At 33.1% G+C, this 576,716-nt stretch overlaps 2 protein-coding genes across 4 annotated transcripts in view; both read right to left on the bottom strand.

Moving 5' to 3' along the window:
• LOC114332203 (eye-specific diacylglycerol kinase) overlaps positions 1-96,613 on the bottom strand; it is a 1,074,450-nt gene extending 977,837 nt beyond the window's left edge. For 2 of the 3 annotated variants that reach the window (XM_050642119.1, XM_050642120.1), the window contains exon 1: positions 15,366-15,451. The gene's annotated coding sequence lies outside the window, so the exon portion shown is untranslated. Of the gene's footprint in view, positions 1-15,365; positions 15,452-96,495 lie in introns of those variants that run through there. The other variant, XM_050642118.1, reaches the window with a different exon arrangement.
• Positions 96,614-224,673: 128,060 nt separating this feature from the next.
• LOC114333335 (tiggy-winkle hedgehog protein) lies at positions 224,674-576,497 on the bottom strand. The gene is made up of 4 exons (XM_028283194.2): positions 576,395-576,497; positions 500,105-500,752; positions 260,625-260,886; positions 224,674-226,858 (listed from the first exon to the last, which is right to left on the bottom strand). The coding sequence occupies exons 2-4, from the start codon at positions 500,384-500,386 to the stop codon at positions 226,173-226,175; spliced, it is 1,230 nt and encodes a 409-aa protein (XP_028138995.1). The 5' UTR covers positions 500,387-500,752; positions 576,395-576,497; the 3' UTR covers positions 224,674-226,172.
• Between the last annotated feature and the right edge of the window lie 219 nt (positions 576,498-576,716).

Here is a 576,716-nt window from a genome sequence, read left to right as displayed (position 1 = left end):
ATGGATTTACCTATACAAAAAATCACCACTAAAGAAGTTAGAAATATGATCCAGCATGAAATCAGTCCAAAAAAAGCTCCAGGGTATGACCTGATCAACGGGAAAGTACTGCAGCAATTGACATGCAAAGGTCTGAAAATGATAACGCAAGTATTTAATGCAATATTTAGGCTAGGTTACTACCCAGAACAATGGAAAGTTGCTCAAATTATTCTCATACCTAAGCCAGGGAAAAATAAAACTCAGGTGACTTCATACAGACCAATAAGCCTGCTACCTGTTCTATCAAAAATTTTGGAAAAACTTCTCCTTAAACAATTATCCCCAGTTATAGAAGAAAGGAAACTAATTCCCCAACACCAATTTGGGTTCAGAACACAACACGGAACGATAGAACAGGTACATAGACTGGTAAAACACATCAGAAGTGATCTATAAAATAAAAGGTATTGTTCTGCTGCATTCCTGGACATTGGTCAGGCCTTCGACAAGGTATGGCATGCTGGTATGCTCTTTAAATTAAAGAAAAACCTTCCTCATCCTTTTTATCAAATCCTAAAAAGCTATATTTCCAACCGACATTTCCTAGTCAAGCAGGATAATGAATACACAAGCCTAAGACCAATAAAAGCCGGAGTACCACAAGGAAGTGTCTTGGGACCGATATTGTACTTGCTCTACACTGCTGACCTACCCACAAGTAACAAAACAACGTGTGCAACTTTTGCTGATGACACTGCTGTACTAGCCTCTCACCATGATCCAAATACAGCATCCAGAACCCTTCAGAAAGACCTTAATAATATACAAATATGGCTTAAAAAATGGAAGATAAAGGCGAATGAGAGTAAATCCATCCATGTAACCTTCACCATGAGAAGACAAACATGTCCATCTGTAACACTAAATGAAACTCAACTCCCACAAACCGATACTGTCAAGTACCTAGGAATCCATCTTGATAGGAGATTAACTTGGCAAAAACACATTTTTACAAAAAGAAAACAACTAGGAATAAAATTTCGAGAAATGTACTGGATCATCGGTCGTAAATCTCAACTATCACTTGAAAACAAACTGCTGATATATAAAACTATATTAAAACCAGTGTGGACCTATGGTATCCAACTTTGGGGGACAGCCAGTCAAACTAACCTAGAAATATTGCAGAGATTCCAGAACAAAGTCCTTAGAACAATGCTGAATGCCCCTTGGTACGTGCCAAACTATGTGATAGAGCAAGACCTCAATGTGCCATCCATAAAAACAGTAATAACGGAATATTACAAAAAATATTCCAAGAGACCAGAATCGCATCCAAATGAGTTAGCCAGCAACCTTACTGATGACCACAATGATGTACGACGCCTGAAGAGATTCAAAGTAGTGGATCTAGCAAGAAGATTCGAATAATCTGTGATAACTAAACTTATTTTAATTTGTTTTAATTTAATTTATGTAAAGAGGGTGATCACTGGATCTCCCTCTACAGGTCAAAATTTTCAATTGTTGTCAAATAATTTACCTATTGTTCTCAGTTGAGGACAGATTGTAAATATTACAACATTAAATAAAAAAAAAATTAAATTGTTGATAAATTGATTATAAGAGCTAATTAATTGATTTATTGGTAAATAATTGAATTAATAATTTATATTAATTTATTACACAGAACCGGCTGGCGACAAAAGGTGACAGCTCCCAATCCCAGATGATACATACAATATATAAGTAATCATTCCTCTTCTACCGTTAGGTGTCGAGGGTGGTGCTTCTAGTCCTTAAGCACAAACAGTGCCTTGAAAATTTTAAAGCACTAGTGCTTTAAAGTAGCATTTTTAACGCTCCTATGGAGTGCTAAAAATTGCATTTTCAACACGGTTGTAGAAAAACAATTTTATTTCTTTATTCCATTTGAGAAAATAATACCATTTTCAAATGGCTGTAGGTGTAGAGTGTGTACAGGTGCTTTGTCAATATTTACAAGGGCTTTTCCGATCTCATTCTCTTCGTATCATATCAAATTTTCATGTTTTGAGCAAAGTATATTCATTTTTAGTTGTTTACTTACAAATAATTGATGCAGAATGAAGTACCATTTTTATCCTTTACAAAAGAAATCAACCATGTGAAAGTTAAAACAGACATCTTAAAAAAAAATAAGAAGTTTGTACGACCCATAGAACCGGAGATATTCTTTTTTTTTTTTTTTAGCAAAGCACAATAATTGTTTATAAACATAAGGGCTGAAATTTGGGCAGTTTCTCAATAAAGTTTTCTTTTTTTTCAGTTAGTATTTAATTAAGTGTAGTAGACGAATAATTTGTGAAAACTAGTTAAAGTTAGTTAGCCAGAAGTGTTTAAAAATGCCGAAAAACACCAATTTTAGCGTTTTTCGAGACCACTTTGCAACTGTGGGACACACGTGGGGAATTTAAGAAAACAAAAATACGTGATAAAACTCACTTAGGGACCGTTCAAGTATTACGTAACGCAGGTTGGGGGCGGGGGTGGTTAAAAATATTCAAAAATTGCGTTACGTAATACGTGAACAACCCGTTAAGGTGCGTTACGTAATACGTGAACGACCCGTTAAGGTGCGTTACGTAGGGGGGGAGGGGGGTCAAAAATCTTCAAAAACCGCGTTACGTAATACTTTAACGCTCCCTCAGGTATTTTCAAATTTCAAATTTACAACTTGATTTTATGTGGCATAAGTCAGTTAAAAAATTCCTAAATGAATTGATAAGCCGTTGCGTTTCGGAATATACATAGTCCGTTCTTTAACGATAAAATATTGCAAAACCTCTAAATTTTAAAGAACCGCTTGGATTGACATGAAATTTGGCATACACATAGCTAACAAGTCAAAGAAAAAAAGTGATATTGTGCCGATATGTGCTTTTGCCCTGGGGATGGTTTTCACCCCCTCTTGGGGGTGAAAAAATTTTCGTCCAAAGAAATTCAGGACATGGATAAACTGGCTAATTTTAAGTAACTTTTGTTCTATAGAGTTTTTTCACTAAGTCAATAGTTTTCGAGTTATTTGGCAATGAATATGTTCATTTTTTCAACAAAATAACCACGCTTTTAGACGGTTTTTCGCAAATAACTCAAATAGTAAGTATTTTGTCGAAAAAACATTCTCAGCAAAAATATAGCCTGTAAAATTTTTTAAAAAATGGTGTATACATCACGTCCCTACATCTAGTAGAAGCAGAGTTATAGCTAATGAAAAATAGGTTCATATTCGTCAAATTCCAAATGAAATACTTTAACGTGAAATAACCAAAAATGAAGCACATTTCGGGGAAAACTCATTAAAACTTATTTAAAGTGTTTAAAAAAGGCTTCATTTTTGTTTTATAAATAAAAGTTCTAGCATCAAAATTAAACAAGTTACGCTCAAAATAAAGATAGTCCCTTTTGGTTTTGGTAAAAAAAATCGAGAAAATCACCCCCTAATTAGTATCTTAAATGAACTTAATCGTTACGACTTCATAAGTTTCTTGACTCCTGTATATATTGTTTATATGATCTGTAAGTTTAATTTTGGGTTAAAATTTTGCCTTTGAAATTTGGGTATACCGAAGAATCCTACGAATAAGTTGGGTGGATAGAGTTCGTAACGAAGTTGTTTTGCACCGGATGGGAAAAGTCACAGAAGTCGTCAGAACAGTTAAAAATCGAAAACTTGAATATTTTGGCCATGTTATGCGACACCCAGAGAGATATAATATACTCCATTTAATAATACAAGGCAAGGTAGACGGAAGAAGAGGGCCAGGTCGAAGAAGAACGTCATGGCTTAAAAACCTGAGAGAATGGTATAACAGATCCTCTGCATCCCTTTTCCGAGCTGCCGTTAACAAAATTACTATAGCCAATTTGATAGCCAACGTACGATAATCGAGCACGGCACATGAAGAAGAAGAGAGTAAGTTTAATTGGTTCAAAATCCTTATTATTGAAAGGGCTGTAGTTAAAAGGATTTAAACGAGTCACTGATCACGAATGTATGCAAATTTAGAAACACCAAATCTTAATCAATTTTTGTCCAACAGAAAAACAAAAAAATACATGATATTCAAAAAAGCAAATCTAACATTTTTTGTTTTTCGAGATTTTTGGTATCTCTTACAATTTTTAAGTTATTTTGAAAAAAAGCATATTTTTCAAAATTAAAATTTTTAAAAATTTTACTTTGAAACCAAACCTTTGAACCTTTGAACCTTTTTAAGTTGCCAATTAGGGGGTGGTCTTCCCGATTTCTTTTGCAAAAACAAAAGGGACCAACTTTATTTTGAGCGTAACTTGCTTAAATTTAATGTTAGAAACTTTTTGTAAAACCAGAAATAAAGCTTTTTTTAAACACTTTAAAAAGTTGTAATAGGTTTTCCCCAAAAAGTGCTTAATTTTTTGGATATTTCACGTCGAAATATTCTATTTGAAATTTGGTGAATATGAATCTATTTTTCATTGGCTATAACTCTGGTTCTACGAGATCCAAAGACCTAACGCGTACACCATTTTTTTTTTTTAATTTTTATAGGCTATATTTTAGCTAAGAAGATTTTTTTCGAAAAAATACTTCATTTTTGAGTTATTTGCGAAAAACCGTCTGAAAATGTGGTTATTTTGTTGAAAAATGAACATATTCACTTGCAAATAACTCGAAAAGTGTTGACTTGGCGAACAAGCTCTTTAGAACAAAAGTTACTTAAAATTAGTCAGTTTACCCATTTCCGGACTTATTTTGGACATATATTTTTTCACCCCCAAGAAGGGGTGAAAGTCACCCCCAGGGCAAAAACACACATCGGCACAATATCACTTTTTTTCTTTGACATGTAAGCTATATGTATGCCAAATTTCATGTCAATCCAAGCGGTTCTTTAAAATTTAAAGCAAAAACCGTGAAAGAATGGACTAACAGCCTTGACGAACGTCTGAATTTTAACGTTCTAAATACATTGATTATTTTTTATCCATAAGCTGAGTCTTGTCTTAACCAAAAGAATATGATGCTCTAATACAGTAAAACAACAACAGCAGTAAAAAATTTACCTAAAGCATACCACGGGAACCTGTTTATTTATAACAATTATTGAACAAATAAGAAATTTCTTTTTCATTTAAAACCAATTTATTCTTTCGTTTAAGCAGGTTTCCGTGGTAAACTTTGGGTAAGCTTTTTACTGTAATATTGCAGCATCATACTCTTTTAACTAAAATAATATTCAGCTTGTTGCTAAGAAATAAACAGTAAGTTTCGAACGTTAAAGTTCAGACGTTCGCCAAGTCTATATCTGTACCTACCTCAGAGCTAATGGTAGGGGAGCAAAGTACGCTAAATGTGCAGTCACTCGAGCGCTTTGGAGACCTATTGGGTTGTGAAGAGTATGTCCTAAAACCAAAAAAAGTTATGTAGCATTTTTCATTTTAGTGGGCGCTTGCCATTTTTTAATTTAATTTTCCATTTCCAACAATCGTTTTTTCCGATTATAACGCCATCTATGCATAATTTGAAAAAATGTTTCGAATAAAAGTTACTTATTTTTTCGTAAGGAATCCAAATCCTCGATAAAAAATGGGGGCTCCTATTTAAGATTTTAAAGTAACCCCCCACCCCACCTCCGTGGGGATCTTGTTTGGTGTCATTCGATAGATTTTTTAAAAATATTAAATAAGTGTATTTTACAGTTTTTCGATCTGATGTTCATTTCGCGAAATATCGCGGGATTCGTATTTAAAATATTTAATTTACCCCCCACCCCTCTCTGTGGGAAGGCGTGTTTGGTATCATTCGATAGATTTTTAAAAAATATTGAGCACATATTTTTTAGTTTTTCGATCTGTTATTCATTTCGCGAAATATTCACTTTTTTCTTGTGAAACTTTGGGACCCACCCATTTCCTTACGCCTGGCTCAAATCGTCAGATTTTTGAAATATACACTCTTTTGCATGTACTTAACTTACTTTATCTTAATCTGACAATTTCGAGTTTTTTTAAGGATATATTGTTTTTTTCGGGCCCCCCTTAACGAACTCCCCTGTGTTAAGAGCCAATATATGGTAGAGGTACATCTGCAGGGTACTAGGTTTATCTCCATATGATAATCTGACGCGCTCGAGTAACTGCAAAAATCCCCGCTTGGGCTCCCCTACCATAAACTGTATACTCCATTTTTTTGAAAAATTGTATTATTTTACTTTCTACGTAACACACTTCACATCTTTCATATGCGATACGATATAAAATCCTATTTAATGTGGTTCCGAAGATAGGCAACGTTAAAGTGTATTAAATCCCTCCGTAGCTCCGAGCTAAACAGTCGTTTACACTTAATACCCAGTAAAATAAAAGTATTAACTCCATGGAACGATGTCAAACCACGGCATGCTACTGATAGTAAGAATTCTGTGGAAAATAAATGAAAGTAAAACTAAATGACATCAAGGATTTTAAGACCCTTTAAAACAACAACTGTTTTAACTGTTCACCTTTTATTATAAGGAAAAACTCAGCAGAATACAGACTTTCGTATGTCAGATGTTGTCCACTTGGAAGTATGTATGTAGCGATAATTTGGGATTACTTTTTTCAAAACTAATTTTAGTTCGGAAACACTCCAATCTGTTGATCTTAACAGAAATTCTAGGCGTGTTGAGTTTTCTCCGGCTCTGACTGTGATTCACGATAAGCCAAAGGAATTTCATAAGTTTTATAAAAACTTATCACACTCCGATAAAGTAGATGAGGATTTATAAAATTTTTCCAAAATAATTGTAAGTGAACAACACTCATGATCCTCTGAGTTTCGTTTTTCGTTAGTTTTGTTTACTCATTTTGTTTTATAGATATTGTTTATTTCATTTAATTTTAAAAAAAAAAAAAAAATTTTGACTAAAGTTTGTTTCATGTATCGTATTATCTCCAGATTATTTATTCACGTGTGTCAACTTACCATTATATTATCTCCCGAACATGGTAATTGTTTTCATGCCAAATAGTATTAACTCCATGTTTTTTCAAAAAATTGAAGAGGTGTAAAAATAACAAATACAGTAATATATGGTATCATTTATACTTATCAAATAGTGTTTATCACATATTTGAAGAAAAAGAAATAAAAATTGTATTTAAAATTTACTTTTTGTATTTCTTTTAAACTGCTCTCCTGTAAAATTTCAATTTTGTGAGTTAATACAGTTTAGCTCTGAGGTACAGATATATTCCGAGATGCAACGGTATATCAATGTGTTTATGGATTTTTTAAACTTTTGGCTTTTAGAAAATAAAATCCAAATGAAATTGTGCATTTCAAGACTAGCTTACTTACGCTTTCCTCTCGTATTTTTTAAATTTGATATCAAACGTATTGAAAAAATGAACCAAAACGCTAAAATTAATAATTCTCGGCATTTTTAATTGCTTATTTGCATTTTACGCTTGAATTAAGTATTCTTCGAAAAAATTAGAACAATAATTTTCGTCCTAACATCCCAATTTTAGCTAGTATACCCTATTCCTTGAATATACGACCGTTTTGGATTATCGTGACAACAAATATTTTGCTGTGCAAAATATGAAGAACGAACGTAAATTGTAAATTCTGTACCTCAGAGCTAAACTGTATTAACTCACAAAATTGAAATTTTACAGGAGAGCAGTTTAAAAGAAATATAAACAGTAAATTTGAAATACAATTTTTATTTCTTTTTCTTCAAATATGTGATAAACACTATTTGATAAGTATAAATGATACCATATATTACTGTATTTGTTATTTTTATACCTCTTTAATTTTTTGAAAAAAGGTGGAGTTAATACTGTTTGGCATGAAAACAATTACCATGTTCGGGAGTTAATAAATATAATGGTAAGTTGACACACGTGAATAAATAATCTGGAGATAATACGATACATGAAAGACAATTTAGTAAAGAATACTTCTTTTTTTAAATTAAATGAAATAAACAATATCTATAAAACAAAATGAGGGGCGGAGGTAAATTCCTCACCAACCAGTAGGACCATATAATCCGACAGGTATTTTCCTCACCAAGTTTAAGGGTTCGTATTAATCCGGTAGGTATTTTCCTCACCAACTTACTCAGGTAATAAAATACAAAATATAGATGTAATTTAAGAATGATTATTATGAAAGCATCCGAAATCCGAATAAAAGACATTCATTTATTTCCTTACGTTGTAATAATAGTTTATAATATTGAAAATGTGCAAAACGTATAACTTATTATTTATTATTTACTATAATAAGAAACACACTTTACAAAATCCATTATAATCATTTGATTAGACTGATAACTTATTATAGTTATTAAGGTACCAAGGGTATTATAAGGATAATAAAGCTTGAGATCAATAGTGTATAGACCGAGGGCCTTCGGCCCGAGGTATATACGTTGACCGAAAGCGTTATTATTTTATTATTATAATAGCCGTGATGCCTTCAACGTTTAATGTCCGACTAAATTATTCTTTATATGCAAAAAATTTGAGTAAATTTTGAATTAATTAGTTTTCGAATAAGTACATTTACCAGAAATAGTCGTAACGTAATTGTGGTAACCATAGTTTTACTCAGAGTTTTATTTGTCAACTTGACAGTATTTAACTCGTTATTTAAATTTAATAGGCGATAGGGCGTTATCTTTCTATAAAACCCTCTTGGGCGTTATATCCTATTTAATAGACTTCGAAATAATGTCATTATTTGTCAAATAATAGACCAGTCCTACGTAAATTTTCTACATTTTTCTCAGCTTACTTGCAGACTGCAGTAATAAAAAAAATCATTTTATAGTTTGCATGACATTAAATCAAACACAAAACAATCTGATACGTCTTCCGGTTTTATATAATGTAAGGCCAAAAATATGTTTGAGCCTACTTCAGAATCATTTGTATATTCTGATGTTAAATCAAGAGACTGAATTTTCTATACCAAGTTTGGTGTACTTAGGTGAAATCTTCAATCATGTATTTCAGTGTTTGGACACATTTGAATGATTGCATTATGTATAAATATAGCCTTTTTAAAATCCACAAAAACTTTACTAGGATTAAACTCAATTTCGAGAGCTTTAAAAATTTCTGATTTTAACAAATAGAAAAGATCGTTTTAAGTTTCTGTTTTTTTTTTGTTTGACAGTAAACAGTATAATAAAGAAATATAATGCCCATTAATTGGCCCATGAATAGTGAATAATTGCAAATAATATGTGGTACGGTAATTGTGCCATACATATAATATACGAGAGGGGCAAAATTATGGAATACATTAATTTTTTCTGAAACGGACGATTTTGGAGAAAAACCCCGAAACAGGTCGATTTTTATTTTTAAATTACAATTTTTTGGCCTACATTTTCATGGTAGTAACGTCATCTAACTGTGCGTGATCACGTAATCAATGATTTTTTTAAATGGGAATAGGGGTCGTGTGGTAGCTTATTTGAAAGGGTGTTATATTCTCTATTCAGCATATCGTCTATATTTCAGCATATCGTCCCTACCATTCCCAACTATCGAATATGAAAAGTCGGGTTTTTCAGATTCGATACCTTGTCCTCGAATTATACGTCATACATCTTGTGGCAAATTCTCGTTATTGTAGCTGAATTAGGAGCGCGGGAAATATGCTGTTTAAACTATCGAATATAAACATTTTTCCATTTTCTTTTACTGTAAACTGACGAAAATGGTATATTCCAGAGGTTTTCAATCTGTGGTACATGTACCACTTGTGGTACATATCATTATTGGCGGTGGTACACAAAACACAGAAAAAATTAAAATAGTAGTATGTACTCAGTAAGTATTGATAATACAATTTAAAAATATAGGTGGTACCAAAAATAATAAAAATAACTGTAGGTGGTACATCACTCAAAACGGTTGAGAACCGCTGGTATATTCGATACTATTCTTTTGTATAAATATAACTAAAGGTATATATTTCTACAACGCTAAATGTCGAATGTCGAAATATTTTTTTATTTAGAAAATCTCATTTTAAAACGCAAGTATTGGTAAGAAGTAGTGATGAGCAAAACAAGAACAAGACCAAGACCAGGCTAGTCTTGGTCTTGGTCTTGTTCTTGCAAGCTTGGTCTTGGTCTTGGTCTTGCAGCTAAAAGGCAGTCTTGGTCTTGGTCTTGGTCTTGCACTAGCCGGTCTTGTTCTTGGTCTTGCTGCAAGAGTCTTGCTGGTCTTGCTTTTTTGGTAGTAGTAATTTGAACCAAACAATTTCGAATAAAATGTACATTGAAATAAATAAAGATGTGAATAATGAAACTATATTTTTTGCTTTAAAATTTTAACACAATGTAGAATGTAGTTTCAAACGGATACCAATTTTAACATTATACATTCACCTAATGACCTAATTATTTCTCTCTATATAAAGAGATTAGAGTATATTTTTATAATGGTAATGTTTATCAGTAGGAAAAACCTACATTTACAACCCTTGTTGCAATTGCCGGCCTTCGGTTGTGTCACGTTGTGTTTTGCATGCTGTCGATACCTGCCGCCTGCCTTCAGACCACGTCTTGAGTCTGGATTATTGTTTATTGCCCCTGTATTTTAATAAAATGTTAAAGAAGAAGAGCTTCTTAAAGGTGCCACAAATGGTCGGGGACCTTCAATTCACGGATTTTGCGAAAAGGAATAAACGGTTTATAGTTGTTAACAGATAATGATCTGCTCCTTTCACTCGAACACTGTAGTATTTATCCTACGAGGGTCAAATTTAAGAACATAAATTAAATTTTTTTAAGAGAGCACAAAAATCAAATATTTTTTACTCTATTTAATCATTATTTAATATAATTAACTTTTTTTATAAACTAACTAAAACATGCTTTTTAGTAAATACGTACATATTTACCATACTTATTTATAGACCTAATACTATAACATAATAACTAAACCTAATGGGGAGTTATAAACGCTTAATTCTGTAATTTCTTATCTTGCAGTTCTTTAATTTTTTTAAACTACATTGCTCTCGTAACACAAGTTATTCGCACTTTTTATTTTCAAATATTTTTGGATTGAATACCCATTATGACATTTAAAAAGTTGAAAATATTCGGATGTGGGTAGTAAAAACTAGAATTTAAAACACACTGAAATGATGCGCATGCATTTCAAGTGCGGCACATACTATTTGTACTACTGGCCCTTTCTGGGGAAAACCTAGATTCTTCCAAATAATTTTCAACTATGAAATCAGTAAAATTCTTTACACGTTTGTCATCCGGGATTTTCACAAATAATTCAACTTCCAACTTTCGTTGACTGTAAAAAATTAATCCAAAAAATAATTTTAAAAATTTCCCAGTATCAAAATTTTTGTCATTATATTCAGAAACTGAACCTTAGCTTTGGATTTTGATACCAAGCTTGACACATTACAATCGACAACCAGTTATTTTTTTATTCAGGTCACAATGCTTTCACAGCATTGTGAATCCCTTTTCAAAATCTATTATATTTTTAGTATTTATTTTAAATTTAACGACCTACATTTTTCCTCGATTATGCGAAAAGAATTGAAATAGTGTCAGTATTTTTATTAGACAAAAAAGCGAAAACTACTGGTACATAAAAACCGTTTTTAATTGCATTTTTTTTTAATGGATTACCCTATCTATAATCACATTTTTTTGTCTTACAAGTAATTTCAATTGTCCTTGAACTGTCGCCGTTTGAAAACTTGCCTTCTGGACACTTTGAAGGTTGAGAAAATGCAAACCGTTTGACTTAATCAAAACGACTTAAAAATATAACCAAAATATTATGTATTTTAAAAATTCGATATTGTTTAGGGTTTGTTACAATCTCAGTATATATTATTGAACTAAAAAAATAAAGTTAAATAAAAAAAACCAATTTTTCTCAAAAAAGTGCAAGAGTCTTGCAGGTTGGTCTTGGTCTTGCGTGGTCTTGCAAGGTTCGGTCTTGGTCTTGATCTTGTTCTTGCAAGTTTGGTCTTGGTCTTGGTCTTGCAACCAAAAGGCGGTCTTGGTCTTGGTTTTGGTCTTGGTCTTGCTGCAAGATCAAGACCAAGACCGCAAGACCAAGACCAGTCTCGCTCATCACTATTAAGAAGGTTGTATGTTGAACATTTTCTTCTACAATGCGTAGTTTTTTCACAATATTGAAATTACTGAAAAAATTCTCGTTATTCATCCCTGCCATTAATGTTTAATCCTTGTTAGATTGATAACAAATTTGAACTGAATCTTTTTCTTTCCAAAAAATCACATTCGTGATTTTGTTTTTTGTATTCATCAAAGATTTGTTTCGGTCCGATGTTTGAAAGTAGCGAATATATTAAAAATATATTAAAAATTAGAATAGGTTTAATACATTAAAATACCAAAAATTAAAAATGTAACGTTTAATAGTTACGTCATTGTTTATTAAGTGTACCTCCCGCAGTTGCTTTTCTCTTGATGAATCGTAGAAAATTTAAATAAATATATTTACTAACAAATTATCAGTAAATATCTATCACCGTCTATATATAATCGAATTAACAAAAACATAATTTCATACTTTATTTGCATTAACACATAGCAAAGAATTAAGCTTTTTTAAAATTTTAGACGAATTAAAAATTTCGTATGACAGTAATGACAGTTTGAATGATGGCGGTTTGAATACCTTTGAATATCTATTTGGTATACCTTTGGCGGTTTGAATATCTATTGAATACCTAATTACTAAGTCTGTAAAGTTTTGATTTATGTTGTATGAATATAATTGCAAAGTACTACAGAATTTCACTTTCTGGCATAAATTTAATTAATAATAACGTAAAGTTTGTACAATATTTTTAATACCTAAAATAAATAAATTTTAAGTTCACTCAAATAAATAATCGATTACTGCCATCGACCACTTACATTCAATCTCAGTTAATTTGATTAAAAATCGCGGCAGGTAAAGTAAACTTCTTCTTTCAGAGGCCATACAATTGATGCACTTTAAGATTTTTATTGCAGATCTCACCAATTTTTTGTCTTAATTTCTATTATAGATATTCTTTATCAGGTCTAGCTGTAGCTAACTTTATATAGTTATATTTTAATTGTTGTTATGAGATTCTTATAATGTTATTGCCACAAATTGGTTGCATTGCTCCTGTGGTGATGCTGACTAACGAGTCAGAAATACGTATTTACGGTTGCGTTCTACCTTTTATGCCTTTTTATTTATTCTTATACATATACTCCAGATTTCTAGCGCCTTCGGCCATCCGGGTAGGAAATAATTAATGAACGTTCACCGAGCCGTTAGCCTGTATCTTTCATATTGCTGTCCGATCTGATTATATTCGTGACTTCTCATTTAAAATCCCGGGTTCACTTGAAGCCTTTCCAGGAATTTAAATAATGATTTTAGACTGCTACAATTAAAATTCAAATTCCTTATAGGCCTAGATAGGCCTAGGTTAATAGCTTAACAGTGTCTAATCGGATGAACTTTGATGTATGGGAACACTGGACCAGGGGAAGTTTTAATTGTGGAACAGGTTAAAAAACGTCGGACTACGAAAACGTCCCATGTATTTTGTCGGACAGAACTTCCAATTGATTTGTTACCCTTTCATTAAACTCTCATGCAAAAATCAGACTGCTATTCATCACCAACATAATTCCTGTTATGTGACATGTTCTACGTGTTCCACTTATTAAAATGCTCAGTTGGTGATAAATGGCAGACTGATTTTTGCATGAGAGATTAATGAAAGGGTAACAAATCATTGGAAGTTCTCTCCGACAAAATACATGGGACGATTTCGTAGTCTGACGTTCCAAATTTTTAATTTGTTCCACAATAATTAAAACTTCCCCTGTTTCAGTGTTCCCGTACATCAAAGTTTGTTCTACTAGAAACCGTTAAGCTATTAACAAATTTTCAGCTTGCTATTAATCAAATTTTGTATATAATAATGTAAGACATTTCAAGAAATTCCCTTTTGAATTTGTTACGTTCTTTATGAAAACAGTGGTATCATCAAAGTCCATGGACTGACCTATGGAATGGACGTGATTAGTTAATGCACAACGGTTTGGATAAAGGCATGAATCCACTTTTATGGAGAGTGGTCCTCCACTTGAGGAGTTGAGATATTTGACCAATGTACTACTGATTACATGAAAAACAGGACGTTTACTGAGAAAATATTTAACAGGAAATTAAGCCAAACTGAACTCATGCAGGAATAGTTAGTTATAAGAGGTACTGAAAGATTAGATCTGAAAAACAGAAATAAATTAGAAGATATTTTTTAACTTTTACCGAAAATAACAAAAATATTTAGGGATGAGGACCAAAGCAAAAACACCAAAATTTAAGTGAATAATTAAGCCCAAAGTAATGTATTCCAGAGAGGCAGGCAACAAAAATTTTCTAAAGAAATATAATATAAAAAATAGTGCGACAAAAGAGCAATGATACCGCCGGCAGAGCAATACCACAGGTCAAAAAATAAGAATAAGTAAAATAAGACATTAAAGTGCATTATTGCTTTTCAGAGCGTTAATAAACTAGAAAACTTCAAGTAGATAGAAACTTAGATTTCTACTTCATTTTCTAGTAGAAACATAGATAAAATATCATAAAGGCAAAGAATAATAAGAAACTTACGAAAACAAGAAACATATAGGAAACATGGAAAAATTGGAAAACGGTAGTGACAAATAAGTGAAGATCAGATCGGACTGATCTCCATAAAAAGAACCTTTTTGAGAAAAGAGCTATAGCTTTTAGCATGTTAATTTTCAATTGGCAATTAAAATGAACGTATTGGTAGAATGTCAATTAAATAAATTAAAGCAACATTCTACTATATGGTACAAAACGTATAATACTATACCCTTGGATATTTAGGTATTATTTTAGTGGAAATATCACTTATTTTTTAATTGCATTTTCTTATTCTTAATATGTAGATATACGTAAAATTTGAAATTTTAATATTCACAATATATTCAAATATTCTCTCCATATTCACAATATTTTAATAAATATGGAGCATATGTAAATTAATATTGGAGCAAATTACGAAAACACTAGATGACCCAGTGATTAAATATTGATACATTGAATTTGTAAAGAAAAAAATATCTAATATATCTGTAATATAAAAATATCTGTAATACATTTTCCCATGAAAATTGCCATAACGAAAATTTCTACCTTTACCAATCACCATATGACGTAGATACCAAAACATCAACACCACTGTATACACCATCATCCCTCTACCCCCAAAATAATCAAAACTCTATTCTACTCGAAAATCATTGACCTCATACCTGTCGAGAGGCCTATCTGTCAGTTGATTGTCTGTAAAATACGAAAACTACGGTCTCGCGTGACGCTCTCGTGAAAATGGTCTCGTCCACGGTGAACGGTCTTTGAAACTGAGGGATAAACGCGACTTGAGTGTAAGTTGTGAGGCAGCGGGCCATGGTGCTCCTGCGCGAGGATATCCAGCAGGAACGTCAGGATCGAGAAGAGACAGGTGAGACAAGGAAGTCGCTATACTGGGTGATGGACAGTTTGATTGAAGGTATTTCTTGTAATATGTTGCAACGGAATGATTTTCTATTTCTTCTTTCCAGGTATTTCGTCCAGGATTCCAATATTCAAAAGAGGTTTATTGTTGTTTAGCCTAAGTTTTCATTTTTTGGCGGCTTTGTAATTTTCTGGTTGAATTATTTATCCTTATTTTAAAATAAATCAATAAAACTTGACAAATATAAAAAATGTTGCGTTTTGTAACTAAAAATGAAGCTAAAAAGATGAAATCTAAAATTAAATCTATCTTAAATCGAAAAACTACAAACATATTAAAAAATTTTGTTCTTCTAGTCCATGTTCTTTGAGTACATTGTACTCAACCGTTAATTTTCTTTACCTTTACTTTAACAGCATTAAGTATTATTTTCTGCCTGGAATATTGCGTAGAGATGAGTATTGTTTTATTCTAGTCCAATTTTATCTAATTTACCTTGAAATATTAGTTTTCGTATAAAATATCGCAAGCAAACCTCAACAGTCGGTAAAAATACGATGGTATTCTTTGTTCTTCTCCTTCTTCTTCTAGTTTAATGACCGTTATAGATTGTTGGATATGATGTTGGTTATCATATTCGCTATCATGACTTTATTGACATCAGTTCTTACTAATGATATAGTCCATTTTCCGTACCATTATCTTAGATTTTTCAGTCATGATATTCTTCTGCATGGTCTCTCTAATGTGACCAAAAAATTCTAGCTTGTGCCTCTTATTATATTGACCAGTATTGTTTGGTTCAGCCTTCTAAGGCCACATCTCAAAGGCTCCCAAACATTTAAGCTTAGCTTCGCTTAGAGTCCTTTCCATTCAGGAAAGATGCAGCAATATATCACTCGTTATCTAAGACCTATACTAAGATCGTGGCTCCAAAGTAAGTTGCTCACAGGAGCTATTACTCATTTTATTGTTTCATAGAAAGCCTTTTTTCTCAGTAAAGTTCGTTGCTTCTGGCACAGGTAGTATCTTTCTTACACCAGTTCTTTACATCGTCGAAACTATTCATCCAACAAAACCGTTCTTGAGTTCTCAGAACCATTATTGTTTTCCAGTAGGTACTTATTTAAGCATGTTTTTAGCATTCTCTCTTGAAAATGGTCTCATCCACGGTGAACGGTCTTTGAAACTGAGGGATAAACGCGACTTGTGTTGTGAGGCAGTTACTTCTTATAATATTTTGCAACGAATTGATTTTCTATTGCTATTTGTTCTTTCCAGGTATTTTTTCCAGTATTCCAATATTCAAATTTATCGTTGTTTAGCGTTTCCATTTTTTGGCAGATTTGCGATTTTCTGTTTGAATTATTTGTCCTTGTATTGAAAGAAATGAAGCTTGACAAATATTAAAAAATGTTGCGTTTTGTAACTAAAAATGAAGCTAAAAAGATGAAATCTAAAATTAAATCTATCTTAAATCGAAAAATTACAAAAATATTAATAAATTTTGTTCTTCTAGTCCATGTTCTTTGAGTACATTGGACTCAACCGTTAATTTTCTTCATCTTTACTTTAACAGCATGAAGTATTGTTTTCTGCCTGATCAAATATGTCTGCTGCGTTGGAAATTATAAACAGATCTGGAATATTGCGTAGAGATGAGAATTGTTTTGTTCTAGTTCAATTTTATCTAATTTACCTTGAAATATTAGTTTTAGTATAAAATATCGCAAGCAAACCTCAATCGTCCGTCCAGATACGATAGTATTCTTTGTTCTCCTCCTTCTTTTTTTAGTTTAATGACCGTTATCGATTGTTGGATATGATGTTGGTTATCATATTCGCTATCGTTACTTTATTGACAGCAGTTCTTACTTATGATGTAGTCCTTTTTCCGTACCATTATCTTAGATTTTTCCGTCATGATATTCTTCTGCATGGTCTCTCTAATGTGACCAAAGTATTCTAGATTGTGCCTCTTATTATATTGACCAGTACTGTTTGTTTCAGCCTTCTAAGGACACATCTCAAAAGCTTCCAAACATTTAAGCTTAGCTTCGCTTAGAATCCTTTCTATATAGGAAAGATGCAGAAATATATCATTCGTTATCTAAGATCTATACTAAGATCGTGGCTCCAAAGTAAGTTACTCACAGGAGCTGTTACTCATTGTATTGTTTCATAGAAAGCCTTTTTTCTTAGTAAGGTTCGTTGCTTCTGGCACATGTAGTATCTTTCTTACACCAGTTCTTTACATCGTCGAAACTATTCATCCAACAAAACCGTTCTTGAGTTCTCAGAACCATTATTGTTTTCCAGTACTTATTTAAGCATGTTTTCAGCATTCTCTCTTGAAAATGGGCTCATCCACGGTGAACGGTTTTTGAAACTGAGAGATAAAAGCGACTTGTGTGTAAGTTGTGAGGCAGCGGGCCATGGTGCTCCCGCGCAAGGATATCTAGCAGGAACGTCAGGATCGAGAAGAGACAGGTGAGACAAGGAAGTCGCTATACTGGGTGATGGGCAGTTTGATTCAAGGTATTTCTTGTAATATGTTGCAACGAATTGATTTTCTGTTTCTTCTTTTCAGATATTTTGTCCAGGATTCCAATATTCAAAACAGATTTATTGTTATTTAGCTTAAGTTTACAATTTTTGGCAGTTTTGCAATTTTCTGGTTAAAGTATTTGTCCCTGTTTAAAAGAATTCCATGTTCTTTGGGTACATTGGACTCAAGCGTTAATTTGTTTAATCATTACTTTAACAGTATTAGAGCCGGTTGTTCGAACGCTAATCAACAACAATCTCTATCAAATATTTAATTACTGTCACAACTGTCAATGTCAACTTGGGTTGGGTTGCTGAAAACATAATTATGAATTACAATTATGAAATTAGTTAATCAATTATGTTAATAATTGTTATGCTAATTGATTAACTAATCTCATAATTATAATTAATTATGTGTTAAGGGCCGGTTGTTCGAACGCTAATCAACAATGATCACTATCAAATATTTAATTACTGTCACCAACTGTCAATGTCAACTTTGATTGGGTTGCTGAAAACATAATTGATTATAATTATGAGATTAGTAATCAATTAACATAACAATTATTAACATAATGGATTAACTAATTTCATAATTGTAATCCACAATTATGTTTTCAGTAACCCAAACAAAGTTGACATTGACAGTTGGTGACAGTAATTAAATATTTGATAATGATAATTTTTGATTAGCGTTCGAACAACCGGCCCTTAGAGTATTATTTTCTGCCTGATCAAATATGTCTGAGTCTGCTGCATTGGAAATTATCAACCAATATCGAATATTTCGTAGCGATGAATATAGTTTTATATCAAGTCTCCTTTTATCTATTTAACCTTGAAATATTAACTTTTATTATGAAACATCGCGAACAAATCTCAATTAGTCGGTCCAAATACGACAGTTTTCTTTGTTCTACTCTTTGTAAAATAGAAAGAAAGATTTCTCTACAATTTTCAATATTAATATCACAAGAGAGTGAGAATAAATTGAAAATATTGCGAAATTTTTTGAAAACTTGTTGCCTGGCACATACTAACATACAAAATTCAAGTTTTTCTAAATAAACATTCAGTGACATTTATCACAATTAGTGTTTTACAAATGGTCAAAGTGAACAGCGTGAGCAGGTTTAGCAAATATTCAAAGGAAGATATCAATAAAATATTAATTAAATTTATTTATAAATACAGTTTTGTTCATGAAATAGCCTTACCGAATTACACTCGAGCTCATTCATTTTCTTAAATAGTGTTCGTCAACACTAGAAAACTTATTGTTCGTTGTCGTTAAATAGAGACAAAAATTAATAACTTTATTCTCAACATTAATATCACAAGAGAGTGAGAATAAATTGGCAATAATGCGACAATTTTTCGAAAATTTGTTGCCTGGCAATAACAACTATTGCCGTATAGAAACAAGTTTAAGAAAAAAATTGGAGCATTAATTTCTTATTTGTTCTTACTATCGTATGATATATGACACATTATTTTTTAATACTTTCATGTAAAATTCAAGTCTTTGTATAAAAACATTCAGTGACATTTATCCCAATTAATGTGACACACATTTTTCAACCTGTCAAAGTAAACAGCACAGTTTAGCAAACATTCAAACGAAGATATCAATAAAATATTAGTTAAGAGTATTTATAAATACAGTTTTATTCATGAAATAATCTTACAGAGGTACAATCGAGAGCTCAAAATTGCCGATTTGTGGTTACTGATAATTTGACATTAGATGCAGAGATAAAAGTTTATTATGGTTCGTTTTTTTAAATGTGACAGTTGTCAAAACTAGGAAATTCGTTGTAAATAGACAAAAACAATCTACCTAAAAATATTCCCACCATAATAATCTAGGTAGAAAATTCCCGCTGTAATAATAATCTGATTGGACAAAATTAAACACGTGATTAAAAATCTTACTACACGATTGGAAATTAAAATCATTATAAAATAATCGGATGAATAATACTGCAAGAATAAAAAACCGCTAAACGCCGTAAAAATGAGTGGCGCATACATAGTTCAGAGAAATAAGGAAAAAAATAGCCTGTTGGTGACACAACCCCCTCCAGGCCGAAACTAAATTTTTTGAGTAATATGGACATCTATAATAATAACCTATATATTTCCTGCAGCCGATTTTGATGATATACATAGTTATAAACAAATGAAGATCAAAAAACGGCAAATTTTCGCTTTTTTCGTCTATTACTAAGAAAATAGTCATTTTAGACAAATTTGAGAGTAAGAAACTCATAAAAGGTATAAAAAGCTTCAATATGGCGTTTGCTTAATATGTCTATCCTTATTGGTTGCTTAGAAAATTGCAAAATAAATCATAAATTTTGAGTTTTTATAAATATTTATAACTTATATAAAAATTAACTTAGAACCTTCTTATTACACGGAATGCTGAGACTTATGGTGCTTAATTTATACCCTAAATTTCGAAAAAATTGGTCAAATAGTTTAAAAGTTATTTAATTTGTTTATCCCAAATTTATTTCTTTTGCAACACTGTAAGTCAGAAATTGATGAAGCTACAGTAATACTTTGGATAGTTTATGGAAGAAGGAAATTTACAGTATTAATTTAATTAAAAAAAATTACAAAAAATAATTATAAATATTGCAAAATTATTTTGCAAAATCATGTGAATTAAATAAATGGGGGGGCTAACTTTGTCCCTAATTGTCCTAGGACAGTTGTTTTTCTTTCTAAATGTGTATAAAAATACAGTCTTTCTAAATATGAAAAAATAATTTTTCTACAGGTAACGGTTAAAAAGTTATTGTAATTGTTTATAAGTTAGCAAAAAATCGACATGTTTTTTCAAAATAATTTTATGCTGTTTAAAATTATTTTTTGTCATTTATTTTTAATAATGGTAATAGTATAAATGTCCTTCTTTCATAAACTGTCCGAAGTATGATTGTAGCCTCATAATTTTCTGACTTGTAGTGTTGCAAAAAAAATGAATTTGGGATAAACAAATTAAATAACTTTTAAACTGTTTGACCAATTGCTTTGAAATTTAAAATATAATTTAAGTGCAAGAAGTATCAGCATTCTGTGTAATAAGAAGGTTCTAAGTTAATTTTTACATAAGTTATGAATATTTATAAAAACTCAAAATTTATGATTTATTTTGCAATTTTCTAAGCAACCAATAAGGATGGACATATTCAGCGAACGCCATATTGAAGTTTTTTATACGATTTATGAGTTTCCTATACTCAAATTTGTTTAAAGTGCTTAGCTTTTTGGTAATAGACGAAAAAAGCGAAAATTTAGCGTTTTCTGATCTTCATTTGTTTATAACTATGTGTATCATCAAAATCGGCTGCAGGAAACATATAGGTTAATAATATAGATGTCCATACTACTCAAAAAATTTTGTTTCGGCCTGGAGGGGGATGTGTCACGAGAAAAATCTTATTTCTCTGGACTAACAATATTCCAGCTACAAAAGATCTGATATGAATATTACGTGGCGCGAAAATGTATTTTCATTTTGATGCAAAATAAAATTTTAGTTTTATTTCAAAAGATTTTTCCATAATATTTGCTAAATTTGAAGTAAAAAGCGGCACAAAAGAGTAACTTTGATACAGTTTGAATTTTGAAACTCTTTTGTGGCGCGTTTACTTCAAATTTAGCAAATATTATGGAAAAATCTTTTAAAATAAAACTAAAATTTTATTTTTCATCAAAATGAAAATACATTTTCGCGCCACGTAATATTCATATCAGATCTTTTGTAACTGGAATATTGTATGCGCCACTCATTTTTACGGCGTTTATATATATAGTGACTGTACACCCCGATATGGGGCTAAGTCGCGAAAGCTTTCTAGATCCTATTTCTTAGGAGGATCAGTCCCTTTTGCTTATGTTATCTTCTTAACGATTTCTCTCCATTTTTTCCTATCTCTAGTTTTTCCCCGCCATTCTCTGACTCCTGCGTTTTTTAAGTCTTCTTCAACTTCTTGCAACGACTTTGATCTTGGGCTTCCTCTTTTCTTTCTTCCTCCTGGATTCCATTCTATCATAGCATATGTCACTGCTTCATCTCCTGCCCGCCAGATGTGACCTAACCATCTAACTCTGCATTGCTTTATTTTGGTCACGATATCTTCTTTTAGTACTTTCTTAATCTCTGCATTTTTTCGGCTTCGATATTCATTTTGCTCTGTTCTGATTGGTCCCAGTATGGTTCTCATGATCTTTCTCTCCACTGTTCTTAAGTTTTCTTCATCTTTTTTAGTCATCGTCATTGTTTCTGCTGCGTATAATAATATTGGTCTAATTATGGTGTTATACATTCTCATCTTGGTTTTAATAGACAGTGTTTTGCTTTTAAGTAGTGTTTTATTTGCAAAATAAGCTTTATTCGCTGCCAATATTTTTTCTTTTATTTCTGGTATTCTTTCACCCGTTTTGCTTATTGTCACTCCTAGGTATTTAAAATGTTCTACATCTTCAAACTCTGAATTTCCTATTTTGGTTTTTCCTTTTATTGCTGGTTTCCCTAGTCTTAATATTTTCGTCTTTTCTTTATTTAATCTGAGTCCCATTGTCTTCTCTTTCTCTTTTATTCCTTCTAGCATTTCTTTCATTATGTTTCTATTTTTGGCAATAATAACAATGTCGTCTGCATATGCGATTATTTGTCCACCTTTTTTTCTTAGGTTTCCTTTGTTTATATTTCGTATTACATATTCTAAAGCTAGATTAAACAGTGTCGTGGATAAGGCATCCCCTTGTTTCACTCCTTTATTTATAATGAATTCATCTGTCTCGCCTCTTTGCGTCTTTATGCTAATTTTGGTAGTTCTCATTGTCATATTTATTAATTTTCTGAGTTTATGTGGGATTTTTAATTTTTCCAGGGCAATCATTAGTTGTTTTCTCTTAATCGAATCAAATGCTTGTTTGAAATCGATGAATAGCATTTGTAATTGCAGTTTGTATTCATTTGTTTTTCCATTATTTGTTTTATTGTGTGTATAGCATCTATTGTTGATCTTCCTTCTGTGAATCAACATTGGTACTGTCCCACTCTCTTCTTCGTGATCTTGGACAATCTTATTCTTATTATTAAAGTCAATATTTTATATGTTGTGCTTAGTAGTGTGATTCCTCTATAATTTTCACAAATTTGTTGGTCTCCCTTTTTATGTATTGTTATTACCTGCCCTATATCCCGGTCCTCTGGCATCTTCTCTTCCTTCCATATATTTTTCAATAGTGATAGTATTTTTTTCTTCAGTTGCTTTCCTCCATATTTTATAAGTTCCATGTTAATTTCGTCTTTTCCTGGAGCTTTTCCATTTTTGCTCTTCTGTATTACTTCCTCGAGTTCATCTATTGTTGGCTCTTTTGAGACTTCAATGTGTATTTCGTCTGCTTCTTCGTCCACCGTTTCCTCTTCGTGCATTTCTTCTCCATTGTATTCCTCCGTCAAGAGTTCTCTGTAGTGATCTGCCCATACCTGCCTATATTCATTGTCTTCTACAATGACTATTCCCTCTTTATTTTTTATTCCGTTTGTTTTACCTTTGTATTTTTTGGTTTGTTCTTTAATATTTTTATAGAAATGTTTCGTGTTTCTATTTGTTCTTTCCTGTTCTATTTCTTGCATCTTTTCATCTGCCCATCTTCTTTTATTTTATCTCTTTGTAGTAACTAAAAGAGTAACTTTGATACAGTTTGAATTTTGAAACCCTTTTGTGGCGCGTTTACTTCAAATTTAACAAATATTATAGAAAAATCCTTTAAAATAAAACTAAAATTTTATTTTGCATCAAAATGAAAAAATAGTTTTGCGCCACGTAATATTCATATAAGATCTTTTGTAGCTGGAATATTGTATGCGCCACTCATTTTTACGGCGTTTAGCGGTTTTTATTCTTGTATCAGGAGTTTTTCAAAGTTTTTTTTTAAATAAAATGTATGAAGTTAAATGCAATTTTTCTCGATTACACGTTAAGCTTTATAAATGGTCGCCTTTGTCGCATTATCTCCCAAATGATCCAGTGTCCATCGAATGTACACTAGATTTTTTTCTATTCGAAGTACATAGATTGAAAAAAATTATTGGGATGGCCGGTTAATGAACTCGGATTGCCCGTTGCCAGATCAAATTTAGTGTCGTAACCACTAAACTACATAAACCATTTAGGGAATAATCGTTAATTGGATTATACTTTTGTAGCTTAATAACTTCTAAACGGCTTAAACGATTTTGATTACTAAACATGAGTTTGAAACGTATTGATAAGTATTATCTGATACAGCTAAGGTCAAGTATGATAACTAAAGCTATTACAGGAATTATTAAGCTTGAAAATCCGTTTTTCCCATAGGAAATAGATTTGATCATACTTATGAAGCCTATAACATAAATATTCGAATTTTGCCTGATATGAGGTATACACCGTCAGATCCGTCTAGAGTCCTTCTACAAACGCTTAGTTATTGGCGCAATTCGTAGGTTGAAATTTTGAGTAATTGTCGAAAAACCAAAATTTTCAAAGTTTAGTTCTTCAGTTTTTCGGCGATACTGAGCCGTGTGTATTATGTCTCATGCTGACGGCTTGAACACCATTTGAAAGCTGAACTCAACACTATTTATTTTGTGTATTTGCGGTCGCCTGTCTCTTCTTGAACCGAAGATATATACCCCCAAAAATATGCTGTTTTCTACCTACCAAGTCCTATAGCTGGCTTGTGGGTGGTCAAAAGTTTCAAACTACACCGGTTCTGAATCGGTCCTGACCCCTCTTCAAACACAGACAAAAAAATCAGATCAGTTTAACTTTTCCAGCCACATACATACATATCCACAAACATTTTCCCTTTTTTAAATAGAAATTGGGTCATATTTCTGAGCTCGGTAACTTTTGAATGGTATAACCGATTTTCAAAATTAGACAAGGGTTGGAAAGGTAATGATCAGTACTATTAGAAGCCGCAAAGGTTGGACTTAAATTTTCGAAGTTTTTGGGAGTTTTGTGGACGAGAACGAAAAACAGGCCTTAAATATGAAGGACCGTAAAATCCACACCCTTGGACCAAAATGGATGGTTGATGTATGAGTGGGTGAGTCTTTTCCTGAACTTTAAGATGGGAGTTGATACAATTTTCAATTCCGTCAGATTTAGAAAATCGAAAATTTCGTGTATATAGTGTCGCGTGTAGGGGGGTGTGGGTGTGCGCCACTGGCGAGAACTGCCGTTCTCTGGTAATTAAAACTTCGGATCTATATAATTAAACAATTTATATTATCACATACAGTGCGCTGGAATAAGTATTACCTCCCCGTATTAACTTATTTATTTTTAGCACATAAGCAAAACGCTCGGACAAGTCGATTTTTAAAATAATCATAGTATATTATAGCATCAATGTTTCGAACTGTACGCGATCCCTCTTCAGGTGACAGGCATAACTTTGATTTTTTTTGTAAATGGGAAAGTCCATCATGTGACACCTCAGTTAAAAGCTTTTGAAATACTGATTACAGAAATGTATAATACTTTAATCCTTTTTGATAGCGTAGGCGCAAAATTTCGGTCGAACTCTTTTTAAACGCATTCATTTTTTTTTGAATCCTGAGAAAACTACTAAGTATTTTTGAAAAATTTAATCACAGAATGAAAGATTAGATTATTACCGAGGGCTGACAGTCCCTTAGAATAAATAAAAAGTTTCTTTTGAATGATATATTTGAAATTAAAAATCACTAAAAGACTAAATTTTATCTTTTTTTTTTCACCCCTGTGACTTATTAAAATAAACATTATAGGAGTTCTCAGGGACTTTCGGCCATCGAGAGTACTGTAATATTTCATTCTGCGTTAAAATTTTTCAAAAATATTTATTAGTTTTTTCAGGATTCGAAAAAAATTATTGCATTTAGAAAGAATTCAACCGAAATTTTGCGCCTACGCTCTGAAACAGGATTAAAGTATTATACATTTTTTCCATTTAAAAAAATCAAAGTTATGCCTGTCACCTGAAGAGGTATCGAGTAAATTTCGAAACATTGATGCCTTGATATACTATGATTATTTTAAAAATCGACCTGTCCGAGCGTTTTGCTTATGTACTAAAAATAAATAAGTTAATAAGGGGGGGGGGGTAACACTTATTCCAGCTATGTATGTAATCAAAATATTTATTATCATTATATATGTATTATGTATAATCATTGTTTACATTCATGTGAATCCCAGAACGAATTTTTATCTTTTATCTAACAAAATATAGATTACCAATACCAATTAATAATATTACGTTAATTTTGTAATAGGATACTGAAATCCGAAATCCTATTATATGTGGAACACGAAATATTTTACGAAATTGAAAGATTAAAGGAGACCGGAAACGCGGAAACATGATTTGTTGTCCGACCGGGGGAGATTCTCCGGATGGCTATATAGGCCAGACAAATAATTATCTGGGTCAAAGAATCCAGAAGACATTAGAGACAGGCTAATGGGAAGAACCATAAAACCGGTAGGCGAACTTGCCGAAGATTTACGGGGCCTTAACCAAATTTATGTGGAACGATTTTTGATGAAAAAGGGGAAGTACACAGATATAACCAAAAAGTTGCGGTTTGTAAAATTTCGACGAATTTTAATAATAAATTTACGACACTGTTTCGATCTTAACGTATAAAAGCAAAAATATACATAAATCAACTTTACTGCTATCATCACTACTTTCTTCTATCAATTTGATACTATTTTCGCTTGGCACTAGAAACTTGTCTATTTGTTAATGGAACATAGTCATACTCTGGAATAATTATATGAAAATAGTTAAAAAGTAAATACAATGTTTTATTAGGTTAAGTATTTTATAAAAAATTTCATTAGACATAAACTATCTTAAGGGGGTCGGCGCAAAATCTTGGTCCAATGCTTGGTAAATGTATTTATTTTTGTCGAATCCTGAGAAAACTAATAAATATTTTTGAAAAGTTTAAACGCACAATGAAAGGCTATATTATTACCGAGGGCCGTAAGTCCCTTGGATAACAAAAAGTCTCTTTTGAATGAAATATTTGAAATAAAAATTCACACTTTTTCTCTATTATTTTTTCACTCCTGTAACGTATTAAAGTAAATATTATAGAAGTTTTCAGGGACTTTCGGTCCTCGGTAATAATGTAATCTTTCATTAGGCGTTTATATTTTTCAAAAATACTTATTAGTTTTCTCAGGATTAAAAAAATGATGCATTTAAAGAGCATTGGACCAAGATTTAGCGTATTCCCTCTTAAATTATCTATATTTACATTCCTAGACGATAAAAAAATCCAATACAATACAATACATGTTGATTGGAGCTAGTTATCTAGCGCAAGTGTGTAACAAAAATAAAAATAATAATAATAAATATTTGGAGATTATCAACAAAACCTTTTCATTTTAAGCATATTTATAATACTTACATTTGGTCAGTCTAGTCACAGATTGGTCTAGTTCTATTATACAGTGATGAGTACGCTAATAACCGGCAAAATAACGCAAAAGATGGAAAACATATTAAGTTGTGAGATAAAAAGAAATAAAACTAGTGGAGATGGGAGATTTAGCGATAAAACCTATAAATTGTAAATATTGGTACAAGTGTAAACGCGGCTTAGGTACAGTCGGAAAAATGAAAGAATACTCATGAACGATCACATCAATCGTTTATTTTGTATCTGCTATCTTTTTCTATAACAACCGTTTGTTATTTATAGAAAAAGACAGCAAATACAAAATAACTGATTGATGTGATCGTTCATGGGTATTCTTTCATTTTTCGGACTGTATATGGCTGACAAATTGAACGCAGTTAAAACTTCTATTGACATTTACTGACTAAGTATTCACATACAGAGATAAGCGCGCTAATAACCGGCAAAATAACGCAAAAGATGGAAAACATATTAAGTTTTGAGATAAAACGACACGTGTGGCTAATTGGCTCTGCCAACGCCATGTTTCAGAAAAAAAAAATAGATTAAAAGGAATGAAACTAGTAGAGGTGGAAAGTTTAGCGATAAAACCTATAAAGTACCCCGCACTAACCTTATGGACATTAGGCCCCAGTGGATTTGGTTCATACTTTGGGAAAATAGTCTTTGAAGCATTCTGATAATAAGTTATCATGGGCACATCTCGATCGTATGGATGATTTTTAAGATATAGAGGCACAAACTCGGAAAATTATAAGATTTACCGGGTATTCCAATTCCCTGAGTTACTGGTTATCTGGCAACATGTAGAAGATTGGATTAAATAAAAGTATGTACTAGTGGTCTAGGATTTTTCCTGGCTATCCAATGGCGACATTTACTTTGACCTTGACATTCAACGGACGTCATCTTCTCGAGTTTCGAGGGTTTTCAGCATTAAATTGATATAAACAGATTACTCATGGGTTTTTAGGATCGCTAAACACGAATATACCATCAGAATTGACCTCCGGAGCACGTGGTGGCCAGGGCTACTGCGAGGGACGTCATTTTCTAGAGTTTCGATATTTTTCGGCATTTAATTGATGCAATTTAATTACTGCTTAAGACGAATATGCCACCAGAACCGACTCCCAGAGCAGCTGGATTCCAAGGTCAATGAAAGGGGCTCCTGAAGTTTCGAGGGTCTTCGGTACTACATTGATGCAAACAGATTACTTATAGGTTTTTTGAGTTGCTGAACACGAATACCCCATCAGAACAGACACCGGGTTACCTGGTGCCAAAGGCACGTCATGCTTTGGAGATTCGAGAACTTTCGGTACTAAATTAATGTAAACTGTTTACTCACAGGTGTTTGGAGCTGCTGAACGTGAATACGTCATCAGATCTGATCCACGGAGCACCTGGGGCCTAAGGCAGGTCTTCTTCTGGAGTTTCGACAGGTCTCGGCAATAAATTGATGCAGATGGGTATTACTCATTGGTTTTTGGGGCTTCTGAACACAAATACGCCATCAGGATAGACACTGGGGTACCTGGTGTCTAAGGCGCGTCATCTTCTGGGGTTTCAAGAGTTCTCAGTACTAAACTAATGCAAGCGGACTACTCTTGTGTTTTTTTGGGTTGCTGAACACGAATATGACTTAGATAAAAGACTCTAGTGTCCACCATTAAAATAGAATATAGTTAATCGATCTTAAAATAAATGAACGAAAAACATTGCCAGATATAAATTGAGTTTATATTTATAAATATCCTGAAGAAGCTCAGGCCTAAACGGGGTATAAATAACGCAATTCGTTCGTTCCATAAATAATTAAAACAATTGAATAGAACAACACAGTTATTTTAATAAAAATCTACAAATAGCAAAAAAAACTTTTCACGAAGTTGTACGCTTTCTTTGAACAACAACTCAGAAAACCTCCGAGTACTCGGTGTGTACCAATCCGTTTGCATCAATTTAGTACCGAAAACTCTCGAAACTCCAGAAGATGACGTGCCTTAGGCGATAGGTGCTCCGGTGTCGGTTTTGATGGCGTATTCGTGTTCAGCAACCCAAAAAATCCATGAGTAATCCATTCGTCAATGTTCATTCGTCAAATCAATTTAATGCCGAAAACTCTCGAAACTCGAATAGATTAATAACCTTAGGCACCAGGTGCTCCTTGGGTAGAATCTGATGGCGTATTAGCGTTCAGCGACCCCAAAAAGCCACTTGTAATCCGTTTTTATCAATTTAATGCCGGGGACCCTCGAAACTCCAGAAGATGACGTGCCGTAGGCACAATGTGATGCGTGGGTCGGATCTGATAGTTTATGCATGTTCAGCAACCCCAAAAACTGAAACTCCAGAAGATAACCTGTCTTAGGCTCCAGGTGCTCCTGTGTCTGTGCTGATCACGTATTCGTGTTCAGAAATCCCAAAAACCTATAACTAATCCGTTTGCATTACTGTAGTACCGAAGACCGTCGAAATTCCAGGAGCCCCTTTCATTGACATTGGAAACCAGGTGCTCCGGGAGTCGGTTCTGGTGGCATATTCGTGTTTAACGACCTCTAAAAACCCTCCAGTATTTCATTTGCATCAATTCAATGCCGAAAACCATTGAAACGCTAGAAGATGACGTCCCTTGCAGTTATCCTGGCCACCACGTTCTCTGGAGGTCAATTCTGATGGCATATTCGTATTTAGCGATCCCAAAAACCCATGAGTAATCTGTTTATATCAATTTAATGCCGAAAACTCTCGAAACTCTAGAAGATGACGTCCCTTGAATGTCAAGGTCAAAGTAAAGTTCGTCATTGGATAGCCAGGACAAAATCCTAATCCCTACTTTTCTTTGATCCAAACTTCTTCATGTTGCCAGATAACCAGTAACTCAGGGAATTGGAATACCCAGTAAGTCTTATAATTTTCCGAGTTTGTGCCTCTATATCTTGAAAATCCTTCATACGATCGAGCTGTGCCCATGAGAACTTTTCATCACAATGCTTCAAAGAGTATTTTCCCAAAGTATGAACTAAATCCACTGGGACCTAATTTACATAAGGTTTGTGCGGAGTACTTTACATTCCGTTTATTGTTTGCCACCTTAAGACGTATCAGACGAGTTTGGCAACTGCCACTGAGACAGTGACAGTATAAGTTGTCTATACTGACTCGTCTGATAGGTCTAAAGGTGGCAAACAATAAATAGAATGTAAATTTATAGGTTTTTATCGCTAAATTTTCCAACTCTACTAGTTTCATTTCTTTTTATCTCACAACTTAATATGTTTTCCATCTATTGCGGTATTTTGCCGGTTATTAGCGCGCTCATCACTGTGTACTCGTACACTACAAATACGACAAAATAATCCAGTCTAGTTTAAAAACGTTTACGCTCTGACCAAACCACCTGACTGTCGAGGATGACAACGTTGGGTCTGACTGTTGGAGAGTGTGTAGACTTAGCGCACGATAAAAATGAGTCATCCTGACAATCAGGCTGACGGATTTGGTCGGGTGGTCTTGCTATTACAACAGCATCCTGACGGTTGGGTCAGGACACAAATTTTAATGACGATTTCTACAGTGATGAGCGCGGCAATAACCGGCAAAATAACACGAAAGATGGAAAACATAATACATTGTGAAATAAAAAGAGGTGAAACTAGTAGAGGTGATAATTATCGATATAACGGTATAAATTAAGTTAAATTATTAATCAATTAGTTTCCCGCCTTTAGACGTCTGTGATAGGAGTATTTTATAAAACTCTCCTATCAAAGTGACAGTTGTCACACTCCACCGATACGTCTAAAGGTGGGAAACTATGTAGTGTAATGTTAATTTATACGTTTATATCGATAATTTCCACCTCTGATAGTTTCATCTCTTTTTACTTCACAATGTATGATATTTTCCATCTGTTGCGTTATTTTTCCGGTTATTAGCGCGTTCATCACTGCATACAAATGACGTTTTAACTATGAGAACTTACTATTTGGAGCTGTATTTTTTAAAACCTTCCGTTTTTTGTACTCCCAATTTATATTCAGTCCGTTTGCATCCACTCCTGGACAAAGGCCTCGCCATGAGTTCTCCGTTCTTCTCTGTTTTGTGCTGTTGGTGTCAGTTGTTCCCCATTTTGGCGTTGATGTCGTCTAGCCATCGTTTTTGTGGCCATTTTCTACTATGACTGTGCTAGCGTGGTCTCTAATATACAATGTGTCCACCTTTCGTTGTTTTGCCTTGCCACGTGTCCTACCCAGTTCCATTTCATTTGCGCAATTCTTCCAGTTACACCTTCCACATTCGTCCTGGTTCGCACGTCCCTATTTCGTAATATGCTCCTTCAAATATACTCCTAACATAACTCGTTCGATCGCCATCTGGGTCGTTCTCAATCTATTGGCTGATAACTCTGTAAATGTCACGGTCTCCATTCCATAGGTCATAACTGGTAGAACAGGGGCGTAAGTAAGATGTCTGGGGCCCCGGGGCAAACGTGATCTGGGGGCCCCCTACTGGGGGTGAAAGGGGGGGGAGGGTCCGGAAAAATGTTTGATATTTAACCCATGGAAAACGCATTTTAATGTATTCCATGACTGAAGTTTCTTGTACCTACATTTTAGTTGACCAACACAAAATTTTGAAATCACCTTATTTTAAGCTAATTAATTTTGCATGTACCATTCATCTAACATCTTTTCTGTTTTCATAAAAAAATATACCTACTATAATTTTTATTACATTGTTTGGGTACAATATAAGTTTGTAATCGCGTTGTATTGCAATTTTATTATTCAGCGCTAATACAAATTTAAAAGGGAACATTTTAAATTTTATATTTTAAACTTAGGTAGTTATCGTCTATTTATACACTAAGAATGAAATAAGGATGGAAACTAGAAGCAAACAAGAATCAGCACGGTTTGAACAATTGTTTCAAATGATGAAATCACAACAAGAATTGAATAAATTATGAACAGAAAGACAGCAAAAGGCTTTATAGAAACAAACAAGTCAAATATTACAAGCAATGAGAGAAGGAAATAAACGACACATGGAAGATAATAGGCTATTAGCAGAAAGACAAGAAAACTCTTTAAGTATTTAAACGAGAAACAACAAAATGAACAGACAATAAAACAAAATGAGATAATGTAATGAATCAATAAGAAGAAGATTTCTTGAAACTTTAAAACTGAATGGAAAAATATGAAGATATGGAGGTTTATTTAGAGAAAATTTAGGAAGAGGTAAACCAGATTGTTATGGAGATACAGAAAATTGAAAACGTGGAAGAAAAATTCAAGAATGCGTTAAAATTCGATATGGAAAAAGTGTAAGAAAATTTGAAAGAGATAGGAAAATATCAAAAAGGAGGAGACCGTCGGGAAAAATTTTATACAGTTCTAATGAGAGCAGAATCCAATTTGGCGGGGATATTAGAAACCGACATCAGGCACCTTTCATTAAAATCTTCCAACATATGCAGAACTTCGAAGACTGCAAAGAAATTATAAGAAGCCATCTAAAAGACGGAACTGCTTGTGGTTTGAAAGCAAAGAAAATAAGGTGACTTCATTGGAGAGATTTTGAGACAAAATTTTTTATGATGGTGCAGGTGAAACAGGTTAAATCGATCATTGCAGTTCTTAGAATTAATTTATGCCTTGTACTTATTACAACCGGACAACTCGAAGTAGAACTTGACTGAAAATACTTTGAAAAGTTTATTTGACCTCGTTAAAATCTATGCACGGCCAACCAAAGGGGGCACCTGCGGGGCCCCCATGGCCGGGGGCCCCGGGCACTGCCCCGGTTGCCCCAAATGTAGTTACGGCCCTGTGGTAGAATAGAACTGTTAGAACTCCCAATTAATGAGATTAGAAATTAAAAAAACGGCTTATACACATTACGTTTAGACAAAATGTAAGTAAAATAATAATTTTACGATTTGTCAGATAGTTTGGTCGGAACGTGTGTAGAGCTGACCCTCACAAAAATGGTCGGGGTATTTTGTCGTATCAGGAGGTCATGTTAGGGCGTGTGTAGACGTTTTAAGCCGTTACGATGAAGTGGTTAGTCAAAGAAAACTGTATGGTTGCCAAGTCCTCTTCAGAAGTGCGGAATAGAAAGAGTTCGTATTTTTGATTTATTAAGCCGTTAAATATTACGCGTGTTTTTATGTATCGTACTGTTAGGTTATTTTGGGATACGGAAAGAGTAAGTGACTAACAGATCCGTCCGACCTCGCATGACCTCGTACGCTACAAGTTATTAATGCTCTTAGGTCAAGAATTAACGAAAATCTTGTCCAAAAATAAAAAACCGTAGTTGGGGAAATCTATATTGCGCCGAGAATTAAGGGCCGTAACTATCATTGGGGCAACTGGGGCAGTGCCCCGGGGCCCCGGAAAAAGTTGCCCCGCAGGGGCCCTCGTTTGGTTGACCGTGCATAGATTTTTAAAGAGGAAAATAAAAATATGTATTTTAAAAGCTGATTCCAACGAAAAACGAAATATTTTCAAATGACACAATTTTAAAAAGACCTACAAGGCACCCTAAACTTCAACATAAAGTTTTAATTTTTCACTGGGTAAATTAGTCTTTTCGACTAAAATGAAATTGGAACAGAACAGGGGACCATGAAACTTGAGCTAAGCTGGGTTCCCGAGACCTTAACATAAAAATTTAATTATTCCTTAGGAAATTGATTATTTCGGCGTAATAAAACCTAGAATGCCATTGGAAGAGAGGGCCCGGGCTAAGCTGGGGACCCCGATACAATTCGTAAAGATATAAAGATATCTAGGATACAACAATTCCAGGAAGGAAATCCTCAGGGGATTATTTAATCGCCCATTCTATATAACATTTTTGTTTCAGATTTGCCAACAGATGTAAGAACATTTTCTAAAAAATTTGTAACATCAGTTTCTAGGGGTATCTCTTTAGAAACTTCAGTCATGGAGTGCATAAAAATGAGTTTTCAAGGGGTTAAATATCAAACATTTTTCCCAACGCCCCTTCCGCTGGGGGTAAACCCCCCGGTGGGGGCCCCCAGATCACGTTTGCCCCGGGGCCCCAACTTCGTACTTACGGCCCTGCGAGAATTGTGAGTTGTATTGTCAAACAAGACTTAACAGAGAGGACAGCGCCTTAACGTTACATGAAAACAAAATAGGAAACAAAAAATCAAGACGCCTGTTGTCCTTTGGTTTGTTCCTTTGTAACTGATGTTAATATGATGTAAATACGTAGGTTTTTTGGTTCCAGATCTATTAATGTTTCCGTACATGCTTAGTTTTCTTTTTATGGTTGTTCTTCCAGTTCCTTATAAGCAGTAATTTTCTCGATAGTCAGTTTCCAATTGATTAATTAATGATGATGATAGAAAAGGACAATCAGAATCTTGCTAAACCTGATAAAATTGCTTAGAGGAAGAGGATGGTAAAAGGTAAAGATTTTTATCTAAATCTGATAATCGTCACTAATAAGTAGCTATTTCAAGAATTTGGACTCACTGGCGTACACTGGAAAGCATTACTAATATTTATTTCTACTAATTCTTTGCAATACATGTATTGAGCGATCAAAAGATCATCCTAAACGATATAATATTTTCTGTTCCACTTACTTGTATTTTATTTGATAAACTACAGTTTGTTAACGAAAAAAAAATGCAGTCATTGCTTTTGTTTCTTTTAAAATTCTGCATTTTCAAAAAACTGTTAAATTTGTTTGTTGTTCTTTTCTTTTGTTATTTTATTGTGAATATTACGTAATAATCCTAATTTTTCTTATTGTTCAATTCCTAAATCCCCTACTATTCTGATGATTTGACATTGCTGTTCGATAGCGATAACATAAAATTAAACACTTGTTCAATAATGTACAATGAAAGGAACACTCTTATCGACAATGTACCTCGTATAAACAAATTACTTGCCTTAATTGATACCACCATACAAAATTCATGTGCAATTACCTTGTTTTGTACCTTACAATCAGTTCTTATACCTATAGCATGTTTAAGCTATAAAACAAATTGTACTATTTATGTAAAAAAAAATCTATCATAAACTGTATCCTATCATTACAAGTAATTGAACCTTGTGTTTTCTGAATTGGCATTGGTTTTTGTTCGAACTTGATTAGCAAGCGTTACTATATGACAATTATGGTTGAATATATTACAAGAATAAAAAAACCGCTAAACGCCTTAAAAATGAGTGGCGCATACAATATTCCAGCTACAAAAGATCTGATATGAATATTACGTGGCGCGAAAATGTATTTTCATTTTGATGTAAAACAAAACTCTAGTTTTAATTTAAAAGATTTTTCCATAATATTTGCTAAATTTGAAGTAAACGCGCCACAAAAGAGTAACTTTGATACAGTTTGAATTTTAAAACTCTTTTGTGGCGCGTTTACTTCAAATTTAGCAAATATTATGGAAAAATCTTTTAAAATAAAACTAGAATTTTGTTTTACATCAAAATGAAAATACATTTTCGCACCACGTAATATTCATATCAGATCTTTTAGCTGGAATATTGTATGCGCCACTCATTTTTAAGGCGTTTAGCGGTTTTTTATTCTTGTATCCGGAGTTTTTCAAAGTTATTTATAAACTAAATGTATGAAGTTGGATGCAATGTTCCTCTATTACTCGTTAAGCTTTATAAATGGTCACCTTTGTTGCATTATCTCCCAAATGATCTAGTGTCCATCGAATGTATACTAGATTTTTTTCTATTCGAAATAGATTGAAAAAAAATATTGAGATGACCGGTAAATGACGTCGGATTGCCCGTTGCCAGATCAAATTTAGCGTCGTAATCACTACAACTACATAAACCATTTCGGGAATAATCGTTAATTGGATTATACCTACTTTTGTAGCTTAATAACTTCTAAAAGGCTTAACCGATTTTGATCAGTAAACATGAGTTTGAAACGTATTTATCAGTAGTATCTGATGGATTTAAGGTCAAGTATGATAACTGAAGCTATTACAGGAATTATTGAGCTTGAGAAACCGTTTTTCCCGTAGTAAATAAATTTGATGATATTTATGAAGCCTATAACTTAAAAATTCGAATTTTTCCGGATATGACGTATACACCGTTAGATTCTTCTAGAGTCCTTCTACAAACGCTCAGTTATTGGCGTAATTCGTAGGTTGAAATTTTGAGCAATTGTCGAAAAACCAAAATTTTCAAAGTATAGTTTTTCAGTTTTTCGGCTATACTGAGCGGTGTGTACGTCTGATCCGGACAGCTTAAACACCATTTGAAAGCTTAACTCAACACTATTGATTTGGTGTATTTGCGGTTCTCCTGCCTCTTCTTGGTCCGAAGATATATACCCCCAAAAAATATGCCGTTTTGTACCTACCAAGTCCTCTAGCTGGCTTATGGGTGGTCAAAAGTCACAAACTACACCGGTTATGAATCGCCCCAGATCTCCTCTTCAAACACAGAAAAAAAAATTAAATCGGTTTAACTTTCAAACACACATACATATCCACAAACATTTCCCTTTTTTAAATAAAAATTGAGTCATATTTCTGAGCTCGGTAACTTTTGAACGGTATAACCGATTTTCAAAATTAAACATGCGTTGGAAAGGTAATGATCAGTACTGTCCGCAAAGGTCGGACTTAAATTTTTGAAGTTTTTGGGAGTTTTGGGGACGAGAACGAAAAACAGACCCTAAATAGAAAGGGCCGTAAATCCACACTCTTGGACCAAAATGGATTGTTGACATATGAATGGCTGAGTCTTTTCCTGAACTTGAAGAAGGGACTTGGTCCATCTTTCAAATCAGTCAGATTTAGAAAATCGAAAATTTCGTGTATAGTGTCGCGTGTAGGGGGGTGTTGGTGTGCGCCACTGGCGAGAACTGCCGTTCTCTGGTAATTTGCTGTTAGTATAAAATCGTTACAACTTACTAAAAATATAGCAGTTCTTTAAAAAATCTTCTTCTTCTTCTTCTTCTTCTTCTAATGTCGAGTCCACTAATGAAGGTTCTTCTGCATGTTCTACTTTTCTTAAAACTGTCTGTGTGTTTAACTCGGTCCAGTCGCGAAAGTTTTTCAGCCAGAACATTTGTCGTCTATCAGTATCCCTTTTTCCTTAAATTTTTTCCTTCATAATCAGCTGACACACGCTTCTTCTACTGCTATATTTTAATATGTCTTCTAATGATATTAGAGATTAGAGATTATATTAGAGATTTCCAATAAAGATCATGTTTAAGTCAATCCAAACAGGACTACAAACACTCCATTGGTCCGAAAATTTGGCAACGTATTGTTATGATCTACTTTTTATTACTTTTATATCAATTAGTCTTTATTTGATTACTCCAATTAATTATTTAATCAATTATCCAATTGTCTCAAATCATACAAAAAAATTAAGAAAAAATCTCAGGGTGCCTTTTTATAATAAAAAAAAATATATAAATTATCTTATGTTATACTTATCTTCTCTCGTGGTTTCAGTATCTCTTAGTTGGTTCTTATCGGAAGAAAAATAGAAAAGGGAAATAAATAGAAATATAAAATAAGCATACAGAAATATCTTTTATTATCAAAATCAATACTCTAAAAATCCATCAATTAAAACCTGTGGACATAGCTGTCCGAATGAAATTTTTACCACTTAAATTTTCTAGTTCAAACAAAAATTTATCGGTTTGTTCCCGATGACTTTGATAAAACAAGCTAAACAAACAAATTTAGGTATTCGCAAAATTACTTATATTTCCTATTTAATTTTTGAAATATTGGAATCTTAATTCATATGCTTTTACTCAAAATTTTAGTTTCCGAACATAAAAATATCTTTCACATAATTGACTGACCTTTTGCTTCACTCACAATGATGTCTCCTCTTGACCCAAACAGCTCTCCCTTGTTGACTATGTTAGGCTACCCATCAAAGCCCTCTCCGTTCTCAAGCTTCAATCCAGCAGCATACCAGCACTAATTCTCCAAAAAACAACGAGCCAGGCCTCTTTTAACCAATACTCGATTCAAACAACTCCAAAATTCTCTCCTCTCCTTCTCACAATAATACAGAATCGAAGAGGTATTTCTTCTCAATTTGATCTGTCTCTCGTTCCACTTTTCAGCTCCACTCTCCACTATCAAACAACCACTGGCACTTGCTTTTTAACTATCCACGAAAACATTGACTGCTCTTCCGCGATGCCGATCACATAATAATCTTTCCAAAACTATCTGAAAATTCAACCTTCTCTCCTTCCCATTCCAAATTGCCAAACCAATCAGAGACATTTATTCTTCCCCATTCTTTTTTTCATTCGAAAAAACCCACTCATACTTTCAAAAATATTCCTACCATCATAATAATTACTTTCGGGAAATTCTACAAAATTTACTCGGGGTTAAACAAAAAGAGATTAAAATTCCAAACTTTTTGTTACATTATTTTCTAAAGATATCATTACCTGTGGCTTTTGGCCTCGTGCATAACAAAGCACCGTTATAATCTCCAAATACCCTGAACAATTATTGTCTATTCATATCACTTTCTTTCCTAATGTCTTTTATTTTTCAGGGAAAAAAACTCATTAAAAATAAACCCATAAATAGTTACAAATCAATATACAGGGTGTATCAAATTTATGTGCCCGCGTTATCATTAAAATTAATAAAGTTTTTATTCTATCTTTGATTGATAAATTGATACATAATGTATATAAAGAGCTGATGAAGATTATATGAATATTGTAAACTTTTTAATTTTTATTTTTGATTTTTATTTTTAAAATAAATATAATTTCTTTAACATATTAATGATACACTACTGAGTATAAGTTTTCAATTTTTAAACCGCTTTTTTGGTAATTCGTGAAAGCTTAACACGATTTCTGTAGCAGCCTAAGAAATCGAAATTGTAAAGAGATCGCAACCCGTGTACATTGGAGGGTATATAAATTGTCCAATTAGAGACACCTTCTTCTTCTTTAAGTGTCATCTCCGCGAGACGGAGGTCGGTAATCATTATAGCTATTCGGACTTTAGAGACCGATGCTCTGAAAAGTTCATTTGATGTACATATGTACCATTCCCTCAGATTTTCTAATTATCTTGTTTTGATGGTATTTAAGATTTCCATTTCTCTATTCATCTTTCTCAGAACCTCTTTGTTTGTAACGTGTTCCGTCCAAGCATTCAAGGTCCAAGCTTTTATTCCATAAAACAAAGTCGAGAAAACGTAGCACCTAGCCAACCTAACTCTTAGCTCCAACTTCAAATCTCTTGTGGAGAGCACTTTCCTCATTTTGTTAAAATTTGCTCTAGCCTTTTCTATTCTGATTTTGATTTCCTCTAAGTAATCTCCTGTGGAGTTGATCATTGTTCCAAGGTATGCATATTGGTCGACTCGTTCGATTCGTTCGAACCATATGCATATCAATGTAAATAGACCTGGATCCCGCGTAAGAAAAAAAAGTTGATTAATAGCAAGCTGAAAATTTGTTAATAGCTTAACGGTATCTAGTCGGACAAACATTGATGCACGGGAACACTGAAACAGGGGAAGTTTTAACGGTGGAGCATGATAAACGTGTCGTCCTGACAAGTTTATGATGGTGAAAAATAGCAAGTTGTTTTTAAGTTTATTCAATAGCCAACGTTATATAATATATGAAAAAATGTTTGTCCGACAAAAAGGTTGGGCATTTTAACGAGTCCGACACGTAGAACATGTCACATCACAGGAACTATGTTGGTGATGAATAGCAGCCTGATTTTTGCGTGGGAGTTTAATGAAAGGTTAAAAAAGCAATTGGAAGTTCTGTCGGACAAAATGAATGGGAAATTTTCCTAGTCGGACATTCTAAACATGTAAGATATAGACAAAAATGTTGGTGATAAATAGCAAGCTAATTTTGATTTGTTTATGTACAAATTATATTTTGTAACGCAAAAAGTTATATGTCGGACAAAAAGTTTGGGCAAATCGAAGGAAATAAATAAAAAACATTTTTTCAGAATGACTTAGTCACATATTGATAAAGCTATTTTAGTTGTATATTATTATTTATATTCACATATTTGCATGTGCATATATATACATGCACAGTCCAAAAACAGTGAGGTAAGTATCAATGCATTTATATATATTGCCAAACAATTATTTTTTGGGGGGAGTTTGTTCTAGATATTCTCAAAATGACAATAAAAAATGTCAAAGAACATGTGAAAGCAATCTCTTAGGGTTTTTCTAATTAGGCGCATCAGAAAGTACGGAAAATTTCCTACAAAAAACGTTGTATACATTTTTTTCCATACTCAAATCTTAACCCTGTAAACGACATTGAAAAATGTGAAGAGTCTAAAACTTCGGTGCTTATAAGAATAGACGTAAATATGACACATTATGCTTAGAAGTATGTATTGGAAGGCTGCATTTGTCAGTGTGACACTTTGTGCTATACAAAGTAGTATTTGAAAGTACATGGTCTCTGAGTTTCTGTTTGCCACTTGTGTTGGAAATTAAAATTTATATTAACTATGGAGTGTTTTTGTGTCTATTTTTGAGTGTCAACAGTTTAAATTTTAAGTCGCCAAATCAAAAGTGAAACCATTCAACGGAACATTTTTGAGTAATTTTCGAACATTTTACAAAGTTAGTAAAATACTTGGTCATCAATTCAATGAGGTTCAGTTGCCAGATAATTGTGAAAGTTCTATTGAATATCATTCTTCGTGCTATAATGCTTTGCTTGATTGAAAAAGGGTACCTAAATAAATTATTACTAAAATTGTATAACGTAATTTTTCTCAACTTTCTACAAATGAAATAATAATGTAATTAATATGTCACATGGCAAGAAATAATTTACTGCCAAAATAAATCAATTAGTTCAAATTTGAAGTTACGATTGCAATTTATTATGAATTATTGTCAAAAGTGACAGTTTTTCTTAAATGGAAATGTATTCATAGACATACGGATAGACAGGGAATACAGTGCAAAAAGTCGATAGGTGGTCTATCTATCTCTTTTAACCAAGCGATCCCGCGCATGTGGCAGACAAAGATAGCTAGACAACTCAATCCATAATATAATTTGCCTGATCTACTATAAATGTATTACAGTGAGGTATCTAAATGATGTTGACATAAATCGAAAGATATCGATTGTAATTGATTGCAGGTACTTTTGACATAGAATAATCACCCCTTATTGAAATTTCAAAAATTATTTTTTTAAATCGTCCGACTACAAAATCTACCCCTTATTTTTTTCCGACAACAGTCATTCTTGGTAAGGAATAATTTACTTAATTAAATTTCGTCTTTGTCGGAAACCTATTTATCACCAGCATTTTTGTCTATATCTTACCTGTTTAGAATGTCCGACTACGAAAACTTCCCATTAATTTTATCGGACAGAACTTCCAATTGCTTTTTTAACCTTTGATTAAACTCTCATGCAAAAATCAGACTGCTATTCATCACCAACATAATTCCTGTGATGTGACATGTTCTACGTGTCGGACTCGTTAAAATGCCCAACATTTTTGTCGGACAAACATTTTCCCATATATTACATAACGTTGGCTATTGAATAAACTTAAAAACAACTTGCTATTTTTCACAATCATAAACTTGTCAGGACGACACGTTTATCATGCTCCACAGTTAAAACTTCCCCTGTTCCAGTGTTCCCGTACATCAAAGTTTGTCCGACTATACACCGTTAAGCTATTAACAAATTTTCAGCTTACTATTAATCAACTTTTCTTTCTTACGCGGGATCCAGGTCTAAAACCTGTATAATGGAACCTTTGATCAGGCTTCACAGAAAAGACCAGAAAAGGCCATTGAGTACAATAAACTAGCATATATATGTTTTATAGACCTGACAAAGCCTTTCGATGGCATCCAAGTCGAAGACGTCCTACATTTACTGTATAGAAGAAACATACCAATCAATATTATACAAACCATCGAAAACATCTACTTTCATAATCGAATACATGCAAAGATAAATGGAAAACTAACGCAGTTTACACCAGTACAAAGCGGAGTCAGACAACGTGACTCGTTAAGCCCACTGCTCTTTAATATAATAATGGACGAAATAATAGAAGCAGTACGTAAAGGTCATGGTTACAGAATGAGGCACAAAGAAATCCAAATATTATGTTATGCAGACGACGCCGCATTAATCGCCGAGACAGAAGACGATCTCCAAAGATTAACACACATCTTCAATACAACAGCCAAGAAATACAATATAGTAATATCACCAGAAAAAAACCAAATGTATGACAACATCTAAATACCCACTACGATGTAAAATCGAAATTGATGGGAAAATAATAAAGCAGGAAGCAAGGCTTAGATATCTGGGAATAGATGTAGCCAGTTACGGAGGTGTTGAAGAGGAAGTACGACAACAAAGCTTAAAAGCAAGTAAAGCGGCGGGATCTATTAAGGACACAATCTGGTAGAACAAATACCTAACACAAGACACAAAATCAAGAATCTATAAAGCAGCAATTAGACCTATATTGAGATACACGGCGGAGACAAGACCTGACAAATCTAAAACGAGACGACTACTAGAAACAACAGAAATGAAAATACTCCGACGAATATCAGGGAAAATTCTGTCGGATAGGGAGAGAAGCGAAAACATAAGAAGATCATGCAATGTAGAAAGACATAAATGGATGGGTGACAAAACGGAAACAGGGGTGGAACGAACACATTAGTAGAATGGCAGAGGATATGATAGTACGAATATCACGAGATAAGTCACCAAATGGACGAAGAAGTATTGGCAGACCAAGAAAAATATGGTGCGATAACTTAAACAATTTAGAAGGCTAATATTGAAGAAGAAACAGGCTTTAAAGCCTACATACAAGAAGGATGAATAAGAAGAAGAACAGGCTTCATCAAGTAATAAGATGAAAACATCCAGGGAAGCTCTTACGTAGTCTACTTATTCTGCACAACAATTCTTGGTCTCATTTTGTCAAAGTAGTGAAATAAAACCTACAATGAAAAAAATAGATGAGATTAGAGCATCCACTCAATAGTCCTCATTTTTTTTCATGCGATTTTTACATATTTGGGCCACTAAAGCAGCATTAAAATATAGTAAATGGTTGAATGCTCGAATATATGAGTTTTACAAAGTCAAAGGCAGATATCGAGCACTGGATTTATTTAATCTTGCCCAAATATACTTTCGCTATCTAGAGCATCTTCAGGGGCATCTGAAAGAAGTAAAGAAAAACGCCATTGTAAAGCAAGAAAAAGTTAGAAACTTTGACAAAAAATCGAAGATGATGTGATAAAAAAGTTCAATAACGTTTTAGACTTACTTCGTCAATAAAGTGAAGGTATCCTCGAATGTCATTTATTATGAAAATATTTTGGTGGCAACTTTAATTACCATATAACTACGAATACACTTAACAAAGGACAAACAGATAAATTTGAGTGCCGGGTACCACTAAGGTTCTACATTGTTACAAGACGGAAGTAGAATGAAGTATTACTTATTTGACGGAAATGATCGAGTGATGGCTGACAGTTGACAACTTAGTAAGACTATGACTGTGTAATATGTACAATCACTATACAGTGAACTTCACATTCAAAAAAATTAAAAATTAAAATAATAGTAATAGTAAAAGGTTCGTGAAACAGTGGGATAAATGTCTTAATTGTAGTGGTAATTATTGGTAGATATATTTGCCTATCATTTTTTTGGGACAAAGATGGATTTGAATTATTGAACAAGCCTAGTGGTAAATATTTTGAAACTTACTCTTTTTTATTATTTTAAATCACCTAAATTGTCGCAGCGCAATAATCTTTGTTATTGCCTCGATCCTCGAATAAATAACTATGTATAATGACATAACACTATTACATAATACTCCACAAACCAACCAGACATCCTGTATATCTGTCTAGCTTCTACCCAATTCACACATTAAACATCACCGATCTTGAGCCCTAATGCCAAACTACCACCACTTAATCTTCCAAGGACTATCCCCATATCATCTCGGACACTTCCTCCGTTCCTCCGCTTGGTTATTCTGGACAATAAAGACAGTTAAGGTCCTATTTAACCCCTTTTGACGACAGTGGAATGGCTAATATGTATTAGCAGTTAACAAAGAAGTATCCTCATAGGTCGTAAAGGACCACTGGGGGAACTGTTTTGATGTTGAAAAAGGGTAACAGTTCATGCTAGAATTATTCCTTACAAGACAAGAGAGCGATGGAGGAAGAGACTAACTATACGATTATTTTAATAAATTTGATCACTGTTCATTGATTTAATGCTTAAGAGTAAACAGTAGCGCGTCATCAATATTTTTGTTTTTCCAAAGCTCTGCGAACTTTCAACAGGAAGGCAACAGTGCGTCGGTAATTCGACACTGACAGCAAATACTATGGACTGTAATACATACAACTGTTGACATTTCCCATTACATTTAAGGAAGTAAACAATATAGCACCATCTAGGCGGTCTACGGTGATAACCAGAGCAATCTAACCTTACATTTATAAAATTGCTTTATTATTGTTTTTGTATAAAGTATAAGTGTTTGAACTATTTTTATTTTAATTTAATTTAGCAAAATTAGCTTGTTATTCAAAAATTTATAAAATTAAATTTGAATGTTTACGTCAAATTTTACGTTGTCACAACGTAATTTCACCGCAAGCCGACAGTGGCGCTAGTGGCAACGTGCTTCAAGATTTCTGTGGGAGTTGGATGTATTACAGTCAATAGTATTTGCTGACAGTGACAATATACTAAGATCATAAGATCTATATATCATAATCTATATATCATAAGATCCACAAAAAAAGATGACATATTGTTGGTGATGGGAGATTTCAACGCCAATATTGGAAAAGGAAAAGTGGATGGATGTGTGGGAGAATTTGGCTTGGGAGAAAGAAATGAAAGGGGGGACAGACTTGTCGAATTCTGCCAAAGCGAGGAGCTGGTAGTAATGAATACATTATTTAAACTACCTAAAAGAAGACTTTATACCTGGAAATCACCAGCGGATTCGGAAGATCACATTGTAAGAAACCAGATGGATTACATTTTAATCAAATCCAGATATAAAAACACTATAAAGTCTGTGAGAACATACCCCGGAGCTGACATAAATTCAGACCATAATCCACTAGTAGGCGTAATGAAGATTAAATTAAAAAAGATCCAAAAACAAACAAATATATCACGATTCGATGTCTCAAAGATAAAAGAAGAACCTATACGTCAGAGTTTAAAACAAGAAATAAATGATAACTTAAAGAAAATCAAACAAGACGTGATAAAGACAACAGATGTTAATGACAAATGGAACATGATACAAGAAACGTTAGTAGAGGCAGGAAAGAAAATATTACAGAAAAAATAAAAAAAAAACAGAGATGGATGACTTCAGAAATCCTAGAGTTAATGGAGGAAAGAAGAAAACATAAAGAGAGGAATAAGGCAAAATACAAAGAAATACAGAGGTTAATATTCTAAAAAACATGATAGCTTTAAATACATAAGAAAATAAAGGAAATCACAAATATACAGCGAAAAAAGAAAGATGGCCTTCTTAAAGACATAAATGGAAAAATTATTATAGAAGTCAAAGAGAAATTAAAAAAGTGGAAGGCGTACATAACAGATCTGTTTGAGGATAATAGACAAGAACCGGAAGAAATCGATAGCGAAACGGGACCAGAGATCATAATGGAGGAAATCGAACAAGCAATACGAAACGCAAAAAACGGAAAAACTGTAGGTCCAGACGAAATACCTGCAGAATTACTGAAATGTCTAGACGATGAAACTCTACCTGTACTACTGGATCTGTTTAATGAAGTATATAAAACCGGAAAAATACCTCAGGAATGGTTGGTGTCCACCTTTGTAACAATACCTAAAACAATATATGCCAAAGATTGTTCAGACTATAGGACAATATCACTAATAAGCCATACCCTCAAAATATTTCTAAAGGTGATTCATGGAAGATTATACAGAAAGCAAGAAAATGATATGGATGATACCCAATTTGGGTTCCGCAAAGGACTTGGAACAAGAGAGGCATTGTTTGCATTTAATGTCGTCTCTCAAAGATGCTTAGATATGAACCTTGATATTTATTCCTGTTTCATCGACTTCGAAAAAGCGTTCGACAGGGTCCGACATGAAAAACTAATAGAATTATTGAAAAACAGAGATTTAGACAGACGAGACTTACGAATTATCATCAATCTGTATTGGAATCAAAAGGCCAATATAAATATAGACGAACAAGAGTCCGAGAATATTGATATAAAGAGAGGGGTAAGACAGGGTTGTGTACTGTCGCCGCTACTGTTTAACGTGTACAGTGAAGCCATATTTCAGGAAGCGATAGCGGAACTAAGTGATGGAATCTCTATAAACGGAAGAACAGTAAATAACATAAGATTCGCTGATGACACCGTTATAATGGCAGACACTCTTGAGTCGCTACAAGAATTGTTAAATAGAATTAACGATTATTGCATTCGATATGGACTCAAAATAAACAAGAAAAAAACTAAATTTATGATTGTCTCAAAAACACAACATGGAAATGAAAGGTTAATACTAGAGCAAACCCAAATAGAAAAAGTAAAGACATACAAATATCTGGGAACCTGGGTTGATGACAAAAATGACCAAAGCAAAGAAATTAAAGTCCGAATTGAAACTGCAAGGCAAGCATTTATAAAAATGAAGACACTGCTTACAAACAAAGACCTTCAGTTGCCTCTCAGATTGAGGGCTCTAAGATGCTACATATTTTGTATATTAATATATGGAATGGAAGCTTGGACATTGAAAAGGCAACATATAAGAAAAATAGTAGCGTTCGAAATGTGGTGTTACAGAAGAATGTTGAAAATTCAGTGGGTTCAAAGGATTACCAATGTTGAAGTGCTACGACGTTTAAATAAGGAGTTAGAAATTATGAACAGTATAAAAACAAGAAAACTAGAATATTTGGGTCACATTACCAGAGGAGAGAAATATGAGCTGCTGAGAGTTATTATGCAAGGAAGGATCCAAGGAAAAAGAAGCATAGGAAGAAGACGCATCTCCTGGCTGAGGAACCTTAGAGAATGGTTTAACTGTAGTTCATTACAACTGTTCAGAGCAGCAGCCAACAAAGTGACCATAGCCATTATGATATCCAACCTCCGCTAGGAGATGGAACTTTAAGAAGAAGAAGACAATATACTATCAAAAACAATATTTTTTTCCGCAAATCGCCAGGAAATTTTGACATTCCTGTCAAAATTTCTTGAAGAAAAAGTCAGGACTTCCTTACTGTAAGGAAATGTCATTTCCTTACTGTAAGGAAATGATATTTCCGTACAGTTGTTAGTGTTCTACATAAATGATAGAAAACACATTGCTATTAAAACCTTGTAAATTACCTTAATCATTAAATTTTCTTTATCTGGAGCTTCCTGGATAAATTTTTCAATTTCTTCCTTCGTTAAAATCTTAGATTTCTTTGCCCTATAACCTTGAGCTTGCCGTTTCAATAAAGAACGAAGTTTTGAGTATGTAGATATATCTACATTGTGTTTAAGTGCAAGGGTTGACTTCAGCATTGAATAATTGGCCCATAATGTTGAAGATTTCATCTTTAAACAAAGGTCTAGGAAGTATGCCATTACAACATTTTCTGAGAAAGAACTCGTATTTTTACTCATGCGATAATCCATAAAACGTCTGTATGCATTTTCGTACTTTTCTCTTGATTTCTTTGGCAATAATTCTAATGAAGCAGTATTCACTGCCTCAACCAGCTCTGGAGGAGTCCCAGGAAGGGAAATTTCATCATCACTTATCATTTTACTTTCGAGAACACCAGCAATTAAATTTATAAGCGTCAAGTTTGACAATTCAACCTCAATACGTTTCCATAGTAACCCAAGTAATTTTATTAGGAATTTCAAAGCACCATTTATTTGGGAATAAAATTATCGCGTTTTTTTTAAATCAATCAATATCTGTCGAATTTTAAACGATTTGCGGAAAAATAGTATGTTTACCTCGTAGGAAAAGCCACATTCCTGGACTCTGTGTTGCTAAGTCTCGGCTTGCGCCTCGACTTAGCAATCTTCACAGTCGTCCAGGAATGTTAAGCTTTTCCTACCCGGTAAACAATGTACTATTATACTCATAACGCGCTAAACGTTGCCGAGTCAGTCACGTTCGATTTCTTGTTATAGAAACTCGATTGTTAGTAGACCCAATGTGACACACATGGGATAAAAAAGTTTATTAGAAAGTGCATTTTTTTGTTCTTCTTAATGGCGGTAGAGGCTCCTTTTGCAATATTTTATTTAGTTATAGAGTAATTTCCACATACTAACATATTTCTCAAATTGGGCTCTGTACCGCCGTTCTTTATTATATTACGAATATGTGTGCCAAATATCTCGACAAAATATTTAAAATTACAGCCGCAATCTTGGACCTCGTTGGTTGCCAGCTGTTGATGGCTACGTTTCCTCTTAGTTTTACGGTATCACGATTAGGCAGCGTTGCCCAAAATGTAGAATAGTACAGTATGTACAGTTTGCTCTCTTCTTCTTCTTCTTCCTCTTTCTTCAGCGTAATTTCTGTAATTCTTCTCAGTACTCTCATCTCTGCCGTTTCCAGTAGTCTTTGTATTGTGGCTGTATCGGGTCTTGTTTCTGATGCATCTGTCCTTATTGGTCTTACACTGACTGTATAAATTATTGACGTCATCTCAGTGTTAATATGTTGGGTTATACAGTGTGTTCCAACGAAAATTTGACCCCCCTCTCCCAGAAACTCAGAAACCCAGAGTTTCTTCACAATTGAAAAAAAACACGCCAATTTGTATTGGAAGGGGGACGAATTTTCATGCAAAATTTATGCCCTCAAATGTACCCTACTTCCCCACATCAACCCCCAGTTTTTTTTTAATAGCATGTGTAGTCGTGTGGCACATAATTTGAAAGGTATTTTTTTTTCTCTATACGACCCTCTATTTATTTTTTAATTTGCAGAATAAGTTTAAAGATAATTTTGGATTTAACTAATTTAGAATAAATTTTTTAAGTCCAAAATTATTTTCAAACTTGTTACGTAAATTAAAAAAAAAGAATGTGTGTGTACTTTGTACGCACGTAAGAAGATATTCTTCTATTATATAATAGGTAATTTAAACGAAGTAAATATACTTAAAAGGTTATTTGTACTTATTTTATTTAAAAATCAAACTAACTTTCTTATCTACCACTTTCAAAAAAGAAGAATATCTTCAAAAATTATATAATAATATACTTACAATCATAAAATCTATAAAAAAAATAAAAAAAATAATAACTTGCTTGGGGCTTGAACCCACTTCACGTCTACCGCGCCGTACGAAAGTTGACGCCATTTCAAACTGCACCAAACTCTCGTATACGTCATGTGGGAATATACACAAACTAAACGTTTAGACCATAAATTTATATGAATTTAATAAAATTATTAGTTTGATTTTTGTCGAAATAAAATACAACAAAATATAGAGTAAGAAAACGATATATGAGATGAAGATTTGTAGAAAGTTTGTTCGTAATCAGATTATGTAAATTAAAGCATTGCCTACTAATAGGTAACTACATTATTTTGTTTACATTTTCCAAATAGATAGGTATTGAAACTATTAGGTATTTCCAACTGAAACATTTAGAATTACGTACCTGCGGCTTTTCAAAACTATGTAAAAAGTCACTATAATTATAAATTTGATTTTATTTCTGTCCACACATCAATCAAAACTAATATTATACAATATTTTTGTTTACCGATAACCTCCATATTGAATAATTATTGACAGATCATTTCAAAATTTCAACACCCAATCAGAGCCCGTATAACAACTAATACCATACTGTCGGTATGCGTATGCGCGCGGATCAATCAAATTTTACCCTCAATCGATTCGCCGCTAAAGAAGAATATCTTCAAAAATAGAGAGTCGTGTAGAGAAAAAAATTACCTTTCAAATGATGTACCACTTAAGGTCATCGGTACATAATTCGCAAATATTTTACGGCTATCCCTACTTTTTCGGTCTTTACACGGCAAATTACGTGTAGTAAAATTCTCACTGGTATGGATATGTAAATTTTACTTGACAATATCATCATTAAATTTAAAGTTGGCTTTTGAATATTCTTGGATAACTGTTACTTGTATAATTAATTGCCTTAATAATTAATTCAGTTAATTAATATGATAATTCTTTCACTAACTATGTATTCAGTGATTGTAATAATTTATCTACTGTACAAAAAAACTAATAATCAATCGAGAAAAGAGGAAAAGTGATAAAGTGATTTTTTAATAATATATTGTTACTATTAAACGCTTACAATTTTGAACATCTTTAACAACAAAATACTTGGATCACTGAATATATCCTGGTGTATTCTCTGCTTGGATCTTCCATAAATAATAAACAATAAATAACTTTTTATTAAGTTCACGTCTTAAATCAATTATATATCAAATACACTATCAATATTATTTAATCAACAACTCAAAATATTCCCAGTGCCATGTCAAATATTTAAAATTGTCAGTGTCTGACTGACAATATACTATCAATATTCTATTCGACTGAGTGCGTTTTATGACAAAGATAGATTTGGAAAATATTAGGTTTGTTCTAGCAAACAGTCAAACTAGTCAGAAACCGTCAGCAAACAGTTGGTAAGTGAGAGAACATAATACAGTCACCAGTGCTATCCCCTCTACTCGCGCTGGTCGACTATTTGCTGACGGTTTCAAACCGTTTAAAACTGATGCTAGAACAAACCTATTATCACCGACATTGTGTTCATTTTTTTCGAATCTTGAAAAAACCAATAAATATTTTTGAAAAATTTAAACACAGAATGAAAGACTAAATTATTACCGAGGGCCGAAAGTTCCTTAGAATACATAAAAAGTTTATTTTGAGATATTTTAAATTAAAAATCACACTAAATTTTCTTTTAGTTTTTCACCCCTGTAACTTATTAAAATAAACAATATAGAAGTTCACAGGGACACTTTCGGCCCTAGCTAATACCGTAATCTTTCATTATGCGTTTAAATTTACTTATTAGTTTTCGCAGGATTCGAAATAGATATTTTCCTAACAAGTGCAGAAAGTCATTCTTTTCCGCACGCGACTGCAGTTTGCCGAACGACGCGAAGCGGGAGTTCGGCAAGCAGTCGAGTGCGGAAAAGAGACTTTCTGCAAGAGTTAGGAACAATATTTTTTAAGAGTCTTTAAAAAATTACCAAATATTAATCAATTAATTTAATTAATATGAAAATACATACACAAATTAATTCTTTGACAAGGTTGTCAAAACCAAACTTTCAATATTATTAGTTAGCATGACGACGATTTTGGTTTCCATGACGATGATTCAAAACGACTGTTATTGTCTACCGATTTGACTTTCGAATATTATGTCAAAATAATTTTATTTCATCGAATTGTCGCGTTAATTTCATTAAAACAGGAACACAATAAGATAAATTTGAAATAAATTAGTAAATAATATCTAAATATTAGTTTATTGCATGTATTATAATTACTTTAAGGCCATATTAACATATCTAAACTAACACGCGTGCGGAAAAGTGAAACTTTCTAAACTAAAATGCATACGCGAAAGTAGGCATTTTTGCACGCTCGTAGAAAAAAATTAATCACATTTGAATAGCATTGGAGCAGAAACTACGTACCCATCCCCTTAACCACACTTGCTATTTAAAAAAAAGTGGGAGTAGTAGGGGGTTACATTTGAGGGCATCAATTTTGCAAAAAAATTCGTCCCCCTCCCGATATAAATTGACGTGTTTTTTTTAATTTTAAAGAAGCTCTAGGTTTCTGAGTTTCTGGGGCGGTTAAATTTTCGTTGAAACAGATTGTATAGTGTTATTAAGGCATCCTTCCAGTCTGATTTTTGTACTTGATTTCTCACTTCTTTGTCCAGGTCTTCGTAGCTGGACACTGTAATTCCATGGTATTCTATATCCATGCCTTGTTCAATACTGATGCCATCAAATTCTATTTTACACCTGATTGGTTGTTTGCTAATTACTATTGTTTTAGTTTTCTGAGATAAGATGGTCATATTGAATTCTTTTGCTCTAATATTAAACCTGTGGACTAATCTTTGTAGACTATCATCATCATCGGCCATCAAAATTGCGTCTTCAGCGTAACAAAGTATTTTTACTTCTTTGTTTCCCATTCCATATCATCTTCCTTTGTTGATGGGTTAATGATTTGATCCATGATTAAATTGAAGAGAATAGGGCTCAATGAGTCCCCCAGCCTTATTTCGTAGCGTATGTCTATAGGTTCTGTAACTTGTTTAATCTATTCTGACTTCCGTTTCGTTGTTTTGGTAGATCTTTTCAATAATTTTTGATATTAGGGGAACTTCTCTATTATACAGAAGAGTGTTACTTATATGACTCTTACTTTGTCAAATGTTTTCTTCAAGTCAATCAGACACAGAAATGTTGGTCGATTAAACTCTAGTGATTTAGTCCAAGAGGCAGCCTGAAAAATCTCTTTGAATTTACTAAAGCTAGATTTTTCACAGTTGATTACTGTGATTATGTAGAGAAACATACTGCGGTCGGTCAAGCGAAACGTAGAACAGGGGTTACTGAGAGGGTATCAAAGTTGCTTTCCTACGAAGGTAATTAAATCCATTTACTAAAGGTGAAAATCAGTACACACATTCTAAATTAAATATAAATAAAAGTTATTATAGTCGGTCAGCTGTATGACGAGACACAGTATTTTAACATGGAGAACACATATATTTATGAAGATTAACATGGAGAACACATATATTTACAAAACGAAAACAATTGTGTCTCAAACTAAGACAACTTTACTGGCTTATTGGCAGGAAATCACAATTAAATCTCACAAATAAGAACTTAATATATAAAGCCGTACTGAAGCCAATATGGACGTATGGAATTCAATTATGGGGTTCTGCTAGCAATTCAAACCTAGAAATCCTACAAAGATTCCAGAACAAAGTTCTTCGAATTATAACCAATGTTCCGTGGTATGTTTCGAACAACATAATAGAAAAAGACCTCCAAGTTCAATCCATAAAAACTGAAGTCAGAGAGTACAGTGAAAAATACAAAAACAAAACTAGTGCTCACTCTAATGACTTAGTGCGCGAACTGTTTAATGTCAACGATGAAGTGAGTCGACTAAAGCGTTTTAAGCCTACATACTTAATAAACAGATTTAAATAAAATTAATTAACATTTACCACTACATTATTAACTTTGTTTGTTAATTATATATTAAAGGAAGCCCCTCACTGGAGAGAATTCCTACAAGTCATTTTTTCTTCTAATTATTGTCATAAAATTTACTTATTGTTACGAGTGATAACAGATTGTTAATTAAATGGAGCTAAATAAAAAAAATATTTAATGTAGAATGTGTGTACTGATTTTCAGAGATGTAAATTTAAAGAGATTTTTCAGCGTTGCCTCTCCGTCAATTTCTCAGTATTTCGATTTATGACGAATATTGCATCTGTACACGATATTCCAATACAAAAACCCTGTTGTTCATCTGCTAAACTTATAACTTATCTTTTTAAAGTCAAAAGGCAGATATCGAGCACTGAATTTAATTAAATCTGGCCCAAGTATACTTTCGCTCACAAGAGCATCCTCAGGGGCATCTGAAATAAGTAAAGAAAACGCCATTGTAGAAGAGGAAAAAAGTTACAGACTTCGACAAAAAATCGAAGGTGATATGATAAAAAGTACAAAAACGTTTCTAGACTTACTTCGTCAATAAAAAGAAGGTATCCTCGAATGTCATTTTATTAATAAATAATTTTGGTGGCAAACTTAAATTAACATCTAACTAAACACTGAACAAGGGACAAAACAGATAAATTAAATTGCCAGTAGGTTCTACATTTTACAATATGGATTATTGTAGAATGTTATTGTAAAATGTATTGTAAAATGTAGAACCTACTGGCAATTTAATTTATCTGTTTTGTCCCTTGTTCAGTGTTTAGTTAGATGTTAATTTAAGTTTGCCACCAAAATTATTTATTAATAAAATGACATTCGAGGATACCTTCTTTTTATTGACGAAGTAAGTCTAGAAACGTTTTTGTACTTTTTATCATATCACCTTCGATTTTTTGTCGAAGTCTGTAACTTTTTTCCTCTTCTACAATGGCGTTTTCTTTACTTATTTCAGATGCCCCTGAGGATGCTCTTGTGAGCGAAAGTATACTTGGGCAAGATTTAATTAAATTCAGTGCTCGATATCTGCCTTTTGACTTTAAAATTCATTTATTCGAGCATTCAACCATTTCCTAATTTTATAACTTATCATCTGATCCATTAGTTCTTGTAAAATGTTAGTTGTTAGTTATAAGTTATAGGGTAGTATTTAATAAGTTTATACATCTGTAGTTTTCCGGTAAGTTTTATCTCCTTTTTTTGAATAGTAGAATTTGGTCACTCATATTTTATTCTGTTTTATACTTTTGTAATAATTAATGTTGTTAACTGTTCTGTCATTGCTGCTCCACAATATTTCAGTATTACGTTTGGTATTCTGCCTTTACCTGCATCTATTTTGATCTTCAATGTTTTTCGAACTTCCTGTGTACTTTATGAACTTCTTCATTTGTGGTAATTTCTTGTGTTTCCGGTTCTAGTGTCATTTGTTCTTCCTCTCCACAGAGCTCTTTTTAGATAGTCAATCCATGTGTCCTTTTCTATGTGTCTTCGTAATATTAGTTCCGTCGGCTCCGTTTTTTGACCTCTTATAATGCGCCATTTATTTGCTTTTGCAGACGATAAAAATCATGTTCCATTTTTTAGAAAAATGTTTCCAGTGATCGCTTTTAATATTTGCTTTCATTTGAACCAATTCATAGCTTAGTGTGTTTGCAATATAACTGAAAAATAGTTGAAGTTACTGAAAAAGATACTCAAATCTTTAAATTACTGAAAAAGAAAACTGGAAGAGATGCAGCAAAAAATAAGTAACTATAAGCACCTATGTCTCCGGAAAGGGGAACTTATTAGTTCAGAGAAATAAGGACAAGAAATATCCTGTTGATAACACAACCCCCTCCAGGCCGGAACCAATTTTTTTGAGTAGTATGGACATCTATAATAATAACCTATATGTTTCCTGCAGCCGATTTTGATAAATCAAAAAACGGTAAATTTTCGCTTTTTTCGTCTATTACCAAAGAGTTAAGCATTTTAAACAAATTTGAGAGTAAGAAACTCATAAATCGTATAAAAAACTTCAATATGTTCGCTGAATATGTCTATCCTTATTGGTTGCTTAGAAAATTTTTTGCTCAATTAGAAATCCAATGAAATCAATTAATTTGTGGTCATCTGATTGAATACAACCAATAAAACCAACATTATACTGAAAACAGATCCCATGGGCTGTTTTCACTCAATCATGTAGCTATGGATACCTACATTTCGTTTCATTTCGATTTTGACATTTCAAATATTCAATATTGAAACATTAAAAATAAAATTATTAACAGCATGCGTAGTGGAAATACATCTTCATCATTTATAGAAACTAACATGTCTGGATCTTCATTAAATTTTTCTAATTGTTCCTTTGTTAATTGCACATTTAAATAAATTGTTTCTGCTCTGTATTTTTTTTTTCATAACCAGCAAAAAATTTTCTATCCGAATAACCCTCGAACATTGATAAATGCTCAAAAATTTTTTAACAACTTTCTCAAGCTTGTTGCTTACAGGCAACAGACCTCCGCATACGGCGTCGGTCTGTTTCCAAGCAACAAGCTTTCGAAATCTGTTATAAAATTTTTTCGAACAATTATCAATGTCCTTGGGTTACTACTACTGAAAATTGGAAAATAAATCATAAATTTTGAGTTTTTATAAATATTCATAAATTATGTAAAAATTAACTTAGAACCTTCTTATTACGCGGAATGCTGAGAATTCTGGTGCTTAAATCATACCCCAAATTTCAAAAGCAATTGGTAAAATAGTTTAAAAGTAATTTAATTTGTTTATCCCAAATTAATTTTTTTGCAACAATATAAGTCAGAAAATGATGAAGTTACAGTAATACTTTGGACAGTTTATGAAAGAAGAAGTTTTACACTATTAATTTAATTAAAAAATAAAGACGAAAAATAATTCTAATTATTGCAAAATTATTTTGCAAGAACATGTGAGTAAAAAAAAGTGGGGCTAATTTCGTCCCTAACTGTCCTAGGACAATTGTTTTTCTTTCTAAATGTGTATAAAAATTCAGTCTTTCTAAATATGAAAAAATAATTTTTCTACAAGTAACGGTTAAAAAGTTATTCTAATTGTTTATAAGTAAGCAAAAAATCGACATGTTTGTGCAAAATAATTTTACACTGTTTAAAGTTACTTTTTGTCATTTTTTTTTTTAATTAAGTTAATAGTATAAATGTTCTTCTTTCATAAACTGTCCGAAGTATTACTGTAACCTCATAATTTTCTGACTTACAGTGTTGCAAAAAAAATGAATTTGGGATAAACAAATTAAATAACTTTTAAACTATTTTACCAATTGATTTGAAATTTGGGGTATGATTTACGCACCAGAAGTCTCAGCATTTCGTGTAATAAGAAGGTTCTAAGTTAGTTTGTACATAAATTATGAATATTTATAAAAACTTAAAATTTATGATTTATTTTGCAATTTTCTAAGCAACCAATAAGGATAGACATATTCAGCGAACGTCATATTGAAGTTTTTTTATACGATTTATGAGTTTCTTACTCTCAAATTTGTTTAAAATGCTTAACTTTTTGGTAATAGACGAAAAAAGCGAAAATTTACGGTTTTTTGATCTTCATTTATTTATAACTATGTATATCATCATAATCGGCTGCAGGAAACATATGTTATTATTATAGATGTCCATACTACTTAAAAAAATTTGGTTTCGTCCTGGAGGGGGATGTGTCACGAGAAAAATCTTATTTTTTTGGACTATACATACATATCTTCTATTGTTCTTACTCTTTATTATATTCTTTAGAAAACATTAATAAAATAATATTTAATCTCAAAGAAGGAAACTGGATATGATATGAGACTCAGGTGTATAGAAAACCAACACACACCAACATATATCCAAATTACAAATTAAATCACATCAATGTTAAAAAGGGAATCATTATATGGTTTGTCGTGTATATTTCTTTTTGTATATGTTTAGTATTCTTCTACTTGTCAAAATTTTTTATTTGATTTAAGTGTCAAAATTATTTATTTGATTTAATACTACTTTTAACGTTAATCATCGGTCCCTTCCCTCCGCCACTGCCCGCAAATGTTTACGGCTAATACCACGACAAACATATTCAGATTCAGTTGATACTTCATTAAATGTTACACACAGAACGGGAATGCCCACGACCATCTATTTAGCACAACGCCCTGCGATGATGAGCTTCCAGCTCTACCTAATGCGCCACTTAGATCCGCTGTCATCATAAAAAACAATCTGGCGCAGCGAGTAGGATACGCTTAATATTGCGAACACCTTTTGACGATAGCGGAATATGGAATTCAAAAGGATATGAAGATATATATTATGAAAAGAAAGGGTTTTCTTGCAGGAAAAAGGTTTCTACAAAAAGTTTCTATAAAAACTATGAAAAATATAGAGGGTAGTGTAGATACGTTTGTTACAAAATTTTATTCCTGGATTTTACAAGTGCATTGTAACATAATTATCCTTGATCATTTATCCTGTTTTGAACAGTACATTCCTGGCCGATGGTCAAAATCTATGGGACATAAAAAATAAGAAGTAACACTGTTAGAACAGACCTAAAAACTACCATCCTCCTGTTCGCTAATAAACATATATTAACTATTCACAAAAATTTCTAAAAAAAATAATTGGTAAGACTATTTGAACAAAGTAACAAATACATTCTGTATTAACTGAGGAATACGACAAGGAGACATTGTCGCTCCAAACCTATTCAATGTGCTTTTAGAACATAGTTGTAAGACGGCAGATCTGAACTAGTATTAACATATATGGGGTAAAGTTCGATCATTTAAGATTCGCAGATGACACCGTCTTGACAGTCGATCGTATGGATGATGCAATAAGAATGTTGGTAAAATTATATCATGCTTCCTTGGAGGTCGTTCTAAAGATTAATATAAGCAAGACGCAAATAATGACTAAGCTAGTGCTAAACCGTAATATTGCTGTTAATGGAAGGGATATTGATTAGAGTCACTTAGAGAACTTGATAAGTTCTTAGGATATGAAATTCGATTGGGTGGAGATAACCGGGCATGTGAGCGCTCACGTCGCATAGGGTTAACCTGGGCAGCGTTTGGTAAAATAAATTTTGTATTTAAATCTAACCTACCTACTCGTATATGTTTCAAAAGAAAAATCTTTGACCAACCCGTACTCATTTATGGAGCATAAACATTAACACAAACAAAAAAGGTAGTAAACAAGATTCGCGTGAATCAGAAAACGGAACGGCAGATAGTGACCGAATTCCAAACGAAGAAATATGTCGTGGAACAAAAACAACAGAAGCTATCGAAAAAAGCACATCCACAAAATGTCATTGGGCAGGACACGTCGCGAAATTATTAGACAACCGATGAACAAAATGTATTGTCCAGTAGAAGCCAACGCAAGAAGGACTACGGAGCAGAGGACTCGCATAAACCAGATGGATTGACGACCTAAAGCGTGTTGGCAGTGACTTGATGAAAGCCACACAAGACGGAGATAGATGGAAAGAGCTGAGGGGGATCTATGTGCAGCAGTGGACGTATAGAGGTTGATGATGATGATGATAATGAACACTGTTATAATGCTCAGTGTTAAGCTCATTTTTGTCAGAGCAAATCAGATTGTGGAAACTTAAAAATAATGTTTAAAAATGCTTTACTTTTAAACTCAGCAGACTCAGCTTAACAATTTTTAAGCAGGATTTAGAGAACAAGCTTGAATAGTGAAGTTTTACACGTAAAAGGGAATGGTTAAAGATATTGCGTAATCAGGGCCGCGCCAAGGCTTTCAAGCGCCCCGGGGCAAGTAATTTTAGGCGCCCCTTTCCTCCTTCCTTTATAAGTAGTTTTTTGTAGCTTAGTGAATCGTTATACGGTATACCTACAAAATATTTTTATGTGTTAGGAAAGTATCATCATCATCATAACCTAACCGTTATCGTTTACTGCTGAACATAGGCCTCCTCTAAGTTTCTCCATGTCTCCCTATCTTGAGCTACCAGCTATCTAGTTCCCGGCAGTTCTCTTTACATCGTCACTCCAGCGCGTTGCTGGTCGATCTCTACTTCGTTTATCCGATTGTCCGCCCCCGGTCGATATTCCAATAATCTTCTAGTCTAGCTGTTGTTCGGTGTTCTTGCCACATAACCTGCACATCTCCATTTCTTTTTTGCTACATGTTCTACTATGTCTTTGATTTTTGTTCTTTGCCTGATATTATTTGGTATTCTGTCTTCTTGTGATTCCTAGCATGGCCCTCTGGGTAACCCTTATTTTCTGCTCTTAGATTTTCAGCAGCAGGAAAGTAATATACTGATAAGTTATTATGAATTCTATAAATATTTACAAAAAAACAACGATTACATTATCAGAGGGCAAATAAATATATAATTATTATTATAATCCATTTGATCACGGTTTTTGCTCCGTATTTTAAAAAGCGATGGCTAGACAACATCAAAGCCAAAGTAGGGAGCCCTCTGTCCAGGAGTGGATGCAAACAGGCTGAATAAGAAGAAGAAGAAGATTTTCAGGAAACCGCTTAGATTGACATGAAATTTGGCATACACATAGCTAATTTATAACAAAGAAAAAAATTGATATTGCTTGTCGGAGATGAAAAAATATACGTTAAAATTAAGGCCGGAAGTGGATAAACTGACTAATTCTAAGCAATTTTTGTTCCATATACAGTTTTTTCACTAAGTCAATATTTTTCGAGTTATTTGCGAGTGAATATGTTCATTGTTCAACATAATAACCACGGTTTTAGACGGTTTTTCGCAAATAACACAAAAGTGTGTATTTTATTGAAAAAAATGTTCTTAGCAAAAATATAGCTTATAAAAAAAGTTTAAAAACTTGTGCACGTATGAAGTCGGTAGATCTAGTAGAGGAAGAGTTGTAGCTCGAGAAAAGTGGGTTCTTAGTCAGCAAATTCCAAATCGAACACTTTAACGTGAAATAACCAAAAACATGAAGCACTTTTCGGGCAAAACTCGTTATAATGTTCTTAACGTTTTTAGAAAAATCTTAAAATCTTTATTTTTGTTGTTTAAAAAATTTCCAGCAGCAAAAGTAAGCCAGTAACGCTGAAAATAAAGTTGGTCCCTTTTTTTTTGGTAAAAAACATCGTAAAAATCTCCGCTTAATTAGCATACCAAATGAAATTAATCGTTACTGGTTTACAATTTACTTCACTTATGTATACAGGGTGTCCAGAAACTGTACCGACAAATGAAGACAGGAGATTATTCAGATAATTTTAAGACAATTTAACTCAATTCATCTAGTCCGAAAATGCTTCCTAAGGGAGCCAGAGCTCTTTGAAAATGGCGTCTTGTAATTAGTTTTTCTTAAATACCTCCAGAAAGCTTCAATTTAGAAAAACGAAAATCGCTGCGTATATTCATCTTCCAGAGATTAATTGATTCCCTTCAGTGCCAATTTCTAGTACCGATTTATCACCGATATCTATTACCAATTTCTAGTACATACCGAGTTATTTTATCCCATAACTTTTTTGTCTTTCACCTTGAAGCATTTTTGACACTGGATTATTAAATTGTGAGGTACTCTAGTACTAGAAGGCACTCTTGCTTTAAGTCAGTAGGACACACGGTTTTCTAGAAAGATCGATTTGAAAATTTTTCGTTTTTTGAATTTGAAAAAGAATTGAAAAAATTAAAAAAAAAACGGTGTATTTTACCAACTTAAAGCAAGAGTAACTTTTAGTACTAGAATACCGCATGACTTAATAAACTGGAGTCAAAAATGCTTAAAGATTAAAGACAAAAATATTATGCGATAGAATAACCATGGTGCCCATTTTTTTCGAATCCTGAAAAAACTAATAAATATTTTTCAAAAATTTAGACCCAGAATGAAAGACTAAATTATTATCGTGGGCCGAAAATCCCTTAGATTAAATAAAAAGTTTCTTTTGAATGAGATATTTGAAATTAAAAATCACACTACATTTTCTCTTAGTTTTTCACCCCTGTAATTTAATAAAATAAACATTATAGAAGTTTTCAGGGACTTTCGGCCCTCGGTAAAAAACATAGTCTTTCATTCTGCGTTTAAATTTTTCAAAAATACTTAATAGTTTTCTCAGGATTCGAAAAAAATGAATCCCCATTTGAGTAGCATTGCAGCCGAAAATAAGTACCCATACTCTTATGTAATATAAAAACTTTATAGAACAACTTAACGTCATAATTACTTACAATTCGTCAGTTTATCCACTTCCGGACTTATTTTGAACGTATATTTTTTCACCCCCGTGAAGGGGTGGTACTCCCCTAGGGCAAAAGCACACGTCGACACAATATCATTTTCTTCTTTGACATCTTAGCTATGTGTATGCCAAAGTTCAAGTTAATTCAAGCTGATAAGTTTCAGAGGTTTTGCAATATTTTACCGTGAGTGAATGGAGTAATAGTTCAGTTTAATGAGGAAAATAACGGTTCTAGGGTATACTTAGGGGATCAAAGCAATAATAACTGCTATTTTGATATCTCCTACAATTGATAAATTTTCAATTTTACAAAATCATAAAATATTACTAATATTTCCGGTAATTTCGGTATTGTCTTCTTTTTTTCGGCACCTATCGGCGCCTTTTTCGTTCAGCGCCGGGGGGCACCGCCCCTCTTCGCCCTTATGGACGGCGCGGCCCTGTGCGTAATGGTTAAAATAGTGCTAAAATTGTTCATATTGTGCAAGCCACAAATACTAAAGGTTTGTTCCAACCCGTCACAAAAACCGTTCTTGAACGGTTACGAGTATGCGCAGCTACGAAAACGTGTTAGTGCGCATAATTATGCGTTATTGCGCATGCGCGTAACGATTCAAGAACGGTTTTGTAGTGAGTTGGAACAAACCTTAAGTAACTGAAAAGCTCGTTCGAAAAACCATATCAGACGAATATCAAGTTGAATATTAAACAGCTCAACAGAAAGAAGATTTTGGAATATTGTAGGACAAGAAAGTAGAAAAGTATGTTTTGAAAGACAGTTAAAAATTACATAGATGTCTAATTAGAAAGAAATTAGTCAACCGTTTACTATTTCTAACATGTACGTCAATATTTCTTTTCTTTTTGAATTAATTCTTCATTCATAAGTATTTTAATAACTATGTATTTTATCTCTTCTGATATTATTTCAAACAAAAAGAACCTTTTGAAGACTTCTGTCTGCTGTGAACAATGTTTATAACTTTCTATGTATAACGTTGTATAACTTTTTAGAATTCTGTTCCAGTATTATTGATTTTCAATATTTTCCTTCTCGGGATACGAAGAATGTACCCAGTGACAGGTTCTCTGTGTGATACTGAGTATTAAGATTGACCTCGGTGTACCAAATCGTTACACCATTGTTCGATAAGACCAAAAATAAATCTGTTCTATAAGTTACACAATAGAGCTCGTCGTAGGTAAATAGTGGAGTTGGGAAATTCCGATTCTTATGAATCAGATGGGATGGCAAATTGTAACAAATTCCAACCACATTATTAACCTGCAGTAACTAGGGACGAAAAAGGATTGGATATTATTTGTCATTGTCATTTTTAAGTGGATCAGAGTGGAGCTCAAGGATTTTAAATCTCTCAAAACTAATTGATGGCACAATATAGTCGCTTATAGAAAGAGTCATACAAAGCAGACTCCATATACCAACTTACGATAATTCCTGAAGCACAATGTGTCCAGCGAAGATAAATGCTTCTAGTAACCGAATATATTACACCTGGATCTCCAAGGATAAACAGTATACAGTGGCTGCCTTCCTCGATTTAAGCAAAGCCTCTGACAGAGTATGGCATCAAAGGCTAGTGTATAAAATGAGAAAATATGGATACTGGTGTACCATGACACAACTGGTAACCCCGTACCTTCGCGACTGGAGGTTCAGGGTGTGATAGAACAAGTCCTGGCCAAGCATGGTACACCGCAGGCCGGGGTACTACAGGGAGCAGTATTGTTACCTCTACTGTACAGTATATATACAGCTCACGTTTCAAAGACACCCGGAACTCTGCATATGACACTGCTACAGTTGCTCTGTAAAAATTACATAGAAACCTGGATAGAGCTGTAAGACACCTACAGACGGCAATAGATACAATAGACTGATGTAATCAATAGATAGTAGCAATAAATCCAGGAGAAGTTCCAAGCGGTTATCTTCAAAATGAGAAGAGATAACCCACAAGAATAACCAATAGTACAAGACAGGTCTGTAATTAGCATGACGCAATATTTTAGACTGACTGACATTCAGAAGAAATTTTTTTACGCATTGAAAAAGCACAAACTAGCACAAAAAGCACAGAGTATCCTGAACGGATATAAATCAGGCAAATCAGGCAGTACCGAAAAGACTAAAAAACAAATTATTACAGCCAATTAAAGAAAAAATATACGTTCAATGAGGCAATCTCTGCATTTTTTTTTTTCTACTTTAGATGCCGTGTCCGTATTCAGACGTTGGCCGTAATCATGTTTACAAGTTCTTGAAACCATTGTCTGACGCAACCATAAAAGTTTCTTTCAAATAATTGTTATATTTATTTATTTATTAAGCTCAACAGGCCGTGAAGGCCTAGGGCTGAAAGATTTAATTTTTCCTTACAATTACTATTACATATTTATATATAATGCTATATCCTATACTACTATAATATATACAATATTACATTTGTTTGTATAAAACACTTAATACTACACTTAACATTATAGTCTTTCCATACATTTCTTCACCACTTCCTTCCATTGTTTTCTGTCCAAAGCTTTTTCTTTCCAGTTTACAATATTACTTTGTTTTAAGTCTTCATATACGCTGTCCTTCCATCTCCTTCTTGGTCTTCCTATTCTTCTTTTTTGTATTGGCTTACGTAATAGAACCATTTTTGGCATTCTCGCCTTTCCCATTCTTTCTATGTGTCCTAAGTATCGGATTCTCTGTGCTTTGATTGCCGTCGTTATTTTTGGTTCATTATATAGTTCTTCAAGTTCCTTATTATTTCTTCTTCTCCATTGACCGTCTATTTTCACGCCTCCATATATTGCTCGTTGTATTTTCCTCTCCCATCTTTCTAAAAGGTCTATTTCTGATTTTTTAAGCACCCATGTTTCACATGCATATGTAGCTGTAGGTCTGATAACTGTTTTGTAAATTCTTATTTTTGTTTTTCTTGACACATCTTTGGATTTCATTAATGGACGCAATGCTCCATACTTTTTGTTTGCTTTTGCTATTCTTGCTTTTATTTCCCCTTCCCCATGTCCCTTTTCATCTACTTTTACACCCAGGTATGTAAATTCTGAAACTCTTTTAAATGCGCATACATTTTCTCCTTCTATCTCCAATGTGAAATTGTCTTCATTTTCTTTATCTGTTTCTCCCATTATCATGTATTTTGTCTTTTCCTTATTTATGAGAAGACCAAAAGGTTTGGCTTGTTTTATTATATTGCTCATTAATTTTGTTAGCTCTTTCTTACTTGTCGATAATAATGTTAGATCATCTGCGAATGCAATACATTGGTGGCCATTTTTAAAAATCGTTTCCTGTGTGCTTATTTTACTTTTCCTGATTATTCCTTCCAGTATTACATTAAAAAGAGTCGTTGATAGTGGGTCTCCTTGTCTTAATCCTTCCTTTGTTTCAAAATTATTTGATTTATGTCCCTTCCATGCTATTTCGTTTGTGGAGTTATCCATAGTCATCTTTACCATCCTGACGATTTTACTTGGTATGCCCATTTCTTTCATTAGTGCGTACATCTGTTGCCGCTTTACCGTATCATAGGCCTGTTTAAAGTCGACGAACAGGACGTATACTGCTATTTTATGTTCGTAGCACGTAGTTTGGATTTCTTTTAACGCAAATATTTGGTCTGTCGTCGACCTATTACTTCTGAATCCTGCCTGATATTCGCCCAATATCTTTTCCGTGTATTGATTCAGCTTTTTTCTTAAGATGTTTGTCAATATTTTGTACACGACTTCTAGCAACGCGATACCTCTATAATTTTCACATCTCATTTTATCACCTTTTTTATGTATGGGGCATATCCTTGCCCTGGTCCATTCTCCTGGCATTCTTTCTGTTTCCCATATACTTTTTATCAGGCTATGTATCTCCTTGTGTAGTCTTTTTCCTCCTGCCTTTATCATTTCCGCCGATATTTCCGTTATTCCTGGGCTTTTATTGTTTTTTAGCCCTCTTATTTCATTTTCTATTTCTTCCCTCGTAGGTGTTTCTATTACTATATGGTCATCTTCAATTTCCTGGATTGTTCCCCTTTCTTCTTCGTTTTTGTTTAAAAGTTGTGTAAAATAAGTTTGCCAATTTCTCATTATTTCCCCGGGTTCATTTATTAATATTCCTTCCTCATTTTTCATATATGGGTTATGTTTCTGATATCCCCTTTCCATTTTTCTTGTTTCCTGGTAAAAGGATCTTATTTCCTTTTTTTGGAATTTTTCCTCTATCACTTTGAGTTTTTCTTCGTTGTATTTTCTTTTTTTATTTCTGCATGTTCTCTTCATAATTCTCTTCAATTCTCTATATTCTTGTGTGCTAATGTCACTATTATTTCTTAAGTTTTTTATTCTTATTTTTCTAATTTCTTCTGCTATTTTTTGACATTCCTCATCATACCATTCTTTTGCTTTTTGTTTTCTATTACCTTTAATTAATATTTCTTTACTGGTGTTTAAAACTGCTTCTTTTATGCTTTCCCACTTTTCTTCCGGGTCTAGTGTTTCTGGTTCTTCGTTTAGTTTGCTGGTTATTTGTTGTTCGTACTTCTTCTGTGTCATATTATCTTTTAGTATTGCTGTGTTGAATTGTTTTTTGATTTCTTTGTCCCTTTGATTGTCTTTCTTTATATTAGCATTTATTCTATAGGCTGCTCTTACCAAAAAGTGATCTGAGTCACATTCCGCTCCTCTCATACTTTTTATATTTATTATATTATGGGCGTGCTTCTTCTCTATTAATATGTGGTCTATTTGATTTATTGTCCTTTTGTCAGGGGAAATCCACGTTCCTTTATGTATATCTTTTCTGCGTTGGTATGTGCTTTTTATTACCATTTGTCTTTCTGTGGCAAAACCTATAATTCGTTGACCATTATCATTTGATACATCGTGTTTACTGTATTTTCCTGTTATATTTTCATATATATCCTCTTTTCCCACTTTAGCATTGCAGTCTCCCATTACTATTTTGATATCAAATGCTGGTAATCTGTCATATTCTCTCTCTAGTTGCTCATAGTATGCATCTTTGTCTTCTTCGGTGGCGTCTTCTATTGGTGCATGTACATTTATTATGCTTATGTTTCGTTGATTCCCTTTTAACCTGATTGTGCACATTCTATCTGATATCGGCTTGAAATTCATCACTCTGGTTTTCCATCTTTTCTGTATGATAAAGCCTGTTCCTAGCAATCTGTTATTCCCCCCACTTTTAAAAAATACTATATCATCTATTTCTACTATTTCTGTGTCTAATTGTTTTGTTTCTTGTAAAGCTAATATATCTATTTCATATCTTTTTGTTTCTCTAATTAATTCTTTAAGTTTTCCCGTTTCATAAGTGCCTCTTACGTTCCATGTTCCCAAATTAGTTTTCATTTTCTTGTTTTTAATCTCAATCGTCTCCTTGTCCATTGCCGTTGTTGCTACCGTTTCATTTACGTCGTTTAGTTTTTTTGGTTTCTGTTTTGGTTTTCTATTTTTAAGAGTTGTTGCTGATGTTTATTCCATGTCCATACCTCCTCGTTTATTTTTATTTTTTGAAATCCTACCTTGACGTTTTTTCCTTCCAATTTAGCCTCTTTTGCCTTCGTTCTGATTTTACCCTGTATCATCCGTTCATTTTTGTCCATGTCGTCATTAATATATATTTCTTTTCCCTTTATGTCTCTCAATTTGCCTTTATTTTTCATAATTTCTTCTTTGTCCGTTGCATTTTCGAGCTCAATCAAGCAGGATTTACTTCCAATTTTTCTTGCGCTTTTTATTTTTGTCTCAACTTTTAGTGCATTGCATAAAAAATCTTGGACGTTATCTTTTGTTATGTTTTGATCGTAGGTATCCATATCTACTCCCTGCAGTATTATATTATTTCGTCTTTTGTCCTTTTCCATTCTGTCTATTTTATTTTCCAATTCTTCCACTTTTTGTTGGGTTTCTCTGTTTTCCTGTTTCAGCTTTTCATTTTCTTGTCTGAGTTCCTTCATTTCCGCTCTGTACTCTTTTTGTTCTTCTCTTAGTTCCCTTATTTCCATTGTGATAATATTTAGGCTCTCCAATATTTTTTCTAGTTGCCTATCATTCCCAGGCGACCGATGTACTTTTTTACTTCTGCTATCGTCTGCCTCATCTTCCGATTCATCTCCTCTTTTTCTTGTCTTTTCGTCCACACTATACTCGTTCTCAGCCATTTTGTACGTAGCGTTAACTGGGCACACCCGTTTCAACCACGCGGAGGTATGCCCAATTATCCACGCACCAAAATTGCTTTTGTTTTTCGGCAGGTGTTTCTATTTTTTTTAAATCCGGCAACACCGCTTGAAATTTGACCAGCGTTCGCCAGTGTTTATAAGCTTATCTGTTAGCTGTTAACCTCACTTTTATTTGTCCGTTTAGTATTTTATACTATTTTTTACCGTTTTTACTTATATTATTCTTGCATTAGGTAGGGCACAGTTTATACCTTACCTTTTTCACTCACTCAGCATTCAATGTTCGCTGCACCACGCGAAAATCGGGTAAAATGCAGGCGAAAATTAAAACACTTTGTTTTCTATCTATTGTATCAAATAATTGTTACGTTTTAAAAATTCAACCCTCTCAATATTTTTTTTTTAATAAATTATTCCACTTTTCCATATCGTTTCCCATATTTCTCCTATTTTCTTAAATAAATAATCGAATAGATAGCAGACTTTGAATTTGGCAAGGGTTGTTATGGATACGTTACGGTAAGTCACTTTGACAGTCGTCGAATTTTAAAATTGGGGTGCTACTTGGAACATAAGTTTTCAGGCAATTGATCTTGGATAGATCACCCTCATTGGGGATATCGGCCTGAATTTATGTTAATTGAACTTGGCATATTGTAGTGTTGTAGCATTTTGTGTAGTTGGCAAGTTCACACCGTCAGAAACGGGACCTATTTTCAAAGCACCATTTTAGATACGCTGTAACGATTCCTGAAGCCATTCTGAAGGAAAAGAACATCAGGTATGGCCTTATTCGATTTCTTAAGCACTACTATAGGTGCATTGTTGATTTCCGAGCATTTTATTTATTCGTTTCTCTGAGAGTTGTTTTTTTTTCTATTGCAGTTATTAGGCCTTAAACCACAAAATAGATAGGGGTAGATAGTACCTAGTTATTGTTGGAAATACTCTGTGGGAAGTAGAAGAGTTTTTTGTATATTATTATGTACCCCCTGGAAAACCCTTCTGGCCAAAGGTTAGTATAAGATCTTCTATTGTTTTCTTATTTATTGATTGATATAGAATTTGAATCGTTGCTCTGACGTCATTTTGAAGAAATCTACATTAATTTACAGTTTTCATGTTTTTTTTTCTTATTTGACATTGCTACTAAAATAGAATTATTTCTCTGACGTCATTTCAGTCAGTTTTTAGTTTTTATTTTTCTTAATATTAATTGTTGTAGTTATAGACGTCATTTTGACAGTTCAGGTTAACTTAGTAATTTTAGATTTAGTTTTATAGAATATGATAGTGTAAATACAAGTGGATATTCTAATACTATTTTTCTCTTTTAGGGTTTCCAATTATTCCGTTTAGTTCCATTTATTCCGATTTATTTACATTTACTTCCAATTAAGTACTTCCGATTTCTTCTTTCAGTATTTAGTTTAGTTGTGTTTGAAATCGTTTGTTTACGTCGATGATATGTTACTGGTTATTCTTCTCATTGGAATTGGATACATCGTTGGATACCTCACTACAGAATTAAGATAAGCATTTTGATTAATTTATTTTTTTATGCGTTTCTGTTCATTAGCCTTTATTAATTTTAGTTTATTTGTGAATAGTACCTAGTGTTAATAATTGATGGATTCGACCGTTACTTGATGGAAGTTCATTTTATCTAATAATAAAACACTGAAAACGTTTGTTTTCTATACTTCCACAGAATTTATTATAACTAAGTGACTACAGCTGTTTCGGCAGAGTGCGTAGAAGGTGAAGTGCGTATGTAGAAGTGTCTGTTTTTCTACTGTTGAATGCCCTTTTGTGTTCTGCTATCCGTTTGTCAAAAGTTCTGCCAGTTTGACCGATGTACGTTTTCGGACAGTCACCACACGTTAGTTTGCCGAAACAGCTGTAGTCACTTAGTTATAATAAATTCTGTGGAAGTATAGAAAACAAACGTTTTCAGTGTTTTATTATTAGATAGTACCTAGTGTGTTTTCGGTTTGTTATACTGTTTGTTTTTGTTTTACAGCGGTTGCGCCTGAGCTCATGCGACGCTTATAATTTTCGGTTAAATTTTGAGGGCTAGAAGCCCTATTTGCTTTGGCGCATCTAGTTACTTTGTAGGTTATTCGTTGTGATTGTTCAATATTATGGTATTATTATGATTCAGTTTATTATTTTTTTGTTAATTATTGCAAGTTTATGGACTAAATTTATTTATTACTTATTTACTTATTATTAATAGATAATTTTTACGTGAGGTATCGCTTAATTTCATTTGTTCCATACACCACATGATTGGTACTGCAACAATTTGGTAGGTTTGGAGTTGCAGTTTATTTTAGGCGTGGGCCGTGGGGCAAACTTGCCTGGCGCCCAGTCAATATCTATTTCAGGTTAAAAGAGAAGTCTCAACGAACCCCCCCCCCCCCCCCATCTCCACTAGAGCATAGCGGGCTACGCCTTTGTTGTCATCCGACAGCCTGTGTAGCAACGTAGCGTCCGCGCACGAGCGGCGAGGCGTTGCATAATCCATCTCTTTCCCTCCACTTTTCCTTGCATTATCAGACGAAGTAGATGGAATTTAGGCTGAAGTATTCTCTTTTTCTTCTCTTTATGATATTTATGAGCAGATGTTCTGAATTCATCACTTGAAGTACATATCCATTGGAAGTGTGCGAAACCTACGATATCTAGGATTCGTCGATAGCATCAAAACTCGACTGCTTCTAATTTGTATAGCATTGTGATTTTTAACGTACATGCATCACAACCATACAATAAGAGAGACCACTGCATTTTCCTAATAGAAATATATTTTGGACCTGTGACTAAAAAATTAGAGTAGTCGAGGAAATGAAGCATTTTGGCTCGCAATTTTTTCGTCCAGCATTGATTTACTTGAAATCTTCACAGAAGGTAGGGAATAGTCCAAGGATCATTTTCTATATCATGCCGCTGTACGCTAAAACCTTGGGGATGGTTGCCACCCTATCTCGGAGGTGGGAATTTTTTATTACATTTTAACCGTGTAAATCGATGTAAAAAGTAATTCTAAGAAAAAAATGTTTTTTACATTTTCTTCGTTAAACTAATATTTTTCGAGTTATTTGCGCTTGAAAGTAAGTTTTTCGTCGAAAAAATCTTTTAGACGGTTTTTTGAGAATACCTCGAAAAATATGCATTTAATCAAAAAAACTGCAGATAACAAATAAGTATCTTTTAGTAACACAAACTAAATTGTTTTTCTACAATATCTTTAAGACCAATACAAATCGAGATACGGCATGTTAAATGTTAGCTTTTCTCGTCAAATGCATAATTTGAAATATTCAAAGCCAAATAACAGAAAAACTTTGCATTTTTCGAGGAAAACTTAACTAATATTTTTTCAAGTATACAATTACACCTTTAAAAAAATAATAATAAAAAATTTCTAAGATGAAAACAGAGCGATTTATGATCAAAAAAGTCGGTACCTGCTATTCTCTACGAAAAAATCAATGAAAATAACCCCCTAACTACCCTCTTAATTAAAAATTGATCTTCACCTTTCCGTAATTCCTGGTATATTTGTATTTTCAATGCACCCAAGAAGTTTGACCTATTTAAAGGGCCTAATTTTGAGTTTTTGGGAAAAATTGGAGTTTAAAGAAAAATTGATTTTTTGCAATTTCATATTTTTCACCTTTTACTTCCAAATATCTCCGAAAATACTGGAGATACAAAAAAAATGATAAACTACTAAATTGTAGCTTTTTTAATAACTAAAATTAAATTGTACATAGATTTTCATTACATTGAATAGTTAGCGAGATATAGCTGTTTAAAACCTCTACTTACGAGCAAACACCCCCTTATTCGAGCCCTTTAAACCCACCCTAATTAAAAAGTAAGGGATCTAACGGAATTTAATTTACACAGTCTTATAGTTCTTCAAAAATCCTACAAAATTGTTTTTGAAAAAACCTTTTATCGGCAAAAATGAAGGAGCTATGTTTATAAAACGAATTTTTTTTCGAAATATTCGAATAGTCCGCTTATGGAACATTTTCAATGCATGTATAATACCACAGAACTAGTTCGTATACTCGAAGATGACTTAAAAACTATTTGTATTTGTACTTCTTCATATTTGTAAATTCGTATTTTTGTGTAAATAAATGTTTTTTAATTCTTTAATTCTACTTATTTTCTGTATAGATCTATTAAATTATCTACTTATAAAAATTGTAATCTTCTTAAGGGTGGTTTTTAAGGGCTGAAATATTATGATATTATATCCTAAATCATAAAACAATCATTATTTTTAGCCAGTCAAAACCAAATTTTACCCATATTAAAGTTTACAATATTTTTCTATAATTTTTGACAATAAGGGGTAGTTAACACCCCTAAAAATAATCGACGCTCTTGAGCATGTTATAGAATATGAAGTACAGGGTGAGATGATCCTAATCCCAAATTTTTATGTAAATCGATGCAAGCCGAAATTATTCTTTTAGGATAAGTAATTTTTTATATATAGCTTCAACAAAGGTGGTTTTAAGGATTGAAATATTATATCTTAAAGCATAAAACAATCATTATATAACTAATAAGAATCAAATGTTGACAATATTAAAGTTTAAAATGTTGTTTTATAATTTTTTACAAGTATATCATTTTTAGGGGTATTTTTCACCCTTAAAAAACCAAAAACGTACAACGGCTCAATATATAAAATAAACTAAAGGGTGAAATGAGCCTAATCTCAAATTTTTGTACAAATCGATGCTGAACGAAAAAATTGCGAGATTTTTCCATTTTTTCAGTTTTATTTCCTCGACTAGAGTTACTTCCACCTTTACAAAAATAGAACATTTTACACCTGCGGATAATCTATATGACGCCTTTTTCTCTATTTTACTCAAATACAATGAAGAGTATCGGTCGGCTGCCTTTTGTTCACCTCTTTTCCGTGAACTTTCTGATATAAATTCCCCAACGAAAAATTTCATCAATTGCTCCTTCGAAAATTGAGTTCGGTCTCGAACAAATACCACCAACTGCTTGAGGCCAGAACGAGGAAAAATAACTGCGGCGATTCGGGGAGGGAGCCCGAGAAGTGGACAAAAAAATTGATGTGAGTCATTTAATAAAGGGTTAGTGGGTTTAAAATATAGCGAGGAAACACTTTCGGAGTTTGATTTACTGGTGGCCTAGAAACGGAAAAATATTGGAAAACTTGAGAAAGGAACTTCAAAGAAACCAAGATAAGAGTATTTATGTATAAAGGAATATCATCTACATTTACTTGAAAATTCTGTTTCATGATAGTTCATCATTCATTCATAGAATAAACTTGGTATTTTAGAAACAGACGACTTAAAATAAAGTATTAGACGAGGGCATTTAGCACTAAAAACACCGGAATAAATTGATTTTTAACCTTTTTCGAGCGGCATAATTTTACACCGTTAACAGACGGCATAGGTTTGTACCTGTTGTATATTTTCTTAAAAATTCGTTAATGTAAAGGGAAGTATATGTTAATTTTAAGATAATATTATTTACTACTAGCATAACTGTTAAAAAATTGTTGAATATTGCAATAAATAAATAATAAAACTTTAAAAAGGCGGTAATCCCTGTAGTTGGCTGTATACCTTCAATATAACAACGTGGAATTAAGTAAACACTTCTGTGTATGTGGGCATATGAATTTATTAAAATTCTTAGAATTTATCCACAAGGGAGTGGAAGTACAAAAAGTTTTCGGTCAAACTGACCATCATCAGTGTAAACGTGCAGTGTACAAGTAATTGTAACTAGCCAATTCAATAGGTGTAAAAACCTCTAAATTATATTATTGTTACATTCTATATTAAAAAGTAGTCGACATAAAGTCGATGTCATGTGAATGTGAAGATCACATGTGAATGTATTTCATCCTTGCTCGAAAATTGCACAAGGTACTTGTGTTCTAGTGAGAGGTTAACGACCAATCTACCAACATGTTGGTCTTGTAATCCTTTCAAGATCATGCTAAAATTTATATAATTTGTCAACGAAAATACCCACGAAGAACGCAAAAAAAAAGATAAAGCTGCACTCATAAGAGATATGTGAATGCTGAATAAAAATTTGCAACAACCATCCCAATGCATAACCACCGACTAACAATTGTTTCCATTTAGAGGCCATACAAATTTTACACCTTCCAAATACCTTCCAAACTCGCTAAATACGGGATCAAATTATTTTTGGCTTGTGTTGCATCAAACGCTTATCTCGTACAAGATCATCTTTATATTAAAAAAAAACAGCAAATGATCTCCGACAAGTTAACGTTGGTGAACACACAGTTTTGGATCTGGTCACGTCTTATAAAGGTTATGGGCAGAATGTTACCAAAAATAACTTTTTTAACACTTTTGAATTCGCTAAATTGTTGAATTCATGGCACATGACGTTAGTAGGCACAGTTAAAAAAAAGATTTCTACCCACCAATATGCAAGCAAACAAGGAAAGAGCTGGTTTTTCCACTTTCGCATACAATCATGATGCTACTGTATGCTCTTATATGTGCCAAAGAAACAAAGCAGTAGTGTTACTCTCGTCCGTGCATATGACATGAAAAGTAGAACACAGTGAAGTCGCGAAGCCGAAAATAATTCATTATTACAATAAAACCAAAGCGGGATTGATAATATTATGGATAAAATGCTGGGTGAGTATTTGACCGTATACTCAACCAGCATTTAATGTCGAACATTGCGTTGGACCTTGGCTTTTATTTATAATATGATTGACGTCACTGGCTTAACATGCTACATTATACATCTAGAGAATAATCCATTACAAAAAACAAAAGGCTAACGCAGGAAATTTTTGAAGGATCATTCTAAAAATATTTGGTTGCCTTCATTTCAATTTCAAAGTAAAAACCGGATGATGATGAAGAGTCATTTTCTTCGTAGTGCTGTAGAAAGAAATGATCATTGGTCGAAACAGAGTATGTATTTGCTGTAGATACTCCTCCTCAAGTATCTCACAGCATTCGTGAATCTACTCCAGTAACCGGAAGTTATCATGTTTGTCGAAACGAACGGAATAACAGCGTAAATTGAGAAATACTTATGTAATAAAATATGTTTTCTACCTATGTGTGACGAACATTCTTTGTCTAAATGGTATGTGATGCGAAAATTCACAATAACATTCATTTTTGCATTTTGATTCAAATAAGCTATCATTTAAATATAAAATGTATTGTTTTTTAAAATTACTTATTTAAAAAAATGTACAAGGTACAAATGTACCTATGCCGTCGTTTATGGGGATAGAACTATTTAAGCCTCGTTCTGGGAACTGAATAAAGATTTTTTGTTATATGTGGCCCACATATTCTACTGGATAAATGGAGAGATGTCACAAAAGTTCAAGTTTCTACCTCTTTGAAAAAAAAAAGTTTTTCACAATTTGAAAACTCAAAAGTTACAATTGTAACTATGCCGCCCGACGAAGGTTAAATACAGCACCTAGAGACTTGCAACTTTTTGCATTATGTTCAGGAAAAAAGTCTACTTATCGAAAAATGGGTTGAAATGCATAATTCAGTTTGCCAAAAGCAAATATTATGTCCATTTTTGCTACTTTTCAGGAGAGCGAATTCAAATTTCCACGACGGCCATTAAATTATAGTTTTTTCTTATATGTCAACTCACATAAATAGCTGTATAAACACTAAACTCAAAACCAAATATGATATTTCTAAAACTGTGATTTTATGGACATCGTGGACATTTGAATTTGCTCTTCTGAAAAATATCGAAATTGGACATATCAGCTTTTGGCAAACGACCACTAAAATTGCATTTTAAAGTGTATAGAATTTATCCAAAAGTGCATGAACATGTCAAAATAAGCATATTAAGGGCCAGATTTTGCTGCTCGGAGGTTTTTGGGGTCGTTGAACACGACTACGCCATCAGAACCGGCATCCGGAGCACCTGGTGCGTCACTGCTAAGGCACGCCATCTGGTAGGAAGGATGTTTGCCCAAACAGAGGGTTTCCTACTGGCCATGCAAGATCAGGTTATTCCAACTAAAAATTACCTGAAATACATAATCAAAGACCCTTAAGTCCAAAATAGTCGATACTGATTATAAAGAATGCCATGACTCACTAGGGAAGATTATTCACCAGGAATTAGCCAATAAACTGGTACTTCTCCAAACCGACCATCTCCTTTGTCCTCACAGTCCCTGACAGAACGCTCAAAAACGACTACTATAATCTATACTGCGACAGCACTGTGCTCAGAGCCATATAGGGAGCGTGAGCCGTATGGCTAAATCTGGCTAATAATAATATTTTCGGGTCCCGAAAATTCTAGTTCCCCCTACTGGACCCGCGTATGTGAGTACTGATACCATAAGGATAGATATTTAAATCAGTAGGTATTGTAATTAGTCCTCTCGCCAGGGGGTACAACGGCCTCCTTTATTCAGATGGACTTACAAAAGTTTTTATGTATTTTGACCCGTAGAAAACGAATTTTTTTGGGTAACAGTTGATTCGGATGTCGATAAAATTGTTATAAACAAAGAACTTAAGGAATTACATAATTTTGCGATTTTTCGCAAAACAAAACATTTTTTTTTGTATTTTTTGGGTTATTCTAAGCAAAAAATATTCCTACAAGTTTTTTTGTAGGATGCATAGTTTTCGACATAAACGCGGTTGAATTTTTAAAATTTGCAACTAATTAATAACATATAACACACACTGGACGAAGGGCAAACAGATCAAAAAGTTTTTGTCAACTTTTTGATCTGTTTGGCCTTCGTTATGTGTGTGTTATATGTTATTAATTACTTGCAAATTTTTAAAAAATTCTTTCTTGCCAATGTTGCATTTTGCTGGGATATCTTCCTAATTTGACGAAATGCCCCTGATGATGCTAAGTTAGCGAAAGTATACTTGGGCAAGATTTAATAAAACTAGATGCTTGATACCTACCTGCCTTTTATTCCTATATATTCCATACATTCAATCTCCTTTTATTTTAAAAATTGTTACCTCCCAGATTTAAAATGCGTTTATCTCGAAAACGGTTGAGTTTAGCGATATGAATGTAGTATACCTTTTTAGGGTAGAAATATTAAAAGAATAAAAGTTTTGATTCAAAAAGTATGTAGAGTGGGTAATAAAAAAAATTTAACCTAGTAAATGAGCTCTGAAAGGCGTATGTGGCGCCCTCTGGGTAATACATCATTTTTGGTGGCGAGTTTAGATTTCTCGTCCCAAAAAACCCCAGCTTGCCAAATTTCGTGTTACTGTCTCCATACCTGCTAGGAAATATTCAAGAATAAATAAAACAAAAGTTTAAATTTGACACCCTGTATTTCGGTTATTATCAACTTTAGTACTAAGGTAAGTTACCTTAAATCGACCTATTTTAACTTCAGAAATTCAAGGTTAAGCTATAGTCCATTCTTTACCAAACACCCTGTATATTTATGGGGAGTAAAATTATAAAATAAACTGTATTCGATGTTTAGGCTTCAAGATCAGAACCTATTTTCAAAAACTATTTTTATTTAAATAAACATCTTCATTTGCGGTATCGAACAAATGAAGTGGATTAATTAATTATGTGACTCACTTAGACCGATATTTTGGACACGTCATCAGAATATTGTCAACAAAACCTTAAAACTGCATTTAACGTATTTTTATGCAAAATTCTGGAACGATTTAATATGAAGAAAAGTAATAAAGATAATGTGATTGGCAATTATTTTTACCACAAATTTCATTACAACGACGCACAGCAGAATACAATGAAATTTTAGTAATTTCAGTGGAAAAAGATGCCAATAGGTACTTATAATGTCCTTCCGACGCGACCGAGGCGCGACAATGTCTTCCCGACGCGGCGCGACCGACGCGCGACGTAGTAAAAACGGATTGATTATTTGCTTTGCAGAAGTACTTATAAATTTAAGCAAATACCAAAATATTGTTAAGTTTATTACTACAGAAGAAGTTTGGAAGCAATTATTTGATGAAACATGTTTCAAGCTTTAAAATGGTGATTTTGGAATTTATTGAGTTAATAATTTGTTGAGTAGAAAACTGTAAAAACCTAAGAACTCCTAATTTTCAATAAATTTTATTAACTATTGTAAAAATGAGCCTACAACCTTGATATTGCGTGGAAGGTTGGGTTTTAAAGTGTTAAAAATGTGCTTAAAATTTCACAGTGATTCATCAATTAGTTTAAATGTTATTCAATTTGTTTATTCCAAAAAACTTGCAATAAAATACAGTGGAACTTCGATAACTCGGATTAATCGGGACCGCGGCCGATCCGGGTTATCGAAAATCCGAGATAGCCGGAGAATATGGTAAAAATTAATAAAATACGGTATACTTACAGATAAACTCCGTTAGAATTGAAATAACATTAAATATATTTATAAATATGCACAGTACCTACTCATTAAAATTACTAAAAAAACACCAAACACAAACGTAAGCAAACGGAAGCGAAAGTCACAACGATGTAATGTTATTTAAGAACAGTGAAATTTAAAGACCATTGTTTATAACAGAATTTTTTAAATAGTCTTTCCTAAACAATGCTGACAGTTTGAAATAAAAAGGAATAGGTACTACAGACAGGTTGCTGTTGTTTCTGCGGCGTGTGCTGTGAGTCATTTTTAATATCATATAGTTCAAATTACACACACACACACACACACATTATCTCTCAAATATTATATTACATACATTTTTATTGTTGAAAAGTTTGTCTGATAATTAACTATTTTGATGGGAAATAAGCCACAATTAAATTGAAAAATACAAAATATTGAAAATCAAAATGTTTATCGGATGAAAATCGGTCCGGGTTAGCCGGACTTCCGGGTTATCGTGGGCCGACTTATCGGGGTTCCACTGTTAGTCCGAAAAATATTAACTTGAATGATTTTGCTGGTAGCATAAGTAAGAGAGAAAGAGAGAGAGAGACAGTTATTGTATCACCAGAATCTAAAAAAAAAGGTAGAAAAAACCATTTCCAACATTGCAAAAATATAGCAATTTTTGCCAATTTGAATAACTTTGTCCTACAATTGGCAAATATTGCACGAATGGAGAAGAACTACCGGCAGAATGGACTCAAGAATATGGCATCAATATACAGGGGTTTTATTAATAATTGTCCATATAGTAACTGGAGAAACCTTAGCACAAAATAAGAAGATTTAACCTAAAACACTTAAATAAAATGTGGTTCCTTACTGAGTTACAGGGTGTTTTATCTAAAAATTTAAAAACTATTTTTGCTCAGCATTTTAAAACTATTCGACGTATCCTTTTCATACTTAGCAGAAAGTATAGGTACTGTACAAACTACTAAATTGCGTTAAACAAACGTTTCTGGCTATTACCAGAGGTGTATGACGGGGGAAAGTGAATGGTTGACCCTTTCCAAATTCTACGCCACTGGTGGAATTTCTATTTTAGTTCAATTTTTGGATTCTCCAATACTTTCTATCAAAATATTATACTCTTCATTCGTAATGATAAAGTCATTAGTTTTTGGAGATATTTGAAGTTAAAAATGAAACGACACGGTTATTTTGATTAATGTATTGTGTCGCTTCATTTTTAATTTCAAATATCTCGAAAACTAATAATTTTACCGTTACGAATGAAGAGTATATTATTTACATAAAAAGTATTGAAAAATCAAAAAATTACACTAAAATAGCAATTTCGTCAGTTGCGTAGAATTTGGGAAGGGTCAACCAGCCACTATCCCCTGTCGTACGCCTCTGGTAGTAGCTAGAAACGTTTATTTATCTTAATTTAGTAGGGTGTACAGTGCCTACACTTTCTGCCAAGTATGATAAGGATACGCCAAATAGTTTTAAAGTACTGGGTACAAATAATTTTTAAATTTTAATCCTATGAATCATATCATAAATTAGTCAAAATAACTGTGCCGTTTCATATTTAACTTCAAATATCTCGAAAACTAATAACTTTATCGTTACCAATGAAGAGTACATTATTTACGTAGAAAGTATTGGAGAATCTAAAAAATGGCACTAAAATAGTAATTCCTCCAGTGGCGTAGAATTTGAGAAGGGTCAACCATTCACTATCCCCTGTCGTACGCCTCTGGTAGTAGCTAGAAACTTTTGTTTATTATAATTTAGTAGGGTGTATAGTAGTTACACTTTCTGCCAAGTATAAAAAGGATACGTAGAACAGTTTAAAAATGCTGAGCAAAAATAGTTTTTAAATTTTTAGATAAAACAGTATTTTTAGAAAAAATAGTAACTCAGTAAAGAACCACATTTTATTTAAGTGTTTTAGGTTAAATCTTCGTATTTTGTGCTAAGGTTTCTCCAGTTACTATATGGACAATTATTAATGAAACACCCTGTATAAGAAAATAAACAGAAGAAACTACGAAAACTATGGAGAAATCAGCGTTATATGGTCCATGGGCAGACTCTACAGAAAGACCATAAAAGAAAAATTAGAAATAGAAAAAAATGAGAAAAGTGGAGGAGACGCGGCAGGATTCACAGCGGGAAAAGCATGCTTAGATCACATCTACACTGTTGAACAACTAATAGAAAAAATAATGGTCAAAAATAGATCCGTACATCTTCGTTTTGTAGATCTTAGGATTGAGAAAAATGAAAATAAATAAAGCTCCAGGAGAAGAAAATATCGTTATAGAAGCCGTAAAGATTGGAGGAGACAGACTTTTAAACAACATAAAGGAATTGTTCAACTTATGTCTACACCAAAGTGAAACACCTACAAGATGGCATAGTGCACTTATACCACCTTATTACACAAAAAGGCTACCGGCCCATAAGCCTATTAGACCACATCTACAAGTTATTCACAAGAATAATAACAAATAGACTGGAAACAAAAATTGGATTTTTACCAACCTAGAGAACAGGCGGGTTTTAGGAAAAACTTTGGCACTAACGACCACCTACACTGCATAAAAGGAATTATAGAAAAATCTATCGAACACAACCGACCATTGGTCCTAGCTTTCGTAGACTTTCGCAAAGCATTTGATACGATAGAAATTAACAGCATAATGAGAGCATTGGAGGAAAGTCGTATAGATTATCGGTACTCCAAACTGATAGTGAACATATACAATAATGCAACCATGACCGTCCGACTACACAAAGATACCAAATCTATAAAAAGCAAACGAGGAATTAGACAGGGAGACACGTTATCTCCCAAACGCTTTACGGTAGTACTTGAACATGCTTTCAAACAATTGGAGTGGGACTCCAAAGGAATAAATGTCGACGGTGAAAGGCTCTCCCACCTACGATTCGCAGATGACATAGTTCTTATAATAGATAACTTAAAAGAGATTAGAGCTATGCTTACTGAGTTAAATGCCCTGTAAAGGAGTTGGTTTAAACATAAATGTTGAAAAGACACAATACATGACAAACCTGCTACCAAACGAAAATCCAAAAGTCGACGTCAAGGAAATAACATTGGTCCATAAATATAAATATTTAGGGCATGAAATCCAAATTACCAGGGACAATCAAACTGCCGAATTACAGAGAAAGATCACCTTAGCATGGGCTCCATCAGACATCTTCAAGAGCAACTTGCCAAATTATTTAAAAAGAAAGACGTTCAACCAATGTGTGCTTCCAGTCATAACTTACGGCGCCGAAACATTATCGTTAGCCCAGCCCACAGCAACGAAACTTAGAGTGGCCCAAAGAAGAATGGAACGGTCACTACTTGGACTGACTCTCAGAGACAGGGTCAGAAACGAAGAAATCAGAAGAAGGACAGGCGTCACAGATGTCATAGAGCGAATAGCATGGCTGAAGTGGAATTGGGCGGGCCATGTAGCCAGAATGAAGGACGGGAGGTGGATCCAAAAAATTACAGTGTAGAGACCAAGTTAAGACAGAAGAAGTACAGATAGACCACCTACACGATGGACAGACGACGTCAAAAGGATTGCTGGGAATTGGTTGCAGAAAGCCCAAGATCGACAAAACTGGAAGAAATTAGGGGAGGCCTATGTTCAACTTTGGATGCAGAAGGCTGGATAATGATGATGAGGAAGGTCTATGACCTGATACCTAGAACCAAGCTATGTGAAGCAATGGAAGACATCGAAGTTCCACGAATATTAATAAAAGCAGTAAAATTATTCTACAAGAATAACACAGTAGCTATCAAAACGGGCAATAAAATATGCAGTCCATTTAAGACGAAAAAGAGACTACTACAGGGCTGTTCTGCATATCCTTCCCTGTTCAAAATATTCCTGGAAAACCCCTGAAACCATGAAAAAGAAAGTACGAAGGAATGGGCATAGTAGTAAGAAACGAATATCTATATACCCTAAGTTTTGCTGATGGCCAAATAGTGATCACAGATCACAGATAAGATGACCTCAGCTTTATAATGAAAAAACTGAAACAGGAATATACAAAATCTAAAGAAAACTAAATACCTAACAACGGAGAATATAGAAATAAAATAGCTGGAAACAGATGACGGTAAAGAAATCAAAGGAACAGACAAATACAAGTATTAGGTTTGGGGACATATACAGGGTGTTTGGTAAAGAATGGGCCATAGCTTAACCTTAGATTGCTGAGGTTAAAATAGGTCGATTTAAGCTAACTTACCTTGGTACGAAAGTTGATAATAACCAAAATACAGGGTGTCAAAGTTAAACTTTTATTTTATTTATAGGGCTTTTCATCGATTGTCATTTGTTTCGAGCTTCTGTCATGTGTCACATAATATTAATATATCTACGTCATACGTCTTTGGTTTGTATCATTGGAATATATCAATAACGTATGACGTAGATTATTAATATTATGTGACACATGACAGAAGCTCGAAACAAATGACTGTGAATGAAAAGCCCTATTTTTGAATATTTCCTGACCGGCATGGGACAACAACACGAAATTTGGTAAGTGATGCTGGTAGTGTACACCCTACTAAATTATGTTAAACAAACAAACACTTTCGGCCAAGTATCATAAGGATATCTCAAATAGTTTTATAGTACCGGGCACACATAATTCTTAAAGTTTTAAATAAAGAATAATTTATTAAAAAAAAAAGAATACTTTAAGATAATTTGACATCCGTGTCATACTTGGCAGAAAGTGTAGGCACTGTACACCCCTGTACGCCACTGATGAAACTGCTATTTTAGAATAATTTTTAGATTCTCCAATACTTTCTATGCAAATAATATACTCTCCATTCGTAAAGATAAAGTCATTAGTTTTCGAGATATTTGAAGTTAAAGCTGAAAAGGCACACTTATTTTGATTAATGTATTAGACTCCTTCGATTTTAGCTTCAAATATCTCGAAAACTAATGGCTTTATCGTTACGAATGAAGAGTATGTTATGTACATAGAAAGTATTGGAGAATCAAAAAATTGCACTAAAATAGCAATTTCGCCAGTGACGTAGAATTTGGGAAGGGTCAACCATTCACATTCCCCCGTCGTACGCCTCTGGTAGTAGCCAGTAATGTTTGTTTAACATAATTTAGTAGGGTGTATAGTACCAGCACCACTTACCAAATTTCGTGTTGTTGTCCCATGCCTATCAGGAAATATTAAAAAATAAATAAAATAAAACTTTAACTTTGACACCCTGTATTTTGGTTATTATCAACTTTTGTACTAAGGTAAGTTAGCTTAAATCGACCTATTTTAACCTCAGGAATCTAAGGTTAAGCTATGGCCCATTATTTACCAAACAACATGTATAGAGGATGTATCGAATGGCCACTAAGGTCTCCAGATTTCATTTCGTTAGACTTGTTTATGAGTATATTTTAAGAGCAAAGGGTATCGTATAAGTCTAAAATCGACCGAATAAAAAATAGTGGAATTTCAAGTAGTGCATCAAAACGGAAATTGCCTAAAAAAACTCCTGAAGGTTCTCCTTCAGGAGAAAACTCCTAAAGAGTAGGAAGACATTTACTGCCTCACTTTCTCATTGCATTACTGCTGAAAGTCGTCAATTTCAACATGTATTATATAGCAAACTGTCATGCAGAATCACTCCCTGAAGTTTATTGGATTTTTTTACTAACGCCCTGTAGATATATTATACACATTTATATTTTGTTCAAATGGAGGAAAACCCGACATTTTGAACTCAGAAACAGTTAATTTTTAAGTCTTAGAGCACTAAGAACTTTTGGACATCTTGGATACTAAAGCACACTATGTAACACACAGCTGAATGTGGCTGAATTTTTATGTTTGTGCGTCACAGTGTTGCCATGCTATTTTCTATATATTTCTTTCATAATTTCAATCAATGTTAAATGTACCTACAAGAATAATAGAATAATAACGTTTACTTCTCCGTCATTATACTAGGTATTATGACAAATGAGGTGTCAAATTAAAGCTTATAATCCAAGGATAGTACTAAAGGTGAGAAGTTAGACCTAGGTTGTCTGTCCGTCTGTCTGACCGCGAAAACCTATATATACATAACATATTAGAACATACCTAAAATACACAAAAATGATACATTTCACACACAAATATAATATCACAAAAAATTGTAACGTGATAGTATGAAAAAATAGAGGATACGGCAACGGTGTTACATGTGAAGGTCGGATCCAATGCCAATATCTACACATACATATTAGGGTGCGCTAATACCCAAGATGTCCGAACTTTTGATCAGCATGACCAAACCTACCACTATGCAAAGTTTCCGACAATTTAACTGAATCCACTTTGACATAACAAAAGTGCAGGAGTGCAGGGCTTCTTTATGCGTTATTTTGCGGTGCAGTATATTTTCGTTATACAGGAAAAAAAGGATGTAGCATTGATGAATGCCTCGCAGTTATTCATTTCTTCTGATACAAAAGTCTTCAAATGTTCCTACTCTTTCAGGTCTCCTCAGAAGCACCCTGTAGATATGTTCATAATGTAACACGACAAAAAAGAATACGTAAAGGGTATTACAAGCATTCAAGATAGCTCCAGAAAAGTCGTTGCCCCTTTTTAATCGAATCTCTTGGTTTGCACACTCTTAGGTAAAAACTGAGACGGCTGCATAAGAGCCTTGCTCTAATGTACCTTTACCATCAAAGTCCTTAAACCCAATCGAAGAACTATAATAAAGTGTTTCAACGGCCCGGTTATATGATTAGCTAATGGAAGGCTTGACTAGAAAAATATAAGAAGGCTTTTAGTAAATTATTTTTCTCTTTTCTGCCTCTCAATGAACTGCGGGAATTTAGAAAGCAGTTTTCGTTTCCAGTGGGCTTTCTTTTGTCGTATAATATTTTTAATCTGGCAAAGATGATGGCCACCAAAGCGAATTGGGAGATTATATTTATTTTATCGTTTTATCTTCCAAAAAGCCGAAGACGGATGTTTGCGATAGTAAACATTTTTTGATGGGTCGCTAAAGTATATTGCTGAATAGATAAAACGTGGAAAACTACTGAATATTATTAAATTTTGACGAAATTTATTATTAAGGGGACTTTTACCTTCTTAATTGAAAAAAAAAATATTTTTAAATATTTTACAAGAAAAAACTATTATATTTATGGTTATATTTTTTTATACAATATTGAGAAGGTTTCGAGGTACCTATAAAATTATTTTTTGTACTTCTAGTTGTTTTTCACCACTGCAGAGGGCTAAAAGTTCTTTTAAAAGTTGCATTTTAATTTGGGAGACACTTTTCTAGCTTTCTGTAACATTTTTTTTAAATTCTAACGGGATTCAATTCATGAAACTAACACTACTAAAACCTTTATTTTTTTATAGTTTATGGTCTTCATACGCAATTTTATAAAAGGTTCGAAACAACGTCTATTTTGGGGCAAATTTACCCCTGTATTAAAAAGATGGGGTTTTTTAAAAACTTTTTAGACGTTTATTTAGTAATTGTATATACGCCAGTCAATGGGAGCAAAAATAGGATATTACCTCCGAATTCTATCCTACTGCATGGATTTTAATGAAATTTTGGGAATAGCCTCTACTTATCTCCTAATTTAAAGTCTACCCTATGCCGATGTGTGCTTTTATCTTGGGGGTGGTTCCCACCCCTTCTCGGGGTAGAAAATTTCTTGGTTAAAATAACCACGGAAGTGGTTAGAGAACTTAATTTTAAGAAAAAATTGTTCTATAATTTTTTTTTTGAAAACTCAATATTTTTTGAGTTATTCGTGGTTGAAAATTGGCCATTTTCATGGCCTTTTCGAACGGTTTTTTGCAAATATCTTAAAAACTATGCATCTAACTAAAAAAAAACTACATAAAACATTTTTGTAGCTCATAAAAAACCAAAGAGGCTAGTTCCTTTATAAATCTTCTAGTTATAATATAAAAAGAGATGTGGTAGGTGAAAATAGTTTGTTTTTTTGGTGCATGCTCAAATCGTTGTATTCAACTTGAAATAACAGACAAACGGTCGATTTTAGGTGTATAATGTTACCAACACCTTTTGTAGTGTTAAAAAGACCTTTAAAATGAGCAATATTGAAGGTATATTGCATTCAAACTAAGCGAGATATGCTGCAAAAAATTGATGATTAATGTATTTTAAGAAAAAATGAGAAATATATTTAACCTCTTATCCACCAGAATTTTAATGCATCATTTTACTTCTACAATACCTTTTATTATAGTATTATGGACGGGTTCAAAAAGTTGGACGGGTTTAAAATGAATGGTTGTTGAAAAAAAAATTAGATCAATTTATAGAGCGCATTTTTAGATTTCCTTAAAAATCTTTTTCTACATGTAACTTGAAAATGACAAGAGATACATTAATGACACATAAAACAAAATTTTTACTCAACAAAATCCTACATTTTTGTGTGGTACCTTTTTTTCGTATCTTTTATCATTTTCGAGTTATATGGAGAAAAATTAAGATTCTTAAGAAAATTTAAAAATGCGCTCTATAATTTGATCTTATTTTTTTCAAAAACTATCCATTTTAAACCCGTCCAACTTTTTGAACATAGAAATAACACTATAATAAAAAGTATTGTAGAAGGAAAACGATGCATTTAAATTCTGATGGATGAGGGGTTAAATGTACTCTAATGTGATGTAATGTAACTGTCTTTTTTTATAAATTCCATTAGTTATCAATTTTCTTTGCAGCATATCTTGCTTACTTTGAATGTAATCGACATTTAATGTGGCTCATTATAAATGTATTTTCAATCACTACAAAAGGTATTGGTAGAATTATACAACTAAAATCGACCGTTTCTCTTTTATTTCAAGTTGAATACACCAATTTCAGCATGCACCAAAAAAACAAACTCTTCTCACTTACCATATCTCTTTTTGTAATATAACTAGAAGATATATGAAGGAACGAATCTCTTTGTTTTTTTATAAGCTACAAAAATGTTTTGTAAAGTTTTTTTCGTTAGATGCATAGATTTTAAGGTATTCGCAAAAAACTGCCAGAAAAGGCCATTTCATTTTTCAATGAAAACGGCCAATTTTCAACCACGAATAACTCAAAAATTATTGAATTTTCAAAAGAACAGTTTTTGCTTAGAATTAGGTTCTCTAGCTACTTCCGTAGTTATTTTAACCAAAACATTTTACACCCCCGAGAAGGGGTGGGAACCACCCCTAAGATAAAGGCGCACATCGACATGGGTAGACTTTGTTTCTTGAGCTATTCTCTATTTATTGTGAAAATATCAAGTAAATCGATGTAGTAGGGTGGAATTCGAAGCCAAATAACCTCATTGACTGCCCTAATATAGAAAGTATAAAAAAAATTTGGAAAAACGAGAAGTCTCAGATAAAAAATTCACTAATAAAAATTAAAATAGTAAATAATTATTTAAATCTGAAAACTTTTCTTGTTGGAACTTCTTTCTGGTACATCCTTAATCTCTGCGTTTTATAAGAACAAGAGAGGACGAATAAAGAAAGTGAAAAGGACTCTACAATATGCAGTCACATTTTGCTTTCATCCGTCTAGGAAAAAGACCGAAAGAAAGATCCTAGTACTCAAATCTGAGTAAAGATAGAAATTAAAAAGACAATTTATGTTTCCTTTCGATTAAGAGACGATGCACAATCTCTAGACAGCTGTTTCTGTGTTACAGACTTCCTCAGTAGAGCTGCGTGCGCACTTCTGAAGCAAAATGAAATCAAACTCTCGATTTATGTGAAATTTTTAAAAATAGTTTTAATATCCACTTTTGGGATGCTGCAGCGACGTCTTTTATAGAAAAGCAAAAAGTCTCAAATAAAAAATTCACTATTAAAATAAAAATTAAAATAGTAAATAATTATTTAAATCTGAAAACTATTCTTGTTTGAACTTCTTTCTGGTACATCCTTAATCTCTGCCTTTTACAAATTATAAGAACAAGAGACGACGAATAAAGTTTTTAGATTTAAATAATTTTCAGATTTCGATTTCGAATTTGTTAATAAAATTAATATTATAAAATAAATTTAATAAAATAAAAAATAAAAAAATAAAAACAATAAATAAATGAATATAAACTTACGTGCATAGAAATCGGCCCACTTAAAAATTTGGTCATATTTGATATCTCATATTTCCCAAACCTGTTGGCCAATTTAAGTGACTTTTTGAACATGTTATAGCCTGATTCTTTAGCAATACTACTGTACTAATATTGTTGCTAAACAGGTAAATTTTCATTGTATACCGGGTGTACCAATCAAACTGTGTTTTTTCTCAAAGTTCGCATCACCCTGTGGAATATTCTAGCATTTATAAAATACTGAAATTAAAACATAACTATAGCCTCAGGTTTTCTTAATATTTCGTTTTTTTATTCATTCGTTCATGTTGGATAATAAAAAAGTTAGGTACTTTAACAACTAGACATGTTATTCATCAATACACGGTGTTTCTAAATAAGTGCGACAAACTTTAAGGGGTAATTCTGCATGAAAAAATAATGACAGTTGGTTTTATAAAAGTATGTCCGCAAATGTTTCGTTTCCGAGATACGGGATGTTGAATTTTTTCATACAAACTGACGATTTATTTATTGTTTTAAAACCAGTTGAGATATGCAAATGAAATTTGGTAGTTATTGCGGATTTTTTGACATAAAATTAAGAATTTCATATTTACCATTAGCGTGCATACGGGTAACATGATCGGTCATATTACACGTATGCGCGCTAATGGTGAATATTAAATTCTTAATTGTATGTCAGAATGTGCAATAACTACGTCTTAAAACCCACCAAATTTCATTGGCATAACTCAACTGGTTTTAAAGCAATAAAATAAATCGTCAGTTTATAAAGCCAACTGTCATTATTTTTTCATGCAGAATTACCCCTTAAAGTTTGTCGCACTTATTTAGAAACACCATGCCTAGTTGTTAAAGTACCTAACTTTTTTATTATCCAACATAAGCGAATGAATCAAAAAACAGAATGTTAAGAAGTCCTGAGGCTATAGTTGGGTTTAAATTTCAGTATTTTATAAATGCTAGAATATTCCATAGGGTTATGCGAACTTTGAGAAAAAAAACACAGTTTGATGGGTACACCCGGTATACAATGAAAATTTACCTGTTTAGCAACAATATTATTACAGTAGTATTGTCATAGAATCAGGCTATAACATGTTTAAAAAATCACTTAAATCGGGCAACAGGTTTAGGAAACATCAAAATGACCAAATTTTTAAGTGGGCCGATTTCTATCCACGTAAGTTTAATACAAAATGGAACGAAAACCAGAATTAAAATTGCGCGTAATTTAAGCCATTAATTTAGGACTAAAGCGATAATAAGAAAAGTGGAAATTTTCGAAATGTGGCTTTACAGAACGATTCTGAGCAGGATTCTGAGAATATCTTATTAGTCCATGTGGTGTGACCGCTCCCGTCTGGAAAAATATCTGATTCGGTTTCTTTGTGGATTCCTATTCAAAAATATCCCCTTTAAACAAATCTGAAGGGTGCCGGGCGGAATTTTGGGCAGAAATTGTTTAAACAATTTTTTTAAACAAATACAAAATATCACGTTTTTTATTGGGAACATATATTTTTAAGTTTTTTGGGTCGTTCTAAACAATAAAGGTATCTTGTGATTTTTCTCAAAAATTGATAGTTTTCGAGTTATAGGCGATTTAAAGTCTGAAAAATGCGAAAATACGCATTTTCGAGGCCTAAAAACTCATATGTATTTAAATTAGTATTTTTGAGATTACCAGATACTTAAATTGAAGCTTAAACATTCAGCTTCAAGATTCTGAAGAGTTATTACGTCTTACCTGAATTTAAACCGTTGTTTTTTAATTGTTAAATATGCATGTCCATCCGATCTTTTGCCGGTGGGGCGTGCTCTATTTCAAAAATCTCCAATTTTCCTCCGAAAACTATTTTTCGTAGATTCTTTGGGACATTCTAAATAAAATAAGTTTCTTGACATTTTTCTCAAAAGTTAACAGTTTTATAGTTATAAGGGATTTAAAATCCAAAAATGCGTTGTTCTGGCATTTTTCGGATTTTAAATAGCTTATAACTTTAAAACTATTAACTTTTAAGAAAAATGTCAAGAAACTTATTTTATTTACAATTAACCAAAGAATCTAGAAAAAATTTTTGGAGGCAAATAAGAGATTTTTGAAATTGAGCTCGCCGCACCGGCAAAAAAATCGGATAAACACGCATATTTAACAATTAAAAAACAACGGTATAAATTAAGGTTAGACGCGATCACTCTTCAGAATCTTGAAGATTAATGTTTAATCTTATACCGTACCATCACCTGGCTGAGCACAACTCTTAAACTCGTAACAAAAATACTTGTCAATAAAATAAATGAAGAATACACAATTAGTGAGAAACAACAAGGTTTTCGAAAAAATAGGTCCACAATAGAAGCCATATTCATAGCCAGGCAAATTGCTGAGAAAGCACTGGAATATAATAAACCTGCATTTATGTACTTTATAGATCTGACTAAGGCCTTCGATTGGGTAAGATAGGAAGATGTGCTAAGATTGTTAAAGGAGAAAAATCAGCCCAACAAGATGATAAGGATAATTAAAGACATTAATACGAAGAACAAAACCAGAATAAAAGTCGAGAATGAACTAACATCGGAAGTAGAAATCAACTCGGGAATCAGACAAGGGGATAGCTTGAGCCCATTGCGTTTTAATTTAGTTATGGACAAAATCATAGAAAACATTAAAGGTACTGGAAAAGGATATAAGATGGCGGAAAAACAAATAAAAATCCTCTGTTATGCTGACGACGCAATCTTAATCTATGATAACGAGGATAACCTACAGCGAATGGCACAAACTTTCAATACAGTGGCGAAGAACTACAACATGAAAATATCAACAGCTAAGACAAAATCTCTGGTAGTGTCAAGGGAACCCATAAGATGCAAATTAGTAATTAACAACGAACTAATTGAACAAGTCTCGAGATTCCAATATCTGGGAATCGAAATATGTAGTCATGGAGATGTTAAAGAGATCGTCCTAAAGCAAGCAAATAAAGCCAATTACGTGTCAGGATGTCTGAGGGATGTCATCTGGAGAAACAAAGATATGAGGCTGGAAGGGAAAGTACGCATATACAAATCATGTGTAAGACCGATCATGACGTACGCGATAGAAACAAGATGTGACACAGCAGAAACCAAGAGGATACTGAGAACATCAGAAATGAGAACGCTGAGGTCAATAACTGGGAAAACACTGAGAGACAGAATACTGAACGACAGAATAAGAGATCTCTGTAACATACAAGATATAGTACGGTGGGGAAGACAGAGACAACGAGAGTGGAATCAGCATGTGACGAGAATGGACAGCGAGAGAATAGCCCGTATAGCCATATAGCCAGGGACTAGTTACATGTAACAAAATAAGTCGTATGCATATTCGCAAGAGAGTCTTGATATGTTATGTGTGGTCTATCCTATTATATGATTGTGAGACATGGACATTAAAAACCACACTACTTAACAAATTAGAAGCATTCGAATTGTGGTACCATTAAATAATCCAAAAAATATGGGTTTTGCATACCGCCAATGAAGATATTCTTAAAATGACAAATTCAACACGTTTGCACTGCCCATAAACATCATCAGTAGGAGAAAAACAAAATATTTAGGCCATCGGCCATATGACTAAAGGAACAGAATACCATCCACTTTGCCTTAGAATACAAGGAAAAGTGGAGGGAAAAATATGGATTGGTCGAAAGAAATTTTCATGGCTGTGTAATATTAGACAATGGTGTGGTTTCACAGCAAAAGAATTATTTCTCACAGCAGTCCATAGAAAAACGTTTCAGGAAACTGTAAACATGATGACGACCAACATCTGAATACAGACACGGCACCTAAAGAAGAAGATACAGTCAAGAATGACGAAGTTTTGCGAAGGCTGTCAAAAGAAACAGAATGAAATACTGAAATAAAGATACCAAAACTACGATACCTTGAAAACGTGGTGAGAGGACAAAATCCTAACAAAATACCAGCTTCTGCAGATTATCATGCAAGGAAAGATTTTACTAAAGTACAATAAATTGATGCAATTCGATACAAACTTCAATCCAGCTTTGATAAATCGCTGCGATGCACCGTTTACACACAACGATAAATTGCAACAACTCGATTGATATCGATAAATTGATTGATTTATCGCTGTGTCTAAACTTGAATTTACTAAAGCTAGATTTTTCACAGTTGATTACTGTGAGTGTGTAGAGAAACATACTGCGGTCGGTCAAGCGAAACGTAGAACAGGGGTTACTGAGAGGGTATCAAAATTGCTTTCCTACGAAGGTAATTAAATCCATTTACTAAGGCTGAAAATCAGGACACACATTCTAAATTAAATATAAATAAAAGTTATTATAGTCGGTCAGTTGTATGACGGGACAGAGCCGGTCGGTCGGCCCCAATGAATGTGAATACAGGGTTATTCACTATATTTTGCCCCCTTTGTAAACTGCTTTATTTACAGAATTAGAAAAAATGTAAAATACAAAAGTTATTCGATTTTTTAATTATGATTTTTTTAAATCGTACTACTGACTTCCTCCATCTGGGCGGGATGACGTAATCGACTATATTTTTTAAATGAGAACAGGGTCGTGTGCTAGCTCATTTGAAATGAAGGTTATTCAATTCTCTATACAGTACTATAAACATTAAGATCATTATTTATACAGGGTGTCCAAAAAAATTTTTGAATTATTAATTAAACAATTATTTAAAAAAAAATTTTGGACACCCTGTATAATTATTCATGTTAATGTTTATATTACTGAATAGGGAATTAAATAACCTTTCAAATGAGCTAGCACTCGATCACTATTCCCATTTAAAAAAATAGTCGATTACGTTATCACGTCCAAATAGATGACGTCACTAGTACGATATATATGTCAAAAAATCATAATTTAAAAATCGAATAACTTTTGTATTTTATATTTTTTTCTAATTCTGTAAATAAAGCAGTTACAAGGGGGTCAAAATATAGTGAATAACCCTGTATATTCACTGGGGCCGACCGACCGGCTCTGTCCCGTCATACAGCTGACCTACTATAATAACTTTTATTTATATTTAATTTAGAATGTGTGTACTGATTTTCAGCCTTAGTAAATGGATTTAATTGCCTTCGTAGGAAAGCAACTTTGATACCCTCTCAGTAACCCCTGCTCTACACAAATCTAGCTTTGGTAAATTTAAAGAGATTTTTCAGCGCTGCCTCTTGGACTAGTAATAGAAGGCGACGAATATTATAGATGTGCAATCTCAGCGTAAAAATTGGCTCTTCTAACCAGCTTGTTTAAGTAGCAGTGAACAGAGTTCAAATAATAATAATGATCGCCAACCGTGCCAATTCTTTGAAAGAGGAAGGCACTTTAATTAAACTGGTTTAACTGGACATATTAAACTTCATTTAACAAAACAATAAACGTCTGTTGTTACAGAATGATACATTTAAACATGTATTTTTTCAAAAAAATAAATGTTATTTCTCTCGACGACCTGGTAAAATACACAATAATAAAAAAATAAAAATGAATTACAAAAATTCGGAATTTACGTTGGTCGTATAAAAATTTATATGCATTTTGCACTCGGCAATTCCCAAAGTGTTAAATAGGAACTTATGGGACTTACAGAGAAAACGATTTAAAAAGAAGGACGCGATTTCCCCAAGGCAATAAGGGCTGTGTATGCCTACTCTAAATGTAAAACTTAGAGTATTAAAACAGGAGGGCGCAACTGTAAAAAAAGTCTATATTTGGATGCGAAAGGTGGCATTCAGATTTTTGCAGAAAAAGGTACCTAGGTGATAACTTCAGTAATATTAATTTACTTATCCACCCTCTTAAATACACACGGAACATTAACAAAAAATTTAAATAAGTATTTAAAAATTTCCGTTTTTAAAACCAAATTTTTCACATTTTTTTTTATATTTTTACTAATTGTCTTCGATAATTTTCCCCTCAGTTTGTTTGTGTGTGTTCGAAGCTTTTTCCATATCAGTTTTAAGTTCATTCTTCTTGCAATTTTTCTACAAAACGTTGATTTCATATCTATAGAGGATTTTGGTCTGAGCCAATGTCCACTCTAAGTGGTACTCATTCTAATAAATGTAATTTTAGCTGTTCTAATACATTGATTTATGTCAATAGATTAATTTAAACCGGCAAACAGGTGTATGTTCTCAAAGAAATTGAAAGTGTGTAAAAAATTTTTAATAATCAGCTAAGTACTTCCAACACATAACGTGCCATCATCAGAGCTTCCTAAAAGGACATTTAAGATAAGAGATTTTTTATAAACAAAAGATTGAAAAAACTTATGTCCTCTTATAAATCCTTCATAGAAGAGTAATTGTTAAAATTCACATGATAAATCATGGATACTGGGCATGATTTATCATGATTTATGATGTGAATTTTAACAATTACTCTTCTATGAAGGATTTATAAGAGGACGTAAGTTTTTTCAATCTTTTGTTTATAAAAAATCTCTTATCTTAAATGTCCTTTTAGGAAGCTCTGATGATGGCACGTTATGTGTTGAAAGTACTTAGCTGATTATTAAAAAATTTTTACACACTTTCAATTTCTTTGAGAACATACACCTGTTTGCCGGTTTGACCTTTTTAGAAGTGTGTACAAGTCATACAGTCTGTTTCAATAGATTAATTATCCAACTAACTGTTGACGTTGCTGTCAAGTTATAAGTTTCAACACTGTAGCAGTAACTTGCATATAAGATATAATTATTATAATATTTGCATAAGAATTATTTATACAGATTATTATTTCGTCGCCTTAGTACTATAACTATTAATTCGGTTCATGTCAATGCAAAAATTCGAGAATTGTTAGCAGATCTGGCAACCCCCATAGCAGAGGGCTAATTTTCACCAAAATAATGCTTAAAATATTAGTTTTGTTAAAAAGTTCACTTAGATGCAACTTGGCACGACATGCGACATTACCAAATGTTAACATTATGGTAGTGCTAAAAGTTGATAACTTTAATTTTTCATGTTATTTTCCATATTGGAAGACAAATTTGCACCGTATTCCTAAACAGATCAGTAGCCAAAAAGTTAAGGAACAGTATTTTAGAGCTGCAGAGTGAATTCCATATTTACCAACATCGTGGTAGCAGCACAAATATCTTTAAAATCTTTAAACCCGTTTATCTCAAAACTACTACTTTCGAGTTATCAAGTTATAGTATTAAGGCGACAATTTACCAAGGAACATCATTATATCTAATGGTAAAGTCAACCAATGCCTTTTAAATAAATACATAAAAATATATATTTATTACAAAGAAATAATAATAGTTAAAAATAACTTACCTAAAGGTAGTTGTAGTCCTACATCTTTTGATACGTCTAACAAAAGTGCTAATGAACTTTATCTAAAACAGAATAGACGTTAACATGTTTACCCCAATGATAATATTTAAATTTTGTTCTTCAGTGTGACAATCAAGCTATACTATGTATATTTCAAAAGTAACATAGAGTAACTTCTCAGAAAGGAAACTAATTTGATATGCATATTATTATTTGAATACCTTTGCTTGCTCTACAATGTCTACAATGAAAATATTTTAGCTTAAACTTATATTTTGTGGTCTATTTAGATAAACAATTGTGTACATCACCTGCATACCCTAAAACCTCTTTTACATGCTATTGTTAGAATAATGGACAATGAGATAAAGCAACAGGCCATACATATACATCAAGGAATTACATTAATTTGCTGAGATTGATTTGATCATTAGAATAGTTGTGGCCAGTCAATTGTAAGCGAATAAAGAGATAGAGAGGAAAACCTATGATTATTACAAAGAGATGAACGGAGATGTGTTACAAACAAATGATTGTATTCATACTTAAACCTTCATTTATTGTGATAAACAATGCAAATTATCACTCCAGATTAGAGAGTAAGATAAAGAACTAAAGTTTGACGGTACAATGATAAAAGCAGAAATATTAAATATTGTCAACATCCATAAACAAAATTATAAAAAAATATGTTATTGAAGAGATAACTAGAAAACAAGGCATCGAAATACTTCGCTTTTCACCCCATCACGGTAAGCTTAATCCCATACAGTTGATATTAGCTCAAGTCAAAGGCAAAGTTGCTCAAAATAATACAACTTTTAAATTCTCGGATCTGACTAATCTTTTTTGATGTGTGTAAGCGATACGTGTGTGTGGGAATTTTATTTTACATTTTCTCTAATTAATATCGTGTATATGGTTTTAGGTAATTATTATAAAAAAAGTGTAATATTCTACATACTTTTCCATTTATTTTTTACTTCTTCTTCTTTAGGTGCCGTGTCTGTATTCAGACGTTGGCCGTCATCATGTTTACAATTTCCTGAAATCTCTCTCTATCGGTTGCTGCGCGAAATAATTCTTCTACTGTGCAGCCACACCATTGTCTAATATTACGCAGCCATGAAAGTTTCTTTCGACCAATCCATCTCTTTCCCTCCACTTTTCCTTGTATTATAAGGCGAAGCAGATGGTATTTAGGTCCTCTAATTATATGGCCGAAGTATTCTGTTTTTCTCCTCTTTATGATACTTATGAGCAGACGTTCCGAATTCATCATTTGAAGAACATCTTCATTGGAAGTGTGCGAAACCCACGATATCTTTAGGATTCGTCGATAGCACCACAATTCGAATTCGAATTTATTTTCGAATTTATATTATTTTTTACTAGGTAGGTATAATTATTAACGTCGTCGTTGTTGTGTCGTCCTATTCCGAGCCGTGTGATTTTTTTACAAATACTGGGCAGTTAGCCCAATGCCTTAACCCTCAACCTAGAGAACCAGGGTTTGGGTTCAGAATCTCTTTCTCCTAGACGGATTGCAGGATCTACCGCTAACGGGTTCCGTCCATTTGGAACTTCCACCATACTTAATTGTTTAATTTTTGTTATTTTAAATACACATGATTTTGTATGCAGCGACGATCAAATTTAACCTTTGATAAATATATATTGTACCGGCCAAACCCGATTTCAGGACAAACTAGTATGGCCTAGGCTAAACTAGTTTGTCCTATCGCGCGTGGGCCAAACTAGTTTATCCTGATATAAATACACACACTTCAGGCCAAACTAGTTTATCCTGATATAAAGACGCACACTTCAGGCCAAACTAGTTTATCCTGAAGTGTATGTTTTTATATCAGGATAAACTAGTTTAGCCTAATCTAAACCAATTTAATCTAGTCGAAGGTACATAATTGATTACAGATTGGTTGCTGATTTAAACGTAAGTTTAGAAGACACTATTAAGAGTTGTAAGACTTTTAAGTATTTATGGTAAATGACGAGATGGCACGTGTATGAAAGATATATAAATGAAAATAGTACGGGGGAAATAGTCTAGGCGCCAAATAGAGGTCACCGTGTCATTTTCAATTCTGGTGGACAAACTCAACGGTTTCTTATGGATTTTTGGCTGCTGATTACAAATTTCGAGGGGGGATTTCGATCCGAGTGGTCAAAAATTTGTTATAAACAATTTAATTGTTTATAAATTGTTTATAATGCTCTGGCTCATAAACTAAAAGAAATAGAAAAAAATGTTTCAAATAAAATTTGTTCCATAATAAAAAACGAAGAAAGAACCGTTTATTAAACCTAAATCCGACAATGAGAACTCAGGATATTGTAAAATTAGTGCACAATGCAAATTTCAAATTGCAAAATAAGTATTTTTCGAAGCTTTATCGATCGTAACTCGGCTTCTGCGCATGCAAATGAGCCCTATAAGGTGTCCTTTTAAAGCTTAATTAAGAAGCTTCCAAACAAAGTTTGTTAAATTATCTGATCTTTATTTGTTTTAAGGTTATACCCGTTTGAAGTTATAATTTTCTCAAAAAAATTGTACAATAATTTGTTTATAAAGGTTTCAAGCAAACTTGAGCTATAAACATTTATACTTTAATTAACAATAATGATAAAACAACTCAAATGGAACAATTTGAGCTTACGAAAATGTTTGTAAGTTTATTTTTGGCTAAGATGTCTATATTTTAATGGCGCGCTATGAGGCGCAAGATTGGCTCACAGTGAAGTAAGTACAGTAGAACCCCGCAAATCCGAACCCCGCAAATCCGAACTTTCGGCAAATCCGAACCAACGGAAAGTGAAAAAATTTTAAAAATTCAAAATAAAAATTTAAAAACATGTTTATTATATGTACAGAGAACCAGAAAATTTAGCAATGTAAAATTAATAGGAATTTGGACATGTGAAATTTATTAAAAATAAATACAGGTAGTACATACTTATAAAAAACACAATCAATAAAGGAATGTGTATAATACACATTTCCCATGGTATACTATGAACGAAAATATTGAAAAAGATAAGAAACATGAGAAACATAGTGTAATCAATATCCAGATTACAAATTAAATTAATCCTTTACATAACCGAATTCCCATGTCCCGTGACTAAACAAAACTACTGGCGTTAGCGATTTAATATTTCAGGGATGTAAATATTTTTCAGCTTTAGAATATTGGAGGCATAAACGTGCGGATAAAGTTTCATAAAGGGATCGGGCGCAGTTCAAATCTTTTAAAAATCATCTTCGTTAGCTTCTTAGGCTAACTTTCGGATAATCCGAACTTTTCGGAATCCGAACAGGCTGTCCCCCCAATTAGTTCGGATTTGCGGGGTTCTACTGTATGTATTCTTCGACGCTTTATCGATCGTAACTCGGCTTCTACGCAAGCAAATGAGCCAATATGTGATATCCATATAAAAATGGATCGAGTTCTTTTGCAGCATCATCATTGCATATAAAACGAGAATTTATGATGTGGCGGCGTACACACAATTGACGGGCCTTGATGATGCTGCAAAAGAACTAGATCCACTAGCTATATGATATCCACTGGATATCATATAGATAATTAGACTCTGAAGCCTCAAAAAGTTTTAGTTTCACTGCCTACAAGAACAGACTTGTACCACCATGTAACTGTTAAAATTTGGCTAAGAACTTATGCAGATGTAAAAAAGCTGATATTTCCTGTATATCTCTATGCAGATTTGCAGATGCATGAAAAAAATGTTTGTAAAAATAGTACTAATAAATAATATCAACTTACTTTTTAGTTATACTTCTGAAATATTAGTTTTTAATGTTTTTTTCTCATTTAGTGCAAAAAATAGAAGACAAAGTAAATAGAATGAAAGGTGTTACGAGGTACAGTATGATGATTTAATTATAAGAATTATATGATAAAATTTTATTAGGATCTTCAAAAATGAAAAATGAAGATAACGTATGTATACATAGAAATTATAATTTGCATCGAGAAGTTAGCGCGTGAACCTTTACGCGGTGAGCCGATCTTGCGCCTCATAGCGCTCGTCATTAAAATATCGACATCTTGGCCAAAAATAAACTTATGAACATTTTCATAACCTCAAATTGTTCCTTTTGAGTTTTTCTATCATTATTGTTCATTAAAGTATAAATGTTTATAGCTCAAATTTGCTTGAAACCCTTATAAACAAATGAATGTACAATTTTTTTAAGAAAATTGTAATTTCAAACGGGTATAACTTTAAAACAAATGAAGATCAAGTAATTTAACAAACTTTGTTTGGAAGCCTGTTAATTAAGCTTTAAAGCGACACATTCTAAGACTCATTTGCATGCGCAGAAGCCGAGTTACGATAAAGCTTCGAAAAATACTTATTTTGCAATTTGCAATTTGCATTGTGCACTAATTTTACAATATCTTGAGTTATAATTATTAGATTTAAGTTTAGTAAACGGTTTTTTCTTGGTTTTTTATTAAGGAACAAATTTTATTTGAAACATTTTTTTTCATCTCTTTTAGTTTATGAGCCAGAGCCTTATAAACAATTTATAAACAATTAAATTGTTTATAACAATTTTTTGACCACTCAGATCGAAATCCCCCCTCGAAATTCGTAATCAGCAGCCAAAAGTCCATAAGAAACCGTTGAGTTTGTCAATCAGAATTGAATGTGACACGGTGACCCCTCTGGCGCCTAGACTAAAACAAGCTACGAAAGCACCCCATGAAGTTATATGGAAGAACACTCTAACTAAAGAAAACAAAAAAGGGTTTTTCAGGACATAGTGCTGAATATTACCCTACAAGAGCGGAAGAATGGCCAGTGACAAGAATAATACGAAATAAAATAAGAACAGTTAAATTGGAGTTTATGAGAAGGTGTCTACAAATTACCAGGTAAGATAGAATAAGAACAGAGGAAATATGAAACAGAATAGAAGTAGAATACTCAATTACAAAAAAGTTCTGATAGTAAAAGTAGAGCCCTGAAATGCAGATCATGTACAAAGATTGCCGGAGCACAGGTGGCCTAAAAGATTAAGACGGAGAGGAAGACCTGCTGTGAGATGGAAAACTCACATAGGAAATGCTATGATAGATAGAGACCTCAGAGATGGCGACTGGGAGAATAGAGTGCTATGGAAAACGGCAAACTCATAATGGGAAAAAGCCAAGAAGAAAGTAATTCAGCGAACTACTACGGCTTAATATAAATAATAAATTGAATAAAATACTCTGTTCTTGGAAACATAATCATTTTTATTAAAATTATAATTATTCGTAACAAACAAACAATAATATTGAGTTGTATTCGTCGGACGGACAGATAGCCTAGGTCAAATTTCTCACCTTTAATACCATCCTTGGATTATAAGCTTTCATTTGACACCTCATTTGCCATTCTACCTGGCATAATGACGAAGGAGTTGAGTTCATGGACAGACAGACAGACGGACGGACGGACAGACGTAATGAGGGGACAGCGATATGAAATGCTAAGACTGATAATACAGGGAAAGGTAAGAGGCGGAAGGAGTATAGGAAGAAAGAGAGTGTCCTGATTAAAGAATTTAAGGGACGGGTTTAAATGCAGTTCTATAGAACTCTTCAGAGCAGCAGTAGATAGAGTAAAGATAGTGATGATGATATCCAAACTCCGATTAGGAGACGGCACTTAAAGAAGAAGGCCATGTTACATTCGGTGAGCTATACCCATAAATATAGTTAATGAAATAAGTCGTAGCATTAATTTTAAAATTATCCACGCCTATGTATTTTGGGTCTTTGGGAAATTAGAGTTCTGAGAATCTACTCTACCTTATTTTTAAAATACAAAAATACACTATAATTTTTTAAGTTTATTGAAGCTGCTGCAGTTTCTGTATTTTTTATTACCCTGTTAACAAGTCCAAAAAAGAAGCAAGCATCTGGTAACAAAAACTGCCACAATCTCAGATAGGGTACTATCATCATTCTTAAACTATTAGAAAGATACTGCTTAAAGAGGTATTAAATTTAGGATATGAAACACTGCTAGAAATTACTAATCAGGAAGTTTAAAATGGCTTAAAACCAGGGTTACCATAATTTCTTAAGGCCAAATCCGGACAGGGGTAGTCCAAGGGTTTGTAAAAAATGTAAAATGTGAATTTGACTGTATTGCTACCTCTACATTGTACATATATGCTAAATGCATATGGCAACTAATATGCAACTAACCTCGAAAATCTCTGCCAGTTTAAAATACATATACACCTATGCTTTAACATACTTTAGACCTGACATGAAATTTCCCGCGTTGGGCCAAGTGTTTACCATCTTTTTTTAGTAAAAAAAAATCCGGACATTTCTCATATCCGGATGCCAATCCGGACATGTCTTTCAAATCCGGACTGTCCGGACGAAATCCGGACGTATGATAACCCTACTTAAAAGAGACCAAAAACGAAAAAGCTCTTGGAGAGGAAGGAATAACAACAAAGATAAAGGTTAAACTATCTTGGGGGCAGCTAAAATCTTAATGAACAAGTGTCTCTTTGGGGGTGTTATTCCAACGTCTTGGCAAAATGCGCAGGTACTTTTACTACACAATAAAGGAGACTCAAAAATTACAGATTAATAAGCGGTAATAATAAACTCACATCCGTACAAACTGCTAACCAAAGTAATTACCAACAAACCATCAAATTAGTTCGATAGTTACCAGTCTGTTGAACAAGCGGAATTTTGCAAAGGATATAGTGCCATAGAACACCTACAGAGAATACGGACACGTATCGAAAAGTGTAACGAATATAACGAAACTCTTCATCACCCTGTCCTGTAACACTCTCCAGAATTTCTAATAAACATATTATGTTGAAAAATTCACATGCCAAACAAAGGTTACTATAATTCGTTACCAATACAATAACACCCTCTGTATCTGATAACGTTACACAAATCATTGTCGGAGACTTTTCCTCTTTTGTTATTACATTTACATTATTTACACCATCTTTTTAATTCTCTTCATTTATTTTATTTTCAAATTTTTAATGTCCAATTTTTTCTATAGTTGTGTATGTAATCTCAATTATTTGTTGGATTTATTATTCTCATGTTGTACCACTTAATTTTAGCTAATAGTTTATTACTATTAATACTATCTTCTATTTAACATATCACATACGATATTTCTCTCCGGGTTTAATTTTTTATAACCAGAACTTTCTCCGATAACGTAAAGCAGTTGTTCAAAAGAAATTGCCACAAAATCCCCCGGCATCGCAGATAAAACCACCCGTAGCACCTTTTATCTCGAGCATAAATTTGTCCGTGCAAAACCAATATCAACCCAACAGAGCGAACTTGCATGGAAAGTTTCGAGAGCAGCGGTAACCGAATAGTTTTTGAGCACTTCCAGAACAGCCGTTTTTTTAATAATTGGCGCAGTCGTGATCCTTGACGTAAAATGCATAGTGTACGTTTCGGGTCGTTTATTTTGCAAATTAACCGTCGAAGCGATGGAAAGGTAATAAGAGTAAGGTGGAGTGGGGTAAGTTCGGACCGGTTTTCGTTATGTTTGACTTTATAATTTTTTTGTAAATTATATTTCAAATATTTAACATTTTCTTAATATCAACGTGAAGTAACATTAATACGCTATAATTCGCATTGCCAAAAACACCAATTTACATTGAAAATAAGAACTTTTGTAAAAAATTAGAAAAAACAGTAACTATTCCGGGGCAAGTTCGTAAACAGCTATTTAAAACTCAATGAAATTTTTCTTCATATGCTATGGGACAAAATCGGAATTAATACTAATCCGTCATTTACGAAATGCTTTTTGCCAGATTAAAATAAGTTGCTTAGTTTAAAAGTTATACATTTAAATATAAAGAATGGTTTTTTGCATGGCATCTATGGCCTGCCCAAATTTCTATCAATGCTCCTTACATTGTTTCTGCTGATTACGCTCTTCGGTTCGTTTTTCTTACATAATATCTAACCATTTTGGATCTAAAAAAGGTTATAAATAAATAATTTGAGCAAGAAACCATAAAAAGTACAAAAAACCTTTAAAAATTTACTGGAAAAAGCACAAATCCGGTCTTACCCCGCTACATGTTCCGAACATGCCCCGTGCACTAATATTTGCATAGCAAGACCAGCGTAGTGCTTTTTCCAGTAAATTTCAAATAATCGAAAGGAATTATTTCTTTAACGTAAACTTTAAGCAATGTTCTTAATACTTATTAAACATAAATGCACAAGATACCAAATTTGTTGTAAAATACCGGCACTTTCTTCAACAGCTCTTAGGTTGGATAGTTACTACTCATGTACTCACATTTTATAAATGTCAAAATAGTGGTACAATTACTTCCTGATCAACATCAATCAGTTCATACTAATCTAGTAGAGATTTCTTTTTCTTAACTTGTACAATTAAATGTATCTTATGATAGATTTAGAGCTAATCGAACTTGCCCCGTTTACGATTTTACCCCACTCCACCTTATAGAACGATTTTACCCCACTACACTCATAGTTTTTCTATTCGTTATTTCCATGAAAGAAATTACCTCAATTTGTTTTGTGAATTATACTGAGGATATTTAAAAAAATTAAAGTTTAAAACACAAAATTACGCCTTGTTCGAGCTTTAATATTTCCTATCGCCACCTACGCTTCAGAGACTTGGACCATCAAAAAAGCAGACGCAAAACGTATAATGGCATTTGAAATGTGGGTCTACCGGAGAATGTTGCTCATACCATGGACCGCACATCGCACAAATAATTCAATATTAGCCGAACTTAACATAAAAACTAGACTCAGCACAACTATCAACCAAAATATACTGAGATATTTTTGACATATAACTAGAAGAAAGGAAGGCATGGAACGAATGATAGTTGAAGGCAACGTAGAGGGCAGAAGATCCAGAGGGAGATCTCCATTACGATGGTCGGACCAAATAAGGGACATGACTGGTTACTCATTCTCCGAAGCAAAACAACACGCACAGGAGAGAGAGGATTGGATAGAAATAGTCAAACGAATTACATGACGCCACTACATTCTTACGAAGGATAACAGATAGAGGAGGAGGATAAACAGATAAGTCACTATTTATAACAAACTATAAAATATACTATAAAAATGCATTACCTTTTTTTATCAGTGTTTCAATCGCTTTTGCTGCCTCCATCGAAGAGTTTCTCCATTAGGTGAGCTCTTAATTTAATGACCAAAAGTCATAAAATTTTAAAACCAATTTTCCGCTTCACATCCTGATTGCTAAAAGAGAACTGTATACATTACCTGAAATAAAAAAATCAGTTAATAAAGAACTAAATTATTCTGATTGAACATTCGAAACATTGGTATTAGTCCCATCACTCACGGTAAAATTTTGAAAAACGGCCAGATTTTAAAGAACCTCTTGGATTGACATGAAAGGACACCGCACACATCACACATGTCACTCAAATGAAATAAAATTTACATGAATAGATGCGTCCTGAAATTTCAATAATTTGATACCATTGCGCCAACTCTGAATTTTGCTTAATTAGTGCGTTAATTGTAATTAAAGTTTATCGAAATCGCATTTTGAAGTCCATAAAACTGGCATTCATAAACAATATTAGTCTAGCGGCTATTTAATGCAGTATTCACCACTAGCTTAAGCCGATTAGAGGCGGTACAACTAACCAAATTATACCTACTTTATTATCAATATTAATAGGAAAAAATAAGAGTAAACCTCTGCCTTAATCCCTCGAGAAAGATTTATAGAGTAAGCGAATCACAAGATCTTTTTTCTCTCTTTGACACACGTACATTCCTATTTGATTTTAGATTTATTTTTATCAATTTACGCTCTTGTTAATCAAAATACAAAGTTGGCGCAATGGTATCAAATTATTGAAATTTCAGGACGTATCTATTCATGTAAATTTTATTTCAGTTGAGTGACATTATATTTTCCATAAGATATGTGCGGTGTCCTTCGGCATACGCATAGCCAATATGTCAAAAAAAAGTGATATTGTGCCGATGTGTGCTTCTACCCCGGAGGTGAGTTTCATCCCTTATCGGGGTTGTAAAAATATACGTTCAAAATATGTCCAAAAGTGGATAAACTGATTAATTCTAAGCAACTTTTGTCTATAAAGTTTTTTCACTAGGTCAATACTTGTTGAGATAGTTGCAACAGATTATATCCATTTTTCAAAAAAAAAAAACGTTTTTAGACGGCTTTTCGCAAACAAAAATTATTTTATCGAAAAAAACATTCCTAGCAATAACATAGCTTACGTAAAAATGAAAAAAATTGTGTATGAATGAGGTCTGTAGATTTAGTAAAAGCAGAGTTGTAGCTAATGAAAAATAGGTTCTTATTCGTCAAATTCCAAATCGAATATTTCAACCCAAACTAACCAAAATCGAAACAGGCCTGGATCCCGCGTACCAAAAAAAAGTTGATTAATAGTAAGCTGAAACTTTGTTAATAGCTTAACAGTGTCTAGTCGGACAAACTTTGATGTACAGGAACACTGGAACAGGGGACGTTTTAATTGTGGAACAGTTTAAAAATTTGGAACGTCAAATTACGAAAATGTCCCATGTATTTTGTCGGACAGAACATGCAATTTATTTGTTACCCTTTCACTCAAAAATCTCATGCAAAAATCAGACTGCTATTACTAACCAACATGATTCCTGTCATTTGACATGTTCTTCGTGTTCCACCCATTAAAATGCCCAGTTGGTGATAAACACCAGTCTGATTTTGCATGAGAGTTTAATGAAATGGTAACAAATAAATTGGAAGTTCTTTCCGACAAAATACATGAAACATTTTCGTAGCCTGACGTTCCAAATTTTTAACCTGTTACACAATTAAAACTTCCTCTGTTCCAGTGTTCCTATACATCAAAGTTTGTCTTACTAGACACCGTTAAGCTATTAACAAATTTTCAGCTTGTAATCAGCTTTCTTTTGGTACGCGGGATCCAGGTCTAGAACTTATTTTCAAAAAAAGTCATTTGTTTCAAAATTGAAAGTTTAAAAAATTTTACTACAAAACCAATTTTTAAAAAAATAAGTAGTTTGAAGCTATGTAACTTACAGAACATATTATTATTTATATTAAACAATACATAAGTAAAAACTTGTGAAGCGGTAACGATTAATTTCTTTTGGGATGTTAATAGGGGGTGATTTTCACAATGTTTTTAACCAAAAAAGCGACCTACTTTATTTTGAGCGTAACTTGCTTACTTTTGATGCTAGAAACTGTTTTATAAAAACAAACAAAGCTTTTCCTAAACACTTTTCCACAGTGATATTTGGAATTTGAAGAATAAGAGCCTATTTTTCATTAGCTTCAATTCTGCTTGTACTCGGTCTACAGACTTCACACATATACCATTTTTTTTTTCACTTTTTATAAGCTATATTTTTTCTAAGTTTTTTTTTGTGATAAAATACCTAGTTTTAAATTTATTTGCAAAAAACCGTCTAAGAACGTGGTTTTTTGTTGAAAAATGAACATTCACTCGCAAATATCTCGAAATAGAGTATTTAGTTTATCCACCTACGGAGTTATTTTGAACGTATTATTTTTTCACCCCCGAGAAGGGGTGAAACTCATCTCTAGGACAAAATCACACGTCAGCACAGTATCACTTTTTTTTACATGTTAGCTATGTGTATGCCAAATTTCAGGTCAATCCAAGTAGTTCTTTAATATCTGGAGCAAAAACCGTGAGTAAATGGACTATATACATATAACAGTGAGGATAGCAGTATGAAATGAAATACTTTAAACAAATATTTCCCGTGCCTGATCAATTTTCATCCCCAATGGATTTCTAAGGTCATGTACACTTTGAACTTTGAAAGATAAACACTTTTAAACCATGTGGAATGGAAGGGAAAGGCAAGGAAATTATTGTATACAAAACTTCGAATGAAAAATGGGACGATTAGAAAATTTTAGAGGCGAAAGATGTTCCAGCGCAAATGACAAAAATTGAAATATTTTGCATATCATACCATGCGATCATTATATGCAGTGCTTAAAGCGGTTTCTTATAGATTTGCATTGTATGAAATTTTCAATATGCTCTGTTTTTAAACCAGGAGGAGTAATTTAAATGTACTGCGCCGTAATGCTCATTTGTAATTGTTCCAACCTCAGTTAAGTTTCTCTACGGTTATTAAATTTTGACACTATTGAAATTTATGAAATTTTGACACTATTGGCATTTCATAGGTTAATTAAGGTATATCGGCGATTTTTTGTGTTTTCTGCGTTATTCGTTTATTTTTAGATTTTTAGTATGGTTTTATATACAGTGCGCTGGAATAAGTGTTAAGCAAATGGCTCGGACAGGTCGATTTTTAAAATAATCAAAGTATATTATATCATCAATGTTTCGAACTTTACACGATCCCTTTTCAGGTGACAGGCAAAACTTTGATTTTTTAAATGGGAAAGTGCATCATGTGATAGCTCATTTAAAAGCGTTTGAAATACTGATTACAAACATGTATAATACTTTAATCCTTTTTAAGAGCGTAGGCGCAAAATTTCGATCGTATTGTTTTTAAACGCATTCATTTTGTTCGAATCCTGAGAAAACTAATAAGTATTTTTGAAAAATTTAAACGCAGAATAAAAGATTACTCTAATACCGAGAACTGAAAGTCCCTTAGAATAAACAAAAATTTCTTTTGAATGATATATTTGAAATTAAAAATCCGACTAAATTTTCTTTTTTTCCCATGTGACTTATTAAAATAATCATTATAAAAGTTCTCAGGGACTTTTGACCCTCGATAATACTGCAATATTTCATTCTGCGTTTAAATTTTGCAAAAATACTTATTAATTTTCTCAGAATTTGAAAAAAATTAATACATTTCAAAATAATTCGATCGAAATGTTGCGCCTACGGTCTCAAAAAGGATTAAAGTATGATACATTTTTGTAATCAGTCTTTCAAATGGCTTTTAAATGAGGTATCGCATGATGTACTTTCCCATTTAAAAAAAATCAAAGTTATCACTGTCACCTGTAGAGTAGAGAGACCGCGTAAAGTTCGAAACATTGATGCTATAATATACTATGATTATTTTAAAAATCGACCTGTCCGATCGTTTTGCTTATGCGCTAAAAATAAATAAGTTAGTAAGGGGAGATAACACTTATTCCAGCGCACTGTAGTAAAAAAGTTGTTTTACATATTTATATTATTTTTATGTTTATTATATTTTATCTTTAACCACGAATTAGTATGTAGCTATAATATAATATTTATGGATTAACGTCGAAGGCCCACGTGGTTAATCAAAAAAATATTTATCTATTTGGTCATTTCTCTAGTGACTTTCTTGGGTGTGTATCTGTCATTTTTAGTTTGCTCCTCTTGGTTTAAAAACAAAGTATAAGTAGCTACAAGTATAGGTATTAAAAATAATTGTAGTAAAAACGATGACAAATACATAATAAGATAAATATTACTTTTAGAATAAGACAACAGATATGATAGAACGAATCAATATAGATATTAAAATAAAATTAAGATTCGCCTGGGTTATATCATCTTGCAGTCCCGGTTCTTATTTATGGGACAGAAGTTATAGAAGTCTATACAAGTTTACAAATGCAACAGTGAATAAAATATAGAAAATACAAAGAGCTGTAAAGCACAAATTAATGATAATTATACAATCAAAGGAAAAGAATAGAGGAGAAGGATCAGAGAGCAAACTAAAATAAAAGATATCGGAAAATAAATGGAAAAACTAAATTGACACACATTGTGGTATCACATGTGATATAGGGGCATGTCACATATCATACGATTATTTCATACATGTAGTCTAGATTACTACGAAGTAAATTTAAGTCAGTGATTCACTACGCTCAAAGGCACCATTGCTCACTCTTGGTAGATTATGGACGGGGTCTGTTACGGTTTTTTTTAAACCTTCACAATTCATTCAGGTATGTTAAACTGAAAGATATTTAAATGCTTTAAACCCCCCTGGTTACGCCTATGGTAGTTCCTTTAAAACAGTTGGTTTGTTCGCAAAAAGGTTCTTTTCTGTTGATTTGTTTAGGAATTGTTTGAGATTCTAGAAATAGGCTGTCTTTCTCTCGTTCACAGGTTGTGCTCAGATGTTCGTTTTAAGCAATGGACTCGAATGACATTAATGAAAAGCGGTTGATATCCGGTCTCTTTGATTGGGGCTTGACGACTTCGGCCATTGTAAAGTGGAGAACTTTGCAAATCCGATTCATCAGGAATAATTTAGCTGAGTTTATGAAAACTCACCGTTATTTGAAAGGCTTGTGCCAGTGACGGATTTAAAGCTAGTAATATTTTGTAAGCTGGTGAAAAGTTTTAATTAGTTACTGTGACATAACCTTAGCTTGGAACACGCTGTCTTTCATCGCTCGAGGCTAAGAGAAGGTCCTGGTAACAACCCCTATCCGCTGGCCACATACCATCACAGTCCAATTTCCTGAGAACACCACTTGGGACTCGTGGCTCTCCTAACTCCTAATACCACAAACTAGAAGCTAGCACCTAGTTAATTCAACCAGAATCATCAACACTAGAACACCCACCTACGACACCGTGAGCAAGAAGAGGAAGTCAGTACTATAACCTCTATATATATATATATATATATCGTAAAATATATATACCGTAAAAAACCGATTTCAGTTAAAACCCGAATTTACTAGCAAAAACTAGTTTTAACTGTGGGCTTTAGACAATTCTAGTTTTTACTAGTTAAAACTAGTGCTATCAAATATTTTCAGTTAATTCTAGTTGAGACTAAGCATATTTCAGTAAAAACTAGTTTTTACTAAACTAGTTTTTACTAAACTTTTTAGTAATTTCCAAATTCAAGTAAAACTCGGTAAATAATTTGCTACCCCGGATGTTTGCAAATAATTTCTCTAAAACGTAAAAGACTGGACAAGATCGTAAACGTAAAAAGCACAAGTCCTTTTGACTACGTTGTTGTGTTATTGTCTTGCATCCAAGCTGCTAACAATTTCTTGATGTCTTGGTTAGCTCGCTCGACTTAACCTTGACTCTGACTGTGCCTTGGCTTTCCATGAACTAATTTTGCCTCATGACATTACCTCATTTATAACTGCATTACCGAACTCTCGGCCAAATGCATGGTGCGCCAAAAGTCAAGAATATATCCGTTAATTGATAAGCCATTTCTTTCGCCCTCTTACGTTGTAATGGTCTCAACAAAACAAATTTTGTTAAAAGGTCTTGATAAACCATAATAAACTTATGCCGTGATCCTCTTGTGATTGTATATCGGTCAAATCTACTTAACAGCGACTATTCATTTCTGAATGCAATATAGGTTTCGACACAAAACCCCTCTTCGCTTCACTCTTCTTCCGTTGGCAGGTTTCATACATTGATATAAAATTATTGAACATATCCATTGTTATATTTGCGTATTTTCTAGCGGTTTTAGTCTTCAACGCATCCCAACCTCCATAACCAATAGCAACTTGGGCTGCTTCAATTATGTCAAAAATGTCTTCAGTAGGTACACAATGTTGAAATTTGTTCGAGATTTCTAGTTTTAACTGAATTTAGCAGTCAAATGTAGTTTTGACTAGTTAAAACTAGAATTGTCTAAAGCGCATAGTTAAAACTAGTTTTTACTAGTAAATTCGGGTTTTAACTGAAATCGGGTTTTAACGGTAACATATATACCATCTATCATATACTGTGTCTACACCTACTACTTTGTTCAGACCTAAGTCCTTCCTGTTACCCTCGTTGTACACCAGAACATAGCGCTATACGAAGGTATTAATTTTAACACAGTAATGACAGGGTATTATATTAGCCAGGGAGGTAGTGTCAAATTTGACCGGAGCATTTTAGCATGGCTGTTTTCTTTTTATTTAGGTAGGTGTTCCAAAGCTTATTAACAAATGATGTGTCAGCTGGCCCAGAACCGGGGATTTTAGACACGAAAAGGTAAAATATGAAAGTTGATGGACAAACACTACAACTTAAATGTCAAATATTTATATACGTTACTCAGAACATTTGATAGACTTGCTTACTTGGCTCCTACCTTTCACTCAGGAGATCCGGATTCAAATCCTGGCGCGGAAAATTCTTTTTGTTTTTTAAATTGACATTTTATTTTGAAAAATAGTTATTTTTATAATACCACGGCATGTCCACTTGGCCAGCTAACATTTTTTGCAACGTACATGATGCAGCTGACGCTTTTTTATTACAATCTAAAATTCATAAATTAATGATTTACACTTTTTAATCTTTGCCGCACTAGTCCAAGAATATTTTTTTATTATTAACTAGCTGACCCGGCAAACTTCGTACTGCCTTAAAACTAAATGATTTTTGAAAGTTTAGTACCTAAAAATTACCAGAAAGCCAAAAAATACTAAAAAATATTGCGTACCTGTACTTTTTTCTACCAAATGCATAGTTTACGATTCTATAAGGGACATAGGTACAGACAAACATTCATTTTTATGTATTATAGAGAATAGGGAAATATTTAAATTGCTATTAAAAAATGGGGGTTGGTGAGAGAAAAGTGAAAATTTAGGGATGTATCTTTCGGTTCTACAACATATAAAATTAAGAAAAAACAGTTTGTCCAAAAAAATAACAAGTAATGTCTCCCTTTCCACTTATATTGTTGGTCTTACCAACTCAGGAACCTTCAGAGGTTCATGTACAACAAATTTGCTTATTAAGATCAATCATAATATTATGACCAAAAATGCATAGTTTGCGATTCTATAAAAGACAAACAGATTTTTTTATATTGTCTCGTATAAATAATAAAAACGTGGTATTATAAAAATAATTATTTTTCAAAATAAAATGTCAATTTAAAAAACAAAAAGAATTTTCCGCGTCAGGATTTGAACCTGGATCTCCTGAGTGAAAGGTAGGAGCCAAGTAAGCAAGGCTATCAAATGTACTGAATAACGTGTATAAATATTTGACATTTAAGTTGTAGCGTTTGTACCAACGTGTGCGTGTATCAACTTTCATATTTTACCTTTTCTTGTCTAAAATCCCCGGTTTTGGGCCAGCTGACACATCATTTGTTAATAAGCTTTGGAACACCTACCTAAATAAAAAGAAACCAGCCATGCTAAAATGCTCCGGTCAAATTTGACACTACCTCCCGGGCTATATCTTAATTGTACTTAAAAATTCCACAGGTAGACTTACAAGAAGTAGGTATTTCACACTTCAGGGTATAAATTATTCACCTCATATTTGATAATATTAATATTAGTTACGGTACATATACAGTCGGAAAAATGAAAGAATACCCATGAACGATCACATCAATCACATATTATTCAGATTATTAATAATCTATCTCTCTCGTTTGATATTTATGAAAAAAAAAACAGCAGATACAAAATATTATGTTATTGATGTGATCGTTCATGGGTATTCTTTCATTTTTCTGACCGTACCTATCTGATTCTTGCTTAATGTAGGTACATTTTACTGATCCCGGTGTATCCTATATTCATATTTACCATATTCCTAGGTATTTATTAGGGTGTATAAATGTGATAAGCTAGGTCTTTTAAGCCTCAACAGTTCTGTATATTTATTTTATAGTTAATAGGTCAATATTCACTATACATTTTCTAATATTTTGTTGACATTCCCCTATTGTTTTATTTTATGTTTTTCACTTATGTTCAATAAATATTTGTAGTTATAGGTTGTTTTAATGCTCAGTAATAACCGGGTCACCTTCTACTAACCCATAATAAATCCCTGAGATGAGATAGAGAGAATTAGTCCAGAAAGCCACTGCACATCCGCTAGGAAAAATATTCTAATTCGGATTCTTTGCACAATCTTACTCAAAAAGGACTCCTTTTAACAAATTTGCATGTTGCCAGGACCAAAAAGTGGTCAAAAATTTTTTAAACGTTTTTTTTTGTTTTTTTCCTAAAATTATTTTTTTTGCACGGAAAAAAGTTTTTTTAGGTTTTTTGGATCATTCCAAAGAGAAAAGATCTTTAGTGACTTTTCTCTAAAAATGATAGTTTTTGACATATAAGCGATTAAAAATTGAAAAATTGCGATATCGGCCATTTTTAACCCTCAAAAACTATGTGAAAAGCTGAAAATTTGAATGTTGCCAGGGTAGGCAGATATTCTTTAAACATCGATTGATGAAATCCCGAAGAGTTTTTTGCAATACAATATTTAAAACTCCTTTGTTTTTTAATTGCTAATCAAGCGTGCACGACACTATTTTCCACCGACAGTATGGTGCAAATGAAAGGAATAAATTCGTTATTTCGTAAACCGGCGACTTTAAGGAAAAATCCCGTAACAGGTCGATTTTTTTAAGTTATGATATTGTGGCATATATGGTATACTAGTGACGTCATCCATTTGGACGTGATGACGTAATCGATGATTTTTTTAAATGAGAATAGGGGTCGTGTGCTAGCTCATTTGAAAGGTTCTTCAATTCTCTATTCAGTAATATAAACATTTACATAATTATTTATACAGGGTGTCCAAAAAATTTTTATTAAATTAAATTATTTGACAAAAAAAGAAGTAGAAGGACACCCTGTATAAAAAATTATGTAAATGTTTACACTACTTGATGGAGAATTGAAGAACCTTTCAAACAAGCTACCACACGACCCCTATTCTCATTTAGAAAAATCATCGATTACGTCATCACGCCCAGACGGATGACGTCACTAGTATACCATATATGCCACAATATCATAACTTAAAAATAAAAATCGACCTGTTTCGGGATTTTTCCTTAATGTCGCCGATTTTCGAAATAACGAATTTATTCCTTTCATTTGCACCATACTGTCGGTGGAAGATAGTGTCGCGCACGCTTGATTCGCAATTAAAAAACAAAGGAGTTTTGAATATTGTATTGCAAAAAACTCTTCGGGATTTCATCAATCGATGTTTAAAGAATGTCTACCTACCTTGGCAACATTCAAATTTTCAGTTTTTCACATAGTCTTTGAGAGTTAAAAATGGCCGATTTCGCAATTTTGCAATTTTTAATCGCTTATATTATGTCAAAAACTATCATTTTTAGAAAAAAGTCACTAAAGATCTTTTCTGTTTGGAATGATCCAAAAAACCTAAAAAAACTTTTTTCCATGCAATAAAAATAATTTTAGGAAAAAAACAAAAAAAAACGTTTAAAAAATTTTTGACCACCTTTTGGTCCTGGCAACATGGAAATTTGTTAAAAGGAGTCCTTTTTGAGTAAGATTGTGCAAAAAATCCGAATTAGAATATTTTTCCTAGCGGATGCGGAGTGGCTTTCTGGACTAAATAGGAAAAGTCCCTGAATATTTTACATTTTATATTCATTATATTTATTCAGTATCATCTCTCGATCTTTATTTTGTGTAACAGGTCGTAAATAGAAGTGAGAAACACAAGAAAGAATTGATACAAAACAACACTAAACAAACAGTAAGGAGAAAAATTCAAATTTATACCATTAAAATAAAAGATTCCCTATACGCTGTGAGCTCGTACGTAGAGGGGATATTTACAAATTCGCGAACGCCAGTAGTGGCAAGTCTGTAAACGTTTACCGGAAAGACATCGCACACATCTTATGGAAAATATAATGTCACCGAAATTCAATAAAATTTATACGAATAGATTCGTTTTAAATTAACGGTCAAATCTTATCACTGCGCCAACTCTTAATTATGATTAATTACGGCGCAAATTGCAATTAAAGTTTATCGAAATCACATTTTTGGAGTCAGTAAAACTGTCAGTTACAATCACTATTGCTCTGGGTGCTATTCAAAAGAGCTTAAACCCCGCTGGGCTTAAGCGGATTAGTGAAACTAATCCGCTGATTTATGGAGTACCGACAATTTGGGTAATATAAAATATTTTTTCTCTCTCTAACTTATGTACGTATCCATTTGATTTCAGATTTATTTATATCAATTTCTGCTCTTATTATTGAAAATATGGAGTTGGCGCAATGATAAGATTTGACCGTTAATTTAAAACGAATCTATTCGTATAAATTTTATTGAATTTGAGTGACATTATATTTTCCATAAGATGTGTGCGATGTCCTTTGACATAAATGTCAAAGTGATTAATTTAAAATTAAAATTAAAAACATTAATCATAAAAAATATTAGTTGGTCAAAGCTTTGGTGTATATTTTTACCTTAAATATACTTACGTCTTAAATACTGAATTTCAGTTTTTTTAATGTTCCGTAATATGTAATTATAAATTAATCTTAGCTCCATCTACACGATAATTGTGAAAGTATCCGAAGTAAAAAATTCATATTTTATCAATAGAACGTCAAAATGATTAGCAAAATCTTAAAAAAATCGAATACAATTTAATTACTTTTTTGAGTTGTAAATATTAAGCGATAACAATTAAATAATAAATTTAAAAATTACCGGTAAAAGTTGAATTAATAACCGCTAGGAGCGACACCAGCGAAGCTCATAGCGTATATCAAACTATAGGTATTCAAAATAGCAAGGTTCTGAAACTATCTTCTTGTGGCATGTCTAATTTTAGCATTACGTTTATACGCGATTGAGCCAGCCACGGTTATAGGTGTGCGTGCATACTTAAAATTAAATTGATTAACTATCGTTTGACGTTTCGACTTCCACTCCGGAAATCGTTCTCAAAAATGGAAAAGAAAATTACTCTAAAAAAGATCTGGGAAGACCTTACAGCCTAATGTTTGGGTTATGTATTTCTTACTTCTTTTTGAAAATTCGATGTATAAAATAGCTGAATGGATGTGAATAATTGAATATTTTTATTTTTTTCCTTTTAGCATCCGCTGTCGACTGATTATGAGAAAACGGTAAATGGAAAATGGAAAACTTAAAAAATTAAAAAATATTTGTGTCATAATAAAATATCTTTTGTGGTTTGACAATATTGGATACAATTTATATCAGATTACTATATATATTGATGTGATCTTGATTATTGATATGAGATAATATTCTTATATGTTACTTAATTTAATCAATGTATTAATACTAATCCAATTAATTAACCAGATCACATATCAATATGTTTTCAATCTCAGGGCGAATTATAAATTAATTACTTACTTCCGTGGCTTCTAAATATTTCTTAATGGTTCCTAATCGGGATAGAAAAGAAAAGAGTAAAAAAAATACACATATGGGTTACAATTATAATCAAAATATTTTTTATTTTATTTAAAAGGCAACCAATGCTTAATATTTGCTATTTCTTATTATTCTTAAACATAACATTTACAAATGGGAATCTTATTTCCTTTTGGTTTTCAATTGAAAGTTTTTATTAACATTTAACTATTAGGAGTTATTAGGAACAACTCTATTTAAGTTTGATGAAGCTTTTCTGATATTATTGATTATGTTATTCAATTTTTTATGTGGAATTTAATACGAAAAACCCATACATTCATGTCCAAACAAATGAGACTGACCTTTTCCTGGTGAACTGAAAATGTCCTCACACAAAACCCTTTCCTGCTATCCTTGGCTGCGATCAAACCTCGTCCTGGCTTCCAGTGATGTTCTCCTTTGAAAAACTAGCTCGAATAGCTCTCGTTCCTGCTTTTGTCGTGATGCTGTGTTCTACCTTTTTCGAAACTGCTATCAGCTACCGGGACACTCTGGGCTCAAGGAGGTTCTTTTACTCTCGACCTGGCCTACTTCTCGTTCCACGATAGATACTCCACACTCACGGAACTACACCAGCTTTCTCACTCCTCGAACACTACCGTCTACTACTCGACTTCACTTCTCGACAGCTCAAAACATTCTGATCTCACTTTCTCATCCATTCCCCTACTTTCTAAATATCCCTTCCAGATTCACAAATCAATCTTCCACCACCAACTCTCATTCGTAATATTCCTCAAAACCAATTTTTAATCTTTCTAAATATGCTTAAAGGATTTCAAAAGAAAATATTTAATTCCCATTCTAAAATACTTTCTAACTATTTACAAATTTTAATGACCTATTCTCTCTTTCAAATGAGTCTTATTTAGCATAGGCTAATGATCGAAACCTTCCGCGAAAAACGATAATGAACTATCATCTATTTCACTGAGTTTTATTTAGCATAGGCTAATGATCGACCTTCCGAGAAGAACGATAATGGTACGCGTCATTCACTTTGTTTATCTAAGCACATTGTTCCGAGTTTCGTACGCTTATTCTAATCACTTCTTAAAATTAAATATAACAATTTGTTGTATACAGGTTGTTCTAAATTTATATGCCCGAGGTTGAGAAAATTAAAAATATTTTATATTAAAGTGAATTTTGTTTATAATTATCAAAATTTAATTTTCATATCAAATAGAAATATAACAATATATATATATATATATATATATATATATATATATATATATATATATCAAGCAGTAATTCTTGAGGATGCAGTCAATTTTTGGCCCACAAGACAAAGAAAACTCTTTGACTTACTGTCAAGCTTTCGAATTTATTTTAATTCTTTTTGATTAATAACTATATATATATATATATATATATATATATATATATATATATATATATATATATATATATATATATATATATATATATTAATGTGATATTCAAAGATCGGTGTGCTCAAAGCACTTGATTAGATAATTAACTAATTAATTAAATTTAATTTTAATGATGCACTTATGATTTAATCACACTATTTAATGCTCTAATCTCAGGGTTTTATATTCTCGTGCTTCAATATCTCCTTTGCTTTACATATGATAAGGTCAAAGATTAACGGAATAAAACACATATATGGTACAAAAGCATCTATTGAAATAAATTCACCCTCAAAATATCCTCTAAAAATAATATCTCCTATTCTGATTATTGAAATAACCCTACCACTATCTAAAGTACTTATTGAAATTTGCGTTATGAATAATTCTACAAAAAAAATAAAACTGTCTCTCGGATGATGAGTTGTCCAAATTCTTGTCTCTGGTCGCCTACAATTTACTCTTAGCAGCCCCCTATGTAGTCAGCAATCTCGCAACAAATTATTGCAAGCCTATTGTCATTAATGACCCCCTACAGATGCACGTATCTTTCAAAAAACAATGCTAGCCTTTTCTCCTCTCGATAAACTGAATCTATTTCTCGTTCCGGCATGCAACGGTGACTCTTGGAATATAAGTAGAACAATATAACTTACAATGCTTTACGTGATGAGCTTCCGTCAGGACACTTATTTCAACAAACTCACAACTATTCACTTATCTGCCTTACTACTTCAGGAGACTCTTAGAGATCACCACTAGTCGACTTAACGATCATTTAACAACTGACTCTTCTTCCACCCTCTAACATTTCGCTAAACTCCCATTCTTCATACCTAGCCCCTCCTTTTTCCTTCTTCACCAATCCGAGTTCCTCAATTTTATCCCCATCTACCTTTCAGATAACAAACACCAATTTTCCCTACCATTAGAAATTTCCTAAAACTAATTACATGCCAATCGGTTTTTTTTTTCCTTTCTTAATATCTAAACAAAGATTACATTCATTTAAATTTCTAAATACAATTATTCCCTCGCCGCAAAAGTCCATTTGGGAAACCCGGTCTCATTGTCCAAACACATAACCACTTTCTTATCATACTAACTGTACAAAGAAAATACTTAATCCCTATTTAAATTTTGTTTACCTACGGCCATCCAAAGATAATTGACTTTTATTTCTTCGAAATGAATTTTGGTATATTTTTATTATATGTTTTAACTTTTCTAAAATATTAAGATCGAAACCATATTAATTCAAATTTTACATATCTTAACAACTCCCCGCCATTTGATTTGCCGAAAAAATTCTGTTATTTATTTAAATGACACAAGTTTTTTTTTAGGATCAAATTATTCCATTATGTTACCAAACTCTACTCATGATACTTATAAATGTCGTGAATGTTAAAAATACCCCGTATCTTGCCTGTCTCTATATGCGCTAATTCATAACTATTTACCCCATTTTCCGTATTGACCCTATATGGACCTTCAAATACCGGCATCAATTTAGCACAAATACCATTTTGTAAATTGGACACCCTCAGTGCCCTCACTAAAACTTTATCCCCTTTCTGGAATGTAACCGGCCTTCTTCTTCGGGTCCTCTCTTGCCTTTGGAGATATTTCTCTCCACTTCGTCTCAATCTTCGTTGAACCACCTCGATCACTTCTTCGTATTGTCTGGGGGCGGTGTCTTCCCACGGTCTCGTAGGCATTGTTCCTTTCATTACATATAAAGGCGTCTCCTTGGTAACCGTATTTGGTGCACAGTTCAAATACGTCTCTATTTCAAACACTTTTCTGTCCCAATGTCGATGATGTTCTTCCGCAGCAATTCTTAGAAATTTTGTGACTTCTTGTATAAAACGCTCTGATGGGTTGCTCTGTGGATGTCGGATGCTTACAAATTTTGTATTTATGCCTCTCTCTCTTAATTCCCCTTTAAAACGGTCATTCCTAAAGTATGTCGCATTGTCCAACAAAATATTGTCTGGTCTTCCCACTGTTTCGATAAAATCGTCTATCTTCCGAAGTATTTCAGCTCCTTTCGTGGTTCTACATGGGTACAGTTTTAAATACTTTGAGAAAACATCCACCATAACTAATATGTGTTTATTCCTCTGTGTTGTTGTTATTAAATCGCTCAACATATCAATGGCGACAATATCCAGTTTCTTCCGAGCTATGACGTTTTTTGTGATGTTTTCGTTTTTGAAATTCTTACTTTTACACTTTTGGCATGTCTCGCAATTTCGAGTCATCTCTTTGGCTATTGTATAGTCCTGTCGACAAATGTAGTTCTCCCTGAACATAAGCCACACCTTCCTGCTTCCAATGTGTCCGTTGTCACAGTGTAATTTTGCTAAAACTTCTTTTGCCATCTGTTCCGTGATTACATATAGTTCTTTACCATCGACCCTCTTAAAATATAAGTTATCTTCTTGTTCGGCCCTTTGCTTTTCTCTTTCATCCAGTTGTTCCTGATTTTCCCTGATCTGAGCCAAAGAAAATAAGCCTGCTTCTTCTCTCATTATGTTCATGCCAACGTGGAGAGTTTTGTGGTCCTCTTTGCGGAATTGTTCATCTCTCGTCAACGCATCAGCCAAGATATTGTCAGTTCCTTTGATATATTTAAATTCAAAATCATACTCTTGAAGTAAAAGAATGCCCCTATGAATTCTATTATTTACCAGCCTATTTTTCATTATATGTACCAAAGCTGCATGGTCTGTTTCAACGGTGAATTTTGCCCCTAGTAGGTAAAACCGTAATTTATTTACACAAAATAACACACTGGCGAACTCTAATTCAGTAACGCTGTACTTTCTCTCATATGTTTTGGTTACACGGGAGACAAAACAGATTGGCACCTCTACATCGTCTTGGATCTGTGATAACACCCCTGCGAATTTTGTTATGGAAGCATCGGTCCGGAGAATGAAAGGTTGATCATATCTTGGGTGGTGTACTCTTACAGCTGTGGAGAAAGCTCCTTTTAAATTTTTGAAAGCCATTTCTTGTTCCGTTCCCCATTTCCACCTAACATTTTTCTTAAGTAATGCTATCAACGGTATTTCTTTTGTGCTGATGTCTGGTATTAGTTTTTTGAAATAGTTTACCATTCCCAAAAATCCCCGCAATGTTTTTAAATTGGTTGGCCTAGCGTAGTTATTTATAATTTCGATTCTATCTTCTGCAAGACTAATCCCTTTTGTGTCTAATTTGAATCCTAAATACAGTATTTCCTTTTGGAAAAACTGACACTTTTGAATATTTAATTTCAATCCCGCTTGATCCAGTTCTTCTAGCACAGTGTGAATATGTCGTAGATGGCTTGTTATATCCGGTGAGAAAATTAATAAATCATCTATGTAATGTACAACAAATTCTTCATGCCTATTTAAGATTGTGTTCAATGCGCGAACCAAAGCAGCGCATGCACTCTGTAGGCCAAATGGTACCACCCTAAATCGGTATACCACTCCGTCGATCGAAAAAGCGGTATAATTTCGACATTTCTCTGCCAAAGGTATTAACCAAAAACTATGTTTCAAATCGATTTTGGAAAAAATGTGTGACCCTGTGATTCGTCCAAATATGGCTTCGATGTTCAAAGGCGCTTCGTATTGCGCGATTGTGTGTGAATTAATGTTTCTTGCATCTAAACATAATCGCAAATCACCACTCGATTTTTTAACGCATACTATCGGGTTGATATATGGAGAGTCACATCTTTCTATCACCTTGTCTTCGATCATTTTTTCAATTTCCTGTCCGACGCTTTGCCTGTATTTATACGGGATTGGATATGTCTTGGATTTAAAATTTTCTAAGTTTTTAACTTTAAAAGAATGTTCATAATTTTTAGCCACTCGGCTTTCTTCATTAATCAAATCTCCATAATTTTCTAGAATCTTCTCTACTTCCTTTTCCATGTTTTCTCCACATTTTAATTTTCTTTCATCCTCATTTTGTTCGCATGTGTTCACTGTCCATAATATTTCTTCATAAAATTCTGGATTCTCGTCCATTATTGCCATTTCTTCTCTGTCCTCATCCTTTATTTCTTCTTCTGTTTTTTTTTATCTTCAATTTCCATTTGGTATCCCGAGCACCATGTTTCTACTGCTTTCATTTCTCTTATGAGAAATTCCTTTTCTTCCTGCTTCCTTTCTGTTTTATCGTCGATTGCCGACAATTCTTCCGTATCTTCGATTTCCTGTCTTTCTCTTGTATCCACCGTGTTTTCCTTCTTTCTTTTTGAACTCTTCTTCTTTTTCTTCCTTCTTTTTTTTTCTGGTTGATTTTTTTCTTGTACTTTCGGTTTTTCCTCTACAGTCATATTGATTTCTTTATGTTTTTCCTGTTCATTTATCTTTTCAACAATTATTTTCCTCTCTATTTCCGTTTCTTCTTCTATGTTGTCTGGTTCTGCTCTGATTTCCAGTTTATTCTCCGAAAAATTTATGGTGATGTGTTTTTCACTCAATTCATCAATTCCCGCTATCATATCATGGTTTAAATCTTCGATCACCACACATTGCATAATATAGTATTTGTCTCCCACTCTGATCCGCACTCCCAAACCTTCATTTACTGTCGTCAATTTTTTGTTGTTTGCACCCACTAAAACAACCCTAGGAATTTTGTACACAAATCTGTCCAAATTTAATTCTTTTACTAGTTTCTTATTGATTAACGATATCTCCGATCCAGAATCAATCAAAATTTTAATCGCTTTATGTTTTATAAATGCATCTAAGAATATTAAATTGGAATTAGAACTTTGTCTTTCATTTCCCGCCAACTGTATAAACTCTCTCGGATGACAAAATATACCGGAGAGTTGTTTATGTTTGTTCAGTGGATGCTTTATTGAAAATCCTGTCTGGATTCATTGCATATATCTTCTTCCTCGTTTTCTATTGTTACATGATTCATCTCCCTTCTATTTTGTCGTTGGAAATTCTGATTGTTTCTACCGTCCCTTTGTTCGTTCGTATTCCTAGTCGGAGGATTTTGTGCATCTCTGTTTCTGTTGTGATTTTCATATGTTCTATTTTTTGCGTGATTCCTGTTATCATAATTTTGTTGTCTATTGTAATTTTGGTATTCTCTCGGCCTATCTTCGTTTGTTGATTGGGCATGTCGGTTTCTCTGGTCATAATTTGATTGATACCTTCTTGCCGGTCCATTATATTGTTCATGTTGTCTTCTGTTTCGCATTTCTCTTCGTTTTGCTTCCCTTACTTGAAGGAATTGGCACAAACTATCAATATCTTGATAGTTTCTCAAAATCACGTGGTCCTCCAGCGTTTCTTCGAAATGTCTGCTTATCATTTCTACCAGTTGTTCGGTAGAGTATTTGTAGTCTAGATATTTGGAATTGTTATATATCTGCAAAGCATATCTTTCCTCCGATATTCCCATTTTCTCGTGATATCTTCCATTCTGTAGCTCTTGGTTGATTTCCCTCTGTTTAACTTTCCCCCAGAAATAGTTGAGAAATTTATTTTCGAAATCTGTCCAATTTTCAAACTCATCTTCTTTACTTTCATACCATAACGCTGCTCCTTCTTTCAGATGGTTTCTAATTGTTTCTTTGCAGTCGTCAAAATATCTAATATGTTGCAATTTGGTTCTCAAATTTTTAACAAATGGTACTGGGTGTGTTTTTCTAATATCCCCGCCAAATTGTATTTTCGCGTCGCTTGTACCATGGATAATCATTTCCCTTCTTTCTCCACAATTCTGTTGATTCTTGAGTTCCGCAATTTGTTTTTCGTTTTGCTTAAATTTTTCTTCTATTTCTCGCCTGTCTTCTTGTATTGCATTTTCAAATTTGCTTTCTAACTGTTCTAATTCCATCTTCTGCACATTCTTAATATCCTTCATTTTAGTTTCTATTTCTTCTCGTTGCATCTCCAGTTTCCTTTCTGTTTCTTCTCTAACTTTTTCTAAACAGGCTTTCATTTCATTTTCATATTTTTCCAAACGCTTTTTCAATTTGCCATCATTCTCTTCCAATTTCTGTTCTATTCTCTGTGATATTTCTCTTTGTGTTTCTTCCATGGCTCGTTTTGATTCCTGTTGATTTTCTTGCATTGTCCTTTTTGTTTCCTGTTGATTTCTATCCATTTGTTGTGACTGGAGTTGCATCAGTTGCAATAGTTTCTCTATTCCTGTTAATTCCTGTTCTTTTCTCTCCATAATCGTTGTATCTCCTTCATTATCCAATCCTTCTTCAACAATTTTTTCCTCTTCTCTGTTTTCTTGCATTTTGCTTTGCCTCCTTGTGGTCGACATGTTGTTTCTTTTCGTTACTGTTTTCTTTGTCCCCGCCAAATGTGAAATTTTACAACACTCTATAAGTTGCAGAACACGACAAATATTTCTCCCCAAATTTAATAAATTTTCGCCACAAATATCAAATATGCAATCAGTAAATTTCAAAATAAATATCAAATGTACGATTGGTAAAAAAAAATCAAATAATTCAATGGCAGTAAATATCCAATACCTACGATCAATCCATAAATCAAAATTATTTTTACACCTGGAAAAATTGTCAAATTATCTCTGGATCACCTGTAGTTATTCCTTATCTCTTTCCCTACCATCAAATGCAAAGCTGCGATATTTTTAAGCCACCACGTTCTGGGCTCCAGTTAATGTGATATTCAAAGATCGGTGTGCTGAAAGCACTTGATTAGATAATTAACTAATTAATTAAATTTAATTTTAATGATGCACTTATGATTTAATCACACTATTTAATGCTCTAATCTCAGGGTTTTATATTCTCGTGCTTCAATATCTCCTTTGCTTTACATATGATAAATAAGGTCAAAGATTAACGGAATAAAACACATATATGGTACAAAAGCATCTATTGAAATAAATTCACCCTCAAAATATCCTCTAAAAATAATATCTCCTATTCTGATTATTGAAATAACCCTACCACTATCTAAAGTACTTATTGAAATTTGCGTTATGAATAATTCTACAAAAAAAATAAAACTGTCTCTCGGATGATGAGTTGTCCAAATTCTTGTCTCTGGTCGCCTACAATTTACTCTTAGCAGCCCCCTATGTAGTCAGCAATCTCGCAACAAATTATTGCAAGCCTATTGTCATTAATGACCCCCTACAGATGCACGTATCTTTCAAAAAACAATGCTAGCCTTTTCTCCTCTCGATAAACTGAATCTATTTCTCGTTCCGGCATGCAACGGTGACTCTTGGAATATAAGTAGAACAATATAACTTACAATGCTTTACGTGATGAGCTTCCGTCAGGACACTTATTTCAACAAACTCACAACTATTCACTTATCTGCCTTACTACTTCAGGAGACTCTTAGAGATCACCACTAGTCGACTTAACGATCATTTAACAACTGACTCTTCTTCCACCCTCTAACATTTCGCTAAACTCCCATTCTTCATACCTAGCCCCTCCTTTTTCCTTCTTCACCAATCCGAGTTCCTCAATTTTATCCCCATCTACCTTTCAGATAACAAACACCAATTTTCCCTACCATTAGAAATTTCCTAAAACTAATTACATGCCAATCGGCTTTTTTTTTCCTTTCTTAATATCTAAACAAAGATTACATTCATTTAAATTTCTAAATACAATTATTCCCTCGCCGCAAAAGTCCATTTGGGAAACCCGGTCTCATTGTCCAAACACATAACCACTTTCTTATCATACTAACTGTACAAAGAAAATACTTAATCCCTATTTAAATTTTGTTTACCTACGGCCATCCAAAGATAATTGACTTTCATTTCTTCGAAATGAATTTTGGTATATTTTTATTATATGTTTTAACTTTTCTAAAATATTAAGATCGAAACCATATTAATTCAAATTTTACATATCTTAACAATATATATATGATGAAAACTATTCAAAAACCAATATTATTTGTTAATTAAGTTAATAAACCATAAAATTATCGCCTGTAACATTTGAAATTGCGTTTCGCGGACCTGAAAATAGATACTTCCAACCACCGGAATTATTATATTAATATAAACAGATAAAATACCATTGGTACCGCCGACCACAATCCATCCATACAGAACGTATGTATAAATAAGCCTGCATTTATTTATTATATTTATTCTATATACATTACATTAACATTGTGAGTTATATTTATTGTAATAAAAGCTTTTGTCATTACAGTAAATTTAGTTCGGCAAGAATATATGGTACTTTGGATTATTGCGAATGGCTGGCCACAAATGGATGCAAATAACAACGAACAGAAATGAATGGGCACGCCTGAGGGAGGTTTATATCCGACAATGGATGGAATAACTGTTGACAATGATGATATTTGTGAATTTTCTACAATAAAATTTTAAAAATACCTAGAAATAAAGTATAATTGGCGCAGTCAGTAGGATTCCTGAAGGTTGTTAGCAAATTTCTGATGGCTATTTTAAAGAAAAATGCATGAGAAGACGCAGTTCAACTGTTTGAAAAATTTTCAAAAAAAAACACTATGAAAAACAAAACGAAAACTGGTACGTTTATTCTAGAGATGAATCGGTTTCATTAATTGCGATTTTATAGTACCGGTCATGTGCGTACGTTTTTGGTAGGTCAACGGTAATTTTATCGCATTATTTTTGTGTCTTTAATTTTGAAGCATTTTTGACACTAGATTATTACATTATAATGTATTCTAGTATTGAAAGTTACTCTTGCTTTAAGTATGTAAAACACACCGTTTTTTTTTGAAAATTTTTTCAAATTTTGTTCAAATTTAAAAAAGAAATTTTCAAATCGATTTCTCTAGAAAATCCTACCGTTTTAAAGTAAGAGTAACTTTTAGTACTAAAATACCTCACAATTTAATAATTCAGTATCAAAAATGCTTAAAAATTAAAGACAAAAAGTTATGCGATAAAATAACCGTTGCCCTACCCAAAACGGACGCCTATGATCGGTACTAGAAATTCGCAAGCTATGAATTCGATTTGTCTCTGGAAGACTAATAGACGTACCAGTTTTCGTTTTTCTAAATATAAGTGTTCTAGAGGTATTTAAAAAAAAACTAATTAAAAGGCACCATCTTCTTAGAACTCCAGATTTCTTAGAAAGCATTTTCGGAGTAGGTGAATTGGATTAAACCTTAATAATTTGAGCCCAGGTATCTACAGTTAAAATATTTCCAATAATTAATGAAACACCCTGTATTGTTTTGTTTTATTTCATTATCTTTTATTTTGTAATAATATTGACGATTTGTGTAATTTCAGTAAACTGTATTTGTTGGTGGTTTTTTCCTACTCCTTGTAAGCTTTGTCCATAAAATTATAAAAATTTTAGTGACAATAGAGCATATTTATATTCTATACTGCGAAGCATAAGCAAACTTCTTTTTTGTACTTATACCGGGTGAAAGAAAAGAAATGGTTTTCTTATGTTAAGTTTGATACACCCTGTAGGTAGAACGAGGTACAAATGTGAGTATACATCGGAATCATTTGAGAATATTTGAATACCTCTGATATCTTTAGAAACAAAGAAAATATACAGTTTTGTAGTTTAACATGTGGGTTTTAACCGAAACAAAAGTTTGAGACATACTGTAGGGAGGAAAAGGTACAAAGATACATCGATATTATGTTGTAGTCTCACATATTGTGAACATTTTATTTTTTTTAATTTCGCTTATATCTTTAATAACAAAGAAACAAACGGTTTTACTCTTTAATATGTGTTGTAACTGATGACATTCGATTAGTGAGGTGGCCATGTCTTATCATATCACTAACTTGAAATTATTTCCTATATATAGTGCGGAAGAAACAGAGTGTTCAAATAAAAAAATATATGTAATGTGCTCCTCGCTATTTAAAGAGCATCCACCTAGACACCAAATCCGTACTTACTGTCAAGGAAATTCTTCCCCAAAACATCACAGAGCCTTCATTAAACAATCTCGTCTCTCTTATATTGCGCTGTGTATACCGCTTACCTGGTCGACAAATAACTCTTATAGGTGTCGAGAAGAACTGTTTACGTTATGTGCCTTTCTGTTTTTAAAGTTTTGTTAACTGTTATTTTTATTGTTAATTTAGTTTTGTTTCAGTTAAAACACATGTTAAAGAGTAAAACCACCTATTTGCTTTGTTTCTAAAGATATCAGGGAGATTCAAAAAACAAAATGTTCACAAAACATAAGACTACAATACGATTCCGATGTATACTCACATTTGTACTTATCCTCCGTGTCTCAAACTTCACATAAGAAAAACATTTTATTTCTTCCACCCAACATAAGTACAAAAACGAAATTTGAGAAAACTTTTGCACAACTGCTTAAATATTAAAGAAAAATCTAAAATTATTAGCGGTATCCGTTAATCTCTTCACGAAAAAATCAACTTTGAAAATGAGCATAATTTTCTATATCCCTAACTTATGCCTGGCAGTGTATTTTATACAAGCGTTTTTGCTTCTTTTGTTAAACATTTTTTTAGCACTATGCCAAATCAGTGGTGAAAGAGGGCCCCGCGACAAACTTTGATATGGGTCCCCTGTGAGTCTAGCTACGCCACTGCGTATGAACATTTGTTGATCGACTTGAATCACTCTTATCTACGTAAATTGTTATCGTTTAAATCAACAAAATGAGTTTAAAGTGGTCAGAGAGTATTACGTTCAGATGTTTATATTCTTTTGTATCAAGCAATAGTGATTTCACCCAGCCTGGGAGACTTGCTCACCCCTAGAGAATGACATTCGGGTGATACAATTCATTGGGGCTAGGAGAATTAACTCCTACAAGCAGGAATCACTCCACCCCGCTCCAATGCTCCAGACCATCCACTTTCTCCCCGATAGCACTCTGATGCGCTATAGGGGCTCTCAATCAGCAAAGTGCTTATCATATGGGAGTCTTGGGTACACGGACTCCCACATGAAATCCTACCCCGATCAATGCAGGCCAGCGTGAGGCGCTCTATTCCCGCTATCTCTAATTCTTCTGTATCCTCCATAGCAAGTTCTTTTGGCATAGTTTCCGAAACACAACATTCTTTTCTTCTTCTAATCCAATTCCGTATCCAGAAACGACGTTTTTTATGTTCTTTATTCCGTTTTAACAAAATTTTCGTGAGTTGCTGAATCAGTAAACTACCAATAATATTAGTCCAAGTAATGAAGTTTAAAATAGGACAAAACCTCGCAATTTTTACAGAATGGATCGATTTGCTTGAAAATTTTAAAATAAGTAGTGGATAGTCTAGCACCCCATCTAGCTGGTGGAAATTTTTATTATATTTTGACCACAATGGTTGGTAAAAACATTCATTATAAGCAAAAAACATTCTATACATGTTTTTGATAAAATTAATAGTTTTCGATTTATTCGCTATCGAAAGTGTTAATTTTATATCGAAAAAATCAATGTTTTTAATCAGTTTTCTGCTAATAATTCAAAAAGTTTTCGTTTTATCAAAACAACTTTACTTAACAAAAATGTACCTTTTGAAAAAATAAACAAAACTGTTTTTTTTTATTTTCTTTAAGAAATCGAGCTATACTTTATTATATGTTGGCTCTTCTTCGTCAAATGCTAAATATTGTAGTTTCAAAGTTAAAGGACGGAAAACTATGCATTTTTCGAGGATAACTTGTTGAAACTAAATTAAAGTATTTAAAAATATGTATCTCCAGAAATAAAAAAATATCTAGCTAAAAAAATTAAGTGACTTATAATGAAAAGAATGTCAGTCCCTATTTTTTCAACAAAAAAGTGATCGCAAACAACCACCTAATCACCACACTAATTAAAATTTGTCATTCACCTGATTTGGTAATCTTTGTTTATGTATTTTTAATAGGTTCTAGAAGTTTGATCGGCTTAGAATGATTAGTTTTTAAAAAAATGGAGTTAAAAGCTAATAAAGAGTTTTTGTAGTTTGGTAAAAAATGCCTTTTTCTTCAGAATAGAAACATTAGCATCAGAGATACGAAAAAATATTTAAATAAGAAATTGTAGCTTATTTAATTCCTAAGAAATTGGTATCATAAAATTTTTTTGCAGCAAAACTTAAGTGAGCTATTGGCAATTAAAACTTGTAATATCATTGCATCATGCAAAAACCACCTTTACCAACCCTTTAAATGCCACCTCTTTTTGTGACTAAGAATTTTAAAAGGATTTAATATTAACAGCCTTGTAGATCTTGTAAAAACCTACAAAATTCTTTCTTAACGAACTTTCTAAGATGAAAAATAAAAAAGTTACGGTTAAAAAATCAATATATTTTTTTGAAAAAAAGGAGAAATCCAATTGGAAGCATAATAATGTAAGTTAGCTGTGTTTTTAGTCATTGGCCTTATTTATTCTTTTTTATTTACATATTATTAATAGATTCTAGAAGTTTGACTGGCTTAGAATGATTAGTTTTTAAAAAACTAAAGTTTAAAGCGAATAACGAATGTTTGCAATTTGGTAAAAAATGTCATTTTCTTCATAATAGGAAGATTAGCATCAGAGATACGAAAAAATGATTCAATATGAAATTGTAGGTAATTTAATTCCCAAGAACTTGGTTTGATAATATTTGTTCTACGGCAAAAATTGAGTGAATCGTAAATGAGTATACCATCGAAAAACATTGATTTTTTAGATATAAAACTAACACTTCGCTAACGATAGCGAATAAATCAAAAACTGTTAATTTTATCAAAAAAATGTATAGAATATTTTTTGCTTAGAATGAATGTTTTTATTAACTTTTGCGGTCAAAATATAATAAAAAATTTCCACCCCCGAGGTGGGGTGGCAGCCACCCCCATGGTAAAAGCGCCTGTTGGCATCATATAGATTCTGATCAATGGACTATTATCCACTACTTATTCTCAAATTTTCAAGCAAATTGATCCATTCTGTAAAAATTACGAGGTGAAAAGCTTTGGTTCCTGGACTATATATTTATATTTTTGCGTATGGTACATTCCATTTTAAATCACTCAGGCAAAAAATTTTGGATTTCCGATTTGTCTGAAAATTGCTATATAGCTTCTGCGGGACGTAAAAATAAGATATTTAAGGTCAAAAAATCTTCTTCTTCTTTTTTTCTCAAAATGTTATTTTATGCGACTTTACAGTGATTTGGTGTTTATTTAAACAAATTTGCATTTTTTGTCGTAAAGTATCAATGAAAAACATAATATTTTAATAGAAAGGACTCAAAAATATCATTATATGGCATTATAACAAGTTGTTTTGAATCAAAACAATTTTTGGATCAAAATTTATAGTGTAAAAAACGTTAAAATATTGTTTTTTACATTTTCCTCCATTCCCAAAATACATCATCATCGATTTGGCTGAAAATTTGCCCACAGATAGCCAAAAGATAGGACTTTAAGTGGTTAGAAGGATTTGAATTATCTTATAATACCAAAAAAGTTACATACAGTAATATCAGACTCAACAGTATATATTAGTCCAGTCGGGATAGCATTTGACTTTGAATGCCGAGCTGCCCAAAATTTTATTTTTTTGATCTTTAGGGGAGTCAATAGTAGCCTAAATTTAAAATCACGAATGAATTCCTCCGTTACGTTAGCCGCCATCTTGATTTTAAAGGAGAACCTGTTTTGCTCAATATCTCCGCCATTTTTAACTTTTTGCCAAAAATGGTAGGAACTGAAATTGTTCCAAATAAATCGTATTTACAATCATGACAATTTCTTTTTAACAATTTTTGTCGTGAGGTCGATATTTTCGAGTTGATTGTACTTACAGTAGACGCCTATATTTTTGACTATAATATTGCATGTAACTTTTTTGATATTGTAATATAATTCAAATCCTTCTCATCACTTAAAGTCCTATGTTTTGTCTATCTGTGGGCAAATTTTCAGCCAAATCGATGATTATGTATTTTGGGAATGAAGAAAAATGTAAAAAACGGTATTTTAACGTTTTCTACACTATAAAATTTGATTAAAAGCTTGTTTTGAATCAAAGTAACTTGTTATAATGCCATATAATGACATTGTTGAGTCCCTTCTATTAAAATATTATGTTTTCCATTGATACTTTACGATAGAAAATGCAAATTTGTATAAATAAACACCAAATCACTGTAAAATCGCATAAAATAACATTTTGAGAAAAAAAGAAGAAGAAGACTTTTTGACCTTAAATCTCTTATTTTTAGGTCCCGCAGAAGCTATATACCAATTTTCAGACAAATCGGAGGTCCAAAATTTTTTTTGCTCCAAAATTGATTTGAAATGGAATGACCCGTATACATTTGGCGGAATTTTATTAGATTGCTTCAATTTTGCAAGTAATTGCTTCAATTTTGTTTGAAATGTGTGAGCAAAAACTTGACCGATTTTAGTTGATCCACTAAAGTTGATCAACTAAAATCGAACCGTGAGAATGCGCCTTTAATTAAAAATATAATTTCCATTACACCAATACGATAATATGTTCTTAAATTAGAAAAAAGAAAGATAGTAGTAAATATTTTTTCCACCTACCTCTACCGAAAGTATACTTTTCCGGACCTGATTATAGGGAGCAAAGTTGTACTTTTCCTCCCTAGGGAGGAAAAGTAAAAGTGACGTCTTGGTATTTCATTCATGAAATATAACTTATTGACGCCCTGTACAATATCTATTTTCTATTACGTAAGTATCTATACATTTTAACGTTTATTTATAAAACACCCTGTATTTTGCAGAATGGTAAAAAACAGTAAATTGTTATTTTGATTTAACAATGTTTACATTAATAATTTGACTTATATTTGACAGTTGACAGTTATATTGTACCTACTTGTTGGTTTTAGTTTTAATAGATTTTGTTGGTTAGTTACATAAATACATTAAGTAAAAATGAAAAATGACTTGTTATTAATTTGAGGAAGGTGAAAAAACCATATGTATAACATGGGCGTAAAGTGCCTTTTCCTCCCTTGAATGATTACTGCCCTCCGCTACGCGTCGGGCAGTAAACTTCATTCTCGGGAGGAAAGTAGCACTTTCCTCCCTTGTTATACAAATAGCTATTTCGACACGAATTTTGAGTAAATTATTGAAAATTTTCGAACCTTTCATCTTCCGAATCCTCGTCGCTGGTCCCTTCCATCCCGTTGACGTCACTGTCAGGCACCTGCAGCGAATTCTCGCTCTCGATAGTCATCTTTGGCGGAACAACAAAGCGCAAATTGAAATAAACCACCCGACGTCGCCAAACATAAAAAGCCTAAAGTCAACTGACGGATAAAACCGTTCTCCGTCGATGTATGTAATGATGCCCTTGAGGATTCCAAATGGGATTAGGTTGTAATTCTAGGGAATCTTGTTATAAAACGGTCAACTAATTTCGATCAAAGAAACGAACGACAACGTAATCGTATATCCTTAAGGACGTGGAATTATGTAATGACCATAAAGATAGATTTTCGCTAATTGAATCACATAATGACCTTATCTACAGGGATGCTCAAGCACCTTAATATCTTTATTATCAAGATTATTTATTAATTGGATTTGGCTTTACAAAGAAGTAGTAGTTATTAGAGGTGAAGGGTCGACTAGAGAAGCTGCCACTGAAATAATTTTTTAATTAACTATGTTTATTTACAATCTGCATCATTACGGAGTATTAAGGAAAGGTTTTACTGGTAATAGGTCTGGATCCCGCGTATGAAAAAAAAAGTTGATTAATAGCAAGCTGAAAATTTGTTAATAGCTTAAGGGTGTCTAGTCAGACAAACTTTGATATATGGGAACACTGGAACAGGGGCAGTTTTAATTGTGGAACAGGTTGAAAATTTGGAACGGTCACACCACGAAAACGGCACATTTATTTTGCCCGACAGAACAGACTTAAACTCTCCGAACAGAAAGATTAAACTCTCATGCAAAAATCAGACTGCTATTTATCACCTGTCATAATTCCTGTCATTTGACATATTCTACATGTTCCACTTATTAAAACGCCAATTTGGTGATAAATAGCAGTCTGATTTTTGCATGAGAGTTTAATCTCTGTTCGAAGAGTTAAGTCTGTTCTGTCGGACAAAATACATGTTCCGTTTTCGTGGTCTGACCGTTCCAAATTTTTAATCTGTTCCACAATTAAAACTTCCCCTGTTCCAGTGTTCCCATATATCAAAGTTTGTCCGACTAGACACCCTTAAGCTATTAACAAATTTTCAGCTTGCTATTAATCAACTTTTTTTTCATACGCGGGATCCAGACCTATAAAGAAGAGACATCTAATGATGTCTCAGTTTATTCTATTTTGTCTTAAGTCGACTTTACACTACATGATTTATCATGTGATTTGTCATATGATTTTTCCCATGACGAGCCGCATGACAATGCTTATGACAAAACGAGCCGTATAAACAATGCAAAATCATATGACAAATCACACAGTGTAAACATGTAAATTTCACTCCATGACCAAATCATATGACAAATCACATGATAAATCATGTAATGTAAAGTCGACTTTAGTTTTGAAGTAGGTCTTGGGGCCTGGTCTATATAGTCTCTTTATCGCAGTACTATTGCTGAATGATTCCCTTACTAACTCATTTTCTTGGTCAATGGTACGTTCATTTTGTGAGTCCGGCTCGATGGATTTCTTCTCTGATAAAAGAAATCTTTAAGTCGTAGTGAAGTGTTTGATTCCTTTAGTATCAACTATCGATTTTAGCATTTTAGACTGAAATATTTGAATTATATTCAGCGAAGTTGGCTTTGCACAGCCCCATAGGTGCAGTACCAGATTGGTTTGAGTATGGTTTTGTATAGAAGAATTTTGTTTTGGATGTTGAGTATTGATTTGCATCCAAGGAGCCAATACATTTGCCGGAATTTTAAGTGGAGCTATCTTTTTTTGGTCTGGATACGTTTCTTCCAAATGAGACGTTGTCAAGATAACAGCCAAGGTATCTACCGACTGTTACTGTTCGTATTCTTGCATTGTCCATAATTTTACAAAGTGCCCATTGTTAGAACGACCTTGACAGCCATCAAAATCGTATCAATTTTTATATTCTATATACACAAAGAAAAAAATGAAGCGTTACTTGGGTCACCAGCACTTAGTTGGTTGGTACTTTCGCACATTCAAAATGGATTGTTCTGCAAGTATTGCGTTTTATTTTCCTAATGAACAATATGGTCACAATAAAGGGATGACAGCCCAAAGCCTTGTCATGGAACCTTTAACATCTTTCACCAAACTCATAGGAAAAGACGGAGCTATAAAAACCCATGAAAACATCATACCACAAGGAGTGAGTTCAGGTTAGGCTGGATTTTCTACAAAGTTATCGCAACCCGCAAAAATCAGCCATTAACCAGATAGACTCTCAGAGGTCTAAACAGATACAAGAAAATAGAGAAAGACTACGACCAATAGTAGAGTCTATAGTGTTCTTAGGTCTACAAAATATTCCTCTAAGAGGCCATCGTGATGATGGCCTTCTGCTTCTGGACAAAGATGCTGGACCTAGCAATGAGGGGAATGGTTAAGGTTTAAAATCGCATCAGTTAAGACTCTTAAACCGTTGACTGATAAATATACTGTATTTATCAATAATCAAATATCCGTATTTATCAATCAACGCTTAAACAATATCTTTCCGAGCAACATACATTAGTCGCACCAGTCAAAATCAATTGATAACATGTTGTGGTGAAGAAATAATTAAACAAATAATGAATCAGGTTCAAAGTACAAATTATGACTCTGTCATATTTGACAAAACGACCGCCGATAAGTTTTGAATGTCTTTATGGCTTTTACTCAAAAGTGTGTGAAAAGTGCCTTAAAAAAACAAATGTGTAACCCTAATTTTTAAAAATTTCCCCATACCTTTGGTACCCCTCCCCAAAAAAAGTTATGGCCCCTCCCGAAAATCGGTCCTGGATCCGCCCTTGTAAGCTGATGTGATAAATGAGGGTAATTTTAAAGTTAGTCAATAAATTGTCTTGCCAAAAAAGATCTACAAAGAAAAGAAAGATGCATTGAAAGACAACTGCTGAACATTAAACTATCAGACAGGAAAATAAACGAATAGATCCATAAGAAAAAAAAAGTGAAAGATGTCTCAACCCAAGTAGCAAAGCTTAAATAGAAGTTCGCCAGACATACCTTAAGCCAGAAGAATGAAAAATGGACTAAGACAATGATACAGTGGAGACCGTGAAACCACAAACGAAAAAGGTGAAGGTCACAAATGCGACTGTCAGATGACCTGAAAAAATACGCCGGGTTAAAATGGATGCAAATTGACCAAGATAGAGAGGCATGGAAGAAGGAATAGGAGGTCTAGATACAAGGATGGATGCTAAGGGTTGATTAGATAGATAGATATATTATAGTATAGCTTTCCTTGCTTGACAAGCTTTAGAGAACCACCCAAATATTATGTTAGCATTTTTATTACACAATTAAACAACCGAGACGTCTTAAACAAAAAGTGCCATTAAATTTATCGACCATTTTTGAGTTAAGAATCGCTGATTGTAATATTCATGTAGAGTAAAAAATATTTATTGATAAATATTTCTGTTCGTGCCAATGATGTGAAATCAACAAATTTGTTTATGGTTTCTTTTTGACTGATTGCACAGTAACCAATAATAAAAAAATGAACATATTTTTGTATTTAAGATAAAGCTTATTACCTTGTGGTTCCTCCCCAACGATGTCTGATGAGTCGTACTTGAGGATGCATAGGCTCCAACGCGCAGAATATCCCACTCGGGGGAGTGTTGTCGCACAGGCTGAAAACCATAAAAACACCTTATTTAACACTACACCCACAAAAACTATTTACTTAAAAAATCTATTAATAACACACAAAATCCTTTGATTTATTTGTACTACTTTATTTTGGTTTGTCCGTGATATAAAGAAACATTTATTACAACTGAGAGTTATGTGGTTTGGAATGTACTGTCAGGAAACCGAAATCACCAAAATGACGTCAACATCTTGATGAATTTGTGGCTACAAAACGATTATTCTCTGTCGAAACTCTATTTAGTTAATGTGGTGGTGTCATATGGGTGGAACAGTCCTTTGACTGTCTTCATTATAATTATTAACTTTTTCACATCACATCAGTTTAATCTCATCAATGTTGTGGTTACAAGAATTTATGCGCTGAACTTTTATCAAATCTTTTTTTATATGTAACTACAATTATACAGGTTGTTTCTAAATCAAAGTGCCAAACTTTAAGGGGTAATTCCACAAGTAAAGTAATGACAGTTTGCTCTATAAACGTATGTCCGCAAATGTTTTGTTTTCGAGATATGGGACATTGAAATTTTTCTTACAGAACTGACGATTTATTTAGTGCTCTAAAACAATAAAGATATGCAAATGAAATTTGGCGGGTTTTCAGAAATATTTATTGCGCATTTTTGAACATACAATTAAGAATTTTATATTTACCATTGACGCGAATACAGGCAATGGTCTAAATTAAAAAAAAAATTATACGCCTCTGAAATATTTCAATTTGTGACAAAAAATCTATCTAATACCCCGTATCTCGGAAACAAAGCATTTGTGGACATTTGTTTATACAGTGATGAGCGCACTAATAACCGGAAAAATAACGCAAAAGATGGAAAACATATTAAGTTGTGGGATAAAAAGAGATGAACTTAGTGGAGGTGTTAAATTTAGCGATAGTAACTTATAGATTGACATTATATTGATTGATTATTTCCCACCTTTAGATATATCCGACGAATTTGAGAAATGCCACTGTCACAGTGACAGTTTTAGTTGACATACTCCTCTGATACGTATAAAGGTGGGAAACAATCAATATAATGTTAATTTATATATTACTATCGCTAAATTTAACAACTCTACTAGTTTTATTTCTTTTTATCTCACAATTTAATATGTTTTCCATCTTTTGCACTATTTTGCCGGTTATTAGCACGCTCATCACTGTAGAGCGATCTGTCATCATTCTTTCATGTATCTCTTTACTTTTTTAATTCAATATTTTATTTAATTACGTCCTAATATTTCGATTTCGAGATCGAAAGTTGTTTTAAAGATACATTTTTATTATTATTTATATTTAGTCATACGGTTCTCACTACCTCTAAGGGAAAAATTGACTCATCCCAGATACCTACGGTATCAAAAGGATTGAGCTCTGGTCAGGGATCACCAATTAGCGGACCTCGGTCCGCATCCGGACCGTAGGCTAGTTTTGTACGGACCGCGGTTAAATTCAGAATACATAAGTGTTTTGAAAATGTTTGGCCATGAAATTGTGTACATACAATGTTTGGTTCAACTTATGTATGCGAAGCCGCTTTTTCAAGAATGAACTTTATTAAAAATCGGTACACATCTCAGCTAATAGATGAATCTCAACTACCTAATGAAAATCAGTTGCACTATACTCATTCTTAGTGTGACCAACTAGCCCGAAAAATCCGGGACATGGCCCGAATTACGAAGTCGTGTCCCGGCGTCCCGGACAAGGCTTTCGGGCCATCCGAATTTTCAACGTTTTGGTAAAATTCTATTTTGATATTTTGAATACGTTATTCTTCAAATTCACATCAAATTGAATTGGTGGGACGAAAAAAAGTCGACAATTTCTAGAGTTTAATTCTAATACATAACAAAAAGTTTTCTCATAAAAAACAAAAACAATCACGCAACGGTCAATTAAATATTTTGCTCCAGGAATATACAATCAATTGCCCATAAATTTTAAAAATATCAAAAATTTTTGTTTGTATAAAAAATTAGTTACTGCTTGGGTAAAAGAAAACAGGGAGTTGTGTAACAATTTAATAAATTTAAATTATACTAGATAAAAAACATAGAAATTAGATTAGAAACTGTAAAATAAAATAATGATTTGTAAAAAAACAATAAACATAAACAATATTAGACAGATTAAGTCAACAAGCATGTTTATGCTTTTAAGACTTTTTTACGTTTATTTTAGTGTAAGTAAACCGAAATTGTAAATTATTGTAATAAATATTGATTTGAATAAACGTATATTCTTCTTATTATTATTAACATCACATCCAAAACGCATGCATTTTATATCGGTGGACGGTGGACTTTTTTTCGTTTCTGTAATTCTGTATTTTAATTATCGTGTTCTGAAAAAAAAATGGCCCGATTTTCATTGAAAAGTCCCGGATTTCAGGTATTTTTTTCAGCCTTGTCCCGGATTCGACTGAATTGGAGTTGGTCACACTACTCATTCTAGACTTTAGAGAGGTTGTACATTTTTTTTACATAGGAAATAATTTTTTAAATAAATTCAACATTATTTTGTTGCCCCGAAAAATATATTTTTAGGTTTTTTGGGTAATTTTAAACAAAAAAAGGTCGCTTATCCTTTTTCTCAAAAGCTGATAGTTTTTGAGTTATAAGCGATTTAAAATGTAAAAATTACGAAAATACGCATACGCATTTTTGAGGCTAAATTATTAGTGTTCCGGTTAGCAAGTACCTAAATTGAAGCTTATACATTCAATTTCAAGATTTTAACGATTAATCGGGGCTTATTTCAATATAGACCGTTGTTTCTTAATTGTTAATCATCGGGCGTCGTGACTTTATGATACGTCTCTGTCGTATGTATAAATAATATATACATACTTATGGGAAAAATTCCCAACAAATGCTTGACATTTATTAAAAATTTTTAATATATTATTAACATAGTTTTTTCAAATAATTTATTTATTCAATTAATTATTGCCAATGTGCTGATTAAATACGCCAATCATACCGGGTGGTGAATTGGAAAGCGGGCCATAGGAAACTCAATGTAAAATTCTAAGCTGTTAAATTCCTGCTTCCCTAATTATTTTACATCAAAAGTCATCAGAAACTATTTGTAGAGAATTGAATTCTCTATTGAAAACAACTGTTAATATTGTTCTATGAACAATAATTATTCAAAATTTTGTAAAAATATAATACAATTTTCAGAGTAATACGCCAAAGCTAGGCCACACACAATACAATAATGTGTATAAGATTGCATTTGTTGACAATGAATTTATTATATTAACAATTAGAACTGTCAATTTTTTTAATTATTTTATCAGTTTTTGTTTAAAACACAATAAAGTTGATAAGATACCCTTAGTTAAGGAGAAAATATTAATAATAAAGATATTTTCTTCAGTCAATAATGTGCTCACTGTCAGTTAAATAGTAACGTGTGGCCTAACATACCCACACATACCTACTGCGGTAAATACATTATATTTTTCAAAATTTTGGAATGTGTTTAAATCGTAGAACAATTGTAACTTCTGTTTTTAATACAGACTTCAATGCCCAGATTACTCATCAAAATCTTGAAATCGAATGTTTAAACTTCAATTTAGGCACCTCAACAATAATCATTTACACATGAGTTTTCAAGCTTCGAAAATGCTTATTTTTGCATTTCTCAGATTTTAAATCGCTTAAAACTCGAAATCTATCAACTTTTGAGAAACAAGAACTTTTTTGTTTAAGATGGCCCAAAAATGCTAAAAACATATTTTCGGGGACAAAAAACGTGATGTTTTGAATTTGTTAAAAAAAAGTGTTACAACTTTACAAAAAGTGTGTTAACAATTTCTGCATAAAAATTTCGCCCGACATCCTTCTGATTTGTTATTATGATAGGGATGATATTTTTAACAAGAATCCGCAAAAAAAAACGAATCAGAACAACCGGACACAGGTAGCATTAAGTCCGGACCCCCGAAGTGTCATAGGTTTTCGAAACGGACCCTCAGGGAACATAATTAGTGACCCCTGTCCTAGGTGACCTGATACGCCTGAGTATCCCCCAAAAGGAAACGAGGAAAGGGAGGAGGAAAAGACAAGGCCTCTCAGGTCGTTAATCAGCGAAATCCTTGTCAGAAGAACGGAGGCGATAGAATAAGACTGTTAAACACTAGAATTGGAACCTGGAATGTTCAGAGTATGTTTCAGCCTGGTAAGATGAACAATATTATTCAAGAAATGAACAGGTTGAATATTGATGTACTGGGTATCAGTGAAGCCAGGTGGCCCAACTCAGGTTGTTTCTTAACAAATGAAGCCACAATATATTATTCCGGTAGCGAGGACAATCAACATCGACATGGCGTGGCAGTCATAATTAATAAAAAATCTAATAGAGCAGTAGAAGGCTTTTTCCCTATCTCAGAAAGAGTAATGGCATTAAAGTTAGTGACATCTCACGCCAGATTAAACTTAATACAAGTGTATGCTCCTACGGCGAATACCTACGAAGAAGATGTTGAGTTGTTTTATCGGGACATCGAAGAGGCACTGAAAATAACGAAAACTAGAGAAATCACGATAGTCCTAGGTGATCTCAACGCAAAGATTGGAAGGGGGCAAAGCGGAAGGTGTGTGGGAAATTATGGTCTGGGAAATCGTAACGAGAGAGGAGATCGTCTAATACAATTTTGCCAAGAGCAGAATTTGATTATTACAAACACATTTTTCAAGCTACCAAACAGACGACTCTATACATGGCGATCGCCCGCAGATAGATCAGAGAAAGTAGTTAGGAACCAGATAGACTACATTATGATAAATTAAAGATACCGTAATGCTGTTAAAGCTGTGAAAGCATATCCCGGAGCAGACGTGGCCTCAGACCATAACCCACTTATCGCCAGGATTACATTCACACTTAAAAACATTAAAAGGCACCAAAGAACTCCTAGAATAGACACAAGTAAGCTTAAACAACAAGATATAAAAGAATGCCTCCAACATGAACTGCATATGAACTGTAGCAAACTGAATATAGACACCAATGATATTGACGAGCACTGGGATGGACTACATCAGGAAGACTTCTACAAAAAGAAATAAAGAATGGATGAACAACGAGATACTCAATATGATGGAACAACGGAGACAACATAAGAACAAAGATAACAATAAATACAGGGAGATTAACCACCAGATAAGAAGGATGATAAAGCAGGCAAAAGAAAAATACTTTGAAGATAAATGCAAAGAGATCGAGGACCTTCAAAAAAGATACGATCTATTTAATCTACACAAGAAAGTAAAAGAAATGGCAGGGCTAAGAAAACAAAATCTCACTGGTGCACTTCTGGATCGACACGGGATTACTATAACACAGACCGATGAGAAAGTACAACGCTGGGCAGAATACATAGATGAACTGTTCGATGATGAAAGAGGAGACCTGTAAAACATAGAACTTACTTCAGAAACGTATTACCCAAAGAATGGTTAACGTCGATCTTTGTTTGTCTCCCCAAAAAGAAAAACGCAAGAGAATGCGCCGATTACCGCACCATCAGCTTGAGATTCTTCAATTTGTTAGTAAATGTCGCTGTATCGCGTCTGATGGGAAATTTGAATTATTTTTCAGATTCCCTTTAAAATGATGGTGGAGCTGTTTTTCGGTTCAGAGGTGGGCACACTGTCGAAAGCTACTGATGACGCCTGAAAGGGTAGAAACAGTGCCTGTCTAGCTGGTGTGCAACCCTCTGAATCGAAAACAAGCAAAACCATCATTTATTATTTTTATTTCCTTTACTCGGATTTGAGTACTGAAAGTTCCTCTGCTGTCCGTTTTTCCTAGACGAATGAAAGCGAAATGTGATCGTTTCCCTTTCGTTTTCTATATTCGTCGTCTGCTGTATTATTAATTGAAAAAGTCGCAGATTAAGGATGTACCAGTAAGAACTTTCAAACACGAAAAATCTCAGTTTTAAAATACTATCTACCATTTTAATTCTTATTAAATTGGTGGATTCTGCATCTGAGATTCTTCAATTTGTTAGTAGATGTCGCTGTATCGCGTCTGATGGGAAATTTGAATTATTTTTCAGATTCCCTTTAAAATGATGGTGGAGCTGTTTTTCGGTTCAGAGGTGGGCACACTATCGAAAGCTACTGATGACGCCTGAAAGGGTAGAAACAGTGCCTGTCTAGCTGGTGTGCAACCCTCTGAATCGAAAACAAGCAAAACCATCATTTATTATTATTATTATTTTTATACTTAGATAATACTTTATCACCGCTTGTCAGGAAGAATTCCACCGATGGGAAACAAATGCAGTATTTAAACAACACATAAAACAGCCATTATATTGAGATTTATGTTATCTCAAACTAAATCCAACAATGAACTAGAATAAACAAAGGATTATGTGTATCAAATACTGTATTAATGCGAAAACTTTTATTTGGATGACAGCTCAATAACATAAAATAGAATAAAAAATTAACATGAATTTTACATTGAAAAGAGAATTTGATATTTTTCCGCAATGGAAGTTGAAACGTGAAAAGTAAACGTAAAATGTAATTTTTATTACAATCATTTACGATTGATTCCCATATAAATACAATATTTAATTTAAATACGCCACCACTGGTCCAATTTGGCCACCCCTAGCATATACAGTGAATGAGTAAAAAGTGTAAACCCTTGATGATGAGTGTAAAATACCGGCACGGAAATGTGGAGAGGAGAAACACTAAAAAAACTCATTATAATTGTCATAATTTCAATGTATATTACGATATAATATTACATGTCGGTATGCAAAAATCCAATTTATTAACAAATATAAATTACTGTAAAAATAATAATTTTTTTTAATTATCTCGGTCAATTGTTTACATATTTTAATTTATAAACTTCGAAATTAAAATGAACATTTTATGATCTACAGCTACATCGTTTATTTGAATCATTGTTCTCTATAATGTATTAGTCTAAGAGCTGGGAACGGATTTTGTGCGTGATAAGTAATATGGAAAAACTATACGTGGATATGTTGAATTAGTTGTGTACATAACTTTTCCCAACGGCCGGAAACCAGAGTGGGGGACGAGGGTAGTTATAAGGGGTCAAAGTCGTGGTTATTATTATTTTTTTTGTGACGCTCATGATCGAGATAGTGCACCAAAATTTGGGAATAAGTAGGTCATGACGTAACTAAGTAAACTCTCCAGGGGCGGAACGCTGCGTGGCCGACAAAGGGGTGGGACAAGGGTGAACATAAAAATTATAAGGGGTTTTTTGAGACGTTTCTGATCGAAATAGTGCACCAAAATTTGGGAATAAGTAGATTATGACATAAATAATTAAAATCCCCAGAGCCGGAAACCAGAGTGGGGGACAAGGGTGGTTATAAGGGGTAAAAGTAGCGGTTTTTATTATTTTTTTTGTGACGCTCGTGATGGAGATAGTGCACCAAAATTTGGGAATAAGTAGGTCATGACGTAACTAAGTAAAATCTCTAGGGGCGGAAACCAGAGTAAGGAACGAGGGTAGTTGTAAGGGGCAAAAGTCGCGGTTTTTATTTCTTTTGTGACGCTCATGATGGAGACAGTTCACGAAAATTTGGGAATAAGTAGGTCATGACGTACCATGGGTTAAACGCTGTTTGTGGTACAAAGGGTTGGTAGGCAGGGGTGAAAATAAAAATATAAGGGTTTTTTTTGCCGTTTGTGATCGAAATAGTGCACCAAAATTTGCACCATTCAGAAACCACAGTTGGGGATGAAGGTAGTTTTAAGGGGTCAAAGTCGCAGTTTGTATTTTTTTTGTGAGCACAACATTTGTCCCCCACGTAGCGTTCCGCCCCTTTTTACTTAGTTATGTCATGACCTACTTATTCCCAAATTTTGGTGCACTATCTCGATCATGAGCGTCACAAAAAAATAATAAAAACCGAAACGTTAACCCCTTATAACTACCTTCGTCCCCCACTCTGGTTTCCGCCCATTAAGGAAAGTCATGTACACAACTAATTCAACATATAGTTTTTCCATATTACTTATCACGCACAAAATCCGCTTCTATCTCTCCGACTTTATAAGAAACGTTTTATAGACAAAAAATTATTTTTCCACCCGTCATGAATGAATAAAAAAAATAATCAAAATCAGCTGAATAGCGAAACGAAAATTGTCATTTACAGGCTAAACCCTCAATTACCTGTGTAAGACTTTTTCATGTTTATTTCCCTATTGGCTGGCGTATTTCGTGTATTTTTTGTAGGGATCTGGATTTATCTTATTTTATAGTAATTGACAGAGTTTTAGCCTTCTTGGCAAGTTATTGGGTAGCCTCAAGGGCAACATAAAAGTTTTTTGTACAGTATGGATATAGCATCATACGTATAATTCGTGATTTTCTAGATATTTTATTTATACCAGTATCTGCTTTTTACCTTCTCCGTCCGTTGAAAGTCTTTTTGGTTCTCCGCCATTGTTCGTTTTACGAAGCGAACGTGTTCCGCCTTAATTTGCGTATAATTTTTCAAATTTCTTACGATGAGGTCCAATTTGATTTGGATATACTAAACTTAGGCAAATATGCAAATTGCATATTTTGCATATTATGCATAAAAAACGGAAAAATATCAAAGTTTGCATATTTTTATGTAAATGTGCATAGAATGCATATTTGTATAATTTGAAATTTTGGTTATATATAATATATATAAATATTGAGATTTCCAAGCTATTTGTTACATGAATACAAAAATATACATATATTATATATTTTTGTATTCATGTAACAAATAGCTTGGAAATCTCAATATTTAATTTTGTTTTATAATCTCTTGGTATTCAAATTTTTGGTATCGGAACTAATAAAAGATATAGCGGCTTATACATAGTTTTGTCACGTTTTGTGCTACAAGGGTTAGAAAATCTGCCAGTTTATATCTCTAGGTAAAAATTTTTATTTTGATGGTCCTTTTCTCACTTTTGTTGTAAAATAAGCCGTGAACACCTGTATCTGTAATTGTTGTGCTTTGAAAATGCCGAAAATAAATAGTTCAGTGTCATTCATAAAATCAAACTATAGTTTTGTTCAGAAAACTATTACTCAATTGGATTCCTCCAAATTATCATTGTTAGACAGAACATTTTTAATAAAAGAATTTGAATCATTGTGTCAAAACGTTAAAAGTAATAATATTGGTAAGGAAGCTTTCCAAAAATTTAAACAACCATGGAAAAACAGTAGTTACCAGGTTCTTTCTGAAATGGTTTAAGTACTAGCTGAGACATTTTCCGAACCACTTAATTTAGAGCCACCTATTATGGTGAATTTGAAAAATGCCCGTTACATGAGTTGATGTCGAGAGAAGTTTTCGCAAGAAGTTTTTCTATGTACTCAGATAGAAGCCATATGTTTTCGTTTTAAAAAAACAGCATTTGATAATTTTGTTGTTACCACAATTCGAAATAATATAATTTATTTGGTAAAATCCTTAAATATTTAATTACATATAAGCTTAGTTTATAAAATACATACACATGTTAATACAACATGTGAAGATATTTTAAATATTTTTGTAAATTAAAAAATATTCCAAATATTTTTTTACTACATGTAGTACATTCTTTCACGGTTTTTGCTCTATGTTTTAAAGAACCGCTTGGATTGGCATGAAATTTGGCATACGCATAGCTTACATGTTAAATAAAAAAGTGATATTGTGCCGATGTGTGCTATTATCCTGGGGGTGACTTTCACCCCCTCTTGTTGGTGAAAAAATATATGTCCAAAATAAGTCCGGAAATGGATAAACTGACTAATTTTAAGTAACTTTTGTTCTATAGAGCTTTTTCGCCAAGTCAACACTTTTCGACTTATTTGCGAGTGAATATGTTCATTTTTCAACAAAATAACTACATTTTTGGACGTTTTTTCGCAAATAACTCAAAAAGTAAGTATTTTCTCGAAAAAACGTTCGTAACAAAAATATAGCCTGTAAAAAGGTAAAAAAAATTGTGTACGCATTAGGTTTCTGGACCCCGTAGAACCAGGGTTATAGCCAATGAAAAATATATTCATATTCACTAAATTTCAAATAGAATATTTCGAAGTGAAATATCCAAAAAATTAAGCACTTTTTGGGCAAAACCCATTTAATTTTTTTAAAGTGTTTAAGAAAAGCTTTATTTCTGTTTTTATAAAATGTCTCTAGCATTAAATTTAAGGAAGTTACGCTCAAAATAAAGTTGGTCCCTTTTGTTGTGGCAAAAAAAAATCGGGAAGACCACCCCCTAATTAGCAACTTAAATTAAATTAATCGTTACCGCTCCACATATTATGTTACTTATGTTTTATTTATATGATCTGTAAGTTTCATCGATTCAAAGTGCTTATTTTTGAATTAAATTGGTTTTAAAGTAAAATTTTTAAAAATTTTACTTTTGAAAAATATGTTTTTTTTAAATAGCTTAAAAACTGTTAGAAATACCAAAAATCTCGAAAAACAAAAAAAGTCAGCATTGCTTTTCTAAATATCATGTATTTTTTTGTTTTTCTGTTACACAAAAATTGATTAAGATTTGGTGTTTCTATATTTGCATACATTCGTGATCAGTGACTCGTTCAACCCCTTTTAACTACAGCCCTTTCAAAAATAAGGACTTTGAACCGATGAAACTTACAGATCATATAAACAATACATACACGAGTCAAGAAACTTGTGAAGTCGTAACGATTAAGTTCATTTGATATACTAATTAGAGGATGATTTTCCCGATTTTTTTACCAAAAAAAGGGACTCTTTATTTTGAGCGTAACTTGTTTACTTTTGATGCTAGAAATTTTGTTTATAAAACAAAAATGAAGGTTTTTTTAAACACTTTAAATAAGCTGTAATGAGTTTTCCCCCAAATGTGCTTTATTTTTGGTTATTTCACGTTAAAATATTCCATTTGGAATTTGACGAATATGAACCTACATATTTTTAATTAGCTATAACTCTGTTCTACTAGGTATAGAGACATGATATATATACCATTTTTTTTTAAATTTTAGACTATATTTTGGCTAAGAATGTTTTTTCGAAAAATTACTTACTATTTGAGTTATTTGCGAAAATTCGTCTAAAAGCGTGGCAGGGGCGTCATTTGATAGGGGCAGGGGGGGGCATTTGCCCCCCTAGCCCTGAAAATGACTGAAATTTACAAAAAATACATCAATTTTAATCATTACATCATATATAATGTATTGTATATATAATGCTTGCCCCCCCCCCCCAATCAAAAGTTCAAATGACGCTCCTGACGCGTGGTTATTTTGTTGAAAAAATGAACATATTCACTGGCAAATAACTCGAAAAGTATTGACTTCGTGAAAAAACTTTATGGAACAAAAGTTACTTAAAATTAGTCAGTTTATCCATTTCCGGACTTACTTTGGACAAATATTTTTTCACCCCCAAGAGGGGTTGAAAACCACCCCCGGTGCAAAAGCACATATTGGCACAATATCACTTTTTTTCTTTGACTTGTTAGCTATGTGTATGCCAAATTTCATGTCAGTCCAAGCGGTTCTTTAAAATTTAGAGGTTTTGCAATATTTTACCGTTAAAGAACGTACTAATGCATATTTTCTAGATAAACTTGCATAGTCTTGGGTAAAACACTGCATATTTATGCGCATATTTCATACCTTTTTATTTGCATATTTGCCTTACAAGTCTAGATATAACTAACTGTGTTATCGTTCAATTAGAGCACGGGGATTTTAACATATTCATAAATAGAAAAACTGCCCTTCTCAGAATAAAAAATGAAACAAAATATTCTTGTGAGAATAATTCAAAGCGAGCACAGGGAACGTTTCTTAGAAGAACTGGAGCACGATTCTTATGGTTTACAAAAAGAAAAAAAGAGGTCAAAGAGTGAAGGTGAAGGAATTAATAGACCTTAAGCTCATCCAAAAGGATACATGGATTGACTATTTAAAGCACTTATACACATAGGAACAACAAATGACCTTGGAAACACAAATATCGGATATTGACGGAAATAAGGAAGCTCACATAAGCAAGCATGCAGTACAAAATCACTTTAAACATTTCAGAAATATGTTGCAGGTAAAAATGGGATACGAAATGAAATATTGAAATATGATGGAACGGCATTACCTGACCAAATGACAACATGAATTAACGAGATTATAAGACACAATAAAATACCCGAAGAATGAAGGACAAGCGAGCTAATCGTATTATTTAAAATGTGCGACAAGAAACAAATAGAAAACTACAGAGGTTTTAACCCGCTAAATTCTAAAGTTACAACTAAAATTTTGCAAAAATGAATAAATTAGCCCATAAACTTAGTATACAACACAACAAAGGTTATGTACGGGAAGGAACATATTGTGACGAATTACCGACCGCAAATAACAGGTTCCGTCTAGACAGCCAGTCACGTACGGAGACATCTGAAAAGATGACTCAGCGAACAAGCGAGGAAAGGATTTTTCGAGAAAGATCGCCTACGCATTACTAGGGATGGGCGGTTCCGTTTTTCTGGAACGTTCAAGAACATGGCTGGTATTTTTGTATTCAATATATAAGGATGTCAATTTTTTTAGGAGTAGTTAGTCCATAAAATAAATTCGCCTGTAGAGTTATACAGTATTTCCCTGTAAGTTGTATCCATATGGAAAACTTTTTTATTATTAATTTTACGAAAAAAAGTCATTCTTCATAAAAAGCTCTGCATGGTCCAAAACCTAAGATTCAACCATCAGATACAAAATTTTAGGAATATTATACGAGGTATGTCAAAAAGTTTGAATTTCATTCAAGAGTAAAGTAGCTTTATTTTTCACAATATTGAAAATTGCTATTATGAAAAGTTGTTTGGAATTAAAAACTATATTCTAATATGAAATTACATCCTTCTAATTGAAAATTTTTTTTTTGAAAAATTATGGATAACTAACATTATTTTCAGTTATTTCAATTCTGATAACTCTTTTATTATTAATTTTACGAAAAAAAGTGATTCTTAATAAAAAGTTCTGCATGGTCTGAAACCTAAAATACAACCATCTTATGTCAAATTTTATCAATTTTATACAAGGTATGTCAAAAAATATGAATTTGGCTCAAGAGTAAAATACCTTTATTTTTCACAATATCGAAAATTGTTATTATGAAAAGTTATTAAGAATTAAAAGCCATGTTTCAGTATGTAATTACATCCTTCTTATTAAAATATTTTGAACTATAAAGGTACTTTACTTTTGATCTAAATTTATCTTTTTTGACACACCTCGTAAAAAATTAAAATAAGATGGTTGTATTTTAGGTTTTAGAGTATTTTAGACCATGCAGAACTTTTTATTACGAATCACTTTTTTCGTAAAATTAATAATAAAAGATTTATTAGAATTAAAATTACTGAAAATAATGTTAGTTATCCATAATTTTTCAAAAAAAAATTAATTAGAAGGATGTAATTGCATATTAGAATATAGTTTTTAATTCCAAACAACTTTTCATAATAGCAATTTTCAATATTGTGAAAAATAAAGCTACTTTAAAGATACATATCTGATGGTTGAATCTTAGGTTTTGGACCATGCAGAGCTTTTTATGAAGAATAACTTTTTTTCGTAAAATTAATAATAAAAAAGTTTTCCATATGGATACAACTTACAGGGACATACTGAAAGTCGTATATAAATACGCACTGCTCGTTTTATTGTTACAATATTATGAGTATAATTGTTTTGTAAATCTAATTAAATTTTAAGTAAGTTTTTGGATGGAATATAAGTTTTTATATTATCTCCCTTTAATTTTAAAACAATAGTATATTGTGCAACAAGTAAGAAAAAAGACATATTTCACACGAGCGCAGAAGTTTGTTGTCACTAGCCGAGGCACGAGGCCAGTGCCGCAAATCAAGCGAGGGAGAACTATGTAATTTTCTCATGTGATGTACAATGTACTTTTCCTATGGATGCGTTTTTGTCAAGAGTTTAAAAGACATATACACATATATAGGTATTCAATATTCTTAATATTTATATACTTTATTTATTTAAAATTATAATTAACAGTAGTTATATTTGAACAGTTTCGTAAGGTAATTCCTGGTAACTTTTGCTTCAACCTATTTTGTTTAACAACAATAATTGTGTTTGTATTGTGCATGTTACCATGGAAATGGCGACCATGTGTATGGAAAACCCGCGGAGAACCCGTAAGCAAAAATATTTCTCACTTCAATGGCCGACTTTTCTCACTGCGTGAGAAATTGTCTGTTTTGAATGTATGTAAGTAGTAAGAAATTGTTTGAAAAAGCGTTTGACAGAGTACGCCACGATAAGCTAAGAGACATTCTTGAAAGAAAAGACATAGATAATAAAGATCTGAGAATAATTTTCAATTTATATTGGAATCAAAAAGCTAACATCAAAATAGAAAATGAGACATCACAAGCAATAGAAATACGTAGAGCAGTACGACAGGGATGCATTTTGTCACCACTGCTATTTAATGTATATAGTGAAACAATCTGCCAGGAAGCCCTTTTGCAATCAAACGAAGGAATCGTAATCAATGGAGAGGTTGTAAATAATATTCGACACGCGGACGACACTGTGCTAGTTGCAAGAACAGTAGAAAAATTACAACGATTACTTACAAACATAAATATTGCTTGCAACAATTATGGCATAAACATCAATATCAAAAACCAAGTATATGGTCTTCAGTAAAAACATGACACAACTAGCACACATTAGTATAAACGGCATTCAAATTGAATAAACGAAACTGGAGACCAAAACAATGAAATAAAAAGACGTATCGAAATTGCCAGGGCCACCTTCATAAAGATGAGAAACTTCTTCTGCAACAGAGATATAAGCATCCCTCTACGATTAAGAATGCTAAGAAGTTACGTATTTAACACGCTATTATACGGTGTAGAGGCCTGGACTCTCAAACAAAACAACATAAAAAATATTGAAAGTTTCAAGATGTGGTGCTAGCGTCGAATGCTGAAGATAAGTTGGGTTGAAAGAGTATTGAAGATACCTTGAAGTATTGAGCTCGAATATCTGGGTCACCTGATGAGAGGACATAAATACGCATTACTTCAAAAGATAATGCAAGGAAAAATAGAAGGAAAACGCAATTCAGGCCGTAGAAGAATGTCATGGTTGCGGAATTTGAGAGAGTGGTTTGGCTGGACAACTAATGAACTTTTTAGGTCAGCTGTAAACAAGGTCAGGATAGCCTTGATGATTTCCAATCTCCGACAGGAGTGGCACAAGAAGAAGAAGTAGTGAGAGAAGTTGCACATTGTATAGCATCCATACAAAAAAATATTGTCTGGTTTCATGAGAGGGTATATGAATTAAAAACAATGAATTTTAATCTCTCAGGTCATCCCATATGTATCCATAATTCAATAATAATTACTAAAATATGTAATTATTTTCTGCGTAACGCATTATTAATATATTTCCTATTAGTAATTTCGGTTTAATTATAACTACGTTGTTTGGTTAATGCAAATATATGGTTTTGTGTTTTGTGGACAGTACAGAACAGCAATTACGTACTTAATAGACAATTTTGTTATTTTTTTTTTCATGGCCTGACAGAACATGCATTAATTATTAGGTAGATAACGAGGCATAGAGTTTAGAGTTTTGTTTTGTTTGTAGATTTTATAATTATATGTATATCATTTTATAAGTAATATATTATATTTATGTAATCGATACCTAGTCGATGGATTCGAGGTAGTACATTTTGGGGAAAATTTTATATAATTTAACACGTTGACGGATAGAGATTCTATAGACGTCTAATGTCGATTGATGGAATGTGACACAACGTCTATAGACGTTGCATTTTTCACTATTCTACTATGCAAAATACATATAGTGTCGCAACACTTGCGTATATATTTGACGCACTGTCCGTCAACGTGTTAATAAAACGATCTGAAATTTATGAATTCAATACATATACATATTATTGTTTTTCAATTTATCAATCAAAGATAGAATAAAAATTTTATTTTTTTAATATAACGCGGGCACATAAATTTGATACACCCTGTATATTGATTTGTAAATATTTATTAGATGTTAGCTTTCAACGCAAAATGGTTTCTCCTTAATAAATTTTTCCATGAAGAATATTAAAAACATTTTTGTAAATAAAAGTGTAGTGAAAGTTATTTAGGATTAGTATTTTAAACCGATTGTTTATTACGGGAAAGATAGAAGCCATAGGTAATTACTTCTTAGAAAATTAAGGTAAAGAAAGTTTGGAATTTTAAATATGTTTGTTTACTGACAGAAATATTTAGATAATTTCCGAAAAGTCATTAGTTTTGAGTAGAAGTATTGTTTGAAAGAATGACTGGGTTTTCTAATGAAAAAAAGAATGGGGAGAGAGAAATGTTTCTGATTGTCTTGGAAATTTGGAATGGGGAAGTTTTGTTGGAATGTTGAGACAGTTTGGAAAAGAAATTATTATTGTGTTACCGGCATCCGAAAGGGGCAGTAAGTGTTCGTGAGTAGTTCAGCAGCAAGTACTAGTGTTTTGTTTTGATAGTGGGAGTAGCCGAAAAGTGGTACGAGAGACAAATCAAATCGAGAAGAAATACCTCTTTGATTCTGTACAGTCCAAGAGAGTAAGTTACAAGAATTATCATTATAAAAATTATTTGTGACACCAAGTAAAAAAGATACTTGGGTCTCAGGAGATTATTGTTGAGAGAAAGAGAGGAGAGAGTTTTGGAGTTTATTGAACGAGTACTGGCAAAAAAGAGGCATGGCTTGTGTTTTGGAGAAATAGTTGCTGGTATCCTGCTGGATTGTTTGCTGAGAACGGATATGGCTTTGATTGGTAGCCTAACATCAACAAGGAGGAGCTGTTTGGGTCAAGAGGAGACATCATTGTGTGTGAATCAAAAAGGTCAGTCAACCTATGTGATAGATTTTTTTTATAATCAGAAGTTAAATTTTTTACCTAAAAGCATATGCATTTAAGATTCCAATATTTCAAAAATTTAATAGGAAGTATAAGTAATTTGCGAATACCAAATTTGTTTGTTTAGCTTGTTTTTTATTAAGGGTATCAAGAACAAAGCGATAAACATTTGTTTGAATTAGATTAATTTATATGGTAAAAGTTTCTTTTGGACAGTTATGCCCACAGGATTTAATTAATAAATTTACAGGGCATTGCTTTTGATAATAAAGGTATTTGTATGTGTTTATTTATGATTTTTCTATTTGTTTCCTTTTCCCATTTTATCCCGATAAGGATCAACTAAGCGATACTGAAGCCACGAGAAAGGATAAGTATAACCTAAGAGAATTTAATTAATTTTTTTTTTTTTTTACAAAAGGCACCCTGAGATTTTTTCTTAATAATTTTTATGTATGATTTGCGTTAATTAAATAATTGATCAAATAAATAATAATTAATATCAAAGTAATAAGAAGCAGATCATAACAATATATTATGCTTTTTGTGATTTTCCGGGTTTGACACCGCGTTGAATAATTTTGGTTTTTAGGAAAACTATTATTTTGACGACGTTTCTTTCGGCAAGGTCTCACTTGCCATTATCAAGTCAGGCATTTCCGCTCCTCGCTGCTGCTTGAAGTAAACTAAATTTTTATTCGCGATACGGTCACTTATACAGGGTGTATAATTAAGAATGTCAAATCTCTGAGTTGTATATTCTGGACCTCAAAATATTAAGATTTAACTCAAATGACTTAAATAAAATATGGCTCCTTTCTGAGTTTTATTTAAAAATTGAAAAAAAACTATTTTTGTCCAGTACTTTAAAACTATTTGACGATGGTTACTAAACTATCCTTAGATATCATACCTGGCAACAAGTGAGGCTACTATACACTCTACTTAATTATCATAAATAAACGTTTTTAGCTACTACCAGAGGCGTACGACAGGGGATAGTGAATGGTTGACCCTTCTCAAATTCTACGCCACTGGGGGAATTAATATGTTAGCCCAAATTTTAGATTCTCCAGTACTTTCTATACAAATCATAGAATCTTCCTTGGTAACGATAAAGTCATTAGTTTTCGAGATATTTGAAGTTAAAAATGAAACGGCACAGTTATTTTGATTAATGTTTTGTGTCATTTTTAACATCAAATATGTCGAAAACTAATAACTCTATCGAAACTAATGAAGAGTATATTATTTACATAAAAAGTATTGGAAAATATAAAAATTTCACTAAAATAGCAATTTCGTCAGTGGCGTAGAATTTGGGAAGGGTCAACCAGTCACTTTCCCCTGTCGTGCGCCTCTGTTAGTAGTCAGAAACGATTATTTAACATAATTTAGTAGGGTATACAGTACCTACACTTTCTGTCAAGTATGACATGGATGTGTCAAATAGTTTTAAAGTACGGGGTACAAACAGTTTTTAAATATTAAATCATAAATTAATATAAATTAATCAACATAACGGTGCCGTTTCATTTTTAACTTCAAATATCTCGAAAACTAATAACTCTATCATTAGCAATGAAGAGTATATTATTTACATAGAAAGTATTGGAGAATCGAGAAATTGCGCTAAAATAGTAATTCCCCCAGTGGCGTAGAATTTGGGAAGGGTTAACCATTCACTATCCCCTGTCGTACCCCTTTGGTAGTATTTTAGTGTAATTTTTTTATTCTTCAATACTTTCTATGTAAATAACATACTCTTCATTAGTTATATATTCGTCATAAAGTCATTAATTTTCAGAATATTTGAAGCTAAAAACGAAGGAGCATAATACATTAATCAAAATAAGTGTGCCTTTTCATTTTTAACTGCAAATATCCCGAAAACTAATGACTTCATCGTTACGAATGAAGGGTATATTATTTGCATGGAAAGTATTGGAGAATCTAAAGATTATGCTAAAATAGCAGTTTCATCAGTGGCGTATAATTTGGGAAGGGTCAACCATTCACTTTCCCCTGTCGTACCCCTCTGGTAGTAGCCAGAAACGATTATTTAACATAATTTAGTAGGGTGTACCGTGCCTACACTTTCTGCCAAGTATGACACGGATATTTCAAATTATTTTAAAGTATTCTTTATTTTAAATAATTTATTCTTTATTTAAAACTTTAAGAATTATGTGTGCCAGGTACTATGAAACTATTTGACATATCCTTATGATACTTGGCAGAAAGTGTAGATAGATACTGTACACCCTACTAATTATAGTTAATCGTTATAATCGATATGTTAATTAATCGTTTCTGGTTAATACCAGAGGCGTAGGACAGGAGAAAGGGAATGGTTGACCCTTCCCAAATTCTACGCCACTGATGAAACTGCTATTTTAGCATAATTTTTAGATTCTCCAGTACTTTCTATGCAAATAATACACTCTTCATTCGTAACGATAAATTCATTAGTTTTCGAGATATTTGAAGTTAAAAATGAAAAGGCGTACTTATTTTGAGTAATGTATTGTGCTTCTTCGTATTTAGCTTCAAATATCTCGAAAAAAATGGCTTTATCGTTACGAATGAAGAGTATGTTATTTACATATAAAGTATTGCAAAATCAAAAAATTGCACTAAAATAGAAATTCCGCTAGTGGCGTAGAATTTGGGAAGGATCAACCATTCACGTTCTCCCGTCGTACGCCTCTGGTAGTAGCCAGAAACGTTTGTTTAACATAGTTTAATAGGGTGTACAGTACCAGCACCACTTACCAAATTTCGTGTTATTATTCTATGCCTGTCAGGAAATATTCAAAAATAAATAAAATAAAAGTTTAACTTTGACACCCTGTATTTCGGTTATTATCAACTTTTGTACTAAGATAAGTTAGCTTAAATCGACCTATTTTAACCTCAGGAATCTAAGGTTAACCTATGGCCCATTATTTACCAAACACCCTGTATAAGTCAGAAACTTGGACCATCTCCAAAAGAGAAGCATATCTTCTGCTCGTCTTCGAAATGAAGATACTAAGAAGAGTAATGACGTAATGAGCGCAATCTGTGTAAATGGTATTTGAAGAAGGTGATATAACTTCGAATTATACGAGAAGTGTAAAGAAATAGTAAAAGGTGGATATGTAATGTCTTTGATAAAAATAGATGTAATGTTTTTAACCCTTAAGTACTAACACCCCGTCTCTCAGACGGCATCGCTTGTCGAAAGTGGGATATTTCTCTTCCTAGAAAATTTTGAAGGTCACCCGTTTATGACTTTTCAAGTTGGGTTGCTCTTTAATAGTATTGAATTCGGCAATTTTCGACAGGTTGTTATTCGAAAGATATTTAGTCTCAAAATGTGATTTCCGTCTAATAGACGGGGTGTTAGTGTTTGTGCCCAGTTCGTCATTACACATAATGTGCCCCAGTTCGTCAAAAAAACATCCAATAAGGGAATAATGACCCTGAGGAAACTCTTTTGAAATGGTTTGATGATAGAAGACGACATAAGCAAAGTGAAATCAATTTGTGATGAAAATGTTGCCACTGACTACCATTGCTACACTGTACTAACTATAGTACCTGTCAGTTTTTTTTGTTTTAACATTTTTTAAAAACCTTTTTATTTTCATTATTTCTTACTCTTTGTAATTTCGATTGTAAATTTTTAATACGATTCTTTAATTTGTTTAATTTTTATCACACTTTTTTTCAGGAGTAAAAAGGTACACAAACAATCCTTCCATTTTTGTTATAATGTTTTTTATTTTAATAAATACGGAAAAACTAGACTAATTACTGTGTTTTTTAGATAATCAATACTTTCAGAAAGTCATTGAGATATTTTTTTGCATTATAATATTTAACAAAAATAAAAATTACCACTAAAATATTAAACCCGTCTGTCAGGCGGTTAGTCAATGTTTACTTCATTGATTTAAGATGTTAGTACTTAAGGGTTAATAAAAATAGGTAGGTTTAGATGGACTGGACGTATTTCAAGACCAAATGAAAATTATCCACCCGCATTAGCCGTACCAGTAGGAAACAGGAGTAGTGGTAGACCAAGACTGAGATGGAGATGGAGCGATGGACGTTGTCGATAAGGACGTGAGGAATATCGATGTAGCAAATTGGCAACTGTTGGCGATGAACAGAAACGACTAACGAAATAGACTAGGGAAGGTTAAGACTCAACTAGGGCTGTAACACCACTAATGATAATGATGATGTTGAAACTCGGAATTATCTGTCAACGACTCATGTATAGGGTAGGGCAGTCATGTCAAAGATACGGCCCGCGATCGCAATGTGTCACAGAAAGAAGAATCATGTTTTTTAGAGCTTTTAGACTTCACTCGATTGCTCTACGGAAGTTTTAAAATGCGTACACTACACTACATTTATGTCATTTCAAAGGCAGCGCGTGCCTAGACAAGCGAGAGAGATAGACAGTAACACCATCTCTTAGCGGAAACACCCTATTATTTTTGTTGAGAACAATAGAATCTTCCATGCGCTTCGAGTCTAGACTAGAACCTTCCTTATCGATATAAAAGAAGTGCGTCGACGTGTCACGTGAGTCAGTTGCGAAGTAGTGGTTGAGAAGGTATTGTACATTTGTTTGTGTCGTGCGTGTGCGATATCCATAATTGTGTCGAGTTCCATATTTGTTACGATTTCGGCATAATGTCACAAAAACGTAAAGTTGATAGTGAACGTAGAGTTTTTCAGTCTAAATGGGAAAATGCATATTTTTTTCATAGAATGGAAAGGTAAACCACTGTGTTTGATTTGCAATCAAACAGTTGCTGTTTGTAAGGAGTTTAACTTGAAGAGACACTATGATACGAATCATAAATCAAAATTCGATTGTTACACTGAAAAAATAAGAATGGACAGATTGTTATCTTTAAAATCTAAACTTCAAGGTCAACAATCGATGTTTACTAAAGCTAATACTGAGAGCGAAGATGCCCTGAAATCAAGTTTTATTATTGCATTAGAAATCGCGAAGAGATCAAAACCTTTCACTGATGGTGATTTTATTAAAGACTGTATGTTGAAAGTTGCCGATGTTTCATTTCCATTTCAAAAGTCAATAATTCAAAATATTTCGCTGTCAAGAAACACTGTTGCTTCAAGAATAAATGATTTATCTCAAAATTTGGTTCTTCAACTGAAGGAGAAAATTAAGGAATTTACAAACTTTTCACTGGCTGTTGATGAGAGCACTGATACTGTTGATACAGCTCAACTTGCTGTTTTTATACGAGGTATTAACAGTAACTTTGAAATAACTGAAGAACTATTAAAGTGCGTTCCATTGACAGGTACTACAACAGCAAATGATATTTATTCTGCATTGGAGCATTTGATGGCAGAATATGGACTCGATTGGAATATACTTAGCAGCACAACTACGGATGGCGCTCCTGCCATGGTTGGCCAACATTCGGGCGTTGTAACTAAATTAAAACAGAAAACATCAGGAAATTTTGTGGGATTTCACTGTATAATTCACCAGGAATCATTGGCATCCAAACATTTAAAAATGGACCATGTCATGCAACCTATAATTAAAATAGTAAATTTTATAAGGAGCAGAGGACTAAATCACCGACAGTTCAGGCAGTTTTTACAAGATTTGGACGAAAAGTTTTCTGATGTCCCTTATTTCACCGAAGTTCGTTGGCTCAGTCGAGGAGTAGTTTTAGAAAGATTTTTTGCATTACGTGACCCTATTCAAGCTTTCATGTTAGAAAAAGGCAACCCAATTGATTATGACAATGACTGGTGGGTTGATTGTGCCTTTTTGGTAGATATGAATAAACACTTGACTGATCTGAATGTAAAGTTACAGGGTAAAAATCTGATTGTCACTCAAATGTACTCATGTATTCAAGCCTTTGAAACAAAGTTGAGGCTGTGGGAAAATCAGGTAAAAAATTTCCCTCATTTAAAATCATTTGGCACAGTGGATCAAAAAAAATTGGATCAATATTCTCAACTTCTGCAAAATCTTATCACGGAATTCAACAATCGTTTTGAAGACTTCCACAAAATGAATGAAATGGAATTCCCAATTTTCAACAATCCATTCAATTTTGAAGCTTCACAGGCACCAGTTCATTTGCAAATGGAGTTGATAGATCTTCAATCGGACAGTATTTTGAAAGAAAAATTTAAAGAGGTTAACGCACTTACATTTTATACACAATATTTCAAGAGTTTGGATAACTACCCGGAATTAAAAAAGCATGCAGCACGCATTCTGTGCATGTTTGGTAGCACCTATTTATGTGAGCAGATGTTTTCCGTCATGAAAATAAATAAGAACAAACATCGCACAAGACTTACAAATGAACATCTCCAATCAATTCTTAAAATAAATACAACGAATATGATACCTGACATCAATGAGCTTGTCAAAAACAAGAGAAGTCAGGTATCTGGATCCTCGAGCTCAAAATAATTACCCTCTTTTATAACTTTGATATGATTTTTAACAACCGTATATTATAAGTATACTATTAAATAAAATGTTATAATAATTCAGTACATTTTTTTTTATTTGAATCTGGCCCGCCGACACATTCTGAATTTAATATATGGCCCTCTGCAAAATTGAGTTTGACACCCCTGGGGTAGGGTGTTCTGCTTGGCAGAGAATTTTCCACGTTGCAACCTATTACGCCGGTCAATGGGAGCAAGAATACGATATTACCTCTGAATTATATCCTACTGCATGGATTTTAATGACATTTCGGGCCTAGCCTCTCCTTATCTCCTAATTCAAAGTGTACCCTATGCCGATGTGTGCTTTTATCTTGGGGGTGGTTCCCACCCCTTCTCAGGGGTGGAAAATTTTTTGTTTAAAATTATCACGAAATTCACTAGAGAATCTAATTCCAAGCAAAAAATGTTACATATTTTTTTTTGAAAACTCATTACTTCTTGAGTTATTCGTGGTTGAAAATTGGTCATTTTCATTGAAACATAATACCTTTTCGAACGGTTTTTTGCGAATACCTTAAAAACTATGCATCTAACGAAAAAAACTATATTCAACATTTTTGTAAGTTATAAAAAAACAAAGAGACACTTGCCTCCATAACTCCTCTAGTTGTAATACAAAAAGAGATATGGTAGGTGAAAATAGTTTGTTTTTTAATTGATGGATTCGACCGTTACTTGATGGAAGTTCATTTTATCTAATAATAAAACACTGAAAAACGTTTGTTTTCTATACTTCCACAGAATTTATTATAACTAAGTGACTACAGCTGTTTCGGCAGAGTGCCTTTCTCAAGTGATATAGTATACAATGTGTTTGCCTTTTTAAGTCTTCAACTGAAGAGGTTGAGGAGTGGGGAGCTGTTTGTCTCGAGTTGGTCATTCAGAATTATATCTATATTTTTCAGTTTATTAATTTCTTTAGATTCTAAAAAAGATAGCTTAAGGCCTTTATTTTGAATATGCAGAATTTGAAACTCTTCATTGAAAGAATGATTATGATCTAGAAGGTGAAGTGCGTATGTAGAAGTGTCTGTTTTTCTATTGTTGAATGCCCTTTTGTGTTCTGCTATCCGTTTGTCAAAAGTTCTGCCAGTTTGACCGATGTACGTTTTCGGACAGTCACCACACGTTAGTTTGTACACACCACTCTGTAGTTGCTTTCTCTTTCGGCTTTTATTGTTCTTAATATATTTGCTTAAGTTGTTGTTAGTTCTGAAAGCTGGTGTTATTCCTTTCTTTTTTATGTATCTGGCTATTTTTGTTGTTATCTTGCCAGTATATGTGAGAGAGCAGAAGGTATTGGGTTCTTTCTGTGGTGGTGGATACACTAATTTCAGGGCTTTCTTATGGAGCTTTTGGTTTAAAATTATGTTAACTGTTTGTTCGTTATAGCCGTTGTTTACTGCTATTTGTATAATGATGTTTAGTTCTATCTCGAAGTTATTTTTTGTCATGGGAATTTCTGTCAGTCTATGTATCATACTATGGTACATACTGGTACACATACATGGTATGTGTACTGACACAACTATACACAATTCATCATCCCATCCTACACAACACAAATTAGCAGCCTACCATAGCATGATACATAGACTGACAGAAATTCCCATGACAAAAAATAACTTCGAGATAGAACTAAACATCATTAAACAAATAGCAGTAAACAACGGCTATAACGAACAAACAGTTAACAATTTTAAACCAAAAACTCCATAAGAAAGCCCTGAAATTAGTGTATCCACCACCATAGAAAGAACCCAGTACCTTCTGCTCTCTCACATATACTGGCAAGATAACAACAAAAATAGCCAGATACATAAAAAAGAAAGGAATAACACCAGCTTTCAGAACTAACAACAACTTAAGCAAATATATTAAGAACAATAAAAGCCGAAAGAGAAAGCAACTACAGAGTGGTGTGTACAAACTAACGTGTGGTAACTGTCCGAAAACGTACATCGGTCAAACTGGCAGAACTTTTGACAAACGGATAGCAGAACACAAAAGGGCATTCAACAATAGAAAAACAGACACTTCTACATACGCACTTCACCTTCTAGATCATAATCATTCTTTCAATGAAGAGTTTCAAATTCTGCATATTCAAAATAAAGGCCTTAAGCTATCTTTTTTAGAATCTATGGAAATTGTTAAACTGAAAAATACAGATATAATTCTGAATGACCAACTCGAGACAAACAGCTCCCCACTCCTCAACCTCTTCAGTTGAAGACTTAAAAAGGCAAACACATTGTAAACTATATCACTTGAGAAAGGCACTCTGCCGAAACAGCTGTAGTCACTTAGTTATAATAAATTCTGTGGAAGTATAGAAAACAAACGTTTTTCAGTGTTTTATTATTAGTTTGTTTTTTGGTACATTCTCAAATTGGTGTATTCAACTTTAAATAACAGAGAAACGGTCGATTTTAGGTGTATAATGCTACCAATATCTTTTGTAGTGCTTGAAAAAACCTTTAAAATGAGCTGTATTAAATGTCCCTTACATTAAAACTAAGCGGGATACGCTGGAAACAAAATTGATAACTAATGTGTTTTAAGAAAAAATGAGAAGTAATTTTAACCCTCATCCACCAAAATGTAAATGCATTGTTTTCCTTCTACAATACCTTTTACTATAGTGTTATTTCTATGTTCAGAAATTTGGACGGGTTTAAAATGAATAGTTTTTGAAAAAAAAGATCAAATTATAGAGAGCATTTTTATATTTTCTTAAAAATCTTCTTTTTCTCCATGTAACTTGAAAATGATAAGAGATACAGCAATAAAAAATGAAAAGAAAGTTTTTAGCTAAAAAAACCCTACATTTTTGTGTGATATCTTTTTTTCGTATCTCTTATCATTTTCGAGTTACATGGAGAAAAAGATTTTTAAAATAATTTAAAAATGCGCTTTATAATTTGATCTTATTTTTTTTTTCAAAAACCATTAATTTTAAACCAGTCCAACTTTTTGAACATAGAAATAACACTATAATAAGAAGTATTGTACAAGGAAAATGATGTATTTAAATTCTGGTGGATGAGGGGTTAAATATACTACTCATTTTCTTCTTAAAATACATTAGTCATCAACTTTTTTGCAGAATATCTCGCTTAGTTTGAATGTAATCGACATTTAGTATTGCTTATTTTAAGGTCTTTTCAAGCACTATAATAGTTGTAAGTATCATTATACATCTAAAATCAACCATTTCTCTGTTATTTCAAGTTGATTACACCGATTTGAGCATGCAGTATAAAAACAAACTCTTCTTACCTACCATATCCTTCTTTCTATTTTAACTAGAAGATTTATGAAGGATCGAATCTCTTTGTTTTTTTATAACTTACAGAAATATTTTATATAGTTTTTGAAGTTATACTTCTTTAGGCGCGATTGAGAGTAAAATTTTTCATAAATCTGCGCGCATGCGCACACATACAGTATGACATGTAGTTGCTAATCTTTCAAATTATGCATCAGCGCAAATAAGCCATTAAAATATTATATGAGTGTTTTTTAGTAAATGTATTATTTATTATAATTTTGTGTCTTTGGATTTGTCTTCCTTGGACGTAAAATAATAAAACATCTATTTTTATATTTCACTTGTCACCGTGATGTGTAATTATGTATATCTGAAACGTCAGTAACATGCGCCTTGATGGCCTGGTTGGTAGAGCATTGGGCCAGAGGTCGAGAAATCGCGAGATTGCGGGTTCAAATCCCGGACGATTCATACTTTTTTCTTTTTTTTTTAATATTTGGCATTGTTAAGTTTTGGTTAATTTTTGGTAATTATTGTTAATTTTTTGTATTGTAACTGTTAAGTATATTTATTTCGTTGAAATTATATAATAGAATATAACTTCTTACGTGCGTACAAAGTACACACACATTCTTTTTTTTTTTTGTTAGATGCATAGTTGTTAAGGTATTCGCAAAAATCCGTCCGGAAAGGTGTCATTTTTCAATGAAAATGGCCAATTTTCAACCACGAATAACTCAAAAAATAATTAATTATAGAACAGTTTTTGCTTAAAATTAGGTTCTCTAGCCTCTTCCGTAGCTATTTTAACCAAAACATTTTTCACTCCCGAGAAGGGGTGGGAACCACCCCCAAAATAAAAGCGCACATCGGCATAGGGTAGACTTTGTTTCATGAGCTATTCCCTACTTACTGTGAAAATATCAAGTAAATCGATGTAGTAGGATGGAATTCGGAGGCAAATACCCTCATTGACTGCCCTATATTGAGACTTCCCTCAGCTTGGGGATTTGACTTGTCGATTTGACGAGACCACTGATATAATATATCAAAAAAATAAATATTATTATATTATTATTATTTAAGTACCTACATTAATTGGTAAACTTTGTTTTGTTATTTTTGAACCCGGAAACACCAAGGACTAATTTAGTTGAAACGTATCTACCTATTAGCTAATTCAACATTAAATTTTAAAGTCAATTGTTAAGTAAAAATTACTGTTTTAATATGCACATAATACATTATTCAACGTTTTCTATTTTTGTAACGTTTTATTACCAATTTCACTGAAAGTTATAAGTTTTTCTATTTCATTGTTATGTTTTAGTGAATTACTAATTTCTTTAACGAATTATGTAAATGTTAACACAGACCGTCTCTTAAATAATACAACAAATAAACAACAGGTATAAATATTTTTATGTGGTTTGAACAATAAATCAAACAAGATTTTATATAGAATAGTTTAGTTGATTACCCATGTATATATTCCAAGTGTATGCTACTGGTTTTCGTTAGAAAATACGTTTTATTTATACAGGATCAGGTGATACTAACATTACTTTTACAACTTCTGACGTATTTTATATGGTATGTATTTATCTGTAATGTATTTATCTTTTGTGCCTTACCATAATCCATTTTTAGTTATAGATTTTATGTTTTCCACTGGTGTCATTTTCCAGCGCAGTTGTTAGCTATCTTGTAAAAATGGAGGGTGAAGGGGGGCAAATTGTGGATAGCCCAGGGGCGGCAAATCTTCAAATCCGCCTCTGCTTATAAGAAGAAGTAAACATCTTGATATACATAAACATGAAAATGAATGAATAATGGAAACAATGTGGATGAGAAAACTACTAAAAACAACGAACTTTACATGATAGGCAAAGAAGTGAAAATATTAGAAGGCATATGAAACAGCAACCTTTCGCAACCAAGACTGGTTTGAATCAAAACTTACTCCAACATTCAAAAAGAATGGGGCAAATAAATTCTCCCAGTTTAGCACTAAACAGTTTGAGTTTCTTTAAAGTTTGGAGGCCCTATTTAATCTTAAAATGCTATTACAAAAATGGAGAAACCAGACAAAATATGCTTATACAGGGTGAGTCATGAGGAACTGTACATACTCCTACCTCGTATAGAGGCCCCTATGAGAAATAACAAATGACCATTAAAAAGTGTCTGCTCCCATTGTTTAATAATATACAGGGCGAGTTTCGCATTTTGATAGACATTTATATTCGTCATAACTTTTGAACGGTCAGATCGATGTGTCTCTTATATTGGTCAATCGTTACACTATTACCACCTAATCAACTGATTTATTCAAACTAGAAAAAAATCAGGTCCGGCTTTAAAAAATTAGTTCGTTTGGGTCTTAGAAAAAATTTCACCCTGTATACGCTTTTTGAAAACTCTAATATGAATTTTATAAATTAGACAAGTAGGCAATTAAAATGGCATATTTATTTTTTTCCCCACACGATTACTTAATTTTTTATAAAAAAATCAAAGTTGACTATGAATTAAAAGTTTGGTAAAGTAAACCATAGATTTAAAAAAATTAACTTTTATTACAAAAATTAATTTTTTTTAACAAATATTTGATTTATGTTACCATCCAATCAACTGATTTATTCAAACTAGAAAAAAATCAGGTCCGGCTTTAAAAAATTAGTTCGTTTGGGTCTTAGAAAAAATTTCACCCTGTATACGCTTTTTGAAAACTCTAATATGAATTTTACAATTTTATAATTTTATAATTTTTTATGAAAAAATCAAATTTGACTATGAATAATAATTAAAAGTTTGGTAAAGTGAACCATAGATTTAAAAAAATTAACTTTTATTACAAAAATTAATTTTTTTTGAACAAATATTTAATTTATGTTACCTCCCAATCAACTGGTTTATTCAGACTAGAAAAAAATCAGGCCCGGATTTAAAAAATTATTTCGTTTTGGTCTTAGAAAAAATTTCACCCTGTATACGCTTTTTGAAAACTCTAATATGAATTTTACAAATTACACAAATAGGCAATTAAAGTGGCTTATTTATTTTTTCCCCACACGATTACTTAATTTTTTATTAAAAAATCAATTTTGTCAAAATCGGAATTTTAACCTAAAAATGAAAAAAAAAATGAAATCACGATTTAACCCGCTACAACGTTCCATTTTAAAATTTTTTTCTGAAATTTTTATAGCACATATCTCTTACCATTGTGAAGACTATGACAATTGTTGTAGACTTTCAGTCTTCTTCTCGTAAAAGTTATGAATTTTTAAAAATAAAAGGTGTAGCTTCGTGAATTGCAAAGTTAAATCGCAAAAATTAAGTGAAAAAATTTAAAATTTATCTATTTGATCACGTCTATGTTAAACTATAGAGTCCAAAGAGAAGTGTTATGGGGAGTTTTAGATCTAGACGTGTTATAGAAAAAAAAAATGGTGAAACTTTTCATTTTAAGAAACACGTTGTTTAATTTTTTTATTTTTATGGTAAAATTGCGATTTTGACAAATTTGATTTTTTAATAAAAAATTAAGTAATCGTGTGGGAAAAAAATAAATATGCCATTTTCATTGCCTATTTTTGCAAGACTCAAACGAACTAATTTTTTAAAGCCGGACCTGATTTTTTTCTAGTTTGAATAAATCAGTTGATTGTGTGGTAACATAAATCAAATATTTGTTTAAAAAAAGTAATGTTTGTAATAAAAGTTAATTTTTTTTAAATCTATGGTTCACTTTACCAAATTTTTAATTCATAGTCAAATTTGATTTTTTTATAAAAAATTAAGTAATCGTGTGGGGAAAAAAATAAATATGTCATTTTAATTGCCTATTTGTCTTATTTGTAAAATTAATATTAGAGTTTTCAAAAAGCGTATACAGGGTGAAATTTTTTCTAAGCCCCAAACGAACTAATTTTTTAAAGCCGGACCTGATTTTTTTCTAGTTTGAATAAATCAGTTGATTAGGTGGCAATAGTTTAACGATTGACCAAAATAAGAGACACATCGATCTGACCGTTCAAAAATTATGACGAATATAAATTTCTGTCAAAATGCGAAACTCGCCCTGTATATTATTAAACAATGGGAGCAGACACTTTTTAATGGTCATTTGTTATGCTCCATAGGGGCCTCTATACGAGGTAGGAGTATGTACAGTTCCTCATGACTCACCCTGTATATGTTTCATGGATTATGAAAAGGCATTTGATTAAGTAAATATCAGTACTAGTCCTGTCGCCAGGGGGGGTACAACGGCCTCCTGTATTCAGATGGACTTACCCAAGTGTTTTTTATGTATTTTGACCTGTAGAACACGAATTTTTTGGGTAACAGTTGATCCGGATGTCGATAAGATTGTTATAAACCAAGAAGTTGAGGAATCACATAACAGCGATTTCTCGCAAAACAAAACGTTTTTTTGTATTTTTTGGGCCATTCTAACCAAAAAATGTTCCTACAAATTTTTTCGTAGGATGCATAGTTTTCGAGATAAACGCGGTTGAACTTTCAAAAAATCGAAAAATTGGAATTTTTGAACCCAAAAAACTTTTGATTAAAAAATAAAATAGCAATTCTGCTTACCGCATTTGAAAGTTCAAGTCAAACTATATCGGTTTTAATTATTTGTATTGCTAAAAATGTATTATTTTATTGTTAAAACAAAGCTATAAACACCTAGTGCTTGAGTGATGTTTCATTGATTTCTCATTTAAAATCGAACGAGTACGTAGAGGAGGTAAAAGTGCAAGCGGCGCTATTTCTAAGTAGCATGCATTAAAACGCATGTATTAGGCACGGGAAACACTATGTGTTTATAGCTTTTTTTAACAATCAAAAAATAAATTTTTAGCAATGCAAATATTCAAAACAGATATAATTTGACTTAAACTTTTAAAGGCGGTAAGCAGAATTGCTATTTTATTTTTTATTCAAACGTTATTCGGGTTCAAAAATTGCAATTTTTCGATTTTTTGAAAGTTCAACCGCGTTTATCTCGAAAACTATGCATCCTACGAAAAAACTTGTAGGAATATTTTTTGGTTAGAATGACCCAAAAAATACAAAAAAATGTTTTGTTTTGCGAGAAATCGCTGTTATGTAATTCCTCAACTTCTTTGTTTATAACAAACTTATCGACATCCGGACCAACTGTTACCCAAAAAATTCGTGTTCTACGGGTCAAAATACATAAAAAAAACTTGGGTAAGTCCATCTGAATTAAGAAGGCCGTTGTACCCCCCCTGGCGACAGGACTATACACCGAACTCATTGACCTACTCACTATATAAGGGTTAGACCACCAACATACCAATTTTATTAAAAATATATTAGAAACAGTCAGCATCAGAAAAACTAGGCGACAACCTGTCCAGTCGTGTTTTCGTAACAAGAGCGAGGTGCTGAGAAAAGCTGTTATCTATCTCCCCATCTCTTCAACGTTAATTCCGAAAAAGTATTCCAATGCGCTCTGGAAAACATCCAAGGAGACAGTAAAGGCTACGGAAAGATCATCAACAACATAAAATATGCCGATAATATCAACGAAGGCCGATGGCTTCAACGACTCCTAGACGCAGCAGCAGAAGAAATTCAGCAGTCCTTTGAACTTAAAATCTGCACCAGTAAAACAAAAACAATGGTAGTAGGCAAGCGTCCAAATCTTCAAGCTAACATTCAAATTTATTACATCCCCATAGAAGACGTCGATTTTAAATAACTTGGCTTATGGATAACTAAAGATAGAAATCTAAGTTTTACTCAAGATTTACATTCCTTAAAATCAAACACGTTTTGACTTATACAACAGCACTGGATATTGATATCAATTCATATTTTCATATAATTATGAAAACATACACAAATATATTATATTCTCTAATATGGGACAGAGTCATGCATAATGAAACTAAGTGCTATGAGAAGATTGGAGGCCTTCAAGATATGGGGTCTGAAAGTCTCCTGAAAATACTATGGATAGATCATGACACCAACGAAGCAGTATTGGGTAAAAATGATAGAGAGCTTTTTAACATTATCAAGAAGCGCAAAACCATACTGGAATAGACATTATGTGTTGAGGGTTGTTGATCGACGGAAAATTTAAGGAAGCAGAGGTCCAGGTAGGAAAATATGTTCATGTTTGAAAAACAGCAGAGAGTGGACGAGTCTCGATACTCAATTCTTATTTATTGTCGCACGGGATAGCAAAATATTTGTCAGAATTATTGCCGACTTTCAGAAACGAATTGGGACTCTAAAAAATAAAAAAATATCTTTTAGTTTTTTCTGTCACTAGCCAATTGTGTTTTTTCCTTTTTTTTTTTTTTGTTTTTTTCAAAGTTTGCTCTATTAATGTTGTTAGGTTTTGAGATTGTTAGGTACCTTTCTTTGTGTCAGATTATTTTCATTAGCATAATAATTCCTATCATTAGCAAGTCCTCAAAGTCGGTATTTGTACTGCCTACTTGCGGTACAATCTGACATCTTGAATTCTTCTCCACGTTCTTTAAATTAAAACATAATACAATTAAAATATTATTTCCTCGGTCGATCTCGATATTAAGTTTCTTTATAACTTTTTTTTAATAGAGTGGACCCATATAAATGTGTTTGTTGCTGTTGCTGCTACTAAGTTATATGGCTTCCACACTTTTGTGTTTGTTTTAGAAACAATAAATTCATAGATGTAAATACACTGTAATAGAACAATCCAAATAATTAGAATATTGTTTTGCGTTTATTGATTTGTATAAACAAACAACATACAATTCGCCACGGTGAATATAATATTTGTGTATTTTTTTGCTATGTACCAAGCTAACAAAACTCTCCTACATAGTGCAACAGTCCTACACAGTTAACTGCAAATATAGAGTCTATATTATTTTATATGAATAAAATTTTGTGATATACATACAGTGGAACCTCGATAACTCGGATTAATCGGGACCACGGCCAATCCGGGTTATCGAAAATCCGGGTTAGCCGGAGAATATGGTAAAAATTAATAAAATACGGTATACTTGCAGATAAACTCCGTTATAATTGAAATACGACTATACTATATTAAATTTACAATCAAGATGCAGTAGAAATAAACAAACCAAGACACGTTAAATGCTACTAGGAGCACTCCCGAATCATAGTTTACAATATATATACATTGTAAATGCCAAATCATGATTTCCAAAGTTTATACATTTTAAATTAAGATTGAGGAGTGCTTCTAGTAGCATTTAACGTGTCTTGGTTTGCTTATTTCTACTGCATCTTAATTGTAAATTTAATATACACACAATACGGTCACAATCGGAACGATGTTATGTTAATTAAGAACAGTGGAGACTAAGACCATTGTTTAAAAAATAATTTTTTAAATAGTCTTTTAGTCTTTTTGAAACAATGCTAAGACAGTTTGAAATAAATAAAGGAATAACAGATGCCTGTTGTTATCGATAATCCTAGACAATGAACGTCGCTCTGCCGCCCTGTGCCATGAGTCATTTTTACTATCGTATAGTTCAAATTACACAAATACCCATTACCTCTCAAATATTATATTACATACGTTTTTATTGTTAAAATGTTTGTCTGATGAAAATCGGTCCGGGTTAGCCGAACTTCCGGGTTATCGGGAGCCGACTTATCGGGGTTCCACTGTATTATATGTTTTTTAAAAGTACTGATTGTTTGACCAACGTATATCTTTGGAAAATATTTGCAGATTGCGTTGTAATCTTTGTAAAGATACCCATAGTTTTTATTATTAATTTTGTCAATTTGCATAATTTCGTACAAAAATCTTTGTTATTCCTTTCGTCTACATAATGTGTTCCAATATTGGTTGTTGGTTGTTGTTGCGATTGTTGAAAAGTAATTTGTAAATTGTATGCTCTTACTTCATTTTATTGTAATTTGAAATATTAGGTTATGAGTACTGTTAGGGCACAACCAAATCTTTTTCATATAAACAATATAGTAGGGAGCAAAGTATGCTAAATGTGCAGTAACTGGAGCGCTTTGGGGACCTATTGAATTGTGAAGAGTAGGTCCTAAAATCAAAAAAAGTTAAGTAAACTTTTTCATTTTAGTGGGCGCTTGCCATTTTTTAATTTAATTTTCCATTTCCAACAATCGTTTTTTCAGATTATAGATCTATTTAAGATTTTACCTCCGTGGGGGTCGTGTTTGGTACCATTCGATAGATTTTTCAAAATATTGATTAAGTGTATTTTGCAGTTTTTCGATCTAATGTTTATTTTGCGAAATATCGCGTAATTTGTATTTAAAATTTTAAAATTACCCCCTACCCCTCTCCATGGGGGGGGGGGGCATGTTTGGTATCATTCGATAGATTTTTGAAAACGATTGAACACGTATTTTTTAGTTTTTCGATCTAACGTTCATTTCGCGAATTATTCGCTTTTTTTGTGAAACTTTTAACTCACCCATTTCCTTACGCGCCGCTCAAATCGTCATATTTTTGAAATATACATATACTCTTTTGCAGTAACTGCAAAAATCCACGCTGGGGCTCCCCTACCAATAACTTTGATGTAATTTAATTTGTTTTAAAATATGTATAAAGCATTTACTTGGCAACGTATACAACTAGGTTTATTACAAAATAAAATCATAAAATTCGGTAATAATTATAATGTAACCTTCCATTATTTTCATAATATAAAATCTGTAATTTCACGAGAAATGACCTTAGAAACAACTAATGCAATCCGAAACTTGTACCAAATGATCAACTTATTCATATTTCTTCTTGGTTTTTATGAATTTCATTATTGTAATAAAAAATACCACTCAAAACACTCACAACTCACACTGAAAAAATACGTTTTTCCCCCAAAGCACTTGACAAACTAAATTGAAAAATGTTGCACAACGGTCGCTACAAACAGACATTATACTAATAGTCACCTGAAGATTATGATATTAAAAAAATGGGAAACGAGACAAAATGCTGGAAGACCTTCGTAATCTAGGTAGACCTAAAAAATATATCAGCCTCATGAAAATGACGTTGCAGAGTTCAAAAGAAAAGTCGCAGTTAGCAGTGGCGGCCCGTGAGGTAGTGCCATAGAGTCATGGCACTACCTTGCTAACTATGCAGAAACATTAAATCTACTACTGTATTGTATATTTGTGTTTATACTTTACTATATTTTTTAATTTGTAATTATTAGTGCGTCGTGGTCGTGGGTGTCGTAGGTATATAATAGTATATTAAGTATGGAGAACGGTAAGGGTTTTATACCGATCGAAGACAATTGTTTGGAGGAGGAGCGGAGTGACGACTCCAATTATTGTCTGAGATCGATTACCCTTAACGTTCGACATGCTTATAACGTTTTTTGCACGATTGATACCATTATAAATTATAAAATTAAACATTTTCGTCATATTGACTAGTTTCATTCATTTTATCAAGATAGATACTTTGGTTGTTAGGTAGTAACTAGGGTGCATAACAACAATGGAGAATTGAGTTTTTATTTAGTTGTCAATAATTTTAAGTACAATTTTAATTATTATAAATTAAAATATGAGCGAAAGTGAATTTGAAGAAATTGAACGGGCTTGGGAAGAAGGGTGTTCAGTTCAGCAATTATTCCCAAAAAATCCAAAATCCGTTATCAAAATACCTACCAAAGTTTTAAAAAAAATGGTGCGAAGGCAAGAATTTAAGAATCGAAGAAAAGACTCTATTGGCATATTTCGTTCAAAGACATATGCAGTTGAAAGCTCCTGGAAGCCTCTGGGCAGAATATTCAATGATTAAATCCACCGTTTTTCTTTATGATGGTATTGATATTTCCAAGTTTTCAACTTTGATCGCGTATTTGAAGAGAAAAAATGTTGGCTATAGGCCTAAGAAAGCGAGCATTTTTACACGGGAGCAATTTGAAAAATTTTTGATGGAAGCACCGACATTAAAATTAAGAGATTTTTTAACTCGACGGTAAGTGAATTACTAACCGTCGAGTTGGAGTACTTACCGTCGAGATGGATTATTTACCGTCGAATTGCTAGTAAATGTCACCTACTGACGTAAAATCTGTCACGGTAAACAGTCAAAAATGATCAATCGTGCAAAAATAATATTTTGATTATTGTCTACGTTTAATTTATTTATTGACAATGAATCAAATTAGTATAATAAAAAACTCTTTTGGTGGTTTTTCGTTAGAAAAAAACTTCAAAATAAAGAACTCGGTCGGCCTTTACCCGATTTAAAAATTGAAAAACAAAGTGGAAATGGACAAAAACTTCGCTGTCGTAAGTTTAATAAAACTATTTATGATAAAAATAGCTGGTTGTGTGGTTGCGAACAAACTAATAAACTGTTCTGTTTTGTATGCGTTTTGTTTGGAGGTGACGAGATATGCGATGCAGTTTTGTTGCGAATAAAAACAAGGTTTACCTTCTCCGGACATTTAGTTGCTTCTCATTTATTTATGTCAGAGAAGTTTTCTGCTTATAAGGATAAGTTCCCCGAATCATTTCTTAATGAAACATGCACACAATTTTTATTTTTAAACAAAACTCGGCTTAAAACTTAATTACAAGTATTGTATCAGCGAGACGAATGAAGTACTACCTCTGCGGGGCTGTTCCGTTATCAGTTTTATTAAATGATGAAGGTTTAAAATGTACATTTGAAGAAACTATTAAAGTTTTAAGTATATTAATAACCATTCCCATGTCAACATCTGAAGCAGAACGTTGTTTTTCAATGCTAAAACGAATTAAGACATTCCTCAGAAATGCCATGAAGGAAGAACGACTAAGTGCTTTAGGTATGCTGTCTGCAGAAAGACATTTTGTAAATGGCATTGACAATTTTAATAATAAAGTCATTGAAAACTTTGCCACCAAAAAAGAAAGAAGGATGGACTTCACATATCGTAAACTTTAACAGTGATATGATATTAAATAACTTTGTGCGTGTGTGTAAATAATAGAATAGTGTTATTTTTATAATTTTCTAAATAGGCTCTAGAGACCAAATCGTAACAACAAACTTCAAGTACATCAGCAGTGGTAGGAAGAATGAAAGATTGACAGCATAGGATTAAAGGACGTGGTGGTCGGATGAGTGCGAGAGACGGAAGCTGATGCGTGATGCCGAGCGACTGAGAATCGGGCAAAAGAAGGATATCGGGGAGAAATCATGCCCTAACGGGCGATTCCACCCTGATGCCCTAGTATGAGAGGGGTGGGGTTTAGCTGGTCCCGGCCACATCGGAGTTACGGAGGGCAGGGAGGTCCGATTTAGGGCCAAACTGGTCGACGTGACACTGATGAGGTTTCAGCTCAGGAACCCAGCACTGTTGGAAATGTTTACTTCCGATGTCTGTTTGCAGATTCCCCACCTAGTGATGACAAAAAAGTACATCAGCAGTAAATACTGGTGGTAAGTTGAGTTTTTTTATTGTTAATTACTTAATTTACGGAACTGTTTTGATAAATTTTGGTCAATTTCTTGGCATCCCAAAAATAGTAATATAAGATAAAAATATCTGCACCTATTTTTTTTTTAATTTCTATTTTATATCCTTTTTGACAATATCGTGAAACCGTCACTAAAAATTTAGGCAGCTGCCCGGATTCTGGCACTACCTTCCTAAAGTTATACGAGCCGCCACTGGCAGTTAGAGTAGATGGAGAACTGAGTCCCCTATTTGACATCAATGTAGGAGTGAACAAGGAAACGCTCTATCAACCATGCTGTTCAACCTAGTTCTTGAGGCAGTCATCGGAATATGCAGACCAAAATACCAAAACAGCACAAATTACTGCATATGCAGACGATGTAGCTATATTATCAGTAGGATCAAGCGACGACTAATGGAAGCGATCAAGGAAATTGATACTGAAGCACGAAAAAGAGAGCTTAAAATAAACGAAACAAAAACGAAGTAATATCGATAGATAAAAAACACCTGACAATGAAAGTAATATGGGCACAGAAATCAATCAGAAGAATTCCGTAAGTAACGAAATTATTGCACGTATTTCCAGTGAGAATCGTACATATTATGCTAATAAAAGATTGATGACATCGAAATTATTAGACAAGAAGAAAGCCTTTTTACAATACAGAACAAAACAAAAAAAAAGAACAGGCATACAACCACTACAAACGAATCCGAAACGAAACGAATACTTAGTGAGGCAAATCAAAAGGGAGCACTGGCAGAGTTTCTCAAAACAGATGGAACACGACTTCTACGAAACACAAAAAGAAGTATGGGGAATGATCAGAGGGCAAAGAAATGAGATGAACGAATTAATAAAAGCGAAACACATTCAGAAGGAAACATGGGCAGACTACTTCCGATCTCTATTTGCTAAAGGCGACGATAATGAACCACCAACACCTGAAGTTACGACAAACGAAGAAATTAACATCGAGGAGGGAGAGGTAAAGGAAGAATTAAGAAATTTAAAAAATAGAGAATCTCCAGGAGAGGACAGAATACCGAACGAACTCCTAAAGTACGGAGAACAAGATCTAACTAAACAACTATTAAAACTAATACAAAAAATAATAGAGCAAAACAGAATACCACAAGAATGGAGATCAAGCATCCTAATACCTCTCTTCAAAAAAGAAGACAAATCAGACCCAGAGAACTACAGGGGGATTAACTTGTTAAACACAACATTAAAATTAACAACAAAAGTGATAACAAACAAATTGAATGAAATTATAACATTAGCAGAAGAACAACAAGGTTTTAGGTAGGGAAGGTCATGCACTGACGCTATATTTATAATGAGGCAAGTTCAAGAGAAATCGTTGGAATACAACAAAACGGCATATTTATGTTTCGTGAACATTAAGGAAGTATTTGATAGAGTCACATTATAGGACGTTATCCACTTGTTATACTCAAGAGATGTATCTCTGGGAATAATTAAAACGATAGAAAACATCTACCAGAACAACACAATAAAAGTAAAAGTGGAAGATGAACTAACTGACCCAATTGAAGCCAACAATGGAATTAGACACGGGGATTCCTTGAGTCCTTTATTGTTCAACGTGATCATGGACGAAATAAAAAAAAGTAAGAATTAAAAAAGGATACCAAATGGGAGAAAAACAACTTAAAATAATCTGCTATGCGGACGATGCAATACTAATCTCTCAAAGTGAAGATGTTTTACAACGTATGCTGCACCAATTCAACATAATCGCCAGAAAATTTAACATGTTAATTTCCTCCAAAAAGACAAAATGTATGGTTATAACAGCAGATCCAATAAGATGTAAATTGGAGCTGGAAGGTCAGATAATAGAACAAGAAGTGATGGAGTTTAAATACCTAGGCATCACACTATCTAGCTATGGAAGGCTCGAAATAGAAGTGGAAGATCAAGTGAATAGAGCAAACAGAGCCGCAAGTTGCCTAAATGATACAATATGGAGAAATAAAAATATCAGAAAAGAAATGAAAGGCAGAATTTACAAAACAGTCATCAGACCAATAATTACATACGCGGCAGAAACACGACCCGACACAGAGAGGACAAAAAGATTGCTCGAAACAGCGGAGATGAAAACCCTTCGAAAAATCGATGGTAAGACTCTATGGGACAGAGCTAGAAGTACAGATATACGACAGAGATACAAGGTAGATAACATTAATAACTGGGTAAGAAACAGAAGAATAGAATGTAATGACCACATAAGCCGAATGACAACAAATAGGGTAGTCAGGACAGCGAGAGACGGTTCCCCAATAGGAAGACGATCAGTGGGAAGACCACGAAAACGATGGAACGACAACTTACTAGAGGCGCATTGAAAAAACAGACAGAGTCATGTCTATACAAAAAGAAGAAGAAGAAGAAGAAGAAGAAGAAGAATAAGAAGAAGAAGAAGAAGACGAAGAAGAAGAAGAAGAAGAAGAAGAAGCAGAAGAAGAAGAAGAAAAAGAAGAAGAGAAATTATTAGACAAAAGCACCAAAATGACTATCTATAGAACATGGATTAGACCTGTAGTAACCTACGGTTGTGAAACCTGGGTAATGACGAAAAAAGATGAAGCCCAACTCAAGGCCTTCGAGAGAAAAATACCGCGAAAAGTAGGACAGGTGCAAGAGGAAGACGGCACGTGGAGAATCAGGAGAAACAACGAGGTTAATGAATTTAATGGAGGGTATGATATTGTAAGATTTGTGAAAAGTCGAAGACTATCGTAACTGAGACATGCCTAGAGTCAAGAAGATGCAAAAACAGCAAAGAAAATATTACAATGGAAGCCGATAGGAAGACGAAAAAAGGAAAGCTCAGAACGAGATGGTTAGATGACGTGCAAGACGACCAGGAAACCATGAATATAAGACAACGGAGGAGAGAATCAACAGGGAACGAACACAGGGCAGAGCACCATTCTGATGGATGGAACGGTGGGCGTTTTTCTCTTTAGGAATATTCGAAAAACTACTCCCGTCGTTTCTCCCCGCAGTGCATAGGCGTAACCAGGGGGAGTTGGGGGTTACAACCCCCCCATTGGGATGAAGTTTAAGCTCTATACGCTTAACACCATACCCCTAGAGACTCTTCAGTAGTTGTAACCCCCCCCCCTTAGGCGAGGGGGTAAACGTTAGTTAAAAATGTAATTGTCATTACAGTCAATTGTGGCTTAATCCCATATAAACATAATACATTTATTGAATTGTATCCAAATGAATCGTTAGAGTTTTTTGACCAATGCTTTTTTGATCTAAACATTAACTTTGTTGTTGTTTAATTTCTTTTTAAAATATGTATAAAGCGTTTACTTGGCAACGTATACAAAAGGTTTTAAAATAAATCCATAAAATTTGGTAATAATAATTATTATGTAGGTAACCTTCCATTAATATGTTCATAACATAAAATCTGTATTTAACGAGAAATATATGACCTTAGAAACAACTAGTGCAATCCAAAATTTGTACCAAATGATCAACTTACTCATATTTATTCTTCTTCTTGATGAATTTCATTGCTGTAACACAAAATACCACTCAAAAACACTCACTACACACACCGAAAAAAGACGTTTTTCCCCACAGCACTTTGATAAACTAAATTGAAAAATGTTGCACACCAGTCGTTACAAACTGACATTATAATAATCGTCACCTGAAGTTTATGGTATTAAACAAAATGTTGACGTCCTTGGTGAGGATTTTTAGTTGGTTCATACACCGGTGGACCTTTCTATATGATCGCGAAAGATCATGGTGTCGAGATAAGATAAGATCTTTAATGGTTATTTATTAAATTTATAATTGTTTTTAAAGTGAATTAATTTACGTGTGGGTGAATAGGTGACTTACTGTTACATAAAAATGTTTGTTTTTATAATGTAACCGACTTATACAGTTGCGATACCTGCAGTCCTGCTGTAAGATGAAGATTCTATATTATAAACAAAGTGTAGGTATCTATGTTTTATTTAGTACGTTATAGCATTTGAATCTTCTTAAAAAAAACCTCTGCACATCGTCTTTTCCTAAACAAATATTCTTTTTCTTCTTTGAGTACCGTGCCCAAATTTTAAGCTGGGTAGCTTCTATGACAATTTGCCGATATTGTTCTCGATCTTGCGCGCCATGTAACAATTATTTATCTGCTGATAAGCCAGTCCACTGACGAAGGTTTCGGAGCCATAAATATTTCTTCCTGACAATTACTCTTTTTCCCTCGACCTTTTCGTTGAGTATTAATTGCAATATTCAGTATCTGTATCTAGGTATACACAGTGCCGGATTAAACATTAGGCGAAGTAGGCAGTTGCCTATGGGCCTTAGCTCCAAAGGGGGCCTCGCAGGGCCCAAAACGAGAAAATAATAAGTAGCTTTAAGGGGCTACAGTAGCGATCAACAGGTAGCAACAAACGCGTTCCAAGATTGCGGCTCTAATTTTGAATATTTTGTCGAGATATTTTACACACATATTCGTAATATAATAAAGAATGGCGGTACAGAGCCCAATTTTAAAAATATATTAATATGTGAAAATTACTCTGTAATTAAATACAATATTAAAAAAACGAGCCTGTACCGCCATTAAGAAGAAAAAAAAACTTTCTTCAAATAAACTTTTTTATCCGATGCCTAGATTTTGTGTAATCTTGGACCTACTAAAAGTTTTTATTTCTAACAAGATATCGAACATATAACTAAATGACTAATTAGGCAACATAGAGAAATTATCACTGTCATTTTGACAAACCTGCGTCAGATTTTCTCTAATCTGTTGTTTGTTTGGGTTTATATGACTGCGGACACTAAATCCATTCGCCAATTCTCTAATATGTTCTGTCATCTTTATCCATATCTGTTCAGTGCAGTAGTGTGTTAATTTAAGAATTTGTTTTTGTTATTTCATAGGAAAGTAGTGTTTATTGATAGTTAATTTATTATATATTTGTTGTTGTTGTATAAGTTGTTGGCCTCTTTGAAAGAATAGATTGTTGTTAATTGTGAGTTTTAGTTATATGTAGGTAGGTAAGTATATTTTACGTAAAAATATTTCGAATTCTAATGCGAGTATATAAAGTTTTAGGAGGATTTTTTATTCTAAAAATATTATCAATAGTTTAACAAAATGGAAAAAGTAAATCAAACGAAAAATAAAGTGAAACCTTTCAAGAAAAAGTCCATTAAAGACCGTGCCAAAATTATGCGAAAATACCTTTCTAAATACCTATCTTAACATAAAATTTTCACCCATTTTGGTTTATTTTTATAAATATCTATTTATTAATAATAAAATCGTTTTCTATTACTTCCATTTAGCGCGACTATGATATTGTCAAAATATTAATCTTAGATAATGTCAAAGATTACCACTGTTGCCAAAGTTTGTGATACTATCTCCCGAAGTTATATTTTGTTGCTACCTGTTGATCGCTACTGTTTACTCTTAAATAAAAATTATACCAATAAAATAAAAGTGGTGGTGGACGTATAAAACTACATTACAAATTACAATGCACTTTTTTGTTCACATAGAAAGCCTATGTCATGCACTGTTATCCTTAATGGCAATGACGGTTCATTCTCTTTAATTCTTGACTAAACTGGAAAGGTGACGCCACTAAAGACTTTTCCAAATGCGTATGTCATCTCAACTGCAGAAACTGCAACAGCGTTGCCACATTTAGTAGATTTCTACTTTTTTAGTAGATTTTGTTTTTTAGATTTAGATTTTAGTAGATTGTTTAAAAAATTCTAGTATATAGGCAATATTTTTTAGTAAATTTTTGGTATATTTCAACATTTTGTTATGACTGAAATAAAATTTGCTTTTTATAGTATTTACTCCATTTCTAAATTAGTTTTCAGACATTTTGCTACAATTTCCCAATGTCATTACCGAAAATAAGATTCAGGACGTAGATGATGAATTTTACAAAGAAATGAAACTGGCAACTGGATTCTGGTGTAACAAACTTGCAGATTTCAAGTAGCAGTGCAAGCAGTATATCAGGTGTTATTGAAGAGTTGTGGCATTCGGTGAGCCTATTAGAAGCTAACGATGGAAAACTAAAATATCTAAGCATATGTAACTTTGCAAAACAAAACATGTTGTGTTTATGTGTTTCTAATGTAAAATGCGAAAGAATTGTGTGAAGAATTTGATCCTGACATGCAGATGTTAAAATCAGTGGATGACAAAATATTATATACAAATATTAAATATGAAACTGATAAAAATTAATTATAGTAGGTTATTTTTCTCCCAGTTAAAATCTAAAAAAGTTTGGTTTTTTTACAAATATTCATATTATATTAATTTCTAGTTAGTCAGCTGTTGTTTTCATTATAAAAAGTACTAAATTATATACAAATACGTTAATAAAGTTTTATAGTATATTTTAGTTTTTGATTTAGTAGATTTTAGCTAATTACAGACTTACAGTAGATTTTCTAAATAAAATGTGGCAACGCTGTGCAGAAATGTCATTTTATTTTGTCTTGTCAATGGCATCGTTGTTTGTTTACATATGTGTTTAGATTTATTTTATTAAATTGTTTTTTTACTTTTTACTTATAGATTAGCTATATATAACAAAGACTTTTACTCTCTTTCTTTAAAGTAAAATATTCAGTTTGTGTGCAAATTTTTGAATCAATGGTGTTTAAATGCTGTGTACCAAACAGGACTGAGAAGTAAGGAATATTCTTTTGCGTTACTTTGCATCCATGTAATTTAAAAATTTTGTGTTAATTTCGGCGCTGCCTTAATGTCAGGATTGATGTGTTTATAAACTCTGCACTGTTACAAAAAGATACTGGAAATATTTTAATTTTATTATAAGCTCCTATTTTTTATTAAAAGTGTTTTAAATAATTTTCATGTATACATTCTAGTTTGTTTGCTCAGCATCATAATTACGTTTTTAAAATAATTTTGGTACTTTTCTGTAAATTGTGCCGTTAATTTTTTAAATAAATATTTTAATTTTTGAATTTTGTTTTTCTACCTTTCCTATTATATGAACTATGTTTATAATTGCAGTAAAAGACTCCATAATGTAATGCAAATTACAAAAAATAATCGCTAATGTAAGAAACAATTGTCGATTATTTTTATAATTTGCATTATGTTATAGAATCTTGTTTTACTACAATAATTAGCAACAAAGCTTATTTGAACGTTTAAAATTCCCGCCATTACCCATTTAGTTCATGACTAAATCGGACAGAGGGCGCTGTATACATTGCAATTTTACGTATTAAAGAGTTGCCTATCTATGCTAGTTATATATACCTTATCTATGGCCTATGTTGTGAGAATAAGTCGCTAATTAATGCCGTTTGGTAGAAGGAACAAGTTCATTTATCTAAGATTAACAAACTCTTGCAATTTACATTTCTTGTGCCGCACACTCGCTTTAGTTGGATTAAGTGCTGCTTAAAGTTGCGTTGGACCCGTTGGAGCAATATCGTGTTTTGGAGTTGTGCAGTCCGTGTACAACTTTTTTTCAGCCTCTGCCCACCGTTGGGAAGCTACGATCAAATTCTTAAATGAAACTCAACTAAGCTATCCCATTCGCCACGATCTAAACCTTGTCCTTAAAACAATAAGAAGCACAAGGTCTGATGCAACAAGAGGTTTGTCCAAAGGTTACAACGCGTTCAAATCTGCTCTCATACTCTTGCTGAAGACCCTAATTAGAAAGCTGAAACAGTTCATGAGGCGTGTTTATTGAAAGAAATGTCAAAACATAAACATTTATAATGAATGAGTTTTTGGCAACAATTTTAGAACTTATCAACGCTGTCAGTAAATCATTACAGATAGAAGAGATTGAACTTGAATTGAAACTGTAGTTTAGCTTCTAAATTCACTTTTGGAGTTCTAAAAATCCCAAAGAGATAATTTTGCTTACTACGAGCAGAAGTCCTGCGATCTAGAATGCTCTGAATATTCCGACGAGAGTAAACAAACGCGAGCAAGAAAACTACATTTTGATTATGCTAATTCCAATGAAGTTTTTCTACAGGGTGGAGAAAAGATAACGGTTGAAACGAATCTATGAATTTTGGATAAGCTAATTAATGAGCTGAGTCGGCAGTTGACAGCGTACGAGTCAGTGAACTCAGCTGTGAGAGCACGCCAAATAGAATTCTATTTTAGTGACGTCACGTTGCCTAGCAACCGTCGATTCTCCCATTTTGACGTCAGCAAAATAGAATTCTATTTGGCGTGCTCTCACCCCAGTATTTGGTGTTTTGTGTGCTTTTACAAAACTGAGTGATACTCAAATAAAGGCGTGTGCTTCAAAACTACATGAAAATTATGCTGATGATATTGAACCTGAAATTTAAGATGAACTACTACAGTTCAAATATTTTATAGTCTATCTTCAGGACTTGTAGCGAAAACAATTTAATCTTGTTTCATAGTCTTTTTGGGTTATTGTATTGTTTATTAGTATTGTTTATATGAAGTATTGTTTATATGAAGCTCAGATGCTTTAGCTGCAGAAAGTTGCTTATAATTATTATAAGGCTTTGGAAACTCAAACTAAATTTAATACATAATTACATATTTATTATTACATAATTGGGTAATAAGTAATAGTATATTATTCAACGAGCATGTAACGATGGGTATTCCTCACGATGATGAAGTTTGCGACCGTTATTCTTCAGAGTGAGTAATAGCCATTACATGTGAGCAGAAAACTATACTTTTCTACGACCTTCTTTCAAATTACATACCAATTAAAAAAAGAAAGATCAAAATCCATTTAGTAAATCCGGAGATACAGCAAATTATATTCGTTTGAAATTGCTTTTTCGGTATTTTAACTCGCTGGATTTGTAGATTCCCCCTAGTAATCGTTTGCACTACATTTTTGAAAAATCGTAGAGGGTGCTGTGAAGGTATAATGTTTGTGCAAATTTTTTAAGAAAAAATACAAATCCCATTCTTGAAAATGGCATTAATGAGATTCCTTAATTATTATAAACAAATTAGCTGTGAATTAAAAAAAACATATATACATAACTTTGTCCCAAATGAGCCCAGGCTAATTTTTTTTATTTGAAAATTCGTGTTAAAATACTATCTTTTCGAATATATAAAAAGATTGTTTCTACGGACAACATTTTTAAAGTTATTCTAAATGTTTATAGACTACAAAATTTTAAAAATTTGGCATTAGGATTTTTGACAGTGTTAATTATTGTTTATCTTTTTTAATACATTTTGAAACTATCACTCTTCTACTTTCATTTGGCATACTTAGAATTGCACTATCTTCATTATTTTCTGTCTTATCTTATTGCAAAAGAAAGGTCTCTGGGATAAACAAATAGAATAACTCTTAAACTAATTAATGGATCGGTCTCAAATTTTGAGGGTTTGTTAAGTACCCCAATGTCCAACTTTGGGTGAAACACTAAAGTTCTAAGGTAGTTTTAGTAAAATTTATTAACAAATAACGATTTTCACTTATTTTGCAGTTTGCGTCGCAACAAATTAACTTTTAACTTTAAAAAATCGGCATTTTGAAGGTTTTTCAATGTTCTAAAAAACTGAATTTTGTAATTTTATGTCAACTATTTAGCTTTTGAATGGTAGTGCAAAAAATTTAAAAAATCGCGATTTTTGCACTAAATTGTTAATAATTAAAAAACGGACGCGAACTCTAGGCAGGAAACAGGTAGGTTTTCTTCCTATAGGTCTACAATAACTAAAAAAGTAATCAGCTACCTGGAACTTTGAGTGTCCCGAGAAAATCCTTATTACCCTGGACTAATAGTGTTACAGTAAGTTGAACGTTTATTATTATCTGCTCACTACTAAAATACTTGTTTAGACTAACTTTTGTAATGTAAAATATCTCATTCATTTGCAATTTAAATTTAGCCTTTCGGCAAGGTTATGGCTCCACGTTTTATACGAAAAAAAAACAAAACAAATCAATCAAGCCAGACAAGACACAAGAATCAGCAACAAGCATCCCCAACTTACAATTTGTACATCTTGACTTTGCCCACGAAGCACATGTTTGCTAATTGCATCAGAACGTCGAGATCAGTTCTTTCATAACAACAATTTCACGGTCAGATTTGTCGGTAAACGCATGCATACCTTTCAGATAACCACTGACTGCCGTCGGTCGGTTTATTTTGGTCTCGTTGGACCGGTTGCTCAACCATGACCTACCGCCTCAAGTCTGTCAGTCAGCTATTTTGGATCAACTGATTTTAAAAATAAAAAAAAAACGTGTGGACAAAATTTAAATATCTAACAACTACAAAACAAATTAAAGTTTTCTACAATAGGTCTCGACATCTCTTTTGTTAGTACGAAAGTCAGTTGTAGATGGCGCCCAACATTTTTTATTTAGCATCTTGCCCGAGAAATGGTTCGACGCCAAAGTAAAATAAAATGGTGGCATCTCGTCCTAAGCAATACGCCCTCTGGTGGCTATTGCAGTAACCGAGCTAAGAGCCATAATTTATTTACTTTCACGTTGACAGGGGCGTAACAGAGGGCCCCGCAGTATGAAGCTTGCGGGGGGCCCCAATCGCTTAAGGGCCCCATCTTGTCATCTGATATTATGTAAAAATCTGTTATTGTTATATTATTTTTACGTTGTCTGTTTAAATTTAAAAAACGTAAAAATTTCTAACTAGACGTATTTGCCAAGTGAATCATCTCATAATATCTAGAAACTTAATCCCTTCCGGCCTACCGAAATTTTATGGCAGCGACAATAAACTATATAATACTTTGTACGTGACTACTGAAAGATATTAGAATTGCAATTTGCTGAATTTAAGAACAATATTTTTAAATCTAAAAATGGGTTTTCTTTCTCTCTGTTCTTTACCTACTTTTAGTATTTCAATACAATATTATCGCCAGTAATTTCATATTGGTTGTTTGCATGGAATGTTATTTATATTTGTGTTGTTTTACGTTTATAGTTGCATCAGTTTGGTACGCATTTATTTAACAATTATTGACGACTTTTCTTGTGTAATCATTGGACAATCTCTCAACAGATAAACGGTAAGATAAGGAAATTATAACACTTACGCTTTAGGAAAGTCAATGTAGAAAAACTTGCATTGTTTCGGTTTCGGAAAAAATCAAACAAGCTTATATTTTTCTAAAACATTTTTTGTTAGTTTATATATCTTATCTTAAAGTGAAAAGTCCTACTCACAGATGCCTCTAATTGTTTATTAATTCTTTAAACAATAAAACTGTTTTATATTAAATAATTTTAAAAGATATCTGTGAATTCATCATTTTACTTTGTTCAAAAATGTTTCTATTTGCTTTTTGATTATGCTGAATTCGAATATGTCATTAAATCAGGGCCATAAGTACGATGTTGGGGGCCCCGGGGCCAACGTGATCTGGGGGCCCCCTACCGGGGGTCTGGGGTTAATCACCCAGCAGAAGGAGTCCGTGAAAATTGATATTTAACCACTTGAAAACGCATTTTAATGTACTTCATGACTGAAGTTTCCTGTACCTACCTACATATTGCTATTTTAGTTGACCAACACAAAAAAAAATTTAAAAAAGTTAAAAGTCCTACTCACAGATGCCTCTAATTGTTTTAATTCTTTAAACAATAAAACTGTTTTATATTAAATAATTTTAAAAGATATTGGTGAATTCATCATTATACTTTGTTCAAAAATGTTTCTATTTGCTTTTTGATTATGCTGAATTCGAATATGTCATTAAATCAGGGCGATAAGTACGATGTTGGGGGCCCCGGGGCAAACGTGATCTGGGTGCCCCCTACCGGGGGCTCTGGGGTTAATCACCCAGCAGAAGGGGTCCGGGAAAATTGATATTTAACCACTTGAAAACGCATTTTAATGTACTCCATGACTGAAGTTTCCTGTACCTACCTACATATTGCTATTTTAGTTGACCAACACAAAAAAAATTTGAAATCACATTATTTTAAGCTAAATATTTACCATCAATATAACATCTTTTGTGTTTTCATAAAAAATATACTACATATAATGTTACTTACATTCTTCGGCTATAATGTAAGTTTTTAATCGCGTTATATTGCCTATAGGCAGTATAACGCCATTACAATCGCGGGGCCCCCTTCGCCGGGGGCCCCGAGGCACTGCCCCGGTTGCCCCAATGGTAGTTATGGCCCTGTCAGACATTACAATTTGAAAATTCAAAATAAATTTTTTTGAGCACTTATACAGTATGTCTGCGTGCCTTCGAACCATATGGGAAAATTTTTATTATCAATTTTACGAAAAAAGTTATTCTTCATGAAATGCTCTGAATGGTCTTAAATCTGAGATACAAAAAAAGCCAGATAAACCATCAGATATCAAAGCTTATCAATTTTATATGAGGTAAGTCAAAAAATAGGAATTTAACTCAAGGATAAAGTACTTTTATATTTAACAATATACGATTTTAATTTTAATATGTAATTACATCCTTGTAAATAAAAAATTAATTTTTCCAAATATTTCTCAAATTACCGATAACCAACATCATTTTATTACAATTATTATAACTATTTTATTATTAATTTTTTAACTTTACGAAAAAATTCTTTATAAATTTCGTATCAGATTCTTTATAAAAAGCTCTGCATTATCTCAAAACGAAGATTAAATCGTAATATATCACATTTTACCAACTTTATACGAGGTATGTCGAAAAATATGAATTTCTCTCTAAGAGTTAAGTACCTTTATAGTTCACAATATTTCAACTGGAATGATATAATTGCATATTTAAACATAGTTTTTAATTGCGAACAACTTTTTATAATAAAATTTTTCAATATTGTAAAATATAAAGATGGTATAGGTACTATTGAGCGAAATTAATATTTTTTGATATACCTCTTGTAAAATCAATAAAATTTAATATCTGATTATTGCAAGTTAAATTTTATACCATGCAGATCATTTTATGAAGAATAACTTTTTTTTCGTAATATAGATATATAATAAAAAAGTTTCCCATAGGTTCCAAGCTACGCAAACACACTGTATAAGAAATCAAGAGAGAATAGTTTTAACATTTACTATTTTTAAAACTGGTTGTTAAATGTATTGTAGGTAAGTTGTACAGAAAACAACAAAAGAAGTTGTTTATTTAGAATGGGTCTGTATACCAATAAAGATGAGAAATGTAAGTTGTTATGAAGAGTGAATGATAACGCTAACACAAAAAAGTTTTTGTTAAATAAGTCGTATTTAGTATTTGTTTAACGCGGGAGCAGTCGCGCTCACTTCTGCCACGTAAGCAGTCGCGCGCAGAACAAAATCTAACAATACGAATTTAAAACAAAGTTCAATTTTATAATATTTTTTTTTGCTTGTTATGTTAAAAATATATATTTCTAACAATTTTAAAACTAATTGGTTCCCACCAAAGCCATAAATTCCACAAAAAAAAATAAAAATGAAATTAAAAAATTAAAAAAAAAACTGCTACGCATTACTACAATCTTCTTCGAGGCACTTACAAGTGGAAAGTTATGTTGCAAAATTTTTCATTAAGTTATCACGGAGAATTATAAAAAGTTGCATTTTTTCTGCTTCCGGGTTAAAAGGGGCCCCATTTCAAATTTTGCGGGGGGGGCCGACGGAGTTTGTTACGCCACTGCACGTTGAAGACATATTATTGTCATTGGAGACTTTGTTTAATCACGTTTAATTGTTGCTGATTACCTCATGACTAAACTATAACATATTACTGTAACTTCATGACTAAAAAGTAAAACATTAACAATAATAATTACAATCTTTGGTGTACACTAACCTGAGATACTTTTTTCTTATAAAGTTCACTAAAATAAAACTTATATAGTCGGTTCGCTAAACTCAGACACAAGCGGCTAATGATTTTAGTAAGTAAGTAATTTTGCCAATTTCGTAAAATTGGTAAAAAAATAATTACCAAATAGTTAATAATTATTACTAAAAAATAGTTAGTAATTTTGCCAATTTTGACAAAATTGGCCAAAAAAAATACCTACTAAAATCACTAGCCAGTTGTGTCTGAGTTTAGCTAACCGACTATAATTAACAAAATTGTCTATTAATCAATAAGAATAAACGATAGTGCCACAAGATATAATTCAATTAAAAAATGAAAGAATGTCTGTGTATTTTGTACGCACGTAAGGAGTTATACTTCTATTATATGATTTCAACGAAATTAATATAGATACTTTAAACAGTTTATTTATATTTTATTTAAATATTAAACTAATTTTAATTCTTACTACTTCCCAAAAATTTTTATTAAGACCATACCAAAAATAAAAAAATAACAGAATAAAAAAATAATACACACAAACACAAATGCCACAAATGATTTCTGAACAGTAATTGTTGGCAAAAATTTTAACTAAATACGTATTTTCTGAAAAAATATATAATAAATATAATTACAATCACAAGATGTATAAAAAATCAAAAAAAAAATAAACATTTGCATTGGGGATCGAATCCGCGTATGTTAGGGCAGTTGGATTTAAAACCCAAGCATCTCAAACCATCTAGGTTTGAGCTCCGTAAGTGAGAAGGGAAGCGAATTTACAAAAGCTATATACATTGGGGCGACTGAATTCGAGTAGGTTTTGTATGAAGAATATTAGTTACATATTCTATATTCTATTTCGGTCCGGAAATTAACTGTATTGGTGTATTATTTGTAAGCGAAATTTTTTATTATTAGGTATTGAGTAAATGTCTATACCGTTTCAGTCATGTAAATAAAACTAATCAAGTCGCTTATTAGAATACCTGTTAAAAGAATATCCCGCTTTAAAGAATAGAAATTTGAGGTCCCGAAAGGTTTCTACTGGCCACGAATGATCGGTTATTAGAATATCCCGGTTATAGGAATACTATTGCTTGGCACGAAGGCCATTCCAATAAGCGGGTTCGACTAAAACCGTGAAAAAAATTGAAATTTTTTCTCTAATTATTTCAAATCAATTTTGTCGATATTATTAGTTTTACGAAAAAAAGTTATTTTTTATAAAAAAAAAGTTTTGCATGGTCTAGGAACTAAGATACAACTATAATTTATCAAGTTTTATTAATTTTATACGAGGTTTGTAAAAATATATAAATTTTGTTCAAGAGTAAAGTACCTTTATAGTTCACAATATTTCAATTAAAAAAATGTAATTGTATACTCACACTTGGTTTTTAATTCTGAACAACTTTTTATACTAAAATGTTTCAATGTTGTGCAAAATGAAGGTACTTTACTCCTGAGCGAAATTCATATTATTTTGTGAAATACCTCGTATAAAATTGATAAAACCTGTGATACCTGTGATTCCACGTAAAATATTATGATTAAATCTGATTTTGTAGAACGTGCAAAACTTTTTATAAAAAATATTTTTTTTTTTCGTAAAACTAATAATATCGGAGTTATCATAAATAAAAATGATGTTGGGTATCTGTAATTTGAGGAAAAATTTCAATTTTTTTTTTTCAATTAGACGAATGTAATTGCATATTAGGATATTATTTTTAAGTCCAGAAATGTTTGTAATAACAATTTTCAATCTTGTGAAATATATAGATAAAGGTACTTTACTCTTGAGATAAATTCATATTTTTTTACATCCCTCGTATACTATTGATAAAACTTGATATTAGATGATTGCATGTTGACCATGTAGAACTTTTTATGAAGAATAATTTTTTTCATAAAATCAATACATAATAAAAAAGATTTCCATATGGTTCCAACTTACAGGGACATACTGTGTATACTCGTACATTAGTAGTTGTTCATTTGTTTTTAATTTTTAATCATATCCAAATATTATATTATTCATTTTAATTTTTAAAACACTTATAAATTTTATGATATGAAAATATGATATATATTATAAATACTTGATTAGTTTTACTTACATGACTGAAACAGTGTAGACATTTACTCAATAATAATAAAAAATTTCGCTTACAAATCATACACTAATACAGTTAATTTTGTGGACCAAAATAGAATAGAATATTTAACTAATATTCTGCATACAAAGCCTACTCGAATTCAGTCGCCCCCATCCCCCCTGACTGAATTAGTATAGCTTTTGTAAATTCGCGAACGGGAAGGATACAAGAATCGAACACTTTTGTTCGAAGGTTTTGTGGTACTTTTTGTCTTTCAGAGACAGGGATAGAAATAAGGAAATAAGAAGGAGAGGTGTTACAGATGTCATATGGCGCATAGCATGGCTGAAGTTGAATAGGGCGGGCAATGTGGCCAGAATGAATGGCGGACGTTGGTGACCGAGAGCGGAAGAAGTAGAGGTAGACCAACTACAGGATGGATGAGCATCAACACGTACGCCTCCACTGCTGGACATAGGTCTCCCTCAGCTCTTTCCATCTGACGTCGTCTATCCAGCACACGATGAATAGACCACGTCAAAGGAATTGCTGGGAATTGGCTGCAGGAAGCTTAAGACCAACAGAACTGGAAAAAATTATGGGACGGGTATGTTCAACATTGAACGCAGAATGTTGGATGATGATGATGATGATACTGCTTATTTGAAAAGTTATAACTCGGAACCATTTGATTCATTGGCAGTCCTAAGAACGAATCTGAATTTATTTTTGATCCCTCAGATAAAAATAACATAGTATAATTCCGTGCGTAAGTAGGTATCATAATGTTTACGGAAGAGTAGCTCTGAACTGTGTAGGGGTTCTTTAATAACATTACACAAAACACAAAAGACAGACTGGGCCTGGGCCTGAAAGTTCTCAACACCAGTACAACAATTTTATAAACTAAATGGTGCTGATGATAATTTTTTACGGTCTAAAACTATTTTTCACAAAATATAAAACTTCGTCGTCCTCCCGTATGTCATGTGATGACTGTAATTATTTGTTATTAGTTTATTTTTGTTAGATTACTTGAACAGTAGTGGTAGGGGAGCAAAAGCGGGGATTTTTGCGATTACTCGAGCGCGTCAGATTATCAGATGGGGAGAAACCTTGTACCCTGTAAATTTGCCTCTGCCATACATTGGCTCATAATACAGGGGAGTTCGTTAAGGAGCGGCTGAAAAAAATCTATCCTTAGAAAAACTCTAAATCGTCAGATTAAGATAAGGTAAGTTAAGTATAGTATTTTTACTAAAAAAACGTTATTACGTAGGTCAAAATTTTTGACGTAAGAGAACTGTCAAAACATTAGAATGTGACTTTTCATTATTGCCGTGTTTATAATAAACATAGCAATAATGAAAAGTCACATTCTAATGTTTTGACAGTTCTCTTACGTCAAAAATTTTGACCTACGTAATAACGTTTTTGTAGTAAAAATACTATACATGCAAAACAGTGTATGTTTCAAAAATCTGACAAAGTTTCACAAGAAAAAAGCGAATATTCCGCAAAATGAAAGACAGATCGAAAAACTGCAAAATAAGTGCTCAATATTTTTAAAAAGTCTATCGAATTATACCAAACACGACTCCCCACGGAGAGGGGTGTGGTGAAATATAAAATTTTAAATACGAATCCCGCGATATTTCGCGAAATGAACATTAGATCAAAAAACTGAAAAATACACTTATTCAATATTTTTGAAAAATCTATCGAATGGCACATAAAATCTTTACATAAAAATAAGTAGGGGAGAGTGGGGTAAAATGATCCCTTCGGGTCTAAATGATCCCTCGTTTTCTGGCCGTATTCGCAAATCTACCGAATTACTGAGATATGACAACTATGCACCTTGAACCACCTTTCAATATGCGGTACAGCCGACCGGGATTTAGTTCCGACCAGACAAGCAACAAGCAAAAGTTAAAATTTTTCCACCCCGATCTAAAAAAAGCTGTTAAATTTACGATTAATATCTTCTTCTTCTTCTACGGCACTACAGCCCAAACTGAGCCTTGGCCTCCTTTATTTTTTGCCTCCACCCTTGCCTGTCTGTGGCTGCTCTTCTCCATACACGGACTCCTAAAAGGGCTTGTGCGTCGCTGTTTACTGTGTCTTCCCAGCGCTTTCGTGGCTTCCCAACCGGTCTCTTTCCTTGCATTCTAGCATTCAGTGCTCGTTTTGGTAGCCTATCCTCTCCCATTCTTATCACATGTCCGGCCCATTGCAATCTTTGTAATCTAATGAAGTCTGACAGGGGCGTTTCCTTGTGAAGTCTACAAACACGTTGTGAACATCAATATCGTGTTCCCATGCTTTGCTCAAGATCTGTCTTACTGTGAATATTTGATCCAGTGTCGATCTTCCCCGTCGGAAGCCCGTCTGATACTCTCCAATAATATTTTCTGCTAGTGGTTGGAGCCGCTGGTTTATAATATACGTGAGGACTTTATATGCTGTACATAGTAGAGAGATTCCACGGTAGTTTTTGCACTGGAGTTTGTCTCCTTTTTTATAGATCGGGCATACTATACTTTTCTTCCAGTCGTCGGGTATTTTCTCTTCTTGCCATACGTCTCTGATGAGCGCGTGTATGTGACTTGCTAGGTGGTCGCCACCTACCTTATATAGTTCTGCTGGTATTTCATCAACTCCCGGAGCTTTATTGTTTTTCTGGGCCTTAATGGCTTCGAAAACTTCCTCTATGGTTGGAGCTTCTACTCCATTCTCTTCTACGTAGATCATACCCATTTCATCTTCCATGTCTACTTGAGTTCCAAGTAGTGTCTGAAAATAATGCTTCCAGGTTTCTGTGACTTTCTGTTGGTCACTGATTATTTGCCCACTTTCATCTTTACATAGACTTGTTTGAGGTTTATACCCACTTTTTATCTTTTTTAGGTATTCGTAAGCCCCTCTAATTTCGTTGTTTTTGAAATGTTCTTCCATTTTTTCTATTTGTCCGATTATTATCTAGTGATTTAATAATTGAAAACTGATTGTGTTGGGCATTACTCGTTGAGGTTAAATAGCTGTATTGAAGTGTAAGTTCATTTAATTTATTAATTTTATAACTTAGGCTATATTCAAGCAGTGGCGGCTCGTGATTTTTACAATAGGGGAGGCTATACCTAACTGTAAAATATCTAGACAAATTTGCACTAGCAAAAAAATGCGCCAAAAAATGTAATTTAAGGCCCCATCTTTTGACAATTTTTTATTTACATTTCATAATATCATCCTAATTCATAATTTCATGATATCATATCATTTTAAAAATAGTTAGTCTAATAGTAAAAGTTTAATACCAAAGTTTGTGTAGTTTATTTGTTAACAATTACATTTATTTGTAAATAGATACCTATGCATATCAAAATAAATACAGATTTGAAGTTTTGCAGTCCATACATAATGAAGCTTCAAATTTTTTAAGATACTCAACTGAATTTTTTTAATTCTAAACGCGGCCTACTGCGAATTCAAAAACACGATAAATTACCGATATTTTGCTTTGAGTTAGAGATATCGGAAAAAGTTATTTGAGCAAGTTGTTCCAAATATTAATATAACCCCACATACCAAATTTCATACCAAAATTCGCACTTTTAGATTTTTCATTATTTTTAGTCAGGACCCTAAAATTCGTTGTCCCGAGACGCACCCAACCACCCAAGGGAGCTGAGAAAGTACTCTGCCTCCCTTGGTGTATCTCCGGGCAGCGTGTGATGCCGCCGTAGATGCCACTGTTAGGAGACCGGGTCTCCTTAAACGCCTGCTGCGCTGCACGGAGCATTAGTAACGGAGAATGCTGGGCTTCTCGGCTCCGTTCATGCATCTCGGGATAACCCAGGGTCCTGCCTACAATAATATGTAATAAAACTGAGACGCGATCATGCGTTCTAATGCTAATGCTCCGTACGTATGGATAATTAGTGATAATTTGGAATTTACACGTTGTATAATAGTGAGAGTAATTGTTGTTTTCGCGATTCATGATAAACAAAACAGTATAGAGTATAGAGTGTGTAAAAAATTTATGGGGAGGCTGAGCCTCCCTTGCCTCCTCTGACGAGCCGCCACTGTATTCAAGGTTAGGATATTTGGTGTATGATGGGTTAAAATGATCCCTCTACTGCGGGAAAAAATGCTCCTGTTCGCGAGTGGGATCATTTTACCCCGTATCTCATAAACACAAAATGTAGGTAAATTTTTTATTTTTAATCAAATCAGAGTCGTTAAAGATTTCTTGTGTCACCGATGCTGATTTTAATAGAAAACGAATGAAGGCAGAGCTAACACATGGTGCACCTCCAGGTACTATTTTTACGTGCAATGATAGTGGATGGATGCGAATAGAAGTTTTTACACAGTGGTTTGATCACTTTCTGTCCTTTGTAAAACCCAGTGAGATTGATCCAGTTCTGCTCATATTAGATGGGCATTTGTCGCATACAAGAAATATTGATGTTATTTTGAAAGCCAGAGCAAATTTTGTGACTATATTATGTCTTTCCCCTCACTGCACACACAAGCTCCAGCCTCTGGATGTTGCAGTTATGGGTCCTATTAGTGCTTATTTAGACCAGGCACTGGAAAAGTGGTTAAATAATTACCCTGGAAGAACGGTTACCGTGTTTTAAATTAGTCAAATATTCTGCGAAGGTTATCTAAAATCCTTTATACCAGTCAACGGAATTAACGGATTCCGTAAAACAGGAATTTTTTCATATGAACCTGAAGTTTTCCAGGAAAGTGATTTTTTAGCTGCACAACTAACCGAGGAGACACTTGAAGAACTACCTCAACCTGATGATCTATTCAGAAATTAAATACCAGGACCTAGTTCGCATCACGCGGAGGAGTTGATACGAGATGAAGCAAATTTGTCCTTTTCTGTAACACCTCAAGATTGCCATCCGCTTCCAAAAATTAAAGGCAAACGCAACACCACCCAAAGAAAGTCTTATTGAAGTTCAGTTTTAACCAGCACGCCGTATAAAGATGCACTTGAAGATAACATTAAGATGAAAGAAACAAAAGGAGAAAAGAAACGGGCCATTCAAGTAGCTAAGACAACAGTGAAGGCGAAGAAACAAAATATTTCTAGTTCTTCAGATACAGAGGATGGTGGTCAAAATGCAATATGTCTATATTGCTCCGAGGAGTATTCTAGATCTGTAGGAGTAGAAGGATGGATCCAGTGTTCCACCTGTTCAAAGTGGGCCCTAGATCAGTGCACTGGAGTCGACGAAGAAGATTCAACTTTTGTGTGTGACATGTGTTCTGACTCACCTTTAGGTAAGGTTCGACCGAAACTGAGTCTGTAACTTTTTCTACTTGTATTACTTTAGTGTTTAGCATGTCCTGTTACGTAAAAAACTTAATGTTCCTTTTTGCACGATTCTTTTTCATAGGGATCATTTTACCCGCACGTTAGGGGTAAAACGATCCTTTCGCACTTTTTTGAAAACATGATGTTTTTTGTTGTATTAATAAAACTTCCTCCAAATTATATAGAGTTTTAGGTAGATAAATTGTGTATTTCATCCTGAGTAAAAGGCGGATGTTACAATATTTGCAGATTTTTTTTACATAATTTTTTTCCATAGGGGGATCATTTTGCCCCACCTTCCCCTAACTTTTATTAGAGACATTTTTTCGAATTATGGAAAGTTGGCGCTATAATCGAAAAAAACGATTATTGGAAATGGAAAATTAAATTAAAAAATGGAAAGTCCCCACTAAAATGGAAAACTTTACCTAATTTTTTATTGTTTTAGGACCTAATCTTCACAACCCAGTAGGTCTCCATAACCCTCGAATGACTGCACATTTAACATACTTTCCTCCACTACTATAGAGACCGAAATGTATTTATTCTTGTCTTAAATGGTTCGATGTAATGTAGATGTAATGTTCGATTTATTTATATTTTTTCAATAAACGCTGGTAAAGTAGTTTTTGTATTGGTATGTATTCGGTATTCGTTAATTGAATACTTACAGGAATATACCCCTCTTTAAATTAAAGCATATGCTGACCTCTACTGAGACTTCCGAAACTAATGCTCATGGCGCAGGAAACTCAATGGTTTCTACTACGTCCACTCTGTGTATAAAAATATTGACGGTAGATGTCGCACTTTGTGTCAATTTACTGAATTTAAACCCATGGTTAATAGATTGAGTAATATTTTTATTTATTAAAATATTTAGTACAAATTTTTTTTATAAAATTTAATTTTTTTAACCATAAAACTGCAACTGCAAAGAACAAGGTCATGATTCTTTGTGGAAAAATATTGTTGCATTTAATGTTTCTTGGTATTCCTTTGCATTAGGCACTTAATCACTTTGTGGAATGGCATTTTAACAATATCTCTATATTACTAAAATGTTAACTACCAGACTAACGGCATAATTTAATAGATTTTAATGAAATGAAAGGTGCAAACCACTAATTATTGTAGACCTACTTCTCTTGGAAAAGGTATTCCAGTACCATCGTCAGTAGACCAGGGCATTCACCAAAAAATTAATCGAATTTTAAATACAGCACGCACAAGTACCCAGGGCCGCCGAGAGGGATGAGCGGGCCCCGGCAAAAAGTGAAATAATAAAAACATTTCAAATACGTATAATATGTTTTATTAAATTTTAATTATACAGGGTGAGTCATGAGGACTGGAACTGTACATACTCCTACCTCGTATAGAGGCCCCTATGGGGAATAACAAATTACCATTAAAAAGTGTATGCTCCCATTGTTTACGCATTTTGACAGAAAATTTGTATTCGTCATAATTTTTGAACGGTCAGATCGATGTGTCTCCTATTTTGGTCAATCGTTACACTATTACCACCTAATCAACTGATTTATTCAAACTACAAAAAAAATCAGGTCCGTCTTTAAAAAATTAGTTCGTTTGGGTCTTAGAAAAAAATTTCACCCTGTTTCGCTTTTTGAAAATTCTAATATGAATGTTGTTCTGAAGCTATTTTCTTGTGGCATTTTTATAATCAAGTATATTCAAACGGGAAATAAGCCACAATTTTACCTAAAAATGATTTTATTAACGTTTCGACGCCCAAGTCGGGTGTCGTTGTCAAAATACAAAATAATACTAAATAAACAAAAATGTTGTTGCTTAGTAAAAAATTCTTCTAATAATTTATTTAATCTGACTCATTTATATCGGCAATTCAGACACGTATTATACATTTTAAAGTAGACGACTTTAAAATGATATTGCCAATATTGATAAGTTGCGTTCCTGGGACGACTTTACTAAAAGATAGTTCATTCGATTACATGAAATCAATCCCAACTCAAGAATATCCGCCACAAAAAATCATAGCATGTGATCTGTCTTTAAAAAGACAACCAAATGCAACGGTCGCACTGAAATTCTCGCGTTAGAGATTCCATAGTAAATCACGAGGGAAAACCAGGAAAAACCTCGTGATACGATCCCAACATCGTAAGTATTTGGGTTTACATTTAGTTTACTCTCAAAACTAATACCAAATTCTGACTTGATATTTTAAATTTTAAATATTACTAAAATACTAAATATGTACTAACTCGATATGTTACTGATTTATTAATTGTGGTATTTTCTTTCTATTGACTTCCTCCTTTAATATGGGTAACCACATCCTACTGCATTCTACCGAGGAATTTGCGACACAATTGGTTTCATTTAGCATAATTAGAGCCGCTTCTTTGATTTTTCTCTTTTTACTATCTGCTTCTTTTAGGACTATACTTGAATCTCTCCACTGAACTCTATGTTCATTATCCCATGCGTGTTGACATATTTGAGATCTATCAAATTCTCTATTTTTTATATAAGACTGATGTTCATTTACTCTAACGTCTAATGGTCTTGACGTTTCACCTATATAAAATTGTTCGCATTCACAAGGTATTTTATAAATACAATTCTTTGTTCTTTCTTGTTCACTGTTAGGTTTAGTTTTAGATAGAATAGATCTCAATGTGTTTGTTGTTTTGAATGTTGTTGATATGTTGAATTTATTTCCTACTGTTTTAAGTTTCTCGGATAGTCCTTTTACATACGGTATTGATATTTTCCTCGTATTATTTCTTGTTAATGTTGTAGGATCCCGTTCTAAGTTGTTCTGTTCCATTCGATCCAATCTTGACAATTCTAATATGAATTTTACAAATTAGATAAATAGGAATTAAAATGGCATATTTATTTTTTCCCCACACGATTACTTAATTTTTTATAAAAAAAAATAAAATTTGACTATGAATTAAAAGTTTGGTAAAGTGAACCATAGATTAAAAAAAATTTACTTTTATTACCAAAATTAATTTTTTTTAAACAAATATTTAATTTATGTTACCACCCAATCAAGTGATTTATTCAAACTAGAAAAAAATCAGGTACGGCTTTAAAAAATTAGTTCGTTTGGGTCTTAGAAAAAATTTCGCCCTGTATACGCTTTTTGAAAACTCTAATATGAATTTTAGAAATTAGACAAGTAAGCAATTAAAATGGCATATTTATTTTTGTCCACACACGATTAGGTACTTAATTTTTTATTAAAAGATCAAATTTGTCAAAATCCCAATTTTACCATAAAAATAAAAAAAATTAAACAACGTTTTTCTTAAAATTAAAAGTTTCACCATTTTTTTTTTTTTTTTGTCTATAACACGTCTAGATCTAAAACTCCCCATAAAACTTCTCTTTGGACTCTATAGTTTAACATAGACGTGATCAAATAGATAAATTTTAAATTTTTTCACTTAATTTTTGCCATTTAACTTTGCAATTCACGAATCTGAACCTTTTATTTTTAAAAATTCATAACTTTTACGAGAAGAAGACTGAAAGTCTACAACAATTTTCATAGTCTTCACAATGGTAAGAGATATGTGCTGTAAAAATTTCAAAAAAACAAATATTAAAATGGAACAGAGTTGTAGAGAGCTAAACCGTGATTAATTTTTAGGAGTCCGTGTATGAAGAAGAGCAGCCACAGACAAGCAAGGGTGGAGGCCAAAAATAAAGGAGGCCAAGACTCAATTTGAGCTGTAGTGTCGTAGAAGAAGATGATGTCTAAATTACTCTTACTAGCGCATCACTACAGCTCGATGCTATATTATATAAAAGTTTTTAAAATAATCTGTTTATCTACTCTATCTCATATTATGTATACGTTTTTAGTTTGTGAAAACTGTCATTATAGATAGCAGTGAGTGAAGGATTTAAAGTGTGCGTGAAGTAACAATGTATTTTAAATGGGATTTACTTTTTCGCACTGTTTGTGGCACACTTTCATATAATCAAATATCCTTAACTTTCGCGTTGTCATGGTGATGACATTGTCAGCAATAAATTACGACAAAAGTTTTGACAGTTTTGTGGTTTGAAAGAAGTTAGAATTTTTAAATGTCAAAGTTCTAATAATTGTAGAATAGGAATGAATTCCAGTGACGACAAGTTCCAGTTTTTTATTTGTTTATCGTAGATAAAATATTGTATGAAACTGTGCTTGAAGTATTTTTTGCGAACTTACTCGATGTATACACTAGCTCCGTTGTCGCTGCCTTAAAAAAATAGTCGATTACGTCATTACGCCCAGATAGATAACGTCACTAGTATGATATATATATATATATGTCAAAAAATATATATATATATATGTATATATATATATATATATATATATTTTTTTTTTTTTTTTTTTTTTTTTAAGATAACAGCTGACCTGGTAGATAAAAATGGGGTTGAGGTTTATTGGGTATACAGCTGAATAAAACCAAGTGGTACTCTGTTTAACAAATCGTTATATTTCGCTGATTTTCATCAGCATCATCAGACGAAAGCTACAATATTTAAAAAATGGTACAATGTTATAATATGATCTTTTTTTAACAATTTTTATCTTACCTAATTGAGGTTAACGGTATTAAGATATTAAGATGACATCGAGATACTGCAATTTTGATATAAAATGGATGAAATTTTGTTAATAGTGATGTATTAGGATTAATTTAAATTATTTTTATATTGACAAGAAGGAAAATTTTTTGATTTGAAGTTGATTGAATGTCAATAAGGTGAAGTACTAGATATACTAAATATTGAATGTTATTGAGTGTTTTATGTGAGAAATAAGTTAGGTATAAATCGTTAATGTCACAAAAGCTTATTTGAATAAAATCTATTATATCGGTTTTCTTTTAGTTGGAAAATTTAATATTATTTTTTGTATGTTAATTATTTATTTAAAATATGTATTTATTGATGTTGTTTTTCTAATTGTAATAAATAAGCATAAATTTCACTTAGATGTTCGACGTCTGATTTTTTATTTATTAAGTTATCTGTTTGAATGATAAATGCCATCTCGAGGAATAGTCTCTTGTTAAGATTATTTTCCATTGCAAGGATTTTTGTTTCGTTGTAGTTCATTACATGTTGTTCATCATGTACGTGTTTTGCAAGGGAACATCTATCAGGATATAATCTACTGTCACTCTTGTGTGAAGTGATACGGCTTTTCAGGTGTCTATTCGTTTGGTTGTTTTGTCTATTCTATTCCTTGTGGAAGTTGTAACAAACAATACATAGGCCAAACGAATAGACACCTGAAAAGCCGTATCACTTCACACAAGAGTGACAGTAGATTATATCCTGATAGATGTTCCCTTGCAAAACACGTACATGATGAACAACATGTAATGAACTACAACGAAACAAAAATCCTTGCAATGGAAAATAATCTTAACAAGAGACTATTCCTCGAGATGGCATTTATCATTCAAACAGATAACTTAATAAATAAAAAATCAGACGTCGAACATCTAAGTGAAATTTATGCTTATTTATTACAATTAGAAAAACAACATCAATAAATACATATTTTAAATAAATAATTAACATACAAAAAATAATATTAAATTTTCCAACTAAAAGAAAACCGATATAATAGATTTTATTCAAATAAGCTTTTGTGACATTAACGATTTATACCTAACTTATTTCTCACATAAAACACTCAATAACATTCAATATTTAGTATATCTAGTACTTCACCTTATTGACATTCAATCAACTTCAAATCAAAAAATTTTCCTTCTTGTCAATATAAAAATAATTTAAATTAATCCTAATACATCACTATTAACAAAATTTCATCCATTTTATATCAAAATTGCAGTATCTCGATGTCATCTTAATATCTTAATACCGTTAACCTCAATTAAGTAAGATAAAAATTGTTAAAAAAAGATCATATTATAACATTGTACCATTTTTTAAATATTGTAGCTTTCGTCTGATGATGCTGATGAAAATCAGCGAAATATAACGATTTGTTAAACAGAGTACCACTTGGTTTTATTCAGCTGTATACCCAATAAACCTCAACCCCATTTTTATATATATATTGTTATATTTCTATTTGATATGAAAATTAAAATTTGATAATTATAGACAAAATTCAATTTAATATAAAATATTTTCAATTTTCTCAACCACGGGCATATAAATTTAGAACAACCTGTATACAACAAATTGTTATATTTAATTTTAAGAAGTGATTAAATAAGACTCAAGTGAAATCGTTAATAGGTCATTATCGTTGTTCGCGGAAGGATCGGTCATTAGCCGATGCTAATTAAGACTAAGTGGAAATAGAGAATAGGTCATTAAAATTTGTATATAGTAGAAAGTAATTTTAGAATGGGAATTAACTATTTTCTTTGAAATCCATTAAGCATATTTAGAAAGTTTAAAAATCGGTTTTGAGGAATACTGCGAATGAGAGTTGGTGGTGGAAGTTTGATTTGTGAATCTGGAAGGGATATTTAGAAAGTAGGGGAATGAATGACAAATAGAGATCAGAATGTTTTGAGCTGTCGAGAAGTGAAGTCGAGTAGTAGACGGTAGTGTACGGAGAGTGAGAAAGCCGGTGTAGTTCCGTGAGTGTGGAGTATCTATCGTAGAACGAGAGGTAGGCCAGGTTGAGAGTAAAAGAACCTCCTTGAGCCAAGAGTTCCCGGTAGCTGATTGCAGTTTCGAAAAAGGTAGAACACAGCATCACGACAGAAGCAGGAAACGAGAGCTATACGAGCTAGTTTCAGAGGAGAACATTACTGGAAGCCAGGACGAGGTTTTGATTGCAGCCAAGGATAGCAGGAAACGGGTCTTGTGTGAAGACATTCTCAGTGCACCAGAAAAAGGTCAGTCTCATTTGTTTGGACATGAATGTATGGGTTTTTCGTAGTAAATACCGCATTTAAAATTGAAAAAACATAATCAATAATATCAGAAAAGCTTCATCAAACTTAAATAGAATTGTTGCTGATAAATCATAATAGTTAAATGTTAATAAAAACTTTCAATTTGGAAATCAAAAGGAAATAAGATTCCCATGTATAAATGTTATGTTTAAGAATAATAAGATATAGCAAATATTAAGCAGTGATTGCCATTTAAATAAAATAAACAATATTTTGATTACAATTGTAACCCATATGTGTTATTATTTTACTCTTTTCTTTCCTATCCCGATTAGGAACCATTAAGAAATACTTAGAAGCCACGTATGTAAGTAATTAATTTTATAAAAAGCCCTGAGATTGAAAACATATTGATATGTGATCTGGTAAATTAATTAGATTATTATTAATGCATTGATTAAATTAAATGACATATAAAAATATTATCTCATATCAATAATCAAGATCACAACAACTGTCGTCCAACGTGGAGGGCATTGTAAAGTATTTCTAGTGGCAAATTTGAAGGATAGAAAGAGTAAAGCCGGTATTTGAAAATTTATATGCCTGTGGTAAAAAGTGAGATACTTACATTTGATAACATAAAATTTTAGATCTCTTTAGGTACAAATTTTACATAACTGATTTAATATTTTATTTTTACGATATTACATTTGATATATTTATTGACAATTTATAATATTTGGGTGAGAAAAAGTCGTCTTGGTAACATACTAGTAAAATTTCATATTTGGCGGGGACAGTACTTCTTGAAAACAAATGTCTGTGACAAGAAGCCAAAGCAAGGACAACAAAAAACAAAAAGAACATTCAGACCAAGAAGATATTTTAGACACGACAATCATGGCATCAGAACAGCAAGAATTATCAGGAATAGATAAACTATTACAACTGATGCAACTCCAGTCACAAAAACTGGATGACAATCAAAGAGAAACAAAACTAGCAATGGATGAAGCGAAAAGGACAATGGATAAAAATCAGGAAGAAACATCAAAGAAAATGGATGAAACACAACAAAAAATGGATGAAACACAACAAAAATTGGATCAAAAAATGGATGAAACACAACAAAAAATGAAACAAGCAATAGAAGAGAACAACAAGAAAATGGAGGAACGCATAGGAAAGTATGAAAAGGAAGTAAAAGGATGTTTGACAACAATGAAAAACGAGATGAACGAACAAGAAATGAAAATTCAAAATAAAATAAAGGAGATAACGAATTGCCAGAAAAAAGAAATGGAAAGTTTGGAAAACAAGTTGCAAAACGCTATTCAAGCAGACATAGAAGAAGTGGAAAGAAAGATTGCGGAAATCAATACTCAACAAAATGTCGGAGAAAGAAGAGAAATGGTTATACATAGCACAGATGACGTGAAGATAAGGTTTGGCGGGGATGTAAGAAGATTACACCCAGTGCCGTTCATAAATAGCCTGAAAAAGAAAATACAACACATCGGAAATTTCGAAACAGCAAAAGAAACTATCAGAAACCATCTCAAATATGAAGCAAGCCTATGGTTCGATAGTAAAGAAGAAGAATTCGGCAATTGGCAACAATTTGAACAAAAATTTTTGAATTATTTCTGGGGAAAGGTCCAACAATTGGAAATTAACAAGGAATTGCAAAATGGGAAATACAATGATAGGATGGGTGTATCAGAAAGGACATATGCTTTGCAAATTTACAATAATGCAAAACATTTACAATATAATTACTCATCGGAACAATTAGTCGAACTGATTGCAAGACATTTCGAGGAAACGCTGGAAGACCATATCACATTGCAAAATTACAAAGACATAGATAGTTTATGCCAATTCCTACAAATAAGAGAATCACGTCTAAGAGAAAGAAAATCAAGAAGGTCGCGAGAAGATTACAGGCCCCGAGAAACACAAGATTACAGAGATAGAAATCAAAATAGGAGGGACTATACAAGACGAGATTTTAATCCCAGAAGGGAAAACGAAAATAGAGACAACGGAAGAGGAAATTATGAACAAAGAAATAGGCAATGGAATGAGGATAGAAATCGAGAATACCAGAATAGAAACACCACACGCTCAAATCAAGAAAACAGAAATAATGGTAGACAAAATGAACAGGGATATCGAGAAAACCGAAACAGATCCGACAGACCAAGAGAAAATAGAAGAGAAGTAAATAATACCCAGACAGATGAATATGACGGAGAGAGACAGTATGACGAAAATATAAACAACGATGAGCAACCGGCGTCTTTTCACGACGGCGCTCACTAAAAACCAAAAATCAAACAGGAATCTTTTGTCACCCCAAGGAGTTTATTAAATTGGCAGGAAACAACGAAAAGAAAAATGGAGTTAATTTAAAATTTGTGGATGGATTTATCAACGAGAAACCAATTAAAATTATGATAGACACTGGATCTGAAATAACATTGGTCAACAGAAAACTAATAGAAGAAGTTAACTTAACAAATTTAATTTACAAAATACCTAGGGTAAATTTAGTGGGCGCAAACAAACGGACATTGGCAACTATAAATGAAGGCATACGAGTAATGGTACGACTGGGTAAGAATATGTATGCACTACAATGTGTAATAATGCCAAATATGTCACATGACATGATAGTAGGAGTTGACGAATTGGCAGAAAAACATGTAGTGATAGATTTTAAAAATAATACGATGAAACTAACAGAAGAAAAAGAAAAAGAACAGGACAAGGAACATGAGAAACAAAATACGGACGAATCAGGTAAAGAACAAACAGTGGAAATGAATTTGGCAGCGAAGCAAGGACAAAGAAAAAAAAGGAGAAAAGGTCGGAAAAGGATAAAAGAAAATGAAACCTGTGGCTCCTCAAAAGAAGAGTTGAGCCCAGAAGAAGAAAGTTTGAGAGTATCAGAAACAAAGGAAACCTGGGATTCCTCAAAAGAAGAGACGAGCTCAGGAGAAGAAGAAATAAAGCTAAAAAATGAAAGTGAAAAGAATATGATTGAAACAGTAGTATTTGAAGAGGAGGTATATGCAAACGAGGATGCAGAATGCACGGTAAACATGTGTGAAGAATCTGAAAAAAAAGACAGAAAATTGATATGTGGAGAAGGGAAAGAAAAAGAATTGCGGTTGATGTTAAGAAACTACGAAAATTTGATCAATGAGGAAAACAGAGTGGCGAAAAAGTACGAACATTCATTTGAGGTGAAAAACTTGGGAAATTTTCGATCAAAGACTTACCCGATTCCATACAAGTATCGACAAGAGGTGAAAGAAGAAATAAATAAAATGTTGGAAGATCAAATCATCGAAAGATGTGATTCACCGTATGTTAACCCGATTGTGATAGTAAAGAAAAGCAATGGAGAATTGAGATTATGTTTAGATGCCAGGAATATCAACCAGCACACTGTATCACAATATGAATCACCTCTAAACATCGAGGCCATTTTTGGAAGAATCACCGGGTCACACATATTTTCGAAAATTGACTTAAAACACAGTTTTTGGTTGATACCGTTAGCTGAAAAGTGTAGAAACTACACCGCTTTTTCTATTGATGGTATTGTCTACCGGTTTAAGGTAGTGCCATTTGGATTGCAGAGTGCTTGTGCTGCACTCGTCCGAGCTCTACATACCATTTTGAATCGCCATGAAGATTTCATAGTTCATTATATCGATGATTTATTAATTTTTTCACAAGATACTCAGAGTCATCTGGAACACATAGAAATAATTCTGAAAGAATTGGACACAGCGGGATTGAAATTAAACATTGAAAAATGTCAATTTTTTCAAAAAGAAGTCATTTATTTGGGTTTTCAATTGGACACCAAAACAGTAAGATTAGCCGAAGACAGAGTCAAGCTCATAGATGAATACCCAAGACCAACGAATTTGAAAACATTGAGAGGTTTTCTTGGCACGATAAATTATTTTAAAAAGCTGATTCCCGATTTGAGCCAAAAGGAAATCCCTCTGATAAAATTGCTTAAAAAAGGAATAAAATGGAATTGGAAAGAAGAACAGGAGGAAGCTTTCGAAACATTAAAACGAGAATTCGCAAAAGGAACGAAAATATACCACCCCATTTACAATTTACCTTTTATACTCCGAACTGATGCGTCCATACAAAAATTTGCAGGAGTTCTGTCTCAAATACAAAACGACCAAGAAGTGCCGATATGTTTTATATCTCGAGTGACTAAAACACATGAGAGAAAATATAGTGTTACAGAATTGGAGTTTGCCAGTGTACTATATTGCGTAAACAAATTGAGGTTTTACTTATTGGGAGCAAAATTCACAATCGAAACAGACCATGCAGCTTTAGTACATATCATGAAGAATAGATTAGTAAATAATAGAATACATAGAGGCATTCTATTATTACAGGAGTATGATTTTGAGTTCCGATATATAAAAGGGAAAGACAACATAATAGCCGACGCTCTAACACGGGATGAGGACACCGGAAAAAAGGAAACAATTACTCTACAGGTGGGACTAAATAGATTAATACAAGAAGAAGGGATATATTCGTTAAATGAGATAAGGACAAACCAGGAAGACCTAGAGGAAAGAGAAAAAAGAAGAGCGGAAGTAGAAAATAACATATATTTTAAGAGAATAGACGGAAAGGAACTATATTTAGTGACACAGACATTGGCCGAAAAGATAATAAAGAAATTACATGAGGACAATGGGCATATCGGTAGCAGAAAAGTTTGGCTCGTTTTTAGGGAAAATTACATAAGCCGACAGGATTACCGCATTGCAAAGGAAATTACCCAGAAGTGCGATGTATGTCAAAAATATAAGAGTCGGAATTTCAAAAACGAAAATGTTGCCAAAAATATTGAAGCCCGAAACAAACTAGACATTGTAGCAATAGATATGTTAAGCGATCTAATTATGACCACTAAAAGGAACAAACATATTCTGGTAATGGTGGATGTGTTTTCAAAATACGTAAAATTATATAGTTGCCGCACCACAAAGGGGGAAGAAATATTAAGAAAAATAGACAATTTTATAGCCATAGTAGGAACACCAAAAAAGATTCTACTGGACAATGCAACGTATTTCCGAAATGATCGTTTCAAGGGACAACTTCGAGAACGAGGAATAGAGACAAATTTTGTCAGCATCAGGCATCCACAGAGTAATCCTTCGGAACGATTCATACAGGAAGTGACGAAATTTCTTCGCATTGCAACAGATGGTCAACATCGCCACTGGGACAGGAAAATGGTGGAAATAGAAAGGTATCTAAATACAATTCCGAGCACAGTAACAAAAGAGACCCCAGAATACATCATGAAGGGTGTACTGCCGATAAGGCCATGGGAAGACCAAGAGCCAAAAGAATATCAACAGGTGATTGAAACCGTACAGAGAAGATTACGGCGAAGCAACGAAAAATATATCCAAAGACAGGAACAAAATAGAAAAAGAAGACCAGTGACTTTCCAAAAGGGTGAAAAAGTACTCGTGAGGGCATTACGAGTATCAAATCTTCCTGGGGGCATTTGCTCAAAGTTGATGCCTGTTTTCGAAGGCCCGTATATCGTGAATAATGAAAATGGGATAAATAGTTATGAGTTGAGGCACAGGAACTCGGAAAAGATCCGAGGAATTTATAATATTCACGATGTATACAAATATCACGAATAAAAGACAGAATTACATGAAGTAGATAGTAAGTTAGGATATAAGACGTAGATTAAAGTAAGGAAATATACAGGGAGTTGGTTTTGCCTCGAGAAAATTTATTTAAAAATGCAGATAAATTTTATCGAATACAAGGCGGGGATTTGTTATATTTCTATTTGATATGAAAATTAAAATTTGATAATTATAGACAAAATTCAATTTAATATAAAATATTTTCAATTTTCTCAACCACGGGCATATAAATTTAGAACAACCTGTATACAACAAATTGTTATATTTAATTTTAAGAAGTGATTAAATAAGACTCAAGTGAAATCGTTAATAGGTCATTATCGTTGTTCGCGGAAGGATCGGTCATTAGCCGATGCTAATTAAGACTAAGTGGAAATAGAGAATAGGTCATTAAAATTTGTATATAGTAGAAAGTAATTTTAGAATGGGAATTAACTATTTTCTTTGAAATCCATTAAGCATATTTAGAAAGTTTAAAAATCGGTTTTGAGGAATACTGCGAATGAGAGTTGGTGGTGGAAGTTTGATTTGTGAATCTGGAAGGGATATTTAGAAAGTAGGGGAATGAATGACAAATAGAGATCAGAATGTTTTGAGCTGTCGAGAAGTGAAGTCGAGTAGTAGACGGTAGTGTACGGAGAGTGAGAAAGCCGGTGTAGTTCCGTGAGTGTGGAGTATCTATCGTAGAACGAGAGGTAGGCCAGGTTGAGAGTAAAAGAACCTCCTTGAGCCAAGAGTTCCCGGTAGCTGATTGCAGTTTCGAAAAAGGTAGAACACAGCATCACGACAGAAGCAGGAAACGAGAGCTATACGAGCTAGTTTCAGAGGAGAACATTACTGGAAGCCAGGACGAGGTTTTGATTGCAGCCAAGGATAGCAGGAAACGGGTCTTGTGTGAAGACATTCTCAGTGCACCAGAAAAAGGTCAGTCTCATTTGTTTGGACATGAATGTATGGGTTTTTCGTAGTAAATACCGCATTTAAAATTGAAAAAACATAATCAATAATATCAGAAAAGCTTCATCAAACTTAAATAGAATTGTTGCTGATAAATCATAATAGCTAAATGTTAATAAAAACTTTCAATTTGGAAATCAAAAGGAAATAAGATTCCCATGTATAAATGTTATGTTTAAGAATAATAAGATATAGCAAATATTAAGCAGTGATTGCCATTTAAATAAAATAAACAATATTTTGATTACAATTGTAACCCATATGTGTTATTATTTTACTCTTTTCTTTCCTATCCCGATTAGGAACCATTAAGAAATACTTAGAAGCCACGTATGTAAGTAATTAATTTTATAAAAAGCCCTGAGATTGAAAACATATTGATATGTGATCTGGTAAATTAATTAGATTATTATTAATGCATTGATTAAATTAAATGACATATAAAAATATTATCTCATATCAATAATCAAGATCACAACAATATATATATATATATATATATATATATATATATATATATATATATATATATATATATATGTATATATATATATATATATATATATATATATATATATATATATATATATATATATATATATATATATATGAAATGAATATATATATTTATGCACAGATATCAAAGTGAGGTCCTGACATTACGCGCACTTAGTGAGGACCGGTAGAAAACGTAGACATAATCGTTTCAACTCTTCATAGTGACCTTGACAAGTAAATAGCAATTAAAAAATGACGAGTATACACAAAAAAAATTACGTATATGTGTCCCGTATTGTTCAAGTATATTGCCACCCAAGTGAGGCCATTATACGCAGCTATTAAAGTGAGACTGTATATACTTTTTCGTTATGCGCACAAAGTGAGGACAACTTTACGTGTATATTTCCTTACAGCTCATCAAGTGAGGACCATACAGTGTTGTCGATAAATATGAGATTAATCATTTCTACTGCCTTTTTCTGTATAACACAGTAAGAATTATTATTGTTTCGATGTTTCAGTCACTTGTAGTTATAAGAAGGATGTGGACTCTTTGTTCTTGCTCGTACTGTTTGTTAATTTTATAACATTTTAGTACCTCAGCATTAAATCACGGTAGCCTTATCGGAGACTAGCGTTAATAAAGAAATATTTTATATTTTTTAATAATTTACATTAAAGATGGATAGGAAAGCAAGAATTTTGAAAATAGCGTTAGTTAAGAACAATAATAATCAAAATGGAGGATACAGTGATAGTTCAGTTATGTGAAATTTATATTGGACTTAACATATAAATATAAAAGCCCGACTTTTGATCTAAGGGGAACACAGTTTTTACGGTACATACATATCTGTCATTTTTCAACCCCCTCCCTTCCATTTCCACCACCCCTTATTTTGAATAGGGAATAGGGGCGTGTGCTAGCTCATTTGAAAGGATATTAAATTATCTATCCAGCATTATTAACATTGACATAATTATCTATACAGAGTGTATTTTAGTATAGGTACTGTTGCCCCTGTCGATTTTCATTTTGAAACGACAATTTTCCAACCTTAACTTTAGTATACAAGATGATTTACTTAATTTAATTAAACTTAATGTATCTTTTTTACTGACTTAATTTTACAGTTATTCCACTAGATGGCAAATACAGTGAATATGTGCATATGTTTTATTTCGAATAATCATTTTAAAATAGTTTTAGTTTTCTATTTTCTCTGAAAATTGTTGCAAGCTTCTTGTTCTTATACTTAAAATCATGTCACTACAAATTTATACGAGACTACATATTAAGAGTATAGAAAGTATTATAATATATGACATACATGCTTTTTTCCATTTATTGAAGATATTTCACCTTATCTTGAAACAATGCAATGTGACCAAGTGTCCTCAACTAAAAAAATATATCCCCCTATTTTGATATTAAATGTATAGTTTGTACTATAAACCGTATTGAAATAGATTGCAACATGTGTGTGTGGTTGGGATATTGACTGCGAAACCTAAGGCTTCATTCGCCTAATCATATTTACCTTTGATTCCTATAACAATAAATAAAATTGATTAATATTTTATATCAATATTATTAGTGTTTTTAAACAATATCAGTATAATATATCAGTATAATAAAGTCAAGATAAACAATACTATAACAGAAAGCTTTGAGGTCAAACAAGGAGTGCGGCAGGGTGATCCATTATCGTCTATAATGTTTAGCATATTACTAGAAAAGGTTATACAGGAAGCAAACATTAATAGAACAGGTCTGATCTACCACAAAAAACATTAGTGCTTGGCATTCGCAGACGATTTGGTAATCTTGGCTAGGAGCAAAATAGAACTTATAGAAACAGTCATGAAACTCGAGGAGAGGGCAGCAACCAAAGGATTGTATATAAATGAAGCAAAAACAAAGTATATGGAATGAACAAATAAGCAATTCGTTCGGGGGCAATACATAACAATGACAACAGCGAAGGGAACACAGTATAAATTCGAAGAAATTGAGAGATTTGAGTACTTAGGAACTGTCTTCACAAGAGATCATAACTGTGAAGAAGAAATACAAAAGAGAATTATGTCGGGCAACCGCGCTATATTTGCTTTTAATGGGTTGTTAAGAAGTAAAAATATATCACGAAGAGCAAAACTAAGAACTTACAAGACCGTAATAAGGCCGATAGTAACGTATGCTTCTGAAACATGGGTCACAACAAAAAAAACATCAAGAATTGTTATTAGTTTGGGAGAGGAAAATACTGCACAAAATCTTTGGTGGGAAAAACTTAAATGGACAATGGGTAAGAAGAACAAATAAGGAACTAACTGATCTCTATCAAGATCCTAACATACTAGCAGTAATTAAGGCGCAAAGACTTAGATGGTTGGGCCATGTGCAGAGGATGATTCCATCTAGAATTCCCAGAATGGTACTATCTAGTGCATTGGCAGGGAAAAGACGAAGAGGAAGACCGAGGTCACGATGGAGTAATGGAGTTAGGGAAGATATGAGAAGAATTAACTTAAGGAACTGGGAAAGAAAAGCGACTGACAAAAGGGAGTGGAAAAGAATAGTACATCAAGCCATGGGCCTACTAGGCTCGTAGTGCTTACATATTATAATATTAGTTTTCTAATATTATCCAGTTCCATATCCAGTTCCGGATCCAGTGGTTATATTCCTTCCGTATTGTTTAGTTTCGCTTCCAGTGATTGTATTTTTTTTCTTGTTTTTTTTTTGAAATATTTATTTATTATTTTATTACTATATTTTTTTATTGTGCTCATAATAGATTGCAACATTGTCTATAGATATGAATGCAGTAACAATAAATAAAAAAAATCGGAGATCCACACCCCGGATTTGAAATTTAAACCTCTGCTTTACGAATCCAAGTTTATCCGAGGTCTACCCACTAGGTCACTAGTCACTCTTAGACAATATTTTTTCCTGAAACGGGGAACTTTTAAAGCCGGGTCTAGACTATGTAACAAAACATGCTAATAACAAAGTTGTACAACAAAGTTGTACAACTTTGTTATGTAACTTGTTATATATAGCATGAGTATCCAGACTATATAACAAAAAACAAAACAACACCCGTGTTGAGCTGGCCCCCCCCACTTGCAAAAATTAAAAAACAAATAGCCCTGATTTATGAGCTATTTATGAGCTCTCATATTCCGCAAACTAAAAATTTTGAGCTCGTTCCACTGAGCAGGAATTTAATACCCTAGTGGGGGGGGGGCTGAGTCAGCCCCTCCCACTACTTAAAAATAGGAATATTGAATCGGTTTTTGCGGCAGAATTACGAGCTATTTATGAGCTCTTGAAATTATATAGTTTCGATTTTTGAGCTCATCCCCTTCACCCCCAAACAACCCTTGAATTGATTTAACTTAAGAGAAAGATGCTGAGAAAACTTAAAATATATCGTATTGCGGATATAATTCCTATAGCTTATATACTCTAAGAAGAAACTATTAAATCAAGGGCATTTCGATTATTGAGCTACAGCCCCTTGGCAAGAAAACCACCCTATCTTCCCGGCTTAAGAGAAAGTTGTACTTAAAATGCGTTAAACTAATTATTTGGCGACTACATATCATTTAATAATTTATAGGCTTCCAAATTACGCTCATTTAGATCAGTAAATTCCAATATATTTTGTATAGTGCAGTCACTGAAGGTAAAAATCAACGATTACCTTCAAGTTCGGTGAACCTTCATCGATTTTCACGAAAATTGGTCAGTGGTTAGAGGATACGTCAAGAAACAAAGGTGACATGGTACCACCTTGCGCCTTTACCCTGAGGGTGGATACCGCCCCTTCTCGGGGGTGAAAAATATTTTATAAAAAATAACTGCACAAATCAATAAAAGAACAAATTAAAAGCAAAATTTATTATATAAAGTTAATAAAATAAGTCAATACTTTTTAAGTTATTAAAGATCTCTCAGCATTTTTCTATTAAGTTAAATCAATTAAAGGGTTGTTTGGGGGTGAAGGGGATGAGCTCAAAAATCTAAACTATATAATTTCAAGAGCTCATAAATAACTCGTAATTCTGCCGCAAAAACCGATTCAATATTCCTATTTTTAAGTAGTGGGGGGGGGCTGACTCAGCCCCCCCCCCCCCACCAAAGTATCAAATTCCTGCTCAGTGGAACGAGCTCAAAATTTTTAGTTTGCGGAATATGAGAGCTCATAAATAGCTCATAAATCAGGGCTATTTGTTTTTTAATTTTTGCAAGTGGGGGTGGGGGCAGCTCAACACGGGTCAAAACAACAACATGCGCATAATTTTTGCAGCATTTTAGATGGATAGCTGGTAAGTTAGGTAGTATATAAAATTGCGTCATATAAGTATGGAGGATCTCTTCATAGCAACAGCAGCTTGTATAATATTGTGGAGGCGACACCGGCGTGTTAAATTAATATTTTGGGTGTGTCCTTCATTAGCAGCTCGAGCAAAATATAGGTAGTGGTACAGCTCTTTTAGCTGATCTGGAAAGAGATAACATAGACCCATCGACAGGACACATTAAATGTGATGGCAGTTTTAAAAAGTTCTGATTTTGAATTTCTTATAAATGAAATCGGCCATAAAATAGGCAGGAAAGACATTTCGAGATGCAATTCCAGTAAGAGAAAGATTAACAGTTATATTATTAGCAAAGTATATTTTTTAAACTTTTTACTCATTGTTTCAAAGAGGAAGTATAACATTTCTGTAAAATTTAATTCCTCAGTATTATCTTCTTCACCTGTTCATGATTGAGTGTCACTGTCTGTTTGAATTGGTGTAGCTGGAGAAGTAGCGGATGTAGATGTAGTGGACGGAATAGAAAGGCTCAGATATATTGTATGATTGAGTGCCTGTTTGAGTAGCTGATGAAGCAGTCTGCATCTGTGTAGCGAATGAAGTGAATGTTAAAGTTTTATGTCTGAACACTCTGCTCTGTAGAGAATATTATTTATGTCAAATTTAGAGTTGATTTGCACCGATTTGCTGTTAAGGTTCCGCGTATTGCTTTTCATTTGTTGGCTTGAGTTATAGGCGTACGTGCATTAGTTTTAATTATAGTTTCTGTATCTATTTTCACTTCTATTTCAGTCTATTTATCGTGTTTTTTATTTGTTTTTTTTAATCAATAAATGTAGCTCATCCCACAGCAATCCCATAATACTCGTTACTTACGAAATAGCTCAATTAAATGAGTAGTCAGTTCTTTCGACGATTTCATCGCGTAAATAACCCTACGTGAACAGAGCAAAGAAAAATCTAGCACAATCACTCCAGAATGAACAAGGCGATATGACTCCAACGGTTGCTGCTCGCGTACTATGCCAGAGAAATGTTTCAATAACATGTTTTTAGGTGTAGATCAGTCGCGGTGCTGGTTTTATAACTTTCTTTGATGTGTACCGACATCTGTTGGATAACATTCAACATGCTATATAACCAGAAAAATGTTATACAACACTGTGTTTTAAAACTCTTTTATTTAAAATTTTGTAACAAGTTACAAAACTTTGTTATTTAACATCTTTTGTTACATAGTCTGGACCCGGCTTAACGGTAATTTCTTATAGGTAATACACTACAATTTCTGAATATTTTTTCTGAAATCTATCGAATGGTACCAAACACGACCCCCACGGAGGTGGGGGGGGGGTTACTTTAAATTCTTAAATAGGAACCCCTATTTTTTTATTACAGATTTGGATTCTTTGCGTAAAAATAAGCAACTTTTATTCGAAATATTTTTTCTAATTATGGATAGGTGGCGCTATAATCGGAGAAAACGGGTGTTGGAAATGGAAAATTAAATTAAAATATGGAAAGTCCCCACTAAAATGGAAAATTTTACTTAACTTTTTTGGTTTTAGAACCTAATAATCACAACCCAATAGGTCCCCTAAGCGCTCGAGTGACTGCACATTTAGCATACTTTGCTCCCCTACTATATGTATTATAAATAATATGCGAAGTAATTATTAACCCAAACAACCATAATTCAACTTTTATTTACTAGTAAAGGACTGGACGAAAGTGTCACATCAGCTTTTATGAAACACATGAATATTTACATAAAAAGGTAAGTGATCTGCTTGAAATCGATATTCCCAAAATCATCTAAAAATTGTTTATACTTGAGTACTTTGAGACTCTTGTATGAAATGTGAATACCGAAATACGATTAGGAATCTCCATTATGTAATTTTTAAATAATACATAATTCTTTAGGAAATGAAAGGTATTATACAAACGTGTTAAAAAATACTACCTACTGAAATTTTTTGATGGCAATAAATGATGAATTGGTTTATCGAATTTATTTTTAAGGTGATACAGTAGCGATCAACAGGTAGCCAAAACGCGTTCCAAGATTGAGGCTGTAATTTTGAATATTTTTTCGAGATATTTGGCACACGTATTTGTAATATAATAAAGAATGGCGGTACAGAGCCCAATTTGAAAAATATATTAATATGTGGAAATTACTCTGTAAATAAATACAATATTAAAAAAACGAGTCTGTACCGCCATTAAGAAGAACAAAAAAATACACTTTCTTCAAATAAACTTTTTTATCAGATGCCTAGATTTTGTGTCATTTTGGAACTGCTAATGAAATAAAAAATTTTAGTAGTTTTTGTGGATATTGTCCTGTAATTACGTTTGTAGAAAAAATAATGTATGATATGCGTGTTAAAAAGTACATTTTTAAGGCACTCATGTGAATTGCAGAACTCGCTGTCGCTCATTCTGCAAACTTTCACATGCGTGCCTTAAACGTGTACTTTTAACACTTATATCATAAATAACTATTGAAATACTGATTACAAAAATTTATATTATTTTAAGCCTTTCTGAGAGCATATGCTCAAAAATTTCGCTCGAATTATTTTTAAATGCGTTCATTTTTTTCGAATACTGAGAAAACCTTAAGTATTTTTGAAAAATTTAAACGCAGAAAGAATTATTACTGTATTATCCATGGTCGAAAGTCGTTGAGAACTTCTATAATCTTTATTTTAATAAGTCACAGGGGTGAAAAAACATAGTCTGATATTTAATTTTAAATATATCATTCAAAAGAAACTTTTTTTCATTATAAGGGACTATCTGCCCTCGGGAATAATGGAGTCTTCTATTTTGAGTTTAAATTTTAAAAAAATACCTATTAGTTATCTCAGGATTCGAAAAAAATAAATGCGTTTAAAAAGAACTCAACCGAAATTTTGCGCCTACGCTCTCAAAAAGGATTAAAGTATTAAACATTTTTGTACTGTTTGAATTTATGCGACGATCCACTGTTTTAAAGATTGGTTGAACAGATGTTGCCAGTTGTATGGTCCTCACTATGTGTATCGTAAGTTATTCAACAGGGCATAGAATATACATGGTTAGAAAATATACGCCAAAGTCAGCGCCTCTATGTGGAAAATCTCTGAACTAAAAATTGATGTGGACCATACAAAATGAGGTCCCACTTTTTTTTGTAAAAAAACAGTGTTTGCTATCAGTACATGTCTACGAAAAAATCTTACATTGATTGACTAAGTGAGGTCCGTATACTGGACCTCACTTTGTACAGGACCTCACTTCAACCGCAGTTTCTTTTGATATGTGGCTCACTTCATACGCTGGGAGTAAATATATATATATATATATATATATATATATATATATATATATATATATATATATATATATATATATATATATATATATATATATATATATATATATATATATATATATATATATATATATATATATATATATGTATATGTATATATATATGTATATATATATATATATACATATATATATATATATATATATATATATATATATATGTATATGTCAAAAAATCATAATCTAAAAATCTAATGACTTTTGTATTTTACATTTTTTTCTAATTCTGTAAATAAAGCAGTATACAGTGGGGTCAAAATATAGTAAATAACCCTGTACTACTTTTGCATACACTTCTTCATTCCCCAATATGTAGTATGGTCATAGATACTTAAGTTTGGAATCTATTACTTTTCCCCTCAATCATCTTTTTTATGCACTTCAATGTATCTGTTGTACATGGCAAAATAAAACCCAGTTTAGTATAGTATAGTACATATTTATTTTTATATACATGGAACATAATTACAGCTTCCAAGACACTATACACAGTTACAAAACTTACATTAAATGTATATACACAAAAACTATACATAGTTACAAAAAGTTTCGTAATATTTATATTACATAAAAAAATTTCTCTCTATAGGACTCAAATAAATAGATATAAATAATTGAAGGAACAACTTTTTAAAGAGATTAGGTAGTTATGTGAATGCAAAAAACAGCAAAACCTGAAAAAGGATTCAGTTAACTAGAAATGAAGATAAAATTTCGGTTACAACTTTTTAACCGGAAGTATATTATTTGTTCTCGTCTTGTTAAGACGCGCCGAAAAATATATCGCTTAAACTATTTCGGCGACTTTTAAACAGTACGTTAACAGTTCTAATAACAAAGAAGTAATTCTGTTTACGGACAGACAGACAGGCAGACAGACAGACATGAATAATTTAAGATTTTCACATTGTAAAATTGGTAAAAAATATTGTCGCTTTTTTGCATCCACGCAACTAACATAAACAATGAATTTTGGTCAATTTTATCCAGTTTTTCTTTAATTTTTAATAATTAATACTGTATATTGGGTGTACAAAGATAAATTTTCATATTCAATCAAATTTTCGAATTAGGTGTAAAATATTTTTAATTATTTTATTTAGCAATTTATCGTAAACCCATGAAAAATATAAAATAATACGATGATAACAATAAATAATGTGGTAAATATTTAAAATATAGTCTAAATAATAATCTTTAGACACATTCAAAAAATAAAGATATAAAATAACGTAATAAACGATATAAAATTTAGTACGACGGATGAAAAGTATATTTAACGAGATCTTATATGCTATTGTACCACAATATACGCTTTTAATAATAGGTCTTGGGCCACACTCCAAAAAATGTATCTGCATTATTTTCATCAGACTTTTTTTATTTAAAATCAATGGGAAAGTCCCCGTAGCTGGCTGTATACCATAGTTAAAAAACCATACAGAAGTAAAAACTTCTTTTGTATATTGGTATAAAAAGTTTTATTAAAAAACATAAAAGTCCTCCAAAAGGATTTGCAAAACGTTTTCAATCTGAATCAGATCATCCTCAGTGCGTTCTGCTTCGTAAAAGAAACTAGCAACTTTTTGAAAAAGGTTACATCGATATTAATGGTTTACATAATAATTAAGTGATATTTGTAGCGACTCCAAGTCGATGTTACAAGATGAAATGTGCTAGGAGTGCTCAAAGGGCAACATGGTTCCCTGCTCGTTAAGAACTTGAGCAGGGAGCAAGTGAGCAAGTTCTTAACGAGCAGGGAACCATGTTTCCCTTTGAGCACTCCTAGCACATTTCATCTTGTAACATCGACTTGGAGTCGCTACAAATATCACTTAATTATTATGTAAACCATTAATATCGATGTAACCTTTTTCAAAAAGTTGCTAGTTTCTTTTACGAAGCAGAACGCACTGAGGATGATCTGATTCAGATTGAAAACGTTTTGCAAATCCTTTTGGAGGACTTTTATGTTTTTTAATAAAACTTTTTATACCAATATACAAAAGAAGTTTTTACTTCTGTATGGTTTTTTTTTTATTTAGTTAGGTGTTCGTTTCGGAAAATTTTCGGGAGGGGGCCCTTTCGTAAATATAGATGTTTCTAAACTTTGGTGTATCCGACAACTGGAGTGGGTACCCAAACATTTGTCGGATAATATTACCAGTTTATTGTAAATATTTTTTATTTTTATCAAACACTCCTGCAAAAATTAGCATTTTATGACTCTTGCTCCCCCCCCCCCCCCGCTTCCTATGGAGTCATAAATGATGAGGATTGCAGGATTGTGTGATAAAAAGATAAAAAGATAAAAAGATTTACAATTTACTGGTAATATTGTCCAACAAATTTTTAAGGATACTTCAGTTGTCGGACGCGCCAAAGTTTTGAAACCTACATTTACGAAAGGCCCCACTCCCGAAAATTCTATGAAATAAAAAAGCGTAAGAAGTTATACTTCTATTATATAATTTCAAAGAAATAAATATACTTAACAGGTTATTTGTATTTTATTTAAATATTAAACTAACTTTCTTACCTACCACTTTTCAAAAAAATGTATTAAAACGATACCAAAAATTAAAAAAAAAGAATATGAATCGTCCAGGATTTGAACCCGGGACCTCTCGATCTCCGGTCACACGCTCGACCACTGAGCTATAATATTCCCTTTGCTTTGCCAGGTTACAAGATTTCTCATACATGCTGACAAATTTAATAGACCACGTGAAGTATACAAAAATACTTTAAATATACTTACTATTATTATAAAATATCTTATTCCCGAGGAAGACAAATCCAAAGACACAAAAATTATAATAAATAATACATTTACTAAAAACACTCATATATCGTTTTAATGACTTATTTGCGCTGACAGCGCTGATACATACATAACTTGAAAGATAAGCAACGAACTACATACTGTCTGTGTGCGCATACGCCCGGCATTATAAAATTTAACTCTTGATTGTAAAGAAGTATAACTTCAAAAATCTTATGAAGGAGGTAATAATTTTTTTTTAAATATGGGCCCAAGTTCTGTAATGTCTATATACTGGTAACATTCATATTTTATACCAAAAATCACCATTTTGAAACCGTGAGCAAAAATATATATGTCAGAACATTAGAAACTAATACATCACATTTACGTACAATATTTGTAAAAATGAATACTATGGCCACTTTTGCAATGAAAGAACAAGGTTTTTTCATCAAAAATCATTGTTCCATTTTCTCGTAGCTACAAGACTAGAAAAAGCAGTCATACAAAATAAATAATTTTTAAATACAGTCACAGAAATGATCTATGCTCAGTACAAATAATTTAACATTGCTACCAATATTTAATTAACACGCACACATCTTATGGAAAATGTAATGTCACTCAAATACAATAAAATTTACAAAATAAATAAATTGACATAAATAAATCTAAAATCAAAGAGGTGTGTACTACATAAGTTAGAATAAGAAATGAGATTTTGTGAATGGGCAGCCCATAAATATTTCTGCAAGTATTAAGGTCTCTTATCTTATAGATAAAAGTGATCATATATTTTAGACTAATAGACCAGTAAGGATCTGCGAAAAAACGTCGATTTTTGGATGTGAGAGGTGGCATTCGGATTTTTGCAGATAAAGTTAGGTGACACCTTCAGTAATAATAATTGACTTATGCTCCTTCTCAAATATGCCCGGAACATTAATTAAAAAATTAAAATATTTAAAAATTTCGAAAAACATCGATTTTTTTCTGCTTTCTTTGCTTATAACTTTAAAACGATTCGTTTTGGAACAAAGTCGTAGAGAAATAAAATAAAGATAATTGAATTTTGTATGAGATACGACTGGTAAAAAATGTCTTAAGGTAAAACCTTTTCTGCAATATAACAATAAATACAAAATAAGGAAGCAAAATAAGTATGTTGTTATTCAATATTTTTTAACCACTTGGTGGCACTTAGAACCTTAGTAATTCGCTTAGGAAATTATTTGTAACATACTTAAATCGTGTACCAAATTTCATTAAAATCGACCTTAAAATTTTGCATAATAAATTTGCGATCTAAATGTTTTTAAAAAAGTTCAAATTTTTTAAAATCTTTCTGAACAAAAAGTAGACCATTTAGAAGTTGGCTAATTTTTTTACATATAAAGAGGTGCTCTACCTATCTAATACACTTTACAGAATTAAAATATCGGATTATTTAAGGGGCCCCAGCAATGTTTTAAATTTATAAACAATTTTTTGGCATATAAACAAATAGCTTTGTGTAATAATAAAAAAATTAATTTTTAGCAATGCAAATAATTAAAACCGGCATAATTTGACTTAAACTTTCAAATGCTGTCAGCAGAATTGCTATTTTATTTTTTAATCAAACGTTATTCGGGTTCAAAAATTGCAATTTCTCGATTTTTTGAAAGTTCCACCGCGTTTATCTCGAAAACTATGCATCCTACGAAAAAACTTGTAAGAATATTTTTTAATTAGAACTACCCAAGAAATACAAAAAAAAATGTTTTATTTTGCGAAAAATCGATTTTATGTAATTCCTCAAGTTCTTTGTTTATAACAATCTTATCGACATCCGGATCAACTGTTACCCAAAAAATTCGTATTCTACGGGTCAAAATACATAAAAAAAACTTGGGTAAGTCCATCTAAATAAAGGAGCCCGTAGCTCCCCCTTCTGGCCACAGCACTAATTTGTTTATAAGCCAAAAAATTGTTTATAATTTTAAAACATTGCTGAGGCTGCTTAAATAATCCGATTTCAATTATGTAAAGTGCATTATATAGGTGGAGTACTTCTTTATTTGTAAAAAAATTGACAAATCTTTGTATGTTCTAGTTTTTGTTGTGCAAAATTTTTAAAAATTTTAATTTTTTAAAAAAAGTTTAGATTGCAAAATTATTATGCAAAATCTAGTAAGTCAATTTTAATGAAATTTGGTGTACGGTTTTAGCACATTACAAAAATTTTCTAAGCGAATTAGGAAGGTTCCAAGTGTAACCTAAGTGATGGAAAATCATTGAATAAGGACAGGCTTGTTTTGCCCCCTTATTTTATATTTATTGCTATTTTGAAGCAAGGGTGATAAATTAAGACATTTTTAACCAATCGCATCTGATAGAAAATTTAATTATCTTTGTTTTATTCCTATAGGACTTTGTTCTAAAATGAATAGTTTTTAAGTTATAAGCAAAAAAAGTAGAAAAAAAACGAAATTTTTTGAAATTTTTAAATATTTTATTTTTTTTATTAATGTTCCGGGCATATTTGAGAAGGAGCATAAATCAATTATTATTAACGAAGTTATCACCTAACTTTATCCGCAAAAATCTGAATGCCACCTCTCACATCCACCTAAAAACAGATCCTTACTGGTCTATAATAGTTTTTGTTAAAAGAAGCGTTTTATGGATTTCAAAAATATGATTTTCATAAATTTTAATTCGTTATTAATCAAAAGTTAGGGTTGGCACAATAATATGACATGGTTATAATTTCGAGACGAATCTATTCATGTAAATTTTATTGTATTTGAGCCACATTACATCTTCCATAAAATGTGTGCGCTATCCCTTATTAATAAGTTACTTGTGTTTTTTATCTGATGGCAATGTTAAAGATATGTCCAATGTCAGTCAGTCATCTACAAACAATTGTAAACTAGTTACTTATAAATTACATGAAATTTTTCCATAATTTGACATTCTTCTTGATGTTTTTGAGTGCTTTTTTATAAGAATTATTTGTACTCTATAGATATCTCGGTATTATATACACAAAGAATTTTGAGATTCACATCTAGTCACATCTTCGTTAAACAATACATTGATTTCCTTTATGTATTTTGAAACAATTTTTGCTTTCCAGTACTATTAGTGTTTTTTGTAAAAATATGGAGCAAGTATATCGAGAAATTTGAACAGGCGTATTTAAACAAACAAAACTATTACAACAAAGAAGACAAAAAGTGTCAGATACAAAGTTTACGACAATAAAACAATTAAAATAATTGAAATAAAATAATAAACAATATTTTAAATGTAAGACTTTTAGTTAAAAGAAACTGCTTTCTGGCTGCATCCTGAATCTCCGGCTTTAACAATTTATAAGCACGGATACGACGAATATAGAAGAAAGCAGAAAGGACAACGGTCACGTATCTACTTTCTTTTCGTCTAGGAAAAGGGCCCAAAGTACTCAAAAATCTGAGGAAAGATGAACAAGGTGGAACGGCAGTTTTTGTTTTTGTTTGATTCAGAGTTGGACCACCATCTCCAGATGGTTATTTCCGCCTCTCAGACATTATTAATAGAGCTATGCAGTCACAACTCTGAACCAAAACCAAACATTAACGACTGCCTTATTTAAGGGAAATTACCGCGAATGGAATAATTCCCACTTTGAGACGCAAATCAGCGACTTCTCTCGTAAAACAAGGAGGACGAAAAGTCTCAGATACAAAGTTTACTACAATAAAACAATTAAAATAATTTAAATAAAATAATAAACAATATTTTAGTAAAACTATTACATTTTAGTCATACAAATAGTTAAATAAAAGAATTTTTACGTTTATTTTTTCAATTATATAAAAAACTGGCAAAAACGTAGACTAGATGTGGCATCACAACACCCAAAAAATACTGTACAAATATACAACTTGCAGTTCAGAAGATAAAATTAACAAAAATGTATAAAAAAAGTAATAAATAGATAAATATACAAATTCACTGGCCAACAAAACCACAACTTTTTTCAGGATCACCCAGTCATATGAGAGGGCATTAAGTACTGGGCCACCGTGTACAGCATTCTGGGGTACCAATGCACACCCGGTTCGCTGATCTTTCGTACAGCCGCGCTGTCTTGGGACCACACGCGGAAAGGTCTACTGATCACACTCCACACCCTCAAAGTGGCTTGCTTGAGATTCCAGCCCAACCGCACTGGCAGGAATGCCCAATGGGCAATTGCTTGACTGTCCATGATGGCGTAACACGACGCCACGACGTCGTTTACCACTAAAGTCCCCGCTGCCGTTAAGGGAGCGTACACTCCTGTCCTCACAACCCCACTCACTTCAATAACACTGTCTGTAACTACACTATGCGAATTATTTGATACTAAAAGTTTATCACCCACACTGATGCTTTTTGCGAAGACTGTTCTGTACCCTTCGAGGGTTTCTTTGAGCACCAGGTGGCTAGGAGTTATGATTAAAGTTCTGTTAGAGGAGAGGGTAAGTTTTAGGAACTCCCTCTTCTGGGAAGGGTTATAGTCTAAGTAGAGGAGCACTTCGCTGAAGATGAGCTCGTTGCTGGAGGTATCTTGAGCCAGGATCTTCTCGCCTATTTGGAGCTCGGAGAGTTTCCTTCGTACGCCAGTAGAGGTCAATACTGTACTGTCGCCAGAAAAACATCCTCCATATTTTGCACCTTGTGATGATTCTAAAACAAAAAGAAAAATTTATTTTAACAAAGAAAAAAATACAAGCCACTTAGGCGATTTGAACTTATTATTATTGTTATAAAATTCTACATTTTATAGTTTTGTGGAAGTTCATTATTTTCTTGATAAGTGGGATCAGTATTTATAGAGTATGGAGGGCGAGTCAAGTCCTACGTCTATTGTGCATCCGCTTAGGGAGCTGTCGTCCTTAGCTCATTGTCCATCCTGCTACTTCCAGGAAAGGTGGATAAGTCACCAGGAGGCATCTTACATGGGTAGGTGTAGGGCAGTGTTTGACAGAGTATTGACAACTCCCAGCATTCACATAAGACATACTCGACAGTTTCGTCGAACTCACACGTCTCACTCACACGTCCTGCATAGAGGTGTGTCTACTAACCCAAGTGTATGGAGATGTTTATTTAGTTGACAATGACCAGTTAAAAACCAAATGTCAAGCGTAAGTTTTTCCTGGTCATTCCCAAGTACTTTTTTGATGCTGACTTTCAAAGAATCCATAGTGTTACCTAGGTAAGTATACATCTTCGCATCTTTTCATGGTTTGCGTGTGGGAGTGACATGTAGCAATTTCCGCGATTCTTGTGGTTGATCCAGGGCCGTAACTACCATTGGGGTAACCGGGGCAGTGCCCCGGGGCCCCCGGCCAAGATGGGCCCCGCAGGGGCCCTCGTTTCGTTGGCCGTGCATAGATTATAACGAGGAAAATAAAAATATGTATTTTAACACCCGATCCCAACGAAATAGTTTCAAATGACACAATTTTAAAAAGACCTTACAGATTCACCCTAGACCTCAACATAAAGTTGAGGGTGCTAAGCTGGGGCCCCCGAGACCATACCATAAAAATTTAAATTATTACCTAGGAAATTAGTTATTTTGGCGTAATAAAACCTAAAATTCCATTGGAAGAGGAGGTCCGAGCTAAGCTGGGGCCCCCGAGACCTTTCGTAAAGATATAAATTGTTACTGAGAAAATTAGTCATTTTGGCGAAATAAAAACTAAAATGCAACCGGAATATGGGCCCCCCGTTCCATCTATATTGTCTTAACCAATTTACCCCAGGCCACATATTGGTACGTAAAAGGAACCACATTGTAGCCGAACAATGTACTTGCATAAAACAGATAAGATGGTACTTGCAAAATTATTTAACTTAAAATAAGGTGATTTCAAAATTTTTTGTGTTGGTCAACTAAAATAGCAGTACAAAAAGCAAATAGATTGGCAGGATGCCTTAATAGCACTATATGGCGAAACCGACATATTAACACTGAGATGAAGTCAAGAATTTATATAGCCAGTGTAAGACCAATAATGACATATGCATCCGAAACAAGACCCGATACAGCCACAACACAAAGACTACTGGAGACGGCAGAGATGAGAGTACTGAGAAGAATTACAGGAAATACACTGAGAGATAAAAAGAGGAGCGAAGATATTAGAAGACAATGTAACGTCCAGTGTATAAACGAATGGACACTAAATAGAAAAAAAAAAGAATGGAACAACCACATAACCAGAATGGGGGAGACACGTGTGGTCAAAATAGCACGAGATAAATCACCAATCAGTATAGAAGAAGTATCGGCGGCCCGCGCAAAACATGGAATGACAACCTTCCATAGAGGTATCAATCCGCCAATAAACAAGCAGAATTGCTTATAAAAAGGAAGAAGAAGAAGAACTAAAATAGCAATATGTAGTATGTAGGTACAAGAAACTTCAGTCATGAAATGCATTAAAATGAGTTTTCAAGGGGTTAAATATCAAGCATTTTTCCTTCCAAGCTAGCTGTAATGTTTAATGAGCAGTAATCAGTTCATATTAACTTTACTAACAAGAAAATCAGTTATCTCCCAATTACATTAAACAACAGCATTGTTCCTAATAAGAAAATAGCTGGGTTTAAACCTGGACGTTAAACTCAAATATAAGGAACAAGTTTAAAAAAAACTGAACAATTGAAGAAAAAGTACAAAAATATGTATTGGCTGATAGGTAGGTACTCACAACTTTCCATCCAGAACAAAGTAATGATATGTAAACTGATATTGAAACCGGAGTGGACCTATGGTCTACAAATTATGGGGCTGTACAAAAAACGCAATTATAGACATTTAGGAATGCTCCAGAACCGAATACTAAAGAATATTTTTGGTGCTCCTTGGATTGTTCAAAATGACGATTTACGTAGAGACCATAAATTCGAATCTATTTCAAATGAAATTAATAAAGTCGCCATGAGACGTGAAGAAAGGTTACATAAGCATCCCAATCATGGAATACTTCAGATTCTGGTCAACCAACCCCAAAGGTGAAGGCTCAAGAGAACAAGCGTTCAAGTCTGTGTGATAATAATGTTAGAAGTTGTTCAAGGCTTAGTTAGTATTGTGCATTGTAGCCACAACAAGAACGTGAGCAGTTCGTGAAATGCAGGCAGAGCCAGTGCTGTACCTGAACCCGTTAAAGAGAAGAGATCAACTCATTGATTATTGACTACTCGCCCACAGAGAATATTATCGCAGAATCAATGTCTATCAACGCGTTATCGATGCAAACTTTTAGGCTGTAGAAACTTTCCAGCATACTGAGCTACTGCTAGCGGGATAAAATGACAAGTTGCCGACTCACGGGTTAGAATAAATAGGCTAATGAAGACATTAAGTAACTTATTTCGAATTTGAAACGTTTGCGGATCCGCGATGCTGGATGCAGCACGGTTTGCTGAATTCAACATGTAAAAAAGCGCTGCATCCAGCTGAATTGCTGGATGCTGGATCCAGCAATTGCAATCTCTAGTTCGGAATGACGATTTACGTAGAGACCAGGAGGCCAGGAGACATGAATGGAGGCTCCATAAGCATCTTAACTATCATCAAGTACTTCAGCTTATTGTCAACCAACCTCCGATTTGAAGTCTCAAAACGACTAAACCGTTCGAGCTTTTGTAATGTACCTAAGAAGTTGTGCAAGGATTAGTTAGTATTGTGCATTGTTGTAGCCACAAAAAGGACGTGAGCAGTTAGTGATAAATAGAGCCAGTGCTGTGCTGTGTAGCCACAACAAAGAAGTGAGCTACAAAAAACTAGGATGGACCAGGAGACATCTAGATTACAAACAATTTTAGAAAAATTGGGATAAAGAAAAAATGACGAATAACCTTATAGATAAGATATATTAGTATTGTTTAAAATAAAAAAATAGGCTAAAGTTGTTTAGTATTCTAAAGACAAGATCAAAACGAAAATGGACTTCTGGCCTGAAATTGTATAACTTAAAAAACATTTTAGCAACAACCACAAGCTCCACACATAAATCGAAAACAAAACCGAAACTAAAATCTTGTTTTGACATATTTAACTACCCGAATGGGCCCATTTCGATACGGCTCGTTTCAAAAACTGTGTGTAGTGGCGCCTACAGCGAGCTTTACCGTGTTACCTACAGAGAAGATCCTATCAATTTTATCTGTGTTGACAAAATATAGTGTAATTAATTCTCTTCCACTTCGTTGACTATCTGGGACCTCACCGGCTGGTCATCTATGGCGTAGAACTTCTCAGGAAAGGGAGAAAATTTATTTACAAAAAATAGTATGTTCTTTAACGGTAAAATATTGCAAAACCTCTAAATTTTAAAGAACCGCTTGGATTGACATGAAAATTGGCATACACATAGCTAACAAGTCAAAGAAAAAAAGTGATATTGTGCCGATGTGTGCTTTTGCTCTGGGGGTGACTTTCACCCCCTCTCGGGGGTAAAAAAATATATGTCCAAAATAGGTCCGGAAATGGATAAACTGACTAATTTTGCGAGTGAATGTGTTCATTTTTCAACAAAATAACCACATTTTTAGACGGTTTTTCGCAAATAACTCAAAAAATAAGTATTTTGTCGAAAAGAACATTCTTAACAAAAATATAGCATGTAAAAAATTGAAAAAGATGTGTATATATTTTCAGCTGCAAAATTTTTTAAAAATTTTACTTTAAAACCAAATTTTTTCAAAAATAAGCACTTTGAATCGATGAGACTTACAGATCATATAAACACAACATAAGTAAAATATCTTGTGAAGCGGTAACGTTTAATTTCATTTAAGTTGCTAATTAGGGGATGATCTTCCCGATTTTTTTTTGCCAAAACAAAAGGGACCAACTTATTTTGAGCGTAATTTGCTTACATGTGATGCTAGACACTTTTTATAAAAAGAGAAATAAAGCTTTTTTCAACAGTTTAAAAAAGTTGTAATGGATTTTCCCCAAAAAGTGCTTCATTTTGTGGATATTTCACGTTGAATTATTCTATATGAAATTTGGCGAATATTAACCTATTTTTAATTAGCTATTACTCTGGTTTTACTAAGTGTAGAGACCTCATGCGTACACAATTCTTTTTACTTTTTTACAGGCTATATTTTTGCTAAGAACGTTTGTTTCTACAAAATACTTACTTTTTGAGGTATTTACGAAAAACCGTCTAAAAGAGTGGTTATTTTGTTGAAAAATGAACATATTTACTAGAAACATATCGAACATATTTACTCGAGGTAACTCGAAAAAACTCTATAACAACAAAAGTTGCTTAAAATTAGTCAGTTTATGCATTTCCGGACCTATTCTGGGCATATATTTTTTCACCCCGACAGGGGGTGAAAGTCACGCCCAGGACAAAAGCATACATCGGCACAATATCACTTTTTTCTTTGACTTGTTAGCTATGTGTATGCAAAATTTCATGTCAATCCAAGCGGTTCTTTAAAATTTACAGCAAAATCCGTGAAAGAATGTACTAAAATATTTTCAGTATTTCTTGACACCAGTAAAGGTGTGTTTCTTTCATTTCATGTGTTCTTAAATGTCGATGGCATTGTGGTTATGCTTTAAAAAAATTGCTGTTTATCGTCCCACAGAAAGGTTGTTTGTGATTCTACAAAAGGTTTTTGATATATTGTCCGCCTCTTGTCTGAATGGTACAATTATAGCAGTTTCTGTTGTTTTAGATTTCTTCTTCTTCTTTTTGGTATGGCAGTTTTAGCATGTATTAATATGACATAGTATTGGTATTACATCACTAGTATCGAATTATTGGACTTGATACTAATATTCTCTTTAATGATTATTTCTTTGTTGGTTTCAAGAATAATTGTTGTAATATGTATTCAGGATATACCTTCGATAATGACTTTCAAGACACAATCTACAGAAGAAAAATAGACGGCGCGCGGCGTCTCAATTAACAATCTAAGGTACGCAGATTTACATTGCCAATATTCCAACAACTTCTAACGCAGATAATTCAAGAATAAGATCCATTGGGCCCCAAAAAAATAACACCATGTTACCCTCAAATTAGTATGAAAGATAGTCCATTGCCAGACAAATTAAAATACGACAAGATCAGCGTTTAACAAAACTAGAAATCTGTTATGTAACTGGTTCGAATAGATATATAAAACAGAATTAAATGAACTAAATAAATTAAGATTCAAAATTATGTAAGAAAAACACCACAGATAAAGAGCAAATATTATAACGAACAAATGAAACCGACCAAAAGAATCATAAGATCAAAGAAAAAAATACAATGAAGGTAAATTCAAATATATGGAAGACAACTTTAAAAATAGAGAAATTACAAACAGATATAAAGAGATGAAAATAAGGAAACAGGTTATGAAATAACACCTGTACATTTTAAAAGCAAATATGGAATTAATTTAGTAAGTGACGAAGAAATACTGATCAGATGGAAATAATAGCTTTTAAATGAAATACCCACAACAGAATATGAAGAAGAAGAACTAAAGGAAAAAACCGATCAAAAACGAACAGAGTAAAGACCATCTACTAAAAAAAATAAAAGAAATGCTATAGAAACTAAAGAAAAATAAGAACCCAGAAAAGGATTAAGTAACAGCTGAAATGTTCAAATATATAGGAGAACCAGTACTAATTTGGTATTTGGAGAAGCGAAAAGACAAGAATTACGAAAAGGACTAGAAGCGAAAGGGAGAAAGAAAGGTATACACATAAATGAAGAAGAGACCAAATATATGCAATGGACATAACGAGGACATAACAGGGACAATACCTGACAATAACCACAGAAAGAAAAATATATTGTTATGATCTGCTTTCTATTACTTTTATATTAATTATTATTTATTTGATCAATTATTTAATTAACGCAAATCATACATAAAAATATTAAGAAAAAATCTTAGGGTGCCTTTTGTCAAAAAAAAACATTTAATTAAATTCTCTTAGGTTATACTTATCCCTTCTCGTGGCTTCAGTATCTCTTAGTTGATCCTTATCGGGATAAAATAGGAAAAGGAAATAAATAGAAAAATCATAAATAAACACATACAAATACCTTTATTATCAAAAGCAATGCTCTATAAATTTATCAATTAAATCCTGTGGGCATAACTGTCCAAAAGAAACTTTTACCATATAAATTAATCTAATTCAAACAAATATTTATCGCTTTGTTCTTGATACCCTTAATAAAAAACAAGCTAAACAAACAAATTTGGTATTCGCAAATTACTTATACTTCCTATTAAATTTTTGAAATGTTGGAATCTTAAATGCATATGCTTTTACGTAAAAAAATTAACTTCTGATTATAAAGAAAATCTATCACATAGGTTATTGACTGACCTTTTTGATTCACACACAATGATGTCTCCTCTTGACCCAAACAGCTCCTCCTTGTTGATTATGTTAGGCTACCAATCAAAGCCTCTCCGCTCTCAGCAAAAATCCAGCAGCATACCAGCAACTATTTCTCCAAAACACAAGCCAGGCCTCTTTTTGCCAGTATTCGTTCAGTAAACTCCAAAACTTTCTCCTCTCTTTCTCTCAACAATAATCCCCTGAGACCCAAGTATCTTTTTTACTTGATGTCACAAATAATTTTAATAACGATAATTCTTGTAACTTACTCTCTTGGGCTTTATAGAATCAAAGAGGTATTTCTTCTCGATTTGATTTGTCTCTCGCTCCACTTTTCAGCTACTCTCACTTATCAACACAACCACTAGTACTTGCTTCTGAACTACTCACGAAAACTTTTGACTGCTCCTCTCGGCTGCCGGTAACACACTAATCTTTTCTTTTCCAAACTGTCTCAACATTCAAACAAAACTTTCCCCATTCCAAATTGCCAAGCCAATCAGAAACATTTCTCTCTCCACTCTTCCTCTGTTTCATTCAAAAAATCCAGTCATTCTATCAAACAATATTTCTACTCAAAACTAATGACTTTTCGGAAATTATCTAAATATTCCTATCATTAAACAAACATATTTAAAATTCCAATTCTATTTACCTCTATTTTTCTAAAAACAAATAATTACATCTACCTGTGGTTTGACCTTTCCCGTAATAAACAATCGGTTTAAAATAATAATCCTAAATAGCTTTCACTTCACTTTTATTTACAAAAAATCTTTTTAATATTCTTCATGAAAAAATTCATTAAGGTAAAACCACCTTGCGTTGAAAGCTAACTTCTAATAAATATTTACAAATCAATATACAGGGTGTATCAAATGTATGCGCCCGCGTTATATTAAAAAAAATTAAAAAAATTTATTCTATCTTTGATTTATAAATTGAAACACAATATATAAAGTCGAAGAAGTAGAAAGATTCCAGTACCTAGGAGCGAGATTCACCAAGAGACCAAATATGAAGGAATATATAGAACTAAAAAAAGTGTATGAAGAACCGAATATCGTAGGGATCAAAAATTACAAAGACCGAGAGGGTTGGGACATATCTAGAGGATGCCAAACATTAGAATACCCAAAATAATACTAACAGGAGGAATAGGATCGAACAAGGATGTTGAAAACGACATAGAACTTAATATCACAAATTGTAATAATAAAGGAGCAAACACGAAAGAATGGAAAACAATAATAGCACAAGTCATAGATTTTTAGGCCTGTAGAGCTAAAAAAATTTAAAAAATTTATAAACCAGTACGTTTTGTTCACTATGCCCTATGCTATGTTGTCGTCGTATATGGCTGTGAAAACTGGATAGGCACCCAAAATAAATTCTTTAAGATGCTTAGAAGTTTTTGACACGGGAATGTATTTAAGACTTTTAAAAATACCTTAGACGAAGCTTATTAAGCTTAAGTTTAAGGTTAAGATACTAACATTTTACAGTGAAAAAAAGTATGTAATAGATGAAGTCATCAACTGGTACTCTGACACAAACTCCTTAAACAGTTCCTGATAAATACGAGTACGAGTCCCCGAGTACTACTTCCAGAAAAATAAATTATTTCATTGATTTGTTATTTACACAAAAAAGTAAGTAGACCTAGTAGTAGTAGTAGTAGAACTAGCAGGTCGGGTAATTTCGCCTGTTCGCGTCCATCGCCCAATTCGCGTCCATTTTACTGCTCTTCCTTTGAAAATTCTCGAAAATTAGTATACTAACGCGCCAATAAAACGAAAAGTCATTACCGCCAATACCTCAATATACAGATAAATTCAAATTTAAAGGGAACATACAATTTACATGTAATTTCGCTCCACGCAGTTTGACAACATAAAGTTGTCAAAGAATTATATCATAAAAATCAAATATTCAAGCGGGCTACTGGATTCTGAACTATTTCAGCAGAATCGTCACTGAAAGTCGAATAATGTCGAATGGTACAATGTTGCCAAAATTATCGTTTTTGGTTGGAAATGATTTCTTCAACTAAAAATGCCAATCTATTTTGTATTATAGTAACAGAGATAATAGTGATCTATTATAAATAGTAATATTATCGTAATAATAATTAGTCCATGTGGTGAGACCGCTCCCGTCCGAACAAATTTCTGATTCGGTTTCTTTGTGGATTCCTATTCAAAAATGTCCCCTTTAAACAAATCTGAAGGGTACCGGGCGGAATTTTTGGGCAGAAATTGTTTAAACAAATATTTTTAAACAAATACAAAAGATCACGTTTTTTTGCTCTGGAACATATATTTTTAGATTTTCTGGGTCATTCTAAACAGGAAAAGTATCTTGCAATTTTTCTTAAAAACTGATAGTTTTCGAGTTATAAGTGATTTAAAATCTGAAAAATACGAAAATACGCATTTTCGAGGCTTAAAAACTCATATTTAAATTAGTATTTTTGAGGTTGCCAGATACTTAAATTGAAGATTAAACGTTCATCTTCAAGATTCTGAAGAGTGATCGCGTCTAACCTTAATTTATATCGTTGTTTTTTAATTGTTAAATATACGTGTTTATCTGATTTTTGCCAGTGCGGCGAGCTCTATTTCAAAAATCTCCAATTTTCCTCCGAAAAATATTTTTTCTAGATTCTTTGGGACATTCTAAATAAACTAAGTTCCTTGGCATTTTTCTCAAAAGATAATAGTTTTAAAGTAATAAGCGATTTAAAATCCGAAAAATGCCAAAACAACGCATTTTTGGATTTTAAATAGCTTATAACTTTAAAACTGTTTAACTTTTGAGAAAAATGTCAAGAAACTTATTTTATTTAGAATGTCCCAAAGAATCTAGAAAAAATATTTTTCGGAGGAAAATTGGAGATTTTTGAAATAGAGCGCGCCGCACCGGCAAAAAAATCGGATGGACATGCATATTTAACAATTAAAAACAACGGTTTAAATTAGGGTTAGGCGCAATCACTATTCAGAATCTTGAAGCTGAATGTTTAATCTTTAATTTAAGTATATGGCAACCCCAAAAATACTAATTTAAATATGAGTTTTTAGTCCTCGAAAATGCGTATTTTCGCATTTTTCAGATTTTAACGCCTATAACTCGAAAATTATCAATTTTTGCGAAAATTTACAAGGTACCTTTCTTGTTTAGAATGACCCACAAAACTTAAAAATTTATGTTTCGGAGCAAAAAAACGTGATCTTTTGTATTTGTTTAAAAAATTGTTTAAACAATTTCTGCCCAAAAATTGCGCCCGGCACCCTTTAGATTTGTTTAAAGGGGACATTTTTGAATAGGAATCCTGACTTTTGCGTTTTATTCATTTTGTAAATATTGTTTTTGACGGTACTATATACGTGTGCTGCTATTCACCATAATATTTTCTCAGAAAGGTTTACACCTTTGTAGGTAAAATGTTTATTGATAAGTACTAATAAACATTATACTACCTACTACTATTTAGGAATATACAATAAACTTTATGCGAATTTAGTTTCTTTACCATTATGCAAATAACACCGTACCTACTTTATGCGAATTTAGGTTCTTTACTATTATGCAAATAACACCGTAATATTTTCCCAGGTATGCGTAAATATCAACCCCTCTTTTCAAATAAAATGGCCTGGTAGATTTAAAAAAATTAGTTAAGTCTTGACTATCAACATTACATACAAAAAAAATATATGTAACCTGATTAGTTCTAAAAGATAAAGCCTAATTATTATGAAATAAAAATTAATGGTTTTTATTTCAGAGAAAAAAACAGTCAGTGATCCTTGCATATAAGTAAAGAAATAAGTTTATTGTATATTCCTGATTATTTTATTCATAGGAGATTCTGACCAATAGAAAGCTACAGAAATAAAAATTAAAGTGATAATTTTTGATAATATCCCGTCGTCAAATATATTACGTCAGATGCCCTTCGTTGCAAAGAAAACATACATTCAGTGACATTAATGACAATTAATGTTTTAAAAATTATAAAAATGATGACTTTCAACCGTCAAATATTTATAACAAGTGTTTGGTTAATTGTATTAATTTGTACTTCCATAACTAAATTACAATAAAATTTTAGTTTGAACAGTTTTATTCACGAAATAATCGCAGCAAATTGCACTCGATCTCTAAAATTATTATTGAATTTTTGCCCTCGTGACACTTTGACATAATTTCACTCCTCTTCGGATCGTGAAATTAAAACTGTCAAAGTGCCACTCGGGAAAAATTCGATAATTTTAGAGCTCATGTGCAATTACTACTGAAAAGATTTATTAGGTACTACGTAGCAATAAACATTTTGCCTTTTTATTGCCTTTCGTTATTGTGTGCAAACTTTTCTGAGAAAAAATTAAGGGGTTTTTTAACCGCCCAGGTAGACCGCAAGCTATAACATAATGGCGACGGTAGACCGCATAGTATAGCGGCACCAACAAATGAATAATGATAAAAGACAAATATGGAACAGGGCATACTTTTATTTATTTTCAAAATGAATGGTTTTGGTTTACAATAGTCCTTTTCAAATCCTGAAAAAACTTGAAAAATTTAAACGCAGAATGAAAGATTACATTATTACCGACGGCCCAAAGTTCCTTAGAATAAACAAAAAGTCTCTTTTCTCTTTTTTTCTTCATTCCCGTAAATTATTAAAATAAACATTATAGAAGTTTTCAGGGACTTTTTGCCCTCGGTAACAATGTAATCTTTTATTCTGCGTTAAAATTTTTCAAAAATATTTATTAGTTTTTTTAGGATTCGAAAAAAATATGCATTTAAACATTAACCCGAAATTTTATGCACACGCTCTTTATTTTGAAAATGCAGAGACTTAAGAGAGACGTGACAACCCTGTTAAGCGATCAGTGTACGCTCTTCGGCTACTTTCGGGCCTTTCGGCCCGACTCGGGCGAAAAGGAGAGGGCTTCGCAAAAGAAGCATGTTGTTTGCTGCGTGTCAAATAATTTATCGTTGTTGTATTTATGGTGTCGTGTCGAACTTTTAACTGGTCCGCTGTTTTAAATGTAGGTTCGCGGCCCTGTGTATAAGCTCGCTATGTTGCATTTAAATCTGAATCTATCTATAAGAGACATGCACACATAGACAAAACTTCCGTGAGCCCAACCAATCCTGTTTAAAATAATTTTTAGTTTTGTCTTGTCAAAAAGAGAGTGCGGACGTGCCTAATATTGAGAAAAAAATAGTGTGCAGCAGCACGGTTGACGGTAAGTCTTTTATTGTTTTATGTGAATTTGAGGATAAATAGCTGTTTCTAGACTTTAATAATAAAAAAAAGCAGTAATATTAATCATGAATTTGCTTATATTTTTTATAGTTGACAGTTAAAATAAGGTGGACGCGAATTGGTACACCGAATTTCTAAAACTTCCACTTTGCGTTCGCAATGGACGCAAACTACACCTACAAGGGATAACAAGAGAACAAATTGCGTCCTTTTTTTTTCATTAAATACAACTAACTTGTTTGTAAAATTAAAATATATTATACATTTGATTGAAATTAATGATTTGAATGAAATGAGTAATTTGTTTATTCTTAATTTTTTTTAAGATGAGTTCTTCAGAGACAAGAAAAAATAAGGAAAAGAGAACATACACAGAAAAAGATTTAAAAAAAGCATTAAATGAAATTCAAGAGAAGAATATGCTATTCCCAAGACCACAATATTGGACAAAATCAGTGGGCGCAGACCAGATGGAGTAAAGAAACCGGGACCGGAACCAGCGCTAGGAGTAGATGGTGAAAAAAAGGTAGTTGAATGACTGCTTAGCATTTCCAAATGTGAATTTCCAGTAAAAAAACAGGAATTGTTTGATACTGTTCAGAAAATAATTCGAGACGGGAACTGGGATACTGCATCTACTCCCACTACGTCAAGTGTTGAAAAAGAAACGCTTACTAAGGAACAAACGCCAGAACCGCCCCCGACTTCTTCGACTTATACAGCATCAATTGCATCGCTACCCACCTTGTTAGAAAAATCTCATCTAATACAACCAGCTTCAGCAGTTGTTGGAGAATTAGCACAAAAGAAAACCCCTGATCCATTTAAAAACCACCTGATGCTGCCTGAAATTTCTAACAAAGCAAGAAAAGAAAATCAAAGACCTCCAGCAGCCATATCTTCTGCTGCTTGGAGAAAGTATTATGAAGATAAAGAGAAGATCAAGAACGAAAAGCAGAAAGCAAGACGAAAAATAAAGTTTGAAAGTTAGAACGAATAGAGAAACAAGAACAGAAAAAAACTTTAAAAGACTCTCAAATGATTCATAAAACTGCTCCGAAACTAAAAAAGAAGATAAATCCTCTTCAAGATGTCACACAGGAAATGGTAGATTTTGCATATCAGAAAGAAAATTTACCAGTCGTGGAACGAGTAAAATGTCCTGAATGTGACGATGTACTAATTTCAGATGTAGATGATGACGATGAGAAAAACATTGGCAGAGACAAGTGCATTAGATGGAAAATGCACTTGATTTGTAGGATTAATTTGTTTAGAGGCCAAAGTATTTTGAATGTGACTTGTCTATAATAATCATACCTTGTCTCATAATTATTATGATTCAACATTTCTTGTAGTAGTAAGATTAGACAAAATCATTGTATTGTTTTATTTGTTACTATAATATAGCCAAAACATGATAATAATTTTGATTTTTAAATAACTATGTATTCTTAAATAAAGAAATTGTTAAAATCCAATCTTTCTTTACATGATCTTAAAAATATTACCCTTACATTCCTATTCTAACCTGGTGGACGCCAAATGGTCTACTAGTGGACGCAATTTGGATTTTGTGGACGCAAAGTGGGTGAAACGCTTAATTATGAAATATGTCTATTTAAAAAGAAAACACAAGATGTTTTGAACCAAACTAAAAGTTAACCTTAAAATAGACTATACAGGGTGTTTGGTAAAGAATGGGCCATAGCTTAACCTCAGGTTCCTGAGGTTAAAATAGGCCGATTTAAGCTAACTTACCTTAGTACCAAGTTTATAATAACCGCGATACAGGGTATCAAAGTTAAACTTTTTTTTTATTTATTATTGAATATTTACTGACAGGTATGAGATAACAACATGAAATTTGGTATGTGGGGGTTTTTTGGGTCGACAAAACTAAATTCCCTACCAAAAATTATGTATTGCCCAGAGGGCGCCACATACGCCTTTCAGCAATCATTTATTACGTTAAATTTTTTTAATCCCTCACTCTGTATAATTTTGACATTAAAATTTTTATTCTCCTATTAGTTTTACTTAAAAAAGATATACTTCTTTCATCTCCCTAAACTCAACCGTTTTCGAGATAAACGCATTTTAAATCTGCGATACACCATCATTTTTAGCATAATATCATTGTAGTTCCACCCGAAAAATAACTTAAAACCATAATAATTGTGCCAGTTCTCAAATTTAGGTCATTGCATCGCAAATTCCATTTGAAGAAATTTGCGATACATTTTTGGATAATTTTATGGTTTTAAGTTATTTTTCGGGTGTAACTACAATGATATTATGCTAAAAATGATGGTGTATCGCAGATTTAAAATGCGTTTATCTCGAAAACAGTTGAGTTTAGGGAGATGAAAGAAGTATACCTTTTTTAAGTAAAACTAATAGGAGAATAAAAACTTTAATGTCAAAATTATACAGAGTGAGGGATAAAAAAAATTGAACGTAATAAATGAGTGCTGAAAGGCGTATGTGGCGCCCTCTGGGCAATACATAATTTTTGGTAGGGAATTTAGTTTTCTCGAAAAAAAACCCACATACCAAATTTCATGTTGTTATCTCATACCTGTCAGGAAATATTCAATAATAAATAAAAAAAAAGTTTAACTTTGACACCCTGTATCTCGGTTATTATAAACTTTGTACTAAAGTAAGTTAGCTTAAATCGGCCTATTTTAACCTCAGGAACCTGAGGTTAAGTTATTCTTTACCAAACACCCTGTATAATGAATACAGTACATAAATCTTTCATTGAAATAAGTGCTGGGACATTTTTATTTTCTTCTTCAAACTTGCCAACTGCACTAAATGGACGCGAACAGGCGAAATGACCCTATGTACTAGTAAAACTAGTATGTACACACAGAAAAATGGAAATCGTAAGGACACAAATTTATCCACGTCATTATTTTGTCGTTTTCAGATCAAATCCCTCACCTCCGTCACTGTCAATCTCCAGGATACACCTCGACTCAACCGCTCCGAACGGTAGGTGGACCTCTTGTCTTTGGGAAATATTTCTTTTTCGGGTTTTTGATTGAAAACAAAAGTGTTGCGGTGAGAAATAACGTTTAATCTTGTGTAGTTCATGTCAAAACAGAGAATTCCAGGTATTAATCCTCGGTGTGAGCGGTTCAGTATAAATATTTGGACTACACGTCAAGTATTTAGTGGGTTTTAACTTTTTTTAATGGCCTCTATCGATCACCGACTGTGCTACTTACTAAAAATACAGTGGGATTCGTTTGTTTTCTTCCTCTTCTTCTTAAATGAAAGAAACCAGTTGCTTGTTCTATCTTCGGGTATATAATGTTGACATTTGTTGTACCTACCTATATAGAACCTTGTCTTGATGTACAAAGTTAAGAGACCGTTGAAAACTATAAATGAAAGATAAATACATTTGTTTAATATTCTACCATTTCTGTGTCACCTAACTGGGAAATTGGGGCAGGCTCTTTCGAAGAATTATTTAATGATAAAGCCCAAACAAAAACAGAAATACAATAGCAAATAGGTCCAAGAAATAAACAAGAAACAGATCCACAACAAACACAAAACCCGATAGAAATGAAGATAATAGCAGTAACAAAAGACATGAAAAATAATAAAAGTACCGGAGAAAGTGGAGTGCCAGCAAAGATATTAAAGGTAGAAGGAATAAGCAAGCAGCAAAAAGTAGCTCTACTTATAAAAGAAAATATGGGAAAATGAAAAACAGCGGAAGCAATGGAACACAGCATTTATCTGCCCAATTCACAAGAAATGTGATAAAATTATCTGTAAAAATTACAGAGGAATCGCACTGTTAGAAGTGGTCTTATATATACAGTGGAACCTCGATAAGTCGGCCCCCGATAACCCGGAAGTCCGGCTAACCCGGACCGATTTTCATCAGACAAACATTTCAATAATAAACATGTATGTATTATGTTAAAACATTTTATCTGTAGCCTCTTCTGGAATGCCTTGAAAATATCGAGTTTCATTGATAAAACTTCGCTTTGACCAGAATATAATATTTGAGAGATAATGGGTATTTGTGTAATTTGAACTATACGATAGTAAAAATGACTCATGGCACACGGCTGCGGCGGCAGAGCGACGTTCTTTATCTCGGGCTATCGCAAACAAGAGGCACCTGTTATTCTCTTTTATTTATTTCCAACTGTCTTTTAAAAAATTCTTACAATGGTCTTTTAAACAATGAAAGAGCCACTGTTCTTAAATAACATAACATCGTTCCGATTGGCACAACCGAAAATGACTGAGTTATACATATACAACTATAGGTAAGTTAGATCTGTACTGTGCATATATATTTCATATTATTTTAATTATAACGGACTTTATTTATAAGTATACCGTATTTTATTAATTTTTACCATGCTCTTCGGCTAACCCGGATTTTCGATAACCCGGATCGGCCGCGGTCCCGATTAATCCGAGTTATCGAGGTTCCACTGTACTAGCAAAACTTATACGAACCAGATTAAAAACCTATGAATCAGAGATAATTGGAGAATACCACACTGGTTTCAGACAGGGAAGAGCAACAACCAATCAATTTTTTATGCTAAAATTATTACAAAACAATAGTTATGAACAAAATCTAGGCTTGCATATGCTCTTTATCGATTTTAAACAGGCTTACGACTCCATCTCACGAGACGGATTATACGAAGCAATAACATCACTAGGAATATCACAAAAACTGATACGAGTATATGTACTAAATTTACAGTCAAGATGCAGTAGAAATAAACAAACCCAGACACGTTAAATGCTACTAGGAGCATTCCTGAATCATAATTTACAATGAAACTTTGGAAATCATGATTTGGGATTTACAATGTATATACTGTTATGATCTGCTTCTTATTAATTTTATATTAATTATTATTTATTTGATTAATTATTTAATTGTCGCAAATCATACATAAAAAATGAATAAAAAATCTCAGGGTGCCTTTTTATACTATTAAAAAAAAATCCAAATTATCTCACGTTATACTTATCTTCTATCGTGGGTTCAGTATCTCTTAGTTGATCCTAATCGGGATAAAATAGGGAAAAGAAATAAAGCAAAATATTAAAATAAAAATACAGAATTGTCTTTTATTTATCAAAATCAATACTCTAAAATCTATCGAATCTAAAAACCTGTGGACACAGATGTCCGAATGAAATTTTTACCATTCAAATTTATTATAGTTAAAAAAAATAATTTATCGGTTTGTTCCCGATGACTTTGGTAAAACAAACTAAAAAAAAACAAATTTATGTATTCGCAAGATTAGCTATACTTCCTATTTACTTTTAGAAATATTGGAATTTTAATTCATATGCTTTTTACTCAAAATTTTAGTTTCCGAACATAAAAATATCTTTCACATAAGTTGACTGACCTTTTGCTTCAATCACTCTGATGTCTTCTCGTGACCCAAAAACAGCTCTCCCTCGTTGACTATGTCAAAGGCTACTCATCAAAGCCCTCTCCGTTCTCCAGCTTGAAAACTATCAGCATACCAGCACCAATTCTCCAACAAGCCGGGCCTCTTTTGACACGTACTCGATTCAAACGAAACTCCAAAAATTCTCTACTCTCCTTCTCACAATAATACAGAATCAGAGGTATTTCGTCTCAATTTGATCTGTCTCTCGTTCCACTTTTCAACACTATTCTCCACTATCAAACAGCCACTGGTACTTGCTAACTATCTATCCACAAAAAACGTCGAACTGCTCTTCAGCGATGCCAAAAACATAATGACTTCTTTTTCAAACTCTCTCAATCATTCACACCACTTTTCCCCTTCCAACTTGCCAAGAATCATAAACAATCTTTTCCATTCGACAAACAAACAGTCATTTTCAAAATTATTCCGACCATCCTAATTACTTTCGGGGAAACTCTACAACATTTACTCGTGTTGAACAAAGATATTAAAATTCCAAACTTTCTTTTAAACCACTTTCCCAGAAAGTGATAATTACATCTACCTGTGGATTCTATAGTTCCCGTAGTAAACAATCTTTTTCCATTATAAACCTAAATACATCGTCCTTTTCACTTTAATTATTCACAAAAGTCTTTAATGGTTCATCGGAAAACTCATTAAAAGAGAAATCCACTTACATCCAAACTAAATTCTAATAAATATTTACAGCTCAATATACAGGGTGTATCAAATTTATGTGCCCGCGTTATTTAAAAAAAAATTTAATTTAATTTTCATTTTGCTTTTGATTGATAAATTGAAAACACAATAATACATTGTATATTATTATTTAGGAGTGCTCCTAGTAGCATTTAACGTGTCTTGTTTTGTTTATTTCTACAGCATCTTGATCAGTTTAACGTCAATGGAATATTAAAATAAGGAGACTCTCTGTCAACAGACTTATTCAGCCTACATAATACAGTACCTACTAGAAAAGATAATTATTACAGGAGACAATATCCAGACAAGCGGCACGATTCTGAACAAAAGCAACAGTCCCTAGGTTTTGCAGATGACTTGGTATTTCTGACACGTTCAAGAATAGAAATTTTCACATTCACTTCTCTACTGCCACTCTAAAATATGAATTTGAATATTTGCTGGACATATTCATGATAACTATTGGTTAAAATAAGAATCTTGTCGTTGTCATTATAATATCTAATGTTGTTAATCGTAATTCTAGATTTGTTGTCTTATAAAACGTATAAAGCGTTCTTAAAATGGTACAGAATATAATTATTATATCCCTGATATATCCCTTCATTTAGAAAAATATCAGAAGGATTAGGTACACAAGGAATAAGAATCTGGCAAGAAAATCTTGTTCTTTTAGTGCCTATCTGTTTAGGATGTTGGCGACTATCATGGCAAACTGTACTTTGCACACTGCTGCTCCATAAAGATTTGTGGTTGTTGTGTTTTACCAAGTACGTAGATTTTTCAGTCAGAAACTCCTTCGCCTTCCAGGTCCACGTTTTCATTCTACTTTTCCCTGCAAGATTAGTTGCAGCAGTCCATATTTTTCGCTGTTTCTCATGATGTGACCGAGGTATTCGAATTTGTTTTTATTGTGGTTAACAGTTTTTTTTCTTTTTGCATTCTCAACAAAATACCCTGATTAGTAACGCGGTCGGTATAAAATATCTTCGGGATTCTTCCAGGTGGCGTCTGTGAGAGTCCATGACTCAACTCTGTACAGCAGTATAGGAAAGATATAACATCGTAGTAACCTGATTTTTATGGGTATTGATAAATCATGAATTTTTTTTTTATTTGCTAAGTGCTACAATCTGGTCTTTGACCAATGAGTAACTTTTTATCTATTTTATCTTACTAACTACATAATATCTAACAGTCACCCTTTGATGTCTTCTTAGTTGTCTTTATTATTACTGGGGCACTTTTTGCTTGCGCACTATCACACAAAGCGCTGCTTTTCACTTTATCACGCACTACTCCAACACGTTGCTTGCACACTTATAGCGCAATGCTCCGCTATTAGTTTTGTCACACACTACACCAACTCGTGAGGTTTGGTCCTCTTCAGTCTTCTTTTCCGGTTTGAGTTGTACAGGAGCTGGATGGCCTCAATATTTTCGTGGAGAAGTCTCTTTTCATGACTTTCTGCGTGTTTTCGGATTTCTTTGTCGACGGGTTCCATTCGTAGATCCCTGTGAAGGTCGTCATTACGGATGTACCAGGGTGCGTTAACTATGCCCCTTAGCACAGTATAAAGAGGGACAGTCCATGTCGGCACTTTGATCTCAAGAAGTAATATCCCTCTTTATACTGTGCCCTTAGTACTTTGTTTTGAAAAGTTTGTATTATTTTCAAATTTGTCTTTTTTGTACATCCCCATAGTTGGATACTATACGTCCATACTGGTTTTATAACTTGTTTGTAGATTAGCATCTTGTTATACGTTGACAACCCTGAGTATCTTCCCAGTAGCCAGTATAATTTGTTATATTTGATATTTAATTCTTCTTTCTTTTTCTTTACATGTGCTTTCCAGCGAAGCTTCGTGTCTAAGGTTAAGCACAGGTATTTGGCTGTGTTGGCATAAGGAATGTCTTGTCCATTAATTTTTATTGGTGCATAGAGAATTTTTTTATTAGTGAAACTAACATGTACTGATTTGCTTTCATTCAATGTAATCTTCCACGGCTTAGTCCATTTTTGGAATTTGCTCGTTACATTTTATACATAGTTTATTGGCTGTTTCTACGTTGTCTTTACCTACTGCTAATATGGCGGTATCGTCGGCAAAGGTAGCTAAATAGTAGTTATCGAATTCTGGTAGATCACATGTATAAAGGAGATATAGGACCGAGCCCAATACGTTACCCTGTGCCGCCCTGTGGGACTCCGGCTTTTATTTCTTTAAGTTTAAGTTCAGAATAAGCATCATCTCGCTTGATTCTGAAATATCTATCAGTTAAGTACGATTTAATTATGTCTGTGTATGATTTTGGAAGAATAGTCTCTAATTTATGAAATAGTCCTTCATGCCAAACTCTGTCAAATGCCTGGGCAACATCTAAGAATAAAGCTGAACCAACTTTTCTTTCCTCTAGTGCATTTTCTATAATATCGGTGACTCTGTGGAGTTGGTCTATAGTTGAGTGTTGTTGCCTAAAGCCAAACTGATGATTTGGAATTAATTTTTTGTTTACTATAATTGGTTGCAATCTTCTGAGGAGAAGTTTTTCAAATAATTTACACATTGTGGGTAGCAGTGATATTGGTCTATAGGAGGAGCTTATATGTGGTGGTTTGCCTGGTTTTGGTATCATTACTATTTCCGCCACTTTCCACATTGAAGGAACCTATTTTAATCTGATCGCAGCATTAATTAAATAGGTCAACTTGACAATTGCTTTTCTTGGGAGCTGTTTTAATATTTGTCCTGTTATCAAATCAAAGTCAGGAGCTTTTCCCGGGTTTAAATTATATTTGAATTCTTTTATTACTTCCTCTACAGTTACTGGCATTATGTTCTCTTCTTCTTGCAAATGGTTGCTCTGTAATGCTTCTTCTTGATGTTGTTGATGCGGTTGAAATATTTTCTCTAGATGTGTAGCAAAGCATTCTGCTTTTTGTTCGCTGCTTCTCGCCCAAGTGCCTTCTTGTTTTTTTATGGGTGGTATTTGCATCATTGGTCTTTATAATCCTTTGTTTGCCTTTCATAGTAAGTATTTTGTGGATCTATCATTCGTTAGGTTGTTCCTAATGGATTCTTCTTTAAATTCTTTTATCATTTGAATAACTCTTATTCTTCTTAAATCCTGACATTTGAATAACTTTTTGCTTTCTCTATCCTACATTTTTGATTTCTATGGAATGATCCCAATTTTCATTGATGTTCGTACCAAGGTAGGTGTATGTTTTTACTCGTTCTATTTGTTGACCGTTCTTACTCATTCGTCCAAATTGCTGTTCCTTCTTAGAAATCATTTTGTTTTCTTAATGTTCAGTGAAAGTCCGTATCTCTGACTGACTTCTGTGATTCTGTTGGCATGCAAACTGGCCGTATCCATCCTTGAGTGTCAAGTTGTCGTTATATTGCATATATCGCTAGCCTAACTCCATTCAGTTTGCCTCTGTCTATTCATCCTTTTGTTATTAGTTCATCTATCTCTTCACCTTTGCTTCTTCCCCCACATAATACTAGTGAAAAGTAGTATTTTGTTACATCGGCTTCTCCAACGAGAAGCTAGTTTTCATTTTTATCATATTAGCGACTATTAGTTACATTGGCGCCCAACGTTTTTATCATTTCCTACTTCTGTTGGAGTTTATCATTCTCTTTACTTTCACTTTAACAGAAGTTTTTTGTTACATTGGCGTGTCGTCTGCGTATCTTATGTTATTGATACATTCTCCGTCGATTCGAATTCCGGCTTCAACATCATTCACTGCTTCTTAAAAGATTTTCTCAGATTATATGTTACAACAGAAGTGGTGATAGTACCGATACATCCCTGACGAACCCCACGTTTGATTTTTACTGTCTCTGTCCGGATTCCGGATAGATGATATTTGATTCCAGTACAGATTGCTGATAATTCTTAAATAACAGGTGTTTATTCCAATATTGATTAATAACTCCATCAGCTTGTCGTGATTTACTTAATATACGAGAAATTACTTAAGATACGAGAAAATAATAAAGTAAAAAAAAAATATTTGTCTCATGGATGCTGTGGAAGATATAAAGGTGCTGATAAATCCAAAAATATAAGATTCAACAATTTCATACATGAGCCGATATTATCATAAAAATTTTAATCCTACACCAAAATATTTCACCGCCCTGTCATTTTTCCCATGTTATTTATACACGCGGGTGACAAGCAGATTATTTACGACAGTCCTAATACGGTTTTCGACAGCACGCACCCAAATTTACTATCCTGCCCCAACGCCCAGACCAGAATCGGCCCATTGTGGTTATTTATACAAAGGAACTAGATAAAGCGAACCAGTGAAGTTAATTTGAGACTATTAAACTAGCCGCAAATGTCACCGGTGATAACATCTACCTGGAGTAGAGGTGGTCGCGGCCAGAATCGAACAGTGATTCAGGTATTCGGTTCACAAAAAAGAACGAACAAAAACGACTCGTTTCGGAATTTTTTTTTGATAAAAATCATATTTGAAGAACATCTACTGTTTTAAATAGTCATTGGATTCTTCCCAGGTAAAAGGAACAAGAGAACACATTCTTAATATTCGTTAAATTATAGAAAAATCTCAAGAGTTCAATACATAATAATATAGAAACATATTTATTTTGTGCTTTGTTGACTACTTCAAGGCCTTCTATGTCTCATATACTTAGAGAAATGGGTACGCCAGAACATTTATAATTTATTATTACAAGAACTGTATGTGATTAATACTGCAAATCTTCTTCTTCTTCTTCTTCTTTTTGTATAGACATGACTCTGTCTGTTTTTTCAATGTGCCTCTAGTAAGTTGTCGTTCCATCGTTTTCGTGGTCTTCCCACTGATCGTCTTCCTATTGGGGAACCGTGTCTCGCTGTCCTGACTACCCTATTTGTTGTCATTTGGCTTATGTGGTGATTTCATTCTATTCTTCTGTTTCTTACCCAGTTATTAATGTTATCTACCTTGCATCTCCGTCGTATATCTGTACTTCTAGCTCTGTACCATAGAGTCTTACCATCGATTTTTCGAAAGGTTTTCATCTCTGCTGTTTCGAGCAATCTTTTTGTCCTCTCTGTGTCGGGTCGTGTTTCTGCCGCGTATGTCATTATTGGTCTAATAGTGCTAATGTAAGAGTTAATAATAATGTGGTTTCGAAAAACTTCAAATTTTAAATTCTGGAGTTAGACAGGGATGTATAATATCCCCCATTATAGTCAATAATAGGTATATATAGTGAACACATTATGCGTCAAGTTTTTGAGGAATGGCAAAGTGAAGCAACTATAAGAGGAAGAAAAATCACAAACCTACCCACGTTATGCTCTTACATATGATGACACTGTTATATTAGTTTCTTCACCAGAATAACTGGAACAAATTCGGATAGGCTGGGCACGGTGAGTACGGAATATGGTTTGAAAATAAATATGGGTATGGGTATATGTAGAAAACCAAAGTAATGATCATCGACAGAATTAGAAACAAGCAAACAGACATAAGAAACATAATGGGTTACGCAGTGGTCAGACAATTTAATTACTAGGTCCCATCATCACTAGCACTGGAGGATGTGAAAATGAGATCTGTCAACGCATGACAATGGTCATATCAGCAAAACTCAAAACCACAACATAAACCACCAAAAAAGCCGATTTAAAGCGTATAATATCATTTGAAATGTGGGTGTATGGTATGTTAAACAGTAAATGGTTAAGTTCAATTAGTTACCACTATAAACAGCCCGGATTAACCGATAATAGTATAAAAGGCCCGGTTTCAGGTAAAATTTATTTTAGGCTTTATTATGGGAGTACCGTCTAGTCAGTGTTAATTGTAAAAGACCAACTCTGTCTACCTCGGTGGCTTATCGCTCCGGGTGGGTCTTAACAATGGGCCAGGTCAGATAAATTTAATAATATTTACGACCGCACTAATTGAACTCAAACCAATTACTGTTGTACAAACCATACCATAGAATGTTGCTCATACCATGGACTGCACTACCGCACATCTCACAAATACTTACTAGAAGAACTTAACATAAAAACTAGACTCATCACAACTATCAACCAAAATATACTGAGATATTTTGGACATATATAACTAGAAGAAGAGAAGGAGATCTCCAACACGATGGTCTGACCAAATAAAGGACATGATTATTTACTCAATCTCTGAGGTTATTCAATTCTCTATACAGTTCTGTAAACATTAAGATCATTATTTATACAAGGTGCCCAAAAAAAAATTTGAATTATTAATTAAACAATTAATTTAATTAAAAAAATTGTTTTTGGACACTCTGTATAATTAATCATATTACTGTTTATATTACTAAATAGGGAATTGAATAACCTTTTAAATGAGCTAGCAGTCGACCCCTATTCCCATTTAAAAAAAAATAGTCCAGTACGTCATCACGCCCAAATGGATGACGTCCCTAGTACGATACATATGTTAAATAATCATAATTTAAAAATCGAATAATTTTTGTATTTTACATTTTTTTCTAATTCTGTAAATAGAGCAGTTTACAAGGGGGTCAAAATATAGAGAATAACTCTGCATTCATTGGGGCCGACCGACCGGCTCTGTCTCGTCATACGGCTGACCGACTATAATAACTTTTATTTATATTCAATTTAGAATGTGTGTACTGATTTTCAGCCTTAGTAAATGGATTTAATTACCTTTGTAGAAAAGCAACTTTGATACCCTCTCAGTAACCCCTGTTCTACGTTTCGCTTGACCGACCGCAGTATGTTTCTCTACACAATCACAGTAATCAACTGTGAAAAATTTAGCTTTAGTAAATTCAAATAGATTTTTCAGCGCTGCCTCTTGGACTAATATAGACGTTCTGAATTCATCATCATTCACTATTCACACATATTATGTAATATAATAAAAGGCGATAACGTCAAGCGGAAACGCAGTTTGTCCGGAACGATAACTCCTAGCGCCACATAGGAGAGAAATCTGAACTAATTGACAGTAAACAGCAGTATCATTGTTTATACATGGGCGTAGTACCTAGTGACGTTTACAATAATTGTCATTTTATATTTATATTGTCATTTTATATGTATTTCCTGAGGATTTAGGAGAGGATGTCGTGATTCCACCTATACCGTTGATTCCAACAAACCATTTGATTATAAACGTCTACAATTTCCCGTGCCATTGGCTTTTGCAATGAAGATAAACAAATCGCAAGGCCAACCATTGGAAGTTTACCGAATTAAATTAAATTTTACATCCAAAATTATTATCCAAAATTATTGTATAATCATCGTTGTCATATATAGTCATCGTTGTATATTTAAGCACCGCAAAAAAATTGTAGCATTTTTTTGGTTTTTTGTTAATTTTTACTTATTGAACATTACATTTTTATTTAATTCTAAGGTGGTACGAAGATCGGAGGGTCAGCTAGTTAAGAATACTTTTACAGCGAAGGTCCCGTGTTTTAGTTTCAAAATTACCATAAGTTAACGACTCAGCACATACGAATCACTTTATTCATTGACAGGGATATACCTCTACTGTAAATTTAATTTGGAGCTATTAAACTAAACAGCAAATGTCACCGGCGATAAGATCTCTCAAATTCGGTCCGAGTATCGTTTTTCAAGTGATCCGCCGGAGCAAAGAAAAAAAATTGTTTGTTGGGAAGTGAGTTACAAATGAGCGACTGTAGTTGGCATTTGATGATGATAATGCCGGTGCAACTTTTGGTGGGATCGGGTGGCTGAGCCTGCCGTTTCATCCTTAACTAGGTATGTGGAGGTGGCTACTGTTCCGGTACTGTAACGGTACCTTTTTCCGGTCCGGTCGTACCTTTTCAAACGAAATTTGGAAATTCTTCTGTATGTGTCATATTAGATCTCCCTAAAGGCAAGCGTCCACAGACCCGCATCGTACGCATCGCACGCATCGTACGCAACGGATTTTAGTTTGCCTTGTACAAAAACTTCTGTAACTGCGTCCACTGATCCGCATCGTACGGATCGCATCATCGGTAATGCCGAAGGGTTCCTTTGAGAGGCAACTTTTGCGATGCGTGCCGATGAATCATTCGAAATGCCGACCAGTGGACGCACTCTGTTCGGAATTTCGCTTGGCCCAGTGGGAGCTAATCTACGGTTAATTTGCATTTGATGATGATCTTCTTCGTAATGAAACAAGTAAACTCAGTTTTAACTTTTATTTTATATATAGGTATATTCAGGTAAAAATATTACAGCCCATGATAAGTTGATTATGGGGATTAAAATATCATAAATTACTCATTTTAAAATTATTACTCATTCAAAGTGTGTTACAAGTACAGTTTGGCCAAACTATTTAAAAACACAGAAAGCATTCTACCGATTTCAGAGAGGCAACTTTAAGTATCTTTATCTTTAAAAAAGCTTTTACTGATGTAGTTACTATTTTCCATTTAAACCAAATTGTAACAGCTTTGTGTATTCCTTTATATCAAAATGTATAATTTTTTAATGTGTTTCTGCTATAGCTTGCGGTCTACCGAGAGAATTGGTGTATAAGCTGAAATATTTAAAATGACATATGAGAGTTTTTAGATGAGAGAGAATTTAATATCTTTGACATAGGTATATCAATATAAAATACAATGTGATCACTATTTGCAAATACACTTTTTTCATTGTTTTAAATGGTACACCCTGTATATTGTATATTAGTATTACATTTTGTAGTAAATGTTACAGGCTTTGTTTTAATATCAGGTTGTATGTACCTAGCATGTTTCGTTTTGTAGATATTTCGTTCAACATTTTACGTTTTTGTGGATTTTTTATTACTAAACAGATACATTAAACTATCATACTAATAAATGTAGTTAATATGCATAAATTAATTATTAAATTAAATAAACAACCAATAAATAAACAACAAATTTTAAAGTCTACCTTAGTAATTTTTCTACCCTAGCAGGTAGTGGCATCGGCAATCCGATCGCTGCCGATACAGTGGACGCAGTATGAAAAATTAATCCGATGCGTCCGATGCGTCCGATGCGTACGATGCGGACCTGTGAACACTTGCCTTAAGGGTAAGAATAGAACAAGTGGGTCGAGGTGGAGGTGTAGGTCGCGGTGGATGCCACTAGCTAAGTCGCGGTCGATGTCGACAGCACATAGAAACGAGGTTACCTGCGCTGTCCGTCGAGCTAGAACCACTATCAAGTGAAGTATGGAGTTTAATGAAATTTGAATGATAATAGACTGTGTTTTTGCGGTGTTGTGTCACTCAAGTGATGATAGTGATGAAATGTCAGCTGTAAATAATCAGATCCTCCTGCATATTTCAAAAATTTACTGAATTTAATTACTTTAGAAATTCAAAAATAAACTGAATACAAAAAAGGGATTATATAAAAAGTATCAACTCAGATAGCGCAGGTAATGACAACTTGGTTTCGAACGGGCCAATCGCAGGGAAGCATCCTTGTAGGCCGCGCAGTAGAGATCCATGTAAAACAAACTCATTTGATATTCAAAAGCATCGATGTAAACCTGGATGGCATCGCGCTAAACCTCCACCTCGACTTACCTGCTTGGTCTCTTCCATTTACTACAATGTGTTTGTTTTACATGGATGTCGACATCGACCGCGACTTCCACCTCCACCTCGACCCACTTGTTCTGATCTTACCCTAACGTTGGCAATTACATTGGCGAGTTATTCACGGTCTTCAGCTAATCGGAATAGTAGTTCAGTACTACTTATTCGTGACCAACCGCGAATGTTTTTGAGGCAAGACATCTGCTTCCTAACAATTCCTCCGCAGCCTTCGATTTTACCTTTCAAGATAAGCTGATGATTCTGTACCCTCTGACTTATGTTATTGCAAAAAAAGCTCTCTGGGATAACCAGTGTGAATAAAATTTAAACAAATGAATGAGTCGCTTTAAAATTTTTATTATATTATATTAAGCACCAAAGAACCCTCATTTGAAAAAAATTTCAAAGCTGTACACTAATTTTTAAAATAATTATTGCGAAATAATTTTTTTTTTTGCAATTTCGACCTTTTTTCGCAATTATATTACCAATAAATGAGTATATCAAACTTTATGATACGCCATTTTTAAGCTTTTTCCATGCTCTCAAAGATATCTGTACTAAAAAAGGCATAAGTTTCACTGTTTTCAATTGATTTGAAAACAAAAGGAAAAAGGCCGTTTTTTGACACTAAATTGTTTATAAATAAAAATGATTCAGTACTCTGGCTGTTAAAGTGTCACGAACAGGGTATATTTTTGTCTTATTTACCCTGGGCTATAGTGCGTTATGAAAAGGGTACATACAAGGGTTTATTTATCTCATTTGCACTGGCGAAGCGTCCATGTAACCACTGTTACCATTGGTAACAGTTAAAAATCTTGCAAATAAATATTTTATGACGATGAATAATTCTATTTACCAATATTTTTACCAATAGAAATATATTATTATATTATGGTAATAGTACCTAAGTCAGTAAATAGCCAACTACTCGTAGACACGAAAATATTGGCGAGTTTATGTGACTCAGTTGCACTTTATTATACTCTGTTACCAGACTCATTTCTGGTTACAATGGTTATATACCCACGCTGGCGCTCGGGACCGGCTAGTGACTGAAAATTTTGAAGAAGCGACGGCATAAGCGCGCTGTGTATAAGTAGCGCTGTTACCACATTTAAAATTGGTGACAGTACCTATAAAAAGTGTGCGTGCAGTTAACCATGGATGAGTGTCGCTTCTTAATCGATCAACTACTTGAAAAGTAATTCTCCTTGTATAATTTTGAAGATAAAAATGAGATTAAAAATGAAAGACCTATTTTAAACAATTTAAAAAAGGAATCAACAAAAGTAGTTCGATATTTTAAATTTAGTTGGTACAGTGAAAATCCTTGATTATATTATGGTTGCAAGAAAAATATACTGTATTATTAGCAATATCTTCTGGTTTCTACAGAAAAATGGGTGGACCAGGTTCACGATTTAAATGGTGTTAGATTTTTAAAAGAAGACATGAAATTTCTCCGTTAACTACATGTAAGATGTATACCCAATTTGATTCAGTTTGGCAAAACAAAAATCAAAAGTTCTCTTAACCAAGCTTTTAAAGCAAATATTGCTAAACATAATGAGTTTGTTAAAAAAATAGATAGGTATATCCTTAGCACACTTATAATAGATACTGTATGTTTTTGGGCCAAACAAGAACTAGTGTTTCGTGGTCATTTTGAGTGCGACGACTCTGACAATCCAGGCAATTACAGGGAATTGTTAAAATTAATTGCCAAAAAAGATCAAAAATTTTGTCAACATCTAGAAACATCTGTTTTTTCGAGAGTTTCAAGTGATATACAAAATGATATTATTGAAGCTACACTCACCGGCACAAAATTCCGCCACCCAAAATTTTTGATTAAGTTTGACAATTTATAACATTATTATTTGTGCTCCGATTTTCAAGATTCTTAGACCAGTTTGTAGGTAAATGTATTCATATTGTTTGGTATTATTCCGGTAACAAAAAATGTTGCTTGCATGTCATTGTACAGGGGTGAAAGGAAGCGTTGTATTTTCTCCTAATTTTAAAAAATTCTGTGGAAAAATGAAATAGCTGATTTTGTTTCATAGTCCTGTCATATTTTCCCGGAGGCATCACCAACATTCTGTTTTTTGAATTATCCGAATATCTTTTTGCTTGTAAGAGCTGTACCATTTTTTGTAAATAAAAACACTGATTGACTCATACAATTGAGGTTGGATTGATAAGATTAGAATGGCCCGCATACAGCCCAGATCTCAATCATATTGAGCATTTATGAGATGAATAAAAAAAGCTATTTGCCGTCATCCTAGGCCTCCAGAAAATTTGGTATAGTTATGGCCCTGGTAGAGGAATATCGGGCTATTCCCCAGGCAAGGAAAACACATCTTTATTAGATAAGATTGCGTAAACAGATTGCGAGCAATTGTTGCTGCAAGAGGTGGATATAACCGCTATTGAATTGTTTTGTTTTGTTGTTAAATTTGTTTTGTTTTGTTAATTTTAGTGCGTTTGATATTTTTAATTAAATAAACCTTCAAAGCAGTGTTTTTAATTACAGCTCTTACAAGAAAAGAGATATTCAGATAATTCAAAAAAACAAGACCTTAGTGATACCTCCAGGAGAATACAGATGAAACAAAATCAGCTCTCCAATTTTTCCACAGAATTTTTTAAAGTTAGGAGAAAAAACAACGCTTATATTCACCCCCGTATAATGCCATCTAAGCAAAAAATTTTTGTTACCGGAATAATAGCAATTGACATCAATACATGTACCTACAAACTCGTGCAAGAATCTTTAAAATCGAAGTACAAATAATAAAGTTATAGATTGTCAAACTTAATAAAAAAATTTGGGTGGCGGAATTTTGTGTCGGTGAGTGTATATATATTTTAGCCATATCTTCATTTTTTTAAATAAGATTTTTTGCATCTGGTTTTGGTAACACTCCAGAAAAAGTCACGCGTCGTCACTGCTCGTTTGTGTTCTCTGCGTATATAATAGTTCATTTAGTTTAACTTTTTTTCTTCGCTCATATTATAGTGGTTTTGATATTTTAAATGATCTTGCTGTTCCTTTTTAATTTTTAAATTAATTGTACTGTAGTGTTAATTTTACTGTAGTGTCCATTGTACTGTACGTTCTGTAACCGTACCTTCTAGTGTAATAGTAGACACTGCCGAATATAAAAGGTTTGGTCGTTTATCTCCCAAACCGGTTGGCTGCGGTCGTTTTCTGGTGCTTCTTCTTCGTCGGATCGGAGGATCATGGTAACCGGCGCTCTCAGCATAATATATGTCTCAAATACCTTGTTCTTCGCTACTCCAGTGTCTTTTAATAGCCTGGCGATGCCTTTTATATAGTACAAAACGAGGAACGGAGTATGTTGTGCGAACGAAAACAGCTGATTCGAGTACCGAATTTAGCTTTTGACATTGACATATTTGCCGAATTCTTTAAGAAGGTATTATATTTATCTATTCTGCTTTTTGATGAATAGATATCATTAAAATTATTGTTTTACTTTGAGACCCCATTTACTAACATAGTCCGTTGATCGGATCTGCAGTCAAAGTAGTATCTTTAAGTCTATATGTATTTATAAGTATTTACTTGCATTTTATTGACTCATCGCATTTTTTGCCATAGCATTGGGTCTCCGAACTTCTGACTCAGAGTTGCCATCGTTAGTTATAAAAGATCCATGATAGTTGAAGCAGTCTTTATGAATTTTCAAACCAACTTTAACGCATTCTAACTCAACTCTCCGCAGAATGCCTATCATTTCTTGTTAATTTTCTGCTATACGTGTAGTGTCATTAGCAAATATCAAATTACAGATATTTCTACCAGCCACCGTTACTCCATCAACCCATCTTGCTAAAGCCATTTTTATGAAATAAATCAGGGAGAAAACGTGTCATTGTCTAACCCCTCTTTCTGGCCTTACTTGGCTTGAGAACTTCTGATCAGGTCGTTCTGTTCATATTGGACTGGGATAGCAGTGTCACCAGGTGTATCGGTGCACCCACCATTATCAAAAGAGGCTTAAGATTTATCCAGCTTACACAACCAAATGCCTTCTAGTAATCAACAGAGTATATTACCATAGGTACTTGAAATTCGACTTACAATTCGGCTCGACTTTTCGATGAATTGTCTGGGGTTCAGGATTTACTTACGTGTAACTTTTCCCTTTACAAACACTCCTTTTTCCTGCAGTAATTGATAATACATATACCTATGTAAGTTTTTAATCTGTTTTTGATGTACGGTAGCTTTCACACTTAGTGAAAAGTTGCTCTATTTTGTGGAGTGGAATCTAAATTGAGGTACAACAATCAGACGGCCATTTTCCCTAATTTCAAGCAACGGTACAGAGAGAATGGATGATATATGTAGGTATTCCTTTGTCACGTATTGTGTCAATTTCTGGTGATCTATATTTCTTTAGCGATTTAATTGCATCTTTTAATTCAGAAAGCACAGACAGAAGAGTAGTCGCCAAAGATTTTCTGCTGGAGACACCAAGGATTTTCGCCACGTTTCCGGTATTTCGTCAGTGTCGATCTTTAGATTACCTTCTTTTGCCCTCCCTCAACGGGTTTCTCCATCCATCCTTGTTGTTTCAGCTGCCTTATTCTAGATTTTTAGTCAGTAGGGCTCCAGTCAGTAACTCGAATTATCCATTTTCGGGTGGTGTCCTCCTGACATGATCATACCATATAAGATACTTTTCTTCGATGAAGATAATAATTTATTGTTCTACTGACATTCTTCTACTTATCTCTTCATTTCGGATTCGGTCTGCGCTCGTGACCTTACTGCATCTTCTCCAAAACTCCATTTCGGTAGCTAATTTGTTGACTACCAGTATTCTGCTCCATGCGTCATAATACTTTTTTTTCGTGGTCTTTGCTATGTGTGTCCCATAATACTCCATTTAGTTGTCTTATGGAGTCTCTGGTTTGACCTACTCTTTTCTTTATATCTTCAGTTGTAGTGCCTAGAAATAGTGGAGCTTAGGTATTTGAAAGTTTTGGTGCTCTTAATTTTTCGGGCATCTGAGATTTCGAGATCCGGGGCGTCATCTGATCCCATTACCAAGTACTCTCTCTCTTATTGAAGCTATGAAGCTGAGTTATAGTCCATTCTTTAAATATTCTTGTGTGAGTTTTCTAATCATGTAGGAGATATTTTCTTCATCTTGTGCCAATACTACCTGGTCATCAGCGAAGCTTAATGTGTACAGATATTCGTCCCTGATAGGTATACCCATTCCTCTGACAATTCTTATTTTCCAGGGTGTTAGTACCATTTCTAGAAATATTTTGAATAGTGTTGTTGACGTAGAGCAACCTTGTAATTGTCCCTTGGTTGTTGGAAAATTTGTTTCTGATTTTATTTTTGACTTTTTAACAGCCACCGAGTTGTTTTCGTACAAGTTTATTGTTGCTTGTATAAGTCTGATCGATATGTCCATTTCTTGCATGCGGAGTTATCTCATTCTTTATTAAATGATAAGTGACACTACTTCGTGTTTTTGTGTATATTTTCACTTTTTCTCCATCATTAATATGTTATCTGTCATATCTGGCTGTTTTCTGCCTTGTTTCTGGTTTGAGGTATTGTTCAGTTTCATTTTGAAGCAGCATTTCAATCTTCTTTTGCCTTATATAGGTAGGTACCTTTGTTATCAGTTGTTTAAAATGATTGAGTGTTAAAATAATACCGCAAAAATTACTGAAAAATCGACGTTTGATATAACAGGTAAGACAAAGTATTATAATAGCAAATATTATAAACAAATGTAACGATGACAGTGCAGCAATAATTGAAGCAACTTCAATACAAAGCACAACGGTTGCAACATTAATAGCAATAACAGTGAATACTTAACAAAATCTAAACTTAACAAACTTATCGATGGATCTATAGACCACAGTAAAGGCTTCACGTAAGGCTCCTTGCTGAACACCCCGAAAAAAATTGAAACTCACCTAACTTAACTGAGCAGTGTATGTGGGACCTACTCTCGTAGTAGACCCAGTCGAAGCCCGCTTCGACGGCCAACCTGGCGAGCATTCCGTACTTAGACCGGTCCCTGTCGGAGGTAGTGATATCTACGGCCCGACCCTCGTAGTGCAACGAGTCGGGAGTGTGGTACCCCTCTTCGTCCCAGCCCTCCGTCACGAGGAGCTTCACGCCAGGCCACATGTTCATCACCGAGATGGCGAGGGTGTTGAGTTTTTCTTTGCATCTCTGAAAAAGAATAAATCGATTAGTAAAGAGTATGATGGGATGGGAAGAATTAGCATTGGCCACGGAACAAGCAAAAAGAAATGTGTACATATTATATATTTAGTAGGTGACTTCAATGGGAGAATAGGCGCAAATAACCAGGTATATAAAGAGGTATTAGGAACATATGGAGAAACATCACGACATCACGAAACAATAATGGCATAAAGAAGCACTTGCGAAGCGTCCATGTAACCAATGTTACCATTGGTAACAGTTAAAAATCTTGCAAATAAATATTTTATGACGATGAATAATCCCATTTAATACCTTTATTTTTACCAATAGAAATATATTATTATTATGTGTTAATAGTACCTAATTCAGTAAATAGTTAACTACTTGTAGATACACGAAAATATTGGCGAGTTTATGTGACACAGTTGCACTTTATTATACTCTGTTTCATTTGTTTTTACCCAGTTTCATTTGTGGTTACAATGGTTACATCCTCGCTGTCCCTCGGGACCGGCTAGTGTCTGAAAATTTTGAAGGAGCGACGGCGTAAGCGCACTGTGTACATATATCAGTAGCCCTGTTACCAGATTTAAATTTGGTTACAGTACAGTAAAACCTCGATATAACGGACTAATTGGGGGAACGGGGTGTCCGTTAAAGCCGAAAGTCCGTTATATAAAAATAGGTTTAAAATAAATCAGACTATTTAGAAATGTGTCCTCATTATGCTATAATAAAAAGTTTATTGAAATTCTTTGTAAAATATAGCGTTTGGGATCCACGGGGACCCCGTTGCTATGCAATGTATCTTGGTATGGGCAGGGTTAAGTATGTATAATATTAACAGGACGTTTTAATTTTTTTTTACATTTGACCGGATTTTTGGTCCGTTATATCCGAAGTCTGTTAAATAGAGGTCCGTTATATCGAGGTTTTACTGTACCTATAAAAAGTGTGCGTGCAGTTAACCATGGATGAGTGTCGCTGCGTAATCGATCAACTACTTGAAAAGTAATTCTCCTTGTACAATTTTGAAGAAAAAAATGAGATTATTGAAAATGAAAGACCTATTTAAACAATTTAAAAAAGGAATCAAAAAAAGTAGTTCGATATTTTAAATTTAGTTGGTACAGTAAAAATCCTTGGTTATGTGGTTGCAAGAAAAGTAGACTGTATTGTTGGCCATGTCATCTGGTTTCTACATAAAAAATGGGTGGACCAGGTTCACGATTTAAAAGTTTTAGAGTTTTAAAAAGGAGACATGAAATTTCTCCGTTACCTACATGTAAGATGTATACCCAATTTGATTAAGTTGGCAAAACAAAAATCGAAAGTTCTCTTAACCAAGCTTTTAAAGTAAATATTGCAAAACATAATAAGTTTGTTAAAAATAATAGATAGGTATATCCTTAGCACAGTTATAATGGATACCGTATGTTTTTTGGGCAAACAAAAATTAGCGTTTCGTGGTCATTTTGAGGGCGACGACTCTAACAATCGAGGCAATTACAGGGAATTGTTAACATTAATTGCCAACAGAGATCAAAAATTTTGCCAACATCTAGAGACATCAACTGTTTTTTCGAGAGTTTCAAGTATACAAAATGATATTATTGAAGCTATATATACATTTAGCCAGTGCTGTTTTTGTGACGGTACAGGGACCTTTTGGGAAAAAGATAAAAAAAAAACAACCAAATTATAGACAAATTAATTAATTTTTGCCGTAATCCCAAACAGCTTTAAAACGCCCTTATTGAGGCTGAATTTAAAAAGCTTTCCCGGGGGTGGACCTCCTTTATGAACACTCCCCAGACCCCCCGGAACATTGCGTACCGGAACCTATATTGTTACAAAAACAGCACTGCATTTAGCCATATCTTCATTTTTTTAAAAAAGATTTTTTTCATCTGGTTTTGGTAACACTTTAGAAAAAGTCACGCGTCGCCACTGACTGCTAGACTTCTGTATGATGCACAGTTTAGTAATAACTAATACATATTTTTAACACAAAAATATCCACAAGTACCTACACAAGAGACGTTAAAAGTGGAGAAGAAAAATCGATAATTGACTACATTTTAGTAGAATAAAGTAACAGAAGAAACGTAATAGACAAAATTAGAAGGAGTCCAGTAATATGAAGTGACCACTAGTTAGTAGTAATGAAAATAAAACAAAATAAGTCCGATAATAACAACATTACCAAACTGCAAGAAAATAAACAAGAATATGGAAATATTAGATCGTACCATTGATTATAAACACCCAATGGTCCCAATGTGTGTGTTTATAATCAATGATCGTACCAATTCAGAAATAAAAAAAATACTGAGAAGTACCAGATATATACCATAAACCAAAAACTAGGAATACTAGGAACTAAAGAAAAGATAAATGATCGAAAAGTAGAACAACTATGGAACTACTTCAAATAGGTTATAAAAAATACACAAATACAGCGACAGAAATTATATGGAACAAATTAGAATAGCACTAAAAGAAAGCAAATTACCTGGTGGATTAAAGAAATAAAACAACAAATTAACGGAAAGAAAATTGTTTGGAAAATATACATAGGTACTTACAAAATAAAATATTCGCCGACGACGTCGTCATATTGGTCAAAAATGAGAAACAACTACAAAGAAATATAGAAATGTGGAATTAAGTACCTAATAAAAAAATATGGAATGAGAATTGATAAAAATAAAACAAAAGTGATGATGATAGGAGAAGAAGTGAAGAAGAAGAAAAGATAAACATAAAAATAGAACATGTAAATATAGAACAAGCACGAGCCTTCCAATACCTACGAAAAGAATTAGATGACAACGGAAGACAGGAAACAGAAATTAATAATGAATTTAAAAAAAAATTTACAAAATCAACAAGAAATGTATAAAACTAGTATTTTTCTACATTTTTGTATATTTCTGTGTCTAAAATTAACTGATTTTATTCACCAAAATGTTGTAAATTTCTTGTACTATAAGTCTCTCCCTCTTGTTCACACCATGTTTAGCACCCATGTTCATTAATTGGCTTCTAATTAATTTGACTAATTAGGTGTTTTAAGGTAGAACCTTTACCTATTACGATTTTAGATTTTATCATGATATCGTGAATATCCGAGTTTTTTGGAATAAACCAAATGTTCTAAAAATAGTTGTGAACGAAAAAGGAATTAGTAGTAGGTAAATTATAAACTAAGAGCAAATATATTTAAATAAAGTAAATAATATTTTCTTTGGGTAATAAAATTTTCAGCTACCAATGACAAATAAAACTTTTTACTATTGATTTAGATTGTACCTATTAATAAGATTTCGGAAAAGTTAGTGTTATTTTTCAAGTACAGTGGAATCCCGATAAGTCGGCCTCCGATAACCCGGAAGTCCGGCTAACCCGGATCGATTTTCATCAGATAAAATAAAACTGTTTTCACTTTGACTGAGTTTTTTTACCAAGAAATAAACAATAATGTATACAACTGTACGTAATTTAGATGTACTGGACCTACAGTAAGTATTTCATTTTTTTGGCAACCGTATTTTATTAATTTTTACCACATTCTCCGGCTAACCCGGATTTTCGATAACCCGGATCGGCCGCGGTCCCGATTAATCCGACTTATCGAGGTTCCATTGTAATTACATTAAAACAGAGAAACTAACAACAACGATAATGAAAGTGTAAAAAAAACTAAAGGATAATGTGGTTTTAATCAACAGCGGTCTAAAAACTTCATCTTCTTCAGGTGCCATCTCCGCTACGGAGGTTGGCAATCATCATAGCTATTTTATTTTTTGAGGCAGTAGCTCTAAATAGTTGTTTGAGCTGTATCCAAACCATTCTCTCAGGTTCTTCAGCCATGAAATTCGTCTTCTTTCGATGCTTCTTCTGCCATCCATCTTTCCTTGCATTATGAGTCGCAGGATGCCATACTTCTCGCCCCGCATGACATATCCGAGATACTGTAGCTTTCTTTCTTTAATTGTAAGTTCAACTTCCTTCTCTTTACCTTTTCTTCTCAGTACTTCATAGTTCGTTTAATAACACTCTTTGGCAAATCAAAAGAACAAAAGAAAACTTGTAAGCATAGATAAAGTAATGACAGTGATTTTTTTTCCTGGAAGCCGTCTGTTATAATCCGGGTGTACCTACTGAAGCTAATCGACTTATTGTATATCCTCCATTCTCTCATGATACCAATTCCAGGAATCTGGAACCCTGTACCAGTTTATACCAGAATGGGTACCATATATGTTTGGAGGCACTTGCTTGACTCCAAATAGATATGGTTGACTGTTTTAGGTTCTCTGATAGATTCTGCAACACAAGTCTCCATGAAACAATCCTACTGTATGCAGGTGTCCCTTGACTGGCGCATGTCCAGTAAGGAACAAGATTCCGCAAGAGAGCAGATAAAACAGCTGATACTGTATCTCCCAGAAATGTTGCGTATATGTGTTAAGAACGTGTTAACTGTAAGAGGTATGACAGGAGAAAAATTTAAAAAATAGAAATCAACAATATATTGAGATAAGAGAAGAATCAACGTATGAGAATAAACGTCCTGTGATCAATCGCGGTAACGATAGCAGAAATTTTTAAATTTCCAATTTAACTGAGCCGCTACCATGCTTCGGAGGGCACGTAGAGCAGTCAGTCCTGGCTACGTAAGTAGTCGTTAATATTAAAACCTGATCCAGAAGATTACATCATTGGAAGATGTAGGTACATACAAAAAGCTCATTCCATTGCCTAAATTACGACCAGTTATATCAACAAACATATCAAAGACAAAGATCATGATTGTACATAACAATGATCCAAACATAACCACGATAGACCGGTTTGAGGTTGTGAGCTCATACGTATGTCTGGATCAAAAAAAATATGGAAGACCTCACAAATTAAGCAATTGTTCAACCTCACTTTTAGAGTTCGTGAAAATTGCTTTGAAACCTTCTGAAAACCTTGTGAAGGTTACATTAAAACCAGAGTCAACCAAACATAGGCGTAACCAGGGGGTGGTTTTGGGGGTTATACCCCCCCCGTTTTGGATGTACTTTAAGCTCTATACGCTTAACACCATTATTATTCCATACCCCCCAGAGACCTTCAAGTAGACCCCCCCTTAGGATCATCTTGGTTACACCCCTGAACCAGAGTCGACAGTTTCAAGCAGTTTGAACACTTAAATAAAATAAGGATGTCCTCAAAGGATAAAGTGGATGGATTCTTTTTCACAAAAGAGAGACTTGCATTAAGCGCAACGATAATAGCAACGAATCAATGAAAACAAGGAATAACAAATAATCATACTGTGACGCCTCACAACCCGGCCTAATTCTTCTCGATATTTCTCCGCGTTACGAGTAAAGGCCAGATCTTCCACGGCGATTCGAGGCGACCGCTGCCAGAGTATTTAAGAACAGGAATCCGATCACAGGCCAGTCAGTCAATGAACGAGCCGCGACGCGTGATATAATTGTATTCGATCGGATTTAGTGAAATGTATTTATTAGTTATCGTAGTTATTATGTTTAGTTAATTAAATCATAAATTTGAGTTGTAAATAAATTAGATGTGTTAGTTGGTGTTATTTGTAATTATTAAAAATAAATAAGTGATGTAAATAAAATAATATAAGTAAGTGTTCCTTTATTTAAATTAAACTTAGTGCCTAAAGATATAAATAAATAAAATAGTAGAGTCAATCGCGTAACAATACATTATAATGAAAATAAGGAGGGAAGGTAGTAATAATAATAATAAATAATATTAGGAAGCATATAAAAACTAAACACTGACTCAAGGAATTTTATTACATCAAAAAAACACCATAAACTTTTGAAATTTCTCTGGGTATTTAACATACAACTCCATTGAAGTGAATCAATGAACTATTAGAATAAAATGAATAACATTGGGATAAATTTGCATTCGACTGTCTCATTAAGCGGTAGGCAAGAGAAGAATGTGTTATGTCTACGTCTGTACCCATATTTCATTGACTTATCGCTAATTTACAGTCGCATTAAATTACCATCATCAGTTATTTAATTGATTACAAAACGTTTTCCGACACGCCGGGAAATGTAAACAAAGGTGAGTTCAAACAACTTCGAATTGTTGTTTGTTTTGAGTTGAAGACAGTTATTTTAGTTGGTGCGGGAAAATTAAGAGAAAAGAACTTTTAAAAAATGTTAAAAAAACCAATATATTGAGGTCTACATTTTATTATCTAGGACAAAACATACAGGGTGATTGATTAATGGGGTAATTTTTCCTTGGTTTTTTAATTATGTGCGAAAAACCGTCCGAAAACGTAGTTTTTTTGTCGAAAAATTAACATTTTCAATCGCAAATAACTCGTAAAGTATAAGCTTACACAAAAAAAGAATGTGTGTGTACTTTGTACGCACGTAAGAAGATATTCTATTATATAGGTAATTTAAACGAAGTAAATATACTTAAAAGGTTATTTGTATTTTATTTAAAAATTAAACTAACTTTCTTATCTACCACTTTCAAAAAATGTTTATTAAAATAACGAAAAATAAAAAAAAATATGATTCGTCCGGGATTAGAACCCGCGACCTTCCGTGTGCTTCCATTCTCTGGCCCACCGCTCTGCCAACTACGCCATCGAGCCACTTGAATTGACACGTAAGTTTCGGATATAATTACACAACACGGCGACAAAGTAAAAATTTTATGCCTACACATTTTATTATTTTACTACAGAGAAACACAAATCCAAAAACACAAGAATTATAATAAATAATACATCTTTTAATGACTTATTTTGCACGGTTACAGATACATAGGTACATACCTATCTTGAAAGATTAGCAATGAACTACATACTGTCAGTGTGCGCAGGCGCGCGGTCATGTACAATTTTACCCTCTATCGATTCGTCGCTAAAGAAGAATATCTTCAAAAACTCTATAGAACAAAAGTTGCTTAAAATCAGTCAATTCATCCATTTCCGGTCTTATCTTGAATGTATATTTTTTCACCCCCGAGAAGGGGTGACTGTCACCCCCCAAGTAAAAGCAACCAACGGCACAATTTCAACTTTGAAGTGGAGGGTGAGTAGAACCTAAATCCAAATTTTCATGCATTTCGGAGTTGCCCCTGAAAATTACACGGTATCGCCGTATTTCCCGTTCATTTTGGGCTATTAGATTGTATTAATAAGATATTAATAAGATATTAATAAGATTTTATTAATAAGATATATATCGGAAGTGTTATTTTTCAAGTAATTACATTAAAGCAGAGAAACTAACAACAACGATAATGAAAGTGTAAAAAAACTAAAGGATCATGTGGTTTTAATCAACAGCGGCCTAAGAACTTCTGCTTCTTCAGGTGCCATATCTGCTACAAAGGTTGGTAATCATCATACCTATTTGAATTTTTGAGGCAGTAGCTCTAAATAGTTGTTTTAAGCTGTATCCAAACCATTCTCTCAGGTTCTTTAGCCATGAAATTCGTCGTGAGGTAGCCAACTTTGAGCTTCACATTTCAAAATTAATTAAAATGTTACAGGGTGTTCGATAACATAGCGGCAGACCAAACTTATGTTTTTTTAAATGGAACACCCTGTATTTTATTTTATATTCGAAATCTTCCTAACTTCTCCATTACAAAAATATAAAGGTTTGTTATGTTATTGTACATGCTATTTACAATTCATAAATACAATACAAAACATTGTACAATGTTATAACCTATTTTATATGAAAATCGTAACAAGTTCAACTCACTGTATAAATAAAAATAAGCACAAAACTAATGGATTATTGATGCCATATTTTTTTATTTATTGTCAAAATTTTCATAAATGATTGATATTGCTAATTTTATTTATATTGAATACAGGGTGAGTCAAAACGCAAGTACATTATTTTCTCAGTAATTTTAAATGGAACACCCTGTATTTTATATCACTATCGAAAAGTACCATTACCGTACTTTAATTTTTATATAACATTCTCTATGTCTAAATTTATTAGTTTTCGAGATATTTTCATTTTTCAGAGCAAATTATTAATTACGGGTCTAAATCATTCCAAATTTTAAGTAAGCCATGACTGAATAATTGTCTAAAACTGACAATTTACGATTACTGATTATAAATCTGGTAATATATTTAACAATGTAGCAAATAAAGAAAGAAATATAATTTATTAGTAATAAATTTTACAAAAAAAAAACACAACCACAACATACAACATTTTTGAAACAATTAAAAACTACTTTTGTATGTAAGTATAACAAATAAAGAAAGAAAAATAATTTATTATTAGTTATATATTATTAGTTAATATTTAATTACATAGTTGTTCAAAATGACCTCCTAACACATTTATGCATGCCTAAAAACGGTCATTGAATGAGTTACTTACACTACGAAGCATTTGTAAATTAACACTTCAAAATACACTTTGTATTCTATTTTTCATCTCATCTCTTTTTGTTGGACCTTGTTTATAACCTTCATTCTTAAAGTAACCCCAAAAAAAATCGATCCAGTTTATTAAATTCTGGTAATCTGGGTGGCCACGCTACTGGTCCGTGGAAAAATTAAAATATCTCGAAAACTAACAAATTTAGACATAGGGAATGTTATCTAAAAATTAAAGTACGGTAATGGTACTTTTCAATAGTGATATAAAATACAGAGTGTTCCATTTAAGCTTTTTACTGATGCCACGCATAATTATTCCTGTTATTGTAGTTGTTAGTTTCACATTATTCAATATTGCAAAATTATTCAAATTTTAAGACAGATAATTGTTGCAATAAACCATTTTGATGCATAAAAACAGCAATTCTTACTGTTAATCCTGAATATTTCTGTTTTTATGTTGTTCACTTGTTCACTTGTTGTTCTATTTGTTTAAGTTGTATCCTTTGACTATTTAAAAACGGTACGCAAATCAGATTTAACGCCTTTCGATTCACCGACACGACAAAACGAAAGCAAATCAAACAATGAATGAAATTCTTGACTTGCTAACTTCCTTTTCAAAGAACTGCAACAGAGAGAAAAAATAACAGCATTCAATTCTTGAAAAGGTAAAGTAGTTTAGATAGTACCTTGCAAGGTATGACGAATCCTATTATCAGTACCCATTCGTCGACCCTACAGTGGAGGGTTCTTTCAACTGAAGGAAATTGATTTCACGTACGTCACTCACAACCTCGTTGTTTACCTAAAATACAAGTAAACAACAAAATAAACGTTCAATTGGGGCTTAAAAGTATGTTTTCGGTGTGATTTGGATTTATTATTGTTAGCAACGCAGGGGGTGGTTGGCGAAGAATCGATCAGGTCGTACCGAAAGGGATTTTTGTGCAGGTGGGTACTCTACAGTTTTGTGGGTCAGACATTTATGTAACACAAATTCCCAGAAAAAAGTTAACCAATTATTCTATTAAACACATGACTAAATGAGGATTTAATCTCTAAAAATCACTCGTCAGGATTTGAAGTGAATGAGGGTCTTAAACAGGGCTGCTGTCTATCACTATCGCCAAAGTTTTGAAATTCTGGAAAAGGAAATGTAAGAATATGGGTATACCGCTAAATGATGATAACATGCTGCTACACACTCTATGTTTTGCGGATGATTAGATTCTCATGGCCCAGAATTTTCACGATATTGAATATATGACCCGCAAAATCATAGAAGAGTACCGGAACTGGGGTTTAGAAGTGAATACCAAAAAACGGAATATTTGTGTGATGGAGGTGTACAGCAGGATCTCGCGTTGGAAAATGAAATAACTATTAATCACTGTCAGGAAAGAATATCCAAGAATATCCAAGAAAGGTGCACACATGAAAGGAAAGCTATCGCATTCTTGAACACAATCCTTTGGGACCAAAGTATCTCCAAAGAAAATAAACAAAACATCTATAACAGGATTGTTAAGATACAGCAGCGAAGTTTGGCCACAAAACAAAGCAACTGAGATGACTTGGCCACGTACAACGTATGGAAGACGACAGATTATCCAAGCAAGTACTACGATGGGCAGCCAAAGGACGGCGGAAAAGAGAAAGACCTAGGAAAAGCTGAATAGAGAGAATTCATAGGGAAATTAGAGAAACAGGCTTGAGCGAACACAAGTGTTACGATAGAGAACAATAGAGAGCGATTGAGACGCCGTAGTCAATCGCAATGAGTCAAAATCGGAAGACGTCGTAGAACGTTATGAACCGATAATATATGCATATTAAATAAGGTTCTGCAATTGTTCTCTTGGGGCTTGTTTCTATTTTCACCTCGTAAATTGTTTCCAAAAAGCTTATTGAAAAAATTGTGTTTAAAGAGTGTATACTCGCCGAGGTGTTGAGGAGGTTATGTATTACAAAATTGAGATGAACATACTTAACCATGGTGTTGTAGGCAATAGCCATGCTTTGGCTGAAAGATCTGAGCGTGTATGTTGTATGGCCTACGGTACATCAAATTCTGATTATTGTGTGTGTTTCTGCATTATTTCCATTTACTTTATGTGCTGATGTGTATGGTAATGTTACTATTGTGTTGTGTATTGTGTGTTGCACATGTATCGTGTATGATTGAAGACGTGCGTTTCACATTTTCTCATCCGCTATTGTTAGTATATTCTTGTTGTTCCTTCTTTTGTATTGTTAACCAATCCTGCTGCATTCTACTGATGAGTTTGCTATTCATTTATCTTCATTTAGTAGGATGAGGGCTGCTTTTTGATTTTTCTCGTTATCCTGTCTGGTTCCTTTACGATTATTGACCATTGTGGCCTGTGTTTATTGTCCCAGGCATGTTTGCTTATCTTTATCTATGATTTCGGGAGTCGGGAGATCGAACTCCCAGTTTTTTATGTACATATGTTTCATGCTCGTTTATCCTGATGCTTAGTGATATTGAAGTTTCTCCCACATAGAAATTGTTGCATTCATAGTTGAGGCGCATAGTGCAAAAGTGGCCTAACTAAAAAAAAATGATATTTGAGTTAATAACACCGAGCGTTAGTATATTTATTAATCTATCGTGTGCAATAGTGGCCCACATCGATTTGATTAAAATGACGGTAGAGGAATGGTCAAGGTCACTTTGGCGTATTACGATTTGTTGACAAACGGTTGTGCAGTAATAGCCCAACGTTCGTGCTTATCTATGTGTTTCAATTTCTCGTGTGCACTAGTGGCCTATCTTTTAACCTTAAAATTATTATTTGTTTTTTAACAGCTCGTGTATACTTTAATTGTTTAACTTTAGTTATTTGGAAGTTTCATTATGGATATTCCATCCACATCAGGTAAATATATTATCCAGATCATTTTCTTAAGTAGCAATATTATTAAAAGTAAAAGCAGAAATTTTGGAATAAGGTGTTAAAAAGTATATTTTAATACACGGCTGAATTACTGTAACTTATCTCTTTCAGGCAAAAGCAATAATATCTTTGATGATAGTGATATCTCTAGTATTGATGATCCACTTGCAGATTCAGGTTCCAGCTACAATCCTTCTGATATAGAAGAATCGTCAAGTGAAAAAAGTACAGGTATTTTATTATTATTATAATCGTTTGCGAGAAACTAATAAACTTTGTTTTAGCTGAAAATGAAAAGGTGCTGGTGGCTGATGATAATTTACAAAGCAATTTTCAGTCTAACGATATTGCAAATCCTGGAGAAATTCCAAGAAGTAAGAAACGTGGTCCTCGGCGCAAATTTGCAGATAAAAGTCAATGGCAACGTAATACATATAAGAAAAAAGAATGTGTGTGTACTTTGTACGCACGTAAGAAGTTATACTTCTATTACAAATTATGTGATTTTAACGAAATTGATATAATGTACTTTAAACAGTTTATTTATATTTTATTTAAATATTAAACTAATTTTAATACATACTACTTTCCAAAAATTTTTACTAAGACAATACCAAAAATAAAAAAAAATAAAAGAATAAAACGCACACAAACACATTGAAAAATTCCACAAAGAAAAAATGATTTCTGAACGATAATAATTGTTGGCAAAAATTTTAAATACGCATTTTCTGAAAAAAAAATTATATAGTAAATATACTTACAGTCATAAAATGCATAAAAAATAAAAAAATAAAAACTTGCATCCAATTACTCATTATTTGTCATGTGGAAAAATAGGGCAACTGAACGTTTTACTGTTTGACAGTTATTCTGAATTTAAATCAAATTATGTAGTTTGATTTTTGTAGAAGAAAATATTAAAATATAACAAAACAGTAAGAAAACAATATATTATTAGATGAAGATTGGTAGAACTTTTGTGGTAATCAAATTAAGCATGTAAATCAAAGCATTACATACCTACTAGATAAATAAATCTACGCCAAAAAATCATAATTTAAAAATAAAAATCGGACCTAATTTCGGATTTCTCTCTAAAATCCCCATTCTTGAGAAAATAAATTTATTCCAACCTAATCCAAATGTATAATTACAATATGATTATAATAAAAACTACTTACCAAATTAGAATGAGTCCTTGTCCAAAATAGTCCAAAAGTCCAAAAATATATACGAAAACTATTTAAAAAGGCAGTATAACTATTAACTAACTTTTGTTTGTTGTTTCTTTTCACACAAATTTCAAAACGCAACAACCATAAATAATCAAACCACAGCTTTGAAACAGCCGACATATTGAATAATTTTTGACATGTTATTTGAACATCCAATCAGAACAAAGTTATAATGCGCATGCGCCCGGATCGTAGGTTTTAACATATAAAAATTCACCCTCATATCGCGCGTAAAGAAGTATAACTTCAAAAAATTACGAAACAGTGGACGTGAGTATACAACCATTAAGGGTAAGGTAGTTGCTGCCAAACAATTTGATCCATCCGACTGCCGCTGCTTTAAAGAATGCCATAAACTTATTACTCTTCAACAGCGTGAAACTATTTTTAAAGATTTCTATAAACTCACCAATTGTGATTTACAGACGTCTTATTTATGTGGCCAAATCAAACTTACTTCAAAATTAGCCAATACTGCTCAAAGTGACTCCAGAAAATACACAAGACGATATTATTTGACAAGAGAAAGAGGCATAGAGATTCCAGTTTGCAAGGAGTTTTTTAAAAAAGTCCTGAGAGTTTCAGATGGTCGGCTTACACGTGCTTTGAATAGTAAGGAGCAAGGTGGTATACCTTCTAAGGATAAACGAGGAAAAAAGGAGCCTCATAAGTCAGGAGAAACTTGACAATATTTTTAATTTTATTTCGAGATTCCCAAAATATCAGTCACACTATTCTAGAACAAAAAATCCCAATCTTTGTTATTTGGCTCCCACTTTAAATCTGTCAACTATGTATTCCTTATACAAACAAGAAACACATGATCCTGCGTCACAATTTGTTTTTAGAGATGTTTTCAGAAAAAAATTTAATTTAACTTTTCATGCACCTATATCTGACAGTTGTAGAAGATGTGACGAATTTGAACAAAAAATAAAAACAGAAACTTCTGAAGTTACCTTAGCAAGTTTAAAGTTAGAGAAAGAATTGCATCTTCGAAAGGTAGAAAGCGCACGTGCTGGGATAGCATTGGATTCGGAGTTGGGTAAAATAGCTGAAAACGATGTCACTATAATAGCGTTTGATCTCATGTCTACATTACCTACTCCTCATCTTTCAACTGGGGTATGTTACTACAAAAGACAGTTGTGGACATACTGTTTAGGTATCCACAACTTGTCAAGCAATCATGTACGTTTGGCATGAAGCCATAGCATCTAGAGGACCTCAAGAGATTGGATCTTGCATACAGCATTATATTAAAAACTATGTTAACACGTCAAAATTAATTATGTATAGTGACCAATGCGGAGGGCAGAATAGGAATATCAAAATGTCTCTATTCTGTAATTATATCATACAAAACAAGATATCAAAAGTCCAGAAAATTGACCATAAATTTTTGGTGTCGGGGCATTCATATCTAGCCTGTGACCGTGACTTTGGGATCATAGAGAAGAACAAAAAAACTTTCAATGATATCTATGTATATGGAGATTGGACCAGAGTGATTAGGACAGCCAAAAAACAAAATCCATTCACAGTTGTAGAAATGACCAGCAACGATTTCGTGAGTAGTGTTCCATTAGAGAAAACCATTACTAATCGTAAAAAGACTGTCGAGGGTGAATCGGTCAACTGGTTAAAAATGCAATGGTTGCGATACTCTTTAACTGAACCATTACAATTACATTATAAAGAATCTAACAATCCGGATGTTATTTTTAAACATATAGATATTACGAAGCGCAATATATCTACGTTTATTGGAAAACTTCCACTTTTATACCCAAAGGGCAGAGACATTGAAGCAGCTAAATTTAGCAATTTACAAGATTTGTTGGTGTATGTACCACCCTATTTACATAACTTTTATAACAACGTGAATGTTAAAAACTCAGGTCAACGTATACAAAATAATGATGAAGATAACGTGTTTTACGCTATAGAAGATTCCGAACAAATAGTGGAATAAATGTTTATAAAAAAAAATTAGTTAAGGGCATTGTTTTGACTTTTGTTCATTTTTTGTATACAAGTATTGTAAAAATATATTTTATACAAAAACGCACTTTATTTTTTTTATTTATATAACTTTAGTGCAAAAGTGGCCTACAATTTTTTTTCCAAAAATGTTTTGAAAATTTTTCTTTTTTGTGATATTAATGTAAAATGAAATTTATTAACTTAATTTAAGGTGTTGAAATTTAAAACTAAGGATAATAATCCTTACAGAAAAGAGAGTGGTCATATTTAATAAAAACTAAATCGTCTTTTTCTCAATATCAGTTTTTACGAGTTAGGCCACTCTTGCACTAAGCGCCTCAGTTGTTAATTGGTTTTATAATGGTTGTTATAGTACCCTTTCAGACTAAGACACTGGTGTCTGACACCGGTGTCCGCCACCGTGCAGCAAAGCACTGTTTTAAATGAACGACTACAGACGAGCCACTTTCGAGTGTCAGGCTGATTTTAGTGGCTCATGTTTTGCTGCTGCAATTGAAAACCGGTGGCGGACACCGGTGTAAGATACCAGTGTCTTAGTCTGAAAGGGTACTTAAATCATGTTATGGTGTTGTACTTGTTTCTTATTATTTTTAATTTTCAATGACTGGGAAAAGAAAAGTATTTTTGAAGTATGTACGTAAAATTTATTAATTTTTAGCTGAGCGTTTGCGGTTTACAAAGCCATCTTCAGAGCTATGCTTCTTCTTCTTCTTCTCTTCTTCTTGTAGTGCCTATCCGTTTCGGATGTTGACGACCATCATGGCAATCTGTACTTTGCACACTGCTGCTCTGAAAAGATTTGTAGTGGTTGTGTTGAACCACGTACGTAGATTTTTCAGCCACGAAATCCTTCGCCTTCCTGGTCCTCGCTTTCCCTCTACTTTTCCCTGTAAGACCAGTTGCAGCAGTCCATATCTTTCACTGTTCCTCATGATGTGACCGAGGTATTCGATTTTGGCTGTTTTTATTTTGATTAACAACTCTTTTTCTTTTTGCATTCTCAGCAAAACACCCTCATTAGTAATATGGTCGGTATAAGATATCTTCAGGATTCGACGATAAAGCCACATCTCAAAAGCCTCAATTTTCTTGCAGGTGGCGTCTGTGAGAGTCCACGACTCAACTCCGTACAACAGTATAGGAAAGATAACATCGTAGTAATCTGACTTTTATGGGTATCGAAAGATCATGACATTTGAACAACTTTGCCATTTTTTGAAATGCAGATCTTGCTTTCTCTATCCTACATTTGATTTCTATAGAATGGTCCCAATTTTCAATGACGTTCGTACCAAGGTAGGTACATACCTATATGTTTTTACTCTTTCTATTTGTTGACCATTCACACTGATTCGTTCAAATTGCTGTTTGTTCTTAGAGATAATCATACATTTTGTTTTCTTAGTGTTTAGTGAAAGTCCGTATCACTTACTGACTTCCGCGATTCTGTTCATTAACTCCTGTAGGGCTTCAGAACTGTCAGCGAATACCACAGTGTCGTCTGCGTATCTTATGTTATTGATACATTCTCCGTTAATTCGAATTCCGGCTTCAACATCATCCACTGCTTCTTGAAAGATTTCCTCAGAGTAGATGTTAAACAGCAGTGGGGATAGTATACAGCCCTGACGGACCCCACGTTTGATTTTGATATCGTCGGATTCTCCTGCCTCTGTCCGGATAGAGGATGTTTGATTCCAGTACAGATTGCTGGTAATCCTTAAATCACAGGTGTTAATTCCAATATTGGTTAATATCTCCATCAGCTTGTCGTGCTTTACTGTATCGAGTTGTAAAGCTATGCTACAATGAAATATCTAAAATAAGTAACTATATATAACGGATTAATGGCATAGGCGTAACCAGAATGATCCTAAGGGGGGGGTTACAACTACCTGAAAGGGGGGGGGTTACAACTACTGGAAGGTCTCTGAGGGCTATGGTGTTAAGCGTATAGAGCTCAAAGTACATCCCAATGGGGGGGGTTATAACCCCCAAAACCCCCCCTGGTTACGCCTATGATTAATGGCGGCTGTCGCCGCTTCTCCGCCCCCAATTTCCATCTTTTTCTGTCATATGCGATTGCCTCTTCTAAGTCTCTTGCCGCCATTGCTTCATCAATATCGTTGCGCCAACTTCTCCGACAACAGCCTTGTCTTAGTCCCTTCGTTGTTTTAAAAGGAGAGGTGATTTCTTGTCCCATTTTAATTCTTGCAAAGTTTTGTTCGTAGTATTTTTGAGTGGCGTTAATAAGAATTGGGTTTATTTTCAAGTTACCCATTTCTATCCATACTGGGAGATCGGTACACTGTCATATGCTTTTTCCAAATCTATTAAAGCTATATGGGTTTCTCTATTTCTCTGCACTCGTTTTTCCATTGTAATTTTTAATGTGAAAATATTATCCATAGTGGAGCGTCCGGCCCTAAATCCCGCTTGTTCTTCGGGTTGTTTGTCTTTAATATAATTTTCTATCAGGTTTCGTAGTACTTTTGAGTATAGTCGGCCCATAGTCGTAATCACTGCGATCCCTCTATAGTTTTAAGGATCCGTCTTTGTGCGTTTCTTGTGTATTGGAGAGATATACGATTGTCTCCATTCTTCTGGAACTTCTTCTTCGTTTAAACATCTTTCGAATCATTTTCGGATCATTTATATAAGTAACTAATTTAAAAAAAAAACAAAGTTTTATCTTACGTCAAATGATAAGTACCACTAAAAAGATAAATACCCCATTTTTTGTGTTGAAAAAAAATCCTTTTTATTTTTAACCAAAACTTGATTAAAAGTTGAATTATTAGTCTATTAAAAATTATTGTAAAAAGGTTAAAAACATTTTTAGAACAGCACATGAAACTTTCACAAAAACACATTACAATAATTTTTGATTATGGTAGGGTTCAAAAACCAACCATCTTGAGTTGAGGTAAATGGCAGAATGAAAGGAACTGACAGCAGATTGATACAGGATGTGGTTATTTCTAAATTAATGTTCTTCTTTTTACAAAAGTTACAGCTGACATTATTTTGTCTGTATTTATATTGTCCCTCTATAATTTAACTATATTATTTATAGTACATTGGTAAAAAGGCTTGTAATCGTAGTTCCTGAGAGTTTTTGCAAGAAATGTGAATTTTTAATCTATGTTGGTGTATTGTGCTAGGCTATAGGTTGAATTCCGTTTAGGAGGAACTTTGATAGTTTGCTGCAAGGAGAACCCATGCTACTACAATTTGGTCTCAAGCTTACGTTTTCTGTACGAATTTGTGAGACTTTGTTGGGAAATACTTTAATGTGGTGTTAATATTTTTCTTTGATAGTCAGTTGTCCACAAAACTACTGGAAACGGCAGAGATGGCGACAAAACTACAGAGGCAGGATGCTCCAGGTAACCAGGATGATCCTAAGGGGGGGGGGGGAGTTACAACTTCAAAATGACTTGATTTGTCAACAACACATAATGGTGTTAAGCGAATAGATCTCCATCTAAATCCCAAAGGGGGGGGTTACAACCCCCAAACCCCCTGGTTACGCCTATGGAGATAGGTAGAGAGTACTGAGAAGAGTAACAGGTAATACGCTGAGAAATCGAAAGTCGAAAGGGGAGTGAAGTGTATAAACGAATGGACACTAAATAGAAAAAACAATGGAATAACCACATAAAGACCCTTTTGGTAAAAATAGCAAGAGATAAATCACCAATCGGTAGAAGAAGTATCGGCCGACGGCGCTAATGATGGAGTGACAACCATCTATGGAGGTATCAATCAGCCAATGAACAAGCAGAATTGCTTATAAAGAAGTGCTCTTGACTTTTGTCCATAATTACGGGTGCATTGCCCTTGTCAGCTGGTAATTTTATTATGGAATCATCTTCTTTTAGAGCTTTGACAGTTTTGAGTTCCTCTTTGCCGATATTTGCTTTTGACTCAGTACTTTCTTCCAGTTTGTTTTTTTGCAAAGTACCGTTTATTCTTCCTTTTCATGTGCAGGTAGTACTTGACAGACTTTTTTTACGCAAAAATGTAATTGTTATTACAATCGACTCTGGCTAATCCCATATAAACAAACATTAAATTAAATAAGTTTTTGCTTATTCATTTTTTGCCAATCTTCGCATTCTTGAATGCTGTACGTCACTGTGATAAACGTCGATCACGGCTCAGCTTGGAGTTCTTATCTGGCCGATTATTGTGTTCAAGTACTTACTCATACTCAAGTTGTATCGCAAAAGGACAACAACCTCTAACAATTATTGTTTATTACTTTCGTGTAATCTGGTTCAGTAGAATATTTGTTTAGGTGTTTATTACGTCCCTATTTTTAGACTGGTGAAGGTGATGAATGAATGTATCAATTCATGCTGTTCTGTCAGATTGTCGGAGAAATTCTATTTATTTGCAGTGGGTGGGTTCATGTACAGAGAACAGTAAAAGTGGCTAAAATAAACGTAAAAAAATAAATAATCAAGAATACGTAAAACACAAACATTAGAGTTACGTTTGGTTGAACTTGTTCAACAGTCTAATAAACATGGCCATTAGGGGTTTAAAATAGTGTTCGTTCATTAGAAACTAAAAACGCGGACAGTAAAAATTAGTTTATCTAACAATCTGGAAATTGTTATAATATGACATTTTCTATATTAAATAAATTGTTATTAAATAAATAAAATTATAAATAAAATAAATATAATAAAAATAAAAATTAAAAAATAAAATATTAAATAAATAAAATACTTTTTATGCTACAATGCACACCAAAAATAATGCATAAATTTAAAAAAACAACTAAAACAAAATATATTGGCTTTTACGAGAAATATATACTATCTATTTGAACTAACCCTTGACGAGCTTCCAAATTAATATCACCCCTGAGCTCCCATCATACTGTACGGCCCCTACAATGTTACACTGTACTTAGCGCCAAGTCTTTTGTATAGAGAGATACTATATTTTTCCTGTGTTCAGAAAGAAGACTATCTGGATTCATCGGTGAATAATTTTATTCCTCCCCAATCTTCATTATTCCAAACATGTTCACGAGAAAAATGCAATTTTAACTATTTAGAATGGGAAATAAGCCACAATATTATTAAAAAATGATTTTTATTAACGTTTCGTTGATAAAATTTTTTAAACTAAACGAAACCAATTGTGTCCCAAATTCCTCGGTGGAATGCAGTAGGATGTGGATACCCATACTGAAAGAGGAAGTCAATAGAAAGAAAATACCACAATTAGTAAGTCAATAGTCGAGTTAGTACATATTTTATATTTTGGTATTACTTATATATCCATGTATTATTGATATTATTTTTATAATTTAAACAAAATTATAGTAAAGTCAGAATTTGGTATTAATTTTGAGAGTAAATTAAATGTAAGACCAAATACTTACGATGTCGGGATAGTATCACGAGGTTTTTACTGGTTTTCCCTCGTGATTTACTATGAGATCTCTAACGCGAGAATTTTAATGTCACTGTTGCATGTGGTTGTCTTTTTAAAGACAGATCACATGCTATGATTTTTTTGTGACGGATATTCTTGAGTTGGGGTTGATTTCATGTAATCGAATGAACTATCTTTCAGTAAAGTCGTCCCAGGAACGCAACTCATAAATATTGGCAATATCATTTTAAAGTCTTCTACTTTAAAATGTATCATATGTATCTGAATTGCCGATATAAATGAGTCAAATTAAATAAATTATTAGAAGAATTTTTTTACTAGGCAACAACATTTTTGTTTATGTTAATAGTATTTTATATTTTGACAACGGCACCCGATTTGGGCGTCGAAACGTTAATAAAAATCATTTTTTAATAATAGTGTGGCTTATTTCCCATTCTAAATAGTTAAAATTGTAAAAATGCCACAAGAAAATAGCTTCAGAACAACATTAAAAAATGCAATATTTGTCTTCTATGCTCTCTGGTCAATACTGTGCCAGTGGCCCAGTGGATGCCCTTCCAGAGCGCAAGTCATTTTCGGCAAGTCCTCTCCGTATCGTATTTTGGCTTATTCTAAAATTGTAACGGTTCAAGAATTCTTTTTGTAGAGGAGTACCGGTAACAAACCTTTGTCCCAGTGTACGAAGTCTCAAGAATCGGTCTTGATCAGGAGTTGTAACTTTATTGCGGCATTGCCGGGTCTTCTTGAGTTACTTTCAATGACAGAAAACGTGGTAAAAGTCTTGAAATGGTTGACTGAGTAACACTAAACCGTTCAGCGAGTTCACTTGAGCACATTATAAAGAGGGACAGTAGAACTACTCACCGAAAAATTGGAAGTAAAATCTTTCAACGCGCATGGCGACCGCGCAAGGTTTCCAGTCGCTAGACCACCACTCTTGCATTGCTAGTCGCGTAGAAACGTACGGGTTTTAAAAGGGAAAACCCGCATCCACCACTGGTGAATTACCAATTGCGTACTGCCGGTATTACTTCTTGAGATCAAAGTGTCGACATAGAAGAGGTTTTACTGTCGTCCCTCTTTATAGGTACTGTGACTTGAATGTATCCTTCGTCTCGAAGAGTAACGATTCTAATGCAATCAGATTCTGACAAATTTAAATTTTCTTGCTGCTGGTGGTTCATTTTAAAGGAAAACACTAAATGAACTTGAAAAACGTCTTTGAAGTTTTAGCAAAACGTATTCAAATCAAAATAAATGGTAACGAAAATGAAGAACCGCTATCATGTTTTCAATTTACTTGCACTAAAATATCCTAGGACGTCCTTAGTAGAAAAAACGACAAAACAAGTAACTTCATACTTACGGTAGGAAAAATGAAAGAATACCCATGAACGAACATATAAAACACGCTGTATTTTCCTGTCACCGTGTCACACAAAAAATTGGCCAGCGCAAGTACATGTAATAATTATTATTACATGTACTTGCGCTGAGCAATTTTCTTTGTGACACGGTGACAGAAAAATACAGCGTGTTTTATATGTTCGTTCATGGGTATTCTTTCATTTTTCCGACTTGTAATTATATCTTATAATAATAAAGTATATAAAATAATAAGTGCTGTGAAATTACGTAAATAACTGAATCTAAAGAGATAAAATACTGAACCTACACTACATTTACACTGAAAATAACACCTTAAGAAAAATAAGGACGAGGAAATTGTTTAACCAATGTTACCAGTGGCGGCTCGTCAGGGGAGGCAAGGGAGGCTCAGCCTCCCCATAAATTTTTTACACACTCTACTCTGTTTTGTTTATCATGAATCGCGAAAACAATAAGCAGTCTCACTATTATACAACGTGTAAATTCCATATTATCACTAATTATCCATACGTACGGAGCATTAGCATTAGAACGCATGATCGCGTCTCAGTTTTATTAAATATTATTGTAGGCAGGACCCTGGGTTATCCCGAGATGCATGAACGGAGCCGAGAAGCCAGCAGTCTCCGTCTCCGTTGCTAATGCTCCGTGCAGCGCAGCAGGCGTTTAAGGAGACTCGGTCTCCTAACAGTGGCATCTACGGCGCCATCACACGCTGCCCGGAGATATACCAAGGGAGGCAGAGTAGCTTCTCGGCTCCGTTGCGTTGTTGCGTGCGTCTCGGGACAACGAATTTTAGGGTCCTGACTAAAAATAATGAAAAATCTAAAAGTGCGAATTTTGTTATGAAATTTGGTATGTGGGGTTATAATAATATTTGGAACAACTTGCTCAAATAACTTTTTCCGATATCTCTAACTCGAAGCAAAATATCGGTAATTTATCGTGTTTTTGAATTCGCAGTAGGCCGCGTTTAGAATTAAAAAAGTTCAGTTGAGTATCTTAAAAAATTTGAAGCTTCATTTTGTATGGACCGCAAAACTTCAAATCTGTATTTATTTTGATATGCATAGGTATCTATTTACAAATAGATTGAATTGTTAACAAATAAACGACACAAACTTTGGTATTAAACTTTTACAATTAGACCAACTATTTTTAAAATGATATGATATCATGAAATTATGAATTAGGATAATATTATGAAATGTAAATAAAAAATTGTCAAAAAATGGAGCCTTAAATTACATTTTTTGGCGCATTTTTTTGCTAGTGCAAATTTGTCTAGATATTTTACAGTTAGGTATAGCCTCCCCTATTGTAAAAATCACGAGCCGCCACTGAATGTTACTCCTCAAAATTATCACCATAGAATTTGAAAGTTTTATCCAAAAATTTGTGTATCAAATCGCTATAAAATCTTTAGGGACACAGTTAAATGAATGAAGAGATTCTTCATTTTCAGAACAACGACGTATGACAGATTATCGTGTGTTACTATAGGTAGTAGACCTAAATTACACGCTATTCTACTATTTTACCCGCCACTGGAATTGCTCTTATTTGCAACATCCTTTGATACTCTCCTCGACGCCTGTTCCTTATCAGGCGACGTGAAAAATTAGGATTAGGTGTAGACAAATTTTTTTGCCGACTCTTGTTGATAAAAGATAGCACCATATTTCCGATAGGAAAAGCTTGTTACGATAATATTATAATTTATAATGCTCTTTGTTGACGTAAAAAAATGGTGTTTATTGGGTATTGCCCTCGAATAGACATGAAAAATCCTTGAATTGAATGAAAAAGGATCCATTAAGAGCAACCAGAATTTTTATAGAAAAATAAATGAAATATCTCAAATATTGACAATTTTGAGCTGATTGATATACGAAAAGATTAAAAAAGAGAATATTTTAAGAAGACTCTTGTACTAAACTTTGCAAGTATTTTTTTATACAACGGATCGAATCATTTAGGAACGAATCAGTGAATCAGAAAAGATGGATATTTAAATACCATTTTCCGGCATCTTTCAATGCCTGATATGATAATACATAGTACATTCTCCATACTCTACATACTGATCATTCAACAAGGATTGTAACCCATAGTTCATTTGTTCTAGGTATCTATTTTCAAGGGATCCGGAAGAGATCTACGACTCCGACAATTTCGAATCAATCTATAGATGCGGTTGATCATGTCTCTATTCATAATCAATATTTTATTAACAAATATTGATCAATAAAAATTGTAATAACTGAAAAGGTGTCAACTAGTTCTATAAATCTTTGAATTTATTTGTGTGCATATCCTTGGTAGATAAAATAGTGAGTAGTAGTTATAGTGAAATTTGATAGTGATTGATTCATTGTCGCGTAGAGTAAATAAGAAAGAAATGGATTGGTTTATGAACTGTCAACAAACGAAGTGTGGAGATTTATGATCACATCCAGAGATTGGAACACGAAAGAAATTAATCTTAAACAATTACAAGCAATTAAAGACCAACTGGGCCAAAAATTCCTTTTCATCATCATCGCAATCTTCCCCATCCTTATATAATATAGCATGGCCAACTAAAATCCTGGCCTTAACCTTGAACTACTACTGACGTGGATGTTTTAGGACGTCGACTCTGTCATACGGTATGTTACTCTGTCGTACTGTCATACCGTTGCCTCTTCTCCTTTGTTTTCAATATAAAGTCTTATATCACTGTATTTGTTTTTTTTTTACGGAAATGGAATCAACAACGGAATGATTCTTCACATTGCTTTATAGTCTAAGAGCTAGTGAACCCTCCGACTAACGGTCGTCCTGTAAGGCTAGAAATTTGTCTAGTGATAATTCATAGCACACCAAGGCTAAAAACCATGACCTGGCAGGCATCAGCGGTGCACGTGTATCTACCAGGTGAATCGAAAAGTGCAAATTTAGGGGGTAAAATAAACTTTCTCCTGTAAGGTTTAAATTTAAGTATGTGTTTGAGTAAGTCATTTAGAGGAAATGTGTACAATGACAGGTGAATCTGAAGAGCATAAGACCTTGCCAGGCGAGGGGAACGATTAGGGGTTTTTCCCCGTGGCGTGCTGGAACTTTTCAAGCGGCCCGGTGATTTTATAGAAAAGCGGCCTCTCATCCTCATTTTACCTTCTATTATCAGGATGTTTTACTCGTTATTTTTAAAATCAAATAAACAAAAATATAAATGATTTTTAAATTAAACATAAAACTTTGAATTCAATGATTTTTTTAATTTGCTATATTTTTTTATTTAAGAATAAGCAATCTTACAAATAGTAAATGACGTGTATGACAATATTGTATGTAGTAAGGCAGAAACCATAATTTCCTGAATAAATATAATATTAATTTGATGTAATTAAGATAAAAGTAAAATAAAATTTTGAGAATTTTTCAGTTATGTGTTAAGTTTGAGTTTAGTAAATCAATTATACAAGAGAGTACAGATACAAGTATAGTACAAATACTTTGATTTAACAATATTTAAAATGTTAATACAACACAATAATCTAGACATTCTTTTATAATTTCCGCATTAAAGCAAATTTTTGAGCAAATTCGTGGATTATTTCATCATTTTTAAGCTCATTAAAAGCTTTTTTCTATAGCCATTAGCATAAATGTTTCCAAGTGATCTTGTGTTAAAGTACTTCTTAACCGATTTTTTTTTGTATTTCAACGTTGAAAAGCTTCTTTCGCAAGATACTTGTGTCACTGAAAAAGTTAATAAATGCTTATATACTATTTAAATTTGGATAAGCGCACTGATATAAGTTGTACTGTGCAAAACAGCGTAACAGTATAAGATATACAATCTTTACACTTTTTAGTACCACATGGAGGTGAAGTTTTCACGATGTCAACAACATTTGTTACTTCATGTTCATTATCAAGTAGATTAATAATATCATCCTTTATATTTTCTGTAGACTGAACATATTCATCATTAACTCGATCTTCTATAATTTCAGTATTTTGCAAAATCCTATTTTTTTAATACAATCGATTTATCAGCAAAATCCACGAGTTCTTCTATAATTGCAGTCCCAGATATGGTAGGATACCAATTTCTGAATTTTTCAGTACATGATTTAAATGCCGTTAAAGGTATACCATTTTTTATTGTATCAAAATTTCTAGGATGTAGAGTGATTATATCATCATAAAACGATTTGTCTTGATCAAATCGTTTTTTGATACTTCCAATAATTCGGTCAAAATTGTGCAAGACGTTTTCCATTTTTTATTCTGCAGAGTAGGTACATACATCATACATGTTTTAAGAAAATTGGAAAACCATAAATTAATATACTTGTAGGGTTGTAGGCATGAAAATAAATATTATCTTTAGCAATCTATTTATGTATATAGTCTTATTGAATTACCTACATAACTTGTATTTTACAATTAAAAAAAATTTATTTTTTTGAAATGTTTTTTAATAGACACTATTAAAATAAATTAACAATCGATTAGAAATTAAAAAAATATTTTTTTTAGTTACATCTAAAATTTTTTGTGAATCTATTTGACAGGCCTCAAGAGGCCGCGGCCTCTCGGTGATTGCACCGATTCATTTATATGGCCAGCACGCCACTGGTTTTTCCTAAAATTATTTTTTTTGCATCGAACAATTTTTTTTTAGGTTTTTTGAATCATTTCAAACAGAAAAGGTCTTTAGTGATTTTTCTCTATAGAGTTGCCTGCCACCTCTTATAACAGAATGACCTAGTTACCTTTTAACCCACTTACAACGTGTGGGAGTCATATGTTGCCCTAGGGCCGTATCCTTAGGAATTTTATCCATCCTTTGGATTTTTCGATGTTCTCATCTATATAAGACTTGTGTCTGTTTTTTGAAAGGCTTTGACCTTTGTATTTTTTAGTTGGCTCATCATGTTCTTGTAACACTGATGGTGCTCTTGTTACAGAGCGAAAACGTTTTTTTTCATATATGTTTGTAGCCCTTTAGGACTTTATAAACTAATATACCTTTTACCAAGAAGAAAATTTTTTATTAAATTTCACATTTCAATATGTATTGAAAAAAAATTGTTAAACCTGTGGCGACGTAATTAGTGTATATTTTAAAATTTCTTTAGTTCTAAGTTCAGAATGATGATTCCTGTTTTTGTTCAGTTGTAATTAAAAATATGTTTTACTAATGTTTATTTATAATTTATTGATACAATAGTAACATTAAAATTACGAATAGGTACATTATTACATTTCTTAAAATTTTTTTTTTTTTTATTTAAATTTATTTTGCAATCTGTTGAGTGTCAACAATAAACAAAAGTAATTACATTGACTAAGGACAAGAAAGATTTTACCCACTGGCAAAATCAAAGTACAATTTTTATAAAGTTCTGTACAAAATAATTACATTTCATAACTACTAACTCATTAGTTTAAAAGTTTACTCTAAATGGTAAGTCCAATGGTTTGAACCTCTTTAACCTACGCTGTTCTTGGGAATTGTCTAGGAGGTTAAGTGCAAACTGGTTTTCATGATCCTCCAACTTGGCAATGTAAGCAGCGCTACGTTTTGTGATGACTTCTTGTACCGTATCAGTTTTAAGGTCTCGATGAATAATTCTATTGTTGATGTACCAAGGTGCATTAGTGATGGTTCTGAGGGTTTTTGATTGGAAGCGTTGGATGATTTCGATGTTGGAGTGACTGGCTGTTCCCCATAGTTCCAACCCATATGTCCAGATTGGCATAAGTATTGCCTTATAGAGCAGCAATTTATTATCCAGAGATAGTCTTGATGAACGGCCCATTAACCAATACATATTTCTGAATTGGAGACCTAGTTGCTTTCTCTTGGTCCAGATATGTTTCCTCCATGTGAGACTTCTGTCCAAATGAATACCAAGATATTTTACCTCGTTGGCTGATGGTAATTGGTGATTGTTTAAAGTTACAGGAGGACAAGTTCCTCTTCGTGTTGTAAATGTAACTTGAATAGATTTTCCTTCATTCACTTTAATTTTCCATTCCAAAAACCAAGTTTGTACTCTGTCTAGATACGCTTGAAGGATATGCGAGGCATAAATAGGGTCTGTGTGTGAGGCTAGGATTGCAGTATCGGATTATTTCTTAAAATAACTTCATTTTTTTGTCAATTGTCATTTTTTACCCCCGTTGGTCATCCGTGTAACAAAAAAAGGTTGGTCATCGGAAGGTTAATAGACGCCGTCTAGCTGCTTCTACAGAAGAAAATACATATGAGTAAATATTCGATTTATCCAGAGCTCCTTAACAAGAACTTTCTTTTCAGCCACAAAAAATGACAAACTTCTAAAAACAGGAAAATTCAACAGAACTAAAAGGAAACAAAAACTTTGGAATTTCACATGTCCTGTTAATCTTGAGGGGCAGTGTATTTTGAGAACAATTTCAGAAGTGGAAATTGAGACAACAAAATAAACATCTTTTAAACTAGAATTGTGGATTACTCCCAATAAAAATAGTAAATTAATTTAATTCACTTTAATTTTTTAAGATTTCAATTTAATTTTTATTTGTTCATTGTTTTTTCAACTCTGTATTGCGTTGATAAAATAGACGTAATTATAATAGTTTTTAATAATTAATAAAATACGTAATATAATAGTTTTTTAGTAAATAAATAACATTATTTTGCAATTCTGGTCAAATTATGCGAAAGTATCAATGAAAATTTGCCACCTAAAAGTTAAGTCACTTATTATAATGCCTGGCGCCACGAAAAGGGTGTTTATTGCTATGATTATAGTCGTAAAGAAACAAAATATTACAGAAACGTGTCAAAAGTAACCAACATCGGGATTAGTTTCTAATTTTATTACACTCTTTTCTTCAAACAGAATAATGGTGATTTATTGCTTTCCGCACTTTATGAATCAACCATTTCCTGGTCAAACAGGTAGTTGATAGTAAATTATAAAAGGTTGAATAATTTTATTTTTAACAGGATTACATGCTGTTTATCAGTATACAGGATATTGCCTAAATTGTGCGTAAAATCTTACAAAATAAAATAAGATTATTATATTTCTTTGTGATGCTGCACAGGCTTCTGATAAAGTCTGGCATGAAGGTTTAATATACTGTTATGATCTGCTTCTTATTAATTTCATATTAATTATTATTTATTTGATTAATTATTTAATTGTCGCAAATCATACATAAAAAACAATAAAAAAATCTCAGGGTGCCTTTTTATAATTTTAAAAAAATGTCTAAATAATCTTATGTTATACTTATCTTCTCTCGTGGGTTCAGTATCTCTTAGTTGATCCTAATCGGGATAAAATAGGGAAAAGAAATAAAGCCAAATATAAAATAAACATACAGAATTGTCTTTTATTTATCAAAATCGATACTCTAAAATCTATCAAATCTAAAACCTGTGGACACAGATGTCCAAATGAAATTTCTACCATTTAAATTTATTCTAGTTAAAAAAATTATTTATCGGTTTGTTCCCGATGACTTTGGTACAACAAAATAAACAAAACCAAGTTATGTATTCGCCAGATTAGCTATACTCCCTATTTACTTTCTGAAATATTGGAATTTTAATTCCTACGCTTTTTACTCAAAATTTTAGTTTCCGAACATAAAAATATCTTTCACACAAGTTGACTGACCTTTTGCTTCAATCACTCTGATGTCTTCTCGTGACCCAAAAATAGCTCTCCCTCATTGACTATGTTAAAGGCTACTCATCAAAGCCCTCTCCGTTCTCCAGCTTCAAAACTATCAGCATACCAGCACCAATTCTCCAACAAGCCGGGCCTCTTTTGACACGTACTCGATTCAAACAAAACTCCAAAAATTATCTGCTGTCCTTCTCACAATAATACAGAATCAAAGAGGTATTTCGTCTCAATTTGATCTGTCTCTCGTTCCAATTTTCAACACTATTCTCCACTATCAAACAAACCACTGGTACTTGCTAACTATCTATTCACGAAAACGTCGAACTGCTCCTCAGCGATGCCAAAAACATAATGCCTTCTTTTTCAAACTCACTCAATCATTCAATCCACTTTTCCCCTTCCAAGTTGCCAAGAATCAGAAACATCGACTTTTCCATTCGACAAACAAACAGTCATTTTCAAAATCATTCCGACCATCCTAATTACTTTCGGGGAACCCTATAAACATTTACTCGGGTTGAAACAAAGATATTAAAATTCCAAACTTTCTTTTACACCACTTTACCACGTCCTTTTCACTTTAATTATTCACAAAAGTCTTTAATGGTTCATCGGAAAACTCATTAAAAAAGAAATCCACTTACATCCAAACTAAATTCTAATAAATATTTACAGATCAATATACAGGGTGTATCAAATTTATGTGCCCGCGTTATTTAAAAAAAATTTAATTTAATTTTCATTTTGCCTTTGATTGATAAAATTGAAAACACAATAATACAAATTACCAAGTTTTTTTACCTAAACAGTACTCAAAACTTTTACAATCTTACATAAAAGAACGACATTTTATAATTAAGCAAGACTGTTTTCAGACTTAAAAGAAATTAGAGCAAGTGTTCCACAAGGCAGTGTGTTGGGTTTGGTCCTATACCTACTATACACGTGTGATATACCTGTACTGGAAGACAACACAGTTGCCACCTTTGCTGGCGATACAGCTATTTAAGCAGTAGGGATGACCAATGAAGAGGCGACCAACAAGGTCCAAATAGCAGTTAACCAAATCCATAAATGGACACAAAAGTAGAGAATCAGGCTGAATGAAGCTAAATCTGTCCATGTTAATTTCACCAACAAAAAAATACAATATATACCAGTTATAATCAACAACATCCAAGCACCATATGCAGATATTGCTAAGTATTTGGGTATAACATTAGATGCAAAACTACGCTGGAAGGTGCACGTTAAGAAAAAAGGGAAGAACTAAATATAAGATGAAAAAATGTATTGGTTAATTGAAAGAAACTTCACATTGTTGATGCATAATAAGTTATTACTGTGACAAACAGTAATCTCCACAAGGACCTAGGAGAGGAAACTGTGGATATAATCATCAAGAAGATGACAGAAAGTCACGAGCAACGACTTCATACGCACGAAAATATTGAGGCAACCCAGCTCCTCGATACTACTGGGCAAACTAGAAGATTGAAGAGGACAAAGCCTTTTGAACTAGTTTGAGTGATATGTGATAGTGAAAAGCAGAGCATAGTGCTTGTGCGCGTGTGTATGTTAGAACAGTACACTATCTTGTTAGATTAGATAAGAGACGCTATAGGGTAAGCTCTTAATTTTAAGGTACAGTTATAATTTACGTTAAATTAAAATTGCTCATTGGTCAATTATGACCAGATTGTAATAATTGTAATAATCATCATCGAAGTGATGATTATAGAAAAAAATATATTTCTTTGTGAAATGTGATCTGAATGATTACCAAATAGAATCCCAAACAAGACATATTCCTGAAAATCATCAAAATTGTATAATATATCGTTTATTATTTTTGTTCTTCTTCTTGTGTAGACATGACTCTGTTTCTCAGTGTGCCTCCAGTAGGTTGTCATTTCATCGATCGCTTTCGTGGTCTTCCCACTGATCATCTTTCTACTGGGGTAACGTCTCTCACCGTTGTACTGCTCTATTTGTTGGCATTCATCTTATGTGGTCGTTCCATTCTACTCTTATTTTTCTTACCCAGTTATTAATAATTACTCTCTATCTTGCATCCTCGTCGTATACTTGTACTTCTGTCTCTGTCCCATAGTGTCTGGCCATCGACTTTTTGAAAGGGTTTTCATCCCTGTTGTTTCTAGCATTATGTTTGTCCGTCTGTGTTAGGTCTGAGTGTCTGAGGTCATTATTGGTCTGATGACTATTTTGTAAATTCTGCTTTTTATTTAGTAGATTTGCTGTTATTATAACCATGTATGTGGTATTTTTTGGGGAGATTAACATTGTAAATCATTTTCACTTTGAGAGATTAATATTGCGTCGTATGCAAAGCAGATTATTTTCAGTTATTTTTCGCCCATTTGGTATCCTCTTCTAGTTCTTACATTTTTTGTTATTTCATCCATGGTCAGGTAGAACAATAGGTGACTCAGAGAATCCTCAGTCATATCTCAGTGCCAGCTTCAATTGGGCCAGTTAGTTCTTCTCTTACGTCTACTCTTATTGTGTTATTCTGGTAGATATATTCGATCGTTTTAATTATTCCTAGAGGTATCTCTCTTTTCTCTTTTGTACAGTAAATGGATAAGATCCTCTAACTTGACCCTGTCAAATGCCTTCTTAAGGTCCACGAAACATAACTATGCCAGTTTGTTGTATTCTAATGATTTCTCTTGAACTTACCGTATACCTATTATTGAAAGTAATAAAAATATATACCAGAATCGCTACTTAAATAGGCTGGTACAAAAAATCTTTTGATTGCGACGTATCAGTCTGCGGTTGTAACGAAATATCAGTAATAATACAGGGTGATTGATTAGTGCGGTAAAGCTCAATAGATCCGCTATAGTAATAGATAGCAATAAAAGTTAATAACAATAATTTTAGCCACCTACAGGTGGCTAAAATGTTACAGGGTGTTCGATAACACAGTGGCAGACCAAACTTATGTTTTTTTAAACGGAACACCCTATATTTTATTTTAAATTCGAAATCCTGTTACCTTCTCCATCACAAAAATTTAAAGGTTTGCTATGTTATACAGGGTATTTACAAAGTTATAACCAATTTTATATGAAAATCGTAACAAGTTCAACTCCCTGTATAAATAAAAATAAACAAAACAGCAAAGGTTTACTAACGCCATATTTTTTTACGTATTGTCAAAATTTTCAAGAATGATTGATATTGCTAATTTTCTTTATATCAAATACAGGGTGAGTCAAAACGCAAGTACATTATTTTCTCAGTAATTTTAAATGGAACACCCTGTATTTTATATCACTATTGAAAAGTATCATTACCGTACTTTAATTTTTAGATAGCATTCCCTATGTATAAATTTATTAGTTTTCGAAATATTTTCATTTTTCAGAGCAAATTATTTTAGGTATTTAAATTTAACTAAATTTTAAGTAAGCCATGACTGAATTAATAATTGACGATTACTGATTATCAATCCGATAATCAATGTAACAATGTAGCAAATAAAGAAATAAACATAATTTATTAGTAATACATTTTACAAAAAAAACACAACCATAACATGCAACATTTTTGAAACAATTAAAAACTACTTTTTTATGTAAATGTAACAAATAAAGAAAGAAAATTAGTAATAAATTTTACAAAAAAACACACAAACAGAAAATACAACATTTTGTGAAGCCAATTAAACACTACTTCTGTATGTAAATGTAACAATGTAACAAATAAAGAACGAAAAATAATTTATCAGTAATACATTTTGCAAAAAAACATGTTTGAAAAAATTAGAAGCTACTTTTAATAAAATATTTTTAATATTTAATTACATAAGGTGTTCAAAATTACCTCCTAACACATTTATTCACGCCTAAAAACGATCATTGAATGAGCTACTTACTCTGCGAAGCAGTTGTAAATTAACACATGGAAATACGCTTTTTATTCTATTTTTCATCTCATCGCTTGTTGTTGGAGGTATTTTATAAACTTCATTATTAACGTAACTCCAAAAAACTCAGTCCAGTGTATAAAATTCTGGTGATTTGGGTGGCCACGCTACTTGTCAATTGAAAAATGAAAATATCTCGAAAACTAATAAATTTAGACATAGAGAATGTTATCTAAAAATTAAAGTACATTAATGGTACTTTTCAATAGTGATATAAAATACAGGGTGTTCCATTTAAAATTACTGAGAAAATAATGTACTTGCGTTTTGACTCACCCTGTATTTGATATAAAGAAAATTAGCAATATCAATCATTCTTGAAAATTTTGACAATACCTAAAAAAAATATGGCATTAATAAACCATTGTTTTTTTTTTTTTATTTTACAAAATAGTCGCATCAACCTCGGAGGTTATTAGCGACATATACATATACATAAGGTAATTTATTTACAGATGTTAGATTTTGTTAAATACATTGATATCTTTAAGGAATTTTACCAAGTGTTCAATTTTACAATTTTCTCCTAAGATTTCACTTGTTGATCCGATGATGTGGTTGTTCTGTCTCTGCAACTGGTATTTTGGACACTCTGCAAGTACATGCTTAACACTTAGTGGGATATTACAGTTTTCACATAAAGTGGGATTAGTGTGACCAATTATGTGTCCGTGGGTAGGTCGGGTATGTCCTAGACGAAGGCGAGTAACAATGTCATGGTGAGTTCTGTTGTGAATTTGAGATTTCCACGGTTTTACAAACGTTTTCACTTCGCGAAGTTTTGAAGTTGAACTGTCCCACTGGTTTTGCCACAGATTTTTGACTTTCACTTTAATAAATGATTTTAAATCATTAAGAACGACATCTCTCACTTCACTCGCGGTTTCACTGTCCCTGGCTTGTTGAGCTGTCCGATCCGCCGCTTCATTTCCTTGGAGGCCAATGTGTGAAGGAACCCATAGGAATTGTACAATATGGTTGTTGTTTTGAATGGTAGCTAGTTCTTTTTTAATTAGGAGAGCAATTGGATGCTTCGTGTACAGTTGGTTAATGGTATAGATGGAACTGAGGGAATCGGTAATTATAAGAGCATTGGATATATTACTGGAGTTAATATGAACGAGAGATTGATAGATGGCGTATAGCTCGCCAGTATGTATACAGCTTAAGGATGGTAGTTTATACTCAAGTGTACTATTTGGAGTAATGACAGCTGCCCCAACTCCAGTAGATGTTTTAGAAGCGTCTGTATATATATGATAGGATTTAGAAAATTTTGTTAGTCTGTTGAATGTTATAGTTATAATTATTGAATATTCAGCTCCTGGGATAATTCAGTCGATGTATCCGTGTCAGGTTCTTCATCCTCGTAGTTGTCTTTTGTGAGCTGTCTCGTAATTTTTTTGTTAAGCTTTGTACATTTCAATTTTAATGAGCGTTCGGATGTATATGAATGAATTTTGGTTATGAGTTTTTTAAATCCTAGAATGTCTACTGTATATTTATTTACAACGCTGATAACATCTTTTGTTCCATGAGCGTTTTCAAATAAATCAACTGTTTCCTCAAAAGTTAATATTTGCTTTTCGGAATTGAATAATTCTTTAATTGGTTGCATTAGCGTTTCTAATGGTATTGTTGATATTTTTGTTTTTATTCTTTTTTGTTTCTGAGTTGGCTTTGAAAATACATCGTCACTAGCTGATGTCTCAATCGGGGGTGATATTGCTTCAGATACAGTTCGTTTGGAGGATGATTTAGATGTATTTTCTTCGTTGGATACGCTAAATTCTTTTGGTGCTGGATTCTCTTTATTTTCATTAACCGAGCAAGAATTATTGCTTAGACTGGAAGATGAAGGCTGGTTAGTTATGACTATGTGAGGTGAGGGGGCTGATGAGGTGGATATATTTGGTTTAGATATCACTGGCATTGTATTATCTGTAGTTGATGTATCAAGAGGTGTTAGGTTGGTTGTAGATAATATTTTTGTTAGTGGCGTTGAATTATTTGATATGTTTGTAGAAGTGCATGTTGTTGAAGGTGTAATAGCAGTCGTTTCTGTTGAAGTTACTGTACTAGGTTCGTTTCTGTTTGAAAGTGTAGCAGTTGGGACAGCTGTTTCTGAGTGATTTACATTTACTGAGCAACTACTGGAAATATGGCCATGTTGTTTGCAAATGAAACATAAGTTGTCTAATGTCAAAAAAATTCGATTTGTAGTATCTTCATGAGTTATTAAAATGGTATCGGGAATTGGACCTGTGGGTGGAGATACGTAAATATGACGACGGAAACTGAGTACATGTTTGTATTCAGGATTGTTGGTTCCTATTCGCAAAAATGACATTGATGAAGTTGGTTTTAGCCCTAAGAGCAGTAGTTCGTTTTCTATTACCTTATGCGGGATAGTGGGAGAAACATTGGATATTAGGAGTCTTTCACTTGGAGTAATTAGTCTACGGACTTGAATTTGTGTATTGTTTACAGTGATGAAACCTCTACTGTTTGAAAAAAGTTCATCTACGACTTGTTTGGTTGAGAAATAGATACAGATACGATTGTTGGTGATTCTTGATGAAAAAATAATGTGTTTTGGACTAACTAAAGCTCCTACCGCCAACAAGTATTCTTCTAATTTAACATCGTTGAGAGAATTAAAAACTACTGCTTGTAGTTTGGATGGATAGATTGTTTCTTTTTGTCTACTAGCTGCAGCAGAGTAAGATAAAGGTTTTTGTGATGTGGATTGCGATAATGATTCATCGCTATTATTAGTGACGTCGAATTCCATTTCTCAACACCATTTGATTTTCCTAAGTACGGACCTGTTCCGCTTCGGATTTTGGTAATTGTCTTTAAAAACAAAAAATTGGTGTCGATCAATGACTGGTGTTGTTTATTGACGGTTTTATAAAATTCTTTGGTTATGAAATACTTATTAATAGAAAAATATGTACTCACAGAAAATGTTTTTCTATACACACTTAACTAACACTATTATACTTGATGTTAACGTAGTTTAAGAATACTATGATTGGTTTTTGTAAGTTAAATTTACTATTTGTCAGGATCGATCAAAAAGCATGTGTGCTTATTCGATATCAGTGCCGGACTCCATAAACCATTGTTGTTTTGTTTATTTTTGTTTATACAGGGAGTTGAACTTGTTACGATTTTCATATAAAATTGGTTATAACTTTGTAAATACCCTGTATAACATAACAAACTTTATATTTTTGTGATGGAGAAGTTAACAGGATTTCGAATTTAAAATAAAATATAGGGTGTTCCATTTAAAAAAAAAAAAAAACATAAGTTTGGTCTGCCACTGTGTTATAGAAGACCCTGTAACATTCTAACTAATTTTGTAATGTGAAGCTCAAAGGTGGCTAAAATTTTTGTTATTAACTTTTATTGCTATCTATAACTATAGCTAGGGTTACCATACGTCCGGATTTCGTCCGGACAGTCCGGATTTGAAAGACATGTCCGGATTGGCGTCCGGATATGAGAAATGTCCGGATTTTTTTCTTTACTAAAAAAATGGAATACACTTGGCCCAACGCAATGGTGGGAAATTTAATTCTGCGCTAAATCAAATGGTTAAGGCTACAAGGCTACCTGGAAAGAGATGGAAGAGAGCGCTTCAACTATAGTCAGCGTTGTACCGAATTCTGTCAATGTGGATGAATTATTTGATGAGCGCTCGTCACTTCTTGAAGTTCTAAAAAAGCTGAAACCTAAATGGACTACTACCTAAAGAAGAAACCCATGACAAATGGCAAGAAATATTTGAAGCATTTTCTACAATCAACGTTTCCTTTACGAATATTTTTAAAATAGTAGAATTCATCTTTTGTCTGCCTGGTACTTCGGCTCCTACTGAACGTATCTTTTCGATGATGAATTTTATATGGACGGCTGAAAGAGGAAGATTATGTCTGCCTGTTGTAAAGGAGCTTCTCAATATTAAAGCAAATTCTGTAATGTCATATTCCGAATTCCATGACAAAATAAAAAATGACAAGCCACTTTTGAGAAAAATTATGTCTTCTGAAAAGTACGAAAGAAGAACAGATGAAGAAAATCCTATCCCTGGGCCCAGTACAGACTAAGCATTTCGCATATATGTAGGTACAATGTAGAGGTAGCAACACGGTCAAATTCACATTTTACATTTTCTACAACCCTTTGGACTACCCCTGTCCGGATTGCATCTAAACATTCCGTATATGTATTTGGACCATAGGAGTTTTCTATTGGTTCGTTGCAGCACGCGGTAATATTAACCAATAGGCGGCGAGGTCCCAAACGCATATACGGAATGTTTGTCGGTCCCAAATTCATATACGGAATGTTAAAAATATCGTACACCGAAAAAGATAAGTTTTTTTAGAGTCTTTTAAAAGGAGATTGATTTTAAAATACTCGTTACTGTATTATTTCTGTAAATATATTTTGTTTTATTTCCTATTGCATTGTGTTATTTCTCTTTAATTATTGAATAATACAAAAAAACGAATAAAGTCCTTTATAAAAGGTATTTACTTCAAATCCCTAAAGGGCTACATCACAGAACTAGTTTTCGATTGGTTGACCTTGACCAATCATTATCAGTGCCTTCCTAAAATGAATATAACCTGATACAATGATGCAAAGGTTTTAAAATTTTGACTACGGTTAAAAAAGTTGTAGGTTATACTCACGTGACCTTACCATACTAACCATCAAAATATACCTAATATTACAAATTTTATTTACATATATTACATAATTACAAATATTTTGGTGGTTAGCATGTAAGATCACGTGAGTATAACCTACAACTTTTTTTAACCGTAATCAAAATTTTAAAACCTTTGCACCATTTTATAAGATTATATTCATCTGAATATAATCACACACACTTATAGGTTTGGATCCCGCGTATGAAAAAAAAGTTGATTAATAGCAAGCTGAAAATTTGTTAATAGCTTAAGGGTGTCCAGTCGGATAAACTTTGATATATGGAAACACTGGAACAGGGGCAGTTTTAATTGTGGAACAGGTTAAAAATTTGGAACGGTCACACCACGAAAACGGCATATTTATTTTGTCCGACAAAACAGACTTAAACTCTTCGAACAGAGATTAAACTCTCATGCAAAAATCAGAGCGCTATTTATCACCAAATGGGCGTTTTAATGAGTGAAACATGTAGAATATGTCAAATGACAGGAATTATGACAGGTGATAAATAGCAGTCTGATTTTTGCATGAGAGTTTATGCTCTGTTCGGAGAGTTTAAGTCTGTTCTGTCGGACAAAATACATGTGCCGTTTTCGTGGTCTGACCGTTCCAAAGTTTTAACCTGTTCCACAATTGAAACTGCCCCTTTTACAGTGTTCCCATATATCAAAGTTTATCCGACTAGACACCCTTAAGCTATTAACAAATTTTCAGCTTGCTATTAATAAACTTTAATTTTCATACGCGGGATCCAGACCTATAAGTGTCTGTGATTATATTCAGATGAATATAATCTTATAAAATGGTGCAAAGGTTTTAAAATTTTGATTACGGTTAAAAAAAGTTGTAGGTTATACTCACGTGATCTTACATGCTAACCACCAAAATATTTGTAATTATGTAATATATGTAAATAAAATTTGTAATATTAGGTATATTTTGATGGTTAGCATGGTAAGGTCACGTGAGTATAACCTACAACTTTTTTTAACCGTAGTCAAAATTTTAAAACCTTTGCATCATTGTATCAGGTTATATTCATTTTAGGAAGGCACTGATAATGATTGGTCAATGTCAACCAATCGAAAACTAGTTCTGTGATGTAGCCCTTTAGGGATTTTAAATAAATACCTTTTATAAAGGACTTTATTCGTTTTTTTTTGTATTATTCAAAAATTAAAGAGAAATAACACAATGCAATAGGAAATAAAACAAAATATATTTACAGAAATAATACAGTAACAAGTATTTTAAAATCAATCTCCTTTTAAAAGACTCTAAAAAAACTTATCTTTTTCGGTGTACGATATTTTTAACATTCCGTATATGAATTTGGGACCGACAAACATTCCGTATATTATGCGTTTGGGACTTCGCCGCCTATTGGTTAAAATATTACCGCGTGCTGCAACGAACCAATAGAAAACTCCTATGGTCCAAATACATATACGGAATGTTTAGATGCGTCCGGATTTGGCCTTAATAAATTATGGTAACCCCAACTATAGCGGATCTATTGAGCTTTACCCTACTAAGCAATCACCCTGTATATAGTTGAAAATAATGCATTTTTGAGTTTCCCATTCAATAGCCTACCAAAAAGGTCATCTTTCAATTGCATCGTCAGTCTTAGCATCCCGTGAAGATTCACAAAATATTGCAATTTTTAAATCTCCGTGTCGGCTTTTTAATCCCCACAGGTAGGCCAACTGCCAGAGCCTCATTCCCTTAACTTTTCTATTATACGCATGGTTTGGTGGACATAAAAAAACAATTGACTTAAATATAAGTATCTTTAGCAAACTCAATTCTTCAAATGCCACTCTGCGTAAGTAGGATCATCCAATTGGGTGAGTTATTTATGATTTGGTTTTGGTCTTTTTTCGAGAATTCGCTGAAGGTTAGCGAAAACGAGGCTGGAATTGGTCTATTTTAGATGTGAAATTGGCCGAGAAATGACTTCAGGATGAGGAAAGTGCCCTTGTGGTGCAAGGTTATCGGCTCTGTTCAAAGAGCCTTCTTTCTTTGTAGATCAATAGGAATACTTGAGAAAACGTTATGTTTGACATTTCAAATCACAGTTCATTCTCTTTTTGTTGTTACATTTACCGAAAACGAACTTAGAATCTATATATCTCACTATATTCGAAATATGCCAAGTCTTCGATAACTATGTCACGTAACACATTGATGGCCCGAATTCAGATCTTTCTGTAGAATCATCTTTAAATAGGTGAAATACAGCCATACAGAATAATCTGGTGCAATTTTCTAAACAATGGAAAAACTTCAGACAGTAATAAAATCCTTTCATTAAAAAAAATCTCGTTAAACGAAATCAAAGCATACAGTTATTCAACACTATTGAAATTTGCTCTTTCATTTAGTAGTTGAACAGATTCATAGAGAAACGGTATAATTTACAAAAATTGCTTTTCAATCAGTCTTACACAAAGTCTGCGATTTATTTTTCTTCTTCGGTCCTTGTTCGTCGTATGCTGGACATAGGCTTCTTCCATTTGTTTCCATTGTCATTGATGCCCACTCCTAGCTATTCTTATCCATTACTTGCCCACGACAGGAGACCTAGACAAAGCAGTGAGACAAGTACAAAAAGCAAATTGACAGGATGGCTTGATAACAATGTACTAAGCGATACCTTAATGACAATGTTAATCTGTTAACATGGTAACATTGTTATTAAATTAAAGCGATGCGATAGCGATACCTTAATAACAATGTATGGCGAAACCACCCTATTAACACTGATATGATGTCAATCAAGGATTTATAAATTTATAAAGCCAGTGTAACACCACTAATGACATATGCATCACCTAGTTCAGAGAAATAAGGAAAAAAATATCTTGTTGGTGACAAAACCCCCTCCAGGCCGAAACCCAATTTTTGAGTAGTATGGACATCTATATTAATAACCTATATGTTTCCTGCAGCCGATTTTGATGATATACATAGTTATTATCAAATGAAGATCAAAAAACGGTAAATTTTCGCTTTTTTCGTCTATAACCAAAAAGTTAAGTATTTTAAACAAATTTGAGAGTGAGAAACTCATAAATCGGGTAAAAAACTTCAATGTGGCGTTCGGTTAATATGTCTATCTTTATTGGTTGCTTAGAAAATTGCAAAATATATCATAAATTTAGAGTTTTTATAAATATTCATAACTTATGTAAAAATTAACTTAAAACGTTCTTATTACACGAAATGCTGAGACTTCTGGTGCTTAAATCATACCCTAAATTTCAAAGCAATTGGTCAAATAGTTTAAAAGGTATTTCATTTGTTTATCCCAAATAATTTTTTTTGCAACGCTATAAGTCAGAAAATGTTGAAGTTACACTAATACTTTGGATAGTTTATGAAAGAAGAAGATTTATACTATTAATTTAATTAAAAAAAATAACAAAAAATAATTCTAAATACTGCAAAATTACTTTGCAAAAACATGTGAATTAAAAAGGGGGGGCTAACTTCGTCCCTAATAATTGTCCTAGGACAATTGTTTTTTTAAATGTGTATAAAAATTATAAAAGGTTCTAAGTTAATTTTTACATAAGTTATGAATATAATTTATAAAAACTCAAAATTTATGATTTATTTTGCAATTTTATGAGCAACCAATAAGGATAGACATATTCAGCGAACGCCATATTGAAATTTTTAGACGATTTATGAGTTTCTTACTCTCAAATTTGTTTAAAATTCTTAACTTTTTGGTTATAGACGAAAAAAGCGAAAATTTACGGTTTTTTGATCTTCATTTGTTTATAACTATGTACAATCGGCTGCAGGAAACATAAAGGTTATTATTATAGATGTCCATACTACTCAAAAAATTTGGTTTCGGCCTGGAGGGGGATGTGTCACGAAAAAAATCTTATTTCTCTGGACCAGGGACGCGCCGTCCATATGGGCAAGGTCGTGCGGCAAAGTTAAATAAATATCCAATTCAAAATTAAATATTTTTTGAAGCAAAAAAAACATTGCAAAAAATAACTTAGTCCACTCATTCCCAAACATTAATATTTCGTAACGTATATTATTAACTATAGGTACCGATTTCTGTAGCTTCAGCCGTTGTAGCTAAGCGTTTATTTGAAAAACAACACATATTCATTTTTCGAAAATTCGACTTTATGTATTATTCTTATAGAATAGTAGTTTATTTCTCCAGTTCACACATTTGTCACATTGCATAGAAAATTTTGATAGTTTTAGAAAAACAACAGATGTCCATGCGGTTTTTTGTAAAAACAACACTTGTCCCATCCTATCTAGTCAACGGTAGTTGTAAGTGTGAATGATCTTATCCTTAAATTTATCAGTTGTGTGCATTCTTTGATAGTAATAATGTGATGTTTGTTTCTTTTGTATTAGAAATAGTTCAGCATAACAGAAACTATATGTACAACACAATACCTCTCTATTTTCGAATATATTTTGGTAAGTTTGTACAATTATTTTGATATCCACATTCCTTCCAATGAATGTCTTAATAAAAGTAAGATTTTAAATAAATTAAAGCTGGGCAGTTTTACTTGATTTTCCAAAATTTTCATTTTTGGACAAGTGTTGTGTTTCAAATAAACTTAAGATCTAGAATTGGTCAGGAACGGCTAGAAAATCTTACTATTATTTCTACAGAATCTGAGTTTTTAAAGGACCTGAATAATGAAAATCTAATTAATGAATTTGTTAAAGGTAAAGTAAGAAAAGCTCAATTTCTATAAGAAATATCCGTTGGTTGTCATCATAATAAGTACATTTGTTTAAAAAATCGCAATATAAATATGTTTCATTTTTTGATCTTCAATCTTTTTTAATAATTTTAAGTAATGCTGTATAACTTTAACATAGTTTTTATTCTGTTCTATTTTATTATGCAATATAGTTTTAAAAAATTATTTTTAACAACTACTACACTACTAGAAACAACAGAGATGAAAATACTTCGACGAATATCAAGCAAAAGTCTGTTGGATAGTGAGAGAAGCGAAAACATAAGATCATGTAATGTATAAGACACAAAATGGATGGGTGACAAAACGGAAACAGGAGTGGAACGAACACATTAGTAGAATGGCAGAGGATAGGATAGTACGAATAGCACGAGATAAGTCACCAAATTGACGAAGAATTATTGGCAGACCAAGAAAAAGATGGTGCGATAATCTAAACAATTTAGGAGGCAAATATTGAAGAATAAACATGCTTTAAAGTCCCCATACAAAAAGGAAGAATATATTATTTTTTATAACAGTACTGTGTACTTATTATTCCCTTCAAAAAAAAAACTGGGTAGACGTAGAAAAATTTTCATAGTTTTTCACGTTGAAATGTGAAGGAGTGATTGATATTTCTACCCTGGTAATTTTGATAAAGGCGCTTATCAATATTTTGCACGACGGCGCCGAAGTTACTTGGCGCGTCCCTGTTCTGGACTAAGAAACAAGATCCGGCACAGATACAACTTAAATTATATTGCCGTAATGGCGTACGGTGTATAAACGAATGAACAGTAAACAGATTGAAAAGGAATGAAATAACCACATAAGCAGAATGTGAGAGACTCGTGCGGTCAAAGTAGCAAGAACTGAATCACCAATCGGTAGAAATATCGAACGTCAGCGCAAAATATGAAGGGACAACCTTCCACACAGGTATCAATTCGCCAATGAACAAGCAGAATAATTGCTTTTCTCCAGATCTTCTCTTCTCCAGATTTGGCTTTCACCAAATATTATTTGTTTCCAAACCTGAAAAAAGCCTCGTAGGTAGGAAATAGTCCAATTCTGAGATCAGCTCTGCTGTAAATGCCATTTAAGATGAAGGTACGTTATTCAATATTCAAGCTCGCTTGAGCAGATTTTCTCTTAAAAAACTCTCTTCTCTTTTTTCTCTTCTTTGCCACGTTCAAGAAGAAATTCTCAAACGTCATATAATTTAAAAATTTTACTTGCTTCACCTTGTTGCCAAACTACTAGAAAAATCCGCACATCTTCGTACATTCTGCATCATTTACAAACCCGAATAGGTAGATTTCTATCTTCCGATGTGAATGTTCAGCCGCAAGAATATCAAGGCCTACTGCCACGTTCGAGAATGAAAATATAAATAATTGTCCAACACACACCATTAGAGCGTTTTGGAATGCCTATCTGTTTGGTTTAGTGACCATTAGAATATCTCCGGACAGATAAGGATCTGGGAATTTTATACAGGGTTATGCACACGAAAAAGGTGGGACCGATCACTGAAAATATGATATGGTATATGGGATTTTGATTGTGTCATACTGAGAAGTGAGATCGTTACTCAATCAAAGAACAATGTTTGGATTTTAAAATAATTAATAGAAATTAATTTATAACGGAACACTTTTTCATCTACTAGCCACAATGTTACTACTCATATAAACAGTTTGGACGCAGGTGGTCAGATTTAAAGATTTGTGTTTTTAAAGATCCAAGCATTTTTTGAAGTTATACTTCTTTAGGCGCGATTAAGAGTAAATTTTTATAATTCTGGACGCATGCGCACACAGACAGTATAGCGTTCTTTGCTAATCTTTTAAGTTATGTAGGTATATGTCGTACCATCAATGCAAGACTATCACAACCCAAAAATTACCATTTTTTGTTTTTTATGAATCTTTAATGGTAATGGGTAGTCTAACATAATGCAAGAGTATTATAACTTAACATTAATATTGTTTAATAATGTCTTATATTAAATTTTGAGTTATAATACTCTTTCATTATGTTAGACTACCCATTACCATTACAGATTCATAAAAAACAAAAAATGGCAATTTTTGAGTTGTGATAGTCTTGCATTGATGGTGCGATGTATGATCGCAAATAAGGTATGAAAAGAATATATTAGTGTTTATAGTAAATATATTATTTATTATAATTTTTGTGTCTTTGGAATTGTCTTCCTCGGGAGTAAGATAATAAGTATCTATTATAACATCTTTATACTTCACTTGATCTATTTGTCACCGTGATTTATAATTATGTCCGAGATGTCACGTAAACAGAGCGATGGTGGCTTCGTTGGTAGAGCATTCGACCATAGATCGAGAGGTCCCGGGTTCGAATCTGGACGATTCATATTCTTTTTTTTTAATTTTTGGTATTGTTTTATTAAAAAATGTTTGAAAGTGAAATGTAAGTATTAAAATTAGTTTATTATTTAAATAAAATACAAATAAACTGTTTAGTATATTGATTGCGTTGAAATTATATAATAGAAGTATAACTTTTTAAGTGCCTACAAAGTACACACACACACATTCTTTTTAGATTTATTTGTAAGTTTAATTCTGAGTGTTTTTATTTTTTTAAGGATGCATATAATGTTTATTTTTAAAAATATTAGTCTATCATTTTACAGACTTATACCATTACTGCCTTCTTCAAGTGCCATCTCCGCGATGGACGTCGGCAATCATCACAGCTATTCAGACTTTAGAGAAGGCTGCTCTGAAAAGTTCATTTAATGTACATCCGTACCATTCTCTCAGGTTGCGCAGCCATGATATTCTGCGTCTCCCTATACTTCTATTTCCTTGGATGTTTTTACCTGAATAATCAGTTGGAGCAAGTTCTATCTCTCTCCACGTGTAATATGTCTGAGACATTCCAATTTTCTTGTTACGATTGTATCTAAGATTTTAGTTTCTTTATTCATCTTCCTTAAAACCTATTTACTACCTTACCTTACCACCAGAACCTCTTTACTTTCTTACCTCCTTACTACCAGTCAGGGGCGCGCCGTCCACATGTGCAATGTGTGCGGCGCACACAAGCGTCAGGAATTAAGGGGAGCCAGTAAAGTTATTTTAGAGAATTTTTAGTTCTTTTTTTTTAATTGTGTATTTTTTGGGCGCCATTAAATGTTTTGCATACAGGCACTACCACGTGCTGGGGCAGCACTGCTACCAGTGATGTCAAAAATTATTTCAAAATCTTGAGACATACAGGTGATATTCCAGAGGAACCAAACACCATTACTACCCTTCTAGACGGTAGAATCATTCTAGCAGTAGAATATTCTAGTGAATGAGGTATTAACTTAAAGACTTCAATATATATACTACATCCTCATACGTTTCATCAGTATTTGAGCACCATCTTGCGTTGGAAAGTTTAAGTTGAGAACAAAAGAACTTCCTTGAGGTAGTAAACACAAAAATATTTTTGATGTTTGCGAGAAATTCTAAATTGTATATTCATAATGAATTACTAGTAGGTGTAAAAGCACCCCAGAAAGATATCCACACCGATGATCAGACCAAATAAATGGCACCAACGGTTAAGCTGGTGTTCTTTCTCAAACAGGTAGTAAAGTAAATTTTGCTTTCTGTCTTATGTCAAAAGCTGTTCGTAGAATGTCTTCAGACTTGTTAAAAGTCTAACTTTTGTAAGACCTTTTGGGCTAGGAAATGAAGCAATAATCTACCAAATTTTTGCAGTTGTATGAATCTCAATGAAACTTTTTGCATTAGATTCGTAAGAGCCATAGGAAACTTTGTGAACAAAAATATTGATGACGAAATGAAAATTGCGATATTGAATAAGGAAAATGGATTTTCCAAAAGCATTTTTAAGTGATCAAATTTGTAATTAGGAAATAATTGAAGGAAATGAGGTCAATATCCTATGGAGATTTGTGAAAATTGGATACAAAATCAAGGTCTAAATTGAAGAAAATATTGATTCTACACTTATATTATTTAAATTTATCTAAACGTGCATAGACTTTTTACATATAAAAGTTTCAAAATATCATTCTGTCTATTGTGTCGGTCTGTGGCGATCTATATCTATTATCTAAAAATATACAAAAAGTTTGCGATCTTTTTCACTTTCTTGTTTAAACTTCCATACAAAATTCTTAGGATTGCGTCCTTTTAGACTAATAAAAAGCTTCGTCACTTCAAAGATCACGATTATTAGCATATTTTGCGGTTTGTAGATTTGTGAAACCAATTTAAACACTTAATAAATGAGTATAATATAATTTAAAAATGTCAATTTGTAAAGTTACCGCCTATTGTAAATATATCAAAGCCTCCATTTGACTGTTGTTGACTAATAACTGAGGTATTTAAATGCTAATGATGTTTTTTACTATTATTTTCTGTTCTTTATTGTGCTATAAAATCAACATTGTAGATGGTTATTAAGGTACAGTTCAATATTTTTAAAAGAATTTGGTGTGATTTAAATTATTATCTCTAAATGTATGGAAATTCAACATAAAATATGCTAAATATGCAGTACTTTTTGGTATCGACTTATTGGATTTGTTACCCTTTACAGTTTGGTCAACTAGCCAATGGGAAATGCATCTATAAGCTAATATATCTATGATCTTAACTAAAACCATATCCTATGGTGTCCTCTTATTCATCATCATCATCGTGGCTTTACAACCCTGTATGGGTTCTAGAATAGAATTTCCCTTCTGTCGTCCCTATCTATCGCCTTTTTTGTACCATATATTGTTGAAGGTACTTGGTGGTCTCCAAAAGTATTTGCCATTGAAGATATAGTTGAATCTTTCAAGTTCCCTGAAAGGTAACAGGGAACCTGTTACCCCTCCCTCCCTTCCTTCCAGAAAGGAAGCCAATTATGACGCTTGGGTTGATTTCTACTTGTTTTTTGCGGTACTTCAACCCTATTAGTACAGGGCAGTGTAATCCATATTTTGACCAAAAGTATTTTGCCAGTGCGAGTTATGCTGCCTTTGGCATTTTCCAGTCGTAGACGATCCTTTTTCTATTTTGTCTATTTTGCGCCACCTGTTTCCAGTTGTGTCCTCCAAACTTCTTTATGTCATCAGCCCATCTCATTTGTGGCCTTCCTCTACTTCTTCTTCCTAACCACGGTCTCCATTGTTGTATTTCGTCATTCCATCTTTTATCCTTCAGTCGGGCATTGTGTCCTGCGAAGCTCCATTTTAATTTGGCATCATGCATTGGCAAAATAGACAACACTGGATTGAATTGGGGGAGGCCTATGTCCAAAGTTATATTACTGAAGGCTGAAGAAGAAGAAGAAGAACGGTCCTTTTTAGTATTCACACGGCCGCCTCTAGAACTGATAGAATAATAGAATAAGGTTTGATCTTGAATTTAGGTACTTCATAATGTCAAAAATAATATTTTTTACTTGTGTTTTTGAGCCTTGAAAATCCTCATAAATTACCTGTCCAATAATTTTTGTCCATTAAACAGATCGACCTTATATCGCATCTTAGAGTTAAGAGTAACAGTAAACATCAGCGCGTCATCAATATTTTTGTTTTTCAAAAGTTCTGCGAACTCTCAACAGTGCGGCAACAGTACGTCGGTAGTATGACAGTGACAGTGACACTATACTATCAAAAACAATAATTACTATACTCATAGATGCGCTAAATGTTGCCAAGTCAGTCAAGTTCGATTTCTTGTTATAGATAATCAATTTTTAGTAGTTCCATTGTCACACAAAATCTAGGCATGGGATAAAAAAGTTTATTTACAGAAAGTGTATTTTTTGTTCTTCTTAATAGCGGTACAGGCTCGTTTTTGCAATATTTTATTTAATTATAGAGTAATTTCCACATACTAACATATTTCTCAAATTGGGCTCTGTATCGCCATTCTTTACTATAGTACGAATATGTGTTCTAAATATCTCGACAAGATATTCAAAATTAAAGCTGCAATCTTGGAACGCGTTTTTCGCTCACTGATGTTCTTAATAGAAAATAAGGCACAGAAAATAATACATAAACTTTACCGATTTAAATCAAATAAAAGAGGCAATACAGGAAGACAGTAAAAGACGGTTACGGATTAAAAAAAACAAAAGACATTGAGATTTAATAAAAAGTTATTAAAATTAAATTAAGAAGGGGAATGTTAATTGGTCCTTTATTTCCATTTTATCGTAGAAATAAAAATCAAGAGATTATGAAAGCTGAAAAATATTAAGAATGTATATTGGAATAAAATTGTAAGGAATATCTAAAGATAGAGATCTGATAAAACAGTGAATGATCCTTTTTGTACCTTCATACGGGAAGCCAATGAAAAGGTCACCGAGAATACCGTATCATGGTCATCTACGATGGGCATGGGCCGGGTGCCAGCTAATGGCATTTTGCGGAACAAGAACGCCGAAAACCATATTTCACAGTGTTGTGACACTTAAACGATGCCGCAAACTGTATAATAGAAAAAATCCCCAGGGTGGGCCCGTACCACACCACAAAGCGAAGGCATCGAAAACTAAACGAACAAACATTGCTTGTGTACACTTCAACCTATTAGTCCATTTTAAATATATTGCCTAAAAAGGTGCCGGCGAGCACCAGCGGACCTAACCGCATAGGTTACCTTTATTAGACCAGTCTATGATACTACATGTTGACTAAAAATATGTCTGAAATAATGAGACAAAAACTACGAAAGAAAAACAATGTTAATAAAGTAGTATTAACTAGTAACATATTCCACATACCTACTTCATTTAACCGGTCTATGACATTACAAGTTAACTAAAAATGTGTCTGAAATAATGTCTACAAAAACTATGAAAGAAAAAATGTTAACAATAACATTATAGATAGGTAAAATCCGACGCCAGTGCTGGCGCGTGACCTTGAGCAAAAATACACAGCGACAAATGCAGAATACGAGAAGGTCAGCCGCCACTTCTCGCTTGTCGCTCTGTATCCACATACTCCACTAATGTGGAGTTTGTGGAGGCAAAAGTTTGGTCAATTCGACCCTTTTCTTGGGCTGTTTTATCCTGACAATCTTTGGTTGCAGATTAGAATTCTTAAATAGTTTCTAGCATAGCATAACATCTCTGAAGAAAGAAACGACGCCATCCCTATAATGAAATATCCCAAAATATGCACGGACACGCTATTTCAACGTCGATGTACAACTACTCTATAATTCAAAGCTACCTAACCAGCCAGCTCCAAGAAGGCACTCAACAACCATCGACAAAACGACACATACGACAAACAAAATCTCATTGCACAACGATATCTGTACCTAGGTGAGGATCTAGCCCTAGCTAACCTCCACGCGTTTTACTAAAAAGTAAATAGTCCTACAATTCTGAAAGGAATCGTTTTTTCGAATGCTTTTGGTATTTTTATCAAAGGACCACCTTAACTAGTCTACGACGATGCTGTTCACCGAACATCTTCTCGATCAATGAAAAATACCCTGTCAAACCCAGCCCTTTACACCAGCTCTCGTCACAAGTCGTTAACGGATAATCAGTATCTAAACCAACCCATAATGAAACACATTCCCTGAATAGGCATTTGAGCCTGAAACATTTAGACAGAAAATCCATGGCAGCAGTGGTATAGGGTTTACTGATTCCTTAACGTTCACTTGAATTACCTTACTGAGAAATTTCCTTGTCTTAAAATTGGGTAGAAGGATAAAGCCATTATGGGATGTGTAATTATATGATTTTAACCCAATGCATTGAAATTCGTCTTTTCAGTGCATTTTTTGTTTGTATTTTAAACATAACTAAATCTGAATCTTCAGGTTTTACTTGGCAGTGCTTGATAAGCTTTTCTTGTCACAATTTATCTGTTTAAGGGTACGTCCAAGATGCACACTGGCTTTCGGAGTCAGACAATCGGCGTCAATCGTCGCCGAATCGGTATGCAAATAATCCTTCATATTTAAACGAGCTTGTTCAAAGATCACAGCAAAGTACCAGTACATGCGCGCTGGTAGTCTGACATTTACCAGAATAAACCTTCCATTCGGGTTTCAGACATCTGACGCCGATGAGTGTTGATTTCAGTGTTTGAACTTATTAATTGAATCTTTTTCCCTTCTGATTGGTTTTAGCTTTGGCCATCGCAATATTTTTTTTTCAATCTATTTCGAATAGAAAAAAATCTAGTGTACATTCGATGAACACTAGATCATTTGGAAGGTAATGCGACAAAGGCGACCATTTATAAAGCTTAACGTGTAATCGAGAAACGTTGCATTCAAGTTCATACATGTAATTTATAAATAACTTTGAAAAACTCCTGATACAAGAATAAAAAACCGCTTAACGCCGTAAAAATGAGTGGTGCATACACTATTCCAGCTGCAAAAGATCTGATATGAATATTACGTGGCGCGAAAATGTATTTTCATTTCGATGCAAAACAAAATTCTACAAAACAGAGTAACTTTGATACAGTTTGAAGTTTGCAACTCTTTTGTGGCGCGTTTACTTTAAATTTAACAAATATTATGGAAAATCTTTTAAAATAAAACTAGAATTTTGTTTTGCATCAAAATTAAAATACATTTTCGCGCCACGTAATATTCGTATCAGATCTTTTGTAGCTGGAATATTGTATGCGCCACTCATTTTTACGGCGTTTAGCGGTATTTTATTCTTGTACCTATATACTACGCAACACAATATATTGTTGTATTCCTATTTGATAGGAGAATTAAAAATTTATAATTATAAGCAAAATTCAAATTAATATAAAAGATCTTCAATTTTCTCAACCACAGGCATGTAAATTTAGAACAACCTGTATACAACAAATTATTATATTTAGTTTTTAAGAAAGTGATTCGAAGAAGCGTACGAAACTCGATAACAATGCGCCTAAGATAAACAAGTTTGAGTGACGCGGACCATTATAGTGTTCGCGGAAGGTTCGATCATTAGCCTACGCTAAATAAGACTCAGTGAAATAGATAATAGGTCATTAAGTTTTGTAAAAAGTAGAAAGTAAGTTTAAATTGGGAAATGATTATTTTTTCTTGAAATCCATTAAACATATTTAGAAAGATTAAAATTTGGTATTGAGGAATACGGCGAATTAAAATTTGTGGTGGAATGTTGATTTTTGAATCTGGAGGGGATATTTAGAAAGTAGGGAAACGAATGAGGATGAGAGATCAGAATGTTTTGAGCGGTCGATAGGTGAAGTCCAGTGGTAGACGGTAGTGTACGAAGAGTGAAAAAGCCGGTATAATTCCGTGAGTGTTGAGTATCCATCGGAACGAGAGGTAGGCCGAGTCGAGAGAAAAGAATCTCCTTGAGCAAAGAGTGTCCCGGTGGCTGATTGAAGTGGTTCGAAAAAGGTAGAACACTGCATCACGAGAAAAGCAGGAACGCGAGCGATACGAGGTAGTTTTCAAAGGAGAACATTACTGGAGGCCAGGACGAGTTTTTCATCGCAACCAAGGGTAGGAGGAAACGGGTTTTGTGTGAGGACATTCGCAGTTTACCAGATAAAGGTCAGTCTCATTTGTCAAGACATGAATGTATGGGTTTTTGTATTAAATACCACATTAAAAATTGAAGAACATAATCGCTAATATCAGAAGATTTTCATCAAACTTAAATCAATTTGTTGCTAATAAATCCTAATAGTTTCATTATTAATAAAAGTTTTAAATTGGAAACCAAAAGGAAATAAGATTCCCATTTTTAAATGTTTGTATTCAATAAATATAAGATCTAACAAATATTAAGCAGTAATTGCCATTTATATAAAATAAACAAAATTTTGATTTATAATTGTAATCCATATGTGTGTATTATTTTATTTTTTCCTATCCCGATTAGGAACCACTGAGAAATACTTAGAAGTCTCGAAAGTAAGTAAGTAATTTTATAATTCGCCCTGAGATTGAAAACATATTGATATGTGATCTGGTTGATTAATTAGATTATCATTAATGCATTAATTAAATTAAATTACATATAAGAATATCATCACATATAAATAAATAAGAGTACAACAATATGTTTCAGAAATATTTCTCATGTTCAACATACCTAATCTCAAGAATGGAAATTATCATAAATATATCGATAATTCATAAAAAGAGATAATAAAAAAGAGTCATAACTCTTGTAAAATCTCGGTCACTAGTACCATTAACAGACTCTATTGTTGTTTGGGAGTGTCACATAAACATCAATCAGTTATTATTAAGCGTTTGTTCGGTATTTAAACAATTTGCAAGTCATCTAAAATTTTTTTATTGATAATAATTGTTAAACGTTTCAATAAAATCTGGTGTATTATTAATTTAAAATATTCTACAAAAATACTACATCGTTTTATTATTTTCTCTTGACTGGCCTACATATAGGTAACAGCTTTTATGAATTTTTGAAAGGTGGATGATACAACACTCAGTGGCAGTTTTATTGCCTTCCTTTTTAGCTCTACAAAACCGCAGAGTAGTTCAAATATTTTCTCAAAAAATACCATCTAGTTCTCTCTCAACTGTCATAAACGCCAAAGATTACCTATTTAAACATAATCTAGAGAATGAGTATTTGTTGGAGACATCAAAACAGCAATGAATTGGTGTTCTTTTGGTAAAATCACAAAAAGTTATTATAGCTGATATTTTTGTTTTAGTAAGTTTTTATTATTTTTAAAGTTTTATTTTAATGCCACATTTAGAGGCTGTCCTCAGGGAACAGTTTGATCTCCTCTCTTTTGGAATCTGGTCACGGTTGGGCTGATGACTCGACTCAGCAGGCATCATGTCCTGGGCCATGCAGATGACCTAGTCATCTTGCTTTTAAACCTCTTAAAAATAAAAATTCAATCACTTTACTATACTTGTTTTTTTCTTAAAAAAAAAACTGTACACAGGCTTTCCAACAATGGCTTGTAAACATAGAATAAAGTGACAGATTGAAACGAAACTTCACGTACGTTCATATGAAGAATGTGCCAACATAACAAAAACAAATTTAGTAGCAACGTCTTCTTTGATCGAACCGCAAAACTTGAAAATGGTAAGTAGGTCATCATCATTCTCTTTGTGTTTTTTCCTAATGAGGGGTCGGCTTCCCTAATTGTATTTCTCCATAAGTTTCTATCTTTGGTCATATCGATATTAATCCGCTTTACGACATGTCTTGCCTAAGCGTCTCCCCTCAGGTCTTCTTTGGTCTTCCTCTCTTATTTCTCCCAGAAACCTGCAATTCAAAAAATCTTTGTATTGGGTGGCTGAGACTGACGTCTTGACATTGAACATAACCAAACCATCTTAAACTATGCTCTCTCATTTGGAATCAATTGGTGCCACCCCTAGACCTTCCCTAATATAGGTACTCATTCCCAATCTTATTCTTCCTTGTCACTTCACTCTTACTCCTTCCAGGGGCCTGCAGTTCCAAAGTTCTTCGTATTGGGTGACTGACGTCTCGACCAAATCATATTAACCTATGCTCTCTCATTTTGGCGTCAACTGGTGCCACGACTAGACTTTCACTAATACACTCATTCCTTACCTTATCCTTCCTTGTCACTCCACTCATCCATACATCTAAACATTCTTATTTCCGCCACATGCATTCGTTGTTCTTTATTTTTAACTCACCAACATTTAGTTCCATATATCATAGCTGGCCTTATGGCTGTTTTATAGAATTTCCATGCAGCTTCATTGGAATTTTTCTGTCACACAACACACCACTCGCCTCCTTCCACTTCATCCATCCAACCCTAATTCTACTGCATGCATCTCCATCTATTTCCCCATTACTCTGTAATACCGATATCCCCTATCACTCACAACCTTTATTTATTCACCAGGGACTCCTTTCTTGAGTGCCCACCACAGAATCTCTCGAGCAACTCTATCATATGTTTTCTAAAGATCAATGAATACCATATATTATGTGCGTTTGTTTCTTTCTCCAGTATTTTTTCATCAGCTGCCTTATAATGAAAATTATTGCTGTTGATGGAAAAAGTAACATTGTAACTAGATCATATTATGGCCACTATTGTAAAAATAGATGTGTAAAATTTTTTCATTTTCATTTCGATAACTGTTTTAATTGAAAGAAAAACCGTACGCCATTTTTTCTTTGCACAATATCAATGGTAAGAATTTCTTCATAAATTCAAGAAATTTCTAGCATCTCTTTAATTCTTTTTCATAACTATAATCTACTCAATCATTTCATTGACTAATAACCAGCTTATTTCCTCTTAGCACAGAAAAACTTTCTAACAATGTCAAGTACGCTCCGTGGGCCCGGAATGTGTCCAAGAACGGGAAAAGACAAAGAACAGGTGCTCAATCAGAAATTAACGAATCACAACTAACACACACGGTTCACAAGCGAGTGAATAGAAAAGGCAATGTAGGAGCTATACAAATCGGTTGTAAACAAGTCTTTCAATGAACCACTTTGAAGCAGGCGAGGGCAGGCCGGCTCAGGTAAACAGTTGTCACAACTTTTGTATCCTAAATACATGATAAATGGATTTTATTAGGAAAGAAACGTTTTTTTCTGTTGTGTCAATGTTTGATCGGTTTGTTATTACCCTCGGGGTTTATTACTTCCTCTTTTATTGACCGGAGCGATTTTTCAAATAGAGAATTGTGGCTAATTTTCAAAGGGTTTGTACTGATACTCTAGTTCTTATACAGAAGAATGTGTTTTGTAAACCACTGAAAAAATAAAATATTTAGCTCGGAATTATCAGAAGGGAAGCAGTGTTGTGCTCAAATTATCCTTTATATTCAAGCATACGTTTTTTAAAAGCTCTTTTTATTTAAAAAAAACTATGCGGTATGCCATACCGCATAGTTTACGCCATATCTGTACGCCAAACAGGTCTGGGTGAGAATGAAAGAAGAGCCTTCTATTACCAATTAGGAGACGTACTGAGTGATATTCCAGCAGAGGAGAAAGTTATAATAGGAGGTGATGTTAATGCACATGTGGGCCAAGCCAAGATAGAATATGAAACAATACATGGGGGATTAGGCTTTGGAACTAGAAATGAAGCTGGAGATGACATGCTTGAATTAGCAACAGCATTGGATATTGCGATTGTTAACACATTCTTTAAAAAGAGAGAAACTCAACTTATTACCTACAAAAGTGGACAACATCAATCCCAAATAGACTACTTCATGATGAGGAAAGAAGACATATGTGAATGCAAGGACTGCAATGTAATAATTAGTGAGACAGTAAGCCAACAAAACAACATAAGCTGCTTGTTCTGGACATCGAAGTAAAAATCGAAACTAAACAAAAATATCGGAGAGAACCACAAAAAATCAAGTGGTGGATACTTAAAGATGAGAAAAAAGGTCTATTCAGGGAAAGTATACTTAGTAGAAAAAATATGTTGGAACATGAAAGGAAGCCCCAACATAATTTGGAGAAAAATGGCCAATATTATTAGGGAGACGGCCATTGAAATACTTGGGAAAACGTCAGGAAAGAAGTTTGAGGATAAAGAGACTTGGTGGTGGTCAAATGAAGTACAAGGAAAAATAAAAGAGAAGGGAAAATTATATAAAAAGTGGCAAGAAACCAGATCGGACATAGATCTTCAAATCTATATGGTCGCCAAAAAGGAAGCGAAAGTAGTAGTAGCAAAAGCTAAAGCAGAAGCGTATTCAAACCTATACGATCGACTTGATACCAGGGAAGGCGAAGCAAAGATATATAAAATAGCCAAACAGAGGACAAATAAAGCAAGAGATTTTAATCAGATTAGATGTATCCGAGATGAAAATAATAAAATACTTTTTCACGAAAAGGGTGTCAAAAAGAGATGGAGAAAGTATTTTGACAGTTTATTAAATGAACAATTTGAGAGACAGCCTGTGGAGTTAACGGAGACATTAACAGCAATGGTAACCAGAATAACAAACGAGGAAGTGGCTCAAGCGCTTCAAAAAAAAATAAAGGAAAAGCAGTCGGACCAGATGCTATTCCTGGGGAAGTATGGAGAGCATTGGGAGAGACAGAAGCAAGTTGGCTAGCAGGTCTATTTAATAGAATTATGGAAGTTGGACAAATGCCAGACGAATGGATAAGCAGTATATTAGTATGTACCTGTCTACAAAAACAAGGGAGACATACAACAATGTACCAACTAGAGGGCTATAAAACTACTTAGCCACACCATGAAAATATGGGAGAGAGTAATTGATAGACGGATACGTGAAGAAACCGAAATATCCAATAATCAATTTGGCTTTATGCAGGGCAGATCAACAACATATGCAATTTTCATTGTAAGGCAACTAATGGAAAAATACAGGAATAAAGAGACCAACGCTCATATGGTATTCATTGATCTTGAGAAAGCATACGATAGAGTTCCTCGAGAGATTCTCTGGTGGGCACTCAATGAGAAAGGAGGCCCTGGCGAATATGTAAAGATTGTGAGAGATATGTATGAGGGAGTAATTACTAGTGTTAGGACAGGTGTGGGAGAGACGGATAAATTTCAGCTGAAAGTAGGATTGCACCAAGGCTCGGTGCTTAGTCCTTATTTATTCTCATTAGTTTTGGACCAGATAACAGCGAAATAGTCCAAGTAATGAAGCTTAATATAGGACAAAACCTCGCAATTTTTACAGAATGGATCGATTTGCCTGAAAATTTGAGAATAAGTAGTGGATAGTCCAAGGATCAAAATCTATATGATGCCGAAAGGCGCTTTTACCATGGCGGTGGTTGCCACCCCATCTCGGAGGTGGAAATTTTATATTATATTTTGACTGCAAAAGTTGATAAAAACATTCATTCTAAGCAAAAAGTGCTCTATAATTTTTTTTGATAAAATTAATAGTTTTCGATTTATTCGCTATCGGAAGTGTTAGTTTTATATCGAAAAAATCAATGTTTTTTTATATAGGCTGTTTTTTGCGGTAGAAAAATTTTTTTTAAACCAGCTTCTTGGAAATTAAATAACCTACAATTTCATATTTAAACATTTTTTCGTATCTCTAATGCTAATCTTTCTATTCTGAAGAAAATGTGATTTTTTACCAAACTACAAATATTCGTTATTCGCTTTTAACTCCAGTTTTATAAAAACTATCATTCTAAGCCAGTCAAACTTCTAGAATCAAACTTAGAATCAAAAATAGAACTTTTTTTCAAAAAAAATATATTGATTTTTTAACCGTAACTTTTTTATTTTTTATCTTAGCAAGTTTTGTAAAAAATAATTTTGTAGGTTTTTGCATGATCTTTAAGCCTATTGATATTAAATCTTTTTAAAATGCTCAGTCGCAAATAGAGGTGACTTTGAGAGGGTTGGTAAAGGTGGTTTTTGCATGTTGTTACAAGTTTTAATTGTCAATAGCTCACTTAATTTTTGCCGTGGAAAAAATTTTTGCAAATCATGTTCTTGGGAATTAAATAAGCTACAATTTCATATTTAAACATTTTTTTCTATCTCTGATTCTAATCTGTCTATTCTGAAGAAAAGACCATTTTTTCCAAACTACAAAAAATCGTTATTTGCTTTTAACTCCATTTTTTTAAAGACTAAATAAGAAGACCAAATAAGGTCAATGACGAATTGTAATTAGGGTGGTGATTAGGGAGTTGCTTCCTATCACTTTTTCGCTGAAAAAAATAGGGACTGACATTCTTTTCATTATAAGTCACTTAATTTTTGAGCTAGAGACCTTTGTTTTATTTCTAGAGATAGAGATTTTTAAATACTTTAAATTAGTTTAAACAAGTTGTCCTCAAAAAATGCATAGTTTTTCCGTCTTTTGACTTTGAAACTACAATATTTAGCATTTGACGAAGAAGTGCTAACATATAATAAACTATAGCTCTATTGCTATTGGTCTTAAAGGAAATTAAGAAAAACGGTTTTATGTATTTTTTCAAAAGGTACATTTTTATTAAGTAAAGTTGTTTTGATAAAACGAAAACTTTTGGAGTTATTAGCAGAAAAACAATTAAAAACATTGATTTTTTCGATATAACACTAACACTTTCGATAGCGAATAAATCTAAAACTATTAATTTTATCAAAAAAATGTATAGAATGTTTTTTACTTAAAATGAATGTTTTTACCAACTTTTGTGATCAAAATATAATAAAAAATTTCCACCCCCGGAATGGGGTGGCAACCACCCCCATGGTAAAAGCGCCTTTCGGTATCATATAGATTTTGATCCTTGGACTATCCACTACTTATTCTCAAATTTTCAAGCAAATCGATCCATTCTGTAAAAATTGCGAGGTGAAAAGCTTCGGTTCCTGGACTAAAACTACAGGGTATCATTCCATGGTGCTTAATGTATGCTGATGATGTAGTGTTAATAAAAAATAGTGAAAGAGACTTGGAACAAAAACTGGAACAGTGGAGACAAGCTCTGGAGGAAAAAGGTTTAAAACTTAGTAGGACAAAAACAGAGTATTTGGAATGTTCATTTAAAAATGGAGTTAATACAAATAAAATGGTATCTTTGGATGGTGAAATGATTGTGAAAAGCAATAGTTTTAAGTACCTAGGATCGGTATTACAGAGTAATGGAGAAATAAATGGGGATGCATGTAGTAGAATTAGGGCTGGATGGATGAAGTGGAAAGAGGCGAGTGGTGTGTTGTGTGACAGAAAAATTCCAATGAAGCTGAAGGGAAAATTCTATTAAACAGACATAATACCGGCTATGATGTACGAACGGAAGTGAATGTTGGGCAGTGAAAAAGAAAGAAGAACAACGAATGCATGTGGCGGAAATGAGAATGCTTAGATGGATGAGTGACAAAGAAGGATACAATTAGAAATGAGTATATTAGGGGAAGTCAAGGTGTGGCACCAATTGATGCCAAAATGAGAGAGCATAGGTTAAGATGGTTTGGTCATGTTCAACGTCGAGACGTGTATCACCCACTACGAAGAATATCTGAAGTGCAGATTTCTGGAAGGAGTAGGAGAGGAAGGCCAAAGAAGAACTGGGGAGACGATAAGGCAGGACATGTTGGTAAAGGGGATTAACATTGGTATGACCCAAGATAGAATTGTGTGGAGAAATATAATTAGGGAAACCGACACCGCATAGGGATAAAGCAAAGAGAATAATGATGATGCGATATTCCGTACCGCGCCGAAATAGTACATTGTTTACCGGGTAGGAAAAGCTTAACATTCCTGGACGACTGTGAAGATTGCTAAGTCGAGGCGCAAGCCGAGACTTAGCAACACAAAGTCCAGGAATGTGGCTTTTCCTACGAGGTAAACATACTATTTTTCCGCAAATCGTTTAAAATTCGACAGATATTGATTGATTTAAAAAAAACGCGATAATTTTATTCCCAAATAAATGGGTGCGTTCGGACGACCACAGCGGCTGGACAGCTGAGCCAGAAGTAGCTGTCAGACGTCACCGCTGGAAGCCAGCCGCTGAGAGATTTACTAAGCTTTCCCTATCACGGCTGGATACAACCACTCAGCCGATTTCTACTGACCGCCAGCCGCTATGGTCGTCCGAACGCACCCAATGGTTCTTTGAAATTCCTAATAAAATTACTTGGGTTACTATGGAAACGTATTGAGGTTGAATTGTCAAACTTGACGCTTATAAATAGAACACTAACAACTGTACGGAAATATCATTTCCTTACAGTAAGGAAATGACATTTCCTTACAGTAAGGAAGTCCTGACTTTTTCTTCAAGAAATTTTGACAGAAATGTCAAAATTTCCTGGCGATTTGCGGAAAATATATTTTGTTGTAAAACTTGTTTTATAAAAGATTCCTAGAACACCATTTGTGTACATTTAAGTGGTAATTGGTGTAATTGTGCCTGCTCCCAACTGCTGCAGTTTTGGTGTGGTTTAGTCTTTGAGCTATGTTGACGTACACTGTTCTTGCGGTATCACGTACCGCATGTCAGTGTTTAGTTACGTACGTTTCTATAGTTAAAGCAATCCATTATGTATTCTTTCGCTATTTGTATGGCAGCAAGTTCATCCAGTTATTCTACCTTCAAGAGGCAAGCACTATTTTACTATTTTTCAGTTACCAATACTAAAGTTTTTTTGTAATTCAGTTTATAAAGGATTTTGTAAGAACCTCCACCATTTTAATAATGAAATATGAAAAATGAAGAAATAAAGAATATTTTATTCGGAGTAGTATTTTATTCTACAGCAGTGTGACGAATCATTCCGTAGTTGAGGTAAAAAACAAATACAGTATAAAGACAAATTCATATTGAAAACATAAAACAAATGATAGTAGGCAACGGCATAACATACGGACCATAGCCATACGGTATGTCCTGGTCCTGAAACATCCACCTCTTCTGAAAATCTTCTAGTGCGGCGGTTCTCAATCTGTGGTACATGTACCACTGGTGGTACATATCATCATTTGCGGTGGTACACAAAACACAAAAAAAAATTAAATAGTAGTACTTAGTACGTCTTGATATCTAAATATCTTGAAGTATATTGAGTCTAAAAATATAGGTGGTACCAAAAATAATAAAAAGAACTGTAGGTGGTACATGACTCAAAAAGATCGCGAACCGCTGTTCTAGTGTATAATGGTATATTTTTAATATTATATTTTTTAAAATTGTATATTCAAACGAATTAAAATTTTCTTCAAAACGTTTTTAGTAAGCGCGAAATATTAAATACATACTCGACTTTTGGTTAATACCCCAGGCTGTGGGTGAAAAATAGGTCAATTTCAGGATATAATTAAGGAATTTTTGAAACCTATCAGGTGTTGTAAAGGACGATGCCAGGAATAACTTCTACTAAAATGTAACCAAAAATATTGTGCGCTTTTTTTTATTGCGATTTTCATTTGTTATATTTGCAATTTTTAATGATTTTTAATTTTGCAGCTTAGGATATTGATTTTAGAGAATAACTTTTTAATAGAAAGTTGTAGTAAATTAAAAAACCTACAATTTGAGGTGTAGTAAGTTTAATTTCGTTAATTGGTTATTGCAAAACAGCCTGCGAAAGGTCCAAAATGGCCGTTTTTTACAATTGCATTATTTATTGTACAAATATTTTTTTTTTATTTTTTAAAGCTTTAAAATGAAGATCTTTCAATTCCAAACATAAAAAAAATTGTAAAGCCAGATTAATGAATTTGTTGCTTAGATATTATAAATTGTTTATCCCAAGAGGTCAAATGTCGAAGGCTATAACTTTTTGAAAAAAAATCGTAGAGTTGGTGAAACATCCAATCTCCTTCTAAAGAGTTATATTTTCATATTATGATGTAAATAAATGCGTAAAACATTTTTAAACCTCTAATTGTTGGGTCTGAAAATAAGGGGGGCAATTTCGTTAAAAACATTTAGAGCTGAAGTGGCCCTGTACATCCTATGACTTTTTAACTTACAGATTATTGTTGCTGAAGATGAAACGAAGATTTATAAAAAAATAAAAAATTTCTACGACCAACTGAAGCCGAGATAATTTTTGGGTTTGAAAATAAGGGGTCAAATTTCGTTATAAACATTTAGAGCTGAAGCGGCCCTGTACATCCTATGAGTTTCTAACTTACAGATTACTGTTGCTGAAGGCAAAACGAAGATTTATAAAAAAATAAAAATTTTCTACAACCAACTGAAGCCGAGATAATTGTTTTTATTTCCTTAATCGTAGTGCCTTTATTTATAACAATTAAGACATTATTTTACAGTCATTGACTAAAGAAAGACTTATATTATCTTAAAATTAAAATTATTATAAAATATAATTACATTTAATTATTAAAAATTATTTTTAAAATCGGTGCTTTTGCAAGCGGCCGAATTTTGCAAATCGCCCGGCTCGCTTCAAATCCGCGCGCTCGGAAAATTTTTACGTAATTTTTATTAAATTTTGACAGAATACAATTTAATAATATTACCAATATAATATACAGTCTATTTACCACTGTATTTGTTTTTCTTGATAAACTTTTATATGTGAAATTTCATTTCTGAAGAAATAATATTACAAAAATGATACATATATATGAAATATATTATTAATAAATTTATTATTGTTATATAAATATAATAATAATAATGTTACTTCTTACTATAATATACAATATAAAACTTTTTCTTCTTGTAGTGACTATTCGTTTTGGATTTCACATATAAAAGTTTATCAAGAAAAACAAATACAGTGGTAAATAGCCTGTATCTTATTACCTATTATTAAATTGTTTTCTGTCAAAATTTAATACAAGTTATGTAAAAATTTTCCGAGAGCGCGGATTTGAAGCGAGTCGGGCTATTTGCAAAATTCGGCCGCTTGCAAAAGCACCGATTTTAAAAATAATTTTTAATAATTAAATGTAATTATATTTTATAATAATTCTTATTTTAAGATAATATAAGTCTTTTTTTAGTCAATGACTGTAAAATAATTTCTTAATTATTATAAATAAAGGCACTACGATTTAAGAAAAAAAAAACAATTATCTCGGCGTCAGTTGGTTGTAGAAAATTTTTATTTTTTTATAAATCTTCGTTTCATCTTCAGCATCAATTATCTGTAAGTTAGAAACTCATAGGATGTACAGGGCCGCTTCAGCTCTAAATGTTTATAACGAAATTTGCCCCCTTTGTTCAAACCCAAAAATTATCTCGGCTTCAGTTGGTCGTAGAAATTTTTTATTTTTTTATAAATCTTCGTTTCATCTTCAGCAACAATAACTGTAAGTTAGAAACTCATAGGATGTACAGGGCCGCTTCAGCTCTAAATGTTTATAACAAAATTTGCCCCCTTATTCTCAAACCCAAAAATTAGAGGTTTAAAAATGTTTTACGCATTTATTTACATCAGAATATAAAAATATAACTCTTTGGAAGAAGATTGGATGTTTCAACAACTCTCTACGATTTTTTTTTCAAGAAGTTATAGCCTTCGACATTTGACCTCTTACGATAAACAATGTATAATATCTAAGCAACAAATTCGTTAATCTGTACAATTTTTTTTATGTTTGGAATTGAAAGATCTTTATTTTAAAGCTTTAAAAAATAAAAAAAAATTATTTGTACAATAAACAATGCAATTGTAAAAAACCGCCATTTTGGACCTTTCGCAGGCTGTTTTGCAATAACCAATTAACGAAATTAAACTTACCATACCTCAAATTGTAGGTTTTTTAATTTACTACAACTTTCTATTAAAAAGTTATTCTCTAAAATCAATATCCTAAGCTGCAAAATTAAAAATCATTAAAAATTGAAAATTTAACAAATGAAAATCGCAATAAAAAAAAGTGCACAATATTTTTGGTTACATTTTAGTAGAAGTTATTCCTGGCATCGTCCTTTCCAACACGTGATAGGTTTCAAAAATTCCTGAATTATATCACGTTTTTTCACCCACAGCCTGTGGTATAATAGTAGGGGAGGAAAGTATGCTAAATGTGCAGTCACTCGAGCGCTTTGGGGACGTATTGGGTCGTGAAGAGTAGGTTCTAAAACCAAAAAAAGTTAAGTAAAGTTTTCCATTTTAGTGGGGACTTTCCATTTTTAATTTAATTTTCCATTTCCAACGATTCCAATAATTCGAAAAAATATTTCAAATAAAAGTTGCTTATTTTTACGTAAGAAATCCGAATCTGCAATAAAAAACGGGGGCTCCTATTTAAAATTTTAAAGTAACCCCCACCTCACCTCCGCAGGGGGTCGTGTTTGGTGCCATTCGATAGATTTTTTAAACATATTGAATAAGTGTATTTTTCAGTTTTTCGATCTGATGTTTATTTCGCGAAATATCGCGTTTATTCGCTGGATTCTTATTTAAAATTTTAAATTTATCCCCCACCCCTCTCCGTGGGGAGTAGTTTTTGGTATCATTCGATAGATTTTTAAAAAATATTGTGCACGTATTTTTTAGTTTTTAGATCTATCGTTCATTTTGCGAAATATTCGCTTTTTTATACACTGTTTTGCATGTATCTAACTTACCTTATAGTATGATACAATTGATCCAAAAGATGGCATAACCCAGACATCCAAAGTGAAAATTATCCTTCAACACCAAATTGTTCTATATGGTCCACATAATTTTCAGAAAAAAATCACACCATTTTGAGTGTCGGGTTTGGTGGAGAGGGGGGAGAAATCGGTAAATTCGTAGTTTTTTACGTTTTTCGTCAACTATTTTTAAAACTATGCGATTTGCATGAACAACCTTCTATACAAAAATGTTCTACATTAAATTTGAAATAAAAAAGGCCCTATGCATTATCCTTCTAAAATGAATGGTTCCGAAGTTACGGAGGTAGTATAGTATAATTGGTCCAAAAAAGCCATAACCTAGACATCCAAAGTAAAAGTTTTCCTCCAACACCAAATTGTTCTATATGATCCACATATTGTTCAGTAAAAAGTTACACCATTTTGAGCGTCCGGTTTGGGAGGGAGATGGGGGAGAAGTCGGTAAATTAGTTATTTCTTTACGTTTTTCGTCAATATTTCTAAAACTATGTTTAAGCGTAAACAATGTTCTATACTATACAAAAATGTTCTAGCAGCAAGCATGTTTATCTAATGTATGCTAATCACCGTAAGAAGAAGAAGATAGCAAAAGTATTATTATTAATTCTTATGGTGCAAACACTTATTGCAAAACTTCCAAAAGGTTTTAACAGCAGCTGCCGAGGCCAATAGTCGTGTTATCATCTCTTAATCATTTCTGTATTATCGAATCAACACCAATATCAAATAATATATCCATCATTAATAAATTAAGTACTGCTTGTTGATATCTGTGACAGCTAGCTGCTACCTTGTTTTTCTATAAGAAAGAAATAATGTATTTTACCTGTCGCAACGACGACTAACATTTGAGACGGATAAATATTGAGAGGCATCAATCAAAATAAATTACGTGTATAAGAAGATGAGGTTTTCTCTTATAGTTTAGGAACACCAATGGTTGTAGCATTGTGTTAGATGATTCTTCAACAACAAAGAAATATCAAGGAAAACGAAGATGACAATATATGAAACAATATATAGGCCAACATTGACATACGGTGCAGAAAATTGGATCCTAAACAGAAGACACCAAAGTAGGGTACAAGCAGCAGAGATGAAATACCTCAGTACTCAGTAGCACGATAGGGGCAAGAAGGACAGACAGACTCAGAAATTAAGAAATAAGAAACAGACTTAAAATCAAACCGCTACTTGCCACAATAACGGAGAAGAAATTAGCATGGTTCGGTCATCTAACACGAATGGACAGTAACGAAAAAGTAAAAAGAGTGTGGAATGCTAAACCAATAGAAAAAAAACAGAAGATGCAGACCAATAAGGGAGTCGAAAAGCGACACAGCAGATATATTACAAAATAAGGGCAAATGTTGGTAAGAAGCAACACAACTTGCGAATAACAGAAAAGAATGGAGAAAATTCATCAAAGGTTATAGAAGAAGCTCGACACATAACGGTAGAAGAGGAACGATTACACAGGCCAACGATGAAAAACCTTTTTTGATAAGATTACCTCTATCTTATGTATTTTAGTGTGCTGAGTCTGAAAATCATATTAAAAATGCTGTTTCACCATTCTTTCACAATTTAACATTTAAAATTGCATAATTACGTTTGAAACCAAGATAACTACTAAGGAAAAAGAAGCTTTTACTGCATTCAAAAAAGTTTTAACCAAGTTTTTAGGTAATGTGAAGTGAAAGACCCTAATATACAGTTGAGTCCCTGAATCTTTACCTGTGCGTCATCATTTAAAGCATACGAAATAAAGTAGACTCCCGTAAGTTCGGCCACCTCGGGACCGGACCCTAGGCCGAACTTAAAAGTGGCCGAACTAACCGATGCTTATCTAAAAAATGCCCATTTATTGTTTGTATGGATCTAGCAAAAACAAAACACTTGTACATTAAGTAGAAGACAACACAGAGGAATACTCTGACATATATTTAACATAATATATGAAAAGATAGACCGTTACAAAAATACTATAAAACAATACTTACAGAACTCTAGGATTAATAAAATTTTAAATAATTATTGCACATTGGTGGTTTGGCTTCTTAAACACTTAAAAAAGTAAGTAATTTTTTCTGAATTTTCTTTTCTAATGATTTTTGATGTGCAAAGTGTGTGACTAATGCTCAGAGAGCCGGCCGGACTAAGCGGAGACCGAACTAACCGAGGTCGAACTTACGGGAGTCTACTGTAAGTCGATGATAAGTCGGAAATTGAAATTTACTAAACGCAACAGCAAGTGACAGTAAGTGCCTTGCTGTTGCGTTTAGTAAATTTCAATTTCCAATTTATCGTCGACTTTATCGACGCACGGGTAAAGATTCAGGGACTCAACTGTAACTACGACCTTATATTAGCTAATTTATTAGACGTTTTTTTAAGATATTAGATAATATTTAAGATTTGGGATGTCAAATGAGCCTCAAAATCCACTTTTTGCATAACTATCTTGACTTTTTCCCTGAAAATCTGGGTGATGTCGGTGAAGAATAAGGCAAACGATTCCAATAGGATATCAAGGTGATGGAGAAACGATACCAGGGACGTTGGACCACCAATGTGATGGGTGATTACTGTTGGTCACTTCATCAGGAACAACAGAGTGCCTCGCCTAAGAGAAAAAGCTAATTCAGCAGTTTTACATAAAAAATAGAAAGAAAATACAAAAGCATTGACACCGGAAATGATTGCACAGACCTATAATATTACAAAATAAGAATTAGATAAAAGGTTTTATTCTAATAATGTATCATTTTAATGTATTTCGGTATTTTGTCTTTTTCAAATTATTATAATGTATAATAAACCAGTGTCATATTGTGGGAAAACTATGGGTGATAAGTAAAATCTAATTTCAGATTTTTTTAGCGCCAAGAAATACATAGGATTCACATAAATTTTGTAAGAAAGTTTTATAAAAACTTTTTTTGTTGGTCTGTGTTATTATACAGTGTATTCATAAAGTGTGGAAACGGTCTATTATTTATCACATGACTTAATTATTTTCAGAGGTAAAGCTCTAAAAGGTCGATTTTTATTTTTAAATTTTGATTTTTACGTGTATCCCATAATAGTGACGTCATCGATTTGGGCGTGATGATGTCATCGATGATTTTTTTAAATGGGAATACGGGTCGTGTGGTAGCTCATTTGAAAGGTGATTTAATTCTCTATTTAGTAATATAAACACTAACATCATTATTTATACAGGGTGGCCAAAAAGTTATTTTGTGAATTAAATTAATTGACGCAAAAAGAAGAATGTATCTAATTTATTTAACTCAAAATACATTTTACTGGTGCCAGGATATATAAAAAATGTTTATTTCGTAAATAAACATTGCTTTTCGCTTAACTTAAATGTCAAACAGCCACCCACCTGCCTCTTACACTCAAAAAAATTTAGTTCGTAATATTGATTAACAGTGATTATTGAATAGTATTTCGTTGTAACAATTTAATTTTTTGTTTCAACGAACTTTTACACATTGACGAATGTATTTGGTTATTGTCACAATGATTGAATAATAATTGTAAAAATAACTAAAGTACATATAACACTCAATTTTTTCAGCCTATAACTTATGGTTCATTCCACCAACATACGACTGTTTTGGATTATCGCGACAACGAATATTTCAGTGTGCAACATAAGAAGTACGAAAGTAAATGGGTCTAATAATTATTCCAATAAACAGCAATGTAATTTGCAATTTATTTTCGTTCTTCATATTTTGCACAATAAAATATTCCTATGCAGTCTCTGATGAACCTCTAACAAGAGGTGAAATCGTCGATAAGAGTGCTGGCTGCACTCTCTGATCTGAGTAAAAATTAAGACAGTTTTGGTTTCGCACCGCAACTGAATGAATAAAAATGGTATACATTTTTATTTTTAACCCTTAAGTACTAACATCTTAAATCAATGACGTAATCACTATCTAACCGCCTGACAGACGGGTTTAACATTTTAGTGGTAATTTTTGTTTTTGTTAAATATTTTAATGCAAAAAAATATCTCGATGACATACTGAAGTATTCGTTATCTAAAAAATACAGTAATTAATCTACAATAGAACAAGAATGGAAGGATTGTTTGTGTATCTTTTTACTCCTGAAAAAAAGTGTGACAAAAATTAAACAAATTAAAGAATCTTAATAGAAACTTATAATCCAGTTAAACAAAGAGTAAGAAAAATGAAAATAAAAAGGTTTTAAAAAAATGTTAAAACAAAAAAAACTGACAGGTACTAAATTTAGTACAGTGTAGCAATGGTAGTCAGTGGCAACGTTTTCATCACAAATTGATTCCACTTCGCTTATGTCGTCTTCTGCCTCATCAAGCCATATCAAAAGATTTTCCTCATGGTCTTTATCCCCTTATTTGATCATTTTTGACGAACTAGGCACATTATGTTTAATGACGAACTGGGCACAAACACTAACACCCCGTCTATTAGACGGAAATCACACTTTGAGCCTAAATATCTTTCGAATAACAACCTGCCGCAAATTGCCGAATTCAATGCTACTAAAGAACAACCCAACTTGAAAAGTCATAGACGGGTGACCTTCAAAATTTTCTAGGAAGGGAAATATCCCACTTTCGACAAGCGATGCCGTCTGAGAGACGGGATGTTAGTACTTAAGGGTTAATAAAATATTCGTTGTCGAAATAATCCAACACAGTCGTATATTCGTGGAATAGGGTATAGTTTCGTATATTTAATAAATAATGTTAATTCTGGCAGTAACTCACTTTCTTGTTTCGTAGATGGCAAGCAATTACCTTGGTTTATCGTGACAACGTACAGATTTCATTAAAACAATGTACACATGTTAATATAGAGTAATATATTATGATTATTGTATAGATGTAAACTGATTGTTGTGACAACGAATGCATTAATCAATCTACTACTGCGTTTAATAACCACAATCAATGCGTTCAAGGTGACAATAAACGTATTTGTTGAGACAATAAATGTTTAGCTTTCCTTATCGTGATACCACTAGTTCCTCTGTGTTACCATGGTTTAAATAAGAATTCTTTGTTAATTTAAGCGAAAAGCAATGTTTATTTGTGAAATAAACATTTTTTTGTTTTCTGATAGCAGTAAAATGTATTTTGATGACGTCACTATTATAGGATATACGTCAAAAAATTATAATTTAAAAATAAAAATCAACCTGTCAGAGCATTAACTCTGAAAATAATTAAGTCATGAGATAATAGATCGTTTCCACACTTTATGAGTGCACTGTATGTATATTATGTAACATTGTATTTACTTTTTGCACTACGAACTACATTTTCTGGGTGAATTAACGGAAAAGGCACTAAAAAAGAATCTAAAGGTCTTCTATTACAATTAAACCACGATCAGAAATACTACCTACTAATATTTTTGAAAGAATAACAATATCCATTCATCCTCGATTCTTTTTGATACCTTCTTATTACCTGTTGTTTGGTACAATAAACCATAAATCTAAATTTTTATTATATTTGACAGGAAGGAAATAATAGACCAGCACAATAATGCTAATGTTGGTTACTTTGACACGTTTTTCAAAAAGGTTTTTCTTTTGCTATTGATAGAGGGGCAATAAACGACTCGAATACTGGCGCCAAGGTTGTAAAAGGTGTCCGGGTGAGAAAACGGGAAAAAAATATGTTCTACAATAATTCATAATTATCCTTATAGCAATAATAAATGTGCAAAATATTAAATTTTAACAATACATAATATGTAGATATTCGAAATACATTTAAAAAAATGCTTTGAATTTTACGGAACTTTTTTACATTTTGGGGATTCTACCTCTAAATTTTAATAAAAAATATTCTACCAACATGTAATAAAGCAGGATTTTCTGTTTGTCAACTTTATAACTCTAGTATGTTAAAATCCGTAATGCATGAGTTGTCATTTTTAGGCTTTGCTCGTTTTATTTGCTTCTGGTCAAAAATAATGAAAAATCAAAAGCTTTAAAACATTTTCATAACGTTGGAAATGTTGGAAATGTACACAACTACCTTTATTGACTGTATAAAAAGTTTACCTGCATTCAAAAAACAAGAGATTGGATAGAGGCTTGAATGTTAAAAACTTTTATAGATTACGAATTTACGAAATATGCAGATTTATGTGTGAGCCCCTGATGAAATATTAAACAAGGTAAATTTTACATGAGGATTATTGTAAATTCTGTGTAGTTTAATAGAGATTATCTAAATTGGAAGTTGTTTGTCTTAATTATTCAAGATGCCGGTGTCTGTGTCTGTTGGCGTGAATAATAATTAGTAAAAATGTTTGTAAGAGATAAGGAGGACAAAGAATCTCTTTTAATAATTAATATTTCCAATTCGAAGACAAGAAAGAATTCAATTTTCATTGTCACAAATAACACTTAAGAAAACTTCAAAATTTCATTTCACTTTGACAATTTCATGAAGTGGGACGGTGGCCAATAGGAAGACCAAGGAAGAGGTGAATAGACGATGTGAGAACCGATGCTAAAGAGATATTGAGGGTGGACAAATGGAGGAGAGCACCCAGAGACAGAGATACTTGTGACTTGGAGGCGGATGCTGTAGGAGGCCAGGGCTCGATGAATAAAATCGACTCAGCTCAAATTTGTATCGCCGATAGTGAAACACCAAATTAAAGATGAAAGAACTTTATTTATGAACGACACTTAAAAACCCAGGAGCTATACAAATTATTAATCTACGTGTTCATGCTGTCTTACATGGATGAATGATAAACTGATAATCATGAGACTACATGTTGCCTCCATGAAGTGATTCGAATGAATCATTTGAAGTCACATCTTGACTGTAAACTGATTCGAAGGAATTATCTAAAGGAATGTTCTTTCTTTGCGGCAATATGTATTTGGGTCAGGGCCCACGCGCTTACCGAACAAAGGATATTTATTTAATCATCAAAATTAATGTGCCATAGCCAAAAATATTGTTTATGATTTGCAATAGTTAATTAAATTAGCAGCCCGCACATGTTTAAATGCACACGCAAAAATATTGTTTAATATCAGATATGAAAATTGAATATTTGAGATTAATCACTCGACTTGAGCTATAACGCCATGAGCTATATATAGAGATTCTCGAATCAGCCCCATCTTAGACCCATTTCCATTTGAAACTTATCTGATGTACTGCTACCAATGAATTCTCCACACACATCTGGGCTAATCTACCAGCTTTCGGGGTACTACTATTTCCACCATTACCTTCTACACTATATCCCTGTTTACAGAGTCATGTGCTTGTTTAAATCTACAAAAACTTCATGTACATCTTTGTTGTATTTGTATTCCCAACTCCTTTCTAAAATTTGGCGAAATGGATAAATCATTAGATTCTTAATGTACAACTTTTGAAAATACCATGGATCGATCATATTACGAACGAAATGGTGTTGTATAGAATAGGAAGAAATAGTGAACTTTTGACCACCATTAAAAGGAGAAAAATGGCTGATTTGGGGCACATACTTAGAAATGATAAGTACGAGTTGTTAGGTTCCAGCTGATTATGAAGGGTATAATGGAAGAAAAATGGGGTCCTGGCAGACGACAAATATTCTGGATGAAAAACATTCGCGACTGGACCGGGATAAACACACAGACGATTTTAAGAAAAGCAGAAAATAGGGATGAATTTGCAATGGTTATATATAGCCAACCTTCATTAATGGAATCGACACTATTAGTAGAAGAACAGTGCACAACTATTTTGATCTTGACAATGTTTTTACAATTTATACACCTTTATTTTCGTTTAGACTGTTCTACATATTTATAACAACATAGTACTTAACATATAACACATATTTATATAGACCAGTAAGGATCTGTGAAAAAACGTGTATTTTTGGATGTGAGAGGTGGCATTCGGATTTTTGCAGATAAAGTTAGGTGATACCTTCAGTAATAATAATTGACTTATGCTCCTTCTCAAATATGCTCGGAACATTAATAAAAAAATTAAAATATTTAAAAATTTCGAAAAACGATTTTTTTCTGCTTTCTTTGCTTATAACTTTAAAACGATTCGTTTTGGAACAAAGTCGTAGAGAAATAAAATAAAGATAATTGAATTTTGTATGATATACGACTGGTCAAAAATGTCTTAACGTATTACCTTTTCTGCAATATAGCAATAAATACCAAATAAGGGGGCAAAATACGCCTGTTGTTATTCAATGTTTTAACCACTTTGGTGGCACTTAGGACCTTAGTAATCCGCTTAGGAAATTCTTTGTAACATGCTTAAACCGTGTACCAAATTTCATTAAAATCTACCTAATAGATTTTGCATAATAAATTTGCAATCTAAATGTTTTTAAAAAAGTTCAAATTTTTTAAAATCTTTCTGAACAAAAAGTAGACCATTTATAAGTTGGCTAATTTTTTTACATATAAACAGGTGCTCTACCTATCTAATACACTTTACAGAATTAAAATCGGATTATTTAACGGGCCTCAGAAATCTTTTAAGCTTATAAACAATTTTTTGGCTTAAAAACAAATAACTTTGTTTAATAATAAAAAAATTAATTTTTAGCAATGCAAATAATTAAAACCGGTATAATTTGTCTTAAACATTCAAATGCTGTCAGCAGAATTGCTATTTTATTTTTTAATCAAAAGTTATTCGCGTTCAAAAATTGCAATTTTTCGATTTTTTTAAAGTTCCACTGCGTTTATCTCGAAAACTATGCATCCTATGAAAAAACTTGTAAGAACATTTTTTGCTTAGAATTACCCAAGAAATACAAAAAAAATGTTTAATTTTGCGAAAAATCGATGTTATGTAATTCCTCAAGTTCTTTGTTTATAACAATCTTATCGACATCCGGATCAACTGTTACCCAAAAAATCGTGTGCTACAGGTCAAAAAATACATAAAAATCTTGGGTCAGTCCATCTAAATAAAGGAGCCCGTAGCTCCCCCTCCTGGCCACAGCACTAATTTGTTTATAAGCCAAAACATTGTTTATAAATTTAAAACATTGCTGAGGCTGCTTAAATAATCCGATTTTAATTCTGTAAAGTGCATTAGATAGGTAGAGTACTTCTTTATATGAAAATTGACAAATCTTTGTGTGTTCTAGTTTTTGTTGCGCAAGATTTTAAAAAATTTTAATTTTTTAAAAAAGTTTAGATTGCAAATTTATTATTTAAAATCTAGTAAGTCAATTTTATTGAAATTTGGTGTACGATTTTAGCACATTACAAAAATTTTCTAAGCGAATTAGGAAGGTTCCAAGTGTAACCTAAGTGATGGAAAATCATTGAATAAGGACAGGCTTGTTTTGCCCCTTTATTTTATATTTATTGCTATTTTGCAGCAAGGGTAATAATTTAAGACATTTTTAAACAATCGCATCTGATAGAAAATTTAATTATCTTTGTTTTATTCCTATACGACTTTGTTCCAAAATGAATCGTTTTAAAGTTATAAGCAAAAAAAGTAGAAAAAAATCGAAATTTTTTGAAATTTTTAAATATTTTATTTTTTTTATTAATGTTCCGGGCATATTTGTGAAGGAGCATAAATCAATTATTATTAACGAAGTTATCACCTAACTTTATCCGCAAAAATCAGAATGCCACCTCTCACATCCACCTAAAATGGTCTAATATTATATTTTTGTAAATTATACTTTTAAGAAATAGACAAATACAGAAAAATTGAGCTTCTTCTGCTACACTATCGATAATTGTTAGCCTGACATTACAAAATAAACATAAAACGTTTCCCGTTCATTGAATGTTATTATTTTTCGCCACTAAGTGTTCATTAACAAACAATTAAGCCACTTAATCTCTTCTTCTTACTGAATAACACACACCGTCTTGTGTATAAAACCAATTAGCTCATTCTCATCAAGAAGACAGACGAGGTATCATATAACCAGAGGTAGGTGCGACTTGGGATGTTGCTCACCGTTTGCAGCATTTATAGGCGATATTTCTCAAGAGAAGCATTTGCTATTTAATTATCGTTTAATGTTTGTCACAATAACATTGAATATATTGAAGGAAGTCGTAAAGATACAGCTCGTAGTGAGTGATGGCTGATAATTACCTCCAGCGAGCTGAAGAATGCTTCTACGGATTTTGCGGTTCCTCCATTATGTAAGAATTATTGAAAGTAGTTAAAGCTATAAATAGGTAATTGCTTTGCAATAAACATTGTTGAGCAGACGTGTTTAAAAGTTTTACAGTAACAATAAGTAATTAGTTTATCTATAATGTTGACGAATTTAAACATAAACATATTAATACATTTTTTTCTTAACATACAAAGCGTTTGGGCGGGGAAGAACATGGAGGTGATACAATGTATAACTTAGGGTGGACCTACTGGTAGAATATACTGGCCTAGTATATAGGAGATACTTTATAAAGGTACTTAAAGACAATTAAACAAACTAGTAACACCTATATGAGACGAAAAGAAAATACCAACAAAATGGCACGAAACTGTAATAATCCCTGTATAGTAGATAAAAAGGGGAAAAAACCAAGAGCTTTAATTATATAGCCCAATAAAAGACCGTTTTGGAGTGTAATTTTTAGGGGCAACTACGAATTGCATGAAAATTTGTATTTAGGTTCTACTTACCCTCCACTTCAAAGTTGAATTTGTGCCGTTGGTTGCTTTTACTTGGGGGGTGACAGTCACCACTTCTCGGGGGGTGAAAATGCGTGTTTAAAATAAGCGCGGAAATGGATAAATTGACAGATTATAAGCAACTTTCGTTCTATAAAGTTTTTTACGTAAGTCAAAACTTTTCGAGTTATTCGCGATTGAAAATTTAATTTTTCGACAAAAAAACTACGTTTCAGACTGTTTTTCGCAAATAACTCAAAAAGTAAATATTTTATCGAAAAAATATTCTTAGAAAAGTAGCTTATAAAAAAACGAAAAAAATTGTGTGTCACCAAAATCTATAAATTGAGTGAAAGCAAAGTTGTAGCTCATGAAAAATACGTCCTTATTCCAAATCGACTAATTCAACGCGAAATCACCGAAAAATTAAGCACTTTTCGGGAAAAGCTTATTATTATTAACATATTTTTAAAGTATGTATCTAAAAAAAGCTTTATATTTGTTTTTTACAAAAGATTCTAGGATCAAAAATAAACGACTTACACTGAAAAAAATGTTTTTCCCTTTTTTTTGAAAAAAAATCTTGAAAACCTCCCTCTTATTAGCACCCTAAATAAAATTAATCGTTACCGCTTTACCATTTATTTTAACTGTATGTGTATTGTTTATACGATCTGTAAGTTTGATTGGTTTAAAGTGCTTATCTATTTTTAAAAAAATTTGGTTTTATAGTAAAAAAAATTTTCTGAAAATTTTTGAAAAATTTCCTTTTTTTAAAATAACTTAAAAAGTATTAGTGATAAGAAAAATCTTAAAGAGTAAAAAAATGTAGGTTTTGCTATTATGCTAGTTTCATTTTGTTTTTCCGTAAGACAAAAATTAGTTAAGATACAGCTGTTTAAAATTGGCATTCACTCGTGATTAGTGACCCGTTCAAGCTTTTTCAACTATAACCCTTTAAAAAATAAGCGCTTTAAACCGGTGAGACTGACAGTTCATATAAAAAATAGATAAGTAAGTAATTTGTTTGTAAACCGGTAGCGATTAATTTCATTTGGGGAGCTAAACACGGGGATATGTTCATGATTTTTTTACCAAAAAGAAAGAGGGTCAACTTTATTTCGAGCGTAACACACTTATTTTTAATGCTAGAAACTTTTATAAACAATTAAAATAAAGCTTTTTATAAACACTTTAAAAAAGTTTCAATAGCTTTTTCCCGAAAAGTGCTTAATTTTTCGGTGATTTCACCTTGAAATATTCGATTTGGAATTAGACGAATAAGTACGTATTTTTCGTGAAATGTGGTATTATAAAAATAATTATTTTTCAAAATAAACTGTTAATTTTAAAAACAAAAAAAATTTCAACGGCAGGAATTGAACCCGGGTCACCTGAGTGAAAGCTATGAGTTAAGTACTCTACGCCATTAATAGATATAAGTCACGGAGATAAATATTTGACATATTAGTTGTAGCGTTTTTCCATCAAGTTTCATATTTTACCTTTTCTTGCCTAAAATCCCCGGATTTGGGCCAGTTGACACATCATTTGTTAATAAGTTTTGGAATACCTAACTAAATAAAAAGAAAACAACCATGCTAAAATGCTCCGGTTTAATTTTACACTACCTCCTGGGCTATAGCTTTTAATACTAAACAATTTTTCATAATAGAAATTTTCCATATTGTGAATTTAAATAGGTAAATTAACAAAGTTTTCGTTATGATAATTTTCACATTTTCAGCTTGTTTTGAATAAATCGACCATTTTATATAGTATTCGACACCATACTCTTGGTATTTTTGGAGTCCCATCGCCGAAACTCCTGATTGCCGTTTCGATGGCGCTGAATTATTAATTACAGTTATTTTGTGAGTGTTGCCCGCCTTTTTCGGACGCCATCGATTTAGTACCGACACCACGGATGATTATTCATATTTCCAAAGTCCAATCGGACATTCTTATACTCTGTTTCACCTAATAACTTATCAATAATCTGTGTTTTATCGGTTTTATTCTTATTAATAACGTCCAATGATATATTTTCGTGTGGGGTACCGCCTGAGAGTCTGAGAGTACCTGCTGCTTTCATGATTCCCATCGGTAAACTGGTTATTTGCGAAGATTTTTTTGTCTTTCGCGTGAAAGAGGAATTTTAATTTTTATAAGTGAGAGTGAACATTTTTTGCTTTTGTAGACTTGCATAATATTTTTATTTGAGTATAATTTCTCGATCAATAGATATTTGATAAGGAGAAGGAAAAATATGATTATTTTATTTTTCTTCTATTCTGATTTGGGATCAATATCACATCAAAAATATCATACTTCTACTGAACATTCAGCTTAAACGAGTATTATTAGAGATACAACAATTGAAAGACGAGAAAAAAGAAATTTAAGAATAAGGAGACATACTGATGGTTAGATTAAGCCCAAGAAAAGATAAAAGAAAAACTATGGTAAAAGAATGGTAAATAATAGGTCTGTTCTTCAAAAATAGAACACATACAAATATACACGATGAGTTTGACGGGTACACGTATGTAACAATAAAAAGAAAAATTATTTAATACTACGACGGTTAAACTGCAAAACCTCGTAAGTCAGTTTTATGTAACTTTAGAGGAGTGACGAAAAACATTTTGGCTTCTTTATGTAATATTTAATTTATTAGTTTTGTGTGTGTAGGGTCCTTTTTAGGTAACGGTTCCATTACCATTAAGTAAAATTCAGTAATATTGTTTTTTTTTGTCAAAGAGCGACTTACGAGTTTTTGTTACTTAAAATCTTAAACTATCATTAAACTTGCGAGGTTTTGTCTCATAAAAATGCAACTTACGAGGTTTTGTAACTTAAAATCTTACTTATGAGGTTTTTGTAGATGTCGCTAGTACCATTAAATTTAAATATTGACTTACAAGCTTTCGTAGTTTAAAAGATATGTAAAAGTATAAACCAACAAAGTATAAAAGTAATAATGGACCAAAAATCGACTTACGAGGTTTTGCAGTTTACCCGTCGACTAGTCATATTATTCATTTAAGGGAGTGGTATGAATGCAGTTCAATACAGTTGTTCAGAGCTGCAGCCAACATTAAGATTGCTGTGATGGTAGCCAACCTCCGATAGGAGACGGTACTGCAAGAAGAAAGAATATTGTTCAATTTGGCATCCAGAGATGGAAGACCCCGGAAAAGATAGATAGACGACGTAGGGGAAGATCCTAAAACCATGAACACCAGGGAGTGGCGAAGTAAAGTATCCGACAGGCAGAATGGAAGAACATTGTTAAACAGGCCAAGACCCACAAAGGTTTAAAGCGCCATTAGATAACGAAGAAGAAGAAGATTCATTTTGGCTTCAGACATAATTGATAATTTAATTACTATAATAATTAAAGAGTTCTGTACGGTACAATAATAAAACCTTTTAAAAAACATTACTTACATGGTATGAGGCAATATTTTTACTTCCTTTGACCTTCATTAGTGTGTCCAATAAATATTTACTTATCATTATTTTCTACATAACGAGAGAAAGACACACACCTAATAAGTAAACGAGTGAAAAGTTGGTGATAATTTTCGATTTGCATTTAAAAAAATCCTGGTGATTCAACAACGTATAAACGAAAAAACGTGTATAGTAATCCAAAAATGTCAATTACATCTAATGATATGACTAACAATACTGATGACTATTTCACTAGACTGTTTTTAACTGATAAAACGGCATAGCAACGCTTCGTTTCCTTTTGACAAAACTCCTCAACGACGTGAAATCTCAGCGAAAAAATTATGACAGATAATAAATAAAGATAAATAAATAAATAAAGAAATAAAGATTATATTTCGTTGATATGGTGCATTAATTGTCTCGTGAAATAGTCTTGTCGAATATCATTCGAGAGAAAATTATTTCCGGCAAAATTTTCTCCTGGTTTCATTCAAGTTCGTTGCCTTTTGGTAATTTTCGCTTATGAAATTTTGACAAAATCACTCGAGTGACGTCTCGTGATTTAAGTCAAAATTTAATTCGCGAAAATTGCCAGGCAACAAACTTTCATACCAGTCGAAAATATTGCCGGCAAAATTTTCTCTCTTGTGATATTATATACGATAAAACCATCAAAATCAGAACACGCATTATAATACATTTGATAATAAACAGCAATAAACCATTTGAAAATTTCACATATTTGTATTTTTTGCTGAGCCCCCCTAACTTTGATTACCGCTAGTACCCGTCTTGGCATACTTTGAATGAAGTTAAATTTTTTTTGCTTCAATTTGTCATTGTGGTTTCAACTTTCAACGATATAAGTATTAGTTCTTGAATTAAAAAAATTTCGTTAGTGGCCTTTTCATCGGAAATTTCTCGTTTCAAAAGCTCCCAAATATTTTTCATCTGATTAAGGTCAGAAGTTGAACAAAATATTAAAAAAATATAAATATGTAATATTTTCAAATATTTTATTGCTGTTAATGAATATCTAACATTAACATTGCATAACAAAATTAAATTTAAAAATCATATTTTAAACAAAACGTACGTATAGACCAGTAAGGATCTGTTTTTAGGTGGATGTGAGAGGTGGCATTCAGATTTTTGCGGATAAAGTTAGGTGATAACTTCGTTAATAATAATTGATTTATGCTCTTTCTCAAATATGCCCGGAACATTAATAAAAAAAATAAAATATTTAAAAATTTCAAAAAATTTCGTTTTTTTTTTTTAATTTTTGCTTATAACTTTAAAACGATTCATTTTGGAACAAAGTCGTATAGGAATAAAACAAAGATAATTAAATTTTCTATCAGACACGATTGGTTAAAAATGTCTTAATTTATCACCTTTGCTACAAAATAGCAATAAATATAAAATAAGGGGGCAAAACAAGCATGTCCTTATTCAATGATTTTCCATCACTTAGGTTACACTTGGAACCTTCCTAATTCGCTTAGAAAATTTTTGTAATGTTCTAAAACCGTACACCAAATTTCATTAAAATTGACTTACATTGCTTACTATTAATTGCAATCTAAACTTTTTTTTTTAAATTTAAAATTTTTTAAAATCTTGCACAACAAAAACTAGAACATACAAAGATTTGTCAATTTTTTTACATATAAAGAAGCACTCCACCTATCTAATGCACTTTACAGAATTGAAATCGGATTATTTAAGCAGCCTCAGCAATGTTTTAAAATTATAAACAATTTTTTGGCTTATAAACAAATTAGTGCTGTGGCCAGGAGGGGGTGCTACGGGCTCCTTTATTTAGATGGACTTACCCAAGATTTTTAGGTATTTTTTGAACCGTAGAACACGATTCTTTTGGGTAACAGTTGATCCGGATGTCGATAAGATTGTTATAAACAAAGAACTTGAGGAATTACATAACATCGATTTTTCGCAAAATAAAACATTTTTTTGTATTTCTTGGGTAATTCTAAGCAAAAAATGTTCTTACAAGTTTTTTCATAGGATGCATAGTTTTCGAGATAAACGCAGTGGAACTTTCAAAAAATCGAAAAGTTGCAATTTTTGAACGCGAATAACTTTTGATTAAAAAATAAAATAGCAATTCTGCTGACAGCATTTGAAAGTTTAAGTCAAATTATACCGGTTTTAATTATTTGCATTGCTAAAACTTAATTTTTTTATTATTAAACAAAGCTATATGTATAGGTAGAGCACCTCTTTGTAAAAAATTAGCCAACAATTAGGTCGATTTTAATGAAATTTGGTACACGGTTTAAGTATGTTACAAATAATTTCCTAAGCGAATTACTAAGGTTCTAAGTGCCACCAAAGTGGTTAAAAACAGGCGTATTTTGCCCCCTTATTTTGCATTTATTGCTATATTGCAGAAAAGGTAATAATTTAACACATTTTTGACTAGTGGTATATCATACAAAATTCAATTATCTTTATTTTATTTCTGCACGACTTTGTTCCAAAACGAATCGTTTTAAAGTTATAAGCAAAGAGAGCAGAAAAAAATCGACGTTTGTCGAAATTTTTAAATATTTTAATTTTTTTATTAATGTTCCTGGCAAATTTGAGAAGGAGCATAAGTCAATTATTATTACTGAAGGTGTCACCTAACTTTATCTGCAAAAATCCGAATGTCACCTGTCACATCCAAAAATAGCCAATATGTATGACCATATATGGTGAGGTACTATACGTATATTAAGAATGACGTGTGCTTTCTTTGCAGTCTTTCAAATGAGTTCAATACTTTGAATTTTGCTACTACCATAATAAATTATACAAATTGAAATTATAATATGATGACCTTATTTTTATAACAAATAAATTAGGAAAATTCCGTGAGGGTTGTCGTGTACCATCACACTGCGAGGTATGGCAACTGAAAAAAGAACACTGGTAATACTGAGAGCTACCGAAATGGGTTTTGGAGAAGAGCAGCAGGAAGACCTAGAAGAGAAAGGATTACCAACGATAGCATTAGATCGCAAATAATGAGAATCAAACGAACAATCACGGATGACTTATCAACAAAACTTATCTGTTTCGGACATATACAAAGAATGGATGAATAACTAAGCAACTAAACAACAGCAACCAAATGCTAAAATGGCAATCAGAAGGAAGGAAATCAGAAGGTCTGCGCGAGATTGACAAAATTTAAAACAGGCTTAGTTTATGTTTTGCTTTTCTTCTTACAAACAGGCAGTGTTTTTTATTATTTTATTACACAAACCATGCGGAATTAATCTAATATTTGCAAAATGTTGATTAATTGAAGAACAATTTAAATATAAAATTCAAAATTGTTGATATTTCTGTGCAGTCAGACAAAAAGACGGATACCAATTGGACCATGGTTTTTGATGCATTAAACAATGTAAGTTGATGTATTCCAAAGTATCCCATATATAACACCGTTATCTTAGCAATTCACCAAGATCCAGTAGAATCTTCCAACATCCTACAAAATGATTTGCAAAGCTAGAAAACTGGATCAAGATCAAGAAATGAAAAATTAAAATAAATAAGGCTAAATCCATCCACGTCGACTTTACTACAAGAAAAGATCAGTGTCCAGCGCTATACATAAATAACAAAATTATTACTAAAAATAAATAATAAAATTACTTTATTCAATTTTAATAATAGGTATTTAAATTTTAAAAATATGTACAGACAACACAGTATGAAGCTTTGCACTAGTCTACAGTAGCACCTACCAAGCGCGGCTCCTCCTTAGGGTCAATTGGTCAATGACCCCCCTAAAATAATCTCATAAAAATACCAATTTTATTAAAAATATCTTTTATCTAAAACTTCACTCTGAAATATAAAATTCTCTCTCAGCAGTCTGCATTGGCAAAACAAATATAATAGATATAATAACGTCGCGCCTCGCGCTATACACAAGCCCGTGGCTGGGCCGTATTTTAAATTGTCTATATACAGTTCTTATGGCTTATGGACAAATGCATGTAAAATAGAAAAGAGACGGCAGATAGCAATTTCGTGGGCGAGAGTGGGAGTGACCTTTCCGTCGTATACCTCTAGTAGAGTCGACGGCCTCACGTTTAGTTAGTTACCGTCTGCTGACCGCACTTCACGGCAGGTCTATATCGATCGCGGCGTATTTGCGTAATTTATTTTGTTTTGTTGGATTTTTTTGTGATTGTAACAAAAACAAGATGAGTGTTGTTGACGAAATAATTGCCTTAAAATCTGCTGGAACACTAAATTATGAACGGCGGCTTGAGAAAAAAGAAAGTGGTCGACCAAAACCAAACATGAATTTAAAACAAACAACAAAGGATAGGGGTAAGGACATTCAAAGATATTTTAAAGAATCAATGTACAATTTGTGTGATTGGATTTGTGGCTGCAGTGTGAGAAATGCATTTTTTTGCTATCCGTGTTTACTGTTTTCGAATGACGCTGTATGGGCGAAAAATGGAGTAACTGACATTAAGCATTTAAAAGTGAAAATTACAAAACATGCCTCTTCAACTACTCATATAAATTCATCAATGAGTTACGCAAGTTTAGGACGTGTTAACATAAGACAGCAACTTGATAGTGTATATCGTAAATCTGTGCATGACTTTAATGAATTGGTATCTAAAAATAGGTATATTTTAAACAAACTAATCGACTGTGTAAAATTTTGTGGAGTTTTCGAAATTGCATTGCGCGGTCATGACGAAAGTGACAGCTCCAATAATCGTGGAATTTTTCTGGGCCTTATCGATTTTGTTTCTGAACTGGATTTAATGTTTAAAGAACACATTGAAAAAAGTACAGTATTTAAAGGAACATCGAAAACAATTCAGAACGATATTTTAGAATCAATGTTAGCCATTGTGCATACTCATATCATGAAGGAGATTGGCCAGACAAATTTTGTGGCCATTCAAGTAGATGAGACCACAGACAGCTCCAATAAAACGCAGATGATTATCATATTGCGATATGTATTAACTGGTATTGTACATGAAAGATTTTGGAAATTTGTTAACCCCCTAGGTACTACAGCACAACATTTAACTAATGTAATATTGGAAGAACTTCAATTATTAAAAATTAATGAAGCACCTGAAAAATTGATTGCCCAAAGTTACGATGGTGCATCAGTCATGAGCGGTAAACTGGGAGGAGTACAAACAAAAATTAAAGAAATATACCCAAATGCACACTTCATTCACTGCTATGCCCATCAATTTAATCTTATCCTCCAAAAAGCGGCGAGTCAACACAAACCGATAAAAATATTTTTTGCAAATTTACACGGATTTTCGTCCTTTTTCGGCCGATCTCCAAAACGTACGATGGTTCTGGATAGAGTGGTTAAAGTAAGGCTACCTAAAGCTGCGCCTACTCGATGGGCTTTCAATACAAAATGTGTTGAAATTGTATACACTTATAAAGATGATTTAAAATCTTGCTTAGAGGAAATTATTGATGAGGAGCAAGATGGTAACAATATAAATCAAGCAACTGGTTTAAAAAGACATTTGGAAGATGAGCATTTTTTATTTTGGTTAAATTTTTTCCATAAAATAATGCCCCATGTTGATATATTGTTTAAACAATTGCAAATGCGAGACATTGATGTTATATCTGTCAAAAATTGTATCCTGTCTTTTAACAACAATATCCAAATAATTAGAAATACTATTTTGGAATCAGAAGTACCAAGCACATCAACAGCAAAAAAAAGAAAAACTACTGCAGAGGATCCAAAGCGACGAACTGCACTTGAAATTTGTGATATTATTATATCTGAAATAAATCACAGGTTTAGTTTCAATGATCATCTCATGATTTCACAGTTATTCTACATAGAGAAATTTGAAGCATACACTACCAACTTTCCGCAAAATATTTTAAAAATGGTGACGGCTAATTATCCCACAGTGAATATTTCCAAACTAAAATCGGAACTTGAAGTCTTATATTGTCGTGAGGATTTTCGCAATAGTGCTGGTGCAGTAGCCATACTTCAGCTTTTTATTAACATGAATTTGTCTGAAACATTTTCTGAAGCAGTGAAGTTATTAAATATTTTGTGCACACTCCCTATGACAACCGTGGAAAGTGAGAGATGTTTTTCTACTTTAAAAAGAGTAAAAACATTCCTGCGTAATACGATGGGACAACCTAGACTTAGTGCCTTGTCTATGCTGAGCATCGAGAAAACGCTTGTCAAGAGCATTCCAAATTTCAATGAGAAGGTCATAGACTATTTTGCAGAACTAAAGGATAGAAGAATTGACTTAAAATATAAAAATATTTAAAGTAAGTTTCGTTTTAATAAATTTACAATTTATTATACTATAAATATTCCTATCTATATATCAGTCAATAACCTGTTCATACCATTTTTCCTATATTTTTTAAAAGATTTACTCTAAAAAAAGACAAATTTAATTTTCGGAAAACTAGGGTAAATAGTATTGAGTTTTATCTAAGTCTGTATTTTTTATCTAAAATATAAATGCTAAAAGATCTTTTAAATACTTTAAAAAATCAACAGTTTGAAGTTTTCAAACCAAAATGACCCCCCTGAAGATTGACCCACGAGCCGCCGCTGGCACCTACTTACTGTACTGCCGTTCTCAAATAAAACGCGGTATGTGCAGTCAACACAGTGTTTTTACAAGTAAGGATAGTTACCAAAAAAGAAAAATAAATAGCTTATAATTGTTTATTATATACGCAAAATACCTACATGTCATAAATGTTCAAAATACGAGGTCGCAACACGACTCTAGATAAAACGCGGTAAATGCGCTGTGCTCAATTAAAACGCGGCAAGTACATGATACTCGCTAGCACATACCGCTTTTTAGTTGAGTGCTCTGTAGACTTGTAGATACCGCATTTTAATTAAGCAACTATTGAAAATTAGCACATACGGTATATTGCAATTTATTTATTTTGGCAGTAAATAAAATAAAACGGCTTTCAGACATTGCAAAAGCATAAATAAGGTCACATGGAAACCACATATAGCAAAAACTCGATTTTCAATTTTGTTGCAGAAACCGCGTTATAATTGAGGACGGCAATGTAGGTAAGTACCACTTTTTTTCTTATTTTTTTTTATAAAGTCTGAATTATGCGAATTTTTATTCCATATTTTAGTTATTTTGGTATATTATTCCAATATTACAACAAACAGATATGCTGCAGAAATTGCGGATGAGTCCTACACAAAATGGTCGTATATATAGCTAGTCTGTGCCGGTATGCCGTTTTCCCTTTCATCGCTAATAACTACTTATAAGCAAAATACCGCCATTCTTCTTCCCATCATCGACAGATAAATCAAGACTCTACAAGTTAAGCCAAAATGTTAGTTATCGTTATATAACCAACTGTCACGCTCGTTGTTCTGTTAAAAAATCCTTCAGAGCAATTAGTCTCACTGGTTCGACTTTCATTCATGGGCACTAAAAACCATTAGAACCGTGTGATTCGTCGGTTGTGAACGGTACCTGAATCAGAAAGAATTCTCCCACAGCATCTTCGAATCGTTCTTCGTGGACCGGATCAAGAATTTTACGATTCCAAAAATTGGTCGAGGAATGCGTGGGAAATTTCACGTACTTGGACGTTACTGTTTTGGTGCAATTACATCAATTTTGAGTCATTACAGATCATAAAAGGTACTTCTTGTAGCACCATATTTGGTACCACAGAGGTAGTGACAATTGCTAGAAGTAAGACTTGTTTTAACTACAACAACTAAGTATAAGAAGAAAAATGTTGAGGTGTCGGCTTAGATCTTTCGTATACTTTATTGATTATGAAAAGAATTCAATAACACTTCATTTCAACTCATCATGGGAGTCGACATTTACCGAACTGTGGTATATTTTTGAATAGGGAATATAGTAAATGAATATATACATAAAATACCATTGGGTAACTTATTTCTGAAGATATTACGTTCAGCATTCATTCTTCTCAAAATGGTAATGTTGGTAAAAGCAAAACACTGTTATTCAAGGCTCCCTAAAGCAGTGTTTTTCAATCTTAAATCTTATTGAGTTTGCAACCCCTTTATAGGTTGAAATATTCTAGCGACCCCTGGTGTCATAGAAAGCCAAAGAAATAATTTATTTAAAAACTACATACGTTAGGTAATAATTTTTTCCTATTTTGGTACATTTATCTATTATTCACGCGGGCCAAAAATTAAAGAATAGCCAACATTTTGCTTTGCAATTTGACGAATCTACAGGTGTTCCCGACTGTGCACAGTTTGCAGTATTTGTGCGCTTTGAAGCAGATGACAATATCGTGGAAAAAATCTTATTTTGCAAAGCACTTCCTGCAAACACTACTGGCCAGTGTTTGCACGATATGTTTTTAGAAAGCACTTGCAACTACAATATTGATTGGGAAAAATATATCGCTATTTGTAGCGATGGCGTTAAAGGTATGAGTAGCAAAAATAGCGGATTCATTGCAAAATAAAATCGATAATGCCAAACATATCCTGGACACACGTTTTCTTCATTGACAGGCTCTAAGGTCTTCTGATATAAAAACGTGCTCAAGGAGGTATTAATAAAAATTGTAAATTCTATCAAAGGTAAAGCTTTGCAAACCCGGCTATTCAGAATCGTCCGAATGGACTCGCTGTATCAAAATCTCCTTTATCACACAGAGGTCAGTTGGCTATCAAAAAGAAAGGTGTTGACAAGAGTTCTGGAACTTAGAGCTGAATTGTTAATGTTCTTACAAGATGCAAAATCTAAATATGCTTACGGTTTTTCTGACCCTATTAGCTCTTGAAATTAGCATTTTGACAGATATTTTTAGCCACCTTAACAATTTGAACAAGAACCTTCAAGGAAGAGAAAATAATATTTTAACAGCTGAAGATAAAGTAAAAGCATTTCACGCAAAACTTCGTTTGTGGTCAACCTCTCTGCAAAACAAGATGTTTGAGTGTTAATTTTCCTTGTGTTGAGAAGATTGATGAAGATAATGCAACAGACCAAAGTTTTGCAGTATCGGCTCACATTCCTTTCATTATACAGAGCTTGCATAATGTACAAGAGCAACTTTTGACATACTTTCCAGAGTTGCACCTGACAATAGGCGTAGATGGATTCTAAACCCTTTGTTGGGCACATCAATAGATCTGACTGATCTCAACAAAAAAATTAAAGAATGTGTTCTAGATTTAGCTGCTGATGGCATGCTTAAAATGGAATTTTATTCGCAGTGTCAACATATTTTGGATAAAAATAAAACACCAATATCCAGAGCTGGCAAGGGAAGCTCTTAAATTATTAGTGCAATTCGCCACTTCATACTTGTGTGAACGGACATTTTCTTCAATGGTAGACATTAAAACTAAAAATAGAAATAGACTACAATTAGAAAATGATTTGATTAGTAGCCTTTCAAAAATAGTACCACAATTTGATAAACTTTTGAAAAACAAACAAGCACATCCTTCCCACTAAAGATGTTTTTTAAGAACCTCAACTTTTTCTTTCAGTCGACGACCCCCCGAGTAAGTCTTCGCGCCCCCTCTGGGGGTCGCGACCCACAGATTGAAAAACATTGCCCTAGAGAATTCCCTCGCACAAAAAATAATTGTAACGGCTTAGAGCTTAGATTATTCGTCACGAGTTTGCTAAAAGAAAACACGTAGTGTCTATAATAATTTAGAGTTTTTTAGTTAACGGACACCGCACACATCTTATGGAAAATATAATGTCACTCAAATTCAATAAAATTTATATGAATAGATTCGTTTCAAATTAACGGTCAATTCTTATCATTGCGCCAACTCTGAATTTTTAATAATAAGAGCAGAAATTGATTTAAATAAATCTGAAATCAAATGGGTACGTGCTTAAGTTAGAGAGAGAAAAAGTATTTTAAAATACCCAAATTATCGGTACTCCATAAATCAGCGGATTAGTTTCACTAATCCGCTTAGGCCCAGCGGGGTTTAAGCTGTTTTGAATAGCACTCAGAGCAATAGTGATTGTAACTGACACTTTTATGAACTCCAAAAATGTGATTTCGATAAACTTTAATTGCAATTTGCACCGTAATTAATCATAATTAAGAGTTGGCGCAGTGATAAGAATTTACCGTTAATTTAAAACGAATCGATTCGTATAAATTTTATTGAATTTGTGTGACATTATATTTTCCATAAGATGTGTGCGGTGTTTTTTCAGTGGAGAAATGGATCCAAACTGTTTTTTTATTTTAAGTTGGTGACAGTAAAAAAGAGCATAATATGTACTTTGAACTGTACTTATACACTTAGATCATCTACTAAAGCACAAATTTCTAATAAATGCACTCGACAACGTGGAAGCTTCAACCCCCGTAGAACAAGTGGATATTGTAAATCTTCCACCTGATTCAGCCAATCAAGGTACTGCAAGCGACGAGAATCCTATTGACGATGAGGTTTTAGATACTCTTGATTCTTGATATACCAGACCAAGTATTGAAGTAGAAATGCATGCTTTATGAGTCTTCCTACGAGAATAAGGGAGAAAATATGTTCAACGTAAATGGAAAAAGAGTGAGAAGGTTGGAATTCAAGCTCAAACTTCCACACCACCAAATGTAGACGATGTGACGGTGAACACTTGGGAAAATCAATTGGGAAAATGGGAGTTCGCCATTTTTTCATTAGATTTCACACATAAAATAATTCAATTATTCGCCAGAATACTAAACTCTACGCTCAGAAGGATAAAAATATTCACAATTATACTGTTTATCAGTGGCGGCCCGTGAGGTAGTGCCATAGAGCCATGGCACTACCTTGCTAACTATGCAGAAACATATTTTTTATCTTAAAAACATTTTAATGCCTGTTTATTTTTTTTGTGAATATTTCTCTTTATTTTTATAAATTATATCAAATCTGGCAACTGTGTAGCGCAATGCAAATCTACCGACTCTGGCCACCCACAGCTGACCGGATAAAGGATGAAAATCATAAAAATCCCAGTGCCGAACGGCATAGTGGCTCGTGAGAAAAGAGAAAGATTGTATGAGCATCCTGTGTAAGTGACAGAGAGAGAGAGCGGTATTGCACTTTTAACATACGTTTAAATTGGAGTCTCCGTGCCAGGCTCGAAATCTCGAAAAGGAAGTTAGTGGATCTTAAGATACAATGTTTTAGATCTACATATTTCTAGTTTCTTTACGCGTTCGCTTGACGCTATTGTGTTTATTGTCTACTACTGTATTGTATATTTGTGTTTATACTCTACTATATTTTTTAATTTGTAATTATTAGTTAGTGCGTTGTGATCGTGGGTGTCGTAGGTATAAAAATAATATTTTGATTATTTTCTACGTTTAATTTATTTATTGACAATGAATCAAATTAGTATATTAAAAAACTCTTTTGGTGGTTTTTCGTTAGAAAAAAAACTACAAATTAAAGAACTCGGTCGGCCTTTACCCGATTTAAAAATTGAAAAACAAAGTGGAAATGGACAAAAACTTCGCTGTCGTAAGTTTAATAAAATTATTTATGATAAAAATAGCTGGTTGTGTGGTTGCGAACAAACTAATAAACTCTTCTGTTTTGTATGCGTTTTGTTTGGAGGTGACGAGACTTGGTCAAACAAAGGCACCGATGATCTTGTACATATATGGGAGAAATTGAAATCCCATGAAAAATCTAAAGTGCACATGAATAACGTTTTTAGCTTTTCAATGCTTGGTAAGTTAAATATAAAAACCCAATTAAATTCAGCTTATCGTGATACTCTATTTATATTTTATATCCTTTTTGACCATATCGTAAAACCGCCACAAAAAATTTAGGCAGCTGCCCGGATTCTGGCACTACCTTCCTAAAGTTATACGAGCCGCCACTGCTGTTTATAAGGAAGAACTTCTTCGGTTTTTGAGGTTACTTTTGATAAGATTATATCACTTTATTCCTTCTGAGGATGATTACTGGTCTGCTACAGAAGATATGAACATAACTACTTCTTCTTCTTCACGTGCCATATCAGAATTATCCGACGTTGGCGATCACCATTGCGAAGTCTTCTCGATCCAGGCCCGGCCCTAGGGATTTGGCCGCCCTGGGCAAAATCGGCGACCGCCGCCTACCTTGGTAGGCCCGTGACTCACAACCTTCCTTCAGCGATCGCCAACTTACTCGTAAACCACGATTGTATTTTTATTGATTTGTGATTTACTTTATTTGAACGATACACGCTTAGAAACACTATATTTGCAATATTTTTATGAATTTTTACTACATTACTATACATTCATTACTCGTGACTCACATCCAAGTCGAGGTTGTAAGTACCAAATCTAAAATTTTATTTTTGATCATGGAGGAGCTGAATTTCGTTTTGAATACGTTTTCCAACTAGTGATGCTGCTTGTTTTTCTAATTTGCTTTTGTAAAACACAATCAAATATTCTACAGAGCTCAACAAGCTTTAAAATATTACTAAATTGTTGTGATGAAAAAGTTGATCAGAGTCGGCCTTAATGGAAGACACTGTTGTACAGTACCGGCGCTAGGGTATAAGACGCCTGCCTGCGACACTAGTATAGGCGCCCTTCGGTTTTTTTAATTGGTATTTTGTATAGCACCAGCAGGAAAAAAAGCTCAGTTTTGCGCCCCCCAAACAGGGGCGCCCGCCTGCAGTGCATCCCTTGCAGGCCCGCTATCGCCGGCCCTGCTGTTGTACTTTAGTCTGAGAACTGTATTATTGATATAAGTCGTTCTATTACATTTGTCCAATGACGAGTTTCCAATGACGAGTTAGAACTTTTTGTATTTCTTCGTCTATGGTTTTGCCTGACTCTATGCTAAGTTCTACCTACTGTCGCTGTGAATGTGGATGAGCTGGAGATTTAGCGTGGCTGGGCAAAGCTTCAGCCAAATGTTTCCAAAAAGCAATACACATAAATGTTTGCTTTAGAATAAATTAACCACTCTCTCAACAGTTTTACCATTATAAATTTTGTAGCTGTAATATTTAGTTGTAAATCTGCGATCTAAATTATCTTTTGGGCACAACTATGAGCCTCTGCAATGGGTAATTTTGGCGGGCGGCCTCTTGTTACTAAAGTTGTTCTAGCAAAATCAATAATTTTATTGGATCACTTTACTGGATCATAATCAATAATAACATTGTTACAGTAGTGTGGCAGTAGTAGTGCCATCAGTAGCTAACGTAGATAATTGTCCTAGATGACTGTCGTTGAACTGAGAGGGGGCAGCAGCAGACGTGGATTCTGATGATTGTCCTTGGTGACCGAATTTGGACTGGTGGGCGGTATCAGACGTAGATGCTGATGATAGTCCTAGATGACTGTCGTTGGACTGGGAGGGAGCGGCAGTAGACGTGGATGCAGATGATAGGCCTATGTCTTTCTAAATGTTATCAGCCTCAAAGGGAGCGGTAGCAGCTGTATGTTCCCTAGGTTGAGCAATATATTTTCAGCCTGCGTGTATAACTGTTATAAAAATTTACTTAGGGAAATTCTGAGTATTGTGTTTCAATCTTCTTCTTTGCTCTGTTTTTCCTGTACTGACTACCAGAAAAACGTTTTCTACCCTCCATTATTGCACCTACACTAAATTATATTTTTAATAACACTAAACACTTAATAGTATCCTGCTGACACACACCGGTACTATACAAACTACACTGTACAAAAATTGATCTAAATTGATTTAAAAACTGAACGCAGTAAAAATACTTACATATATATTTAAACGAAATACAAACAATAAAATTGTTAACGGCATATGTATGATTTATGGAAACTTGGTAAAAGGCTACGAAAAGCGCCAGTCAACAGATATCAGTTATTAGTCTACTACTGCACCTGAACCATAAAAACAATCCTGGGAGGGATGAGGACGGGTAGTTATGATCTCACTATTCTTATGCGATGAAGAAGAAGGCGGTGTTGTGGATTTCCCGTCGAATGAGCCTTGCATTTGTTTCACTTATTTAATTCTGGTTTTTACAGTTGTATTTTTGCCGCTCTTGTTCATAATATTGATTTTTTATAATATTAAAAACATAATTTATTATTTCTTCAATTTCAAAAATTTGCTCTTCTCTAAAATTTGCCGCCTCTACATTTGCCGCCCTGGGCGGCCGCCCAGTTCGCCCACCCCTGGGGCCGGGCCTGTCTCGATCTTCTGCAATATGGAATAAATGTCCTGTATTTGATATCTGAGTCCATTCAGGATTGTTTTTTAAACCAAGAAATTTGTTCCTACATTTCTACGACTTTCTATTTTGCCTTTAGGGATTATTTGCAGTACTCTATATCGGTTACCCTTCACTATATGTCCCAAATAAGATATTTTCCTGTATTTAACAGTCCTGAGCAGTTCTCTTTCTTTGTTGACTCTCCTTCGTACTGCCTCATTAGTTTTGTTTTGGTATCTAAATGATCTTCAGCATCAGTCTGTGAATCCACATTTCCAATGCTTCAATTCTGTTCATGGTCGATATTTTTAGTGTCCACACTTCTGCACCAAAAGTGGAGACCAAACATACAACTTAACCATTATTTGCCTTAGTTCTAAACTGAGATGATTATTGCAACGAAATTATTTCATTTTCATGAAAGTAGTGTTAGTCATTGCTATTCTGCGTTTTATTTCCATGTCTGAAATTTTTTTTTGTTCTTCTTTTAGACTTTTTTTAAGAGCATGTCTCCTACTGCGTTTGTTTTAATTTCCTTTCAATATCTTTACAAACACCATATCATTATGGTCCAGAAAGCCACTGCGCATCCGCTAGGAAAAATATTCTGATTCGGATTTTTTACACAATCTTACTCAAAAACGACCCCTTTATTTGCATGTTGCCAGGCCCAATAGTGGGTCAAATTTTTTTTAAACGTTTTCTTGTTTTTTTCCTAAAATTATTTTTTTTGCATCGATCGAGGTTTTTTTAGGTTTCTTGGATCATTCCAAACAGAAAAGGTATTAATGCCTGGTTGCACCAACAGATCTTAAGCTCCAGCTTAGCTAAGCTCTACTTATAGATAGGGCCTCCTTGAGTATCACTTACGTTGCACCATAATAGGGAACTTGCAAAAATTTTTAAATATTAAAATGATATTAAAAAACATAAGGTAACATGATCTTAAAACGCTTGCATGCGAAAAAAACAAATATTTTTAACCCGTACGCTAATTACGACGTTTTGAAAATGCTATAAAATTCAAATATCTTAGGAGGCTCTTGAACGTCCTTCTATTGGTTCGACGTCACCGGCCACGGTGAACCGGCGGAAACAACGCGATTTAAGGTAGGTATCACGGGTATATTACATTTTAATCGTCTTTAATGAAAAATCCCTAGGTATTATTTATGTTCATCTTATATATTGTAATAAGTAGTTCCCCAATCAGCTTAGCTTTAAACTGAAATTGATAAAGTTGAGTGCTACCTTGTAAAGAGTTTAAAACGCATAATATGACGGACGAGGGTTTTTCAAAAGATCAATCTGACTAACTTATCTACCGTTGATGTCTTCATCGTGGCAACTTTTATAAAAAGTAGTAAAAGCTATTCTATTGGAGAAATGCGAGGTGTTAAGGCAAATAAGTAAGAGTTATTAATAAGCATGTTTAAACCGTTTATAACAATAGTTTGGTACCATTATATTATAGTATACGGTTTACCCCGAGGGTTTGATCTACCTACCTCTAATCGAAGGATTTCGTATATCCTGGAAAAGATTACGGTGTAATTTGCATTATAATAAAGATTATATTTTATTGTAATGTTTATTAGTACCTACTGGAGCCTTTCATTATTGTGTTCAAAGCCTTCTGAGAAAAGATTATGGTGATTAGCAGCAACAAAATCCTTCTTTACAAAGTTAATAATACGCATAAATAAGAAGAATCATTATTGTAATTTTACAAGTTAATATATTTATCATCTCAGCTTATACTTACACCGCATCCCTCGGTAGACCGCAAGCTATAGTAGAAACCCGACTGTAGACCGCATACTATAGTAGCACCAATAATTTTTAGTTACTCTTACTTTTATTACTAAAAGTTTTGTTTATTTTTAAGTTACTTGTTTCTTCTTTGTTCTTCAACACAAGAAACGAACAAAGTAATTTCATAAAAAAGAACTTTTTGATACATGTCAACAGAGATAAAATGTTGTTCTGAAGCTATTTCCTTGTGATATTTTGTATTTTGACAACGGCACCCGATTTGGGCGTCGAAACGTTAATAAAATTATTTTTTTCATTTTAATTGTGGCTTATTTCCCATATAAATAATTAATTATAGAGATAAAATGTTAATATTTTGCCTGTCACAAGAAAAAATCATTTTTGCCACAGAGTAAAACAAGATATTTCAACTATATTATTTATCTATGGGCAAACTGCATTAAATGCAATGGCCCACCCCGAACGGACAAACGATACGAGTGGCCTGTGACGTCAGACCCCAGGTCTCGCTTTTGAAGTTGTTTAAAACGGAAATTTTAGGCGCGGAACTTTGATTAGATGTTGTACGTACACTGTTCATTGTTAAGACGTAATATTTTGAATATAACATTTTAAAACATAAATTAACAATTTTATGCAAAAAAAATTTTTAGTGCAAGTTCCCTATTTTAGGTTCTTACCTTATTATCAATTATATCTATTATTATATTATGGTATTCTTATTGTAATATATTATAATTATATTATATTAATTTTTATGATATTCTCGACTTAAGCTTAAGATCTGTTGGTGCAACCGGGCATTAGTGACTTTTCTCTAAAGTTGATAGTTTTTGACATAGGAAGCGATTAAAAATTTAAAAATTGCGAATTTGGTCATTTTTAACCCTTAAAAACTAGGTGAAAAACGGAAAGTTTCAATATTGCCAAAGTAAGTAGATATTATTTAAACATCGATTGATGAAATCCCAAAGAGTTTTTGCAATACACTATCGAAAACCCCTTTGTTTTTTAATTGCTAATCAAGCGGTCGCTACACTATTTTCAACTGTTGCATGTATACAACATTATATTATGTAATATGCGTAAATAAGATGTGCGGAAAAATATTCTGATTAATTTTTTTTACCATCTTGCTTGAAAAGGTTCCCTATTAATAAATTTGCATGTTGCCAGCGTCAAAAATGGGCCAATTTTTTTTTAAACTTAAAATGTTTTCCGACTACTTATACAAATATACATGCAACGATTGAAAGTAGTGTCGTAACCGCTTGATTAGTAATTAAAAAACAAAGGGGCTTTCGATATTTTATTGCAAAATGTTCTTCAAGATTTCATCAATCGATGTTCATAGAATATCTACGTACCTTGGTAACATTCAAATTTTCTGTTTTTCACATAGTTTTTGAGGGTTAAAAATAACCGATCTTGCAATTTTTAAATTTTCAATCGCTTATATCTCAAAAACTATCACATTTAGAGAAAAGTCACTTAAGATCGTTTCTATTTGGAATGATCCAAAAAACCAAAAAAAAAAAAATAATTAGCTTTAAGAAAAAGACAAAAAATAGTGTTTAAAAAAGTTTTGACCCAATTTTGGACCTGACAACATGCAAATTTGTTAAAGGAGGCAACAAAATTTCAAGCAAGATCGTGAAAAAAAACGGAGTCAGAATATTTTTCCGCACATATTATTATATTACGCATATTACATATACATGCAACGGTTGAAAATAGTGTCGCGCCCGCTTGATTAGCATTTAAAAAACAAAGGGGTTTTCAATATTGTATTGCAAAAAACTCTTCGGGATTTCATCAATCGATGTTTAAAGAATATCTACTTACCTTGGCAACATTGAAATTTTCAGTTTTTCATATAGTTTTTGACGGTGAAGAATGGCCGATTTCGCAATTTTTAAATTTTGATCGTTTTTATGTCAAAAGCTATCAACTTTAGAGAAAAGTCACTAAAGACCTTTTCTGTTTGGAATGATCCAGAAAATCTAAAAAAAAACTTTGTTCGATGCAATAAAAATAAATTTAGGAAAAAAACAAAACAAGAACGTAAAAGAAATTTTCGACCCACTTTGGACCTGGCAACATGCAAATTTGTTAAAAGGGGTCCTTTTTGAGTAAGGTTGTGCAAAAAATCCGAATTAGAATATTTTTCCTAGCGTATGCGAAGTGGCTTTTCTGGACTATTATCACACATTACACACCAAAAATGATGTCATGTTTGAATTTTCCAGTTGCTGATCCAGCACTGATGAAACTAGATAAAGAATTAACACCGAGTATTTTGCAATGCTACTCGTATAGTTTATATACCTAATATTTTGCTATCGTCTTTTCTATTTTCTTTATTTTGTTTCCAACAAATATTTTTTAATCGATAAAAAGTGTATAAGGTAGAGTGAAAAGTAATAAAAAAATATGAAAAAAATATTTTTAAGAAACGCTTTTCTTTAGTTACGATTGACTAAAATTAAACATAATCCACAAGGAAAGAAAATGTTTTTCCTGTAGTTGGCTGTATACCATCAATCACAAAATTGGAAAGAAATCCTTTGTAAAAGGTATAATTTTTTTTATTAAAATGCGTTAAAAGGGCTACATCACAACAAAACGTTTTCGATTTTTTGATGATGATATTTTATAAAAATCGAAAACGTTTTGTTGTGATGTAGCCCTTTTAAGGGATTTTAATAAAAAAATTGTATACCTTTTACAAAGGATTTCTTTCCAATTTTGAAAATTAAACATATAAAAATATCATCTACAAAGCAAAAAATAAAAAAAATTGAAAAAATCTAACACATTCGTCAAAGAAAAGCGTGGCGCGTCTTCATCGAATAAATGGTTTCGCACCACGCTTTTCTTTAACGAATGTGTTAGACATTTTCAATTTTTTTTATTTTTTGCTTTTTAGTATATTTTTTATAATATGTTTAATGTTAGTCACTCGTAACTAAAGAATAGCGTTTCTTAAAATATTTTTTTCATATTTTTTTTACTTTTTAGTCTACACTTTTCAAACATTAAAATATATCGTCATGTTTATTAAAATATATTATTGTGGATCAATCTATCAATCAAAGATAGAATAAAAATTTTATTTTTTAATATAACGCGGGCACATAAAGGACATCGCACACATCTTATGGAAAATATAATGTCACTCAAATTCAATAAAATTTATACGAATAGATGCGTTTTAAATTAACGGTCAAATCTTATCATTGCGCCAACTCTATATTTTCAATAATAAGAGCAGAAATTGATATAAATAAATCTGAAATCAAATGGGTACGTACATAAGTTAGAGAGAGAAAAAATATTTTAAAATACCCAAATTGTCGGTACTCCATAAATCAGCAGATTAGTTTCACTAATCCGCTTAGACCCAGCGGGGTTTAAGCTCTTGTGAATAGCACCCAGAGCAATAGTAATTGTAACTGACACTTTTACTGACTCAAAAAATGTGATTTCGATAAACTTTAATTGCAATTTGCGCCGTAATTAATCGTAATTAAGTGTTGGCGCAATGATAAGATTTGACCGTTAATTTAAAACGAATCTATTCGTATAAATTTTATTGAATTTGAGTGACATTATATTTTCCATAAGATGTGTGCGATGTCCTTTGATACACCCTGTATATTGATTTGTAAATATTTATTAGAAGTTAGTTGTCACGCAAGGTGGTTTCTCCTTAATGAAGTTTTCCATGAAGAATTAAAAACATTTTTGTAAATAAAAAGTGAAGTGAAAGTTATTTAGGATTATAATTTTAAACCGATTGTTTATTACGGAAAAGGGAAATCCACAGGTAGATGTAATTATTAGTTTTTAGAAAAATAGAGGTAAAGAGAATTGGAATTTTAAATATGTTTGTTTAATGACAGGAATATTTAGATAATTTCCGAAAAGTCATTAGTTTTGAGTAGAAGTATTTTTTGAAGGAATGACTGGGTTTTTCGATTGAAACAGAAAGAGGTGGAGAGAGAAATGTTTCTGATTGGTTTGGCAATTTGGAATGAGGAAAGTTTTGTTTGAATGTTGAGATAGTTTTGGAAAGAGGAATTGATTGTGTTACCGGCATCCAAAAGGGGCAGTAAAAAGTTTTCGTGAGTAGTTCAGCAGCAAGTACTAGTGTTTTGTTTTGATAGTGGGAGTAGCCGAAAAGTGGTACGAGAGACAAATCAAATCGAGAAGAAGTATCTCTTTGATTATGTACACTCCAAGAGAGTAAGTTACAAGAATTATCATTATAAAAATTATTTGTGACACCAAGTAAAACAGATACTTGGGTCTCAGAAGATTATTGTTGAGAGAAAGAGAGGAAAGAGTTTTGGAGTTTATTGAACGAGTACTGGCAAAAAAGAGGCCTGGCTTGTGTTTTGGAGAAATAGTTGCTGGTATCCTGCTGGATTGTTTGCTGAGAACGGAGAGGGCTTTGATTGGTAGCCTAACATAATCAACAAGGAAGAACTGTTTGGGTCAAGAGGAGACATCATTGTGTGTGAATCAAAAAGGTCAGTCAATAACCTATGTGATAGATTTTGTTTTATAATCAGAAGTTAAATTTTTTTACGTAAAAGCATATGCATTTAAGATTCCAACATTTCAAAAATTTAATAGGAAGTATAAGTAATTTGCGAATACTAAATTTGTTTGTTTAGCTTGTTTTATTAATAGTATCAAGAACAAAGCGATAAATATTTGTTTCAATTATATTAATTTATATGGTAAAAGTTTCTTTTGGACAGTTATGCCCACAGGATTTAATTAATAAATTTACAGAGCATTGCTTTTGATAATAAAGGTAATTGTATGTTTTTATTTATGATTTTTCTATTTATTTCCTTTTCCTATTTTATCCCGATAAGGATCAACTAAGAGATACTGAAACGACGAGAGAAGATAAGTATAACATAAGATAATTTAGACATTTTTTTTTATATTATAAAAAGGCACCCTGAGATTCTTTCTTAATTTTTATGTATGATTTGCGTTAATTAAATAATTGATCAAGTAAATAATAATTAATATAAAAGTAATAGAGAGCAGATCGTAACTATATATAAAACATAATATGATGTACAATCATGAAAAGTAGTCGGAATCCGCAAATAATTTTAAACTTTATTGTTTATTTATAACGTAAACAATTAACGTAAAAAGTGAAATTAGGTATACTCCATATAATTAGTTACAATCTGTAAAAGTTTCAAATTTCTTCATTGTAAAAAACAAGAGAATTTAAGCATTTTCCGTTAAAATCGATTTTTTATTTAAACAATTAATAAACAAAAAAAATTGTTATTGACTAATCGTGTATTGTTCCTGCGAATGCATATTTATGTCTGCAAATTTTTAGTAATTTGCATTGAAGAAAAGGCAGTCAAATTAACGTCCAAAGATTTGACCCAAACGATTGAACTAAAGAAAAGCGTTTAATTAATTAATACGACAAAACGAATTCTAATGTTAATTGTAGCACAAAACGTCTCTACCGGTGGTTTTTCTAGGACTACGATAAAACACGAATTTTTTGAATTCGAGTTTTGGTTGAAGTTTTGTTTCGTATCGTATTGAAATTTGACACGAATAAACGCCGATTTATATATAAATAAATAAGTATATGAGCGTTCAAGATTTGAAACTTTAATGTTTATTTATGAAGCATAACGTAAACAATTAACGTAAAAAGTGAAATTATGTATAGTTTATATCATTAGCTACAATCCGTAAAAGTTTCAAGTTTCTACATTGTAAAAAACAAGACAACTTAAGCATTTTCCATTAACGTCGTTTTTTTTATTAATTTAAACAATTAATAAACATAAAAAAAATTTTATTGACTATTCGTGTATTGTTCCCGCGAATGCATATGTCTGCAAATTTTCATTCATTTGCATTGAAGAAAAGTCAGTCAAATTAACGTCTAAAGATTTGATGCAAACTATTAAAGTAAAGAAAAGCGTTTAATAATAAAAATGAGTAGGTACTAGTATCCTTGCGTTATAGTCCGGTCCTGCGGCCAGCTCATGGGATTCGAAAATTTGGAAGTCCAAACTCGAAACACATATATAGAAATCTAGATATATCTTAACCGGACTGTACCCAATGGTGTTTGGAGGGGATGCTCGGCCTGTAGACTGGTTATAGCAAGCGAATGCACTGACTCAAAGGTACCGCCGAAGAGGATCCAGGTCTTTGTTGAGCCGAAATATCGACTAACGAAAAAAAAAGCAACTTATGGGTCGGTCTTTTCTCTTCCCCGCCTACTCTGAGGCCATTGCATCTTTCACGAGGTACTCTCGGTTGAAAGGTACTTGAGAGTTTTTTAGATGATCGGAAATTCCTAACCCATATGGATTTACATTGTTTCTATGAGTAATAGGGTCTCAATGGGTACTATCACATCGGAACTGCGGTATTCTTCATGGTGGGTGTCGTACTGAACTAGTACGGGTGTTAGACTATAATATAAGTAGATACACGATTTATTTGTCTATTTTTAGCAATAAACTTTTGCGTAGGTACTACCTACACGGTACACTCGGTACTTTTATTTTCAATTAAATGAGTGAGATGGTCATGAAAAATGTAGGTCATCGTCAATAGTTGTGTTTCTGTAAAATTTTGCGACATTTTAATGATTTGCCAGTTTGTCTTTTTTTTTAGTGGGTACAGAAAAAAGACAAAAACTGAAAAAGCAGTGAAAAAATGTAAAATTTTAAGGGATACTGACATAATTGATTGATTAATTAATTATTAATTATTAATTATTAATTACATAATAATTATTAACATAACTAATCAATTAATCTCATAATTGTAATCAATTATGTTTTCAGCAACCCAATCAAAGTTGACATTGACAGTTGGTGACAGTAATTAAATATTTGATAATGATCAGTTGATTCCATTTTTGATTAGCGTTCGAACAACCGGCCCTTAGAGTATGTGCGGTAAATTATTATTTACCCTGTCTAGAATTATTATTTTTGCTTTTATTCCGGTATTGATCTCCGAATTCTTTGTTTATCCGACCTAGCTGTTCGGTGATATTATTAGGTAATTTTAAAATAATTCGCTGCGGGTATAAGTGACAGAAATTAGATATGTACAGCATAAAAAATAACGTTAGAATATTTTAGAGATATACTATAAAATAAAAATTAGTAACAACATAACAAAAGAAATGTGGTAGCTCGATAATATTATTTTTAATATTAGTAGGTTCTTTAACGGTAAAATATTGCAAAACCTCTAAATTCTAAAGAACCGCTTAGATTGACATGAAAGGCATACACATAGCTAACAAGTCAAAGAAAAAAAATGATATTGTGCCGATGTGTGCTTTTGCCCTGGGGGTGAGTTTCACCCGTTCTCAAGGGTAAAAAATATACGTCCAAAATAAGTCCGGAAATGGATAAACTGACTAATTCTAAGCAACTTTTGTTCTATAGAGTTTTTTTATTAAGTCAATGATTTTCGAGTTATCTGCGAGTGAATATGTTCATTTTTCAACAAAATAACCACGTTTTTAGACGGTTTTTCGCAAATAACTCAAAAAGTAAGGCTTTTGTCGAAAAAAACATTCTTAACAAAAATATAGCCTGTTAAAAAGTGAAAAAAATGCTGTATATATTAGGTCTCTATACCTAGTAGAAGCAGAGTTATAGCTAATGAAAAATAAGTTTATATTCGTCAAATTCCAGATCGAATATTTTAACGTGAAATAATCAAAAAATGAAGCACTTTTTGGGAATAACTTATTACAACTTTTTTAAATTGTTTAAAAAAGCTTTATTTTTGTTTTATAAAAAAAATCCTAGCATCAAACAAGTTACGCTCAAAATAAAGTTGGTCCCTTTTTTTGGTAAAAAAATCGGGAAAATCACCCCCTAATTTGCGTCTTAAATGAACTTAGTCGTTACCACTTTACAAGTTACTTTACTCGTGTATGTATTGTTTATATGCTCTGTAAATTTCTTCGGTTTAAAGTACTTATTTTTGAAAGGGCTGTAGTTGAAAAATCTTGATGAAGGAGTCAGTAATCACGAGATTATGCACATTTTAAACAGCCATATCCTAACCAATTTTTGTTTTACAGAAAAACAAAAAATACAAAATATTCAGAAAACCAAATCCGCCTTTTTTACTGTTTAAGTTTTTTTAAATTTCAAATAATTTTTAAGTTATTTCGGAAAAAAGCATTTTTTTCCAAATTAAAAATTTTATTTTAAAACCAAATTTATTCAAAAGCGCTTTGAATCAATGAAACTTACAGATCATATAAACACAACATAAGTAAAGCAACTTGTAAAGCGGTAACGGTTAATTTCATTTTAGTTGCTAATTAGGCGGTGATTTTCCAGATTTTTTTTGCCAAAGCAAAAGGGACCAACAAAAGTTTGAGTGTAATATGCTTACATTTGATACTAGAAACTTTTTTTATAAAAATAGAAATAAAGCTTTCTTTAAACACTTTAAAAAAGCTCTAATGAGTTTTCTGCAAAAATGGCTTCATTTTTTGGATATTTCATGTTTAAATATCCTATTTGAAATTTGGCGAATATGAACCTACTTTTCACTAGCTATAACTCTGCTGCTATCAAGTCTAGAGATCTCGTGCATACACTATTTTTTCACTCTTTTACAGGATATATTTTTACAAAGAATATTTTTTTCGATAAAATAGTTATTTTAGAGTTATTTGCGAAAAACCGTGTAAAAACGTGGTTATTTTGTTGAAAAATAAATATATTCACTCGCAAATAACTCGAAAAGTACTGACTTGGTGAAAAAACCCTATAGAGCTAAAGTTGCTTAGAATTAGTCAGTTTATCCATTTCAAGACTTATTTTGGATGTATATTTTTTCACCCTCGAGAAGGGGTGAAACTTACCCACAGGGTAAAAGCACACATCAGCACAATATCACTTTTTTCTTTGACATGTTAGCTATGCGTATGCCAAATTTCATGTCAATCCAAGTGGTTCTTTAAAATTTACAGCAAAAACCGTGAAAGAATGTACTATATCTAATAAATTTAAAAATACGATATTTTTAAATGGAATTACCGAAAATGATATTTCAGGCGATAATTTCCACACTCTTCTTTCTATTGTCGACTCTTATATACCAAAACAACCGCCCATAGTCATCAAAACTCCGCCAAAGAAGAAATTCCTAGGTGCCCGGCCACGTTTAAGCCCTGATTAGCGACACTGTGACATTTTCTAAACATTTACTATTTGCCAAAGATAAACGTCTGCGTCAGGTAAAATATAAATGTAAACACATTCAGAATGAAGGTATGTTTGACTTATTTGCCCTTTTGTAGTATTTACCCAGAATAATAACGCGTTGAGGCTATTTTTTTTTTCGAAAAGTGCGTTCTTGTGCTAGTTTGTTTCATGAGATTTACTTGTAATCTGTTTATGTATTTTTTTTTTCAATTTTACAATTTTCTGACAGAGTAACTCACAAAAACATTGCAATTACATGCAAACAAACAACTGAATACAAAATAGAGAACATTTTTTACTTAAATAAAAAAAGAAGAACGAAAATAAGCTTTTCAATTGCCGCTATAATTACAATTTTTTTTTATTTACCCCCTCCGTGGCTCAGTGGTAAGAGCGCCTGCCTTTGGATCGAAAAAATCCGAAAGGTTGTGGGTTCGAATCTCACCAGGGTCAGGAATTTTTCATTTATTATAAATTAATAAATGAATATAGTTTCTGTCCTTGTGGAATCCGTACTCACCGGAGGGACCGCAGACGTTCGGATACAATTAGCGTCTCTTTGCAAAGACAATGACGTCGACTTTGCAAAGTAACAAGACACTTACTCAACACACACACTACACATGACACTAGGTACCTAACTGTTCAGAATTACCGTACCTACCATGCCAATGGCCATTAGTTGTCGAGGCATTAGCTAAATAAAAAAAAAAATTATGAAAATGTACATATTATGCAAAAAGTGCCGTTAAAATGAAGGATAAAATTTCAGACGCATTTCCTGTGCCAAAGAGCTTAAGACAAGGATGCTCCCCCAACTCTATTCAAAATCTATATTCAGGAAGCAGTAAACAACTCGAACTGGAAACTGGAGGAGAAAATGTTCACGAATGGGAATAGAAACAAGTTCATTGTGGTACAAACACTAAATTCGTTACTTTGGTCTCCTAAAATTAGTTTACGAACAAAAATGACATACAAGTCGGTTCTTCTTCTTCTTTTGTATAGACATGACTCTGTCTATTCTTTCAATGTGCCTCTAGTAAATTATTGTCGTTCCATCGTTTTCGTGGTCTTCCCACTAATCGTCTTCCTATTGGGGAAGGGGAACCATCTCTGGCCGTCCGTACTACTCTATTTTTTGTCATTCTATTCTTCATTCTATTCGGCCTATGTGGTCATTCCTTCACTCTCTGTGTCGGGTCGTGTTTCTGCCGCGTATGTCATTATTGGTCTGATGACTGTTTTGTAAATTCTGCCTTTCATTTCTTTTCCGATATTTTATTTCTCCATATTGTGTCATTCAGGCAACCTGCGGCTCTGTTTGCTCGATTCGCTTGATCTTCCACTTCTTTTTCGAGCCTTCCGTAGCTAGATAGTGTGATGCCTAGATATTTAAACTCCATCACTTATTATTATTATCTCACCCTCCAGCTCCAATCTACATCTTATCGGATTTGCTTTTATAACAATGCAGTTTGTCTTTTTTGGGGAAATTAACATGTTAAATTTTCTGGCAGTTATGTTAAATTGGTGCAGCATACGTTGTAAATCATTTTCACTTTGAGAGATTAGTATTGCATCGTCTTCAAAGCAGATTATTTTAAGTTGTTTTTCTCCCACTTATTATCCTTTTTTTAGTTTTTACTTTTTTATTATTTCATTCATGATCAGGTTGAACGATAAAGGACTACAAGTCGGTTGTAGAACTAATTTTGACGTACGGATGTGAATGTTGTCAAATGAGGATGAAAGAAAAGAGAAAATTGGAAGTATGTAGCAGAAATGGACTATCTAAGAAGAGCATGTCGGATAACCAGACTTGATCTCATCCCACGTGAAGAAATAAGACGAAGAACTTCAAGGATTTACAATACCGTAATAATATACCGGGTGGTGAATTGGAAAACGGGCCATACGAAACTCAATGTAAAATTCTAAACTGTTGAATTCCTGCTTCCCTAATTATTTTACATCAAAAGACATTAGAAACTATTTGTAGAGAATTGAAATCTGTATTAAAAATAACTGTTAAAATTATGCTACGGATTAAACATATTCCAAAATTTTGTAAAAATGTAATACATTTTTCAGCTTTTCAGCCCAAATTTAGGCCATACACAGTGCAATAATGTGTCACAATGAAGTTATTATTTTCACATTTTTGAACTGTCAATATTTTTATTTTATCATTTATTGTTTAAAAACACTACAGTTGATAAGATACCCTCAGTTGCGAAGAAAGTATTAATAATAAAGATTTTTTATTCAGTCAATGGTGTGAGCACTGTCAGTTAAATAGTAACGTGTGGCCTAACTTTTACACACATACCTACTGTGGCAAATGTCTTATATTTTTCAAAATTTTGGAATGCGTTTAAATCGTAGAACAATTTTAACTTTTGATTTTAATATAGATTTCAATTCTCTACAAATATTCTCTCATGACTTTTGATGTAAAATAATTGGGGAAGCAGGAATTCAGTTTAGAATTTTACATTGAGTTTCCTATGGCCCGTTTTACGATTCACCACCCGGTATAATACAATAATAAAATAATAATTCAATAGAATCAAAACAGCTTTTATGGTACGGGCATGTAATGCGAATGAGAGAAGAACGATAGCCAAAAAATGCCTTAAACTATGTTCCATGGAATATGGAATATAAGAAGAAGAGGAAGACCAGCATTATAATGGAGAGGAGGAATCAGAGGAGTAATGAGAGATAGAGCCACAAACTATATCTTCCATCATAATCAGTCACTTCTGATAAAAATCGTCACTGAGTGCAAAATCAGGACTACAAAAATCGTGATTTGCTATTGTTAAGAGTTGTGCATTAAAAATGATCAAACTTAAGTACGAATTGACAAAATTTCGGGTATACCATAAACCCTAGGGGTAATTCGTGTCCTTCTTTCGTCATGATGATCATCAAAAACTATCAAATTTCTGTAAAAAATTACGAATCCGACACCATCGAAAAATCACAGAGCAGAAAATCGGGTCCGAGCATGCTGTGATGATTCGTACAAAAACATGTCTAATCCTGTTAGACCCAAAAATGATTTGATACGTAAATAATGAATATTATATCTAAAACAACACTCAGATGGCCTGTTGTAAGGTGAGGACGAACAACACGCAGCTTTGATCTAGCTGCAGAGTCGAAGTAGGCCCAAATGTAATGCGCCTTCATCTTATTTGGTATGAATAATCACTGATAGAGATTTAGCTTTGGACATAAAATATGCTTCCTGTTTTTGTTATACGTCTCTGAATTTACCGAGTTCTTTGAGTCCCTCATTCTTCTTGGTATGGTTCTTATTCATCATAGCAATTTCTATCTTATCTGTAGTAGCTTGAAAAAGCTGCACAGATGTTGTGGTGAGGCATATACTGAGGTTCTTTAAACAGAATATTCTTTTCCTTGCAGGATGGCTTGTAGGAGTAGAGAATCTAGATTAATTTCGCATAATGTGTCACAAGTACTCTAGCTTTCCAGATTTTAAGGTGGTCAATACCTTTCGGTACTTCCTCATTCTTTTGAGAACCTTCTCTGTGCAGTGGCGGCTCGTGGCTTTAGGGACAGGGTCGGCAAGGTTTTGTCTACTGAGGTAGGTATGTTATCTAATTAAAAGGCTTCAATTTCATAAAATATTTTTGGTTTTTGTTTTTTTTTTTGTTTTTTCGTATAAATTTAGAACCTAAACCTGTTTATAAGTTAACTCTAGTCCTAGTCTATTTTGTTTCGAAGTATCAAATTGGGTTATAACGTCATTGTAAAATTTATTATTGTTTTGGAGATATTTTAAAAGTCTTTTTCTATTGACATTTGAGACAAGCTTGACATTCTCTCTTGTTTCATGGTGTTTAGACAATACGTTTTGACTCTTTTGAGACAAGAGAAATCCCGTTCATTTCAGGCAGAATTTGCCAACATTTGAGAACAGTAATTTATTAATTTCGGGAACAGTGTGTTGTACCCAATTGCAGTATATAAAATTATACATATTTTTTGTAACTTATCCCACCTTCCGAAAATATTTGAATCAGCATATAAAATTTCATTTTCTTATTTTATTTGATTAAACAATGATGGATAATTTTTAATGAACTTGTCTAATAGATATCTTGAAAATTCTTTGGCGTAACTTTTAAATTTTGAATCGTCAAAGAGGTAAATGACTTATGACAGTGAGTAAATAAAGCGGGGGTGTAATAGTTTTAACTTTTGCCTGGAGACCATACAATTCACCGGACATCAAGGCAGCGCCGTCATAAGTTTGCCTTGCCAATTTATTTTTGATATCAACAAATTTTAATCTGTCCTTTAAAACACCAAAAATATATTCTGTCTTATGGCTTCTACTAACATCTGAAAACCTAAAAACCTCTCATAAATATTAGACGTAACGCGTATCGAAGAACAATTGATAATTGTGAATAACATGTTACCTCTATCAGTAGTTTCATCTACTTCTACCAAAAAGGATCAAAATGTAACTGCTAATTGATTCTTTCATTCTGTGCTGTTTTAGGTACGCCGCTAAATCTCTTCGAGATAGAAAGTAAATTAGAATATTCCAGATCGTATTTGTTAAACAAATTTATTTGTTCTCTATAATGAATTTGATTTAACGAATGCTTCGATTCATCCTGTCCCCTAAATGGTAATTCCTGGCAACTTAAAACAACTACAGTATCAATAATTAAACTACGTAAAACTACTTATTTCATAATTTCATTCCGGGCGCGCTAGCAAGGTATTTACGTACCTTGCTGCCGTTTGCAGATCACCGATCGGCAGATTGGTATCTGCCGGACTTATCATTCAAATGAATACGGGGAATGTATAATTGGTTGCCTATCGGCTAATATTCCATAGCTTCTTATTACAAGCAAATCGTCAATCTGAGGACGGCTTGCCGAAGCGGGCCTATTGCAATCGGGTGCATGGCTATAGGATCATTAATTTGAAAAGTCTCTTACGCACAGCGCACAGGGATCACAACGTATCGGATCGATCGAATTCTTTTAAAAACAATGAATAAAATTTAATCTGTATTATCTCACAGATATTTTTTTATTTCACAGAAACGAATATCATCAACGCTGATTATTAAATATTCAAAAAAATCTATAATATGTCCATAAACCTGTGGGTCGGCATTGCCGACCCTGACTAGCCGCCAATGCCTCTGTGTGACTCGGTCAGTCTAGAAGATCTTAAGTCTCGTAATGTGAAAACTCTCATAATGTTTGTCTCGAAAAGGCCCAGAATGCTTAAAATTAAGGACCCAAAACAAGACGAAAAACATCTATCCTACTATATGTAAAGGGTACAACAGAGAAAATTGGAATAGTGTTTAGAAAACACAAAAATAGAAACAGTGTTAATAAAAAAAATCGTTAGAAAATCAAGGAGTCTACTTGAATTCACGTGAAAAGAGAAGAACATCGAAAGGAGAGAAAAACGTCGTCCCTTAGACCAAAAGAGCAAAAATAACAACGAATTGATGAAACTCGGCACTCTTTGGACACTTTTAGTCGGAATAGGTCTGAATTTTTGCATCAATATATCATAATGGATAAAACATGGATCCATTACTTCACTAGGAAATCAAATCTGCAATCATCTAAGTGGACACCCAGAAAAGCCGTCCAAAGCGACCAAAGAAAAGTCTGTGCACGTGGCCTGCCCATCTTAGTCGCTGTGATTTAATTTCTTGGACAATATCAGCGTCAATCTAGAGTGCATTTAATTCGATATTTGTTCTGATCCTATACTGGTTTGTGGTGATGCCGTGGTGAGATCCGAAAATTTTTCGTTCAAAACGTCTGAGCTTTTCTTCGTTTGCTTTGGTCATGGCCCACGTTCCGCATCCATATGTTAGAACAGATCTGAATATGGATTTATAGATTTTGACCTTTAAACTACATGTAAATTTTTTTGATTTTATAAGCTTAGGGGAAGGACGGGGAAGATGACGCAGCGTCTAAGATGACGCACCTCTGTATTTTATCAAGTACTTCACTAAATTCAGTTTTTATACCCGTGGCGCCCTCCTTTAGAAACTACTATTACTTTAAAACTTCATCGGTCAGCTTTCGTACTGTTTAGTATCTGTGAGGCAGAGTAACGCGATACACGTTGATTTCTTGTTATTTTTGACACTGCGAATATTAATGGTAAGTTGTTTAAAAATGGTTCCATTGGATTTTCTTCATATTCATGGGAGTAGGTGATATTTATTTTCAGTTAGCGAGGATTTATCTGTTAAATATTTGATGATGGATAATTTTGATAACCATTTTTTGTAGGTTATGCTGAACAGGCTAAGTTGACGCAGACTGCGTCATCTTTGCTGTTATAGTGCGTCATCTTTGCCTTTTCAGTTCATTACCTTAAATAACAATGGAGTATAGAATATTTATTATTTAGTGTCTATTTTGCATTTTGAGGCATCTTTTTCTTTTTTAGAAATGGGAAAATATATACGAAAAACACAGAGAGGATCATTTTCTGCAGCAGCTCTTAATGCAGCATTGAATGCAATTTGTAGAGATGGTCGTAAAATTCGGGAAGTGGCAAGGGCATTTTCAATACCAGAAGCTACATTGAGGAGAAAACTTAAGGTTAAAAATTTATTAAAGGAAGTCAACAGAGTCTCTTGGTAGAGCCCCATTGTTTTCGGCACATCATGAAAAGGAGATACTAGATCATGTTCTCAAGCTGGCCAATTTATTTTTTGGTATCACTTGCATAGAGCTGAGAACCATGGCATTTGCTTATGCAGAACGCAATGAAATTAAACACAATTTTAATAAGAATAAACAAATGGCTGGAAAAGACTGGTATCTAGGATTTATAAAACGAAATCCTCAAATTTCCTTGAGAAAGCCAGAAGCTACAAGCATTAATAGAATAACAGCCTTCAATAAAATAGAAGTAGACCGCTTTTTTAAAAATTTGGAAACAGTGCAAGAAAAATATAAATTTCTGCCAGATCGCATTTACAATGTTGATGAAACCGGTATATCTACGGTTCCTAAAGAATCATGTAAAAGACTTGGACCCAAAGGAGTAAAGCAGTTTGGAATCATTTCTTCGTGGGAACGAGGGAAGAATATCACGGTAATAATGGCGTTCAGTGCCTCCGGTAACTACATACCTCCATTATTTATATTTCCCAAAAAGAGGATGAGCCCACAGCTTCAGAAAAATGGACCAAGCGGTGCGATTTACAACTGCACGGATAATGGATGGAGTAATACGTCTATGTTTTTATTATGGCTGAAGCATTTCCAAAAAAAAGTCCTGTCTAGTCCAGATAATCCCGTGCTGTTAGTATTAGATAATCACTCGAGCCATATTTCACTGGATATTTATAATTACTGCAAAGAGAATGGGATTATAATGGTTAGTATTCCACCCCACACATCCCACAAATTAAAACCTCTTGATGTGTCTTTTTTTTCTGCATTAAAATATGCGTATGGTCGCCATTGCAATTCCTTTCTAAAATCTAAGATCAGCAACTCAGAGTTTGAAGATAAAATTACACCATATGATGTCGCCGAGATTTTTAAGTTAGCATATGATCAGGTGGCAAATATTGATAAGGCCGTTTCTGGTTTCGGAACGTGCGGAATTTTTCCGTTAAACTCTGATAAGTTCACAGAAGATGACTTTTTTCCTGCTGATAATTTAAACAATGATAGCTTGGATAGAGATGTTTCTCCTGAACCTGCACCTCAGGGAACACCTCCACTAATAACAACACCATCTATAAGAGAACCAGAATTACCACGTCCATCAACCAGCCGACAGTCTCCTGAAAGTCGTCACACAACCCCCACAAAACAAAATGAAATAACCAAACGTCCACATATTTCTCTTTCACTTATTTCTCCAGTTCCTTTGCCCAATAAAAAAATTAAAAGAAAATATGGACGACAAAAGCAACATTCTGAAATTCTAACAAGCACCCCTTTAAAAGAATTCTTAGAAGAAAAAGAGAATAAAAAAAAAGAAAAACTGGCGAAGTCGGAAGAAGGAAAGAAAAAAGGAACCAGACAAGTATTGGTTAATGATGTAGGATTAAAACTAAATAAAAATAAAGGGAAAGCCAAAGTACAAAAAATAATCAAACAAAAAATAAACAAAAAAATCTTGGAGGATAGCGATACTGAAGAAAGCGATTTTGATGAAGAAGGTCTTTGCAATGACGATGAGTTGGATGACATAATCAACGAGGGAGGTGAAACTGATATCTGCATATTATGTGGAGACTTCGGCAAAAAGACGGAAACATGGTTCAGATGCACAAGTTGTGGACAATGGGTGCATAAAGAATGCAGTGGAGCCAAAAGTCCCGAAAACTACATTTGTGACTTTTGTTAATATGTTAAAAAAGCTTTGTTTACATTTTCTTACTTTCAGTATTAAAAAATAAATTTTCTTTTCATATCACTTGCGCTTTTAATATAGATACCTACATGCGCCATCTTCGCCATCACTGTGCGTCATCTTTCCCTCGGTGGAAGGTAAGATGGCGCAAAAGCGTTTTTTTTAAAGCCGCATAAAAAATACTTCCTTTTATTGAATTTAAAAATAATCCTAGAAATTGGTTATAGAAATGTCCAAATTGCAGGCTCGTAGCATTCAAAGTTAGCTTAAATATTTTTTACCCTTAAATAAAATGTATTTTGCTTAGGTGCGTCATCTTCGACGTCCTTCCCCTATTAAGTGCGAATAGACAACGATTTGCCGATTGCATTCTGTCTTTTATTGCTTCAGTAACATCGTCGTCAGCTCTGATTATGCCCCCCAGATACTTAAAACGTTATACTCTTTCGAAATTGAAGGTGTTGACCGTCACATTTTGTCTTATCCTGTCTCTTCGTGGCGTTCTATTTATACACATACATTTCGTCTTCCCTTCATTAATCCTCAGCACTACTTCACTTGTTGTACGCTAGGTGAATAAGAAAACTACTCATGATTGTCAATATTGTCAAAACAATTTATCTTCGTGTCAATTTTATTATATATCAGCTACTTTTCTGTGTCCGGTCCTGTTACAACGTTTAAAAACTTACGGAACGAAGAAGAAGAAGAACAATTCGGGATGTACTGGCAAAAGTTGCCTGACTCGTTTCTCTAGCAAAGCAGCAGCGACCGCCGCTCAAAGTCGAAGAAGTATGTGAAGAACGAAGACGGAAAAAGAAGAATAATCAGCTGTAAGCGTTCGCATGGACATTATGCTGCGTTGTTATGTACCGTAGATATATTGGATTACTTGTTCAGATGATAAATGTCGCGGTATTTGCTTTCTAATGGATTTAAATCATATTAGAAAAAGGTGGAGGTAAGTGATGTGAAGTATGTGATGTTAAGTGCTAGATAAAAGGAAATGAAAATGAATTTGTATGTAATATCTTGTTATATAGTGTATACAGAGATAACTTAAAAGTACATTTAATATTATAAAAAAAAGCTTTCTCAGTGCAAATTTAATCACCAAATATTTTTTTAAATAGAGATATCAAATAAATACATAAAAAAGGGGGATATGAAGAGCAGGGAGGAAAGCAGAAAAAATTATGCGAGAAAGTGGTTCGGAGAAAGAACTAAGATAAATTGGCCGAGGACTCTCATCCCCAATATAGAGCCCTGAATAAATTGCCAATTTAGAGATACCTCCCAACTTTTTGAACTTTTATTTAACACAATTTTTGACAAACCTTTTAAACCTATAATTATAAAATTGAAAAGACATAATGATAATCGATACGTAATGTGTGGCGTGGAGGATGATTCAGAAAATTGCGTTGATGCATGCAGTCATTTAGTCAGGAAAGGGAAAAACTGGTAAAAAAAGAAGGATCACACCAGAAAACATAATAAAAAAACACATAGCTAGCAAAGGAAAATATCGTTAAGAACGTAACGTAACATAGCGTTAAGAACTATCACGGAAATTGTAAAAAAGAAAGTAAAATATGAAAGGATGCTGCAGAGCAGGCAAAACTGAAAGGAAACAAGAAACTGAACATATAGGATAGACACAAAATCGACATATTCGAAGTTACACTCAATAAGAGTCGTCTCGAGTGTGGCGTAGGGCCAGTCACTTACTATCACTATCAGGTACACCTGAGAGGTAATTAGTACATTTGAACAGTTAGAGCTGCCAGATTTACCAGAATATGCTGATAGTGTTTGACTAGTGTTGCCCAAATGCAAGACCAAGACGAGACTTAGACAGTCTTGGTCTTGCGCCAGCACACCTGGTCTTGGTCTTGGTATTGCGCTCCCAGTCTTGGTCTTGGTCTTGGTCTTGCAGCAAGAGTCTTGCAAGTCTCGCAGTTGCCCATTAGCCTATTGCATATCTTAGAACAACGTAACAGAGAGGTACATTTTAAGCTTGAATATTATAGCCATAGTAAAGACTAGCCAAATTAATAAATATCTAAACAACTGACACCGGGTGGGGTTTGAACCCACGATCTAAAGTGATCGCTGTTATGTTCTAACTAACTAAAGTTAAAACTACCTCTTAAAACCCACAAAATTTCATTTGCGTATCTCAGCCGATTTTAGAGCAATAAATAAATCGTCAGTTTGTAAGAAAAATTTCAACCCCTCCCTATTTGGTAAACAAAGCATTTATAAAGTAAACGTTTATGAAGTAAACTGTCATTAGTTTTTCGTGCAGAATTACCCATTAAAGTTTGCCATACTTATTTAAAAACATTCTGTATTGATGAAAAACATGGCTAGTTAAAAAAGTACCTAACTTTTTTATTATCCAATATAAGTGAATGAATAAAAAAACATAATGTTAAGAAAATATGAGGCTTTAGTTGGGCTTTAATTTCAGTATGCTATTATTGCATGCTAGAATAATAAGTTAGCATAATGCTAGAATATTCCACAGAGTGAAAAAAAACACAGTTTGATTGGTACACCCGGTATACACTGACAAAATTGACCTGTCTAGCAAAAATATCTATTATTACTGCGATATTTATAAAGAACAGAATAAGACCAAATATTAAAAAAATCACTTAAATTTAAATAACAACAGAATTAGGAAATTTGAGACATTAAAAATGACCCATTTTTAAGGTGGTGCCATGGACGTATAAATAAAGATGGGTGGTGCGTTAATTTCTTGGAGAAGCGTACCTATATCGTTAAAATAATATTTCGGTATTATGTCTACACGATATCCGGCATATTATACTGGGCCTTGGCGCTGCATATCGAAACAAAACTTCCATTTAAAAAATTGAACAAAATATTCTACAATTTCCCTAATAAAACGCTTTGAAACAGTGTATTGTTTGGATGTCGACCTTTTCGTGTAATGGATTCTTTATCTATAATATTGTATTGTAAATCATAATACATCCATTTGCCGCCGTATTCCATAACAACAAAGAAACTTTGTTTTTGTTTTCAAGTTAGGTACTTTTCATTGTTCATTTACCGTTGGCGGTGACACACTGTAAAATGGCCAAATTGCAATTTTTGTTATCGCTTAATCCTTGACGATTTGGAACAGTGTGTATATGTATTGTTTTGGGTATATTTTCGTGTACTTAATCTATTTATTGTTTAGCCCATTTTTTCATTGTCCAGTCACCCTTGGCTTATATATTACAAGTGTTGTTGAAAAAACTGAACCTGTTTTCAAATCTATTTTTTGAGTTTGGTTTATTAGAGTTTATTAGGTTTATTAGCTTCAATTTGTGCAGTCGATTCAGAAAGTTTAAATTTTAAATTCTGAAAATATTGTGAAGTGAAAAAATTAAATAATACCCAAAATTTCTTCATTTTTCCATCAACCAGATTCTCAAAGTGATTTACATAGATCTAGTACTTTTAAGGCACTAAAGTACATTTTTAAGGCACTCATGTGAATCGCAGAATTCGCTTCGCTCATTCTGCAAACTTTCACATGCATGCCTTAAAATTGTACTTTTAACACTTACAGAATAAGCCAAATAAAAACGGAACATATGCAGTTAATACAGTGTATCGGAACTACGTTTGAAATAGTCGACTAATATAAAAGTTTGACACACATAAATCATAGCAACTCAACTACCTGTCTTCTTATGCTAAGGCTATGACCAGACAAGCGACAATTTACGGCGCCATAAGAGCAGTAAAATGAAGCGCGAAAATTGGTCCCGCGGTGAGTGTAGTGGATGGCCAGACTGAGCTGTTAAATATCGCGAAGCAATATCGAACGGGTCCATCTTCAGCGTCGTGTCGCAAACAAATGGACCTAGGTCCAAATTTGTAGCTCATCTAACCATAACCACGACCAAAACACTGTATTTACATCTCGCAACACGCCGTAATTTACATACCCGTCTGGCCATGCTTTTTACTGCAGTTACTGCCGCTTCATTTTACTGCTGTTACTGCGCCGTAAGAGCAGTAAAATGAAGCGGCCGTAAAAAGCATGACCAGATGGGGATGTAAATTACAGCGTGTCGCGAGATGTAAATACAGTGTTTCGGTCGTTGTTGTGGTTAGATGAGCTACAAATTAGGACCCAGATCCTTCTTACCAGGACCCATTTTCGCGCTTCATTTTACTGCTCTTATGGCGCCGTAAATTGTCGCTTGTCTGGTCGTAGCCTTAGCCTAAAAGAAAACAGGTAGTTGAGTTGCTATGATTTATGTTTGTCAAACTTTTGTATTGGTAGACTATTTCAAACGTAGTTCCGATACACTGTATTAACTGCGTATGTTCCGTTTTTATTTGGCTTATTCTGTATATCATAAATAACTATTAAACATTATTCGTTTTGCATTGAAATTTTTTATGCTATTGACTTTTAAAACACCTAGTTTTGATTTGTTTGTTAAATACTTTATTGTTTTATTTAATTGTTATATATTTGTTGTCAAATTGCTTTAAAATAAATATTGTTTTACTTCGTGTGTTCGTTTCATTAAATTCGCACGAAATAATAAGAAATATCAGATGATTCCATATGAGTTTGGTTGTGTGTACATTGAGTAACACACCGAAAATCTGAGAAAAATCACAATATTTCGCCCATTTTATGTCTACTTTAGCCGAATTATAAACTAATAGGCATCCGCCGGTCGGGGTATTACCCACTTCCGATTCATTAACAATTACTACACAAAATAAATTACGTAGCTTCACATTTTGTGCCTTTACTATTTATAACAAACGTACGCATCATTTATAACTATACACCTACATTCGTTTTGAGATCACTGTTATTCGAGAGAACAAGACGGCGGAGAAGAAGAAGAGCTCCAGTCTTTTGTCGATGGAGTGGAAGTACCTTATCGAGAATGTGCTAGAAGGCGGTAGGCTTTGTTGAATGAGATTGTGAATGTTTATCAGTGGGATTATTACGAGACTAGAAATGTTGGATTAAGGGAATTACATTTTGATGGTCTCTTGAAGTTTAAAGTGCAATTCGAGAATTAAATACTCATTGAACGACAAATAAAAATTGAAAAAGTATGACGTATCAAGGAATAAAAATAGATGGAAGAGTGTACATAACATAGACAGTTTCTTTAATCTCTCGCTGGCGCTGGTGATAAACTACAAATATCAGAAAAACCTTTATTTTTGACGTTTTCACTTAAAAACAGAAGTATATTCCAAAATACAACGTTTTTCGGGAAAATCAGGAAAAAACTCATGAAACTATTTCACCATAATAAGTAGGAACTATTTGGTCTATCTTCCTTGCAAATTTACATATCTGAGATATGTAAATTGTTTGTTTAATATCACTCGACGCGCGACGACGCCACTAATCCCGATGATTTAGAGATACACATATCTAATTATTTGTGAAACGAACAGTAATTTTAGAAAAAATGCTATTTTGCGATCAATGCTCAAATATGGATCAGAAACATGGACAATCTCCAAGACAGATGAAAATCTCTTTCTGTTCATATTCGAATGAAAATCCTGAGAGGAATATTCGGTGGTACTTATTTGTGATACCAGTATTTGGAGGAAAAAGTTCAACTATGAGTTATACCACAAACCCAAACAGACGTGATTTCTCTCATGAAAATAGGAAGAAGATATGTAGGACATAGAGTAAGATCACAGTTGAACAACTCTCCTAGACTAATCATTATGTTATAATTGATGGATTCGACCGTTACTTGATGGAAGTTCATTTTATCTAAAAATAAAACACTGAAAACGTTTATTTTCTATATTTCACAAAATTTATAATAACTATGTGACTACAGCTGTTACGGCAGAGTGCCTTTCACAAGTGATTTAGTTTACTATTTGTTTGCCTTTTTAAAATCTTTAACTGAAGTGGTTGAGGAGTGGGGAGCTGTTTGTCTCGAGTTGGTAATTCAGAATTATATCTGTATTTTTTAATTTATTAATTTCCATAGATTCTATTAAAGATAGCTTAAGGCTTTTATTTTGAATATGCAGAATTTGAAACTTCATTAAAAGAATGACTATGATCTAGAACAGGGGTGGGCAAAGTGCGGCCCTCGGGCCGCATGCGGTCCTTTATACATTTTTTGCGGCCCGCGGAAAAAAAGTGAATTATTTTCATTTAAAGATTTTTTTAATTATTGCTAATATTAACAATTATATATAGATAATGCAGCTATTAATTAATACTTTCGCAACGGGGGATTTTTCCGCAAATTTTCAACATAACGCGGCCAATTATTTTGGTTTCCGGCAGAGTTTTGTCGGCTCCCTCAATGAAATCCACGAAATTTCAACAAATGGAAACGATATATTTGAAGTAGTCTGGAACTGTTTGTAAAATTTCAAATTAGTGCTGTAACCACCAAGTAAGTGTAACAACTGACGGAGCACCAAATTTAAGAGGAGCAAATAATATTTTAATGTTGAGAAAACTTAAAGATTACGTCCATGAACAATTTTCAGAACATCAGTTATTATTTTTCACTGCTTAATCCATGAGCAGGTATTGTGCAAAAATGTTTTGCAAGTAGTCAACGCCAACGTCATTTCAATTATAACTAATATTGTTAATAATTCGTTCAATAGGATTAAATCTATCGTGCATATTTTTATATTATTTAATTCTTTCAAAGAAAACAAAAACAATGAAGGGAATCTAAGATTTTTCAAATTTATAACTTTGTTTATTTTGATTTAAATGACGCGTGTTGCATATTACGTATGATGCCTGTTTGCATCTATTTAAGCACGGAATTTCCCTTCAAATATTTAAGTAAATAATAGTAATGTGAAAATAGAATTTACTATTTTATTTGGGAATAAACCACAATTTAAGTTTGAAATTAAATTTATTTGACGTTTCCATTTCCACTTCGGAAATCGTTATCAAAATACAAAACATTAATAAATTAAACTAATTAAATAAATGCTTAATTTATTAATGTTTTGAATTTTGATAACGATTTACGAAGTGGAAATCGAAACGTCAAATAAATTTAATTTCAAACTTAAATTGTGGCTTATTCCCAAATAAAATAATAAATTGCATAAGATGTCCCAAGGAAATAGCTTCAGAACAATGTTAGGGAAAAAAGAAATAGGTTTATAGATAAAATAAAAATAAATAAATATATATATATATATATATATATATATATATATATATATACAAATAGTATCTTAATTGACTTATTAGGAAATACGAATTTCTATATTTTTGGGTATAGAAGTCAAACTGGGGCCTTAAAGTACACTATTATCCAATATTCAAGCTTTCGGAAATGTTTATTTCCTTTCTCAAGAATTTCTACAATGCAATAAGATAAAATTTAGAACATATGTATGAAAGAATAAAAAATATTAATGAGTAACTTACCAGAATTTAGATTATAAAAGAATGTTGATTACAATACATAATTAAAAATACTATTACTAAAACGGCTGTTTAACATTTCAAAAAACATAGAAACAATAAAAATTCTTCAGAAAACATTTTAGAAAAGATTAAAAAATTGATTAATTTTGAAGTTTTGATATATATATATATATATATATATATATATATATATATATATATATATATATATATATAGATACACATATATTTGAGGGAAATACCATGCTTAATTAAGTGCGAATACTGTTTAGGGGGGAGGTGTACGGTTTGAAAAATTTGAAATTTTTGATTTTTTTATTATTTTAAATGAAAGTACATAACTATATTTATTTTTATTTACCGGAGTAAAATTACCGGAAGTAAAGCATGTTAAATATCTCTACCTTCGACTCGCTTTGCAGTAGCTTGAGCGTAGTGAAAAACGTTCCACAGCTGTTCCCTTGTCTTTTGTAAATTACTCTGCGATTTAAAACCATATTCCGGCGTTCATCACTTTACTATTTGACAGACAAAAAACAAATTGAAATAAAAGTTGTCAAACCAAACGCGTTTTTCTCAAAACTGCTTTTTTCAAAGGTGGTGGACATCGAAAACTACCTACTTGACAGATCCACCTGAAATTTTTCATAGATTTTTTCTAGATATTTTATGAGGTTACGCTGTCGAGATATTTTTTGGTTAACAATAATAAATATGTTGATTTTCACCCTTTTCTACAAAAATTTTGTTATTTTGACTTGTATTTAGAGTGATATCAAAAATTCAAAAATCGTTAAAACTAAAAAACTCAACCGTGTTACCTCGAGAAACTTATAAGCTAATAAAATAGGTATTTTTGAATTTTTTGTTTCATATGATTCACTGACGAGTTCTACTGCAAAATCCATTTTTTTGGAGCTGCCTGTAAAAATTTTCCACCGTTGGCTCATTTTTCAATATTTGGTCTTGAATTTTTTTTAATAGTCTTTGAATTGTACTGAATATGTTTATTTCATTTATAAATTAAATAATTCTACCACAATTTCAAACAAAATTCAAGAAAAGGTGCTTGAAATGTTGATTTCAAACCATGCCCCCCCTTAAACAAAATTAGTAAAAATTTAAAAATTCGAACATGTTAGCGTAACAAATATTGCGGCCCTCGGTAATAGACCAAAAATATTTTGCGGCCCTTACTAAAAAAAGTTTGCCCACCCCTGATCTAGAAGGTGAAGTCCGTATGTAAAAGTGTCTGTTTTTCTATTGTTGAAAGCCCTTTTGTGTTCTGCTATCCGTTTGTCAAAGGTTCTGCCAGTTTGACCGATGTAAGTTTTCGGACAGTCACCACAAGTGAGTTTGTAGATTTTTCCTTGGATGATTAGTGGATGGATTGCGGATTTTGCTCCCCCCAGGATATGGCCCAGGTATCCCATTTTTCGTAACTTGATCAAGTTGGGCAAATCTCTCTCAGTTTGCTCTGCTTAAAACTTCCACGTTTCTCACCCCATCTGTCCATGATATGCGGATCATTATTCGCAAGCTCCACATTATTTAGAAGGCTTCCAACTTATTAATGGAAGATATTTTCAACGTCCATGTCTCCATGTCATACAACAATATGGACCATACATAGCACTTAACCATTCTGTAACGGAGATTGAAGGAAAGATTGTGGTTACAAAGTAGCGGTTTAAATTTAGTAAGAAGATAACCATAATATATAATTATTTATACATACTATGTATATAATATAGTATGTATAAACAAATATTACCTTGTAGTGAATGTTAATGCTCTGGTTATTTTTGTGAACATTTAGAACAAATTCATATATTAGGTATGATAATATTTATTGCAGATTTGTTACAAGTTTATTAGAAGTGTCAGCATGATTACACAACAACTCCACATACAAAAGTAGTCACAATAATCTATTAGTCATCGGGCCCACCATTCAAAAAATATATTAACTTCCTCGTAAGACTTTTTTTATTCAGTTATTCATGTTGAGCCGGACAACTTTTATTTTTCGGAAAATTTTCGGGAGAGAGGCGTTTCAAAAATATAGAGGTATCTAAACTTTGGTGCAGTTTCTAAACCCTTCAAAAATTTTAAGGATAATAATGCCAGTAAATTGTAAGTATTTTTATCAATCCTGCAAACACTCAAATCATCAAACCTATCAAACAATGCTGCAAAAAAATCGGGGTTGGTGGGAGGTTGATGCACGCATCATAAAGACATAATAAGTCATAAAATGTATACCATCATAGCCGAGTTTTGCAGAATTTTTGCAGGATAACTGGTAATACTTTCCGACAAAGTTTTAAGGGTATTCCAGTTGGCGGACCCACCAAAGTTTAGAAACCTTTATACATACATATTTACGAATCCACCCCCTTTCGAAAATTTTTCGAAATATAAAAGTTCAACTCGAGGTGAATAACTGAATAAAAATACTCTCATGAGGGAGGTATTACATTTTTTTAATGGTGGGCCCAAGGACTATATCTCACAGCTTTGCCTACAAATTTATTCAATTTGAATTATAATTTACGGTTGATTAGAACCATCGGAAGCGGCTTTTTCTCAATTACAATAATTTCAACGACCGTAAGTTCTAAAACTTACTGCGTATCTTCAGATGGTAAGCTGCTAGATGATTATTTTGTAATTTGATCTGAGAAATCCGATGAAATGGTAGTGTAAAACAATTTATAGGGTAATTAGATGGTTCATATTTAAAAAAATACTGGTAGATATGGATATTTAATATAAAAATGTCTGATTAACATTGAATACGTACATATTAAAATATCAAACATACAGATGAAACAGTTATATTTAGTGAATATCATAAAGTAATGTTTCTTAAGGTGACATACGTGATATATCATAAGAACTCGTTTAAATGTGGCATATTTACTAACTTACTATTGAATTCAGGTATATTTAAAAATACGTAGAACGTTTTGTCACTGCCAAAAATCTCCCCTGAAATCACCTTTTTGTCAAACTTTGCCAATCTCCCTAAATTTTAAGCTTTTAGAAATTTTAAAAATGGTTTTGAGCACATGAATACTACGTTTGAAGATATTTATATCAAACTCTTTTGATTCTTTAGTTGTTCTTCAATTTAAGCATTTCAATATTTGTTGGTACAAGCCACAAGTGAAAATAGAAGAAGAAGAGGAAGAAGAAGAAGAAGAATAAGAAGAAGAAAAGGACGCTTAAGAGACAAATAGGAAAAATAGGAATAAATATGTATCAAAAAAAAGGATCAACAGAAAGAAAAACTGGTAAAACTTCATAAAAGATAAAAGAGCTAATAACATAGAAAAAAAGAGTAGGTACTCAATGATATAATAATTATTGCTCTTTCTTGGGTTAATATTTAATTAAAAACATACTATAGAAAAAAATAATGAAAATTTCCAGTTTTCCATGTGTCTGTTCGTGTTGGATGAATATAGTACTTATCACTTTTTAAGGAAAATTATTTTTCTATTGGTATAATCAAAGATCACTTAAATTTTAGGTAAAATGGTTCTTCTTCCTTTCATATTATTCTTTTCGTACTCTTGTATCTTTTCTGCTTTTCTGTTTCTTTAAAGGGAAATTCCTAGAGACTTGACACACTTAATGCATTATGTTACTTATTGACATGATGTTGAAAACTTATTAAAATTTTGCAATAAAATAAATAAGAAGCAAATCCTCGAATTCCCTGATCAGGGACCCAAGGAGAGAAAAGGAGATTCAGTGAATACCAGTGGCGGCTCGTGACTTTAGGGACAGGGTCGGCAAGGTTTTGTCTCCTCAGATAGGTATGCCATCTAATTAAAAGGCTTCAATTTCATTGAAGATTTTTGGTTTTTGTTTTTTTTTATTTGTTTTTATTTTTTTTTTATTTTTTTTTGTTTTTTTTTTGTAAACCTGTTTATAAATTAACTCTAGTCTATGTTGTTTCGAAGTAGCAAAATGGGTTATAACGTCATCGTAAAATTTATTATTGTTTTGGAGAGGTTTTAAAAGTTTTTTTCTATTGACATTTGAGACAAGTTTGACATTCTCTCTTGTTTCATGGTGTTTCGACAATACGTTTTGACTTTTTTGAGACAAGAGAAATCCCGTTCATTTGAGGCAGAATTTGCCCACATTTGAGCACAATAATTTATTAAATTCGGGAACAGTTTGTTGTACCTAATGAATTGCAGTATATAAAATTAAACATATTTTGTAACTTATCCCACCTTCCGAAAATATTTAGAGCAGTATATAAAACTGTTAATCCATTTTCTTATTTTATTTGAATAAAGAATGATGGATAATTTTTAATGAACTTGTCTAATAGATATTTTGAAAATTCCTTGTAAATAATAATTGAGTTATCCTTCCGCTCAAAAAGGTCCGGAACATTGTTTAAATAATCAAAATGTCAAAAAATTAAGAAAAACTTCGATTTTTTTCTTCGTTTTTTGATTTTAACTTTCAATGTATTCACTTCTGAGAAAAATTACACGGACACAAAAGTTGGGTAACTAAATTTCCTACAATATAGGATTGGTTAAAAATTTTAAAAAGTGTCATCCTTGTTGCAATAATTGCGAAAAGAACATAAAAAATAAGTATTCGCATTTTACGTTTTTCAACCATTTATGCTAACACTTACGACCTTCATATTTTAACCAGAAAACCTTTATGATATAATAAAACAATACTGTAAATTTCATTAAGATCGATTCAAAACATTTTGCAAAATAAATTTTGCAATCTAGCTTTTGCAAAAAAAAATAATTTTTTTAAAATGTTGCAGTACTGACAATAAAGCAGATAGCAAGTTGAATTTTTTTACATATAGAAGAAAGGTACGGTATTCTTCTATACGTAAAAATAAATTCAACTTGCTGTCTGCTTTATTTTCAGTTCTGCAACATTTTGAAAAAATGATTTTTTTTGCGAAAGCTGGATTGCAAAATTTATCTTGCAAAATCTATTGCACCGATCTTAATGAAATTCACAGTATTTTTTTTATTATACGATCTAGTTTTTTCGGGTAAAATTATGAAGGTCTTAAGTGTAGCATAAACGGTTGAAAAACGTAAAATGCGAATACTTGTTTTTTATGATTTCTTCGCATTTATTGCTATTTTGCAACAAGGGTGACACTTTTTAAAATTTTTAGCTAATCCTTTGTTGTAGAAAATTTAATTACGCAACTTTTATGTCAGTGCAACTTTTCTCGAAAATGAATACTTTTAAAGTTATAATCAGAAAAATGAAGAAAAAAATCGAATTTTTCCTTTATTTTTTGACATTTTGATTATTTAAACAATGTTCCGGACATTTTTGAGTTGGGGGATAACTCAAATATTATTATATGAGTTATTTTCAAGCAATTTCTGCAAACAAATATGAGTCACCTCTCAATGTCCAAATTAAATCTCAACGTCCAAGTACGTGTTTTGTTGCCGTTTGCAGATCACCGCTGTGCTCGGCAGATTGTTTTTCTGCCGTATAGTACTTGTCATTCAAATAAATACGGGGAATGTATAATTGGTTGCCTATCGGCTAATATTCCATAGCGTCTTATTACAAGCAAATGATCAACTGGGTACGGCTAGCCGAAGCAGGCCATGAATTCACACAATCGCAGTCGGGTGTATGGCTGGCTAGGATCCTTAATTTGAAAAGTCTCTTATGCACAGCGCACAGGGATCACTTAACGTATCAGATCGTTCGAATTCTTTTAAAAACAATGAATAAAATTTAGTCTGTATTATCTCACAGATATTTTTTTTATTTCACAGAAACGAATATCATCAACTCTGATTAACTTATATATTTAAAAAAATCTATAATGTGTCCATAAATGTGTGGGTCGGCACTGCCGACCCTCACAAGCCGCCACTGGTGAATACTATAGTTTGATACAACACTTTACAGTGTTTCAGGCTAAAGTGTTTGCATTGATAGCCTTTACTAATGCAATCATTAATGGAGGCCACAGAATATTAAGAAAAAATAAAAACTTTTAGAAAATTAGGTAGAGAGTGTAAAGAAATTAGTTACCAAAACTAAACTATTAAAAAACTGTGAGGATATCCTTAATAAACTGGCACGAGATACGAGAGAGTCTTCAATATACCAGGATATGGAGAAGTTCCAAGCTGGTAAAGCAAGGCTCAAAAGAAATTGTGGACAGTCCAGAACCATTCTACGTTCAAATGGGCTAGAAAAATTTAAGCTAAGAAAACACTTCTACAACAAGGTATATTGAATGGAGCATAGTACAGGAACTGCAATGTGGAGGAAGAAGCTACCATACATATTCTTTGAGAATATGAAAATTTTGTGACACTAATCCAATATACGCTAGTGAAACAAACATTAGACCAGAAGAAATCATTAAACTTCCTGTAAGAAAGTGGCTGGGTTTGTCAACAGCAAAGAACTTCTTGGTGAAACTCAATGAGAAGACAGAGTTTGGTACAAAAGTTCACGACTTCAAGTGGAAGATACAAAAAGTCTTAGTAAAGAAGAGCAGAAAAATTAAAAACTCGAAAAAGAGTATCTTGTCGCCTAATTTGACACATGGAAATGGATACGCAACAGAAAAATAAAAAGAAAAATACACGACAATATTAATTTGTTTTATATTTGATCTTCTAACACATCTTCTAGTCCAGAGTAATAAGGATTTTCTCGAGACACTCAAAGATCCAGTAGCTGACTACTTTTTTAGTTATTGTAGACCTATATGAAGAAAACCTACCTGTTTCCTGCCTAGAATTCGCGTCCGTTTTTTAATTATTAACAATTTAGTGCAAAAATCGCGATTTTTTCGATTTTTTGCACTCCATTCAAAAGCTAAACGGTTGACATAAAATTACAAAATTCAGTTTTTTAGAACATTGGAAAACTTTCAAAATGCCGATTTTTGAAAGTTAAAAAGTTAATTTGTTGCTACGTAAACTGAAAAATAAGTGAAAATCGTTATTTGTTAATAACTTTTACTAAAACTACCTTAGAACTTTAGTATTTCACCCAAAGTTGGGTATTGGTGTACTTAACAAACATTTAAAATTTGAGACCAATCCATTAATTAGTTTAAGAGATATTCTATTTGTTTATCCCAGAGACTTTTATTTTGCAATATGATATGACAGAAAATAATGAAGATAAGGCAATTCTGAGTATGCCAAATGAAAGTAGAAGAGTGATAGTATCAAAATGTATTAAAAAAAATAAAAAAATAATTAATATAGTCAAAAATCCTAATGCAAAATTTTTGAAATTTTGTAGTTTATAAACATTTAGAACAACTTTAAAAATGATATCTGTAGAAACAATCTTTTTATATATTCAAAAAAATATTATTTTAACACGAATTTTCAAATAAAAAATTAGCCTGGGTTCATTTGGGACAAAGTTAGCCATATGTTTTTTTTTTAATTCACAGCTAATTTGTTTATAATAATTAAGAAATCTCATTATTGTCATTTTAAAGAATGGGATTTGCACTTTTTCTTAAAAAAATTGCACAAATATTGTAGCTTCACAGCACCCTCTACGATTTTTCAAAAATGTAGTTCAAACGATTACTAGGGGGAACCTACAAATCCACCGAGTTAAAATACCGAAAAAGCAATATCAAACGAATATAATTTTCTGTATCTCTGGATCAATTCAATGGATTTTTATCTTTCATTTTTTAATTTATATATAATTTCTACGTACATTACAAATATAAAATTTGTTTATAAATTTATTAATTAATAAACAGTCTTGTTTAAACAATTCTTGAAAAAATATTTTTTTTACCAAAATCTATTTTTTAATTTATTTATTAAAGTATACCTCAACTTTTTCTATGATTAATAACGAAAGTATGATTAAAATATGGATTTGTGTGAAAAAAATATTTTTTCAAAAATTGTTTAAACAGATTAGATGTTTATTAATTAATAAATGTCTAGACAAATTGCATATTTGTAATGTACAGAAAAATTACATACATATTAAAAAAGAATGATCAAAATATATTTGGTAGATCCCGAGATATAGAAAATGATAGTAGTTTTAAGTTGCCTTTTTTAGTTTTTGAACTCGTGCATTTGTCGGCTCCCAGCTCCCCCTTCACTTACCACGACTAGTCACCAATAGAACTACATTTTTAAAAATTCGTATAAAATACCATTTTTTCTAATATGTAAAATGATTTTTTCTACGGACACTATTTTTAAAGTTATTCTAAATGTTTATAAACTACAATATTTCATAAATTTGGCATTAGGATTTTTGACTATATTAGATAATTTTTTATCTTTTTTTAGTACATTTTGATAGCATCAGTTTTCTACTTTCATTTGGCACACGCAGAATTGCGCTATCTTCATTATTTTCTGTCTTATGTTATTGCAATAAAGGTCTCTGGGATAAACAATTAGAATAACTCTTAAAGTAATTAATGGATCGGTCTTAAATTTTGATGGTTTGTTAAGTGCTTCAATACCCAACTTTATGTGAAGTACTAAAGTTATAAGGTAGTTTTGGTAAAAGTTATTAACAAATAACGATTTTCACTTATTTTGCAGTTTTCGTAGCAACAAATTAACTATTTAACTTTCAAAAATCGGTATTTTGAAGGTTTTTTAATGTTCTAAAAAATTAAATTTTGTAATTTTATGTTAACTATCTAGCTTTTGAAAGGGGTGCAAAAAATCGAAAAAATCGCGATTTTTGCACTAAATTGCTAATAATTAAAAAACGGACGGGAACTCTTGGCAGGAAACAGGTAGGATTTCCTCCTATAGGTCTAGTATAACTAAAAAAGAATGTGTGTGTACTTTGTACGCACGTAAGAAGTTATACTTCTATTATATGTATATGATTTCAACGAAATAAATATACTTTAAACTTTAAACAATTTATTTTTATTTTATTAAAATATTAATAGTTATTTAACCAACAAGGGTATTAATAAGGGCGATTAACAATTGAGATATTTTAACGCGTGAGCGGGGCGAGCGCGTTAATGTTCGAGATTTTTAATCGCCATTTTAATTCACGAGATCGTTATAAAACTTTTCCGTCGACCGTAGTTTTCAGAAATAAAGATATATCCATCTTTTGATTTTTCAAATACACAGAATTTTAAACAATAATTTTTTCCGCAAATCGCCAGGAAATTTTGACATTCCTGTCAAAATTTCTTGAAGAAAAAGTCAGGACTTCCTTACTGTAAGGAAATGTCATTTCCTTACTGTAAGGAAATGATATTTCCGTACAGTTGTTAGTGTTCTAACAAGTTTGACAATTCAACCTCAATACGTTTCCATAGTAACCCAAGTAATTTTATTAGGAATTTCAAAGCACCATTTATTTGGGAATAAAATTATCGCGTTTTTTTTTAAATCAATCAATATCTGTCGAATTTTAAACGATTTGCGGAAAAATAGTATGTTTACCTCGTAGGAAAAGCCACATTCCTGGACTCTGTGTTGCTAAGTCTCGGCTTGCGCCTCGACTTAGCAATCTTCACAGTCGTCCAGGAATGTTAAGCTTTTCCTACCCGGTAAACAATGTACTATAAATACAGATTTTAAACTTTTTAGTTGCCTACATCCAAGTGGGCACTGCCAATAGGGAACTTGCATAAATTTTTAAATTCGAATAAAATGTTATAAATCACAACAGAACATAATTTAAAACATGTATCAAAGATAAAAAAGTTTTGTTTGTCTTTCGTTTGGCCCCTAAAGACGATTAAAAATTCAAATTAAAACAGGTGGTCAAAAACGCATCGTGACGTCACTTGGTTTTACATTTACATTTTTCTAATAAAGTAAACAGAATTTTAAATTAGACGTTATAAACGTCAGTAGAAAATACATTTATGTGACGTTACAAGTGTTTTTGATCGTTTGACCTATTCATAGAAAATTTGTACTTTTACAAAATGGTTTTATTTTCAATAGTAAACCTTCGTTCCTTTCCTTCAAAAACAGTATAAAACTACAATTTTAACAAACTGGTATATATATTATTACAATGATATAGGTACGATAAATGTCATTAGAATATAAATATTTTTGACTTATTCCACGACGATGAGCTTGCCAAACACCCAAGTAGGTGGAGGCAAATAAACTAAAGAATGAGAAGAAGAATATACCTAAATATAAGGTTGTGTCTAGGTATACGCTAACGTGTACGCAAATAAAAAAGTTAGAGTGTCAGTGATTTCTTATTTTTTATTTGTTTAGTGTTTGTTTTTAAATTAACTACGGAGTGCGGACAATTATTTAGTTCTTTTAATGAGTTTAAGAACATTTTAAAACAGTACGCAAAAGATAAGAGACTATAAATTAATATATATTTTTTTTAGTTATAAATGAAATAGTATTACTGTAAAAGATTAAAATAAAAGGAAGACCTAAAGCTTTCACAATAATAATTAACTTGTTTTGAAGCTATTATCCTTGTGGCATTTTTGTAATCAACTATTCTAAATGGGAACTAAGCCACAATTTAACTAAAAAATTGATTTTATTAACGTTTCGACTTCTAAACCGGATGTCGTTGTCAAAATACAAAATATTATTAAATTAAACAAAAATGTTGTTGCTTAGTAAAAAATTTTTTCCAATAATTTATTTAATCTGACTAATTTTTGTATTTTGACAATGACATCCGATTTGGACGTCTAAACGTTAATAAAATAATTTTTTTAGTTAAATTGTGGCTTATTTTGCATTTAGAATAGTTGATTATAATAATTCACTTATGTATAAAAATTATTTTAACAATATTTTGTACCTACATGTCATGTCAACTAAATATATATAATTATTTTGCTAACCTAAATATATACTTTTATATATACACATTGATTTATTACAATTAAGTTTGAAACATCTGAATAGTTCTGCTTCCCTTCTCTTAACAAATATTTTTCTATCAAACAAACACTAAACATATCAAAATAGCATGTACCAAAATATATAGTCACTGCGCAAGCTAAATAATGACGTCACTGGCTTGATGAAGTTTAATTCGCGTCTACCTAACTTTTTTATTTGCGTACACGTTAGCGTGTACCTAGACACAGCGAAATATAACCATAATAAAAACTAATGCAAAACTATGTGACGTCACGTGCCGTTTGAACTATTTTGTACCGCTGAAGAGTTTAAATATGTATTTCTAAGTTATTACGAGTTTTTGAAGCGTGAAATTTTGGAAATCTCATTTTTAAACAAAACTGAACATTATTATCTTTAAAAAAAAAATGTGCAAGTTCCCTTGCAAGCAATGTATGTTGTGTTGCCTATAATGAAATCGTTCATTAATAGAAAATCATTCATTAACAGGGGTCATTAATCAATGATTTTAAGGGTGTTAAAATTGATCATAAATGGACGGTCGACAGAAAACTAATTTTAATGCTTAATACTTTCCAAAAATAAAAAAAAAAAGAATAGGAATGGTCCGGATTTGAACCCAAGACCTCTCGATCTGTAGCCGAATGCTCTACCAATAACGCCACGATCTCTCTGTTTATATAGTTTCTCGGAAATAATGTTAATTCACGGTAACAAACAGGTGAAGTGAAGTATAATAAATATAAAAATGTTTTAATAATACTTATCTTACTCCCGAGGAAGACAAATCCAAAGACACAAAAATTATAATAAATGTATTTACTAAAAACACTAATATATTCTTTTCACACCTTTTTGTTGCACTGATATATAGGTACATAACTTGAAAGATTTAGCAACTAACGCCATACTGTCTGTGTGCGCATGCGCGCAGAATAATAAAAATTCACTCTCAATCGCGCCTAAGGCTACGGCTCCACGGGCGGGAAATTGACGCTAGCAGTAGCAGTAAAATGAATTTAAGGTTCCGCGGAACGGAATAGGGATAGCCGAACTGTACCGACTACAGGACTTGTGCGTAGTCGGTTCAGTTCGGCTATTCCCATTCCGTTTCGCGGAACCTTAAGTTCATTTTACTGCTACTGCTAGCGTCAATTTCCCGCCCGTGGAGCCGTAGCCTAAAGCAGTATAACTTCAAAAAGTAGTCAGCTACCTGGATCTTTGAGTGTCCCGAACATGGTCTATTTCTAGCTTATTTCCCTGGAGTATTCTAACAGTAACACCAGGAAGGAACAATTTTCCTCTTTAATACAATTGTTGGTAGTACTTATAAACTTTCAATGTCAGTTAAAAATTATGAAATTAAATGGTGAAAGTATATATAGTCCAGGGCGCATCTGTTTTGAGTTGGACGTTGAGAGGTGACTCAAATAAATTTTTTTGCAGAAATTGCTTGAAAATAAATCAAATAATAATATTTGAGTTATCCTCCCTCTCAAAAAGGTCCGGAACATTGTTTAAATAATCAAAATGTCAAAAAATTAAGGAAAAGTTCGATTATTTTCTTTGTTTTTTGATTATAACTTTAAAAGTATTCATTTCCGAGAAAAGTTGTACTGACATAAAAGTTGCGTAATTAAATTTTCTACAACATGGAATAGGTTAAAAATTTAAAAAAATAGTCACCCTAGTTGCAAAATAGCAATAATTGTGAAAAAACCATACAAAAACAAGTATTTGCATTTTACGTTTTTCAACCATTTATGCTACACTTAGGACCTTCATATTTCACCCCGAAGAACTTTATGATACAGTAAAACAGTACTGTAAATTTCATTAAGATCGGTTTAATAGATTTTGCATAATAAATTTTGCAATCCAGCTTTCGCAAATAAAATTCATTTTTTCAAAATGTTACAGGACAGAAAATAGAGCAGATAGCAAGTTGAATTTTTTTTGCTTATAGAAGTGTACTGTACCTTTCATTTCCAATTTCCAAAATTAAAATCTATTAATTACCACGGCGTCAGGAAATTCTTTAAATAAACAATAATTTTTGGTGCTACGCGCAGGACAGCGGTGTTCGATTCATACAAGTTGATTTCCACCAAAATTTCTTCCAATCTTTATTTAACATATTATTTTCTTACTCTATATTTTGTTGTATTTTAATATTTTAATTCCACAAAAATCAAACTAATTTTATTATTGTTTGTGAAATATTGTTTAAACAATTGCATATGTTTAAAAATAATAAACTTTTATTTTTTAAGTTAAATTATATGAACAAAGAAAGTTTTTGCTAATAAAAGTGTTATTTCCAAGGATAGAGTATGTGTTTTTATTTTGAAATAAACAAATTTATTTATTTATATCGAAATTTAATAAAAATTAAAATGTATCAATCATTATCAATGGTCATTGGAATGCCCAATCAGAGGAAACTATCCGCTGTCCTGCGCGTAGCACCAATAATTAATATTTGTTTAAAAAAATTACTGACACTGCGATTGTTAATCGATTTTAATTTTGCAAATGAAAGGTACAGTAGACTTCTATACATAAAAAAAATTTCAACTTGCTATCTGCTTTACTTTCAGTCCTGTAACATATAAAAAAAATGAATTTTTTTTACGAAAGCTGGGTTGCAAAATTTATTTTGCAAAATCTATTGCACCGATCTTAATGAAATTTACAGTAATATTTTATAGTATCATAAAGTTTTTCTGGGTGAAACATGAAGGTCCTAAGTGTAGCATAAATGGTTGAAAAACGTAAAATACGAATACTTGTTTTTGTATGGTTTTTTGCCAATTATTGCTATTTTGCAACAAGGGTGACTATTTTTTAAATTTTTAACCAACTCTATATTATAGCAAATTTAATTACGCAACTTTTATGTCAGTACAAATTTTCTCGGAAATGAATACTTTTAAAGTTATAATCAAAAAACCAAGAAAATAATCGAATTTTTCCTTAATTTTTTGACATTTTGATTATTTAAACAATGTTCCGGACCTTTTTCAGTGGGAGGATAATTCAAATATTATTATTTGATTTATTTTCAAACAATTTGTGCAAAAAAATTTGAGTCACCTCTCAACGTCCAAATGTACTAATATTTTTACAGATGCGCCCTGGTCTAATAGTGTAAAGTATGATTACAATCGCTCGAATAGAAGAAAAATCATTGCAGTCGAATTATATTCCAATAAGAAGCTTATGCAAACAAAGTTTGAAGCGCTTATTATTCGCGAAAAGTTTTTACGAAATTTAATGTTCGTATGTAGCGCGTTGCGTTGCGTAACCCACCTGTCACGATTCATCGAAAGTGAATTCCTGATTACTTTGTTGAAAACTGATTAATAGAGACCGACCGAATGTGACTTTTTTGGCCGAAGCCGAAGCCGATGCCGAAGTTCGGCCTGAAGGATACCTTCGGCCGAAGCCGAAGCCTAAGCCGAAGGTGACTAAATATTTGCATTTATAGTAGGGATAGTCGATGGTCGATGTTTTGCCATTAATATTTAGGTAGTCAAAACACCAGTAATCTTGAGTTTTAACAAATACGATAAAATTATTATAGTTTCTCAGAATTTTACTACGTGAGAAATATTCAAATGAAGATCTTTGAGATGTCTTGGCCTATTGTTAAAATTTATATCTTACCTACTACCTGAAAGTTTGTAAAACGTTTTGGTTTATTAGGGTATAAAATAGGGTGTAAATATTATTCAAAGTATCAAAGGCTCGCCGAAGCATATTGTTTAGAGATTATTTATATAGTATAGTATACTCGGAGCATTTTATTATTCCACCTTCGGCGAAACCTTCGGCTTCGTTTTGGCCGAAGCCGAATTTTGGCCGAAGGTTTAAATATTGGCCGAAGGTGGCCGAAGCCGATGCCGAAGCCGATTAATCGGTCGGTCTCTAACTGATTAATCATTGTGAAGGTTAGAAATCATTGTGTGAACTGCTATTTATGGATTGCAGCTTAATATTCAATAAACTCAAATTAGATAAATTTACATAATATAGCACCACATTAAATGGTTATGTTGCAATACCTACGGGATTATAAAGTAGTACTTTCCCGTATTATTGTAACGGGAATATTTCCGTATTTTTTGCTTTTTACAGGGTGTCCCGCAAATATTGGTCACAAATTATACCACACCTTCTGAGGTCAAAAATAGTTCGATTGAAGCTAACTAACTTTAGTACAAGTGTGCTCATAAAAACAGTTACAGCCCTTTGAAGTTACAAAATGAAAATCGATTTTTTTCAATATATAGAAAACTATTAGAGATTTTTTATTGAAAATGGACATGTATCGTTCTTATGGCATGAACATCTTAAAACAAAATTACTATAGTGAAGTTTGTCCACCCCATAAAAATTTTATGGGGTTTTGTTCCCTTAAACCCCTCCAAACTTTTGTGTACGTTCCTATTAATTCATTATTGTGGTACCATTAGTTAAACACAACGTTTTTAAAACTTTTTTGCCTCTTAGTATTTTTTCGATAAGCCAGTTTTTATCGAGATGCGGCTTCTTTTTTAATATATTTACATAAAATTTTTATGGGGGTTTTGTTCCTTTAAACCCCCCAAATCTTTGTGTACGTTCCAATTAAACTATTATTGTGGTACCATTAGTTAAATACAGTGTTTTTAAAACTTTTTTGCCTCTTATTATTTTTTCGATAAGCCAGTTTTTATCGAGAAGCGGCTTCTTTTTCAAAATATACCTAAAAATGTAAATTATAAATAAATTTTCAGATTATTAACAGGTCTCTATAATCGTACTTAACCATATACAAATATGTGGTGGATTCGACAAATATTCAAAATATGTCGATAAACACTGGCTTATCGAAAAAGTACTAAGAGGCAAAAAAGTTTTAAAAACATTGTGTTTAACTAATGGTTCCACACTAATAGTTTAATTGGAACGTACACAAAAGTTTGGGGGTTTAAAGGAACCAAACCCCCATAAAATTTTTATGGGGTGAAGAAAATTCATTTTAATTTTTTTTTAAGATGTTGCTTCCATAAGAATGCCATATGTCCATTTTCAATAAAAAATCTCTAAGAGTTTTCGATATATGAAAAAGAAATCGTTTTTCATTTTGTAACTTCAAAGGGCTGTAACTTTTTTTGTGTGCACTATTGTAATAGGTAAGTGAGGTTCAATCAACCTATTATTGACCCCAGAATCTGTGGTATAATTTATGACCACCCTGTATATTATTTATTTACATGATTATTAAAATCTAAATACAAAACTTCCAGGACTAGTTCTTAGAAACCTATATATAAAAATTAGTTATTTAATGCCTGAGTAGCCACTTGGCTATCTGTATAAAAATGTTGATTCTCCTTGCTTTTAGATCCCCATCCATGATTTCATCAATGCCGGACACCCAAAGCAAAAACTTGGCAGATTTAGATCCATCAGTGAATCATATTAAGTTCCCCCATGAATATTTGGGACTTTTGGTTCTCTAGATGGTATAATTGTTTTAATCTTCTCACTGAATATTAGTTCTGGTGTCCTCATATCTGAGTTCACCATAAAGATGTATTCCTCAAGTATTGTTTCAGAGGTATTTGTGAAGAAAATGCCGTTTTTGTGCAGAAATCGTCAACGAGCAAGTATAATGAATTGGCTACTTGTCATAGTGCAGTACTTATTTTCCAGAAATTTACCAGGAGGAGGAATTTAAAAGGATTACCAAGAGAGCGGTGACTCCCTTAGTGGTAGCATGACGCACTCATGGAAAAATGTGAGGTTTAAAACCAGGTTAGATCAGGACATGTATTTCGTCAGGACAGATATTTCGTCTTCTCATTATTTATTCGAAGGCCCACACTACATATTTCTTCCTCGAGTTGTGAAAATACCTCTCTCACGTCTCTTGTAGAATGAACGATTGCATTTAGATCAGGGGTGTCAAACTCAATTTTGCAGAGGACCATATATTAAATTCAGAATGTGTCGGCGGGCCAGATTCAAATAAAAAAAATGTACTGAATTATTATAACATTTTATTTAATAGTATACTTATAATATACGGTTGTTAAAAATCATATCAAAGTTATAAAAGAGGGTAATTATTTTGAGCTCGAGGATCCAGATACCTGACTTCTCTTGTTTTTGACAAGCTCATTGATGTCAGGTATCATATTCGTTGTATTTATTTTAAGAATTGATTGGAGATGTTCATTTGTAAGTCTTGTGCGATGTTTGTTCTTATTTATTTTCATGACGGAAAACATCTGCTCACATAAATAGGTGCTACCAAACATGCACAGAATGCGTCCTGCATGCTTTTTTAATTCCGGGTAGTTATCCAAACTCTTGAAATATTGTGTATAAAATGTAAGTGCGTTAACCTCTTTAAATTTTTCTTTCAAAATACTGTCCGATTGAAGATCTATCAACTCCATTTGCAAATGAACTGATGCCTGTGAAGCTTCAAAATTGAATGGATTGTTGAAAATTGGGAATTCCATTTCATTCATTTTGTGGAAGTCTTCAAAACGATTGTTGAATTCCGTGATAAGATTTTGCAGAAGTTGAGAATATTGATCCAATTTTTTTTGATCCACTGTGCCAAATGATTTTAAATGAGGGAAATGATCCAAAGTTTGATTTTTTACCTGATTTTCCCACAGCCTCAACTTTGTTTCAAAGGCTTGAATACATGAGTACATTTGAGTGACAATCAGATTTTTACCCTGTAACTTTACATTCAGATCAGTCAAGTGTTTATTCATATCTACCAAAAAGGCACAATCAACCCACCAGTCATTGTCATAATCAATTGGGTTGCCTTTTTCTAACATGAAAGCTTGAATAGGGTCACGTAATGCAAAAAATCTTTCTAAAACTACTCCTCGACTGAGCCAACGAACTTCGGTGAAATAAGGGACATCAGAAAACTTTTCGTCCAAATCTTGTAAAAACTGCCTGAACTGTCGGTGATTTAGTCCTCTGCTCCTTATAAAATTTACTATTTTAATTATAGGTTGCATGACATGGTCCATTTTTAAATGTTTGGATGCCAATGATTCCTGGTGAATTATACAGTGAAATCCCACAAAATTTCCTGATGTTTTCTGTTTTAATTTAGTTACAACGCCCGAATGTTGGCCAACCATGGCAGGAGCGCCATCCGTAGTTGTGCTGCTAAGTATATTCCAATCGAGTCCATATTCTGCCATCAAATGCTCCAATGCAGAATAAATATCATTTGCTGTTGTAGTACCTGTCAATGGAACGCACTTTAATAGTTCTTCAGTTATTTCAAAGTTACTGTTAATACCTCGTATAAAAACAGCAAGTTGAGCTGTATCAACAGTATCAGTGCTCTCATCAACAGCCAGTGAAAAGTTTGTAAATTCCTTAATTTTCTCCTTCAGTTGAAGAACCAAATTTTGAGATAAATCATTTATTCTTGAAGCAACAGTGTTTCTTGACAGCGAAATATTTTGAATTATTGACTTTTGAAATGGATATGAAACATCGGCAACTTTTAACATACAGTCTTTAATAAAATCACCATCAGTGAAAGGTTTTGATCTCTTCGCGATTTCTAATGCAATAATAAAACTTGATTTCAGGGCATCTTCGCTCTCAGTATTAGCTTTAGTAAACATCGATTGTTGACCTTGAAGTTTAGATTTTAAAGATGACAATCTGTCCATTCTTATTTTTTCAGTGTAACAATCGAATTTTGATTTATGATTCGTATCATAGTGTCTCTTCAAGTTAAACTCCTTACAAACAGCAACTGTTTGATTTCAAACACAGTGGTTTACCTTTCCATTCTATGAAAAAATATGCATTTTCCCATTTAGACTGAAAAACTCTACGTTCACTATCAACTTTACGTTTTTGTGACATTATGCCGAAATCGTAACAAATATGGAACTCGACACAATTATGGATATCGCACACGCACGACACAAACAAATGTACAATACCTTCTCAACCACTACTTCGCAACTGACTCACGTGACACGTCGACGCACTTCTTTTATATCGATAAGGAAGGTTCTAGTCTAGACTCGAAGCGCATGGAAGATTCTATTGTTCTCAACAAAAATAATAGGGTGTTTCCGCTAAGAGATGGTGTTACTGTCTATCTCTCTCGCTTGTCTAGGCACCTTTGGCTGTCTAGGCCTTTGAAATGACTTATAAATGTAGTGTAGTGTACGCATTTTAAAACTTCCGTAGAGCAATCGAGTGAAGTCTAAAAGCTCTAAAAAACATGATTCTTCTTTCTGTGACACATTGCGATCGCGGGCCGTATTGGTATGGCCCGGGGGCCGGATGCGGCCCGCGGGCCGTATCTTTGACATGACTGATTTAGATCATCAGCAAAGGCCAACAATAGTTTTGATCCTCGATTCGCAAATCCTGCTGTCAGCTCAGATGATATTTTACAGATTGCATATTCTAAGGACAAATTGAATAGCAACGGTGATAAGGGGTCTCCTTGTCTAAGTCCTAATGTTATACTAAATGGCATGGATGTTCTGTATTCTATTTTTACTTGTGCATATATGAGTTTATCATTAATAAATCAGTTTGTGCATAAATTTTCTTGGGATTCCCATTTCTAGCATTGTTAGCCATAGTATGTCTCTTTTTATCCCATCCTCTTGATATCCTCAATATTCCATTGATACATTACAAAATAAATGTCGTCAAAACGATGGTCAGATATTAATAATTGATAACGTTAGTGTCGTAGCCCAGCGTTCAAGACACTGAGCGTTCTAAGGCAGAAAGCTTGAGTTCGATTCTCGGCACAAAAACGACATTTTTATTTATAAACTAGCTGACCCGGTGAACTTCGTTGCACCTTAGATAATGTGTCATAATTAGATAATGTGTCATAATTTTAATTCTAGATCAAATTGGTCGAACGCAATTGCTAGAGATCAATAACTCAAAATCAACTGCTCGAAAATGAATTGCTCGATATAAAAATTGATCGAAATAAAAATTGCTCGAATAAAAAAGAAAATTATATGTCCAAATATTTATTCACAATAATGCAAAATTTGTAGGTATATAAGAGAGGTACATTTAATAGGACAAATTATTTAATATTCTACGTATATAATCAGAGATATTAATTTGTGGTTCATAATATGTAATTGTTTATTAAACGCAATAACCTATCAACACTATCTCTATATCTTCTATGATCATTTTGAGGTTGTTTGCCACTTATGGATACTCGTTCTCAGAGGCATCTTTCAGTGCATCACAGGTTTTCGATTTCTTTCTAACGCATTAAGTTGGAAGTGACAGAAAAAATGGTACGTTCGTGATCACAGTTTGTTATACTATTTATTCTAGTTGTTGATAGATGGCGCTATAATCGAACAAAAAATGATTTAGGAATTATATATACGACTATAATCTGTACAATTTATAAGACTATACAAATCAAAGAAAATAACATTTTATAAATGCAATAAACACAATTGATTTGTTTTTATACCAAATTGCAAATTAAAGGGTTAAACTGCAATACCCTTTTCATATTTGGCTGATTACGATTCTGACAACTGTCACAATTAACTTAAATGTCAGATTATAATAAATGTTATAAATGTGTATTACCACGGACTTTTTTGCGGTTACTTCTGACATACTGAAAAATGCCTCTGAGAAGGACCACACTGTTCAATTTTTAGTTCATTTAAACTTTGTTCTTGTTCTAGAGCGGAAATAAATTTCTGCCGTTATTTTTCTTATATTTCCAAAGCTCAAACATATTTAAGATTTATAATAAAGATGTTTTCAGCATAAATTAATATACGATTATATATGTGGAATATCATATAATTTGTTCTATTATACTATCTTTCTTATGTCTATATTTTGTACTATTGTGAATAAATATTTTAGATATACAATTTTCTTTTTCATTCGAGCAATTAACTTTGAGTAAATGTGACCTTTCGGCAGTTGCTTTTCTCTGTAATAATTGTATAAACTCTAAAAAACGTAGGTGTTCTACAAAATATTTTATAGAAAAATTTTTTGATCAACAATAGAGTTTGATTTTATGCTTCTGTATTTTGGTAAAATTTTAAAAGCATTAAAAAGAGTAAACTGACGGACGGACCTATTGAGACAGAGAGCGAAGTGTTCTTGCGCTAGTTTTTTGGGGAAAAATTATTATTGTAGTAGAGATACACGCCTTCGCCAAAATTTTGATTATTATACCAGAGATGCGCCTCTATAAAAGCATCTCCCAAAATTTTGATTATTATACCAGAGACATGGTCCTTCGGCAAAATTTTGAAATATTTTTGGTACATTAAAAATAGTAATCGATAAATTAAAAACTTCATAATTTCACGGATGTTAGTACAATTTTCGCCCGTTCTTCTCGTGTGCTTAATGTCGTCTCTCGTGCTCTCGTGTTGTCCTACGGGCTCGTTTTGTTATCTCGGAAACTAATTGAGCTAGAGAGACGATTTATATACCGTTGGATAGCGAACTATCAGGGAGTATAACTGCCAAATTTCATAAAAATCGGTCTAGTAGTTTCGGAGGAGTATGGCAACAAATACTAAGAAAGAGAATTTTTTATATATATAGATGTTAAATATTTAAATGGCTATTAAAAAATAACGGTTGAAGATAAAAAAGTGAAAATTTAGGATTGTGTGTATATTTTGGTTCTACATCGTATAAAATTAAGAAAAAAAATTTGGCCAAAAAAATTTAAAATAATTTTGGGGGGGCAAGCCCCCTTTTCACTTAGGTAGAACGTTCCACTTCAGAAACCATCCTGGGTTCATGCACAACAACTTTGATTAAGGTCATCATACGATCAAATGCATAGTTTGCGAGTCTATACGGAACATACATACATACAAACATTCATTTTTATTTATATAGAAGAGGTAATATTTAGATGGCTATTAAAAATTAACGGTTGGAGATAAAAAAGTGAAAATTTAGGATATATTTTGGTTCTACATCGTATAAAATTAAGAAAAAAAAATTTGGCCAAAAAAATTTAAAATAATTTTGGGGGGGCAAGCCCCCTTTTCACTTAGGTAGACCGTTCCACTTCAGAAACCATCCCGGGTTCATGCACAACAACTTTGATTAAGGTCATCATACGATCAAATGCATAGTTTGCGAGTCTATACGGAACATACATACATACAAACATTCATTTTTATTTATATAGATGATAATATTCTAAATGATATTCATGATAACTGGTCACCACCGTGCTTTGCCATGCTTCTGTGAAGAAGTAAATCAACAAAATATGCCGACTAGGTTGTCTATAGAGGTATTTAGACTCTACCTATTTCTTTTGCTGAAAGAGGTTCCGGTTTTAAATGCCGATTGGAACCAAAGTTTTTTAATTTTTCCTCAAATTTTAAATTTAGTTTAGTCATTCGATACCCGGTTGTTTCCATTTATTTGTATCGGATACACAAAAGAAGATAAAAATAATTGTATGAATGTGCAATATTTAAAAACTAACTGAGAAAAAAATAAAGAAGATATCTACGCTGTAAAAATATAGTTCAACAAAACCCTTAGTTTTCATTGTTTTTGCCTTTCCTTTCAAGTTATTTGACTTTCATTTTTCATCTACGCCTCTGTGAAAACATTCCTTTCTAATACATTAAGAAAAGTGTTAACCAATTCAAATTTTTATCGGGGAAACAAGTGAAAGTCAAGATTACAATACGCATTAAAAGTAACAGGAGTTCTTTGACTGAGTACTTATCGTTCACTAGCTTTATCAAATCAACGACAAAGTAATACACCGCTTCTTGAAGGACACTTGTAAATATCACGAGTTTTTCTAGGATTACTAGTTAGTCATTATTTATTAAGATTGGTAAGATGAGTGTCATTTGTGTTTATCTTACTGATAATCGACATTTTACCTCTTCATGGAAAGATTCATGAATGTATCATTTTGTGCGTACGTTGGGTATGTGGACGTTTTTGAACTGTAATGTGTAACTTAGGCAAGTTTCTTCACACTATGGACTTCTTTTCTGCATTCCCCTTTGGAAGCTTTGCGCTCCCTGCACTCGTTTCATTATCTTTGCATATATTGAACCGCTCCAATTCGAAAGACCTCATGATAATTTCACGTATAGCAATGCCAGTTTTTTGAATAAATCACTGCCTGCTCTACTTGTGAATATTCCTACATGCAACCCTTCTGCAGTCTTAGAGTCAGACCCTTGTGTGTACCGGGTATACCTTGTAGACTGTTATGTGTTTTCTATGCCCCATTCCGCTCGTGACTCGTGGACAGATGTACTTTATCTGGAAATGTACTTTAGGCCTGTATCTGGATACTATACTATTCGAGTATTGTCAGCAGTCTGGGTACTGGGCTATATATGTTCAGCAGTCATCATCCACACCGTATCTTTTTTTGATTTACGATGTTCTAGAGATGCATCAAGTCAAACTAGTTTGATTTTATTCAACAAACTTGACTTGACTTGAAAACCAAACTTTATTTGTAAAAAAGTTTGACTTCAATATCTTTAGGTTTGACTTGAAATTAAACTTCTTCAAACAGTTTGAAGTTTGAATATCATATTGCGCAACCTGTTTATTTCCAATTCTAATTGAGAGCGTACCGACTTTTGTTTTGACTTATTTGGATAGGTCTGAATCTGCTACTTCGCAAATTATTTTGTAGTTCATATTATTAAGAAGTATATGCTTGGCTTGTTTATTACGTTCGTTTTGAAGTGTGTGCTTTGTGAAATAATATCTGAACCTAAATATTTTTCGGCTCAGAATAAGTACCTACCAGATCAAATTGAGTCTGATTTTGAGGGTATTTCCAGTGCAAAAATTAAGAGAAAAAATCTGCATACTTGTATTATGTAAAAATAAAGAACAGCGTTATAAAATGACAAATAGTAAACGAATTCTTTAAGACGACCGACATTGCAAAGTCGCAAAAAATTCATTAAACCTACTCTACAAAAATATAATAATTTGTTGTTCCTTCATAAATTTTTGTTAAAGGGGCCGTTCAAGTATCACGAAACGCAATTATTGAAGCTCTTACAACATCCTTATCCCATCTGTATCTTTTCATCTTTTGCTGTAAAGAAAGGTCCAGCTATTTATTGCAAACACGTGCTCTGTGATTGATCTGGTTAATACAAATTTTAAGATTTTTTCACTTGAATACTATTAATTGTCCTATTGTAACATAAGCGGAACGTGAGGGTGCAATATAATACAATCCAGGGGTTATATGTAAAATATAAACGAAAGTTGAAAAGTTGGGAGATTGTGATTCCGTAGTTTTGTTATTTAAGTTAAAAAACAATGTTACGTAACGCGCTGTTCGAACCTCCCTCCCCCAGTATAACGCACCGTAACGTTTTACATGGCCCCCCTCCCCCCAACTTCCGTTACGTAATACTTGAAAGCTTCCAAAGTAGATTAAATTACACTTGGTATGATGAAAAAATTATCCAACGAATTCTTTGTTTTAATCTAGTAACACTCAAATATAAAAAAGTTATATCGATAAAACGAAACTTGCCAGCAAGCAATTCTAAGCATACAGGAATCATTTTCAAAAAATTTACCCTATTTTGATTATAATCGCTTCCTGTATCAAGATACTTTTATGTGTCACTCATTGTATTAATAATTTTCTTATCTTAATTGACAACTAACATGTCAATCTCGACAAAAAAGTATATCTACTAAATAAATTATTTTTCAAACTCTTTCAAGCTAGTTTGGCAAACAGTTTGAATTTTCAAACCTGTACGATTGACCAGTTTGACTTGACTTGAATTATTTTTCAGAACGATTGACTTGAGTTTGACTTAAAGTTAAGTCAAACTCAAGTCAAGTTAAAACATTCAAGTCAAACTTGTGCAACTCTAGATGTTACTATGTCCTTTATGCTAGTAACCCAAAATTTAAGACCAAGAATTAGGCAGAACATAACTATTAAGACTTATTTTATCAGACATACCAAAGCTAACCGGATAAGATAGGCAGGTAGATCAGAGGAAGACAGAATGTTAAGAACAGTACTTTTTGAGAGACCAGATGGTAGAAGATCAGAAGGTCGTCCCAGAAAATGATAAAGGAAAGGTGTTGAAGTCGATTTATCTAGAATTGGGGTAGAACAATGGGAAATGGAATCGCAAGATCGTAGAAGATAGAGGGCTATAGTGGATACAGCTAGAGTTGCACACAAGTTTGACTTGAATGTTTGAACTTGACTTGAGTTTGACTTAATTTCAAGTCAAACTCAAGTCAATACTTTTGACAAATAATTCAAGTCAAGTCAAACTGGTCAATCGTACAGGTTTGAAAATTCAAACTGTTTGTCAAACTAGTTTGAAAGAGTTTGAAAAATAATTTATTTAGTAGATATACTTTTTTATATGTTAGTTGCCAATTAAAATAATAAAATTAATAATACAATTAGTGCCATATAAAAGTAACTTTATACAGGGAGCGATTATAATCAAAATAGGGTCCTAAAATTCTTAAAAATGATTCCTGTACGCTTAGAATTGCTTGCAGGCAAGTTTCGTTTTATCGATATCACTTTTTATATTTTTATTTGAGTGTTACTAGATTAAAACAAAGAATTCGTTGGATAGTTTTTTTTATCAAACCAAGCGTAATCTACTTTAACAAAAATTTATGAAGGAACAACAAAATATTATATTTTTGATAGAGTAGGTTTTGCAATGTCGTTTTAAAGAAATAATTCACTATTTGTAATTTTATAAGGATGTTCTTTATTTTTACATAATACAAGTATGCACGTTCAGAGTTGGTCGTATTTGAAATAGGTTCATTGTATTTCAAATACACACCGGCAAAATTAGCCGAACACGTTAAAAATGGGACATGTTTGATGTCTCGTATTTCATAAACCAGTGGCCCGATTTGAGTGATTCTTTTAGTATGTTATAGCCTCATTATTTAAAAATATCGGTGTAATAATATTGTTGCTAGACAGGTAAATGTCATTTTATACCGGGTGTAACAAGCATACTGTGTTTTTTTCTTAAAGTTCGGAACACCCTGTGGAATATTCCAGCACATATAAAATATTAAAATTAAAACTCGATTGTAGAATTATGCTTTCTTAACATTTTCTTTTTTGATTTATTTGCTTATGTTGGAAAATAAAAAAGTTATGTGCTTTAACAACTAACCATGTTTTTTATCAATAAATCCTCATAGTAGGGGAGAAAAGTATGCTAAATTTGCAATTTCTCGAGCGTTCTTGGGACCTGGAGTGGATTGTGAAGAGTGGGTGCTACAACCAAAAAAAGTTAAGTTAGGTTTTCCATAAAGTGTGGGACTCTCCATTTTTCAATTTAATTTTCCATTTCCACCAATCGTTTTTTCCGATTATAGCGCCATTTATCCATAATAGGAAAAAATGTTGCGAATAAAAGTTGCTTATTTTTACGTCAAGGATCCAAATCTGCAATAAAAATTGGGGGCTCCTATTTAATATTTTAATGTAACCCCCCACCCCAGCTCCGTGGGGGTCGTGTTTGGTGCCATTCGGTAGATTTTTGAAAAATATTGATTAGGTGTATTTTGCAGTTTTACGATCTGATGTTCATTTCGCAAAATATCGCAGGTCTCGTATTTATAATTTTTAATTTACCCCCCACCCCTCTCCGTGGGGTGTCACGAGCCCCCACGGAGGTGGGGTGGGGGATTTAATTTAAAATCTTAAATAGGAGCCCCCAATTTTTATTGCAGATTTGGATTCTTTACGTAAAAATAAGCAACTTTTATTCGACATATTTTTTCGGATTATGGATAGATAGCGCTATAATCGGAGAAAAATTATTGTTTTCAAATGGAAAATTAAATTAAAAAATGAAAAGTCCCCCACTTTATGGAAAACTTAACTTAACCTTTTTCTGATTTTAGCAAATACTCTTCACAATCCAATAGGTCCCCATAACGCTCGAGTAACTGCAAATTTAGTATACTTTCCTCCCCTACTATGAGGATTTATTGATGAAAAACATGGATAGTTGTTAACGCACATAACTTTTTTATTATCTCACATAAGTAAATGAATCGAAAAGGAAAATGTTAAGCAAGCCTAAGTCTACAATCGAGTATTAATTCTGATATTTTACATATGCTAGAATATTCCACAGGGTGTTCCAAACTTTAAGAAAAAAACACAGTATGATTAGTACACCCGGTATAAAATGGTATTTACCTGTCTAGCAAGAATATTATTACAACGATATTCTTAAATAATAGGGCTATAACATACTAAAAGAATCACTCAAATGGGACCACTGGTTTATGAAATACGAGACATCAAACATGTCCCATTTTTAACGTGTTCGGCTAATTTTGCCGGTGTGTGTATTTAAAATACACTCCGGTATTGAAACACCAGAGGCGAAATTATTTTGTATTTCAAATACTCGAAATAGTATTTTGAAAATACTTTGATTGCAAAATACATACCTACACCTTTTGAAGTTTTGTAATGCTTATCTGTTAGAATGAATCACCTCTTTGCGGCGGTTATCTGGAGTTAGAATTAGGGGAGTAGGGCTTATAAACCTGATCCCAGCAATTTACTTTTTGGCTGTATTTGTGGCAATTAAATTTGGATTATTTTATTCTTGTCTCTATAAAATACCAAATGTGTATTTACACCAAAGAATATTTTACACCACAAGTTGCTCACAACTAGTAACAATAGTTTCCTGAAGCCATAAAGCTGTAAATCACAGCACGAACCACAGCAGCAGTCCAATTATTCACTTCTTGCATTTTCGTCGTCAAGAAACATGTGGCTGGCCAGATGATCCGTCCCGTCCGGCACGACGAAAGAAAAAATGACAGTAACCGCATACTTAAAATATGGGTTTTTGTCTAAAAAAAACTATTAAGATTGAAAAATCAATTGAAATTTACATTTCGGAATATAATGAAACTAAGATTAAAAAAAAATTAATCATTTTCTATAAAAAGTCGACGGCGATCAATGTTAGAATGTATGTAATTTAAAATAACATTTTATTCAAACAAATAAGTTTTTATTTTCGGTTTTTTCTTTTTGCAAAAAAATTTAGGTTAACCTCCAAAAAAGTCTTGATAAAGAACACCAGATTGTAACCTCTTTGCAATAGCGACGGATCTACGGGATGGAAAAAAGTGGAAATTTCCCCCTAACAAGGTTCAAAATTAAAGAAAAACAATGGTTGAAACATACAAATTTATTATCTGACTGAAACTTAAACCACAGACAAAATCAGCCCAATAAACACGCTAGTTAGAAAAATTGAGGGAACTTAATACATATATAAGTTATTATTCATGTCTTTTATGTAGTTTGGGTTTATCTTTCTTAACCCTTTTGGTTTTGGTGTTTCATTGGAAGTTCCCCCCCCCCCTAAAGCAAATTTTCTCTCCCAAGGCAAATGTCTAGATCCGCAACTGCTCTGCATACAATACAGGAAGTAGGTATTTGTATTTTGAAAGTATTTTCAAAATTTTATTTTGTATTTAAAATACATCGATCGGAGCAAAGTATTTTGTATTTGAAATACAAGCGCAAGAGTATTTTTGTATTTTGTATTTCAAATATTCATATACAGTATTTTGCCCATCTCTGTGCACCTTGCAATTTTCATTGTTTTGAAAACACCTGCCGCAACATCAATTAAATCAGTATATTTATTTCTCTTCATTAATTCTGCTTGGACTAAAGACTTTTGTTTTTAATTTTTGCAGTGGGAATACCTTCAAAATCAGACTTAATTTGTTCTGGTACTTATTCTGTGCCGAAAAATATTCAGGTTGAGATATTATGTTTTCACAAAGCACACACTTCAAAACGAACGTAATAATCAAGCCAAGCATAGACTTCTTAATATGAACTACAAACTAATTTACGGAGTAGCAGAGTACAGATTCAGACCTATACGTTGCGCAACATGATATTCAAACTTCAAACTGTTTGAAAAAGTTTGATTTCAAGTCAAACCTAAAGATATCAAATTCAAGTCAAGTCAAACTTTTTTGCAAAAAAAGTTTGGTTTCAAAAAAGTTAGGTTTTCAAGTCAAGTTTGTTGAGTAAAATCAAACTAGTTTGACTTGATACATCTCTAGATGCAGCGAAGACTCACCCAGAGTTGTAAAGCTAGTCAAGAAGAAGAAAGAAGATTAATGGGATGGATATTGCCAAAGATATATTCGATCAAAATTAAGATGAGACAATACAAATTTTAGAAGAATATTAAGATAGAAATTATTATTAAAAACAAAGTTATGGGAAAACGTTAAAATACACCCTGTATACAAAAACACAAAGAGTACGTTACCTAATCTCGGACATTCAGGTCAAGTACCGCAACAGATACCTGCAATATACCAAAAGGAAACCGAGGCAGCATGTGCATCCAGGCGTACCCATCTCAGTACTTTGACACAAACGTCAATTTCATTTCATCGGTACTGCGACACTGGATATCCGATACTGGATCAAGTTACCGACATAATCGGAGACGAAATTTGGCCATAAGAGCGTGATAGTTTTGCTCGTTGTCACCGAATATTTATCGAGTATCGAGGCCTTTCTGCTTCACTTAATACGGGCATTAGAAGATTATTTCGTATCAAATCAACCGGATGAGAGGATGCCTTTTGTGTTCTGTCTCCTCTTGATAGATTTCTAATATACAGCAACACATAATGTCCAGTGTTAAAAAACTATCTCAAATCTTGCAAGAAAACACAAAGATAAATAATTGTAAATATAACTGTTCAACTGTGGCACTTCTGGTTAAAACTTTTTAACCTGTAGTGATATAAAAATCAAAAGTATATATTTGTTCTCGTCTTGCTAGGAAGCGTCGAATAATATATCGCTTGTACTATTTCCTTCATCTATAAAATAGTACTTCCGGTTGCGACTCCGGAATTGGAATCGGATGTTCAAGGTCAAATTTCTCACCTAAATACCAGCTTGAGATTTTAAGCTCTCATTCGACACCTCATGTATCATTCTATTTTAATAACGGAGGGGTTGTGTTAACGGACGGACAGACAGACATGGATAATTCAAGATTTTCACATTTTAATGTTATAAAATGGGTGAAAACAAAAGTTAAAGGGTTAAATCTATTTTAGGCGTAAGTAATCGTCAATTACCTCATATCAGCGATGGCAAATACTCGTGTCAGCACTGGTGAGTGACCTAGATGAAACATACTTATAGGGACCAAGCGACCAAGAGTAAGCGATCGGGACTAACGCTCAAATAGCTATTTGTATAACTAGGGAGGAAAGTGCTACTTTTCCTCCCGAGAATGAAGTTTACTGCCCGACGCGTAGCGGAGGGCAGTAATATTCAAGGGAGGAAAAGACACTTTACTCCCATGTTATACATATGATTTTTCCACCTTCCTCACAGGGCCGTAACTACGATGTTGGGAGCCCCGGGGCAAACGTGATCTGGGGGCCTCTACCGTGGGGTCTGGGGTTTATCCCCCAGCGGGAATGGGGGAGTCCGGAAAAATGCTTGATATATAACCCCTTGAAACTCATTTTAATGCATTTCACGACCTAAGTACCTACATATTGCTATTTTAGTTGACCAACACAAAAAAGTTTGAAATCACCTTATTTTAAGTTAAATAATTTTGCAAGTATCATCTCATTTGTTTTATGCAAGTACATTGTTCGGCTACAATGTGGTTCCTTTCACGTATCAATATGTGGCCTGGGGTAAATTGGTTAAGACAATATAGCTGGGACGGGGGGCTCATATTCCGGTTGCATTTTAGTTTTTATTTCGCCAAAATGACTAATTTTCTCAGTAACAATTTATATCTTTACGAAAGGTCTCGGGGGCCCCAGCTTAGCCCGGGCCTCCTCTTCCAATGGCATTTCATTTTAGGTTTAATTACGCCAAAATAACTAATTTCCTAGGTAATCATTTAAATTTTTATTTTATGGTCTCGGGGGCCCCAGCTTAGCCCCCTCAACTTTATGTTGAGGTCTAGGGTGCATCTGTAAGGTCTTTTTAGAATTGTGTCATTTGAAACTATTTCGTTAGGATCGGCTTTTAAAATACATATTTTTATTTTTCTCGTTAAAATCTATGCACGGCCAACCAAACGAGAGCCCCTGCGGGGCCCCTCTTGGCCGGGGGCCCCGGGGCACTACCCCGGTTGCCCCAATGGTAGTTACGGCCCTGCTTCCTCAAACAACAAGTCATTTTTTCATTTTTACTTAATTTATTTATGTAACTAACCAACAAAATTTATTAGAACTAAAACTAACAAGTAGGTACAATATAACTGTCAACTGTCAAATATAAGTCAAATTATTAATGTAAACATTGTTAAATCAAAATAACAATTTACTGTTTTTTACCATTCTGCAAAATACAGGGTGTTTTATAAATAAACGTTAAAATGTATAGATACTTACGTAATAAATAGATATTGTACAGGGCATCAATAAGTTATATTTCATGAATGAAATACCATGACGTCACTTTTACTTTTCCTCCCTAGGGAGCAAAAGTACGAATTTGCTCCCTACAATCAGGTCAGGAAAAGTATACTTTCGGTAGAGGTAGATGGAAAAAAATATTTCAGTAAAACGGAGTGTCTCGGTGTCTTGGATGTTGTAATGACCATGAATTTTGTTTTCTTGAAGTTCATTTTAATATCATATATGGTACACTTTTCGTTTAGCCGTTCCAGTATGTTTGTCAGACTTTGTAGTTAAAGTAAATATTATGACAGTGTCCTCGGTATATCTTATATTATTAAGGATTTTACCGGTTCTGATCATCCCATTCTTACAGTCTCCTAAAGCTTCTTGGAAGACGACTTCGCTATAATAAAAGAGCACTGGTGACAAATACAGGGCCGTGCGGTACATCTTTTCAATATGATGCAAGTCTTCGAAATGCCGCCCCTTAAATATAACTTAACTTTTATTTTTATTAAATGCAACTGCACAAAATGAACACACTTTTATTTTAAAAAGAAAACATAATTTAAATTAAATGAAATACGTATTAACATTAAGTGACATTTACAAAAATTACAATTTTACCCTTCTGATTTTAATTTTGGCAAATTCGTTAATCAGATTGGTGTAGTCTAAAGTAGCAGCCAGTGAGGACTCTATTGAAATGAGTGCTATTTTTTTTAATTTTGTTTGTCTTATGGAGTAAACAGTTTTTAATAATTTTTAATTTTGAAAAACTTCTTTCCTCACTCACTACCTAGACAGAAAGTGTTAATAAAATTGTTAGCGATACAACTACATTTGGTACAGAAATAGTTCAAAACTTCTAACGGTTTCATGGACTACATATTATGTTATCATTTGGGATATATCACACAATTCTTCTAGAAGATCATTTGCCCGTATATCCGATTCTTTTTTTATTGAAAGTATTGAATGAAGGTTCATACAATATTTTTTTAATGTTTTATCATTTATTTTCCCCAATTTAACAATATCATCAAACATTTATTTATGAATTTCTAGAAGCGAAAATCGAACAATCAAAGAATTAATGACAATGTCTAAAATATAGATAAAAAAAATTATTTTAAATTTATCTTCTTCTGTTAAGAGCTCATCCATAGATATTTCGTCATTAAACTGACGCTTTTTTCTCCTAGCTCGAATTTTATTTTTCGCTGGAAATTCGGAGCTTATATCAAGATTTTCTGCAATTTCATTAGCAGTAATTTTCGTTTGAGACCGAATTGATATGAAATAAAATATCATGCCAAAGAACTACACCGCATATAAATTTATAATTTTTAATATTTTTTGCTAATCCTCGTGCTTTAGTTTCTGTATCTTTGTTGACTTCTTCTATTATTTCGAATAAGGCATCATATTATTTCACAAAACCTTAAAGGTTTCAATGCATCTATTCGACTTGACCATATACTAGTATCACTTAATGGTTTTAAAGTTAGTTGTGAAACATGTTTTTTCAGAGCTTCCCAACGCTTGGTAGAACCAGAAAAAAAAAGTGTACAAAAATACAAAAATGATATAAAAAAAGGGTATTGTTTCTGTAGAAGAAGACGATTTCACTTTTAAAACTAAGTTTACAGAGTGGCATGCTTTAGCCTAAGGTCAGACAAGCGATCATTTACGGCGCCGTAAGAGCAGTAAAATGAAGCGCGAAAATGGGTCCCACGGTGAGAGTAGTGGATGGCCAGACGAGCTGTAAAATATAGCGCAGCAACATAGGATAGTACCCATTTTTCGCGCTCCATTTTACTGCTCTTACGGCGACGTAAATTATCGCTTGTCTGGCCTTAGCCTTAAACTCGAGTGACACACCATCGGATATTTTTCAAATGTTCTATTTTGCACACCCTTTCTTATTCCTATGATTATTTTGATGTATTTTCATTTTACTGATTATGCCGCCCCCTTGTGATGCCGCCTGATGCGACTGCCTCACCGCATCATAGCACCGCACGGCCCTGGACAAATACATATCTATAGTTATATTAGTTGTATACGTATGGTATTTTATTAAATATTTTTCCGATTATTTGGTAATAACATTTTCTGATTTTCTGATATTTTCTGATTTTATAATATTGGAGATGACTTCGTCTCAATGCATTATATTTCCTTTTTTTCCTTTGAACACATCTCATTATAAAAGTTGGTATCTCCTTTGGTTTCGCCAGTTGGATCTAATTTAAAACTTTTTTTCATAAAACAGACAAGGATCTACATTTTTATCATATAATACCAATGCGTGATAATAAAATATTGAATTGCATTCTAAACACTTTGAACAAGTATCTAATAATATTATAATCTCTTTAATCCAAATCCAACATCCTTAACTTCGAAATAATCCCACAGATAACAATACATAAACTCATTCAATGTTATGTGGTAGGGATTTTAATATAGTTCGTCATCATCTTTGTTTTATTTCTTATGCTAGAGCGCCTCATTAAACTATATTTTTCATTAACCAACCGTGTCTTTTTGGGACGATCCGTATATGGTTCCATCTCAACGTTTTGTTCCTATGTAAGTAGTGTCTTCCGAGTAGTGTCATTCTGTAATGCATCTTTGATACTCTTTTACTCGAGTTTTAACAGACCGACCAGTTTCGCCGATGTATATATGGCCACAGGAGCAAGGTATGGCAATATATGGAAAGAAAAAAGTCCGAGACTACGGCGAATATTTGCTAGGAGACAGAAATTCGGAAATTTTCCGGATGGTCCGTATTTTTTGGATGTTCAGCAAGTGATCCTGCTATGCCCTCTTTGTTTGGCATATATATTCTTTATTCTGTTTCAGAATCCATTGTCCAACTTTTACAGCCATAAAGCAAGATAGAAAAAACGTAACATCTGATCATTTAAATTCTGAGCTCCAAAACGGGTTTTCCTAAAGTAATAAAACAATAACATCTATATAATAACAATGTCATCGGTATTTCTAATAATTATCCATGCAAACTTTTATTCGATGTGACTTTTATAACTTAATAAAAAATCAAATCAGCTTGATACTCGATCAGCAAACACCGATTTCTATTTGTTTTAACTAATTTTTAAACACGATAATGGTACTGCAAACTAAAGTACTATTTATAAATATTTATTTATTTAAATGGATGGACGGACTTCCCAAGGTAGAAATGCTAATTGATATAATGAAGTATACAGTTTAATTGAGGCTTTAATTTGCTACGAGTAAATAAAAAGTGTAAGAACGATAAAAACGGCAAATAGAAAAATAAAGAGGAAGCAAAAAAGCAGTTTTGCCTATTTGTGTTGCTTGTTAACGACTTAATACGCTAGATTAGTGACAACGTATTATACCGGAAGTCATTTTAGGAGTTTCAGAAGGAATTTGGAAGTTTAACTTGAAAGGGATAGTTAAACCTATAGTAGATGACATTTTCTGTACCAATCTTGAGCTAGAAGAAGAAGTAAATGATTTTCCAAGAATATTGCAGCAAGAAGTTCATTCTACAGTAACATAGCTAAAGGGTGGTAAAGCAGCAGGCCCCGATAATATACAAACAGGACTAGTCAAACTAATAAATAATGAATTAATGGCAATAATCACAGAGTTACGAAACCACATATACGACTCTGAAGAAATACCAATAAAATAGCTGAAGCCTGAGTTTGCTGCACTTCTAAAAAGCCAGGAGCCAAGAAATGTGAAACACGATACGAAAAGCCTAATGTCATGAGTCATCTCCTAAAAGTGTTCCTGAAGATACTCTTAATAAGTACATGAGAAAATTTAAAAGTTGTGTGAGAGTCAAATTTCCCCCAACCAGTTTGAGTTTATAAATGCTGTTGGTACGAGAGAGGTTCCGTTAGAGAGTCTTATTATTCCAAAGGTGCAAAGAGGTCAATTGTGACGTATACGTATGTCTAGTTGATTACGAGAAGGCGTTTGATAGAGTACAGCAGGCTAAGATAATGCCAAACCTCTACTGGAACCAAACCACAAAACTTAGAATTATTGAAGGTGAACACACCGAATACTTAAAAATCATGCATGGAGTAAAGCAAAACTGTATTTTGCCTTCACTAGTCTTCTACTAAAAGTGCCGACTGAACAACATCAGATGTGCAGATTACACTATTCTATTTTCGGACAACTTAAGGCTTATTTATGTTACACCGGGATGTGGACGGCACGGAGCGCAGAACAATAGAAATCGCACGTTCTCGGCACTTCCTGGTCTCGCCCCGTACCGTCGTAAGATAAATCAGCCAAATCTTTTCATATCGACAAATCCGGCTTTAGAAGACCTACAAGACTTTATAAATAAAATCACGTACCACACTCAACAATACGAACTTAATATAATCTGAAGAAGACAAAGTTGACGAGAAAGTAAGAAAAAGATAACAGGTCAACTCCCGTAAACCAAACCCTTGTAGAAACAGTGTAGAAACACAAGCAGGGAATAAGAGCACGCATCGGAATAGCTAGATTCACCTTCAATCGGACAACGGACCTCCATCAGAAGCCACAATCTCTCTTGATATAAAATGGAACATGATGCGATGCTACCTTTTCTACGTTCTGTTTTATAGTATTGACTCATGAACATTGACCGCATAGAAGTTCAAGACATTGGAAGCAGGGGCGTAACAGAGGCCCCCGCAGCATGAAGCTTGCGGGGGCCCCTATATATCAGGGGCCCCATCTTGTCGTCTAATATATGTAAAAATGTGTTATTGATATATTATTTTACGCATGCATACGCAACGCTGTTAAGTAGTGCCTAGAAATCTTCAAACCTTCGATTCGATTTACCAAAGAATGCAGAAAAACGTCCAACCAAAATCGTTTACTCTAAAAACGTTATCGGTGACTAGGTGGGCATCCAGGTTTCAAACTCTGCTTGGTGTAAAGCAGAAATACATGAAAATTTTAAAACACTGTCTAAAATAATATTAACAACCACAGATCGTGAGTAGAGAATGAAAACTAATAATTAAAAAAATAAAATGGAACAGTTTGAATATGTCTTCGCATCTATTTTACAAAATACTAGTACTTTAGGCACATAACTCTAAAGAATTTTTGTCAAATCTTTAGGCAAAAAGATACGTCATTTTGCAAGAATCCAAAGATTTTGCTACTAATTGTGACTTTCCCTGTACTTTTAAAATCAAAAGGTTTGACAGAGTTCAGAAATATTTTGATGAATTATTACATAATCAACACATCTCAAATACTGAAGAAATAGGCGTGTTTTTCGGAAATCTCGATGTAGTCATTGAACAAATTCTAGCTGAATTTATAAGTATGTACAAAGTGAACAACGATTTTAAAGTCTTACATTACATCTCAGAAGTGGACATCTTTTCAAATCGGATTCAGAAGTTTTTGCAGGAGCCAGTAAATTAGTTGCTGCGTACCCGTCAGATTTAAGTAAGAGTTTTTGGAGCAACTGCAATTTGTTAGAAAATCATTAAGGACACAGTTGGAATCGGCGAACTCAATTTATGATGCAGCCAAAATTATTCTTATAGATTTTTATTGCACTAGTGCTTGCATGTTGCGTACCAGAAGTGTGTCATGCGTACACCTTGTTTTCAACTTTACTTGTTATGACCGCTAGTTCAGAGAGATATATTTCTATTACTTAAATTAATAAAACCATATCTTCGTAGTACAATGTCAGAAGCACGGTTATCTTCTCTAGCGCTTATAAGTATTGAAAACGAAGTTGCCCATCAGATAGATATTAATAAAAGAATTGTAGATATATTCGCTGATAGTAGTGCACAAAGAAAGTGTTCATCTCATAGAATAATATTATGTAATAATGTAATAATTTAAAGAGTGTAGGCGCAAAATTTTGGACTAATGCTTTTTAAATGCATTCATTTTTTTTAATCCTGAGAAAACTAATAAAATTTTGCGCCTACACGAAATTTTGCGCCTATGCTCTCAATTTTTGTTCTATTTTATTCTATACCAATAAAGATCAAAAATATAAGTTTTTATAAACAGTGAATAAATACACTAACACATATACGTTTTTGTTACACAAGTTGCATTTAGTAATTTTTTAAAGGGGGTCCCATTTTCTATTCTGCGGGGGGGGGGGGGGGCGACGGAGTTTGTTACGCCCCTGATTGGAAGCGTTTGAGATGTAGCTATATCGGAGAATACTCAAGATCCCATGGACTGACTGAATTACCAATAAAGAGGTCTCAGAATAATGAAGAAAAACCGAGAGGTACTGAACACCATCGAATCTTAAAAGTTACAGTTTATTTAAATTTTAGAAGGTGCATTATGCGGAATGAATCCAGATATGTCCTCCTCCATGAATGTATTCTGCAGGGCGAAGAATAATTGGAAGGCGAGGTCCAGGAAGAACATCCTGGTTAAAGAACCTCAGAACCAGGTTCAACACAAGATCTGTGCAGCGTTTCCGTGTGCAGACAAGAGAAAGATTGCATGATGACCGCAACATTCGTCACGTATAAACACGTCAAGAAGAAGACTTATCGTGCTTATTATATTTATTTTTGAATTGTTTTTTATGGTTTCTATGCATTACTGTTGTCTAAGGTAATAATTTTTCTCGACCATGTTTCCCATTTTAAGTTTATGACTTCACCTAATTTTAAAGTCTTCCTCGTATTCTCTTATGTTCTCATGGTGGTCAATTATGTTTATTTGATATCTTTTGTCGAATGTTATGACATGCAAATGGTAACTTAAATTATATCACTTTTTCTGTAAAATCTCACTATTTTCATTTCGGCATTTTAATAATTTAAAAAAATTCTAAGTAACAGTAAAATCCTTTCCGCCGTGTTTTATACGTTTGCCCATATTCACCTGTCTTGCCACTTGTATGATTTACAAGTTGTCAAAATCCTTAATTGACCGTGTGACAGAAGGTAACGAGTACTGAGGGACCTCCCTGTAGTCGGCTATCAAATATCAATTTGCGTTAACACTATTACCAACGCAATAAACAATTTCATGCTATAGTTAGCCGACTGGGTTTTACGCGAGGCGGTGGACTAGTAAAGGTGAGTCAGTGCAATAACTACTGGAACTCTGGAAGCGAATCTTCGAAATCGGTTCATTGATATGAATCTTTAAATCACTTTTTAAACGAGTCTAAATCGTATGAAGATCGAAGAAGCACTACATTTCGAATGAGAACTGCGACCATTACATTGTAACTATCCAACTACTAACTTTATACGTAGCCCTATTGCTAATACTATTCTTAAGGTGGCTATCCGTTCCGGATGATGGCGATCACCATGGCTATTCTAACTTCTATTAGAAATAATCGGGTTGTAGGTTCTCTCTGGTCCTCTCTTTCCAGATACTCTGCCCTGAGAAAGGAATTGCAACAAGCCATATCTCTGTTCATTCCTCATTATATGGCCAAGATATTCTAGTTTGCGCTCTTTGATTGTGTCAATAATCTCGCATTCCTTGCCCATTCAACGTAGTACCTCAACATAGTCACAGGCAGTAGGACCACGTAGTCACACGATCGACCCATGAATGATTCTTCTTCAGAAAATGCGTCTGTAACATCACATCTCGAAGGCTTCGAGTTTTCTTAAAGAAGCTTCAAAAAGTGACCAGGCCTCTGCTCCCTATAGTAACGTAGAAAATACATAGCATCTGATGATCAAGATTTTGGTCATCATCATCAACCCGTACTCGTCCACTGCTGGACATAGGTCTCCCTCAGCTCTTTCCATCTCTGTTTTGTGCGGCTTGCATCCAGTTGCCGACAATACGCTTCAGATCGTCAGCCCATCTGGTTGGTGGTCGTCCTCTGCTCCGTAGTGCTTCTTCTCGTGGCCTCCACTCGACAATACGTTTTGTCCATCGGTTGTCTGACAATCTGGCGACGTGTCCTGCCCAATTCCACTTGAGCGACGCGATTCTTTCGACGGCGTCCGTTGTTTTTGTTCTACGTTTGGGATATTTCTTCGTTTGGGATTCAGTCCCTCAGGGAGACACCCAACATCTGGCGCTCCATAGCCCTCTGAGTTATGCGAATCTTGTTCACTACCTTTTTTATGAGTGTTAATGTTTCCGCCCCATAAGTGAGTACAGGCAACACACACTGGTCAAAGATTTTCCTTTTCGGGCACATGGGTAAGTCCGATTTAAATACATAGCTCAGTTTACCAAACGCTGTCCAGGTTAATTATATGCTACGTGGGAGCTCGCACGTCTGGTTATCTCTTCCCAACCAAATTTCATGTCCCAAATACTTATAAGATGCAGTCTGCTCAATATCCATTCCATCAACAACAATATTACGATTTAGCACCAGATTAGTCATTATTTGCGTCTTGTTGATATTAATCTTTAGTCCGACATCTAAGGAAGCTTGATATAATTTGTTCAACATTATTATTGCATCATCCATACGATCGGCTATAAGGACGATGTCATCTGCGAATTTCAAATGACTGAGCTTTTCTCCATTTATATTAATACCATATTCGTTCAGATCTGCCTTCTTAAAAGTGTAAAAGGGTTGTGAACAGCTTTGGTGAGATGGTGTCTCCTTGCCGTACTCCTCGATGCATATAGAATTTATTAGTTTGTTGATCAGACAGTCTTACGCTAGCCGTTGCCTTTTGATAGATATATTTTATCATGTTAATGTAGCGATGGTCTATTCGGCATTCTGTCAATGCTTTTAACATTTTCTGCTGGTTTATGGTATCGAACGCTTTCTCGCAGTCCACGAATATCAGTGCCAATGGTTTGTTGTATTCCGCCGACTTCTCAAGTTTTTTATTACCAGTAAGTGGTCGTTAGTGCTTTATCCAAATCTAAACCCAGCTTGTTCTCTAGGCTGATAGAAATCTAGCTTAGCCTCCAGTCTTTTTTTGATAGTTTTTGTGAAAACTTTATATATGTGTGATAGCAGACTGATAGGACGGTATTTTAGATCTGTTATGTCAAGATTTTGGTACGAAGTGGTAAATCGTGACTTTTGAAAAGAGACTTCATCGTTACAAACGCTGATCTTGATTTTCTATGCGTTGGTTTATTTCACTGGAGTGGTCCCATTGGCTGTTTATGTTGGTACCAAGGTATGTGTAGCTGTCCACCCTGTCAATTTTAACCAAAAGCCGTGTATTTAATATTTCCCGCTTACTTACTACCATGTACTTTGTGTTTTTCGTATTGAGATCAAGTCCATATTCTCTACTTACATCTGAAATGGGCGATATTATTCTTTGCAAACTATCTAAGCTACCTGCAAAAACTACTGTTGTTTTCATTCCTGTAGTTCTCCCAGTGATTGCTGATGACGAAGATATGTTCAGAGTACGTACTTATTAAATAACACAGGGGACAGAATGTATCCTTGTCCCAGTCCTCTATATATGGAGACTGACTCTGTTGACTGGTCATCCACTTTAATGTTGGCAGTTTAGTTGTAATACAAAATATGATTATTAAATCTCTATCATCTAATCCCACGCTTCTGTCAAGATAGTTATGAGGTTAACAATTTTTCTCTATCAAATGCTTTTTTGTAGTCGATAAAACAAATATATACGTCACAGTTGACATCTCTGCACTTCTACATAAGCACTTGAACAACGAATAGATTCTCTCGGGTGTCCACGGCAAATACGATGTGTAAATAGAATAAATATTGGACGCTAACTGACTTGGTCTAACTCAAACTCAAAATAAAATAAATTTAACATTATGAAACTTGAAGGTTAAATTATAACCCCCATATAACGTTTATCTACTTTATCTCATATTATGTAAAAGTTTTTAGTTTGTGAAAACTGTCATTATAGATATGCGTAAAGGATTTAAAGTGTGTCTGAAGTAACAATGTATTTTAAATGGGATTTACTTTTTCGCACTGTTTTTGGCACACTTTCATTTAATCAAATATCCCTAACTTTCGCGTTGTCATGGTGATGACATTGTCAGCAATAATTACGACAAAAGTTTTGACAGTTTTGTGGTTTGAAAGAAGTTAGAATTTTTAAATGTCAAAGTTCTAAAAATTGTAAAATAGAAATGAATTCCAGTAACGAAGAGTTACAGTTTTTTTTTTATTTGTTTATCGTAGATAAAATATTGTATGAAACTGTGCGTGAAGTACTTTTTGCGAACTTACGCGATGTATAGCACTCTTCACGAACTGTTTCATAAATAACTATTTTATACAGCATTTTCCGGCGAAAATATTTCATTACACACTAAAAATCTAATCTTTTAATATTTATAGGGCGGAATGGTAGGGGAGCCCAAGCGGGGATTTTTGCAGTTACTCGAGCGCGTCAGATTATTACATGGGGAGAAACCTTGTACCCTGAAAATGTACCTCTACAATATATTGGCTCTTAATGCAGGGGAGTTCGTTAAGGGGGGGCCGAAAAAAAATCTATCCTTAGAAAAACTCGAAATCTTCAGATTAAGATAAGGTGATTTAAGTACATACATGCAAAACAGTGTATATTTCAAAAATGGGTGAGTCCCAAAGTTTCACAAGAAAAGCGAATATTTCGCGAAATGAATGACAAATCGAAAAACTAAAAACTATGTGCTCAATATTTTTCAATAATTTATTGAAATATACCAAACACGACTTCCCATCGGAGAGGGGTGGGGGGTAAATTTAAAATTTGAAATATGAATCCCGCGATATTTCGCGAAATGAACATCAGATCGAAAAACTGAAAAATACACTTATTCAATATATTTGAAAAATCTATCGTATGGCACCAAACATGACTCCCCACGGAGGTGGGGTGGGGGGTTACTTTAAAATCTTAAATGGAAGCCCTCATTTTCTATTTCAGATTTGGATTCCTTACGTAAAAATAAGTAACTTTTATTCGAGATATTTTTTCGAATTATGTATAGATAGCGCTATAATCTAAAAAAATGATTGTTGGAAATGGAAAATTAAGTCCCCATAACACTCGAGTGACTGCAAATTTAGCATACTTTGCTCCCCTACAAGGTATTTTTTGCATCAAAAATAAATTAATAATATTCAAAAAATTCCCCTGTCGGTAATTCACTTATAGGATCCGAAAACTCCCCCATCTCTACACTGCATCTCTCGAATGACAACCATAAATGCCCATTTCGAGTTGAGTTCATCTAAATTGCATCTCTGCGTTTTATAGACTCATTGCTACAAGAGAGAGGATGTTAGTACATATAACGCCCTTTGTTTTAAATGAATTATTAGCATATTATTTTTAAATTATCCCGAGAAGTATTTAAATTGGAAATTAAACGAGTGACACCTCTCGCTTTCTACAGAGTGGTCAAGGTGAAAGGTTGATTATTTCATAAGATTTCATTCGGTAGAATCATTTGCTAATGAGGAGTTAATTTTTTTTTACTTAATTAGATGGCTTGGTAAGGACCATTTAAAATTGAAATGTGGTGTAAGGATCATTTGAAATGTGGTGTTACAGAAGGATGCTTAGAATAGCATGGACACAGAGGAAAACGAACACGGAAGTATTGCGACAAATGGGTAAAGAATGCGAAATAATAAACACAATAAAAATAAGAAAGTTACAATATCTGGGACACGTAATGAGGGGACCGCGATATGAAATGCTAAGACTGATAATACAGGGAAAGATAAGAGGCGGAAGGAGTACAGGAAGAAGGAGAGTGTCATGGTTAAAGAATTTAAGGGACTGGTTTAGATGCAGTTCTATAGAACTCTTTAGAGCAGCGGTGGATAGAGTAAAGATAGTGATGATGATATCCAACCTCCGATTAGGAGACGGAGACGGCACTTGAAGAAGAAGGTAAAGACCAATTAGCCGGACAATTTTTGAAGTTATACTTCTTTAGGCACGAGGGTGAATTTTATTTTGCCGGGCGCATGCGCACACCGATAGTATGGTCACGTATGGTATTAGTCGCTCAAACGTTATACGAAATCTGATTGGGTGTTAAAAAAATAATATGGAGATTATGGATAAACAAATGTTGTGTATATTAGTTTTTATTGTTGTGAGGACAGAGACAAAAAGCAAGAAGCAAGTTTATAATTGTAGTGACTTTTTAAATAGACCTTACTGTAAATGTTTCAGTCTTGTAAGAAAAAATTACAAATTACGTAGGTACCTATTTGGAAAATGTACCTACCTAGCTAGTAGGTATTAATGCTTTGATTTACATAATTTGATATTTTGTCGTATTTTAATTCCACAAGAATCAAACTTATTGATTAAACTAAGACAATAAGCAACTGTCAAAAAATTTTTAAAACGTTTGATTACTATATCTTCCCAGTTCATTCACATGTCTCGGTAGTTAAATTCTGCGTGGGGTGAGTTCAAAATAATCTAACAACCTGATAGACGCAGGTTCAATTCCCAATGCAAATTTTTATTTTTTTTTTATAGATTTTATGATTGTAGGTATATTTATTATATATTTTTTTTCAGAAAATACGTATTTAGTTAAAAATGTTCCCAACAATTATTGTTCAGAAATCATTTCTTTGTTTCATTTTTCAATGTGTTTGCGTGTGTTTTATTCTTTTATTATTTTCATTTTTGGTATAGTTTTAATAAAAATTTTTGGAAAGTAGTAAGTATTAAAATTAGTTTAATATTTAAATAAAATATAAATAAACTGTTTAAAGTATATTGATTTCGTTGAAATCATATAATAGAAGTATAACTTCTTACGTGCGTACAAAGTACACACACATTCTTTTTTTATTAGGTATAATATTTTTTTTTAATTAAAAACAACTTTGGATGGGCGTCACTAACTTGTCGTCACAAGAGACCAGTTGACATATTCGTATGGGTACATATTATTTAGTATGTATAAGAAAAACTAAATACCCCAGTCGTCAAGACGAAAATGCCGCTGAACATTTATATAGATCGAACGAGCTGAATTTATTTGAGAATGTCAATTTTGGGACCCCAAAACTTATGCAAAAAAGTTTTCCATTTCTACCCCCTAGTTTCGTTCTAAAACCCCCTCACGTAGGGGGGAAAACGGACACATCGATTTAAGTAGGTATTCTTTTTCTCATAGGCATCTTTCAGTGCGTCACAGTTTTTCGATTTCTTTCTAACGGGTTAAATTGCATGTGACAGAAAAAGGCACGTCAGTGATTACACAAATTTATAACATTTATTCTAGTTGTCGATAGATGGCGCTATAATCGAAAAAAAAATTATTTACGAATTACATGTATAATATTGTATATCTACGAATATAATCTGTACAATTTATAAGACTATACAAATCAAAGAAAATACCATTTTATAAATGCAATAAATACAATTGATTTGTTTTTATGCCAAATTGCAAATAAAATGTGACAACTGTCAGATTTAACTAAAATGCCATGTTAGAATAATTGTTATAAATGTATATTATCACGGGCTTGCCTTTTTTTCTATCATTTGTGACGCACTGAAAAATGCCCATGAAAAGGGCCATACCAGGAATCCGTGCGCCCCTGTTCCGCACCATAGAAAAAAATGTTTCAAACAAGAAATGTAGCTGAGATTTTGAACAAAAATGTTTGTTACTACTTTTTGTGTAGAATGATCCGTTCTCTTAGAAACAACGCTTGAAACGACCTGCGATTTCGAATGTCAGTTTGGCGGGTGATATCAATTTTTTAATAAAATTTGTACCAACTCCACGGTAAAAATTCGATATCTTTTGATCAGAGCATCTCATCGACAAAAATCAAAATGCTCTAAAGTTGAAGGGTAAAGAAGTTTTGGTAAAAAACATGAGGCATTTAAAATGTGCCTCGAAAATACTATCAAAACCGTTTTTGCCTATCAAAGTAGTATGTTCTGAGCTCTCTCTTGGACCATCACTCCTAGTGGAGTACCTATTGGGTGCATCTGCGTTTCTTGGCCGATGGTGTAAGACGGCTGGTGGCCAGCTCAGAGCATCTTGTGTGTATTCTATGGTTAATCTGTGTACCAGTTCCTTCCGTTCTTCTCTGTTTCTTGCTTTGTTTTTCACTTCCCTCTAGAGCTTCGCGATATTCGATACAAATATCGATATTGTATTGATATCGTATCGAAAACCAATACGATACCGATACAATACATACCTTAGCAATATTAATGTCGATACGATACTCATTATCTGAAATCAATACAATACTCTTGTATTGTCGATACGCTTGCCTCGATATTATTGAAAATATCGATATCAAGAAAAAAAAATAAAACGCTACAGTGGTTTGATTATATTTTGTGGAAGAGGTATTTAGATCATAATTATTTACATAAAAGTATTAAGTGATCTGCAACCCAAGCATCAGCTGTTATAATATTTTACATTTTAGTGCCTGAACTTGAAACTCTTGAGAGTGAGTAAATGACTGTTATGATTACATTGTTTATCAAGTGGAATTTGTGGCAATATTATGGAAGTGAGTGATGATGACGCAAAAATAATTTTCAACAAAAATACTGAAATGCGATTTATTCCGAATCTCCGGGGACTTCCCTATCTTTTCAAAAGTAGTTTTTAAACAATACAGAATTAGTAAGTTTTAGTCGACTTTCAAATAAGCATTCAGCCATATTCAATTTTTATAAGAATCTATAAGTTATAAGAAATCTATTTATGTTCAAATTATTTTTAATATAGTCTATTGCTAAAAATTATTAATATAGTAAATGTTTTAATTTTAGTATAGAGGATTGGTCGAAATTGAATGAGTATTTCTTGAGTTTTCTCAAATGGAGCACCTTCTATTTTCGCATTGTAATGAAATGCTATTTTATGATACTTCATTATTTCCTATTTCTATTTATGATACTTCATTATTTGTGAGTTATTGTTGCCCAACATTAATTGCTACAACAATTACGTGAAATTTTATTTAAGCTAAGGTTGCTAAAAGGGTTGAAAAATCAATTACAATCATAAATTATACTTACGCCATAATGCTTAAATCTGCATTTTTTTCCATTTAAAAAGGGTGGATTTCAGCCTTAATTGCAAGAAGTGCAAGTTAGCACCATATCATTTTTGTTTTCTGAGGTATCCTCTAACTGCTCACCAATTTTCACGAGAATCAATGGAGGTTCAACGAAATGGGAGGTGAAAACCTTCGATGACTGCACTTTCAGAAATATAAAAAAATAATTTTAAAGCATGGGTGGATTTTACCCCTAAAATGCAAAGAGCGCAAATCGGCACTATATCACCTTTGTTCCATAAGGTATCCTCTAACTACTCACCAATTTTCACAAGAATCTATTGAGGTTCAACGAAATCAGAGGAAATAGCTCAAATCCACTTTCAGTGACTGCACTACCTATGTATATTTTAAGAGCTTTGTTTAATAAAGATAGTGATAAATGAATAAAGAATATTTTTTTTTATTAATTTAATGTCTTTTTAATTATGTCAAGGATTATTATATAATTATGTAGATATTTTAATATATGTAGATAATAGCAATACGATATTTTTATAAGAAAATATTGCCGATATCGATACTCGGTACGATACTTCATTGGCATAACCAATACAATACTCAATACTTAAAAAGTATCGATATTGTATCGTATCGTGAAGCTCTACTTCCCTCCAACTTGCCGATTCTCTTGTGTTCTCTGGTTACTGTTTTGTTCTAGGTAATAGGTTTGTTCTAGCATGTAGTTTTGTATAGTTTGACACCAAATTATTGTACTGTTTTATTGCGCATGTTCCATCCACAAACTGGTAACAAACTGTTTTTTGCTAGAACGTTTTTTTATCGGAGTAAAATACCAACGTCAAATTGTTTGTTTTTATTTATAATTTTGAGGTAAGATTAGAAATACATTTTTCTTATAAGTATCCAATATCCATATAATTCTTATAAGTATCCAGAAATATTAAAAATTAATATTATAAACGTAAATAATGTTAAGTAACATAGTCAAAACCTATTACTTTCATTTAAAATTTGTAAACGTCAAACAAATAATTCCACTGCGCAACGCACAAACTTAAAATCCGGACAAAATCCGCAAGCTCTTTTGACCGTTTGACGCCAGTTTCCAAATCAAAATTTACTGTCGTTAGAACGCCCGACCAGTCGTTTCAAACTAGTAATCTGTTTGCTTGAACGCCATCAAACAAATGCGCATGTTCCTGATGGTTTCAAACCGTTTGAAACTGACGCTAGAACAAACCTATTTATCTTGTCGCCCCTCTTCCTTGTCCCCTCAGGTTGATATTCGAGTGCTTGTCTTGTGATGTTACTAGGATATTTCCTTAACGTATGACCGATCCATTTCCATTTCTTCTAATTGTTGTTATTATACTGGTTTGTTTCGTTCCTTTCCACAGTTTTTCATTCGGTATTTTATTAGGCCAGTAAATTTTTAGGATCTTTCTTAAGGACCTATTCACAAAAGTCTAGCCTCTTTGTTGTGCTTTTGTCGTGCTTCCAAGTTTCTGCTCCTGAAGGCATATTTTAAATGCCTCATATTTGTTACAGAAACTCAAAATATAAATTTTATATTAATGTTTTGAAGACTAAGTTTAAGTTAACACTAAAATAAAAATTATTGAATAGCTTCATAGAAATTTACTTCATTTGCGGCAAAATGGAAACATTGCTCTTCTCAAAAATTATCGAATTTTAACCGATGGGTTGAAATTTTATTTAAAAAATTGATGTCGCGCGCGTAACTAACATTCAAAATCGCCGGCCGCGACAAGTGTTGTTTCTGGAAGAAGGGTTCATTCTACACAAGAAGTGCTAATATTAATTTTCCGGGGGTAGGAGTCTACAACCACAGATATCTTTTAAACGAACTACCAAAGCGAATTAGGTAAAAAAAGAATATACCAACTAGAATCATCCCGTATTCTACGCCACGATTCGTTATCTAAAACAGATCATTAAAAAACTTTTGTTCTCGGAACTATTTCACTTATTTCAACTAATTCAATTTTCAGCTTAACGGTGGTCCCTTTGATAAATCCTCCTATTCAAAACTTCTCACACATTAACATACCGACGAATTCGAATTAGGAACTGAGATACATGCGAGAACCACGCGCAGTGGCGTACGCGAAACTATTTTTACGATCAAACGTGCTAGAGCGAAAACGCGACAAGGCGAGTCGAAGGTAGGGATATTCAACAGATCTTTGGTAATTTTACTTCGATCAATCTGAAATTCTTCTTCTTCTTCTTCTTCTTTTTCTTCTTTTTGTATAGACATGACTCTGTTTTTTCAATGTGCCTATAGTAAGTTGTCGTTCCATCGTTTTCGTGGTCTTCCCACTGATAGTCTTCCTATTGGGGAACCGTCTCTCGCTGTTCTGACTATCCTATTTGTTGTCATTCGGCTTATGTGGTCATTCCATTCTATTCTTCTGTTTCTTACCCAGTTATTAATGTTATACACCTTGCATCTCCGTCATATATCTGTACTTCTCGCTCTGTCCCATAGAGTCTTACCATCGATTTTTCGAAGGGTTTTCATCTCCGCTATTTCGAGCAATCGTTTTTCCTCTCTGTGTCGGGTCGTGTTTCTGCCGCGAATGTCATTATTGGTCTGATGACTGTTTTGTAAATTCTGCCTTTCATTTCTTTTCCGATATTTTTATTTCTCCATATTGTGTCATTCAGGCAATCTATTCACTTGATCTTCCACTTCTGTTTCGAGCCTTCCGTAGCTAGATAGTGTGATGCCTAGGTATTTAAACTCCATCACTTGTTCTATGATCTGACCTTCCAGCTCCAATCTTATTGGATCTGCTGTTATAACCATGCATTTTGTCTTTTGTGAGGAAATTAACATGTTAAATTTTCTGGCGATTATGTTGAATTGGTGCAGCATACGTTGTAAATCATCTTCACTTTGAGAGATTAGTATTGCATCGTCCGCATAGCAGATTATTTTAAGTTGTTTTTCTCGAATTTGATATCCTTTTTTAGTTCTTACTTTTTGAAGTTATACTTCTTTACGAGCGATATGAGGGTGAATTTTTATATGTTACAACCGACGATCCCGGCGCATGCGCATTATAACTTTATTCTGATTGGATGTTCAAATGACATGTCAAAAATTATCCAATATGGCAGCTGTAACGCAGCTGTGGTTTGGACGGTTGACGGTTTGGTTATGTATGGTTGTTGCGTTTTAAAATTTGTGGGAAGAGAAACAACAAAGGTTAGTTAATAGTTATACTGCCTTTTTAAATAGTTTTCATATTATATTTTTGAAGTTATACTTCAAAATGTTTTAATTTATGTATCTGTCAGTCCAGAAAAGGTGTGGAAAGGATATATTAGTGTTTTTAAATATATTTTTCTACAAACGTGTTAAAAATGCAATTTTTAGGACTCCATAGGAGCGTTAAAAATGCTACTTTAAGGCACTAGTGCTTTAAAATTTTTAAGGCACTGCAGTTAAAAGTGAATTGTCAAATTGTGAAACGTCAAAATATTTATATTTCATTTATTAACATTAATATTAATAACACAACTTGCGCAATTTGAAAAAGGTGGTTTAAAAGGTTTTTTATTATAATTTTGTGTCTTTGGATTTGTCTTCCTTGGGCGTAAAATAATAAAACATCTATTTTTATATTTCACTTGTCACCGTGATGTATAATTATGTATATCTGAAAGGTAACTAGCATGCGGCTTGATGGCCTTGTTGGTAGAGCATTGGACCAGAGATCAAAAAATCGCGAGATTGCGGGTTCAAATCCCGGACAATTCATATTTCTTTCTTTTTTTTTTAATATCTGGCATTGTTAAGTTTTGGTTCATTTTTGGTAATTATTGTTAATTTTTTGTATTGTAACTGTTAAGTAGGTATATTTATTTCGTTGAAATTATATTATAATAGAAGTATAACTTCTTACGTGCGTACAAAGGACACACACATTCTTTTTTTATTATTTCGTCCATGATCAGGTTGAACAATAAAGGACTCAAGGAATCCCCCTGTTTTATCCCATTGTCGGCTTCAATTGGGTCAGTTAATTCATCGTCCACTTTTACTTTTATTGTGTTGTTCTGGTAGATGTTTTCGATCGTTTTAATTATTCCTAGAGGTACCTCTCTCGAGTATAACAAATGGATAACGTCCTTTAATGTGACCCTGTCAAATGCTTTCTTAAGGTCCACGAAACATAAATATGCCGGTTTGTTGAATTCCAACGATTTCTCTTGAACTTGCCTCATTATAAATATAGCGTCAGTGCATGACCTTCCCGACCTAAAACCTTGTTGTTCTTCTGCTAATCGTATAATTTCATTCAATTTGTTTGTTATCACTTTGGTTGTTAATTTTAATGTTGTGTTTAATAAGTTAATTCCTCTGTAATTCTCCGGGTCCGATTTGTCTCCTTTTTTGAAGAGATGTGTTAGGATGCTTGATCTCAATTATTGTGGTATTCTGTTCTATTATTTTTTGTATTAGTTTTAATAGTTGTTTAGTTAGATCTTGTCCTTCGGACTTTAGGAGTTCTTTCGATATTTAAAAAGTTGTGAAAGAAATTCTGTGTGTACGGTATTAACGACGAGAACCCGGCGCCACTGTCTTGAGAGCTTGTCCAGCAGCTTTTTAGTTCATGGTGATTGTTTGTTTGTGTTTGTGTCGAGCGCTAACTGCATCTCGCGTTTGACACGAGCCTTGGAACACACAAAACGTTTTTCGACGGTCCGGGCCGTTCCGTTCCCACTGGCCACTGACGATGGTTAATTCTCGTCAAATCGAAAAATCGCTATCGACGGCTTCAAACCAAACTGAATTTGTATTTTTATCTACGAGTTTAGATAAATCTGATGTAGCCGCAGCCTCAGGTAGGCGGCAAATGTCATTCGGCGGAGAGATCCTATCTTTTGACTTATTGTTCTTTTGATTAACATTCGTTAGTGGAAGAACCGCTGAAAAAAGATCTGCAATACGATCGGTACGGATGGATAATTAAGCAAAAAATAGATCACAATGCAAGATTCCTGCAGTTTTACTTGATATTACATTTTTTCAAAATGAACATTGTCAATTTTTTCATTTATCATTTTCCAAATATTCTTCTTTAATTTATTTACTTTTAGTCCAGTCAAAGAAGCTGAATTTTGGTGGAAATGTTAATTTTGGGAGGCCAAAAAATGCAACAGGTTTGACTCTCCTGCGCTATAAGCATAACGTGCGCTGGGAGAGGTATTGTTTTGACCAGATTTGATCCTAATGGATTTTTTAAAGCAATTCCAATGTATAGACAGTAGATATCGAATTAAATAACTTACAGTAGTTACTCGATTTAGCAATGCATGATAGCAAAGTTTACGACAAATGGTTACAATGGTATTTATATAGGACTGTATAAACTAAAAAAGATATATAAATATCGATACATTCCTACCCCAGTTTTGTATAGCGTCACCCTAATTAGCAAAACTCGTAACTCCAAAACGTCAAATTGTTCAGGAGACGCAAAAAATTTGAATTTGGAATAAATTTTGCGATTTTGTCAAAATTTTGTGGAGTTACGAGGTTTGTCCCAATTAAACCAATATTAATTTGGAGTTACGAGGTTAAAAGCACACAAGCATTATAAACATAATTGGAGTTACGTGGTTTTCTGAAGTCAAAAGCTGATACGGAGTTACAAGGTTTACTTTTTCACTTATATTTAATTTCTACACTTAGATGGAGTTACAGGATTTGGTCAAAAGACAGATAAATTAATTTACAAACAGATGGCGCATATATTCACAAATTGAGTAAACATGGAGTTACGAGTTTTGCTAATTAGGGTGACGATAGGTCATTATAAAAATAATATGACCACTCCGACGACAGAACACAAAGCATAGAAATGCAAAGGAGCTGTGTCATAAAAAATGTGCTATCAATAATTGTCAAACACACTGTGAAATAGAATATAACAGAAAATGTTCTGCTAAAGAATCTAGCATAATTTCGAAAATTCTTACGACAAAATCCATTTTGTACAGACACTTGCCATATTTTTCTTTGTTACATTATCGATTCAAAAATAAACTTAAAATTAATTATATTTTATCCCAGGGGATGAATTTTAAATTACCCTCACACAGTGTCCACAAAAAAGAAGTTGTGTTAACGTCTTACAGAGTTGTCGCTTAACGTTTTACCTTACTGCTGAATGGTCTAAAGTCTAAAGCAACGTTTTCGAGAAACTATTTTAAGACAGCTGATTCTTTCATATATTGTTCCCTATGCTTCCTCGAACACCGTACCGGTCATCTGGCTGCTGATACAGGTTGCGTTCATTACTGCGCAGCACACCTGTACAGGTAAATACAAAATCAGGGTGATTGATTAGTGTGATAAAGCTTAGTAGATCCACTATAGTAATAGATAGCAATAAAACTTACATAGCAATAAAAATAAAAAAACGTGTAGCCAACTTTGAGCTTCACATTACAAAATTAGTAAGCATGTTACAGGGTGTTCAATATCATAGTGGCAAACCAAAATGTTTTTTAAATGGAACACCCTATATTTTATTTTATATTCGAAATCCTGTTAACTTCTCCATCACAAAAATATAAAGGTTTGTTATGTTATACAGGGTATTTACAAAGTGATAACCAATGTTCTACGAAAATCGTAATAAGTTCAGCTCCCTGTATAAATAAAAATAAGCACAACAGCAATGGTTTATTGGTGTCCTATTTTTTTGTTGATTGTCAAAATTTATAAAAATGGTTGATATTGCTAGTTTTCTTTATATCGAATACAGGATGAGTCAAAACGCAAGTACATTATTTTCTGAGTAATTTTAAATAGAACACCTTAATTAATAACTTGCTCTGAAAAATGAAAATATCTCGAAAACTAACAAATTTAGTCATAAGAAATATTATACAAAAATTAAAGTACGGTAATGATACTTTTCGATGGTGATATAAAATACAGGGTGTTCCATTTAAAATTTCTGAGAAAAGAATGTACTTGCGTTTTGACTCACCCTGTATTCGATATAAGGAAAATTAGCAACACCAACCATTTTTATAAATTTTGACAATCAACAAAAAAATATAGCACCAATAAACCATTGCTGTTGTGCTTATTTTTATTTATACAGGGAGCTGAACTTGTAACGTTTTTCATAAAAAATTGGTTATAACTTTGTAAAAGCCCTGTACAACATAACAAACCTTTATATTTTTGTGATGGGAAAGTTAAGAGAATTTCGAATATAAAATAAAATATAGGGTGTTCCATTTAAAAAAACATAAGTTTGGTTTGCCTCTACGTTATCAAACACCCTGTAACATTCTAATTGATTTCGTAGTGTGAAGCTAAAAGTTGGCTACAAGTTTTGTTTTCAACTTTTATTGCTACCTATTACTATAGAGGATCTACTGAGCTTTATCACACTCATCAATCTTTATCACAATCATCAATCTTTGTCACAATCAACGTCGGTATATTGAATTTAAATTATTTTAGGACGAAATATTTTTTTGTCATTACCTTTTAAACCACAAAAATGTCTGGCAATTATAGTTCATATTTCTAATAATGTTTAAAAAGTAATGACAAAATAATTTTTCGTCTTACAATAATTTTAAATTCGATATGTTTACCTGTACAAAAATGTGCTGCGCCGTAATGAACGCAACCTGTATCAGCAGCCAGATAGCCGGTACGGTGTTCAAGGAAGCATAGGGAATAATATATTAAAGAACCAGTTGTCTTAAAATAATTTTTTTTCCGAGGTCTAGTAATTCTAGTTTCTCTTGGTCTAGTAATTCACCACCTGTCTTGGATCTTACAGATATTATAAGAGAATTAAAAATAAAAACATTAAAAGAAAAAATTCATGAAAAGAAATTAAAATGAACTGGACACTTGTTTAGAATGAATAACAACAGCCAAGTTAAATTGACATGGGAAGCGAAGCCGATAGGGAAAACAGGAGAGGTCGACCAAGGAAAACCTGGAATACAAGTGTGATGGAAGTACTGAAGAATAGAGGAAAATCAAGAGCTAGGGACAGAAAAAAGTGGCGTAACTTCGCAGAGAATAACGAGTAAAGAAGACACCTCGACATTTTCTGGTATATGAGGAATATCGATTATGTATATGTGTGTATTAAATATCTACTACTATGGTCCAAATCACAATATAATCGAAAACCATAAAATTTGATATTTCTTCTATTACAAGAGTATTTTACTAACGATTTTAAGGAATTCTACCATAATCCTAATCCTCTTCTCTCGTCCATTAAAACATCAAGTATCTCTTACCTTTTTAACCGAGTAACAAATGTTTTCGAACAAACAAACGCACACAATCTGTTCTGATCTCATCATCCGACCCAATGGTCTTCATGGTAATACGATTTGATTGTTTTGTGTACTAGTGTTGTAAGCTGAAGGAAAGTCACTGCAGATTAAGAAAAAATATAATCGGCAATAATGATAATGCCGTTTGGAATGCCCGGATAATCCCTTTTGTAAATGAGCTTTGTAAAAGAAATGTTGCCTGAGGGCGGCTGGGGCATTCTTAGAAGGAGTATCCTGCATTTGATCACATTAACGAATATTTATAAATATGGTCCTGTTCGTGTTTATTCTTGCTGTAAAGTTGCAAATATGATATAATGTCTGATAAAAAAAATAAGAGGTTTCAGATCGGGAGAAAAAAAATGGAGTTTCAAAAAAAACTAATACAGTATTTTTTTAGTAAAAGTTTGTAAGGTGGGAGTTATTGTAATATTTTTCCGTATTTGTAATAATTTTTATTGTTGGAACAATTTTTATTTAGGTCTAAGTAAAAAATTACATAAAAAAAGTAGGATAGGGCGGGCTAAAAGGTCCAGTTTTATAATATTGCTTCGTAACGATTTAACTATAAGGTTCCCGAATATAAGTTCCCGCTAAAACTATGGCACAGCATATTTTAGTCTTGATAACAAGTCTTTAGTTTGATTTTTGGTCTAAGATCTACACTATCCATATGAAATTGACTTAATAGTTATTGATGATATAAGTGTTAAAAGTACAATTTTAAGGCACGCATGTAAAAGTTTGCAGAATGAGCGAAGCGAATTCTGCAATTCACATGAGTGCCTTAAAAATGTACTTTTTAACACGTATATCATACAATATTTTTCTACAAACGTCTTATATATCAACAATTATAATTTATTCATTCTCAATTACAGGACAATCTACAAAAACTTTTACTTGCACTTGACTGACATGCCATTTTTATATTTTTCTTGAAATTACATCAAAACTGCCTATACTGTCAATACGTAAATCATAACAACTATAGAATAATAACATCTACTTTTATTGTTGTATATTCTAACAAATTTTAATAGTTTTTTTCGACAAACGTGTTAAAAATGCAATAATGCAGTTTAAATTAAATTTTAAAAAACCTTATAAACTACCTTTTTCAAATTGCGCAAGTTGTACTATTAATATTAATGTTAATAAATCAAATATTAATATTTTGACGTTTCACAATTTGACAATTCACTTTTAACTGCAGTGCCTTAAAAATTTTAAAGCACTAGTACTTACTTTAAAGTAGCATTTTTAACGCTCCTATGGAGTGCTAAAAATTGCATTTTTAACACGGTTGTAGAAAAACATATTTATATATTTTGAGTTATACGACATATAAATTTAAAAAACACCAAAAAGCAAAGTAATTCAGTCCTCGTTACAAGTTATGCCCAAACTAAACTGACCTCAGCAAACTAAACAAAAGCATTCTTCTTTAGTAGGTACTCGCACTTTCTTTTACTTTTCTCTTTTTTATATTATAAAATAACAAACATATAAAATCAGAGTTTGGTATTAATTTTGAGAGTAAACTGAATGTAAGACCAAATACTTATCATGTCGGAATAGTATCATGAGCTATTTTCCTGGTTTTTTCCTCGTGATTTAGTATGGGATCACTAACACGAGAATTTACTGTAATCATTGCATGTGTGCGAGTTTTTACAGACAAATCACATGCTATAATTTTTCTTACGGATAGTCTAAAATTAAAGTTGATTTTATGTAATCGAATGAACTATTTTCCAATAAAGTCGTCCCAGGAACGCAATTCATAAATATTGGTCATCTGATTTTAAAGTCAAAGCAAAGAAAAACCAGCAAACCAGCAGCAAAGAAGAACCCGAGAAAAACAACAAAAATATAGAGACCTTAGAAGAGAGGAGAAGTGCATTTATAGAAGAAAAAAGAGAATTTATGAAAATAGAATACTGAAAGAACTTGAGGCATTAAAACAGGAAAATCAAACAAGAAAATTCTATAAAACTGAATATTGCAAGAAAGGAATTCAAACCAAGGCTAAGACTATGTAAGGATAAGGAGGGGCACATACTCAATACAGAAGAAGAAATATTGAAAAGGTGGGTGGAACACTATAAAGAACTACTTACTATCGAAGTAGAAGATTCAAATCAACCGAACCCAAGAGCAACCAACAATACACCATTAGAGCCTCCATCAATTCAAGAAGTACGGGATGTAATAAAACACCTAAAAAATAATAAATCTCCAGGAAGTGATGGTATATCCGCGGAACTTATTAAATATGGAGGTGCTACCCTGACTAATCAAATATATAAAATAATACTGAGAGCCTGGAATGAGGAACAAATCCCGGAAGAGTGGTGTATTGGAATCGTTTGCCCGCTACACAAAAAGGGTGATCAATTGGAATGTAGAAACTATAGGGGAATAACCCTCCTTGAGAGGAAACAGTAGCGATCAATAGGTAGCAGAAACACGTTCCAAGATTGCGGCTGTAATTTTGAATATTTTTTCGAGATATTTGGCACACGTATTCGTAACATAATAAAGAATGGCGGTACAGAGCCCAATTTGAAAAATATATCAATATGTGGAAATTACTCTGTAATTAAATACAGTATTAAAAAAACGAGCCTGTACCGCCATCAAGAAGAACAAAATAATACACTTTCTTCAAATAAACTTTTTTATCCGATGCCTAGATTTTGTGTCATTTTGGAACTACTAAAATTTTTTATTTCATTAGTAGTTCCAAAATGACACAAAATCTAGGCATCGAATAAAAAAGTTTATTTGAAGTAAGTGTATTTTTTTGTTCTTCTTAATGGCGGTACAGTCTTGTTTTTTTAATATTGTATTTAATTACAGAGTAATTTCCACATATTAATATATTTTTCAAATTGGGCTCTGTACCGCCATTCTTTATTATATTACAAATACGTGTGCCAAATATCTCGAAAAAATATTCAAAATTACAGCCGCAATCTTGGAACGCGTTTTCGCTACCTGTTGATCGCTACTGTTTCTTCTTAATACAGCTTACAAAATATTTTCGAGCATCTTATATGGTCGCCTAAGTGCATATTCAGAGGAGATTCTTGGAGAATATCAAAGTGGTTTTAGGCCTGGTCGATCAACAACAGACCAGATCTTTGTGCTAAGGCAAATACTGGAAAAAACCAATGAATTCAATATCGACACATACCATCTTTTCGTAGATTTTAAATCGGCCTATGATAGTGTCCTAAGAAATAAATTGTATGAAGCCGTGGATGAATTCCACATCCCTGACAAACTGATAAGATTGGTTAAGGCTACAATGCGTAAAGTCGTTTGCAAAGTCGAAATACATGGCGAACAATCACAGGCGTTTGAAACGAATGTTGGGCTGCGACAGGGAGATGAGCTGGCGTGTCTCCTCTTAAACATAGCTCTGGAAAAGGCGGTCAGAGATGCCCGAATAGAATCATCCCAAATTTTGGCATATGCCGATGACGTGGACCTACTTGCCCGCACAAAACGCAAACTAGAAGAAATGTATACCACCTTCTCAAATGCCTCAAAAAATATGGGCCTGAAAGTAAACGAGGAGAAAACTAAGATGATGGTATCAACACCCACAACAATAGAGCCAGAAACATCGGTCACCAATTCTCTGTTGATAACTCTACCTTTGAAGTGGTGGACAAATTCACATACTTAGGCTCCCTGATCACCAAGGAGAACGTCATGACGGAAGAAATCAAGCGAAGGATAATCCTAGCAGTGGCGGCTCGTGGTAATTTAAGGAGGGTGTTCAATTAAAGAATGTAATTATACAAACGGTGAATAAGCGCCGCAGGCGAAAAATTTTTGGGGCCTCGCCAAAAGATGTTCTGTAAAATGAAACCTATCTTTGACCCGATTAGTCAGGATGTCACACACTTTTTTTGTTTTGTGCAGAATATGATACCTACTGAATGATGGCGCTTCTTCGGTGGTGAAGGTGGAGGCAGAAGTTACGAATAATGAAATGGCTTTGTCAAAACTGTTTAAAAATCCGTTTATTTTAACGGCATCCAAAGACCGAGATTGAAATTATAGTTTTATTCTTTGAAAATACTAAACATGAAAAACAAAATAAAGAATGTAGTTTATCACACCCACATAATCACTAAGTTTTTCTATATTGTTCAACTTTAAAACAATGTTTAAACTTTTTGTTTCTTATTGCACATTCTTGTATACCAAGTTTATCTCCAGCCAAGTTAGTCCATTCTTTTTATAAGAAGTCGATTTTCAAAACTATTTGCATTTTCTTTTATAAACTTCACGAAATAAGGCTCCACCATCCTAAAAAAACTACCTACCATACCAATATTGTATTTTTTAATAAAATCCCACAACAGAAAATGCCAAACTGTGAATCGAAACGCTTCGCCCCGGTCTCTGTGTGCAGTGCACAAATGGTCAATGTTTTAAGATAGGAGAATCCCTGGTTCACGGATTTAAGAGCTCTCGTTCTTCTATAGGGTTACTGTATAGTCGCTGGGTTCAATTTGAATTCTGCACCTACCACGTGCATCTAGCGTAGCGGTGTTGTGCAAACAAATTATGCGATTAATAAATACAGTTATATTTTAATGATACTATGATATTTATGATATTTAAGAAAACATATTTTAATGATATTTATGAGATTTTTTAAAATATGTATTTTAATGAAATTTGATTGGGTGTTCACTGCACAAGTGAACCAATGGAGAAACCGCCCCTGAATCCTAGCCAACAAATGCTATTTTGGACTGAGTAGACATATGAGAAGCAGAAACTTAAGCCAAAAAACAAAAATAACCGTATACAAAACCCTTATACAACCAGTGTTGACATATGGATCGGAGACATGGACCATCTCCAAGGCAGATGAAAACCTTCTGCTTATATTTGAACGAAGGATCCTGAGAGGCATATTTGGTGGCATCTGTGAAAATGGTATTTGGAGGAGAGGTATAACTACGAGGTATACCACAGATATAAACATATATTTGGTGGTAAAGACGTAGTATCTCTTATAAGAATAGGAAGACTAAGGGTCGATTTCTCATAACTGCGGTAATCTATGGTTCAGTTGAACCAGGTTCACCGGTGATCTTCGGTTTTGTTCGGAATGCATTTCTCATTGCCCGTTCATGTCAGCGCTCGTTCTACAGCTTACGAGAAATGCCAATCGATGGCAAAAGGTAAAAAACTGTCGCCATTTTGAACTACCTTTTTTATGCTGTTTTTGAATAAAGTTAAATTTAAGTATTTATAGTGAAATAGTCATTTTAATAATTATAAATAAATATTATAAAAACAAAAATAATGTTATCGTTTATCGTTAGGCTTAATATAATAAAATAGGATATATTTATATTATGACAGCGTTTCGTGTTAATACAACGCATGTGTAGTCCATGAAATCATCTGAACTGAGTTCTGAAATCTTTGAACGGCCGAATTCCACCGTTCAAGCATCGTTCAAGTTTAAACTGCCATCGGTTGAAGTGCGAATTGAGAAAGACGATTTTGACTTTAAACTGACGTTTACTAGAAGTTCAGATTAAACTGGAGTTGAACTCGATATGAGAAATTGGCCCTAAGATGGGCAGGACATCTAGCAAGATCACAGCATAACAACCATCCTAGAAGAATCCTTATGTCACAACCTGTGGGAAGTAGAAATAGGGGTAGGCCAAAACTTAGATGGAAAGATGGTGTAGATGAGGATGGGAGAAAAATAGGCGCAGCAAACTGGCAACGGTTGGCAATGGATAGGACTGACTGGCGTAATAGACTTGGGAAGGTCGAGGCTCTTTCATAGGGCTGTAGCACCATTGATGATGATGATGATGATTATGATTTTAAAGTCGTCTACTTTAAAATGTATAATAGAGAGATATCGAAACCCTATTTAACATCGTCCTTTAATAAAAGATCCTTTATTTTGACATAAATAACCATGCTTATATGTCAAAAGTGTCAAAATAAAGGATCTTTTATTACCAAACGACGGTTTCGATATCTCTCTATTATATGTTTGAATTCAATATGAATAAGTCAGATAAAATTAAATTATTAGAAGAAATACCGACTTTTAACAAGCAATAAAAACACAATTTGCTTAATTATTTATTAATGTTTCGTATTTTGATAACGATTTACGAAGTGGAAGTCGAAAAGTCAAATAACTGACTGATAAGTCCTGACTTATTTGAGTATATTTGACTTTAAAATAAATTTAATTTCAAACTTAAATTATGGCTTATTTTTTAAATAAAATAGTAAATAGCATAAGGAAATAGCTTCAAAACAATATTACTTTCCTCTGCTAAATTGTTTTTCTTAATTTGTTTCTTTCTTTGAATGACAGCCTTTTGCGTGAAACTATTCTCTTTTGTTTCTTGTTTTGTAGTTCCAACGACAGTGCTCTTTTGAGGGGGCTTGTTAATATGGCCACAGTATAAAGAGGGACAGTAAAACCTGTTCTATGGTGGCACTTTGATCTCAAGAAGTAATACCAGCAGTACGAAATTGGTAATTCACCATTGTTGGATGCGGGTTTTCCCTGTTAAAACCCGTACGTTTCTACGCGACTAGCAATGCAAGAGTGGTGGTCTAGCGACTGGAAACCTTGCGCGGTCGCCATGCGCGTTGAAAGATTTTACTTCCAATTTTTCGGAGAGTAGTTCTACTGCCCCTCTTTATACTGTGCTATGGCTAACTTGCGTCGCTTTCTGTTGATAACATTGCGAGCCTTAGGTTAAGGGAAAGGTCAGATAACTTCTGGAGGAAACGATACATTTGAGGAAGCTGACGGCTGAGGCTCAGTACCTACACAAATTAATATGGAACCACAGGAGATGTTGACGGTTGAGGTTTCAGGTTGTGTTTAACACTAGCTGTAGAAGACAATAATGGATCATTAAGTAAAGTCAAAGCTGAAGAAGTAGAAACATCAGTTTTATCAGCTGTTGATGGATTAACATTAATATAATGTATCAAATATATCATTTAATGCCGTCATTTCGAAATAAACATATGTACTTTATAACAGTGGGAAGAACCTTGTCATAAATGAAATTATACAAAACTTGTCAACCAACCTGTATCACATATATGTTGGTAATAGGAATACGATAAAAAAATGTGTACTGTGAAAGTGAAGGCAATTCAACAACAGGAAAGAAACCCTATAAATGTGTATGAAGGAATATCGTGAGAACTGCACCAAAACAGGAGGAATATAACTGAAACCCGTTTTTGAACGAAGCAAGTATGCGGTAGAGATGGAGGTCTTTACCAGAATTTGGGCCAGGAACTGTTATTAGGTAGAGTAACGATGGATGTTTAAAAAAATGACAAGAGGTAGTACAACAAAAAGTATACTAGTACCTATACAAATTATTTTACCCGATTGACTAACGGATTTATATTTATTTAAAAAAAGTCAATGTGGAACAATTTTGAGGAAAACCACAATGTTGGCATCGCATGTCTAAAGGTGTTTGAGATTTTGTGGAAGTACATAATTATATTAAAGATATTAAAAAATAAAATAAAAATTCCATTTTTAGTCAGTTGCAATGCAAAGGCAAAACAATCTTATTTTTTACTTAAAATACGGAGCGCAGTCCAGCCCTCTGAATCGACGATTTTCGACTCTTGTTGGAGTCTCATCGGAGAGAACGTATGCCTGTTACTCCATACTTTAAGTGATCAACACCTAAAGTTTATCCCCCACACCGCAACTGACGTGAATGGACTAGGTGACTAGCGTCATCTGGGAATTGAAAGATGAAGTAGTTTTCAATCCTAATACCAATATTATTAATATTTAAAAATATTAAAACATTACTAAAAGATTTTTAAATTGAAAATTTATTGGTTCATTTTCTTGGTAACACCTCCATGGCTTCTAAAATTTGCAAGCCAGATGGATGCTAAAGCGAAGAAGACAAGAGGGAATTCAAAAACTTACAATTCACGACCCCGTCTGTTCAGCTGGTAAATTCCAACAGAAAATGGACCTAGTTACTCAAAGAAGTAACGACCAATATAAAAGAAATAAAATAAAAAAATGGAATTCACACACACACACACACAAGAATCATAAATAAGAACAATAACAAATACAATTTACTAAAATGATATAAATCGTCAATATAAATAAAATATAATGAAGTGAAACAAAAAACAGTAACAATCTATTGCAAAATTTAAAAAAATTTGCAAATTGTACAATCTACCTTAAGAAATTTAATTAGTTAAGCTAAATTGCTGCATATGGCACTCAAATATAGATTAAGATTCTACTTATTAATAAGAATACTGTACTTTCTTAGTTATTGGTTAAGAAACTCTGCTATTGAATAATATGGTCTTTCAGATAAATAGGCTTTAGTCGTTTTACGGAACTCGGGGAAAGATGTTGCAGATTTAAGTTGTACAGGGAGATGGTTGTAAAGTTTTTTTGCAGAATATAATATAGACTTCTTTACTAACACACTGGACGCGATCGGTAAATAGATGTCAAAGGTAAAATTCCTGGTGGAATAGTCATAGGTCTTGCTGGAAAGACATGTAGATGTTTACGAATTAAGCAAACAGTTTCTAAAATATATAAAGAAGGTAGTGTTAGAATCCTGTGATCTTTGAAGTAGCTTCTGCAATGTGTTGTTCTTCTAAATCACTGAATTGTTTTAAAATTCGTAAGTAAAGATGCGTGGAAATTTTAAAGTGTGTGACGTACTTTTTGACAATATTGCTTTGTTTGACATCGTTGCTATGACTTTAAAATATTAAAACCTGTATTGATATACACCATTCATTACTGCATAACAGGTATTTAGGCACCCTAAATTATATATATATATTATAACTTATTAGCGTTATTTTTTAATTCAATTAATTGATTAAGATTTGGTCATTTTTTAAACGCTCGTAGAAAAAATATTGTTCCTAACTCTTGCGGAAAGTCTCTTTTCCGCACTCGACTGCTTGCCGAACTCGCTTCGTCTCATTCGGCAAACTGCAATCGCGAAAAGTATGACTTTCCGCACTAGTTAAGAAAATAACTATAACAATACTAAAAATATTTTAAGTCGTTACGAAGTAGCAGTTCCAAAATAACAGTTACGCGAAATGCGCCTCACCGTCAATCGGCGAGAATCACGAGAGCCCTTTTGCGTTCTCAGCCAAAGAATGTACCTCATTAATTTTTCAATTTTCTTCCGTTCGAACATCGAGGACTGGCTATGATGGAGTTACGTCATTCGATAGCAGAATCGCCCGTCTTTTCTGTTAATGCTTATCAAGGTGGAAAATGGCGATTTAATTGAAATTACTGGTTTATTGCGAAAGATCACCGTCTAGACGGAATTTGCTTACAAAACAATTATGAATTTATATAGATTTTGCCTAAAAATATCTATACAACACAATGACTATAGAAGTAATAGGTTTACTAATAAAAAGAAGCAAACTATTATTCTAGGAGTAATAAAATAGTACCAATTTGTTTCAAAAACCACCTCGACCTTTTTAATATTTTTCAATTTAGATTTAGACTTTTTCTAAAATTTCGGGAATATTTTTTCTCAAAAAAAATAAAATATAGTAAAATCTATTATTTTGGGAATATGTGTATTCAGCTTATAGTTTGATCTGGGCCTAGATTCCGTGCACTGTAGATATCTACATGTCGCTTTCTATCGATATTTTAATATCAAAATATTTGAATTTTTAGCTTTAATTGAATTATTTTCTAGTTTTTCTAGGTTATACTCTAATTGATAAACTAGAGCAAAACTAGAAAATAATTCAATTAAAGCTAAAAATTCATATATTTTGATATTCAAATATCGATAGAAAGCCACATGTAGATATCTACAGTGCACGGAATCTAGGCCCTGATCTTCACCCAGATGGGAGCGAAATTTTTTTTCTTTAATTTTTTTATATATTTAATTATTAGGTTTACTAATGCTTACAAAAGTAAAGTTTGGCTGAAATTTTGCTAAAAATACGGTACTTTTCAAATACGTGCAGTGGCGCACCCAGGGGAGGGTTGGGGGTTAAAACCCCACCCAGTGCATATAAAAAAATATAAAGAATAGTAGGAAAATGTAACTTGTCTTTCAAAAACAATACAAAAAAATTTCTGTGCCCAAGCAAACCCCCCCCCCCCAAAGCAAAATTCTAGGTGCGCCACTGAATACGTATGTCCTTTTAAAAGCCCCGTGGCATAATCAATGGTTATGATTAACAAAAAATTTAAAGTACCAAAAATTAAAATCTTTAATTAAAAAGATTTTTATTTTTAATTATATACCTACAACAATTAAACGAAAAAAAAAAATGAAATAACTAGTCCGTATGATATTTTTTTATAAAAAAATTGTGTCGAATGTAGTGCTACAGTACATTTTTTTATTGCAGCAAAAATTACATTTTTTCTGACACGCAGCACATCGAGTTTGTGTGTCCTTATAGATAATTTTCTTCGTCAATCATTTTCCATCCGCTCCTGAATGTAGCAGTGGCGGCTCGTGGCTTTAGAGACAGGGTCAGCAAGGTTTTTTGTCTCTTCAGATAGGTATACCATCTAATTAAAAGGCTTCAATCCTCATAGGAGATTTTTGTTTTTTTATTTTTTTTTACAACTTGAAAACTTAAGAAAACAATTTTAAAAAAATTATAATATCAACAATGTCGTAAAACTATTAATTTCATAATTTCATCCCGCGCGCACTGGAAAACATAGCTATTTTATGTGCCTTGCAGCTCTGCTGCCGATCATCACCGATCGGCAGATTGAAATCTGCCGGACATGCCATTCAAGTGAATACGGGTGAAATGTATAATTGGTTGCCTATCGACTAAAATTCCGTAGATTCTTAACATGTAAATCACCAATCTGGGGTCGGCTTGCCGAAACGGGTCTGGTAATAAGAATTCACACAATCGCAATCGGATGCATGGCTGCTGGGATCATTTGAAAAGTATCTTTTTACGCGCAGGGATCACTTCACACTCGGATTGGTCGAATTATTTAAAAACCATGAATAAAATTTAGTCTATATTATCCCACAAATATTTTTTTTATTTCACAGAAACAAATATCAACTCTGATTAAATTAAATATTTTCAAAGAATCTATAATGTGTCTATAAATGTGTGGGTCGGCACTGCCGACCCTGACCGGCCGCCACTGGAATGTAGATATTTCCTAATTGCTTACATATTTGTCTATCTTGCGCCAATCTAATCCACTGTTTGCCTGCCACGGCCCTCATGTCATCTACCCATTTCTGTTGAAGTTCCCAATGTTTCTTGTCGTCTTCCTTGGTCATTTATCTGGAATTCCCCGTGTCCACCTGTTCTCATCATATATATGGCTATAATGTTAGGCTGTAAGTACAAACTGATCGGATGCATTTGGTCAATAAGGTAGTCTATTCGATAGTATCCTGAATGAATATGCATACTGACTGAAGGTTTGCTGGATTCTCTTTTACCAGAAAATACGATTTTTTGTCACATATTGCTACTCTATAGTAGCTGATATTTTCATTTGCCCCATCTACGCCACACATATTTTCATTACATTCATTGATAATATTAAACTGATAAACTAATACTCCCTTTAAACTCTAATAAAAACTAAAATAGACTTTATTTTGGATACAACATTATTGTAAACTACTATTTGTTTTTGTTTTGTTCAGTTGTGTAAAAAGGCTTTCTTCTTTTCTTCACATTTTATCTTAATATCTTCTCTAAACCATGGAGTTTTAAACTTTTTTTATATGGTAGTAATCGTTACTTTCCTCTCTCCAAATGATTCTGTTGCTACGTTAATTATGTTATCTGTAAGATTTTCCCAGCTTTCCTCAATGTTATATTTCTCTAATATTCCAATTTCAGCAATTTTCTCTGATATTATTTTTCTGTATAAGTATTCCGTGGATACCGCATTTAGTCGTTCGAATCTGATTTTTGTTTGTGTTGATACTGCTCTTTTGGGTGTGAAGTATTTCATATTATTTATACATAATTCTAGGCTATGGTCGCTACCTACATCTGCTGAGTTGAGGCATCTTACATCGATTATTTTTTTATGGATGTACCTATATATATCTCTGTTAGTATAACTAACGATGGTAACTGTGAAGCAGAAAATCGGAGACGTATTGGTATGGCAAAAAATGCGATGAGTCGCCTAACTAAAGTTTGGAACGACAGATCTATCTCTCAAAATATCAAGATGAGACTGATGAATGCCCTTGTATTCTAATATTTCTATACGGAGCAGATACTTGGACTCTTAGCGCATGCGAGCGCCAAAAAATTGATGCCTTTGAGATGTGGTGCTGGAGAAGAATGCTGCGCATACCTTGGACAGCTCATAGGACAAACGTTTCCATTCTAAACCAACTCAATATTAAAAAAAGGCTGTCCACAATATGTCTGCAGCGAATTCTGCAATTCTTTGGTCACGTGGTTCGCAGAGGTGACGACAGTTTGGAGAGATTAATTGTTTCTGAAAACGTTCCGCGGAGAAGATCAACAGGACGATCACCAACTAGATGGTCCGACCAAATAAAGAATTCAGCTGGAAACTCATTTTGCGAAGCTCTTAGAGCAGCTGAAGATAGAGACCAATGGAGAAACATTGTTAGGAATATTGGAAGAAATCACGATCCTCAGTAATGGGGAAACGACAAGAGAGAGAGAGAGAGATAGATAGAGAGAGAGAGAGAGAGAGAGAGAGAGAGAGAGAGAGAGAGAGAGAGAGATGCATATCTCTGATCTCTGTTAGTTACAACATAATCTATCATAGATCTTTGTCCACGGGTGTTATTGAATATATATTTGTGTTGGTCTTTGTGGTCAAAAATGTGTTGTTTAGTGTAAGTTAGAAGTTCTAAGAATTCGCGCAGAAAAAGTTAGTTCTCCATTTTCGTTTTTAACATTCTCATTATTTTTACGATTTCCAATAGGAAGAAGAAGAGAATTGTAAAAATATGGTGGCTTTAAATCTATATCATAAAAAATCTGCAATATTCGTATTTTCTTATACAAAATGACCTATAATATAGAACTGTTGTAATATATTACCGAAGTCTAATTGGGGGATGAAATATTCAAAGTGTTATTGACAGTTTAATTGGTTTAGTATGAGCAGCTAATTGTAGCCGGTGTTGATTCATGTAATAATTCTGAATGGATCGACAACAATGCTTCCACAATGAAAAAATTATGGCTCCCGTTCAAATATTGGCCCAATATATTTTAACACTTTGTGGCTTTGTGTTAAGATGAACAATAGTCGCTGCTGAGGATGCAACGAGAATGAGTTTGGTATTGACAGGATTGGAATCGACAAAAATTAGAAACCAAAAAGTATGTTTAATTGTTATTCAATTAGAATTATTACTTTAACATTACGTTTAATCTTATGTTATGATCGAAGCGAAGATCGGTGTGATATGCGCATTTTATCAATGAAATTTGATATTTTTAAAACATTCCAGAAGCCGGTACAGATAAAATGTTTTAACAACCCATTAATTATTCAGAATTACTCGACGGATATTAGTACAGTTAAAATAAGTAATACGATATTGATTTAATGAGTGAAATTTAAAGTTTTTTCTACTTTAATGACAAAAAAGCTAGCTCATTAAAAGAACCCAATTAAAAATTATTTTGCACATCATATTTGAAACATTATTTGGTTGAAAAATCTCATTTTTGTTGGCAAAAAAATATATTAATTTGTCTGGACTAACTTACAGTTCTGTTTATCTTAAAAGGGATATGTTACTATCAACATTCACACAGTGTTGCCAAACTGAATTTTGTTATTTTGAGTGTAAATTTTCCCAGCGATCTTCGAGGGTACAATACCGGTAAACCGACGTTTTATTGAAATGTCACAGAATGGAAAAATCTCAGAAGTGGGAGATTTTCCATTTTTTAATTTAATTTTGCATTTTGAACAATCGCTTTTTCCGATTATAGCGCCATCTATCCATAATTAGAAAAAATGTCTCGAATAAAAGTTGCTTATTTTTACGTAAAGAATCTAAATCTGCAATAAAAATTGGGGGCTTCTATTTAAAATTTTAAAGTAACCTCCGACCCCACCTCCGTGGGTGGTCGTGTTTGGTGCTATTCGATAATTTTTTCTAAAAAAAATATTGAATATGTGTATTTTGCAGTTTTTCGATCTAATGCTCATTTCCCGAAATATCGCGGGGTTCGTATTTAAGTTTTTAAATTTACCCCCCACCCCTCTCAGTGGGGAGTCGTGTTTAGTATCATTCGATGATACTAATATTCTATTATCTATTACATAAGTATCTCTACATTTTAACGTTTATTTATAGAACACCCTGTATTTTGCAGAATGGAAAAAACAGTAAATTGTTATTTTGATTTAACAATGTTTACATTAATAATTTGACTTATATTTGAGAGTTAACAGTTCTGCTGTACCTACTTGTTAGTTTTAGTTTTCTAATAAATTGTGTTAGTTACATAAATACATTATTTAAAAATGAAAAAATGACTTGTTATTTGAGGAAGGTAGAAAAATCATATGTATAACATGGGAGTAAAGTGCCTTTTCCTCCCTTGAATGATTACTGCCCTACGTAACGCGTCGGGCAGTAAACTTCATTCTCGGGAGGAAATGTAGCACTTTCCTCCCTTGTTATACAAATAGCTATTTTTATGATAATTATTATAATTGAGGTTATTAAGATTCCAATTTAAGATAATTGTTAAGACAGTTCTATAATTTTTGATTCAGTTGTAATTTGTAATTTTAGTGACTTTTTGATCGTTCACGCCTTCATATACCACGACATTCCTTCGAATCCCAAAAAGCCAAGTCCTGGCCTGCTTTTGCAGGTCGATATGTTGAAAGTTTTTGAGATGCATTTGGTCGGTTCGAGAGGTGAGCGTGAGAATGGAAAGATCAATATAAACATTGGATCGTTTGTTTAAAGAACACTGGTAAACCTGATGGTGATGGTACCAGACAAAAGACAAATAATGTTTACTTACTGCGTTGTTTCAGTTAAGTCATTCTTCTTCTGCTTTCAGAATTTCCGTTTAATTTGGAATAATCCTCGAGAGGATGATATTTTTAAGTATGTTTATAGCGAGATTTGTTTTAGAAGAGTTTGTAGCAGGAAACCCGTTAGATTAATGATATACTTTTAGATACAGTGTATGTGTATATTTAAAAAATCTGATCATTTGAGCGGTAAAGAAATGGTCGAGTCACAAATTACACAATAAAAAAAGAGAATATTTCGCGAAATGAACATCAGATTGAAAAACTGAAAAATACTTGTTCAATAATTTTAAGAACTATCGAATTATACCAAACATGACCCTCCCCCCCCACAGAGGGGTGTGGGGGTAACTTTAAAATTTTAAATAGGAACCATGCGATATTTCACGAAATCAACATCAGATCTCGAAAAACTGAAAACTACGTGTCCAATATTTTTCAAGAATTTAACGAATGACACCAAACACGACTACCCAGGGAAGTGGGGTGGGGGTAACTTTAAAATCTTAACTAGGAACCCCCATTTTATATTGCAGATTTGGATTCCTTTGTAAGGCAGAATTTACAAAACAGTGATCATATCAATAGTAACATACGCAGCATAAACACGACCTGATACAGACCAGTGGCGGATCCAGAGGGGGCGGTCACGGGGTCATGACCCCCCAAAATATTTGAAAACCCATTTATCCTATTGGTGGTAAGACTAAAAGTGACCTTGCATCAGAGAAAAGTAATCACCCTCAAGATCCATGACAACCCCCAAAAAAATTTCTGGATCCGCCAGTGATACAGACAGGACAAAAAGAATGCTAGAAACAGGAGAGATGAAAACCTTTCGAAAAATCGATGGTAAGACCCTATGGGATAAGAAGCGCGCTAGAAGTGATCCGCTAGAATCGGATATACGACGGAGATGCAAGGTAGACAACATTAATACCTGGATAAAAAACAGAAGAGTATAATGGAACGACCACATAAGCCGAATAACAACAAATAGAGTAGTAAGGACGCGACAGATGGTTCCTCAATAAATAGGAAGACGATCAGTGGGAAGACCAAGAAAACGATGTAATGACAACTTACTGGAGGCGCATTGAAAAACAGACAGAGTCATGTCTACACAAAAAGAAGAAGAAGAAGAATAAAAAGACGTAAAAATAAGTAACTTTTATTCGAGACATTTTTTAGAATTTTGGATAGATGGCGCTATAATCGGAAAAAAACGATTTTTGGAAATGGTAAATAATTAAATTAAAACAGAAACATCCCCCCTAAAACAGAAACTTTTCTTATAAGGACCTAATCTTCACAACACACTAGGTCCCCATGACGCTTTAGTAACTGCAAATTTAGCATCCAAGGCTTCCCTACTATAACTATCATAGCTTATTGATTATTTAGAGTAGGTTTGTTTATTGTTTTAATAATTCGAAGATATTCATTAGTCCAATTACTTCATATTCTTAGGATGAGCAGCTTTTCTAGCTTTTGGTGAACTTGCGGCAGCCTTGGCGGTTTTCGGCTTGGGTGCCTGGTTTTTTCGTATAACTTCCTTTATTTGATTTTTCGCCTTGGTTGGTGTTTTTACTTTAGCCTCTGTGGAAATCGGAACTGCTGATGAAGACGCAGTTTTACGTGCTGACTTCTTTTCTGACTCGGTAGCGGCGTCAGTTTTCTTCGGTTTGACTGTTCCTCCAGCTTTCTTTTCTCTTCTCCTGAACTTGGCTTGTCAGATCCAGAAGACGACGAAGAAGTCGACATTAACTTGAAAGATCCTGACGCTCCTTTTCTCTTTGTCTGCACCAATGATCCAGTAGCATCTGCAGCTTTTAAGTATTTTTTGAATTTTGATGAAGGGTGTAACTTTTTCCTCATCTACTTTGTAATTTATTACAGCGATATATTTCTTGATAGCTTGAAGAGAAGAAGTAGAGATAGCAGATGTTGGCGGATAAGAAGGTTTTGCCCGTGGATTGTTTGCCTTCTTTTCCTTTTTGGGTGGTGAAGACGCAGTTTTACGTGCTGACTTCTTTTCTGACTCAGTAGCGGCGTCAGTTTTCTTCGGTTTGACTTTTCCTCCATCTTTCTTTTCTTTTACTTTTTTAACTTGAAAGATCCTGACGCTCCTTTTCTCTTTGTATGCACCAACGATCCAGTAGCAACTGCAGCTTCTAAGTATTTTTTGAATTTTGATGAAGGGTGTACCTTTTTCCTCATCTACTTTGCAATTTATTACAGCGATATATTTCTTGATAGCTTGAAGAGAAGAAGTAGAGATAGCAGATGTTGGCGGATGGGAAGGTTTTGCCCGTGAATTATTTGCCTTCTTTTCCTTTTTGGGTGGTGAAGATGTATGTGGCGTTCCAGATGCCGACGAAACTGAAGCAGCTGACGATTGGTTTTCTGTATCTGAAATTGTGTTGGGAGATATAAAAAAATCACTGACTGAAAAGGGAAAACTAATTTTTTCAATTTTAACAATTCTAATATTCCGATTTTCTGATGTTTTAAATTTTATTCGTGTTTTTGGATCCAGATGGTTTTGTTAAAAAGATAGTGTCTTAAACATTTGAAAAAAGTAGACAGTAAGTAATCTTATCCTTCAAAGATGTAAAAACACTTAAAGAGCCATAAAAAATTGAAGATAGTCTCTCCTCATGTCCTCACAACAAATCTATTGTTTACCCACCAGTGACTGACATCTTTATCTTGGGAAAACATTTAATTTAATTCTAATATTTGCTCTGGAGCAACTATGTTGGTTTTTACAGATTGTTTAGCGTGCCGGATCAAACGCAGTCTACAAAAATGTCTGTTTTGATTTGTCGTTTTTTACATCGTTGATAAAAATGTTTTCTCTTTCTGTCAGTGAAGAAGGGAAAATGGTAAAAATGAGGTCAGCCGTCCCGTATCTCTTGTCTGCGTGGAATGCTTCATTGTACAGGGTGTATATATTTAATAATTGGTCAGTTGCATTCAAACTCTCACTTTCTGGAAGAAGATTTTAGCAAAACACAATCAGTATAAAATATAGCGCCGCTTATCATCTTATTTCATTTTCAGATTCAGAATGAATAGGGGACTGAGTGAAAATTTTTAGGTAAGTAATGATGTAAATACTAGGGGTCGCCAAGTTCTTAAAAATTTCAAGATCTTGTCTTGATTTCAAGACAAGATCAAGACAAGAAGTAATTTTAGATTTCAAGACAAGACAAGAAATTTTATGTCAATGCCAAGATTTCTTGTAAAGGAAAAAAGATATCTTCAAATATCTTGACTATTTTTTTTTATTAATAATGAAAACTCTAAAATGTATTTATTTGTGAAAAAGATAACAATATTTTAACATAACATACTTAACATACTTTCATTTATTGAAATTGTACAGACTGAAATGATTTTGTAGACACTTATGACTACTGAATGAATTTTCGGCTTATAAAGCCATCTTCAAAGCTATGGCCAATAATTTCAAAATACCACTATGAAGAGAGAGGGATCAACCAAACCAAAATATCAAACAATTCAAAATACCACCATGAAGAGAAAGGGTTCGACCAAACGTCGAACAAGGTTTTTTCAATCAATAAAAAAACTGCATAAGTTAAATTTTTTTTCAATCTTACATGGGATCCCTCTCTCTTCATAGTGGTATTTTGAAATTATTGACCATAGCTCTGAAGATGGCTTTATAAGCCGAAAGCGATCAGCTAGGATTTAAATTTTCTACACACTTCGAAAGTACTCTTCTATCCCTTTAATTCAGGTTAAAATAATAATTAATGATAATAAAATTGCAAACTACATAGACTTTATTTTTAGCACATTTTTAAATCGGAATTGATAAGCCATGAATTAAGACAGATAACCGTTCTTAGCCATAAAATCAACGCCTAGCCAATTTCTTTGCTTTATTATTGTTAAAGCTGCTCTTGAATATAGCACTTTCGCAGGTATTGATGTTGCTGGCAGTCCGAGAGAATCCTTAGCCATTTTCGATAATGACGGATTGACATTTTCGTGTCTTCTCCACCAATCAAGTACATTCTCTGAATCTTCTGACCTAGGCTAAATATTCAAGAATCACCCTGCCGGGTAATCAAGAAATTTCAAGATCTTGAAATTTCTTAAATCAAGACAAGATATAAGATGTCAATAAAACGTCAAGACAAGATTTTTTAAATTTCTTGATTTTTTCTCAAGACAAGACAAGAAGTTTTTTTTAGCAAGACAAGAATTCTTGTCTTGTCGACCCCTAGTAAATACACTTTTACATGATACACTTTTCAGCAACTGATACTCGAAGGAAAGATAGAGGATGAGAGAGGTCTAGGATGTAAAAAGATGCCATGACATATTCGCCAATGGACAGTAATCCACAGCTATGAAATGCTTCGCAATGCTGCTAAAAACAGGATAATTAAATGCTGACTATCTAAAAGCACGAATCCATTACGTTAGCACTCCGTGCTCCGTGTAACTGCTCCAATGGATACGGCATGCGCTCTTCTACATATAAACTGCCACCGGTTGGATCGCCGAGGGTGAGCGCCGCTCCAAGAGAACCAACGTATCCACTATATGGAGCACCAAGGTAATGGATACGTGCCTTAACATCTCACCTGACAAGGCAATGTACGGTGGACACCTACGCATAAATGCACTGTACCTTAAGAAGAAGAAGAAGAAGAAGAAGAAGACGAAGGGTGTAAAACAGGGTTCCAAATTGAATATTTTGTAAGACGTAGCATTGGCAGCCGAACAAGTTTCTTTGTCGCTAGGGCCTCCTAGGGACAAAGAAACTTGGTGGTAGAATAATGAAGGTGAGAGAGAAGAAAGAGGCTAGGGAAAAGTATGACAGGACTGAAACAGGGGAAGATAAGTAGATATACAAAGAGGGAGCCAAGCGAGCTAAGTAGCTGTTGCTATAGCAAAAGAAGCAAAAAATTAAATCTACCGAAATTTGAAGATTTCTACCGAAAAAATAGGAGCAGTCTCCCGAAATTTTGTCGAAGACATGTGGCGACACTCCTCAAATATTATATTTTTCAGATTTAGCCATACGACTCACACTTACGCTAAGGATAAAATACACTATATAATCCCAGATACCTACGGTATCAAAAATATTGATAGACAATTCACGACTATTAATCTCACTGGCCGTTTTTTACCATAAAGATTAACCTTTTTACTATCAATGGGTAGGTACGCATGGATTATCTAGTAAAATACAAATTGCAAATTTGAAATGTGACTTTTCATGAGATAAGGTTTATACCCAGTGTAATGTATTTGCAATTTAAAATATCATTTTTTTATTCTTTGAATTGAGAAAAATATTTCCGTTGTTTATGGTTCCACCGGTACCCAAACAAATGCGCCTGCAGCTTATTTTTCAGAGAAGGGTGTTTTATTAGACTTTATGGCTTCTTTCAATTCTTTGGAAGCGGTTGTCGTGTAATTTAGTGTTGTACTGATGGCTTAAAGTTTAGAGTTAACAGAAAAAAATAATAAATAATAAAAAAATACTTATAGACTGAATACAATAGGGGGACCCGTTGACCCCCACCCTGTATCCGCGCCTGTTTGCACCTAATGGTAGGGGAGCCCAAGCGGGGTTTTTTGAAATTATTCGAGAACGTCATAAAATCACATGGGGAGAAACCGTGTACCCTGTAAATGCACCCCTACCATATATGGACTATAGACTCTAAATACAGGGGTGTTCGTTAAGGGGGGTCCGAAAAAATCTATCCTTAGAAAAGCTCGAAGTTATCAGATTAAGATAACGTAAGCTAAGTACATACATACATAACAGTGTATATTTCAAAAATCTGACGATTTGAGCGGGGCATAAGGAAATGGGTGAGTCACAAAGTTTAAAAAAAAGCGAATATTTCGCGAAATGAACATCAGATCAAAAAACTGAAAAATACGTGTTCAATATTTTTTAAAAATGTATCGAATGACGTCACACACGACCACCCACGGAGGTGGTGTGGGGCCTTACTTTAAAATCTTAAATAGGAGCCCCCATTTTTTATTACAGATTTGGATTCCTTACGTAAAAATTAGTAACTTTTATTCGTGACATTTTTTCGAATTAGGTATGGATAGATGGCGCTATAACCGCAAAAAATGATTGTTGGAAATGGAAAATTAAATTAACAAATGGAAAGTTCCCACTAAAATGGAAAACTCAACTTAACTTTTTTTGGTTTTAGGACCTAATCGTCACAACCCAATATGTCCCCGTAATGCTAGTACATATTACGATTTTTTGTGCATTAAGATATTTGATTTTGGCAAAACCTATAGACTCTTAGAAAGTATTTAATAAGAAAGACAGATGCCTTTTTGGCACACGTATTTCTGTTCAATGATATTAGAGGAGAATATTTATACATATATATGATTATTAATTCCACCGTGTATATGGGGAAGAAATTATGAGCGGACGATAATATACCACATGGAAGAACAATAAAACCATAATACCATTCATCGGAGCTATTATTCAAAAGTGAAATTGAAAAAAATGTAGCCGAAGCATAAAGTTCAAGACTACTTTCGGCCTGCTCCTCGATTAGCATATGACAAGAGCCTCTATTGTTAAAGGAACTGAAGAAAATTATTTTCCTATACTGCAACAATGCTTGGTATTGTTGCCGGCCGTGGCTTGCGTGCTCGACCATACAATAAAATAATAAATAATTATGACATTGATATTTTACTAAAAAATTAACAACTCCCATGGTTTGTGAGCATCCTTTCTGAACTCTATTTGCCTTTGCGGTTGTTTTGACTCATGTGGGAACTCTGCGAACGGTTTGCGTATCGTTTCGAATACTTTAGAAAGTGAAACTTACTTCTCTTATTATTATATCTATTATAACAATTATCTATTAAAACAATAATATTTTACAAGAGGTAGATTGGTAACAAATTCGACTTATAAAGAGAAATAAAAAACCGAAAATGTCAAAACAAAATAACAAAAAGAAAGAGTAGGCAATAAGAAGGAGAAGACGAGGAAGTAGTAAAGGAAGAAGGAAAAAAATTAACAAGAAAAGAAAAATCCGAGAGAAGAAATGGTGTAACAACTTTGGAGGATGACCAGGCGTAAATGTAAAATGTAAACGATAATAAATCTAATACAAGTGGGGGAAAAATTGGGCTTAAAATATTCTAAATATTAGAAAAAAGTAATTGTAGTAGTAGGATCGAACGTCCCACGTCCGCAGAAGTGGAAATTAAGAGGGGAGTCAGACAAGGATGTGTTTGGTCGCCCCTGCTTTTAATCTTTATTCCGAGTTTATATTTAAAGAGGTACTGGGGGATTCCAAGGATGGAGTCAAGATGGATGGCGTAAACGTCAACAGCATTACAATACGTCTGTGATACGGTGTTGATTGAGGATTCCGACTTGTGTCTATAACGACTCATCCAGGACCAATTCAATCTGTGACAAACATTAAGAAATCCAAAGTGATGCCAATCCGAAAAAAACAGAATGTAGGTCAACCTTGCACAATAAACGGGCACATATTAGAACAGGTCAATAAATTTAAGTACCTGGGGTGTTTGGATCGATAGTAACCTAAATATAAGATCGAGAATAGAACAGACCAAAAAATCAAAAGACTGCTGTGATTCTCGAATAAAACTCGAAATTCGACTACGTTTACCAAAATGCTACGTATGGTCAACTCTTCTCTATGCAGTTAAAACGTGGAGCATCAAAACCTCAACAGACAATAAATTGGAGGCCTTTGAAATGTGGATCTACAGTCCTCAAAATTTCATGGAAATCGCATACCTCAAATGAAGAAGTGCTGCATAGAATAGGCAAAGAACGAAAATTTTTCAACACGGTGAAAGTTATAAAAACATCATAGGCCATCATCTAGGCCACATACTAAGAAATAATAAGTACCAATATAGCGACACGCTTCATTTATTATTTTTTTAATTGCTAATTTGAAATATTAACTTTCTTTTCTAAACGAAAATAATATGGGTCATTTAAAATTCACATGTGTTTCGCTGCTAAAATGCAAAACCAGATTGTATAAAATTAATGTTTTTTCTGAGAAACAAATTCCCCATTAAATAGTTACCTTTTCAGACCTTATGTCAATAAATCACTTTTTAAATGCATTCGAAGACGCTTCTTAAAGGGTCAGCCTCTTTATGTCAATAAATTAGTCTTTAACTTAAAACCAGAGACATGTCTTTTCATTCAGTTCAGTCGATCCACAACAACGAGTCGATACACAACCCCAGCAGGCATCGGTCGGTCATGCAACCCTCGCTGGGCTCAAACAATAACATTCCCTCTTACGAGATATAAGCACGCCTTTTTAACTAAAAATAAATAAATAATACTGTTCGTTGTTTTTACACTTATTTTAATTTAAGTTAATTGTTTCCGTAAACCACCAACGGAACACCAATATGCTCAACTAATAGAGAAAGAAAATATCGAGGGAAAGAGAAGACCGGGAGGGAGAAAAGCCTATCGTGACTAAAAAGCATCCAACAATAGACAGGGCTAAATGTTGAACAGCTAATAAGAACAGCTGAAGACAGACAAGAATTTGTAATCGTAGTAGCCAACCTCCATTCAGGAGAGGGCACTTTAAGAAGAAGAATTTTTGTAGTACTTAATAAATTTTATCAAATATACACAACTTACAGTACTTATAGATATAAGCAGCGAAATTAGACAAGAGGCTCATTGAGTCTTGTGCTCTTCAATTTAATTATTATCACCAAAAATGTCAACAAAGGAAGAGGATAAGTACAGAGTAGGAAACAAAGAAGTAAAATATTCAATGCAGACGACGCAATATTGATAGCCCAAGATGAAGATCTGAAGTCTGCAAAGATTAAATGCGTACTCGAACATACAATAAAATAATAGATAATTGAGGGGGATAGAAGTAAAAGGGTTTAAGTGCACTTTTCTAAAAATATGCTCTAAGTACAGATTTGCATACTTAAATGGTATTATAACTTGGTGTTAAAAGGATTCAAGCATATTTCGCCGTACAGTCGCCATCTATCGCCATTACATTTAATTTAATGAAAACAATTTTAATTGCAGTCATGCAGTCTGCCTTAGTAGTCAACGGGTTTTACTACAAAAATATTTTTACTATTCTGTAAAAACACATGTTAATACTGGATTAATTTCAAGTAAATTTGTGCCAAATTTTAAAAACTAATTAAATAATATGCAACGTATGTACCACTTGTAGTTACACTGTGGATCACAGCTGGGATAAAAATGATTAGTAAAAGTTAACATCTGCACTTAAACCGTTTTACCAGTAACATTTTATCAACACCATGTATCGATTCAAGTGCATTTTTTTAATAATTAAAAAAAAAGAAAGGATATGGTAAAAGTACTAATATACCCTTATATTTTTATAATTTTATAGAACATTGTACAGTAGATATATTTTAGTTTAATGACTTCTAGAAATTTATAAAACTCAAATAACTTTGAAGCTGATTATTTCAGAATTATCAAAACTGCACTTAAACCCTTTTACTTCTGACCGCCCCCCCCCCCCCCAATTATGACATTGATATTTTACTAAAAAATTAACAACTTTGCGGCCGTTTTGACTCATGTGGGAACTCTGCGAACGGAACGGTTCGCGTATCGTTTCGAATGCTTTAGAAAGTGAAACTTTACTCTCTTACGGAATTTGCTGTTCGTTTTTCAAATTCCTTCTCATCTTAACGATATAGAAAGTAAATAACTGATACAAAATAACAAGATTTTTACATGGTGTTGATAGCAAAATCGATTTAAGAAGAAAGAAAAAAACTAAATAATAGGCAATAAGAAGAAGAGAAAGTAGTGGAATATGAAGAACGAAAATTAACAGGAACAGAGAAATCCTAGAAAAGAGGATAACAAGTGTTTTGTAACAGAATCCTCCACCTGTAATGGTTTTATCCCAAAAATAAGGTAAAATAATGATACTATTAACAATTACTTCCCACGTTCCCACATATTGATCGTATATGTGCAGGGTGGAGGCACATAGTGCGTAAGTACCTGCACCATCCAATGCAGATTTTCATTTGACCACTACCTGCAGTATTGACCGGGCCATTTAAATGGAAAGTAGCCTCATCAGAAAATTAAAATTAGTGTTAATATAGATAAGATGGAGAGAATAAGCTGGATATATATGGGAATACACCACTAACAACCATTTACTTGTGATAAAGGACCCAATAGAAAAGTCTGCAGAATACAACAAACCATTGCAACTGTACTTTTACACCTCCGTAGGAGTGCCCCCTGTTTTAGGCTATATGCCTCTTCAGGGAATGGTGCTTCCAATGAGATTTTTGGCACTGGTACCGCAGCAATGAGCTACTTTGCTCACATACTAAGAAATTGAAAATATGAGTCTATTAGTTATACACATGGGAAAGTTACAGCAAGGAGATGTCATCTCTTCAAAATTGATCACGACATATTAGAACATTCTTGTAATAATTTCAAATCTGAACGAGAAGGTATCAACATAAACTTAGAGAAGCTTAGTAATTTCTGATTTACAGATAACATATCCGTATAGCTCCGATCATATGGACAATACAATAATAATGGAGAAATTATATCAAGCTCCCTTGAAGGTCGAACTAAAGATTAACATGAGCAAGAAGCAAATTACCTAGCCAGCGTTTGGTAAATGAAATTATAGATTTAAACCGGACTTACCCATATGCTTCAAAAGGAAAATCTTGGACCAGTGTGTTACCCATTTATGGATGTGGCAATATTAACACTCACAAAAAAGATAGTAAACAAGATTCGCGTGATTCAAAGAGCTATTTGAGCCAAAGAGTTTGGTAGCGCCCTGAGAGACCGAAACCCAAGAGAGGTCAAGACAAGAAATACTACATAATGTAAGCCGCCCAACAACCAGATAGACTGACGACCTGAAGCGTGTTAGCAGTAACTGCATCAGTGGCGCAACCAGGGGGGTTTGGGGGTTATAACCCCCCTCACATTGGGATAAACTTTGATCTCTATACGCTTAACACCATACTCCTTAGAGACTCTCCAGTAGTTGTAACCCCCCCCCCCCCCTTAAGATCATCCTGGTTACGTCGTTGAACTAGATGCAAGCTGCACAAAACAGTAACAGATCTGAGAGCTGAGGGAGGTTCTGTACAGCAGTGGATGCATACAGATTGATGATGAATAAAAATAACGAAAAGAAGTTAACCGACCATAGGATGTCCAGCGACTATTCTTGCGATTAGATCAGTAATCTAGTTATTTGTGCAGATTGCATCAAATATTTCATTGATTATTTTGTTCAAATTTTCGTAAGATTTGATACATATATTTTCTACCTAAACAAACTCTGTATATAAACAAAGCAAACAGTAAGGGAAACTAAGATATAAGATATATCCGAAACTCAAACTAGGAAATCACCATTAAAATTAAAGGCTGCAATGATAAGACCAGAATAAGAAGAAAAATGACCAAATGGAACATTGACAATAAAAGCAAGACAAGGATAGCTAAAAAGATGATTTCAAGTCGAAATCCTACAAAGAAACGCAGAATTCAATTTCAAAATTTCTAGTTTTTAATTGGCGCCCAACCAGAAAGCCGAAATATTAATAATAAATATAGGGGAGTGCAATTAGAACGAAAGTATTGTTTCGGAAAAATTCAAACAAGCTTATATTTTTCTAAAACTTTTTTTGTTAGTTTATATACATGTTAAAGTAAAAAGTTCTACTCGCAGATTTGGCCGCTAATTTTTTATTAATTGTTTAAACAATAACAATTGTTTTGTATAAATTATTTTAAAAATATCGTTAAATTCATCATTTTACTTTGATCAAATATGTTTCTATTTTGTTTTTGATTATGCTGAATCCAAATATGGCATTGCAATTTGAAAATTCTTATACAGAACCTCTTATACAGTATGTCTGCGTAGCTAGGAACCACATGGAAAACTTTTTTATTCTCAATTTTAATAAAAATGTTATTCTTTATAAAATGCTCTGGATAGTCAAAAATCTAAAACTCAACCATCAGATATCAAATTTTATCAATTTTATACGAGTTATGTCAAAAATATGAATTTCGTTAGAGAGTAAAGTAGGTACCTTTATATTCCAGAATATCAAAAAATGATATGATGAAAAGTTGTTTGAAATTAAAAACTACATATGTTTAAATATACAATTACATCATTCTAATCGAAAAAAAAATTAAATTTTTTCTCAAATTACGGATACTCATCATCATTTTTATTACAATTATGATAACTATTTTATTATCACTTTTACGAAAAAAAGTTATTCTTCATAAAATGCCCTCCCTGGTCTAAAATCTAAGACACAACCATCAGATATCAAACTTTTTTAATTTTATACGAGATATGTAAAAAATATGAATTTTTCTTAAGAGTTAAGTGCCTTTATTATTCACAATATTTTAATTAGAAGGATGTAATTGAAAACTAAAACAAATATTTTAATTCCAAACAACTTTTTTCAATAACAATTTTCGATATTGTGAAATTTAAAGGTACTTTACTCTTGAGTGAAATTCATATTTTTTGACATACCTCGTATAAAATTAATTAAATTTGATATTTGATGATTGCCTTTTAGATTATATACTATGCAGAGTATTTTATAAAGAATAACTGTTTTTCGTAAAACTGATAATAAAAAAGTTATCAATAGGTTCCAAGTTACGCAGACATACTGTATATGAGCTAAAAAAAAATTTTTTTTTGCTGAACATTTATTATTGTTGAAGCTTATTATTAAATGTATTTTAGGTAAGTTTTACAGAAAAAAGTTTTGATCACTTTGTATAAACATTTTTTAGCTGGTAATTTTCGGTTTTGTATTACATTTTTGTTATCTTTCTTAATTTTCTCAAAAAGAAATAGTTTATTTCATCTCTAAAGTAAAGTAATTCAGTGCATTTTAAAGATTACATCCTAAGCTTTAAAAAATCGCTTACAAAACTGTAATAGATCTGTTCAAACTTAAGTAATACCGTCTTAAATTGGTGGTAATTCTATAAAACTACGAAGATTTCAAAAATTCCATTTTTTGAGACGTCATATCATTTGAATTAAATTTTTGAGATTTTTTTTTGAATGAAACATCATTTAGTAAGGCCCTTAAAAGGTAAGTTGTGCAAAATTGAGAGTTTTACAAGAAAAATTGTATTAGTTACTAGTTATTTATGATATAAGTGTTAAAAGTACACGTTTAAGGCACGCATGTGAAAGTTTACAGAATGAGCGATAGCGAATTCTGCAATTCACATGAGTGCCTTAAAAATGTACTTTTTAACACGCATATCATACAGTATTTTTTCTACAAACGTAATTACACGACAATATCTACAAAAACTTTTACTTCAACTTGACTGACATTCCATTTTTATATTTTTTTGACATTACATCAAAATTGCCTATATGGTCAATACGAACATCAGTGCCTTAAAAAAGCACTAGTGCCTTCAAGTAGCATTTTTAACGCTCGTATGAAGGGCTAAAAATTGCATTTTAAACACGGTTGTAGAAAAACCTTTTTAAATCATTTTTAAACAAAATTCATGTAAGGCTCACTTTCCGCTCACACCGTACTTATGCCCATATATTTTATTTCTTTCTAATATAACCATAAGATAGCTTAATTATTCTTCTTTCATTTTCAATTTGTAAAATTTCATTTGATCCATTAGTTAAAGAATTACATCAAAACAACTCTACTCTAGTTTACAGTGCGCCAATGTTTGTGAGAAGCGGACTGGGACGTTTCGCCGTCGCCGTTTCGCCGTCGCCGTTTCGCCGTCGCCGTTTCGCCGTCGCCATTTCGCCGTCGCCATTTCGCCGTCGCCGTTTCGCCGTCGAGCCACTTCGCCGTCGGCCGTTTCGCCGTCGAGCCAGTTCGCCTTCGGCCGTTTCGCCGTCGCCATCTCGGCATTGGTTAAGTTTACAAGAACGTGATAACATACTAACGTTTTTTTATACTAAATGTCAGTGTAAATAAAATGCTGATGTTGGTATTTAAACCAATTTATATTTTCGTATTCAACTATACATTGTTTTCGTCTGAAAAATAAAATATTTACAGTATTAAAAATATGACTATTATCAGATTCCCAGAAATAAACAATATTGAGAAAAGGAATTTCAATTTCAATTGTTTTTACTGTATCAAAAATAAAAAACCTCATTATGCAAAAGTGTTCGAAATATAATTGTTCGAAAACCATTCAAAACTTATATACAAGTAATGGCGACGGCGAAATGGCTCGACGGCGAAACGGCGACGGCGAAATGGCTCGACGGCGAAACGGCGACGGCGAAACGGCGACGGCGAAATGTCCTAGACCCTGTGAGAAGGGTGACTTTAGCGTTATAAATACAAAAATTATAGAAGATACAGATTTAATTTTAGAAAATTCTTTTTATAAGGTTTTTTTGTAAAATTTTCTGAAGTTTTCAATGATTTTTTGCTAAAGTTTATATTTTTGGAGTTATTTAAAAAAACATGGAATTTCGCAGTTCATTTGTTTAATAAAAAATGAAGCACCCACTTCTCAAGTAGAACTTTTTGATATGTTGTTTATTAAACATTTCTTAATGAAATTACAAAAAGTTCTATCTTGTTTGATTTTTCCGAAGTGAAAATCTATATGCACTCCCCTCTTCCCAACTTCTTTTAAAATTAGTGATTTATTCCCAAAGGTTTTTAAAAAACTGCGATACTATAAAGAAATTACAGTAGAACAACTAAATAACTTGAAAATAATGTTAATGTATAAAAAATATTCGCTTCAATAAAAACGAGAATCAACACATCGTCTTAATTATCAGCTATTAAAAATTATTCAGCGCTAGGTGAAAAATACCTTCGATGTTACAGCTCCTCAGGGTTCTCTTATCCTTGGACATCGTCCCCTCAGAAGTGTTTAATGGACAAAAGCCCCACTTTAATAAAAACGCAGGCATTCATGAGTTCCTCTCGTGGGTCTTGGATATGATGTCTTCAAACTGAACGCCTTGGTGCGTACGAGTCCTTGCGGGTCGATTAAAAAACGCGATCTGTGTCATTTACATTTTTTCAAATAACAAATTTTCTACACTATTTGCTGGGTGCGCGACTTACGGCAGCCTTGGCAATAACCGTGCTACACGCGACTTCAGTACCAGTAGCGTAACAAACAATATTTTTTTTCTACAACCACTGTTCAGTGCACTTTTCTGCACAGTTGTATGTTAACAAAGTTGATATTTTCTCACAGTATAAGATTTATGACATCAGTATGCAGAAAAGTGACGTTTCTGTGCCGGAAAGTTCTTTTCTGCACAGTACCATTACATTCCACAATAAAATCATAAATATAATTATAACATGTTTAGATGACATGGTTTTATTTAAGATATTAGATTTGATAGTGCTTTTCAAAAAAGAACCGATTTAACTCACGTCCGAAAAATCTGCAAAATTTGCTACTTTATCACATTATTTTTGAACTTTACATTTGGAAATGACTACCTCATTCTGAGTAACGTTATAATATATTCTGTTTTTATCTGTGGTTAAAATGTAGACAAATATAAAACCTGTAAGATAATTATTATACTTAATAATTATCAAATAGAACTGTTTTATTTTACAATTTTATTCCTTATAAACATTTTATAATTATCAATTAATCAATAATGATTTAGCAACCTCAGCAAGATACATCGAATGAAGTAGGTCTGTTGGAAATCCGTGACTGCATAAATATAACGTCAAATGTGAACATTATTTTGTAATAATTTATTTAAAGTAGTTTAAATTCAAACAAATTAAGGCAGTGCATTAATTTTTTAACTGATTTCTGTGTAATTTGTTTAGGTATAAGGAATTTAAATTGATTAGTAGGTATTAATTAAATACAGTTTAAAATTTATAATTTATTATTATAATAAATCTTCGTTTGGAAATTGTGATTTTCATTTTTAGCAAAAACTGTGGTTGTAGAAAAAGTATAGTGTGTAACACGTGCAGAAAGGTAATTTCTCATTCGTTTGAATTGCGGTACTTGCTTGCGCTCGTACCGCACGTTTTCAAACTCGTGAGAAATTAGTACCTTTCTGCACTTGTTGCACAATATACTATTATCAAACATTGTTATGCACAATGCTAACTGTGCTCTGCTCTGTCTATTTTTTTAAATTGCAATAAAGATCGAAATTAAACATTTCAGAAAAATGCGCGGGAAAGCAAAGTAGGCTGCAATTAGGACAGGATAAGAAATGAAAATATCAGACAAATTAATGACAAAGCAGAAACCGATTACTGAGTACATTAATCAGAAGCAAATGTTGTGGTTCGGACATATTAATAGAATGAAACCAGAAAGAATTACAAGGCAAATATTAGAATTGGGAAATAGAAGGAAAAGGAGAGGGGAAATACCTAGAAAGAATACCTAGAAAGGAATACCTAGAAAAAGGAGAAAGAAACGGATAGATCAGATCCAAGAAATAAGTAATAAACGAAAAAGTATTGAAGGATTAAAAACGATAGCCAAAAATAGATATGCCTGAAAAAAATGGGTAAAAGCAGAATTGAAAAACCAATCCGACGCCTCATAGGGCAAAGGGATATGAGGAGAAGAAGAAGAAGCAATATGAACAACACAGTAAACAGAAATTAACAAAATGGATCTTTATAGATAAGCCAACTTCAATAAAAGTTTCTGCTTTAAAAAAAAACTAAAAAGACTAAGTTTTCAATCTAATAGCACATAAAACAACATCCAAAAATGTCATTATACATCCTACCAGACTGAAAACAATGGGAACCTTCTCTGGTAACACCTCCGAGGCTTCTACAATTTGCAAGCCATAACGGATGCTGAGACTAAGGAAGATGAGGAAATTTTACAATTTATAATTCACGTCCCATCTGCTCAGCGCGGTAAAGTTCCAACGAGAATGGTTCCCTTCGTACTCCAATGGGAGTAAACATAAATCAAAAATGAATAACCATTTTCAATTTCGTTGCAACACGAAACTACAGCCGCATCATTATTCCAGTTCAATCAGAGAGTGCAGCAAGCACCTCTACCGGTTTCGAAACTTATTAGTCTCTCATCAGGAGGCACATATGCACACGAAATTGAAAATGGTTATTCATTTTTGATTTCTGCTTTTTCTTTAAAATGTGTATATAAGAACTAGATAAATAAGTTTTTTCTACTTATTCCTTTTTTTTTTCTTTTCTATTCCCTATTCTAGTTATTCGTTCTTTCCTTTTTTTACCCCTTCCCTTCGTAGTTTGTATACAGATTTTTTAAGGAGTATCTACAAGTAGACAAATACGTAAACGTATTAAAAACAAGTCGTATTGTACCCTCGGAGATCGCTGGGAAAATTTACACTCAAAATAACAAAATTCAGTTTGGCAACACTGTGTGAATGTTGATAGTAACATATCCCTTTTAAGATAAACAGAACTGTAATTTAGTCCAGACAAATTAATATTTTTTTTTTCATCATCATCATCACGTAGCGCTACAACCCTGGGTGGGTCCTGGCTGACTTTACAACTTTCTTCCAATTTGTTCGGTCTTCCATCAACCTAGGGTCAAATGGGATGTTCATTTTTTGGAGATCTGCTTGGATGTTATCTCTCCATCCAGAGCCGGCCCGTGGGTAATATTTCACCCGTGCGAATTACTATTTTGGCGCCCCCCCCTCCCGAGGGGGCAATTCAAAAGTTCAACTTTATAGTAAAATCATGGTTGTAAAAGTAAGGTTGTAAGTATCATGTTTTATTTGAACTTAAGTTGACAAGTTATACAATTAGATTTTATTTACAAGTCCTGAATGCAGTTTCGAAAATGGTTATACAAATTTAATGACTATGGTTATTTATCAATGAAAAAAAAGTTTTAAATTAATAAGAATTAAGCTTTAAAATGAATTAAACTTGAAAATAACAATGTTGAGCTTTGGACATAAAGTGGTAGGCCTTGTAAGGCAATGAGACATGATATTGTGTTTTTATGTTATAGGCTAAGTTGAACAAAGTTAACTTTTCTAGATTTTCTCTGGAAAAACTCATTTATAATTGCATTAACATCAATATTGCATCGAGCACTACAAACTCAATTGAAATCAAAGCTAGTCACACCAATCTGTCTTGTGACATGGAACACCTCAGATAATTTTTTACTATTTTCAACTTGGAGAAACTCCTTTCTCCACTCGCGACAGACACTGGGAAAGTAAGAAGGATTCGCAGTGCTACACACAGGTTAGGAAAGTTCTCCACAAATCCGTTGTCTGCTAAGTAGCTCAACATGTCAACTGGGCTTTGATTTTGCCTTTGTCTTCTTTTTCGACATTCTGAATCATGTTTTTGAAAGTTTCAATTCAGAATATAGTTGAAGACTATCAATTTCACTGTGCTGGCGATTAGTGAGAGCAATGTGTAGGTCCTTGCAGCATGTTAATAAGGTTTTGTCATCACTTGTGGTCTTTGAATGTAGAAACCCAAACAGTTGGTGATAGTTTTGAAGCTGCTCAAATCTGTCTCCTAGAGAAGAGATACACTGATCCCAGACCGCGTAGAAGAATTTAGTTTTGAACATGATCTCAGGATCAAGAACTGTTTCATCACTTGATTCATAAGAAATCATTTTCTTCTTTTTTCTCGGCCGCAGTTCACTTTCTTTAGGGAATGCTGGGTCAACTTCAATCATTTCGGCCACTTCCCTGCAATCGACTAATATTCTGTTGAATCTTGCATAACTCCTTGTTTCTTGAAAAAATTGCTTCGTTGAAGAAATCAAAGCAAGAGAGTTTGCTATGTCCATGTTAACCTCTTGAAGTTTCTTGCTTATGAGGTTTATCTTAAACAAAATCATACGCCACGTTACTAAGCAGCAGATAAATCGGAAATCTTTCAACTTTTGGGCCAAACTTGTAGCTGTATTTCTTGCATATCCGTCTAGCCGTTTTTGGTCTTGACTACATTCAAAAAGCGCGTCATAGACTTCCCCAAGCTGATATATCAGTGGCACAACCGCATTAATTCGACTCTCCCACCTAGTCTCACTCAAAGGTTTCAGGGTCAAGTTTGTTACGTGTTGTTTCAGAACATCCCAACGATGTGGTAATCCTGCGAAGAAATTGTAGACCTCCTGGATGATTCTGAACATAGAAATTATTTGTCTATAAAAAATTAAAACTTACTAAGGCCTTCTGAAATATTACTAATTCATTATAAATGAATGAATAATTAGCTTAAAAAATTGACATAATTTAATAATTTATCGCATTTTATTTTTTTTTGGGTGGAAGGAAATTCGCCCCAAACCCTTGGCGCCCTGTGCGGGCGCACGGCTCGCACGGCCCTCGGGCCGGCTCTGTCTCCATCGCATTCTGGGACATCCGAGTAGTCTTTTGCCTGTAGGAATCTCCTCCCATACCAGTCTTACAAGTCTCTCGTTATGAAGTCTGTGCACGTGGCCTGCCCATCTTAGATTTAATTTCTTTGACACTATCGGTGTCATTGTAGAGTTCTTTTAATTCGAAGTTGGTTCTGATCCTATACTGTTTTGTGTTAATAAGATTTTTCTCATTAATTCTGTTTAATGAGAAATATTTTTTTGCCAACAAAAATGAGATTTTTCAACCAAATAGTGTTCAAATATGATGTGCAAAATAATTTTTAATTGGGATCTGTTAATGAGCTTGCTTTTTTGTCATTAAAGTAGAAAAAACTTTAAATTTCACTCATTAAATCATTGTCGTCTTAATTATTTTAACTGTACTAATATCCGTCGACTAATTCTGAATGATTAATGGGTTGTTAACATTTTATCTGTAACGGCTTCTGGAATGTCTTAAAAATAGTGAATTTCATTGATAAAATGCGCATATCCCACCGATCTTCGCTTGGATCATACCTTAAATATCTATCTGCATAGGTCAAATGCGAATCATGAACTAGTTGTTCTAGATAGATAATATTCTACGAACTACACGTATTGACGATAAGAATATTCGGATTGTGTGCAACCCCCATATAGGTCTGGATCCCGCGTCTGAAAAAAAAGTTGATTAATAGCAAGCTGAAAATTTGTTAATAGCTTAAGGGTGTCTAGTTGGACAAACTTTGATATATGGGAACACTGGAACAGGAGAAGTTTTAATTGTGGAACAGGTTAAAAATTTGTAACGGTCAGAACACGAAAACGTCACATGTATTTTGTCCGACAGAACTTCCAATTGATTTGTTACCCTTTCATTAAACTGTCATGCAAAAATCAGGCTGCTATTTATCACCAAACGGGCACTAAAATGAGTGGAACAAGTAGAACATGTCAAATGATAGGAATTATGACAGGTAATAAATAGCAGTCTGATTTTTGCACGAGGGTTTAATGAAAGGGTAACAAATCAATTGGAAGTTCTGTCTGACAAAATACATGTGACGTTCTCGTGGTCTGACCGTTCCAAATTTTTAACCTGTTCCACAATTAAAACTTCCCCCGTTCCAGTGTTCCCATATATCAAAGTTTGTCCTACTAGACACCCTTAAGCTATTAACAAATTTTCAGCTTGCTATTAATCAACTTTTTTTTCATACGCGGGATCCAGACCTAATACTAAGGTCAAACAGCAAGAGCAAAAATAGGCAATGAACTTACTGAAAGTGTGAAGATCAAAAATATGTCCGACATGGGTGTATCTTATCCCCACTAATCTTCAATATTTATTCCGAGAATATATTTAAAAAATGTATGGAACATGGAACAGAGGGCATAAAGATAAACGGTGAGTTAATGAACATTAGATATTCCGACGATACGGTGATCATTTCTAGTAGAATAGATGAATTACAACAATCAGTGGAACGGGTTAATGCAGTTATTGATGCCTATGACCTAAGCTTTAAACTCAAAAAAACAAATAGATGCTGATAAGCAAAAAGCCACAACCTTCTCGATAGTTACGGATAAACAACATACTAACTGACCATCTAGAATCTATATTATACACATTTTCACCAACGTAAATTCAAAATGGGAACTGGTCACAGAAATTAAGGCGAAAATAGAATGAGCTAGAGGAGCTTTGTCAATATGAAAAAGCTCCTCATAGGCAAGAATTTTTGTCTTCCTCTAAAACTAGGTCTAGTTAAATGCAACACTTTTCCGATCTTACTATAATGGTGCGGAGGCCTGGATGCTGGCAGAGACGTTCATGAAAAACTGGAACCATTCAAAATGTGGGTTCCTCGCATTCACCGCATGTCCCCAACGTAAAGGTAATCCACAGAATTGGAACAAAGAAAGAAATCTTGAACAAAGAAAACTTAAATATCTGGGCCACATGTTGAGACGTCGGTAATTAACCGTCTACTTCAATTGGACAGCAGGCGAAGGGACACGCAGGAGAAAGCACCTATGGCTCCAAAATCTATGGAAGTGGTTCGGGCTCACATCAGTCGTGCTATTCAGAAGTGCCGTAAGCAAGACCAGAATTGCCATGTTAATAGCCAACGTTCGCAGCATACAGGACACTAGAAGAAGAAGATACAGTGGAACCTCGTTAACTCGGATTAATCGGAACCGCGACCGATTCCGGTTATCGAAAATCCGGGTTATCCGGAGAAAATGGTAAAAATTAGTTACAGATAAACTTTGTTATAATGGAAATAACATGAAATATATATGCACAGTACACATCTAAATTACAACAATACAACTGTACTACACACAATACGGTCTCAATCGCAACCATGTTATGATATTTAATAACAGTGAAGACTAAGACCATTGTTTAAAAAATAATGTTTTTAATAGTCTTTCAGTCTTTTTTAAACAATGCTAAGACAGTTTGAAATAAATAAAGGATACTACAGGTGCCTGTTGTTTCGGATAACACGACAGTGAACGTCGTGTACCATGAGTTATTTTTACTATAGTATATGTAGTTCAAATTACACAAGTACCCATTATCTCTTAAATATTATATTACATACATTTTTATTGTTTAAATGTTTGTCTGATAAAAATCGGTCCGGGTTAGCCGGACTTCCGGGTTATCGGGGACCGACTTATCGGGGTTCCACTGTAGCTCAAATGAATTTCATAGAATAGTTATAGAGAATAGAGCCAACAAAGGATAGGCTTATAGTATCTTTGTATGCATGTTTCTATTTGGTCATTATTTTTCTCTGGAGACTGTCTGTTCGGTCCTGGTATATCCAGGGTTTTTCTATCAAGTGCTGTAGGTTCGCCTATAAGACCTTGATTGGGTTCATTAGGATCTACATATTTGGGATAAAGACAGAATCCGCGAGTGGGCTCGTTATATTTTTATTTGTTGATTATAGTTTGTATTTTAAACTTAAATGAATACTATCCCTTAACCGCGTTGTTTGTACCGTCTCTGACCACTGTTAATTTCTATGAGGTAGGTCAGAATTCCTTACCAAAGCCGTGATGGATTCAATGAATCTCGTTTATACAAATATAGGCAGCACTTTGATCTTTTGTCATTAATTGTACCCACTACCCCATTTAAGATGTTGTCGAAGAGCCGGAGCTGCTCCTCGCGGACGTTTCGGAATGTTTATGGCTCTTCGGGCGATTTTTCTCTTAATTACCTTTATCATTCTAACTAGCTCCGGTAATAATCCGGACGATATGTAGTTATCACTTTCAAGGTAAATGATTAAGTGGAAGAAGAGAACTAAAAATGCGACGAAATGCTGTTTTTATTCGAGATGCGTCAAGAGATATCTTTGGAATGAACCAGTGATTTGGATCTTTGATCCGGTATCTATCTATCTAAGATGACCTCAGCTTTATGAAGACAAAATTGGAACAGGAATATACAAAGAATGGGATATAAAGAAAACTGAATACATATCAACGGAGAATACAGAAATAAAACAGCTGAAAATAGACGAAGGTAAACAAATCAAAGGCACAGACAAGTACAAGTACTTAGGTTTCATAACATTAAACACAGGAACAACTGAAGATATCTTACTTATGGGTGTGAAAATTGGATAATAAATAAGAAAACCAAAACAAAATACCAGCAACAGAGATGGAATTCCTAAGGAGAAGCTGCAGAGTAACAAGAAGATATAGAATAAATAACATAGAGACAGAAGATATTAACATGGTATGGACATGTCAGAAGAGAAGACAAAAAACGTTGGATCCCCAAGATCCCCAAGATGCCCCAAGAGAGGCAGACCCCAAAGATATTTGAAAGATGAAGTGGACGAAGCAATGGAAAGCAGAAATCTACAGGATGGGTATTGGCAAAACAAAAAGGACTCTAGAGAACAGTAGAGTGAATAAATACAGTGAAAGCTGTGAAAATTCTTAGTAGGTAGTATCTATAAATCGAGGCAATGAGTAGACTGAAGAAAGTAGGGCACAAAAAACTATATGGTTATGAAATATGTGTACGTAGGAGCCAACACAAAGATTCAAGTCTTAAGATTCGATGCAACGATTTAAATATTTACCACTAGATATTCTGAGTAATAAACCAACTAAACCAAGCATAATAATAAGGTTTTGTAGTCTTGTAACTATCACATAAAACATCAAAGTATTCGATAAAGTTGAATCTTTCTTATGATTGATTCATCGTTTTGGATCTCATAACGGATTCGAAAAGCCCCATCTCTAGCATTAATTTGTAGGTCGTTATTTGTAGCAATTGAATGCTGTTTATGGGAAGTAAATGATTCGCTTTTTATTAAATTAACACAATAAAGCGTACTGCAAGAACAGGTCAATAAACATATAGGGAAATACCGAAGATTCCAATAATTGAAAAGATCTCGAGTAGATTTTATTTCTTTGGGTCTCCGGGTTGCTTCCCTTAACGGAGATTGGAGATTTTTGTTCTAATAGCATGAGAGCTGTTAGACATTTTTGAGTAGGTATTTTAGGCAATCTGAACATTTTTCAGGTAACTCTTCCATGATAGACTAATACAAAAATGATGGTCTGGCTGGGGGGTAGAGGTTATTTTCCACAAAATCCCCCCAAAGTTAAAAAATGCTAAAAATTGTTATTACAAAAAATATCATTGACGTGACTTTAAAGTACATTTAAATATTCAAATATAAAGAAAATAAACAGGCCAGGCGATTTGAGATAGATTTTAACTCTGCAAGATGCTTACATGGGCGCCCCAGGATTATTTTCAGGGGGTGCATATGAACTTCAGAACATTGCATCTGAATCTGTACATACTATTAACCAGTAGAATACCAGTATATTAACCAGTACGCAATAGAGGTACCTCTAGGAATAATTAAATAAATCGAAAACACCTACCAGAACAACATATTAAAAGTAAAAGTAGAAAAAGAACTAACTGAACCAATTGAAGCTGGCAATGGGACAAGACAGTTCATCCTAATCATGGATGAAATAATAAAAAGGAAGAACTAAAAAATGATACCACATGGGAGAAAAAACAACTTAAAATAATCTACTATGCAGACGATGCAACAGTGACGGATCCAGCATCGTCAAGAATGCCGATTGGCTAAATTTCTATGAAAAATAAATGAATAAATGAATAATGCTGAATGGGTTGCATATGTGAGTTCATATGCAACTCTTTATCCAATTAATGAATTTTTCCTGTATTTCTCTACATTTAAAAGATTTTCTAGTGTCAGGCACCTACAATGAGACAAACTAACTGACATCCCTTAGTCCTTTGACTGGGAACAATACAATTGACTCCTATTTGTCTTTCTCCTTACTTAGACCTTTGCCCACAGCTCAAAACACCAAAGAGCAAAGACCTTTACAATCGTACAAGTGCATACACAGAATCAATTGACACTTTAGCTGCATTTACGAACAGTTCCATCCGAACGTTGTCTTTCTCATAACTAATACATCTATCTCTTGTTTCACATCACACATCTGCCTTCACGATCCATTCCAATACACTGTGTTTTGACCTACGTAGCATGTCCGCCTACCCAGTCCTTCACCGAGCTATCCTACTAGCATAATCTGGACGTTTAAACATGTTACTGATGAACTTACAAGTCATCCCTTGTAACGGTATCATTTAATCACTTGTAACGCCGACCTGAAGATGATCTGTATATTGTAGAGATCGAAACCGGTCGTCGAAGTAAATTAAATGATTGTGAGTACGTCTGTGTTTCTTTACTTCATTTGAATAAATGAATGTTTTTATAATCTTTATATATAACTTGGTTTGAGAGGGGGGGGATTGCCCCCATCGCCCTCCCCTGGATCCGCCAATGCGATGCAATACTTATCTCTCAGAGTAAAGATGATTTACAACGTATGTTGCACTAATTTAATATAACCGCTAGAAAATTCAACATGTTAATTTCTCAAAAACGAGACAAAAATGCATGGTTATAACAGCACATCTAATAAGATGTAAATTAGAGCTGGAGGGTCAGATAATAAAGCAAGTCATAGAGTCTAAATATCTATGCATCATACTATCTAGCTACGGAAATCTCGAAACAGAAGTGGAAGATCAAGTGAATAAAGCAAACAGAGCCGCAGTTTGCCTGCATGAAACAATATGGAGAAATAAAAATATCCGAAAAGAAGTGAAAGGCAGAATTTACAAAACAGTGATCAGACCAATAATGACATACGCGGTAGAAACTCGACCTGATACATCATCATCATCATCAATGGCGCTACAACTCTTCGTGAGTCTTTGCCGCGTTTACTATTGCCTTCCATGTTTGTCGGTCCTGTGCCACCAATTCCCATTGTCGCACTCCCATTTTCTCTAGATATTCTTTGACTGCATTTTTCCACCTTTTTCTAGGCCGCCCTACAGACCTTCTTCCATCTGACCTTTCCCAGAACACATTGTTTATAAGGCGATTGTCGTTACTGCATATCACATGCCCTGCCCATCTGAGTCTATTAGCCTTTATATTATATCTGACTAGATTTTCTTTTCCGAATAGTGACTCTAGCTCGTTATTATATCTGCACCTCCATTCGTTTGTCACGCTGTCTCTGCAAGGGCCATATATCATTCGAAGGATTTTACGTTGCCACACCAGCAATTTATTTACTTCTCCTTTTGTTAGCGTCCTTACGCGACTGCTGGTCGTATTATGGTCTTATATATCTGGATTTTTGCACCTCGTGAAAGAAGTTTTGACTTCATTAGATGTTGCATTGCGAAGAAAGATCTGTTTCCTGCCATTATTCGCGTTTCAACTTCTCGCTCTAATTTGTTGTCATTTGTGATTGTTGCTCCTAGATATTTAAATTCTTTAACTACTTCGAAGTTATGATCGTTTATAGTAATATTTTGCCTTATTCGCCGTCGTTCTTGTTTTGAGACGACCATGTATTTTGTTTTGTCTTCATTTATTTTTAGACCGATGTTTAATGCAGCTTATTCAAAGCTCGAGAAAAATCCTTAATTTCTAATGTTGATTGTGTTACTGCGTCTACGTCATCGGCAAAGGCGAGTATGATTTTTGCTCCCCGAGCCGATTATGTCTGGTTTGATTTTTGGATAAATTTTTCGCATGACATATTCCAAGGCCAGGTTAAACAACAATGAGGACAACGGATCTCCCTGTCTCAGTCCAGAATTTACGCAGAAAGCATTTGATATTTTTCCCCCCATTCTAACTTGGGCAAAGGAGTTACTTACACACATTTGTGTTACCGCAGCTAGTTTCTTGGGTACGCCGAGCTCGATCATTGCCTTCCATAATGTTGCACAATTAATTGAATCATAAGCCTGTTTGAAGTCTATAAAGATCTGATGAACGTCCTGATTATATTCACAATACTTTTCAAGCATTTGTCTTATTGTTAATATTTGATCAATAGTCGATCTGCCAGGCCTGAACCCACACTGGTAGTCACCAACTATTTCTTCGGCGTATATGGTACTAATCTTTTTAATAATATCGAAGCCAATATTTTATACGTAGTGTTGATTAGTAAAATTCCTCTGTACCTGAGGAAAGGTTGGGAGGGGTTCCTCCCGACATGATACATAAAGAACAAAAATAATGCTATAAACAACAGAGATGAAAACCCTTCGAAAAATCGATGGTAAGACACCATGGAATAGAGTTAGAAGTGCAGATATACGACGGTGATGCAACGTGGACAAGGTGGAGCAATGGAACGAACACATTCCACATAACCCGTATACCAACAAATAGAATAGTAAGGACGACGAGAGACGGTTCCCCAATAGGAAGATGATATCAGTGGGAAGACCACGAAAACGATGGAATGACAACTTACTGGAGGCACATTGAAAAACCGACAGAGTCATGTCTACACAAAAAGAAGAAGAAGAGGAAAACTCTGTCTTCATACGGTTGTCTTTCTTCAGTGCTTTTACATTTTTATTTTGTCTAATGTTTGAGACATTTTTAGCTAAAGATGATAATCTTTTTTGTGTTTTGTTTTACCTTTTTGTTGGTATCTTTAGTAAAAAAAAGATGCATGATTTGATATTTATGTTCGCATTGTTCACTAGACAGTCTGGCTTTATTTTAGGGCATCCACCCTGTAAATAATTAATTCCTTAGATATGCTTTCTCATGAATCACGGGCTAATATACCTGCTAAAGTATCATACACCGCGACGTAGGCGGACAAAAAACGATTTATTTCAATATCACAAAAGTGTTATAGTTGACATTTTTCTCAATCGCTTGCAGATATCACATATTATTAATGTTTGGGCTTACATCAGGAATTCTGTGGTCGTTGGTCGTATATATCGAGTTCGGGCTTTTCTTTTGCACTCACTGGACACGAACATCCATAGGCCAGGAGTTGAACAATTTAAGTCGAACAACATTATTTTGGTCATTCACAATAATAAGGACAATTTATTATGACCTATTGTAGGAAAAGACGAAATACCAGCTGAACTATTGAAGTTAATCAACGAGGAAAACTACCTTCTGCTTGAACTATTTAATAATATTTACAGTACATACAGGAGCGATCCCTAAAAGATGGCTTGCAGCCGTCTTCATCCATCCATCCAATGGCACTACAGCCCAAATCGAGCCTTGGCCTCCTTCAATAAGCTTCTCCAATCATTTCGATTTACCGCTGTTCTTTTCCATGAACGCGTTCCCAGGAAGTTCCTGGCATCCTCATCGACTTCGTCTTCCCATCTCTTTTTAGGTCTTCCAACAGGTCTTCTTCCCTGCATTCTTGCATTCAGCAATTTTCTGGAGATTCTATTCTCATGCATGCGGACCACGTGCCCTGCCCACCGTAATCTCTGCAGTTTAGTGTGTTGTGCTAGAGTTGGTTCGCTATATTGCTCGTATATTTCTCTATTATACCTAATTCGCCAGTTGTTATTTTCACTTATTGGGCCCAGTATCCTACGTAATACTTTTCTTTCAAACACATCTAATGCATTGGCAGATTTCTGTGTCACCACCCATGTTTCGCAGCCATAACTTACTATGGGCCTGATTATTGTTTTATATACCCGGAGTTTTGTTTTCCGGTGTACGTCTCGCGATTTGAATATGTGGCCCATCGCGAAATAGGCTTTATTTGCCAGCACAAGCCTTCTATTTATTTCCGGTTCTTCTTCATTGCTTGCAACCAGATCCATTCCTAGGTACGTGAATCTATTCACATGTTCTATATCGTCAATAAAGTGTTGTTGCGCCGGTCTATTTGATCTGGTTTGTATGAGTAGTTTTATTTTATTTGTGTTTATTGCTAGCCCTACTGCTTCTGCACTCTGTTTGAGCTCAACGTAGGTTTCTTCCGCTGCATTAATTGTTCTGCTCATTATGTTTATATCATCCGCGTATGCTACTAATTGGGTAGATTTGTTTGTAAGTATGTTATTTCCACTCACCGTCAACCGTCTAATTACATATTCAAGAACAAGATTAAAAAGCGTTGGAGCCAGTCCGTCGCCTTGTTTCAGTCCTTGCGTTATCGTAAACGCATCAGTGATCTGTCCTTGAATACATACTTGTGCTTATGTTTCTGTCATTGTCATTTGCACTAGTCGTATTAATTTTGATGGTATGCCAAATTCTTCCAATATATTAGGTAGAATTGTTCTATCTATTGAATCATAGGCTTGTTTAAAATCTACAAAGAGATTGTAAACGTCCATGTCATATTCCCATGCTTTGGCTAGTATTTGTTTAACTGTAAATAGTTGGTCAATGGTAGATCTATTTTGCCTAAACCCTGCTTGATATTCCCCGATGATTTTTTCCGTGAGAGGTTGAAGTCTTCGATTAAGGATGTTTGTGAATATTTTGTATCCCGAACAAAGTAAAGAGATGCCTCTATAATTCTGACACAACAGTTTGTCTCCTTTTTTATGAATAGGGCAGATTATACTTTTCTTCCATTGTTGGGGGATTTCTTCTTCTATCCATATCTCTCGTATTAGCTGGTACATATGTTGTGTCAAATTCCTTCCTCCTTGCTTGAGTAGTTCTGCCGGTATTTTATCTATTCCCGGTGCAGCCGTCTTCATACCACTGAATAAAAAAGAAAAACGCCAAATTATGACAGGACTTACAAGTCTACTAAATAACTGAAGTTATTCTTGCGAATCATACAGAACAGAAAATATAGAAGATGTGACTGGGACTGAGGTCACTGGTCAAGAACAATTTTGCTTCAGGAAAGTTATGGGGACCCGAGAAGCAATATTCTGTCTTCAAACTCTGGCACAAAGGTGCAAATATCAGCAAGCGGGCCGTTTTGTCTGCTTTATAGAGTTTGAGAAAGCGTTCGACTGGGTGCAGCACAGGACCTTGTTAGAAAGATTGAACGACATCGGAGTCGACAAAAGAGATTCTAAAATTATAGAAGCTATTTGTTGGAATCAGACAGTAATCATAAAGACGAATGGTAGCATGTCAAGGCTAATTGAAATACAACGAAGTGTCAGACAGGGTTGTGTGCTACCACCGATACTGTTTAACGTCTAATTTGACTCTGAGGTAATATTTGCTAACGCTTTATCGCACTATTCAGAAGGAATCAGGATAAACGGTCAAAGAATAAATAACATCCTCTATGCAGATGATACGGATTTAATGACTGATTCGTACCATAGTCTTCAGATACTGTTAAATAGGGTTACTGAGCGTTGCGAAAAAATGGGGATGAAGATCAATACTGCGAAAACCAAAGTTATGAAAATATCAAGGAACAAAAGCTTACCCCTTCCAATATAATGTGAACCACCAGTAGCTTGAATACGTAAACTAATACAAATATATTGGTTACTAGTTTAACAATCAACTTTATTATAACAAGAAGTAATCAACTTTATTCAATCAATTAACAATCAACTTTATTGTAACAACTTTATTAGAAGCTTCTAAGTTTATTAGAAGTCTTACAAGAAGTAAGAACGAGAACAGAGGTATCCCGACAAGGAATTATCAAAATGAAAAGCTCATATTGTACGGAATGGGACGTTTCGATGCCGCCGGTTCATCGCCGGCCGTTTCGATGCCGCCGGTTCATCGCCAGTCCATTTCATCGCCGTCATATCTCGCATTTCCTAGAATTCCTAATTAATACTAAAAATAACTAATAATTGTAACTCGAAAATTCGGAAATATATCAGATAGCGATTAATTGACGGGCGATGAATCGGCCGGCATCGGCATCGAACTGGCGGCATCGAAACGGCGGCGATGAAACGTCCTAGACCCCATATTGTAATAGTAGCATAAATACCAGCCTTAGATATCGTTTTTTGCATTGCTATGTGTGGTCAATACTTTTGTATAAAACGGAGGCCTGGAAACTCAACATAACACTGATGAATAAGTCAGAAGCCTTTGAATTCTGGCTTTATAGAAGAATCTTGAAAATACCTTGGACAACCCACACCATCAACGAAAATGTTGTGAGGAGAATACGTACAGATAGGGAACTGCTAAAAATCATCAAAATCAGAAAAGTTAGCTACCTGGGACACACCTAATGAGAAACGAAAAGTACCGCCTCGCGCAACCAGGGTAAGATTGAAGGAAAACGGGGTCCCGGTAGGCGCCAGATTTTGAGGCTTAGAAATATCAGAGACTGGACCGGCCTTGATCCAACATCTTTATTTAGAGCCAGATTTGTCAGTGTAGTCGCTAACCTCCACTAAAGGAGAAACCACCACAAGAAGAAGAAGATATTTTAACATCTCACTTATAATATGGCGGACTCCCACAAATCTAAAAAATGATTACTGAAAAAAGTGCTTGCAGAATCGAAAAATGTAGCTGGCGAACTAGTGCCACTTTGTATTAAGCAAATATTAAAAATAAACTGAAACTTAAACAAATTAAAACAAACTAGCAATATACACTCATCCTATCAGTGCTGATACGAGGTTCCACAGATTCTGCTGCATCCTCCATCTCTCCTGTTTTGCCAATAGTTTTCTTCCAGGTTTCTTTTCCTCATTCTATCTTCGATTTCATTTTTCCATGATATTTTTGCTCGTCTGCGTTTTCCTCTATACATATGCCAGCTTTGATATTCTTCCCACTCTTTTGAGGAATTACATTTCCACTGTCTGATTTTTTTTCTTATTTGTCTTGCTAAGTTGCCAACACTTTGAGCTGTACCTCTCCCGTCTAATTTTTGTTGACCAAATTGAATTAAGTCTTTGTTTCTTCTCTTTCTATGTTAAGTACTGATTCTCCAACGCAGAGTTTTTTGAAAATTTATTTTTAAATCCCAAGTATATTCAAATGGGAAATAAGCCACAATTTTACCTAAAAATGATTTTATTAACGTTTCGACGCCCAAGTCGGGTGTCGTTGTCAAAATACAAAATAATACTAAATAAACAAAAATGTTGTTGCTTAGTAAAAAATTCTTCTAATAATTTATCCCATATCGTTTATAAATAAGGAATTGTCAAGATTGGATCGAATGGAACTTAGAACGGGATCCTACAACATTCACAAGAAATAATACGAGGAAAATATCAATACCATATATGTAAAAGGACTATCCGAGAAACTTAAAACAATAGGAAATAAATTCAACATATCAACAACATTCAAAACAACAAACACATTGAGATCTATTCTATCTAAAACTAAACCTAACAGTGAACAAGAAAGAACAAAGAATTGTATTTATAAAATACCTTGTGAATGCGAACAATTTTATATAGGTGAAACATCAAGACCATTAGATGTTAGAGTAAATGAACATCAGTCTTATATAAAAAATAGAGAATTTGATAGATCTCAAATATGTCAACACGCATGGGCTAATGAACATAGAGTTCAGTGGAGAGATTCAAGTATAGTCCTAAAAGAAGCAGATAGTAAAAAGAGAAAAATCAAAGAAGCGGCTCTAATTATGCTAAATGAAACCAATTGTGTCGCAAATTCCTCGGTAGAATGCAGTAGGATGTGGTTACCCATATTAAAGGAGGAAATCAATAGAAAGAAAATACCACAATTAGTAAATCGAAATAGTAATATATCGAGTTAGTACATATTTAGTATTTTAGCATTATTTAAAATTTAAAATATTAAGTCAGAATTTGGTATTAGTTTTGAGAGTAAACTAAATGTAAACCCAAATACTTACGATGTCGGGATATTATCACGAGGTTTTTCCTGGTTTTCCCTCGTGATTTACTATGGAATCTCTAACGCGAGAATTTCAGTGCCACCGTTGCATTTGGTTGTGACAGATCACATGCTATGATTTTTTTGTGGCGGATATTCTTGAGTTGGGATTGATTTCATGCAATCGAATGAACTATCTTTTAGTAAAGTCGTCCCAGGAACGCAACTCATCAATATTGGCAATATCATTTTAAAGTCGTCTACTTTAAAATGTATAATACGTGTCTGAATTGCTGATATAAATGAGTCAGATTAAATAAATTATTAGAAGAATTTTTTACTAAGCAACAACATTTTTGTTTATTTAGTATTATTTTGTATTTTGACAACGACACCCGACTTGGGCGTCGAAACGTTAATAAAATAATTTTTAGGTAAAATTGTGGCTTATTTCCCATTTGAATATACTTGATTATAAAAATGCCACAAGAAAATAGCTTCAGAACAACATTTTAAATCCCAGTTTAATTATTCCACTGGTAGTTTTCTTATCACCTTCAATTTCGAAAGAGTACAACGTTTTAAGTATCTGGGGACCTTAATCACAGGTGACAACGATGTTACTGAAGAAATAAAAGACAGAATTTAATCAGCAAATCGCTGTATATTCGCACTGGATAAGCTTATAAAATCAAAAAATCTTAGAAGTTCCAAAATCAAAATCTATAAATCCATCGTCAGACCTGTACTAACATATGGATGCAAAACGTGGACCATGACCAAATCAAATGAAGAAAAGCTCAGACGTTTTGAACGAAAAATACTTAAAAAAATTTTCGGACCTCACCACGACATTAACACAAACCAAAATAGGATCAGAATCAAGATCGAATTAAAAGCACTCTACAATAATACTGATATTGTCCAAGAAATTAAGCCACAGCCCACAGCAACTAAGATGGGCAGGCCACGTGCACAGACTTCATAACGAGAGACGTAAGACTGGTATGGGAGGAGATTCCTAGAGGCAAAAGACCACTCGGACGTCCCAGAATGCGATGGAGAGATAACATCCAATCAGATCTCCGAAAAATGAACATTCCATTTTACCCTAGGTTGTTGGAAGACCGAACAAATTGAAAGAAAGTTGTACAGTCAGCCAGGACCCACCCAGGGTTGTAGCGCTACGTGATGATGAGTTTTCTTATCGTAAATAATAAGGTATCTTCCTTAATGTTGGCTATAACTACTTATAAAACAGTAAGGTATACAGATCCTCAATGTACCATGGGTCGGTGAGTTGGGTGTTTTCTTTGGTGATTTTGTTTCGTGTCCTGTTTTTGAATCTATATCACCTGTCCTGTGTATCTATATCACCTCTTCACTTTTTCAGAACGTGGTAGGTGTTTTTGGTGGCGGAGCTGGTTTCATTGTGAGTCACTGGTGGTGTTCGGTGTCAGTGATTGATGTACTGTGGAGTACGTCGTTTTCAGAGGGCGATCAAAGGAGAAAAAGCTTGAATGCTAAAACGGTTCTTTTCAGAAAATTTTTTGTTAATTATTTAGGAGTGAATGAATTAATGAAATGGTATCATTATGTAGCACGTTTAAAGGATAATAGGTGTAAGTACCCAAAGACTCATAGAGTAGACACCTAGAGAAGATAAAAGACACTCAGGTAGACCACCAAAAAGCTGGATGGATGACTTGAGAAAAACAGTGGAAATTGGATACAGAAGGCACAAGATGGATAACAATGGAAGGATATGGGAGAGGATTATATCCAATAGTGGATGCAAGAGGTTGAGGAATGATGATGATGATCATAATGTATAAATATATGAAATTTAATTTATATCGCGTTGAGGGTAGCTGTGGCTGTATCCTCCCTATGGACAGGCTAATTTGTGCCCCCTCCCAAAAATTTTCAGGATTAGAAAAGTGTTCGGCTCAACATGAATAACTGAATAAACGAAGTCTGATGAGGACCGTAATCATGTTTTTTTAAGTGTGGGCCTAAGGTCTAAATTTTTAGATTTTTTTTTGTAAACACTTCCACTAGAGCAAAATTTAATCGGAATGGGACGTTTCGGCGTCGCCGTTTCGGCGTGGCCATTTCGGCGTGGCCATTTCGGCGTGGCCGTTTGGGCGTAGAGCCGTTTCGGCGTAGGCCGTTTCGGCGTAGGCCGTTTCGGCGTCGGCCATTTCGGCGCCTGCCGGTTCGGCGCCCGCCGATTCGGCGCCCGCCGATTCGGCGCCGGCTGATTCGGCGACAGATACTTTGGCAAAGTGAGAGAGAAAAAAAATAGTTGTTAATGTATGATAGTCTGAAATTTTCTTTAACAAAAAATGTAGAGTCAGGAGAACAATTTTCGACATTTTAATTTTAGAAGATGTAAAATAATACCCGAAAGTTAGGTTTGGACCGAAGGGTTAGGTCTTCCTCCTTTGAAAATTGTACTGTATAATATATAATATATATAATATATTAATTTTTTAATTAATTATGTGCAATTAAATAGCTTACATTTACAAAAGTTGGAAAAAATAACATTTAATATATTTTTTTAGTGTGGTATAGATATAAATCAAGAGCCTCTTAAATTTCTAAAAAAGTAACGTAGGTATAATCTAATGTCTTACTAATAGACTCCAATGTAGGTATTTAGTCAACTAAAATAAAATCTCTGACGCCGAAATGGCCGACGCCGAAACGGCCTACGCCGAAACGGCTCTACGCCCAAACGGCCACGCCGAAATGGCCACGCCGAAACGGCGACGCCGAAATGTCCTAGACCCAAATTTAATAATTTAAATAATTCAAGTTTTAGTTTAATACAATTTACGGTAATAATGATCGGGGAAAATGATATCAAAATCAAATCAGGTGACGACGAACCATTTCAAAGGTAACCATTTCAAAATTTCAAAGTATCAGCTATCTGATTTGGATACTGCTACCTATCAGAAGACAATGTATCAGATTCTGTGTTGAATAACCATAAAACGAGGAATAAAGCTGTGGATGAGATTTGATATTAAATATTTGCCATATAGAATGAAAATATTGGATGTTGAGTTGAATTGGAATTTCACATTCTATTTTAAAACATTATTTTTTATTTATCTGAAATATAAAGTAGAGAACAATCTTTGCATGCCTTATATTGAGGTTTTTGACTTCCTATCAACGGTTTACTTCTTAGAGACTGGCCTATATAGCCTTACGTCAATTTCGAATAATCCTAATCGTCTGGTAAGACACAAACACAGACACAAATCGATTTTTCTGCTGATTCCAGTGAAAAATAATAAATAACAAAAATATTGAAAAGCTTAAGGCGAAAAGAATTACGGTGGGTTAGGTTTTAAATGAAAACAGCTGAGTTACCTTTCGCACGGGAAAAAAAATTAAAAATACAGAACGAATATTTTCAAAGTAATGAAATACTCATTTAGTCCATGTGGTGAGACTGCTCCCGTCTGAAAAAATTTCTGATTCGGTTTCTTGGTGGATTCCTATTCAAAAATGTTCCCTTTAAACAAATCTGAAGGGTGCCGGGCGGAAATTTTGGGCAGAAATTGTTTAAACAATCTTTTTAAACAAATACAAAAGATCACTTTTTTTGACCCGAAATATATTTTTTAGGTTTTCTAGGTCATTCTAAATAAGAAAGGTATCTTGTAATTTTTCTAAAAAATTTATAGTTCTCCAGTTTCAAGGCTTAAAAACTCATATTTAGATTAGTATTTTTGAGGTTGCCAAGTACCTATTTAAATTGTAGTTTCAACATTCATTTTCAAGATTCTGAAGAGTGATCGGGTCTAACCTTAATTTAGACCGTCGTGTTTTAATTGTTAAATATGCGTGTCTATCCGATTTTTTTGCCGGTGCGGCGCGCTCTATTTCAACAATCTCCTATTTTCCTCCGCAAAATATTTTTTTCAGATTCCTTGGGACATTCTAAATAAAACAGGTTTCTTGTCATTTTTCTCAAAAGTTAATGGTTCTAAAGTTATAAACGATTTAAAATCCAAAAATTCGTATTTTCGCATTTTTCGGAGTTTAAATCGCTCATAACTTTAAAACTATTAACTTTTGCGAGAAATAACAAGAAACCTATTTTATTTAGAATGTCCCAAGAAATCTGAAAACAATATTTTTCGGAGAAAAATAGGAGATTGTTAAAATAGTGCGCGCCGCACCGGCAAAAAATCGGATAGACACGCATATTTAACACTTAAAAAAACGACGGTCCAAAACGACGGTCTTCTTGCGGTTTATGGAGCTTCAAAAAAAATTATTTGTCTTGATAAATACCGATACTTAACTTTTGTAAAAAATACGCGAAACAAGAAACAAGTACAACTATCATGTCTTCCTCCAACATCAGCATCTGCTTTTCAACATTTGTATCGAGTACATTATCAAGTTCAAACATGGCTAGGCAATGAACTGAATCCAGAAGACTGGGGTTGGAAATTAATAGATAATACTCTGGAACGGATTAAAACCTTACTCCCACCTGCTCCAGAAAAACTCCTTAACACTATTTTTTGCAATTGCAAAAAATGTTGTAGTGTCAAATGTGGATATAAAAAAGTCGGGTTGCTGGGTTCTCTAGTGTGTACCAACTGCCAAGGTCAGTCTTGTTCAAATGTCCAGTTTAGTACAACAGAGGAAGACTCCTGTGATTTTAATGAAGAGACCAATGACTCAGTCACATTTGAACAATTTTTGAACATCCAGCAAGAGGAAGAGGAAGAAGATGAAATCGAAGAAGACTTGACTGTTGAAGTAGACTTTCAAGAATATGAATCTGATTAAAATATCTAAAGAAAACAAAACAATAGTTAACCTAATAATCAATAGCAATATCAATAATGAATTCAATAATAAGGTAATATCTAGAACTTGACCGGTATTGTTTCCTTAAATTATCCTAAAATTGTCAAAACAGTTAGTGGAGTAGGCCTACAGGAAAAACCACGGTAAAAAAAAACGCGCCGAGTATACTACCTCACAGGTGGTGTGAAAACGTGTGCATATCATGTATAATGTGACTCTTTGAATCGCGATATCTCAGGAATGGCAACTCTTAGGAAAAAAATAGTAAGGACTATTTTTGTAGAGAATTTTAAGATCTACAACATTGGTTTAAGGTTTTTTTTTTTGATAAAACTTACCGTTTTCGAAAAAAATCCAAAAATCTCAAATTTTGACCTTTGACCCAGAATAACTTTTGACGCACACATGGGATCAATGGGGACTTTTTAAACTTTATTTGTTACGGTATACCCTAGCTCTCCACCAAAATTTGGCTCTCCGGCAATTTTTGTTATTTGCCAAGCATTTTGATGTCTAAGTTGACCGGATTATTAGGTAATGCATCAAATTTTTAAAGGTTAAAAATTTGAAGTACCTAAGTATAAAAAATTTCAAAAAGAATAAATAAAAAATTGCTAATTTAATATAAATAAAGTGTGACAAATTCGCTACCCAGTGTCCTTTACCCGTACGTCATCATTTAAAGCATACGAAATAAGTCGGAAATTTACTAAACGCAACAGCAAGTGATACCGTAAAATCTCCGTTAACCGAAATAATTGGGGGGAAGGCCGTTTCGGATAAAAAGAATTTCGGTTAAAAATAATATTGTTTTTTGTATTCTTCTTGTACCAAATTACATAGTATTGAAGAGATATAGCTGCAAAACATCGTTGTCAAAGGAAAACACAAAAGAAAATAGAAGATTTCTTTAAAAAACACTCTAATCATGTTCATGTTCGTTAATTTTATTGCTTTCTTTAAATTTACTTTTTATTGACGAAATTATTGAAACTGTCAGCCATTTCGGTTAAAAAGGTTTCGGTTAACGGAGGTTTTACTGTAGTAAGTAGCTACTGCTCCGATCAAGGGTTAAAATTTGACGATCTAAAAATAAAATGTTAAATGTACGTTTTGCTTTTAAATTTTTGGTGCAGAATTACAGCTACATTTGGAGTAGCTTAATAAATTCTTTTAATATCATTAGTGATTAATAAATAAATAAACAATTTCTAAAAAAATTTAACAACATATTTTCTTTTTGTCATTTCATTCACTTTGGCGGAAACTTAAATTCTTATCCCTTAACTGTCACTTTTCCTTAACAAAATAAAATACACTTGCTTACCATACAATTTCAAACTCCAATATAAAATTAGTTGTGAAAAAAAAAAAACTGTTTGTGTGATATAAAAAACTTCAAAATACAAAAATTCGACAAAAAAACAGCAAAAAAATTCAACAGACTGACAGCCACAAAAATAAATAAACCAGAAACGTCACAAATTGTAGTTAAAATCTGAAAGCATTCCTCGAATTCCTCGAAAAAACTCGAAGAGGTACTACAAAGTTTTTTATTAAAAAGTCATAAAAGGACGCGTTTCGGCTCAGCATGAGCCATCATCAGCTGAAATACAGGAACATACACAGAAACAAAGGACTGACCTACAATGTAATATCAAATTAATATTAAACATGAGAATTTTAAGCATGTGGTGACGAGCGTCTTTCCAAGCGTCTTTTTTTGTACCTTTCTCTTTTCAATATACTGAGACAAGAGCATTCATTAAAATAACATGTGTTTTTACTTAATAACAGGCGGTAGCTGGTTTGTCTTTAGTTTCATGAGTGGAAGAGAATGATGCTAGATAAAAAGTATGACGGTATGAGGTATTAATGACGCACGGGTAAAGAATCCTGGACTAGTGTATTTAAATGGATATTTAAATTAACAGAGCCTTATAGGGATTAAAAAAAATCAAAAATTATTATCAAAAAACAAATCATAAATAGTATCTTATAATATGTATCATATTATATAACCTTAATTCAAACCCTATAAATGTTCTTCAACTTATTAAATGCTTCAAGTTATAGTTTTATTGCCATAAGTGGTAGCTTTCACCCTTCAGAATAATAAGCACGTATCAGCATAGGGTATATTTTAAAAACAGGTTAATTGAATTAATTAATTAATTCCAAAAGTTCATCAAAATCGAGGTGTGTTGATAAAAATTGAAGGCTATACCATATTTTTACCGTGCTACATAGGAGACTTATAAAGCCGCGTGCTCATTGCAACGCAAGAATTTTCGACGCAAATTTTTACCAGTGAGGACGCGGTATAAGTTTTATCATTTGAGTCAACTGGTGAATTTTAAAAAGGATAAATTTTTAAAAATCAGACACTAGAATAAAGAGGTTAAAAAGCAATTGGTTTGGTCACTCCATCTCCATGGTAACTGCCACAAAGAAAGTCTTAATTTTTCACTAAATCTACCTATACCCTCACTCCTGCCCTCTATTCTGGTACAGCCGTATGGTCAAACAAAAGATGGTTGCATATCTTATTTACGATATTTTTCATAACCTATAATTAGAGGCCGTTCGGGTATGGGGGATTTCAGCAATGAAGGCCGAACTTAATTCTAGGTTCACTGGAGGATATTCTCAGAATGTGATAGGAAAGACAGAAGGGGTTTATTATTATAGCTAACAAGATTGATTTAGATATCGAGGTGGAGGCGGTTGATATGGATGATATGGCTCTTCTTGCTGACGGTAAAGCTATTTGCATAAGAATGTATGTTATATTTATATTACATTCCTTAGTTTCTTAGACTGATTTATTAAAATTACTTTTACTTCCTAAATTGGAAAAAAGGCAATTTTTATATGTATATTTTTGAAGAAAAAATTATTGTATTTACGGTTATAATTTTTTTATATAGTAGGGGAGGAAAGTGTGCTAAATGTGCAGTCACTCGGGCTCTTTAGCGACCTATTGGGATGTGAAGAGTAGATCCTAAAACCAAAAAAAGTTAAATAAAGTTTTCCATTTTAGTGGGGACTTTCCATTTTTTAATTTAATTTTGCATTTCCAACAATCGTTTTCTTCGATTATAGCGCCATCTATCCATAATTTAAAAAAATGTCTCGAATAAAAGTTGCTTATTTTTACATAAGGAATCCAAATCTTCAATAAAAAATGGGGCTCCCATTTAAGATTTTAAAGTAACCCCCCAACCCACCTCCGTGGGGGGTCGTGTTTAGTGCCATTCAATAGATTTTTCAAAAATATTGAATAAGTGGATTTTTCAGTTTTTCGATCTGATGTTCATTTCGCGAAATATGGCGGGATTCGTATTTAAAATGTTAAATTTACCCCCACCCCTCACCGGGGATAGGGATGTTTGGTATCATTCGATAGACTTTTGAAAAATAATGAGCACGTATTTTTAGTTTTTAGATCTGTCGTTCATTTCGCGTAATATTCGCTTTTTTGGTCAATATAGGTATTGGACGTGTAAGGAATACATTTAAACAATAATATCATTGAAAAAATATTGCAGCAATAATATTGCATCAATATTATTGTCCGTGTAAAGATAGCTTTAAGGAATGATTTTGCGCAAAAAAAAACAAAAATCGATTTTTTTAAAGTCCCTTTAAAGCAATGTGAAAACTGTGTGTCTTGGATATCTTGTGAGACAAAATTAACTAATTTTATTTTGATTATTTATTTTCATGACCAGGTAATTGCAAATTGCAAAAACAATTGTTAAATTAATTAAAAAGTTCGCACTTGATCATTTTTCTCTGGATTTATTCAAACATGGTAAACAAAGATTGATACAATGTTGCATTACACAATTACACTATATTTCTGTATTTCTAATTATTATAATGTGTGTTCAAGTAATTCACACCTTAAAGAAAGCATTTGCCGTTTTACTTAAATTAGTGTCTAACTTGATGCACGAACATTTCCTGAAGTACATAGTTATACAATGTTTGTATCATGACTTAGCAAATAGTTGAATGTGGTATTATTAATACGGGAAAACCGACCTAGACATGTAAAAATTAATGGTTATTGGCTTATCGCATAAATATGTTATTGCTAGTTTTCAGATAAATTGTTAATAGGTAGTAGGTATCTGCTCTCTAGTTCTATCCTTTCTTGTGGAGCATTGGGTGCTTATGCGTTTTTTGGCCAAAAGTGTGCTCACTACGGAGACCATCGCATCGTATCCTAGCCTAGAGCTTAGTATCCTACTCTTCATTTTGGTGAACGCTCGCATTTAAAATAATGCATCTGGCAATCGATAATATGGCAAGAGGAATACCAGGAATACCAGGGAGCGATGGTCGGCGCCTCGTCATGAGCACAACTTGATTGCTGACTGGCCGGAACAGCGCAAATCGGTAGTAAAATGGTGTAAAAATGGTTCTATACGCTGTGAGCTCGTACGTAGAGGGGATATTTACAAATTCGCGAGCGCCAGTAGTGACAAGTCTGTAAACCTTTACTGGAAATTTGACATAAATGTCAAAGTGATTAATTTAAAATTAAAATTAAAAACATTAATTATAAAAAATATTAGTTGGTCAAAGCTGTGGTATATATTTTTACCTTAAATATACTTACGTTTTAAATACTGAATTTAAGTTTTTTTAATGTTCTATTAATCTATTCATCTTAGCGCCATCTACACGATAATTGTAAAAGTATCCGAAGTAAGAAATTCATATTTTGTCAATAGAACGTCAAAATGATTAGCAAAATCTTAAAAAAATCGATTACAATTTAATCACTTTTTTGCGTTGTAAATATTAAGCGATAACAATTAAATAATGAATTTAAAAATTACCGGTGAAAGTTGAATTAGTAGTCCGCTAGGAGCGACACCAGCGAAGCTCACAGCGTATAATGGTGTAAAAATGACGTATACCTATTTTGTGACCAGATAAACATTTTTCAAATTTTCTAGCTGTTTGTCCTGTATAATCTTTTAAATACCTACCAACAAGAAAATTGATATCCTATGTTAATAACAAACGAAGACGTAACAGTGTTTACATTAAAAACAAGTTACAAATGTTTTTTGCTGAAATGTATGAAAGTTATAATTATGAGGTATGGAAATAAAGAGGTTTTGTTTTTTGATTGTTTACTTTGGCCAGGTAAAAATAATCTTCATTGTTCTTTGTTTGTTATCTTAACTGTTAACATTCATTGCGCTAGTTGTCGCAAATTACTTCTAAGTATTCTAAGTATATGTTTTGAACTATTCTTGCTTTGATTGACGCGTTAAAAAAAGTTCAGGTAGAAACTTATATCAAAATTCAAAGTGTTAAAACGTCTATTACAATTAGAGCAGATATTCTTAAAATCTCTGATTATATACAGAAACCAGAAAATAATTTGTTACAACATTAGCATATACCTAGGTATAAAGTGTAGAATATTATGTATATAATTTATGTATTTCTACGTTTATGTGTGTACTACATACTACATACTGTTTACTATCTACTTATTTCATGAAATTTGTCCTAATTTATACTACGTATTTTATATTATTTCGGACGAATTATATTACAATGTGTTAAGAATAGGCAGACGAATTTCATTGTCATAAAATGAAGAGTTATTTATCTGATCCGAAGGTTTAACTCAACCGGACGAATTTCATTGCAAGCCGGACCAATTTCATTGCGCCCATAATCGCCGAAAATGAAAAGTATACCTAATTTAAGTTCGCGAAAGTTGGCCAAAAAATGTGGGGCTGGAAAAATTACCGATATCATAAAAAATAAAGGTGAGTTAAAAAAGAATATTGAGGAAGGTGTTAACTTGAAGCAAAAACGAAAGTTTCCGAAGTAAGGATTGGCATTGGATCAAGTTGTCATCAATTGGTTTTTCAAAGCCAGAAATAAAACAATTCCAATATCTGGGCCGCTATTTAAAGAAAAAGGACTCCAGGCAGCAACCAGCTTAAATATGGAAAATTTTTCAGCAACAAATGGATGGTTGGAAAGTCTCTGCAAGCGTCATAATATAATGTTTAAATCAATTTGTGGGGAGTCTGAAGAGGTTAATTTGGACGACATAGAGGACTGGAACTGGAAAACCAAAAGTTATCTTTGATATTAAGGAATTATTCTCCACGAGATATACTTATAAAATACTGAGGAAACTGCTAGAGAAAACAGGGATTTACTACCGAGCGATGCCTAAAAGACATTTGCATTAAAAAATGAAAAATTTGCTGGGAAGAAGGTAACAAAAAAAAATCGTTTAAATATTTTGCTATGTGGAAATATGAAAGGTTCGAAAGAAACTCCACTAGAATTGAAAAAAGTTAAAACTCCCGTCGTTTAATTAATAAAATGAACAAAATTCTAAAGATGTATTTGCCGATTGCAAAATCTGACAATAGCGGCCACCTTTATAATATAACAGCCAATAGTTCTTTTATTTTTGGTGGCTGTTATTGGCAGGTTGATTGTAGTTAAAAATGTAATTTTGTTTACAATCAATTGTGGTTTAGTCCCATAAAAACATAATATTTAACTTATAGTCCTTGGGCCCACATATAAAATTATTATTTATGACCACACCGTCGAAACTATTTGTACTTGTTATTTGGGTGGAGTCGGACAAATTTGGAGCTTGGGGCATTATGGTAGTGGGACGTTTGTCTGTCAAGCTGTCACGAAGTTGTCAATTTTACCACAGTCAATTACCACATGGCTAATTTTAACAGAATCTACCATAAAACATTTTTACAATAATGTCGGACAATTTTCACGGGGCTTATGCGCAGTCGGATGCTCCGAAGATGTCAATTTCCTGAAATATTTTTATTTACAACCATTTTTCCGACAAAAATAGGAGGTTATAAGTAATTACATTCTAAATCAAAAAATCTAAGAGTCCGACAAAAATATTGGGGCAAATCGACAGTCGGACAAAAAATGTAATTTTTATTCGTAAACTAAACTTTTAAACTATGCTGGGTTCGTGCATCTTTTATCTTCACAACCATTTTTCTGACAAAAGTAGTAGGTTACAAGTAATTATATTCTTAAACAAAGAATGTAATTGATAACAAAAATGTTGGGGAAACGAACAATCAAACTTAATTCTTTTAGGATATCGACGCCCTAAGAGGAGGCATTGTCAAAAAAATTTTAAAACAGTTTTTCTCGGTGACTTTTGAATCGATTTAGCTGAAAATTGGTACACACACTAAGTACAACATTTAAAAGGGCGTGACGTAGAGTTGTACCCAAAATTTTTCAAAAAAATTTCCGACAAGAGGGAAAATTTTGGAAAAATTTTGATTTGAAAATTTGTATACATACTCCTTAAACAATGACAAACATCGTTATGTAGTTTCTTTTCTCGAATTTTCAAAAAAAAATTCCGACAAAAGGGAAAATTTCGGAAATTTTTTTGAAAATTTTAGACCTGTTATTTTTGTCCGAGAAGTGATCCAATATGCATTGCACATGTAAAAAAACAGTACAAAATAAAAATGACATCTGTGATACCTACTAAATAAAAAAATTTCAGGAAATTGACATCTTCGGCGCATCGGACTGCGCATATGCCCCGTGAAAATTGTCCGACAAGGTTACCACATTATTGTAAAAATGTTTTATGGCAGATTCTGTTAAAATTAACCATGTGGTAATAAATTTATTATTTTCATAAATTTGACATATTTAGCGTGTCCGACGCGTCATATGGCCCAATATTTTTGTCCGACAAAATTGTTTTCGCTGTTTATATGATCAAAACCATTGATTAAAATAAAATGACCAATGTGGTTATAAATTTTTTTCTTGCATAAAATTGACAACTTCGTGACAGCTTGACCGACAAACGCCCCACTACCATAATGCGCCAAGCTGCAAATTTGTCCGACTCCACCCAAATAACAAGTACAAAAAGTTTCGACGGTGTGATCATAAATAATAATTTTATATGTGGGCCCAAGGACTATTAGACACACCACAAGAAAACAGTTTCAGAATCTTTTTATCAGATGTTTTCCTGCAATGAATGCATTGTTTTATTATTCTGTGAATTACAAATTCCTAGTCTTCACGATATAGGTACTTAGACATTTATAAACACTTTATCAAGTAACTACCTTGTATATAACAAATAATTCGCAATTAACACTTTCGTTGAGGATTTTTTATCGACACATACATCGATCATAATGTTGTTATTGAACTGGCAAATAGAGAATGATGTAAAATGTAAAACATCTATAAATTTGTTTACATCTCTTATGCAACAGCAATTAGTGTATACTATAATTTTTATTGCACATTTCGTGTATTAATAGATTTATAACTTCATTAAGGAGATTTAATTTGTAAAGAAACCATAATAGACTTAGTCATTGTTGTTGTTATTGCATTGCAACCTTCAAAAGCAAGAAATCACTGTATGTCATTTGTCAAAGTGAGCAGTGGGTAGAATATTAAAAATAAACAGAAAGCGGAGGTACAGAAGGCGATATTTGTATGACGATACGAAAAGCTCAACAAGCATTCAGCATGTTCAACTCTGTATGGAGGTCTGGCCAGTACACTACAAAGACAAAGATCCGAATGCTCGAGTCAAATGTCAGGTTTGTTCTACTGTGTGGATGTGACACCTGGAAAGTAACAAAAACCCTTACAGACACAAAGCAGGTCTTTGTTAACAAAAACCTACGAAGAATTGTTCATGTTTTCTTACCTAACGTCATCCGAAACGAAATTCTACTATAAATGACAAAACAAAAGAGGTTAGAAAATGAAATTGAGTCCAGAAAGTGTGGTTGAGTCGGTCACACACTTAAAACAAATAGGTATTACAAAAACTGCCCTAGAGTGTAATCCCCACGGCACAGGAAAATAAAAAGAAGTTGCCCAACACAAACTTGGAGAAGATCAATAATGAACGAGATAAGAGGTCAATGAAAGTCTTGGAATGGGGTAAAGACCTTAGCGCAAAATAAAACTAGAACTAGATATAGCGTTTACATATACTGAAGCTCTATGCTTCACTAAGGAGTTCAAGAACTTTAGTTATTGGATTGTTTTGGTAAATATAACCTTCAAGAGCAAAAAGTCATGATCGATGACGTAGTATGTCATTTGTCAAAGCAGTGGGTAAATATAAAAAATAACAGAACTTTTTAACTATAGAAATCTAGTGTCCAATCTTCGCATTTGAACTAATCCAATCTCAAAACTAATCTAAAACTAATTTTTTCAAACAACTAATTTGATCATATCACAAACTAAACAAACTAAAATAAACAAATAGCTTCTAACAGTAGTTTATAGCGTGTTCCTTTTATCTACATGTTCCTAAAATATTATTATTCGATATTATTAGCATGTAAAATATATTAATTATCTATATTTCTATACCATCACGTAATAAGAGAGTTTATTAACCTAACTGTCAAAACAGAAAGAATTGGTAGAATATGTCAGTTGTCGAAGCTTATGGTAAACAAAAGAACTAAATAAAGAAGGACAAAATAGCATCAAATAAGTACACCAGAAGAAAGAAAATATGAATAAATTCGGATATGCTTATGATTAAGAGAAAGAATTATTTACATTATATCAAATAAATAAATAAAAAAAAACAAAAACATGGTAGAAAAAAGATAAAAATAAAGCAAAAATACATTAAATAAGAAATGAAGTAAGAACATTAAGGGGTGCTATCTAAAAGTTGCGTCTAATCCACCAGTTCAATGAACATAATATTATAATTAAACAGCATCTAAGCAACACAAAATAAATAACCAATGAAAATAATGGGAAAATAGATAAATAAATAATATAGAGAGGTAAAATAATTGACAAGTTATGAAATAAAGACAGAAACGCACATAATTTAAAAATACACAGTAGGAATAAAATCTTGAAGAAAATGAGGGCTAAAATTTAAAAAATAGAACTTACATATTGAACAGGAAAATATAAATAATTTAATACAAACTTCCAAAAATTCCAAACGCCAAAAATTGTATTTGTATAAACAGTAAAGAAAAAAACATTGAAAAAATAAGATAAAAGAAAAAAATATTTAATCTTGCGTTAAAAATGTAGTTGATATAAATACCTATAATAGTAAGATAAACAATAAAAAAAAACGTAAAAAAACAAGAAACGGTATGAAATGACATATTATGTCAATTTAATTAGGCATTCCAAAGAAACGTCAAACATGGCCGGGTGTGGGCAAAATCTAACCTTACATCGACATTAATTTGTAAAGAAAATCCTGTTTGGTTGTTTTTTTTTATGTTAATTGTGTAGGGAAATCTGCGAAATTGTGATAACAAATTAAATATGAAGTGGTTTATCGCCTACAGAACTGAATTATCCCATATTAGTTACCAGTTTGTGTCAATAACTAGGTACTATGGGATAATTCAGTTCTGTAGGCGATAAACTAGTTTATATTTATTTGCTATCACAATTTCGGTGCACAATTAACAATAAAAAACAAAATCAAACAGGATATTCTTTACAAAAACTGATGTAAACCCTTTATTATTAAATTTTTGCCCACTGCCGGCCATATTATATCACGTGATTTGGAATGGTCAATTGGTGCAAAAATCCAACTGTCAAAACAGAAACAATTGGTAGCATAGGTATGTCAATGTCAGTTGTCAAAGTTAAGAGTACCTAAACAAAACTTCAAAGAAGCATAAAAATAGCATCAAATAAATCCACACAAAAAAAAAGAATTATTTACATTGTGTTAAATAATCAAATAAATAAATAAAACAATAACAAGAAGATGGCAGACAAAGGAAAGAATAGCAAAAAAATATATTAAACAAGTAAGTAGTACTTAATATCTAACATTTGTTATTTAGAAATGTTATTGTTATCTAGAATTTATGTCTAGACAACAAAAATGATAGTATTGAAACACAGTAAAAATAAATGACAAATACAAAGAGAATTCCATTAGTTCAATGAACATATTTATAATTAACAACCAATATCTACAACACTACAACAGAATTATTATCAAAGAAAATAAATAAATAAATCATGTAAAGAGGCAAAATTCATGCCGTAAAGTCATAAAGTGAAGACGGAAACACAAAAATACATTGTAGAAATGAAATTCCGAAGAAAATTAGGAGTAAAATGTAAAAAAAGAAGTTACAAATTGAACAGAAAAATATAAATAATAGATATGATACAAATTTGTAAATTTTTTATTTTACAAAATAATGTCAATTGCATTGGTAAAAACAGTAATGACAAAATGTAATGTAACTTTTGAAGCAAAACCTCTGCTAGTTCATTATTTAATATCTTGCGTTAAAGGTAGACTAGATATAAATTGCTGTAGTAAAATCAACAATAAAAAAATCGTAAAATAACATAAAGAATGAGCGGAAACGGTACAAAACGGCATATAAAGCAAAATTAGGCAACATAATATTAAGAAAGAGCAATTTTTGAAACAAAAATTGCAATTAAGAATTTTGATCAATGATTATTCCAAAAAATTATATTGAATAATATATACTCGTATATGGGATCAAACCACATTCTTCCAAGTTTCCTGTATAATTTTTTTTGTAATTTGGGACCTGTATATTGGCTTGCAGAACAAAGATCTCTAAATTAGTTTGTTGCAGCCATTTTTAAGGACGAAGAACTATTCCTAAAAATATGAATTTTTAAATAGTTTTTAAATCTTTTTTAAGGATTTCTAATTTAGCACCAGGAATGAATTTTCAAGCTTTAACCATGATTTTCACTTGAAGATCTTAATGTTTATTATTCAAATTATTAATTATTTAAATTAAGTTAACATTAAATGAATAAATAAATAAATAAAAGCGATATATAATAAATTAAAACCTGAACGAGACGATGGATAAAAATCTTACCTGGGTCATTAACCGATCAGCACCCGTTCCCTCCTCATCCTTGAAGATAATGTCGTCGTTGTAGTTGGGCACTAAATCGTTAAACCTCGTATCGTTCCTATCAATCCTTCCCTCGGGAACCCCACTGGCCGTTAGCGTACTCTCCGGCACATTCGGAACGTGTTGCTTGAAGACCAAAGGGGTAAGTTTCCTGGAGCCCCGCCGGCGTCCCACTCCGCGTCCAGGCCCGCACGCTTCCACCACCGCGAAAACTCCCAAGAGGAACACCACGCACCACCTCATCGTTCCAGAGTACTATCCGTTTCCGCACCACTATCAGCTAATCATCGGCCGAGACGCGACAAGTGCCAAAAAGTACTGAGTGCAGTACTTGTGCATCTTTCCCAGATTATCCTTGCATTGGATTTGCACCTTCGGTGACTACAGTACCGATTCGACTTGAAGTTACGTCAGCCCCACTCTGAGCGCGTCCTGGCCATCTTCTGGTACCTCCGCCGCGATTGGTGAGAGGGAGTGGCTCGAAGAAGAATGCCTCAGGTCGCAAATCATGCCGGGATGGTAGATGGTACCGCTGAGAGGACTACAGGTGGTACGCTGCTCTTTTTCGTTCTTTCTTCTCTGACGATGACTTTCGGGTATCTTCACTCTCTGTTGAAAGAATAAAATGAGCATTATAAATGGGGTCAGTGGAACTTTCTGAAGAGCACTTTTCTATTCAACATCCTCAGAAGGCACAACAATTCCAAAACATAAATTACTGTTAGCAAAAACAGAGTATAATTCAACAACCACATTTCTTTACAATCATAAAATATTTTATTGAGTTTTTCATGATTTTCTAGACGATTCAAATATATTATTATTTTTACGACAATATTAAAGATTTGCAATATAAAAAATATCTTTTAATTCGTTTTTAAAAAATATAAATATACATACAATGTACATACTTACTTTTTTTTGAGAATAAGCCACAATTTTACTCTAAAATTTTCACTTCGGAAATCGAAACGTTAAATAAACTTAATTTTAATGTAAAATTGTGGAGTATTCCCAACAAAAATGGTAAGTAGGTATATTGCATACACAAACACATACAAAAATTGTTATATTTTCGTCCTGTAGAAACTGTTAGTTTTTATTTGAAAATCATCCGATAAAAAGCTGATTTTTGTTTCTTTTTTAATTTCAATCTATACATTATGTATGTGTGTGTGTGTGTGTGTGTGTGTGTGTGTGTGTGCGTGGTTGAAAAAAATGACTGCGGATTACTGGATCCATTCGCCTAACCAATTTTTATATTTTGAGCTCATAAATTGCTGCACTTTATGATAATCTATACATTATAATCAACTATTTTCAATGGGAAGTAAGCCACAATTTTACCAAAAAAAAAGGATTTTATTAACGTATCGACGCCCAAGTCGGGTGTCGTTGTCAAAATACAAATTAATACTAAATTAAACAAAACTGTTATTGCTTAGTAAGAAATTCTTCTAATAATTTATTTAATCTGACTCATTTATATCGGCATTCAGACATGTATTATACATTTTAAAGTAGAAGACTTTAAAATGATATTGCCAATATTGATGAGTTGTGTTCCTGGTACGACTTTACTGAAAGATAGTTAATTTGATTACATGAAATCAACCCAACTCAAGAATATCCGCCACAAAAAATCATTGATATTCTTGATATTTAAAAATATTCTTGAGTTAGGTTGATTTCATGTAATCAAATGAACCAACTTTTAGTAAAGTCGTCCCAGGAACGCAACTCATCAATATTGGCAATATCATTTTAAAGTCTTCTAACCTTAAAATGTATAAGTATAATACATGTCTGAATTGCCGACATAAATGAGTCAGATTAAATCAATTATTAGAAGCAGGGGCGTAACAGAGGCCCCGCAGCATGAAGCTTGCGGGGGGCCCCAATATATCAGGAACCCCATCTTGTCTAAGATATGTAAAAATATGTCATTGATAAATTTTTTAAGCATGCATACGCAACGTTTTTCAGCAGTGCCTGGAAATCTTCAAAAACTTCCCTCGATTCGATTTAGCAAACAATGCAGAAAAACGTCCAACCAAAATCGGTTACTCTAAAAACGTTATCGGTGACTAGGTGGTCCTCCAGATTACAAACTGTGCTTGGTGTAAAGCAGAACTACATGACATTTTAAAAACATTGTCTAAAATAATATTAATTACCACAGATCGTGAGTAGAGAATGACAACTAATAATTATGGAACAGTTTGAATTTGTATTCCCATCAATTTTACAAAATAAAGTACCTCCTACTTTTACGTTACAACTGTAAAGAATTTTTCTCAAATCTTTAGACAAAAATATACGTCATTTTTTCAAGAATCCAAAGATTTTGCTACTAATTGTGGCTTTCCCTGTACTTTTAAAATCAAAAGGTTTGGTAGAGTTAAGAAGCATTTTTATGAATTATTTTCATGTTTTTCGGAAATGTCGATGTAGTCACTGAACAAATTCAAGCTGGATTTAAAAGTATGTACAAAGTGAACAACGATTTTAAAGCCTTACTAGTCTTACATCGTAGAAGTGGATATCTTTTCAAATCGGATCCAGAAGTTTTTGCAGGGTCAGTTAATTAGCTGCTGCGTAAGCGTCAGATTTAAGTAATCAGTTTTTGGAGCAACTGCAATTTGTTAGAAAATCATTGAGGACACATTTGGAATCGGCAAATCTATTACCTATTTATGATGGAGCCAAAATTATTCTTATAGATTTTCATTGCACTAGTGCTTGCATCTTGCATACCAGAAGTGTGTCATTCGTACATTTTGTTTTCAACTTTACCCGTCACGACCACTAGTTCAGAGAGATATTTTTCGGAGCTTAAATTAATAAAACCATATCTTCGTAGTACAATGTCAGAAGTTTTCTAGCGCTATAAGTATTGAAAACGAAGTTGCCGATCAGATAGATATTAATAAAATAATTGTAGATATATTCGCTGATAGTGCACGAAGAAAGTTGTTCATTTCATATGTAATATTGTAATAATTTAAAGAGTGTGGGCGCAAAATTTCGGACTAATGATTTTTAAATGCATTCATTTTTTTCGAATCCTGAGAAAACTAATAACTATTTTTGAAAACTTTATATACGCAGAATGAAAGATTACATTATTACTAGGGCTGAAAGGCCCTTAGAATAAACAAAAAGTTTCTTTTGAATGGGATATTTGAAATTAAAAATCATACTAAATTTTCTCTTTTTTCACCTCTGTAACTTACTGAATTAAACATAGAAATTTTCGGGGACTTTCGGCTCTCGGTAATAATGTAATCTTTCATTCTGCGTTTTAACTTTTCAAAAATACTTACTAATTTTCTCAGGATTCGAAAAAAAATGAGTGCATTTAAAAAACATTGGCACGAAATTTTGCGAATACGCTCTTAATTTTTGTTCTATTTTATTCTATACCAATAAAGTTGTTGTAAATGATAGTTCTATACCAATAAAGTTGTTAGTTGTTATAAACAGTACACAAATACACTATATTATGTATACGTTTTTGTTACACATACACAAGTCGCATTTAGTAATTTTTTAAAGGGCGCCCCATTTTCATTTCTGCGGGGGGGCCCCGACGGTGTTTGTTACGCCACTGATTAGAAGAGTTGTTTACTAAGCAACAACTTGGGCGTCGAAACGTTAATAAAATCATTTTTTTTTGGTAAAATTGTGGCTTAAGTATTTCCCATTGAAAATATTTGATTATAAAAATGCCACAAAGAAATAGCTTCAGAACAACATTAATATACATTGTTTTCTATATTAGCCAGGTTTCTTTTTTTTTCGTTTTTTTTTCACATATTTTCTCCATCGTATGCAGTGGCGTACCTACTGATAGATCAGAGGGCCCTGGTTCCAATTGGGATGCGGGCCCGTCTGTCCAATAAAACCACACATTGTATATCAAAAGTTTTTAATAAAAGTTGAATATAAACCATCATATATCATAAAATGTATCATACGTTTTTTACAAAAACTCAAGCTAATTTATAGTTCATTTTACTCACGGTCTTTGCTCTAAATTTTAAAGAACCGTTTGGATTGACATGCAATTTGGCATAAACATAGCTAACATACTAACATGTCAAAGAAAAAAAGTGATATTGTACCGATGTGTGATTTTGTCCGGAGGGTGAGTTTCACCGCTTCTCGGGGGTGAAAAACACACGTTCATGATAAGTCCGAAATTGGATAAACTAACTAATTCTAAACAACTTTAGTTCAATAGATTGTTTTCACTAAGCCAATCCTTTTTGAGTTATTTGCGAGTGAATATGTCATTTTTCAACAAAAAAAACTACGTTTCTAGACGGTTTTTCGGAAATAACTCAAAAAGTCCTCTGTAGACTCGGTAGGAGCAGAGTCGTAGGTAACGAAAAGTAGGTTCTTATTCGTCAAATTCCAAATCGAATATATTAACTCATCACACCTTTTTTAAAGTGTTTTTTTCACTTTTTTATAAATTATATTTTTGCTAATAGTATTTGTTAAATAAAATACTTGCGATGAAGCGCCTGATAATGTGGTTTTTTGTAGAAAAATAAACATTTTCACTCGCAAATAACTCGAAAAGTATTTAGTGAAAAAACAGTACCTATAGAAAAAAAGTAGCTTAGAATGAGTTATGTAGTTCATTCAATTCAGGACTTATTTTGAACGTATATTTTTTCACCTCGAGAGGGAGCAAAAGTCATCCATCCCCTGGACAAAAGCACACGTCGGCACAATATCACTTTTTTTTCTTTGACATATTAGCTATGTGTATGCCAAATTTCATGTCTATCCAAGCAGTTCTTTAAATCTTTGTCGTTTGAATGTTTTGCAATATTTTACCGTGAGTGAATAGACTATTAAAGCAGTAAATTAATATTAATCCTATCGTTTTTCATACTGGCATGACTGATCACTTTACATCAGCTGTTTTTATAAATAATAAAACTCAAAAATTTTTCTACATCTAAATCTCCAGTCATAATAGATTAAAAACCAATTTCGGAAAACTACTACAGCTTTAAAAATGAACATCGGAATCATATCAACAAAATAGATTCTCAAATTGGATATGATACATTTATTAATAAGTTAAATAATTAAATACAAATCTCTAGGGAGATAAAACCTCAATTAAAAAAATATCAAAAAAAAACCTTGGATCGGTGAGGTTTTTTTTATGGCATAGACTTGGGTGTCATTTAGCCAGTCACAACTTTTTTTGTTTTCTGTTCATACATAAGGAAGGCAATGGGCAATGAGGTCCTTAGAGTTCCATAGCAAACTCTTCTACAGCATTCTACTCAGTTCAAAAGCTGGCCGCTATGGACTGTCCAAGTTGCTCACCACATTTTCCATTATGTATCTTCTTCTTCTTCTTTTTTCATATGTACATAATATACCAAATTATCAGGATTAATAAGTTTAGAGGTTAATTTTAGTTTCACAGATAAATTTCATTAAACAATCATATATGTTCTTGCTGTTCAGAGACAATAGATAGGATACATTGAAAGGTGGAAAAACATTACATTTTATTAAATCTTGGATTAAATTATATGTGCATGGAATATATTTTGCGCACTCAAAGAAAGTATGATTTAAGTCACCAACCGGTTGATATCAATCAAACGACAAGATGTTCTTAAAAATAAGTTAGTATCTAAATTTTATTCTTATTATTCTTACCACTATAATTGTCTTTATGCGAACAAAAGGAGCATCGAGCGTCTTGGGATTATTTTTATGGCCCACCGTATAAAACTTAAAAATAAATAGATATTTTTTGTTTTTATTTCTAAATACCTACACAAAAATTAAAATTTATTAAACAGTTACATTTCGTAGTGTGCCCTTGTGTAGTTCAAAATGTCCCAAACAAATTAGAAACAAACGAAGCAAAAAGCGCGTTAGAGCGGGCCCCTGTGTAGAGATGCATCAAGTCAAACTAGTTTGATTTTATTCAACAAACTTGACTTGACTTGAAAACCAAACTTTTTTTGTAAAAAAGTTTGACTTGACTTGATTTCAATATCTTTAGGTTTGACTTGAAATCAAACTTCTTCAAACAGTTTGAAGTTTGAATATCATATTGCGCAACGTGTTTATTTCCAATTCTAATTGAGAGCGTACCGACTTTTGTTTTGACTTATTTGGATAGGTCTGAATCTGCTACTCCGCAAATTAGTTTTAGTTCATATTATTAAGAAGTATATGCTTGGCTTGTTTATTACGTTCGTTTTGAAGTATGTGCTTTGTGAAATAATATCTGAACCTGAATATTTTTCGGCTCAGAATAAGTACCAGATCAAATTGAGTCTGATTTTGAATGTATTACCAGTGCAAAAATTAAGAGAAAAAAATCTGCATACTTGTATTATGTAAAAATAAAGAACAGCGTTATAAAATGACAAATAGTGAACTAATTCTTTAAGACGACATTGCAAAGTCGCAAAAAATTCATTAAACCTACTCTATCAAAAATATAATATTTTGTTGTTCCTTCATAAATAAGTATTACGGAACGCAATTATTGAAGCTCTTACAACCTCTTTATCCCACAATATTGTTGTGAAGAAAGGTCCAGCTATTTATTGCAAACACGTGTTACTGTGCTTGATCTGGTTAATACAGATTTTAAGATTTAAGAGAGAGAGAGAGAGAGAGAGAGAGAGAGAGAGAGAGAGAGAGAGAGAGAGAGAGAGAGAGAGAGAGAGAGAGAGAGAGGAGTTCTTTCATTTTTCCGATTGTATTTAGATGGGAAATAAGCCACAATTAAATTGAAAAAATAATTTTATTAACGTTTCGACGCCCAAATCGGGTGTCGTTTTCAAAATACAAAATACTACTATATTAATCAAAAATGTTGTTGCTTAGTAAAAAATTCTTCTAATAATTTATTTAATCTCACTCATTTATATCGGCAATTCAGACATATATTATACATTTTAAAGTAGAATACATACTTTAAAATGATATTGCCAATATTTATGAGTTGCGTACCTGGGATGACTTTACAGAAAGATAGTTCATTCAATTACATGAAATCAACCCCAACTCAAGAATATCCGCCATAAAAAAATCATAGCATGTGATCTGTCTTTAAAAAGACAACCAAATGCAACGGTGACCACCGGTGACCGGAAAACCAGGAAAAAACCTCGTGATACTATCCCTTAAGTCTTCTACTTTAAAATGTATAATATATGTCTGAATTGCCGTATTGCCGATATAAATGAGTCAGATTAATTAAATTATTAGAAGAATTTTTTACTAAGCAACAACATTTTTGTTTAATTTAGTAGTATTTTGTATTTTGACAACGACATCCGATTTGGGCGTCGAAACGTTAATAAAATTATTTTTTTCAATTTAATTGTGGCTTATTTCCCATTTAAATAGTTAATTATAAAAATGCCACAAGGAAATAGCTTCAGGACAAAATCAATGTAATGGAAATTTATAGATTTCTATTGCTAAGTTTTCCACCTCTGTAGTTGCATCTTTTTTCATCGCAAAACTTAATGTGTTTTCCATCTTTTACGTTATTTTGCCGGTTATTAGCGCATTCATAAATGTATATTAAAGGTTAACTAACCATTTTGAACTTAGTGGGTAGGTATTATACATATAACGCAAAATACAACTTTAGAACATCTAAACCACTAATATAGTCGGTTCGCTAAACTCAGACGCAAATGGCTAATGATTTTAGTACGTAACTTTTTTGTTTTTTGCCAATTTTGATAAAATTTGCAAAATTACTAAATATTTAGTAATTTTTAGTATTTTATCAAATTGGCAAAATTACTAGCTTAAATCACTAGCCAGTTGAGTCTGAGTTTAGCGAACGGACTATATTTAATGATTTATGTGGTATTTTTTAATACAAAAAATCGATAATAAAAAATGCCTACTCACCTCCTCACACCACAACAAATCGAAAAATCAAGCAACATACCATAAAGACTTCATGTGCTTATTTACCGCACTAAAACACTTCATATATCCTATATACCTACTAATTTCCTACACCTACCAGGGAATTTCCTGAACGTAAACTCCGAAAATATTTGTTTATTCATTAATATATGCATAATACTGTTTTGAAACTAAATTTGCTTTTCAATTCTCTTCAATTTGGTTAAATGTCCTTTTCATGTTACGCCGTCGAATAGGAAAAATCAGCACGTTCTTTTAGCGTGCCTATGTGTGCCTACGTTAAAGTGTTTGATGTTTAATCTGAGGAACTTAGAATAGAGAAATGCAGGAAAAAATTGTGTAAAAAGTTAGTAAAGCAGATAATTACCGGATGTCTCGACGATATACTCCGTCCCTTCGGGATCCCTATATACTTCGGGACGATATGTCCCGAAAAGATTGGTCATAAATTATACCACAGATTCTGGGGTCAAAAATAGGTTGATTTAACCTCACTTACCTATATACAATAGTGCACACAAAAAAAGTTACAGCCCTTTTAAGTTACAAAATGAAAATCGATTTTTTTTCATATATCGAAAACTCCTAGAGGTTTTTTATTGAAAATGGACATGAGGAATTTTTATCGCAGCAACATCTTAAAAAAAAATTATAGTGAAATTAGTGCACCCCATAAAAATTTTATGGGGGTTTTGTTCCCTTAAACCCCCCAAACTTTTATGTACGTTCCAATTAAATTATTATTGTGGCACCATTAATTAAACACAATATTTTTAAAACTTTTTGCCTCTTAGTACTTTTTTGATAAGCCAGTGTTTATCGAGATATTTTGAATATTTGTCGAATCCACCACATATTTGTATATGGTTAAGTATGATTATAGACACCTGTTAATAATCTGAAAATTTATTTATAACTTAAATTTTTTGGTATATTTTGAAAAGAAGCAACATCTCGATAAAAGTTGACTTATCAAAAAAGATTAAGGGCAAAAAAGTTTTAAAAACAATGTGTTTAACTAATGGTACCACAATAATAGTTTAATTGGAACGTACACAAACATTTGGGGGGTTTAAAGGAACAAAACCCCCATAATTTTTTTATGTAAATATAGTAAAAAAGAAGCCGCATCTCGATAAAAACTGGCTTATCGAAAAAATACTAAGAGGTAAAAAAGTTTTAAAAACGTTTTTTTGTTCTAATGGTACCACAATAATGAATTAATTGGAATGTACACAAAAGTTTGGGTGGGTTTAAGGGAACAAAATCCCCATAAATTATTTATGGGGTGGACAAATTTCACTATAATGTTGTTTTAAGGTGGTCCTGCCATAAGAATGATACATGTCCGTTTTCAATAAAAATCTCTGAGAGTTTTCGATATATTGAAAAAAATCGATTTTCATTTTGTAACTTCAAAGAGCTGTAACTTTTTTTATGAGCACATTTGTACTAAGGTAAGTTAGATTCAACCGAACTACTTTTGACCCCAGAATGTGTGGTATAATTTATGACCATTCTTTTCGGGACACCCTGTATACTAGGTTGTTTAATAAGTTCGATAAGAAAAACACAATTTTATGACTTAAAATACACTTTATTATTCAGTATAATCTTCCTGAATATCAATACACTTGTTCCAAGGAGATTTCAATTTATTAGTTCCATCCCTAGGGTCAGGGCCGGCGATAACGGGCCTGCAAGGGATGCATTGCAGGCGGGCGCCCCTTTTTGGGGGGCGACAAAATGACCATTTTTCTGTCGGTGCTATACAAAATACTAATTTAAAAGACACCGAAGAGCGCCTATGCTTCTTTTGCAGGCGGGCGCCTTATACCCTAGCGCCGGCACTGCCTAGGGTTGCAAAATACGCTTCCACGGCTGTTATATACTCATCATTTGATGAAAAACGCTTTCCACGCATAAATTTTTTTAGATATTGAAACAAATGGAAGTCGCTAGGAACCAAATATGATTAATACTGTGGATGCACGCACAATTCGAACTTTAATTCACGGATTTTAGCCATTGGTAAAATACTCATATATGGTCCAAGAGCTGTCAGACATTTTTGAGTAGGTATTTTAGGCAACCTGAAAATTTTTCAGGTGACTCTTCCATGATAGCCTAATACAAAAATGCCGGTCTGGCTGGAGGGTAGCGGTTATTTTCCTCAAAAATCCCCCCCAAAGTTAAAAAAAGGGTAAAAGTTGTTATTACCAAAAAATATCATTGACGTGACTTTAAAGTAAATTTAAATATTCAAATATAAAGAAAATAAACAGGCCAGGCGATTTTAACTCTGCAAGATACTTGCATGGGCGCCCCAGGATTATTTTCAGGGGATGCATCTGAACTTCAGAAGATTTCATCTGAATCTGTACATACTATTAACGAGTATAAAATATACAACTATACATGCAAAGCTATGCACATTCCTTCCGGACAGGGAAGTACAATTATTATTTTGACAGGATATTTTTTAATATCAAAAATAAATATTCTAAAAAAGACAGAATTTTTTTTGGTGAAATTTTCCAACTGCCATGTGATCAAACAAATTACGCGTACATATAAATGAAAAGCGCTATAGGTAAGCCGCAGTGTGAGAAAGAGCGTATACCGATAGCTGTTTGCGTTCTCTGTTGTACCTGAGCGAGTCCGTTCGCTCTAGAAAAATCACGTGACCTGGCGATCCCATGTTGTTGTGTCTCGAAACGTTAGAGTAATTATTATATTTTATAGTTTTTTAAGTAACTTTTTCTTAATTAAAGGAAAATAATACGTACTGTACAATAGATTTTGCAAATATGATAGAAGAAGACAGATTTATTATTATAAATATATAGGTAGGAAAGTATAAAAGTATAAACTAAATTAATTCTGTGTCCGAATCTTGTACTTCTTCTTCAAACTCCTCATCTGAGCTTAAATTTTCACTGTCTTCTTCTTCGTCAGACTCCCCTCGAGACTCAGATTCCTCTTCTACATGATCTGTAAATAGTTGTAATATGTATTTAGAAATAATTAAAAATTAATTAGCGATAATTTAATTGAATTACTACGTATTCTCTGTCCTTTTATACGGAGTCGAAGCCTGGACAATCACGGGCGCATCTGAAGAAAGATTTGCCATTGTTGAGATGTGCTGTCATTGAATAATGTAAAAAATATCATGAACACAACACGTAACAAACACGGAAACATTAAGAAAGATGAAAAAGGCAAAGGAAATACTCAACACTATAAAGGAAAGAAAAATGAGCCAAAATAAATATTCATTCTCTTCTTCTTCGTCAGACTCCCCTCGAGACTCAGATTCCTCTTCTACCTGATCTGTAAATAGTTGTAAATATGTATTTAGAATTAATTAAAAATTGATGTATAACTAATACTTAATACTTTTTCTTATATTATAAATTATATCACGTTTTTTATTTCTTAGTATATGACCAAAGTAGCTCATTTTTCCTTACTTCATAGTGTTGAGTATTTTTTTGACTTTTTATCTTTATTAATATTTCCGTGTTTGTTACGTGTTGCGTCCATGATATTTTTTACATTATTCGATAACACCACATCTCAACAATGGCAAGTCTATCTTCAGATGCGCCCGTGATTCTCCAGGCTTCGACTCCGTATAAAAGGACAGAGAATACGTAGCAACTCAATTAATTAATCACTAATTAATTTTTAATTAATTCTGAATACATATTACAACTATTTGCAGATCATGTAGAAGAGGAATCTGAGTCTCAAGGGGAGTCCGACGAAGAAGAAAACAGTGGATATTTAAGCTCAGATGAGGAGTTTGAAGAAGAAGTACAAGATTCGGACACAGAATCAATTTAGTTTATACTTTTATACTTTTCTACCTATATCTTTATAATAATAAATTTGTCTTTTTTTATTATATTTGCAAAATCTATTGTATAGTACGTATTATTTTCCTTTATTTAAGAAAAAGTTACTTAAAAAACTATAATATATAATAATTACTCTGACGTTTCGAGGCACAACAACATGGGATCGCCAGGTCACGTGATTTTTCTCGAGCGAACGGACTCGCTCAGGTACAACAGAGGGCGCAAACAGCTATCGGTATACGCTCTTTCTCACACTCCTGTTTACCTATAGCGCTTTTCATTTATATGCACGCGTAATTTGTTCGATCACATGGCAGTTGGAAAATTTCACCAAAAAAAACCTGTCTTTGTAGAATATTTATTTTTAATATTAAAAAATACCCTGTCAAAATAATAATTGTACTTCCCTGTCCTGAAGGAATCTACATAGCTTTGCCTGTATAGTTGTATATTTTATACTCGTTAATAGTATGTACAGATTCAGATGAAATCTTCTGAAGTTCAGATGCATCCCCTGAAAATAATCCTGGGGCGCCCATGCAAGTATCTTGCAGAGTTAAAATCGCCGTCAAGTGGCCTGGCCTGTCTATTTCCTTTATATTTGAATATTTAAATTTACTTTAAAGTCACGTCAATGATATTTTTTGTAATAACAATTTTTACCCTTTTTTTTTAATTTGGGGGGGATTTTTGGGGAAAATAACCGCTACCCTCCAGCCAGACCGGCATTTTTGTATTAGGCTATCATGGAAGAGTCACCTGAAAAATTTTCAGGTTGCCTAAAATACCTACTCAAAAATGTCTCACAGCTCTTATACTAATAACACGATGCATTGTCCTGGTGAAAAAGGATTTTTTTCTTTTGTAAACCGAGTCTCTTTTCACCATTTTTTTTCCTTCAGCTGGTCTAAATGTTTATAATAATATCCAGAATTTATTGTTTTATCAGTTTGCAAGTAATCCACAGAATAGAATTCCTCTCACATCCCAAAAACTGATGCTAAAATCTTCTTGGTCGATTTCTGGACACAAACTCGTTTTGGAGCCGAAAAACCAGATTCTACGACTTTTTAACCTGTTGTTTTGATTCAGGATCAAGGTGATAGACAAGTCTCATCTATTGTGATGAATGGACGCACAAAATCTACTTCATCCTTTCGAAAACGCTCTAAATATTGCTGAAAAAGTCGCATTCGAATGTGTTTGTGGTCCGTTGTCAGCAAATGCGGCACCCATTGTGACCACAGCTTTTTGAAACCCAATACTTCGGCCAAAATATTGCTGACGCTGCAGAATGAGATGCCTAGGGATTCTACTAATCATTTTCAGTTAAATACTTGACGAGTTTCCAATACTATATACTGTGTTTTTTCTACGATTTTTGGTGGTCTTACTGTTTTGGGCGTCTTTAACGTGGATCGTCTTAAAAGGCTTGAACGACCACGTTTAAATTGGGCAACTCACTTTCTATAGTAATAATTGAAGTCGAAGAGTCCTTATACACTTTTAACATTCGCTCATAGTGCCTAGCGGGGTAAGATGGTGAAAAGTGCCCCCAACTCAATTTAAATTCCATATAGGTCACTTTTTAGCACATATAGAGGAACTCACTTTCTGAAATTTTTAGCCCCCTAGGTGGTCACGTGACCCCCCTAGAGCCTAATTAGGCTTTTTAGGTTTTTATTTTTTATCTCAGCCGCGTCAAGAGCTAGCCAAAAACTTTATTTACAATAGTTGTAAGTTTCAAAAAGATCTATATGAATTTTTTTTTAATTTTTTGGCGGAAAATTCGAATTTTTAGAACAATTTTAAACTTTTAAATAACTCTGAAAAAAAAAACTAAGACACTCGTTTTTACAAAAATCAATTATAATGTGTATTTTTGCACAATATTTCACCCTGAATTTTTTCAAATTTTTAAAATTGGTGAAACGTACCTTTAAAAATAAAAAACCACATTTTTTCGGTTTTTTTTTTCGTTTTTTGATACAATTTTATACATATTTTTCAAAAAAGGTAACTACCGTCACTAGAATAGGTAAAAAAAATGAAAAATAATTGGGGTTTGCTTAATAAAATTTTTTTGTAACGCCATCCATTTTCAAGATACAGGGCGTTGAAGAAAACAAAATTTAACACATTTTTTACGATTTTGCCGAAACTACTGACAACATTGCAACAAAATTTGGCAGGTTTTAAGAGGTAGTTATTGTGCATTTTTTGACATACAATTAAGAATTTTATATTCATCATTGGCGCGCATACGGGTAATGGTCTGAACTTTTTAAAGAAAAAAAGATGGTACGCCACTGACATATTTCAAATTAACAATCATTTTTGAATTCCTCGTTCCATTTGTGACAAAAAATCTATCTTCCCATTTTTTCACACGACGCGCCGTTTTGTTGCAAAAAATAAAATATCTTAACGCTTCCAAAGTATTCGAATTAATTTTTAGAATGAATGTACGAGTTTATGTATGTAGATGTAGAAACTACTAGAAGTTCGAATGCTTTGTAAGGATTAAGATCTTTTATTTTTTGAATAAAAATGGCGCGTCGTATGAAAAAATAAGAAGATAGATTTTTTGTCACAAATTGAACGAGGAATTCAAAAACGGTTGTTAATTTGAAATATGTCAGTGGCGTACTAACTTTATTCTTTAAAAAGTTGAGACCATTACCCCTATGCGCTCCAATGATGAATATCAAATCCTTAATTGTATGTCAAAATATGCACAATAACTACCTCTTAAAACCCGCCAGGTTTTATGACAATGTTCCCAGTAGTTTCAGCAAAATCGTAAAAAATGTGTAAAATTTTGTTTTCTTCAACGCCCTGTATCTTGAAAATGGATGGCGTTACAAAAAAATTTTATAAAACAAACCCCAATTATTTTTCAGTTTTTTACCTATTATAGTGACGTTGTTACCTTTTTTGAAAAATATGGAAAAAATTGTATCAAAAAACGAAAAAAAAACGAAAAAATGCGGTTTTTTATTTTTAAAGGTACGTTTCACCAATTTTAAAAATCTAAAAAAATTCAGGGTGAAAGACTGTTCAAAAATACACGTTATAATTGATTTTCGTAAAAACGAGTGTCTTAGTTTTTTTTTCAGAGTTATTTAAAAGTTTAAAATTGTTCTAAAAATTCGAATTTCCCGCCAAAAAATAAAAAAAAATTTTCATATAGATCTTTTTGAAACTTACAACTTTTTTAAATAAAGTTTTTGGCTAGCTCTTGATGCTGCTGAGATAAAAAATAAAAAATAAACAGCCTAATTAGGCTCTAGGGGGGTCACGTGACCACTTAGGGGGCTAAAAATTTCAGAAAGTGAGTTCCTATATATGTTCTAAAGTGGCCTATATGGAATTTAAATCGAGTTGGGGGCACTTTTCACCATCTTACCCGGCTAGGCCCTTTGGTTTGCCTTTAAACCTTCCAAAAATAAAAATTCAATCACTGCAACGATACTTATTTCCATTGTAAAAAATACTGTGACACATCGATAATCGATACTAAATGGCTTCTAAAAAAATAATGAATTGACAGATTGAAATAAAACTTCACATACGTTCATATGAAGAGCGAACCAACATACCAAAAAAAAAAAAAAAATTAGGTTAGTAGCAACGCACTATCTTATCGAACCCCAAGACTTATTGAACAACCTAGTAAAATTACTATTAACACAGCAAACGTAGTTACGAGGTAAGGCTACAAAAAATCGTATTAGTACAATATATTTTTGGATCTAAAAGTTTCTATCTTAGGTCATACCAATATTATCTCCCATGGGTCTTTGCCTGTCTCTCTATGTGTCCTTTCATTCAGATCTCTCTTGTACCCTTCTCCTCCATTATCATATTTATGGTTTCCAGGTCGTGTTCCACTTCTTCCAGCCGTCTCGTTCTAGGCCTTCCTTTTTTCGTGTTCCTATCGGCTTCCATTGAAATATTTTCTTTGCTGTTTTGCACCTCTTGTCTCTGGACAAGTCCCAGCCATGGCAGTCTTTGAATTTGAACTAATCTTACAATATCATACAATCCATTTAATTCATTATACTCGTCGTTTCTCCTGATTCTCCATGTGGTGTCTTCCTCTTGCACCGTGCCATATACTTTTCTCAGTATCTTTCTCTCGAATGTCCTGAGTTGGGCTTCATCTTTTTTTGTCATTACCCATAGGTTTCACAACTATAGGCTGCTACGGGTATAATCAATGTTCTGTAGATAGTCAATTTGACTCTTTTGTCTGATTAATTCCTATCACACACATTTTTTATCTAAACGTATCTCAATACCAGTCCCGGATTAAGAATCTTGAGTCCCCTAGGCAACCCAAGCTAGCTAAGGACGAGGCCCTTAAGAAACCTAGTCTTTCTCCGTTTTTAATCATTTTCATTTTTGAAAATGTCCATTTGCCTGTTGCGAAATTATCCAAAATGACTTTGAAACAGGAAAAAAGTATTTTCCCTGTAAGTCTTGAAGCTGGGCTATAAAATATTTGAACTGCTCTAGTTCAGATTCAATATCATAAGGATAGTTTTCATGTAGTTTTGAAACACACTCCTTTATTTTAGTATCAGTCAATTTTGAAAAAACACACAAAAGACCAAATACTGAGTTCACTGGCCCGTATACTGTAAACCGACGACTCAGCTCAGTACACCGAGAGAAAAAAATTCTTGACATAAAGAAACTTTATTAATATTTAAGAAAGATCGACTTGGCATATTGCCTAAGAAATATATCTTTGTATGTAAGATATAATTTTCTAAAATATTTCAAATAAATTCTACTATAGCCAAAGAAATATATCTTAAACATGATTTAACTATCACTTTCTGGCAAACTTCAAACCCATTTATCAGAAAGAAATTACACTTGATGTTAATTAATTTTATTAGTCATAAAAATATATTTTCTACACATTACAAAACTATTCTTTCTGAGCAATAATATTTCTTAGTAAGGAATATTATTATTTTACTATTAATAATTAATGTATTTAATGTTAAGAAATATATTTCGCAGAGATAAACGTATATTTAGAGTTAAGTTAATATTTCTTGAAAATAAAGTGATATTACATACGGCGAAATAAATCATTGTGTTAAGGTAAAATCATTATTTATTAATAAAACAATATATAAAACGTTATTATTACATACAAATATTTTCTCCACTCTTAAACCACTGGCTTCTACACAACAATAAAAGGATGGAGAGGCAAATCCAACTTCGTCAAATTTTCCTTCTTTTGTTAATAGCACTTTGTATATCAGCAATTCACTAAAACAAAATCGTTATGTAGAAAGAGTAAACTTACTTTAATAAAATGTTTTTATAAAGATATATTTATATAGATATTTATTTTGACAAATTTAGGAAATACAAAAAAAAATACACGGTCCCACATATGAACTATTAATACTAATAATAATCAATCATATTTAGTTCAAACATGGCATTATTTAACCTACACATCTTTGTTTATTTTTTTCTTTTTGTTAATGAAATATTAATTATTTATCTGTATAATATTAAGTCACACAATAAACATTGTTTAGCTAAAACAAGAGGGAAAATACAACCAATGAAAACATTGAAGCAGACATAATAATATGTAGTTTTCTTAATTTTTATAATCTAAAAGAGACAGCATACCTAATCATTAAGAAATTTTATTACGGGAAAGTATTAGTAGTTTACATCTAAGTCATTTAATATATATTAACTAATTCACGGTTTTCGGCAATAACATTTCTTAACCATAAACATATATTTCTTTTAGACTAACTGATTTCTTTATCTCAAATAAATTAACAGAAAACATCCTCAGCGTTGCACCCGCCATGTTTGATATAGCGTTGTATTGTATATTTTTATAGAAGACGATACATTCAAGAAACCTATTATAGTTGATACATAAGTATACACAGTTTTAAAAAGGTACTTACATGTATAAAGTTCTACCATTTCTGGGAGGCCCCGCAGTTGGTTAATAACTCCTTTCTTAATATTGTTCTGAAGCTATATATTAATATCATTCTGTCCCAGCTTTAAATTGTGGCATATTTCCCAGTTAGAATAATAAGCTCCTTTATTTCAGAGTCGTCCATCATTATACCTAAAAAGCATAAAAAAGATACTATTATGTTTCTTTTTTAACCATTCGGATACGCAACAATATTATTATTACATCTTAAATTACTCAATTTACTTTTATTTAATACCTATATATGTACGTACCTTCAAAATATCCGTTAATTTTTAAGGAACACCAATAAATCAAAAATCCATCTATATGAACATGAACATATCACGCCATCTTGACAAACACTGACTACTAAATCATAAATAGTTAATCTGCGCAATTCTTTTGTGGAAGAAAATCTCTTTGCAAGTAACATTTCGGCATTAATGACAAAGTTTTTATTTTATAACCACAGTTACTACAGAGGGTATTTCTGAAGAATTATTTCTTGTGGTTTAAAATATTTATTTGATTGCAAGAAAATTTCTTGTTCACAAATATAAATACGGATTAACTTAACATTATATTTCTTATACTGCAAAATATTTGTAGTTTTCAATTTAAGAAATAAAAACTTTAGGATAAGAAAATTAAATGTAACCATTAATGCATTTCTTAGTATTGAAGAGATTATCTGTAAGAAATTATTGAGTTGTGTTTAAAAAACTCGTTTCTTTATATGTGAACCGGTATATTTAAGTTAATAGGATATGTTAACTTTTAAGAAATATTGCTCAAAGAAATCGGTGTTTTAGGAGAAAAGAAATTGTTCTCTCGGTGTAATTAATTAGTTTATCGAACATTGGTAGATACGTTTCAACCTTCAGCAGTTTTAAGTTCAATATCTTCTCTCTGTAATGATTTATTGACTGCGTTGGTACGTTCTAAAATTGTTGCCCAAAACTCATTAATTATGAAAGTTTCTTTTTTTTTGACATTTCTCTCAACAAACACTTAGCTTCATGAACTGTTTCAGCTTTCTGATTAGAGTCTTCAGCAAGAGTATGAAGACCAGATTTGGAAGCGTTGTAATCTTTAGACAAAGGTCTTGTTGCATGTGTCCTTTCAGTCCATTTTGTGCTGCTTGTTCTTTTAAGGTATAGATAGTGGTGAATGAGATCACTTAGTGGAGTTTCATTTAAGCATTTATTGATCATAACTTCCCAACGGTGGGTAGAGGCTGAAAAAAGTTGTACACGGACTGGATAAACCCAAAATACGATATTCCATTTGAGGGAGAATACGTTAGCAAATCTCTTTTAATTTTTGTTTCACTGACATGATTTTCAAATCATAGATTGTGTAAAAATTTTGTAATGCCTACAAAATTTCTTTTTGATGCTGAAAAACTTCCATCAAGGCTTTTACATTCTGAAGACCTTGTCCAATTCAAAATTTTCGTACTTCTTCAATTATTGTATTCCGTAATTTTATGTCGTTTTCCGAATTTAGGACCCAATTTATCTTTAACTTGAATTTCTAACTTAGTTTCGGTTGCTGGTTCTTTAACTTCTTGAACTGGAATATAGCTGCCGTTACATGTTTTTTCACCTTCTTCAGTTACGGAAGCTATGTTTCCCTCAGTTGTCTTTATTTCATCACGTGCGTTTTCATCGGTTGCAGCTTCACTAGCTATGGATTTCAGTGTGAAACTGAGTTTAAATAAGTTTTGGTTCTTTTTTTAGATTTTGTTCAAGAATCTTTTCTTTCTCCTGATTTTTCTTGTGTTTTTCAGCTCCACTCTCGAATCTTTTTTCTTATTTCCATTTTTACCAAAGCGCATTCGTTAGTGATTTATTCTCACAACATTGTGTTGATCACAACATTGAGTTTCTGTGTGATCAAAAGTATGCATTCTAATGTAGTTTTATACGTTCACCATCACTTTTATGGTATTGCGCGATATTTGAATTTTTCAACATAATAAGATTTATAATTTTTAATTAATTCTAATTATTATTTTTTCATTTTGAGCCCTGCGAGGCCCCCTTTGGGACCGAGGCCCCTAGGCAAATGCCTACTTTGCCTATTAGTTAATCCGGCAGTGCCCAATACCTCCTTCTTCCAGAGACTCGGTGGTTATTCATATTGCAAACCACCTTTAGCTGTACTTTCTTGTTCTGGCATCAACTGGTGCCACAATTTAACTTCTCATACTAATTCCTTTGTTAATTTTATCGTTTGTTGTCGCATGACTCATTCATAAAAGTGTTCTTTCTTCAACCAATATCAATTGTTCTTTTCTCTTTTTTCCTGCTTTAATATTCAGTGGCTTACATAATAACTGTATGGAATTTTAATTTCAGTTTAACTCAAGTCTGTTTACTGCATAACAAAGCACTCAGCTCCTTCCATTTCATTACCTTTTTTACAAGTAGGTATCATCTATTTCTTCATTACTCTGTGGTGTCGTGTGTTTTTATTAATATTTTACACACCATCCATCTTAACTACTTAGATATTTTGATTTTTGATCCAACATTAACAATTTACGGATCAGTTTAGATTATAATGTATTTTTTTTTCCAAAAATTATATTTGATTTAATATTTTCATGGCCAACCTAATAAAATTTTACCTAATTGTTGTTGCAAGTTGCAATTAATGTTTGGCTCAAAAAATCACGAGTAAGTCACAAATTAAAGCAATTAGTTATAGGGAGGGAATGCTTAATGCTTAAGAAATAATAAAATACCATTAAGTATCATTTCATTACAATACTAAATTAAAGGGTGTTCCATTTAGAAAAACTAAGAAAATACTCATTTCAAGTTTCGACTAACCATGTATATAAAAATTATATATTTCGATATTTTCATATTTTTGGACAATAGTAAATATTGAAAATTGTTTGAATATGAATTGATTTTTTGATCCAATCTCTATAATTCTACAGGGTGATTGCTAGATTAATAAAAAACGTAATCATCTTTTAAACTACCTTGTGTACCATTCTACCATTGCAAAACCTTATACATATTTATACATATTTAAAAAACGAGAACATCGAGGAAAGTTGAAAAATCTAAAAATACTATACGGGGTGTTCGGGTGTTTCATTAAAAAACAGGTAATATTGGTCCACCATGTCAATATGGGCGGTTCTGATAATTTGAAAATATATGTACATAAGTTGAACAATTACAAGAGATTATTTTATGCACATTATACAATTTTTCGTAGAAATATGCAAAGTTACGTAAGTGCTTCTTAGCTGGTGTTTCTAGGAACATCATCTAAGAGCGAACGTAGCCTTTTGCTTTATTATAATTATTACTGTTTGTCTAGTTTGTATTTTTTTTGAAAAAAAGCAATAAAGTCATTCCAGATTTAGCCATACGGCTCACACTCCCTCTAAGGGGAAAATTGACTCATCCCAGATACCTACGGTATCAAAAGGATTGAGCTCTGGTGGGACTCTTTCCGTGTTATCGAGCCCTAGGTGACTTGGTATGCAGGTGTATCTCCCAAAAATTTTCGTACACATCTGGCCGTTGCGAGTAGTACAGCTTTCTGCATGGTCTTGTAAAGATGTTCATTTAGACCCAGCCTTTTTATGCTTTCGAGGAGGTTCTTCGGAATGACTCCAGTAGTAGATATAACAATAGGTATCGTCTGGGTACTTTGCATTCTCCATTGCCTTCGTATTTGAATTTCTAGATCTCTGTACTTGGCGATCTTTTCAGTGAATTTACTACGTAGATTATTGTTGTTAGGTATCGCCACATCAATTAGTGTTGTTTGTCTTGTTAATTTATTAACTAGTACGAGATCTGGTCTATTATGTGCCACTGTTTGGTCTGTGAGCACAGTGCGGTCCCAGTATAGCTTGTAGTTGCCATCCTCAAGCATACTCTCAGGGACGTATTGATAATACGGGAGATGGTCCGTTTGGAGAAGTCCCAGCTTGATAGCTATCTCTTGATGAAGGATTTTTCCCACTGCGTCATGCCGTTCCTTGTATTCAGTTGCAGCAAATGCCTGGCAGCCCCCTGTAAGATGTTGGATGGTTTCTTGGGCTTGACATCCATATCGGCATCTGTCGTTTTGAACCTGAGGGTCTTTTATGATATATTTCAGGTAGTTTCTGGTTGGTATAACCTGATCCTGAATGGCCAGTAATGAACCCTCCGTTTCAGGGAACATCTTTCCTGATGTCAACCAGTAGTTCGACGCTATATTGTCGACATAATCTTGGCTGACCTCATTGGGATGTCGCCCGTGCAAAGGTTTACCCATCCAGGCGCGCACTTTTTCGTCCTTAGTAAGGTGGTTTATGCGCAGTTCTGCTTCCCTCAGTTTGATCGGTGTTGTGTCATCTACTGCGCAGATAGCGCGATGTAGAGTAGATGTCTGAGCCTGCATCTGAAAATAAGTTCTTAAATTAGCAATTTGTTTATCTAATTGCTCACCTATATCCATAAGTCCTCTTCCTCCTAAATACCGGGGTAATGTCGTTCGTTCTACTGCACTTTTAGGGTGGTGTTTTTGTGCCTTTGTGAGGTGTGTTCGTACTTTTCGCTGAAGGTTTTCTATATCCGTTTTTGTCCACTTAACAATACCAAATGAATAGCTAAGCGCGGAACAAGCGTAGGTGTTTAGTGCCTTAAACAAATTTTTACTGTTAAGCTGTGAACGAAGCAGCTGTTTTACCCTTCTTATAAACTCAGTAGTTATCTCAGTTTTCATTTGCTTATGGTCAATTTTCCGCGCCTGCTTTACTCCAAGATATTTGTACATATCGTTGTCGCCCATGGCCTCGATGTTCTGGCCATTTTGCATATCGAATCCACCGGGCTGTACCTTTCCTCTGACTATATTCAAAACACGGCACTTGTCTAGACCGAACTGCATACTAATATCATTAGAAAATGTTTCTACAGTTTTTAGCATCTCTTCTAGGTGTTCTCGAGTGGAAGCCATTAATTTCAAATCATCCATATACAACAGATGATTGAGCTTCGCTACCACAGTATTATTGCTTTTAATGCTAAAACCTGAGTCAGTGGAGTTTAATAGTTGGGAAAGGGGGTTCAAAGCTAAACAGAACCACAATGGACTCAACGAGTCTCCTTGAAATAGGCCCCGGTTGATTGCGATATTTTCGGTTTCGATATTGTTTTCACCAGGTATTTGGAGGTGAATTTTAGTCTTCCAATCTCTCATTATATGCCTTAAAAAGGTCACTATGTTATCATCTACTTTGTAAATTTTCAATATATCTATTAGCCATTCATGCGGTACTGAATCAAAGGCCTTTTTATAGTCAATAAAAGCAGTAAAAAGGTTCCTTTTTTTTTTTTTTTTTTTTTTTTTTTTTTTTTTTTTTTTATAGTCAATAAAGTCATTATTATTATTATTATTATTATTATTATTATTATTATTATTAAGTAGGAATGGCATCAGCCAAATTTACTTATCTGACTTCTCAATCTATACAAAATATATCCATATATTCAGTACCTTTTATTGCTTTAAAATAATTCCTGGAAGATATAAAGGCACAAGAGATAATAAAACACACCTAAACAATAAAAGTATTATAATCAATTAGAAATACTCATTGTTGATGACGGCGACGGAGATGTGATGGAATCTATCAAAGATTTTAGTATCGTGGTGACAACTTTATGACCGCAACATTAATTTCTAATTGTGTATCATCATCGAGATTATTATAAACTATAAGTAGAACATAAAAGGATCCCTGTTTTTTTTTATTGATAGTTACTAAGTTTAGAATTAAAAAAATTTAAGTATTTAACTTTTTTTGGAGACGGCTGGAGGTCTAACTTTTTTTATTTTGTATATTTTATCAAAAACTGTATTTTTTTAATATTTTTTCGTAGGGTGAGCCACCTTCAAAAATTCGAAACACTGGTTTTGTAGAGAGGTCTTTTGGGGATATTCCCTATTTTATAAACTTCAAAAAAGATCAAATCAAGGTTTTTTATAGGTTATGTATAATTTGAATTAACGTTCAAACACGTTCAAACCTCTCAAAAGCGTGGGAGTTTTTTGGGGGTTTTTTTTGGGGGTTTGAACGTGTTTCTCCCATTTTTAAATGCTCTAAAGGACTCACTTACTTCAATTTATATATTAACCTATAAAAAACTTTGATCTGATCTATTTTGAAGTCTAGACAATGGGGAAAATCCCCAAAAATCCCCTACCAGATCAGTTTTTTGAATTTTTGAAGGCGACGCACCTTACGGAAAAATATAAAAAATAATTAGAATTACAGTTTTTGATAGAACCCAGAAAATAAAAAAAATAGACCTGCAACTATCTCCAAAAAAAGTTATATTTATACTTTTTTCCTAAAGAAAAAAAGAAAAATGCATTTGGAGGTTATGTATACTAAACCTACGGGTTTATAAAAATAGATGTGTTTTGTAAAAGCCTCAACTATGTGTGTGAATTTTTAGAAATTTTTAAATTAGGGGTAAATTAGGGTAGGGGGTGGAGGGTTAAAATTGCGCTGCGTACCAGTGGCGGCTGGTCAGAGGAGGCAAGGGAGGCTTAGCCTCCTCATAAATTTTTTACGCATGCTACACTGTTTTGTTTACTCTGCTATTTTGCTTCGCGTTAGAGATATCGGAAAAAGTTATTTGAACAAGTTGTTCCAAATAATGTTCTAACCCCACATACCAAATTTCATCACAAAGTTCGCACTTTTAGTTTTTTTCATTATTTGTAGTCAGGATCCTAAAACTGGAACGGAGGCTGCTGGCCGGAAAGTCTCACTTGCTAATGCTCCGCGCAGCCCAGCAGCGGTTAAGGAGACCCGGTCTCTTTAGCGCTGCATTATCGCTTAACGCACACGCTGCCCGGAGATTTAGCATGGGCGACTAATCGGCCAGCAGCCTCCGCTCCAATTTTAGGATCCTGACTACAAATAATGAAAAAACTAAAAGTGCGAATTTTGTGATGAAATTTGGTATGTGGGGTTAGAATAATATTTGGAACAACTTGTTCAAGTAACTTATTCCGATATCTGTAATGCAAAGCAAAATATCGGTAATTTACCGTGTTTTTGGATTCGCAGTAGGCCGCTTTTAGAATTAAAAAACTTCAGTTGAGTATCTTAAAAAATGTGAACCTTCAACCTGTATGGACTGCAAAACTTAAAATCTGTATTTTTATTTTGATATGCTTTACTACTTACAGAGATAAAATTATTAACAAATAAACGACACAAACTTTGGTAATACACTTTTACAATTAGACTAACTATTTTTAAAATGATATGATATTATGAAATTATGAATTATGATGATATTATCAAATGTAATGTCGTAGAATGGCTAATCAATCTAAATAAATAGATAAAGTAGAGCATAACAGTAAATAAAAAATGGTCAAAAAATGGGGCCTTAAATTAGATTTTTTTGGCGGATTTTTTTTAGTGCAAATTTGTCTAGATATTTTACAGTTAGGTAAAGCCTCCCCTATTGTAAAAATCACGAGCCGCCACTGCTGCGTACCTATTATTTTTTAATCACATAGTACGTAAAAAATGGAAAAAGCAAATTCTAGGACTGAGGACATTTGCCTATCTTGGCAGGAGGTACCCTTTAACGTTTACTACGCCACAGCTAGGAAACGTAAAATACTTAAAAATCTATCTTGATCGCAGATTAACCTGTGGAGTAAAAAAATCTTACGTACGTCGACAGTCAATACCATCAATAGAAAGTAAAAGAGTAATATTTATAACCATCCTGAAAATCGTCTGGACTTATGTCAGTGGCGGCCGGTCAGGGTCGGCAGGGTCGGCAGTGCCGACCCACACATTTATGGACACATTGTAGATTTTCTAAATATTTAATTTAATCTGAGTTGATGATATTTGTTTCTGCAAAATAAAAAAAGATCTGTGAGATAATACAGACTAAATTTTATTCGTTGTTTTTAAAAGAATTCGATCAATCCGATACGTTAAAAGTGATCCCTACGCGTAAGAAACTTTTCAAATTAATAATCCCAGCCATGCACCCGATTGCGATTGTGTGAATTCTTTTTTATAAGATCTGCTTCGACAGGGACGGCGAGCCGTCCCTAGATTTACGATTTACTTGTAAGAAGCGCTGTGGAATATTAGCCGATAGGCAACCAATTATACATTTCACCACAATTTCACCCGTATTTGAATGGCAGAGTTCGACAGATACCGGCAGAAATCAATCTGCCGATCGGTGATGGGCAGACACCAGCAAGGCATGTACCAAGGCACGTACATTGCTAATAGTGCGCTCGGGATGAAATTAATTATGAAATAACGTAGCTTTTGGAATTTTAAATCTCGGTTAGTTTTCACTGTAGCAGATTTTCGTAAACAGCTTTTGGAAGTTTTCAATTTTATTAATAAAGGCGACAATTTTGCAAGTGATGATATCTCGATCCGTGAAGCAATCGGTTTGAAGACTTTACTAAATAATTATTCTTTTAATATTTTTTTTTACATATTTCTAAGAAAGTGTTTACCCAAACTGATGTGATATTCAATGTTGTTCAAAATCAATCAACTGCCATTATTTATTCCAAAAATAAAATAACAAAGCTGGTAAAAAATCTCAGAGATGTTTTGGATTCGCTTGATATTTCCGAACACCCATACAAAAGACAAAAGTATGACACAGATCTCGAAAAACAAGTATATTTTGAAATTTTTGATACTATTATTACTGGTGCAATTAGATAGGTACTCATTTTTTCAAATTTTGAAGATTTGCAAAAATTTAAAAGTTACGCCAAAGAATTTTCAAAATATCTATTAGACAAGTGTATTAAAACTATCCATAATTCTTTAATCAAATAAACTAAGGAAATTAATTAAAAGTTTTATATGCTGATCCAAATATTTTCGGAAGATGGGATAAGTTACAAAATATGTATAATTTTATTTACTGCAATTCATTGCAACAAACTGTTCCCGAAATTAATAAATTATTATCATGAATTCTCTCATTGCTACCAACTTTTGCCTTAAATGAACGGGATTTCTCTTGTCTCAAAAGTGTCAAAACGTATTGTCGAAACATCATGAAACAAAAGAGAATTCAAGCTTTTCTCAAATGTCAATAGAAAAAAAACTATTAAAATCTCTCCACCACATTAATAAATTTTACGATGATGTTATTACCCATTTTGCTACGTGCAAACAACATAGACTAAAGTTAATTTATAAACATGTTTAGGTTCTAAATCTATGTAAAAAAAAACAAAAAAAAAATAAAAAAAAACAAAAACCAAAAATCTTCTATGATGATTGAAGCCTTTTAATTAGATGGTATACCTATCTGAGGAGACAAAAACCTTGCCGACCCTGTCCCTAAAGCCACGAGCCGCCACTGACTTATGCACATATCTGGTATCGATATACAAGAAAAAATGTTCAGGAGTTCTTAAGTGCTCAGGATGACAATAATTGACATCACGTGGTATGTGTCTAATACTACCATAGTGCGTGTTCTCAGAGATCACCAACTTCAATAAAATATATTTTCTAATACTCAGGGAACATCTTAATATTTTTTCTCAAAATTTTATGAGATCACCAGGCAGAAGTGACTCAAGCAAAATACCCTTAATTGACTTACTGACGAGAGTATAGCTTAACCGATATTCTAGTCATAAGTAATAAAGTAATTACGATTATTAACATCCTACACTATTGACATATATGGGAATGCCACTGGATATTCCCTTTAAGTCATTTTTTATTACTGCAAATCATTTACTTATTTTAATTTTTTTATTAGAGAGTGTAAATGAAGCGGAAACTCATAAAAAAAATCATAAAATTATTTATATACATTTTATATGAATAATAAAGTATCTCCGTTTACTGCTATACTTTTAATTCTTTGATAACATTTCAATTTATATCTACATGTGGTCACAAGTAATATCTGACTTACTTAGTCTACATCCCTTCTTATTCTTCACTTTTAACTATTCTTTACTTTTCAAAATTTATTAACAATATGCCCCTTATTGAACCACGTTGATTAATGAATAGAAGGACTGACTGGATGAGCTTTAAAGAAGAATTGGGAGCGATGCTGAACATTTCTGTACCATTAAAAACAACTTATGGTGTAAGAGCTAGCAACGTTTTCGAGAAAGTATTTTAAGGCAGCTGATTCTTTAATATATTGTTCCCTATGCTGATACAGGTTGCGTTCATTACTGCGCAGAACACCTGTACAGGTAAATACAAAATCAGGGTGATTAATTAGTGTGATACAGCTTAGTAGATCCGCTATAGTAATAGATAGCAATAAATGTTAATAACAAAAATTGTGACCAACTTTGAGCTTCACATTACAAAATTAGTGAGAATGTTACAGGGTGTTCGATAACATAGTGGCAGACCAACATTTTGTTTTTATGGAACACCCAATATTTTATTTTGTATTCGAAATCTTCTTAACTTCCCCATCACAAAAATAAAGAGGTTTGTTATGTTATACAGGGTATTACAAAGTTATAACCAATGTTCTATGAAAATCGTAATAAGTTCAGCTCCCTGTATAAATAAAAATAAGTACAATAGCAATAGTTTATTGGTGCCATATTTTTTTTATTGTCAAAATTTATATAAATGGTTGATATTACTAATTTTCTTTATATCGAATACAGGGTGAGTCAAAACGCAAGTACATTATTTTCTCAGTAATTTTAAATAGAACACCCTAATTAATAACTTGCTCTGAAAAATGAAAATATCTAGCAAACTAACAAATTTAGACATAGGGAATATTATACAAAAATTAAAGTACGGTAATGGTACTTTTCGATGGTGATATAAAATACAGGGTTTTCCATTTATAATTTCTGAGAAAAGAATGTACTTGCGTTTTGACTCACCCTGTATTCAATATAAAGAAAATTAGCAACATCAACAATTCTTAAAAATTTTCATAATCAACAAAAAAATATGGCACCAATAAACCATTGCTGTTGTGCTTATTTTTATTTATACAGGGAGCTGAATTTGTTATAATTTTCATAGAAAATTGGTTATAACTTTGTAAAATCCCTATATAACATAACAAACCTTTATATTTTTGTGATGGAAATGTTAAGAGGATTTCGAATATAAAATAAAATATAGGGTGTTCCATTTAAAAAAACATAAGTTTGGTCTGCCACTATGTTATCGAACACCCTGTAACATTCTAACTAATTTTGTAATGTGAAGCTCAAAGTTGGCTACAATTTTTGTTATTAACTTTTATTGATATCTATTACTATAGCGGATCTACTGAGCTTTATCACACTAATCAATCACCCTGTATTTTGAATTTAAAATTATTTAGGGCCGAAAAATGTTTTTGTCATTACTTTTTAAACCACAGAAATATCTGGCAATTATAATTCATTGTTCTAATAATGTTTAAATTTATTTAGCGTATGGCTATATCACAGTTTTTGTATAAAAATAAAGATCACAATACATTATAAAAAAAAATAATAATTAATTTTTATAAACGAAAATTTAGTTGATAAATACACTCGCGATCATAAAAAGCGGGTCACTCGATGAGTTATTCAAGTTAGATTTCTTCGAATTTTCTAAACCTGCTGTCGGATTTGAGTGATTTTTTTAGTATGTTATAGCCTTATTCTTTAACAATATCGCCATAATAATATTGTTGCTAGACAGGTAAATTATCATTGTATACCGGGTGTAACAATCATACTGTGTTTATTCCTCAAAGTTCGAAACACCCCGTGGAATGTTTTAGCATAGATAAAATATTGAAATTAAAACTCGATTGTAGCCTTAGGCTTTCTTAACATTTTCTTTTTTGATTTATTTGTTTATGTTGGATAATAAAAAAGTTAGGCACCTTAACAACTAACCATGTTTTTCATCAATACAGGGTGTTTCTAAATAAGTGCGACAAACTTTAAGGGGCAATTCTGCATGAAAAAATAATGACCGTTTGCTTTATAAACGTATGACCGTAAATTCTTCTGTTTCGAGATACGGGATGTTGAATTTTTTTTACAAACTGAATATTTATTTATTGCTCTAAAACCGGTTGAGATATGCAAATAAAATTTGGTAGATATTTAGAGGTAGTTATGGCGCATTTTTTGACATACAATTAAGAATTTTATATTCACCATTGGCGTGCATACGGGATGTATCTAAAATGTTTATACCCGTATGTACGCCAATGGTGAATATAGAATTATTAATTGTATGTCAAAAAATCCACAATAACTGCCTCTTAAAACCTACCAAATTTCATTTGCATATCTCTATTGGTTTTAGAGCAATAAATAAATCGTCAGGTTGTAAGGAAAATTTTAACATCCCCTATCTCGGAAACGAAGCATTTGCGGACATATGTTTATAAAGCAAACTGTCATTATTTTTTCATACAGAATTACCCCTTAAAGTTTGTCGCACTTATTTAGAAACACCCTGTATTGATGAAGAACATGGCTAGTTATTAACGTGCTTAACTTTTTTTATTATCCAACATAAACAAATAAATCAAAAAAGAAAATGTTAAAAGAGCCTAAGGCTAAAATTTAGTTTTAATTTCAATATTTTATCTATGCTAAAACATTCCACAGGGTGTTCCGAACTTTTAGGAATAAATACAGTATGATTGTTACACCCGGTATACAATGATAATTTACCGGTCTAGCAACAATATTATTATAGCGATATTGCTAAAGAATAAGGCTATAACATACTAAAAAATCACTCAAATCGGACAACAGATTTATAAAATTCGAGACATCTAACTTGAATAACTCATCGAGTGACCCGCTTTTATATTGAACCGAGTCATTGGTCGCCATTAAAAAATCGGACCAATTGCCACTATACGATCTGATAGGGCATTCCTCCACCAAATGCTTAACCGTTTGTCTTTCAGCACCGCAATCGAAATTTAGAGAAGGTATTTTTCCCCTGGTGGGACTTAGAAATAGCCACCGAAATAGACGATAAGAGAGAAAAGTACCGGAAATATATGAGTACACAGAAAGATTCCGATAAGGTTTTATACAAAGAAGCACAAGCAAGAGTGCGGAAAAAAATCACACAGAAGAAAAACGAAACGTGGACAAAAAAATGCAATCAACTTAACGCCTATATAGGGGGGACAAGAAACACAGAGAGCTGGAAATTCCTTAAAACGTTGAGAACAGATACCAAAAGGGATATAATAACACCGATTACTCTGGAAAAGTGGGATGGCTATTTCAAGCAGTTACTAGTAGAAAATAGAGCAGATTTTATTAAAAACGAAGATCACGAAAGTTTCAATGTAATTGTCAGTGGCTCACCGATTCGGTTAAGACTGGAAGAAGTACGAAATGCATGCAAATCCCTAAAAAATAGAAAAGCGTCAGGGCCTGGCGACATAGCACCAGAACTGCTCAAATACGGTAGCAACACCCTGTATGAATACCTAAGAGATCTATTTAATAGATGTATGAATGGCGAAGTCATACCAAAAGAATGGCAATTGTCTGTAATTTCTACAATACACAAGAAAGGCAGCAAAAATATATGCGATAATTACCGGGGAATATCTGTCACAAGCACCATCAGTAGAGTTCACGGAAAAATTATCAAAAATAAAATAGAAGAAGAATACAAGGACTTAGAGGCCGAAGAGCAAGCCGGTTTCCGCGCTGGCAGATCCACCACTGACCACCTATATTGTGTAACACAGTTAATAGACAAACAAATAGCCTACAATCAAGAACTTCATTTAGTGTACATAGACTTAAAAAAGCATACGATACTGTACCACAAAGTAAACTTTGGGAAGCCCTCGAAAAAACTAACATCAGTCTGAACCTCATTAAAGCTGTAAAAAATCTATACCAACATAATATAGCAAAAGTTAAGCTAGGCAAGGAAATCTCGTCAGGATTTGAAGTGAATAAGGGTCTTAAACAGGGCTGCTGTCTATCGCCGACACTATTTAAAATATATTTAGAGCAAGTTTTGAAATCCTGGAAAAGGAAATGTAAGAATATGGGTATACCGCTAAATGATGATAACATGCTATACACTCTATGTTTTGCGGATGATCAGATTCTTATGGCCCAGGATTATCACGATATTGAATATATGACCCGAAAAATCATAGAAGAGTACCGGAACTGGGGTTTAGAAGTGAATACCAAGAAAACGGAATATATGTGCGTTGGAGGTATACAGCAGGATCTAGCGTTGGAAAATGAAATAACTATTAATCACTGTCAGGAATATAAATACTTGGGTCTTAAAATTACACAAGATGGAACGTTGGACAAGAATATCCAAGAAAGGTGCACACAAGGAAGGAAAGCTATCGCATTATTGAACAAAATCCTATGGGACCAAAGTATCTCCAAAGAAAATAAACGTAACATTTATAACAGCATTGTTAAGAGCATTATAACATACAACAGCGAAGTTTGGCCACTTAAAGAAAAATCCGAAAATATGCTCAGAACAACTGAAATGGACTTCTGGAGAAGATCTGCTGGTATATCAAGAATACAAAAAATCAGATATACAAGAATATTGGAGATAATGGATGTAAAGCATACAATAATGGACGATATAAAAACAAAGCAACTAAGATGGTTTGGCCACGTACAACGTATGGAAGAAGACAGATTACCCAAGCAAGTGCTACGATGGGCACCAAAAGGACGGCGGAAAAGAGGAAGACCTAGGAAAAGCTGGATAGAAGGAATCCATAGGGAAATCAGAGAAAGAGGCTTGAACGAAGACATGTGCTACGATCGAGAGCAATGGCGATTGGGAATCGGAAGACGTCGTAGAACGTTATGAATCGATTATATATATATATATATATATATATATATATATATATATATATATATATATATATATATATATATATATATATATATATATATATATAAGAAATACTGTATATATAATATATAATAAACCACTTGTTTGTTTATATATATATATATATATATATATATATATATATATATATATATATATATATATATATATATATATATATATATTTCCCCATCTAAAAAGTGAGTAAGAGCACCTACCAATAATGTTTAAAAAGTAATGACAACAAAATTTTTCGTCTTAAAACAATTTTAAATTCGATATATTTACCTGCACAGGTGTGCTGCGCAGTCGTGAACGCAACCTGTATCAGTAGCCAGATGGCCGGTACAGTGTTCGAGGAAGCATACGGAATAATACATATATTAAAGAACCAGTGGTCTTAAAATACTTTTTTTTCCGACGTTGCTAGCTCTTGGTCCATTAATGCTGGTGTGGAGCTGATGTAAAGTTGATGTGGAACCAACAAGAAAAACTGATGGCATCTGGATCAGATTTCATGATGACAAAAATTCAATGACAAAAAGTTTTAACAGCAAATTTTAGCCGAATGAAGGAAACGATCTGGACAAATGTAATATAGATACTTATTCAAGATGAAACAGAAAACAAATTTGTAACGCCTAAAGAAATCTCAAAGGAAATTAAAACATTTGATGCATCGAAGTTTCGACTTCAGTAAGTCAGGAAATCCTTCCCAAAATGCAAATAAGTAAGTTAATAATTATTATCATCATCATCATAAGTGGTTCGACAATCCGTTGTGGATCTTGGCCTACTCACAAAGAAGTCGCCACTCCTGTCGATTCCTAGCAACTTCCCTCCATCTTCTGATCCCTAGAATCTTTAGGTCTTCTTCCACATCATCAATCCATCTTCTTCGTGGTCGTCCTCTACTTCTTGGTTTTGAAAATTTTAATCTCTTAGTGTATTCGTGGTCTGACATCCTAGCAATGTGTCCAGTCCATCTAAGTCTCTGCACTTTAACGAATTTCACAATATCTAGATCGGTGTAAACTGATACAGTTCAAAGTTGTATCTTCGACGCCATAGCCCATTTTCATTTACTGCCCCAAAAACCTTTCTAATAATTTTTCTCTCAAAAATACCAAGAAGTCTTTCATCACTTTGAGATAGGGTCCAAGTTTCAGCTCCATATATCAAAACCGGTCTTATTAAGGTCTTGTATAATAATGAGCTAATAATAATGTATGAGGTCTTGTATAATAATGATATAATCTTATAAGTCTTGTATTATATTGAGCTTTACTGCACGTTTTATATTTTTATTTTTTAAATGTTTATGGAGACCGTGAACAGTTCTGTTTGCCATTGCTATGCGTCTTTTTATTTCATCGCTTGTCGTGTTTATTGAGTTTACTAGCGATCCAAGATATGTGAATTCCTTGACTTGCTCAAAGGTGTGATTGTTAATTTGAATTCTCTGTTGGATATTTCGGGAGGTTTTAGAAACCAACATATATTTGGTTTTTTCCCCATTTACCACAAGCCCTAATTCACTTGCCGCGTCCGCAAGCCCTGTAAAACACTGCACCATGTCTCTCAAACTTCTGCCCACTATAACTATATCGTCAGCGAATGCGAGAATTTGCGTCGATCTATTAAAAATAGTTCCATTCATTCTAATATTTAATTTTTTGACTGCCCTTTTTAAGGCAATATTAAAGAGGAGACACGCCAGCGCGTCTCCCTGTCTTAGACCATTACATATTAACGTCAAAGAACGTAGAGTTTTCTCCTTGAATTCTAACGCACGAGCTTACGTTTTGCATTGTTAGTTGGGTCAACTTAACTAACTTAGGTGGGATCCCAAAGTCTATCATTGCATTAATGCGATTCTTTTAACACTGTCATAGGCTGCTTTGAAGTCAACGAAGAGATGGTGGGTATCTATGTTATATTCTAGTGACTTTTCTAGAATCTGCCTATGTGCTTGAATTTGATGTACTTATAGTTGACTTTCCAGCAGTAAATCCGCATTGGTATTGACCTACAATATCCTTTGTAAAATGTTTAAGTCTTTCAAACAATACATTGCCGAAGATTTTATATGCAGATGCTAACAAAGTAATGCCTCTATAGTTCTTACAATCCAGTTGATCACCTTTTTTATGCAACGGACATATTACTCCCTTTAGCCACTCTTCTGCTATATAAGAACTATCAGTTTATGGATTGCTGCAAAAAGTTGATCACCACCTTTTTTAAACATTTCCGAACAGATTTCATCGATTCCTGGGGCTTTCTTGTCTCTGAGTTTTAGGATGGCAGTTGACACTTCTTCTCTTGTTGGGTCTTCAATGTGTAGTTGATGATGTAGATTTTGTTGATTTCCTATGTTGTAACCTCCTTCAATATCGTTTATATTTAGATGTTTGCTGAAATGTTGTGCCAATCTGTAAAGAACTAAGTTTTTGTCATGTAGAATTTCACCGTTAGTGTCTCTACAAATTTTTAATCGTGGTTTAAATTCTCGACGGCTATTATTTAAGGATTTGTAGTATTTTCTTGTTTCATTTTTATCAAATAAACTAATAATTATTATACAGTGCGGCAAAACCAAATGGAATAAATTCATTGTTTCGTAAATGAGCGATTTTGGAAAAAATTCCGAAACAGGTCGATTTTTATTTTTAAATTACGTTTTTTGGCATATATGTCATACCATATATGTCATCCATCTGAGCGTGATGACGTAATCAATGATTTTTTTAAATGAAAATAGGGGTCGTGCGCTAGTGCATTTGAAAGCTTATTCAATTTTTATTCAGTAATATCAACAATCAACATTAAGATAATTTTTTTCGAATTAAATTCATTCATTCATTAAGCATCACAATCCCTAGGGATTATAGCTAACGCCATGGCGTTTAAAATCCTATTAGTCCAGAAAGCCACTGCGCATCCGCTAGGAAAAATATTCTAATTCGGATTTTTTGCACAATCTTACTAAAAAAGGACCCCTTTTAACAAATTTGCATGTTGCCAGGACCAAAAGTTGGTCAAAAATTGTTTAAACAAATTTTTTTTTAGGTTTTTTGGATCATTCCAACCAGAAAAGGTCTTTAGTGACTTTTCTCTAAAGTTGATAGTTTTTGACATATAAGCGATTAAAAATTAAAAAATTGCGAAATCGCCCATTTTTAACCCTCAAAAACTATGTGAAAATCTAAAAATTTGAATGTTGCCAAGGTAGGTAGATATTCTTTAAACATCGATTGATGAAATCCCGAAGAGTTTTTTGCAATACAGTATCAAAAATCCCTTTGTTTTTTAATTGTCAATCAAGCGTGCGCGACACTATTTTCCACCGGTGCATGTGTATGCAGTATGGTGCAAATGAAAGGAATAAATTCGTTATTTCGTAAACCGGCGACTTTAAGGAAAAATCCCGAAGCAGGTCGATTTTTATTTTTAAGTTATGATATTGTGACATATATGGTATACTAGTGACGTCATCCACCTGGGCGTGATGACGTAATCGATGATTTTTTTAAATGAGAATAGGGGTCGTGTGCTAGCTCATTTGAAAGGTTCTTCAATTCTCTATTCAGTAATATAAACATTTACATATTTATTTAGACAGGGTGTCCAACAAATTTCTATTAAATTAAATTATTTGACAAAAAAGATGTAGAAGGACACCTTGTATAAATAATTATGTACATGTTTATATTACTGAATAGAGAATTGAAGAACCTTTCAAATGAGCCAGCACACGACCCATATTCTCATTTAAAAAAAATCATCGATTACGTCATCACGCCCAGATGGATGACGTCACTAGTATACTATATATGCCACAATATCATAACTTAAAAATAAAAACCAACCTGTTTTGGGATTTTTCCTTAAAGTCACCGGTTTACGAAATAACGAATTGATTCCTTTCATTTGCACCATACTCTATCTATACACATGCAACGGTGGAAAATAGTGTCGCGCATGCTTGATTGTCAATTAAAAAACAAAGGGGTTTTTGATATTGTATTGCAAAAAACTCTTCGGGATTTCAGCAATCGATGTTTAAAGAATATTTACCTACTTTGGCAACATTCAAATTTTCAGTTTTTCACATAGTTTTTGAGGGTTAAAAATGGCCGATTTCGCAATTTTTCAATTTTTAATCGCTTATATGTCAAAAACTATCAACTTTAGAGAAAAGTCACTAAAGACCTTTTGTGTTTGGAATGATCCAAAAAACTTAAAAAAATTTTGTTCCATGCAAAAAAAATAATTTTAGGAAAAAAACAAAAAAAAAACGTTTAAAAAACTTTTGACCAACTTTTGGTCCTGGCAACATGCAAATTTGTTAAAAGGGGTCCTTTTTGAGTAATATTGTGCAAAAAATCCGAATTAGAATATTTTTCCTAGCGGATGCGCAGTGGCTTTCTGGACTATATTCTTGGGTGAGGTGGATTAGTCCTCTGTCATTTTATAGCTTGTTGTGTGTCTTTGCTGTTCTCGTGACTTTTTTCCATTTCTTCCTGTCCTTGCACTGAACTTTCCAGTCTTTCACATTCATTGCTCTTATGTCTTCTTCTACATCATCCATCGAATTAAATTAATGGACACAAAAAGAAGAATGTATGTAATTTATTTGATTCATAATACATTTTACTGTTGTCAGAAAAAAGAAAAAAATGTTTATTTGGCAAATAAAACTTCTGGCTTCTCGCTTAATATAAACTACATGTTCAAACTGCCAAGAGGCAGATGGGTGGCAACTTGAATATTAAATTTAAGCGAAAAGCATTGTTTATTCGTCAAATAAACATTTTTTTCTGTTTCAGTAAAATATTTCATACAGTAAAATGTATTTTGAATTAAATAAATTATATACATTCTTCTTTTTGTGTCAATTAATTTAATTTAATTTTTTTTTGAACACCGTGTATACATCTTCTTCTTTCTCGAAACTCTTTACCCTGTATACATAATTATGTTAATGTTTACATAACTGAATAGAAAATTGCATAACCTTTCAAATAAGCTAACACACGACCCATATTCATATTAAAAAAAATCATCGTTTGCGTCATCACGCTCATATGTATGACGTCACTAGTATGATATATATACCAAAAAATCGTAACTTAAAAGTAAAAAATCGACCTTTTTCGAGATTTTTTCCAAAATTACTCGTTCAAGAAATAATGAATTTATTCTATTTGGCTTTGCCACACTATATGTAGTTTGTAATGATTGTATGAATTTAAAAAAAGTGTGTGCCTTAAGAGAATGGGTACATATTTTCGGCTGCAATGCTATTCAAATGGGGATTCATTTTTTTCGAATCCTGAGAAAACTAATAAGTATTTTTGAAAAATTTAAACGCAGACTGAAAGATTACGTTATTAGTGAGGGCCAAAAGTCCCTGAGAACTTCTATAATGTTCATTTTAATAAGTTACAGAAGTGAAAACTAAGAGAAAATTTAGTAATATCACATTTCAAATTTCAAATATCTCATTCAAAATAAACTTTTTATTTATTCTAAGGGACTTTCGGCCCTCGGGAATAATTTAGTCTTTCATTCTGCGTTTAAGTTTTTTAAAAGTATTTATTAGTTTTTTCAGGATTCGAAAAAAATGGACACCATGTCCGTGGTATTTTCCAAATCTATCTTTGTCTTACAACGCACCCAGTCGAATAGAATATTGTCAGCATATTGTCAGTCAGACACTAACAATCAGTGACAATTTTAAATATTTGACATGGCATCGGGAATATTTTGAGTTGTTGATTAAATAATATTGATATATAGTGTATTTGATAAATAATTGATTTAAGACATGAACTTAATAAAAAGTTATTTATTGTGTATTATTTATGGAAGATCCAAGCAGAGAATACATCAGGATAATAAATTCTGTGATCCAAGTATTTTGTTGTTAATGATGTTCAAAATTGTAAGCGTTCCATAGTAACAATATATTATTAAAAAATCACTTTAACACTTTTCCTCTTTTCTCGATTGAGTATTAGTTTTTGTTGTACATATAAATTATTACAATCACTGAATACATAGTTAGTGAAAAAATTATCAGTAGTAATTGCACAAGAGCTCTGAAATTATTGAATTTTTCCCGAGTGACACGTTGACAGTTTTAATTTCACGAGCCGAAGGCGAGTGAAATTATGTCAAAGTGTCACGAGAGCAAAAATTCTATATTAATTTCAGAGGTCGAGTGCAATTTGTTGCGATTATTTCATGAATAAAACTGTTCAAAACCAAAATTTTATTGTAATTTATTTATGTAAGTACCATTAAACACACAGTTTTTATAAATATTTGACGATTGAAAGTCATCACTTTTATAATTTTTAAAACATTAATTGTCATTAATGTCACTGAATGTATTTTTTCGTAGCAACGAAGGGCATCTGACGTAATATACTTAACGACGGGAGGTTATCAAAAATTATCGATTTAATTCAGATTTCTGTAGCTTTCTATTGGTCAGAATCTCCTATGAATGAAATAATCACATTTATTAACTGAATTAATAATTTGCAATTAAGTATACAAATAGCAGTTATCCAAGAACATTCAAAAGCCATCTCTTTAAGTTAATGATGACATTTTTAAGTAGAATGACATTCTATAGTAATGTTTACATATCCATACCAGTGTGAATTTTACTACACATAATTTGCCGTGTAAAGACAGAAAAAGTAGGGATAGCCGTAAAATATTTGCGAATTATGTATGTGATACATAAATATATAACTGACTTTTATGATGACATAATTAAGTGATGACAAGTTATATCAAACGTTTTGTTTTGAACACAATGAAATTAGCTATTATTTTTTTATTACTTAGTTATTATTTTTATGTTTTCTAATAACTTATATTAATAAAACTTTTTGCTTCAAGTGTTATAAATAATTTAATACACATTTTATGGTAACTATTTCTATAAAATTTTATAACTAATAAAAGATAGAACAAATTGAATTATGGTATTTTTTCTTTAAAAAAAAGCAATAAACACACTGCATTCATCTTCATCCATTTCCCTATTACTCCGTAATACCGATCCTAGGTACTTAAAACTACTACTTTCACAATCATTTCATCGTCCAAAGATGCCATTTTATTTGTAGTAACTCCATAATATTTAAATGAATATTCCAAATACTCTGTTTTCGTCCTACTAAGTTTTAATCCTTTTTCCTCAAGTACTTTTCTCCACTGTTCCAGTTTTTGTTTTAAGACGCTTTCACTATTTCCTACTAACACTACATCATCAGCATACATTAAGCAAAAGTGAATGTTAACCTTTAGTTCGCTGTTATCTGATCCAAAACTAAAGGTAATAAATATTAAGGACTAAGTACCGACCATTGATGCAATCTTACTTTCACATGAAATTTATCAGCCTCTACCATACCTATAATAACACTAGTTGTTATTTCCTCATACTCGTCTTTCACAATGTTTACATATTCACCGAGGACTGTTTTCTCATCGAATTCTCACCACAAAATTTCTCGAAGGACTCGTATCATAATATGGTATTTGTCAAATTACTTTTCCCATCTCTTTTTGACACCATTTTCGTGAATAAGTATTTAATAGTTTCATTTCGGATACACCTAATCTAATTAAAATTGTTTGCCTATGCCTTCTTTGCTCTTTATTTGGCTATTTTATATATTTTTGTTTCTTTCCCTTCCCTGGTATCAAGTTGATCGTATAGGTTTGTATGCACTTCGGCTTTAGCTATTACTACTGCTACTTATGCTTCCTTTTTGGCGACCGTATAGTTTTGAAGATGTGTCCGACCTATTTTATTGCCAGTTTATAAATTTTCTCTTCTTTTTTATTTTCTGCTGCTTTGAAGCAGCTTATGAAGCGCTCGGCACAATCCAAAGGAACAAAAAGAATACTCCATTGTGGTGGACAGATGAAATCGCTAATGCAGTACATAACAAGAAACAAGCGTATCAAAAGTGGCTGCAAACAAATGACCCAGATGATAGATGAACATATGCAAGATTAAAAATAGAGAAGTAAAAAATTTATAGGGTCAACAAGATCAAGAGAAGCATGGAAAACGGTAAAAAATCTGAGATCAAACAGAAAAGAAACTAGCAGAATAGATTTAATAAAAGAAATATCTTGGATCGAACATTACTCACAACTTTTGACTGAAACAAGACCGCAATTCACGAACATCAGTACAACAATATATGAAGTAGAATACGACGAAGACGATGAAATAACAGTACAGGAAGTCAATAATGCAATACGAAACCTAAAAAATCGAAAATCATGCGGACTACAAGGAATACCGAACGAATTACTAAAACACAGCAAACAAGTAATACGAGAATCACTGGCGTATGTTTTCACCTTATTCTATAAAGTTCATGACTTACCACCGGAGTGGACAAAAGCACATATTAACAACATATACAAAAAAGGAGATAGAAAAAATTGTTCAAACTATAGGGGACTTAGTGTCATAAACTCACTCTCACGAAATTAGGGAAAAATAATAAAAAATAAAATTGAAAAGGAGATGACAGGTGCAGAAGAACAAAACGGCTTCCATGCAGGCAGATCCTGTATGGACAGCATAGTTTCTCTAAAGCAGGTTATTGAGAAAAGATTAGCCCACAACCTTTCCACCCATGTAGTCTTTATAGATCTGACAAAGGCATACGATAGTGTACCACTTTCAATGCTCTGGGCAGCAATGGAAAAACAAGGGATAAGCAAAAAAAATACAAGCAGTACAACAGCTTTTCAAAAATATGACGGTAAACATTAAAACTGGAAACAAATTAACGAGAGAGATTCCAATTAGTAAGGGTCTAAAGTAAGGCTGCTACATAGCACCTACACACTTTAAAATATATTTAAATAAGGCACTCTCACTGTGGAGAAGAAAGTGCTGCAATATGGGCATCCCAATCGGTGACGATAGATTGTACACAATACACTTCGCAGACGACCAAGCTATTCTAGCTGAAGACGAGAGTGATATAGACTATATGCTCAGAAAACTGGAAGAGGAGTACACTAAGTGAGGCCTTACAATTAATATACAAAATACCGAATACTTAGTTGTAGGAGAAACACCAGAAAACCTACAAATTGAAATGGGAACTATAAACCCAACCGAAACTTATAAATACTTAGGAGTCCAAATAACTTCAAAATCAGGGAGTAACGACGAAATACATTCCAGGATTGGCCAAGCAAGATCAGCTACCAGACAGCTACACGGGCTATTATGGAATAATAAAATAACAAAAGAAAATAAAAGAAGCATATATAAAACAACAATAGAACGTATTGGGTACGGCGCCGAACTCTGGGAAATAAAAGAAATAAATCAAAAATAAAAGCCATGGAAAGACGATGCCTATTGGAGACGATGTTGCCGGTTCACTGGACTTGATAGGGTGAGAAACGAAGATATTAAGAGAGAAATGGAAATCGATTTAGATATAATAGACACAATCTAAGCAAAAAGACTCAACTGGTATGGACACCTTCAGAGAATGCCTGAAAGTAGATGGCCAAAAAAAAAATAAAAAAATGGACTCCACCCACAAGAAGAAAACGAGGTAGACTAAGACGATCCTGGAGAGAAGATGTCGAAGATGCAATGACAGCCAGAGAACTAAAAACTGAAGATTGCTTCGACAGAAAACGCTGGAAACTAGGATGCGAGAAGCGGCGTCAGCTGTAGAAGACTCGCTTATTATATTTTATTTTCTTTCATTTTACTTTGTACTTCTATGACCACCACCAAGTCTCTATTTTCAAACTTGTATCTTGACGTCTTTCTAAGTATTGCAATAACAGTACAGTGGAACTCCGATAAGTCGGCCCCCGATAACCCGGAAGTCCGGCGAACCCGGACAGATTTTCATAAAAAAAACAAACATTTTTTCAGTTTTACTGAGTTATTTACCCAGAAATGAACAATACTGATACAACTGTACGTAATTTAGATGTATTGTGCATATGTATTTCATGTTTTTGGAATTATAATGGAGTTTATCTGTAAGTACACCGTATTTTATTAATTTTTACCATATTCTCCGGCTAACACGGATTTTCGATAACCCGGATCGGCCGCGGTCCCGATTAATCCGACTTATCGAGGTTCGTCTGTATATGTAATAATACTCTTCACCTTCCTTCAAATTGTATTAGAGCTTCCTTTAATATTCCAACATTTTGTTCTACTATTCTTGCCCTGAATAGCCCTTTTTCTTCATCTTTTAACGTCCATCACTTGACTTTTTTTCGTCCTCCTCAATATTTTGGTTTAGTTTCGCTTTTTTTTTTACTTTGAAGTCCATCACAAGCAATTTATGTTGTTTGCTTACTGTCTCACCAACTATTATCTTGCACTCCTTACATTCATGTAGGTATATATTTTTTTGTATATCTTGGGTCTTCTTTTGCCATCATCAGTAACAATGCTACCCAGATATTCATACGTTGTTATTTTTTCTAATATTGTTCCATTGCATTTAATCTCCTTATTGTTTTTGTCTTCTGTTTAATTTACTATCATCGTTTTTGTTTTATTTATTTTCACTTCCATTTTTATTAAACGCTTTCCTTTAGTTCAATCGTTTGTTTCAATAAATTTTTTTTTATGTTTATTAATTCTTTAAATAAAAAAACGATTTGAATGGAAAATTCTTAAATTCTTTTGTTTTTTACAATGAAGAAACTTGAAACTTTTACAGAGTGTAGCTAATAGCTAATTATATGAACTATACATAATTTCACTTTTTACGTTAACTGCTTACGTTATGCTTCATAGATAAACAATAAAGTTTCAAATTTTTTACCGATTTCGACTACTTTTCATGTTTCTACATCATATGTTTTATACATACATTTTAAGGTTTGACAGGTGTAAGACTAAAAAGTGAAAAATAGAAAAATATGAAAAATTTTTTTTTAAGAAACGCTTTTCTTTAGTTGTGATAGAAACGAATGTGTTAGATTTTTTCAATTTTTTAACGCTTAATGTGTGAGCTTTTTGTATATTTAATCTGTCTAACTAGCCCAGTAAATGAACGGGAAATTCGGCGATACCGTGTAATTTTCAGGGGCAACTCCGAATTTCATGAAAAATTGGATTTAGGTTCTACTTACCCTCCACTTCAAAGTTGAAATTGTGCCGTTGGTTGCTTTTACTTGGGGGGTGACAGTCACCCCTTCTCGGGGGTGAAAAAACATATGTTCAAGATAAGACCGGAAATGGATAAATTGACTGATTTTAAGCAACTTTTGTTCTATAGAGTTTTTTACTTAAGTCAATACTTTTCGAGTTATTTGACATTGAAAATGTTGATTTTTCGACAAAAAAACTACGTTTTCAGACGGTTTTTCGCAAATAACTCAAAAAGTAAATATTTTATGGAAAAAATATCCTTAGAAAAAGTGTAGCTTATAAAAAACCCCAAAAGATGGTGTATTAGTAAAGTCTATCAATCAAATAAAAACAAAGTTGTAGCTCATGAAAAATACGTTCTTATATTCGTCTAATTACAAATCGAATATTTCAAGGTGAATTCACCGAAAAATTAAGCACTTTTCGGGAAAAACCCATTTAAACTTTTTTAAAGCGTTTATAAAAAGCTTTGTTTTAATTGTTAACAAAAGTTTTAGCATTAAAAATAAGCGAGTTACGCTCAAAATAAAGTTGGCCCTCTTTTTTTTTTGTAAAAAATCATGAAAATCTCGCCGTGTTTAGCTCTCCAAATGAAATTAATCGCTAGCGCTTTATAAACAATTTATCTACCTATCTATTTTTTATATGATCTGTCAGTCTTACCGGTTTAAAGTGTTTATTTTTGAAAGGGTTATAATTGAGAAAGTTTGAATGGATCACTAATCACGAGTGTATGCAAATTTTGAACAGCCATATCTGAACCAATTTTTGTCTTACGGAGAAACAAAAAGAAACTAGTATATTTATAATAGCAAAACCTACATTTTTTACTCTTTAAAATTTTTCTGATCAGTAATACTTTTTAAGTTATTTTGAAAAAATGAAATTTTTCAAAAATTTTTAGAAATTTTTTTTTTTTTTGCTATAAAACCAAATGTTTTTGAAAGTCCAAACCAAACTTCAAACCAATCAAACTTACAGATCATATAAACAATACACATACAGTTAAAATAGATGGTAAAGCCAAACGATTAATTTCATTTAGGGTGCTAAATAGAGGGAGGTTTTCACAATTTTTTTTACCAAAAAAAAGGGCCAACTTTTTTTTTAGTGTAACTCGTTTATTTTTGATGCTGTGAACTTTTGTAAAAAACAAATAATAAGCTTTTTTTCGATACTTTAAAAATGTTAATAAGGTTTTCCCGAAAAAGGCTTCTTTCTTCGGTAATTTCGCGTTGAATTATTCGATTTGGAATTAGACGAATAAGAACGTATTTTTCATGAGCTACAATTTTGCTTCTACTCAATTTGTAAACTTACTTGTACACCATTTTTTTCGTTTTCTTATAGGCTACACTTTTGCCAAAAATATTTTTTTCGGTAAAATTTTTACTTTTTGAGTTATTTGGGAGAAACCGTCTGAAAACATAGTTTTTTGTCGAAAAATCAACATTTTAAACTCGAAAAGTATTGACTTACGTAAAAAACTTTATAGAACAAAAGGTGCTTAAAATAAGTCAATTTATCCATTTCCGGCCTTATTTTAAACACGCGTTTTTCACCCCCGAGAAGGGGTAAATGTCACCCCCAAGTAAAAGCAACCCCCTGGAAATTACACTCCAAAACGGTCATTTATTGGGCTAAACTGTTTGTTTCGACTAATCATTCGAGTTTGATTTTTTTTTTATTTTTTTGCTTTTTAGTTGATTTTTTTAAAATATTTTTAATTTTAGTCACTCGTAACTAAAGAAAAGCTTTCCTTAATTTTTTTTTTATATTTTTTTATTTTTAGTATTTTTGCATTTTTTATGCCCTAATTTGCTTATTGTTTTTAAAGTTAATTTTAACAGCACATTTGTAAAGAATCAGCTTATGTCAAAATCTATCAAAATGTTATTACGAATTTTAATTTCTTATATTTTTTCAAGAAAATGTGCAATGTTTATAACTATGCCAGTATGGTGTACCTAGGTTGTAAAATATCTAATAAAAATTTTGATAATTTACTACAAAAGGAAATTCGTATTACCGCAAATGTGGTGTATTTGCTTTGTGTATTTTAGACACACAATAAAAATGAAGTAATACTGTAATGTGGTTTCAGTAATATAATTTCCTTTGGTAACCTCTTAACTGTTTCTTAAACTTCTACACACAACACAGATCTATATGCATATCTTGTATAATATGTAATTTTAATTTCAATTATTTGTTTGTAGAGAAAATAAAGGAATGAATAGAGTATAGTCGAAATAATTTAACGGTTGAAAATACAATGATACATATTCATCTTATTAACACTTTTAATAACGATACTTACAGATAAATTTTTTCTGACAAAAAATTCATAAAGTGGTTTTTCAAAAGTCAGAAAAATAGTTGTTTTCAATTATTATCTAAGCACTTGAATTGATAAAATATTTTCATAAAAATTTAAGGGGAAAAGCGCAAAACGTCGCGTGTCAAAATTTTCAATATGTTTTAAATGTATTCATTTTTGTCGAATTCTGAGAAAACTAATAACTACACTAAGGCTACGGCTCCACGGGCGAGAAATTGACGCTAGCAGTAGCCGTAAAACGAACTTAAGGTTCCGCGGAACGGAATAGGAATAGCCGAACTGAACCGACTACGCACAAGTCCTGTAGTCGGTACAGTTCGGCTATTCCTATTCCGTTCCGCGGAACCTTAAGTTCGTTTTACGGCTACTGCTAGCGTCAATTTCTCGCCCGTGGAGCCGTAGCCTAAGTATCAAAATTAACGCACCACCTTAAAAATGGGATATTTTTGATGTCTCGTATTTCCTAAACCGGTTGTCCAATTTTAGTGATTTTTTAGTATGTTATAGCTTTATTCTTCAAGAATATCTATGTTGTTATATTATTGCTAAATAGGTAAGTGTCATTGTGTACCGTGTGTTACAATGATAATGTGTTTTTACCTCAAGGTTTGGAACACCCTCTGTTATTTCAAGTTGAATACACCGATTTGAGCATGCAGCAAAAAAAACAAACTCTTTTTACCTACCATATCCCTCGTTCTATTTTAACTAGAAGATTTATGAAGGAACGAATCTCTTTGTTTTTTTTATAACCTACAGAAATATTTTATATAGTTTTTTTGTTAGATGCATAGTTTTTAGGGTATTCACAAAAATCCGTCTGAAAAGGTGTCATTTTTCAATGAAACTGGCCAATTTTCAACCACGAATAACTCAAAAAGTATTGAGTTTTCAAAAAATAATTATAGAACAGTTTTTGCTTAAAATTAGGTTCTCTAGCATCTTCCGTGGCTATTTTAACCAAAACATTTTTCACTCCCGAGAAGGGGTGGGAACCACCCCCAAGATAAAAGCGCACATCGGCATAGGGTAGACTTTGTTTCATGAGCTATTCCCTACTTACTGTGAAAATATCGAGTAAATCGATGTAGTAGGATGGAATTCGGATCCAAATACCCTCATTGACTGCCTTATAAAATATGCCCGTGAAAATAGGTGCAAGTCTGAAAATAGATACAATATTTCATGAATTAAGGCGCAAAATGTCGCCTGTCAAAATTTTCAATGTGTTTTAAATATATTCATTTTTTTCGAATCCTGAGAAAACTAATAAGTATTTTTGAAAAATTTAAACGCAGAATGAAGGATTACGTTATTACTGAGGGCCGAAAGTCCCTGAAAATTTCTATAATGTTTATTTTAATAAGTTACAGGGGTGAAAATAAAAGAGAAAATTTAGTATGATTTTTAATTACAAATATTTCATTCAAATGAAACTTTTTATTTATTCTATGGGACTTTCGGCTCTCGGTAATAATATAATCCTTCATTCGACCGCGGTGTTTATTGTTCAAAAATACAATAAGCATCAAAATTAACGCACCACCTTAAAAATGTGATGATTTTTGATGTGTCGTATTTCCTAAACCTGTTGTCCGATTTGAGTGATTTTTTTTAGCATATTATAGCTTTATTCTTCAAAAATATCGGTGTAATAATATTGTTGATAAACAGGTAAGTGTCATTGTATACCGGGTGTAAAAATGATAGTGTGCTTTTTCCTCAAAGTTTGGAACACTCTGTGGAATATTCTCGCGTACATAAAATATTAAAATTAAAACTTAACTGTAGCGTTAGGCTTTCTAAACATCTGTTTTTTGATTCATTCGCTTATAATGGATAATAAGACAATCTGGTACTTTAACAACTAGCCATGTTCTTCATCCATACAGGGTGTTTCTAAATAAGTGCGACAAACTTTAAGGGGTAATTCTGCATGAAAAATAATGACCGTTTGCTTTATAAACATATGTCCACAAATGCTTCGTTTCCGAGATACGGGATGCTGAAATTTTTCTTACAAACTGACGATTTATTTTATTTCTTTACGCGTATGCACGCCAATGGTGAATATAAAATTCTTAATTGTATGTCAAAAAATGCGTAATAACTACCTCTTAAAACCTACCAAATTTCATTTGCATATTTCAACCAGTTTTAGAGTAATAAATAAATCGTCAGTTTGTAAGAAAAAATTCAACATCCCGTATCTCGGAAACAAAGCATTTGGGACATATGTTTATAAAGCAAACGGTCATTATTTTTTCATGCAGAATTACCCCTTAAAGTTTGTCGCACTTATTAAGAAACACCATGTATTGATGAAGAATATTGGTAGTTGGTAAAGTACCTAACTTTTTATTATCCAACATAAGCCAATGAATCAAAAAGCAGAATGTTAAGAAAGCCTAAGGCTACAGTCGAGTTTTAATTTTAATATTTTATATACGCTAGAATGTTCCACAGGGTGTTCCAAACTTTGAGGAAAAAACACACTATCATTTTACACACGGTATACAATGACACTTATCTGTTTATCAACAATATTACAACGATATTTTTGAAGAATAAAACTATAATATGCTAAAAAAAATCACTCAAATCGGACAACAGGTTTAGGAAATACGAGACATCAAAAATCATCACATTTTTAAGGTGGTGCGTTAATTTTGATGCTTAGTGTATTTTTGAACAATAAACACCGCGGTCGAATGAAAGATTATGTTTATACCGAGAGCCGAAAGTCCCATAGAATAAATAAAAAGTTTCATTTGAATGAAATATTTGCAATTAAAAATCATACTAAATTTTCTCTTTTATTTTCATCCCAAGTATAGTCCAAGGATCATTGGACCAAAACCTTGGGGGGTGGTTGCCACCCCATCTCGGGGTGGGAATTTTTTATTACATTTTAACCATGCAATTCGATGGAAACGGTGATTCTAAGAAAAAAATGTTTTTACATTTTCTTCGTAAAACTAATATTTTCGAGTTATTCGCGGTTGAAAATAACAGTTTTTCTACGAAAAAATCGACTTTTTTGGGATTGTTGAGAATATCTCGAAAAATATTTTATATATTTTTGGCGATAAAAAGTTTCTTCAAAATGATTTTCTAGGATTTTTAAAGAGCTATAAGACTGTGTAAATTAAATTCCGTAAGATCCCTTAGTTTTTAATTGGGGCGGGTTCAAAGGGCTCGATTAAGGGGGTGTTTGCTGGTAAGTAGAGGTTTTCAACAGCCATATCTGGCTAACTATTCACTGTAATGAAAATCTGTGCACAGGGTATTTTTAGTCATTAAAAAAGCTACAATTTAGTAGTTTCTAATTTTTTTCGTATCTTCAGTATTTTCCGAGATATTTTGAAGTAAAAGGTGAAAAATACCAAATTGCAAGAAATCAATTTTTCTTTAAACTCCAATTTTTCCAAAATTAGACATTTTAAATAGGTCAAACTCCTTGAGTGTATTAATAATATAAATATAAAAGGAACTACAGAAAGGTGAAGACCGATTTTGAAATGGGAAAGTAGTTAGGGGGTTGTTTTCACTGATTTTTTTGTAGAGAAAACAGGTACCGACATTTTTTTGATTATGTCGCTTAATTTTAATGCTAGAAACTTTTTATTTTATTTTTTTTGAAAGGTCTAATTGTATACTTGAAAAAAGATTAGTTAATTTCTCCTCGAAAAATGAAAATTTTTCCCATTATTTGGCTTTGAATATTTCAAACCGAAATTTTGACGAAAAAAGCTAACCTTTAACATGCCGAATCTCGGTTTCTATTGGTCTTAAAGATATTATTGGAAAAGAATTTGGTTTTTGTTACTAAAAGATACAATTTTGTTATCTACAGTTTCTTTTATTAAATGCATATTCTACGAGGTATTCTCAAAAAACCCTCTAAAAATGTCGATTTTTTCGTCGAATTACGTCGTTTTACGAAGAAAATGTACAAAACATTTTTTTCTTAGAATCACTTTTTCCATCGAATTACATGGTTAAAATGTAATAAAAAATTCCCACTCCGAGATGGGGTGGCAACCACCCCCAAGGTTTTAGCGTATGATAGCGGCATGATATAGAAAATGATGTTGTTCTGAAGCTATTTTCTTGTGGCATTTTTATAATCAAGTATATTTAAATGGGAAATAAGCCACAATTTTACCTAAAAATGATTTTATTAACGTTTCGACGCCCAAGTCGGGTGTCGTTGTCAAAATACAAAATAATACTAAATAAATAAAAATGTTGTTGCTTAGTAAAAAAATTCTTCTAATAATTTATTTAATCTGACTCATTTATATCGGCATTAATTTAATTACTATGGAATCTCTAACGCGAGAATTTCAGTGCCACCGTTGCATTTGGTTGTCTTTTTAAAGACAGATTACATGCTATGATTTTTTATGGCGGATATTCTTGAGTTGGGATTGATTTCATGTAGTCGAATGAACTATCTTTTAGTAAAGTCGTCCCAGGAACGCAACTCATCAATATTGGCAATATCATTTTAAAGTCGTCTACTTTAAAATGTATAATACGTGTCTGAATTGCCGATATAAATGAGTCAGATTAAATAAATTATTAGAAGATTTTTTTACTAAGCAACAACATTTTTATTTATTTAGTATTATTTTGTATTTTGACAACGACACCCGACTTGGGCGTCGAAACGTTAATAAAATCATTTTTAGGTAAAATTGTGGCTTATTTCCCATTTAAATATACTTGATAGAAAATGATCCTTGGACTATTCCCTACCTTCTGTAAAAATTTCAAGTAAATCCATGCTGGACGAAAAAATTGCGAGCCAAAATGCTTCATTTCCTCAATCGACTATTGGGGCCGACCGACCGGCTCTGTCCCGTCATACAACTGACCGACTATAATAATTTTTATTTATATTTAATTTATAATGTGTGTACTGATTTTCAGCCTTAGTAAATGGATTTAATTACCTTCGTAGGAAAGCAACTTTGATACCCTCTCAGTAACCCCTGTTCTACGTTTCGCTTGGCCGACCGCAGTATGTTTCTCTACACACTCACAGTAATCAACTGTGAAAAATCTAGCTTTAGTAAATTCAAAGAGATTTTTCAGCGCTGCCTCTTGGTTTATATGTCCGAACTGTGATTTTTGAGCTTCACAAATTAGGCTATTGATTATGTTCAACATAAGAGAGCTAAAAGGAACTACAACGTTAATGGTATTTTATTGTCTCATATGGTCAATGGACCTCAAAATTTGAAAATACCGCGGAGTGTTATCATTTACATGGGTGCGTTTTTGAGAAAGGGGTAAATTAGTCCCTAGGCACAGGTTGAATTAGGGTGAGTTCTATGCACTTTTTGGTACAAACATGTCTACAGGAAAATTGTTTCAGGTTAAATTTGCTATCGAAATATCACATTTTAATGTCAAAAATATTTTCTTTTACAAAAATATATTCAAAACAAAAGCAAGAAAAAAACACAAAAGAATTCAATTTTGTCTTTTGCCCCATAACTTTTTTCCACGGGGATATAGGTATAGGCATTGCTTTAGCGAAAAATAACTTCCATCCTTTTTATTTAAAATGACGTTTAGTATAAGTCTCTAGAATTTACACTTTACGAAATAGGATTTTTCAAAATTCACCGCTCTCAGCATTTTTGGGCCATTTTCCACATTATTTCGCAAACATTGTTCTGTAACTTTTTTCTACGCACTTCTAGGTATATGCATTGGTATATTTGATAGAAATAAAAGTCAATTACCTTTAAAATGGACTATGTATAAGATTGTACGACTATTTTTAAGCTTTTAAGTTATGTTTTTTCAAGATTTTATACTTTTAATGATTATTGATATTTTTTATGATTATTTTTTAAATTTCTCATTATGACTTTTTGTCTTGCACATTTAGTGGAATACATGGAAAATCTTATTTTCTTTACTTTAAAATGATGTATTGCAAAAAATTCTAGGACTATTTTTAAACAAGATATCCGTGGGATATCCAAGGTTATCCGTAATTTAAAAATAATTTTAAAATTTTTTATTTTTTTCAATTAGAAGAATATAATTGAATATTGTAATATAATTTTTAATTCCAAATAACTTTTTTTAATAACACTTTTCGATATTGTGAATCATAAAAGTACTTTACTCTTGAGCGAAATTCATATTTTCTAACATACCTCGTACACTATTGATAAAATTTTATATCTGATGATTGCATCTTAGGTTATAGACTATATGCAGAGCATTTTATAAAGAATAATTTTTATTCATAAAGTTAATATTAAAAATTAAAAAAGTTTTCCATATGGTTTCAATTTAGTGGGACCTAGTGCATGTGTATATGTCACATTTTATATCTTGTGTTTATATGTGTTTATATCTTGTTTAAAAATGGTCCTAGAATTTTTTACAATACACTATTTTAAAGTAAATAAATAAGTTTTCTTTTTTATTGTACAATGTATATACCTAAATATACAATATACCCTATTCCACGAACATACGACTGTTGTGGATTATCTCGAAAACGAATATTTTATTGTGCAAATTATGAAGAACGAAAGTAAATTGCAAAATACAACGTTGTTTATTGAAACAATTATTAGAGCCATTTACTTTCGCACTTCTTATGTTGCACACTAAAATATTCGTTGTCGCGATAACCCAAGACAGTCGTATAGTCGTGGAATAGCCCATAAAAAAGGTTTAATGAAAAATTTAAAAATAATCGTAAAATATATCAAAAACAATTAAAACTATAAAATTTTGAAAAACCATATCCTGCTTAAAACTAGTCATACAGCCTTCAACAATATACCATTTTAAGGATAACAGACTTTTCTTCCCATTAAATGTAACATTGCATATACCCAAAGTTGAGTAGAAAAAAGTTACAGAATAATGTTTGCGAAGTAACAAGGAAAATGGCCCAAAATCGCTGTGAGTGGCGAAATTTGAAAAATCATATTTTAGAAACTGTAAATCATAGAGAGTTCTACCAAACGTCATTTTAAAGAGAAAGGACGGCAGACTTTTTTCTGTGAAGCAATGCCTATACCTATATCCCCGTGAAAAAAGTTATGGGGCAAAAAACAAAATTGTTATCTTTCGTGTTTTATTATTGCTTTTCTTTTGAATATATTTTTGTAAAAAAAATATTTTTGACTTTAAAATGTGATATTTTGATAATATGTTTAACCTGAAACAACTTTCCTGTAGACGTATTTGTACCAAACCTGCATAGAACTCACCCTAATTCGCCCTGTGCCTAGGGACTAATTCACCCATTTCTCAAAAACGCACCCCTTTAAATTGTAGCACTTCGCGGTTTTTTCTTATCTAGAGGTTCATTGACTATATGAAAAAATAAAACCCCGTTAACGTTGTAGTTCCTTTCTAAAATACATAATCAATAGCCTAAGTAAATAATTACTGTAGTCGTACAATATACTATACATTATAGGTAATTATTAGACCTTGATTTCGCGTACCAATAAAAGTTGATTAATAGCAATCTGAAAATTTTTAATAGTTTAACGATGTCTATTCGGACAAACTTTGATGTACCTACGGGAACACTTTAACAGGGGAAGTTTTAATTGTGGTACAGGTTACAGGTTTCGAACGTCAGACTACGAAAACGTCCCATCGATGGTGAAAGTTCCCAACTTCCTATGTCAACTTTTGGGTATTTTGTTTTGTTACCCGAAATTAAAGAAAATAATGTGTTTACAAGCTCCTATGTCGTTATTTCATATTATGGCCATCTATAAGCCAATTAATGAAATAAGGACATTGGAGCTTGTAAACAGTTAAAATACATATTTCTCTTTAATTAGGGTAACAAAACAAAATAACCAAAAATTGACATAGGAGGTTGGGAACTTTAACCATCGTCATGTATTTTGTCGGACAGAGCTTCCAATTGATTTGTTACCCTTTCATTAAACTCTCCTGTAAAAATCAGTCTGCTATTTACCACCAAAATAAATCCTGTCATTTGACGTGTTCTACGTGCCGGACTTATTAAAATGCCCAACATATTTGTCGAAAAAATATGTTTTCATATATTATATAAAATTTGCTATTGAATAATCTTAAAAATAACCTGCTAGTTTTCACAATCATTAACTTGTCACAATGACACGTTCCACAATTAAAACTTCCCCTGTTCCAGTATTCCCATACATCAAAATTTGTCCGACTAGACACCGTTAAGCTATTAACAAATTTTCAACTGGCTATTAATCAATTTTTTTAGTACGCGGGATCCAGGCCTAATATTAAAATAATTAATTATTTGCCACAAATATAACATTAAAATAAGAACTGGTACAAGAATATTAAACATACTTGAAACTGTCTTGAAAGTTGTGTTCGACATACTTTAGTAGCTAGAAACGTTTCCTAAAGGAGATTATTGTGGAGCTGTGGCTTCAAAGGATCTTACAAACTTGTTCGTTTATTCCACTGTTTCACTTCGATTTCACATTCACACAAACAGTAGTGACGAACACCCAATAACACGTTCATTGTTCAATATAAACTAATCTAGAAATAATAGACCGATCCTATTTTTACCCCTCTCTCTCTTATTAATAACAAAAGTAAAATTGAAAGTTTAGATCATGTATCTTTGATCCAAAAATACGGGAAAGTTTGTTTAGTTTCGCACATATCTATCTCTCAGGTATGCGGGTGAGGAGACCGACCTGAGTAGCAATTGTTGATGATTCAAATTTGTGTTGTTAGTGCTAGATATTAATAGAAGAAGAATTTTACGAGATATGTTTATATAGGACCTAACATAACGAAACAAATGTTTAGTCAGAGAGTAGGTGAGAGATTGTTTCAAAATTTTATTGATATCGATCCAACAATAGCATTTAATGCTCAGTCTAGTATAGTATACTCTAGTACAGGGTTTCTTAAACTATTTGTACGATGACGTCCTGGGGACTTTGCCATTTTTTATGACACCCCTCTACTCAATCCCCAAAACTACTCAACAGTAAATGGGACAACAAGAATACAGAAACTACCTATGGTCTGTTTTTAAACCAAGAGGAGTAATTCAAGTTTACCGCTCCGTAATGCTTGTTTGTAATTGGTCCAATCTCAGACAAGTTTACACCAGTGTTATGAAATGAAAGCGTTTCATATTGGTGAACAGGGCCCCCGTAAGGGTTAGGTACTGACGGCTGTGTGCAAAAAAGATTTTGGCGCCCCTTAGCGCATTTTCGATAATGTTTTTTATGTATTTTTTTGACGGTCGGTAGGTAGGTGCTTAAAATAAAGCAAAAAAGTGAACTTTCAAAGTCATATTTATAGTCCATTCACCCACGGTCAAATATTGCAAAACTTCCAAATTTTAAAGAACCGCTTGGATTGACATGAAATTTGGCATACTATAGCTACTTAACATGTCAAAGAAAAAAGTGGTATTGTGCCAATATGTGATTTGCTCTGTATGTGAGTTTCATTCCTTCTCGAGGATGAAAAAACATACGTTCAAAAAAATCCGAAATTGGATGAAATAAATAATTTTAAGCAACTTGTGTTCTATCGAGTTTTTTCACTAAGCCAATACTTTTCGAGTTATTTGCGGGTAAATATGTTCATTTTTCAATACAAAGACAGGTTTTTAGACGGTTTGTCACAAATAACTCAAAAAGTAAGTATTTATTTTATCGAAAAAAATATCCTTAGCAAAAATATAGCTTATAAAAAAGTGCAAAAAAATGGTTTATATGAAGTCTGTAGTGTAGACCTAGAGTTGTAGCTAATGAAAAGTAGGTTCTTATTCATCAAATTCCAAATCGAATATTTCAACGTGAAATAACCAAAAAAATCAAACACTTATCGGGAAAAACTCATTATAACTTTTTTAAAGTGTTTAAAAGGATTCTGGTTTTTTTTTTAGTTTCTAACATCAAAAGTAAATAAGTTACGCCCAAAATAATGTTAAACCCTTTTTTTTGCAAAAAAAATCGTGAAAATCACCCCCTAATTAGCATCCCAAATAAAATTGATCTATATCTCTTCACCACAAGCTACTTTACTTATGTATTGTTTATATTGATCTAAAGTTTCATTGGTTCAAAGTGCTTATTTTTGAAACGGCTGTAGTTAAAAGAGCTTGAACAAGTCACTAATCACGAGTGTACTTATACTAATTTTGAACAGCCATATCTTAACAAATTTCTGTCTTAAAGCAAAAATTTAAATTATTCAGGAAAGCAAAACCTACATTTTGTTGCTGCTTGAGATTTTGAATATCACATATAATGTTTAAGTTATTTTGAAAACAAGGAATTTTTTTTCAAGATTTACTTTAAATTATAAATTAAAAAAATTACTTTAATAATCAAATCTTTTCAAAAATGAGCACTTTGAACCGATTAAACTTGCAGATTATACAAAAAATACATATTATATAAAGTAAATGGTAAAGCGTTAACGATTAATTTTATTTGGGATGCTAATTAGAGGGTCGTTTTTACGATTTTGTTTTTACCAAAAAAATAAGAGAACAACTTTATTTTGACCGTAACTTACTTACTTTTGATGCTAGAAACTAAAAAAAAAAACAAATAAAGCTTTTTTTAAACACTTTAAAAAACTTTTAATGAATTTTACCCGAAAAGTGCTTCAGTTTTTGGTTATTTCACGTTGAAATATTTGATTTAGAATTTGACGAATAAGAACCTACTTTTTATTAGCTGCAAATCTGCTTAGACTGGGTTTACAGACTTCATAAATATACACCATTTTTTTCACTTTTTGTAAGCTATATTTTTGCTAAGATCATTTTTTTTTGATAAAATACATACTTTTTGAGTTATTTGCGAAAAACGGAGTTTTTTGTTAAGAAATGAACATACATATTCACTCCCAAATAACTCGAACAGTATTGACTTAGTGAAAAAAATCTGTGGAACCAAAGTTGCTTATAATTATTAAATTTATCCAATTCCGGACTTATTTTGCACATATGTTTTTTCACCGCCGAGAAGGAATAAAATTCACCACTAGGGCAAAACCTCTGCGCACATTATCACTTTTTTCTTTGGCATATTAGGTATGTGTATGCTAAATTTCACGTCAAAACAAGCGGTTCTTTAACCTTCCACTGACCAACCTTTTTTTGTTACAAGGATGATGACCAAGGGGGGGGGGGAATGACTTCAGATCAAAAATGTCAAAAATGACAATTAACAAAAAATGAAGTTTTTTTAAATTTTTTTATGGCATGGACTTTATGTCATTCAATTCAGCCAGTCACAACATGAGTATTAGTGTCATGTGTAGTGTGTATGTTGAGTAAGTGTCTTGTTACTGTGCGTCGACGTCATTAGCGTAAAACTACTTGAAATTACACATAATAGACGGTATTTTACTAAACATCAACTTCAGAATATATTTTTTATTCGTAAAATATAGTGAATTTTTTTTATTTCAAAATATGAGGATATCTAGAATGATATTAAAGTCAAATAAAAAAATAATGAGTTAAAAATTAAAAATGCTTTTGAATTTATGGAAGAAAAACATACGCTGGGGTCACAATTTCCCCCGCTTGGCCATCCGAAGGTTAAAATTCACAACAAAAACTGTGAGTAAATGGACTACTATTTTGTACACTAAACTATCAAAATGAAACAAACAGAATAAAATCATAATAAAATAAATTAAAATGCCTGACTTCTTAACCTGTTCTCTCACATAGAAATCAGCAGTAACTGGATGATATACATACTAATAAAATTTTGTGCGTATTTATACTTTCTTCTTCTTGGTGCCGTGTACGTATTCAGACGTTGGCCGTCATCATGTTTACAAGTTTCTGAAACCTTTATGGGCTGCTGCGCGAAATAGTTTTTCTACTGCGGTTCCACACCATTGTCTAATATTACGCAACCATGAAAGTTTATTTCGACCAGTCCATCTCTTTTCCTCCACTTTTACTTGTAATAAAAGCCACGTAGATAGTATTTAGGTCCTCTAATTATATTGAAAAACACTGTATGACTTGTACACACTTGTAAGTAAATCAAACCGGCAAACAGGTGTATGTTCTCAAAAAAATTGATAGTGTGTAAAATAAATTTATTACACACTATCAATTTTTTTACACACTATCAATTTTTTTGAGAACATACACCTGTTTGCCGGTTTGACCTCTAATTACATGGCCGAAGTATTCTGTTTTTCTCCTCTTGTTCTCCTATTTATACCTAATCGTATTTAATTTCTCAACTTTTGTTTTTTAGTTAACTTTTGTTTTTGTTTGTTTGCTTTTTTTCAAATTTTTTTTACAATTTTGGACCCTGGGTTTTGGCGCCCCTAAAGGTAGGCGCCCGTGTGCATTGCACACTTTGCACATATGATAGCGGGGGCCCTGTTGGTGAAACCAAAAATTTTGTGGTAACTGTGTAGGTTTCCGTCTATGATTCATCTAAATATTCAACTGTTTGGATGCTGTTTTAACACGATCGCCACAACCCATCATTTTTACACAAATTAGAGAAGATACAAAAATCAGAATCTACAAGACCATAGTCGAAAGCATCGCAACTCATAAACCTGAGGCCTTGCAAATCTTCTTCTTTATTTAGGTGCCGTGTCTGTATTCAGATGTTGGCCGTCATCATGTTTACAATTTCGTGAAACCTTTCTCTATTTTCTGTTGCGCGAAATAATTCTTCTACTCTGGAGCCACAAATTTGTCTAACATTACCCAGCCTTGAAAGTTTGTTTCGACCAATCCATCTCTTTCCCTCCACTTTTCCTTGTATTATAAGGCGAAGCAGATGGTATTTAGGTCCTCGAATTCGAATTATATGGCCAAAGTATTATGTTTTTCTTCTCTTTATGACGCTTATGAGCAGACGTTCTGAATTCATCATTTGAAGAACATCTTCATTGGAAGTGTGCGAAACCCACGATATCTATAGGATTCGTCGATAGCACCTTAATTCGAATGCTTCTAATTTTTTAATAATTAGAAACATTCGAATGACAGAATGTTTAAAAGAGAAGCTACTCTTCATGGAGATGGAGTTTTGGAGACATTGTTGTAAACTAACACTTTACAAAAAATAAAATGAGTGGAAAGGAATGGGTATTGAAACAAGAGATACATAAATCAAATTTCAGTATTGTTCTTACTAATCCTCTTTTTCTTTATCTTCTAATTGAGTTGATTATGTAAAATAATGACCCATTATTTAATTTTTTTAACTATTTTTTGCCATAGATGTATTGCTGTATAAACAAATTATTACTGGTTTTATTCATTTTTATAGGTAAAAAAACCAGGTCTAAAAATTATTATTTTTATTAGTCAAATGTTTATACTAATTTTAACATAAGTTTATTTTCAGTGGAAAAACCATAATTTTATTATTAATTTTATTGTCAAAGTTACTATTTTTCTAAGAAACGATGACATTGCACATTTTGAGCAATATAATAATTATTAGTTAGTTAACTGTACATTAAAAAAAGGTTTTTCTTGAAATAACACCGAAATTAGCCAAAAGAAAAACGCTTTATTACTAGAACCAGTCAGCATTATTTTCTAATAGGTATATTATTCCTAGATTTTTTACGTACCTATCACTACATATTTATGGAGCAGAGAATTGGGTATTGAACGACAAACAAGAAAAGAGATTGCAAGCCGCCGAAATGAGCTATTTAAGAAAAGTCGTGGGAGCTAGGAGAACCGATAAAAGACGTAGCGAAGATATTAGAAGAGAATTAAAAGTAAAATCATTAAAGGAAAGAATCAATGAAAAGAAATTAAAATGGACTGGGTACTTATTTAGAATGGACGACAGCAGACAGGTTAAAATGACATGGGAAGCGAGGCCGATAGGGAAAAACAGGAGAGGCCGACCCGACCAAGGGAAACGTGGAATACAAATGTGATGGAAATATTGCAGAATAGAGGAAAATCGTGGCAGGAAGCCAAAGAATTAGCTAGAGACCGAAAAAAGTGGCGTAAGTTCGCAGAGAATAACGAGCAAAGAAGACACCTCGACACCTTACGGTGTAAGAGGATCATCGATTATGTATGTATGTATTTCTAGATTTCTAAGGTCATATTTTATGGCCTTCGTATTTCTCCCTGGATCTGGATCGCATTCTCCCTCAATCATTATGCTACTTGTAAAAATGAAATCAGAGTCTTTATGAGCGACATTAATGATAAGGTTGAAAATGAAAGATGTTGAAGTCATATGGTCATTTGGACTGGGTGACAAGTGACTAACACTTACTTAAAATTACCACCGAGACGCTTGGATACGAGAAATAAACTCAAAACTGTCAAAATAATATTGCCAAGAATCAAATTGATTTTTATAAAAGATTTGGAAATGCAATAAATTCAGTTTGGATATATTGTCCTCGTGCAGAGCTAAAATCGGAGCACACTCCAATCCACTGGTGGGCCAACTTTGTCTCAAACTACAAACAATCAAAAGAACTGAAAGAGAATAATATGATTTAAGAATAATAAGGGATACACAAAAGGACAAAATATGCAACAATTTATGGAGCAAAAGTCACTAATACAGAAAACACAATGGATGTAAAAATATTGCATTTATAAACGATATGAATCGGTAAATCAATGACCACTCTGTGAGAACAAGAAGAATGAAAAGAAACTGAGTGAGTGATGAAATTCTGGATATGATGGAAAGTAGAAGGGAGGTGAAAGATAAGAATATAGTAGGATATTATAAAGTTGACAAAGAGGTAAATAAGGAGTACTATAGCTATAGACAAGCAAAAAATACACGCGGAGATAAACAGTATAATTAAAATATTAAAGCAATCTATTTATGACTCGTCTAAACTTCATAAAAAAAGTCGAAAAAGATTGTAGGGTTCAAAAGCTGCACTTAGAGAAGATGGAAAACTGATTCCACTATTTGATATATCAATGTGAGAGTAAGATAGGGAGATGCACTAACCATGCTGTTCAACCTAGTACTTGAGGCAGTCATCAGACAAGCTAATGTAACCGGCCATATAAATACCAAATCAGTAAATTACTGCATATGCAAATACTGCAGCACTAGTAAACTAGTACGATCAAGCCAGTGGCGTAACAAACTCCGTCGGGGCCCCCCGCAGGATTGGAAATGGGGCCCCCTTAAAAAGTTACTAAATACGACTTGTGTTCAAACCGGTCAAACTTACAGATCATAAAAACAATACATATACAAAGTAAATTTTATTTGAGGTGCTAAACAAGGGGAGATTTTCACGATTTTTTTTACCAAAAAACTTTATTTTGAGCGTAACTCGCTTAGTTTTGATCCTAGAAACGTTTATAAAAAATAAAGCTTAAACATTAAAAAAAATTAATGAGTTTTCCCCGAAAAGTGCTTCATTTTTTGGTTATTTTGACGAAAAAGAACAATTTTTTATAAGACCTTTTTTATAAGCTACATTTTTGTTAAATATATTTTTTTAATAATATTTCATTCGAGAAAAATTTTTGAGTTTTTTTGTTGAAAAATAAACAATTTCACTCGCAATAACTCGAAAAATATTGAACAAAAGTTGTAGTCCACAGTACATCGTTTTTTTTTGGAAAATGATTAGAAAAGTCTTAAAAATGTTCTTAACTGCTTCGTTTGAGCAAGTCTACCACTTTCTGAAAAAATTTAGAGTGCAGGTTGGGCGCGTTTCCGCGTCCCGCGTCACTAACATATTTACGTTGTCGGACTAACGAAACTCGGCTGTAAATTTGTCGAACAAGAGATCGACAATCTTTATTGATTAAATATAAGTATTTTAAACTGAAAATTAAGAGTTTTGTAATAACAAAACTACCGCGCTAAATTTTATTTCACGTTAAGAATAGAACATTGCGAAGATAGCCCCATGCATTTCTTATGAACGATAGAAGCGCGCCGATGCCACTCCGTACTGATTAAAATGAATCGTATATCGGCAGTCGAGTAGCCACCCGTGCCCGAGAGGTTTGTCAACACTGATCTCTATAAGCGTAATGTTCTATTCTTAACGTGAAAATATTTACCGCCGCGTTTCGTTAGTGCGACAACGTAAATACGTTAATGACGCGGAAACGCGTCCAACTTGCACTCTGAAATTTTTCAGAAAGTGGTAGTCTAAAAAGGACGATGTACTGTGGATATTGCTTATAATTAGTCAATTTAACCATTTCCGTACCTACTTATTTTAAACGTAAGTTTTTTACCTCCCAAGTGGAGTGTAAGTAGAATCAAAATCCAAATTTTCAAGCAAATTCGTCGTGACACTGATAATTACACTCCAAAACGGTCATTTACTGGGCTATCGGTGTATATATGTACTGTTTATGACAACTTACATTTTTCATCTTTATTGGTATAGAATAAAATAGAACAAAAATTAATAAATTATTACACTATTGCATAGTATTATTGATGAGAGGAACAACTTTCTTCTTGCACTACTACCAGCGAATATATCGACAATTTTATTAATAAATATCTATCTGATGAACAACTTTATTTTCAATACTACATTGCTTAAAAAAACGATGCGTATGTATGCGTAAAAAATTATAAAAATGACAAATTTTTACATATCTTAGACGACAAGATGGGGCCCCCGCAAGCTTCAAGACTTAAACATGTAATCCATCTCCTGTATAATAGATTAATAGAGAAGTTCCTGTAGAATAGATGGACAACTTACAGAACCTATAGACATGCGCAATGGAATAAGGCAGGGGACTCATTGAGCCCAATTCTCTTCAATTTAATCATGAATGACATCGCCAACAGCATCAACAAAACAAGAGGATACAGAGTGGGAAACAAAGAAGTAAACATAGTATGTTATGCAGATGACGAAATATTGATAGACCATGCTGCGGGGGCCTCTGTTACGCTTCTGTAAACTACTACCGATGTAACAGTGTAACTACACAACGTAAAATAATATAACAACAACAGATGTTTACCTAATATCAGACCACAAGATGGGGCCCATGATCGATTGGGGCCCCTGACCGATTGGGGCCCCCCAGAGGCGGGGGCCTCTGTTACGCCCCTGGATCAAGCAACGACTAATGGAGGTGTTCAAAGAAATGGATCCTCAGGCACGAAGAATAGGGTTTAAAATAATCGATACTCTAAAGCCACTCAAGAGTGCATATCAATGTAAACCTATGCAGGGTGGGCCAAAGATAACAGTCCACCTTGATATTTGCCAGTATTTATTAGATTTTCAGGAAATGACGAAGCAGGTCGATTTTTGATCTGAGGGGGACACATTCTTACGGCACATGCATCTATCATTTTTGTGAACTCCCTCCCTTCCACTTTCTCCACCTCTTATTTTTTAAATAGGGAATAGGGTCGTGTGCTAGCTCATTTGAAAGGATATTCAATTCTCTAGTCAGTAATATAAACACTAACATAATTATTGATAAATAAATCAATCATAAATTAATTGACACAAAAAGAAAAATGTATTTAAAATTTATTTGATTCAAAATACATTCTACTGCTGTCACAAAACAGAAAAAAATGTTTTTTGATAAGTAACCATTGCTTTTCGCTTAATTTGAATGTTCAAGCTGCCATCCATCTGCCTCTTGGTAGGTTAAATATTGAATTTAAGCAATAAACACTGTTTATTTATCAAATAAACATTTTTATGTTTTCTGTCAGTAGTAGAATGTATTTTGAGTTAAATAAATTACATACATTCTTCGTTTTGTGTCAATTAATTTAATTCAAAATCATTTTTCTTGGACACCCTGTATATATAAATATGTCAATGTTATAATTACTGAAGAGATAATTGAATAAGCTTTCAAATGAGCTAGCACACGACCCCTATTCCCTATTTAAAAATAAGGGGTGAGGGGAGTGAAAGGGAGGAGGTTGAGAAATGACAGATGTATGTACCTTAAAAATGTGTCCCCCTTAGATTAAAAATCGACCTGTTTCTTCATTTCCTTAAAATCTAATAAATACTGTCAACTATCGAGGTGGACTGTTTTCTTTGGCCCACTCTGTATAACGAAATTTTGAAAAAGCTCCATCAAACAATAAAACGGAAACATCCAAGGAAACTCTCATATGGTGTAATTCTTGTGCATGACAATGCTCGACCACATGTTGCCAAAATAGTGAAAGTAACTCTAAATCGAAAAAAAATGGAGTATATTAGAGCATCCACCTTTTAGCCCTGATTTATCTACTTGCGATTTTTACACGTTTGGGATGTCGAAAAAGACATTAAAAGGTAAATCAAAAATGAATAACCATTTTCAATTTCGTTGCAAAACGAAAATACAGCCGAACCATATTCCAGTCCAATCAGAGAGTGCTGCAAGCACCTCTACCGGTTTCGAAACTTATTAGTCTCTCATCAGGAGGCACATATGCTGCTCTCCCTGATCCAACCAAAACAAACCCCAGCGTGCAGTCCCGAATTGCAACGAACGAAATGGCATAGATGCCCTAGCGGCAACTGCTAGCAAAAGACTAAGTTTTCACTCTAATGGCATATAACATATCCCACCAGAATGAAAACAATGGGAACCTTCTCTGGTTACACCTCCGAGGCTTCTACAATTTGCAAGCCATACGGATGCTGAGACTAAGGAAGATGAGGGAATTCTACAATTTACAATTCACGTCACATCTGCTCAGCGCGGTAAAGTTCCAACGAGACTGGTTCCCTTCATACTCCACACAGAGTAAATGTAAATCAAAAATGAATAACCATTTTCAATTTCGTTGCAAAACGAAAATACAGCCGAACCATATTCCAGTCCAATCAGATTCCAGTCCAGTCCATTTCGTTTTGCAACGAAATTGAAAATGGTTATTCATTTTTGATTTACATTTACTCTGTGTGGAGTATGAAGGGAACCAGTCTCGTTGGAACTTTACCGCGCTGAGCAGATGTGACGTGAATTGTAAATTGTAGAATTCCCTCATCTTCCTTAGTCTCAGCATCCGTATGGCTTGCAAATTGTAGAAGCCTCGGAGGTGTAACCAGAGAAGGTTCCCATTGTTTTCATTCTGGTGGGATATGTTATATGCCATTAGAGTGAAAACTTAGTCTTTTGCTAGCAGTTGCCGCTAGGGCATCTATGCCATTTCGTTCGTTGCAATTCGGGACTGCACGCTGGGGTTTGTTTTGGTTGGATCAGGGAGAGCAGCATATGTGCCTCCTGATGAGAGACTAATAAGTTTCGAAACCGGTAGAGGTGCTTGCAGCACTCTCTGATTGGACTGGAATATGGTTCGGCTGTATTTTCGTTTTGCAACGAAATTGAAAATGGTTATTCATTTTTGATTTACATTTACTCTGTGTGGAGTATGAAGGGAACCAGTCTCGTTGGAACTTTACCGCGCTGAGCAGATGTGACGTGAATTGTAAATTGTAGAATTCCCTCATCTTCCTTAGTCTCAGCATCCGTATGGCTTGCAAATTGTAGAAGCCTCGGAGGTGTAACCAGAGAAGGTTCCCATTGTTTTCATTCTGGTGGGATATGTTATATGCCATTAGAGTGAAAACTTAGTCTTTTACATTAAAAGGTAATCGTTTTCAGTCACTTTTTAGTCCTGGAACAAAAATGTGTTTCAATTGAACAAGTCTCGTACTTTGGAACTGTTCTGTTTTGGAACAATTCACTTTTATGCGTGTACAAGCAAAGTTGGTATGTAATAAAGTACTCGAGATTTTAAGGATGTAATTTCCAATTTAATTATCGGTTCTAACGCTTTTGTCATATAAAAAACCGACAAAGATTACATTTATGGGATTTTCGTCAGGTTGAATAATTTGATCAGTAGATATGACTTATTGCATTTTCCTATATGCAAAATTCGAAGAAGCCGTACCTACTCTATGAACGCATTCATTTATTATTAATAATTTATGTATGGAAATGAGATAAGATTATCAACGTAAAGGTTTTGTAAGAATACTTGATTCTCGTTCTTGCTAATATAATCTATTTTCGCAGTATTTAAGATTAAGTGAACAGTTTCAACAAGTTCCATAAAATTATCATTTTAAAAAATTGAGTTCGAATGTAGGTTCAGTCGGAAAAATGAAATATTACCCATGAACGATGACATCAATCACTTATTTTGTATTTGCTGTCTTTTTCGATCACAATCGATTTGTTATTTATAGAAAAAGACAGCAAATATAAAATAAGCGATTGATATGATCGTTCATGGATAATCTTTCATTTTTCCGACTGTACATATAGTACTTATACTACTAATTGCCTATTCAATTCTAGACGAGGGCATTTAGCACAAAATAAATAAATTCTTAAATACAGCATTTAGAGACTTGCAGTTTTTGCATTATGTTCAGGATGACGTCAGGAAAAAAGTCTACTATTGAAAAATGGGTGGAAATGCATAATTGTACTGTAGAGTGCATAAAATGCACAAAAAATTGCATAAATATAAAAATAAAGTCAAAATCAGTATACTAAGGAACAAAATTTATTATTTGGGGGGTTTTTGGGGTCACTGAATACGATTACGCAATCAGAACTGACCCACGGATAACCTGGTGCCCAAGGTCAGTGCAAGAGACGTCATCTTCTGGAGTTTCGATGGTTTTCGGCATTAAATCGATGCAAACGGATTACTCACGGATTTTAGGGGTCACTAAGTACTAATAAGCCATCAGAATTGACCTTTGGAGTACTTGGTGCCCAGGGTCGCTACTAAGGCACGTCATCTTCTGGAGTTTCGAGGGAATTCGGCACAAAATTGAGGAAACTGGACTATTCGGGGAATTTTTGAGGTGATTAAACACGAATATGCCATCAGAACAGACCTCTGGATCACCTGGTGCCCAAGGTCACTGCAAAGGGCGTCATCTTCTGGACTTTCGAGGGCTTTCGGTATTAAATTTGTGCAAACGGATTACTCGGGTGTTTTTGAGGTCGTCAAACACGAATATGCCATCAAAATAGACCACCGGATTACCTGGTGCCCAAGGTCACTGCAAGGGACTTCATCTTCTGGAGTTTCGAGTGCTTTCGGTATTAAATTGATGCAAACGAATTACTTACGGGTTTTTGGGGTAGCTTAACACGAATATACCATCAGAATTGAATTCATTTCGGAGTAACTGGTGCCCAGGATCGCTACTAAGACACGTAATCCTCTGGAGTTTGGAGTGTTTTCGGCATTAAATTGATGTAAACGGATTACTCACGGGTTTTTGGGGTCGGTAAACACGATTATGATATCAGAACTGAACTCCGGAGTACCAGGTGCCCAGGGTCGCTACTAGGGCACGTTATCTTCTGGGGTTTCGAGGGTTTTCGGCATATAATTGATGCAAATGGATTACTGGAGGGTCTGTGAGTTTGCTAAACACGAATATGCCATCATAACTGACCCCCTGTGCACCTGTGCACCTGGAGCCTAAGGTCACTGCAAGGGACGTCCTCTTCTGGAGTTTTGAGGGATTTTGGCATTAAATTGATAAACATGGATTATTAGGGGGTTTTTGAGGTGTTAGACACGAATATACCATCAGAACGGACAACCGGATAACATGGTATTTGGAATTAAATTCGGGATTAAATAAAGGGACGTCATCTTCTGAAGTTTTAAGGAATTTCGGCATTAAATTGGCGTATTCGCGTTCATTAATCCTAAAAACCCATGAGTAATCCGTTTGCATCAATTTAGTACCGAAGACTCTCAAAGCTCCAAAAGATGACGACCCTAGCAATAACCTTAGGCACCAGGTACTCCGGGATTCGGTTCTGATGGCATATTCGTATTTAGCGACCTCAAGAACCCCTCAGTAAGGCATTTGAATCAATTTAATGCCGAAATTTCTCGAAACTAATGCCGAAACTCCAGAAGATGACGTCCCTTGCAGTGACCCTGGGCACCAAATGCTCCGTGGGTCTGTTCTAATGAATTCGTGTTTACCGACCTCAAAAACCCCCCGAGTAATCCATTTGCATCCATTTTATTTCTAAACCCTCGAAACTCCAGGAGATGACGTGCCCTAGTAGCGATCCTGGTCACCAGATACTCCGGAGTTCAATTATGATTTCATATTTAAAAATCCACGAGGAAAATAAACTTCCTGTAGCTGGCTGTATACCATAAATCACAAAAAAAAAAAAAATTTTTTTTTTTTTTTTTTTTTGATTTCATATTTGTGTTTAGCAACTAAAAAAACACGTAAGTGTTTTTGCATCAATTTAATACCGAAACTCCAGAAGATGACGTCCTTTGTAGTGACTTCGGGCACCAGGTGATCGAGAGGTCTGTTCTGATGGCATATTCATGTTTACCGACTCAAAAACCCCCGAGTAATCCATTTTTATCAATTTAATGCTGAAATCTCTCAAACTCCAGAAGAGGATGCCCCTTGCAGTGGGCTTGGGTTCCAGGTGCACAGGGAGGTGTTGATGGCATATTCGTGTTTAGCCAACTCAAAAACCCGTAAGTAGTTCGTTTGCATCAATTTGATACCGAAATACCTCGAAACTCCAGAAGATGACGTCCCTTACAGTGGCCTTGGGCACTAGGTGATCCTAAGGTCTGTTCTGATGACATCCTCGTGTTTAACCACCTCAAAAACCCCCCGAGTAGTCCAGATACATTAATTTAGTGCCGAAATCCCTCGAAACTCCAGAAGATGACGTGCCTTAGTAGCGACGCTGGGCACCAGGTACTCCGGAGGTCAAGTCTGATATCATATTCGTATTTAGCGACCCCTAAAGCCTCTGAGTAATCCGTTTGCATCGATTTAATGCCGAAAGCCACCGAAATTCCAGAATATAACGTCTTTTGCCGTGACCTTGGGCACCAGGTGATCCGGGGATAAGTTCTGATGGCGTAATCGTATTCAGTGACCCCAAAACCCCCCTAAATAATAAATTTTGTTCCTTAGTATACTGATTTTGACTTTATTTTTATATTTATGCAATTTTTGATGCATTTCATGCACTTGACAGTGCAATTATGCATTTCCACCCATTTTTGAATAGTAGACTTTTTCCCTGACGTCATCCTGAACATAATGCAAAAAACTGTAAGTCTCTATAGGTGCTGTATTTAAAAACTTATTTATTCGGGTGTTTTTAGTGCTAAATGCCCTGGTCTATTCCTACTCTTTCCTCCAACCGGTGAATTCTGCATAGCATAGCTATTAGCTATTACTCCACAGCGTAATAACCAACAGAGAAAACCGGATGGATCCTATAACTGGCTATAACAACGACTTGACTTGACAAACAAAATAAGGCCATGCAAAGGAAGAATATTCTACCGAACAGATGCACTGAGAGTGTATTGGACATCCTTGACAACTATAAGCTAGACATAATGGTAGGGGAGCCCAAGCGGGGATTTTTGCAGTTACTCGAGCGCGTCAGATTATTACATGGGGAGAATGCTTGGGGCTCTTAATGCAGGGGAGTTCGTTAAGGGGGGGCCGAAAAAAAAATATCCTTAGAAAAACTCGAAATCGTCAGATTAAGATAAGGTAAGTTAAGTACATTTCAAAAATCTGACGATTTGAGTAAGGAAACGGGTGAGTCCCAAAGTTTCACAAGAAAAAAGCAAATATTTCGCGAAATGAATGACAGATCGAAAAACTAAAAAATACGTGCTCAATATTTTTCAAAAATCTATCGAATGATACCTTACACGACTTAAAATTTTAAATACGAATCCCGCGATATTTCGCGAAATGAACATCAGATCGAAAAACTGAAAAATACACTTATTCAATATTTTCGAAATATCTACCGAATGGCACCAAACACGACCCCCCACGGTGGTGAGGTGGGGGGTTACTTTAGAATCTTAAGTGGGAGCCCCCATTTTTATTGCAGATTTGGATTCCTTACGTAAAAATAAGTAACTTTTATTCGAGATTTTTTTTTGGATAGATAGCGCTATAATCTACAAAATGATTGTTGGAAATGGAAAATAAAATTAAAAATGGAAAGTCCCCACTAAAATGGAAAACTTTATTTAACTTTTTTTGGTTTTAGGACCTACTCTTCACAACCCAATAGGTCCCCATAACGCTCGAGTGACTGCACATTTAGCATACTTTGTTCCCCTACCATAACAACTACTATACAGGAGATGATGTGGAAATGAAAAGGTATAATAAAAAACAGACTTACACTCTATTATGGCTCTCATGTTCAACATATGTTTAGGATAGGATTCATTATTGGAACCAGACAAAAACAAGCTCTAATAGACTTCAAAGCCATCAACCACTTCTTTTCTTCAAATACCATGTCCTTTCAGCACGTTGGATACCATCATAGCTACATAGCTATCTTAATTTTATTCACTGCCACCCTAAATAGCATGCTTGTATCAACACAATACCAATCTCGCAAGTTCTTCAACCATGAGGTTCTTCTTCGTCCTGGACTGCGTTTACCCGCTATTTTTCCTTGCATAATATTTTGTAGTAACCTATATGTATTTGGGACCTCTCATTACATGTCCGAAATGCTCCAGCTTTCTCTGCTTGATGCTTTTTATAATCTCAGTAGTCTTGCTGAGACGTTTTAGTATTGTGGCGTTTCAAATCTTCTCCACCCACGAAACTTTTAAAATTCTTCTATAGCACCACATTTCGAAAGCCTCAAAGCGATTTAGATCGATTTTATTCACAGTCCAGGACTCGACACCATAAAGTAAGACCGAGAACACGTAGCAGCGAAGTAGGCGGATCCTCAATGCCAATTTTAGGTCTCTGTTACATAACACCTTGGACATCCTTCTAAAAGCGGCTCTGACCTGCTCTACCCTAGATCTAATTTCGCCGTGACTTTCTGCGTTACAATTTAATTGCTGTCCAAGGTAAACGATTTTATCAACTTGCTCTTGCTTTTGTTTGGTATTATTTACACATATAGATGGTTTGATATGCTGTTGTTTACTTATTATGAGTATTTTGGTTTTCCGTATGTTCACATCCAGACCTGCCTCCCTACAACTCTCAACGACACTATCAAGTAGTGTTTGCAGATCTTTTTGACTAGAAGCCAGGAGTACTGTATCGTCCGCATATCACAAATTATTGATGACTTCACCGTTCACAATTATTCCTTATTGTTTTTCAGAAAGTGCATTTCTGAAAATTCTTTCGGAGTAAACGTTGAAAAGCAGGGGTAACAAGAGGCATCCCTGCCGTACTCCTCTTTTAAATTAAGAGCCTGTCATTCCACACCATCTATTAAAATCACTGAACAACCACCCCATCAACCACTGAATATACAAAATAAGAATAAGGGAAAAATGCTTTAATTACCGCGTAATCAGCGCTCATGCTACAACTGAAGAGAAAATAGAACAAGAAAACGAAGAATTTTATGAAAAGCTTGTACAGGGACTTGGAAAATACCCAAAAATGACAATGAAAATCGTCATCGTTTACATGACTGACAAAATAGAGAGTTTATGTAACGTTCCACCTTAAGATCGTATAGCCTAAATCAAGGGAGTAATGATAATGGAATAAGAATCTCTTTAATCATGCCAATCGCACCTTTATCATCAGTGACTTCACAGCTCGTTATAAACCAAAGTCTTCTTCAGGACAATCCTTTATTCAGCCCTGTCTCTGGCAACCCTTCTCCAAGCTCTAATTCCAGTAGATTTTAAATTGTCCTCTAAGTTGTCTTGATACCTAAGTCTCGGTCTTCCTGTTCTTACAAATAATCGAAACCAAATTTTTATCATCCGAAGTATTCTCCTTCAATGTATGTTTACGAAGGATGTTTATGAACAATACTCGAATGTTTGTCAAAATTTGGTTAAGATTAGTCCTGTCGCCAGGGGGGTACAACGGCCTCCTTAATTCAGATGGACTTACCCAAGTTTTTTTTATATATTTTGACCCGTAGAATACGAATTTTTTGGGTAACAGTTGATCCGGATGTCGATAAGATTGTTATAGACAAAGAACTTGAGGAATTACATAATAGCGATTTCTCGCAAAACAAAACATATTTTTGTATTTTTTGGGTTATTTTAAGCAAAAAATGTTCCTACAAGTTTTTTCGTAGAATGCATAGTTTTCGAGTTAACCGCGGTTGAACTTTCAAAAAATCGAAAAATGGCAATTTTTGAACCCGAATAACTTTTGATTAAAAAATAAAGTAGCAATTCTGCTTACCGCATTTGAAAGTATAAGGCAAATTATATCGGTTTTGATTATTTGCATTGCTAAAAATTAATTTTTTTACTGCTGAACAAAGCTATAAACACATAGTGTTTCCCGTGCCTAATACATGCGTTTTAACGCATGCTACGTAGACATTGCCTCGCTTGCACTTGTAGCTACTCTACCTACTCGTTAGATTTTAAATGAGAAATCATTGAAAACATCACTCACGCACTAGGTGTTTATAGCTTTGTTTACCAATAAAATAATAAATTTTTAGCAATGCAAATAATCAAAACCCATATAATTTGACTTAAACTTTCAAATGCGGTAAGCAGAATTGCTACTTTATTTTTTAATCAAAAGTTATTCGGGTTCAAAAATTGCAATTTTTCGATTTTTTGAAAGTTCAACCGCGATTATCTCGAAAACTATGCATTCTACGAAAAAACTAGTCAGAGCATTTTTTGCCTACAATGACCCAAAAAATACAAAAAGATGTTTTGTTTTGCGAGAAATCACTGTTATGTAATTCCTCAAGTTCTTTGTCTATAACAATCTTATCGACATCCGGATCAACTGTTACCCAAAAAATTCGTATTCTACGGGTCAAAATAAATAAAAAAACTTGGGTAACTCCATCTGAATTAAGGAGGCCGTTGTACCCCCCTGGCGACAGGACTAGATTCCTTATAATTATGTTTTATTGAATATTGTATTTTCAAGGTCATACAGTACATTTAGATATTAACTATTTCTTAAAAGATTGATTTTATAGATTATTTAGCGATGATTTGTTATTTTTTCAATTTTATAGGCCATTAGCATTATATATACACCTATAATTATTGTTATTCATATTTTTGGAATACTTATTTCTTGTATAATAAAATAAAAAATTAAATAAATTATATTTATGGTTACTTATTATACTAAAGTAAAATTCACAAGAAATGTGCGTTGGTTGTTTCTAACAACGTAAATCAAATGACAGACAACTCTGACAGTGTTGGGCGATTTATTTAACCTTGCTATGTCAGATCCGCCATGACAAATAATAAAAAAAAGTACAAGAGTTCACCGAATAGATGAAAGTCAGTGGATTGAATATTATAACAGTTCATACGAAGACAGTGAAAGCAGAAAGCACAAGAGCAGAATATAAAACAAGAGAAGCAGAAACACCATTAGATAAACTTCTGACGGACATCTGCACCATAAACGAAATATGTATTAATAATACATTTTCCCTCACGAAGACCAACGCAAATGCACTTTTGAAAACACTAGAGGACCAAGAACTATAATACACCCTGTGGAACAGAGAATTTCACCCCTCTCAAATCTTGGATGTAAGAGAACAGAAATAGTAAGCAATCATAAATTGTTATTGGGAAAATTCCAAATGATGACTCATAATTATATAGTGAGGTTCAAAATTATGGAATAAATTAATTTTTTCGAGAATAGGCCACTTTGAAGAAAAGTCCGTGACAGATCGATTTTTATTTTCAAATTATGATTTTATGACATATATGTCATAATAGTGACGTCATCCATCTAGACGTGATGACGTAATCGATGATTTTTTAAATGGTAATAGGTGTCGTGTGGTAGCTCATTTGAAAGGTTATTTAATTCTCTATTCAGTAATATAAACATTTACATCACTATTTGTACAGGGTGGCCAAAAAATAATTTTTGAATTAAATTAATTGACGCAACAAGAAGAATGTATGTAATTTATTTAACTCAAAATACATTTTACTGCTGTCAGATGATATTAGAAAAATGTTTATTTCATAAATAAACATTGCTTTTTGCTTAACTTAAATGTCAAACAGCCACACACCACGCACCTTCCTCTTGGCAGTGTAAACACTTAATTTAAGCGAAAAACAATGTTTATTTATGAAATAAACATTTGTTTCTATTTTATAACAGCAGTAAAATGTATTTTGAGATAAATAAATTAAATACATTCTTCTTTTTGGGTCAATTAATTGAATTCAAAAGTAATTATTTTGGACACCCTGTATAAATAATGATGTTAATATATTTTTCACTGAATAGGGAATTGAATAACTTTCAAATGAGCTACTACACGACCCCCACTCCCATTAAAAAAATCATATATTACGTCATCACGCACAAATGGATGACGTCACTATTATAGCATATATGGAAAAATGCTAATTTCAAAATAAAAATCGACCTGTCTCGGGATTTTTTTTAAAGTGGCCTATTTTCGAAAAAATGAATTTATTCCATAATGTTGAACCTCTCTGTATATGAAAATAAAACACCAGCATATACCACAAAGATAAAACGTCAAAAACTTTAAGGATGACTCCACAAGATACCTATTAAAAAAATAACAGAAAGAAGCAAAAGCATATATTATCACACAAAAAGTGATGGAGTCGAAGAAAGTTGGGCAAAAATTAAGTCTAGTTCTGTAATTGGAAGTTCTGTACGACAAAATACATGGGACGTTTTCGTAATCAGAACGTTCCAAATTTTTAAACTGTTCCACAATTAAAACTTCCCTGTTCCCGTACATCAAAGTTTGTCCGACTAGACACCGTTAAGCTATTAACAAATTTTTAGCTTGTTATTCAACTTTTTTTTGTACGCGGGATCCAGGTCTATACGAAGTATCGGACGGCTACGCAAAAGATGGAGTGACAATCTTCCCTTGAGGTACCAATCCGCCAATGAAGTAGACTTTCTTGTAAATAGAAATCAGAAGAAGAAGATTAAATGACCATAGAGGCCAATTTTTTACTTCCAGATCAGTGGCACAGAAAGGGCTGGTTAGGGTTACCTACTAAATGACACATCACATAGTTGTGACCGCGCTATATATATAATATCGGTTCACAACGTTCTTCGACGTCTTCCGATTTCCAATCTGCATCTTATTCTGTCATTCCATAGATCGTCCTCGAGTTCTCTGTCCCTGATTTCTCTATCAACTCCTTCTCTCCAACTTCTTCAAGGCCTTCCTGGTCTGCGCCTTCCTCTTGGTTGCCATTCGATGATCTGTCTTGGTATTCTATGTATTCTCCGGCATTCTCCTTACGTGTCCGTACTAGCTGAGTTGTTTCGTCCTGATGTCGTCAACAATAGTATGTGTAACCCTTATGATTTCTCGGACTCTCTCGTTTGTTATTCTGTCGCCTCTAGATATTCCCGTCAAACGACGCCAGAAGTACATTTCTGTTGCTCTAAGCATTTTCTCTGTTCTGTCTTTTAGGGGCCAAACTTCGCATCCATATGTTGTGATGCTTTTTATTAGATTGTTATATATTCTTCTTTTATTTTCCTTAGAAATGTTTTTATCCCACAGTACGCTGTTCAGTAAGGATACGCCTTTTCTTCCCTGTATATTTCGTTCCTTAATAGCTGCATCTAATTTTCCGTCTTGAGTGGAGGCTATGTTGGTCTCCTCCGATACTCATGTATTCAGTTTTCTCCATATTCACTTCTAAACCCCACTCTGTAAACTCTTCTAAAAGTTTTCGCATCATGTAACTAAGATCTTCAGAGTCCTGTGCGATGATCACCTGGTCATCCGCAAACACAGCGTGTACAAAGTTCAGTCCGTTAGTGGTATGCCCATATTCGTAGATTTTTTCTTCCATTTGTTGAGTGCTGCTATGACCGCGATACACCAAACAATCAAATATTGTTCAAGATGGTTTAGATCCATTATTTACACATAGGAGGATTATAACTACTTATTCGTAAATCTGAAGTAAAAACTTAAATTTAAACAATTTAAATATTGTGCAAACTTACCTGATATACCTATATACCAATTCTCCTAACTCTACAACAGGTTCACACAAACTAAAAAAAGAATTGTATACTTTAGCGTCTCGCCGAATTTAGGTGAACTTAGAGATATAAGTACCAATCAACAATGAATCGTAGATCTAGGGATCGATAAATATGTCAATCATGTTTCTCAACTAGATAAGGCACTCAAAAAAGTGCGAAAATATTTTTATGAATTACCTCCTTCCGAATTCTTCGATTACTCTTGTTATTGAAAACAAATATTGCGTAAAGGATAAAGAAGTAAAAAAAACGACCAAGATAAGTATTTACTGGACTTTTT

Source organism: Diabrotica virgifera, chromosome 1, assembly GCF_917563875.1.
Source record: "Diabrotica virgifera virgifera chromosome 1, PGI_DIABVI_V3a".
NCBI lineage: Eukaryota > Metazoa > Arthropoda > Insecta > Coleoptera > Chrysomelidae > Diabrotica > Diabrotica virgifera.
This window is presented reverse-complemented; position numbering and strand designations above follow the sequence as displayed.

Bases quoted from the DNA above. Each gene is read 5' to 3' on its own strand.
- LOC114333335 (XM_028283194.2), bottom strand. From the start codon at position 500,386: ATGAGGTGGTGCGTGGTGTTCCTCTTGGGAGTTTTCGCGGTGGTGGAA. The intron at 260,887-500,104 runs GTAAGATTTTTA...ATTCTTTTTCAG, and splicing joins CTGATCGGTTAATGACCCAG to AGATGCAAAGAAAAACTCAA. The intron at 226,859-260,624 runs GTGAGTTTCAAT...TTTTTGTTTTAG, and splicing joins ACACTGCTCAGTTAAGTTAG to AATCATCACAAGGTGCAAAA.